The sequence below is a fragment of the Heloderma suspectum genome, chromosome 12 (genome assembly GCF_057233095.1).
Source record: "Heloderma suspectum isolate Gila_16-S chromosome 12, 16-S_ref, whole genome shotgun sequence".
In the NCBI taxonomy this organism is placed as follows: domain Eukaryota; kingdom Metazoa; phylum Chordata; class Lepidosauria; order Squamata; family Helodermatidae; genus Heloderma; species Heloderma suspectum.
The window spans coordinates 15,423,226-15,981,200 of record NC_139469.1 but is presented as its reverse complement, the minus strand read 5'-3'; the positions used below and the strand labels follow the sequence as shown (position 1 = coordinate 15,981,200).

General features: G+C 45.2%; 11 protein-coding genes and 2 non-coding genes across 35 annotated transcripts; 10 read left to right on the top strand and 3 right to left on the bottom strand.

Moving 5' to 3' along the window:
• The first annotated feature begins 1,121 nt into the window (after positions 1-1,121).
• On the top strand, positions 1,122-74,083 carry MOSMO (modulator of smoothened). 3 transcript variants are annotated; one of them, XM_084818505.1, is made up of 3 exons: positions 1,122-1,672; positions 55,989-56,201; positions 63,659-74,083. In XM_084818505.1, the coding sequence occupies exons 1-3, from the start codon at positions 1,567-1,569 to the stop codon at positions 63,841-63,843; spliced, it is 504 nt and encodes a 167-aa protein (XP_084674631.1). In that variant the 5' UTR covers positions 1,122-1,566; the 3' UTR covers positions 63,844-74,083. The 3 variants fall into 3 exon arrangements, with proteins under 3 accessions (XP_084674631.1, XP_084674632.1, XP_084674629.1); XM_084818506.1 differs by lacking the exon at positions 63,659-74,083 and having other exon boundaries at positions 1,195-1,672; positions 55,989-60,115; XM_084818503.1 differs by lacking the exons at positions 55,989-56,201; positions 63,659-74,083 and adding an exon at positions 15,720-25,656 and having other exon boundaries at positions 1,587-1,672.
• Positions 74,084-79,642: 5,559 nt separating this feature from the next.
• Positions 79,643-147,232, top strand: VWA3A (von Willebrand factor A domain containing 3A). The gene is given in 33 exon segments (XM_084817870.1): positions 79,643-79,686; positions 81,405-81,630; positions 84,333-84,457; positions 84,531-84,605; positions 87,008-87,062; positions 88,638-88,736; positions 89,861-89,967; positions 92,229-92,354; positions 95,589-95,697; positions 99,341-99,406; positions 100,977-101,102; positions 102,867-103,005; positions 103,247-103,350; positions 106,349-106,429; positions 109,343-109,437; positions 112,731-112,850; positions 114,420-114,494; positions 115,669-115,813; positions 115,933-116,128; positions 117,847-117,917; positions 119,448-119,606; positions 121,141-121,231; positions 121,356-121,466; positions 122,641-122,738; positions 122,893-123,045; positions 124,552-124,660; positions 131,420-131,564; positions 132,314-132,458; positions 133,061-133,212; positions 134,054-134,180; positions 135,769-135,866; positions 142,443-142,503; positions 147,140-147,232. Coding segments are annotated over 33 exon segments (3,726 nt in total).
• Positions 147,233-159,766: 12,534 nt separating this feature from the next.
• Positions 159,767-194,511, top strand: LOC146336592 (putative short-chain dehydrogenase/reductase family 42E member 2). The gene is made up of 11 exons (XM_084817868.1): positions 159,767-160,021; positions 161,698-161,793; positions 164,049-164,109; positions 165,944-166,062; positions 168,304-168,379; positions 172,846-172,928; positions 184,723-184,860; positions 188,744-188,809; positions 190,420-190,483; positions 190,998-191,071; positions 194,362-194,511. Exons 1-11 carry the CDS (start codon positions 159,767-159,769, stop codon positions 194,509-194,511), a joined length of 1,182 nt encoding a protein of 393 aa, XP_084673994.1.
• Positions 194,512-208,655: 14,144 nt separating this feature from the next.
• LOC146336591 (putative short-chain dehydrogenase/reductase family 42E member 2) lies at positions 208,656-233,766 on the top strand. Its single transcript, XM_084818502.1, has 11 exons — positions 208,656-208,907; positions 212,207-212,302; positions 215,438-215,495; positions 217,045-217,163; positions 217,834-217,909; positions 223,655-223,737; positions 226,444-226,581; positions 228,179-228,244; positions 231,181-231,244; positions 231,691-231,764; positions 233,086-233,766. Exons 1-11 carry the CDS (start codon positions 208,656-208,658, stop codon positions 233,344-233,346), a joined length of 1,287 nt encoding a protein of 428 aa, XP_084674628.1. The 3' UTR covers positions 233,347-233,766.
• A 12,392-nt stretch (positions 233,767-246,158) lies between these two features.
• Positions 246,159-317,016, top strand: EEF2K (eukaryotic elongation factor 2 kinase). 7 transcript variants are annotated; one of them, XM_084818496.1, is made up of 20 exons: positions 246,185-246,372; positions 263,414-263,559; positions 271,854-272,163; positions 277,106-277,156; positions 279,851-279,951; positions 284,882-284,942; positions 285,740-285,777; positions 288,188-288,359; positions 289,784-289,933; positions 291,502-291,634; positions 294,495-294,622; positions 296,615-296,816; positions 298,190-298,257; positions 298,877-298,954; positions 301,819-301,881; positions 304,237-304,371; positions 307,784-307,972; positions 309,305-309,429; positions 311,533-311,711; positions 312,707-317,016. In XM_084818496.1, the coding sequence occupies exons 3-20, from the start codon at positions 271,918-271,920 to the stop codon at positions 312,814-312,816; spliced, it is 2,229 nt and encodes a 742-aa protein (XP_084674622.1). In that variant the 5' UTR covers positions 246,185-246,372; positions 263,414-263,559; positions 271,854-271,917; the 3' UTR covers positions 312,817-317,016. The 7 variants fall into 7 exon arrangements, with proteins under 7 accessions (XP_084674625.1, XP_084674622.1, XP_084674624.1 ...); XM_084818495.1 differs by lacking the exon at positions 246,185-246,372 and adding an exon at positions 252,746-253,090; XM_084818497.1 differs by lacking the exon at positions 246,185-246,372 and adding an exon at positions 253,866-258,079.
• TRNAL-UAG (transfer RNA leucine (anticodon UAG)) lies at positions 246,420-246,501 on the bottom strand. Its single transcript has one exon. It is a non-coding gene; the product is annotated as a tRNA-Leu (tRNA).
• A 4,125-nt stretch (positions 317,017-321,141) lies between the features above and the next one.
• Positions 321,142-321,223, top strand: TRNAL-AAG (transfer RNA leucine (anticodon AAG)). The gene has a single exon. It is a non-coding gene; the product is annotated as a tRNA-Leu (tRNA).
• A 162-nt stretch (positions 321,224-321,385) lies between these two features.
• Positions 321,386-372,721, top strand: POLR3E (RNA polymerase III subunit E). 9 transcript variants are annotated; one of them, XM_084818490.1, is made up of 22 exons: positions 321,386-321,527; positions 323,730-323,910; positions 324,557-324,638; positions 327,138-327,188; positions 327,278-327,355; positions 328,756-328,871; positions 330,558-330,640; positions 331,097-331,204; positions 332,726-332,775; positions 334,774-334,893; positions 338,154-338,239; positions 340,416-340,460; positions 343,216-343,307; positions 344,324-344,444; positions 345,512-345,593; positions 348,011-348,070; positions 349,715-349,872; positions 352,301-352,365; positions 357,347-357,837; positions 363,980-364,057; positions 366,190-366,315; positions 371,488-371,930. In XM_084818490.1, the coding sequence occupies exons 3-22, from the start codon at positions 324,603-324,605 to the stop codon at positions 371,551-371,553; spliced, it is 2,112 nt and encodes a 703-aa protein (XP_084674616.1). In that variant the 5' UTR covers positions 321,386-321,527; positions 323,730-323,910; positions 324,557-324,602; the 3' UTR covers positions 371,554-371,930. The 9 variants fall into 9 exon arrangements, with proteins under 9 accessions (XP_084674616.1, XP_084674609.1, XP_084674611.1 ...); XM_084818483.1 differs by lacking the exon at positions 323,730-323,910 and adding an exon at positions 323,187-323,298; XM_084818485.1 differs by lacking the exon at positions 323,730-323,910 and adding an exon at positions 323,187-323,298 and having other exon boundaries at positions 321,386-321,721.
• A 1,476-nt stretch (positions 372,722-374,197) lies between these two features.
• On the bottom strand, positions 374,198-395,736 carry CDR2 (cerebellar degeneration related protein 2). Its single transcript, XM_084818493.1, has 6 exons — positions 395,436-395,736; positions 382,468-382,580; positions 379,750-379,898; positions 378,665-378,829; positions 375,377-377,199; positions 374,198-375,259 (listed from the first exon to the last, which is right to left on the bottom strand). Exons 1-5 carry the CDS (start codon positions 395,512-395,514, stop codon positions 376,329-376,331), a joined length of 1,377 nt encoding a protein of 458 aa, XP_084674619.1. The 5' UTR covers positions 395,515-395,736; the 3' UTR covers positions 374,198-375,259; positions 375,377-376,328.
• A 225-nt stretch (positions 395,737-395,961) lies between these two features.
• LOC146336585 (solute carrier family 68 member 1-like) lies at positions 395,962-414,344 on the top strand. Of its 4 annotated transcripts, none has more exons than XM_084818481.1 (8): positions 395,962-396,023; positions 399,752-399,884; positions 402,038-402,218; positions 406,121-406,855; positions 409,281-409,435; positions 410,174-410,257; positions 411,530-411,673; positions 412,930-414,344. In XM_084818481.1, the coding sequence occupies exons 3-8, from the start codon at positions 402,066-402,068 to the stop codon at positions 413,057-413,059; spliced, it is 1,401 nt and encodes a 466-aa protein (XP_084674607.1). In that variant the 5' UTR covers positions 395,962-396,023; positions 399,752-399,884; positions 402,038-402,065; the 3' UTR covers positions 413,060-414,344. The 4 variants fall into 4 exon arrangements, with proteins under 4 accessions (XP_084674607.1, XP_084674608.1, XP_084674606.1 ...); XM_084818482.1 differs by lacking the exon at positions 399,752-399,884 and adding an exon at positions 398,992-399,128; XM_084818480.1 differs by lacking the exon at positions 399,752-399,884.
• Positions 414,345-417,858: 3,514 nt separating this feature from the next.
• Positions 417,859-461,420, top strand: METTL9 (methyltransferase 9, His-X-His N1(pi)-histidine). Of its 3 annotated transcripts, none has more exons than XM_084818468.1 (5): positions 417,859-418,325; positions 429,573-429,763; positions 438,240-438,449; positions 438,926-439,110; positions 460,574-461,420. In XM_084818468.1, exons 1-5 carry the CDS (start codon positions 418,152-418,154, stop codon positions 460,777-460,779), a joined length of 966 nt encoding a protein of 321 aa, XP_084674594.1. In that variant the 5' UTR covers positions 417,859-418,151; the 3' UTR covers positions 460,780-461,420. The 3 variants fall into 3 exon arrangements, with proteins under 3 accessions (XP_084674594.1, XP_084674595.1, XP_084674596.1); XM_084818469.1 differs by having other exon boundaries at positions 460,577-461,310; XM_084818470.1 differs by lacking the exon at positions 460,574-461,420 and adding an exon at positions 442,213-442,698.
• IGSF6 (immunoglobulin superfamily member 6) lies at positions 444,059-471,192 on the bottom strand. 2 transcript variants are annotated; one of them, XM_084818472.1, is made up of 7 exons: positions 471,128-471,192; positions 456,738-456,858; positions 454,056-454,406; positions 452,027-452,130; positions 449,767-449,820; positions 446,358-446,435; positions 444,059-445,668 (listed from the first exon to the last, which is right to left on the bottom strand). In XM_084818472.1, exons 2-7 carry the CDS (start codon positions 456,802-456,804, stop codon positions 445,627-445,629), a joined length of 696 nt encoding a protein of 231 aa, XP_084674598.1. In that variant the 5' UTR covers positions 456,805-456,858; positions 471,128-471,192; the 3' UTR covers positions 444,059-445,626. The 2 variants fall into 2 exon arrangements, with proteins under 2 accessions (XP_084674598.1, XP_084674597.1); XM_084818471.1 differs by lacking the exon at positions 471,128-471,192 and having other exon boundaries at positions 456,738-456,949.
• An 11,053-nt stretch (positions 471,193-482,245) lies between these two features.
• OTOA (otoancorin) lies at positions 482,246-554,500 on the top strand. Its single transcript, XM_084818467.1, has 29 exons — positions 482,246-482,336; positions 484,612-484,640; positions 484,739-484,769; positions 484,862-484,889; positions 486,043-486,130; positions 486,722-486,853; positions 488,609-488,844; positions 489,066-489,169; positions 492,718-492,833; positions 493,923-494,062; positions 495,954-496,077; positions 497,891-498,106; positions 499,006-499,173; positions 501,640-501,780; positions 503,976-504,031; positions 505,245-505,362; positions 506,945-507,018; positions 509,617-509,752; positions 510,894-511,084; positions 514,634-514,727; positions 515,455-515,587; positions 521,579-521,766; positions 526,240-526,395; positions 528,704-528,846; positions 530,369-530,505; positions 533,292-533,389; positions 545,082-545,274; positions 550,494-550,587; positions 551,675-554,500. Exons 1-28 carry the CDS (start codon positions 482,255-482,257, stop codon positions 550,559-550,561), a joined length of 3,420 nt encoding a protein of 1,139 aa, XP_084674593.1. The 5' UTR covers positions 482,246-482,254; the 3' UTR covers positions 550,562-550,587; positions 551,675-554,500.
• The last annotated feature ends 3,475 nt before the right edge of the window (positions 554,501-557,975 follow it).

Below are 557,975 nucleotides of genomic sequence, written 5' to 3'. Positions count from 1 at the left end.
CCCAGTACTGCTTTTCCCACCCTTTTGTTGACGATGAGTGCTACTCCCTTTCTTCTAAGGGATTCTTGCCCACAGTAGTAGATATGATGGTCACCTGAATTAAATTCGCCCATGCCTGTCCATTTTAGTTCGCTGATTCCCAAGATGTCGATGTTCAATCTTGCCATCTCATGTTTGACCACCTCCAGCTTACCTTGATTCATTGATCTGACCTTCCAGGTTCCTAAACAGTATTGTTCTTTACAGCATTGGACTTTCTTTTCACCACCAGACACATCCACAGCTGAGTGTCCTTTCGGCTTTGGCCCAGCCGCTTCACTCTTTCTGGCGCTACTTGGAAATACCCTCTGCTCTTCCCCAGTAATATTGGACACCTTCCAACCTCATCTTCCGGCATCATCTCTTTTAGCCTTGTGATACGTTCCATGGGGTTTTCTTGGCAAGAATACTGGAGTGGGTTGCCATTTCCTTCTCCAGTGGACCACATTTTGTCAGAACTCTCTGCCATGACCTGTCCGTCTTGGGTGGCCCTGCACGGCATAGCTTATGGCTTCACTGAGTTACGCAAGCCCCTTCGCCACGACAAGGCAGTGATTCATGAAGGGGGCCATCAACTTGAATGGCTTTAAAAGTGGATTAGATGAATTCATGGAGGAGTAGGCCATCAATTAGCTACTAGCAGTCACAATGGCTACATATTATCTCCAGTATCAGAGCCGGTATGACTCTCAATATCAGTTGCTGGGGAATATGTGTGGGAGTTTTATTTCCCTCATGTTCTGCTTGTGGGCTTCCCACAGGCAGCTCGTTGGCTGATGTGGGAAAGGAATGCTGGCCTAGATAGGCCTTGGGCTCTTTTTATGTTCTTATGATGAACTCAGCCACTTAGACACTAAGCAGTATTTCACGATTATAATAACATTAGCATGTCTCCCGCTATTTTTGGGTGGGGTTTTCCTCAGCGAAGATGAAGGGAGAATATTCATTTGGCCCTCAACGCCTCAGCGACGCAAAGGCCCCGTCGCCCAGCACGAGGCTTCCCTCCTCCTTAGCCCCGCCCCCAATTCATGCCCCGCCGCGCTAACGCCTCACGCGTCCGCCCCCGTTTAAGCCCCTTCTCTAAAGCCCCGCCCCCTCACTGGAAGAAACCCCGCCTTTTTTTAAAAAAAAGCCCGCCCTCTTTCCGCGAAGCCCCGCCCCGTGGCCCTGTTGTCGTCGCCGTCTCCTCAGCAAGCCCCGCCCCGTCTGGGGCAAAGTGTGAAAGGCGCGCGGGGAGCTGAGGACGAGGGCGTGAGCGTTCGCTTCCGGGTCGCGGGGCTGGCGCTGCTTGGGTTTTGCTTCCGGCGCCGTCCGGAGTCGGGGCGCGGGGGGGCGGCGAGCGAGCGAGCCCGCCCGCTGCTGAGCAGCGGCGACCTGAGGAGAACGGCGGTGGGGCGGGGGGAGGAGGGGCGCGCGCCGAGGAGCCGGGAGCCGAGCGGGAGAGCCGAGCCATGGAGCCGCGGCTGTGAGGAGCCCCCGGCCCGGGCCCCGCCTGTGGGAAACCGGCCGAGGCTGGAGCCGGAGGACATGGACAAACTGACCATCATCTCAGGATGCCTCTTTCTGGCCGCCGACATCTTCGCTATCGCCAGCCTGGCGAACCCGGACTGGATCAACACCGGCGAGTCCGCGGGTGGGTGCACGCCAGGACGAAGGCAGGGCGGCCGGACGGGACCGGGAGCTGGGACGGGAGGAGGCGGTGGAGAAGCCTGGCTGGCTGTCTGCGGAGCTGAGGGTGCAGGGGCCAAGTGCTGATGGAGCGGGAGAAGCAGGGGAGCGAGGGGCCAAATCCGGCTTTCCAGGGTGCCGGCTGGCGATTATGGCCATCGAGGTGCTGTATTGCATGGACCTTGGTCTGGTTCTCTTTTGGAATAGAGGAAGAATAGGGGACTCAGTGTAGTGGGGAGAAACGGTGTGTGTGGGGAATTCCAGCTGGCCTCATGCAGCTCTCCAAAGTAGTCAGCGTCTAGGAATCAAGATGCGGGCTTAGGCGGGCTTCTGGCCTGAGTCGATTGGATTGTTCATATGTTTGGGGAAGAACAGGGGGCAAGTTCAGTTGAAGGAAGCAGGTGGGTGCACTTCAGGAGCTTGGTTGCTGAGAAAATTGGGGTGCTGGGCCAGATGGACTTGATCCAGTTGAGCTTTTTATGTTTGGGGACAGAGATATAAGAACAGGGGGCCAAGGGCACCAGGAAGAAGCAGGATGGTGTATTCCAGCTCTCCAAGAAGTGGGCCACTATGTTTTGGAAACAGGAAAAAGCACAGGAGGTGAAATGCAGTGGGGAGAAATGCTGAGGTGGGTGGATCCAGCTGGCTGGATCCAGCTCTTAAGTTTCAGCCAAGGATCATCTTCCCTAGGATGTTTCCTATGCTTGTGTACCAAACTGTTAACTTTCTTGTACAATGGGACTTTTGTTCAGACACCTTGAGCGCACCCATGACAAGGTGGGGTATTGATCTAGAAAAATCTAGGGAGGATCTGAGTTTAAAGAGGAGCAAGGAGGGTCAGGAGATCAAGACCACCATGATGGAACCTCCCAAGTGCAGGAGGCAGTGTGCTGCTGAATATCAAATGCTTGGGGTCAACTGTAAGGGAGGATTTTATTTATTTATTTATTTATTGCATTTATACCCCGCCTTTCTCCCTCTCGCAAGGAACTCAAGGCGGCTTACATTATCCTCCTCCTCACCGTTGTATCCTCACAACAACAACCCTGTGAGGTAGGTTGGGCTGAGAGTCTGTGACTGGCCCAAAGTCACCCAGTGAGCTTCCATGGCCAAGTGGGGACTAGAACCCAGATCTCCCGGCTCCCAGTCCGTCACTCTCACCACTACACTACACTGGCTCTCTACACTACACTGGCTCTCTGGATTATTGCTGTCATGCCTTGTTCATGAGGCTGTCAGCAGCACCTGCTTGGCAACTGTACGAAATAGCATGGACCATTGGTTAGATCCAGCAGAGCTCATGTTTGAGAACAGTGGAAGATTCAAAGACATTTCTTTCTCTCCCCTCCCTCCCCCCAATCCCACAGGGTTGCTAAACTGGGTATGGGGAACCTGTGGTCTTCCAGATGTTGTCAGACACCAGCTCGCATCAACCCTAGCCAGCCTGTTCAATGGCTAGAAATGATGGGAATTGTAACCCAACATCTGGATGACCACAGGTTTCCCACCCCTGCACTAAACCAGAGGTGGCAGACTTTAGGCATGCAGGATGTACTTGGATTTTCACTAGTAGAGAGCTGGGGAGCTTGAGGCCTTTTAGATGTCATTAGATTACAGTTCCCATCAGCACCAGCCAGCCTGTCCAGTGGTGAGCGGTGATGGGAGTAGTAGTTTATCAACACCTGGAGGGCACCAAGTTCCCCACCCCTGTTCTAGTTTAATCCTCCATTTAAAGGATTAAAGATGGAACCATCGTGATAATAATTTTCTTTAGCCATTCACTTAATCAGCATACTGACTACGTTTGGCTACATCTGAAAAATGTGTGCTTTACAGATTAGCACGGGGTGAGCTACCTGCAAGGATGCTGCACCAAGAGAAAACCAGTATGAATCAAGAAAACATAATGTTACATTGTTGGTTGTTAATGGGAAGAACTGTCTCATGATAAGTTTGGAAGATGGATATGCAGCCCCAGTGAGGTGTCTCTCAGAGAGCTTGCAGGCAAATAGAAAAACAGTTATCCTGGCAACCTGGAGGGAAGGGTGCTACAGATAATGAAAGAGGCAGATGACCTATGCACTAATCATATTGGTGAGTGGTGTATTGATTCTGTTTGTGTTTATCATGTCGCCTCATGAAAAAGAGGACACTCCGTGAGTGAGTTGGCACACTGGGCCTGTGCAGATGGTGGCTTATAAATAATTTTAAAAGAAACAGGGAAGGGAATTTGCAAGCTGGGGTCACTCCAGGAGAGGAAGCAGTTGCTGCTTTGTCAGCCAAGAATGGCCCAAGTTGTTGCTTGGGATGGGACAAGAGCAAGCAGGACTGAAAAAATGTTTCCATGAGCAGAAGCTGCTCTTGTGCAGTAAGGCTTTCTTGCCCCCTGGTCTTTCCATATTGCATCCCCCTAGGCCCTCCAAGAAGCCTCCTTTTTTCCCTGGGATGTGGCACAGGGGGTCTGGAGTGGGAGGGGGCATTGCAGAGGTAGCTTGCATGAGCAGATCTCAAGCCATTGAGCCATGGACTGAAAGGAAATGGTAGGGGCTAGAGCAATCTGTGGTTGGAGACCTTAAAAGTCCCGAATTACTTTTGGAAACTTAATTGTGTAGAATTATAGTGCGCAGAATGGGAGTGAGAGGCAGGGGGAAGGGAAGCGCATTTGTTTGGGGAGGAAAGAGAATCTGAATAGCGTAACTGAAAAGCAGGGCTGGGGGGGACAGGACGCTTAATCACAAAAACCAGTCAACAGTGGTAGCCTTTTGGTCAGTCAACATTTGGATCACCTTTGGACATGTATTTGACCCTGAAGAAAGAAGCAATATTTGCCATCACTTCATTGTATCAAGGCAGATATGTTGTAGTTGTGGTGTGGGAGGCTGCTGAGGAAATTGGGGGGGGGGGGGTTGTTTCCACGTGGTGAAACTGAATGGGATCACTGTTTGTTTACTCTGCGATGTCAGCATGGGTTTGGCTGGTGCTGGTGTTTTTTTTTTTTTTTCTGATGCAACTGTAAATGGTAACTGTTTTGTACGTGGGTGAGTCTGCCTGAAGTAAGGGTTTAAATTGCAATGCCAGAGGCTATATCAACCAGAATAGATTTAATTAATGCCATGGAGTTCACTGCGTTGACATGCAGTGGAGTTTACCTGGTATGGCAGGCTGGCTGCAGTCCTGTGGGATATTCTATTCCTCTTTTGTCTTTATTTCTGACAGTCTTAATCCTATGGCTGTGAGTAGGAATATCTCTTTGGGATGCTGATATATCTGTTACTCCCCATAGGAAATGCAGATTTTTTTTAATTTCAAGAATCAAGTGTAAATTATCCAACTGTATCGCACACATTTCTTCTTGTAATACTGTAGGTTTTTATTAAATACTTCATTTTGAATGCTAAGTTCATTTTCAGCCTAACCTGGTCCTTCTTGGGATTGTGCCTGTTTTGGTGCATTACGAGGCCTTCCTACAATCACATGTTTTGTGGAACTCCAAAGTGGCTTTCTAATTAAACAAGACCACTATTTGCCTAATCTAAATTTGGGGCCAGCTAATTACTGTATATACATGCAAGTACCATCAAAGTGCATGCTGTTTTCTAAAATATAAGAGGATGGGTCCCTTCTTTGGGAACCTACAATCTAACATTTGACACGGGGGAGGCAATGGAGGGAAGAAAGGGAAATGTAGCACATTAAATGTGCCTATTTCCAGAGAAATCAAGGCTACACAAAAAAATCTCTTGTAATTCATCTGGTGGAAAGATGGTAGGTGACATTGTTTTCTGTTTCAAACTGTTTTATACACAGTGTTTTGTATCTTGAAACAGAAGCAGGGGTAGGTAGGCAACTACTGAGGCGAGAGTTAACTGGGACCTTATGGATGTTGCCTTCCTAACTTCATTCAAGATTTCTTTTGGTCTCTGCTTTGGCATGTCATAAGAGCCTCGTGTGGCACAGAGTGGTAGGTGGCAGTATTGCAACTGAAACTCTCCCCACGACCTGAGTTCGATCCCAGAAGAAGCTGGGTCCCAGGTAGCCAGCTCAGGTTGACTCAGCCTTCCATCCTTCTGAGGTCGGTAAAATGAGTACCCAGCTTGCTGGGGTAAAGGTAGTCACGACTGGGGAAGGCAATGGCAAACCACCCTGCTACAGTCTGCCATGAAAACGCCAGTGAAAGCGGCGTCCCTCTAGGAGTCAGCAATGACTCAGTGCTTGCGCAGGAGGAACCTTTCCTTTTTTTCCCCTTGGAATGTCATAAAGTTTCTGTGCAAGGATCTGTTTCACATGTTGTTTAGAAAATGAGGGATCTATAAAATAGATTGTTGCAGTTCTAATTAAATCCTCCTGCCCCACTCCATCCCCAGTGTGTGTTTTTTTATATCTTCTACACTTGATGTGTTAGTTCCATCGGGAGTCTGGATAAATGGATCAGAACACACAGCAGCCTTCCAGTCCTCAAAAGTGCCGTGAAAGCGCAGAGACCGTTGCAGCTGTATGGGAGAAATTCAAGTATCTGGGCCTTCAATCTTTTGATGATAGGTTGCAAAGCAAGGTGGTTAGCAGTGAGGCAGCCATTGGGGAGCGGAGCATGTAAGGCCACAGGCATATTAATTCAGAAGCTGGATTGCACTTTTTAATGCTGTCAGGATGTCACCTATATCATGTGCTGGTATACATGTATCACACCTTCTTGGCCTTCACAAATCAACAGGCGTTCTGTTTTTCCTAAAGTTTAACAACTGAAGACTTCCTGGCATATGACTGTAGACTTAATTGCCTATTAAAAATATTCTCATTTGGGCTTATTTCAATAGTTACTTCTGTCTGTTTTCTTCAAGGCCTCCCTGTGGTGACAGCAGTTGTCTCCTGCCCCTGGTGCTTTGCTTGCTCACAAGGGTACAGTCACAGTAAAAACTAGGCAGTAATTGTAGCATTGCTCGATACCACTGTCTCAAATAACCAGTCATTGTTTGTTCTTGTAAAAAAAAAATGGTTGGTTGGGTTAATTTTTGTGGAGGCTGCAAAAGTCAGAAACTTTGTACTCTTGTTTGTTGGAAATATGACCCTACATTGCTTCTGCTGCATCAACTTTTCATTAGGTAGGCAGAGAGCAGTGTTCCAGCAACTGGAGTAGAGCCTACCGATAGCAGTATGATTTCATGTTATAGCAAGCTAAGTGGGACTATTTGCAGTGACACTGAGCACGCACAAAAAGTGGCCCTATTTGGGGAATGCCCCAGAACCCTACAAGCAAAAATGTGATGTAGAGTGCCCTGTCAGGTAGCAACACTATAGCAAGATAGTTGGGGGGAGAGGCCATAATGCATCTCTGCCCCCCATCCTGCCAGCAGCCAATGCTAGAGCTTTCGGTGCCTGTGATAACATCTACCCAGAGCAGCAGCAGGGAGAACACCTGGAGGACTGGGATGATGGCAGTGATGCGTTAAGTCTGCCTTCCCCAACCTGGTGCCCTCCAGATGTTTGTGACTGCAGCTCCCAGTATTCCTGACCATTGGTCATGATGCCAGTGGGAGCTCTAATGTGGGTTAGTGGGTACATTATTTTTCCATGGAAAAATTTCAATTTCATAAGTTCAGTAGTAACAATGAATGGATGCCAATTGCAAATAATAGTAGGCAAGCTTGGTAGTTTCAAAGTTGTACGTGAGTAGTTCTGAGTATATCATGGGCTTTTGAGTTTGATACAATTTATTTGTGTCATCGGTTTTCAATACCTTTGTTTTTCCTTAAATGTAAACTTTGTAAGGAAACTACATGCTATTGTATTTTATTTTTAGTATTTTATTGGAATACTTAATTATTCCAATGAAAATGTCTACATAATATAACATCTAAATCACATTAAGTGGGATTTTATTATTTCCCTCTAATATTTCAGGTCAAACATCTGTGGTGTATTGGGTTAAAAAATTAACATGGCGTATATTTTTTTTTTAGCTCCAGCGTTCTTCCAGAACTTTTATGTGCCATCACCCTACCTCATTTTCAGAATGGGGGGAGGGAGTGTTTCCAAACAACGGCATTTTCCACTTGTAACCTTCCTGTGTTTTTCCCACCACTTCTTTTATCTTTTTCCTTACCAAAGGAAATCCATTAAGGAAGAAAAGATGATTGATACACAACACCTTCTAATTGGTTGTGCTAGGCGCCCTCTGTCTGGAAGCACTCTTATTTCCTAAGTACAAGTAAAATAAACATGCTAATTTAGATCACTCTAGGGGTGGGCAACACTGGGGGGTCCAGGAGCCATTTTCTCCCTCCCCACAACCCCCTGGGGTCCACACTCTTGCTGCTGCCACTCTGCTGAATGTGGTGGTGGTGGGGAAAATTGACTGTTTGCTGCTGAAATTTGGTGGCAAACCACTACAGTGTGGTAAGTAGGTCAAATTTAGCTTGTTCTCAAGCTAAACCTGACCTTTCTACTGCTCCGTAGCGGCTATGGGGGGATAGGTAGGTCAAATTTAGCTTGAGAAAAAATAAATGTGACCTATTTACCTCTCCGTAGCAGCAACCCATCATTTTTTTTTTTTTTGCTGCCATGAATGGGGGAGGGCATCAGGGGCTCATGGGCTGCGTGTTGCCCACGCCTGCTCAAAGGCATTGAACATTTTCCACTATATCTGGAGGCCGCTAGGTTGAAGAAAGCTGCGCTAAGTCCTATCCCTAACTCTCTCACTAGTCTTGCTGCCTGACAAGGTCATCAGTAGTGACCATCGGGGAAATGGTTCTTCCTCCCTCACCCCCAGAAGAAATAGGGTTCTGGGCTTAGGCTTGGCAGCTAGAAGCTTCAGTCTCTGTGGGGAACAGGACTTCCTCTCCCAAGTTAAGGATATCCCAACAGTCTTAAAAGCATAAGAAGAGCTGGCTGGATCAGACCAAAGGCCAACCTAGTCTAGTATTCTGTTTACACAGTGGCCAACCAGATGCGTCTGGGAATCCCAAAATGGGACACAAGTGCAATGGCATCCTCCGCTCATGTTGCCCAGCGACTGGTGTTTGGAGGCACACTGCTTCTGATCCAGGCACACTGGTTTCTGCCTGAAGTATTTTGTTGCACTACACTCAGTTGAATTGGTGGAGAAAGCTGGGGCTGTTCACTCGTAGATGAAAATACTTGTGTGAACCAGCTGGCGGAAAGGTGGTAGGTGTAATTGTTCTCTGTTTCAAACTGTTTTGTACACAGTGCTTTATATCTTGAAACAGAGCAGTATTTTATAATTTGTACAGAAGCTTTTGGCTTAATATATTGACCTGTGGTGGCCGTATTGTAGGTGCCATTCAAATCCAGCCTACATTTTGCTGTGTTTGAATGTCAGTGGGTTGATACTCAAGTCACGGTCGATTTGCTTTTATTTCATATTTACTGTTGGCAGCTAAGTGAGAGCTTAAAAAGTGCAATTCCTCCTACCTTCCTTCCATTTTTCAGTGCTTTGGCAAAGTGTGGGATTTTCTCACCAGATTATGGCAGAGCTAAATCAGAGGCCTTACCTGGGATCCATTTATGAAGTTCGCTAGAGATATTGATAGATAACAGCACAGTCCCCAAAGTATAAGACACCATTCAAATACTAAAGTATTATTATTATTATTATTATTTTATTTAGAATACTTTCTCTAAAAAAAAAAGACATAAGGCATATTTACAGCAGAGGTTAAAAAATACAAAAAGTTAAGACATTTTAAAACAGCTAAAAATGATTTAAAATGCCAAGACTTGGCAAAACAACTAAGCTATGAAGCCCCATCATATGCTGTCAAATGCCTGGGAGTAGAGGAAAGTCTTAACCTGGTGCCGGAAAATAACAATGTTGGCACCAGGCAGACCTTGCTGGGGAGAGCATTCCACAATGGGGGGGGCACAGAGAAGACCTCTCTTGTTGCCATCCTCCGAACATCGCTCAGAGGAGGACCTCAGATGTTGATCATAATGTATGGGTAGGTCCATACCGTGAGAGGCACGCCATCAGGTATTGCAGTCCCAAGTCATGTAATGCTTTATAGGTCAAAACCATCTCGAATTGGGCTTGGAAATGTATGGGCAGCCAGTGTAAGGGCCAGAATCAGTATCATATGCTCAGACCTTCTACTTCCCCCTATCAATCTGGTTGCTGCATTTTATAAAAGCTGCAGTTTCTGAATTGTCTTCAAAGGCAGCCCCACTTAGAGCACATTATAATGATCTAAAGTGGAGATTACCAGCAGGTTACCTGGAGATTATGATTCTCCTCTCCCACCCTGTTAATTCTATGGCTTACTTTCAGTATCCAAAGCACTTGTGCTCTCCATCTGTATATAACTTGCTTCATTTACACCGATGACACTGATTTTGTCATCCTTGTTTTATTTCTGAGTGTACATCTTTTGAATTGATGTCTTGATACTAGGAAAAAACAAAGTAGATCCTGCAAGCCTGAGGTGTGCCCGCCCCTATTTCATAGTGCCACTCCTAAGCCCCACAAAAGATGGGGAAGTAGGACAGGCTGCAGAACTACAGTAGGATTCGCACTTAGAGGTCCATACGTTTTTCCTGGCTTCAATTCAGGGGACGGGTGGCATTTTGTCCTGAGCCTTGGAGGAATTCAGCAGGAGGGAGGATTCACTGCTTCCAAATGTCTCCAAATCTGAGTGCGACACAAGCTTTCAGTCTTTCCCAGCATTAACAGAAAGGCGGAATCTCGTCCCTGCATTTATGCTGAGCTTCAGAAGCAGGAGGAAGTCTCACTGCTTTCAGGTACTTTCAAAGCTCAGTCAAAGATTAGTTCTTGCCCATTTTTCATTCCATGCTGGGCCATGCACAGATGAAAGGGTATGATCACCACTAACAACCCAGTGAGCATATTTGTGGGCTCCTGTTCATGCTTTAATCATCTAGAACAGCCTTCCTCAACCTGGCAGCCTCTAGATGTTTTGGATGACAACTTCCAGGATTCCTGACGACTGGCCATGCTGGCTAGGGCTGATGGGAGTTGAAGTCCAAAACATCTGGAGGGCAACAGGCTGGGGGAGTCTGCACTTGAAATTCACATGGTCTTGGACGATAGTTATCACCACCTGTGACTGTCAAGGGGTCACCTTGTTTATGAATATTCATAGGGCAATTTCCTATCCACTGTTGCAACATGCTGTGTTAAATGAACCATTTCTATGGTTAATATTCAGTCGGTGAGGTAGAGACGCAGATCATGAATTGGTCTGTAGGTAGCAGCTGATGGAACCCCTAAAGAGTTATTTGAGGCATAGATGTCCTGCAGAAGCTTCGTAGTAGATCTTGCTGTCCCTATGCATTTATCAAGATGTGCATCCCCTACCTTCTGAGGCAAGGCAGATGGCAACTGGAGAGTGGGTATTTTCAGTGACAGTGCCTAAGGATGGGTGAGAATTTCATTTTTGTTCATTTGAAGATAACTTGCCAAATTTGCTCATTTCTTCATAAGTGTGAAGGAAAGAACTTGAGATTTAAAAAAAAAGTAGATGTGGGAGAAAGCGAAACTGACAGGTTCGTCCATCCCTCGTGGTGCCCCGTTTGCAGAACACCCACCCCAGAAAGCTTTGCTTGGCACCTACTTTGCTATCCTTTGGGTGCCAGGTGAAGATCATTTTATTCTCCATGGCCTTTTAACATGTTTAAACTTGGCATTTTAATTGTTTTAAACTGCTGCCTTTAATTGCTGGTGTTATTGTTTCTTTTATTACCTGTTTTTGTTCTGAATTTGTATTGCTTATCTAAGTTACCCAGGGATCCAATTGGCAGAAGGGTGGTAGGCAAATACAATAAATAAAATGTCCAACAAGTATTAAAATCACTTAATTTTATGCTCTGTGCAATAGTATTCATCATTAAAACTACTTGATCCAATCCGCACTTTAAAAAAAAATCATATTACTTTTCACAGAAACATACTTTTAGATTGCACAAAGCCCTTTACAAATAATTATCTTCCATTGAGATCAGACATCCACTCAGTGTCAAGACAAGCGTATAGAGTGTTCTTTTCATATGCTGAGAGGTCTTTTGCTGTTAAGACTATTAAATCCTCATTTGGATTGAGGGGCGGGGCGGGGGCTTCATTCTGTCCAAATACTATTTGAGTGGTCTAGTGCTTTAGAAACATCCGTGGAAGCTTAAGGTTTGCCAGATTTCAACCTAATTCAAATTAAAACTATTATTTGCCACCTCTTTAAGAGGTTTTAACATTTAAAATATAAAGGATGATTAAGTGTACCCAAAACATCAAGTAACTGATATTTAATGGCTAGCTCAAATAAGATATTTTAAGTATGGGAAATGTAAGGTTAGATTTGCTTTCTTTGCATGGTTTTAGCACAGGGGTGGGCAGACTTCAGGTTTCTGGGATCTACCTTGTTTTTTTACTACAATCCATGGATCTGGTTCAAAAGACATATTGTTGTTCAGTCGTTAAGTCGTGTCCGACTCTTGGTGACTCCATGGACCATAGCACGCCAGGCCTTCCTGACCTGCGCTCTCTCCCGGAGCGTGCTCAAGTTCATATTCATTGCATTGGTGATGCTATCTAGCCATCTCATCCTCTGCCGTCCCCTTCTCCTTTTGCCTTCAATCTTTCCCAGCATCAGGGTCTTTTCCAGAGAGTTTTCTCTTCGCATTAGGTGGCCAAAATATTTGAGCTTCAGCTTCAGTATCTGTCCTTCCAATGAACACTCAGGGTTGATGTCCTTTAGGGTGAACTGATTTGACCTCCTTGCAGTCCAGGGGACTCGTAAGAGTCTTCTCCAGCACCACAGTTTGAAAGCATCAATTCTTCGGCGCTCAGCCTTCCTTATAGTCCAGCTCTCACAGACATACGTTACTACTGGGAAAACCATAGCTTTGATTATACGAACCTTTGTCGGCAAGGTGATGGCTCTGCTTCTTACTATGCTGTCTAGGTTTGTCATAGCTTTCCTCCCAAGGAGCACACGTCTTTTAATTTCATGGCTACAGACACCGTCTGCGGTGATCTTGGAGCCCAAGAAAATAAAATCCGTCACTGCTTCCATTTCTTCCCCTTCTATATGCCAGGAAGTGATAGGGCCCAAAAAACATATACTTGGAATTAAAAAGATCTACTGGTAGAGGAAGAATTTCTAACAAAAATCCATGGTTACCCCAGTGGATCTAAATCTACCTTTTGCCCTCCTCTGTCAGAAAATGCCTTTTGCATAACCTCCTCAATTTGACTTTTTAATCTGAAAAATGTCTTTGTCATTTGAAGCCTCACAACAGAGAATAGTTTATGTTTTTCTGATGGGAGGTGAATTTGTCAAGGTCTGCCATTGTAAGTTCAAAGTTTGTGCTTGTGTCACTCAGAGGAAAATCTGACTGAGACTTGTAAACATACCTAAATTTCTACCCAGCTGTACTAGTAACATGCTCAGAGCTGTGTGTGCTTAAAGAAAAAAAAAGATACAAAATTCCACAAGTAGCTTAAACGATGCATATTATTGCTGTAGAAAAAACACCAGATCTAGAATCTTTGCTATTTCTCCTGAATTATGTTAGGAGCCTATTTCTAAATTTACGTGAAATTATTTAGGCTGTAATTCTATTTTCTATAATTCGGGGCGGGGGGTGGCAGGGGCAAGGGCTGTACAGAAGGCAGGGGGGCACCTCTGCTATACACACTTCTGTATAGACGTGTATAGGATTGTACTGTAACTATATGGTTACAACAACTACTAGGATTTGCTATGCTAAGATACAGAAAATGGGACCTATTCCTGAGTTTACAGAATGGGAAGGAAGGAAGATTAGTTATTTATTGCATTTCTATACCGCTCAATAGCCAAAGCTCCCTGGGTGGTTCACAGAAATTAAAACCACAAGTATAGCATAAAAACAATATAAAATATAAAAGCTTAAAACTGCTGTATAAAAGTACAACCAGCATAAAACCTAGCAGCAATTTCAGAGGTTTAAAATACAGGAACAAATTTAAGACAGCAGAGCTAAAAGACTAAAATGCTAAAATCCCTGGAAAAATAAAAAGGTTGTTACCTGGTGCCGGAAAGAGTACAACATAGGTGCCAGGCTAACCTCTCTAGGGAGCTCATTCCACAACTGGGGTGCCACAGCAGAAAAGGCCTTCTTCCTTGTAGCCATCTGCCTCACTTCCTTTGGCAGGGGCTCCCGGAGAAGGACCCCTGAAGATTATCTTAGGGTCCAGGCAGATACATATGGGAGGAGACCATCCTTCAGGTAACCTGGCCCCAAGCCATGTAGGGCTTTAAATGTTAATATCAGCATAGAAAGCTGCCTTATACTGAATCAGACCATAGGTCCATCTAGCCCAGTATTGTTGGCCCTGATTCCTTCCTAGCCTACCTGGAGATGCCAAGGACTGAACCTGGGATGTTCTGCGTGCAAACAGGAGCTCTACTACTAAGCAACAGTCCCTCCCATAGGTTGAAGGTAGAATCTGAGAGTGTGGCTATGTCTTAAGCTGATCAGTTATATGACAATTGAAGAAGGAAGACAGCGTTATATTTTTTAAAGACTAGAATTTCTTTGTAGGTTATTGACCATATGAGGTATATTCTTCAACAGATCTAACTTGTTGTTCTATGAGGATATATTTTGGATTGCTTGCAGAAGTTTTTTGTTTTGTAGTATATCTTAAAGAATAAAAAGAAATATGAAAAACAATGGAAATCAAGTATGTTATGGTGAAGCTGATGTTCAACTCTTGATAACTGACTCTAGGTCAACTATGTTTTTCTAGCAACAGTGTCTAAGGCCTGGGGAGTAGACTTTTTCATCATTGCCTCTGACAAGACTGTCTTCATAAGTCACCACTGTTTTTTAAAAGGAATAATTTTATCTTTTTTATGTATTGATTTTCATACGTTGTATAGCTGAGCCAAACTTTCTCGGAAGACTAAATTATGTAATCTTCTCAAGAGCTATTGCCATTACATAGCAGCATGCCAGGGTGATATTGGGGTTCCCTTTCCCATGTGCCACCACAAGAATGAAAAGATAGAACTATGTAGGACGTACCAGCGAATGTTCTGAGGTCAATCCTTCTCCTTTAAAACAAAAACAAAAAAACTTTGCAAGACATGCAAATGAGTGATGATGCACATTCAAGTCTGCTGTAGAAATTATTCTTTGGCAGTATGGAGATTGTTTTGGTTTTTCTGTTTTTTCATCTGTATATTTTTCCTGGTTTCCCCAACTGGTCTGCTTCTTTTGCATTATTTTGCTTTTCCTAGTCATGTAGCAAAGCTACACAGGGCATTGAAGCTCCACCCCGGTTTCTGTAAATTTTATCCAGTCATTCCTCCTGGCTTGTGAGACTTCCAGACATATTGTCCACATGCTTCAAACTCATCTTTGCAGCTATCAGAGTTAGAAACCTAACACCGTTAATATATTGTAATAAGTGGTCTTACTGTTGTTTTAATATGGTTTTATCGTTGATTTTTATGTTACTGTTTTGGTTTGTTGTACACCACCTTGATTACTCTTGTGGAAAGGTGGTATGAAAATATTACAAGTAAGAGAATTTCAGGAAACTGAATTCCTAACCCAGTAGTATATCCTCTGCATGGGTCGAAATGCAGAATAACTTGAAACTGCCTTGTACTAAGTCAGACCATCGTCTACCTAACCTAGTATCATCTACCCTTGGTGGCAGTATTTCTGCCAGATCTCAGACTGGTGTCTTTCTCAACGCTTGCTACATGACATCTCTTAACTTTACTGTTAATTTATTCTGACACCTTCTGATTCCCAAGCATGTACTTGACCACTGAGCTCCCACCCCCTCGCAAACTGTATACTGAGCTGGAACTGAACTTGGATCAACAGCTTGGAAGGTAACTCCACTAACCAGTATGCCACTAAAGGCAAATTCCCAACCTGGAACGTGGCTTGCTAATCAGGTGGGTGGGTTATTTGTCAGTGGTGTTAATGTATCTTACTAAACCAGTGCTCAGTATAAGAGCTAGAACCATGGGTCTCTTCGATTTCAGGTTGGTGGTGAAATCCCAGTTTTCAGCTCCTGCAGAATTTGATGCTGGAGAAGACTCTTACAAGTCCCCTGGACTGCAAGGAGGGCAAGTCAGTCAATCCTAAAGGAAATCAACCCTGACTGCTCATTGGAAGGACAGATACTGAAGCTGAAGCTCAAATATTTTGGCCACCTAATGCAAAGAGGAAACTCCCTGGAAAAGACCCTGATGCTGGGAAAGATTGAAGGCAAAAGGAGAAGGGGATGAGATGGCTAGATAGCGTCACCAATGCAATGAATATGAACTTGAGCACACTCCGGGAGAGAGCAGAGGACAGGAAGGCCTGGCATGCTATGGTCCATGGGGTCATGAAGAGTCGGACACGACTTAATGACTGAACAACAACAGCAACAACAGCTGTGTGTGTATGTGTGCATGTACCTTGCAGGGCTGGCCCTACCATTAGGTAAAGTGAAGTGGTGGCCTCGTGGCAGATTCTGGGAGGTGGCAGCAAGGTGTTGGAAGAAAGAGCTGCCCTGTGCCCCCTAACCTACTACCCTGTTGCCCTCAAGTGTGATGGAGGATGTTGTCTCATCATCAGGGTTGAAGAAAGTTTGGAACGGAATGGGAGGAGGTGATATCTTATTTTTTGCCTCAGGCAGCAAACTGTCTTGGGCCAGCCATGGTACCTTGCAGTGATCTAGTGATTCTAACATAGATGCTCTTATTTCTTGGGGGTGGGGGGGGAATGGGCAGATGAGATGGTGATAACACTTTAAAGCTATGACTTAATTGCTAGTAATTTGGAAGTATTTGGGAGTCTTCCATACATCCCAGTAAGAAACAAACCGCCTTTTCAAATGCAAGCTTCCTTTTTGGTATATCTCTATGAAATTGAAATGGATGTTTGTGCCTTCAATTATCTCTCAAGCAGTACTCAAACAGCTGCCTTGTGAGCATCTATTCACTGGCAGTCCACAAAACTGCACTATAGCCGCTGCTATTAGCTTATCATGGATGTTGGTATTTAGTTGCTAAATCCCTATGGGTAACTTACGAATGAGGATCCCTCAGAACCACTTATACTGATGCATATTTTTGCATATGGCCATATTGGTTACACTTGATATTTCAGGCATGTCATCGTGTTGACTCACGTGCAACTACTGCTAAATAGTAAATTCACTTGGCTGTGCGGCTGTGAAATTTAATATTTTGCGCACAAGTGAGCTTGTTTTTCTTCTCATTTAAATAGCCCTGTAAGTTGCTATACCATGACAGTTATAAGTTATGAATTTTAATGATATATTTTAACTGACAGTCTGGTTTACTTACAGACATGCGTGCGCACATACACACACACTCACACCAAAGCATTTTCCATATGGCCAGTTGATAATTTATCAAGCTATTAAAAAATATTGTCTGGTGAAATTTTCCTATGCTGCTTATTTAAAATAGATGCATTACTTCTTGTATTTGCACTTTTGATCTTTGTAGGTGAGTGTTAAGCAGCAGTTGTATTTCCTTGCTTATGGTAATACGGCTGGTGGGAATCTAGATTTTAAAAAAATATATAAATGAAGAAATGGATACAATAGGGAGCCAGGTTACCACAGGGAATCGGGAAGAAAAAGCTACATTTAAGATATTAGCTTTACCAGTGTGTGCTTTCTGAGATGGGAGCTAAATCAGTAAGGTTTTGCATACTGGAATTTCTTGAGGGACATCTTTTTGTGCTAGAAATAGTAAATATGAGTGTTGTCTAGCACTGGAAATAGGAGAGTCGGTGAGCAAAAGGCCTGGTCACATATAACAATCCTGGTCCAACAGATTATGGTTTTTTGGAACAGAAATGAGCAACAAGCTCATTCAACCTTCTCCCCTTCCCCCTGCCCTTGCGGTCCTGGTTTACAGGGGATGCGTAAACCACAGTTTCGTGATTCGGACATCACTGGAAAACATGATTTAACGAAATGGGAAGTCTGCTGAAACTGATGCATATTGTGAGGAGAAAGCACTTGTGCTTATTGCTTATAGCTGCTCTCACAAACCATAACTTGTTGGACTGGCAACATTACATCGACCTAAGTGTAGAGTCATAGATCACAAAAAATTACATTGGGCGGCCTTTAGTAGTTGGTCTGGACACTGTTGTTGTCAGTCTTCTTGGGAAATGGTTCTTGGATGTTTCACCAGTTGAGGGAGGGAACATAGCTCTGTGTCAGAGTACATGCTTTGAATGCTCAAGGTCCCACCTTCAATCCCTGGCATCTCCAGATAGGACTGGGAAAGACTCCAGCTGCTGTAAAATGCAGCTTGCCTTACTAGTTTCGCTTTCCAGAACATATTACGCCAGTTCTTTTTCATTGGCATTGGATTCTTATTCATTTCCAGGCACAATTCAAAGCATTGAATTTATTTTTCATATAGGAAACTTTATTTCCTATAAAGCCTCAAGCAGCTTGGGACCAGGTTATCCATAACATGCCTCTTCCTGCATAAACCTTTGCATGCACTGCATCCGAGGCTGTTCTCTGTATTCTGCTACTTTCTAAGGTGTGCTTGGTGGGGAAATGAGAGTGAGTCTTCTCAATGGTGGCAGCTAAATCATGGAATAGAGCAGGGGTGCAGAATCTCTTTCAGCCCAAGGGCCAAATTCCATTTTGGAGAAGGGGGCTGCATTCCAGGAGTGGGCAGGGCTAAATGCAAAAGGGGCAGAGCCAAAATACCAGCATATTTTAGCTTAAAGCTCTTACGGCCATTAACTAAGCCTTAGGAGAGGCATTTCAACCTTTCAGAATGGGGAAAAACTGCACAAAAGCTGGGAAACCACCCAACCCTCATGTGTGTTTTCCCACCACTTCCATCTTTTTGCTTACAGCAGAAAATCCATTAAAGAAGGAAAAATGGCATATTTATTTATTAGATTTATTAACCACCCATCTGGCCATCTGGCATATGCCTTCTGAAGAGGCTTGCTCAAATCCCTTAGTGCAGGGGTGTTTAACCTCTTTCAGCCCAAGGGCTGCATCCCATTTCAGAGAAGCTCTCAGGAGATGCAGTCCAGTGGTGGGATGGGCCAAAGGCAACTGGGGTAGACCCAAAATACCAGCACATTTTAGCTTAAAGCTCTTGCTGCTAGTAACTAAGCCTTAGGAGAGGCATTTCAACCTTTTAGGGAGGTGGTGGTGGAACTGTACAAAAGCCAGGCAACCACCAAGTGATTGGTGGTTGAGGGAAATGGTGGGGCCTGTCAGGGTGGAAACTGAGCCCATAGAGCCCCAGAGCAGTTCTGATTCTGAGGAAGAACAGCAATCCGTGGGAGAGGAGCTCACTCATCTCTCACAAGCATAGCAGCTGGCAGAGATTCCTCCTGCCAGCATTCCTGAGACAGATAGTGACCCTAGCAGTGATAGCGCGCTGGAGGGGGGCTTGCTGGATGCTCGACGCAGACGCAGGGAGCGATGACAGATGGAGGGTGCCGAAAGGAGGCGCTCCGCTTATTTGGCGCTCAAACAACGGTCGCATCCCGAGGACCCAAGGGAAAGAGGGAGGATCTCTCTGTAGCCCATAAGTTCAGAGTCTTCCCGTGGTTCACCTTCAAACGGGGACCAACTGCCTTACCTGGAGCTTAGGCTACTCTGCTATCTTTCCCCAGTGCTGTTCCTTGCTTAGTCGCTAGTGATTAGTATCTGAAAGAGTCATAAAATAATAATGGAATAAAGCCTTGGAAAGAATCCTTGCCGTCTGTGTCCTGAGTTGGCTATTGGTGGGGACTGCAAGAGGCAGCTAGGGCGCTCCTGACAGGGCCAGGGAAAGGGGGTGTGGCCTTCTGGGGAACCTCAAGACGGCCAGACTGGGATCCCCAGAAGGCTGGATTTGGCCCCCAGGTCTGAGGTTCTGCATTCCTGGAATAGAGGTTCAGTTGCTCCACCCATCTGTTGAAGGTGAGAAGCAAAGACTCATTCTGCTGTGGTTTTATTGATATACTGTATTCCTGTTGTGTTTTTGTGCTTTTCATTTGGAAGCTGCCTTGGAACTCCTTTTGGGCAGAAATGTTTGCAACTGAATTTTGTGGAGATTGATCTTTTTTTCTCAAGAGCAAAGGGTCTTAATGTGTTTTGGCACTCCACTTAAAACAATTCACTTAAGAGGTGTAGCAGAGTAAGACACATTAAGACCCTTTGCCCCCCCCCCCCCCAAGAGCTTGGACAATGTGTATTGGCCAATCTTCACAAAATAAATTACTACTTTTGAGCAGCAGCTTGAGGTCTGCCCGCCCTATTCCTTCCCTTTTCAGAGTTAACAGCCATCACAGAAGTGTTCAGTATCTGGTATGCAGGCTCATCCAGATCAGTACCTCAGCCAGATGTCCCATACATCCAGTAAACAGATGACAGTCTCTACTCAGTCGCATGATCTCCCCCGCCCCCCAAGTGTGCTGCTGGCATCTAAGTGACCTAACTTATAAAACACTTGCAGTCCAGTAGATGGTTTCTGTCTCGCCCTTGAGGAATTGTGGTTCTAATGAAATCTGTCTTGAGCATTTATGTGGTATTGTGGAATAAATGGGAGTAATAAAGAGAAGGCATTATATTGGTAATACTGGTTCCTCTGTCCCCGAGCTGAAATGAGAGTGCCTGAATGAAAAGTTTAATATAAATGTTGCCTGTTAATCAGTTTAGGGTCAATATTTGGCATAAAAACTTAATTTTGCTCCATCCTCCTAAAATACACTTCTGAAACAAAGCAGCCTTCATTGTGCCTCCAAAGACATTCCATAATGCACTGCTGAATGGCATTTCAGACAGTGGCAGTAAAAGCTCTCTGGACTCTGATGTGCTGATGATCTGTGAAATTTATAATGAAATTGACGCTGGCGTGCTTTATATAGTACTTAAAGTCTTCTGCGATGGTGTTCACTTTGTAGCTCCCCTCCAGTTTTGAGCTGATGAAATGTAAAGTTCTCTGGACACAATTATTGTTGTAGATGAAGCAACTTGCATTTTTACCCAGATGCTCTTTGGTGAGGGCATATAAAAGAAAGGCCTAGAGGTGTGAGGAAGATAAAGGGATTGTGCCTTGATTTGTGTTGAAAGCATATATAAACATGAACTAGGTGCAGTAGCAGTGCTTGTGCTCTGGGGTCATTAAGCATCCATCAAAGATGTATTTACCTCCCTCCCCTTTTTTTGGATTAAGGAAATAAGGCTTTAATTTGCAATTTAATCTTAAATATTTGAAGTTATTTACACAGTACCACATTTGTTTTAGCACAATGTATTCATTTTAATGTCCATTTCTAGAAATGGTCCAATTTGCCCATCACAGTAACCCAGATTTTTAAAAAATCCAGGTTAGTGTGAACACGGCAGGGTGCCAATGTATGCTACCCAATTACTCTTGTTCCAAGAGGGAGTAGCTAAGTAACCCAAGGATGCTCCATCCCTGGGCAGTTTGCTGTGAAGTGTAGTCCAGGAACTCTGACTTGTCTCTCCTTCCCATGGGTTGCAGCAAGAGCAATCGGGCAGTGTGCACCAGAATTTTTTAAATTCCAGCTTATTGTGGCATTGTTGTTTTTAGTGCCCCTCAGGAAGACCTTTGGTTGGAATGCAGTTGGGTAATTTTCATATAATTAATATATTGCCACTTTTCAAGCACCAGCTTAAGGACTGTCTCTCTCCTTGCTCTGTCATCTTTGTATCTTTCCTCTTCTCTTCTCTTCTCTTCTCTTCTCTTCTCTTCTCTTCTCTTCTCCCTTCTGTGTTGTATCTTGCTGACAGGATTAGTGCGTGTCTATCTAGGAAATAAGGGCCAAACTAGACTGGGCATTGACTGTGTGAATGGAATTAACATGCACCTTCTTTGTCATGTAAGTAGCAACTATGAGGAAGCCTGAGCAGAAGTTGAGACCCCCCCCACACACACACACACCTCTTTAGAGCTGCTATTTGCTTTTCAAAGGAAGCTTCCATTGGTGTCAGCAGAGGCTTCCCTTGAAAAGCAAGTAGCAGCTTCAGGGAAGAGGATTTTTTGTCAGGACCATGGCAGGGAAAGACTTCCCTGACCTGACCCCTATAGTCCTGAGACTGCTCAGATTTTCCAGCGGCCACTATCTACACCAATAAATGTGAAGGTAATTTGTGTCTAGTAGGCCGTATTTGGCTATGTGGCATTGTGTGTGACTCCATACACGTTCTCCCCATACCAACCATGCGGAGGGGGGGAGGGTGTTACTCAGTGGTAGAACACATGTTTTGCATGCAGAAGTCCCAAGTCCAATCCCTGGCATCTCCAGATCAGTCTGGAAAACCTCCTGTCTGAAACCCTGGAGCACCGATGCCGGTCAGTGTTGACAATTCAGGCTTGAAGCACCGATGTCCTGACTCAGTGGAAGGCAGCTTCCTATATTCCTAACCAGAGAGGTCTTCCTTTTGATTAGCACATGCAAAGTACCATCTCCTGTGACTTTTCAGGGGGCAACACAGCCCTTGCATGATGTAATCCCAGCAGTTCCGCAACTTTGAAGGAATTGGAGAAACCCGTCCTGAGAAAGAAATGTCTCGTCTTGAAAACAGTGATTGTCTAGTTGTGTAGTGAACGAGCTGTGTCAGGCTGCCTGCCACTAGCAGCATATTTGTTCCAACTCTTCACAAGAACTGGAAGTGCTTTCAGCTCATGCTATAAATCATATTATGTAGTCTGATGCAGAATCAATTAGTATCATCTTGACGACTGAACCTGGGAATTTTGGCTTAGGCGCATAGGAACTAGTAGGGAGTCTGAGGGGGTCTTCAATAACCAGGGTATGGGACCATTTTTCTCAGCCTATCCATAACGTTCTTCAGGATATTATTAAAAAAAAAGTGGGAAGTAAACTTGTGCAAATTGTTTTACTGCGACCATGAGATTTGCTTAAAAGAAGCCAAGTGCCAGCAGACTTCTGGTTAGAAATCAGCAAAACGCAATCTTTTAATGACTTCTGGCTTATTAAAAGCCACTTCCCTTGCAGTCCGTGCTTGCATGTGAATAGGATTGTATAAAACATTAGCATGCATTTTTGCCAAAGTAAGGAAGAGCTGTGGGTCACATTTCTAAGCTTGGCCTTGTTGTTGTTGTTCAGTCGTTCAGTCGTGTCCGACTCTTCGTGACCCCATGGACCATAGCACACCAGGCCTTCCTGTCCTGTGCTCTCTCCCGGAGCGTGCTCAAGTTCATATTCAAGCTTGGCCTACTTTTCATTTATTCTTTAAAAAATAGGTACTAGAGGAACAGCTCAGGTTTTCCTGGTTTGCAGTCCTCATTTGTAGGCTTAAACCAAGGTTTTCTGGTTCAGACATTACAGGAAACTGTCTTACGAAACCAGGAAATCTCTATATCTAATGATCGGAGGGAACAGAGGAGGGAACGGTTGAGCGCACTCCAAATGTGTAGATCTCGATGCTGGCTCATGGTTTAGTGGAGTGGCCCTATTACATCTGAACTGGGCCACTGCTTTCCTTTACCCAGGATTTCTGCCTCTTTTCAAGCATGTGGTCAGTGTATCAGGGAAACATTTTTCTTACAGAGCCATCTGGATTTTCTGTTGCCCCAAACAGGTACCCCACAGTCCTTGTCTGGCTCAGGATTTCCCCACCAGGCCTCGCCTCGGGTATGACAGCAAAAGGATCTTGATTTGCATAGGAGTTGCTAAGCCCTTTCCAACTACCACAAGAGAATGTCTGTTGAAATGTCTGTTGAAATAATATCCATGGATTCCCATCGTGCTCATTCTATCTACAACAATGGCAGGACTAGTACTCTTGAGTATTCAGCAGAAGAATGACTGTGAAAATCGTGTCACACGATGGGGTGGGAGTCATTAGCACATATGGTGTCAGAACTAGCATGACAGCGGAGTCTCAGGATACAACGCAAAGGTGCAGATCCTCATCCTTGAAGAAAAGTGAGTAGCACTCATGTACTCTTTCTTACCAGTTCTTGGGCTTTCCCCCTGCAACAAGGAGGGCTAGAAACTTGCCTTTGGTCTTTTTTGTTTTCTTTTGAAAGAGATCTTTCAAGGCTGAAGATGCTACCAGATTTTTATCACTAAGCTGTATTTCACAGCATACCACCGTGCAGATTCCTTGGCAACTGCTCATTCATTTCATGTTCCTTTTTAGTCCCAGTGCTTGTGAGGACAGAAATGTGGGGAAAGCCAGAGGCAGGCAAGGGCATTGCTTCTGTTCTCCCTGCCCCCAGTCTTTACCGCCTTTGTGAACCCTTTCCAGTCTGTTTCCCGCCTCCCAGCTGAGCAGAGCAGAGCAAGCTGCTCCAGCTGGTCCAGGGACTACAGAAGCAGGCAAGCTCCCAGAGAGCGAGTGAACAGGGGAAGCAAACAGGAGTTGGCCAGGGGAGTTGCAGTGGTTGAAGAGACAAAGGAGACAGAGGCTAAGAGGTAAGTGGGCTGCAGGAAGCCCAGGGGGCTGCCCTTTATCCTTCTGATTGGCTGTGAGCTCACCAGGTGCTTCTGAGAGCTCCAACTGAATTGGAGGGGTGTGGCCTGAGTACTCCCAGCAGCTGACTGGGCGGGAAGCTTCAGTCTGTTTCCCGCCTCCCAGCTGAGCAGAGCAGAGCAAACTGCTCCAGCTGGTCCAGGGACTACAGAAGCAGGCAAGCTCCCAGAGAGCGAGCGAACAGAGCGAGCAGACAGGGGAAACAAACAGGAGTTGGCCAGGGGAGTTCGGCAGGGGAGGTCAAGGGGGAGGCCCCTAACATTTTTTTTTTCATTTTATTTTTTAACTAATTTTTTGCCATTTATCTGTCTTGTAACACACACTTTCACACCAGTGGGACTCTGCTTTTAACCTCTACTGAGTAGAGGAGCAGGCACAGGCTAGTCTAGAACAATCAGAAAGCTAGACACAAAAAGGGAAAAGAGGCTATGGAAGGACAAGACTCTCCAGTGGTGGTGACCTGCAAGGTGTGTGCAATGTTTGTTTTCTTGCCTGAGAACAACATGGCCTACACCTGCAACAAGTGCAAGTTGATCACGCTGCTGGAGGAAAAAGTAAGTGGACTGGAGTGGCGATTGTCGACCCTCTGGGGAATAAGAGAACACGAAGAGTTCTTGGACAGAATGGGGGAACTACAGCAGCAAAGGGCAGACCAGAAGCTTGAAGAGCAACAGCAAGATGAGGCAGTGGGAAATGCTGAGGTGAAGAAAAATGGAATAGAGGATACTCCTTGGAAAAGGGTGACAGTTAGGAGAAGAAGAACTAGATGCCACTCTGCACCAGTGGAAGAAGTGGAGCTGTGGAACCGATTCCAGGTACTTGTGGATGAGACTGGAGGACAGCCTGCAGAGGAAGAATCACAGGGGAACCTACATGAGAGTGAGCAAGAGGCTGAAGGTCAGTCAAACAGAGGCAATGAAACCCAGGCCTACAACAACAAGAAGAGAAGAGTGGTAGGAGTGGGGGACTCCTTGCTGCGTGGGATCGAGACCCAGGTATGTCGCGAGGACCCGTGGACTCGCCAGGTATGTTGTCTCCCGGGAGGACGAATTAGAGACATGACTGAAAGCTTGCCTGCACTCATAAAGCCCACTGACAGGTATCCCTTTCTTCTCATCCATGTGGGAACAAATGATACCGCCAAGCGGAGCTATGAAGAGATCACGTCAGACTTTGAAGCTTTGGGAAGGAAACTCAAGAACTTTGGTGCCCAGATAGTTTTCTCATCCATCCTTCCAGTAGTTAGAAGAGGGATAGAAAGGGAACGAAAAATACTCCGGGTGAATGACTGGCTACGAAGGTGGTGCCGATGAGAGAGATTTGGATTCTGGGACCATGGGCTATACTTCCTGGAAGATGGGCTGTTGGCTGGGTTGCACCTCAAAAAGGCTGGGAAGAATGTGTTTGGCCACAGCATGAAGAACTTCATCAGGAGGGTTTTAAACTGAATCCTACGGGGAAGGGAGATGTAATGTTGGGGGTAACAATGGACATAGGCGCATGCACTGTAATGGAGAGAACAGCTCTGATAGCGCCCAATAATAGTCTTCAGACACATGTATGAAGAAAGCCAGACTATGAAGCACATGGTCTTCCATGTCTATATACTAATGCCCAGAGTATGGGAAACAAACAGAACGAACTTGAACTCTTAATACAAGAGGGAAATTATGACCTGATAGGTATAACTGAGACTTGGTGGGATGACTCTCATGACTGGAATACAGCAATGGAAGGATATAACTTGTTCAAAAAGAACAGGAGGAACTGAAAGGGAGGTGGGGTTGCACTGTCTGTGAAAAATACATATCTCTGCACAGAAATACAGGAGGATGAGCTTGGTAGCCCCATCGAGAGCATCTGGATCAAAATAAATGGAGCAAAGCATAAAAGGAACCTGGTGGTCGAAGTCTACTACTGGCCACCCAATCAAGGAGAAGACAAGGATGCAACTTTTGAAAAGCAAATAGCCAGTGTTTTAAGTAAGCATGATGTAGTAGTAATGGGGGACTTCAATTTCCCCGATATTTGTTAGGAGACAAATTCTGCAAAACATGGCCCCTCCAGGAAATTCCTGACTTGTGTGGCGGATAACTTCCTCCTACAGAAAGTAGAGGAAGGAACTAGAGGATCAGCTATCCTTGACTTGATCCTAACCAACAGAGATGACTTAGTGGATAAAGTAGCAGTTACAGGAACTCTGGGGGAAAGCGACCATGTTGTACTTGAGTTCTTGGTTCTAAGGGAAACAAAAGCCGAGTGTAGTCAAACGCGTACCCTGGATTTTAGGAAAGCTGATTTTCATAAAACCAGAACAATGATCAGTAAGGTCCCATGGCAAGTGACGCTAACGAGAAAAGGAGCCCAAGATGGGTGGGAGCTTTTAAAAAAGGAAATTCTCAAGGCACAATCACAAGCAATTCCAACAAGAAGAAAAGGTGGAAGACAACAGAAGAAGCCAATGTGGCTTCACAAAAAGCTTAGAGATGACCTGAAAACAAAAAAGGACACATATAGGAAGTGGAAAGAAGGCCAAGTAACAAAGGAAGAGTACAGGCAGATAGCACAGAATTGCAGAGATGGCGTCAGGAAGGCTAAAGCTGATAATGAGCTGAGGTTAGCAAGGGATGTTAAAAACAACAAAAAGGCTTTCTTCAGCTATGTGCATAGTAAAAGGCAGAGGAAAGAAATGGTGGTTCAGCTATTAAATAAGGATGGCAAAACGATAACAGATGACAAAGAAAAGGGAGAAGTACTCAATTCCTACTTTGGCTCAGTCTTCTCCCAAAAGAGGGTCTATGACCCCCCTGGCAAAGGCGAAGTACAGGCTGAAGGGGCAGGATTGCAGCTTGAGATCGACAGGCATATGGTCAAGGAACACCTAATTACTTTGAATGAGTTCAAATCTCCAGGGCCAGATGAACTGCATCCTAGAGTCATAAAGGAACTGGCAGAAGAACTCTCAGAACCGCTGTCTATTCTCTTTGAGAACTCATGGAGGATGGGGGAAGTGCCAGATGACTGGAGGAGGGCTAACATTGTCCCTATCTTCAAAAAGGGTAAAAAGGAGGAACCTGGGAACTACAGACCAGTCAGTCTGACATCAATCCCTGGGAAAATTCTGGAGCAGATGATAAAGCAATCCATCTGTAAGCACCTCGAAAACAATGCAGTGATTACTCGAAGCCAACATGGATTTGTCAAGAACAAGTCCTGCCGGATGAATCTGATCTCATTTTTTGATCAAGTAACCTCCCTTGTGGACCGTGGGAATGCTGTGGACATCATATACCTCGACTTCAGCAAAGCTTTCGACAAAGTGCCCCATGATATCCTGATGAGCAAACTAGCTCAAAGTGGTCTAGATGAAACAATGATCCAGTGGATCCACAGTTGGCTACAGAATCAGACTCAAAGAGTGCTTATCAATGGGACCTTCTCAAACTGGGGAGAGGTAATGAGTGGGGGTACCGCAGGGCTCAGTGCTCTTCAACATTTTTATTAATGACTTTGGAGGAGGAGGTGCAGGGAATGCTGATCAAATTTGCAGATGACACAAAATTGGGCGGGATAGCTAATACTTTGGAAGACAGAAACAAAATTCAAAGTGAGCTTGATAGACTGGAGTGCTGGGCAGAAAACAACAAGTTCTGCACCTAGGAAAAAGAAACCAAATGCACAGTTACAAGATGGGGGATACGTGGCTCAACAACACTACAAGTGAGAAGGATCTTGGAATTGTTGTCGATCACAAGCTGAATATGAGCCAACCATGTGATGTGGCTGCGAAAAAGGCAAATGCTATTTTGGGCTGCATTAATAGAAGCATAGCTTCCAAATCCCGGGAAGTACTAGTTCCCCTCTACTCAGCACTGGTTAGGCCTCACCTGGAGTACTGTGTCCAGTTCTGGGCACCACACTTTAAGAAGGATGCAGACAAACTGGAGAGGGTTCAGAGGAGGGCAACAAAGATGATCAGGGGACTGGAAACAAAGCCCTATGAAGAGAGACTGAAAGAACTGGGCATGTTTGGCCTTGAGAAGAGAAGACTGAGGGGAGATATGATAGTACTCTTCAAGTACTTGAAAGGTTGTCACAGAGAAGAAGGCCAGGATCTCTTCTTGATCATCCCAGTGTGCAGGACACGGAATCATGGGCTCAAGTTACAGGAAGCCAGATTCCGGTTGAACATCAGGAAAAGCTTCCTGAGTGTCAAAGCAATACGACAATGGAACCAATTACCTGGGGAGGTGGTGGGCTCTCCCACACTGGAGGCCTTCAAGACGAGGCTGGACAGCCATTTGTCAGGGATGCTCTGACTTGGATTCCTGCATTGAGCGGGGGGTTGGACTCGATGGCCTTGTAGGCCCCTTCCAACCCTACTATTCTATGATTCTATGATTCTCTTCTGCCAGAAGAAAGCATATATTTGGCAGTAGCCAGTGTTTTGTCTGTTTCCTCTTGCCAAGGAGAGGCAGAAATGACTGTAATTCTTTCTTTCCCAGAAGACAGAGAACACGTACCTTTAGCAGCCCTTGTATTTTAATTCATTTTCACAGTCAGCTGGCTGCCAATCTCAGTCCAGATGTGATGTGCAAGATAGGTGGCTACAGACAGGGTAGGTATGCAAGAGTATTTTCCTATGGGCAGCTTACCATGTGAAAATGACTACTTACCTGTTCTAGGTGGCAAGCTACATGACTGTATTTGTCTGAATTTTTGTGAAAAACTAACTTTGGAATGTGTATTGTTTTTCTTTCAAAGCATTTTTATTTTTATTACGTTTACATCGCACCTTTCCTCCCAGGAGCTCATGGAGGCATGTACATGGTTCTCCCCCTTCCCTTTATCTTCTTAATAACCCTGGGGGGGAGTTAGGCTGAGAGAGTGTGACTGGCCCAAAGTCACCCAATAAGCTTCATGGGATTTGAACCTGGGTCTTTCCACTCTTAGCCCGATATTCTGTTAACAGCTATAGCATGCTGGCTCCTGGTTTTACTGCAGGATGCCCGAGCTACATTCCAGGTTATATTTTATTTCCTCTAGCAATCTGGCACTCTCCAGACATGTTGGAAGACAACTCCCACCACCCCTAGTTTGGGAAAGGCCAGCAGAGGCTTTTTATCTCCTCCCTGTTTTCCGAATTGTCTTGTGATAATGGGTAATATCCAATGTTAGGCCTCGGTAGAGTAGACCCATTGAAATGAATGGGAGTTAAGTCTCATTCATTTGAATGAATCTACGTAGAACTAACATTGGATACTACCCAATCTGTCCTTATGCGTTTTGTTCTACCTGGGGAAATGAGACTGCTGATCACAATCTGCATGTAGTTGCCTTGTCTGTCTTTCCTCCATTCACTTTTTTCTTTCCAAACCCCTTTCAAGAGTTCTCGTGATGCCAAACCAGTGTGACCACAAACAGCTTTCAGATTTGAGTGTGTCTAAATCTCACAGACGAAGTCTTGGGTTCAGTTTGAGATTGCCCCATCATGTGGGCGTCTTTCTCTCTCCTTGTGTGCTACAATGCTGTTAATGTGTCCAAATATAACTTGTTTGGTGCCTAACATAGACTAGCTTTTGTAGTGCTATACCCATCCCCCCCAAACTTATCTACCCTTCCCTGGACTGTCTTTTTGCTAGTACCTCTTTCTAAACGGCTCACTAGAACCATTCCTTGTTACATTGGGTTGTGTACAGTAGTTGGTTGCACTGTTAAAATTAAAACACAGATGAAGAAAAAAAAACTTGCACTCAGCAGCAAGATTAGCAGCAGATGTTTTATAACATTACGAAAGCCTTGGTTTACGAGCAAATTAAGTGGAACAGAGCTACAGAAAGGTTGTATTGGGGCCAAGCATTGCGTTCAGTAAAATTCCACTGCAGCTCACAATACCATAATAGTTCCAATCTAGTCTTGCTCTCACTCCAAAATAAGCCTTTTTTTTGTAGCTATGTATTTGTGTTTTTGTAGTGGTGTTTTAATGGTATAATTTAGCAGTTTTCAAGAATAGAAATGGAGCACCAGTTGCGAAGTGTGAAAACACTGAGTTTTGCATTTTGTTCGAAGTATTTCACACACCCCCTCTCTTCTAGATCCTGGGCTTTCCTTTCTGCCATCCAAGTCAATGGGTCTCTTTAGGAAGTTTTATTGCGCTAGTTCAAAATTGTTTTGCACAAAAAGATTTATAGGAAGCTCCCTTAATCAAAATTGGATCTAGGTAAGTCTTTATGCAAGTAGCAAGAGGTATACAGAAAACGGAGAGAGAGAAGGCCAGGGTTTCCTTCTGGAGTTGTGAATCAGGGTACTTTTGGGCCACCCTTGTTTTTAAAATGGGATGGAAGAGCTAGTTGGCCACAGAAATATGGAGTTGAGCATTTCCCACTCATGATTCCTTGCCCTTCTGTTTTTAAGTTAGGTATCTTTCTCAGGGACAGCCCAAGACATTTTGCTGCCTGAAGTGGGGCACCAAAAAATGGCGTACCCCGCTCTGCCCCAAGTCAAGGAATACAGTACACAAGGCTGGTCAAGTTATTTTGGCACTTGAAACAGAAAACCCCGCAAGTGCCTCTCTCTTTGCCTGGCTGTAAAAAATACAAGGATAATACATTAATTAATGAACAGACAATTAGCTGCCCTTCATGACAAAGTAATTCAACTGCTTTCAGTGGCTGCTGCTCCATTTTGCCTAAAGTAGGGCTGGTGCTCACTCACCAGATATCTTACTGTGGCCAAGCCTCTCTGTTTTAGAGTGTGGGTGCAGAACCTGCTTTTTTAAAACAACAACAACACTGTCTTGTTTTCAGTTGTCTCATGACTGTCTGTGAGAACTGAGGGCAGCTGCTCTGTTTATTTATTTATATAGTTCTGTCCCACCTTTTTGGATCAAAGACCATCCCCAATGCAGCAATAAAGCAATTGCAAAACAAAGGTTTCAAGGAAAACAGAACGAAAAGCCACGGACTATAGAACAGGGATGCAGAATCTCTTTCAGCTTGAGGGCCAAATTCCATTTTGGAGAAACTCTTAGAGGCTGTGTTTCAGTAGTGGGTGGGGCCAAAATACCAGCATATTTTGCCTTCAAGCTCTTGCTGCGAGTAACTAGTCCTTAGGAGAGGCATTTCAACCTTTTGGAATCGGGAGAAGGCTGCACAAAACCCAGGAAAACACCAAACGAGTAGTTGCTCCACCCCTTGAAGGCGAGAAGCAAAGACTCATTCTGCTGTGCTTTTATTGATATACTGTATTCCTGTTGTGTGTTTGTGCTTTTCATTTGGAAGCCGCCTTGGAGGCCCTTTTGGGTAGAAATGTTTGAAACTGAATTTTGTGGAGATTGGTTTTCTTACTCATGAACAGAGGGGTCTTCATGTGTCTTAACTGTGGTACTCCACTGAAAACAACTCACTCAAGAAGTGTAGCAGAAACCCTGGGTGGGCTGGATTTGGCCCCGACGCCAAGATTTCTGCACCCCTACTATAGAACCACCACTAAGGAGACCAATACATTGATACATGAACTACAAACAAAATGATTGGTGAATCCAGACAGGTTTTCATTGCTTGCCAGAGGACAGGTAGAGAGGACTCCAGGCAAACCTCCCTCAGGAGGGCATTCCAGAATATGGGGAGATCAAAGCCACCCTTCCTTAGCCTGGTACCCTTCAAATGTGTTGTACTACAGCTCCCATCATTTCCAACCATCAGCTTCAGCTTCTCAGTGCCGGGATGATTGGAAAGACCTCTGCTTGAGACCCTAGAGAACTGCTACTGGTTAGGGTAGCCAGTACTGGGCTAGATAGACAAACAGTCCAACCTGGTGTAAGACAGTATCCTATGTTCCTATTGTTGTCTGAAGCTCGTTGTAATACCCCCCTGATGGCCTAGTAGAAATGTGACCAATAATGTGGTAAACAAAACCGCAAGTGGAATTGCTGATCGGGGGCAGCATCTGTCTTCACCACCCCTAGTACAACTCTCAAGAGCAGATGCGCACTACATGAGTGGCTTGCAACAGCTTCTGCAGCATCTTGTGCACTATTTTAGGCCCCAGTGACCTTGAATCTGGACCACTGCGACATTTTGTACATGGGGTTGCCTTTGCAGTCTTCTTGAAAACTTCAGTTAGTGCAAAATGCAGCGATTTGATTACTAACTGGGATGAGCTGTAGAAATCACATCTTCCTAGTTTTAAACAATGACCTTGGTGACTTGGCTGTTTCCAGGCACAATTCGCAATATTGGCCATTGCCTATAAAGCTCTAAATGGCTTGAGGTGGGGGGACAGGGCTGCTTACTTGAACGGCCTCTTCCTACCACATGAGGCTACCTGAACCGTACGATCTGCATCACAGTCCCTTCTCCCAGTCTCAAACCACCCCCTTGATGTTTGGAAGGAGGTAGTGACCCAAGAGAGGGCCTTCTTGGTCATGGCACTGTGCATTTGGAATGCCTTCCCCAAAGAAGCCTGCCTGATGCCTGTTTTGTGTCTTTGGTGCAAAGCAGAGGCCTTTAAAAATTGTATAGTCATTTCGACATGTTGAATAGCTGATTTTGAATTGCTGTTTTGTGGTTCAAGCTAGTTTATTGGACAGATGCTGCTGTTCCTGTCTTAAGTTGGTTTATTGAATTTTAATTTTAACTCTCCATCGCTCTAGGAGCTTAAACTGAAGGGTGGCTCATAAAGAAATAATAAACAATGGGGGTACTCCAATGAATCTTAAGAATATAGGTGGTCCTTCTCCACTTTCCTTTCCTCCCTCTGTCCTAAATCCTGTTTCTTAAAATGTAGGTGCATTGGAAGCTAGCTAGTCACAGCCAAAACCCCCTGGGTTTCTTGTATCCAGTCTTAAGCTTTTGCAACAGAGCAGTAGCGTAAGCCTGGAAAGTCTTTCACTGCCAGACTTAGTCTGGATGCTGCTTCTTTTTTCTTTTTTTCTTTTCTTTTTCCTGTTGAGTTCCAGCGTTGCTGGTCATTTTGAGATCAAAATCCTCTTAGATTTCTGGAGAAATCTTAAAAACTGTGCTTGAATTTCACAGCGTAGGCAAGCCCTCTTTTTCAAAGCAAAGCTTTCATATTCTTCCTGTTGTCTTCAATATGCCAACTTTGAGAGGGAATGTGTGCGTGTGTGTGTGTGTGTGTGTGTGAGAGAGAGAGAGAGAGAGAATGCACTATTTATGCAGACAACACCTGTTCTTACCAAAATGTATTACTGTAGGCTTCTGCAAGCTTTTGAGTGTTATCCTGGGAGGATAAAAATTTGCCGAGACCACCCTCCAACTGCAGCCGGTTTTGCTCTTAGTATTCACTTTGCTGCCAGAGGGGTTGAACAGTGAGAACTATTAATGTAGGAGGAGTGCTGTTAACTATGCTGCTGGGATTCCAGTTGCACAAACACCTGCCTTTGCGCTGATTTTTCTGCTTGCAGTGTTCATATTTGCTGAACTTGATTTAGCCTCAGGATACTAAAAGAAACTTGGCTATATATGTTGAAGGAGCGTGCACTTCCATAATGTGAACAAATTGTGTTGCCTGGCCGTGATTTGACATCTCTTAAGAGTTGTATGCAGCCATGAGAATCTGCTAAAGACAGTTAACTGTACCAACTTCTGTAGCTGTAGTCTGTCCCTTCCATTCTGGCAAAGGCCTGGGTCCCTCTCTGTTTTTGGTGTCACAAATGAATGTGTTGCTGTCCTTTAATGGTTTTGTTGTTTATTCGGTAAGTCACTTCCGACTCTTCATGACTTCATGCACCAGCCCACGTCAGAGCTTCCGGTCGGCCGTCACCACCCCCAGCTCCCCCAAGGTCGAGTCCATCACCTCCAGAATATCATCCATCCACCTTGCCCTTAGTTGGCCCCTCTTCCTTTTGCCTTCCACTTTCCCTAGCATCAGCATCTTCTCCAGGGTATCCTGTCTTCTCATGATGTGGCCAAAGTACTTCAGTTTTGCCTTTAATATCCTTCCCTCAAGTGAGCAGTCTGGCTTTATTTCCTGGAGGATGGACTGGTTTGATCTTCTTGCAGTCCAAGGCACTCTCAGAATTTTCCTCCAGCACCACAGATCAAAAGCATCTATCTTCCTTCGCTCAGCCTTCCTTATGGTCCAGCTCTTGCAGCCGTAGGTTACTACGGGGAATACCATTGCTTTAACTATGCGGACCTTTGTTGTCAGTGTGCTGTCTCTGCTCTTCACTATTTTATCAAGATTTGTCATTGCTGTCCTCCCAAGAAGTAAACGTCTTCTGATTTCCTGGCTGCAGTCAGCATCTGCAGTAATCTTTGCGCCTAGAAAGACAAAGTCTGTCACTGCCTCCACGTTTTCTCCCTCTGTTTGCCAGTTATCAGTCAAACTGGTTGCCATAATCTTGGGTTTTTTGAGGTTTAACTGCAACCCAGCTTTTGCACTTTCTTCTTTCACCTTCGTCATGAGGTTCCTCAGCTCCTCCTCGCTTTCAGCCATCAAAGTGGTATCATCTGCATATCTGAGATTGTTAACGTTTCTTCTTCCAGTGATTTTAACTCCAGCCTTGGCTTCATCAAGCCCAGCACGTTGCATGATGTGTTCTTCATACAGGTTGAACAGGTAGGGTGAGAGTATACAACCCTGCCGTACTCCTTTCCCAATCTTAAACCAGTCCGTTGTTCCGTGGTCTGTTCTTACCGTTGCTACTTGGTCATTATACAGATTCCTCAGGAGGCAGACAAGATGACTTGGTATCCCCATACCACCAAGAACTTGCCACAATTTGTTATGATCCACACAGTCCAAGGCTTTAGAATAGTCAATAAAACAGAAATAGATGTTTTTCTGAAACTCCCTGGCTTTCTCCATTATCCAGCGGATATTGGCAATTTGGTCTCTAGTTCCTCTGCCTTTTCGAAACCCAGCTTGTACATCTGGCAATTCTCGTTCCATGAATTGCTGGAGTCTACCTTGCAAGATCTTGAGCATTACCTTACTGGCATGTGAAATAAGTGCCACTGTTCGATAGTTTGAACATTCTTTGGTGCTTCCCTTTTTTGGTATGGGGATATAGGTTGATTTTTTCCAATCCATTGGCCATTCTTGTGTTTTCCAAATTTGCTGGCATATGGCATGCATCACCTTGACAGCATCATCTTGCAAGATTTTAAACAGTTCAGCTGGGATACCGTCATCTCCTGCTGCCTTGTTATTAGCAATGCTTCTTAAGGCCCATTCAACCTCACTCTTCAGGATGTCTGGCTCTAGCTCACTGACCACACCGTCAAATCTATCCCCAATATTATTATCCTTCCTATACAGATCTTCCGTATATTCTTGCCACCTTTTCTTGATCTCTTCTGCTTCTGTTAGGTGCTTGCCATCTTTGTTTTTGATCATACCCATTTTTGCCTGGAATTTACCTCCGATGTTTCTAATTTTCTGGAAGAGGTCTCTTGTCCTTCCTATTCTATTATCTTCTTCCTCTTCCATGCATTGCTTGTTTAAAAATAATTCCTTATCTCTTCTGGCTAACCTCTGGAATTTTGCATTTAATTGGGCATATCTCCCCCGATCACTGTTGCCTTTTGCTTTTCTTCTTTCTTGGGCTGCTTCCAGTGTCTCAGCGGACAGCCATCTTGCCTTCTTGGTTTTCTTTTTCTTTGGGACGTTTTTTGTTGCCGCCTCCTGAACAATGTTGCGAACTTCTGTCCATAGTTCTTCCAGGACCCTATCTACTAAATCTAGTCCATTAAATTTATTCTTCACCTCCACTGCATATTCATGAGGAATATTAGTGAGCTCATATCTAACTGATCTGTGGGTCTTCCCCGTGCTCTTTAGTCTGATTCTAAATTGTGCAATAAGAAGTTCGTGATCTGAACTACAATCAGCCCCAGGTCTTGTTTTTACTGACTGTACAGATGTCCGCCACCTTCGGCTACAAAGGATGTAGTCAATCTGATTTCAGTGAAGACTGTCTGGTGAAGTCCATGTATAAAGTCGTCTCTTCGGTTGTTGGAAGAGAGTGTTTGTTATGCACAGTGAGCTGTCTGGGCAAAATCCTATCAGCCTATGTCCTGCTTCATTTTGTTCTCCCAGGCAATGCTTGCCTGTAATTCCAGGTGTCGTTTGACTACCCACCCACTTTAATTTGGTTTAGATGCTTGAAAGTGCCATACTTTCTGTGATGTGGAGCCTGAAAGAAATGTCTACATCTTGCATATCTGCTACTGTCCCCATGACCTTTTCACTTGGAAGGGGCAGGATAATTTTTGCTGATGTGCTCTAGGGAGCAAATTGTTTTGAGTTTTAAATCATGGTGGCTGCTGCTCTTCTTGTTATGTTTGTTATCATAATTATTTACATTTTTAAACTGCCCAGTAGCCAAAGCTCCCTGGGTGGTTTACAAAAGATTAAAACCTTAAAAATACAATATAAGACATAATATAAAAACCATTTACATACAAAACAATTTAAAACACTCAACAAAAAACATCCTGGAACTGGTTAAAAACCTTATCATATGCTGTCAAATGCCTGGGAGTGGAGGAAAGTCTTAACCTGATGCCAAAAGGATGACAATATTGGCACCAGGCGGACTTCAGTGGGGAGAATGTTCCACAATCAGGGAGGCCACCACCGAGAAGGCCCTCTCCCTTGTTGCCACCCTCCAAATTTCCCTTGAAGGACTCACCTGGAGGAGTGCCTCTGATGACTGTAGTGTAAGTTCATACTGGGTGAGGAGCTCCGTCAGGTATTTTGGTTCTGGCTAGCACGTCGAATGATGCTAACACACTTCTATCCCTCTGCATTATCCCTACTCTCTGGCTCAATTCAGACAAGTCCTCCTGCTTCTCTTCCTCATAGCTTGATTGCAGAGGTCATTCTTATCCTAACTGTGAGCAGATGGGAGGAAAAGCTATGGAGCATAACAAAACTGGTCTCCCATCTTCAGAGGCAAGAAGCCACACTATCAATTGCTTGGGGTGGGTGGAGAGGGCAAAACCACAGGGGAGAGTTGCCATTGTGGGCTTCCCTGAAGGATCTAGTTGGCCACTGTTGGAAATGGGATGCTGGACTAGCTGGACCTCTGGCCTGATCCAGCAGAGCTGCCAGTGTGTTTAACCATGAGGGACCGTGGCTCAGTAGTAAAGCACCTGCTTTGCATGCAGAAGGCCCCAGGTTCCATCCCCGGTGTCTCCAGGTAGGGCAGGAGAAATTCTTTCCTGAAACGCTGGAGAACTGCTGCAAGTCAGGGTCAAGAATACTGGGAGGAAGTTCAATTGCGGAAAAGCCCAAAGTGAACAGAAATGTCTTAAGGAGGTTCTTAAGGCTGCAAGCCTATACTTGCTTATCTGGGAGTAAGCCCCATTAAATTCAGTTGGCTTACTTCTGAGCAAACATATATAGTATTTCACTGTAAATGTGAAAACCAAGGAAGGCATTCAGATGACAGGGTGTTCCCAGCATAAGGAGCTACATGGGCAAAGGGGTGGAGGTAGTGAATAGAAAAGGTAATTTTACATTTAACGTGGAGTTTGGTAACTATAGAGCACCAAGGGTCCAGGGAGCAGCACATAGAGCAGGGGTGGTCAACATATGGCCCTCCAGGTGTTTTGGCCTACAACTCCCATCATCCTTCACCATTGGCTGTGCTGCCTAGGGCTGGCGGGAGTTGTAGGCCAAAACATCTGGAGGACCACACGTTGCCCATCCCTGATATAGAGAAAGAGAAGATGGATACAGAGAAGTGTGAGACTGTGGAAATATCTAAAATTAAAGACAAATGGCAGAAGCCAGCATTGCACAAGGTGGATATCTGCTCACACGATGGATTTTCTCCCTCTCCCCTTCCCCTGCAGCCACCCCCACAAGGGTCCTCCAACCCTTCAGAGTAGATTTTGAGGGCTTGCAGGGGGGAATTGCCCCTTCTCCCGGTTCTGCTGATAGAAGCAGTTCTGTCAGCGGAAAAACTTATTTGGATTCCGTTCAAGAAGCCTACAAGGAAGAGCAGCAGAGAAGGGAAGCTAGCAAAGGGAACGGTGCAAAGGAGTGTAATGATCTGCATAATGAACAGAAAATATCAAGTGAGTAGTAGTGCAGGAGGTGTAAGCAGAGAAGCAGGAAATCCAGTGAGAAACTTGTTGGAATAACGCAGGTGGAAAATTAGAAAATTGACTAATTGTTTTTAGTAGCGTGTGTCTGCAGAACATGATGGGTACACAGTGGAATGCCCCCACCTACATTGCACTTAATAGCAAAGGAAACTGAGTGAGCACCTCACTTCCTGGAAAGAGGTGCCAGAATCAGGTTGTTAGGGTTTAGGGATTGTCAGGGTGGAAACTGAGCCAATAGAGCCCCAGAGCAGTTCTGATTCTGAGGAGGAACAGCAATCCGTGGGAGAGGAGCTCGCTCATCTCTCACAAGCACAGCAGCTGGCAGAGATTCCTCCTGCCAGCATTCCTGGGATAGATAGTGACCCTGGCAGTGAGAGAGCGCTGGAGGGGGGCTTGCTGGACGCTCAGCACAGACACAGGGAGCGACGACAGATGGAGGGCGCCGAAAGGAGGCGTTCCACTCATTTGGCGCTCAAACAACAGTCATGTCCTGAAGACCCAAGGGAAAGAGGGAGGATCTCTCCCTTGCCCATAAGTTCAGGGTCTTCCCGTGGTTCTCCTTCAAACGGGGACCAACTTCCTTACCTGGAGCTTAGGCTACTCTGCTATCTTTCCCCAGTGCTGTTCCTTGCTTAGTTGCTAGTGATTAGTATTCAGAAAGAGTCATAAAGGAATAAAGTCTTGGAAAGAATTCCTCGTTGTCTGTGTCCTGAGTTGGCTATTGGTGGGGACTGCAAGAGGCAGCTAGGGCGCTCCTGACAGGGATGAGCTTGCTCCTTGCATATCCATGCCCCGATCCCCGAGGAATGCGCCTCCTGCTTTGCGAGCTATGGCTCTCTGTATTTTTGATGCTCATTCATGACTGGGATTGTCTTACATTTCTGTGTGAAGCTAAATATAACTGCCTTACGCAGGAGCAGAACAGACCAGTGGGAGCCTTTTTTGTTGTTTTTTTGGTGAGCATCTTCACAAGACTTCATTAATAAAACAAACATAGCATTGTCCAGCGCATAATGGTTATTGCACAAATGATATTGGTTTACCGTGCCTTTTTGCATGCATCGGTGGATCTCAGTTTGGAAACGTGTCATCTGTAACACCTTGGATTCTTTGCAGATCGGAATGTTCATGTCGGAGAAACTGTAGTGACCGATATGCTTTTATTATGACACAAGTACTAAAGGACCATTGATGGCTAGCTGCTCTGAAATGCTAGTAACCTTTCAAATGTGGTGATCATCAATTCAGTCATTGTAAATAGTTGCTAGCTAAAGATGGGGATGGGCAAAGAGTGTTCAGACAATTTAGAAATTTTCTTCTGATTGATGGGGTAATACTTTAGGCTGTGACTGATGCCTTTTTGTCTAGATCCTCTTCTTAACATTAAATAAGTGTTGATGTGTTTTACAACATGTCTGTGGGGGGCAAGATTTATGAGTTCGGGATGCAGGTCTGAACATGTTTGCCTCTTAATCTGTAAACTGAACAACCTGCCAGAAGTGAAATAAAGCCTCCACCTATGATGCCATGTTCTGAATGTATGTTCTCAGATTACAGCTTTAGTAGTACAGACAGAAATAGGCTCCATTCAGAACAAAACTAATTTAAAAATGTTTGGGAAAATGTGCATCTCTTTGTTTCCAGATGTGGCTTTAGAAAAATCTCCTGTATTGTACAGACTGGATTTGTTAGCATTCAAATGAATCTAAATGCAATCTGATTGTTAACTCTGAATGAGAGAGAATATCACATTTTTAGCTCTCTGTGTGTGTATTTTAAATGGAGTCTGTATTTTCCTTGTCAAATAACATTTTAATTGCCACAACAGAGAGATTCCCACATTTCTTTTTATGCTGCTCAGGACTCAGAAGTAAGATAAATCTGTGGAAACAAGATAATTCAGTTAAATATGTGTGACTCAGGCCCAGTTTTCTCAAACAAGGGAGAAGGTAAACTCCCATCTGGCCTGTACTGCTTCAGGTAGGAGGTGGGGTTCCATGTGAATGAATGTTCCTCCCTACCCACTCCAAATCCCCTGCACATAAAATCTAGCATGTCAGGGGAGAAGGCTAGCAAAAACCTGTTTTTTACATACTAGTTTTCTATGTGCAGGGCAATAATTTTTTTTAGTGCTTTCAGTCATGCATGTCCCCTCTTGCACTTGGAAGAGGTACAGGCCAAGCACAAGTGTACTTTCTTGCCTATTTGGTTTTTAAAACAAAGGACCAGTTCTCTCTCAAACACATCTCCTGAACAATCTGACTAGGCAGGAATTCATGAAGTTTGACCTAGTAAGTTCATCTTAAGGGGCAAAACTGTCCAAGCTTCTCTAAGGACTTGAAAGAGGGAGGTGAGCAGGATCATATGGATGTAGTGGACAAATGAATTTTCCCTCATATTGTTTCCAGAAGCTCCCACCTCTGGGAATAAGATGATAATATGGACTGTGCCACTTCAGACTGAAGGTGTGTGCACTATTTTTTAATATTCCCTCTCATTCAAAAGCTTCCCTGCAATTAAAAAGCTAGCACAACAAGAAATGAATTGAGCTGCATCATTTCTCCATATGCTAGCTTTCTATTTTCAGGAATTTTGTTTTAGGAGCCAACAAGACAGATTTAAGAACACTCAGGATGGAAGAATTTTAGGGAGTGTGGTTTGTTTAAGAGTTTGATTTTTATTTCTAAGAACTATTGTCTTCTACATTAAGTCCATGGACTGTTTGGATCTTGAGTTCATGGATCCAGAAGTTCTCTCTCTTCTAATATCCCTGGATTTGATGGCTTCTCTGTAGGAAATACTTCCAATTCAGCAGCAGCAGGAGATACAGAACAAAATCAGGCCTGTCATAGAACTCCAAAAGCTCACTGGAACAGTACTGCCTTGTACAGCCACCTCAAAGACATTAGTGAAGTAGCAATGCATGCATCCCTGCAGAGAGAGTTGTGCAAATTGGGTGCCACTGCTGAGAAGGCACTGATGCTCATTTCCCCCCTCCCTTTTCCCACACTCACACACTGTGCTTCAGATGAAGGCTCATAAGGCAAGGCCTCAGGGGAAACTCTTAAGGTGTTGGTAGCCTTATCTGGGAGAGGGTGGTCCTTCGAGTATCCCAGGCAGCGGCAATGAAGTTAGTGACTGTGTCTCAGGGGTAGGAAGGCAATGATCAGGAAAGGCTGGATAGCTGAGGGGAGGAGGGGGCAAATCTGAGCCAGGCTATGCTATGCCACCTTAGTATTAACACCTGCCACGTTTGTCCTGTGATGTGATTGTGACATGCTGTGTGGGCAAGGCTTGCTGCCAATGCTAGTCAGGTCTATGTAATTCATGTGTAGTCTGGCCTGCTTCAGTGTAGCTGCTGCTGCTGTCCATCCTCTCTCCCCCACAGCCCCTTTATCATGACATCCAGCAGCTCTGAGCTGGATTCCAGCATATTGTGTTTCATTGGCTCATTGGCAAGTAGTACACATTGGCCAATTAGTGCACAACATTTATGTCTAAGCCCAGAACTATTTCCTTGGATTGGCACAACTGGACCGCTGGCCTTTCCCTTCAAGAGTGGCTTTGCAGCACATTTTCTCCCCGCCCCACTGCCCACTTTCCTGGTCTTCCCATGCAGGAGCTTTGAACCTTTTAGTTCCATGTGACCCCAGTCAATCTTCAGGAATGGCAATGTCACATAGATTCCCATTAACTAGGGGTGATAGAGAGCTGAATATGTTACACATTGCTGGGTCTCCTGACGTCGCTGCAAGGGCAGTAACATTGAGGTAGAACCCATTATCTAAACATGCTTAATCAAATCCAAATTCATTTAAGCCGATGGGAAACCTTTTGGAAAACCCACATTGCTGCCCAGGGGTAACAGTAACTGATCAAAGTAAGACATTCCTAATGGAAGTGATTTGGACGCAAGTGGAGAAAGCATTCCAGTAGCATTGGAAATGGGGCACAAATGGTAGTAATGGAATGTAGCCCTATTATTTCCCCCTAAACATCTTTAAGAGTAAATCTTGCTGTCAGCGGTATTTAGTCCATACATGTGTCTTTTGACTGGAATAATTACTTTCTAGGATACTCAACTTTTCTAGTATCCTACTGAGCCAGGGGATGTGCCGAGAGTCTCCAAGGGGAGCACTGTTATTCATTTACTGTACCCTACTAGCATTCTTAGACCTCTGGGCAGACCTTTTTCTATTTGTATGCTCTTCAGAATAAGCAGCACAACTGTCTGTGGTTGCTGCTGTGCTTACAGATTATTCATAACGATTTGTTGGTAGGGATGGGAGGGGTGACACAGTTAATGTCATGCTCTTAGCCCTGAGACATTTTGAATAATTCAGAGATGTTAAGAAGTGGGAGAAGAAGCAGATACCACAGTCTTGTGCTTTTCCTTCCTTTTATTGCATGAGCTTCCACTGTCATCTAGGAAACCCGAGTTGGTTGGCAAGGTGATGACTGGGTGGAGTCGGCTTTGACATCTACGTCTACTTCTAACTTCCTTCTCTATGAATCAGGCCTCGATTTTCTACTGAACAGTCAAATTCCCTTAAATTGCCACGAATCGCATCACTGTTAAAATTTGTGGGCACCCTCCCACTGGCTTCCTCCCGTTTCTAAATTTCTGCAAAAACATGGTGTTGAAATACATGTAGCATTTTGAACTATGTTCATCTCTCAGAAATAGTTTCAAGTGTTAACAGTTCAGTAAGCGTGACTTAATTAGATTTCTAAAACACAAGGAAAGCATTGATGGTTCTCCAAGTTTTAGTTTGCATGGAACTTGATTGTACAGTATGAATGTGTGTGTCCACATGAACAAGAAATTAAGTAATGGCAGGGTACGTGAACTCATGCTTACTTGCTGGCTGATTTAGCTCATTCATGTGATCAGATTTCATCTCTGACCACCTCTGTAGAGAAGGGAGGAGATATGACTTTCACAGTATCTTCCTAATTCTGCCTGGATTGCTTGGATTTTTAGGATCAGCCAGGGAATGCTGGACAGTCGTTTCTGCTATGCTCCCTGTAACACTTCCTGTTCCATGCTTTAAAGAGGGCTGGTGCTAATACGCTGGGCATGGCCAGACTAGAATCTCTTGAGGTGTCCTGGATTTACCCACAATTGTTAATGTAGGGCTACTGGTATGGCTAACACAGTGATTCCAGTTTTTGCTCCATCAGGTTTGACAGCATCTTTGCCTAGTTGTCTTCTCATTCAACTCTGTCGGCCTCCTGGCAAGCCTTTGCATCACACACAGGCTGCTGTATTTGTTTTTATGGAATGATGAACTCCGCCAGGATAACTCGTGCTTTTGGATGATGAATTATCTCATGGTGAAAAATGTTTCAAGGGATCCTGACCTTACCAATATTAGTGGATTCCCCACACTCTGTTCACTGAGTCAAGTCCTCCCAGCTCTGTGAACAAATGGAGGTTGAACCAAGCGCGAGGGTTATTATCCCAGGTAGTTGATCATGTAAGATCCTCAAATTGTGCACCCCACCATGTGACCTTGTTAACAGAAAGATGAATAGATTCAATTATATTTGTAAGGGGACGTCTATATAAACCACGGAGGGAGAATTATTCATGCTTATTCTATGGCTTGAAGACAGTGGGAGAAATGCCAGCTTCAGCCCAAAGAGTTTGTCTTGGCTTAGCAGCTGCCCATCTAGGAAAATACAGTAGCTGCAACTTCCTTTGTCACAGTGGCACCTCCAAGTCTTCCCCCTGGCAGACCTTGGTGGTAGAGACTAGATCAGCATTGCAATCTTAAGTGATAATGAGTGGGTTGGGCAGATTGACAGCACTGTTGCTATAGCCTGAGGCATCAAAGTTAAGCTGGAATCATTTCTCAGTGCAAATGCTCACCTGTAATAACAGTCCTGCTGGCCAGCATAAGCCCATGGGGACCATGTTGCCCACAGTAGGTCTCCACATGCTCAAGTGAGTGGAAGTAAACAAGAAATCCTTTTGATACCCCCAGTGGAAGAGATTCCATCAAAGTCTTCATTCTTTGCTATGTTGAATGGACAACGGAGAACATGTTTTTGCCGCTGTGAATTCATCCAGCGCCCAAAGAAAACAGCTCTTTGAAGGAAGGAGGAGCTGCTGCGTTTGTACAGTTGCTCAATTAAACTGTAGTCAGAACAATGTTGGCTTTTGAGAGTCGTTGTCCTGAAACAGAGGTTGAATTGTCAGTACCCCACCTCTTACAAGAATGGCCGGGATTCCGTTTCCCATACTGAGATCTAGGACAGTGCAGTGAATGGGCCTTTTTCTCTGCAAATGACAAGAAAATGCTTTGTCAAAAGTGGGTTTCCCTCTCCCCGGGGATTTCTTTTTGTTATTCTTCTCATAAGCCTTGAAAATGTAAAAAGCTAGCCAGAGAGATTTGCATAAATGTTATAGAAATTAAAGGTGTGCATTTTGGCTCCCTTGCATGGGCTAGAACTTGGGGAGGGGAGGGGGATATATATGGCACCGCACAGGTTTTCCTGTTGAGCATAAATCTGCCAGAGACCCCCTTCAGCCCTTTTGCAGAACAGCTGCCACCCAGCATTTCCAGGTCCCTCTGAGTTTCCTAACTTAAGAATCACCACTTGGCCCAAATTAGCGCATTGCTGAAGCTTGTTTACTGACCTGTTTCAAGCTCTCCTGGAGAGGGGGGATTGAGTTGCTGATGTTTTTCATTCAGCTTAATTCATATATTGGAGAGAGACCTGCTCGTCGTTGTTGTTGTTCAGTCGTTCAGTCGTGTCCGACTCTTCGTGACCCCATGGACCATAGCACGCCAGGCCTTCCTGTCCTGCGCTCTCTCCCGGAGCATGCTCAAGTTCATATTCATTGCATCGGTGATGCTATCTAGCCATCTCATCCTCTGCCGTCCCCTTCTCCTTTTGCCTTCAGTCTTTCCCAGCATCAGGGTCTTTTCCAGAGAGTTTTCTCTTCGCATTAGGTGGCCAAAATATTTGAGCTTCAGCTTCAGTATCTGTCCTTCCAATGAGCACTCAGGGTTGATTTCCTTTAGGATGGACTGATTTGACCTCCTTGCAGTCCAGGGGACTCGTAAGAGTCTTCTCCAGCACCACAGTTTGAAAGCATCGATTCTTCGGTGCTCAGCCTTCCTTATAGTCCAGCTCTCACAGACATACGTTGCTACTGGGAAAACCATAGCTTTGATTAGATGGACCTTTGTCGGCAAGATGGTGTCTCTGCTTCCTACTATGCTGTCTAGGTTGGCCATAGCTTTCCTCCCAAGGAGCAAGCGTCTTTTAATTTCATGGCTACAGACACCGTCTGCGGTGATCTTGGAGCCCAAGACAGTAAAATCTGTCACTGCTTCCATTTCTTCCCCTTCTATATGCCAGGAAGTGATAGGGCCAGGTGCCATGATCTTAGTTTTTTTAATGTTGAGTTTCAAACCAGCTTTTGCACTCTCCTCTTTCACCCTCAACAAGAGGCTCTTTAGATCCGCTTTCTGCCATTAGGGTGGTATCTGCATATCGGAGGTTGTTGATAATTCTCCCAGCAATCTTAATTCCAACCTCCGATTCATCTAACCCGGCATTTCTCATGATGTACTCTGCATATAAGTTAAATAAGCAGGGTGACAATATGCAGCCTTATCGTACTCCTTTCCCAATTTTGAACCACTCGGTTGTTCTGTGTCTGGTTCTGACTGTTGCTTCTTGACCCTCGTACAGGTTTCTCAGGAGACAGGTAAGGTGGTCTGGTACTCCCATCACTTTAAGAATTTGCCACAGTTTGTTGTGATCCACACAATCAAAGGCTTTAGCGTAGTCAATGAAGCAGAAATATATGTTTTTCTGGAATTCTCTTGCTTTCTCCATGATGCAGCGAATGTTGGCGATTTGATCTCTAGTTCCTCTGCCTCTTCTAAACCCAGCTTGTACTTCCGGTAGTTCTCGGTTCGCATACTGCTGAAGCCTAGCTTGTAGGATTTTGAGCATAACCTTGCTGGCATGTGAAATGAGCGCAATTGTGCGGTAGTTTGAACGCTCTTTGGCGTTGCCCTTCTTTGGAATTGGAATGTAAACTGACCTTTTCCAGTCTTGCGGCCATTGTTGAGTGTTCCAAATGTGTTGGCATATTGAGTGCAGCACTTTAACAGCATCATCTTTTAGGATTTTAAATAGCTCAGCTGGAATACTGTCATCTCCGCTAGCTTTGTTGTTAGTAATGCTTCCTAAGGCCCACTTGACTTCACTGTCTAGGATGTCCGGCTCAAGTTCAGTGACCACACTATCATGGCTATCAGGGACATTCAGATCTTTCCTCTATAGTTCTTCTGTGTCTTCTTTCCACCTCTTCTTAATCTCATCTGCTTCTGTTAGGTCCCTGCCTTCTTTGTCCTTTATCATGCCCGTCTTTGCACAAAACGTTCCCTTGAGATCTCCGATTTTCTTGAAGAGATCTCTAGTCTTTCCCATTCTGTTGTTTTCCTCGATTTCTTTGCATTGTTCATTTAAGAAGGCCTTCTTGTCTCTCCTTGCTATTCTCTGGAACTCTGCATTCAGTTGGATATATCTTCCCCTTTCTCCCTTGCTTTTCGCTTCCCTTCTTTCCTCAGCTACTTGTAAAGCCTCATCAGACAGCCACTTGGCTTTCTTGCATTTCTTTTTCTTTGGGATGGATTTCGTTGCTGCCTCCTGAACAATGTTACGGACCTCTGTCCATAGTTCCTCAGGCACTCTGTCTATCAGGTCTAATCCCTGAAATCTATTCCTCACCTCCACTGTATATTCATAAGGGATATGATTTAGGTCATACCTGAATGGTTTAGTGGTTTTCCCTACGTTCTTCAATTTCAGCCGAAATTTTGCAACAAGAAGCTCATGATCTGAGCCACAGTCAGCTCCAGGTCTTGTTTTGACTGACTGTATAGAGCTTCTCCATCTTTGGCTGCAAAGGACATAATCAATCTGATTTCGATATTGACCATCTGGTGATGTCCATGTGTAGAGTCATCTCTTGTGCTGTTAGAAAAGAGTGTTTGCTATGATCAGTGCGTTCTCTTGGCAAAACTCTATTAGCTTTTGTCCTGCTTCATTTTGTACACCAAGGCCATGCCTGCCTGTTATCCCGGTGATTTCTTGACTTCCTACTTTAGCATTCCAATCTCCTATGATGAAGAGGACATCTTTTTTTGGTGTTAGTTCTAGAAGGTGTTGTAGGTCTTCATAGAATCGATCAACCTCAGCTTCTTCAGCATCAGTGGTTGGGGCATAGTCTTGAATTACTGTGATGTTGAATGGTTTGCCTTGGATTCGTACTGAGATCATTCTGTCATTTTTAAGATTGTACCCCAGTACTGCTTTTCCCACCCTTTTGTTGATTATGAGAGCTACTCCATTTCTTCTAAGGGATTCTTGCCCACAATAGTAGATATGATGGTCACCTGAATTAAATTCGCCCATGCTTGTCCATTTTAGTTCGCTGATTCCCAAGATGTTGATGTTCAATCTTGCCATCTCATGTTTGACCACCTCCAGCTTACCTTGATTCATTGATCTGACATTCCAGGTTCCTAAACAATATTGTTCTTTACAGCATCGGATTTTCTTTTCACCACCAGACACATCCACAGCTGAGTGTCCTTTCGGCTTTGGCCCAGCCGCTTCACTCTTTCTGGCGCTACTTGGAAATACCCTCTGCTCTTCCCCAGTAGTATATTGGACACCTTCCGACCTGAAGGGCTCATCTTCCGGCGTCATCTCTTTTAGCCTTGTGATACGTTCCATGGGGTTTTCTTGGCAAGAATCCTGGAGTGGGTTGCCATTTCCTTCTCCAGTGGACCACATTTTGTCAGAACTCTCTGCCATGACCTGTCCATCTTGGGTGGCCCTGCACAGCATAGCTTATGGCTTCACTGAGTTACGCAAGCCCCTTCGCCACAACAAGGCAGTGATCCATGAAGGAGAGAGACCTGCTCAGATGCATTCTATTATACATCTTGGGCTCTGTGAAGATTCAAAAGCTTGTATAGATGTGATCTGGGTTCAAAAAGGATATCTTAAAGCTAGAAAAGATGAAGGAATGACAAAAATGATCAAGCAGTTGGAGTGTCTTTCCTGCAAGAAAAAGTGTTTGGGGCTTCTTTGTTTAGGGGGGAAAGTGTCATGTATAGAAGACATGATTGGAATTTGTAGAAACTTTGCATGGTGTGGAGGAAGTGGATAAAGAGAATCTCCTCTCCCTTTCCTAGATAACTTGTGGTTATCTGATGAAATTGGTAGATTTTAAGGACAAAGGGAAAGTGTCCACTAAAACCCCAAGATCTCTTTCTTGGTCTGTCACTGCCAGCTCAGTTCCCATCAGTGGATACATGGAGCTGAGATTTCTTGCCCCAATGTGCATCACTTTTTATTGAACTGCAGCTGCCATTTTTATGCCCATTCTCCAAAAAAGTATTTGGAGAAATACTTTTGGAGTTCTTTGCAATTCCTTTTTGCTTTAACCATCCTCTGGTGTCATCAGCAGACGTGGCCACCTCATCTCACTACTCACACCTAATTCTAGATCATGTATGAAGAAGTTAAAAAGCACACTTCCCCAATACAGATCCTTGAGAGATCCCACTGTTTACATTCCTCCATTGCAAGAATTGGCCATTTATTCCTACTCTCTGCTTTTCTGTTCTTATTCTATGACTGTTAAATTTGCTCAGGATTGCTTTGGGCTATTGGAAACATTTTCACTTTCATCCCCCAGGGTTGATTCAACGCTAAGCAGATACGTTCCAGCTCCTGTCGGCTTACCCAAAGGGTTCAACTTAAAACTGCCCTGCCACCTTTTTTGTTACGCACCAGCAGTCTTGTTGCATTCTGCTTCAAGTGATGCCCATTTCTTTTGTGCAGGCCCAGCTTGCCCTAAAATGTTCCCCAGTGTCTAACCAATGTAAACCCCTCCTCCCTATACCACCGACTCATCCATATATATTGAGACTCCTCAGCTTATTAGCCACTGGACTAAATGAACCATCAACCTAATCTAGCATCGCTGCTTTTTCTTCTTCCTTGGTTCTGCAGCTAAACAGACATCGCCAATGTCAGTCAACTAGCAGCAGCTGGACCTTGCAATCTCACATTGCTGCTCCCAGCTGTGGGTGTGAGCCAGAAAGCCCTGTATTCATTGATCATGAGGAACGTACTCCCAGGAGATGCTGGTGCTTCCACCTGGCCCCTACAGTACAAACACCAGCCATCACTTTGGTCAGTGGCTTGGCTTTGGGGAGTGAAATAGTTTCCTCTCAGGAAAACCACAGAGGATAAAGCTCAACTATATTTCCACTCCAGAATGTCTCCAAAAAGTCCAGTTTTTCCCCTTCTAGGCATATACATAGTCTGTCCTTCTTAGAAATGATAACACCTTGGGTTTGCATTGCTAATCCTCAGGACTGACACAAGTTATTCTGCATTGAAGAAGCTTAGGTTAATAAGGCCTCTGTTCTAATTATGTTGAAAGGAAATCAGAGCAATTTAAATGGCATGATTCGCAATCCAGTTCAGTCTTATTATTTTTTCATTAAAGCTGATTAGCTACATCATTTATTTTGTACAGCTTGTGTTTAAATCCCAAAGGCTCAGAGTGGGTAATGATATTGCATACTACAAAAGGACAGTTTTTCTCTTGTTTCCAATGTGCATTAGAGCCAGTCTACATGTTACCTTTATCATCAGCTTGGTTTCTGCACAGTGTAGCCTCTGCATTCCGTATGGGTCAGACTGAATGGAGGTTTCCATAATGGTGGTGTGTGTTTCTTGGGGTGGCTGGCTGACATGGAAACTCTCTTTCACAGAGGGGCACTGTGTTATAGGGGTCATCTGGAGAATGTGGACAGGGAGACCTTTTTCTCCCTCTCTCGTAATACTAGAACCTGGGGTCATCCCATGCAGACTGGTGGAAGATACAGGACAGATGAAAAGAAGTACTTCTTCACACAGCGCATAGTCAAACTATGGAATTCGCTACCACAAGACATAGTGATAACCACCAATTTGGATGGCTTTAAAAGGGGGTTGGACAAATTCCTGGAGCAAAAGGCTATCAATGGCTACTAGTCCTGATGCCTCTATGCTACCTCCAGTACCAGAGGCAGTGAGCCTGTGTACACCAGTTGCTGGGGAACATGGGTGGGAAGGTGCTGTTGCACTCAGGTCCTGCTTGTGGGTTTCCCGTGGGCAGCTGGTTGGCCACTGTGAACAGAATGCTGGACTAGATGGTCTGATTCACCGTGTCTCTTCTTATGTTCTTAAGTCACCAGTTAGAGGCCATATCAGTACAGATGCAGCTCAGTAAGAGTAATGAATTGGCGTGCTCTTCCATCTAAACTTTGTCTTCCTGGACTGTGCCACTTCAGAGGGTAGGTCAAAGCTTTTATGACTGAGGATATCTTCATTTGATTTATTATAGCTTTATCCCACCCTTCCTCCAAGGAGCTCAGGATGGCATTCATGGTTTTCTTCCCACCCTCCTTTTTAATTTTCAGGACAACCCTGTGAGGTAAGTTAGGCTGGAAGATTGTCCAAGGTCACCCAGTGAGCTTCAGAGCTGAGTGGGGATTTGAAGAAGGGTCTCTGCTCCTTCTCCTGCTCCGGCTCCACCCTCCTAAAACAAATAGCACACAAAACACTTCCTTATCTGTAGAAAGCTAGCATGTCAAGATGAACATTGTAACTTAAACTTCTTCTTGAACTACTAGCTTTTTATGCACAGGATGTTTCTGATGCAGGGAAGAATGAAACGTGCAGTTTTCTGCTTTGTAATTTGAAGTGGTACGCTCCCAGAAAGGCTATACTACACCATAGTTCTGTGGTTTCCAGCTTGGTGCCCATAGATACTAGTGTTCCCATGGCACCTCTCTTGGTGTCCGCCAAACCCCGTCTCCTTCCTGACTTTAAGATAGATATATATATATAAAAAAAAACTGGGAGGTTGCCATGCTGCAAAGCAAAGTGCTGCTTTCCAGCTTCATCTTTATTTGGATTCAAAAGAGTGGTTTTGTGTTTTAAAGCTCAGACTGCACCTCTGCTTTGTACTTTGATTCTTGGGCAAGGTAGTTTTCTTTTAGTCTTTTAGTTTGCCTTCTAGGAAATTAGGTTTTTTTGGTAACCAGCCACTGTCATTATGGCAGCCATTTTATGAATGTGCAAGCCCCCCAATAGTAGCCATTTTGTGAGAGTGCCCATGACACTAACCCAGAAAGGTTGGGGACCCCGCTGAAGTTTAAGAAGCATATTGACAAACTGGTAAGTGTCCAGAGGAGAAAGTTGGCAAGGGGCCTGGAGATGGTCCTGTGAGGAAAGGTTGAAGGAGCTGGGTATATTTAGCCTAGAGAAGAAATTATTAAGAGGTGATACAGTACTCATCTTCAAATATTTGAAGGGCTGTAGCATAGAAGATGGAGCAGATTTGTTCTCTGTTGCGGCAGAGGATAGGGCCCGAACCTGCAGGTTGAAATTATAAGCAAGCAGATTTCAACAAAACATTAGGAAGACCGTCCTGATAGTACAGCGTGTTTGACAGTGGAACAGAGACTGCCTTGGGAGGGAGTGGCCTCTCCTTTCATTGGAGGTTTTTAAGCAGAGCCTGGATGCTGTAGTAATAGATTTCCTGCATTAGACTAGAAGACCTTTGAGGTCCCTCCCAACTCTGATTCCATGATACGTCCAAGCATGTCTTTGCAGTCATAAAGAAGCTATAGGAGTTTGAACAAAGAGGGGGCAATGTTTAATCTAGCCCCTCTCACCCAGGGATACTTTCACCCAATTGAACCCTCCTCTCACCCCCAATCTCATACACTCCACCCCCAGTCCTGTTAAGGGTCACTTCTCCTTTGTCCTCCTTACACCCATTTCTTGCCCATAACATCAATTGTAGCATAATTCTCATCCTCCAACTGAATATCCTCATTCCCCCCATATGGAACGATGACCCGAAGCCCCCTCCCAGAGGAGCCATTGGGATGAATGTGTTGTAAGATCAGAGGGTGACAAGGCATTTGAGAGAAGAGCTGCAGGATTAATACTGCCAAATGTCAATTGGAAATCACAGAAACAGATTAATATTTGTGGGTTCGCAGCAGTGAAGTCGTGTTTATAATGTAGCTACTCTCAAGGTGTAAAATCATTTGCATCTTGAAAACGCTAAGTGAAATTCAACTCAAGCCAGAATTCTTTGCTTTTAGTTAATAAGAAACACCCAATGCTTTCTGGTCATGTTGTATTGGTCCACTCCTTTCCTGAATTGAGACAATTTAGAATAAATCTTCCATTGCTGGACAAAGAGTATTAGTTACGCGACCTTATTCTGTTAATTATCTTGGCCTAATTTTCTGGAAAATGAAGCCTATGCACTATGGCACATCATCAGGACATTCGTAACGTTTAGAGTAGCTTTTGCTGTTGTGTGCAACATTCAGAGCCGTCATAAGTGACCTCTCTCCTTTGGCTACAATCTGTGCCGCTCTCTGATGTATGTTGTGTGCCTTGGAAAGGTTCTGAAATGGATTCTAAAATGCATTCTTTAAAGGAACAAACTGTGAAAAGTTGCTGTTATGGAGACATGCAGCATCACCAAAGTAACTTGGGAAATTCTGCTGATTTTTCTGTGTCGAAGTGAGGTCTTGGCACACTGGAGGCTCCTATCCGTTTCTGGCCAGTCCTGCCCAAATGGCTGCTGTGAACCTCATTATGCCACATGCCATTGTGGGAGTGACTAATTGCGAAATAAGCATAGGGCTAGGTAGAATTCAACAGTTTGGCCAAAGGCAGCAGCCTGCCACATGAATAGCATAGGCACATGTGGGTGAGACTTGTCAATGAAGCTATATTGGCAATGCCATCACACACACACACACACACACACACAGTTCAGGACTTGTCTAGGGCCATTGTTATAACCTTGAATGGCCTTAAAATTGTTACTCTTGAACGGTGCTGGGGTGGGGGAATTGTTTCCCTCAAAATGGGTGAGTTTGCATGTAATGGTAAACCATGATTTACATTATGAGGATGAGCTGCAGCAAGTGAGCTTACACACGTCCCTCTACTCCTCCGGCATGGCTGCATGGAGTATGGAAGCTTTCATTTCTGTTTTAGATTAACCACAGCTTGTCTTGGCATTCACACCCGAGCAGACTGTGACCAATCTTAACTGTGGCTTGTTGAAATAGCCCAACTTCAAATTGTAGTTTATGAAGCTGGCTTGTTTCGACAAACCATCATTAAGATCAGCAGTTCATGGTTCAGATGTAATGCTGAACCGTGGTTAATCTAAAATGGAAGCACAACTTTCCAGGCTTATGGATGTGCCACAGGAGGAGAATGGAAGGGGGAGTGCGCGAGCCAGAGGTTAGCACTGCATGTGAACACAACTACTGAAAGATCATTTGTGGGTTTGGGTGGACTTCTAGCCTGCCCCATACTTAAGGCTCAAGGTAGCTTTTAGCTGGTGTGGGCAGACCTCAGGCTTGCAGGCTTTGCTCTTGTTTTTTTTTACTAGAACCCCCAAGGTCCGTTGAGTGGGACCAGCTGCAAAATAGTGGCTGGGGAAGAATGGAGGCAAAGCCAGACGCAAGATTTTGGCTTAGGGGACGGCACCAGCTACCACTTGTATGCCATTCCACCCAGTGGGATGTCCTGCATCTGCAACTACAAACCTACATCTAATTTACACTAGAATAGCTTTCCCAGGCCTGGTGCCCTCCAGATGTGGTAGATCGCAAATCCCCCCCACCCTCAGCCAGCATGGCCAAATGCTGGCTGGGGATGATGGGACATGTAGGCCACATTTGGAGGGCATCAGGTTGGGGAAGGCTGCTCTGGCAGCAAAATGCAGGGAGCCTTTTTGTTGTTGCTATTGTTAAGCAAGTAGGAGTTGGAAAGCCTCGCTGAACTACTGTAAATCATCCAGTGATTTACCAGTAGATCTCAATCTACTTTCTGCCCATGTTTTAGTTATATAGGGTGGCTCTCTCCCTCTCTCTCTCTCTCTCCCTCTCTCACACACACCCCCAACAGAAACAATCAAGCATGTGCTAAAAACATTCCTAGGTAATGGCTTCCTGGCTGCTAGAAGTCACCCGGAGAGAATGGCCTTTGACTCATCTAAAAGAGGCTGTGGTTGGGATGTGCATCCAAAAGGGTGCTCCGCTGTTGTAGCTGCCACTGAAAGTCATTTCACACAGATGCAGGGGGAGAGGAGATGTGAATGACTCTCTCAGCCAGCTTCTATATTATGTGCAAAGCGGTTCTGTGAGTGCCTCTCTCTGCACCCTTACTGCCTAAACTTGGCACACGGGAGGAATAATTTAACAATACATTCTCAATGGATAGAAGCGATCTCAGTGAGAGACGCACGTGGCATCTACAAACAGATCTCCCTCTTTCAAAAGCTTGAAAGTAGATGCCAGGAGCTGGGGTGGAATTGGCTCAGGGCTGTGACAAAGGAACCTTTAACCCTCATCCCCCACATCATTTTCCTGCTCGGAATTTCTGTTCATAAGTCGCTAATAGCCCCACTGGAGAAAAAGACAGGTAATTTGGCAGTTTCTTTGTGTGCAGAGAGCGGTAGGTTTTGATTAGAAAAACAGTGTAGGAAGTTTTAAACTCTTTCCCCCACCTCACCCAGACCTATTGTCCTGAGTCAATTTCACTCCACCCCAGTAGGTGCTTTTATACTTAAAAAAAAAGAGAGAGAGACTGAGAGGTCCAGCCTCTAATGTCCCATGTAGTTTGGCCCTCAGATGCAGGGGAGGAGATAGTCACTAAAGCAGGGGTGCAGAACCTTTTTCAGCCCAGGAACCAAATTCAGTTTCAGAGAAGCTCTCGGGGGTGATGGGTGGGGCCAAAGGCAAAAGGGGTGAGGCCAATTTTTTGTTGTTGTAGTTAAAACCCCAGCGTATTTTAGCTTAAAGCTCTTACTGCAGTTAACTAAGCCTTATGAAAGGCATTTCAACCTTTTAGAGTAGGGGAAAAGCCATGCAAAAGTACCAAACGATTGGGGGAACCACCTGATGACATAGGGAAAGGGGCGTAGCTACCTGAGGAACCCCAGAGGGCAGGATTGGGGCCGCAGGAGATTCAACACGCCTGCACCAAAGTATGCAGATCACAAGCCATTTTAGACCTACATCTTTTAACGTTGTGTGCAGAGAGGCCTGGGCAGCAAGCTAGAGCTGAAAAGCAAACCTCCTGTGCTGGGCAGCATATCAGTTTTCTGGAATAACCTGGCTGCTCTAGATGCACTAATTGTTCCCTTCTCCATTTGGGTGGATGGAATTGTAAGGATCTTCTTGACTTTAAAAAGAGGGAAGAGCTTCCCAGTAGCACTGCTACTGTTTGCTATCTAGACTTTTTTTTTCAAAGCAGTGGCTTCTAGTTGGGATGGCTATGTGTAACCTCCAGGTTCAGAGACAGCATGCCGCTGAATAAACAGCTGCTAGGAAGGAACAATGGATCAGGCTGTTAGCGTCATTGTCCTGCTTGTGGGCTTCCCAGGGACATCTGGTTGACCATAGGGGGGAGATGGGGTTCTCGACTAAATTGACCTAGGATTCGGATACAGCAGGGCCCTTAATGTTCTCATTTCTGGAGGGGGAGAAAAATGGGCACATCCCTGAGATCTCCTTTCCCCTGAAACTTTTTGTTAATGGGCTGTCGTCTTGTTGTGTGTGTCATTTCAGGTGCTCTCACAGTTGGCCTTGTGCGACAGTGTCAAACCATTCATGGACGTGACAGGACCTGTATTCCTCCACGGTTGCCTCCTGAGTGGGTCACCACCTTATTTTTCATCATCATGGGAATCATTTCACTGACTGTCACATGTGGCTTGCTAGTGGCTTCCCACTGGCGAAGAGAAGCGACTAAATACGCACGCTGGATAGCATTTACTGGAAGTAAGTGTGCCTGTCTGCCGTATGTCTGCAGGCCAAATGGCTGGAAATCACCTTGCCTTTTGGAAAGTCAGCAAAGGAGCACCTGTGCCTGTCCTGCAGTGTTTGAGATGAAGTCCCACTTGGATCCTCCCTTCCCCTGCAGGAACCTGAAGCCTCATATCTGTGGGCAGGAAACATTTGCATACTGGCTCCTTCTCCGGCGGAAGGCCAAATGTCAAACCTAGCAGGCGATCTCTGTCACTACTGTTACTTGGAGAGCTAAATCCTGCTGGTTTCTCCCAAGCAGAATAAACTGTGCAAATGCTTGTTTTAATCCAATAATCTTTTTTTCTTTTTAATGGGATGCATTAGTCTACAGACATATGAACAGTTTTTACAAGCCAGCGTTGTCCATGCTGTTTTTAAAGACTGTTGCATGACTATAAGCAAAATTTGGATTTCCCTTCTGAAAATCTAAATCCACTATGTTGTATAAATACTTTGGAGGAGACAGCATTTCATTGAAAGTAGTATCACTGATCTTTCTGGGTGGACATATGTATCCCTTTAAAGAAAAGGAGGGCGGGCGGCATAGCTTTAAGTTTCCAAATTTTCACTGCTGAGCAAGCCCAGAATGATTGAAGGTTTATGAATATAGGGTACATTTTAAACTAGTCAACCATGTTCCTCAGTCTATGATAAACCCAGTACTTGCGCACACTATATAAAACAGCCTTCTCCAGCCTGGTGCCTGCTAGGTGTGTTGGAATACAACTCCCATCATCCCCAGTCAGCATGGCCAGTGTGGATTATGGGGGTTACAGTATAACTTATCTGGAGGTCACTAGGTTGTGGAAGGCTGCTGGGCACGTTTAGTTGCCCTTTAGAAAAAAGTTATGTCAAAAGAGTGTGACTTGTAGAAGAAACAAAATGGGAATTATCCATGTACACCTGAGCTGTGAGTCTTTTTGGATCCTGTGTGGTATAGTGAGTTTCATGTTCTGTGCTATTCCATGAGGTGGCCAAATGTTCAGCCTGCAGCACTAGGAGACAGTGGCTACACCAAGGCAGCTGGAATCTGCCTTTGGACTGGATATTGTAGAGTTTGAGGAGGCACACAGAGCCATCCTCGCCTCTAGACTTTCTGATCTGGAGAGCCAAAGGATGGCATTGAAGAAGCTCCTTTCTAGACCTGCTCAAGCTGCACAGAGCTGTGTGCAAAGCCTGGCGATGTAGAAGGTGTAATTTGAAAATGTGGTGATAGCCACAGGCTTAGCTTTTATTTTATTTTAATGGGATTAGACAAACTCACAAGTGGTACATGCAGCAAAATGTTGCTGCGTGTGAAGTGCTCCTGTTTAGGGCTCTAGTCAGTCAGCCGTGCCCTCCTTCACAATACTCTCTTTCATTCCCCTTCCAACCCAGTTTTCCATTTTTGTGTTCCCTAATGGTCAGACTGCTGTGGCCACTGAGCACACTCTATCCTCATTGTTTTTTATAGCTTTTTAGTACTTTTCAATTCTTGAGGTTCCCCTCAGTCTGCTGATGCCTCCCTCTTGTGCCTAGGTGGTGTCATTTTGGCTAGTGAGCAATAGCGTGCACACTTGAACATTGGAGATAGAAGGAATGGTAGAGAGCCAACCACTGGATGTTGGCAGTGGTAGCCATGATAGCTAAACAGAACGTCAAGCTTCAGAGGCAGTATTCCTCCTGAATTCCAGTTGCTGGGGGCTGGGAGGAACCATAGCCTCAGGGATGTTGAACTCAGGCTCATGAGCCAAATCCGGCCCTCTGGGGGTCCTAATCCACCGCTCCAGGGTTCCCCAGTCAGCCATGTCCCTTCTTCTGGCCCCACCCATTTGCTCTGCCCAATAATCACTTGGTGGTTTACTGACTTTTGCTTGGGTCCCCTTCCCCCCTATCCTGAAAGGTTGACGTGTCTCTCCTAAGTTAATGGCAATAATTACTCTCTTGGTTAATGGCAATGAGAACTTTAAGCTAAAATACGCTGGTATTTTGGCCCTGCCTTTTTTTGCTTTCATTCCTGCCCACCACAGTAATGCAGCTCCTGAGAGCTTCTCTGAAATGGAATTTGGCCCTCAGGCTGAAAGAGGTTCTGCCCCCCTGCATAGTTCAGTGGCAGAATACGTGCTTGGCATGCAGAAGGTCCCAGGTTTAATCCCCGGCATCTCCGCGTAGGATCAGGTAGCAAATGATGGAGGCAAACCTCTGCTCAAAGCCCTGGAGAACTGCTCCCAGTCAGAATAAGCAATAGAGGGCTAAATGGACAAACAGTCTGACCTGGCATAAGGCAACTGCTGGAAAGTCTGGTGTGATACAGCAGAGTTGTTTTATACAGGGAAAGCATGGCGACACAGCATTTAGTATTGGTGGCAATAAACACAGGCTAGAGCTAGTTTAAAAGAAGTTCAGATCAACTTTATTAGTGCTTTTATACACATTGTCAGAGAAGGCTATCTAACACTGTTTAACTACAAGCATCGCCTAACCCTGGATGTGTCAGTGTAGGTGAACAAAGGCATGAGATATGGTTACTTGCTTCCTTCTGGAGGAGAGAGCACATGGTTCTTGTTGCAGAAGCAGAGGAAGAAGGAAGAGGAAGGAGAGGGAGCAGGAAAAAGGAAGTGATCAAGCTACAGGACCTTCTCTATCGCCCCCTAGTGCCTGGAAGCATGAAGAAGTGTTCCTATTATCCAGGATCAACTTCCTGTATCCCTTTGCTGGGTTTCAGTTGGATACAGGATCCTGAGCTCAATGGAACTTCTGTCTGATCCATTAGGGCTTCTCTTAATACATTCTGAATGGGGAAAGAGAGAGGGAGGTGATGCAGCTCCCTCTGAAGGAAGAAGCTGTCCATGGTCAAAGAATATCTGTTTCGGCCCAGCAAACCTGAAGCTACATCTTGTTTGAGGTGTTGGAAACCAAAGGGCAGGTACCTCTCTTTGCTGGGCTGCTTCACATCCTCTTAATAGTATAGGCAGATAAGATCCTGGTGTAGACTTATAGTAGAGAAAGGTGGTGAGAATAGACTGCACCACTTTAGACTGTTGCAGGGGGATTGCATGTCTGAATGCTCGTTCTAATAAGACAAAATCTACCTGCTGTGCTCATGTTCCCTTTACATGGTCTTGACGATCCTTTCTCTCTGATGTGCTTGTTTCTGCTTGCAGGGAGCTGGGTTCTGTTTAACACAGAGGGATATTTGAAAGTGTCATCAGCCACCCATCACTTGAAGTAGCACAATCCGCTCTGTCACAGTCCAGTTTCTCACTCTCGTCTCTCATTCTGCGTGCATGTGTAACACTCAGCTTGCATTTGATGTGAATGATGAAATTGTACTAAATATAGATGCAGAACTAAAAATGACACTCGAGTGCCCTTGCCCACTTAAAAACCTGCCAGTGTCAATGACAAATATAGCTCTGCAGTCACTTTACAGATGGCAAAGCTAGAAGCAGTCTGAATTAGAAATTTGCTAGTAAAGTAGCCCTCATCTCGGACTTGGTTAGCAATTCATCTGGTGTAGGGATGTCAGAGAATTCCGCCACGTATCTTAGTGAAGCCGAATGCCAGTGCATTTGGCCCCCCGAAATCCGTGGCGGAACGAAGCCCCCGCCCCCCCACGAAAGGCGCACAAAACGGAGCACTTACCTGCTCCCGTCCGCTCCACTTTGCGAATGGCGGCCATCCTGCGGCTGCCATTCGCTTCCTCCTCTTCATAGCCGTGATAGGCTACATAAATAATTACGTAGCCTATCACAGCTAATGCAGGGACGCCATTTGTGTCCTTGCGGAGGCCGTGATAGGCTACGTAAGTATTTATGTAGCCTATCACGGCAAGCTAAAAAAAAAAAAACGCGTATGCAAATGGCGGCTATGGCGGCCGCCATTTGCGTTCTCTTTTTTTCGCTGTTTTAGTCTACGTAAATATTTACGTAAGCTATTATGGCGAAAAAAAGGGGAACACAAATAGCATAGTGGGAGCTATTTGCGTTCCTTTTTTTTGCCGTAATAGCTTACGTAAATGTTTACGTAGGCTAAAACGGCGGGGGGGGGGGAAGGAACGCAAATAGCGCCCACTATGCTATTTGCGTTCCCCCTTTTTTTCGCCGTAATAGTTTACGTAAATATTTACATAGGCTAAAACGGTGAGAAAAAGGGAATGCAAATGGCGGCCGCTGTAGCCGCCACCCATTTGCGTATGTTGTTTTTTTTTCCCCTGCAGGCTGCCCAGCGGCCAGATGTCCAGCTGCGGGCGGCCCCGGCCAGCGGCTCTGCGGAATCTCCGTGGAGCGGAGCTGGCTGGATTAGGATTTCGGGGGGAGGTGCGGAGCGCCTCCCTCCCACCGCGAATCACCTGGTCGAAAAGGTGAGTGACTTTTGTACATCCCTAATCTGGTGTAGGGATGTACGAAAGTCACTTACCTTGCCCGAAATTTGATTTGCAGTGGGGGGGAGGCGCTCCGTCCCTCCCCCCAAAATTCTGGCCGGGGGGGAGGCTCCCCGTCCCTCCCGCCGCGAATCCTGGCTGGCCGGGAACGCAAATGGTGGCGGCCATAGCCGCCGCCGTTTGCGCCCCTGCAATCAGCTGTGATAGCCTACGTAAATGTTTACGTAGCCTATCATGGCTGAGTAAAAAAAACACACAAAACCGAGCATATGCAAATGGCGGCGCCCATGGGCGCCGCCATTTGCGTTCCTTATTTTGGCATGTGTAGTCTACGTAAACATTTACGTAGACTACGGCGAAAATAAGGGGAACGTAGCGTCTACGCTATGTAGTCTACGTAAATGTTTACATAGACTACATGTGCCAAAATAAGGAACGCAAATGGCGGCGCCCATGGGCACCGCCATTTGCGTACGCGCGGTTTTTTGTGTTTTTTTACTCAGCCGTGATTGGCTACGTAAATATTTACGTAGCCTATCACGGTATTTTTTTTTTAATCTAGCCGTGATAGGCTATGTAAATGTTTACATAGCCTATCACGTTTTTTTGGTTTGTTTGTTTGTTTGTTTTACTGGAAATGGCGGCGGCAGCCGGTTGGAAGACCGGCCGCCGCCGAGCTGCCGCCGCCGCCGCCGCCACCAGGGACATTCACACAAGGTAAGTCCCGTCCCGGGGGGGGGGGGCAGGGGGGACAGACCATTTCGCCACCGATTTCGGGGGGCCGAATGCGCTGGCATTCGGCCTCCCCGAGATTCGTGGTGAAATTCTCGTGACATCCCTAAGGATTCACAGAAAGCTTTATGCTCCCTCTAGTGGCGGTTTAACTGGAATCCTGGTGAACTAAATTATGCCTGTTTTGTTTTAAATTTGAATTGGTAGACTAAATGTGTTTCAGGGAGGTGATCCATGACTACCATTGTATGCTAACTGTGGCATGAGAAGCCATCAGCCTCCCAGCTTATGTCTAAGGAATGACCACAAATATCTGCTCCAGTTTGTTAGTATTTTCCTGAGTGTGTTTTGTATGGCTTGTGTACGATGCCCTTTCTCATTTTATTCATTTATACATTTGTATCCTGCCTTTCGATTTAATATCTCTAAGATGGTTTACAATAAAAGAATAAAACATTATAGAAATGCAAAAAATGATTGATACAACTGCAGGAAAGAATGGCACACTAAAAACCCAATAATCTAAAAGGGAGAGCAGCTAAAAACGTGCCATTTGCTGTTCATTTATAAACCTGGCAAAATAAGAGGGTCTTAACCTTAAAACTCTACAAGGACAGCATTAGGTAAGTGACCCTAGGGAAGGTGTTGTGCAGCAAGGGTTGCCACTACAATCAAGGCCCTATCTTTGGTCATCCTTTGCCTAATCTCTATTAGTGGGAGCACCTGGATCAGGGCCCCTGATGATCTCAAAGGATGGACAGGTGCATAGGGAGCAGGTGGTCCTTGAAATATTTAAAGTTCCTTTAAAATGGGTGGGCAGAAAGTAGATCTCCAGATACTTTAGACTTCAGCTCCCAGCATTTCTGATTGTTGGCCATGCTGGCGGGGGCTCATGTGAGTTGAAGTCCCAAATATCTGGGGACCTACCTTCTGCCTACGCTTGTTTTAAAAACCTAACATCTTATGTAGATGCCATATATTCGACGTATCGGTCTTTATTTTTATGTTTCTGTGAATTGCGTACACCGCTTTGAAATCTTTTATGTGCAAGCAGTTTATAAATACTTGTAAACTAAATTAAAAATATTCATGGATGCTAGGGCCCCTTGTGTCTTAAATGCTGATGTGATTTATGTGGCTGATAGCTCTTGCACTCATCTTTGACTCTGGGACACAGGAGCCCACACAGATCTTTCAGATGTGGACTGCAGGAAAGAGAAGGATCTGCTCCCAATCCACATCTGAGTTTTCCCACTGGACATGGAGATAGCTGGTGCTTCATCTCCTGGCTCAACTGAGGCACACATGTGACTCATTTTGCTTTCCTACATGGGAGGAAAGTAAAAGCTTGAGAGGGAAAGAAAGCAAAGGTACTTGGAGATCGAAGTTTGAGAAGGGATGGGTCAAAATGCTTTTGGCAGTTCTGCAACAGCCGGACATCTCATAGGAATGGTCCCTTCTACTGTTGTGGTGATGCTGCTGCAATCCATTTCCACACCATGTGTAGTAAGCAGCATTCTTTCTCCATCCCCCACGCCCCCCCACAGTCCAATAGGCAAAGGATGTAATGGAGACCGTGGCATCACTGAGGCTGTGATGCCCATTCTGGTTGGCTTACTTAATGCTTATAGATATTTATATACCACCCTTTTAATAAAATGCCCAGACTGGCTTGCCATAAAAATTAAGCAACATCCCCCCCATCATAAATTAACAACTAATACGGCAATAAAACTCAAGCAGCATAAAACTGTAACAAAGCCCATAAAATATTTTAAAAGCTTGATTGTCTTTTTCAAAAATACTTTTGCCTGGCACCAAAATGATAAACTGCCCAGAGAGCTTTGGCTATTGGGCAGTATAGAAATGTACTTAACTAGTAAAAGTAATAGTAATAACAACAGTAAAGTTGGTGCTAGGTGAGCCAGTTTGGGGGAGAGCATTATTAGGGTGCTAACACTGAGAAGGCAATCTCCCTGCAAATCCACCTTGCTTCAGATGGCTGGGGAGCCCAAAAGGAAGCTCTCTACTGAAGACCTAGCTGTACGGAAAGGTATTCATGAAGACAGGTGTTTTTGGTTGGTATGTGTTGCAGTTTAGTAGCTGTTCAGAGAAGAAAGCGCAGAGTCTGGCTAAGGATCTGTTAGTTTGGCTTTAGTCGGCTTGAGTCTCTGAGCACACACGCTCCCCTCCCCAAATACCTTTCCTGTCCCCCTTTTGAGATGGAGTGGGGTGAAACTTCCAAGGCCTGTAGTCTTGCTCTTTTTACACGTTGAACTGTCAACATGCTTTGGCTGTACACTAATCTGTTTTTTTTTTCTTCTTTTACCCCCAGTGATCCTGTTCTGCATGGCAGCCCTAATATTCCCCATAGGATTTTACATCAACGAAGTGGGAGGCCAGCCTTATAAACTGCCAAACAACACGGCAGTTGGGTCGTCTTACGTACTATTTGTTTTATCCATTTTCTTTACAATAGTGGGACTTCTATTTGCTGGCAAAGTGTGTTTACCTGGCTGACGAATGTCTAGATATTGCTTCACTCGGTCATGAAGGAGAGTAGGACGTCTGACGCATTCTCGGGAGGATGCCAATGTCGGGCTGTTGCAGTCTTACCGGAACGAGGAGGTCTCTGTGTTCTCACTATGCACTTTGGATTTTTTTTTTAAACAGAGAGCCTTTCCCATAACCAAATACAGACAACCTTGATTCATCTCCTGAGCATCTGGATGCAGTCAGGTGTGCACTGTGATAGGAACTAGTGTAGAAGAAGAAGGGGAATTATTTTCTACGCTGAGCAGCATTATTGTGTCCCCCACCCCACCCTTTCAACATCACTGTACTGTACCCATTTTAAATATCTGACAATTTTGAAAGTCTCAAAAGTATTTATGAACTTTGGTCGACCAGAGGTTTGCCAAGGGAGTTGACAGTGGGGCTGGGCCTCACTCTCTTTAGAAGATTAGCATCTTCCTTCTGTGACAGGCAAGAAGTGTTTGCCGCCAAAAACAAAACAAAAATACAGATTGATCTCACACTAACTGCACCCTGAAGCCAATAGATCAAAAGATGTTCTCGGAAACCTGTTACCACAAAATGTCCGCTTACCACCACCACCACTCCTGTGAGCTGTAGAAACACCATGGAACAATCGAGGGGGTCAAGGGGTGGATGGGAATTCTTCCTTATATTTATATAAATATATATATATATTTTGCTGATGCAGTATACAGAATGTGTATACATATATATGTATATATATACAGAGTCAGACACACAAACTCACACGCACACATAAGTTCCTGGAAGAGAACTCTTGAGCGCTTTTGCTAGCAAAACACTGTGGCGTGCAAAAACTAGAACTTGATAGGAAAAACAAAAGAACAAAGCCATTTCTCTGAAGGCCGCATAGCTGGGAAAGTCTTCAGTTTACCTCATTCTTTGTAGCAGTCCTTGGTTTTAACAGGTTTTTTGTAATAGGTACAAACAACTTCATGCCTTTCTAGGTGCAATTTTAAGTTAAGCTAAGAGGTGTTTTTTTTTTCTTTTTCTTTGTACGGTAATTTATTTGTATATTGAGGGTAGAAGGCAAGATCATATCATAGTTTTAAAAGGTCCGACCCCAGTAATGGGACATTACACTACTTAAATTATGAGCAACTGTTGTGTTATAGAGTTGGGTCTCTCTCTCCCTCCCTCTCTGTTGCTGTTTGGCTTTGTGCGTTACATTAATATAAGTTTCTACACAGGAAATCTACCACAAGATATTTCGAGTTGGCTATAATTTGAGCTGTATGGTTAGGCGGCAAAAGGGGACAAATTGCTCCTTCACTTGCAAGTATTAAATGTTCCATTGTTAACAAAATGAGCAATATGGTGACTTGATGTCCCCATGCCTTGTTTATCTGACACGTAGAACATGGGCTATCCACTTTTGAGGGCTTTTGCAATGCATAATATTGTCTCCCCTCTGGTTGTATTCTCTTGGAGCCTAGCATTGCTGTCCTCACTCAGTTACGGGGCCACCTCCTGGTTTCTCTAGTTAAGAGAGTGTTTATGGGCCCACCAAAGGCAAACGGTGGCCTGCGATGGCCAAAAAGGAAGACCTAAGATTCTGGCCTTTTGCCAGAATGTGCTGAGCAGCTCTAATTGTCTAACATGCTGGGAATAACCAGTCCACGTCTAAGCCTAACATCATTGTCCCTTGATGCCAGCCCTGCTTAGTTAAATGTGAGCTGCTGAGTGGACATGGCAGGTACTTGTTTCGATTTCTTTTTGAACAAAAAGCATAGTTTGGGGGAAATTTGGACCGTTGAACACTAGCCACCAGTTCCTTATGGCCAGAGTTACATTACAAGTTAATGAATGTGGGTTGGGGAGTAACTGCAGCTGATAACGGAGGGCATTGCCACTTACCTGAGGGAAACAATTGCTGCAAATATGTCATGCCTGGGTTGGGATTCATCATAGTCTCAGTGGAATAATGTAGGATTACCAGGCTGTCAGCAGCTGATGCTATGACCAGGCACTAAGGGAGTTGCTTCTGGCTTAGAGATCCTGACCAATTGTAATAAGTGTATGCAAAGTATGCTGCAAAATTTGAGGCTCTCTGGGGTAGAAGAATGTAGTACCAAATGGTAAATGACCTTCATATCATGAAAACTTCCCTATCTTAGTATTGCTTCAAGGGGCTAACTTGATGATGTATCGCAGCCTTTCCAATCTGGTGCCACTTAGAGGTGTTGGACTACAACTCCCAGCATCCCCCAGCCATGATCCTGGGAATTACAGGCCAACATCTCTGGAGGGCACCAGATTGGGGAAGGCTAACACATTGGAATCTCTTCTGCATTGATCTTATGACTGACTGATTTTTTTTTTCTGGAATATGTGATTTTTTTTCTGGGGTGTTTGATGGTTAAATGCTTAATTTTTCCACTCAGCTGGCTGAGGAGTTCTCGCAAAAGCACTTGTGAGTGCTAATGTATTCTAGTAGTTTTCCTAAAATATACTCCTGTCTGAACTTGCTGCTTTGGGATTTGAACAATTGCTTTAAAAAAAATTGTGTTCTGTTGGAAAAATCCAATCTTAGTAGGAAGCACTGTCCAAAGCTCTGAACTTCATTGTGAATTTCTAATTCAAGGATTAATATTTGACTTGGATGAGTAAGCTGATAAAGTGTTTTGACTTCTGTGCCCTATGGGGAACGATTGAACACAAATTGCTGCTGCCCAGAGCCTTTAATGGTGTAAAAAAAACCTTTTCTGTAAAGGATTATTATGTATAGTTTCATGGGATAATTTGAAGATGGTGGTCTTCCCCAGAGCTCTTTTCTACAGTCTATATTTGCTTGCTGGTATTCTTACTGCCACTGCTCCTGTGCTTTTAATAGCAGCCTGACATGCAGAAATTTGACAGGTGAAACTTTTTCCTGTCGTGGAGACAAAATAATGGCAGAAGGCTTTGACTGAATGATTGCTATATATCTGGCTGGTGTTTGAGGACACATGACCAGGATCTGTTCAGAACAACAACAACAAAACGCTGGTAACTCTTGGCCTCATCTAGCATCTGTCTTGCCATATTTAATTATGTGGCTTTCTTATAAGAACATAATTCATTCTATGGCCTCTCTTCTTGTCTAGTTTGTCAAAGGTGCTGTTTTGAAAATGGGAAGCTGAGCACACGAACTTGCTCAATAGCTGCCTAGCAAGGCAGAGTGATTTATGGCTGAGCTGTGTTCTCTACAACCCTATCACTTCTCTCTTCTATACCTTTCTTTATGTGCATCCCCCCACACACACACACACACGCAAACACACCAACCTGCATCTAGTACCAAGCTAGATTGGCACATCTTACAGAGATGGGAACTTGCTCTCCTATCCAACACTCAGTCTCTTTCTACAGTGGAAGTTCATGCTGATGGCAGAGCACAACGAAGTATTACAGCATCGGTGCTTGAACATGTCATATGCACTCATTCTTCCCACCACCTACTGTTCCATCCCTGTCTCAGAAGAACAAATATTTTCAGCTGCTTAAATCTTCTCTCCCCTGTTTAATGTAAAAGAGATGTGCAAAACAGTATTTGCGAAACTTTATTTTAGATCAAAATAACTGCTGCAAGTGGGAGTGGGAGCTCCCTAAATGACAATGTTTAAGTCCCAGGAATACTTCCCTTCATGAAATTGTAAAATGGGAAGCATTTATAAAGATGTTGCCTTGTGAGAAAGAGGCAGAAGTCCTCCACATACGCATATGCGTTTATGCACGCACATGCGCGCACTTGTAGGTAGACTCAAAACATGAAGATTTTAGACATGGAACTGCCTTTAAGGAGCAGCCTTCACTTTTAAATTGAACCGTGAAGCCATCCCCCAGAAAACACAACCTAGTTTACGGACTTATGTTCTCACATGCTAAACAGAGAGTCAGGAGGCCAAAGGGAAATGGGGAGAGATCAGAGTCAGATGAATCAAAATGTATGTTAAGCTTTTTAACAGGAGCAGCCCCAAAGAAGGACATGCAGACACACAAAAATAAGGAGTTTCTCTAAGTGGGGGCATATTCACCAGAAAGCTTCACCACATGAGAATGACCTCCCCTCTCAACAAAAATCACCACATGGTGACATTTCCTTATTGCTGTCTATAACTGGAGAAGAATATTGCCTGTGTCATATTGTGATCCGAGTTGTATCGGTCCATGACAGTAATACATGTATTCATTCATTGTGATCAGACTCAGCGAATAGTAGTTTGACTCATCCACAGGCATTTGCAAAAACCAAGATAGCTCCAGCTTGCGGTATACGTAAATATTTGGCTTTTCAGTCGGTGTAACTTGAAATTAAATATCTTTGGTCTTGGGGTGGGGATAATCCTTGTAACTACAAAAAGGGGTGGGAGGGAGAGAGAATCAACAGTTGCTTTTGATGAAATCACAAGGAGTGCAGTATTAATTTATAGCAGAAAGAACATATCTTGTAAACTGTATATAAAACACAGTTTTATGGTGCAATTGTTCGTCAACCTTCTGTCTGTTACTTGGGGGGGGGGGAGATTCAACATGTGTGCATTTTCCTCATGCCTAAGAGTATCATGGTAAAATCTGCAAAGGAATAGTTACCGCTTCTGTTTGTGCAAGGATTATTTTAGAGAAACCTGTTTCCAGGCTTTTTAATAAATACCTGTGCCCTTAATTTGGTTTGGTGTGTGTAACTCTTTTTGTCCAAGGAAATCCCCATTGTTCACATAAAGCCTTTTAAAAACTGCCAGCTTAAGAGCAGTTCATTTGTATTAATCCAGACACTTTCACTTAGCTGCTATTTCATTTACCCGCCCCCCCTTGATGTCCTAGTACACAGCCTGTCTAATACTGTTTTTACCATTCCCGTTCTGGGGAAATGAAGTTCTTTCTACAATCATTTTGACAGGCTTATGGTAAACTTGTATGGTCCTTGTCTCTGTGACCAATACATTTCACACCAACAGGTTTTTTTCTCCCCTGTTGAAATGTCTGCAATGTTATTTCTCTGAAAACAAAACTGGATTTCTGTTGCCTGCAGTATCTTACCATCCTGCTGGATTTAACTGTTTCTTTTCGAGGGGCGGGCAGGTGGGGAAGAGTCCTAAAGCTTGGGCCTTACTCTGCAAATTTAACATCACTAGAGTTGTGCCTGAGGTTAAATTGCAGGAGTTAGGGATCAGTTATTTTCTTCCATACCATTTAGTTTTAAGAGTTTCAAAACACTACTAAAGCTCAATTCCCACCTCCTCCCACATAAGTGTATTTCAGTTGCTGAAATACAGTTGCCTCCTGTTAAATATATAAAACCTTGTGAAGGATCAAAAAAGATGAAGGAAATGGCATTTTAAAAGACGTTTTCCTACCTAGGACTCACTTGCTGTTATGCTCTACTCCACACTATTTAAACGTTTGGCCTCAAGGTCTTTGTGATGGTCTTTTCCTCCTTTGCCCATCCCCTCTTTCCACTGCACCCCTGCCACCCTGCAACTGTTAAGGATTGTTTTATAATTGGTTAGGACTTTTTTTTTTTTTTGGCAATTAATTTCCAAACGAATTGTTAATACAAACTGTATAAAATGAACATAATTTTCTTCACTTGTATTTTTGTTATTGAGCAAGTTTATCAAAATAAATTGTCTACTTAAAGAAATGAAGTTGGTATTGCTGCTGCTGCTGCTGCTGTTGTTGTTATTATAATTATTACTAGTATATTTTAGAGCAGGCTGGTAAATATCATGACAAGCGCATCCTTGGATTGAAAACTCATTCTGGATAGGTTGCCCAAAGGGAGAGAGCATCCACTAAAATGGGCAGTGAACCTGTGACTTCCCGATGTTGTTGGACTCCAACTCCCATTATCCTCAGCCAGCATGGCCAGTGGTCAGGGGTGATGGGAGTGGCATCCCATAACATCTGGATTTTGTGTAAAGCTGTTTCTGGGCTCAATTAATAGTACTGACTTTGGCCTTTAAAGCCCTAAATGGCCTGGGACTGGTGTCTTCCAAGTCCCTTCTGCTGGAAAACAGAAGGGGTCAAGTGAATTGGCCTGCCTGAGCCCCTAACACGGATAGGGAACCTCTAGCCCACAAGCATAATGCAGCCCATGGGAGGTTCCCATCTGGCCCACCGACTTTCCTGCCAGTGCTGATCAGAGAAGACATTTTCCCTGGTCCCACACTGCATTTTGGCTTTTTAAAGGCTTAATTGCAGGGGGGGGGGGATTTTGGAAGCGACAGCTGGGGAAGGTTTACGAACATAAGAAGAGCCCTAGTGGATCAGACCAAGGGTCCATCTTATCCAGCATTCTGTTCACACAGTGGCCAAACAGTTGTTGACCAGGAACCCACAAGCAGGACATGAGTGCAACAGCTCCCTCCCACCCATGTTCCCCAGCAACTGGTGTACATATGCTCACTGCCTCTGGTACTGGAGGGAACCCATAGCCATCAAGACTAGTAGCCATTGACAGCCTTTTCCTACGGTGATGGAGAACCTCTAGGCTGTGGGCTGGATATGGACCATGAGAAGTCCCCGTCTGGCCTGCTAGCTTCTTGCATAGTGTGTATGGATGTGTGTGAGCGAATGAGGCCTAGGCAATTACATTGCAGGACCACATGCCAACAGCAAGGTGGCCTGCCCCGTTTTGAATGTAGCCCCGTCCCGCCCATCCCTGCTTGCTGCTGGCATGCAGTCTAATACAAGAGTGGGGATACTGGTCCTCCATAACCCCTGACCATTGGCCATGCAGTCTGGGGTTGATGGATGCTGATGTCCAACAACATAGTGAGGACCACAGGTTTCTCACCCCTGCCCTAACAACTTGAAGGTATCCTGGAGGATTGCATAACTGGCCAACTGGAACACTGAACAGGTACAGTCCTGTTGGGTGAGGATATACTGCAACATTTTGTTGCAATTCCCTCTTGTGCTGTTTTCTTAAAAGTTTGTTGCGAGCCAACTTGTGCCTGCTTTGCAGAGAAAGGTGGGATATAAATTGCATTGTTCAAGAAAACCCTTGGCCATGTAAGCTTTTGGCGGGCTTGTCAAATTTAACGGTTAAGGATTGTTTTCTGATGGGCTAGGACTTTTTTTTTTTTGCAATTAATTTCCAAACAAATTGTTCATGTGAACTGTATAAAATGAACATAATTTTCGTAAAGTTTTGTTGCAAGGTATCTTGTGCTTGCTTTGCAGAGAAAGGTGGTATATAAATTGCATTGTTCAAGAAAACTCTTGGCCACGTAAGTTGGCCACATGCTTGTCACATTGAACTGCTCTTACCACATACATGTGCCCATTCCCATATTATCTACCAATGAAAGGAAGGAAGGGACCTGTGTGGCGTTTAAACATGATTGAATTTGTGTGGAAAGCTTTGACATGGGCAAGGGCTTTCTGGCCACATTTGGTGGGGGTACATCAGTGTTTTATGCTTCTTGGTTATGTGATTTACGCAATATGAAAAAAAATTGTGCTGCCGATTTCCAGTAGAGTCATTTCCATGTTTATGCAGCCTAGGTTTCCTTTTCCTCAAAGGTGACTTGGACCTAATCTAAAAATTCAGCGAGGGGGGTGGGGTGGGGGCAGATGTGGTATCCCCTCCTGGGACCATACTACTTCCAGAGCATTACTACTAGGCATCTTGCAGGAGGGGTGTGTGTGTGTGTGTGATCGTTCAAAAAACAACAACCCAAACCATGAAATGTGCTTTGTCTCAAAGGGCGGGGGGTGCTGAGTGCAGAGATCACTTAACAAACCTCAGTTGTGCTGCATCTAGTGATTTCATGGCATGCCTCTTGAGATCCTGGTAGCCTTAGCCACCTATGTGCTCCATCCCCTGAGATCTGCCAAACAGCCCCTTCACTGTGGCTATTTTAAGTTCGTTCCTCCCTCTCCAGGTTACAATGGTTGCTTCCGTTGCCCTAGGCAACGGAAACACAGTTCAAGCCAGGGAGTGCACCTTTGAATGGTCTGACCGTAACATGCTCGATGGAGGTGCATGATACAATGCAACGCTGCTGGTGAGTCTCCAATCTTAAGACAAGGCCACCGGGAAGGCTTTGGGGATCTTCCTAAGGAGGGGAAAGGGGGCACAAGCGTGAAGTGGTGCTCGTGTTCTGAGGGTGTGATGTGGCGATTAATTTGAGCCCGGCTTCATCAGGGCTTAGCTCTGAAATTGGTTTTGAATAGCAGGGGACATGTAAAGTAGGGATCTGAGATGAATTTGTTCTGCTCACATTCTAATGCAAGCTTAATTTTGCACTTTTGAACTGCCATGGGGACCGGAACTCAGTTATCCTTTGGAATTCAGGCTCCTTTGAATTTCGCAATGGAGTTCTCCAATCAAAAACATTTTCTTAAATCCACATATGAGGGGAAATAACGATAAAAAATGCATCGTGGTAGGCAAATGGCTTGCAAAAAATGTGTATATTATGCAAAAATGTACCTGATTCATAGGGATTCCTGGGATTTTTCCAGTGTTTAGCTGCAACCCCTTGTGCAGTTTTTCCTAAATAACGAAAAAGGATAGTAAGTGCAGATCCTTTCTTTTTAAAGCCCTAGTCCAGAGTTTTTAGGACTTAAGAAGATATCACAATTTTGTCCTATTTTCATGCAGAATTTCTATCCAGATTAATTGCACAGCAGGACATAAGTTGAAAAATCAGCTGGAAGAAGATTGCATCTCCAGGAGTTATAGCTGTTAAAATTGTCTGTCTGTCTGTCTGTCTGTCTGTCTGTCTGTCTGTCTATCACCTATCTATCTGTCTGTCTATCTTATTTGGAGTTGGATCCCAGTAGTAATAAATGACTTGCTATTTATGTATGTATGTAACCACACCTCTGGATGTGGTTAATAATCCAAGCCATCGGCTTCTAGTTTTCCCTTTTCAGTAGCGTGACTGATCAGTCTGTGTTCAGTGTCAAAATCCGGATGACGAAAGATTCTGGAGGACTCAAAAACTTCTGCACATTTTGGTTGGTCCTAATATTGTACACTTTGGATCTTTCACCCCTATGGACCAACATGGTTATCTATGCTATTTCAGCACTTTACATAATTTTTCATGCAGTATACCCTTCTGATGTGTTTGACCCCAGATAACATATGACCTGAAACACGGTATCTTTTGTTCAACCAGCATTTGATAGCAAAGGAGTGATGTAAGCTCTCTTTCTTCCTTCCTCCATTTTTATTAATTTTTATAGTTAGATGTACGAAATGAAGTTTCTATCCAGTGATACAAAATTAATGTTAATTCCAATAAGTAATCAGTGGCATCCACTTATCTATTAATGACATAGATGTCCATTTCCCTTTCAAATAATATCAGTACATTTGTCCATTGCTGCAGTCTCCAAAGCCAGGGGTGTTGAACCTGAGGCCTGCGGGCCAAATCTATCCTACCTGGGGCCCCCCAGAAGACCCCACCCCTTTCCGCTGGCCCCACTGCTTTCCCCCAACTACTGATCATTCAGTGTTTCCCAGCTTTTGCATTGTGTGTGCGAGTGTGTGTGCGAGTGTGTGTGCGAGTGTGTGTGCAAGTGTGTGCGTGCGTGCGTGTGTTCTAAAGGTTGAAATGCCTCTCCTAAGGCTTAGTTACTGGAAGTCAGAGCTGTAAGCTTAAAATATGCTGGTATTTTTGGCTCCACACCTTTTTCCAAAGGCCCCACCCACCACTGAAATGCAGCCCCCAAGAGCTTCTCCAAATTGAATTCAGTTCTTGGGCTGCAAGAACTGACACCCATGTCCAAGGTTTTCAGCTGCCATTCTTTCACCAATGGTAAAATTTGGGCTTTGCAGTGCCTGACAGGAGCAATCTTAGCAGTGACCAATGCATTCAGACTTCATGGAACTCATGTTAGAAGGCCCATAGAGATAGAGGCTTATATTCAGAAATATGTCACTATTCTGAATATTCCATAGTTAAACTATGGAGTTCGCTACCACAAGCCATAGTGATAGCCACCAATTTGGAAGGCTTAAAAAGGGGGTTAGACAAATTCCTGGAGGAGAATCAATGTAGATGATTCAGAGCCAGTGTGGTGTAGTGGCGAGAGTGTTGGACTAGGAGCTGGGAGATCCGGGTTCTAGTCCCCACTTGGCCATGGAAGCTCACTGGGTGACTTTGGGCCAGTCACGCACTCTCAGCCCAACCCACCTCACAGGGTTGTTGTTGTGAGGATAAAATGGAGAGGAGGAGGATAACGTAAGCCGCCTTGGGTTCCTTGCAAGAGGAAAAAAGGCGGGGTATAAATGCAATAAATAAATAAATAAATAGCTATCTACATCTAACTCGTAGCTATCAATGGCTACTAGTCCTGATGGCTATATGCTACCTCCAGTACCAGAGGCAGTATGCCTCTGTACACCAGTTACTGGGGAACATGGGCAGGAGGGTACTGTTGCACTCAAGTCCTGCTGGTGGGTTTCCTACCTCCCAGCTGAGCAGAGCAGAGAAAGCTGCTCCAGATGGTCCAGGGATTACAGAAACAAGCAAGCTCCCAGAGAGCGAGCGACCAGAGCGAGCGAACAGGGGGAGCAAACAGGAGTTGGCCAGGGGAGTTGCAGTGGTTGAAGAGACAAAGGAGACAAAGGAGACAGAAGCTAAGAGGTAAGTGGGCTGCAGGAAACCCAGGGGGCTGCCCTTTATCCTTCTGATTGGCTGTGAGCTCACCAGGTGCTTCTGAGAGCTCCAACTGAATTGGGGTGTGTGGCCTGAGTACTCCCAGCAGCTGAGTGGGCGGGAAGCTTCAGTCTGTTTCCCGCCTCCCAGCTGAGCAGAGCAGAGCAGCGGAAGCTGCTCCAGCTGGTCCAGGGACTACAGAAGCAAGCAAGCTCCCAGAGAGCGAGCGACCAGAGCGAGCGAACAGGGGGAGCAAACAGGAGTTGGCCAGGGGAGTTCATCAGAGGAGGTCAAGAGGGAGGCCCCTAACATTTTTTTTTCATTTTTTTCATTTTATTTTTTAACTAAATTTTTTCCATTTATCTGTCTTGTAACACACACTTTCACACCAGTGGGACTCTGCTTTTAACCTCTACTGAACAGGCACAGGCTAGTCTAGAACAATCACAAAGCTAGACACAAAAAGGGAAAAGAGGCAATGGTGGTCTCCAGTGGTGGTGACCTGCAAGGTGTGTACAATGTTTGTTTTCTTGTCTGAGAACAACATGGCCTACACCTGCAACAAGTGCAAGTTGATCACGCTGCTGGAAGAAAAAGTAAGTGGACTGGAGCGGCGACTGTTGACCCTCTGGGGAATAAGAGAACACGAAGAGTTCTTGGACAGAATGGGGGAACTACAGCAGCAAAGGGAAGACCAGAAGCTTGAAGAGCAACAGCAAGATGAGGCAGTGGGAAATGCTGAGGTGAAGAAAAATGGAGTAGAGGATACTCCTTGGAAAAGGGTGACAGTTAGGAGAAGAAGAACTAGACGCCACTCTGCACCAGTGGAAGCAGTGGAGCTGTGGAACCAATTCCAGGTACTTGGGGATGAGACTGGAGGACAGCCTACAGAGGAAGGATCACAGGGGAACCTACATGAGAGTGAGCAAGAGGCTGAAGGTCAGTCAAACAGAGGCAATGAAACCCAGGCCTACAACAACAAGAAGAGAAGAGTGGTAGGAGTGGGGGACTCCTTGCTGCGTGGGATCGAGACCCAGGTATGTCACGAGGACCCGTGGACTCGCCAGGTATGTTGTCTCCCGGGAGGACGAATTAGAGACATGACTGAAAGGTTGCCTGCACTCATAAAGCCCACTGACATGGATGATGTTCTTCTCATCCATGTGGGAACAAATGATACTGCCAAGCGGAGCTACGAAGAAATCACGTCAGACTTTGAAGCTTTGGGAAGGAAACTCAAGAACTTTGGTGCCCAGATAGTTTTCTCATCCATCCTTCCAGTAGTTAGAAGAGGGATAGAAAGGGAACGAAAAATACTCCGGGTGAATGACTGGCTACGAAGGTGGTGCCGACGAGAGAGATTTGGATTCTGGGACCACGGGCTATACTTCCTGGAAGATGGGCTGTTGGCAAGGGACGGGTTGCACCTCACAAAGGATGGGAAGAATGTGTTTGGCCACAGCATGAAGAACTTCATCAGGAGGGCTTTAAGCTGAATCCTACGGGGAAGGGAGATGTAATGTTGGGGGTAACAATGGATGTAGGTGCATGCACTGCAATGGAGAGAACAGCTCTGATAGCACCCAATAATAGTCTTCAGACACATGTAGGAAGAAAGCCAGACTATGAAGCACATGGTCTTCCATGTCTATATACTAATGCCCAGAGTATGGGAAACAAACAGAACGAACTTGAACTCTTAATACAGGAGGGAAATTATGACTTGATAGATATACCTGAGACTTGGTGGGATGATTCTCATGACTGGAATACAGCAATGGAAGGATATAACTTGTTCAAAAAGAACAGGAGGAAGAGAAAGGGAGGTGGGGTTGCACTGTATGTGAAAAATACATATCTCTGCACAGAAATACAGGAGGATGAGCTTGGTAGCCCCATCGAGAGCATCTGGATCAAAATAAATGGAGCAAAGCATAAAAGGAACCTGGTGGTCGGAGTCTACTACTGGCCACCCAATCAAGGAGAAGACAAGGATGCAACTTTTGAAAAGCAAATAGCCAGTGTTTTACGTAAGCATGATGTAGTAGTAATGGGGGACTTCAATTTCCCTGATATTTGTTGGGAGACAAATTCTGCAAAACATGGCCCCTCCAGGAAATTCCTGACTTGTGTGGTGGATAACTTCCTCCTACAGAAAGTAGAGGAAGGAACTAGAGGATCAGCTATCCTTGACTTGATCCTAACCAACAGAGATGACTTAGTGGATAAAGTAGCAGTTACAGGAACTCTGGGGGAAAGCGACCATGTTGCACTTGAGTTCTTGGTTCTAAGGGAAGCAAAAGCTGAGTGTAGTCAAACGCATACCCTGGATTTTAGGAAAGCTGATTTTAATAAACTCAGAACAATGATCAGTAAGATCCCATGGCAAGCGACGCTAACGAGAAAAGGAGTCCAAGATGGGTGGGAGCTTTTAAAAAAGGAAATTCTCAAGGCACAATCACTAACAATTCCAAAAAGAAGAAAAGGTGGAAGACAACAGAAGAAGCCAATGTGGCTTCACAAAAAGCTTAGGGATGACCTGAAAACAAAAAAGGACACATATAGGAAGTGGAAAGAAGGCCAAGTAACAAAGGAAGAGTACAGGCAGGTAGCACAGAATTGCAGGGATGGCGTCAGGAAGGCTAAAGCTGAGAACGAGCTGAGGTTAGCGAGGGATGCTAAAAACAACAAAAAGGCTTTCTTCAGCTATGTGCATAGTAAAAGGCAGAGGAAAGAAATGGTGGTTCAGCTATTAAATAAGGATGGCAAAACGAAAACAGATGACAAAGAAAAGGCAGAGGTGCTCAATTCCTACTTTGGCTCAGTCTTCTCCCAAAAGAGGGTCTATGACCCCCCTGGCAAAGGCGAAGTACAGGCTGAAGGGGCAGGATTGCAGCTTGAGATCGATAGGCATATGGTCAAGGAACACCTAATTACTTTGAATGAGTTCAAATCTCCAGGGCCAGATGAACTGCATCCTAGAGTCATAAAGGAACTGGCAGAAGAACTCTCAGAACCGCTGTCTATTCTCTTTGAGAAATCATGGAGGACGGGGGAAGTGCCAGATGACTGGAGGAAGGCTAACGTTGTCCCTATCTTCAAAAAGGGTAAAAAGGAGGAACCTGGGAACTACAAACCAGTCAGTCTGACATCAATCCCAGGAAAAATTCTGGAGCAGATGATAAAGCAATCCATCTGTAAGCACCTTGAAAACAATGCCGTGATTTGTCAAAAACAAGTACTGCCAGACAAAGCTGATCTCATTTTTTGATCAAGTCACCTCCCTTGTGGACTGTGGGAATGCTGCAGACATCATATACCTCGACTTCAGCAAAGCTTTCGACAAAGTGCCCCATGATATCCTGATGAGCAAACTAGCTCAAAGTGGGCTAGATGAAACAACATTGATGAAACAATGATCCAGTGGATCCACAGTTGGCTACAGAATCGGACTCAAAGAGTGCTTATCAATGGGACCTTCTCAAACTGGGGAGAGGTAACTAGTGGAGTACCGCAGGGCTCAGTCCTGGGCCCAGTGCTCTTCCACATTTTTATGAATGACTTGGAGGAGGAGGTGCAGGGAATGCTGATAAAATTTGCAGATGACACCAAATTGGGCAGGATAGCTAATACTTTGGAAGACAGAAACAAAATTCAAAGTGATCTGGATAGACTGGAGTTGTTGTTGTTGTTCAGTCGTTCAGTCGTGTCCGACTCTTCGTGACCCCATGGACCATAGCACGCCAGGCCTTCCTGTCCTGCGCTCTCTCCCGGAGCGTGCTCAAGTTCATATTCATTGCATCCGTGATGCTATCTAGCCATCTCATCCTCTGCCGTCCCCTTCTCCTTTTGCCTTCAGTCTTTCCCAGCATCAGGGTCTTTTCCAGGGAGTTTTCTCTTCGCATTAGGTGGCCAAAATATTGGAGCTTCAGCTTCATTATCTGTCCTTCCAATGAGCACTCAGGGTTGATTTCCTGCAGAAAACAACAGAATGGCATTTAATAGGGATAAATGCCAAGTTCTGCACCTAGGAAAAAGAAACCAAATGCACAGTTACAAGATGGGGGATACGTGGCTCAACAACACTACAAGCGAGAAAGATCTTGGAATTGTTGTCGATCACAAGCTGAATATGAGCCAACAATGTGATGTGGCTGCAAAAAAGGCAAATGCTCTTTTGGGCTGCATTAAGAGAAGCATAGCTTCCAAATCCCGGGAAGTACTAGTTCCCCTCTACTCAGCACTGGTTAGGCCTCATCTGGAGTACTGTGTCCAGTTCTGGGCACCACACTTTAAGAAGTATGCAGACAAACTGGAGAGGGTTCAGAGGAGGGCAACAAAGATGATCAGGGGACTGGAAACAAAGCCCTATGAAGAGAGACTGAAAGAGCTGGGCATGTTTAGCCTTGAGAAGAGAAGACCGAGGGGAGATATGATAGCACTCTTCAAGTACTTGAAAGGTTGTCACAGAGAAGAAGGCCAGGATCTCTTCTTGATTGTCCCAGAGTGCAGGACACAGAATAATGGGCTCAAGTTACAGGAAGCCAGATTCCAGCTGAACATCAGGAAAAACTTCCTGAATGTTAGAGCAATACGACAGTGGAACCAATTACCTAGGGAGGTGGTGGGCTCTCCCACACTGGAGGTGTTCAAGACAAGGCTGGACGGCCATCTGTCAGGAATGCTCTGACTTGGATTCCTGCATTGAGCAGGGGGTTGGACTCGATGACCTTGTAGGCCCCTTCCAACCCTACTATTCTATGATTCTATGATTCCCGTGGGCAGCTGGTTGGCCACTGTGTGAACAGAATGCTGGACTAGGTGGACCCTTGGTCTGATCCAGCAGAGCTCTTCTTATGTTCTTTTTCAGTGGTGTTTTGCCGTGCTTAAAAATAACAGTTGTGTAAGAAGGTGGCGGGGAGAGGGGGAAAGGATCAGTTGAACCATGCAATGAAGCACCAACTAATCTTGTAATAAGAACTTCTTTTCAAAGCTTGATGCTATTTCATACATATTGCAAAATCAAAATGCAACAGCTGTTGATTTGTAAGGATAGGACAGTTTGCTAAGAAAATATTACATTCCTTGTTTGACAGCTGCTGCTCCTTTTCTTAAAAAAGAACAGGTAGTAGTTCCAACGTCCTGCTGAAACAGAGAGCATGGCACAATTACTGGACAACGAATGGTTCTTGAAAAATATGAGGTAAGGTTCTTGTGACCTTCGGCCCTGATGAATATAGTGGACATGGCTGTTTATACCTGGGACTTCCACTGGAAGAGCCTCTGCCATTATTGTCTCCTCATTTCACAACTGGCACTCTCAATTGTTTCCGTTCAAGTTGGTCATCATAAGAACTATGCAGCTTTAAGAACTGGTGCCTGAACTTGTTTTACGTACTCCCTCCTCATCCCTATATAAACTGATCTGCAAGTCAGCAGAAATGTGCAACTTGGGAGAAATAATAATAATAAAAAAATAATAATTATCGTCATCATCATTATTATCCTGCCTTTTCCCCAATACTGGGACTCAAGGCGGCTTTACAACATTAAAACTTGTACAGTTAAAACCTATAAATAGAAGTATACAAAAGTTAAAAATATAATTAAATCATCAATAGTATTAAAACTGTATAAAACATCAAAATGTTAAAAAAAACAACAAGAAATATAACCACAATATCCATCCGTCATATTCTCACAGGTCCAACTAGCTATCCCCAAAGGCCTGCCGGAACAAAAAAGTCAGTTTACTGAAGAATCTGTGGGTTGGATTCACAGAAATCCAAATTCATTTCATTCCGTTGCAGATTTCTCTGACTTCCCTACAAGAAAGGAAAAGACTCCAACATTTGCAGTAACAACAACAAAGAGTCCTGTGGCACTTTCAAGGCTAATGAATTAATTTTGACATTTTGACAAGATTGCATCATGCATAGTTTCCACAAAACATTTGTGACAAAATAAATGTGTCAAGTCTTTAAAGTGCCACAAGAATCTGTTGTTTTTGATGTCACAGATGAACATTTTTTTAAATTTAAAATCCCCCCCCCCATTTCTATACCTCCCAATAGCCAAAACTCTCTGGGTGGTTCACAGAAATTAAAACCACGGAGTGCAGCATAAAACAATATAAAATATGAAAGCTTAAAACCACAATATAACAGTACAACCAGAATAAAACATAGCAGCAATGCAGAAATTTAAAATACAGGTTTAAAACACCAGAGCTAGATGATTAGGAAGCTAAAATGCTAAAATACTGGGAGAATAGGCGCCATAGGCATCACATAGGTGCCAGGCGAACCTCTCTTGGGGGCTCATTCCACAGCCGGGGTGCCAGAGCAGAAAAGGCCCTCTTCCTGGTAGCCACCCAACTCACTTCCTTTGGCAGGGGCTGTCAGGATCGATTCGGAGCGTATGGAGATAGCAGTTCAGTTTTGGAAGGGGAACAGCAAGAACTGGGGGAGGCATCTTCCCCAGCCAGTTCAGATATGGTTAGGTGTGCCTCTCAGGAGGCTAGCACCCAGGTGGCTGGGCCTGAAGCCCACCCCCCATCTCTCCTCCATGAGAATCCAGGAGGAGGAGGAGAGCACGGGGCGTGACCTGAGGGACACTAGACCGCGACGCAGAGTGAAGCAGGAAAAGTTAGAGGTGGAGCTCAGACGGTCGACCCGGTTGGCAATGCATGAGGGTCGATGTAGGGGAGCATCACTGGATGGGAGGGGTTTCCCTCCCTAAGTTATTCTAGCCAGCAAGTCCCTGTTCAAACTGCTAGCAACATTGTAGTACCCATTTGGATTCCCTGCTGTTATTCCTTTGTAGCCTGAGAGTCTTCGGGGATTTGCATCTGTAATGAACTTGTTGATAGTGAATTAAAATGAGACTGAAGCCGCTCTTGTGTGTGTGCGCATGAGGAAGGTGGGGGCAAGGAAATGTGACAGGGGCACCTGGAGAAGGACACGGCTATCCCTCCGGAAACGTTTGCACTGGTGCCTTACAAGATCCCTCTTTTTCCAGTGTACATTCAGGATCATGTGCCACTTCATCGAGTGGGTGCAGACCTTGGCAGAACATTTCCATAACAGATGTTGAAGAGGACAATGGATTATTGGTTACCAATATCAACCAGACATCAGACTTACTGGTAAATGAGTATTTGTGTTCCATCAAAATAAGGATAGATTGTACCTAATAGACATATGTGCCAAATGTTTTCAGTTTGTACAAAATGAGAACGTGGACATGATTTCTGCAGGAGCAAGATCCCACCAAATACATACCCAACTCATGTCCTTCCTGTCTGGTGAAATCTGCCGGAGTCTAATCTGCTGGAGTCCCCATCTAATAAACTGGCTATTAGATGGGGGACATTGTTAATGCTTCCTTGGAAGAGGGTGGTGTTCCATCTGTGTTAAAGGAGGCTCTTGTATGGCCCTTATTAAAGAAGCCCTCTTTTTTAGATCACTCAGCGCCGAATAATGATCATACAGTCACAAATATTCCACGCTTGCATAAGGTGCTCAAGCACGTGGCAGCCTAACTCAGGTCTTCCTGGATAAAACTGATTATATGGATCCTTCTGGTCAGCGCACCTAAACAGAGATATTGTAGAGCTGGAAAAAGTGCAGAAAAGGGCAACTAAAGTGATCAAGGCTCTGCAGCATCTCTCCTATGAGGGAAGGTTACAATAGTTGGGACTGTTTAGCTTGGGAAAAGGGCGAGTAAGGGGAGACATGATAGAGGTCTACAAAATGGTGTGGAGAAAATGGATAGGGAGACATTTTTCTCCCTCTCATAATACTAGAACCTGGGGTCCACCCATGAAGCTGATTGGTGGGAGATTCAGGACAGATAAAAGGAAGGACTTCTTCACACAATGCATAGTTAAACTATGGAATTCACTCCTGCAACATTGGTGATGATGGCCACCACTTTGGATGGCTTCAAAAGGGGGTAAGACAAATTCCTGGAGGAGAAGGCTGTCAATGGCTACTAGTCCTGATGGCTATATGCTACCTCCAGTCTCAGCTGCAGTATGCCTACACCAGTTGCTGTGGATCATGGACAGGAGGGTGCTGTTGAACTCATGTCCTGGTTGTGGGTTTCCCATGGGCAACTGGCTGGCCACTGTGTGAACAGAATGCTGGACTAGATGGGGCCTTGGTCTGATCCAGCAGGGCTCTTCTTAGGTTCTTAGGTTATGCTCTTTTCAGTCTTGTGACTGGACTGGTTTGGGGAATGAAGCAGCCTCAGTCAACCTAGTGGAGGGTGCAGAACCTTAGGCCTGGGGATGAAATCCAGCCCTCCAGGGTTCCTCAGATGGCCCCACCCCCTTTCCCAAGATGGCCCCACCCCATTCCTCATCCCCCCTTCCCCCCACTGGATTCTCCCCTTCCTTCCACATGCTCTGGGAGGTGGGGGTGCAAGTGCAGCTCTGTTGATTCCCCTTGATATCTCAATGGTTGGGTTTCAGTACCATCGATTGTGCCTTCCTTCCAGGAGATGACTTGCCAGAATGAGACTAAGGGGCACTATACTTAAGGGGCAGCAGTTAGTCCTGTAGGGGAGATCCCAAGAGGTTGGTTCAGGCTAGGGAAGTGCGAACTTGTCCCTGTCTGGGTTCCCCAGGCATCCGCCCAGCCCCTGCCCCCACTCACCTGTCCCCAGATCACGCTCAAGCCCTTCCCATGCTCAGTGAGCAGCCCGCACTCACCCCAGTGTCCTCATCGAGCTCTGCACTCGCCATTTTTTAACAAATAAAATGGCAATTGCAAAAATGCGGATCTTTGCGCATGAGCAAAAATGTGCATTTTGCGAATGCGCATATTTGCTTATGTATGAAATTGCATTTTTGCAAAATCTGCATTTTTGCGCAGATGCAAATATCCACATTTTTGCGATCGCCATTTTATTTTTTAAAAAATGGTGACTGTGGTGCTCGACAAGGCCACCAGGGTGAGTGTGGGCTGCTCACCGAGTGCAGGCAGGGAGCGAGCGGGGGCAGGGGCTCAGCAAGTGGGGTTCAGGGGTGCAGGTGGGGGGGGGGTTTCCGCCAGATTCCCAGATAGAATTGGGCACCTGCACCATCCCTAGCTCAGGCATCACGGCCAATGTCACGATTCCCTAGCCCCCACTTCACTTCAAATGCTCAAACATTCACAGACGAGAGGCTTCAGTCTGCAGCTTTTATTCCATCACTTCACAGGGTCATATAAATGCAAATTCTCAGAGAAACTCTCCATCTACAAGGAATGCCTTCAGGGGATCCAAATGGAATTTACGAGAGTTGCCCGCCGTTTGAAGAAGCACACCGTCTCCCTAGCCTAACTCAATGGGGGGAGGTCCCTCTCTTCTCGTGAGGCCTCTAAGCGCAGCTTCTCAAGCAAGGCCAATTGGGCAGACCATCTAAGTTCCACCTCTGCCTTCTCTCTCTTTGCTCTGTGCCTGGCATCTATTAGGTCAATCTCCTGTTCGCTGCCTCTCATGGGTGTGTGTGCGAGGAGGGACCCTCAAGCTCAGCCATTTGTATGTTTGTAACCTGAGAAGCTGGCCTACTCATATCTGGACTAGCCTGGGAAAACACCTCCCCCATGTCTGATGGTTCTCCTTCAGAATCTGAACTGCTATCCCACTCCCTGTACTCAGAGACACCCCTGACAGCCAACCATGGCTCAGGTTTTCAAACTGTGGCTTGGTGTTACATCTGAACCATCTCGCTAAGTCATGGGTCTTCATGTTCACATGCTCTGATAACGTAAAGCACATGCTTTCCGCCTCTGAATTGGGGAGCATAGAAAAAGGCCTTTTTTTTGCCCTCAACTTGCCTCTTTCTCCTTTTGTCAACAGAGACTTCAGAATACAGCAGTGCTGTTTGCTGGGTTAAAGGCCACAGATGGGTGGATGCAAGTCCATGGCTTAGAAAACATGCATCTTACATTAGACGATCTAATCAAGAAAGGCACCGTGGTGCTGTAAGTACCAGGCCGTCTCATTTCAAGCTGGTTATCTCTGCCCTGCCCTTCACCTTTCAATGTTTCCTTTTAGAAATGCAAGTGATGCGACGGAGCATATTGAATTTATGAAGGAGTCCATTAATGACTTCGAATCTCAGTTGTGTGAGTAAGTACCCAACAGCATGTTTCCCCTCCAGTTCCCTCTGTCTATGGCCACATCTACGTTGGAACACAGCAAGCTGCCTGAGGCCAGGTTAGACTGTTTGCCTATCTGGACCAAGATTGTCTGCTCCAGCCTGTCATGCCCCATCTGGAGGAGTCCTCCTCAGAGGAGGAGCTAGAGGCCCCAGAAGCCCAGGGTACCCCAGACCAGGGACTGCCACCAGCCCCACAGGAGCCTGAACCCTTGGGGAAAGTGGGCGCTGGGCCATCCAGGTCAGGAGAGAGAGACTCTGCCTCTGAGGCAGAGGCTGAGCCAGCCACTGACCCCGGGAGCGTCATCGCCTCAAGTGACAGGCTAGCAGGGCTCCTGTGCAAAGGAGTGCTTGCCTCCAGAAGAGGTCTCCTCAGGAGTAGGCTCTGGGAAGGGAGCCAATGCTAGCTGATTGCTGCAGCTGAGCTCTGGGTAGGGTCCAGCTGGTTTGGGGCTTAAAAGCCTTCACTGAAAACCCAGCCAGGTGTATTGCCCTGGCCGTAGGCGTAGAACTCTTAATTTAGAGGTGCCAAGATAGTGATAAATCAGATCCAGGTTTACTTACAAGGAGTATTTTATTGAGTACAGTCAGCACACAGGTGTACCCAGTGGTTGGATCAGACAGCTTCTCTAAACCCAGAGCCATGGGGTACAATGGATTTTATACCATACATGGTAGCAATGAGGCAGCATGACAGCAGCAAGCACCCCCTAGCATTCATTCCCAGCATAGACTAGAAGTGTTTGGTTCTCAGCACAGCCAACTGCAGCTTTAACACAAACAAATTTCACTTCCCGGGCACATCTTGATATTGGCCTTTGATTCATCCCAACATGCTCAGAGGCCTACTAGCAAGGGAATTGCACCAATAATAAATTTAAGCAAGCATCATGGATCTCTAGGCCCCTTTAACACTACAGGTGACTTGGTTATGCTCCTGAGGCCAATACACCAGGGTTGGAACAACTTGGTCCATCCGGCCTCTGCCGTGTGCCTTGCCTCCTGAATTGTGCCCTGTGATCTATGTACTGACCTTCTGGACTGCTTAACAACCCTGCTTTTGGACTGCGTAACGTACCTGACTGATTTACTGTTTGACCTCTTGCTTGTTACCTTGACTACTCCTGTTGCTGCCTGATCCTCATTGCCTGCCTGCCTGCCTGCCTGCCAGTATTCTGACCTCTGCCTGTTACTTTGACCACTCTTGCCTTAGCCTAAACCTCCTTGAACTGAAACCTGTGTGCTTGAGCATCTGCTTGCCAACTTGACTATTCTATTGCATTGCTCCGTGTATTTGCTTACAAACAGCCAAGACTCGATCTAGACCTCACCCAACCTGGCACCCTCCAGATATGTTTCCTGGGGTGGAGCCAAGGAAAGGGAGGGGCCAGAGGGGGTGGGGCCAGGGAAAGGGAGGGTCCAGAGGGGGGTGCTCCCAACTTCTTCTTCTTCAACTTTTTCTTCATCATCATCATTCATCATTCTATACCGCCCCATAGCCGAAGATCTCTGGGCGGGTTTCAAAGTTTAAAAACCGTTACAAATACATTATACGAAGTATAAAACCATTTACATGAAAACAGATAAACAGACAGCACATACAGATACACATATATCTAGAAATGATTGTAAACAATCAACCATAAGACAAATCCAGGACCTGATTAAAGATGCATCATATGCTGCTGAATGCCTGAGTAAAGAGAAAAGTCTTAACCTGGTGCCGAAAAGATAATAGTGTTGGCATCAGGCAGGACTCATAGGGAGAGAGCATTCCGTAATTGGGGGGTCACCATCAAGAAGGCCCTCTCCCTTGTTGTTGCCTTTTGAGCCTTCCTCTGAGGAGGCACCTGGAGGAAGGCCTTAGATGCTGAACGTAGTGTATGGTAGGCCCATGTCGGGAGAGGCCCTCCATCAGGTATTGCAGTCCCAGGCCCCAATTTTACAGCAATTTGTGTTGATGCCCAGGGCGCTTTTACCAAATGTCTGATGTGCCCACAGCCCCCAAATGGATGCGTACTCTTGTTTTATAGGAAGGGCCGTAGCTCTTGGCAGAGGGTATGGCTTGCATTCAGGAAATCCCAGAGTTCAATCCCTGGCATCACTACTTAAAAAAGAATCTCATTTATCAGTTGCTGGTAAAAAAACCCTACCTAAGAAGCCAGGGCATGGCTGCCAGGGCATGGCTGGACCTGTTCAGCATATTCTTAACATTGTCCCAGCTGAATTATGATTTAGACCACCCAGTGCCCACCAGATGTTTTGGACTGCAGCTCCCACAATCCTGCCAGGTCGATTTAGAATAAGAAAGATGCAAAGCCCGCTCTTACAGAACATATTGCATTATCAGTATTTGCTCTTGTTTTCCCCACAGGGCTATTGCTCTATATGACAAACGGATTCAGTGGCTATTGCAGGACAGCAGAAAGGTAATGTGCACCATTTATTCACTTAAAGGAAAACCCTTTATGTATCACAAAAAATGAAAATAGAATCATTATTCTTTCAAATTCAAATACCTGCCACCACCATCACTGTCAATGTTGAGCACGGGAACTGAGGAGCAACAGATTTTAGACAATTACCAAGTTCTCATGATCATGGAGGGGGAAATAATTATTTCCCCTCTGGGATCGTGCAAACTGGCTCAATGAGTTGGTTTGCACAACACGGAAGCCCACCGTGGCTTAGTTTAGCCATGGGGCTGTTGTGTCATACCATGTCATGTGAAGCCAGTGTCGTGGGTTGTTTGAGGGGGCAGGCAACCCTCAAATAACCCTAAAATGAGCTATGAGTTACTTGAGGGTTGTCTACCCCCTCAAAATGACCCAGGACACTGGCTTTGCACGACACGGCAAGCTACAAGTGTGCTACCTGCGTATTCAAAATGGCAGCCGGTGTGCTCCGCTAAGCCCCGGAGGGAAATTAACTGGCAGTGGCTTAGTGTTATGTGTGAACAGCCCCTATGACAAGGAAGTCTTTCTTCACACAGCGCAGTGTTAACCTTTGGAACCCATTGCTATTGTATTTTATCCTTGCTTCCAATAGAGGTGGGTTCTAGGTAACTCAGTGGCTAGAAAGTGCAGCCCCCATTTGCCATTGTGTATCCTTAACTGCCGGGCAGGGAATGCTGGATCTTGTATGTTGCTTGCTGTTCCCCCTGAGATCTCTGCCTGGTCAGAGTGAGGCAGCTGTTCAAGCACCAGATTTAAAAGGGCAGCAAAGTGTCATCTATTAAGTTTGTTATTAGTATGTTTTTACTGCCAAAGATGAGGAGAGGGGGTTGTGGGATTTTCTGCCTTATGTGCCTGTCAGGGCTCCCCTTATGACCTGGACCCCCTGAACAACTCCTTAAGGATCTCTTGCCTCCTAAAGAGTCCCAACTTCCTTCTTTTACCTTCTCCTTTCCAATAATGCTGTAGATGTTAGGTAATTGACACTCTAGACACAGGATTTAACCACAACAGTTTACTGGTAAATTAAAGCAAGCAAATCACAACTAAAGGTACTTACACAATACAAAAGGCATGAAGAGAAAAGAAAAGTTGCAAAATGCAAGTTCCTTTACCCTAGGTGTACTTAGACTTCTCCAGGCTGCTTCTTCCTGCTCCCTCTTCAGGCTCTCGTCTTGCCAACTCTGCTCTTACTGGCTCTCTCACTCTCTTTATATGCCTTCCTCCCTCAAAACCAAAAGTACTGTTTCAAACCTGAAGAAATGAAACTTAACTAGGGAAATGAAGCTGAAACTTAAACCAGGAAAATGAAACTACTCCTCTCAGGGAAATCCCCTTCCAACAAAAACTCCAGGCCTCTAGGCCTGGACTTTTTCTTTTCCTTGCCTCTGTAGGCCTCAAACTTTCATAGTGCCCAAATAATGTGCTTGGCTTTGTGCCCTAGTGAAGGGTACCATTTGCTGATCCGCCTAAGGCAACAAAATGTCTTGTGCCATCACTGTCAATATGCAGACATTGTTTTAGTTCCTTTTTGGTTTTCTTCCCCTCCAGATGTTTGGTGTTATTCAAGGGAACAATATCGGAGTTCTGGTTGATGCATCAGATATAAGTTGTGGACCAAGACTACGTGATTTCCAAAAAGATCTTCAGGTAAATATTACTGAAGCACATGCCTGCTCTTAACATCAGAAGTGATGGTGGGTTGGAGTGATGCAGTGGATAGCATGTTGGACTAGAACTGGTCAGATGTGGGTTCAAATCTATACTCAGCTATGATTCTCACTAGGTCATCCTGGGCAATTCACTCCCTTTTAGGGTCTAATTACACAATGATTGCGTTCACACAACATGCTAACCTACACTCGGTGGTTGAGTGTGGGTTGTTGAACCATAGGTTGTTGAACCGTGGTTTGGCATGTTGTCTGAACCCAGGACATTTTCTACAGGGTGGCTTATTAACCATGCAGTGTGGCTTATTTTTCTTGAACAAGACATCTTGAGAACCCATGGTTTATTGTTGGGTTGTTCAGGGTGTTTAACAAGCCACACAGCATGGTTAACAAGCAACCTTGTGGAAAATGCGCTGCATTCAGACAACATGATAACCCACCCTGCGGAAAATGCACTGTGTTCAGACAGCACAATAACCCACAGTTCAGCAACAGCCTGCACTCAACCACTGAGCGTGAGTTAACATATTGTTTGTTGAACCCTGGGTTAGTGTCTTGTCTCAATGCAGCACATTTTCCGCAGGGTGGGTTAGTGTGTTGCCTGAATAAAGCCAGGGTGGCTTGTTAACCCAACAATGAGCCATGGGTTCTCAAGGTGGGTAGTTCAAGAAAAATAAGCCACACTGCATGGTTAACAAGCCACCCTGGTTGCATTCAGACCACACAATAATCCACAGTTCAACAAGAAACCCATGGTCCAAAACAACCCACACTCAACCACTGAGTGTGGGTTAGCATGATGTGTGAACAGCCCCAACGTCTTTTAGAACATAACATTCTATTCAGTGACGAAAAGAATACTGAATTGGCTGTTCATAAAAATCTAGAGATGAAATCCTACTTTGTTTATTGCAGGGTACATAACACCAAAATAGCGCTGGAAAGGTTTTTTTTCCCTAATTGAAAAATGAGAATACTGCATCTCACAAGTTGATCTCTGTGAATGTGGGGGTGTACAGGGAATTCCTTGGCTTCCGCCAAGTTTGTTTTGCCAGAGGCAGCTCTGTTCATTGTTGACTAAAAGTTTTTTGTTTTATTCTTAAGTCGTTAATAGATAAGCAGCTGTGTTATATGAAGAAATTATACTTCGTTTCATTTGGGACCGAGGTTTCATCTCTTTGGTCGAAGCTGCAAGCAATCAGTGTGAAAGTGTGAGTGTGTTGTTTAGCTCCAAGGTATCCATCTTTTGTCTTAGCTGTATTCTCCTGTTCTTGCTTTTTAGGAATTGCTTGTGCTTTTATTGATTATGCTGAATGCCGATCTGGGTACATTTAGTAGATGAGCAGGTATAACAACAACAACAATAATAATGGGTTAGATCTGGACTTGGTCGTACTTGGTATAGACTCATTGGAATGACTGGGAGTTAAGCTACTCATGACTAACTGAAGTCCAATTTATTTCAAAGAGTATTCTCTAAATAGGACATGATAATAGTAATAATAATCACTAATCAATAATTAATAATAATAATAATAATATACAAGAAGGCCATATGTTTGGAAGAGATGTATTCTCTTGCAATCTGAAATACAAGATCAGTGCACAAGAGAAGCACTGCTCAGGAAGGGAACTGGGAGAAGCTGCAGGAACTTCACCGTCACCCCTGTGTCTCTGTCAGAGCCTTACGAATTGTACCAGAAGGAGAGAGTGAGGCATGGGAGAGATCAGCTCTTGCTGGTTGTAAGACAGCTGGTTGCTGATTCCTGCCTGTGGCATTTTTGGAGTTGTTCGCTGGTTGTTGGCCAATGTCTCATTGCCTTGGAAGGATTCAGAGTATTTGGCTGATAGTAATCTCAGTTTTTCAAACTTGCTGCTGCTGATAGTAATCTCCTTGTATACCATCCAAATGGTATGAGCTGTACAAGCATTCTACAAGCTGTCTGGTGCATCAGACAGATATAGCAAAGTGTTCCATTTTCAGAAGCAATTTTAAAAGCACATTGGCCAGATAATTGTATTGTTCTCATTTCCTCCATCTGACTTCCTATGAACTGTAAATAGTACTAGCCAATGTAATCCAAGGCAAAACAGTGTCTCCAGGCAAAGCATTCAATGGATGGTTGTGAGCAGATTTTTCATTCATTTTATTGTCATTTGTTCACATGCTCATTTGCCTGCGAGGTTAGATTTCTGTCAGGGTTGGATCGGAGCCCAGAGAGCCCTAAAGCAGTTCTGATTCTGAGGAAAAGATAGAAACCGCGGGAGGGGAACCCACGTGCTGTTCAGAGGAGCAGCCAGGGGGAGAGCCCCTCCAGGCACACATTCCTGAGAGTTATCGTGACCCTGGCAGGGAGGTGCAACAGCAGTTTCTGGACGCTAGGTGCTGGCGCAGCATCAAGAGAGAGATGGCAGGCGCTGAGAGGAGGCGCTCAGCCTGCTTGGCGCGACAGCAACAGCAGCACCCTGATGCCTCACGGGAAAAGGGTGGACTCTGTCCTCCTAGCCCATAAGTACAGAGGTTTCCTGCCTTCCCCTCCAAACAGAGATCAACTGATTCCTAAGGTTAGAACCCCCAAGTAGGCAGCTCTCTTAAGTCTCAGTCAGAGGATCAAGCAATTAGCATGTGTAAGCATCATTAGGCTGAATGGGAATAAAGCCTTGGAAAAGAGCCCTGTTGTCTGCGTGTTGATTCTGGCTACCTGAGGATTTCAGAAGGCAGCAGGGGCGACCTCCTGACAATTACTGCAACACATCCTACATGGGGCTGCCTTTGAAATGTGTATGGGAACTGCACTGGGTGCAAAATGTGGCAGCCAGATTGCTTTCTGGTGCATGATTGTTAGCGCCCCAATTTGATGTCAAGTGCACAGGTTTCTGATTCATTTTGGGGCCTAATTCAAGGTGCTGGTGTTTACCTATAAATCCTGAAATGGCTTAGGGCCAGGATATCTCAAAGAGTGCCTCCCCCATATGAACATGCCTGTAGGCTCAGATACTCTTAAGAGGCCCTGTTACATGTCCCACCGCTAAAAGAGGTTTCATTGGTGGGAATGCAAGACAGGGCCTTTTCTGTGGCAGCACCCCAATTCTGGAATTCTCTCCCAAAGGAGGTGAGATTAGCCCCCATCCTCAATGGCATTTAGGCATTTAAATGGCATTTAAAACATCCCTATCCTGTGCAGCTTTTATTAATGGAAGGTTTAAACTGTGAATCTTTGATCTTAAGGTTTCAGTTTTAATTTTCAGTTTGATGTGTTTTTTTTTTTATGTAAACCACTTTGGGGGCCTGTGTTGGGGCCAAAAAGCAGTATAAAAAAATGCTTCCATCCTGTCTGCAGAACCTTTTCGAGGCTAATATTTGGACTTTGACAGTGTGGTAGTATTTGGGTGTGTTTTCTGTGATAATTCTTTGGCATATATCTAAATGACATGCAAGAGATTCCACTTTCATGTTTATTTTTCCTTCTAGTTTACAGGAAGCGAGGCAATGGGTGCAGGAACTGAAACCCAGCGGAGGCTGCAATTTGCTGAAAGCTTTGAAGAAGTCCCTTGTAGTAAAAGAATTGGATTCGATGGTGATTATTGTAGGAAGCTGGTAGGTCACGTGACTGAACTGTTGCCAAACAATGGGTCTGTTAGCACAACACACCACAGCTTGTCATGGCCAGGGTAGGCCTTATTTATCTATTTATTCATTCCACTAGCTGAAGCTCTCTGGGCGGTTCCCAAAAATTAAAACCACAAAGCGCACCATAAAAACAATATAAAACATGAAAGCATTAAAACCGCAATATCACAATGCAACGAGAAGAAAACCTAGGAGCAATGCAGAGATTTAAAATACAGATTTAAAACACCAAAGCTAAAAGACTAGGAAGCTAAAATACTGGGAGAATAAAAAGGTCTTCGCCTGGCACCAGATGGAGCACAACGTAGGTGCCAGGCGAACCTCTCTAGTCTAGTTGCCAGCAACTGGCGCCATAGGTGAACCATGCAATCAGCGCCTCCACCCCAAAACCCCAAGGGCAGTTCTAAGCTGAGGTTTTTGGTAACCTGGGAAACATGTTGCCCCTGTTTTCCATTTAATGACAAGGCAACACACACACCCCTCCATCTTTGTAGGCCGAAATATTATTTATAATAGAACATGCCCCAAATAGGGGTGTTGTTTTTTTTTATACAAAGCATAGTATCAGCACAGATGCTCTGATAAAAAACAACAAAGGAGACAAGCACAGCCATCCATCTGCTCTGCAAAGGAACAGAAGCCCTATCCACAACGCCCAAGGGAGGTCCATGGAAGAAGGGGGCCGGTTGCATCCTGGGGGCGACATGGCCAACGAGGTGCCGCCTGTCAGAGCCCAGCTTCAGTACAGCAGTGGGCCTTGTAGGTTATAGCCAGGATTTAATTAGAAGTAGCCTGGAAGGGCTTCTGCCTGTTCAGCCTCTGGAATGCCAGAGTCTGTGTGAGCTTCTCTCTGTCAGTGTTCTCAGAGCAGAACCAGGGGGAGTCACCCCATCCCTGTTGTAATGCCCTGACCGTGGGCTTCGACCTCTTAATTAAGAGGTGCCAAGACAGTGATAAATCAGACCCAGGTTTACTTACAAGGAGTACTTTATTGAGTAGCTTGTAGCACACAGGCGTACCCAATGGTTGGATCAGACAGCTTCTCTGAACCCAGAGCCATGGGGTACAATGGGTTTTATACCATACATCTAGGGATGGCGGAGAATTCCGCCACAGACCTCAGTGAGGCCAGATTCCAGAGAATCCGGCCTCCGGAGTCTGTGGCAGAATGGGGCACTCACCTCCGCCTCCTCCCGGAATCCGTGTGTGGCCAGCTCCTCTGTGCAGTGATCCTGCAGAGCCGGCCACCAGCTCCGCAGGATTGCCTCAGAGCCGAGCTGTCTCAGACAGATTCCGGGGGGAGGGACGGATCGCCTCCCCCCATGGGCGGATTCCCACCCAGACCAGCAGGTAGGGAATCTGCTCATCCCTACATACATGTCAGCAGTGAGGCAGCACGACACTAGCAAGCACCCCCTAGTGTTCATTCCCAGCACAGCCACCTGCAGCTTGGCATAAACAAACTTCACTTCCCAGGCACAAGACACTCTACTCATTAGTATGGAATGTGCTGGGCCTGTTATTGACCCTTTGACTCATCTCACATGCTCAGAAGCCTCCAATTAACCTAAACAGAGCATTATGGATCTCTAGGCCCCTCCAACACTACAGGTGCCTTGATTACAGGTCTGGGGCCAATACACCTGTCCACCTGCTGGTCTGGCCTTGGCAGGCAGGGCGGCTGGAAGCTGTCCGTGAGAACCTGACAGAGGTCTGGTGGGGTTCATTTGCAGTTGCAACATAATTTACAACATCAGCCAGCCGGCTATGCAGGTCTTGATGTTTTTGAAGACGGCTACTACAATATCTTCTTTTTCTAAATCAGGCTGGATCTCCCAGCTTATAGGGTTTGTTGCAGCTTGCAGGAGCATGGTAGTAGAGTTTTTGGTTTGGCTAGGAACATGCTGTCAGGCTTCCCAATCCCCCCAGTATACACACTCAGACAACGACACTGGACACCCAAATCAGTGAGATTTCTTTATTGCAGGGAATCTCATGGCAAAAGCTTAATGGTACACTCTTCAGAAATCATATAGCTTATGGTCAGCAGCGATAGGCTCTATGTAATTCCAGAACAGTCGAAAGCTGAACACTACTACCGTGACTGAGATCCTTAACATGGTTTCTCCGTTGACATCTCCACAGTTCTGAACACAAGGGAAGGGACTCTGGATTCCTGGGTACCTATCCCAGACTATCCTTTCACGGGGCTCCAACCCCAGACATGGAAAGGGAATGATTCCTGGAATGAACCCATCAGGCAATCAGGATAACGTCTTGAAAGGTCTAACAACCCACACCCATAGAGAGTCCAACTCTGAATCTTTTGTTGATAACTCTAGGCTACATGGTCAAGGCCCACCAAGATCAAGGGAGGGGCATGCCCACACACGCAAGGAGTTCCAGGCCACCGCTTTCACATTGGCAACTCCACGCTGCATGAGTTCTGGCAGAGGGAAGTCCAAAAGTCGTAGATCAAACCCAGCCTGCCGTACACTGAGCTGACTACCAACACAGACACACAATCCACAGCAACAAGAGTTTAAGTCTATGAAAAGCCTCACAGTACTTTTCATGGCAAGTCCTTAACAATCCAAAGTTCCAGTCCATGTGCAGAGTGCCTCCAAAAGCCCAGACGATGATGGATGAGCCAAACAGAGAAGGCTTCGGGCAATGAAGATGAGATGTTCCTAGCAAAGGCTCTTTGCCTTTGCATCAGCTTAAAAGGGAAGGTGTGAGCTTCCCCGAAACGGAATTTGGCCCCCAGGCTGAAAGAGGTTCTGCACCTCTGAGACAAACAAGCAAACAATTTGGCTTTAAGCATCTGATCTATGGATGCAACTAAGCTTCGTATGGATTTGCACTGGGGCTGCTCAAGGGAGGAATGGATCATTACATTATGAGAACACACCTGCACTAGAGACTTCATAAGGGCTATTGATTACATTGATCAAACCCGGGGTGGATTCTCGATTGTTACCCCTTTATTGATCCATGGATTTGCTCAGCTTTCCATTTCTCTCCTCCTGAATTCCAGGCTAACTAGCCATTTTTAAATTGAATGGGGATTCCACTGTTGACTTCAATTAGAGGCTGATCATATCCATGTTCATTGGGGCATTTCCCTTCCTTATTTGACATTTATATGTTGCCTTTTTCTTTCTTTCCCCCCCCTCTTTCTTCGCCCCCCCCCCCCCCCAGTCCAGATCAGGCTTCAGGAATCTTGTCTGATTATATCCAACAATGTACAGCGGGGAGAAATCTGCTGGTCCATACTGTCACGTATGATTGTAGCAGTCAAGTGCCTCCTGTAAGTCTCTGGGGAAGGATGATAGCTCAGCTGTAGAGCACATCTTTTGCATGCAGGAGGCCAGATTCCACCCTTTTTGTCGCCAGCTGGATGGGATCCAGTAACAGATATTGACTGGGTTCACAGAACATGCTAATCCACACTCAATGGTTGAGTGTGGGTTGTTGTTGAACCATGGGTTAGCATGTTGTCTGAACGCAGGACATTTTCCGCAGGGTGGCTTGTGAACCATGCAGTCTTGCTTATTTTTCTCGAACAAACTACCTTGAGAAACCAAGGTTTCTTGCTGGGTTGTTCAGGGTGGTTAACAAGCCACACTGCATGGTTAACAAGCCACCCTGTGGAAAATGTCCTGGGTTCAGACAGCATATTAACCCACGGTTCACCAAACAACCCACAGTTCAACAACAACCCACACTCAACCACAGCTAGCATGTTGTGTGAACAGCCCCATTGGGCCGGTTCGTATGCTCAAACAATGCTCAGATGAGCATTGTGATGCAAATGGGGGATCTGCAACCCAATGAGAAATTGTTGAAGGTCACTTGAACATGTGCAGATTTCTCCTGTTGGATTGGGGCATTTTTAAAAATGGTACTTGTCTTGGTTGCAAATTGGCTTCCAGGTCCAAGACAGGATGTGATTTTAAAACTGTTTTGAAGCCTTGAATACCCTGGGACCTCGATACACCATCTGTCTACATATGAGCCCACTCACCAGCTGAGATGTAGTCTGATTATATCAAAAATATAATGTAGGTGCCATCCCATCTTTGTGGCAAGTTTGGACAATGATGGCCAGAAACCGGGGGGTGGGGAGGGGTGTTAACAGAAATTGCCTTATATTTGTGGAACCTCCTTCCTGAAGTGGTATGGAAAGATACCCTCCTGGTGTTTTTTGGGAAGGGTGTAAGATGCACCTTGTCCATCAGGTTTTTGTTTGGCAGTATTGTTTTCATTTTATTTTCTGGCTGTTTCTATGTTATTCAGGGAGCAATCCTACCGGGATAGGTGGCTGCCTCCGAACTCACTATCCAGTGCAGGGCAGGAGAAGCGCAGAGGGAATCATCTCCTCTGTGCTTCAGCTGCCTGCATTTTCGGCTAGACAACCGATTTCAGCTGTCTAGCTGTGAGAAGGCAGAGCGGGGGAAGCAGCTGCCAGACAACATGTTGGATATGTCGTACCAGCATTTCTGCCTTCCCCGCCCTGGAATGCCCCCCAGAATGCCTTGTTTTCCCCATTCTGCACTCCTCTTCTGAGCACACTGCAGTAGGCCTCTTAATTTAGAGGTGCCAAGATAGTGATAAATCAGATCCAGGTTTACTTACAAGGAGTACTTTATTGAGTACTGTCAGGGTGGAAACTGACAGTACTCATAGAACCCCAGAGCAGTTCTGATTCTGAGGAGGAACAGCAATCCGTGGGAGAGGAGCCAGCTCATCCCTCACAGGCACAGCAGCTGGCAGAGATTCCTCCTGCCGGCATTCCTGAGATAGATAGTGATCCTAGCAGTGAGAAAGTGTGGTAACGAGGCTTGCTAGATGCTCGACGCAGACGCAGGGAGCGACGAATGATGGAGGGCGCGGAAAGGAGGCGTAGCGCCCATTTGGCATGCAAGCAATGGCTGCCTCCCGTGAACCCAAGGGAAAGAGGGAGGATCTCTCCCTAGCCCATAAGTTCTGGGTCTTCAAGTGACTCTCTTTCAAATGGGGATCAACTGCCTACTCGAAGCATCGGCCACTCTGCTGTTCCTTGTTTTAGTCGCTGGTGATTAGCATCTGAAAGAGTAATTAAGTTGTAAAAGGATTAAAGCTTTGAAAAGAATCCTTTCATCTGTGTCTTGAGTTGGGTATTGGAGTCTACTGAAAGAGGCCGCCAGGGCGCTCCTGACAAGTACGTACAGTGCACAGGTGTACCCAATGATTGGATCAGACAGCTTCTCTGAACCCAGAGCCATGGGGTAAAATGGGTTTTATACCATACATGTCAGCAGTGAGGCAGCATTACAACAGCAGGCGTTACTTAGCATTCATCTACAATTTTCCCAGCATAGGCTAACAGTGCTTGGTCAGAATGGAAACAATTAGAGCTTTCCCAGCACAGACACCTGTAGCTTTAAGGCAAACAAGCTTCACTTCCCAGGCACATCCTGATAAGACACTCCAGCTCGTTAGTATGAGATGTGCTGAGGCTGTGCTATCGACCTTTGACTCATCCTGATACATCAAGAGTCCTGTTAGGGGAAACAGCAGCCAACTGAACCAGAGTCAGAGAGCATTATGGATCATCTAAGCCCCTCTAAAACTACTGATAACGTGGTTCAGGCCTAAGGCTTTACAAGCGCGCGGGGTCATTCCGAGCTGCCTGCGAGGCAGCGTGGGAGAGGGAGAAGGTCGGTTCTCAGGGAACTGACCTTGGAGTGTGGGCTCCAACGTCAATTCCCAGAAACTGGCTGTCAGGAGGTCACCCCTGCTGCCTTCTGAATCCTCAGGTAGCCAGAATCAACACGCAGACAATAGGGCTCTTTTCCAAGGCTTTATTCCCATTCAGCCTAATGATGCTTACACATGCTAATTGCTTGATCCTACGAGTGAGACTTAAGAGAGCTGCCTACTTGGGGGTTCTAACCTTAGAAATCAGTTGATCTCCGTTTGGAGGGGAAAGCGGGAAACCTCTGTACTTATGAGCTAGGAGGAGAGAGTCCATCCCTTTCCCGTGGGGCATCGGAGTGCCGCTGTTGCCGTCACGCCAAGCAGGCTGAGCGCCTCCTCTCAGCGCCCGCCATCTCGTGCTTGATGGGCACTGGCGCCTAGCATCCAGAAACTGCTGTTGCTCCTCCCTCTCCCTGCCAGGGTCACTATCACTCTCAGGAATATGTACCGGGAGGGGCTCTCCCCCCGGCTGCTCCTCTGAACGGCGCACGGGTTCCTCTTCCGCGGTTTCTATCTCTTCCTCAGAATCAGAATTGCTTTGGAGCTCTTTGGGCTCCGATCCAACCCTGACACCGACGTATCCTATGGCCTTCTAGCCACTGACTAGCAGCCATAGGATTGCTCCCTCAGGGACATTAATATTACATGGTTGGTTTTAAATTGCATCTAAACCATTATGAACGTTTCAGAAACATTGTATATGCATTGTTAAAACATACACACAGCAACAAATACATTAAAACACCAATGATTGCTTCATGGCTCATAAAATGTGTAACAACCGCCTTTGAATCCCTTGGTCATCAAGTATATAACAACATCTGTTGATCTGGGACAACTTTGCAGCTGTTTGTTCTGTTGACCTGACAGCTATTTCCCAGCATTAGTTGGGGGGCTGAATTTCTCCCTGTGGCTGCATTGAAAATATTTTTTTTTTGCTTTTACAATCAGGAAAAATTGTATCAATTTTGCGTATAATTGAGTGCATGTACAAAGTGAGATGGACCATTTAGAAACAGATAAGCTGCAGCCAAAAGAAAAATAACACTTGACATTATTCCCTCTAATTTCATAGTTGTCCCCTGGTTGTATGTAGGGTTCCACCCCCTCCCATTTTATTTTTTATTCTTTACAAAGTTCTGGTTTAGCAAATGTGGCATCTTAAGAAATCATTCTGTGCTCAGCAATTTTCTTTCCTGCCATCAATGCAGGAGGTTCTAAAGAGCATGGCTGAAGAGGTGGGCGGCCGTTATCACTGTTATTCGACGAAGAGTGAGGTAGGTCATGCCTCTCTGGGACATATTCTTATGCACCACTTTAATATGTTCCTATTATAAAGGTCCTTGGCAACTCACTAGCTTAATCATGACTGTCCAAATGGATAGGAAGTTTCCTCATGAGCTCAAAACCTGAAATTTGGTTCACAAATTATCCAGGACTTTGATCACTTTGAAAATCTACAAGTGGGACATTTAAGAACATAAGAGCCATGCTCGATCAGACCAAGGGTCCATCTAGTCCAGCATTCTGTTCACACAGGGGCCAACCAACTGTCAACAGGGAACTCACAAATTTGTATATTTGTGTCTCAAAACAGGGGACTCAAAACATACAACAAAATAATTAATGTTACATCCACACCACCTCTAATCTAGGTCCTAGATATATGAAATCTGCTACACATTTTAGCCCAAGAAGTATTGTTCCGCCCTATATCTTGGTGGCCCTGTGGAGGGCCCTGGGGGTTACCTTCATGGTGCCAGCAGCTCCCGACAGCAAACATGTTTTTTTTATCACAGTGATCCAGAAGTTGACACGATTTCAATGGCGTGATCAGAGACAAAGACGGCAGCCACGTGGAGCAAATATAGGAGGTTTTAGTGTTTTCATAGAATCATAGGGTTGGAAGGGTCCTACAAGACCATCGAGTCTAACCCGCTGCTTAATGCAGGAAGCCTGGTTCCCAGGCAGTCTCCCATCCAAGTACTAACCAAAGTTGGCCCTGTTTAGCTTCCAAGATCAGACGAGGTCAGGCACATCCAGCCCTTTTTGTTTAGTTTTTTTAAAGGCCTATAGCAAGTGTAGGGCTGGCATCAAGGGTAGACATAGTTGGTCATCTGCTGAGGGTCCACACCTCAGCAGGGGCCCACTGACAAAGGCCCCCTGAATTTGCTCCTCTTCACATTTGCAACTTGCTTGTTCACCTGCCTCTCACTCTTGTCCAGACAAAGATGGTGGTGAGAAGGAGGAAGAGATGCCACGGCCTACACGTTCACTGCCTCTCTGCCAGTCAAGCAAGCAAGTGGTAGCAATGATGAGAAAGGGGAGGAGGAGCAAGGGCAGCTGGTGACCATGGTGGTGACAAGGTGGGCTCACTGAAGGAGGGGGCCCATTGATGGTGCCTTGCCCAAGGGCCCTCCAAAACCTGGAGCTGGCTCTGTATCAGTGGTAGGCTGCAGCTGGTGACCATGGTGGTGACAAGGTGGGCTCACTGAAGGAGGGGGCCCATTGATGGTGCCTTGCCCAAGGGCCCTCCAAAACCTGGAGCTGGCTCTGTATCAGTGGTAGGCCCTGCTGAAGCATGGGGGTCCCACCAGCTGATCATGGATGCCAAGTTCTGATGCTGGCCATGTTTGAAAATGGAACACTTGTAGGTCCCTCCTTCAAAATGAGGGATGTTTTAAATTTGAGGTTTTAATTGAAAATTTATTTTTGCGTTAAATGCTTTGGGGTTTTTATCAAAATGTGGTGCATAAATGCAATAAGTAAGTATATCAATCAACATCTGCAAGTAATTAAAAAGAAATCTGACCTTTTAATCTGTTTGTTGTGGTGTGGCACAATCAGAATTGTGACAGCAGCGATATTCAGCTGGTCCTCCATGAACGCCAAAAAGCCTCCAACTTGCTCAACGTCGTAAATGAAATTTACCAGGGCAAGATGGGTGACTTGCTTTTTAATTTAATCAAAGAGGTAAGTGCCCAATTCATTTAATTCTTGAATCTTATACTTGAAAGAGGATAGTAGATTTAAAAATCTGCTGAGTGTCTAATTAGTGTTCAGCAGTGTAGCGAAGCATTACATGATTAGTATTATGTAATTATAATAGTCCTAGAATCCTCTTCAGGGTTCTATTTATCCCTATATTGGGGCTTTCAAGACGTTGAGATGAGGTTGCTTGTGCCCTTTAAAATACTGCATGTAATCAGGAGTGAGTGGTCCACACGTAAATGTTTCTTAAAAGACTGTACGCTGCTTGGTGTATAAAAATACTGTATGGATTCAAAATGGATATCATGTGGTATGGCTTAATTTTTAAATGAGAGATGCTCAACTTCAGAAATGATACTCATGTGTAATACCATAAGAAGAGGAGGCCCCGTGTCGCTCTTGCGCTGGCTGTCCTCCACCATGGTCCTCTGGCAGTGGCTTGCTGCTCCTGTCGCCCCGCATGGCCCCTCTGTTGGCCCAAACCAGCTCCTGGTGGGTTCATGCAGGGGTGGGACCTCCCGACCCTATTCTGGGAGTGACAGAAGCCTTCAAGTGAGACACCAACAGTAAGAAGATGAACTTGGCAGCTGGGGGCTACCGAGGCGACAATGGGAAGCCATACACGTTGAATCGTCTCCACTAAACAGAAGCCCAGATTGCTGCAAAGAAGCTGAACAAGGAATATTTGCCCGTTGCAAATATTGTTAACCATGTTAGTCAGAGTGGCCTGTATGTCACTGTGCAAACAATTTCTTTAAAAATTGAACAGGATCTTTTGAACGGTATCTTTAAGCACTGGTGCCAAATTCTTGCAACAGCTTTTCAAGTCCAGCCATGATATCTACCTCCCCAAACCATCCTGGGGGAATCACACTCCCATCTTCACAGATGCTGGGATGCAGCTGCCAAGCTATTAGTGTATAAGAAGATGCACAAGTCCATCAAGTCTGTCATCTTGCCTCTCACAATGGCCAACCAACCATACTTCTGGGAAGCCCATGAGCAGGACATGAAGGCAAATGGCCCTCTCTGGTTTTTGTCCCCCTGCAACTGGTACTCCAAAAGGCATATTGCCTTTGACTATGGAGATTCCATTTCAAGAGTTATCCTCCATTCATTTTCCTAGCTCCCATGTGAAGATGTGAAGATTTGAAGTGGTTGGCCAAATCCCTGCTCAGTCCCAAGCAGGGGTGGCCCAAGGCAATTTATTGCCTGAGGTGAAGGACAAGATGGTGCCCTCTTCCATTCCATGTACAAAGTCTGACCAGACTGGCAGATGAATCTGCCTTTGACTCAGATGATGGGACACCATTGTCCGCTGCAGCTGCAGGCTAATATAGGGGGCACAGAGCAGGCTGTATGGAACACAGGTATCTCCTCCCAAGGCCTTGCCACCATCCCCCAGCATCTACTGCCTGAAGCAAGTGCTTCACTCTGCTGAATGGTAGGGCCGACCCTGGTCGCAAGGCTTACTCACTAACCTTGGGCCAGTCACTGTCTGTCTGCCTAACTTACCTCACAGAGTTGTTGTGAGGATAAAACAGGGAGGGGGCATGTACAGTGTCCTGAATGTCCTGGAGGGAAGCATGGAATAAAAATGTAATACAGATGAATAGACTGGAATGACAAAAGTTCTGTGTGCATTTGTGTGTAATGTCCCATTAATGTTCACAGCCTCTGAATATTTGGAGGAGACCAAAAAGCATACTGGTCTGGAGAGATGAGATTTTAAATACTTCTATTTAGGGTTCCATGGAGTGTTTGAAGCTTCCCCCTGACAGCTGCCTGCCAAAGCCACCAAAGCACAAAAGTGTTCTTGCGATACAAATCCCAAACTTTTTGTCCAAGACCTCAGCTGAATGGTTAAAAATGAATGGGCTGAAAGGTAAGATGATCCAAAGGGCTCCAAAGGGAATGAAACCTACCCCCGCTTAACCCAATAGAATATGTCAGCCTTTCCACAGCCTGGTGTCCTCCAGATGGGCAGAACTACAACTCCCATCACCCCCAGCCAGTAGTTGGGGATGACGGGAGTTGTAATCTGACCCATCTGGAGGACATCCAGTTGGGGGAAGGCTGGAATAGGCTGCTGTTCACTTACCCTCCACTTTTCTTGTTTGCTACAGCCAAGAAATTAAGCCTTTATCAAGTTTTGGCTCCAAACGCCTTTTCCCCCGTGGAAGAATTTGTGCCCGTTCTTCAGAAAACGGTATCAGCCACTTTACATGAGGTAAATAAGTAAGACCTGTCCTTTGACGAACCATAGAGTTAGAAGTCATCTCGTCAAATGAAACCCCTACCCCTGTGCAGGAAATCCAGAACTAGGGTGTCCTCCACAAATGGCTGTCCATCTTCTACTTGAACACCCCCAGTGAGGACCTCCACCCCTCTGAATCATTGGTTCCATTGTCAAACTGCTCTTGCTGTCAATAAATTTTTCCTAATCGACACCTGAAATCTACCACTCTGTCATGAAACAATGGTGGTTGCTATGATCATTATGATGATGAACCAGCCTGATATCTGTCTGGCACCCAACAATTGGAATCTACTTCCAGCATCAATGTTTACCTTATTTATTTATTTTATTTATTAAATTTATTAATCGCCCATCTGACTGGTCATCCAGCCACCCTGGGCGATGTACAACCCACCATAAAACAATTTAAAACAATAAAATTCTACCATAATTTTTTTTTTTAAATACCCTAACCCACCCCAAATGCCTGCCTGAACAACCACGTTTTTAATGCACGACGGTAGCTCATTAAAGAGGGGGCATGACGGAGTTCCCTAGGGAGGGAGTTCCACAGAGTGGGGGCCACCACAGAGAAGGCCCTCTCCCTCGTCCCCACCAGTCTAGCTGTCCTGGCTGATGGGACAGAGAGAAGGCCATCCGAGGCTGATCTTGTTAAGCGGCCTGTCTGGTGTTGCTGGAGGCGCTCCTTAAGATAGGCTGGGCCGGAACCATATAGGGTTTTAAAGGTCAAAACCAACACCTTGAATTTGGCCCGGAAAACAACTGGTAACCAGTGCAACTCCTTCAGCACTGGAGTGATGTGATCTCGCCGGCGGCTGCCTTTAATCAGGCGAGCCGCCGCGTTCTGTACCAGCTGCAGCTTCCGAACCGTCTTCAAGGGTAACCCCACGTAGAGCGCATTACAGTAGTCTAAACGAGAGGAGACCAGGGCATGTACTACCGATGGGAGCAGATGGTCGGGAAGGAAGGGGCGCAGCCGCCGTATCAGATGGAGTTGATACAGCGCTGTCCGGCTCACAGCTGACACCTGAGCCTCCATGGACAGCTGGGAGTCCAAAATGACCCCCAGGCTGCGGACCTGGTCTTTCAAGGGTAGCCGTACCCCATTCAACACCAGGTCAACATCCCCCAGCCTCCTCTTGTCTCCTACCAAAAGTACCTCGGTCTTGTCAGGGTTGAGCTTCAGCTTATTCCTCCCCATCCAGCCACTCACCGTCTCCAGACATTTGGACAGGGATTCTACGGATTCTACGGTTATTGGTTTCCAGGCTCCATTTAAAGTGCTGGCTTTGGTCCTTAAAGCCATAACAGTCTTGGGCCTGGCTACCCCAGAGATTGTCTGCTCTCCATTCAACCTACCCAGGTTTTGATTTGATATCTGCTTTGCCTCGCCTTTGATTGGCCTGCTTTCTGTGCCATCACTGCAAATGGCTAAATGAGTGAGCACAAGCCATGGGGCCCTCTCAGCGCTGGTGTCAAAAGCTTTGGAATGTCCTTCCTTTGGAAATTTGCCTGGCATCCTCTTTGTCTTAACGTCTTGTCCTAATTAATTTGAATTACTCCTTCCTTAATTCAAATGTGTGGTTTTAATATTGTATGTCATTACTTGAATGATGTGTTTGGAATCTGCTCTCATTAACTTGTGTCTGACTCTTCATGACCCCATGGACCATAGCACGCCAGGCCTTCCTGTCCTCCGCTCTCTCCCGGAGTGTGGTCAAGTTCATATTCATTGCATCGGTGATGCTTTCTAGCCATCTCATCCTCTGCCATCCCCTTCTCCTTTTGCCTTCAGTCTTTCCCAGCATCAGGGTCTTTTCCAATGAGTTTTCTCTTCACATTAGGTGGCCAAAATATTTGAGCTTCAGCTTCAGTATCTGTCCTTCCAATAAGCAGTCAGGGTTGATTTCCTTTAGGATTGACTGCTTTGACTTCCTTGCAGTCCAGGGGACTCGTAAGAGTCTTCTCCAGCACCACAGTTCGAAGGCATCAATTCTTCGGCGCTCAGCCTTCCTTATAGTCCAGCTCTCACAGCCATACCTTACTACTGGGAAAACCATAGCTTGGATTAGACGGACCTTTGTCGGCAAGGTGATGTCTCTGCTTCTTACTATGCTGTCTAGGTTTGCCATAGCTTTCCTCCCAAGGAGCAAGCGACTTTTAATTTTATGGCTACAGTCACCGTCTGTGGTGATCTTGGAGCCCAAGAAAATAAAATCTGTCACTGCTTCCATTTCTTCCCCTTCTATATGCCAGGAAGTGATGGGGCCAGATGCCATGATCTTAGTTTTTTTAATGCTGAGTTTCAAACCAGCTTTTGCACTCTCCTCTTTCACTCTCAACAAGAGGCTTTTTAGATCCTCTTCGCTTTCTGCCATTAGCGTGGTATCGTCTGCGTATCTGAGGTTGTTGATAATTCTCCCATCAGTCTTAATTCCGACCTGTGATTCATCCAATCCGGCATTTCTCATGATGTTCTGAGTGCCTTCCTAGCAGAACATTAAAAGATAATTAATTAATTAATTAATTAATAACACGAACCTGAAATTCTCTCTCTCCTCCTCTTCCCCATTCAGCAGCTTTTTTTCCATTCATGTAAGCAAAAAAGAGGGGACCAACCCATCACTTGTACACACTCAATTTTGGGTGTTATGTGCCTTTTGGCCTTTCTGCTCTGCAGAGCAGAGAGGTGGGTGTCTCCTCCCCACTGACAAATGAAAATCGGGAAAGGCTTCCTTGCTGTCCCAATATTGTTTCACCTTTGTCAGCTTTTAGTTTCTCTCCCCCAACACACACATCCTTTCTCCATCATCCTAGGGAACAGCCTGTAGAAAACTGCAAACCAGGGTTGTTCTATGTTTTCTGGCAAGCTAGGAGGAAAGCCAGTATTTGAATGTTAACCTTACAGCATGTCCTCTTACCCTTTTAGAACAACAAGATTAACATTGCGTGTTCCTCCTCATTTCAGAAAGCAATGATGCAGTTTGAATGGCACGATGGGACTATTAAAAACGTTCATGTGGATCCACCAATACTGTATGACTACCAGGTGAATGAGAAACTTGTGATTCTGCCTGAGGTCAGGTTTAAATGCATTCTAAATTAATTCATGGCACCCATTATTTTGTCTTGTTACTGAGAGGCAGAGGATGAACCGGCAAACAAATGGAACAACTCACTAGTGATATGTTGTGAAGGCATAAATGGACCTTTATACTAGCAAGAGAAAGAGGATAGTAAATGTTACTGCTGGTTTGAGGCTGTACATATATTAATATATCATATATCAATCTCCAGTTGTATGTTATGAAATGCAAGGTGTTTATTCCACTGCTTTTGCTAGCTTTTCTAGCCTGCTACCTGGAAACTGCTCTCTATGCAAGTTTTTTTAAATTTTATTTATTTATTAGATTTATTAGCCGCCTATCTGACCGGCTACCTGGCCACTCTGGGTGGCGTACAATACAAACAACAACACGAAATACAACATATTTACATAACCAGCTGAACAAAACAACATTGCTCTAAAAAACCCTAACCAACCCCAAATGCCCGCCTGAACAGCCAGGTTTTTCAAAGCCCAGCGGAAGCTCATCAAAGAGAGGGCATGGCAGAAGTTACGAGGGAGGGAATTCCACCGAGTGGGGGCCACCACAGAAAAGGCCCTCTCCCTAGTCCTCACCAGCCTAGCTGTCCTGGCTGATGGGACAGATAGAAGGCTTTCAGAGGCCCATCTTGTTGAGCGGCGTCCCTGGTGCTGTTGGAGATGCTCCTTAAGATAGACCGGGCCAGAACCATATAGGGTTTTAAAGGTCAATGCCAACACCTTGAATTGGGCCCGAAAAACAACTGGTAGCCAGCGCAACTCCTTCAACACTGTAGTGATGTGGTCTTGCTGACGGCTGCCTTAAGCAGGCAGGCTGCCGCGTTCAGCACCACCTGAAGTTCTCTCTGTGCCCGTTGTAAAATCAGCATTTTGAATCAAGGTAGTCTCCAGCTCAACATCTAGCCTCTGACTTATGTAGAGGAAACATATAACAGCACGAGGCATTATAAGAATACCTCATTTGTTCTGCCAGGGCAGAGGTTCTTTGGGATTCAAACACAGCAATACATACACCAAGTTGGTTCCTTTCCCATGTTTTATTCAGAGTGAGAGGTGAGATATTAGAACATGGAAAGGCATACTATTAATTAATTCATTCATTCATTCATTCATTTCCTTTCCATTCCATTCCATTCCATTCCATTCCATTCCATTCCATTCCATTCCATTCCATTCCCTCCCTCCCTCCCTTCCTTCCTTCCTTCCTTCATTTATTACATTTATATCCTGCCTTTTTTCCTCCTAAGGAGCCCAAGGCAGCATACATAATCCTCCTCCCCTAGATCTTATCCTCACAACAACAACCCTGTAAGGTAGGTTGGGCTGAGAGTCTGTGACTGGCCCAAAGTCACCCAGTGAGCTTACATGGTCGAGTGGGGACTAGAACCCACACCTCCTGACTCCCAGTCCAACACTCTCGCCACTGTACCACACTGGCTGTACTTATTCCCCTTCTGTTACCAGGAGCCCCACTGCAGTAACAGGTGTGCTTCAGAGCCAATTTGCCATGGTGCATGGCACGATCCTTGGCGCATGGCACGATTGTTCAGCGTTATAAACTCTCTGGGGCTTCTTATACAGTCCAACTCACGCCTACATGACTAAGTCATCATCAACTGCACCTGTGAATGGGCAAACTAATATGTGCGTATCTTCAAGGTTACAAACATTATTCAGGAGTGATTTGCTATCACATCCCACAACTGATCTTTGATTAGTTTATCTATATACCTTCCTACCCTGGCCAGAACATCCACTCTAAATTCTCTCATGAGAATGTTCAGCGAAAGGGGCCGCGCAGAACAGAGATTCAGGCACAACGATTCAGTCATTGGACAACCACTGTTATACACCACTGCACCCTGCTCAGGATCACAATAATCTTCCGGAATGTACCCCACTGCACCATTTCCTTTGCTGAGGAACTGCACTGGCTGCCTATTCACTACCAGGCAAGGTTTAAGGTTTTGGCAGTAGTGTACAAAGCCCTAAACAACTTGGGACCAGGGTATCTGAGAGAGCACCTTCTCCTTTAGCAACCTGCCTGATCACTGAGGTCATTAGAGGGCTTGCTCCTGCTGGTTCCACATGGACCTATGGCCTGACTAGAGGACACCTGGAGAGCCTTCAGTGTGGTGGCTCCCTTCTTATGGAACTCCCTGCCTCTGGAGGTCAGGCAAGCACAACACTGGGTTGTTTTCGACTCCTCCTGAAAACAGTTCTTTTCCAGGAAGCCTTCCTTGGATGACCAGCTTCGGTTTTATTGACACTTTTTTAAAGAATAATTTTAATATGTTTCATTCTTTTTATCTTCTGTTCATTTTATCTCTTGTTGTTCACCACTCCAGAATCTGTTTAGATGTACAGCAGTATAAAAATGTTGTAAATAAAATAAATGTCCTGCCATTAAACTCCCAGGTTCTGACATTCTAAGCTTTAAGGAGGGACCGTGCTCCAGTGCTAGAGCCCATGCTTTGCATTCAAAACAGGAGTGTTGAATCTCATGCCTGCGGGCCAAATCCAGCCCTCTGAGTTTCCCAGTGCTGTTTGTTTGATGGTTTTCCAGCTTTTCCATGGTTCCCCCCCCCCCTTATTCTAAAAGGTTGAGTTGCCTCACCTACGCCTTAATCATTGATTAAGTAAGAGCTTTAAGCATGCTGGCATTTTTTTGCGTGTTAGCCCCAATCCCTTTGCCTTAGGTGCTGCTCTGTTTTGCCTTTGGCCCCGCCCACCACTAGAATGCAGCCTCTGAGAGCTTCTCCAAAATGGAATTCGGCCCTGGGGCTGAAAGAGGTTCAATACCCCTGGTGTAACCGTTAATGTGCAGCATCAGCTATGTTTGTACTGTGTTCACAGAAACAGCTTGGCAGGATGATGAGGAAGTATGAGAGACGCATTGACTGGCTCTCCAGTGCCAGTAGAAGAATTTGGGGCACTGTTTGTGAGAGGAGGTACCAGTATTTTGCTTTCGTGCATCCAGTTCTGTGAAACGATGTCCTACTTTTCTCTTTTTTGTGTCTGTTTTGTTTTGTTTTGGGTTTTAAATGTTATCTACTTTGAATATTTTGATGCTGCTCTTCTGTAAAAACAGAACAGAAACAGAAAAAAAAAAAACCTCCCAGGGAAGAATACAGTAAAACTATTAAAAGTCAGTAAGGGCACAATCCTATGCATGTTTAGACAGAAAAATGTCCTCCCTTTTAAGTAGGACATTTTTCAACTCCCAGGATTCCCCAGCCAACCATGCTGACAGGGCAGGCCCAAGACATTTTGCTGCCTGAGGCGAAGAACAAGATGGCGCCCACTCCCATTCCAGGTACTAAAGCCAACTGGACTGGCAGATGAATCTTAGTTCCATACTGGGGATGGAACATCTTTCTCCACTGCATCTGAAGGCAGCTGGATAGCTTAGGGGGTGCAGAGCAAGCCATGCGACCTACTGTTCTTTCCCCTGACGCTTTCCTGACGCCTCCCAGCATCTGCCGCCTGAAGCAACTGCCTCACTCTGGCCCTGCATGCTGGGTTGTAGGACATTTTTCTGTCTAAACGTGAATAGGATTGCATCTTAAGTTATATAAAATAAGTACAAGCATAAAACAGCAGAAGTAGCAATTACAACACAAAGGCACAAAATTCATTGGCATAGATAAAACCATAAGCAAGGCAACTTACATAAAAAGTCTTTTGCCTGATGTCAGAATGATACCCCTGTTCTAGACAATAAACAAGTGAAATACTGATAGAGAAGTTATCAAATTCCACTGTAACTGATACTGCATTTCGACGTCACAAACCAGCAAATTACTTCTATTCACTCTCAGTCCAGAAGTGCCGCAGAGCTTTTACATTGGCATGTCTCAATTCCCTCTCCTCAGCTGTCTTGGAAGGTAGATTTCGTAAAACTCCCTACTACGAACGGAAGTGGACTCAGGAGAGATTGAAACAGTGACCCCTGTTGTTCTGTACTGCTTTTCTATTGTGACATTCGTAAAACGTTTATTGATCCCATTTTATCTAAACTGCCAGGACACTTGGATGCATTTTATGTCCTTTTATTTCTCTCTGATAAAAAAGCATCCACTACTCTTATTGCTGCCAAGTTTTTTGCAGCAGCAAGGAAGATCCATCAAGAATTTACTCAATTCACCTAGTAAATTATATATGTGTGTGTGTGTGTATGAAATATTTTATTTATTTTTATTTATTTATTTCATTTCTATACCGCCGAATAGCCGAAGCTCTCTGGGCGGTTCACAAAAATTAAAACCAAACAACACACAATATAACAATTTAAAATATATAGAACATTAAAACCACAATATAACAATGCAACCACAATAAAACCTAGCAGCAGTGCAGGAGTTTAAAAGACAGATTTAAAACAGCAAAGCTAAAAATTTAGAAAGCTAAAATGCTAAAATGCCTGGGAAAATAAAAAGGTCTTCACCTGGCGCCGAAAGGAATACAATGTAGGTGCCAGGCGAACCTCACTAGGGAGCTCATTCCAGAGCCAGGGTGCCACAGCAGAAAAAGCCCTCCTCCTAGTAGCCACCCGCCTCATTTCCTTTGGCAGGGGCTCACGGAGAAGGGCCGCTGACGATGATCTTAAGGTCCAGGCAGGCACATATGGGAGGAAGCGATCCTTCAGGTAACCTGGCCCCAAGCCATTAAGGGCTTTGAATGTTAACACCAGCACTTTGAATCGGGCCCGGAAATGGACTGGCAGCCAGTGCAGCTGGAAAGGTACTGGCGTAATATGAGCTCGCAGGCCAGTCCCTGTTAACAATCTTGCCGCCTTATTTTGGACCAGCTGAAGTTTCCGGACCGTTTTCAAAGGCAGCCCTACATATAATGCATTGCAGTAATCCAGACGAGAAGTTATCAGAGCATGGATAACTGTAGCTAGGCTATCTCTGTCCAGATAAGGGCGTAGTTGGTATACCAGCCTAAGCTGATAAAAAGTGCTCCGTGCCACTGAGTTCACCTGTGCCTCAAGTGACAGTTCTGGATCCAAGAGCACCCCCAAACTACAAACCTGATCCTTTAGGGGGAGTGCAACCCCCTCCAGAACAGGTTGAATATCACCTAGCCGGGCTGACGAACCACCCACTAACAGTACCGCCGTCTTGTCTGGATTGAGTTTCAGTTTATTGGCCCTCATCCAGTCCATTACCATGCCCAGACACTGATTCAGAACAGCGAATATCTAGAACTTTTCTGAAATGTCTAGAACTTTTATAATTTTTTGGTTTTATACATATATAGTCTTATTTCCTGTTATTGGTCAACATGTTTTATGTTGATTATTATGCTACTTTGGTCATTCGACCGTAATAAGAGAGAGCCAGTGTGGTGTAGTGGCGAGAATGTTGGACTGGGAGCTGGGAGATCCAGGTTCTAGTCCCCACTTGGCCATGGCAGCTCACTGGGTGACTTTGGGCCAGTCACAGACTCTCAGCCCAACCTACCTCACAGGGTTGTTGTTGTGAGGCTAAAATGGAGAGGAGGAGGATAATGGAAGCTGCCTTGGGTTCCTTGAAAGAGGAAAAAAGGCAGGATATAAATGCAATACATACATACAGATTGATTGATTGATTGAAGGGGTGTGTGAAATACTTACCCTGTTCCGGCTGGCAGTCCACGGTGGGGGGGGAGGCGATCCATCCCTCCCCCCCAGGAATCCTCCCCAGCCGGCTCTGCTCCGCGGCAAGGCCCCAGAGCCACTGGCCAGGGCCGGCTGCAGCCGGACTTCCGGCCGCTGCTGGGCTGCGGCCACAAATAGCGGCCGCTATGCCAGCCACCATTTGCGTCCCTGCCAAGCCGTGATAGGCTATGTAAGTATCTACGTTACCTATCATGGCAAAAGGCAGGGACGCAAATGGTGGCCACGACGCCATTTGCGTCCTTGCCTTTTGCTGTGATAGGCTTCGTAGATGCTTACGTAGCCTATCACGGCTTGGCAGGGATGCAAAGGCAGCCACCATTTGTGGCTGCAGCCCGGCAGCAGCCGGAAGATGACCCGGAGCTGCTGCTGGAGCCACCGCCGCCAGTTAGGTCCGTTCCGGGGGGGATTTCGGGGGGTGGCGGGGGGGTAGTCTGTTCCGTCACAGACTCCGGGGGCAGGATTCTAAAGAATCCAGCCTCACTGGAGTCTGTGGTGGAATTCTCCAACATCCCTAATTGATTGATTGATTGATTGATTGATTGATAAGTTGTATGTCTGATGCTGGCATTTTTTGTGCAGGGTCGTTATACTTATTGATGTCTCCAAAGCAAATTCCACGTACCTCATCCATATCCAACATTCCCTGCGACTTTTGCTTGAGGAGCAGATGTCGAGCAAGGATTTCTTCAACATCATAGCGTAAGTAACTATCATGCTGTAGTTGTAATGTTTTATGGGGGACAGGTCTATTGATGGTCATTAGCCATCTTGGCTAAATGGACCTTCCGTATAAGGAAGCCATATTCCTCGGAATACTGGCAGCTAGTGGGAGGCAGCAAACAATGGGGTAGGATGACGTAGCAGGAGAGATTGTGTGCTTGGACTTATGAAAAAGCTTTTGACAAAGGCTCCTGAGCAAACTTGGCAGTCTTGGGATGAAAGGACAGATTCTCGCATTTATGTATTTATTTATTTTTAAAATGTCTTGGCCACCTTTCCAGGCAGAAGCCCTCCCAAGACAGTTGACAGCAATAAAATTAATAAAACAGTTAAAATGTTAAAAGCGATGAAAACACAAATATAATAAAATAGAAATAAAAGCTGACAATAAAACCAACAACAACAGGAAAAACAGCAACAACAGCAGTGATATCAAGAGAAGGCCATGTTAAAATAATACGTTTTCAAGGCCTTCTTAAAAGCCTGCAATGATGGATCATGACAGACCTCCGATGGCAACTTGTTCCAAAGTTGTGGGGCCACTGCAGAGAAGGCCCTCTCACGTGTGGTCGCCCACCTGACTACTCTCACGGGTGGGCAAATGAGAAGGGCCTCTCTTTTGGATCTTAAAGTGCAGGCAGGGTGACATGGGTGAAGGTGGTCCTTCAAGTAACTTGGTCCCAAACCGTTTAAGGCTTTAAAGGTCAAAACCAGCACTTTGAACTGGGCTCGGAAACACACCAGTAATCAGTGCAGCTGGCGCAGTATAGGCATTATGTGGTTGAACAGCCTCGCCCCCACCAATACTCAGGTGGCCGCATTCTGCACCAGCTGAAGTTTCCGAACCGTCTTCAAAGGCAGCCCTACGTACAGCGCATTACGGTAGCCCAGCCTGGACATGACTAGTGCGTGGATAACTGAGGCAAGGTCTTTCCTCTCCAGATAGGGCTGCAGCTAGCATACCAGCCTAAGCTGGTAAAATGCAGTCCTGGACACCGCAGCCGCCTGGGCTTCCCCAGTTAGCTCAGAATTGGAAGCTGGTTAAAGGAGAGAGTAGGTTGTCTGGGCACGCATAGCCATAATCCCAGCTTCAGATCTCATGCAGAGCTTTCCCCTTCCAGCAGGAGTGGGCAACTCTGGGAGGTCTGGGGGCCATATTCACCTCCTGCTCCCCCCCATGCACCCCCATGGGTGCTAAAGAAATAAAAACAGTTTTTTAAAGATGGCCTCTGTAGTGGCTACAGAGTACCAAAAGAGTCAAAATTAGCTTGGAAAGAAGCTAGTTTCTGGTGCTCCGTAGCCACTACAGATGTTTTTTCCTCAAAGAAATCTTTTAAATGAATTTGTGGGGCATGCAGACCACATGTTGCCCACCCCTGTCTTACCCTGGTTTGTTTACCTGCTCTTGTGAAGGGAGAAGTGAAAGAGCGTATGGGCAGCATGCACCAGCACACAGCACATTCAAATTGTGGCGTATTAAGCCAGAATGTTTGGCTTAAAGTGATGTGCAAAGCCAGTATTTATTTTTTTGTTCTGTGTTCCTTGTAGCTTTGGAAGTGATGTGAAGGTCTGGCAGCCTGAAATGGTTCCTCCACACACAGACAATTTACAAAGTGCCTGGGGGTAAGTAAATCTGGTTTTACTTTTTGCTTCCTAAGTAAAATCTCATGGGCAAAAACCTGGACGAGTAATTCCTCTTACACTCAAATCAGGGCATCAGGGCAATCTACATTATTACTTTAAACTGGTTCAAACCAGTTTATCTAAAGGGATCCTGCAGTTTCATGAGGGTACTGAGAATTCTTTGCTAGAGACCCCTGTCCCCTGCCCAAACGGCCCCTCTTCCTAGAGCTACAATTCCCAGAATTCCTGTATTTGGTAGCTGTAATTGCTAAAAACAGGTTTGAAACCAGTTCAAAGTTGTAATGTAGATTGCCCCATCATTGGATGTTACCTGGTTACAGGCTGACAGGAAGTATGAGTGAGCCGAACTTGCTGTTTTTGCACAACTGGTGTAAATTTAGAAAAAAGGAATTGCTTGGGGGAATGTGCAAAATCCAGATGTGAGAAGATGTGCAAAGTGATTTTACATCAGTCCACCCTCACCTCAGGAAGTGTGACTTATTTGTTCTTCCTGTTCCCTGCTATCAGGCAACATCTAATTCTGCTCATAAGGATCTGGGAGTCGCCACACAGCAGTAATTAATGTTTGGAATGGGAAGGACCATGGCTCAGTGGCAGAGCTTCTGCTTTGCACGCAGAAGGTCCCAGGTTCAATCCCCGGCATCTCCAGGCAGGGCTAGAAAAATTCCTTCCTGAAACCCTGGAGAGCCGCTGCCAGTCAGTGTCGACAATACTGGGCTAGATGGACCCATGAGCACATTTGAGAAAGTGCTGTGGGCGCCACCACAAAATGGCTCCCATGGTGGATGTGGCTAATCACATAATGGCTGCCGTGGGGGCCTGGCTAGTCAAAAGTGAACTAAAGAGTGGGTGGGGGGAGAAATAACAAGACTAGAAACTGGGAGGGAGGGGGAAATAGCCAGTCAAAGGGGTAGAGGGAAGAGAAAGAGCAAAGCAAGAGGCTAGAAAGGAAGAGAAAGAAGACTGCCCTAACTATTTCCAAGGTTATCTTAAAACATTTTTTTTTAAGGGGGCAGAGAGGGAAGAGCTTTGTGGGTGCCCACACAGGTGCCCAGCTGGACTAAATGCTCTGACTCAGTATAAGTCAGCTTCCTCTCTTCTGATCTTTGGTGACATTTGAGCACTTGGGTCACTGTTAAAACTCTTCTTCTAGATGGGTCCTGACGCTGCAGTGTGATGGCACTAGGAATGTTATGAATGCTCTTAGAAGAGCCTTGGAGGTGGACTTCAAAGATAAAGACAGGCATGAGTCCCAGAGCCTTTACCTGCTCACTACTGGAGTTCCTGACCAAGAGACGGTGAATATGATTCCAAAGTCAGCTTATGATATATCCAGAACAATTATGTCAGGGTCCCCAACCTCCTGGGGTTATGGGTCACATGTGGAATTTTGAGGGGGTGTTGTCTTGCCTTCCAGCACGCAATATGTTCATACGTGGCCGAGGTCTGTGGAGGCTGTGACCTGCAGCTGCACGTCTGCCTGTTCAGCATCAGCGCTTTCCCGGTTGATGACGACGTTCCGCCCCGCTACGCAAGTCCAAATGAAACTGCGGACACTTTTAAAGATGTTGTGCAAGCTGGCACGGGCCGGTTTCATTGGTTTGGAGAAACAGGTGGGATGGTGTCTTTTTAATTTACCCCCGTAAACTGCACATGTGATCTTGAACTTTTCCAGCAGTGGGATTCATCTTTGGGACCTGCCTTTGTTTTTTAAAACAACAACAACAACATGCTTTCCTTTTCTTCTTTATGTCCATCCTCATTTAGCCTTGCTAGGATCTTTAAAATGGCTGTCAGTAAGTGTGCCCTATGGAAGCCTTTCTAAATCTTTCTTCTTTCTTTCTTTCTTTCTTTCTTTCTTTCTTTCTTTCTTTCTTTCTTTCCTCCCTTCCTTCCTTCCTTCCTTCCTTCCTTCCTTCCTTCCTTTCGTTCTTTGGAATGTATGGAGCTGCCTTCCACTGAGTTAGTCCATCTACCTTAGTACTGTCTACACGAGGGGTTGGGTACTTGTGACTGGGGATGTAAGGAGTGTGCAAAATCCGTTCCAGCTGAGTTTCACAGATTGTCAGGTGCATCTGTTCCATCGTCCACTCATCAACAGAATCAGGGGTTCTGCAAAGTTTCCAAATTTGCACAAAGTCACATTTGCACAGATTCGCAGTTGCAAAAATACACAAATCCCCTCAAAATGTACAGATCCTCCCAAATGCACATTTTCATGCTTTAGCCTATGGGGGAAATACACATTTTCAGCCTTTTTTATTTTGCATATTTTTCTATGACTAAATATATGCAAAACTTGGGAAAGTTAGAAAAACGGTCTGCAAGTCCATGGAATCCGCCCAACTGAAGAAAAGCTGGTCTGCTGTGGAATCCATGGGTTGGATTCATAAAAATCTGAACTCATTTGATTCTGTTGCGGATTTTTCCAACATCCCAACTTGTAACCTTCCAGAAGTTGTCAGACTCCAGCTTTCCATTAGCTTCAGCCAACATGGCCAGTCGTCAGAGATGATGGGAGTTGTAGTTCAACCAGTGGTGCAGCACGGCCTGGATCTTCAGACCAAATTCCAGGAGCCCGCAGCAAGGGGCCCTTCCAAATGACCACCCAGAAGATGGCAGGTGATAAAGGCTTCAGGGTAGCAAAACGATTTTATTAATAGAAACTTAATTATTAATAAGATATTCTATTAATAGTTAATTTCTATTAATTAATTTGCTTCACCAGGGATTCTGTTAATTAATAGAAACTTTATTAATAGCCACCATCTAGCTTAGAATTGTCTCCACCGGGGATTCTATTAATTAATCTATTAATTAATTATTAATCTATTAATTAAGGATTCTGTTAATAATTAATTTCTATTAATTAATTGTCTCCACCAGGGATTCTATTAATTAATAGAAACTTTATTAATAGACACCATCTAGCTTAGAATTGTCTCCGTCAGGGATTGGGTACTTGTGACCTTCCAGATGTTGTCAGACTCCAGCTTTCCATCAGCCTCAGCCAGCATGGCCAGTGGTCAGAGATGATGGGAGTTCAACCAGGGTGCAGCTAGGCCTGGATCTTCACACCAAGGTCCAGGAGCCCGCAGCAAGGGGCCCTCCCAAATGACCACCCAGAAGATGGCAGGTGATAAAGGCATCAGGGTAGCAGAAGCCATTTTAGTAATACAAACGGTTCTAGGACAACCAAGGGTAAAAATGGATCTGCAAATAAGCTCCATTTTTGTTGTTGTTGCTTGAGAGGTTTTGAAGAGCTGCATAGACTTAAGTGCTTGTGTTGGCCTTTTCTTCCCTTTTGTCTCTCTCTCTCTCTCCCTGCTAGGCATCTATGAAAGTGATGATATCAGCATTATCCTATCTGAAATGGAAAAAGCAGTCAACTATTCTCACAAGGTAACCTTTAAATGGCTGCCATGTTTGTTAAGTTGAACAGCATGTATGTAGCTGTGCAGCCAACAGCCTAGAGATGCTTCACACTTTTGGTGGCAGCCTAAGCAAACTGGTGTTCCAGTCAGTGATGGTTGCTGTGGTGAAGCCATGAAGTGTGAAAGGGAGAGGTGCATTTCCAAATTTGCAGTTGGCATAAGCTTGGGGAACCTCATCCTATTTATTATACATTCTTTTAATCCCCACCTTTCTTTCCCATCAACGGCGGCAGCTTAAAACAAGAGAGGGAGAAGAGGGATTCAGTTTTTATCCATGCACAAGGTGTATTTCTACTTCATGTTTCCAAGTGTTGTGGAATACGCATCTTTCCTTTACCATTTCCACTTAATCTGGAGGCAATCTGTTGTTGTTGTTGTTCAGTCATTCAGTCGTGTCCGACTCTTCGTGACCCCATGGACCATAGCACGCCAGGCCTTCCTGTCCTGCGCTCTCTCCCGGAGCGTGCTCAAGTTCATATTCATTGCATCCGTGATGCTATCTAGCCATCTCATCCTCTGCCGTCTCCTTCTCCTTTTGCCTTCAGTCTTTCCCAGCATCAGGGTCTTTTCCAGAGAGTTTTCTCTTTGCATTAGGTGGCCAAAATATTGGAGCTTCAGCTTCAGTATCTGTCCTTCCAAGGAGCACTCAGGGTTGATTTCCTTTAGGATGGACTGATTTGACCTCCTTGCAGTCCAGGGGACTCGTAAGAGTCTTCTCCAGCACCACAGTTCGAAAGCATCAATTCTTCGGCACTCAGCCTTCCTTATAGTCCAGCTCTCACAGCCATACATTACTACTGGGAAAACCATAGCTTTGATTAGATGGACCTTTGTCAGCAAGGTGATGTCTCTGCTTCTTACTATGCTGTCTAGGTTTGCCATAGCTTTCCTCCCAAGGAGCAAGCGTCTTTTAATTTCATGGCTACAGTCACCGTCTGCGGTGATCTTCGAGCCCAAGAAAATAAAATCTGTCACTGCTTCCATTTCTTCCCCTTCTATATGCCAGGAAGTGATAGGGCCAGATGCCATGATCTTAGTTTTTTTAATGTTGAGTTTCAAACCAGCTTTTGCACTCTCCTCTTTCACCCTCAACAAGGGGCTCTTTAGATCCTCTTCGCTTTCTGCCATTAGGGTGGTATCGTCTGCATATCGGAGGTTGTTGATAATTCTCCCAGCAATCTTAATTCTGACCTCTGATTCATCCAACCCGGCATTTCTCCTGATGTACTCTGCATATAAGTTAAATAAGCAGGGTGACAATATGCAGCCTTGTCGTACTCCTTTCCCAATTTTGAACCACTCGGTTGTTCCATGTCTGGTTCTGACTGTTGCTTCTTGACCCTCGTACAGGTTTCTCAGGAGACAGGTAAGGTGGTCTGGTACTCCCATTAGTTATTTGCTTTTGGGTTCAGCCATGACAGGAACTGATAAGGCTACTGTTAAAATCTTCTGTGGAATTTGCTTGCAAGGGAAGTCTAAATATAGTTTTTGTTTTCAGTGTGCCTTGCTAGTGGAATCTTTAAGGCAACGATCAGGAGGTCAGCTGGCTAATCAGTTGATTCCTGCAGAAGACTTAACAATGTTAGAAAAACAGAAGAAGAGCAGACTGCAAAAAGTACCATCTCCAAAGCCAACAGCCCTCACTCTTGCCAGAATGGTATGATTCAATTTAGTATTTGAAGATGAAATCTGCCTTAATCAGTGTCAACACCACTGAAACGTATTATAGTTCCCAGCCTTGTCCAAGATCTATCAATCCTAATGCTTGAGCCAAGAAGTACTGTCTGTCTTTGCCCACATAACGTCTTTGTCATCTTAACCTAATGGCATGGCAAATCCTTCATATAAAAATCCATTTCTGAAAAATGACTTCCTTTCTTGCCCGTGACTCGTTCTGCCAAGCCCTTGATCAGGGGTGGACAACTTGTAGCACTCCAGATGTTTGGGCCTACAACTCCTTTCATCACCATTGGCTATGCTGGCTAGGGCTGATGGGAGTTGTAGGACAAAACATCTGGGAGGGGCCCATAACTTTCCCACCACTGGCTTCAATCAAAGACCACCAAGATTATTCACAGTAGGGTTGCATGAGAAATTGATTTCAGTTCGGTTTTGATCAGGACCAGTTCACACCTTCCAGACCAAACACGGACATGACTGCAATCTGTGGTTGAAGTCCGTACATTTCTGAGCTTGCAGTGTGATTTGCAGACCCCCACCCACCCCAAAATGCATTTGGCAGCATGTGTACATTTGAAAAATGCATGTGAAAAAATGTGCACTTTTGAAATGTGCACACAAATACTCTTTAATCAATGGGAGAAGAATTTCAGAGAGGTGCACAACTGAGGTGGACATTTGGAAAAAATATCCACTAAACTACACACGGATTTTCATGTGGAAAGAAAACAACAATGCTCGTGACCTGATACAGACTCGAGTTGGAATGAGCTTTGAGAAGGAATTTGGAGAACTGTGGCTAGGTCAAGTTTTGCTGATTCGCACATCCCTAGATTATGCTCCTTTTCACTTATATGAAACCTGCATTCACTCTTATAGTGCAACTTATAGTGTATTCTAATCTGTGTATAAGTTAGAATGTTGGGCTAGGACTGGGGAGACCCAGGTTCAAATCCTTACTCACCCATGTAATTCACTGGTGTCCTTGGGCTGGTCCCTCTCTTACAGCCTAAACTACCTCACAGGGATATCACGAGGATAAAATGGGATGGTAGAAGCAATTACACCAGGGGTGGGCGGAATGTAGATCTCCAGATGTTTGGGATTTCAGCTCCCAGCATCCATGACCACTGGCCATGCTGGCAGGGACTTATGGGAGGTTAAGCCTTAATATCTGGAGATCTACCTTCTGTCCTCCCCTGATGTAGGAAGGGCAGTATTCCTTCCTGAGCTTCATGTAGTATTCAAAAATATATAATAAATATATGATATGCTTAATTTATTTTGTATTGGTATTGTAGACCTGTGTTCATCTTTATGGCACTCCTTTTCTCCAGTTTTCTCTCTTCAGTGTATATGTATATATTGTGTACTGTCCCACAATGGTACCCCTTGGGACATCCTAAAATAAAGTTGTTATTAATGCGCCACCCATCCAGTAACCTCACAGCATGCTAGTAAGCAGAGACACTGTGGTAAGAGGCTTTCTCAAATGTTAACTGTACCTTTAGAATTTAAGAGACCACCATGATGGGGACAGAAATGGCACCGTGAAAGCCCTCCTGTGGCGTCCACCAAGCGCCAAAGCCGAAATTCCACCAGGTGTGTGTATGTGTAAGTAAAACTTGGGAATTGCTGATTGCTTGCGTGGGTGAAATGGGCACGTATGATAGACTTCTTGATCCTCCTAGGTGTGCTAGAATAATATTCTGATATTGTGTTGCAGTACAGTCAATAAGGGAGATTTTTCTGTCAAGAAAGAAACCCAACGTAAAGCCAAAGAAACGTCCAGAAATTTCACACTCATTCTTTTATACAGACAAAGGAAAAAATGTAGGTGGGTGTCCCAAGGATATGGGATTTTTTTTTCTTCCTATACCAGCAAGGTTTTAAAACATTCAGCATGGTGAGTTACCTACCTCCTCCTCTTCTCTGTCACTTAATGTTACATTTTCTGAGAGATCTGTGTATGTATGTTAACGCCACTGTTTCTGGTGGGAGTGGAACAGGAAGAGAATTCCACAGTGTGTAGGGATGGGGGAGGAATTTATTTAGTCAAATTTTTGGGTGAACTTACCTAATTCCCACCTCCTGAACAAACAAGTGAACTGAAATGCAATGTTGAGCCAAAATTCACACTTTACCAAATTTTGTAATACAGTTTTTCACTTAAAAAATGCACATGTTAGGGGAAAGTGCACGGCAGATGTGTATATTAGTGGAAATTACACACCCAAACAGAATATAGTAGGGAAAATCGCTTGAAAAAAATGCATACCTTAAGGAAAAGTATGCACAAAGATACATATCTTAGGGGGGAAAGTGTGCAGAATAATGCATATATTAGGAAAAGTTGTGCGTGAAAATGCATATGTGGGGGTTTAAAAAAATGTACCCTGATTTGGAACCAGGCTGACATGTACTTAAGGTCGAAAATATGAGAAAGTGCACAAACCCGACGTTGACAGTTTTGTCATCCCCTACATGTAGTCATGTAGAAGTGTCACTCAGTGTGATGAGAACAAGGGACTTCATCCTAAGGCCATAAGAAGAGCAATGCTGGATCAGATGAAAGGTCCAACTTGGATGGCTTTAAAAGAGGGTTAGACAAATTCCTGGAGGAGAAGGCTATCAATGGCTACTAGTCCTGATGGCTATGTGCTACCTCCAGTACCAGAGGCAGTGAGCCTATGTACACCAGTTGCTGGGGAACATGGACGGGAGGGTGCTGTTGCACTTGTGTCCTGCTTGTGGGTTGCTGGTCAACAGCTGGTCAGCCACTGTGTGAACAGAATGCTGGACTAGGTGGACCCTTGGTTTGATCTAGGAGGGCTCTTCTTTTGTTCTTATCTTCTTGTCCAGCATTCTGTTCATACAACCAGATGCCTGCAAAATGCTAGAAACCTGGCAGTTTGCAAAATGTGGTAAGGCTGAAAGAGGTTCTGCACCCCTGTATTCATGCATAAAACACTTTTTTATCCAAAGAGGAACACTGCTGCTTCTTTTCTTAGGTACAGTTTATAAAAAATATTCAAACCCCAAGTGTGTGAGGAAATCTGTTCCTTTGGCCGTTTTGCCTCAGGAAGAAGAAATATGCTCCAGCAAAGAGGTATGACGTTTTTCATGTTGCATTGCCTTAATCGGAATTGCTGTTGAAAGCATTTCATGTTTTCTTTGGTTGCTGCACATGCCAGTTACACATCGTTAACTCAACAATCTGTCGCCCTTTCTCTTTCTCTCTCTCTCTCTCTCTCTCCAAAAAGTGGCTGAGCAAATTCAGCATAAAGAAATTGAAGTTAGAGTTGCCCAGCCTTATTTTTCGACCCGGGAGCACGCATCAGAAGCACATGGTGGAATCTTTGGGCAAGACAGTGTCAGCAAAGTACTGTGACATCTTTCCTAGCGTAGAAATGCATGTAAGTCCCATGGTTTTGTTTCCTATATGGAGCATGAAATGTCTTTTCAGTAATCTCTGCCAATTACCTAGACTTCTGCTTTGAGGGATGAATCTTCCAAGACATTCTTTTTATGCATGAAATCAAATCCATGTATTGGTCTCTCTGAGGCTGTAAAGTAAGGAGCTGATGTATATAAGTGCTTGTAATGAAACACTGGATTTTTTTTTTTAATGAAAAACAGCCTTGGAAGGCAGTGATTTGAGTGAAGGAGTAGCGGAAGAATAGGGGGTGAACAACTCATTCCCTGATGGATGTAGGCACCACTTTTCCTTTCTATCTGATCTTTTTAGTTGTATTGTATTGTTGCTCATTTAATTTGTTCCATTGTTTTATTACTGTTTTTGGCTGTATGGAGTACTGTTATAGAAAGGCAGAACGAAAATTGAAATCAGTGCTGGCTCCAGGATTTGGGGGGCCCTTGGCAAGACACTCTCAATGGGCTCCCTTCCTCGGTGAGTCTACTTTCTCACTGCCATTGTCACCAGCTGCTCTCCCTCCTCCTCCTCATTGCTATCACCCGCTCGCTTGACAGGCAGAAAGGCAGCGAGCAAGGAGGCCATGGCATCTCCTGCTCCTCCTTCTCACCACCACTGCTCTCCGGCGAACAAGCAGGGTGCGATGACAAAGAGGAGGAGCAAATCTGGGGGGCTCTTTGTCAGTAGGCCCCTGTTGGAGCATGGGCCCTCAGCACCTGCCCAACAATGCCTACTTTCAACACCGCCCCTGCTTGAACTAATAATAATGATGTAGAACCCCGCAAGGGGGCAAAGCAGTTTGAGCGGTAATTTTTCAGGTGGTGGGAAATGCTCTTGAGGAAAAAGCTGAGCACCTCTTCCCTACCTCAACTTCTCCATTTAAAGTGGAGGCTTTATGAAAGCTGTGTTTGCTTTTCATTGAATGAATGAATGAATGAATGAATGTATGAATGACGGGTCTTCATTACACACACACTTGTGTGTAGCAAGTAGTTTGCCCCTTGTCATATCAATAGGCTACTATCATCAATGGCTCTACAGGGTCTAAAGCAGGGAGCGATACCATGCTGCCTCCGGTATCAGAGGCAGCATGCATATGTACAGCAGTTGCTGGGGAACATGGGCAGGAGGGTGCTGTTGCACTCCTGTCCTGCTTGTGGGTTTCCATGGGCAGCTGTTTGGCCACTGTATGACCAGAACGCTGGACTAGATGGACCCTTGGTCTGATCCAGCAGGGCTCTTCTTATGTTCTTATGAGCCCTGCTGGATCTTATGAATCGAGAGCTTTGTGGGGCCCAATGCCTGTGTCTCCCCTGCCCCACAAAGCCCTCTACTTTGACTCCCCTTTCCACAAATGTACTCAGGTTCGCACTTCGAGTCTCATTTCTAATTCATCTAGGAACTCCTACCCTGCCTATTTGATGAGAATCCCATGCAACGTTATCATCAAAGCAAATCTGTAATGATACTCACCACACTTGTGTTCTAGGGCATTGTGAAACACCTGCAGGTTCAGCTCAAAGATCTGGATGAGTACATCAAGCAGATGGAGCAAGTGGTGCGGCGCTATGTTCAAAGATTGCAGTGGCTTCTTTCGGGTGTGTATCGGGCCTAAAACTGGGGAGTTGCTATGGCAGGTAGCATCCAATGTAAGTCTTGCATAGAGTGGATCCATGAAAATGCATGACTAACTTAAGTCTCTTCCTTTCAGTGGGTCTATTCTACGTAAGACTGACATTGGATACTACCCAGTGTTAATAGCCTTAATTTATTGTTGGAGTAGACAAAGTTAGGTCATGTAGCATTGGGAGGTCAGTTGCATTTCCTAGATAATAGATTGAGGTCAAGAGAGAATCAGTTGCCTAAGATAATCCAAATAGTTTGCAGCTAAGCAACGATTTGAACTTGGTGCGCTCATGCCAAAAGCCAGCACCCTACTCAATACTTGCCCACAAATTGTCTTCTACAATTGCCCCAGTCATTTTTCATGTATAAAGTACTGCTGCCAATACCATCTGTCTTATAGGTACTTGACAAAATTGGATGGATATATATTTCCCTGTCCCCCGGCCCAACTTCATTCCAGAGAGGAAAGGGAAGTGGGAGACACTGAGCTTTTCTGCACGAGGCTATTGATTGGCTGTTAATCTGCTGTTTCTCCTTTCAGCTTCATCACAGAATTGACATCCAAGCTCTGCATGAGGAGCATTTCCTTTCCTGCTTTCCCACCATATAACCTCTAGGTGGCACTATGGTATAGAGGAATAGTGCAAATATACACGAAGAAATCGCACTTTCCTCCACTTTCACAATTAAATGCTGCATTTTCCCTTCTGTAAAAACAAAAGCTCGCTGAAAGTGCTGATTAGACACAGAAGCAAAACTGGAGGGTCATGACATTATCTAAAAAAACCCAGTAAACAACCATTCATAGGGGATGACAAGTGCACGATAAATGCCTTGTGTAGAAAGTCCCGCTGTGCTCTATTAGGTAGTTGGCAACTGGGCAGGGACATGTTTGGCTTTCACTTTGGACCAAGTGAAGATGGGGAAGGATGGAAGAACACCTTGCCTCAACAGATCTACATGATCTGATGGGACACACACACTACCCTGTTCAAAGCAGAGGTGGGCTGCTGTTACCATGAGCCTATCTCTGCGCCAAGCAAAAGGCAAGGCACTCTGTGTGTGTGTGCGCGCGCGTGCGTGTGTGCGCACGTCTTGTTTCAGCTGGCAGCAGCAGCTCTACCAACCAGGCCCCCTAGACCTGATGTTTCTGATATGGGGAGATCAAACAAAGGGCTACTGGAGAAAACACACTGAACATTAAGGTTGCATGACCCTAGAAGGGGAGCTCATGGGAAGTTTGGTGTGACCAAAAGACAGAAGTTCCACATTTCCTTTAAAGATATAAGAACGATGTTATTGTGATTTGAGAGCAGAAAGCCTTTTACCAACCCGATCTGCTTTTGCCATCACAGCAGTTTTGAGACAAGAGAGAGCTACAAAAAAAGTACAAGTTTTATATGCAATTTATGCATGTAAAAATATGTCAGCATATTTCACCTTAAATCTCTTACTGGCAGTAACTAGGCCATGAAAGAGGCATTTCAGCCTTCTAGAATGGGGGGAAAGCTGCACAGAAGCCAGGAAACCAAACCATCAGAGGTTAGGGGAAAGGGGGAGTGGCCAGGGGAAGGCAGAGGGCCAGACCCCCAGAGAGCTTGATATAAGCTCCTTATGCCTGAAGTTCTGCACCCCTGCATTATATAGGTGGATAAGACCCAAAGGTGGTAACTTACCCAAAGCCCTTTGTAACCATTGAGTCTGGATTTCAAACCATATTCTCGATCAAACTAGATAGGATGGCTACAGACCTGTTAGTTTGGGGCAGTTTTGAAAGGAAAGGGGGGGCGCGTTGCTTCCTCCCTGCTCATGAATTGCCTTCTCATAGTCTGTCTCCCCACTTGCTTTCTGCTCAGTTGATCTCCAATACTGGAAACACGTTTGGCTGGGGGAGAGCCTGTGGAAAGTTAAGTGGTGGAAACCAAGAGTACTCTGCTGCACGTGGCCACTTGCCCTTTTTTCAGGGCCAGCGTCAAGGATAGGCATGGTTGGGCACCTGCCGAGGGGCCACACCCCAACAGGGGCCCACTGACAAGATCCCACCGGAGTTGCTCCTCCTCTTCACCCTTGCAACCTGCTTGCTCACCTGCCTCTTGCTCTGGCCCAGACAATGGAGGTGGTGAAAAAGAGGAGCAAGAGATGCCACGGCCTGCTTCCTCACTGGCAGTTTGCCTGCCAAGCAAGCAAGTGGGAGCAGTGAGAAAGAGGATGAGGAGCAGGTGACAATGGCAGTGAGAAGGTAGACTCACGCAGGGAGGGACCTGCTGAGGGTGTCTTGGCCAAGGGCCCTCCAAAAACGGGAGCTGGCACAGCCCTCTGCTCCCTGCTTTATACACGCCTGGGGAAAGCCCAGGTTAAAAAGCATGGATCAGTCATTATCACATCTGGTTTGGCTGTAAACATAACATGCTCAACCACAGCTTCTATAAGTGACTTCTGTACCTGAAAAATTTGCACGGGGATGTCAGGAATGATTCTGAGTGTGTGGGGATAGTTAGCAGCTCAGACTCAGAATGGGAACAGCCAGAACCGGGGCAGGCTCCCTCCCTAGTGGCTCAGATATGAATAGGCGTTCTTCTCCGGACCTTGGCACACAGATGGCTCGACCTGAAGGGCCCCCCCCTTTCCTCCTCTATAAGAACCTAGGTCTCGGGAGAGGAGGAGAGTGAGGGGCGTGACTTGAAGGGTGCTAGAGTAGGGATGTATGAAAGTCACTTACCTTTTCGAAGGGTGACATTTGCACTGGGGGGGAGGCACTCCATCCCTCCCCCTGAAATTCTCCCCGGCCAGCTCCACTGTGCAGCAACTCCGCGGAGCTGCCGGCCGGGGCCGCCCGTAGCCGGACATCCGGCCGCTGAGCAGCCTGCACAGGGACGCAAATGGCGGCCGCCATAGCCACCGCCATTTGCATCCCTGTATTTTGCTGTGATAGGCTACGTAAATATTTACATAGCCTATCACGGCAAAAAAAAAGAGAGAACACAAATGGCAGCAGCTATGGCGGCCTATTACAGCAAAAGACAGGGGCGCAAATGGTGTAGCGGCCGCCATTTGCACCCCTGTCTTTTGCTGTAATAGGCTACGTAAATATTTATGTAGCCTATCACGGCAAAAAAAAAGGGAACGCAAATGGAGGCTGCCGTAGCCGCCACGATTTGCGTTCCCCCCCTTTTTTTTTTGCCATGATAGGCTACGTAAGTATTTACGTAGCCTATCACAGCTATAATTAAGAAGCGAATGGCGGCCACAGATGCCTTTCGCGGGGTGGGGGGGCGGGGGGCTTCGTTCCACCACAGATTTCGGGGGGCTGAATGCACTGGCATTCGGCCTCATCGAGATCCATGGTGGAATTCTCTGACATCCCTATGCTAGAGTCCAGAGCAGAGCAAAGCAGGAAAAGTTAGAGGCAGAGCTTAGACGTTCCACCTGGTTAGCTATGCATGATAGCTTACATAGGAGAGCACAACTGTAAGGGAGGAGCATCCCCCCCCCCCCGCAGTTATTCTGGCTGGCAAGTTCTTGTTTCGAAATGCTGGCAACGTCTCTGATTCCCACTTGGCTCCTCTTTTGATATTCGTAATTGTGTGCAGTAGCTGTTTTCCTTTGTAGCCTGAGAGTCTCCAAGGATTTGCATTTGTAAAGAGCCTGGTTGTTAACTAATATAGTAGTGAGCCTGAAGCCTGGAGTGTGTGATTGTGAAGGGAGAGGACCAAGGGACCTGACAATACCATGGTCAATGGTATCAAAAGCCGATGAGAGATCAAGCGGAATTAACAGGGTTGCACTCCCCTTGTCCCTGTCTTGATAAAGGTCATCCATCAGGGCGACCAAGGCTGATTCAGTCCTATAACCAGATTGAAACCCAGACTGGAATGGGTCTAGATCATCAGTATCCTCCAAGAGTGCCTGCAGTTTTTGACTTCCTGGGTGATGCACCAGTTTATTCTTGGAGAGATTTTGGTAAGGTGCCTGCTCCTGGGTAGAGTGCCTGTGGTTTGAACCTTCTCCACTTGTAGTCTATCTGTCTGAGAGTGGATTGGTGGAGCCCCAAATCCTTAGAAATGGTTTTGTAACCCTTTCTAGAGTGATGAGCAGCAATAACTGCCTTTCCGAGGTCCTCAGAGATGTGGTGAAGACCAATTTCACAATGTTTCTGATCCTTCTATAGGATGGGGCCTCCCAAACTCACCCCTGAAATCTACTGAATTACTTAAACACCTGATTCTCATTCTTCCCTGTAATTGAACTGATGCAACCAGGGGTTCATTTATGATTAAAGTAGTGATCCTGAAGCCTGGTACCCTGGAGTGTGTGACTGTGACTGGAGAGGACCAAGGGACCTGACAGGGGAAGGGCTGAAACGCATTACTGCCTCAGGGAGAAATGTCAGGTCAGGTCTTGGCCAAAATCTGGGAGAAGGCACAGCTGGGTTGTGCGTTCATTCCCAAGCAAACCAAGAGCCAGAGGCAATGGATGTGTCAGACGCAGGATGGTGGACAGGTTGTGGAGGAGGCAGGGAAGGATCACAAGGGCCACAGGCTGATCTCGTGGTCAGAACAGGCGGGTAGTCAGATTGCAAAGAAGATGGGGGAGCCAACACAGTCTGTGAGCTTTTCTACACAGGACTGTTAATCTGCTGTATCTACTTCCAGTTTCATCGCAGAATTGAGCTCCAAGCTCTACACAAAGAGCTTTTCCTTTCCTGCTTTTCTGCTACATAACCCCTAGGTGGTGCTGTGCTATAGCAGAATAGTGCAAATACGCAAGTAGAAAATACATTTTCTTTTGCTTTCAAAATAACGCTCAATTTTCACAAATAACACTCCATTTTCCCTACTCTAAACAAACCTGGGAAGGTGCTCTTAAAAAACAGAAGTGAAACTGGAGGGTCATGACGTGGTCTAAACAACCCATAAACAACCACAAGTAAGGAATGGTGAGCGCAAAATAAATTCCTCATGTAGAAAAGCTCTGCGTGGCTATGTGCTGAGGCAAGTCACTCAGATGGAGGAAGCAACTTGGATGTGAGGGGTTTTCTAAGGTTTGGTGTGTCCTTATTGGCCAGTGGGGTCAGCTGACGGTATTTAGGCCCCACAGAGCCTAATCTGCCTGCTGTACTGAGGGACCAGAGCACTGGTGACATAGGAAATAATGTGCCATAGACTGGCTGTTGGAGGCCCTACTTCAAGTCCTCCCTTGGTGCCTTACAAACATATCTTGGTGCCTTACAAACATATCTTTCCACTCCTAGAGTCGAATGAGACTTGTGTCTTTCTCAGAAGTAGTAACTTGTACCTGTGGCATGAGGTCGTCTTCCCATACCTGATTTCTTCTATCAAGTCTCTTTTGAAATAGTTAGCTTGTTGGAATTGGGCCCAGTATCTTTCCCTTAATTAACAGCTTGGCCCCTTTCTTTTTCCAACGTAACTGGGAGCAGGCGTCTGACTGCTTTGCCCTCCTCCTATGGCTAGCCCGGATAAAAGTATGTGGAGTTCCTGCTCCTTTGAGACTGGGGGTCCATCGGTAGCTGGATGTGTTATTGTTCTGGGCCTGGCTCCCCTCCAGACAAGGTGGGTGGAGGCGCGTGAGGTATCTCCTGATGACTCCCTTGAGGGGAATAAGTTTGGAGCTTGTGCAGGTTAGATAGCTTAAAGGCTTAGGTTTGTTTTTCTGTTTTATGTATCCTCTGTTCTTTTGTCTCTGGATGTCAGGGTTGCCTCTGAGCATATAGAGTGTCAGAGTAACTCAGATTCTGAGGAAAAGCTGCAACATGTGGGGGAGGAACTTTCCCAGGCTTCAGAGGCACAGCTGCACAGAGAGCCCCCAGCCTTTCCTAACCGTGGGAGTGATAGTGAACAGGGGGAGGTGAGGGAAGAACAACCTGAACTTTTAGACGCAAGACGCAGACACGGGCACAAGCGGGAAGTCGCAGGGGCGGAACTTCAGTGCTCTGCCTGATTGGCTCGGCGTCAACAGCTGCGACTAGAAGTGTCATGGGAGCGGGGGAGATCTTCCCCTCCCACCCCTTAACTTAAGTGAGCTTGCCGCCTTTTTCCCAAATGGAGACCAACTTTCGTAGTTTCCCTTTGAACTCCCTGAAGGCTGTTTCTTTTGTAGTCTGTGAGTCTCTAGCAATTTGCATCTGTATGCCTCATCAGGGTGAATGGAATTGAAGCCTTGGAAATGCAGCCTCTGGTCTGAGTGCTGACTTGGAGTTCTCAGCCGGGCAAAAAAGGGAATCCTGACACTGTAAAAGCTCCTTTGATAATGAATGTATTTTTTCTTCTAATTTGCATGGGAAGTATGTGATGGAGGTTTCTGACCAAAACTACCAGGGAAAGAGTTTGGTCTCCCCATGTAGCCTAACCACTCTGGAACTCATAGACTCATAGGGTTGGAAGGGGCCTACAAGCCCATCGAGACCAACCCCCTGCTCAATGCAGGAAGCCTGATTCCCAGGCGGTCTCCTATCCAAGTACTAACCAGGGCTGACCCTGCTTAGCTTCCGAGAACAGATGAGATCAGGCACATCCAGCCCTTTCTACCAAGGCTGGGCATAGGAGAGTTGCTGCATAAAGCGGCTCGAGTTAACCCCATCTCCATCACAGTACCTTTCACCATAACCTTTTCTAATGTAACGCTTTTAGATGAACCTGAACCCCAGCGCCAGTAAGGTGAAATCATGGCATGGTCTTCAACGTTCAGGATGCATTTTATTTTTGTTTCAATAGGAAGCCATCGATTGTTTGGTGTCGTTTTGGAAGCAAAGGTTTGCATCCTGATTGATACATCTGGGTCCATGGACTGCTCTTTGGAGCTTGTCACCAAAGAGCTCACCTCCCTTATCTGGGACCAGCTGAGGAAGAATAATACCAAGTAAGGAATTCACAGGGAGGACCTAGGGAGGTGGTGGGCTCTCCCTCACTGGAGGCATTCAAGATGAGGCTGGACAGCCGTCTGTCAGGGATGCTCTGACTTAGATTCCTGCACTGAGCAGGGGGTTGGACTCAATGGACTTATAGGCCCCTTCCAACCCTACTGTTCTATGATTCTATGACACTTAGGCCTGTTGGGTGTCAAGGTGCTCCCCTCCCCACCAAAGTTGGCCCCTTACTGTTATGTAAATCAGTCTTGTGTAACTTTCCTCAACTGTGTTCATTCGATTAAAGGGTTAAATTGAAGTAGGATTTGACTGCTAATTCAGCACTCCGCTTCTGTACACAGAACTGGGGGTGGGCACCATCTTGCCCTTTGCCTCAGGCAGCAAAATGCCTTGGGCCTTCCATGAGTTCATAGCTGGCCAGCTAGATGTGGCAGGAGTAAATTACGAGAGGGAAGACAGCAAGGTTGTGCTGCCTTTCAAAAGGTGGGGAGTTGGTTTGCTAGCAACTGTTCAGATCTCAGCTAATGTAGGTAGGCATTTCTTAGCAGATAATGCTGAGGTAATCACCTCAGACAAGCCAAATCTGAGCCTCTTTTTCTTAGCCAACCGTCTCTGAAATACAGACAGACGATTCACATGACAAGAGCTGTGTTAACAATGAAGTCATTTCTTAGCCCAGTGGAGGTGGGGTGACAACCTAACTTGATTTGACCTGTTGATGGGTAGGTGTCTTCCTTTCCAGGTTCAGCCTGATCAGTTTTGCAGAAGATGTTGATGTTTGGCAAGAATGCCTTGTGGAAGCCACCAATGAAGCATGCCATGATGCCGCACAGTGGCTGTCAATGTTTCGAGCACATGGGAATACATCCATCCTCAAAGCTTTACAGGTTTGTTAAGTAGGATAGAATGTTTTATGTGTACTGGAGCTACCACAAATTCTAGACTGTGTGTGTCTGGAGTCACTATCATAGAGAGTAGGCGTCTCCCTACCAAAAATCCTGGGTATCCATCCATCCATCCGTCCATCTATCCAGCCATCCTTCCCTCCTCTATTCAAGTGGAATATCAGCCCCCCCCCCACCTGGTACCCTTCAGATGTTTTGGACTACAGCTCCCAGCATTCCTGACCATTGGCCATGCTGGCTGGGGCTGATGAGAGTTGAAGTCCAAAACATTTGGAGAGCACCAGGTTGGAGAAGACTGCTGGAGTAGAATCTTTCTGTAGACAATTTTGGAGGAAGGTCCACCATTTTATACATGATTTTTTTGTAGCACAGAAGCACTTGAGGGAGTGGGGAATGAGTGGCGCCAATCCACTTATATGTTGAGAGTTGAGTTTGATCTTGTGCAAACTAGCTCTGAAGCACAGACAAAGAATAAATCAAAAAGTTAAGGATAAAAAGGCAGCTTTACCTGTGGGATGGATTAATTTTACCACAGTGTTCTATTGCACAGGTTGATATTTAGGCTATCGTATTCTGCTTTTCAGAGGGCTTTCGGTCTCCAAGATGTAGAGGCTCTGTATGTTCTGACTGATGGGAAACCAGACACCAGCTGCAATTTAGTTCTCAAAGAAATTGAAATGCTTATGAAGAAACGAGCAATAAAAATCCACACTATTTCATTTAATTGCTCAAACAGGTAGGTGTCGCTTTGCTGAAAAAGTTGACTTTTTAATTTTATTTTGGATGACATATGAAATTGTCAATATTCACATGCTCTTCTCCTCCCTGAAATGCTGCACGTTACTTACTATTACAACTGAGCTCAAACCGCCTTGAAAATGTTCAGAACCACCAAGACCAATTTCCAAGGGTCTTTTCGTAAAGTCCATTTTTTTAATAAAAATAAACATTAACAAGTTACGTTGACCTGGTTCCCACATCATAACAACCCAGAGTATGGGTTGGGTATGGGTTGTTGTTGAATCGTGAGTTGTCCATACTTGTGAACCCTGCACTATGGTTTAACTATGGGTTGTTAAGCATGAACAACCCATAGTTTACAACTCTACGACAAACCATGGGTTCTCTTTCTGGATTGTTCGTGGTGAACAACCCATAGTTAAACCTTAGTACAGGGTTTGCACGCAACAGCAATCCATGATCCAAAAACAACCTATACTCAACCCATTCTCTGGCTTGTCGTTACATGCGAACCAGGCCAATGTCTGTTGATACAAGTTACAAACACACACACATGGGCACACCGCATTCTTCCTAGTCCTTTAACCAGTTATGGGCAAACCCCAATAAGATCAATTCAGATTGGGACCAGTGGTTATGAGTGACAGTGGGTGACTTCTCCTAGCAGTGATGCAATTTTGTTCATGAGGTCAAGTTCATGCGTATTGGAACATCACATCTAGTCATCTGCATCAAGACGGCTTCCTTAAAAGAGATGTGATGAAAAAAACCATCATCTCTGGAGAACAACACTAAAGCCTTCCTCTTTTCTTTTTTCTTTTCTTTGTCTTCAACAGAGGAGCAAATGACTTTCTCAAGAAATTGGCCTTCCAGACAGGTGGACGCTACCATCGGTGCCACGGGGATTTGGACGGACAGCTGGCAGCGCATCGGCTCCTATCAGAAGGTTTTAAAGATGAGGATGTGCGTTCAGTTGGTGCTATCTCTTGTGTTGCCTCCTATTTTCCTGGGTCCTGGCTGGAGCCAAGTTGGTTTTCCCGTAGTTGCGATGTTGTGCAGAAAAAGGCAACTCAAATGATCAAGGGGCTGGAGCATCTCCCCGATGAGAGGAGGTTACAACAGCTGGGATTGTTTAGCTTGGAAAAAAGGGGGGTAAGGGGAAACATGATAGAGGTCTACAAAATTATGCCTGGTGTGGAGAATGTGGATAGGGAGACATTTTTCTCCCTCTATCATAATACTAGAACCTGGGGTCATCCCATGAAGCTGATTAGTGGGAGATTCAGGACAGATCTAAGGAAAGACTTCTTCACACCGTGCATAGTTAAACTCTGGAACTCGCGACCACAGGCTGTAGTGATGGCCACCAATCTGGATGGCTTTAAAAGTGGACAAATTCCTGGAGGAGAAGGCTATCAATGGCTATCAGTCTTGATGGCGATGGGTTCCCTCCAGTACCAGAGGCAGTGAGTCTATGTACACCAGTTGCTGGGGAACATGGGTGGGAGGGAGCTGTTGCACTCCTGTCCTGCTTGTGGGTTCCTGGTCGACAGCTGGTTGGACACTGTGTGAACAGAATGCTGGACTAGATGGACCCTTGGTCTGATCCAGCAGGGCTCTTCTGATGTTCTTGGAGGTTGCATGTGCGTGTGCGCGCGCGTGCGCACATGTGCAGCCTCCCAGTGGCACTTTGTCGATCCCTGGCTGATGGCAGCGGCCAGATTGTGCTCCTCGGGGGTGGGCAACTTGGTGCCCTCCAGATGCTTTGGCCTACAATTTCCATCGTCCCTCACCATTGGCTATGCTGGTGTAGGAGCTGGGCCCAGCACCCTGGTCTCCCCACCCCCCACTGAGCTTAGTAGATGGTAGGGGCAGCAGCGGGGACGGATCGGGACAGGTGGCAGCTGGGACGAGAAGCATCACAGGGACAGGCAGCGCTGAAGGGAGTGGGAGCTCCAGGCGCCTGATTCTCCCTTGGTCTAGCCCTGGGAAGTGCCGGGCTTGGCAGCTCTAGCTGCTCCCACTGCCCACTCTGGGTTTCTGAGGGCACTTGGGCATGACGCCCTCCATGGGCCCCCTCCCTCCGTGAGCCTGCCTTCTCACCACCATGGTCACCATCTGCTCTGGCCCCTCCTCCTCCTCCTCCTCATTGCTGCTGCTTGCTGGCTTGGCAGGCAGAGCGCCAGTGAGAGGTAAGCCGTGGCATCTGCCCCTCCTTCTATCCACCTCTGTTGTCTGGGCCGGAGCAAGAGGCAGGCGAACACACAGATTGCACTGGTGAAGTGGAGCCATTCCGAGTGGCTCTTGTCACCGCGCCCCTGCTGGGGCAAGGGACCTCAGCAGGTGCCCACCCATGCCTACCCTCGACGCCAGCACTGGCTGTTGCCATCTTCATGTCTGCACGTAGATGTCCTTTTTTTCTGGTGTTCATAAGCTGTGTCCATGATAAGTGTGGTGTGAAAGAGAAGATTTTCAAACGTAAGTCTTTTACAGGCATTCAAAGGAAATTGCTGTACATCCAGACAAGTGCATTCTTGTTTTCTTGTGTCAGGATCCAGTTTTCCCTTTGTTTGAAGGAGATGATCTAAAGAAACTTGCTGAGGAAGTAGCGAAAGCTAGGAGCTATTTAATGCAGGCCAAGTTCTTTCGGTGAGTGCCAGCTGTCGGCTTTCAGTCATACTAACTTCCACTACATTCCTTACAGTGGCCAGTAATTCCCTGCTCATTTGAGGCATTGGTTACAATATTTTGTAAGCAGGGCTGATCTGTGAGTGTTTTCCAAACAAGAGGTCAGTGCAGCTTGCAAAGCAATATAAACTGTTGAGGACACCCTGCCACCCATCTTTCCTAAAGAAAAACCGAAGGGGACTTGCATTGTTAACAAATGCATGGGGGAAATCCTGCTCTCCGTGTGGAAAGGTGAAGCACAAAACCACTCAGCACATGGTGTCAGCTGCCATGCAGAATACATGATAAAGTTCCCCCCCCCCCAAATATTTCCATCCTGCCTAACTATCCTCACATGGGACTTGCAACATTTTCATCAGAAATTTAAAACAAACATTTATTTATTACATTTTATATCCCACCTTTCCTCTAAGACGATCAAGATGGCATGCATGGTTTTTTTAACAACTACCACCGCTTTATCCTCACAACAAATGAGTGAGGTAGGCCGGACTGAAAGATAATGACTTGCCCAAGCTCACTCATGGTTGACTGGGGATCTGAACATGGGTCTCCTTGGTCATAGCTCAACACTAGTTTGTTTATTTGTTTGTTTATTTCTTTAAAGTATTTTTTATCCTGCTCCGCAGCCAAAAAAAGCTCCTGGACCAACTTACATAGAAACAGTAAAATGAAACAGCCCCTGCTTGCAGACTTACTATGTAAAAAGACACAGCACACAAGTGTTGCACAAAATGCTAGTGTCGCCCCCTGGAGGCTAGTCCAATTTGCCCCAAAGAGGAGAGTCAACTTCAGGCTGGGTCCAACTCGATTTTATTGTTTGCAAACAGTTCGACAAAGGAGCTCACGCTCAAAAGCAGAGTCGACCCTGGGCAACCCCCGCGCTACAGTTTTATCACTTAGCCTGCATTCCTCAGCCAGCGTGTTACTTTTGATTGGTTGCCAGCGGTTTGCTTAGCAACCTTATCTTAGGGTCACTGTCTGCTCATTCCAGGCATGCGCAGCTCTTACAGTACTACGTGCTGCTTAAGACACATACAATGGCTTTTAGGTTACATTTTTACTACAATTCCCCCCTCAAAAGGCTTTTCTCAAATTTATACTCTCTTTGGTCCAGCGGTGGACTACGCACTTAAAGGCGCAAACTATTATCGCTGTGGCATTGATGGTTTTCTCTAAACAGCAAGTGAGGCCTAGGACGCCTTTGTTCTAGCTACTAGAATGTTGACAACAAAAACACTTTTTTTTTTGAACTTTTGGAACTCAGTTTTGTTCCGTTCATCAGGAACCCTTGAAACGAGAGCGCCCTCTTTCTGTAGAGCTACTTGAGTCCTTTCAGGGGTTCATTATTCCAACGGTGACCTTCAGGTGGGTCATCTTCCGGTGTGACCCTCTCTGGTGCAGGTGATGCCTTTATTCAGTGTGATGAATCCACTTCTTTTCTTTGGCGACTTTTATAGCTGTGTGAGTGGTAAGTAGGATCTGAAACAGACCCTTCTGCTCCTTGGTAGGTGGTTCATCTTTCTAGGACTGGATTAGCACCCAATCGCTGGGATTGAGATTATGCACTGGAGCATCTAAAGGCCAGGATTGGTGCGGTGTCGCAAACCTGTGAAAACAAAACAGACTGCAAAGCAGTAACATAACCTTGAATCTTAAAACTTTTACTTTTAAATTCACATTTAAGCTATCAGCCATAGGTAATATCCGAGGTGGGCGCTTATAGAACGTTTAAAGGGTGTCAATTTAATCCTTTCCTTGGGGGTGCACCGTACTCGAGTCAAGGTGATTGGCAAGGCCTGTGGCCTTTCAACTTAATCTTTAAACAAATTCTAGTGAGCATTGTCTTTAAGGTGCGGTCACTTGGTTTTATCATTACTAGCAGGTACCGATAGCCATGAGTCTGGGGCAACTCTGAAAAGTCAATTTGAAATCTCTGAAAAGGATAGTAAGCGCATGGGCGACTTCTCATTTGAGCTGGGGGCTCAAACATCTTTGAATCATTTTTGAGGCACAAAGGGCAGTCAGCCACTGTTCTCAGGTCTTGGTCTAACCTGAAGGAGGTGCTATCTGCCTCAGGCGCACCCAAAATCAGGGTGTTAAAGGGGGAATGATCCCTTTATTAGCTAACCATAATTTTTGAACTTCTCAATGAGCGGCTTCAAGCCTGCACAGGTGGCTTTTTTCAGAGGATACTGCCTTACGCACACAGGGCTCTCCCTTTTTAAAGAAGATTTTAATTTGTGCTATGCATTTGGTCGGGCAGGGGTTCTGTCTGCCCACACACATGGATTAACATTCTCTAAAATCTCAGTCCCTTTGGCCTCTGACACAATCTTGATTGCTTAAAGGGCCATTCGATAATTTGAGCCCTGCATTGCTGGCAGCTGTACTACAATCTGATTATCACGGAAGAAGATTTTAGCTTGCAGTTTTGTTAACAAGTCCCGCCCCAAGAGGGCAACCAGGTATGCAGATGAAACTACAAAGGCATGTTCCAGTATGTTATTTCCAGTCTTCGTGAGGAGGGGCTTACACATGGGCAATTTAGTTTGTTTTTTTCCCCTTTAATTCCTTTTATAGTTACATGCTTTCCACTTTCTCTTGCCGGGGGGCTTCACAGGGATCATAGAAAATGTGGCTCCATTATCTACTAGGGCTTTACAGTCCTTGCCACCAACCCTTACTTTTACCTTGGGATTCTCCCGAGCGTTTGTTCGTAGGGTGGTGGCCCTTCAGCTAGACTCCCCCCCACTGGAGGACCCTGCCAGCATTTGGCAGCCTTCAGGGTGAGTCTCTTTTCTCTTTTCTTTCAGCTCTGGACAGTCTTTCTTCCAATGTCTCTTCTCTCGGCAATACGCACATTTAGTGAGCCCCGGTCGGCCCTTTCCTTTTCTGCCCCCCCCCCCTTCTGGTCGCTTCTGTGCTCTCAAGCTGCTGTTTATATCTCCGCCCATGGTGGCTGCCAGCATTGCCTTTTCCTTTTTCCAGGAATGGCACTTTTTTCATGTGCTCTCATGTGCACCATAGCTCTAAAAACTTCATGATCTGGGGTCTGATAAGGCTTAAGCAGGCGGTGATATTAAGGCTTGCTTCAATTTAAGAAAAGCCTTTTTTATTTTAATTGTCCACTTCTAGTGGGTAATATTTTTGTTAAAGCTTCATACGGGGGCTTCACCCCTTTTTTATGGCTACTATAGCCTCCCTCTTGTAACAGGCACACTTATCTTTTGGCTTGCCTGTTCTGCAGATCATGTTTCAAATTTTCTGTGCCATGCACCAGTTTTAACTCTTTGTCTTCTCTGCAAGTTAGGCTGTTTGCCATTGCTTCGACAGAGACTCGCTTGCTTAGATCTTCTTACTAATCTCAACGACACACATTTGAGATAAGCTTTCTTTCTTTTTTAAGCCTTTTTGTCTGCTACTTTCTTCTGCCTTCTTTTATACCTTTTTCATATCATTAAAATCTAACACCATGACTGGAAAACATTTGTTTTGTATAGTAGGGCATGGTGGAGCAGATCTAACCATTATACTGCTCCTCTGACTGCATGGTCAGGGCCCATCAAAATTAAGGGAAGGGCGTTCTCATACATGCAAAGAGTTCCAAGCCACCATTTTTGCATCGGCAACTCCACACTGCATGAGTTTTGGCAGAGTGTCAGGTTTGCCTCTGAGCAAATGGAACGTCAGAACAGTTCAGATTTTGAGAAAGAGCCCCATTTAACACATGGGGCAGGAACTTTCTTAGGCTTCAGAAACACAGCTGGGCTTAGAAGTATCACGGGAGAGTGGGGGACTCTTTCTCTCTCACCTCTTAAGTTAAGAGAATTTGCTGCCCCCCTTTTTAAAGGGAAACTAACTTTCGTAGTTTCTCTTTGAACTTTTTGAAGGCTGTTTCCTTTGTAGTCTATGAATCTCTAGCAATTTGTATCTGTATGCTTCATTAGCGTAAATGAAATCAAAGCCTTGGAAATCATAGAATCATAGAATAGTAGGGTTGGAAGGGGCTTACAAGGCCATCGAGTCCAACCCCTTGCCCAGTGCAGGAATCTAAATCAGAGCATCCCTGACAGATGGCTGTCCAGCCTCGTCTTGAATGCCTCCAGGGTGGGAGAGCCCACCACCTCCCCAGGTAATTGGTTCCATTGTCGTATTGCTCTAACAGTCAGGACGTTTCTCCTGATGTTCAGCTGGAATCCAGCTTCCTGTCACTTGAGCCCATTATTCCGTGTCCTGCACTCTGGGATGATTGAGAAGAGATCCTGGCCTTCCTCTCTGGGACAACCTTTTAAGTACTTGAAGAGTGCTATCAGATCTCCTCTCAGTCTTCTCTTCTCAAGGCTAAATATGCCCAGTTCTTTCAGTCAAATGCAGCTTTTTATCTGAGTGTTGAAATCACAAATCAAACTGTACACTGAGCTGATCACAAACAAACACACAATCTACAACAATGGGAGTTTAAGGCTATGACAAGCCTCACAGTACTTTTTATGGCAAGTCTTTAACTGTCTAAAGTTCCAGTCCATGTGCAGAGTGCCTCTAACAAAGAAGGCTTTGGGCCATAAAGAAGGGATGTTTTTAACAAAAGCTCTGTGTCTCTTCATCAGTTCGAATGGGGAAGGTGTAACCTTACACCTCTTCTAGATTCCTCCACAGATAAGAACAGAGCAGTGCTGCTCAACTTTCTAGCTGTGATGCTTTTCTTGTTTGTTTGTTTTTTTGCAAATCTCACTCTTTTGTCAGGTCCTCACAGACACCTTCCAGCCTCTCTGCTTGCTAAGGCTAAACCAGCCATGGCGAAGGGGGGTTAGGCAAGTCCCCCTTGGCTCTGCTCTGAGTAGGCTGACAGAGATAAGCTTACACAGACCCTGATATTTTAAGAACTTGCTCTGTCTTTGTTTCTTGATTTTGCCACAGTCTTTAAGACGTCAAACAAATCTCTTTCTTCAGAAGTTGCAACGTTTTTTAACTGCTTTTGCTTCTTCTAACAAACTTGGATACGGTGGCAGACAAACTGTCTCTGGAGAGCCCCCTCCCTCTCCCAACAACCTCTCCTCCCAACCTAACAGACCGAATAAGACCGGGGGGGGGGGGCCCTCAGGGCACCTTGGGCAGGGTCTCCCAGTCTTCAAGCTCCTTCCGTGGGGCTTGAATCAGGGAGAACAGGGGCTTTGGGCTTCACCTCGGAGCATACCATCATGACTTTACAATATTGAACTTTATATTCAACCTTTTCTCGCCTTCAGTGGATTTTGGTTGGCACTCATCCAAATGCTGATAACCTCACTTTCCCTGAGGCAAATTTATTTCTTACTACTTGATTCAGACACCACCCGGGGTCTCTTGCCCCTGTGGTCCTTTGCCAGTAACACATTTACACATTTACACTTCTGTAACTAAGGGGGATTCTTTCTGCACCAATTCAACCAACCATCAATATAGGCGAATTGATCCCATTGCCCATTATTCACCACATTTTTATATACAGCATTTACAAGATTTACACCAAAGGATCCTATGTCTGGCCAACTAATTCCAAATGCTGGCCATTCCAATTGACAGAGTGTAACCAGCTTGCCTTTCGACATCTTAGTACACGGAGTCTGACAAACCTCAGACGCTTGACTTTGCTAAAGTTCTTTAGCATGCATCCCAAGGGAGTGGCAGAGCTTTCTAAACGGGAGCTACCCGCCCCCATTGTGCCTACCTCTATTTGAAACCATACACAGAGCCTGACAAACCTCCGACACTTACACGGAGTCTGACAAACCTCAGACGTTTACACAGAGTCTGACAAACCTCAGACGCTCCGAAGGCAACTCAAACAGAAAGACAGAAGGGAAATCAAGTACTTACTCTGCCCAACACCCTAGTGCCGTCTCTTCAGACCCGTTCAGCCTGGTTGACTCAATCAATGGAGTCCACGCCTTTAACCTCCTGGGTGTCCCGACCCCCGTTCTCTGGTGTCGTGGCAGACCTCAAAGGCAGTCCGGCGCGCCCCACAGGCACCTTTGCCGGTTCTGTCGTTTGACCCCAGGGTGGTCCAAGGGACTCCTGGCTAGCTCGCCAGTTTGTTGCACAAAATGCTAGTTTCACCCCCAGGAGGCTAGTCCAAATTTGCCCCAAAGAGGAGAGTCAACTTCAGGCTGGGTCCAACTCGATTTTATTGTTTGCAAACAGTTCGACAAAGGAGCTCACGCTCAAAAGCAGAGTCGACCCTGGGCAACCCCCGCGCTACAGTTTTATCACTTAGCCTGCATTCCTCAGCCAGCGTGTTACTTTTGATTGGTTGCCAGCGGTTTGCTTAGCAACCTTATCTTAGGGTTACTGTCTGCTCATTCCAGGCATGCGCAGCTCTTACAGTACTACGTGCTGCTTAAGACACATACAATGGCTTTTAGGTTACATTTTTACTACACAAGGAAAAAGGGATGGGTAGGGAAGAGGAAAAAATGCTGTACCTCTGGCAGTCTTGGTGTGATGTGAAAAGAATCCTAATAATATTTTTTGCCTCATTTTTTTTTCTTTTACTAGATCACTATTAGAACAAAAATTAAATCAAAAAGACCATTCCTCCTAATGCAGCTGCCTCCAGGTAGGATGTTTGGTTTTTTTTTAGATCTTCTGAAACAAAATAAGTATGCATTTTTCAGACATGGTTGCCAAGTATACTCAGACTTTGAAGAGGTTCAAGGATTCATCAGACATGTGTGAATCTGCAAAGAGCTTCATTTAGTGCTGTTTATTTGGACAGATCGGAAGTGGCAAAGGGTATTTGTCATTGCAAGAACTCCCTGGAAGTAGATTCAGGCCAAGCTGCATTAACTCAGACCAGACTTTAAACAGAGGATTCTGCCATGTTACACTCCAGACTAGGGAGATGTAGATGTACGCTTTTAGTGCTGGAAATGATCTCAAACTCAGCCAGGGCCAACAGAGGTCTGCCACACTCACTGACAGCTATAACCTAACTGTCCTGTAATCTGTTTTTCCCCTCCTTTCCCCAAAGTTCTGCTTGGTTTCTCTTAAAGGAGCTGTAACTATCAACAGACAAAGGCAAAAGGTCAGGCACACTGTCATTACTTTTCACACCAGGGTGTCTAGCAGAGGTCCTCCCATCACCTGCTCCCTGACCCTTTTTACCTGGCGATGCCTGGGGTTGAAACTGGGATGCACTGCGTGCAAAGCAGGTGCCCTACCACTGAGCGATATGGTCCTTTCAAAAGGACGGGTCCATTGAAAACTTGATTTGGAACCCTACAGATATTTTGTATTTGGTTCTAGATCTTTACAGAAGCCACTTATCAGATTTGGAAAGGCTGGAAATAAATATTTTAAATAAAGACATGACTATCTTTTATTATTTATTTGCTTACTTGCTTGTTGCATTTATATCCCGCCTTTCCTCCAAGGAGCCCAAGGCAGCGCACATCCTCCTCCTCTCCATTTTATCCCCACAAGAACCCTGTGAGGCAGGCTAGGCTGAAAGCCATGCTGGCTTCAGGTTTTTGAGGGCCCTTGGGCAAGACACCTTAAGTGAGCCCCCTCGCTCAGTGAGCCTCCCTTCCCACCAACACTGCTTCTCATCCTCTTTCTCCTCATTGCTGTGACTTGCTTGCTCGACAGGCAGAGCCGTTGAGCAAGCAGGCCCTGGCATCTGCTGCACCTTCTTTTCGTTACTGTCTGGGCCAGAGTGAGAAGCAGGTGAACAAGCAGGTTGCAATGGTAAAAAGGAGGAGCGACTCCAGGGTACCCTTGTCAATAGGCCCCTGCTGGGGTATGGGCCCTTGGTAGGTGCCTGACCATGCCTACCTTTGACCTCGGCCCTGGCTAAGAGCCAGCGGGCCTATTCAGAAGTAACACTAAGCCATGATGGTTAAGGAATTTGCGCAAACCACAGTGGCTTAGCATGTCAGGTGGGGGGAGCAAAACCTGCTAACCATGGTTCCAGAACCACCCCAGCTAACCACCCCCCAGCAGCAGGATTTAGGGGCCCCAGGGTAGCTTACTGTTACATGTGTCGTGCTCCCCGGTGGTTAAAATGGGCTTTGGGTGGCGTACAGGCTGTGACCATAGAGACAGTGGCCTAGAGCGTCCGGCACTTTCAGCAATGCTCTAGCTGGCGTGGTCTTCCTCTGTTGTCGTTGACACATTGCGATGAGTGGAGCGGTTGCTGCACACGTTTTCACGGCATGAGGGCCGCGGGGATCACCAGCAGCGGTGGCAGGAGGGTGGTTAGAGTGACTACAGAGGCGTGTGACGGGTGCGTGCATCGCAGTTACCTTAACACACACACCCCTAACCACCCTCCCCCTGTGCATGTCTGAACAGGCCCAGTGACTGACCCAAAGTCTCCTAGTGAGCTTCACGGCTCAGTGGGGACTAGAACCCAGGTCTCTCCAGTTCCAGTCCAACGCTCTAGCCACTACACCATGCTGGCTCCCTGATTAAGTGATGTTATCCCCATCATTTTTTTATTTTTTTTTACAGAGCACTGAGATGGCAGAGGAGGCTTGCAGGAACAGTATCTGAGGTGTGGCGGTACATTTCTTCATGCACACACAAATCCTAGAATGAAAACGAATGTGCTTTGAAGACGAATGTGCTTTGAAGATCTTTTGGACAGCTCTGTGCGTGCGAGCACACGTGCGCATGCATTTTTATGTTTCCCTCAAACGTTTGTGCCATCCCAAATGGGGCAGCACAAGTGACTCCCCAAAGTAGCAGATGCATGACTGATTCAACCTTCAGGTAAGGCGTGCCGGTACAAGCATGGCCATGATCCAGGGCGCATTTGGCACAGTGTGCAGGAATCGTTTTTCTTCTTTTTGAGGAAACACACTTCCAAGGATCTGCTTGATTGTGGATGTGACTGGTTTCTCTGTAGCTCAAGAAGCGGGGCAAAATATTGAGGCAATGGGGTCACTTCCAGGCTATTCTGCCAAACTGAGATGCTGCCTGTCATCTCCCTAGGCCAGGGGTGAGCAATTTGCGGCCCTTCAAATATTTGGGCCTACAACTCCCATCCACAGTTGGTGATATACGTGCACCTCTTCAGTTTAAATCTAAGCCGAGTTTTCTGAAATGGACCTTCAACCTGTGCTGAAGAGTCACCATGGAAACCAGCTATACCGTTTGCCAATTGTCCACTTTGTGAAGAGTGGTTTAACTAGTGTTTATATGGAACTTGACTACTTCATATGATGAGTCCCCACTCGGCTTCCTCCTACCCTTATTTCTCTCACCACAGAAATAATGAGAAGATCCTACCATTTCTCACCTGAAACTAATATTCTCTTCGTAGTCCTGGAAATAGTATAAAGTCCTTGATGCAATATATTCTCTAAGCATTAGGCGACAAGAACCAGGTAGTTTACGATGTCGATTGTGTGTTCTGTATTAGAAGGAGCCTGTATAATTTGATATCTCCTAAAGTTATGTTTTTTATTAAATATCAAAAAAAATACTGCCTGTGTAAGTGCTTTGTAAATGAGAGCTGTAAAATCTTTGCAGTGATAGTGTCATGCAACACCCAAACATCCAGTTTCTCTATGAGCTTCTCTACATGAGGCATTTATTGTGCGCTTGTCCTTCCTTATTTACAGTTGTTCATGGGTTCTTTAGATGACAACATGACCCTCCAGTTTTGCTTTTGTTTGTAAACAGCATTGGGGGGGGGGTAGAGCAAGGAAAATGGGGTATTATTTCTGAAAGTAAAAGAAAGTGCTTTTCTGTGTGTTTTTTGGCACTATTCTGCTATACTACAGTGCCACCTAGAGGTTATATAGCAGAAAAGCAGGAAAGGAAACGCTCCTTGTGTAGTGCTCAGATCTCAATTCTGCAATAAAACTGAGAGTAGATGCAGCTGATTAAGAGCCTCCTGTAGAAAAGCCCTATATTACACTTTTTTTCTGAGTGCCAAGCCTACCCATTGGTCATTGAATTGGGGGCAGAGATAGTAGTGGCTTTGGAATAAGTGTGTGCATGCCTTAATTTGTATAATAATAACAAACTGCTTTCTCCAGAACCCTGTCTTTTGGATAGGTAGGTGCTTTGTTTCATGCAAGACCTACTTCAGATCTGAGGTGAAGCCTTGCTTCAGTTTGTTTTCCGAAGTTGCAGGCTTCTCCCTGAGGACTAGAATGGAAAAACTCAACAAATGCCTATAATGTTGTAGTTTGGGGGTAGAATTGAATAAAATTTTCAAGTCAAGTAGCCCCTTTTGAATAGATGAAGCTTGCCAAATTTCAGACAAATAGGTTCAGGGGTGTTTGTGCAAGAGGAGCCTTGGGGTGTATTTAAAAAGGGATTTCCTCCCTTGTCCCTGTGATGTTGTGGGCAATTTGCATGAACATGATGTACACTATGGAGAAGCCCCTAGGTAAGTTCCCTGCAAAATTTCAGAACAAGAGGTGCAGGGCTTAAGGAGTTATGATGAATGAAAACCAGAGTAAGGCATTTTGAGCTTATCTACACAAAGCATTTCTTGTGCACTCATCATTCTTTACTCACAGTTGTTTACAGGTTCTTTAGCCAATTACATGACCCTCCAGTTTCCCTTCTGTTTTTAAAGAGCACTTTCACAGGAAGTTTTGAGAGCAGGGAAAATGCGGTATTGTGCAAATGAAACAAAATGCATTTTTTCACATGTTTAAATGTTATTCTACAGTACCACAGCGCCATCTGCGCTTATGTAGTGGAAAAATAGGAAAGCTCTTTGTGAGCTTTTCTACACAAGGCTGTTATTCTGCTGTATCTACTTTGGGTTTCATTGAAGAATTGAGATCCGAACTCTACACAAAGAGCTTTTCTTTCCTGCTTTTCCACCACATAACTTCTCAGTAACTTGGAGGTTACCAGAGCATAAACTACTGAAGCCAGGTTATCCCTATCCAGATAGGGGCATAGCTGGGCCACGCACTGAAGGTGGTAGAAAGCATTCAGTGCCACGGAGGCCACCTGAGCCTCAAGTAACAAAGATGGCTCCGAGAGAACCGCCAAGTTACGAACCTGTCAGACTGCCAGCAAAGAGCCAGGCCCTTCTCATGTTTCACAGGGATGCTCAGAGTCAGAGCAGGAGGAGAGGGAATGTCTGCCCAGCCCAAGAAAGAGATGCCAACTGCAACAACTGTCTCAGATGTATTGCCTGCTCCCTTTGGAACTTCAAATGCTGATTCTCCCGGCTTTTGACTTCGATTTCCTCTCAACCAATGCTTTTGCCATGTTCCCAGCTTGGCATTTCTGACTTCCCAGTAACGACCCTGCATTTCTTGGCCAATCTCTTGATTTTATCTGACTTCAGCTGGCTGACTAAGGATGACTAAAGCATAATAAATGAAATGAAACTGTTACAATGTGACTACCATAAAGGCAATGATAAAAGAATTAATGCAATATAGAAACTAACTGCATTTATTAATTAAGGCATACTTTGGTTTAACACCCTCTCTGGTCCAGCTAACTTAAGCATTTTAAATTCCTAGCTATAAGAGAAATACGATCTACCAATCCCGTGGAGAGTTCAGGCTTCTTAGATGGTTTCCAGGCAAAAAGTTCCCAAAAAGTGTTTAAAAGGAATCTCCAAGCAATGGTTTAAAAAGTGTTCAAAAATCCTTAAGTGCCGTCTACAGAAGTTTGAGAGAGAAAAACAGTAAATAAACCTATTTAGAAAACTGACCTTTAAAAAGCATAGTTCCAGAGGTGCAAGTTTAGAAAGGAGAAGAACTAGAATAAAGATGAAAAGGGAAATTCAGAAGAGAAATAGTTTCTCCTCTAAGGAGGTGAGCAGACTTAGAGTGCAATCCTATTGTGATGATTGTAAGCCTCCGAACTTGAAGGCTTACAGTTATCCTGTGTAGGGCGCGAGGAGTGGCAGAGGCGATCTTTGCCTCACTGTCCTCCCACTCTGCATTTTTGCTAGACGGGCTTTTTGGCCATCTAGTCTGGGAGTCTCGGAGGGGGAGGGAAGGATAGTTCATATCCTGGCCTCCCAGTCCTTCCCCTCTCCACCCACCGAAACACCTCTTTTCCCTGCTCTCCAGTGATGCATTCCTGACCTCGGAGAGGCAGCTGGCGTGGTTCTTTCTGCGCTAGCGGGGGGAGGGGGTGCTCCAATTCCCAGCTCCAAGTTTGAAGTGCAGTATCCAGCCTTGGATCTGGGACTCCGAACTATTTTATGGGCCCCTCAGATGCTGTCTAAAGGCGATAAGTTTGTTTCCTTACAGCATTAGGGAAGAAAGTTGCAGTAGAGAGAAAAAGATCTATCTAGAATCATAGAATCAAAGAATAGTAGGGTTGGAAGGGGCCTTTAAGACCATCGAGTCCAACCCCCTGCTCAGTGCAGGAATGCAAGTCAAAGCATCCAAGTCAGAGCATCTAGGAATATTCAAAGAGTGAAATTGCCTCTCTCTCCATTCTGGGGGACAACAGGCACACATTATGAAAGCACAAGGCAACCGGAAAAAGACCACCCCCAAAAAATCTAGCGACCCACTTAGAAGTAACCCACCTAGGCAAAGATATATAAAACCGCTTTGCTTCTGGTAACACCCTGAAATTCCCCCGTGTTCAATTGGTTTTTGGTTACCATTTGAATTTTTTTTAAAAATTACTTCCATTAGAACTGGTTCTATATTGAGTTAATTACAGGACCAATTACAGTAACTTACAACATTTGCATTAAAACCTTAGATCCTTGACAGGGCTATGAGAAAGCAACAATCCTATAACAGCAGAAAGGAAAACCATGCCCCCTTTTCAAAAGTGACAGGTGTGGGATGTTCTTCAATAGCCAAGTCAATCACCTGATCTCCACCCAATAGAGCATGCTTTTCACTTCCTGAAGACAAGACTGAAGGCAGAAAGACCCACAAACAAGCAGCAGCTGAAGTGGGATGTTCTTCAATAGCCATGTCAGTCACCTGATCTCCACCCAATAGAGCATGCTTTTCACTTCCTGAAGACAGACTGAAGGCAGAAAGACCCACAAACAAGCAGCAGCTGAAGGCAGCTGCAGTGAAGGCCTGGCAAAGCATTTCGAGGGAGGACACTCAGCATTTGGTCATGTCCTTGGGTTCCAGACTTGAGGCAGTCATTGACTGCAAAGGATTTTCATCCAGGTATTAAAGGCGATCCTTAAGTTTGAAATGATGTTGGTTTGTTCCATTACTTGTGAGCCACCAACGATGGGTGTGTGTGTGCCACTGGCTGTCCTTCCTGAATGGTTAGTGCCCCACTTTTGTCCAACCCCTTGAATTACAGCTGAAAGTCCTGACTTCGCTCCCATCTGGGTGTGTTTCCTTTCAACTTCAATGTGGTGGTGTACAGAGGCCAACTGCCAAAACAGTTATCCTTGTTCCAATATTTCTGGCCCTGACTGTATAAACCGTACTGGATATTTAGAAAAGGACTGGTTTTGATTCATGAAGGCTATCATGGTAAAACCATGGAATTTCTGTAATTATCATTAGGGTTCACAAACTTTTTCTTGCCTGTGTGTATGTGTGTGTAGGCTAAATGAGTGAGTGAATACCAAGGGGCAGGTTCAGAAGCACTTCAATTGTCCAATGAGCCCACATGGGTAGATTCAACATGTGTTGAATCTAAAGCCTGGAGGCAGTGAACGCAGAAAACAACACCAAGGTGGTGAGCTTTAATTTCATCATAAACTGGATGGCAATTAATATTTGTTTGATGGTTAGTGACTAATGAACAAGGGGATATTGGCCTGATGCTAAGGCTGTGATGGTCTGCCATGAATCACAGGTAGCATGTATCAAGTCTGTCACAGAAACCTGGCCAGGCATTTCCTCAGACCGTTTATGTGCCATGATTAAGACTGCCATGGGGAAAACAGGGAGAATCTACTGGTCCTTTCCCCAGTTTCCTATGGTGCCCTTTGGGGCATCTGCAATAGGTGTTGTCATGAAGATGTCCCCTTAAGCATGGAATGTTCCTCCCTCATGAGTGTGCTCAGGCCTGGTCAGGCATGTAGCCCCAGGGTTTTGTTTTATTTATTATGTTTAAGTTTCTTATTACATTTATATCCCACCTTTTTTTCCCTATTGCAAGAAGTAACCCAAGGCAGCTTACATGGCCCTCCTCCTCTCCATTTTATCCTCACAGCAACCTGGTGTGGTAGGCTAGGCTGAGAGTCGGTGACTGGCCCAAAGTCACCCAAGTGGGCTTCATGGCCAGGTGGCTCAACTATAGAACCCCGGTTTCCCAGGCCCTAGTCCAGCACTCTAATGACTACATCACAGGTGTGTGTGTGTAGGAAGGAGCAGCTGGTACAAATGAACTAAGCTGGAGGGAAGCCAGTGGTCCCGGCCTTACTGCCTTTCGCTGGTTCTTCCCCAGCTCCTGAAGATAAATGCTCCTCTGGCCTGACAACTGTGTGGGTAGCTCGGAACCATTTTGCTGCCTTGGATCGGTAAGGCTCGGGAAAGAACAGTCTGTTTGTCTCATAGGGCAGCTTCCTCTAGGATGCAGCAGTCCTGTTCTCCTCTTGCCCGAAATCAGCGTGAGGTGGGTGGCCACCAGGGAGATGGACTTCTTCGTGGTGATGCTGCTCCATCCACAGCACATCCACCTGACACCTTCTTCAGTTTTATTTATTAATTTGCAAGATTTATATACTGCTCTACATCCAAAAAATTTCCAGTGAACAATAAAAAAAGAAACAAAATACAGAATTAAAGCCCTGACCATCAAGTTATGCCAATAAAACCATGGTTGGTCAGGCTTGTTAAATAAAATGAAATTATGTGCCTGCCTGACATCAAGTGGCAGGGAGTTCCATAGAGAGGGAGCTAATAGACTAATGGCAGTGTAGAAACCATCATTTTAGGGTACTTCCAAACAAGGCTTTTTTTTGTCCCATCGCCCTGCCTCATTCACAAAACTTTACAGGGGACAGCAGCGTCTTCCACTCATAATCCTCCTCTGCTTTCCCACTGCTTCTTCCTTTTTTCTTTTTTCTTCCTGTAGAAAATCCTTTAAGGAGGAAAAAGGCACAAGAGCTACACAATGCCTTGTCCTTGGTATTGCTAGGACCACTCCACTGGGAAGCACCCATTATCCTTTTTATTGTCAAAAGTGAAAGATTAATGCCACTGTAATGAAAAGGAGCCTTTGACCTGGTTCACATGATGACTGGGTTCAGATAACATGATAACTCACATTCAAGGGTTGAGTATGAGTTGAGTGTGGGTTGTCATTGAACCATAGGTTGTTGCTGAAACATGGGTCATCATGTTGTCTGAACCCAGCCATGCTAACAAACATGGTTTGTTAACCATGAACAATCCATGAAGAGAAGCCATGGTTTGTTGTTGGGTTGTGAAGTGTGGGCTGTTTGTACTTATGGTTTGTTACTGTGGCTGGGTTCAGACAACATGATAACCCACATTTCAACAACAACCCACAATTCAACGACCACCCATACTCAGCCCTTGAATGTGAGTTATTGTGTTGTCTGAATGAAAAACCACAGTACTGGTTGAGCGTGGGTTGTCATTGAACTGTGGGTTGTTGTTGAATCATGGATTGTTGTGTTTAGTGAACCCAGTCGGGTTAACCATGAACAACCCATAAAGAGAACCCATGGTTTGTTATTGGGTTGTGAACTGTGGGTTTTTTATGGTTAACAAACCATGGCTTGTTATCGATAACCTACATTTCAACAACCCACGGTCCGACGATAACCACATTCAGCCCTTGAATATGGGTTATTGTGCTGTCTGAATGACAAGCCAGAGTACAGGTTGAGTGTGGGTTATAACAGCCATAATAACAAACCACAATGTGTTAACCACAAACAACACACAGTTCACAAGCCAATAACAAACATGGGTTTTCTTCATGGATTGTTCATGGTTAATAAACCATGGTTTGTTAACGCGGCTGGGTCTACTGAATACAACATTCCATAATTCAACAACAATCCATGGTTCAGTAGCAACCCCCACTCAACCCAAACTCTGGCTAGTTGTGTTGTGTGTACCCAGCCTTTAAATGCTTCCAGATGGTAACTCCTAGAGCTACCAATCAAAAGCTGTGCATGTCTTTGGGGCTACAATTCCTATTGTCCCAGCCAGCATAATTGCTGTAGGTTCATAGGAGTTGTAGTCCAACCCAACTGGAGGGCACCAACTTGGACAAGGCTGCTCCAAAACAGAAATCTGCCCATACCCTTGGAGCAACACTGGCTCAAGTTATTTTCAGTATGTGAGAAAAGCAATATAATGCTGGGCAGATTGAACAATTTCTCAGGAACTCCCCCCCCCCCATTTTTTAAAATAGAGATCATGTGGATGCATCCACATGATAGAAAACTATGCCATGAAGGTGGCCTCATTGTGAGGTAAGATGAGGCATATTTTCGGTGTCAATGTACACATCAAGAGTGCGTGATGGGGACTTCTGGTAAGGAGCCATGCCGTTCTGGCAGTGACTTGCGGGGCTCTGCAGGTCGCTTCTTTCAAACAGCTGTGAAAAGGTTGAGAAACCTTTTTCCCCCCTGGGAAATAAAAGGGAAGCCTGCAGTACCATCCAGATGAAATCTTAGAAGAACAGCTGCCTTTGTGGAGGATGCAAAGGGGCTCAAAACTAAGGTCAGTCACCAGAGATAAACACCTACTGAAACGCTGTTTTGAAACTCTTAATTAAGAGACTATAAGGAGGGCATGCTCTAATCTTTGATAGTTTTTGGAAACTTAAACTACCAGCAAGCACCAGTTGCACAGCAAAAAGTGGAAGTATGACAGTTGTATAAATCTAACCCGAATTAAAATCAAGGAGTCGCAGACTTTTACAAAGTGAATTTAGCTCAAGAGGTCTTTTCAAAAGAAGAAAAAATAAAGAGTTGAATAAGGATTACAGTCTAATTACCTTTCTATTTCTTTAAATCAGTGTTTGAAGGTTTTAATGTTTGAATTATTATGGCTGAAAGCTATGTTTTTGTCCAGTTGCTTTTTTCTTCTGCATGACCTTGGGAAAGCGTCAAAGTCAAAATAAATACATCTTTGGCAGAAAGCCTGGAATAGGCTGGAATAATATCAACTGACTAAAGAAGGAGTATTGCTGACACCTGTTGGATGTTAAAAAAAAATTAACAGCTTATGAAAAATCTTTTCATGTTCTTTTTTTATTATTTCTTTTTCTCCTTTTGATACTGAGAGAGATCTCTTTTGGCATTGGAGGATCAATAACTTACTGGATATCCAGATAGATTAATGTATAAAGGAAGTAATGAAGAAGATAATGGAATGAGTGCTATGAATTTGGATAAACCAGCAAAGGATATCAGAACAACTCATAGTAGAGCGAATGCCTGGGAGATGCCTACAGAACAGTTAAGTAGAAATACGAAATCCAGGAAAGGCTCCCTAAAAGAGACTGTGACAGGAGCTACGGAATTATCGGTGAAAGCAACATCTATAAGCAAGGAAGAGGTACCTGAGCAGAAGCAAGATATACAAAAGATGGCCTTGGATGAACAAATGCAGAATATTATAGATGCTATAAGCAAAAAGATGGAGGCTTTTGAACTACGCATAGAACAAAGTATGGGCACCTTTGAACAACGTATAGAAAAATGGATGGAAAGGCAAGTATTGGAAGTAAAGGAGGAGATTAAAGACACAAAGGAAGAACTGAGAGAAGAATTTAAGACATTAGATGATGCATTAAATCAAAGAACAGAAGGATTTCAAATAATGACAAACAGAGTGGAAGTACTGGAAAATAATGCAGAAATTGCAACTATGGAGCTAGAATGTGAGCAGGATGCCTTAGCTTGGTTTGAGCTTAAAGACAAGGAACACTCATCACATTTTAGAGGAGTTGCGGAAAGTTATGGCAGCACAGAATCTGACCTCAGAACGGAATTGGTAAAGACTATAGCAGCCTTTTGGAGTAAAGAATCATGGAAGTGGAAATAGATCAAGCTTATATAGACTGAATTCGACATATGCAGAACAAAAGGTCTACCCAGAGATATTATTGTCCATTTTGTAAAGAAAACTACAAGGGATTCAATTCTCCAGAAATACTATAAAACTAAATTGAAGATGGTGGGCAAAGAGATTGTCATGAAAGAAATTCCGGGAAGATTTCTGAGGAAAAGGAGAGATTATGCATTTTTAACAACAATCCTGAAACAGAAAAAGATCATGTTTAGATGGGAATTCCCAGAAGGTGTGGTCTTCTCTTACAGAGAACAGAGATTTAAGTTGAACTCGGTTAAAAAAGCAAGAGAGTTCCTTCAAACTTATGGAAAAGATTGGACAGACCTACAACCTTATACAACCTGATGTATAAGAAGAGGACAGCACTCAGGGTGCGACAGGTGGAAATTAAGAATGTACTTTAATCTTATATTTTCTAAAAAATGGAGTATAAATTTTTAACTTGGAACATTAATGGGGTGAATGATCCTCAAAAGAGAAAGAAAATATTTTACTATTTACAAAAATTGAAACAAGATATAATATGCTTACAAGAAACTCATATTAAGAAAGAAGATACCAAATATTTAATTAATAAAAAATTAGGTGAAGAGTTTATAACTGCAAGCCGAAAAAAGAAAATGGAGTAGTTTTATATATTAAGCCACATTTGGGACTGGAATTGGTATTGTCAGATGAACAAGGTCATTTTGTGGGAGTTAAAATTACACCGAATGGTGTATCAACATTGATTTTAGGGGTTTATGCACCTAATGACCACAAAGCAGAATCTTATGAGGATCTCTTATCCAAACTCGTGGATCTAACTTTTGACAGTTGGTGTTTAATAGGAGATTGGAATGGGGTGATTGCACTTTAAACTGACAGAATATCAGAGAAAAGCGTAATAAAGGGAAATTACCTAAAAGTTTTTTTGAATTGATGGACAATTTGGCTTTAGTAGATGTATGGAGAGATAAAAATGGAAATTCAGAAGAATATACATATTTTTCAGAAAGACATAAATCTTTTTCAAGGATTGATATGATTTTGACAACTAAAGAGCTTGCTACAAATACTGGCAAAATACAAGTTCTACCAAGATCATTTTCGGACCATAACCCTATATCTATGTCATATGTGAAAAGAAACACTACTGTTAGATGGAGACTGAATGAAATGTTATTTCAAAATAGAAGTATTGTAGATGACACTAAAAACAAATTGAGAGAATTTTTTGAATTGAATCTGGACAAAGGAACAAATATCCGAACAGTATGGGATGCAAGTAAGGCCTATATGAGAGGTTATTTTATACAACAAAACACGCAACTGAAAAAGAAAAGAGAAGAGAAGGTACAAAATATTATAAAACAGATAAAGGAGAAAGAAGAATTCCTAAAGAAAAAACCAGGAAAGGTAAGTGTCCTCTGACAGATTAAATTATTCCAACAACAATTGTCGATGTTAACAGTTCAGGATATGCAAAAAAAATTAAACTTTGTAAAACAAAGAAATTTTTAATTTGCTAATAAACCAGGAAGATGGTTGGCCTATAAACTTAGAAAGGAAAAAGAAAACAATTGTGAAAATAAGTGAAAGTGGATTAGAATTAACCGATAATGTGGCAATTCAGAAAGCCTTTTATCAATATTATTCAAATTTGTATAAAGGACAGGATATCTCCCCAGAATTAATGGATAAATATATTCATAAACAAAATTTACCAAAAATTACTAGGGAACAAAAACAAATGATGAATGGCCCAATAACAATAAATGAAATGGTGGAAGCAATAAAAAAAATTAAATTGGGAAAAACTCCAGGACCAGATGGAATATCAGGATTATATTATAAGAAGTGTAAAGAAGAAATTTTACAACCGTTGAAAAATACGATGAACAGTATTTTAGAAAAGAGGGAGATACCGGAAACATGGAAAATAGCATATATAACATTGATACCTAAAAAAGGACAGGATTTAACCTCGACAAAAAACTACAGACCAATCTCATTATTAAACAATGACTGTAAGATATTTGCAACAATTTTGGCAGAAAGGCTCAAGAAAATATTGCAGGAGTTTGTATATGAGGACCAAAGTGGTTTCTTACCAAGGAGACAGATGAGAGATAATGTAAGAACGGTCTTGAATGTGGTGGAATATTTGGAAAAGCACGCAGAAAAACAAGCAGCTCTGATCTTTTTAGATGCAGAGAAAGCATTTGATAATCAACTGGAAATTTTTAATTAACACTTTAGAACTGGATTTTGGAGAAAACTTTATAAAATCGGTGAAATCGGTATATACCAATCAAATAATTATAAATGGGGATTTGACTAAACCTTGAGTGATACAAAGAGGAACAAGACAAGGTTGCCCATTGTCACCACTACTGTTTATGTTGGTTTTAGAATTATTGAACAGAGATATAAGACAAGATGATTGAACTTCAGGAATAAAGATTAAAAAGGAGAAATATAAGCTGAGGGCTTTTGCAGAAGACTTGGTGTTTATGTTGGAAGAACCTTTAAAGGGAATTGAAATTTTAATGAAAAAATTTAAAAAAATTTGGAGCAGTGGCAGGGTTCACAGTTAATAAACAGAAAACAAAATTTTTAACGAAGAATACGAATGTTCAAGAAAAAAAACGTTGATGGATAAGACTGGCTTCCAAACTGAAAAGAACGTAAAATATTTGAGAGTCCTTTTGACAAATATGAATTGTATGCTTTTTCAAAATAACTATGTTAAAGTGTGGAATGAAATTAAACAAGACCTATTAAAATGGGGAAAATTACAATTATCACTTTTGCGAAGAATTGCAACCATCAAAATGAATGTATTACCTAGAATGTTATTTTTGTTTCAAATGATACCCATTATTGCATTGGATTTACCTTTTAAGTAGCGGCAGGGAGATATAACAAAGTTTATATGGCAAGCAAAAAAACCAAGAGTTAAAATAAAAATTTTACAAGATACAAAGGAAAGAGGTGGCTTGGGATTACTAGATTTTAAAACCTATTTTTCTGCCTGCTGCTTGATGTGGATGAAGGAATGGGTGATGTTGAAAAATAGAACACTTTTAGAACTAGAAGGACATGAATTGGGATACGGGTGGCATGGTTATTTGTGGTATGATAAAACAAAAGTGAATGTAGATTTTAATAATCACTATATAAGAAAGGCTGTATTAAGAATTTGGACTAAATATAAATTAAGGTTCTATCAAAAAATACCACGTTGGATATCTTCACAAGAAGCAATGCATAGAAGAGAATTTAATAGCATGCATAAATGGATAAGATATAATGATTTACTGGAACTGTCACAAGGGGAATATAAGTTAAAATCAAGGGAAAGCTTTTTGGAATAAGGTCATGTATGTCAGTGGTTTTCATATTTGCAAATTAAAGAAAGGTTTAAAATAGATGAGAAAAATGGTGGATTTGAACAAACAGAATCTGAGTTTGAAACAGCACTGTGTACAAATGATGGACATGTTATTGCTAAACTGTATAAATTACTGTTAAGGTATGAGACAGAGAATGAACAAGTAAAAGATCGTATGATAAAATGGGCACAAAATGTTGGTCATAATATATCAGTGGAAGAGTGGGAAAGTATGTGGGGAAAAGATTTAAAATTTACTTTATATACAAGTCTTAAAGATAATTTTTATAAGATGATGTATAGATGGTATATGCCACCTTTTAAATTGTCTAAAATGTATAAAGTGTTTCTGGAAAATGTTGGAAATGTGAAGATCAAGAGGGAACATTTTATCATTTATGGTGGACTTGTAAAAAAGCTAAAACATTTTGTAAACGAATACAGTCTTCTTTGTTGTTTATTCTTTCAGTCGCTTCTGACTCTTCATGACTTCATGGACCAGCCCGCGCCAGAGCTTCCTGTCGGCCGTCGCCACCCCCAGCTCCCCCAAGGTCGAGTCCGTCACCTGCAGAATATCATCCATCCATCTTGCCCTTGGTCGGCTCCTCTTCCTTTTGCCTTCCACTTTCCCTAGCATCATCAGCATCTTCTCCAGGGTATCCTGTCTTCTCATTATGTGGCCAAAATACTTCAGTTTTGCCTTTAATATCCTTCCCTCAAGTGAGCAGCCTGGCTTTATTTCCTAAAGACTACTATAGAATTAAAGCCGGAAACTTTTTTATCGGGACTAACAGATAAACACGTAAAAGAGAAGGGGGGAACCCTCTTTCTCTACATGACAACGGCTGCAAGGTTATAGTATGCACAAAAGTGGAAGAATGAAACAATACCAGCTGTGAGCAGGTGGATCATGAAAATGATGGAGCTGGCAGAGATGGCAAAACTTCCTATTATAATTAAAGAAGGATCAGCAACTAAATTTGTTAGATTGGAAACCTTTTATAGAATTTGTACAAGAAATAGAGAAAAATGATATCTATGTATGTGGATTTTGAATTTTGAGATGGTTCTCTTTGTTGTTAAAATTAGGAGAGAAATGAGATAATGTCTGTGAACTGAATGTATGATATACAAGTAAAATCAGAACTAGAGAATAATAAGCATTTGTTGTGTAAGGGGAGCCAAAGGTAGATATCTTACAATCTTAAGAGATATTTTAGTGTATGTGTATTGTGTGTTTATGTTGTTGTGTTTTTTCTTTAAAAAATAAATACATAATTATATATATATAAAAAGAAGAGTGTGTGATGGATTGCTTTAACCCAGAGAGCATAAGCCACCCAGAGATTTGTTGCATGCCCTCTGTAAATAAGAAAGGAGTTGTAAAAGAATACTGCGTCTGTTAATTTCATGGGATATTGTGCAGTTGAGGTGTGCTGTGTCCCACATCAAATAAGATTTCCTGGCTTGGGTGCTAAAATCTTGGGACAGCCCTGCCTCGCCAAGGAGATGCTGACAAGGAAAGCAGAGGGCCTGACTTGAAACATACCAGTTTCCCAAGCTGCTCTCATTCTCTTTCTTTCTCACACCCACACACACCCCCACTTGTTTGTGATCTAGGCACATCTATTGCTGTCACAATTATAGAGACAAGGAAATTCGCAACTAACTTCGGTGCAAGAACTTTTTAAATTTTTTAATGAAAAAGAAAAAGCCAGGATTGCGCAAAAGCAAATTATTGTTTTATTATTTGTATATACATTGGAAGGACAGATACTGAAGCTGAAGCTGAAATATTTTGGCCACCTAATGTGAAGAGGAAACTCTCTGGAAAAGACCCTGATGCTGGGAAAGACTGAAGGCAAAAGGAGAAGGGGACGGCAGAGGATGAGATGGCTAGATAGCATCACCAATGCAATGAATATGGACTTGAGCACGCTCCGAGAGAGAGCGGAGGACAGGAAGGCCTGGCGTGCTATGGTCCATGGGGTCATGAAGAGTTGGACACGACTGAACGAATGAACAACAACCAATATACAAAATATTATTTTGAAAATATATTTGGAAATATATTCTTAAAGGCTCTGACTATCTTTATGAGCAAAGGGATAATGTATCGCCTCCTTCCGCAACGTTCTGCTCTCCAGATGTATTGGACAACAACTTCCGCAGGCAGAATATTTCAAATGGAAGACGTCACCTGGATCCCACATTCTACAAATGGATGAGGCAGAGCGATTGCACAGTAAAAGCCTCCTCTGGAAGCACAACAGGTTATGATTAACTTCATTAATCATAACCTGTTGTGGGACTAAACCATGACCTGCTTCCTTGAGACCTCAGGTATCATTAATCAACTGAAATCCAGATGCCTCAATAATTGTCATTTCTATGAATCTTATACTGGCAAACATTTAAAAAGACTTTGGCAATCAGGTCTGGAGGCTTGTAACACAGCGCACTGATAGAATTGTGTGCACCCTCGCAAGGAGCAGGAGGGACGATTTTTCAAAATGTTTTCTCAACCTAGAAATGTGGTGCAAACCAGATCTGATGAAATTGTGCCATACTGCAGCCAAGTGTCTGATTTCAGACTCAGTGGGCTCGCTGGACCATTGTATAGAACTGCGAAGGCATTGATAACAGGAGCTGCAGGCTACTTTGGATACCACCTGAGCTGTGCCCTCACCAATGAAGGAATTAGTGTTGTTTTGTTCGACAGACAGAAGCTTAAGTGGGAAATTCCCAACAGAGCTGTCTTCATCCAGGTAAGATAAACAACAATTCATTTATTTCAAGCATCATTGCTGCAGGGTGATAGTACTTGTAGTTCAACACATCTGGCTTCCAGAGTAGTTTACCAATATCAGTAGTAAGGCACTTCTTGTCCTTGGCTTAAAAAGTAGGAAAAGGGAGGAGGAAAGCAACAAGCTACTAGTCCTTAAAGTTTCAGTTCTGATTGTGACCAGCTGGGATGGGAACAGTTCAGGTGGCCTGATGGAGGGCATCTATACACCAGCCTAAAATCTTGCATTTAAAACGGGGCTTTCTGCTTCCGTTTTAAATGCAGGATCACAACGACTCCCTTTTTCACCCGCTTCCTTTTCCCCCTCCCCTCTCACCCTCCTTCTCCCCATATCTGAGTCTTCCATGATCTTTCATTGATCTTGCTCCTCTTTTACTCTTTTCATGGAGGGAACTCAAGCAAAATGCAAAGGGGTAATTTGATAGCTCATTATCTGTGATCTATTTAAAAATGGAAGAAAGGGCATTTAGTGCAGGAGACGCCTTGGAGGTTCACGGTGTCGTGTAAAGAGCCTTCCATTAAGGAGCAATCTCAATCACAGAATAAAAGCTCCGTGTGAACAAAGCCGGAATCTCTGCCAAAGGTGGCCAATCTCTCAGGAGAGGCTATCGAATGGCCCTGCTTCTCTTTTCTCCTTCTGCGTTGCAGCCTGATGGAATCTGAGTCTCGTTCCTATATCTGCACCATGGGGGTGTCTCCATGAGTGATTTACTCCGAGCTGGCTGAGTTTGGAGGTCGTTAGGGATACATTACGTTGTGGCCATCCAGCAGCCACCCTGGAGTTTATCATAGAAAAAACAGATTTCCTGAGACTGCTTAAAGTCCGACTCTTTTCTTTACTTTGGGTTCTCCTCGGTATAGTTGCCGTGTGCCCCAACCCCCACATTGACCTTAGGTATGCTAGCCTTGCCCAGGGGTGTCCTTTCACCGTGACTCCAGTCAAGAGGTATTTCCTGTCACTCCACAATTTAGTGTCTACTCAGAAGTAACTCCCATTGTGGTCAATGAGGGTTGTTCCTGAAATGCAGGTGCATCTGGAACTTCAGGGTAAAGGAGAAACGGGGGGAGAGCTGGGGGGGGGAGCCTCTCTTATTGGTTGAGCAGCCCCTGTCAGTCAGATGACTTTCACTCCAATCCTCACCCCCACCCAGAAGTATGTTCTGAGAAGTGATTTTTACTGGTGCAGAGCACTCGCTTGTGGAGCCCTGCATGAACCACATTGCAGCAAAGCTGATTCTTTTTTTTTTAAAGATCCTATACTCTTCCATTCACTTCTCCTTCCATTGTTGTGGAAACACCCCCCAGGAAAATCTGCTGAGCTTTTGCCTGACATGCAGATGTTATAGGCGCAGAACCTCTCCAGAACAGAGATGGTGACCCTAAGCTCACAGGGACTGGTTGTGATGAGTGACCCTAAAAAGAGGCCTTGTGCAGATGTATTATTAAACTGACATCTGTAATACGGACATAACGTACAAGCCTACCATTCAGATTTGTTGCAAGAAAGATTGGGATGATTTATGTAAAGCTCTGCAACTGCTTCCAGTAAGTGCTTAGTAGAGCTTATTATATTTTAAGTGCTTATTACAGCATGAATTAATGATAAATGGTAAATATTTTGTTGCACATACATTGCAGGGTGATGTAAGAGATTATGATGCCATTTTCAGAGCCTGTGAAGGGGTGGACTGTGTTTTCCATGCAGCATCATATGGTATGTCAGGATTGGAGCAAGTGAGTCAACATACAGTTTCGTGAGTTTGGAAGAAGTGCCTGGTTCCTTCTTAGCTTGATCCATAGTGGAATATAATATGCTAGCACAGGGTCGAACTACACATGACACGGGAGATCCCTGTTCAGATTTCTCTAATATCTTTTCTTAGAGTTTAAAAACAGCTGTATGAGGAGGGAGGGACTGTCTTGGGGCAACAGGGGACGGGTGTTTAACCCATTCAATTTACACTGTTTTCCTGACTGAATGACATCTCTGCATAAATCAGAGGCTAAATTACATGTTACATTAAGCGTGGGTGCGCGTGCATCGACCTCTTAATTTAGAGGTGCCCAGATAGTGACAAATCAGACCCAGGTTTACTTACAAGGAGTATTTTATTGAGTAACTTACAGCACACAGGCATACCCAATGGTTGGATCAGACAGCTTCTCTGAACCCAGAGCCATGGGGTACAATGGGTTTTATACCATACATTGTAGCAATGAGGCAGCATGACAGCAGCAAGCACCCCCTAGCGTTCATTCCCAGCACAGACTAACAGCGTTTGGTTCTCAGCACAGCCACCTGCAGCTTTAAGGTAAACAACCTTCGCTTCCCAGGCAGATAAGACTCTCTCAGGCTCATTCGTATGGAATGTGCTTGGACCCACTGCTATCAGCCCTTTGACTCATCTTCACATGCTCAGAGGCTTACTAGCAAGGAAATGGCACCCATAACCAACTCAAGCAAGGCATTATGGATCTCTAGGCCCCTCTAACACTACAGGTGACTTGGTTACACTCCTGGGGCCAATACAGTAGTTTAGTTTTAATTTGTTAATAGCAGCTTCCTTCCAGGATGTTGAGGACATTTTGGACAGGACCCTAGTATGCCAGGGGAAGAATTAAACCAGAGGTAGGCAACACTTTGGGGCTATGGGCACATTTGGCCATTTAAAAACTGTCATGGGCACCACCACAAAATGGCTGCCTGGGGGTATGGCAAAGGAGAAGTTAGCCTGCCGAAAAGGCTGAGTACAAGGCAGAGGTGGGATCTGAGCCCCAGCACACTAAACAACTCCTTTGAACCCACAGTTTTCATCAACAACAGAAACCTATTTCACAGCAATCTTAGTTGCCAATAAGAAATATGTTCAGGCTTTTTTAAGGAGTGAAAGTGGCAGGGCACCTACCTAGGCTGGTGCCCAGAAAGGTGCCCATGGGCATGCCAGTGCCTACTCCTGAATTAAAGTCAATGCATGCTGTGGTACCTGTCTGGATCAGGGCCCTCTACAGCTGCTATTTTTTAAGAAAAGAAAAAGCAATAACACGCATACACAAATGCATTTAATGTAACATGCAGTTTGCCCTGATTGTTACCCCTGCTGGGGAAAAGGGGACAGGTGCCTATACTCAACCTGCCTTTTTTGTCTACAGCTGTCTTTTCACCCTTAAAGCTGATTTTCAGTTGGGAAAATAGTGTGCATGGAAAGGGTTAACCCCACTCCCTTACCCTGACCCTTCTGAGCTTCTGTTCTGTCTGTTGTTTTTAAGCGGCATCAGGATGTGTGATTGTAGCTTGACCCTGAGGTTGTGTGTGTGTGTGTATCCTGCCTTTCTATTACAGTAATCAAAGCAGCTAACATAATTAAAAACACACACATGATATAAAACTCACATAACCCTGCACAAAAATGCATACAAAAAAACTTCTTAAGAACAACCAATCTAAAAAAGCAGCAGCAGATAAAAGTGATATACAAGTTTAATTATTCATGTGTTATACCAATATGTTACAGGCTGCTCTCTCCCTGTGACCATTGAGTATTCTGGGTGAGCAGAAATGGAATCAATCAAATCCTAGATATGGCAAGGATGGGTGTGACAGCGCAGTAAGGGGAAAAAAGGTACTCCACACATGCCCAGAGGCACTCTGACTTCCAAGCACTCTGCAGTTGTTAAGGGGGGGCGGAAGTATCACCCTCTATAGGAGATAGTGGTTCCAGAGTCCAATAACAGATTCTGGAGCCTGACATTGAAGACTTTAACTTCTGGAGGACACTTCTCTTGTTCTTTCTGGACAAGTGATGTTTTCATATCAAACCGACTGGAAAATATAATTCCACTGAGATTTACAGGAAAAAGCCTTTCAAGTTCTTTCCCCACCCTGTGTTAACTGTAACTCTAGTTCTGACAAAATAGTTTAGGCTTTGAATTATTTCAGCTTGCTCAGTAATTATAAGTCGGACACATTAACAGTCTCTTTGCTTCTATAGCTAGACAAGAAAGAAGAAATTGAGTCGATAAATGTTGGTGGAACCAAAGTAGTCATCAACGGTAGGTTGCAACTAGATTTTCTTCTTGGTGCCGATCCACAGTGGCCTTCCTTCTTCTGAAGGTCCGGGAAGCCTGCTCTAGAATCTTCTACAGGACAAGGATTTGTGAAAGGCACGGCTGCCCTCTTCTTTGATAACAGGGTGATTAGGACTAGCAGAGGCAAACTAAGTGGTTACTGAGGAAAGCAATATTCTATTATATCCCCCCAAATCTGTTAGGATTTAGTACTTTTTATAATACATACACACATTGAGGCAGGGGTGGAAACCCCTTTTTCTGTTGAGGGATGCATCAAGGGTAGGCATGGTTGGGCACTTGCTGAGGGCCCACACCCCAGCAGGGGCCCACTGACTACAGTCCCCTGGGCTTGCTCCTGCTCTTCACCATTCCAACCTGACTGTTCACCTGACTCTCACTCTGGCCCAGCCAACGGTGGTGGTGAGAAGGAGGAACAGTAGATGCCACAGCCTACTTGATCATTGGCTCTCTGCCTGGTAACAGTGATGAGGAAGAGGAGGAGGAGCAGGGGTTGGTGACAATGGTGGTTGAAAGGTAGACTCACTAAAGGAGGGGGCCCATTAAGCATGTCTTGCCCAAGGACCCCGCAAAACCTGGGGCCAGCACTGGCTACATTCCTTGATCTTTATCTGTCAGGGACCATACAATATGGTGGTCCCTCACACCTGGGGCGACTAGGTGATTTGTTAAATACAAGGCTGATTTAGCTGGAGATGGTGGGTTTTGAACCTGAGACGGCCAGTATGCAAGGGAATTTTCTTACCACTTACCATTGGCCTCTCCTTGTATAATGTGCGTATAAACAAACAGGCACTGTAATATGTGATTTCCTTTATTATCCTAACTCTGCCATTTTTAAGTGGGCCTCCCACAATGTGTCAGTGGGACATCAAGGAATTTTTTGCAACATCAGGGACATCTTGTCATGTTATTACATGTGGAATTGATAAGCGGGTCAGTGGTGCTTAGAGGCCATTATAACCCCAATTTCTGTTTTTTAAAATGTGGATGATAAACAAATTAAAAAATGCTAGCTATTATCACCCCAGTCCACATACAGAAGCAAACGTATACATAGGCAGCCAGAATATATCTGGAGGTGCACTTGCATCCACATTTCTATTTATTCATTAATTTAATTTACTTATTTCTAAAACACATACGTTAACATTTATAGCAGGATGCATCTTTTAGTGAGGACGTACATCCCCATCTAGTTGTTGCGCACAATTAGTTTTGCATGAATAGAGAGGAATCATGGCCAACACTTGTACAGAACAATTTACCCCCATTCGTTGGTGGCAGTGGCCCCTTTAATTTGTAAAGCATGCCTTATTCAAGGAATTTTTGGTGCCTTGAAGCATCCTGTGTTTTTCCTCACATATGGATTTCTGAAACTGAAGGTAGGTCTCACCGAGGATTATTTTTCCAAATCTCAGTTCTGCCGTGTACATATATATACACATAGATATACAAACGTTGGGCTCAATACAAATTTAGTCACACTTAGAGCAGACCCACTGAAATCAATGGCCCCTAAGTTAGTCATGACCATCTGAAGTCCCATTGATTTCAATGGGTCTACTCTACATATGACTAAATCTTGATTGAACCCTCTGTCATTGATAAGACAGAGCTCTGAAATACAAATAGACCATCAAGGATGGTCCATTTGTATGGTCCATCCTACGAGGATGGCCTTGTAGGCCCCTTCCAACCCTACTGTTCTATCATCAAAAAGCACAGAAAGACACTCATATTCAGCCACCATAGACTTCATCGTTGTTTTTCAATCTTATATTTCATTTCAATATAGTCTGCAAAAAAAGAAATGTTTCCAGACTGATATATACCAGTTCGGTGAATGTCATATGCAGAGAACATCCTATCACAGATGGAGATGAGGAAACAGTGCCGTATTTGTCAGTGGAGAAGGTATTTGGGACAGAATTATATCACAGGGTCTCTGAAGATGTACTCTTCCAAGAACTTAAAACAGAAAGCAGAATATTCTAGCAGATTTATTCATTTAAAATTATTTCTATCCCATTCATCCTCTCTAAGGAGATCAGAGTGGCATACACTAAAAACAATATTAAAAAATATCAATCATAACGTTTACAACAGTGGGGGCTGGTGGCTTCAATGTCATTGGGGCAGTGCATCACCTTGGATAGCTTCTTTAGAGTTCTGACTGAAACCCAGAGTGGATGAGCCACCAGCCTCCACTGATTTACAATGGCCCAAACATCTAGATTGCCTTCCTGTGTTCATATGACTCTGTTCTCTCGGATCAACTTCTCCTTATTAGTAACAAGCAAAATGTCCATCATTATTGGAGAAGAGCCTCCATGTTGCTCAAAGAAGCATTGTCCTTCATCCGAGCCTTCCCACAGCAAAGGAAGGATACCTTCTTTTCTTGGCACTGGTGTAGCACTGCTGCAATACAGCCACTTGCCTTCTCCATTTGGCCCCTCTGCTGGTGTTAGTGCGCCCTCTAGAAGACAGGAGGACAAATTGCACTGGAAGGGCAATGCAACTAAACAACGGGAATTTGGGGTGGGGTGGAGGGATGCATTCTATGAGAAGCATTTCCAGGGGGAAAATGTCTTACAACCTTTGACTCAATTTCCCCTAGAGCGTTATGTGTGACGTTCCCTGTTCTCTGTCATCTAATGACCTATGGGTTACTATTTATGAAGGGCCTAAAGAGAGATTAGATGCTTAGTGGTGCCATCAGGGTAAGACTTTCGGGCAGAAATCCAGGGCTCCACTTAGCAGAAAGTGCAGGAGGGCCCCCGAACACAGAAGGGCTGGGTTACCACATCTTGAAAGATGTGGGTTTGCATAGTATTGTATGGTATTGCTGCCTACTTATTAGAAAGGCAATTTAGCAGCGTGAGGCAAAGCAGAATGAGCGTTCACCAGTTGCATATTCACACAAAAGCTAAAAAAGAGAGAACATACCTTCTTTGGTTAGAAAAAGATACAATGGTTTACTTGTGAGTATTCTTGCATTAAAATATGCAGGCACAGCTTACAGTTTGAAAGAAGAGTTTGTTCAGTCCATTCCTCTGTGTTCAGGCAGGACAGAGAGCGCACATGTCCTCCCAGCAATGGAGGAAAGCGGGGGGCTGGAGGGGGAGAAGCAGAAAGAAGAAAACAGGAAGCCACATGTAGACTATAGAGTTCCTAAGTCTAGCTATGCCCCCAAAGTCTCATTCATTAACTGGCTAAATGCCAAACTGCCCCCTTCCTACAACTTGCAGATGAGGTTGCAATATTCCCAACAAAACAGTGGGTCACTGAAAGTCCAAAATCTAAAATGACCCACTCTCCCTGCTACAGATGCCTTACCCCGGAGCAGGGCAGTCATGACTTGCAGTTCATAGGAAAATGAGAAATACATAAATACTCTGCTGATTTGGTGATCTACTTGGCTTGAGTGAACCTTAGACTTACACGCTCCCACTTGTAAGATTCAATTCAATTCACTTCTTCTTGTTTAGTGCAAACCATTTAATGTTCGCCATTACATCTGAAACTAGAAACTATAGTTTGCACTTGCTTTTTCAGTTCAAGAACTGATGATGGTTTAGAGAGCAAACACAACCATAGTTTGCTGGCTCAGATAAAATGGTGAAGTCGAGATTCTGTTAAACACTTTGCTGTTTACCTTATTGACTCAATTTCCATGATTAAACAACCCATAGGTTGCTCGCACCCACTCACCTGTTTTGCCAAACAGCCCAGGAATGCCTTCTTCCTGGGTTGTTCTCCATGACGTCTGAACCTGGAACTCTGGATTGTTGAGGGAGAAAACCCAGAATTTTAACCCATGGTTTGTTCTTGGGTTGTTCTGCAAAGTGGAAACTGGCGAGTGGGTGGGAACCAGCCGACTAACTTGCTCCTGAACATTCCCAAAGAACTTGCGGTTTAACAAGCCATGTTTAATCCTGCAAACTGGGTCATCACATCCAAGTACACATGGTGAAGATAAGGCCCATTACTCTGCAGTATGTTCCCAGTCCTAGAGGATTCAGAAAGTTATCTCTGAACCAACCCATTGAATCAGTATTTATACACGACCTGCACCATGACTGAAATAGGAAAAAAAGACATGCTATTTACAGGATGAGTTACAACTCATATTGATGTTCCTTTTTTCTTTTTTAGGAGAAAGACCATTATTCCAGATGCAAAGCAATTGCAGATCAAATGATATTGGCTGCTAATGGGACTCCACTTGAAGGTATGTTTGTTTATTTGTTTATTTATTTATTAGATTTATTAGCTGCCCATCTGGCTGGCTACCTGGCCACTCTAGGCGGCATACAATACAAATAACACAAAATACAACAAATTTACATGATCAACTAAACAACATTGCTCTAAAAAACCCTATCCCACCCCAAACACCCACCTGAACAGGAAGATTTTCAAAGCCCAGCGGAAGCTCATCAAAGAGGGGGCATGGTGGAGGTCACTAGGGAGAGAATTCCACAGGGTGGGGGCCACCATAGAAAAGGCCCTCTCCCTAGTCCTCACCAGCCTAGCTGTCCCAGCTGATGGGACAGACAGAAGGCCGTCGAAGATCAATGTCGTTGAGCAGCATCCCTGGTGTTGCTGGAGGTGCTCTTTAAGATAGACTGGGCTGGAATCATATAGGGTTTTAAAGGTCAATACCAACACCTTGAATTGGGCCCAGAAAACAACTGGTAACCAGTGCAACTCCTCACTGATGGCTGCCTTTAATCAGGTGAGCCGCTGTGTTCTGCACCAGCTGTAACTTCTGAACCATCTTCAAGGGCAGCCCCACATAGAGTGCACTACAGTAGTCCAGGCAACTGTCGTTTCTGCTTCTGCATGACAGGCTTTATATATTATGATTATTGTCAAATGGAAAGTAACCAGAGCTTAGTCCTCACTAGTTTCCATGTCAAGGCCCAGGCTTGGAGCATTTGGGTTAATAATAAACAGATCAGAGGGATCTTGGGCCCTTGGGGAAGGTGGACATCAACTCTTCTTCGCACAACATATCTATCTATCTATCTATCTATCTATCTATCTATCTATCTATCTATCTAAATTCATTTCTGTACCACCCAATAGCCGAAGCTCTCTGGGCAGTTCATAAAAATTAAAACCACAAAGCACAGCATAAAGAATATAAAATATGAAAGCTTAAAACCTAAAAAGCTTAAAATTACAGTTCAAGCAGAATAAAACAATTAGGAGATTTAAAATACAGATTTAAAACACCAGAGCTAAAAGACCAGTGCCCCATCTAAATGGCACTGCTTTCACCCTTCACTCGGTCGCAACTGTGCAGCATTGCAGCTGCGATTAGTTTCTGCAGTGATTTACTTGCGATTTACTGCAGTCTTCCCCAACAGACTCCACTGTGGAAATTGCCCTTTTTTTGCCGTTATATTTTAATGCGTAGCTGTGCAGGCCTGTGAGCGTGGGGGTGCGATGCTTCAGTGGCTGTTTTGTATTTTAGGGGTTCTGTTGTGTCTGTCCGTCCCTCATTAGGTAAAATGTGGGTGATCTGTGCTCCTTCATTTCCACGCCAGCTGTTTGGCAGTTCCCCAGCCTAAGACTCTTGCAATGGTTCGCACTCACAAGGTGCGAGAGGTACGTGCCTACCCATCACTCTGAAATGGTTGTCGGAGTGAAGTTGGTCCTGGACCTTCTGCTCCCCTGAGACACCCCCAGCCCCAGCCCTTGGGCACTGGCACCAAAGCAACCATTACGTAGATACAAGGCTGCAAAAATGTGCGGAAGTGTGATTAAATAAATGAAAATGCCTCTCCGTGCCTCTGTAACTGCGCAGCTGCGAAGGGCAGGGGGAGTAAAGGGGCATCACAGAGTGACACAAGCACTATGCACACCCACAACATGCCCACCACAAAATCCAAAGTTGGTTTGGGGAAGGGACACACAGCTCGCAACTGCGGAAAACCCGCAGCAAATAAAAAGCATCGCAGCAAAAACCTCTTTGGAAATCCACGTTTTCTGGGAAAAAGCCACAGGTGGCTGCGAAGTGGCAACTGCATCGTATGTCCCAAAGGACCTCAACTCACAGCCGCCCTGGAGTAAAAGGCTCATATAGATGTGGCCCTGGAAGCTAAAATGCTAAAATACTGGGAGAATAGAAAGGTCTTCACCTGGCACCAGAAGGAGTACAACGTAGGCACCAGGTGAACATCTCTAGGGAGCTCATTCCACAGCTGAGGTGCCACAGCAGAAAAGGCCCTCTTCCTGGTAGCTACCTAACTCACTTCCTTTGGCAGGGGCTCACAGAGAAGGACCTCTGACAATGAGAGCTAGCTCCCTCTTGGACTGAGAGGCAGATGTTGAGTAGCCACCTAGCCCTGAGAACATCTAAAAATATCTAAAGGTTATCTAAAGCTGCCAAATGCAGAAGTGCCTGTTTGTGGAATAGGGACTCCTCATGAGTAAAGATACTTGTGAGCAAGGCTATGCTCATAAGCAAATCATTTCTCAAGCGGTCTGCCGGTGTGCTCTGGGTGGCTCTCTGAAGGCTCCGGCTTAAACACTTTTAGATCTAGGAACAGAGTGCTGGAGCAACTTCTGTGCACCAACTCTCAGGTTCACGCCTTGTATTTCACTAATAACCCATCTCTTCCCTGGAACATGCTGTTCCTGTAGGGATGTTGGAGAAATCTGCCACGGACTCCAGTGAGGCCGGATTCTTTAGAATCTGGCCCCCCGGAGTCCGTGGTGGAACTGACTCCCCACCCCCCGAAATTCCCCCGGGACGGATCTTCCTGGTGGCGGCGGCTGCGGTAGCGGCTCCAGGTCGTCTTCCAGCCGCTGCGGCCACAAATGGTGGCCGTCATAGCGGCCTCCATTTGCATGCCTGCATTAGGCCGTGATAGGCTACGTAAGTATTTATGGAGCCTGTCATGGCAGAAGGCAGGGACGCAAATGGCGTAGTGCTTGCCATTTGCGTGCCTGCCTTTTGCCGTGATAGGCTACGTAAAAGGCAGGGACACAAATGGCGTAGCGGCATTGTGTCCCTGCCAAAATACGTACGTAGCCTATCATGGCAAAAGGCAGGCACGCAAATGGCGACCGCTATGACGGCCGCCATTTGCAGCTGCAGTGGCCCAGCAGTGGCCAGACGTCCAGCTGTGGCCAGCCCCAGCCGGTGGCTCCGTGGCCTTGCTGCAGAGCGGAGCTGGCTGGAGAGGATTCCGGGGAGAGGGACGGATCGCCTCCCCTCCCCGCCAGTGGACCCTGGCAGCAGACTGGTAAGTGGGATTCGTACATCCCTATGTTCCTGGACTGCCTACAGACCTTGTCTTTGGTACTGAGTCTCAATAATTTCCTCTGACCCCACACTGCTCCAAGCAGGTCATGAACACCCTGGAGCTCTGTTCCTGAATGTCTCACCACCACACCCTGTCTCATGTTCCAATGTCTCCAACCTGAAACAAAGACACAGTTCCCATAATACCTCCATCCTCACCCTCAGCATTTCAAAATACCCTTCGGCAACTTCAGTGAGCTAAATGGCCGGTTGCGTGCTGCATAGCACCTTAGAGGTTCATGCACATGCTGTCAGGCTTGATTCTGAGTGTATGGAGATAGTTAGCAGTTCAGATTCAGAAAGGGAAGTGAACAGCCAGACCCGGGGAGGCATCTTCCCCAGCCAGTTCAGATATGGAGAGGTGTGCTTCTCAGGAGGCTAGCACCCAGATGGCTGGGCCTGAAGCCCCCCGCCCCCCATGAGAATCCAGGAGGAGGAGGAGAGTGTGGGGCATGACCTGAGGGATGCTAGACTGCGGCGCAGAGCAAAGCGGGAAAAGTTAGAGGCAGAGCTCAGAGGGTCGACCCGGTAGGCGAGGCGTGAGGGTCAACGTAGGGGAGCATCACTGGATGGGAGGGGTTTCCCTCCCTACATTATTCTAGCCAGCAAGTCCCTGTTCAAACTGCTGGCAACATCGTAGCTCCCATTTGGATCCCCTGCTATTATTCCTTTGTAGCCTGAGAGCCTTTGGGGATTTGCATCTGTAATGAACCTGTTGATATTGAATTAAAGGCGTGAGACTGAAGCTGCTCTTCTTGTGTGGGTGCATGAGGAAGGTGGGGGCCAAGGGAAACGTGACACATGTATTTACATGGACATGCGCTAGATACGAGGTGCATCCATTTCCGCACATAGACACTTCTACAGACCCAGGGGTGGGAGCTAATCCCTGATAAATGACTGATAGACCAGCTCATGCTAAGAAAAGGAAGGGGTGTGTAGCTCAGTGGTACAGCACATGAGGAAGGTCCCATGTTCAATCCCTGACATCTCCAAGGAGCTTTCAAGAAAGACCCATGTTCGAAACTTTGGCTAAAATCCATCATAACTCCTTTTTAGAGTAGACCCATTGAAATGAATGGGACTTCAGTTAGTCCTGACTAACTTACATCCCATTCATTTCAATGGCCCTACTCTAAGGAGGATTTACGTTGGGTTTTACCCTTTGTGCCCATCAGCATAAGCAATGCTAGCTGGACCCATGGTCTCAGTTTGATATAAGGCAGCTTCCTTTGTTCCTAAAATATTTAAGGAGCCGTTTCTCCAAAGTCCTACTTGGAAAAGTGTATGTACCACTGCTCTTTTCAGCTTCTTAGGTGCCATTTCTGTGTTGCTTTGTCATGCAAAGTTATTTCATCAGGACTTCTGTTCTCTCCTAGGAGGCGATAAACTACGAACATGTGTTCTTCGCCCACCAGGCATCTACGGACCAGGAGAGCAAAGACATTTTCCACGTCTAATGGTATGCATTGCTTTATGAGCTCCGGGCGGCGGGGGGGGGGGGGGGATGCATTACACAAAACACTGGATCCAAATTTTTCCCCTTAGCTGAAATCTGAGTTTAAAAACAGTGGTGTCCTCACTGTTAAATGCACTGAAATCATAGAATCATAGCATAGTTGGGTTGGAAGGGACCCATAAGACCATCGAGTCCAACCCCCTGCTCAATGCAGGAATCCAAGTCAGAGCATCCCTGACAGATGGCTGTCCAACCTCATCTTGAATGCCTCCACTGTGGGAGAGCCCACCACCAACCTAGGTCATTGGTTCCATTGTTGTATTGCTCTAACAGTCAGGACGTTTTTCCTGATGTTCAGCCAGAATCTGGTTTCCTGTAACTTGAGCCCATGATGCGGTGTCCTGCACTCTGGGATGATCGAGAAGAGATTCTGGCCTTCCTCTCTGTGACAGCCTTTCAAGTACCTGAAGAGCGCTATCCTATCTCCCCTTAGTCTTCTCTTCTCAAGGCAAAACATGCCCAGTTCTTTCAGTCTCTCTTCTTCCTTTACCTCTCAATCCCTGTTTCTCTTCTCTGACTTTTCTATCTTTTTTCTGGTGGGGTTAGGGTTATTTGTGGAAAACTCAACGTTTTTCAGCCTCTTTTTTAAATTTTAAAGCCTTCTTCAAGGGCCTGTAATAATAATGATAATGATAATGATAGCAATGATAATAACATTATTACATTATTACATTATAAAAAATGTAGGCCTTCACAGTGTGTAGTGGTTTATGTTTTTAATGCTAAACTGTATGGACAGGCCTAGTTACAATGTGCATAAATATATGTGTGTGTTTTTTTAATGTACTCGTGTGTTGTCCTATATTATTCTTACAGCCCCATAAAGAAGGCCTTAAAGGCAAAAAGAAAAAAGGCCAAAACATGTTGGGCTTTCCACAAATAAAATCGTTGCATCCTGAGATGTTTCTTTCCTTCTGGAGCCTCCAGGTTTTTTGGCCTACAATTCCTACCAGCCCTAGCCAGCATAGCCAATGGTGAGACATGATGGGAGTTGTAGGCCAAAACATCTGGACATGTTGCCCACCTCCTGCACAAGGGGTTGTATCCAATAAGTTGCATCCATTGTTGGTCTTGTATCTATAGTAACACTGGATATAACCCCTGGACTGGATGATAATCTTGTTTCTGAGGGAACCTGGTCAGGCATTATCTTTCCATAAAACGTGTTTTAAAAATTAAATTGGAATTAAAATCAAATTTTTTTAAAAAAGGAAACTTCTAGCAATCTAGCAAAAAGGCAATACATCGTGTAGTTCAGTGGCTTTAGACCACATGTTAGTCTGCAGGGTGAGGGTTTTATTTTGTCAGTTTGTTCAGTACGGAGCGTTTGGGTTTATTTATTTCACTAACCCAGGAAGAAAAGACATAGAACTGTACATTCAGACATTTAAAATGTCAAATGATTTGGAAAGCATATTTTAAAGGCATCCTAAAGGCATGGTCTACCTTTGCAGCACTGTAAGGGGGTAGAAACCCAAAGTAGACTCTGCCACTTCAGCCCGTGGGGATCAGGGCCCTAGGGCATTGCGTGGGTACAGCACTTGTTGCAGGACTGCCGAAGTATCAGGCTGATTAAGTAATTCCTTGGCAAGGTGCTGCAACATTGCTTTGAAACTTCAAACAGTGTTGGATGATACTGATTATTTGGATCCATTCCAATCAGGTTTCAGACCTGGTTGTGGGATGAAAATAATGCTGGCCTGATCATCCTGGTTGATGACTTACACTGGGGAATAGATGGGGGAGTGCAACCCTGTTGGTTCTTCTGGTCCTCTCATTCAACACTGTTGACTGCGGTATCCTTCTGGATTGTTTATCATGGTATAAGAGAGGTTCCAGTCCTTCCTGGAAGAGTGGTCTCGGAAGGTGAAGCTGTGGGACTTCAGTTCCACCCATGGCCGTTAGCTTGTGGGGTGCTGCAAGGCTCCATCTTCTCCTCCATGCTTTTTAAGATCTCCATGAAACCAGAGGTTTGGGCTGAAGTGTCATCAGTATGTGGATGATACTCAGCTCTACTTCTCGTTTCCATTTTCATATCCCAGGGAGGTTGTGGAACTCTCGAACCACTGTCTGGAGCTGTTTGGGGGTGGATGAGGATGGACAAGCTGAGATTTAATCCAGACAAGATGGAGGTGCTATGGTTTTGGAAAACCAACTACTCTGGATCGAGGTTTACAAGTCCTCTTAGATGGGGTCGCACTCTCCCTAAAAGACCAAGTGCATAGTCTGGGGGTCCTCCTGGACTTTATGCGAACTGGGGACGCTCAGGTGGCTGCAATGTCCAGGAGTGTTTTACCAACTTACTGAGAGGACAGACTTTGCCTCAGTTATCCATGCACTAGTGATGCCCATTGTCCAGGCTAGACTACTGTAGCGTGCTGTACATGGGACTGCCTTTGAAGACATTGAGAAACTTTGGCTGGTCCAGAATGCGGTTGCCCAAGGGTTTGGTGGGAGTGAGGCAGTCAGATCGTATATTGCCTATACTGTAATGTCAGCTGCACTGGTTACTGGTGTGTTTCCAAGCCCAGTTTAAAGTAGTGGTTTTGACCTTTAGGGTGCAATCTTATTGGGTTAGGCGGCCGCCTCCAAACTCGGAGGTGGCAGCCTATCCAATGCAGGGCAGGAGAAGCGCGAAGGGGATCTTCCCCTCTGCGCTTCAGCCACCCTGCATTTGTGGCTGGACAGCCAATTTCAGCTGTCTAGCCGCGGGAAGGCGGAGCGGAGGAAGCGGCTGCCGGACAACACATAGGATGTGTCGTACTGGCATTTCCACCTTCCCCATCCCGGAACACCCCATTTTCACCGCTCCGCGCTCCTCTTCCGAGTGTGGAGTGCGGGGCCCTTCCACGCTGCCTGTGAGGCAGCGCAAGAAGCGGGGAAGGTCGGTTCTCAGGGAACCGACCTCGGTGTGTGGGCTGCAAGGTCAGTTCCCAGAAACCGACGTATCCTATGGCTGTCTAGCCACTGACTAGTGGCCATAGGATTGCTCCCTTAAAGCCTTAAACAGTTTGAGACCAAATTACTTGAAGGACTGCCTTCACTCATATCAGTTTGCCCACACTTCAAGCACAGCAACAGAGGCCCTTCTTACTTGCCCACCTTTGAGGGCAATTAGGCTGGCAAATACATAAGAGAGGGCCTTTTCACCAGTGGCCCCACAACTCTGGAGTGCATTGCCACCAGGAGTCTGTCAGGCCCTAAAACAGCAGGCTTCTAGAAAAGGCCTTTTAGGAGCACTTTCCCTTTTCTGCTACATAATGTCTAGGTGGTACTGTGCTATAGCTGAACAACACAATTATACAAGTAGCAAAATAGGTTTTCTTTCACTTTCAGATATAATATTCCATTCTCCCCATTCTAAAAACCCCCCAGGGAAGTGCTCTTAAAAAACAGAAGCAAAAGTGGAGGGTCATGACAACCATGAGTAAGGAATGACGAGCGCACAATAAATGTCTTGTTTAGAAAAGCTCTCTAATGATCAAGGGGCTGGAGCAGCTCCCCTATGAGGAAAAGTTATAATGTCTGGGACTGTTTAGCTTAGAACAAAGGTGAGTGAGGAAAGAAACAATAGAAGTGTACAAAATTATGCATGGAGTGGACAAGTGGAGAAGGAGACATTTTCCTCCCTTTCTCATAATACTAGAACCCAATGGAGATACCCCATGAAGGTGATTTGTGGGTGATTCAGGACAGATCAAAGGAAGGTCTTCTTCTCACAGCGTATAAACGATGGAATTTGCTACCACAGGACGTAGTGATGGCCACCAACGTGGATGGCTTTAAAAGAGGGTTAGACAAATTCTTGGAGGAGAAGGCTATCAATGGCTACTAGTCCTGATGGCTATGTGCTACCTCCAGTACCAGAGGCAGTGAGCCTATGTACACCAGTTGCTGGGGAACATGGGCAGGAGGGTGCTGTTGCACTCATGTCCTCCTTGTGGGTTTCCCATGGGCAGCTGGTTGGCCCTGTGTGAACAGAATGCTGGACTAGATGGACCCTTGGTCTGATCCAGCAGGGCTCTTCTTATTTTCTTAGAATATATAAATACCTTTTTAAAAACAGACTGTGGGGGTGGCAGTTTTAATAAACAAACAAACAAACAAACATTTCCCCATGTAGAACATTCCCTGCAAATAAAACTAGCACACTTGAGGAAAGGTTCTAGCGTAGCTTCTTCACTGCTGTACTAGTTTTCTACTTATTGTTTGTTTTCTTTCTTACACTCTATACCAGCCTAAAATCCCACATTTAAAACGGAGCTTTCCCCTTCCATTTTAAATGCAGGATCACAACGGACTCCCTCTACACAGGCTTCCTTTCCCCCCCTCCTTTCCCCCTCCTTCTCCCCTTTCCATTTGTTTCATTGATCTGGCTCCTCTTCTTGCAGCTTTTCCTTTTTCATGGAGGGAACTCAAGAGGAACATAAGTGGGGTAATTTGCTACGTCATGATCTATGATCTATTTAAAAACAGAATAAAGGTCATTTAGTGCAGGAGATGCCCTGGAGGTTCATGATGTCATCTAAAGGGCTGGCAAATATCCTTGAGCGAGCATTCTCAATAGCAGGATGAAAGCTCCGTGAGATGAAGTGCCTTGTCTGAGCATTCAGAAATGTGATTCTCCCCTCACCCTGCAATTTGAAGCGATACACACATTTTTGTGGGTAGCGTTATTAGAGATTCAGTTGAATTTAATTAATTGTCATGCAACAGGATGGCTGCATTAAGGGTCCAGGGATACTCACACGCAGTGATATTCACACTTACCTAGAAAGGAAGCCCCATTGAACAGAGTAGGACTTACATCCGAGTATAGGATTGGGCTCAGTGATGTGGGGAAGAAAATTTCCCATTTCACAAGTAATGAACTTTCCCAGGGAGCCTCGTCGGCTGTCGCCTACGTTGTGCTCTTTCCGGTGCCAGGTGACCTTTTTATTTTCCCAGACATTTTATTCTTTTAGCTCTGTTGTTTTAAATCTGTTATTGTATTTTAAATCTTTGCATTTCTGCTAGGTTTTATTGTGGTTTGTACTTTTATATTGTAGTTTTAAGCTTTGACATTTTCTATTGTATTTTATGATGCATTTTGTGGTTTGATGGTTGTGAACCACCCAGAGAGCTCTGGCTAGTGGGGTGGTGTAGAAAGGTAAGAAAAGTAAGTAAGTAAGAAAGAAAGAAAGAAAGAAAGAAAGAAAGAAAGCCAATTGCAAATGCAATAATACAATATTAATAGCCTGACTGGCACTTTCAAAGGCATAATTAATGTTTTTCAGATGGTTAACTGGTAAGTATATGGGAGAATACATGATTGAAATACATATCTCGGAGTGAAATGGAATGGATAAGTAGTAACAGCGAAACAAAAAGTGCCCCAACAACCTTCGTAGAAGAGCATTGAACTCTGCTGAACTATCACGCATAGTTCTCTGGATGGCTAACGTTTGTTAGAATGCAATCCTATGGGATTGAAGTCCATTAGGTGGAAGCCTTCAAGCTTCCAAAAGTCCTATGCCCTGCTGGGCTGCTGCCAGCATGGTGGGAGGAGGACGGAGGCGATTTCACCTACCGTTCCTCCAAATATTTAAAAAACTCACTATTCGAGCCCCTGAGCCTGTCTAGCTTGCTTAGTGGCTGTGGGCAGGGACACATGTTAGAGAAGCTACAGGACACTTCAGTTCCCAGCCTCTCCTCTTCCTGCCACTATCTGTCTCTCCATCCCATCCCCTTTTCACCCTCCCTGAAGCCATCCAAGATCGCTTCTTTGCAACCTCGAAAGCAGGCTTTGTGGCTTTTTCTGCAGTGGTTGTGAGGGGATGGGGGGAAGGATCAGATCTCAGAATCCCCCTCCTGAGGTCGTAGGAGTGTCTACAGCCTTGTAAAAGGCTCACCAAATCTCCAGTCTTTACTGGGAGATGGGTGGAGACAGTCTTTACTACTCCACTCTTTATATTTCGCCAAATCTCCAGGCTTTACTGGGAGATTGGTGGAGTCTCCACAGCAATCTGATGGTCTAGCCAAGAACATAGAGGGTCTCCTTTTTGACTTAGGGCACAGTCCTATGAACTGCACCATTGCAGGTCAGAAGCCCCTGAGCTTGGGGTCTTCTAAGAGTCCTGTGCCCTGCTGGACTGAAGCCAGCAGGGTGGGAGGAGTTGCGGAGGCATCTTTACCGCCCATCCTCTGATCTCCTGTATTTCAGCCCATCTAGCGAGGGTACCTTGGAGGGGGAGAAAAGGGGACTCGAAGAGATCAGGATAACTCATATCCTGGCTTTTCCGGTCTTCTCCCCTCCCTGCCCAGTGTAATGCCCCTTTTTCCTGCTCTCAGAGGTTGAGTTTCTCTCTGCACTAGCTGTGAGAGGGTTGGGGAGGGGGGGTCATATCTCCGACTCCCCCTTCCGAGGTCGGAACAAGGAATCTGAAATATCCTATGGTTCTTGGAACACTCCCCCAAGGGCCAAAGGATTGCTCTTTTAGTGTGTCAACAGTTTTCAGTACTTTTGTGTTTTTTCCCCCTTAAATTTAAACAATGTAAGGGACGTATATGCTACAAGCATTCCCACAAAAATGTCCACATAATATAACATTTACATCTCAGTAAGGGTGCTTTTGCTTTATTTATTTTTCCCTCTGCTATTTTAGAATACATGCTATGCATGTAGAGACAAAAAACAAATGGGACAAGAAATTCAATTGGGTTACTTTTTTAACAGTGCTGTTTACTAAATACAAGTAAAATGCACATGCTAAGTTAGCTCTCTCGAGGGCAGCAAAAAGTGTTCTGATTCCAAGTGAAAATTTCCCAGTGCAAATGACCCTTTGCTAATAAACCTACTTGATTTGTATCCTCACTGCTTCGAAGCATGCTAGGTAGGTCAACTCACACATTCAAAAGATATGGTCTTTTTGCAGAGAGTTAGAATCATAGAATCATAGAATAGTAGGGTTGGAAGGGGCCTACAAGGCCATCGAGTCCAACCCCCTGCTAAGTGCAGGAATCCAGTGTGGTGTAGTGGCTGGAGTGCTGGACGGGGAGTCGGGAGATCCGGGTTCTAGTCCCCACTCAGCCATGGAAGCCCATTGGGTGACTTTGGGCCAGTCACAGACTCTCAGCCCAACCTACCTCACAGGGTTATTGTTGTGAGGATAAAATGGAAGGAGGAGGAGGATTATGTATGCTGCCTTGAGTTCCTTGGAGGAAAAAAGGCAGGATATAAATAAATAAATAAATAAATAAATCCCTGACAGATGGCTGTCCAGCCTTGTCTTGAATGCCTCCAGTGTGGGAGAGCCCACCACCTCCCTAGGTCATTGGTTCCATTGTCGTATTGCTCTAACAGTCAGTAAGCTTTTCCTGATGTTCAGCCGGAATCTGGCTTCCTGGAACTTGAGCCCATGATTCCGTGTCCTGCACTCTGGGATGATGAGAAGAGATCCTGGCCTTCCTCTCTGGGACAACCTTTCAAGTACTTGAAGAGCGCTGTCATATCTCCCCTCAGTCTCAAGGCCAAGCATGCCCAATTCTTTCAGTCTCTCTTCATAGGGCTTTGTTTCCAGTCCCTTGATCATCTTTGTTGCCCGCCTCTGAACCCTCTCCAGTTTGTCTGCATCCTTCTTAAAATGTGGTGCCCAGAACTGGACACTGTACTCCAGATGAGGCCTAACCAAGTGCTGAGAAGAGCGAAACTAGTACTTCCTGGGATTTGGAAGCTATGCTTCTATTAATGCAGCCCAAAATAGCACTGGCCTTTTTTGCGGCCACATTACATTGTTGGCTCATATTCAGCTTGTGATCTACAACAGTTCCAAGATCCTTCTTGCTTGTAGTGTTGTTGAGCCATGTATCCCCCATCTTGTAACTGCATTTGGTTTCTTTTTCCTAGGTGCAGAACGTGGCATTTATCCCTATTAAATGTCATTCTGTTGTTTTCTGCCCAGTGCTCCAGTCTATCAAGATTACTTTGAATTTTGTTTCTGTCTTCCAGAGTATTAGCTATCCTGCCCAATTTTGTGTCATTTGCAAATTTGATCAGCATTCCCTGCACCTCCTCCTCCAAGTCATTAATAAAAATGTTGAAGAGCGCTGGGCCCAGGACTGTGGTACCCCGCTCATTACCTCTCTCCAGTTTGAGAAGATCCCATTGTTAAGCACTCTTTGTCTGATTCTGTAGCCAACTGTGGATCCACCGGATCGTTGTTTCATCTAGCCCACTTGGAGCTAGTTTGCTTATCAGGATATCATGGGGCACTTTGTCAAAAGCTTTGCTGAAGTCGAGGTATATTATGTCCGCAGCATTCCCACGGTCCACAAGGGAGGTGACCTGATCAAAAAATGAGATCAGATTCGTCTGGCAGGATTTGTTCTTGACAAATCCATGTTGGCTTCGAGTAATCATTGCATTATTTTCAAGGTGCTTACAGATGGATTGCTGTATAATCTGCTCCAGAATTTTCCCAGGGATCGATGTCAGGCTAACTGGTCTGTAGTTCCCAGGTTCCTCCTTTTTACCCTTTTTGAAGATAGGGACAACATTAGCCCTCCTCCAGTCATCTGGCACTTCCCCCGTCCTCCATGATTTCTCAAAGAGAATAGACAGCGGTTCTGAGAGTTCTTCTGCCAGTTCCTTTATTACTCTAGGATGCAGTTCACCTGGCCCTGGAGATTTGAACTCATTCAAAGTAATTAGGTGTTCCTTGGCCTATTGATCTCAAGCTGGAATCCTGCCCCTTTAGCTTGTACTTCGCCTTTGCCAGGGGTCTTATAGATCCTCTTTTGGGAGAAGACTGAGCCAAAGTAGGAATTGAGCACTTCTGCCTTTTCTTTGTCATCTGTTATAATTGTGCCATCCTTATTTAATAGCTGAACCATCATTTCTTTTCTCTTTTACTATGCACGTAGCTGAAGAAAGCCTTTTGTTGCTTTTAGCATCCCTCGCTAACCTCAGCTTGTTCTCAGCTTTAGCCTTCCTGACGCCATCCCTGCAATTCTGTGCTACCTGCCTGTACTCTTCCTCTGTTGCTTGGCCTTCTTTCCACTTCCTATATGTCTCCTTTTTTGTTTTCAGGTCATCTCTAAGCTTTTTGTGAAGCCACATTGGCTTCTTTTGTTGTCTTCTACCTTTTGTTCTTGTTGGAATTGTTTGTAATTGTGCCTTGAGAATTTCCTTTTTTAAAACCTCCCACCCATCTTGGACTCCTTTTCTTGTTAGAGTTGCTTGCCATGGGACCTTACTTATCATTGTTCTGAGTTTATTAAAATCAGCTTTCCTAAAATCCAAGGTACGCGTTTGACTACACTCGGCTTTTGCTTCCCTTAGAACCAAGAACTCAAATATAACATAGTCGCTTTTCCCCAGAGTTCCTGTAACTGCTACTTTATCCACTAAGTCATCTCTGTTGGTTAGGATCAAGTCAAGGATAGCCAATCTTCTAGTTCCTTCCTCTACTTTCTGTAGGAGGAAGTTATCCGCCACACAAGTCAGGAATTTCCTGGAGGGATCATGTTTTGCAGAATTTGTCTCCCAACAAATATTGAGGAAATTGAAGTCCCCCATTACTACTACATCATGTAGTAATGAAACATTGGCTATTTGCTTTTCAAAAGTTTCATCCTCATCTTCACCTTGATTGGGTGGCCGGTAGTAGACTCCGACCACCAGGTTCCTTTTATTCCTTGCTCCATTTATTTTGATCCAGATGCTCTCGATGGGGCTACCAAGCTCATCCTCCTGTATTTCTGTGCAGAAATATGTATTTTTCACATATAGTGCAACCCCACCTCCCATGGGAGGGAGCCTTCGTCCATTGTTATCCCCAACTTTACATCTCCCTTCCCCATAGGATTCAGTTTAAAGCCCTCCTGATGAAGTTCTTTATGCTGTGGCCAAACATTCTTCCCAGCCTTTGTGAGGTGCAACCCATCCCTTGCCAACAGCCCATCTTCCAGAAAGTATAGCCTGTGGTCCCAGAATCCAAATCTCTCGTGCCGGCACCACCTTCATAGCCAGTCATTCACCTGGAGTATTTTTCTTTCCCTTTCTATCCCTCTTCTAACTACTGGAAGAATGGATGAGAAAACTATCTGGGCCCCAAAGTTCTTGAGTTTCCTTCCCAAAGCTTCAAAGTTATTTGTTTGTTTGTTTATTTGCAATATTGAACATCCTACCTCTTATTTATGTATTAGATTTGTATACCGCCCAGCTACCAAATGCCCTTGGGATGGTTTACAATAATTAAACCATCCCAATTAATTAATTGCAATATTAAACCAAATAACAAATACTACTGCTACTACAATGGAAGTATCACAATATTGCCCTATTAAACATTAAAAATGTTTTAAAACATATATTAAAACCACAGAGGAGCAACATTATTAAGCAAGGTGACAAGTTAAAGATTAAATGCCTGTGTAAAGAGGAAGTCTTTGGCTGCAATGCTATGCATGTTTAGACAGAAAAATGTCCTACAGTTCCCAGAATTATATTGCTAGCCGTCTTGAGCACTATTTTGAGTGGAAAGGCGGGATATAAGTGTAATAAACATTAGGAGATGCAGGACAGGCTGTGCGATGTTGGGAATAGCCAAGGACCATGAGAGAACAGGGTAGGGGACCACCCTTGCTGCTGCCAGCATCTGCCACTTGTAGCAGTTGCTTCACTCTGCTTCATGGCAGGGCTGTCCTTGGGTAGGGACGTCAGTGAGCTTCATGATTGGGTGAAGATCAGAACTTGGGTCTCTCCAGTTCTAGGCTGACGCTAACCACTCCAGTGCTGGCCGAAGGCATTTTGCTGCCTGAGGCGAAGAGCAAGATGGCGCCCCCTCCCATTCCATGTAAAAAATTTGACTGGACTGGCAGAGAAACCTGTCTTCTGCACTGGTGATGAGACAGCATCCTCCACGGCAGCAGAAGCCAGTAGGCTAAGTTAGGGGACATAGAGCAGGCCATATGGCACACAGGTCTCTCCTCCAACACCTTGCTGCCACCTCCCAGCATCTGCCACCTGAGGCGATTGCTTCACTCTGCCCAATGGTAGGGCCAGCCCTGAACACTCTATTTTGCAAGGGAAATAATCGACTACAAACTGCCAAACAAACACTGGCTGTTCTGCTTCTGGCAGGGGTGGGGAACTGCTTTCCACCCAAACGCTGAATTCCATTTTAGAGAAGCCTCTGAAGCTTCCGCCACGCATTAAAAACATGGTTGTTCAGGCAGGCATTTGGGGTGGGTTAGGGTATTTTTTAGAAACATGATGTTTTTAATGTAGAATTTTATTATTTTAAATTGTTCTATTGTTGTACATCACCCAGAGTGGCTGGGTGACCAGCCAGATGGGCGATTAATAAATCTAATACATACATACATACATACATACATACATACATAAAGCAAGCAAGCAAGCTCTCAGGGGGCTGTATTCCAGTGAGATATGGGACCAAAAATAGCAGCATATTGCAGCATAAAGCTCTTACAGCAAGTAACTAAGCCATAGAAGAGGCATTTTAATATTTTCGAATGGGGGAAAAAACCTGTGCAAAACCTGGGAAACCACTGAACAATCAGGAGTTGGAGGGAATGGGGAGGAACCAGGGGTCAGGGGTGTGGCCATTGGGTGAACCCTGAAGGGCCTGATTTGGCCTCTGGGCCCAAGGCTCCCCACCCCTGGCTTATGGCATATGAAAACAGAGTCAGTGCCCTGCCTCAAGTTCTTTCATATTTGCATTCTTTTCCACAGCAAAACATCAAAGCAGGGCTCATGTCCTTCAAATTTGGGAATGAAAACTTGCTGATGAACTGGGTGCATATTTCGAATCTTATACAAGGTCACCTCTTAGCCGCTGCAGCTCTAACAGCTGAGAAGGGCTACATTGCTGTAAGTAAAACCGTTTCCATGCACTTAATTCCTACAGCTCACCTTTATAATGGGGCTAATTTCCCTGCGGCTTTCAAGACATTGGCCACAAAGCTTTAGCAACTGCTTTGTCATAAAACTCTGAATATGTGAATATTGTACAGCTTTGCATACACAAGGGAAGAAGGGAACCAAAATGAAACCTCAAAACAATATAGTGATTGTCCAAACATCACCAACTGTGCTATAAGATTTGAAACTTAAGAACATCAGAAGAGCCCTGCTGGATCAGACCAAGGGTTCATCTAGTCTAGCATTTTGTTCACACATTGCCCACGGGAAACCCACAAGCAGGACACGAGTCCAACAGCACCCTCCTACCCATGTTCCCCAGCAACGCATGTACATAAGCATCTGTGGAGGCTGGTGGCTCTGATTTCAGTGAGGTTGTGAATCCATTCTGGGTTTCAGTCAGAACCAGCCAGAACTCTAAAGGTGCTATCCAAGGTGCTGAACTCTATCCCCAAAATAGGTTCAGCACCTCGGATAGCTACTTTAGACCCAGCCCCACCGAAATCAGAGCCCCCAGCCTCTACTGAAAGGCATACTGTTTCTGATACTGGAGGTAGCATATAGCCATCAGGACTAGTGGCCATCAATAGCCTTACCCTACATGAATTTGTCCAGTCCCCTTTTAAAGCCATCCAAATCGGTGGCCATAACTACATCTTGTGGAAGTGAATTCCATAGTGTCAATAAACACGTAGACTTCCAAAGGGCTTTTGACAAAGTCCCTCACCAAAGACTCCTGAGCAAACGTAGCAGTCATGGAATAAAAGGAGAAGTCCTCTTATGGAGACTGAGCCTCATGTGGCACAGAGTGGTAGGTGGCAGTATTGCAACCGAAACCCTCCCCACGACCTGAGTTCGATCCCAGCGGAAGCTGGGTCCCGGGTAGCCGGCTCAGGTCGACTCAACCTTCCATCCTTCTGAGGTCGGTAAAATGAGTAGCCAGCTTGCTGGGGGAAAGGTAGTCATGACTGGGGAAGGCAATGGCAAACCACCCCGCTATAGTCTGCCATGAAAACACCAGCGAAAGCGGCGTCCCTCTAGGGGTCAGTAATGACCCAGTGCTTGCACAGGAGGAACCTTTCCTTTCCTCTTATGGATCAACAACTGGTTAAAGAACAGAAAGTAGAGAGTAGGAATAAATGATACATGATTGCAATGGAGGGATATATACAGTGGAGTCTCACAGGGATCTGTATTGGGACCAGTTAGGAATGGCGGAGAAATCTGCCACAGACTCCAATGAGGACAGATTCTTTAGAATCCGGCCCCCTGGAGTCCATGGCGGAATGGACTACCCCCCCCCACCACCCCGCGACATTTTCCCAGGACGGACCCTACCTGTCACCAACCAGTCCAGGTCCGTCCGCTGCCATCCATTGCCCCAGTCTGCGGACGCAAACGGCGTCCAGCGTAGCGGACGCCGTTTGCGTCCCTGCTTTAGCCGTGATAGGCAACGTAAATCTTTATGTAGCCTATCACAGCAAAGAGCAGGGACGCAAATGGTGTCCGCTATGCCATTTGCATTGCTACTCTTTTCGTGATAGGCTACGTAAATATTTATGTAGCCTATCAGAGCTAAAGCAGGGACGCAAATGGCGTCTGCTACGTCTCATCACCAGTGCAGAAGACAGGTCTCTGCTAGTCCAGTCAAATTTGCATCCTTGCTTTTTGCTGTGATAGGCTACGTAATGATTTATGTAGCTTATCACGGCTAAAGCAGGGACGCAAATGGCGTCTGCTATGCCGGATGCCATTTGCAGCTGCAGACCGGCAGCGGATGGAAGTCCAGCTGCGGATGGGCCCAGCCGGCGGCTCTGTGGACTTGCCACGGAGCGGAGTCGGCCAGGGAAGATTCTGGGGGGAGGGACAGATCGCCTTCCCCCCTGCAGCGGATGCCCCAACTGGATGGGTGAGTGGGATTCGTACACCCCTAGGACCAATGCCTTTCAACTTGCTCATAAATGATCTGGAACTAGGAGTGAGCAGTGAAGTGGACAAGTTTGCTGATGACACCAAACTATTTAGGGTGGTTAAAACAAAAAGGCATTGTGAGGAGCTCCAAAAGGATCTCTCCAAACTGGGAGAATGGGCAGCCAAATGGCAAATGCAGTTAAATGTAAGTAAGTGTAAAGTAATACACACTGGGGCAAAAAATCACAACTGCAAGTATAACCTGATGGGATCTGAGCTGGCGGTGACGGACCAAAAAAGACATCTTGAGGTTGTGGTGGACAGCTCAATGACCATGTCAACCCAGTGTGTGGCCGCTGTAAAAAAGGCAAACTTCATGTTAGGTATAATTAGAAAAGGAATGAAAATAAAACTGTCAATATCATACTGCCTTTATACAAATCTATAGTGTGACCACACTTAGAATACTGTGTACAGTTCTGGTCACCACACCTAAAAAAAGATATTGTAGAGCTTGAAAAAGTGCAGAAAGGGGCAACTAAAATGATCAAGGTTCAAGGGGCTGGAACATCTCCTCTATGAGGGAAGGTTACAACAGCTGGGATTGTTTAGCTGGGAAAAAAGGAGGGTAAGGGGAGACATGATAGAGGTGTACAAAATTATGCATGGTGTGGAGAATGTGGATAGGGACACTTTTTTCTCCCTCTCTCATAATACTAGAATCCGGGGTCATTGCATGAAGCTGATTGGTGGGAGGTTCAGCACAGATAAAATGAAGGACTTCATCACACAGTGCAGAGTTAAACTATGGAGTTCGCTACCACAAGACATAGTGATGGCCACCAATTTGGATGGCTTTAAAAAGGGGTTACACAAATTGCTGGAGGAGAAGACTGTCAGTGGCTACTAGTCCTGATGGCTATGTGCTACCTCCAGTTGCTGGGGAACATGGGTGGGAGGGTGATGTTGCCCTCAAGTCCTGCTTGTGGTGTCCTGGTCGACAGCTGGTTGGCCCTGTGTGAACAGAACGCTGGACTAGATGGACCCTTGGTCTGATCCAGCAGGGCTCTTCTTATCTTCTTATAGTTTAACTCTGCGCTGTGTGAGGAAGTCCTTCCTTTTATCTGTCCTGAATTGCCCACCACTCAGCTTCATGGGATGACCCCACTGGGTTCTAGTATTAGAGCCAGTGTGATGTAGTGGCTAGAGCGCTGGGAGATCTGGGTTCTAGTCCCCACTTGGCCATGGAGGCTCACTGGGTAACTTTGATCCAGTCACAGACTCTCAGCCCAGCCTACCTCACAGGGTTGTTGTTGTGAAGATAAAATGGGAGGAGGAGGATTATGTATGCCACCTTGGGTTCCTTAAGGAGGAAAAAAGGTGGGACATACATAAATAATAAATAAATAGTATTATGAAAGGGAGAAAAATGTCTCCCTATCCACTTTCTCCATGCCAAGCATAATTTTGTACATCTCTGTCATGTCTCCCCTTACTTGCCTTTTTTTCTAAAGTCCCAGATGTTGTAATCTTTCCTCATGCGGGAGTTGCTTCATTGATCATTTTAGTCCTTTTTCCAACTCTACAATATCCTTTTTTATGTGTGGTGACCAGAACTGTACACAGAAGTCCAAAAGTGGAGTGTAATTCTCCTTCCAGTTCTCCACATGGCCCTTGTTTTCTTGCAAAATTTCGGATGGGGGTTTGCAGCCTCAGCACATTCAGCGGGGGGGGGGGGGCATGGGGCACACAAACAGCCATGGATTCGTTGCATGTTGTCCTCCCCGATATACATGATCAATACATTTTGTTATTTAAAACAGAAGAAATTGTTATCCCAAGTCCTTCTTTTGTTTCTAACTTGTCATCTCTCTCTCTTTCTCTCTCTTCACCCCCCTCCCACCCTTTTTGGCTTTCACAGAGCGGCCAGGCATATTACATACACGATGGAGAAAATGTGGTTTTTTTCGACTGGCTAGCACCACTGGTAAAGCTTTTAAAGTTCTTTTTCGCTAGAGAAAACCACAGAGAATGTGCAATGTATGTACATTTGTGTGAGAGTGTGAGTGAGGCCATTATGACAGAAGAAAATAAACGTACCAACAAGAATATCCTTGAAGATATTCACCTCAGACCAGCAAAGGAGATCTTTGTACAGCCTTCCAGATACATAGCCAGTGTGGGGAGATACAGAGGGCTGTCTGGCTATACATCTTAGTCCAGGCCAGCATCGAGGGTAGGCATGGTTGGGCACTTGCTGAGGGCCCACACCCCAGCAGGGGCCCAATGGCAAGTGCCCCCTGGATTTGCTCCTCCTCTTCACCGCTCTAACCTGATTTTTCACCTGCCTCTTGCTCTGGCCAGGCAACGGTGGTGGGGAGGAGAAGGAGCAGGAGATGCAAACGCCCGTTTGCTCACTGTCTCTCTGCCTGCCAAGCAAGCAAGTGGGAGCACTGACGAGGAAGAAGAGGAGGAGGAGCTGGCAAGAAAGGAGAGTTCTGTCAGTGCCAAGCTGGTGCACAGTTAGTGAATGGCCAGAAGTGCCTTGTGCGGCCTGCTGATATCTACAGATGCTACCAGCCAATCCGCAGCTGCAATCCTGCACACAGTGCCGACAAAACCTCCCTCTCTCTTGGGTGCTAGCTTGTGACTCCCTCTGGTAATGCCATCGGTTGTTGCTCAGCAGCGGCGGCTAAGAGCCAGTGTGGTGTAGTGGCAAGAGTGTTGGACTAGGAGCTGGGAGATCCGGGTTCTAGTCCCCGCTCAGCCATGGAAGCTCACTGGGTGACTTTGGGCCAGTCACAGACTCTCAGCCCAACCCACCTCACAGGGTTGTTGTTGTGAGGATAAAATGGAGAGGAGGAGGATAATGTAAGCCGCCTTGGGTTCCTTTCAAGAGGAAAAAAGGAGGGGTATAAATGCAATAAATAAATAATAAATAAGTACTGCCTTCCATCCCATGCCTTCGGGAGCTGTGTTTGCTGGGCGTGAAGGCAAAAAAAGATTCTTTAGCAACCGACTCCAAGCAAGGTTTTAGCCTTACAACAACCCTGCGAGGTAGGTTCGGATGTGATAGTGAGTTTCCCAGCTTTTCTACACAAGGCTGTTAATCTGCTGTATCTGCTTTCAGTTTCGTTGCAGAATTGAGATCTGAGCACTACATGAAGAGCGTTTCCTTTCTTGCTTTTCTGCTACATAACCTCCAGGTGGTGTGGTGGTATAGCGGAATAGCACAAATACACAAATGGGAAAAGTGTTTTCCGTCACTTTCACAAATAATACCACATTTTCCCTGCTCTAAAAAAAAAAAAAAAAAACTTGTTGAAAGTGCTGTTTAAAACAGAAGTGAAACTGGAGGGTCATGACGTTGTCTAAAAAACCTGAAAACAGCCAGGAGTAGGGAATAATGAGTCCACAATAAGTGCCCTGTGTAGAAAAGCTCTCAGTGCATTTCTTAGTTCGGCAGGGATTTGAATCTCAGCTTCTTACTTCCTGAGCAACTGTTCTAGCTACTGCACACCACACTGGTCTTTAGAGCTTGTAGCTAAGCAGGAAATGTTTTTGCTTTTATGCACTTTTATTTTCTATCCCTTACAGTTTGAAAAATTGGGCTACAGTAAGCCATGGCTACGTATTCCTGGATGTCTTGTTCTAATGTCAGGTAATATAAGAGTTCAGTGTACAGTTTCATTTACTTTTTGATGATATTTCACTTGCCTGGGTGAACCGCCAACTATTTGTGGCATCTGTTCAGCATTTCATTTACTATTCTTTGGTGTATGTGCTTGGCGTGAAGTTACAGTCTACAAGATTATTTATTTATTTATTTATTGCATTTATACCCCGCCTTTCTCCCTCTCGCAAGGAACTCAAGGCGGCTTACATTATCCTCCTCCTCACCGTTGTATCCTCACAACAACAACCCTGTGAGGTAGGTTGGGCTGAGAGTCTGTGACTGGCCCAAAGTCACCCAGTGAGCTTCCATGGCCAAGTGGGGACTAGAACCCGGATCTCCCAGCTCCCAGTCCGTCACTCTCACCACTACACTACACTGGCTCTAGATTAAATCCCATTTAATCTATGGGATTATCCTCCCTAAACCTCCGTTCAGTTCACTCTCTTGTTACTTGTCTCTTGTTACTTGCCTTTTAATACATATTTTTCTTCCTCTACAGCCTACTTTTTCGAATGGCTTCATTGGCTTCTTAAACCAGTTTTCAACTTTACACCTCTCCTGACTACAGCTGAAGTAAAAATTGTACATTCTTAGTTTGATTAATAGCATCCAGGTGTCTGTTTCAGGGAAATGTCTGGACTCTGGATCATTGCCTGCTGACAAAATTCTCTACAGGCTGAGGCTCAGTTCTCAGTGAGATTGTAAATCCGTGTCCAGGCCTCCTCTGTCCTACTCCAACCCTGTAATCACTACAACACACTGACTCTCCACTGAGACGGGGGTGGGTGTTTGCTCTTTTTCTCCTCAGGGCTTTGTCAGTGTTGGCACACCCCCTTGGCTGGTACCACCCCTCAGTCTTCCTGATGCTAGAACCGCATCCTTGCTTTCTTTCTTCCAATGGTGGTGACAACAAGAGGAAAGGCATGTCCAAGAGTGGTTACTGTAAGATGGAGGCACTTTGGTTAAGATGGGGCTGTTCCAGAGTAGGGCTGCAGGCCCGGAGCCTGAATCTGGCCTTCCTGGGATCCCAATCCGGCTCTCTGGGGTTCCTCAGAGGGACACACACACCCTCCCCCAACCACCGATCATTTCATGGTTTCCCGGCTTTTGTTTAGTGTTTCCCTTCCCCCATTCTGAAAGGATGAATGAATGAATGAATAAATGAATAACTTTATTGAATAGTCTTCTGACCATTTCAAACATAATAATAGAAAGAAAGAAAAAAAAGAAAAACGGCTGCCATTTGCACCCCTGCGTTAGCCGTGATAGGCTATGTATATATTTACGTAGCCTATCAGGGCAAAAGGCAGGGACGCAAATGGTGTAGCAGGCGCCATTTGCGTCTCTGCTCTTTGCCGTGATAGGCTACGTAAATACTTACATAGCCTATCACAGCTAAAGTAGGGGGGCAAATGGCGGCCGCAGACCAGGGCAGCCATTCACAGCCGCAGACCAGGGCAGTGGATGGACCGGACAGCCGACAACAGATAGGGTCTGTCCCGGGGAAATTTCGCGGGGTCCGTCCTAAAGAATCCGGCTTCATTGGAGTCCGTGGTGGAATTCTCTAACATCCCTAGTTCCTAATGGTATTTCCAGACAATTTATTTGTAGTGGACAACCATGGCCACTTGGGATAGTTGTGTGGGGAGCCAAAACTAGACATGACATGGGAGGTCCATAATTGGATGTTCCAATATCTTTCTTTGAATAAAAGCAGCCAGGGAAGGGGTGGGTGGATCCTTGCATGCCTAGACACCATTTTCTTGACTTAAATCACACACACATTGAAGCTACCGACAGTTAGATATGGGGAAGGGGAAAACAGAAGTGCCATCTGTATTTTTTCCCCTCTGCAGCTAATAGTAGGGTGTTTGTTTGTTTGTTTGTTTTTGAAGCACGGGGAGTTAATGGGCATCTCTACACCAGCCTAAAATCCTGCATTTAAAATGGGGCTTTCTGCTTCTGTTTTAAATGCAGGATCACAACGACTCCCTTTTTCCCCCTCTTCCTTTCCCCCTCCTTCTCCCCGTATCTGAGTCTTCCATGATCTTTCATTGATCTCGCTCCTCTTCTTGCTGCTTTTCCTCTTTTCACAGAGGGAACTGAAGTGGAACACAGTGGGGTAATTTGATAGCTCGTTATCTGCAATCTATTTAAAAACGGAACAAAGGGCATTTAGTGCAGGAGATGCCCTGGAGGGTCACGGCGTCATGTAAAGAGCCTGCAAACTTCCGTGAGGGAATAATCTCAATCGCAGGATAAAAGCTCCGTGTGAAGAAAGCCTACATGGGGGAAATATCATAGCAGAAGTTAGGCCCTCCTGCACCAATGCCAGAACTCCTGTCCAAACTGAGTCAAGCGGGGGATTCATGGCTGCTTTTAACCAAAGTCAACAGCATTGGGAGATCAGATCACAGATCTCCGTTGTCACATTTATCTAATACTTTTTCTGAAGAAATATCTCCCCCCGTCCACCCCGTGGTCATTCCAGTATCCACATCATATTGTGAACCAGCACTCTGCGTGCTAAAAGGTGCCTGGTGTGGGAGCTTAAAGCAAAGTGTGGACAATTCCCGTTTCAGTCTATGTGCTGCCAACCCCCCTTGAAGCCAGTCTTCAGTGTTTGTCTTGAAGTATGAGCTATACTTGAGAAGGGAACAAAAGGCAGAATCTAATAGGGTGTGTATGCCCTGCTGATTCTTTTTGTGGCCCACTAATTTTGTTGCATGAGTGTCGGGTCCCATTGATTCTGTTGCAACAGCAGAATCATGCTCATCCTCATGCTCAACGGAGATTTAGCGCTTCCTAGAGGAAGCCCTGAAATGAGCAGGAACACTTGTTTCTCAAGAGGGACAGGTCAGCAGAGCTCTCTTATGCGACCTCCGCCGACCAACTCCGTTCCAGCAATGAGTGTCTTCGCTCGTTTCCGCTTGCCCCAGAAGCATTGAATCTTCCTTCCGCAAGTGGTGGGTCCCACTTGCAGATGGCAATTGGTGGGGCATAATGGAATCGATGATAAGTGCACCATTGGATTCCACCCATAGGTCCGTGGTGATGCATGCACTCTGCGGGAAGAAGATCCCACATTTAATCCTTGGCATCTTGGAAGATGCCAAGATGCAGACGGAAGAGCCCACATTGAATCCTTAGATGAAGATGTTTGGAAAGATCTCTGTCTGGGATTCTGGAGAGCCACTGCCAATCCAAACTCTGGAGAGCCACTTCCAAACATAGGAGAAGGTTTGGAAAGATCTCTGTCTGGGACACTGGAGAGCCACTGCCGATCAGGATAGACAAATACTAGGCTAGATGGAGAAACAGTCTGCCTTGTTATCAAGACCCTTTGCTGCCTTTGGTGACCTGCACCTTCCAGAGTGTTGTTAGACTACAACTGCAATCATCCCTCACCATTGGCTATGCTGGCTAGGGCTGATGGGAGTTGTGGTCCAGCAACACATGGAGGGCCACAATTTGCCCACCCCTGCCCTATGCAAAGGATAAGATGCCACTCCCACCACCCCCATTTCCATGTACAGAAGCCAACTGGATGGGTGCTTGAATCTGTCATAACAAATGGAACAGCATCCTCTGTTGTCCCTGAGGGCCTGCGTCACCATACTTTGCATAACGGTAGGGTCGGCCCTGCTGGGTATAAGGTCACTCACTTCCTATGAACTTCCTGCTGACATCCCTGGGTCCTAGACAGCCAATCAACCAGCCTTGTTTTTAAAGGGGGGTTGGGGAACAGCAACAGCAGGCTGGGAAAGGCTGGGCTATTGCAACTGCAAATCGCTGCTGTTTCTCCATCTGTTGTTACTGAAAGTGTTGTCCATTTGTGTCATTGTCCTTTTTTGCTTCGATAGGTGAAAAAAATCCTGATCCCCACCACTTTTCGAATAGACAAGGCACGTAAAGAGCTGGGCTACTGCCCAAAGAAGTTCTCACTGGCCGATACTGTGGATTACTATCTGAATAAGGGACCAGAGTGTCAAGATCAACTGTCATTCCTATAGCTTCTTATAACTGGCATATTTTTACATCTTTGTTTCTTTTTTTTCCTTAACAATTTTCAGTATTTCTTCTCTCTTTCTCTCTTAATAGACTTAGGGCGCTGTCAGGAATAAACTTGGCAGCTTCCCCCAGTAGATCCCAATAGCCAACTCAAGACACAGACGAAAGGGAATTCTTTTCAAAGCTTTAATCCCATTACAGCTGAATGACTCTTTCAGATGCTAATCACCTGCTGCTAGAGCAAGGGACAGGAGCGTGGCCTAAGCCTTCAGGCAAGCAGTTGATCCCCTTTTGAAAGGGAGTCACTTGAAGACCCAGAACTTATGGGCTAGGGAGAGATCCTCCCTCTTTCCCTTAGGTCCATGGGAGGCGGCCGTTGCTTGCGCGCCAAACGGGCGCTACACCTCCTTTCCATGCCCTCCATCGCTCGTCGCTCTTTGCTTCTGCGTCGAGCATCTAAGAAGCCCCCCTCCCGCACTCCCTCACTACCCGGGTCACTATCTATCTCTGGAATGCTGGCAGGAGGAATCTCTGCCAGGTGCTGAGCCTGTGAGGGATGAGCTGGCCCCTCTCCCACGGATTGCTGTTCCTCCTCAGAATCAGAACTGCTCTGGGGCTCTCTGGGCTCAGTTTCCACCCTGACAGGCGCAATCCTATGCGTGTTTAGTCAGAAAAAAGTCCTACAGCTCCCAGCTAGCTATTTCTTTGGCAACTTTTGTTTATATATATTTTGCTTTGTCTATTAGGTCTTTGTTAGCTTTGTTTCTTTGTTTTTGTTTCCCTCCTTCAGACCGTTGAATTAGAAATGGGGTCAGAATACATGGAGGATGATAGGGCTGGCTACTTAAATGTGGGAGAGATTTACCCCTCTCCCCAAGCTGGTGGGTAATGTTTTTGGTGGCCGAGAGAGGCATCCACCAGTGGGATATGTTATCCTAACTGGCTTCCCACAGATCCCAGAGGTGATTAAGGATTAAACATGGCTGGCTGGGGAATGCTGGGAAGTGTAGGACTTCTTTCTGTTTAAACATGCATACGATTGTGCCCTAATTCGGGTCCAACCATGTTGGCCTCAGCATGAAAACCGCCTCAGAGCAGTCGTGTCCCACAGTAGAAACAGCTACCTTATTTTTGAGTAGCCTACTTTTGCATCCAAATGTATGTATGTATGTATGTATGTATGTATTTAGAATGATGTTTAGGATGCCTTTAAGGATAGAAAGCCCCAAACACATAGCCCCCAGGGTTTGTTATTAGAGGGAATTATGCTTTGCATATGGAAGGACTCAGATTCTATCTCTGACATTTCCAGTTACAAAGATTAGGGAGCCCGGGCTGGGAAATAGTGGGCTTCAAACGGACAAATAATCTGACCTGGTATAAGGCAACTTTCTATGTTCCTGATATGGATTGCTGGAAAACCTATAGGCTTGAAGATGAGAGATGTATGGTGAGTGGATATTGTTGGAAGTGTGGGTGCAGCTCAGCTAGCTTCAAAGAGAAAGGCAGATGTGTCTGCATGGAAAGGGAATAGATAGAGGATCTCCAAGCTTCTTAGACTGTCCTCTGATCTGTGCTGACCTTCCTTCCCATGGAGGACTGATAATCTTAGGGTTGCTGGCCTCACTTCCTCCTTCCTCCTCCTTCATGCTCTTGCATCTCAGAGAGGAGACACCTCTTTGGGTCTCCTTCTATCTTGAGCTGGGGACCCTCCTCTACAACATGTATTTCCTGCAATAAATGCAAGCTTTCTTATTCCTTTGACCCAGAGCCTCCAGTGTGATTTATCCAGGGTAAAGCATGCGCCTTCAAGCTAGGATTTCACATAGCTCAGCCTCGTCAGGTGTATCGCTGTTCTGCCAACAGATATAATCCATTAGTACAGGAAGTCGTCACTATAAAATGAACAATCCCTTTCAGTGTTCCAGCCTTCCGTGGAGGTACAGGTGCAGCCTTGGAAAAGCGCTCCTGCCAGTTCTCAGTGGAAAGTTTTTGTGTGCCCCAGGATTGGGGGTGCATATGTGAAGTATTACTTGGGAATTCTCAGTTTGCAGTGTTATTTCCCTCTAAAAATGCCGCTTGCTTCTTTTACGACCTGTTGCAGAATTTTACTCTTCTGCTGGGCTCAGCCAAAGAACCACGTTTGTTTGAGAGGATGTTTATTACCAGAACACCAAGGTGTGGTGTAGTCAAGAGTTGCCAACTGGCCCCTCAAGCCTGAACCCAGAACAATAGGTGACTTTGGTATTTATACAAACAAGTAAACAAGACACATGACATAACCTTTGGTCGGTATTTGGTGCAGCGCTGAATCAAGAGGCTGCAAACTTCCTTCAAAGGAAGTTTTCCAGGAATTCCAGAGAGAAAGTCCCTGCTAGGCATTGTGAGTCATGCACAGTAAGTTAATCAGCCACCGTCCTCTAGCACTGATTCAATCACTACGTCCTTTTGCCTACGTGACTCTTGGCACCTCAGCAACACATTCCCATGCTAACAATGCAAGTGGTATTATTCCACTTCAGTTGAATTTGGAATACTCAAAGGGAGTCTGTGGACTACATACCTGTGTTTGATGGGTGTGTGTGTTGTGCTCGCCATTTGGATCACGCACATATTTTCCACTTTTATATTTAAGGCATACCCAGTCCAAAAAACCTCAATTCCATCACCATTATTGTACAGGCAGAAGAGCCTTTTGATCTGTAAGGTATTTTGTTCTACTCTGAGTCACTCTGGGTGATCACCTGAATGGACTGGAAACTGGAGGAAAAGGAATCAAACAGCCTCCCCCAAATGGTGCAGCAACACTTTTACACGAACTTACACATCCTTCACACATTGGGCCTGCCCCATCTCAGTGAAGCCACACCCAATGACACCCCTAGGCACAGCCTCTACAGCCTTCTAAGAGAGGGGTCTTTCCACTTCATTCTCCTGGGGGGGGGGGCTGCCCCACAGCAGGGGCAAAGGGGGCAGCTGAATAACTCTGGCTCTCGAACTACTCCTTCCTGGCTTCACACTGAATCAATTTTATTTATTTATTACATGTCTGTACTGCCCAGTAGCCAAAGCTCTCTGGTGGTTTCAAACTTCAAAGCTGTGCGCTGGCTAGGGAACTCTGCCATCTACTGACTGAAGTTCTTATTGCAGGCTTGAAACACGGGACACATTTAAATTAATTTAAATGAATGAATGCATTTTAAAAACCAAATAAACCTGAGAGGCACACCCCTAAGATCTCCCGAGTGTGCATACCAAGTTTCATGTTTCATGGCTTTGGAGCTATGGCAGTGACAGACAGACACGCATCCTCTTTTATTATAGAAAGAATATAATGACTACTTATATAGTATATCTATTCCCTGGTTCCTTTTCCCCATTCTGTTCTCCTGAAACATCCTTATATAGTAAAGGGAGGGTAGTTTTGTAATCTGAGCGCACACATCTTCCCACCAGGATTCTTAAATAAACAGCTAAGGGCTTGAGCAACCAATTCCCTATTTTTCCCACATCTCCAGCTTCTTTCCCCCCACCTCAACTAATACGCGCATGCACGCACACACACACAGAGACAGAAAGCCAGTGTGGTGTAGGGGTTTGTGTGTTGGACGGGGACAGGGGAGACCCAGGTTCAAATCCACACTTGGCCATGAAGGTCACAGAGCAACCTGAGGCCAGTCACCATCTCTCAGCCTAACCTCCCACACAGGGTTGTTGTGAAGATAAAAATGGAAAGAGGGAGAATAATGTCTGCTGTCTTGAGCTCCTCAGAGGAACAGTGGGATATCAATGAAATAAATCAAATAATTTAAAAATATAGATATAGATACAATTTACATCAGACCTAGAAAATAGGTACAAATGAACACAGAGATGTGTTCTATCTCATTAAAATCTAGAAGATATATCTATGCATCATTCAAATTGTTTATGGTTGTCACTGATCTTTAGTTGTTTTATGGGGTGGTTGTACTTTAGTGGATAATCGTTTTAGCTGCTTAAAAGTTTGAATGTTTTAATTTTATTGTAAGTGTCTAAGAAATTATACGCACACATTATTTATTTATTTATTTATTTATTTAAAAGATTTTGAGCCTGACTTTCAGGGCACACTGCTCTCACAAAGCGGCTTACAATATTACCAAGCATGAATATACAAATTAAAATTAAACACAAACACAGCAGTAGCAGCAGCTGATGTTGAAGATTTTTAAGCACCAAATGCAGACTGGAATAAACGTAGCTTGAGGGGGGGTTGTTTTTAAGTCAGTAGTGATAAAGCCAAACCTATCTCCCTGGGAAAGGGAGTTCCAAAAGTGTGGGGCCACCACTGAGAAAGCCCTATCACTAGGACCTGCCAGCCTAATGGCTCTTACTAGGTGGGCCAGATAGATATAAAATAGATATAATTAATAGAGAGCCTAGAAGATATATATCAACACACACCTGTTTTAAATTTTAAGTGCTATAAATAATTCAATGAAATATCAGTATGAATGACATTGGCTGGTTCAAAGTCGGGTGGTTATTTCATTTTCTGCTGGTTGTAGTAACAACTAACACAATATCTGTGACTGATAATAATTAGTATTAATTATTAATATTTAACATTACTAACACTCATTATTCTTAATAATGCGAATATTTAGCATTTACTATTAATCCTAATAATTATCAATAATAAGTATTGATAGTATTAATTAGTATTATTGCTAAATAATTCATATTAGTAATAAATGTCAATAATGTCAATAAATGTTACTGATGATAATAATACATGTTAATAAATAATGTTTAATAATGAATAGTAGTAGTCATGAAGATGACCCAGAGTCAGAAAAGTCAAGCGACCCCCGCCTCTCCCCGCAAGCCCTTTCCAAGGCGCTGGTCCTCTGTGGGGCCAGCCCGCAAACAGGCGAGTAACAGTACAATCCTATTCCACGTCTGCTCGGAAGTAAAGTCCATCGACTTCAATGCGGCTTATTCATATACAGGATTGTAGGCTAAAGCCTTATTTAGCCTCATTTAGCTTCATTTTCCCCTCAGCCCCCTTCTCTCCTCCTGCGGGGGGAAGAAAAGCCTACCTGTGAGCGCGCCGCTTGTCTGATATATACGGCCCGCTCGCCCCCTGCCCCCCGCTCACACCTGAGTACCGGCGAGCCGCTCTCCCGAGCGGGCGTTGGGCTTCTCCGTGGCCGCCTGCCCGCGGCGCCCTTCCAGCCAGCACCTCTTTCCGCCACCCCGAAATGGACGAACTGAAGATGTGAGCTTGCTGGGGAACTTGGCTGGCTGGGGGGGGTCTGTGGATCCAGCCAGAGAAAAGAGGAAGGGCCCCCCTTCCCCGCCTCCCCCTCCCCACTTTGGAGTGGGGGTGGGATCTTTTAACAGCACCCTAGGGCAGCCCCCACTCCCACCTCAACCTGGTGCCCTCCACACATTTTGGACTTCAACTCCTGCAAGGCCAATGGCCAGGGATTCAGGGAGTTGTAGTCTTAAAATCTGGGTTAGGCAGGCTTGCCCCAAGAGGATCCGGATCAGAGATGCGCCGCTAGAGCGTCTTCCCGCAGCCCTGTGCCCTCCAGATGTTGGACTACAACTCCCAGCTTTCCTGTTCTATACGCCCAAATAGCTACCTTCGGGTACACTTCATTGCAGTCTTCCCGTCACTTTGTTGTCTGTCACAAGAACAAGGTGAAAGTGGGGATGTTTGGTACTCCTTGTGCAGACGAACTGAGTCACCATCACACCTGCTTTGCGGTTCTGCTCAAAAGCAAAGCTGTCAGCCACGAGAAGAGGTTTGAATTTATTTCGACATTTGGGATAGGGAAGACCTGTGGACATCTTTCACAAAGGGCCTGCTTGTGTATAAAGGTGACATTTTACCTATTTGCTTGATTACCCTGGTTGTACACTGCCCTGGAGCACTGCTGAAGGCAAGGGCAGCCTAAAATAAAACAAAGCGATCCTTCTGTGACAGCCTACTCAGAAGTAAGTCCCACTGAGTTCAAAGAGACCTTACGCCATCGACAAATAAATAAATAAATATTCCCATCCACTAACAATTATAAATGGTGAATAATCCCAGAAGTTAGGGAGGCTGAATGGAGTTGCTGAGGTGGAAATCAGTCAGCATATTTATTTTTTCCAACACATTTTCATGGGGGCGGGGGGCAGGGAGCAAACAGCACATATTATTTGTTGATGCCCTCAAAACTCTGTTAAATAGAGCTAGGGGGTACATCACTGGGTTACATTCCACTAGACTTTTAAGTATTCATCGTTACGCTCCCCTCGCTTCCAAAATAAAGACTAAACTGAGCAGGTGACTGGTTGGGTGAATAAGATATAAATATTCACTGTGTCTTCTTCACCTGTCTACCTAGCTAAGGCCAGATCTACACCTTGTATCGTATCATTACAATCCCATCCTGGTAACGCTATATCCCTCCTGCACATTTATACCTCATAGGACACACAATGACATTTGTTGTGGTATACTGGATAATGGGGAATAAAAAGCAGGAAATAACACTACAGTAGTGGTATATAGAATGTGCCCCAACAGTTATCAGTGCATTTCAATACCGCTGTAAAGCAGTAGTGTAGATCTACTGCTTTATCCTGCACCCATTTACATCGGAGTCAGTCCCATGAACTCAAGGGGACTTTCGTCTGAGGAGGCATGCATGGGATTGTGCTGTAACTAAATTGCAAATAGATAAGATTTCTGTATTTAAAGTGGTTCTACAGCATCTTTCCCGAACCTGCATCTTCCAGATGTGTTGGACTACACTTCCCAGCAAGATAGCGCTGGTCTTTATATGTTGTGAGAGCTAAAAAGAGAGAGAAACATGTGAAAAGGATGAAAAATAAAGTGTGGATGTCATGCAAAAATAAACAAAATTAAATGCACCCAGAAGGCTGCTAATACAGTTTGGCCTTTGTATTTTATTTATTTTTAAAAAATCAACCCTCCTTTCAATGGGCATTGCCCTCTCAAGACCATTTACAAGACTCTAAAACACATCCCATTTAAAATACAATCATTACAATTTCAACACTTGAAATATTCTGCTGAATATTATCACATATTCACAGTAAATCTTGAAAGACGCAGTCTCAAATCCAGGAACCAAAAAACAAAGAAACCCTGGTGTATGAATGTTAGCATTACATTGCTGTTCTTTCACTGGATGCTCCCCAAACTTCAGCATGTTTTACTTTGAAGTAAGTCTCATGGATTTGGGTGGAATTTTCTGCCAGGTAAGCACACCTAAGATTGCTGCTGTCTTAACCCCACAAGCTGGGGTAAAATTCCATCTAACTGCATCCATCAACTGCCAGCAAGTTTCCCCCATTTTAAACTGAAACATTCTAAAGCAGCCTTCCCCAGCCTAGTTCACTCCAGATGGTTTCAGCTATCACTCCCATTATACCCAGCCAGCACTGGGGATGATGGGAAATGTAGTAATCCCAACCCATCTGGATGGCATCAGGTCACAGAAGGCTGTTTTAAAGTGACAGAAGTGAGGCGAAGAACTCCACTCTTCCTGTGATGAAGTTTGGACTTTGCTGAGACTCCATATTCTCTTTGAGGATTGCCCAAACCACGTTAAAATTAGACTCGACCAGACCTCATTCCCACATGGAAAGCGGTGATAATGCCATGTTTGGTGGCAAAGTCGGTTATAATTTTGTGTAGGGTAGACAGGCGGCAACCCTTCTGGATTTTTGGCTCTGAATGAATGCATAATTTTTCCAACACACATTCCCAAGAAGGTAATATTATCTTCTGTTTACAGAAATGTGTGGCCTTCCAGATGTTTTGGCCTAGAACATCCAGTTTCCCCTCACCATTGGCTATGCTAGCTAGGGCTGATGGAAGTTGTAAGCCAAAACATCTGGAAGGTGACAAGTGCCCCCCCATGATTTGCCATAATAACTTACAATACTTAATCATGATCTTAAAGTATAAGATCATGATCTTATAATATACTATAAGATCATGATCTTATAATATACTATACGATCGTGATAATATAATATATATTGTATCCTTTATACTAGATTACTTATACTTACTATAAGACTTATACTTTTGTACATCACTTAGACATTTCTTTTAATGTACATGATTCATGTTGTTGTTCAGTCATTAAGTCGTGTCCGACTCTTCGTGACCCCATGGACCATAGCACGCCAGGCCTTCCTGTCCTGCGCACTCTCCTGGAGTGTGTTCAAGTTCATATTCATTGCATCAGTGATGCTATCTAGCCATCTCATCCTCTGCCATCCCCTTCTCCTTTTGCCTTCAATCTTTCCCAGCATCAGGGTCTTTTCCAGAGAGTTTTCTCTTCGCATTAGGTGGCCAAAATATTTGAGCTTCAGCTTCAGTATCTGTCCTTCCAATGAGCACTCAGGGTTGATTTCCTTTAGGATGGACTGATTTGACCTCCTTGCAGTCCAGGGGACTCGTAAGAGTCTTCTCCAGCACCACAGTTCAAAAGCATCGATTCCTCGGTGCTCAGCCTTCTTTATAGTCCAGCTCTCACAGCCATACGTTGCTACTGGGAAAACCATAGCTTTGATTATGTGGACCTTTGTCGGCAAGGTGGTCTGTGCGTCTTACTATGCTGTCTAGGTGTGCCATAGCTTTCATCCCAAGGAGCAAGCATCTTTTAATTTCATGGCTACAGTCACCATCTGCGGTGATCTTGGAGCCCAAGAAAATAAAATCTGTCACTGCTTCCATTTCTTCCCCTTCCATATGCCAGGAAGTGATGGAGCCAGATGCCATGATCTTCGTTTTGTTAATGTTGAGTTTCAAACCAGCTTCTGCACTCTCCACTTTCACCCTCAACAAGAGGCTCTTGAGATCCTCTTCGCTTTCTGCCATTAGGGTGGTATCATCTGCATATCTGAGGTTGTTAATTCTCCTGGCAATCTTAATTCCGACCTGTGATTCATCCAACCCGCCGTTTCTCATGATGTACTCTGCATATAAGTTAAATAAGCAGGGCGACGATATGAAGCCTTGTCGTACCCCTTTCCCAATTTTGAACCAATCAGTTGTTCCATGTCTGATTCTTACTGTTGCTTCTTGGCCCTCGTACAGGTTTCTCAGGAGACAGGTAAGGTGGTCTGGTACTCCCATCTCTTTCAGAATTTGCCACAGTTTGTTGTGATCCACACAATCAAAGGCTTTAGCATAGTCAATGAAGCAGAAATACACGTTTTTCTGGAATTCTCTTGCTTTCTCCATGATCCAGTGAATATTGGCGATTTGATCTCTAATTCCTCTGCCTCTTCGAAACCCAGCTTGTACTTCCGGTAGTTCTCGGTTCACATACTGCTGAAGCCTAGCATGTAGGATTTTGAACATAACCTTGCTGGCATGTGAAATGAGCACAATTGTGCAGAAGTTTGAACACTCTTTGGCATTGCCCTTCTTTGGAATTGGAATGTAAACTGACCTTTTCCGGTTTTGTGGCCACTGTTGAGTGTTCCAAATTTGTTGGCATATTGAGTGCAGCACTTTAACAGCATCATCCTTTAGGATTTTAAATAGCTCAGCTGAAATACTGTCATCTCCGCTAGCTTTGTTGTTAGTAATGCTTCCTAAGGCCCACTTGACTTCACTCTCGAGGATGTCCGGCTCAAGTTCAGTGACCGCACTATCATGGCTATCAGGGACATTCAGATATTTCCTGTATAGTTCTTCTGTGTATTCTTTCCACCTCTTCTTAATCTCATCTGCTTCTGTGAGGTCCCTGCCTTCTTTGTCCTTTATCATGCCCATCTTTGCACAAAACGTTCCCTTGAGATCTCCAATTTTCTTGAAGAGATCTCTAGTCTTTCCCATTCTATTGTTTTCCTCGATTTCTTTGCATTGTTCATTTAAGAAGGCCTTCTTCTCTCTCCTTGCTATTCTCTGGAACTCTGCATTCAGTTGGGTATATCTTCCCCTTTCTCCCTTACTTTTCGCTTCCCTTCTTTCCTCAGCTACTTGTAAAGCCTCATCAGACAGTCACTTTGCTTTCTCTTTTCTTGCATTTCTTTTTCTTTGGGATGGATTGAGTTGCTGCCTCCTGAACAATGTTACGGACCTCCGTCCATAGTTCCTCAGGCACTCTGTCTATCAGGTCTAATCCCTGAAATCTATTCCTCACCTCCACTGTATATTCATAAGGGATATGATTTAGGTCATACCTGAATGGTTTAGTGGTTTTCCCTACGTTCTTCAATTTAAGCCGAAATTTTGCAACAAGAAGCTCATGATCTGAGCCACAGTCAGCTCCAGGTCTTGTTTTGACTGACTGTATGGAGCTTCTCCATCTTTGGCTGCAAAGGACATAATCAATCTGATTTCGATATTGACCATTTGGTGATGTCCATGTGTAGAGTCGCCTCTTGTGCTGTTGGAAAAGAGTGTTTGCTGTGATCAGCGTGTTCTCTTGGCAAAACTCTATTAGCTTTTATCCTGCTTCATTTTGTACACCAAGGCCATGCTTGCCTGCTTCCCCGTGATTTCTTGACTTCCTACTTTAGCATTCCAATCCCCTATGATGAAGAGGACATCTTTTTCTGGTGTTAGTTCTAGAAGGTGTTGTAGGCCTTCATAGAACCGATCAACCTCAGCTTCTTCGGCCTCAGTGGTTGGGGCATAGACTTGAATTACTGTGATGTTGAATGGTTTGCCTTGGATTCATACAGAGATCATTCTATCGGTTTTGAGATTGTACCCCAGTACTGCTTTTCCCACCCTTTTATTGACTGTGAGTGCTACTCCATTTCTTCTAAGGGATTCTTGCCCACAGTAGTAGATATAATGGTCACCTGCATTAAATTTGCCCATGCTTGTCCATTTTAGTTCGCTGATTCCCAAGATGTCGATGTTCAGTCTTGCCCATCTCATGTTTGACTACCTCCAGCTTATCTTGATTCATTGATCTGACATTCCAGGCTCCTAAACAATATTGTTCTTTACAGCATCGGATTTTCTTTTCACCACCAGACACATCCACAGCTGAGTGTCCTTTCGGCTTTGGCCCAGCCGCTTCACTCTTTCTGGCGCTACTTGGAAATACCCTCTGCTCTTCCCCAGTAATATTGGACACCTTCCAACCTCATCTTCCGGCATCATCTCTTTTAGCCTTGTGATACGTTCCATGGGGTTTTCTTGGCAAGAATACTGGAGTGGGTTGCCATTTCCTTCTCCAGTGGACCACATTTTGTCAGAACTCTCTGCCATGACCTGTCCATCCTGGGTGGCCCTGCACGGCATAGCTTATGGCTTCACTGAGTTACACAAGCCCCTTCGCCACAACAAGGCAGTGATCCATGAAGGGGACATGATTCATAAATATTGTTAAATAGATAAATACAATGAAATAAGTTAGCCACCCCTGCTGGACCATCTCTACACACACAAACACACACATCAAGGCTGTTGAACCTCTTTCATCCCCAGGCTGAATTCCATTTTGGAGAAGCTCTCAGGGCCAGTTCAAGTAGTGGGTGTGGCCAAAGGCAAAGGTGAGGAGCCAAAGTACCACAATATATCAGCATCGTGTAGCTTTGTCAAGGGCTCCTTGGAGGCCTCTCTCAGTCTAATCCAGTAGCCAAGTCCAGACGCAGACAAAGGGATTCCTTTCAAAGCTTTATTCTTCTTTTACAACTTAACAACTCTACTGTTTGCAACTAGATCTGAGCAGCACAGTACCTATGCCCTAAGTTGGAACAGTTGGTCCCCGTTTGAAAGGGAATTACTGGCAGAACTCCCTGAACTTAAGGACTAGGGAGAGTCCCTCCCCTTTTCCCTTGGATCCTCTGGGTGCAGCCGTTGTTTGCACACCAACCAGGCACTGCGCCTCCTTTCTGCGCCCTCCATCTGGCGCCGCTCTCTGCGTCGGCGTCGCACGTCCACCAAGTCTGCTTCCCGCGGTCTGTCACTCCCGGGACCGCTATCTATGTCAGGAATGCTGGTGGGAGGAATCTCCATCAGCTGTGGGCCCTGGGAAAGAGGAGCACGCTCCCCTCCCAGGAGTGACTGCTCTTCCTCAGAATCAGAACTACTCTGGGACTCCGTGGGCTCAGTGTCCACCCTGACAAGCTTAAAGCTCCTGCTCCTAGTCACTAAACCTTAGGAGAGGCATTTCAACCTTTTAGAATGGGGACAAAACTTCACAAAAGCCGGGAAACAGCCACATAATCAGTGATCCAGGCAAAGGGGGTGGGGCCAGGAGAAGGGGCGGGGCCTTTTGGGGAGCCCTGGAGGGCCAAACTGAAACCCCAGGAGGACAAGATCTGGCCCCCAGGAGGACATGTTTTGTCCCCTGGCCTTGTGCTTCATTGCTGACACACACAAATGCTGCATTTGAGAATCCCATGTTTCTGCTTGTTCCAAGGATAAAACTTTCACCAGTTGTTGCCTGAATTACTGAAATAAAAATTAGCCTAGAAAATGAATCCTTTCAGCATAGTAATGTGTTCATTCCGTTAAACTGCAGTATCTTTATGATCAACTGAAGTGGAACCCAGAACAACATAACAGTTGATATATTCAGAGTCATAGTAGCTTGTACTTCATCCCTTAACACTGCATCCTATTGAGAGAAGAGGCTCATGTGATTGGTCACTTTTTACTCCAGAATCTGCATTGAAGGGTGCATAATGCTCATGATCATGTAGCATGGATTCCTTACCCGCTTAACAACCCTGTCTTATTTTGTTTTTGTTGGTTTGTTTTTAATTGATCTTATGTAAACAGCTCTGGGGGCTTTTCCAGTTGAAGAGCGGGATGAAACTGCTTTAAATAAATGAGTAACCCCAGGCGCAAACCTGCAATCATCCAGTGGGGGTCTGGGTCAGACATGACCCAAGTGGTGCATGATTGGTGCTTTCCCTCCATAGTTCCATTTCACACTGCTGCAGCAAAGTGTGAAACAGCTGGACTGTGTGGGAGGGGTGGATCAATTGGGAGTTCCCTAAACCTGCCCCAACAGTCCCAGAAAAGGACATCATATATGATTTTATTTATTATTCTTTATTACATTTATTTCCTGTCTTTCCTCCAATTTTATCCTCGCAGCAGCCCTGTGAGGTTGGTTAGGTTAGTGTTGCTACTTCATACCATACCACAGTGGCATGGAATGGAGTGACAGGGATGCAGCTGAGTAATGAACAAAACTGGGCTAAGGAATTGTGACCTCTTTTCACTTTTAAAACTTGTTCTCAAGTCCAACCAATTTCCAGTGGTGCATGTTGAGATCAACGAGATAGGAAAGTGCTTAATTTTGTTTGGATCGTGTCCATTATTTGAATGCGATCCTCCTTGCTAGCACAACCTCTAAACAAACCAGAAAAATGGTTTTTTTAGAGTGCCATCTGAACTGAGGACTCTGGCTTGATGCTCCCAAACAAGTCGGGATTTATCAACTAAGAACAATCTATGGTTTATGATCCTGGCTTGTAAAGGGAGCAACAAGCTGGGATCCAGAGTTCAGATGACATTTTAAAACAGCCTCCCCTAACCTAATGCCCTCCACATTTGGACTAAAACGCTTAGGATTCCTGTCCATTGGGCTTGCTGGCTGGGGCTGATGGTAGTTGTAGTCAAAAACATCTGGAGGGCACCAGTTTGGGGGAATATGCGTTAAAACAAACTGTTCCCAGTTCTTTAGCAGCCATACTAGGAGAGAGGAGCAAAGTGGGAACAAATGAATTGCATACATAAACTCATTCACGATAAGCCGGATTCTTCAGAATCCTGCCTGATTGTTCTGTGCAAATGCAGCCACCACATTATATTGTTTTTGTTATCGTGATGAATAGAGTGCCATCTATGTGCATACCATTTTAGAAAGAACAGATATGACAGGTCCCTGCCCCAAGGAGTTTACAGTCTAAAATAGCCATGGAAACAGGGGAATGGGGAAACAGAGGAATGAGTAAGCTGGGGAAGGATATGTGATTATTTCCTTAAATGAGTTCCTCCTGGCTGAATAATGTGGAAATCTTGTGGCTGCAGCCTAATTGATCTTGATGCTGTTTAAACAGGTTGTGAGAAGGCTGACCGACCCGCTGCTACCCTGGATGGAGTTTTGTAACACAAAATCCGGTGGATCACTGAAAGCCCCCAAACGCCATGGAGAAACCACAGCAGAAAGATCGAAAACCTCGCATGTTCTTTAAGCAGGACTCCAAAGCAGTTGAGCAAAAACCCGACACTAGTAAGCAAACGCTGCACAGAGTAAGCAACAAAACATTGATAACAGGAGGTGCCGGGTATTTTGGCTTCACCCTTGGCCGTGCTCTCGCCAAATCTGGAACCGAAGTCATCCTCTATGATATTAACCAACCTCTCTGGGAAATCCCCCAAGGAGTAGCGCTTGTACAGGTATTTATCATGTCTGATTTTGATCTTAATATCCCACCGCTCTTTTTCAAAAGTGAAAAAAAAAAGACGCTGAAATATTTTTGCCGCGCTTAGAAGTCTATAGCTCGGCTGGGGTTGTTCAGAACCACTTCTACTCAAGTTTGATCATGCATAGAAAGCATCAAGGTGGCTCAGTGGTTAGAGCAGGTCACCAAAAAACAATGGGGGTAGACAAACAAAATATTTTATTCCCAAGAAATTTACTGTTCCAATGCATTTTGGACCTCATATTGCTCCTTCTTCAGATAAATCTCTCTCTATGTTATATGAGTTAAATATGCTCATATATGTGTGTATATACTATCTCTGTGTGTGTCTGTGTAGATGGATAGGTGTGTGTGTGTGTACATCCATATATATATAATATATGTATATATTTCTCCAATATTCCAACTGTGTGTTTTTTCAAAACAAAATGTCAAATAAAGAATTGTTAGTTTTGTTTATAAAAACAGTTGTATTGTTTTAGCCATCACACACACACACACACAGAGCATATTTCTATTTATATGTTTTAACTGTACAAGTTTTTAATGTTGTAAAGCCGCCTTGAGTCCCAGTATTAGGGAAAAGGCAGTATATTAATATAATATTATATATATATAGTATGGGCATGTTTAAATCATGGACATGTTTAAATCATACATACATATATATAAAATCTGTAGATTTCCCTGAAGAAGGACCTATATGAGTTCCAAAATGCATTGGAACAGTAAATCTCTTTGGAATAAAATGTTTTATTTGTTTACTACCACATTACTTTTGGGTCATCCACTTTGGGGTTTCCACTTTGTTGGACAGTGGTTAGAGCTGCTTTCCCCAACCAGGTGCCTCCCAAATGTTTTTGGCCTATAGCTCCCATCTTCCCTCACCAATGTCACCATGGGCTATACTGACTAAGGCTGATGGCAATTTCGGTCAAAGCATCTGGAAAGCCATAAGTTTTCTACCCCTGGATGAGACCTTGAAGCTGTAGTAGAAGCAGGGCCAACAGAAGTCTCCTCAAAGGGGTGCATGTGATTTATTGCCTTGTTCATGTGTGTCTTGGCATGTCACCCTCTTAGCTAGAAGCCTCTCCACCAGTGGAGGCTGGTGGCCCTGATTTCGGTGGGGCTGGCAATCCATTCTGGGTTTCAGTCAGAGCCAGCCAGAACTCTAAAGGAGCTATCTGTGGTGCTGAACCCATTTGGGGGCTAGGGGTCAGCACCTTGCATAACTCCTTAAGAGTTCTGGCTGGCTCTGACTGAAACCCAGAAGGGAGTCACAGCTCCACCGAAGTCGGAGCTGTCAGCCTCCACTGCTCAGCGCTGTTCGCACAAATTAAGCCTAACATGTCTCTGAACTTGACTGGTTGCACAGTAAGATCCAGCAGCTGACATTTGGCTACCCCAAGCAGCTGAGCGATGCGATCTGCCAAGTAGGCCCCACAGCCCCTTGCAGTGACAGAGAGGATCTGGAGGTGCAACCGTTGGATTGCATGCCAGTTGCCCATGATCCAAGAGCAATGCTCCAGCCTCCTCTTCAGTGCTGAAAATGATCCTGGGGTTTACCTCTTGGCTTGCATCTTGATTACTTGGTAGCCAGTGGTGTGGCGGTCAATTCTGAAGTACAGGCACTTGTTGTAACAGTTCCCGTTGCCACCTTCCCAAGGAGAGGCCCAAAATGCAGGCAGCCGCATTGAACCATATCAACAAACCAGTTCTGGCAGTGTTCATCTCAGGGCCGGCCCTACCATTAGGCAGGGCGAGGCAGTTGCCTCAGGCAGCAGATGCTGGGAGGCAGCAGCAAGGTGTTCAACGACAGAGCTGTGTGCCCTGTAGCTTGGTCTGCACCCCATAAGTTATCCTGCTGCCTTTAGGTTCAGTACAGGACGTTGTCCCATCATCATTGTGGAAGACAGATTCATCTGCCAGTCCAGTCAGATTTTGTACATGGAATGGGAGAGGGCACCATCTTGATTTTGCATCAGGCACTTACATGTCTTGGGCCATCTCTGTTTTATCTCCACTAGGAGCAGGTCTTCTGTAAAGCTAATGGGTCTTAATCGCCCATTCAAGACCGAGCTGTCCCCAAAATACTTTGTGTTCTGACAGGGAACAATCTATTGTTGCTGGGGAAATTGGTTTTCCCCCAGCCACTGTGAGTGAGGCAGCTAAGCTCAGACGGCACAGGGAAGTCTTGCAGGGGCAGGGAGCAGATATCATCAGCATCTAGGGTTGGCGGAGAATTTCTCCCCGAAACTTCGGGGGGCCGAGCGCCAACGTGTTCGGCCCCCCCGAACAAGTTTCGGGGAGAAATCCTCCGAACCCCCCCCCGCACCCCCCCCGGGACGGGACTTACCTTCACCGAATGTCCCTCCCGGTGGATGGTCCGGCCGGCGGTTCGGCGGGTGTTTGAGCGAGGCGGGAGTGGCAGCCGGTCTTTCGACCGGCTGCCGCCACCGCCATTGCAATGAAAGAAAAAAAAAAAAAACGCCCCCTGATAGGCTACGTGATGATTCACGTAGCCTATCACGGCTAGATTTGCAAAGTCAGCCATGATAGGCTACGTCAATCGTCACGTAGCCTATCACGGGTGACTTTAAAAAAAAAAGAAAAAAGTGTGTACGGATAATGGCGGCCCCCATAGGGAGCCGCCATTCCCGTTCCTTATTTGGTCACTGTAGTCTACGTAAAGATTTACGTAGACTACAGCGACTAAATAAGGAATGCGAATGGCGGCTCCCTATGGGGGCCGCCATTCGCGTATGCGCTTTTTTTTTTAAAGTCACCTGTGATAGGCTACGTGACGATTGACGTAGCCTATCACGGCTGACTTTGCAGATCTAGCCGTGATAGGCTACGTGAATCATCACGTAGCCTATCAGGGGGCGTTTTTTTTGTGTTTTTTTAACTTTCGCGTTTGCGGCCGGGCGAGGCGGGAAGCCTCCTCCCCGGCCTGAATTTCGGCCGGGCCGAGGCGGGAAGCCTCCCCCCCGGCCTGAATTTCGGCCGGGCTGAGGCGGGAAGCCTCCCCCCCCGGACGGAACTTCGCGGGGGGACCAGTGAAGCGCCTCCCCCCCACCGCGAACATCCTTCGAGGAAAGGTAAGTGACTTTCGTCCACCCCTATCAGCATCCCTCCTAATAAAAAAAAACAACCCTCCCTCCACTGGATCCCTGTGAGCCCCAGCTCCACTACACCACTGCTGGCAGCCTGGAACAAATACCACTACCCCAAAACCCACCAATCTGGAGTTTTCTACTTATGATATTACAGGCTGATATAAGAAACTATGATGACCTCTTTGCTGCCTGCGAAGGGGCAGACTGTGTTGTCCACGCAGCCGCGTACGGAATGACAGGAACAGAGCAAGTGAGTATGCTTCTTTTTTAGCATCGCGTTTTTGCATGAGATCCATAATGTGGGTGTTCTAGAACAGGGGTGGGCAGAAGGGAGATCTGGACTGACTGCAGGGATGCACTATGGGGGCCACACTCTTCCCTCACCGTGCCGCTATACTCTTTCTCTGAACCATGGATCATTTGGTAGTTTCCTGGCTTCTGTGCTGTTTTCCTCCACTTTCTCAAAGGCTGAAAAGCTTCCCCTAAAGCTTGGTTACTGCCAATAAGTGCATTAAGCTTAAAATTAGCGCTGTGCCGAAAATGTGTGCCACATTTTTTTGGCCATTCTCATTCAGTTTGATAGAAGAGATATTGCTTTCGAAAAGAAATACAAAGGAAGAGACATTTCGGAGAAATTCTCATAGGTTGGGTTTGGGTTCCTTGGGCTTACCTTACTTAGGAGGTAGCCGAGGAGTGAGCACAAGTGTCCTGTTTTTCATTGCACAATCATCTCTCTGGCAGCCTGTAGCCTCCTCAGCTTCCCACACTTCCACTAAAGCCTAATTTAAGACACCATGAGGTCATTCCTCCCTTGGGGCTTTTTCAGATGGATGTGCAGGCAGCCTGGGAGGCTAGCTGTGATGAGGTAAGCTCAAAAACACCACAAAAATACATTATAAAACATCCTGAATACGGCAGAACAATGAAAGCCTCTTTCATGGGGGAAGAAAACTTTCAAGAAAGTGGAGGACAGGTTTTGACAGAGCACGAACTCCACCTCCTCCCTGGAGCTGGACATCACACTGCCCCCACCTGCATTGCAGTGGATGCAAACAGGGGGCCAGGCTGCCATGACAGCTGATGCTATTGCAACACCCCCCCCCCAAAAAAAAACCCCTTCGGAAAAAAGACAGAAGTTGTGCTACAAGCCCTGCCAACGTGGAGCCCTACCTGGGAGAAACTGCAGAGAATTTCTCCTCCCCCTGGAGAAATTTGGTGAAATGGTCTCCCAGATTTCTCTGCACACAAATAAGGTGGAGAATTTGAAGAGGTCATGTATGCACAGCTCTACTTAAAATATACTGGTATTTTTGGTCTTTTGACCTCGGCCCCTTTGCCTTTGGCTCCACCCACCATCAGGATGAGGCCCCTGAGAGTTTCTCGGAAATGGAATTCAGCCCTCAGGCTGAAAAAAGATTCAACACCCCTGTTAATGGGCTCAGTTCCAGCTGGCTGCCACAGAGCACCCATCAGAGGGATACACATTGCAGTGAGGATGTCACCCCTTCTGAGAAGATGGGGAGAGCACCCAGTTCATGGGTTGCAACTGCTACAAGGCTGCATATGCCCAGAGGCCTCTCTCAGGCTCCATGGGCACCGGGTGATGACATCGCTGTCCTGCAGAAACGACTAGAGGTCTGCACAGCAACACAACCTCACAGTGCCTGCACCTCACAAAAGAGCGGCTTGCTATTGATCATGTCTTTCCTGTCTTTGGTGCCCCAGTGGCAGCCTAGATGTGCAGTCTTTTCCAGCCCTCAGGTCTGTACCTAGTCCACCTTGCAAGCTCGGCACCTAGGGAAAGTATTCTCTTAGTTTACCAGGCAACCCAGCCCTGCCATCTTAGGAACATCAGAAGTTGCCATATATCAGTTTGGACCATGGTTTGCCAAGAGGCAACGGTTCTTTTAGGATTCAGAAGCAATAAAAATGCAAGTGGATAGAAGTCAAGGATTTTATTAAAGAGCAGGCAAAACGATAGAGAGAAACACAAGATACTGAAACTGAGCAAGATAGCTCACTTCCCCCATTCAGTTGTCGGGAGCTCCAGGTGAACGACAAGGGAGAGACCCCAGTCAAACAGCTGGCCCCCAGCTCCTCCATGGTCCGGGTCTGTGTTGAAGCTCACTGTGGGCCAGTCTCCGGTGACTTTTATACCTGAGTTCTCCTGTTGCAGGTTTGAGGAGCAGCCAAATTAATCACACCTGGGGTGATGGTCAGATTTGGAGGTCTCATGATGTTCATCCATTCTTGTACCAGCCAAAGATAAGTTAAAGCGAGTGGACAGTGGCCAACCTCCTTGATTCGAGGTTGTATGCTCCCAAGCAGACAACTGACCTTGGAAAGCAAAGCCTCCAGCCTAGATGCTTGAGAGCACTTAAGGGGGCCATTAAGGTTCTTCAGGAGATTCAGGCATGCAAAGAACAATTGTGGCACGCCACTCTCCGGTCTCCTCAAAATACAATGGTCTTCCAGTGCATTTCCTGTATGGACCATTTTGTCAATTTCAGCCAGTATTGTCTGTTCTAACTGGCAGTGGCTCTCCACAGTCTCCGCCAGAGTTGATCGTTCTAGCTGGAGATGCCAGAGGTCAAACCTAGGATTTTTGACACATGCTCTACCTCTGAGCTATGGTCCTTTCTGTCAGGAGCACCCTAGCTGCCTCTTGCAGTCCCTCCCAATAGCCAACTCAGGACACAGACGAAGAGGATTCTTTCCAAGGCTATATTCCTTTACTCCTTTATGACTCTTTCAGATACTAATCACTAGCGACTAAACAAGGAACAGCACTGGGGAAAGATAGCAGAGTAGCCTAAGCTCCAGGTAAGGAAGTTGGTCCCCGTTTGAAGGAGAACTGCGGGAAGACTCTGAACTTATGGGCTATGGAGAGATCCTCCCTCTTTCCCTTGGGTCCTCGGGATGCGACTGTTGTTTGAGTGCCAAACGAGCGGAATGCCTCCTTTCAGCACCCTCCATCCGTCGTCGCTCCCTGCGTCTGCACCAAGCATCCAGCAAGCCCCCCTCCAGCGCTCTCTCACTGCCAGGGTCACTATCTATCCCAGGAATGCTGGCAGGAGGAATCTCTGCCAGCTGCTGTGCTTGTGAGAGATGAGCGAGCTCCTCTCCCATGGATTGCTGTTCTTCCTCAGAATCAGAACTGCTCTGGGGCTCTATGGGCTCAGTCTCCAACCTGACACTTTCTTCTCTTTTGTTGTTGCTGTTGATACATTTGAGCAATAACAATGAAAATGAAATTCTGCATGCAGCCAGAGTGATTTTTTTAAAAAGAAAACAAAAATGGAATACGGTGTACGTCCTTTTGCTTTTAATTTTAATTGCTTTTAAGCAGCAGGTCTGAAATTAAGCCTTTCTCCATTTTTCTTAGTTGCACAAGAAACATATTCGGGCTGTCAACGTTGGAGGAACCGGAGTAGTCCTTGAAGGTGTGTACCAATGCTTTGCATGCACATGGGCTGACAGTGACTCTTGTATGAGAAATTTGATTCAGTTTGTTTTTGATCACGATTTATCCATTTCGCAGATTCTGGACCAAACACAGACTTGAACACAATCTGCAGTTGAAGTCCGTACATTTCCAAGGTTGCATTGTGATTTGCAGACCGAACAAACGCATTTGACAGCATGCATACATTTGAAAAATGTGCATGAAAAAATGAGCATGAAAAAATCTTTGAAAAAAATTTCAAAGATGTGCACAACTGATGTGTAAATTGGCAAAAATATGCATGGAAATGTGCACCTGTTCCATATGCATGCTGATTCAACACTGCAGTCCTCATCCAGCATATCTGACACCCTCCAAATGTGTTGGACTACAATTCCCACCAATATTTGCCTACCCAGACACTAAGGTCATCATCTGAGCCCCATTGATTTTAAGTGCTGGAGTGTCCCTTTTGCTGCTGGTTTTATCATGATTTTATTATGTGCTGTTTTTATTTCTTGTTTTCTTGTTTCTATTTTGTGTCTTTAATGTATTATACAACTGCCCAGAGAATTTGGGTTATTGGCCAGTTAAATAAATAAATAAATAAATAAGTTCATCCTCAACCAGGGAAGATGGGAGTTGTAGTTGGGGAAGGACTGTAGCTCATTGGTAGAGCACACACTTTTCATGTAGAAGGTCCCAGGTTCAATCCCTGGTATCTTTAAGTAGGGCTGGAAAAAATTCCTGCCTGAAACTCTGCAGAACCATTGCCTCCAGTAAGTGTCTAGGTGGACCAAGGCTTTGACGCAGTATAAGGCAGCTTCCTATGTTCTAGTCCAACAAATTTGAGAGCATCAGATTTCATGAAGGATACTCTACATCCTTGTTCATAATAAACAGGTTTGTAAGTTCCCTCCCAGTTTACTTCAGTCCTATAGCTAGCCACAATTTTACACCATTCTTCTTGGTGGTATACACTTCCTACAATCCATCTCACAGGGATGTCCATCACTGGAAAATCCATTTCTCTTTTTGCTTGCTTGAGTTCTGTGGCATGCCTGACTTGGTTTGCTTTTGCGGGCTGAACTGCTGTTTTTTCCTGAAGTCTTGGAACTTTTTCTGGGGTGGGGTTGCGGTTTTTTTTGGTGGCAAGCCATAATTTGCACAAATAGAGATTTGAGCAAAATGCAGCTGCAATTTGCATAACTTGTGCAAATTTCAGCCACAGGTTGCACAGTTTGCACAAATTCCTCCCAAAATTTGCGCAAATCATGCAGATTTGCACAAAATTCAGCCATAATTTGCTCAACTTAAAAAATATGGTAAAACCGCGAGCTGGCCTGACTCGATGCAGATTGCATTGGGCTCTGCAGCAGAAAGCAGACCAAAGTCCGGGGGGGCCAAACGAAGGAAAGCTCGTCGAGCTTCATCCTCCAAACAGATTCCTCCGACATCCCTACAATCTTGTGGTAAAGCACCCTGCCCTTTCCTTCAGTGTTGCTTCCTCCTGCAACAAATTACTTGAATGTTCTATGTCTTTGTAGTCTGCAAGCGACGGAACATCCCCCGGCTGATATACACGAGCAGCATCAATGTGGTATTTGCAGGGCAAACCATTATAGACGGTGATGAGGCAAGCATGCCATATTATCCTTTGAACAAGGTATTTCTGGCGTGGCTGGCTGGGGGTGATGGGAGTTATAGTCCAGTGCAATTGGAGCTCACTGGGTTAGGAAAGGCTAGGTTCTGCTTTCGTAGCTGGGGTTAAGCTGACCGAGACAAGACTTTATTACTTGTTCAAAGTAATCTGTTTGGCTATTTCATACAGGCAATGTGGCACCCATGGGCACCATTTTTTCCCCTGGAAACCTCTCTTGGTGCCAACCAAGCTCCCTGCTCACCTGAATTTGATTTTATTTCTTAATATTTTAAATTTAATTGGGAGGTTGCCATTCTGCAATGCAAAGCGCTGTCCTCCAGCACAATCTTTATTTGGATTCAAAAGAGTGGTTCTCAGACTCTGCTTTGTACTTAAGTTCTTGGGGAAGTTACTTATCCTTTAGTCTCACCACTTTGCCTTCTGGAAAATGAGTGTTCAGTGACCAGCCATGCCCACCATGGCAGCCATTTTGTGAATGGGTAACCCCCCTGGGCAGCCATTTTGTGAGAGCACCCATGACACTCTCTCAAAATTCCAAATGTGCTCATTGACCCAGAAGGTTTGGGGACCCCTGCTTTAATGTATTCTTACTTGTCCAGAATCTTCACTCTCAGGCAAGCTGAATCATTCAAACTGATTAATCAAAATAATTCTATTTTCATTTTCTTTTTAGCATGTAAACGAATATTCCAGAACCAAATCGATTGCAGAACAAATGGTACTAGCAGCTAATGGATCGTTCCTAGCAGGTACTCTTTTGTAAACTTCAGCATACTGCAACCCTAAAAAAATAATTGTATTATTTCTTTAGTTAATGTAATTAATTGGCACATCCTGATTAAAACTCAGTGGGAATTCTGCAATTGATTTCAATCCATCAGGGGAAAGGGGAAAGCAGAGCAGTCAAGGATGGGACCATTCCTGAAACCAATTCCCAGTGAATCACCCATATGGGTCCCCAATATTTGGAGCATGATTCCTCACATATTTCCACGAACAATCTCCTCTGTTGTTATTTTTTAAATATCAGAATATTTAGTGTTACCCAGTACCCAGGTGACCCTCAAAGCAGGTTTTTTTGAGGGGGAGATTGCTGTGCGTTCTTGATAAAAATCAGGAAACATTTATGTTTCCCATTTAAACGTGCTTGTCCCCGTGGATAAAGGCAAAACTTCATATTTGGCAGAAAGCATGAGTCTGAGAATCTAGACCATTGCTTCTCCTCTGCAAAGCTGGGGTCCACTGGGCAGGTGTCTAGTGGAGTACTCAACATCTATACTTGCCATGTCAAGAAGGACAAAGTGGCTAAGAATGGAGGTTGAAGGGAAAACAATTAATATCTATTTTGGGGATAGGGTTCAGCACCTTGGATAGTACTTTCAGCACCTCGGACAGCACGTTTTAGAGTTTTGGTTGGTGGTAGCTAAAAACCTGAATGGAATCACAGAACTGGTCACCAGCTGCCACCTGATCCTACCTTACAGCATTGTTGTACAGGATTATTGAATTATCTGATATTATTGTTACATGCCCCTTCATGGATCACTGCCTTGTTGTGGTGAAGGGGCTTGCGTAACTCAGTGAAGCCATAAGCTATGCCGTGCAGGGCCACCCAGGATGGACAGGTCATGGCAGAGAGTTCTGACAAAATGTGGTCCACTGGAGAAGGAAATGGCAACCCACTCCAGTATTCTTGCCAAGAAAACCCCATGGAACGTATCACAAGGCTAAAAGAGATGACGCCGGAAGATGAGGTTGGAAGGTGTCCAATATTACTGGGGAAGAGCAGAGGGTATTTCCAAGTAGCGCCAGAAAGAGTGAAGCGGCTGGGCCAAAGCCAAAAGGACACTCAGCTGTGGATGTGTCTGGTGGTGAAAAGAAAATCCGATGCTGTAAAGAACAATATTGTTTAGGAACCTGGAATGTAAGATCAGTGAATCAATGTAAGCTGGAGGTGGTCAAACATGAGATGGCAAGATTGAACATCAACATCTTGGGAATCAGTGAACTAAAATGGACAAGCATGGGCGAATTTAATTCAGGTGACCATTATATCTACTACTGTGGGCAAGAATCCCTTAGAAGAAATGGAGTAGCACTCATAGTCAACAAAAGGGTGGGAAAAGCAGTACTGGGGTACAATCTCAAAACCGATAGAATGATCTTAGTACAAATCCAAGGCAAACCATTCAACACCACAGTAATTCAAGTCTATGCCCCAACCACTGAGGCCGAAGAAGCTGAGGTTGATTGGTTCTATGAAGACCTACAACACCTTCTAGAACTAACACCAGAAAAAGATGTCCTCTTCATCATAGGGGATTGGGATGCTAAAGTAGGAAGTCAAGAAATCACCAGGAAAGCAGGAAAGCATGGCCTTGGTGTACAAAATGAAGCAGGATAAAGGCTAATAGAGTTTTGCCAAGAGAACACGCTGATCATAGCAAACACTCTTTTCCAACAGCACAAGAGGCAACTCTACACATGCACATCACCAGATGGTCAATATCGAAATCAGATTATGTCCTTTGCAGCCAAAGATGGAGAAGCTCTATACAGTCAGTCAAAACAAGACCTGGAGCTGACTGTGGCTCAGATCATGAGCTTCTTATTGCAAAATTTTGGCTTAAATTGAAGAACATAGGGAAAACCAATAACCATTCAGGTTTGACCTAAATCATATCCCTGATGAATATACAGTGGAGGTGAGGAATAGATTTCAGGGATTAGACCTGACAGACAGAGTGCCTGAGGAACTATGGACAGAGGTCTGTAACATTGTTCAGGAGGCAGCAACTCAATCCATCCCAAAGCAAAAGAAATGCAAGAAAGCAAAGTGGCTGTCTGATGAAGCTTTACAAGTTGCTGAGGAAAGAAGGGAAGCAAAAAGCAAGGGAGAAAGGGGAAGATATACCCAGCTGAATGCAGAGTTCCAGAGAATAGCAAGGAGAGACAAGAAGGCCTTCTTAAATGAACAATGCAAAGAAATCGAGGAAAACAATAGAATGGGAAAGACTAGAGATCTCTTCAAGAAAATTGGAGATCTCAAGGGAACGTTTGTGCAAAGATGGGCATGATAAAGGACAAAGAAGGCAGGGACCTCACAGAAGCAGATGAGATTAAGAAGAGGTGGAAAGAATACACAGAGGAACTATACAGGAAAGATCTGAATGTCCCTGATAGCCATGATAGTGCGGTCACTGAACTTGAGCCGGACATCCTCGAGAGTGAAGTCAAGTGCGCCTTAGGAAGCATTAGTAACAACAAAGCTAGCGGAGATGACAGTATTCCAGCTGAGCTATTTAAAATTCTAAAAGATGATGCTGTTAAAGTGCTGCACTCAATATGCCAACAAATTTGGAACACTCAACAGTGGCCACAAGACTGGAAAAGGTCAGTTTACATTCCAATCCCAAAGAAGAGCAATGCCAAAGAGTGTTCAAACTACCGCACAATTGCGCTCATTTCACATGCCAGCAAGGTTATGCTCAAAATCCTACAAGCTAGGCTTCAGCAGTATGCGAACCGAGAACTACCGGAAGTACAAGCTGGGTTTTGAAGAGGCAGAGGAACTAGAGATCAAATCACCAACATTCGCTGGATCATGGAGAAAGCAAGAGAATTCCAGAAAAACGTCTATTTCTGCTTCATTGACTATGCTAAAGCCTTTGATTGTGTGGATCACAACAAACTGTGGCAAATTCTGAAAGAGATGGGAGTACCAGACCACCTTACCTGTCTCCTGAGAAACCTGTACGAGGGCCAAGAAGCAACAATAAGAACCGGACATGGAACTACCGATTGGTTCCAAATTGGGAAAGTAGTATGACAAGGCTGTATATTGTTGCCCTGCTTATTTAATTTATATGCAGAGTACATCATGAGAAACGCCGGGTTGGATGAATCACAGGTCAGAATTAAGATTGCCGGGAGAATTATCAACAACCTCAGATATGCAGACGATACCACCCTAATGGCAGAAAGCGAAGAGGATCTCAAGAGCCTCTTGTTGAGGGTGAAAGAGGAGAGTGCAAAAGCTGGTTTGAAACTCAACATTAAAAAAACTAAGATCATGGCATCTGGCCCCATCACTTCCTGGCATATGGAAGGGGAAGAAATGGAAGCAGTGACAGATTTTATTTTCTTGGACTCCAAGATCACCGCAGACGGTGACTGTAGCCATGAAATTAAAAGACGCTTGTTCCTTGGGAGGAAAGCTATGGCAAACCTGGACAGCATAGTTAGAAGCAGAGACATCACCTTGTCGACAAAGGTTTGTATAATCAAAGCTATGGTTTTCCCAGTAGCAACGTATGGCTGTGAGAGCTGGACTATAAGGAAGGCTGAGCGCTGAAGAATCGATGCTTTCGAACTGTGGTGCTGGAGAAGACTCTTATGAGTCCCCTGGACTGCAAGGAGGTCAAATCAGTCCATCCTAAAGGAAATCAACCCTGAGTGCTCATTGCAAGGACAGATACTGAAGCTGAAGCTCCAATATTTTGGCCACCTAATGCGAAGAGAAAACTCTCTGGAAAAGACCCTGATGCTGGGAAAGATTGAAGGCAAAAGGAGAAGGGGACGGCAGAGGATGAGATGGCTAGATAGCATCACTGATGCAATGAATATGGAATTGAGCACACTCTGGGAGAGAGCGGTGGACAGGAAGGCCTGGCGTGCTATGGTCCATGGGGTCACGAAGAGTCAGACACGATTGAATGACTGAACAACAACAACAACAACAATTATTATATGCTGCTCCCCATTTTCCCAAGCAGCGAGACGTTCCCAGGGCATCACTTACATGGGTTTAGTTTCCTTTGGAAGGAGAGATTACTGCAGGCTCAAAACTATATATGTTTGGGTTCATTTACAAATATACAAGCAGGAACATAAGCGCACAGTACTTATATACAAATATACATGCAGCAAATCCACCACCCCATCAGTTCCCCAGAGAGAAGCAGTCCAGCAACCCAAGGGAGTGCTCTCACCCGGATCCACCTTCATCTCCCAGTTTAGCCCTTTCTCTGTGCGTCTCTTTCTGCGTGTGTAATGAGTCCCCCAAGTATGTAGAAATTACTCCCCTATTTTTAGGTGGCCCAGTTTAAACTGATTGGCACTCAACTACTTGAATGTGCTATTAGAGGGAATAATGATAAAAAGACTATCTAGACATGGTGCATGCCATGTGTTTGTGTCCAGTCTGTGTGTCCAGGTTCAGAAATGAAGTGACATCTGAACAGAGTCCACATCCTGGTGTCTTGTGTGTATAACTAAATATCTTCTTCTAAGTTCATGGGCCCCGGTCCAGAGATCCCTTTGTACTCAGCTGTATACAGAGATTTCTTGCAAGGGGCAGAATTCCCATTTGGAGGGAGGTGATCCATTGCAAAAAGAAATATGCGTGGGAATTTGGAGGAGGGACCATAACCCAGTGGTAGAGAGTGCATGTTTTTTCTATGCAGAAAGTCCCAAGTTCAGTCCATGATGTGTCCATCTGGAAGCATCCATTGATGGGAAATATCCCTCTTTTCCTGACCCCCTGCAGAGCTGCTGCCAGTTAGAGCAGACAGTGCTGGGCTGGATGGAAAAAGAGCATAAGGCAGTTTCCTGTTATTTGCTTCCTCCAGAGACTGAGTGCAGATGCATTTCTGGGTAGGGGAAGTCCATAAGTGCACTGAAGCTCCCCTGCCTGAGACAGATCACTGGGACTGCAACCAGAGCTCATCTTCCCCACACAGCCCAGCCCATCCTCTTCTCCCCCTGTGTTCTCTCATCCATAGGGTGATGCCTGCATGTCTCATCTCAGAGATTTAATGGCTTTTTAGCAAATAAGGCAGTGTATAAATGTTAACAATAACTAAATCATATAAAGGCAGGGGCTGGGAACGTGCGGTCTGTGAGCTGCAGGCAGCCCCTGCCCCCTGATGTGCCTCCTGTCGCTGCCCTGCTGAAATACACAGCAGCAGCAACAACAAAATCACTGATTTTCAATGGCAAACCTCTACGGAACACTACAGTGGCCACATTTAGCTTGGATACAAGCTAAAATTGGCCACTGTAGCGTTCCACAGTGGTGTGCCATTGAGTTCTGTTGGCAAATGGGTGAGGGGTTTTGCTGCTGCCGCCGCCACATTCCAAAGTGCTGGCAGCAGGAGTGCGGCCCATGTGAGGGTCTGCAGGTGGGGGAACGGTCCCCAGACCTCCCGAAGTTGCTCACTCCCGGCCTAAGGCATCGCTACCATCCTTCTTCTGCCTGGACTTTCATGTGGCCAACTAAAGGGCTCGCCCTCTCACCACTCAGGTGGGCCCACCATTTTGAACTTGAGCACGCTTCCATTCCACACCAGTACCCAGCATGCTCTCCATCCAGGGCTGTCTTGTCTTCCCACCACAAGGGATTTTAGATCCCACGCTGAAGTGTAAATCAATGAGAGCAAGCCTCAGCTGCAACGCAGACGCATAGTCTGATTCTGTTCTGTCCTGTTTCTCAGGAGGCGGCAAGCTTTATACGTGCGCCCTTCGCCCACCAGGCATCTATGGGCCAGAAGAACAGAGACACTTGCCCCGCATGGCTGTATGTATTTTGAGTTGCTCAGGACACTTCCTCTGTGAATGCAGAATACTGGTTGTACCCTAACATACATACATACATACATACATTTATTTTATTTTTCTGTACCACCCAGTAGCCTGTCTAATTCTACCATGGTATTAGATGAGGGGATAGTCAGGGCTGTGGGAAAACAAGTCCTATGAGGGAACGTTGAAGGAAGCAGGTAAGGAGATGAGAAGACTGAATTGGGGACATGACAGTATCCTTGGAAGACCGAAATGGCCGCCGCACAGAAGAGGGCAAGAGTTTGTCCTCTGCTGCTCTAGAGCTGGCGTGGGCAGAAGGTAGATCTCCAGAAGTTTTGGACCTCGAGTCCCGGAAGCCCTTGCCATCCCGACTAATGGTCAGGAATGCTGGGTGTTGAAGTCCAAAGCACCTTGAAATCTACTTTCTGCCCACCAGTGTCCTAGGGCTTTTCTACACAAGGCTGTTAATCCACTCTCCTTTCGGTTTTGTCACGGACTCGAGATCCAAGCGCTACATGAAGGCGGGTTGTTTTTCTGCTATGTCTGCTCTAGGTGGCACAGTGGTAGAGCAGGATAAAACAAATACACACGTGGGGAAATGTTTTCTTTCACTTTCACAAATAATACCGCATTTTCCCTTCTCTAACAAAAATCTCCGAAAGTGCTTAATAAAATAAAAATAAAAATAAAAACAAAACTGGAGGGTCATGATGTTGTCTAAAGAACCCATAAACAACCGTGATTAGGGAATAGTAGAGTGTACAATGAATGCCTCATGTAGAAAAGCTCCTGGAGGGCAGGATTATATTATATCAACTGAAGTTACAGGAGGGGAGATTTCATCTGTGCTGGCTGAAGAGGAAGGGAAGGCTATCCCTCAACTCCATCCTTCCTCTCCCAGGTTGTTAGGTAGGAGGCATGTTTGTTTTTACTGAAAACTCCACTTCAAAGCAGACGGTGTCCATGCAAAGCAGGAGTCCCTGAAACTTTGATACATGTGCTTTTATATTGTAATTTTTACTCTGATTTGAGACGCCACATCATTTATCCTCTTCTGACTGACTTCCCAGGCCATTCAGATGAAAGAATGGTAATTCACTGTCTCTCAGAAAAGATCCCCCTTGTCACCGAACAGGTGGCTAATTTCTTTCTAATCGTTGTGCGAACAAGAGCCAAGTTGTTTGACTATATTAGTTAAGATGAAGAAACTGTAGCCTATGTCTTGATATTTGTATACTTGCCTGGATATTTGTACTTGAACGGGTCTAAACAACCAGAATAAAAAGTAAAGAGAGAGGACACGTGTCTTGACTAGCCCACTGAGCGGCTAGTATTCTGTATAAGACTGTATTTCCTTGTTAGCTGTGGAGGAGGGAAGCTTCCCCTTCTCTGTGGCCAGCATAGAAACATAGGCTACTAACCTCTTAGCAGGCGAATGGAAAACAACAACCGCAGACTTGTAACTCCTATGGGCCTATTCACCAGGCTGCCTAACAGGGAGATGTCTGAGGACCAAAGCAAATGCAGGAGGTGCAAGACTGGAAGATTCAGTCTTCCCCAACCTGGCGCCCTCCAGATGGCTTGGACTACAACACCCATCATCCATAGCCAACACGATTTACACTAAGAGTCCCCAACCTTTTGTGGTTAGTGGGCACATTTGGAATTTTGCGAGTGTGTGATGGGGACGCTCACAAAATGGCTGCCATGGTAGGAGCCTGCCCACTAGTAAAATGGCTGCCATAGTGGGCATGGCCGATCACAAAACACCCATTTGCCAGAAGGCAAACTGAAAGAAAAGAATCTAAGTAGAAGGCGGGGTGGACTCTGAGCTCCAAAACACAAGGCCCTCTTTTGAACCCACAGTTTTCTGCTCTAGCGCCCATTTCCCAGAAGGCAAACGGATGAGGCTCAGAAAGAAGTAACATACATCCACTCTGAGAGAAACTATGGCCTTTGCCAGTTGCATGGCTGTCTGGGGGATAATGGGAGTTGTCTGAGGGGCACCAAGGCATCTGAGGGGCACCAAGTCGAGGAAGGCAGATTTAAACTTTAAACGCAGTCAAGAGAGGGCTCCAATCTTGACTGAAGCAACACTGCCAGGCAGGTGCTGAGGTGAAGGTGTGGGCTGGCCCATCCATGCCCCACCCTGGTGCCATTTTCTCAGTCGAAATTACTCCCCTGAAGCTGTTATGAGCTCACTGGGAAAAATACTAAGGAGAGATACCTGTATTCTGCCTGTATCCCCCTCCCTTAGGTAGTGTGACTATGAGCAGGTTGGCAGGGAAATTTACCCCCTCTGCTCCAGCATGGCTGTGCTGACAAAAACGGGAGTGTCCTTACCCCAATAACTGCTTGCAAGTTGTGGTGGTGTGTGTGTTTTTATTTAATTCAGGGAAGCTGATGCCCAGCCACCCTGGATTACATCTCACCCCTCACACACACACACCCAGACACACCCCCCCGCCCCCGCCTCATATGAATGAGATGGTGCATTTGCTCTGCGTGCAGTCAGAACCTGTCAGGACTCTAAAGGAGCTACCCAAGGTGCTTGGATAGCTCCCTTAAGAGTTCTGACAGATTCTGACTGAAACCCGGAGCGGATTCACTGCCCCACTGACCTCGGAGCCACCAGCCTCCACTGACATGCACACGAATTCAACGACAACTTCGTGATTTCATGTTTCCTGTGTTCCAACAGTTAAACACTGAGAGAGGGCTATTTGTCTTCAGATTCGGAGCTGCCGACATCATGATGAATTGGGTTCATGTCAAGAATCTCGTGCACGCTCATATTCTTGCTGCTCAGGCTCTTACTCCTGAGAAGAACTATATAGCTGTGAGTATATATAGCTGTCCAAATTCTTCATCTCCCTTCTTTCTTAAACCCTTTGTCTCATTTCCTCCTCTCCTCCCGCTGCCCCCAACACACTTCCATGGAGAGGTTGTTTTATCCGTTTCTCTCATCTCTGTTTGCTTTACTGATGTTTTAGACTGTGTTTTCTTCCGTAAGGCAGGAAGAGATCTAGTTCCCATGGCTCCTTGTGGAGAGATCAGGGGTGTTGCTAGGCCTGGGCCAATGGGGCTCCACCCCCACATCTGTTTCCCACAGCCCCGGATCTATTTCCCATGGCCCTGTATCTATTCATCAGAGACAGAGAGCCCATTGGTGCCAATGGAAGATGGGTTTTTTTTAGCTTAGTTGCCATGTGGGGTTGGGGGTCATTTTCAAGGGGGACTGCAGCTGGGGAGGGAAGAAGTAACATACACACCCTCAAAAAAGAAACATCTCGCCCTGCGTGGCAGTTAAGCTTTCCCCATTGGTTTGGATGATCTGGGGCAGGATGCAAATTAACGGAATAATTTATTTTATTTGAGATTATTTGGATGAGCAATTAATTTGCCTTCTGTGAAATGTAAATAAATCCTAGTAATTCTTTCTGTATTTGCATACACACACACACACACACACACACATCTCAACATGTGCAAATTGTATGCAGAATCAAGCCCTATGGGCCTGGCCCCTGAATATTTTAAGTACGTAGCAACACCCCTGAGAGATATCTAATGGGATGACTTAGTAACTATAAGATCTTGGTAGTCTGGAACATCTGCAACACGTCTCTAACCTTTCGTTTTCTATGTCAACATTAAATCTCCTAACCTGATGATGGCACAACACTGTAATCAGTGGTCTGATGTCATTTGTTTGTTGTTCAGAGTTACTAGCTGAAAAACCTAATAAAAATGATTTTAAAAAGAAGAAGAAGAAGAAGAAGAAGAAGGAGAAGAAATTCTGATCTACCAACCAGAGGAACATCTGCAGCATTACAGGTTGCCCTGAATGCTGGTAATAAGATATCTGCCAAAGTTCACGTGACTTCAGTCAGGATGTCCTGCTCTTGAATGCAGGGTTGTTGCTAGCGGGGTGTGTGTGTGTCAACCCCGCCCACCCGCTGTGGTCCTAATAGGACCAGCATCAAAGGTAGGCATAGTTGGGCACCGGCTAAGGGCCCAGACCCTAGCAAGGACCCACTGACAAGAGCCCCCTGGAATTGCTCCTCCTCTCCATCATTGCAACGTGCTTGTTCACCTGCCTCTTGCTTTGGCCCAGACAACAGTGGTGGTGAGGAGGAGGAGCAGTAAATGCCATGGCCTTCATGCTCGCTGACTCTCTGCCTGCCAAGCAAGTAAAGGCCACAGGTTGCTCATGCCTTGGGCCAGTTTGGGCCACATGAAAGCACAGAACCTCTTTAGAAACAGGTTGGATGGCTCACAACATAGGGGGATTGATCAAAGCCAAGAGACGTCCTGCCCTGCTGTTCGCTTGAATTGCTTTTAAAAGTCATGGAGGCAAAAGACAGAGGCAAAGATGTCATTTCACACACTGGTGAAGTTTCTAATCTGTCCTTTCCTGGTATCATTTATGATAGGGTGGCCAGGCATATTTTATCCACGATGGTGAGGAAGTTAACATTTTTGAATGGTTAACTCCACTGGTGAGTAGAAAAGTGATTTGCTTTGGTCTTAAGGGAGCAGTCCTGTGCTGCGGGGGGGGGGGGGGTTGTATGCTACGCACCTCCCGCTCTGCCGGCCCTCCTAGATGGCAGCAAAAAGTTTCCACCGCTGTGATTGCCCCTCTGGTGGCGTTCTGTAAGTAATGGGGCCAAAAGCGGAACTTTTGGGGGGCATGTTGGGAGTGGTCAACAATCTACAGCAGAGGTGGGCAATTTTGGGAGGTCCAGGGGCCATTTTGACTCCTGAACCTGCCCATGCTGTGGGCTACAGTCAATCTGAAAAACATTTTTTTAAAAAAAAATAGGAAAAATGGCATCTGTAGTGCAAAGGGGTCGAATTTAGCTTGCAAATAATCTAAATTTGACTTTTTTGGTGCTCCATAGTGCTACAGGTGACAAATTTCCTCCTCAAACAAACAAACAAACAAACAAACATACATACATACATACATATATATAAATAAATAAAATCAGGGTGCGGTTGGCAGTGGGGAGAATAGGGGGCTACATGCGGCCCATGGCACACATGTCACCCACCCCTGATTTACAGGGTCTTCTAGGCCCTCACATTTCCCTGCTCCCCCCAACAGGTCCAGAAAGCTGGTGTAATACGTTCCCTCTCATTAGAAGCAATGGAAGGGGTGGGAAAGAGGGAACACCCCCTCCCTCGACACACACACCACCCACCCTGTCAGTGAGAGCCGGAAGGTTAGCGGTCCCCCCACCCATCCATCCATTTTAGGATTGCGCCGCCCAATAATACAAAATCCTTTGGCTTCAAAACCCATCAAGGCCCAGATATTTAGCGTCTGGTGTTGCACCAGCGTAGCAGGGCATCCACCATGTGCTATTGCCGCTCCTGACCGAAATTCGGGATCAAGCCCTTCTTGTGGCAAAAGCTTTCCAAGTGGACTTGGGTCCACAAAAGCTTGTGTTACAATATATCTGCCTACCTTAAAGCTGCCACAGGACTCTTGGTGGTTCGAAGCAGGTAGATATTGTGGTTCTTCTGACTATTCTATGATTCTATGTAGGCAGAGGCGGGGGAATACAACTGAATTTCAAATACTGAAAGAGAAAGGCAGTGGGTGGGTGGATAGATAGATGGACAGACAGACAGACAGACAGATGTTGGTGTAAAGTGGCAGAACAGGAAAGCAACAAGATCCTCTGGATGCAGCGTAGATGCAGTCAGCCTTAAGGTAAAATATGTAAGAAAGATAGAAAGACTAACAACGGAGTATTCCAAAAATATATTTTAAGCTAAACGTTTCGGCTTCCGCCCTTGGGCGGAAGCCAAAACATTTAACTTAGAATATATTTTTGGAATACTCCGTTGTTAGTCTTTCTATTTTTCAGATCTAGATCTAGATAATCTATCTATGCAATTCAATTATTCAATTATCATTTTAAAAACACGGCAATTGCTTTAACGCGCTGCAATTGGCATTGGGTGCCCCCGCCCCCGGCAAATAAATAAACAAGAATTAGCAATGGCAGCTGTGTACCATAGCAGAAATAATTCAGATTAATATATAGAATGCAGAGCACCAGCTGAGTGTTTCCTCAGAAAGAATACATACTCCAGCAAGAAATTCAACAATATCTCAATGTTCAAATCTGCCTATGTCCAGTTGTAATGTTCTTCTCTAGTCTGTAACCCCCTCAGAGTTTTCTCACACACACCCTGCCCCCCGCTGTTCCCCAGTTTCAGAGAAGCTCTGGGGGTGGGCACATTCCAGTGGCGGGCAGGTCTGAAGGCAAAGGGGATGGAGCCAAAAATACCCCCCAAAATACTAGCATATTGCAGCTTAAGGCTTTTACTGCCAGTAATTAAGCCTTAGGAGAGGCATTTCAGTCTTTTAGAATGGGATTAAAAAAAAAAAACTGCACGAAACTGGGGAGACCATCGAACGATCGGTGGCTGCAGAAAAGGGGGTGGAGCCAAGAGAATGGGGTGTGGCCATCTGAGGAACCCCGGATGCCCAGACTGCGGCTCCAGGAGCACCTGATTTAGTCCCCAGGCCTCAGGTTCCTTCATCCTCCCCCTTCGCAATCAACACACTCCAGGAAACAGGGCTTCAGGCCAACACTACTTTATTAGTTAATGACTGGCTTCTTTACAAATGCAGATTTTGGGAAACTCTCAGACTGCAGTGAAACAGCTAATCTACACATCTACAAATATCAACAGAGGAACCAAAATGGAAGTTGGAGAAGTTGCCAGCAGTCTGGGCAAGAACTTCTTGGCCAGACTAGCTTCGCAGGGATGCCTCTTCCTTAGGGTGGCTCCCTCCTACTTTGGCTTCCACGAGTGGCCAGCCTGGTGGAGTGTCTGAGCCTTGCCTCTAACATTTCCCACTTTGCTCTCTGACAGATCCTAGCATCCCTCCAGTCATGCCCGTTACCTTCTTCCTCCTCTGAAACTTGAGTCCTCATGGTGGAGGAAAGGCGGTGGGGGGGTATTCAGGCTGAGCCATCTGTGTGTCAAGGTCTTGGGAAGAAAGCTTTGCCATATCTGTGATCGCTAGGGAGGGTGCCTCCTTCTGTTCTGGCTATTCCCATTCTGATTCCAAATCTGAGCTGCCAGACATCTCCACATGCTCGGATTCATTCGTGCCATTCTCCACCCCTGGGCTTGAACCTCTCCCGGTCCTTTTCTCAGACCAAGAAACCCAGCTTATCATGGGGGAGAAATAGAGAACAGGCTGCAAGCACTCCTATTCTTGTCTGTCCCTCTGCCAAGCTCCCTGCCACTTATACAGGGGTTGCCGAACTTCAGGCACGCTGTACGCCTCCACCTCCCTGCCCCCACTCTGTTCCTGCTGAGCTATGCTGATTTCCACTCAGCTGGCGGAGGCCAAGAGTTGGCTGCTTTGTCCAAATTCACCACACCAATATTTATATTTGTCTTTCAGTTTGAAGGATTGGGTGTCCGTAAACCATGGATGCGTGTTCCTATTTGTCTAGTTCATCTGTCAGGTAAAACATTTGCAGTCATTTGCTTGATACTTCGTTGTTTTTGTGATATTGGCTCAGTTCACTTGCCACACCAGACCACGACTGGGCATTACATGAACTAGCCTCATGTCTGGGCCCTTTACCCCCACTTCCTCTTCCTCCTCCTCTTCTTGATGTGTTCTCTGATTTCCTCCCTTTTTTCCTCTTTTGTGGCAAACCATAGTTTGCCATTATATCCAAACCGGGTAAACTATGGTTTGCCAGACCTCCCCAACCTGGCACCCTCCAGATGTTTTGGACTTCAACGCTCATCCACCCAGCCAGCATAGTCAACAGTCAGGAATCCTGGGAGCTGTGGTCCAAAACATCTGGAGGACTGAGGATGTCTGGCACAGAGAGGCTAGCTTTCCTGTGTTCCTGTTTGCACTGGCCATTGTGATCTCAAGCAGTTGCTTTCTTTTGTACAGCTATTGTAATGGAAAGTGTGGTCAACCTACTTACACCATTCGTTGAGATTACACCTTTGATCACCATACACGAGGTAATGCATAGCTGTGTTATTACTTATTGCTTATTTTGTTGGTTTTTCCTAAGGATCTGTGCCTTCCACCCATTAAACAAATTCCCAGGGTGGCTTACAAAATGTTAAAAAATAAAACCAATCCTAAAGTGTACATCAACACTCCAACATATGCATGATACAGTACACAAAGCGCTTCATCACCCCCATTGCTCAGCTCTGGGGCCTTCTGTTCTCCACGAACAGCCCATTTTACAGGACAACTGAGGCAGTGCAAGACAGTGGTTGCCACTGAATAAATATGTGCTGGAATTTTAAATGCACAACGCTCATGTTCTCTGTCAATGTACCTTTCTTTCTTCGTTCCTTTTTGCACCGCTGCCTTGGCATAATAGTCCTCCCATTAGTTAAAATGACCCAGAGGCTGGCCTTGGGATGGAAGGGCAACAGATACTGTGGCACTGCTGAAGCTAAGAGGTTGTGAGCCCCACTGACTTGCGTGCAAACAGCTCGTGCTTTTAAACGTCCGAGCCCGTTTTCTTTCTTTTTTTTAAGAAATTGTTGACAAAAAGTAAGATCGACTTAGAAAGAGCAGGGGGGCCTGTCTTGGTTGCTAATCTTTTGTTTTGTAGTGGGGGGAGACAACACCTTCCCAGTCACAGCTATGTTAACACCTTCAATTTCTCTGTTGATTTCTATGGGCAGCTCTCGCTTCTGCCCTGCGGAGGTGGGGATGGGAATGGAAGTGGTCTAATCAAACCAAAAAATCAAAGGATGGCTTTCTCCAGACGTCTTTCAGCTTTGGGGCTGAGCCAGCAGAAGATATACCTTTTGAAGAGCAAAGGTGTTGCAGGGGGGCAAGGGAGCAGAGCTCACCCTAGAGAAGGAATGAGAAAAAGGTTGATCTCCAGATGTTTTGGACCTCAGTTCCTAACGCACCTGACCATTGACCATGCTGGCAAGGGCTTCTGGGAGCTGAAGCCCAAACCATCTGGACTTCGCCTTCTGCCCACCCTTGCCCTAGAGTAAAAACAACCCACATCCACTGTTCTTTTCCAGGTACCTCTGTGTGCACCCACAATGATTCTATGACATATCCCTATCTACTAGGCCATAGGTAAGCAACCTGGCACCCTCCTGATGTTTTGGACTACAACTCCCAGAAGCCCTTGGCCAATGGTCAGGGATAATGGGATTGTGGTCTAAAACATCTGAAGGGCTCTAGGTCACCTACTCCCGCACTGGGCTGTTCTCCTCTCTCCCATCTGTTCCTTCTTTCTCATGCTATTTTAATACTACCTAGAAACCCCGCACATAAAACCCTCCCTGTTTTGATTTGCAGGTGCATAATTTGTCTTGCACACACACTTTCAAAATAGACAAAGCTCGCACGCACCTGGGCTATGCCCCAAAGAAATACACGTTCGCTGACTGTGTGGAGCACTACTTGAAAAATAGACATCACCCGAAGAATCATTTCTGGCTGAAATTCTTCCTTCTGATGGTCCTGCTCGTCGGTGTGATCATCGTGTCGATGAAATTCCCAGAGGTTGCAAACTTCCTCCAGGTTACCTGGGAAAAACTCCGGGCTCTTGAGGAATAAGCCGGACATCAGCCATCGCGAGGACAAAGGGGTCAGCGTTGTTCTGGGCACTACTTCTTCGCTTGAAGCTTTGGAGACTTTGGGCATTGTTGTTTTAGACGAAGAGAGTCTAAAACTCTCCTTCAGTCGGTTCCTCAGCTTTTGTGTGTGTGGTCAAACTGGAAGAAGAGGGCGCTTTGAAAATACACACACACAAGGGGCTCCGTACAAACCATCCTTAGCAGGAACATGGAGGTGTCTTTCCTCCAGCGCATGTTGTGATGAGAAATGGACCCAACAAAGTAATTAAGAAATCCAGAGGAACGACACCAGCAGCCCGTTTAGAAGTGTTGCAAACTGCCTAAATGCACAGCACCTCATGTCTCTCACCAACTTCCTTCATGGCAGGAATGTGCATGACCTGAAAATAAAGGTGCGCTTGAAAATCCACGCCTGTTGTTTGAAGGGCCAAAGTACACATGGCAAGTTTGTTAAAAGCTGTCCAGGGGTCTGCCCTGTTCACGTATAAAGTAGAGTCTGTACTTTATATCAAGGGTGTTGAACCTCTCTCAGCCCAAGGGATGAATTCACTTTTGAACGGGGAGAGCATTTCAGGGGGGGGGGGGGCGCACAAGCAAAACAGGCGGGGCACAACGCCAGCATATTGCCAGTGGCTCAGCCTTAGGAGAGGCATTTCCACCTTTTGGAATGGGGGGAAACTGCGCAAAAGCCAGGAAGCCACCAAAGGATTAGGAGAAAGAGGATGGGGCTAGGAGAAGGGGGTGTGGTCATCTGGGAGACCCTGGATTGGCTGGATTTGGCCCCCGGGGCACACCTGCACACCTGCTTTACATGAAAATGAACACACCAAGGAAGGCAGCGAGTTTTTGTTCTGTTAATTTAGGGCACAATCCTATGCGTGTTTAGATGGGGGGGGAAAGACCTACAACTCCCAGCATGCCCCAGCCAGCCAGGGCTGGGGCATGCTGGGAGTTATAGGCCTTTTTTTCCATCTAAACATGCATAGGATTGCACCTTTAAGCAGTTTTCTTCAGTTCCATGCTGCTTCCACATCAGGCGTTCAGTGTGAAATGGCCACATTTCAGTCACTCCCTGGAGGAGGTGAGGAAGACTCTTTTCACAGATTCCCCTTGTTGTTCCAGAGGGTCCTGCAATCCTCCGGAGCAGTTTCTGAGGGGGGCTGCAGTGGGGAGAAGGAACCGGCAAACTTCACGCCCTTCACATCCTCCAATGGGAGCATTGCATTAGTGGAACTCTGCTCACACCAAGTCTGGATCCAATCCTTTCTTTGTTGTGACATTTCATGGACAGTAATCAGTCAATCACATTCAAATGAGTAAGTCCTTTAACACTCATTAAATCTTATTCCTCAGTGGCGGGGGGACGACACATATTTGTGAAAGATTTTAAAGCGCTGTGAATTGGACCTTCCTCTCCCACAGTGACTATATCATACCCACAGATGTGGGTGGAACATAGCGGGATATACCCATGGAAAAAGCAGAAGAGTGTATTATTAAGTGTATACGGTACACTTCATGCAATACAATAGTGTATAAAGTTAGTTGCAGAGTATCGTTTCGTAATTCTGCTAAACTGTTTTTGGAGAACATTGCTTAAAGCACCTTTCCCCAACTTCATGGCCTCCAGATGTGTTGAACTCCCAGAGCTGGGGTGAATGGAAGTTGTAGTCCCAACACATCTGGGGGGGGTACCAGGTGGAGGGAGGCTGGTATATATAGGATTGCTTTAAGCCCAACTACACAATCCTAGGCGTGTCTCCTCAGAAGTAAGTGCTACTGAGTTCAGTGGGGTTTACTCTCAGGTAAGTGGCTTTAGGATCGCAACATCCATGTATTAATTTAAGGCTGTTGGTTTTTTTCCCAACAAGAAGGTGGGGAAAGGATTAGAAGCAATAACTGCAGGGTGCGTAGTTCAGGCGTGATGAAGGAAAATTTTAATTCTCAATTTAATTCAGGTTAAGTCTGTGCATTATGCACTCTTCTCGATCTCTCCTGAACAGCCTTTTCTCAACCTTGGATCCCCAGATATGGCTAGACTACAACTCCATTTATGCCCAGCCATTAGCCATGTTGGTAAGAAATGATGGGAGATGTAGTTCAACCACATCCAATGTCGCAAAAGGTTGCTAACCCTGAAGAACGTAAGAAGAGGAGTGATGGATCAGACCAAAGCTCTACCTAGTCCTGCCTTCTGTTCTCAACAGTGGCCAACCAGATGTTTATGGGAAGGTCACGAATAGGACACAAGTACTCCTGATTATGTGCCTTTTCTAATAATACTCTCAAACGTCCTCCTCCTTGTACAAAATTATGCATGGTGTGCAGAAGTGGATAGGGAGTCATTTTTCTCCCTCTCTCATAATACTAGAACCCAAGGGGGTCATTCCTTGAAGCTGAATGGTGGGAGATTCAGGACAGATCAAAAGAGGGACTTCTTCACACAATGCATAATCAAACTATGACATTTGCTACCATGAGACTCAGTGATGGCCACCAATTTGGGTGTTTTTAAAAGGGGGTTGGACAAATTCCTGGAGGAGAAGGCTATCAGTGGTTACTAGACCTGATGGCTACATGCTACCTCCAGCATCAAGGACAGTATGCCTACATACACCAGTTGCTGGGGAACATGGGCAGGAGGGTGCTGTTGCACTTCTGTTCTGCTTGTGGTTTCCTGGTCGACAGCTGGTTGGCCACTGTGTGAACAGAATGCTGGTCTAGATGGACCCTTGGTCTGCTCCAGCATAGCTCTTCTGATGCTCTTATGTCCTATGTTCTGTTGCTCCCAGCATTCTCCCCTGACCCCAGGCCCGTAGCCAGCCTAAAGGTTTGGGAGGGGGGGTTGCCCAAAAAGTCGGAGGCATTTCATTTGGTCTGCAGGCTTTTTAAAGACAAAATTGTAAACTTTTAAAATTATTTCTTTTAAATAGGGGGGCAGAGAAAATTTAGGGGACATCCCCCAGCCCCTCAATCTGATGGGAGACAGCAAAATCTAGCCCACAGCAGCACAATCCTCTTCTAGGTCCACTAATGTGCAGCCAAGGGCATAAAAAGTTGCGAAGCGAAGGGAGTGAACCAAATTTGGGATTAAATTGTCTGGACAGGAGGTTGTTCACATAAGTGGTGGACAGAGCCACTTTTTCAGAGTGTATTGCCTACGACTGCAACAGCCCCAGGCTCCACGCTCGCAAGAGGAGCGGGGAGCGGCCGAAAAGGGGCGTTCCCAGAGGGCGTTCCGGGGCTGGGAGATGGTAGCTGCCTGTACGACACATCCAATATGTCGTACAGCAGCCTCCACCCCCACTCTGCCCTCCCGCAGCTAGTCAGATGCAATCGGCTGTCTAGCCGAAAATGCAGGGCAGGAGAAGCACAGAGGGGAACGGTCCCCTCTATGCTTCTCCTGTCCTGCATTGGACAGGAAGTAGCCTCCGAGTTCGGAGGCAGCCGCCTATCTGAATAGGATTGCGCCCTTAATGTCTGATATTTTCTCTACTTGAGAACTATATATTAAATGGATTTTTGGAACTGGGAATTGGAATAGGAGCTTGCTCCATCCATTCTCTACATCAAACTGGTATTGCAGTATTTCCTGGTTTCCAACTAAAATTTTAAAATGTTCATGTAAGGGGGAGGGGTTAGGTTTATGTTCTCTATCTGTAACATGATTTCTATTCCTAATTTAGCCAGGATTTATAGATCTTTACCTATCAAACTCTCTAAGCCATACTCTGTATTTCCAGGAGGTATGAGATCTCTGCCAGGGGTGGGCGAAAACCTCTATCTGTTGTGGATTTCCGCTCCCAGAAGCCCCTTGCCACAATGGCCAGTGGTGAGGGATCCTGGGAGTCGAAGTCCAAAACATCTGGAGCTCTACTTTCTGCCCACCCCTGACGCATGGTGTTTCTCATAGCTGGCTACCGAACCTGGAGGACATCAGCTTCCAAAAGGCAGTTCCGTGAGAGTGAGTCCCATTGAATTCAACGGGGCTTACTTCTGAGTAGACATGTAAAGGATTGCACTGCAGCAGGTACTTTAAGGGTGCAATCCTACGCATGTTTAGATGGAAGGAAAGTCCTACAGCTCCCAGTAGCTTAGGGCAAAATCCTACGAATGTTTAGAAAGAAAAAAGTCCTACAGCTCCCAGAAGCTTAGGACACAATCCTACGCATGTTTAGACAGAAGAAAAGTCCTACAGCTCCCAGCAGCTTAGGGCACAATCCTACGCATGTTTAGACAGAAGGAACGTCCTACAGCTCCCAGCAGCTTAGGGCACAAACCTACGTATGGTTAGACAGAAGGAAAGTCCTACAGCTCCCAGCAGCTTAGGGCACAATCCTACGGATGTTTAGACAGAAGAAAAGTCCTACAGCTCCCAGCAGCTTAGGGCACAATCCCACGCACGTTTGGACAGAAAAAAGTCCTACAGCTCCAAGCAGCTTAGGGCACAATCCTACGCATGTTTAGAGAGAAAAAAGTCCTACAGCTGCCAGCAGCTTAGGGCACAATCCTACGCATGTTTGGACAGAAGGAATGTCCTACAGCTCCCAGCAGCTTAGGGCACAAACCTACGTATGGTTAGACAGAAGGAAAGTCCTACAGCTCCCAGCAGCTTAGGGCACAATCCTATGGATGTTTAGACAGAAGAAAAGTCCTACAGCTCCCAGCAGTTTAGGGCACAATCCTAAGCGCATACACTAACGCTATTTGCATTGCCCTTATTTTTGCTGTAGTCTACGTAAAGATTTACGTAGACTACAGTGACCAAAAAAGGAACGTGAATGGTGGCTCCCTATGGGGGCCGCCATTAGCGTACGCACTTTTTTTTTTTTTTTTTCAGTCACCCGTGATAGGCTACGTGACGATTAACGTAGCCTATCACGGCTGACTTTGCAGATCTAGCCGTGATAGGCTACGTTAATCGTCAGGTAGACTATCACGGGGGCGTTTTTGTTTTTTTTTAAACTTTGGAGTTCGCGGCCGGGCGAGGCGGGAAGCCTCCCCCCCGGCCTGAATTTAGGCTGGCCGAGGCGGAAAGCAGCTCAGGGCACAATCCTACGCATGTTCAGACAGAAGAAAAGTCCTACAGCTCCCAGAGGCTCAGGGCACAATCCTACGCATGTTTAGACAGAAAAAAGTCCTACAACTTCCAGCAGCTTAGGGCACAATCCTACGCATGTTTAGAGAGAAAAAAGTCCTACAGCTGCCAGCAGCTTAGGGCACAATCCTACGCATGTTTGGACAGAAGAAAAGTCCTACACTTCCCAGCAGGTTAGGGCACAATCCTACGCATGTTTAGACAGAAAAAAGTCATACACTTCCCAGCAGCTTAGGGCACAATCCTATGCATGTTTGGACAGAAGAAAAGTCCTACACTTCCCAGCAGGTTAGGGCACAATCCTATGCATGTTTGGACAGAAAAAAGTCCTACACTTCCCAGCAGCTTAGGGCACAATCCTATGCATGTTTGGACAGAAAAAAGTCCTACACTTCCCAGTGTAGGGGGCGTTTTTTGTTTTTTTTTTTAACTTTGGAGTTCGCGGCCGGGCGAGGCGGGAAGCCTCCTCCCCGGCCTGAATTTCGGCCGGGTGAGGCAGGAAGCCTCCCCCCGGGCCTGAATTTCGGCTGGGCGAGGCGGAAAGCAGCTCATGGCACAATCCTACGCATGTTGAAATAGAAGAAAAGTCCTACAGCTCCCAGTAGCTCAGGGCACAATCCTACGCATGTCCAGACCGAAGAAAAGTCCTACAGCTCCCAGCAGCTCAGGGCACAATCCTACACCTGTTTGGAAAGAAAAAAGTCCTACAGCTCCCAGCAGCTCAGGGCACAATCCTACGCATGTTTGGACAGAAGAAAAGTCCTACAGCTCCCAGCAGCTCAGGGCACAATCCTACACATGTCTGGACAGAAGAAAAGTCCTACAGCTCCCAGTAGCACAGGGCACAATCCTACGCATGTCTGGACAGAAGAAAAGTCCTACAGCTCCCAGTAGCACAGGGCACAATCCTACGCATGTTTGGACAGAAGAAAAGTCCTACAGCTCCCAGCAGCTCAGGGCACAATCCTATGCATGTTTGGACAGAAGAAAAGTCCTACAGCTCCCAGCAGCTCAGGGCACAATCCTACGCATGTTGAAATAGAAGAAATGTCCTACAGCTCCCAGTAGCTCAGGGCACAATCCTACGCATGTTCAGACAGAAGCAAAGTCCTACAGCTCCCAGCAGCTTAGGGCACAATCCTACGCACATTTGGACAGAAAAAAGTCCTACAGCTCCCAGCAGCTTGGGGCGCAGTCCTAAGCACGTTTAGACAGAACAAAAGTCCTACAGCACCAGCAGCTTAGGGCACAATCCTACGCATGTTTAGACAGAAAAAAGTCCTACAACTCCCAGCAGCTTAGGGCACAATCCTACGCATGTTTGGACAGAAAAATGTCCTACAGCTCCCAGCAGCTTAGGGCACAATCCTACGCACGTTTGGACAGAAAAAAGTCCTAAAGCTCCCAGCAGCTTAGGGCACAATCCTACGCATGTTTGGACAGAAGAAAAGTCCTACAGCAGTCCTAAAGCAGCCGCCATTCCAAGAAAACAAACAAACAAAAAAACGCACCCATGATAGGCTACGTGACGATTAACGTAGCCTATCATGGCTAGATTTGCAAAGTCAGCCGTGATAGGCTACGTAAATCTTCACGTAGCCTATCACGGGTGACTTAAAAAAAAAAAAAAAAGCTCATACACTAACGCTATTTGCATTGCCCTTATTTTTGCTGTAGTCTACGTAAAGATTTACGTAGACTACAGTGACCAAAAAAGGAACGTGAATGGCGGCTCCCTATGGGGGCCGCCATTAGCGTACGCACTTTTTTTTTTTTTTCAGTCACCCGTGATAGGCTACATGATGATTAACGTAGCCTATCACGGCTGACTTTGCAGATCTAGCCGTGATAGGCTACGTTAATCGTCAGGTAGACTATCACGGGGGCGTTTTTGTTTTTTTTTAAACTTTGGAGTTCGCGGCCGGGCGAGGCGGGAAGCCTCCCCCCCGGCCTGAATTTAGGCTGGCCGAGGCGGAAAGCAGCTCAGGGCACAATCCTACGCATGTTCAGACAGAAGAAAAGTCCTACAGCTCCCAGAGGCTCAGGGCACAATCCTACGCATGTTTAGACAGAAGAAAAGTCCTACACTTCCCAGCAGGTTAGGGCACAATCCTACGCATGTTTAGACAGAAAAAAGTCATACACTTCCCAGCAGCTTAGGGCACAATCCTATGCATGTTTGGACAGAAGAAAAGTCCTACACTTCCCAGCAGGTTAGGGCACAATCCTATGCATGTTTGGACAGAAAAAAGTCCTACGCTTCCCAGTGTAGGGGGCGTTTTTTTTTTTTTTTTTTAACTTTGGAGTTCGCGGCTGGGCGAGGCGGGAAGCCTCCTCCCCGGCCTGAATTTCGGCCGGGTGAGGCAGGAAGCCTCCCCCCGGGCCTGAATTTCGGCTGGGCGAGGCGGAAAGCAGCTCATGGCACAATCCTACGCATGTTGAAATAGAAGAAAAGTCCTACAGCTCCCAGCAGCTCAGGGCACAATCCTACACATGTCTGGACAGAAGAAAAGTCCTACAGCTCCCAGTAGCACAGGGCACAATCCTACGCATGTCTGGACAGAAGAAACGTCCTACAGCTCCCAGTAGCACAGGGCACAATCCTACGCATGTTTGGACAGAAGAAAAGTCCTACAGCTCCCAGCAGCTCAGGGCACAATCCTACGCATGTTTGGACAGAAGAAAAGTCCTACAGCTCCCAGCAGCTCAGGGCACAATCCTACGCATGTTGAAATAGAAGAAATGTCCTACAGCTCCCAGTAGCTCAGGGCACAATCCTACGCATGTTCAGACAGAAGAAAAGTCCTACAGCTCCCAGCAGCTTAGGGCACAATCCTACGCACATTTGGACAGAAAAAAGTCCTACAGCTCCCAGCAGCTTGAGGCGCAGTCCTAAGCACGTTTAGACAGAACAAAAGTCCTACAGCACCAGCAGCTTAGGGCACAATCCTACGCATGTTTAGACAGAAAAAAGTCCTAAAGCTCCCAGCAGCTTAGGGCACAATCCTACGCATGTTTGGACAGAAGAAAAGTCCTACAGCAGTCCTAAAGCAGCCGCCATTCCAAGAAAACAAACAAACAAAAAAACGCACCCATGATAGGCTACGTGACGATTAACGTAGCCTATCATGGCTAGATTTGCAAAGTCAGCCGTGATAGGGTACGTAAATCTTCACGTAGCCTATCACGGGTGACTTAAAAAAAAAAAAAAAGTGCATACACTAACGCTATTTGCATTGCCCTTATTTTTGCTGTAGTCTACGTAAAGATTTACGTAGACTACAGTGACCAAAAAAGGAACGTGAATGGCCGCTCCCTATGGGGGCCGCCATTAGTGTACGCACTTTTTTTTTTTTTTTCAGTCACCCGTGATAGGCTACGTGACGATTAACGTAGCCTATCACGGCTGACTTTGCAGATCTAGCCGTGATAGGCTACGTTAATCGTCAGGTAGACTATCACGGGGGCGTTTTTGTTTTTTTTTAAACTTTGGAGTTCGCGGCCGGGCGAGGCGGGAAGCCTCCCCCCCAGCCTGAATTTAGGCTGGCCGAGGCGGAAAGCAGCTCAGGGCACAATCCTACGCATGTTCAGACAGAAGAAAAGTCCTACAGCTCCCAGAGGCTCAGGGCACAATCCTACGCACGTTTGGACAGAAGAAAGTCCTACAGCTCCCAGCAGCTCAGGGCACAATCCTACACATGTCTGGACAGAAGAAAGTCCTACAGCTCCCAGCAGCTCAGGGCACAATCCTACACACGTCTGGACAGAAGAAAGTCCTACAGCTCCCAGCAGCTCAGGGCACAATCCTACACATGTCTGGACAGAAGAAAGTCCTACAGCTCCCAGCAGCTCAGGGCACAATCCTCCGCATGTCTGGACAGAAGAAAGTCCTACAGCTCCCAGCAGCTCAGGGCACAATCCTACACACGTTTGGACAGAAGAAAGTCCTACAGCTCCCAGCAGCTCAGGGCACAATCCTACGCACGTTTGGACAGAAGAAAGTCCTACAGCTCCCAGCAGCTCAGGGCACAATCCTACGCACGTTTGGACAGAAGAAAGTCCTACAGCTCCCAGCAGCTCAGGGCACAATCCTACGCACGTTTGGACAGAAGAAAGTCCTACAGCTCCCAGCAGCTCAGGGCACAATCCTACGCATGTCTGGACAGAAGAAAGTCCTACAGCTCCCAGCAGCTCAGGGCACAATCCTACGCATGTCTGGACAGAAGAAAGTCCTACAGCTCCCAGCAGCTCAGGGCACAATCCTACGCACGTTTGGACAGAAGAAAGTCCTACAGCTCCCAGCAGCTCAGGGCACAATCCTACGCATGTCTGGACAGAAGAAAGTCCTACAGCTCCCAGCAGCTCAGGGCACAATCCTACGCATGTCTGGACAGAAGAAAGTCCTACAGCTCCCAGCAGCTCAGGGCAGAATCCTACGCATGTCTGGACAGAAGAAAGTCCTACAGCTCCCAGCAGCTCAGGGCACAATCCTACGCACGTTTGGACAGAAGAAAGTCCTACAGCTCCCAGCAGCTCAGGGCACAATCCTACGCACGTTTGGACAGAAGAAAGTCCTACAGCTCCCAGCAGCACAGGGCACAATCCTACGCACGTCTGGACAGAAGAAAGTCCTACAGCTCCCAGCAGCTCAGGGCACAATCCTACGCATGTCTGGACAGAAGAAAGTCCTACAGCTCCCAGCAGCTCAGGGCACAATCCTACGCATGTCTGGACAGAAGAAAGTCCTACAGCTCCCAGCAGCTCAGGGCACAATCCTACGCATGTCTGGACAGAAGAAAGTCCTACAGCTCCCAGCAGCTCAGGGCACAATCCTACGCATGTCTGGACAGAAGAAAGTCCTACAGCTCCCAGCAGCTCAGGGCACAATCCTACGCATGTCTGGACAGAAGAAAGTCCTACAGCTCCCAGCAGCTCAGGGCACAATCCTACGCACGTTTGGACAGAAGAAAGTCCTACAGCTCCCAGCAGCTCAGGGCACAATCCTACACATGTCTGGACAGAAGAAAGTCCTACAGCTCCCAGCAGCTCAGGGCACAATCCTACACATGTCTGGACAGAAGAAAGTCCTACAGCTCCCAGCAGCTCAGGGCACAATCCTACACATGTCTGGACAGAAGAAAGTCCTACAGCTCCCAGCAGCTCAGGGCAGAATCCTACACATGTCTGGACAGAAGAAAGTCCTACAGCTCCCAGCAGCTCAGGGCACAATCCTACGCATGTCTGGACAGAAGAAAGTCCTACAGCTCCCAGCAGCTCAGGGCACAATCCTACGCACGTCTGGACAGAAGAAAGTCCTACAGCTCCCAGCAGCTCAGGGCACAATCCTACGCATGTTTGGACAGAAGAAAGTCCTACAGCTCCCAGCAGCTCAGGGCACAATCCTACGCATGTCTGGACAGAAGAAAGTCCTACAGCTCCCAGCAGCTCAGGGCACAATCCTACGCATGTCTGGACAGAAGAAAGTCCTACAGCTCCCAGCAGCTCAGGGCACAATCCTACGCACGTTTGGACAGAAGAAAGTCCTACAGCTCCCAGCAGCTCAGGGCAGAATCCTACGCACATTTGGACAGAAGAAAGTCCTACAGCTCCCAGCAGCTCAGGGCACAATCCTACGCACGTTTGGACAGAAGAAAGTCCTACAGCTCCCAGCAGCTCAGGGCACAATCCTACGCACGTTTGGACAGAAGAAAGTCCTACAGCTCCCAGCAGCTCAGGGCACAATCCTACGCACGTTTGGACAGAAGAAAGTCCTACAGCTCCCAGCAGCTCAGGGCACAATCCTACGCACGTTTGGACAGAAGAAAGTCCTACAGCTCCCAGCAGCTCAGGGCACAATCCTACGCACGTTTGGACAGAAGAAAGTCCTACAGCTCCCAGCAGCTCAGGGCACAATCCTACGCACGTTTGGACAGAAGAAAAGTCCTACAGCTCCCAGCAGCTCAGGGCACAATCCTACGCACGTTTGGACAGAAGAAAGTCCTACAGCTCCCAGCAGCTCAGGGCAGAATCCTACACATGTCTGGACAGAAGAAAGTCCTACAGCTCCCAGCAGCTCAGGGCACAATCCTACGCACGTTTGGACAGAAGAAAAGTCCTACAGCTCCCAGCAGCTTAGGGCACAATCCTACGCACGTTTGGACAGAAAAAGGTCCTACAGCTCCCAGCAGCTTAGGGCACAATCCTACGCACGTTTGGACAGAAAAAGGTCCTACAGCTCCCAGCAGCTTAGGGCACAATCCTACGCACGTTTGGACAGAAGAAAGTCCTACAGCTCCCAGCAGCTCAGGGCACAATCCTACGCACGTTTGGACAGAAGAAAGTCCTACAGCTCCTAGCAGCTCAGGGCACAATCCTACGCACGTTTGGACAGAAGAAAGTCCTACAGCTCCCAGCAGCTCAGGGCACAATCCTACGCACGTTTGGACAGAAGAAAGTCCTACAGCTCCCAGCAGCTCAGGGCACAATCCTACGCACGTTTGGACAGAAGAAAGTCCTACAGCTCCCAGCAGCTCAGGGCACAATCCTACGCATGTTTGGACAGAAGAAAGTCCTACAGCTCCCAGCAGTTCAGGGCACAATCCTACGCATGTCTGGACAGAAGAAAAGTCCTACAGCTCCCAGCAGCTCAGGGCACAATCCTACGCATGTTGAAATAGAAGAAAAGTCCTACAGCTCCCAGCAGCTCAGGGCACAATCCTACGCATGTTGAAATAGAAGAAAAGTCCTACAGCTCCCAGCAGCTCAGGGCACAAACCTACGCAAGTTTGGACAGAAGAAAGTCCTACAGCTCCCAGCAGCTCAGGGCACAATCCTACGCATGTTGAAATAGAAGAAAAGTCCTACAGCTCCCAGCAGCTCAGGGCACAATCCTACGCATGTTGAAATAGAAGAAAAGTCCTACAGCTCCCAGCAGCTCAGGGCACAATCCTATGCATGTTGAAATAGAAGAAAAGTCCTACAGCTCCCAGCAGCTCAGGGCACAATCCTATGCATGTTGAAATAGAAGAAAAGTCCTACAGCTCCCAGCAGCTCAGGGCACAATCCTACGCATGTTGAAATAGAAGAAAAGTCCTACAGCTCCCAGCAGCTCAGGGCACAATCCTATGCATGTTGAAATAGAAGAAAAGTCCTACAGCTCCCAGCAGCTCAGGGCACAAACCTACGCAAGTTTGGACAGAAGAAAGTCCTACAGCTCCCAGCAGCTCAGGGCACAATCCTACGCATGTCTGGACAGAAGAAAAGTCCTACAGCTCCCAGCAGCTCAGGGCACAATCCTACGCATGTTGAAATAGAAGAAAAGTCCTACAGCTCCCAGCAGCTCAGGGCACAATCCTACGCATGTTGAAATAGAAGAAAAGTCCTACAGCTCCCAGCAGCTCAGGGCACAATCCTACGCATGTTGAAATAGAAGAAAAGTCCTACAGCTCCCAGCAGCTCAGGGCACAATCCTACGCATGTCTGGACAGAAGAAAAGTCCTACAGCTCCCAGCAGCTCAGGGCACAAACCTACGCATGGTGGGAGCTGTCGGGCTTTTTTCTGTCCAAACATGCGTCGGATTGTGCGCTGTGGTGCTTGATCTTGCCCATGTTTGTGTCTTGGCTCCCCCAGCTCCAAATCCCAAGCGGACTGATCCACAGAAAGCTCCCCCCCCCCCCCGCGTCTGTTCCGGAATAAGGGGCGCGAGCCGCGGACTCTGCAGCGGTTGCAGCCTGGCCGCCCGCGGTGCGAGGTCTTGCAGTCCTTCTCGGCACGGCGGCCGTCACGTGCTCTTTGTATGTCCTGATCTCATCGAGGTCCTGATCTCCCGTCCTCCGTAGGGACAGAAGCCGGGATTATAAGAGCACCGCTTGCATTTAACGGCAGGCCGCCTTCCCGCCCGCAAAAGGGTAAGCAACGACTTTCGGGGGGGGGGGGGGGGAAGAAAAATACAACTTGGCAGCGGTGGGATTCGAACCCACGCCATCGAAATGACTGGAGCCTAAATCCAGCGCCTTAGACCACTCGGCCACGCTACCGTTCGGGTACAGAGGGACTCTGCAGCGCATATAAAGGACGCCGACACGTTTGCGGCATTTTTTTGCACGGCCGGGCGCCTCGCCGCAAAGATGCACAGAAGTCGGCTTTGCATTGCAACGTTATTTTTTTTGCCAGGCTGCTTCTGCCCCCGCCCCACCCCCGCAAGTCCCTAAAATGGTTTCCCCCTGAGCAAAAGGGAAATTATATCTATGCCAACTGGTAGAGATGTATGCAGATTAAGGATTTGTTTTAATGGGAGCTGTCAAAAGAATGTGTCCCCCCCCCCCCACACACACACACGCGGTAATCTCAGATGTCTTGCATTAATTACGCCGCAATAAGCAAAAACACACGAAAACGGCTCCCTTCATACGTGCATCTCACGGCGCCTCCGACGCTGCAACGTCGCGCTGCTATTGCTGTTGCGCGCTGTAGGCACGAGATGGCGCCGCTGCTCCAGTTTCTTCCTCCCGGAAGGAAGAGTTTTAAACCCCTTAATTCATAGAATAGCAGGGTTGGAAGGGGCCTACAAGGCCATCCAGTCCAACCCCCTGCTCAGTGCAGGAATCCAAGTCAGAGCATCCCTGACAGGCGGCTGTCCAGCCTTGTCTTGAATGCCTCCAGTGTGGGAGAGCCCGCCACCTCCCCAGGGAATCGGTTCCATTGTCGTATGGCTCTAACAGTCGCGACGTTTCTCCTGATGTTCAGCCGGAATCTGGCTTCCTGGAACTTGAGCCCATGATTCCGTGTCCTGCACTCTGGGATGATTGAGAAGAGATCCTGGCCTTCCTCTCTGTGACAGCCTTTCAAGTCCTTGAAGAGCGCTATCCAATCTCCCTTCAGTCCCTGCAATAGCATGGTTGGAAGGGGCCTACAAGGCCATCCAGTCCAACCCCCTGCTCAGTGCAGGAATCCAAGTCAGAGCATCCCTGACAGGCGGCTGTCCAGCCTTGTCTTGAATGCCTCCAGTGTGGGAGAGCCCGCCACCTCCCCAGGGAATCGGTTCCATTGTCGTATGGCTCTAACAGTCGCGACGTTTCTCCTGATGTTCAGCCGGAATCTGGCTTCCTGGAACTTGAGCCCATGATTCCGTGTCCTGCACTCTGGGATGATTGAGAAGAGATCCTGGCCTTCCTCTCTGTGACAGCCTTTCAAGTCCTTGAAGAGCGCTATCCAATCTCCCTTCAGTCCCTGCAATAGCATGGTTGGAAGGGGCCTACAAGGCCATCCAGTCCAACCCCCTGCTCAGTGCAGGAATCCAAGTCAGAGCATCCCTGACAGGCGGCTGTCCAGCCTTGTCTTGAATGCCTCCAGTGTGGGAGAGCCCGCCACCTCCCCAGGGAATCGGTTCCATTGTCGTATGGCTCTAACAGTCGCGACGTTTCTCCTGATGTTCAGCCGGAATCTGGCTTCCTGGAACTTGAGCCCATGATTCCGTGTCCTGCACTCTGGGATGATTGAGAAGAGATCCTGGCCTTCCTCTCTGTGACAGCCTTTCAAGTCCTTGAAGAGCGCTATCCAATCTCCCTTCAGTCCCTGCAATAGCATGGTTGGAAGGGGCCTACAAGGCCATCCAGTCCAACCCCCTGCTCAGTGCAGGAATCCAAGTCAGAGCATCCCTGACAGGCGGCTGTCCAGCCTTGTCTTGAATGCCTCCAGTGTGGGAGAGCCCGCCACCTCCCCAGGGAATCGGTTCCATTGTCGTATGGCTCTAACAGTCCGGACATTTCTCCTGATGTTCAGCCGGAATCTGGCTTCCTGTAACTTGAGCCCATGGTTCCGTGTCCTGCACTCTGGGATGATCGAGAAGAGATCCTGGCCTTCCTCCCTGTGACAACCGTAGTTGAAGAGCGCTATCCTGTCTCCCCTCAGTCTTCTCTTCTCAAGGCTCAACATGCCCAGTTCTTTCAGTCTTTCCTCATACAGCCTTGTTTCCAGTCCCCTGATTATCCTTGTTGCTCTCCTCTGAACCCTCTCCAGTTTGTTTATAGATGGCTTCATCCTATAAGCCTGCCCTATTTAATTCTGGGGTCAACCCCCCACCCCCACAGACACTCTTTCAACTTATTTCCCTAAGGGGACTTGTAGTGCGCAGCTAAAGAGGACGAATTAAAGGGCAATTTCTTCCCTCTACCTCCAAATACGTATGCATTTTCTCCATATAAATTAGTGGGGGTTTAAAACATTATTTGTTTGTTTCTACTGATTAGCGTGAATGGTTAAATATCTTGGGTTGGATCCAGATTTAATCACTGTAGACCAGGGGTCGGCAACCTTTGTGTTCCCCTGGGCACATTTGGACATTCATTCATTCATTCATTCATTTATTACAGTTCTATACCGCCCAATAGCTGAAGCTCTCTGCGCAGTTCACAACAATTAAAACCATAAAATACTGTATAAGATACATTATAAAAATTTGAAGAATAAAACTACATTATAAAATGAAGTAAAAACCAGAATAAAACCAAGCAGCAATGCAGAGATTTAGAATACAATAACAGATTTAAATCAACAGAGCTAAAAGACTAAAATGCCTGGGAAAATAAAAAGATCTTCACCTGGTGCTGGAAAGAGCACAATGTAGGTGCCAGGTGAGCCGCTCTGGGAAGGTCATTCCACAACCAGGTGCCACACCAGAAAAGGCCCTCTTCCTGGTAGCCACCCACCTCACTTCCTAGGGGCTCTTGGAGAAGGACTGCTGAAGATGATCTTAGGGTCATCTAAGGTACATATGAGAGGAGTAGATGATTCTTCAGGTAACCTGGCCCCAAGCCATTTAGGGCTTTGAATGTTAATATCAGCATTTTGAATGGGGACTGGATGTGGAGTGGTAGCCAGTGCAGATGGAAAAGTACTGGCATAATACGATCTTGTTGGCTAGTCCCCATTAACAGTCTCGCTGCTCTGTTTTGGACCACCTGTTTTCAAAGGCAGCCCCATGTATAATGCTGCAATGCATTGCAATAATCCAGACAAAAGGTTATCAGAGCATGGATAACTGTAACTAAGCTATCTCTATCCAGATAAGTGCATAGCTGGCATATCGGCCTAAGCTGAGGAAAGGTGCTCTGTACCACCAAGTCACCACGAGTGACAGTCCTGGATCCAAGAGCATCCCCCAAACTACAAACTTCATCCTTTAGGGGAGTGCAACCCCAAAATTTGAGAAACTGTTCTGGGCTCCACCACAAGATGGCTGCCATGGAAGGCGTGGCTAGTCACAAAGGCTATGAATGTTCAGAAGCATCCATAGGAAGTTAAGATGGAGGCCCACACTTTGCTTTAAGTGATCTTAAGTGCCGGTAAGAAAATGTGTTAATTTTGTTGTTTAAAAAATGTGGGAGGGGTAGGGTTCCCTGGTAGGTGCAGAGAAAGATGTCAGGAGCACATTGGTGACTGTGGGCACCTCGTTGCCTACCCCTACAGTAGACCCACTGAAATCAATGGGGCTTAAGTTAGGGATTGGTTTCAATGGGTCTACTCTAAGACTAAGTTTAGATCCAGCCCCTCATATATATTTAACTATATGTTTAATTTTTTGTTTATTTATTGTTAGCTGCCTTGAACCACATGAAAAAAGGCAGGTAATCAGTATTTCAAACAAACAGCCTTTCGCTTGGGAGACTCGGCAAAGGCTGAGCTTGAGTGACTGGTTGTGCCCGGAGAAAGGGGCAAACAGGCTGCCACGGATGTCTCCAAGGGATAGCAAGGCCACCTCGCAAAATATTTCCTGCTAGCATGGTTGCTCATACCATGCTCTCCACCACGGTATATTTGTACTTGCTGAATCTCCCAAGCAAAAAGGCATTTGTTTGAAATTCTTACTGCCTTCCTTTTTCATATACTTCAAGGCATTTAACACAAAAGTAGCCAAATCAGAACATCAGAAGAGCCCTGCTGGATCAGACCCAGGGTCCATCTAGCCCAGCATTCTGTTAACACAGAGGCCAACCAGCTGCCTGCAGGAAACCCACAAGCAGGACATGAGTGCAACAGCACCCTCCCACCCATGTTCCCCAGCAACTGGTGTAAGAAGGCAGACTGTTTGGCCACTATGTCAACAGAATGCTGGACTAGATGGACCCTTGGTCTCATTCAGCATGGCTCTTCTTATATTCTTATAATATAATGTAAGGTTTATATTATATTATGGGCTGATTATGGTTTATATTGATGTTGCATTTTTTTCTGTGATATGAATTATGGAATATAATATAAGGTTTATATTAGATTATGTGCTGATTATGGTTTATACTGATGTCGCATTTTTTCTGACAGGAACTGTGGATTATAATATAAGGTTTATATTAGATTATGTGCCGATTATGGTTTATACTGATGTCGCATTTTTTCTGTGATAGGAATTGTGGATTGTCATATAAGGTTTATATTAGATTATGTGTTGATGATGGTTTATATTGACGTCGCATTTTTTTTTCCTGTGATACGAATTATAATATAATATGATATAAGGTTTATATTAGATTATGTGCCGATTACGGTTGCTATTGATTGGGGGTTCTCTGCTATGAATTACGGATTATAATATAATATATGGTTTATATGTATATGCTGAGGATGGTTTATACTGATTTTGGGCTTTTTCTGTGATAGGGATTATGGATTTCTGGATGTGTGTGTGTGTGTGTGTAAGTCGTTTCGAGACCACGACTGGAAGCATACATGTGGTGGTGGTGGTGGTGGTGAGGATGCGGATGGTTGCTTTCCCCCTGGCGCATGGAGAGAGGCGACAGCATACATGTGGTGGTGGTGGTGGTGAGGATGCGGATGGTTGCTTTCCCCCTGGCGCATGGAGAGAGGCGACAGCATACATGTGGTGGTGGTGGTGGTGGTGAGGATGCGGATGGTTGCTTTCCCCCTGGCGCATGGAGAGAGGCGACAGCATACATGTGGTGGTGGTGGTGGTGGTGAGGATGCGGATGGTTGCTTTCCCCCTGGCGCATGGAGAGAGGCGACAGCATACATGTGGTGGTGGTGGTGGTGGTGAGGATGCGGATGGTTGCTTTCCCCCTGGCGCATGGAGAGAGGCGACAGCATACATGTGGTGGTGGTGGTGGTGAGGATGTGGATGGTTGCTTTCCCCCTGGCGCATGGAGAGAGGCGACAGCATACATGTGGTGGTGGTGAGGATGCGGATGGTTGCTTTCCCCCTGGCGCATGGGGAGAGGCGACAGCATACATGTGGTGGTGGTGGTGGTGGTGAGGATGCAGATGGTTGCTTTCCCCCTGGCGCATGGAGAGAGGCGACAGCATACATGTGGTGGTGGTGGTGGTGAGGATGCGGATGGTTGCTTTCCCCCTGGCGCATGGAGAGAGGCGACAGCATACATGTGGTGGTGGTGGTGGTGAGGATGTGGATGGTTGCTTTCCCCCTGGCGCTTGGAGAGAGGCGACAGCATACATGTGGTGGTGGTGAGGATGCGGATGGTTGCTTTCCCCCTGGCGCATGGGGAGAGGCGACAGCATACATGTGGTGGTGGTGGTGGTGAGGATGCGGATGGTTGCTTTCCCCCTGGCGCATGGGGAGAGGCGACAGCATACATGTGGTGGTGGTGGTGGTGAGGATGCGGATGGTTGCTTTCCCCCTGGCGCATGGAGAGAGGCGACAGCATACATGTGGTGGTGGTGGTGGTGAGGATGTGGATGGTTGCTTTCCCCCTGGCGCTTGGAGAGAGGCGACAGCATACATGTGGTGGTGGTGAGGATGCGGATGGTTGCTTTCCCCCTGGCGCATGGGGAGAGGCGACAGCATACATGTGGTGGTGGTGGTGGTGGTGAGGATGCGGATGGTTGCTTTCCCCCTGGCGCATGGAGAGAGGCGACAGCATACATGTGGTGGTGGTGGTGGTGAGGATGCGGATGGTTGCTTTCCCCCTGGCGCATGGAGAGAGGCGACAGCATACATGTGGTGGTGGTGGTGGTGAGGATGTGGATGGTTGCTTTCCCCCTGGCGCATGGAGAGAGGCGACAGCATACATGTGGTGGTGGTGGTGGTGAGGATGCGGATGGTTGCTTTCCCCCTGGCGCATGGAGAGAGGCGACAGCATACATGTGGTGGTGGTGGTGGTGAGGATGCGGATGGTTGCTTTCCCCCTGGCGCATGGAGAGAGGCGACAGCATACATGTGGTGGTGGTGGTGGTGAGGATGCGGATGGTTGCTTTCCCCCTGGCGCATGGAGAGAGGCGACAGCCCGGCTGGACCAGCCCCTCGGCCCGCAGCACCGCCCCCCGCTCGTCCTCCTGGGCTGAGAGAGGGCGGCGCAGGCAGACAGTAGCCCGGCAGGGAGGGGGAGCGGAGCGGCTGCCGCTGTCGTCGCTGCGCGCTGCAACGTGCTCGCTGCGCCCCAGTCCCCAGCCCCCGAGGAAGGAGCCGGCGCGCGCTCTTGGCCCTCGCTCGGCTCGCTTGCAGCCCTCGCTGCCCGGCTGGCTCTCCGGGGGCTTTGCGGTGGCTTCCTCCGGCAGGCGGGGGACAGGAGCTGGGGAGGACACGCGTCCAGCCTGCCGCCCGGACGAACCTTCCCCGGCTTGGCAAGGCTCTTGCGGGGTGTGGATCGCCGCAGCAAGGTAGGCCGGGCGGGGCCGTTCTGACCTCCGCGTCGGTGCTTCGCGCGAGGAAACGCAGGCGCTGCTCGTGTGCGCGCGCGCGTGCTGATGTCGCCCCGCGCGCATCGGGGGCTGCGACCCCAGCCAGGAGGGTCCAGCCAGCTGCCTTGGCCGCGCACGGCCCTGGGCGGCCTTCACAAGCGTGGCAGGCAGCGCCAGGGCGGGCTTTCACCGTCTCCCCACCACCCGCTCTAACAGAAGCACACAGATGGACAGGCCTCTCCTTTGCATCCTCCGCCTCCAAATCTCCCCACCAGCGCTCCTCGCCCGTTTTGCTGACACGTCTGAATTCGAGCTCTTTCCGGGAAACTTTTCCGCCGTTGCTGCTGACCTCCGCGTTGGCGGCTGGGCTGTAGGTCAGCGGGTTGCAGAAAGAGAAAGCAGGCGAGACAGATTCCGCCCTTTTGGCAAAGGAGCATTGCCAAAACAGAACGAGGCCACGCTGTGTGGCAGTTAGTTGGGGATTCCAGGCTCCAGTGTTGACAGAGACAATGCTTATTGTGTCCGTGGATGGAGGGTGGATTTCAGGGCTTTCATTCTGGCGACTCATTTTGTCGCTCCTCGAGGTCCGCAAGGGCGAGTGTGTGTGTGTGTGTGTTTGGTTTTGTCTCCGTTTATGATCTTGCTGGGGGTTTTCATTCTTGTGGTGTTTCACACTCCATCCAATACGATGCCCTTAAGTCACCCTTTAATCCGGGGGGTGGGGTGGGGGTCCGCATTAGTTTATTGCAGGGAAGGGGGGAGGAATTAAAAATGGAAAGAGAGAGAGAGAAAACCACAGGGACACTTCTTTAGGCTTTCGGGGAGCCTTCCCCAGCTGGTGCCGTCAAGATGTGATGGATTGCACCTCCCATCATCCCCAGCCAGCAACACCCATATTAATAGTCGCACTCTACAAACCTCATCTCGGATACGGTGTCCAGTTCAGGCAACCACACTTTAAGATGGATCAGTTGAAGCGAGTTCAGAGAAGGGCAACAAAGATGATCTGGGGACTAGAAACGAAGTCCTACGAGGAAAGATTGAAGGAGCTGGGTATGTTTAGCCTTGAGAAGAGAAGACAGAGGAAGGATATGATAGCACTTTTCAAGTACCACGCAGAAGGTGGACAGATGGACGCAACCTGTTCTCTTCCATCCAAAACAGCAGGACATGAAATAACGGGCTCAAGTTACAGGAAGGCAGATTTTGGTTGAACATCAGAAAAAACTTCCTGACTGACAGAGCAGTCAGATAATGGAACCAACTTACTAGGGAGGTGGTGGGGTCTCAGTCTCTGGGGGTATTTGAGTGGAGACTGGACAGCCGTCTGCCAGGGATGCTTTCAGCTGTGTTCCTGCACTGAGCAGGGGGTTGGACTTGATCGCTCTTCCAACTCTATGATTTTATGACTGGCGATGGTGGGAGTAACACATCTAGATTGGGGAAAGGCTGCTTCAGGGTGTCACTGGTCTCTTGATCTTATGCCATAAGAACATTGCTGGTCTTTAAGGTGCCACAGGACTCTTTGCTTGTCCTTTTGAAGAGAGTCATGTGTGTTTTGCATTTGCTCTGCATCTGACTGATCACTGTTTGGAGGAGGAAATTGCCTCCCAAATTAGGCCACAATCCTATGCCTAATACCCTTAGCTGGGAGCCATCCCTTTTAAATGTTTTTACAATGCAATCCTATACATGTCTAGTCAGAAGTAAGTCCTACCGAGTTTGGTGGGGTTACTCCAAGGTAAGTTGGTATAGGATTGTAGCCTCAGTGACTTAGTTTTGAAATGTGACTATACCGCACTTCAGCCATGCTTCCAGGGTGGTTTACATCAGAATAAAACAGAGTAAAAATGCAGAGTATAAAATACAAATACAGAATGATAATAACATAACCAGCACAGCAGCTAAAAACAGTTAAACTTAAAAAAGCCTGGGAGAATAAAAGCGACTGCCTGGTGCTGAAAAGATAACAAAGTGGGTGCTAGGCAGGCCTCCCTGGAAAGGGAATTTCACACTTGGGGTGCCATCACCAAGAAGTCCCTATCTCTGGTCACCGCCCTGCCTCACCTTGGGTGGAGGGGGCATCTGGACAGGAGCCTCTGAATATGACCTCAGTACATGGGCAGGCTGTTATGAGAGCATTCCTTGGTAGTGGGATTTACTTCTGGGTAAACAATATAGGGTTGTGCTGTAGATTGACTGGTGATCACCAACTTCTGGTCCTGTTTGGGGGGAAAGCCAAAGCTCGGTGGTAGAGCACATGGTTGCATGCAAAAGTTGCCAGGTTCAGCCCCAAACATTTCCAGGTAGAGCTGGGAAAGAGCCCTGTGTGAGACCCTGAAGGGCAGCTGCCAGTCATAGTAGTCGATACTGAGCTAGATGGACCAACGGTTAGATTGGTTAGTCTTTGGTTAGATGGACCAAAGACTCCTTTGGCAACTTTGTACTTTGTTTTGCTTTCTCCTCCAGCATTGGCTTGGATAGCTTGCTTGAGTCACCTGCTGTGCAGGAAACCTGAGGGAGACGTGATTTGTCCATGCCTCCTGTGTTTGTGGTACCCCAGAGTGTGTCTACTGATCTATGGGAGAGGAGAGCCCCCTTTCAGCAGGGGGTTGGATGTGATGGTCGCTGGGGTTCTCCTCTCAGCTCCGCAACGTCTCTGTTAAAACAGGTGTGATGCTCCTGCTGCTGTTGAGTTATTTAATACAGAGTGCCCTATTTTATGCCATCTCTGTGTTTTGCTCTGTGTTAATGGAGTCGGATGCTCTGGAATGAGCCAGATATAATGTCTCTTATTTCTGGCATGGGTGCAAATTTCCCCGCCTCCATACCTCCTCCCCAGGCAGAGACATATCCTCCTTGAGCTCTCTTGCCTTGAAATGTGCTCCCACTCAAATATGTTTCCTTGCCAATTAGTGTCTGCACTACAGGGAGAGAGGAGGGTTTGGTGGCATCTGTTCTCGGGCCGCTTTTTGATAAAAAGGAAAATAATAAGATTAAGGGCACTGCAGATTAAACAGAAATAGGCAAGCTCCTCGCAAGATAACACATTTTTAAACTTGCAAAACAACATAGCTCAGCCTTCCCCAATCTGACGCCCTCCAGAGCTGTTGGGCTACAACTTCCATCATCCCCCAGCCAGCATGATTTTGCTGGCTGGGGCTGATGGGAACTCAGGCCAGCTCAATACCCCTTGTTAATTAGACACACAGTGTAATGTTCTGTATGGTAGGAGGCATTTTCGTTCAGCCGGCTGAAATTGGAGCACCAAGAAAGGACTCTCTGTCTGCTTAGCTTTTTCCTAACATGTTCTATGTTGTATTTGTCTGTGGGTCATTGGAATATGAACCCGGTATATGTCATTTTACAACGAATGTGCAGAAAATTCCTACAGAAAAATAGAATTTTAACAGCACAAACCTATGCATGTTTACTTGGGAAATCAGCCCCACTGAACTAACTCCCAGGCAAGGGTGCAACATTGAACACAGTGACACTTACCTTTGGGAAAACAGGATCAGACTGTAAAAGAGCATTTGCAGTAGGGTGTTGTGGATTTTAATGTATCCACTGTTATGTAATGAAATTAAATGTTCTGTAATTGGACCCACAACAGGGATGATTTAGGAGCTTTTCGGGGAAACAAAAAGCCAACTCATGCTAACAGGAGTGCACAGCTGGCTTCCCATTTCGAAGTGGAGAATTTTCCTGCACTCTCTTTGATTGCAGAGCGTTGATGTCATGCCATGGCACCCAAATGCACCCGGTCAGCAGATCTGCTTATTGACAAGCTCACATGTTTCTTTGTCTGCCTAAACATGGGGATCTGAAAATGGAACAGATGGAGGAAGAAAAGAAACGTTGTAAACACAGCTACATGATTCCAATCACTGTGTACAGTATATACTAAAAATTACGTAACCATCACAGTTCTGCCATGCCAGACTATTGCAAAAATAACACTCCTCTCTGTTATGTCCTATAGTACCAGATAGGGGTGTTGCTTCATGAGGACTGGGGGAAAGAAAGCGCGTGATAATCTAACAGATCCATCTCTGTTTAATTCAAAGAAAGGCCTACTGTAGGCCTTGGAGGTATGATCCCTGCATGCAAAGGTGCATGAGAATGCAAGTTTTACACATTTTGTTATACTGAGACTATTTTGCATTAAAGATTGCATAGGTTCCTTTGCTTTCTGGGTGTTATGATGCAGTAATATGGTCCCCTTTAAAGCTGAATGTGTGCTGGCTATAGGCCCTAAAGCACGAATAAAATTAATTTTCTTAGACAAATGGGGGGAAATGGCTTGTTGGAACAGTACGTAGCAGGATTGCTACTACTCTTCATGCCCAGTAGTAGACTGTTAAAACATGGTGATGATTACAACCGCGGTGCTGGTGCAAGCTCCCACTCTCAGTTGGCGGCTTTTCTTCCAAACTTGAAGTAGAAGAGAAGCTTCATGAACTTCCTTGCTTTTCATCCTGATCCCATCCTAGTTGACTTTGAAGTAAGACACACTGACTTCAATGGATACCCCTAAAAGTGTGTTTAGGATTGCAGCCATTCCATTATTTGCCGTGGTGGCTGGTGCCCATTGGGGCTGGTGGGGCAGGGCACCTAAATGTAGGAGGAGCCAAAGAGATGCAGTAGGTGGGGCCATCTAGAGCATGAGTTCAAAGCAGAGGGGAGGGGGAACTCAGCCACAGTTGGGTGTGTGGTGCCCTGCCTGCCCAGAAATACCAGCAGCTGTCTCTGGTTATTTGAAGAGCCCAGCCTGTGTTGCCACTGCCTTTGCCCCTTTGCACTGTGCAGATGGGTGACAAACTAAGCTGGGCTCACAGAGGCACACACCCTCCGTAAATAAAAGCGGCGTCTCTATATATTATTTCTTCAGTGTTTACAGAGCAATCTGATCTTTCTCTTAAGTGCCTCTTGAGGACAAACTGGCCGTCTGTCTGCTTGAGATGGGTGAGTTTGTTGAGCTCAGTTTTGCTCAGGTTTTCGTTTTTTGCAAGGGTAGGTTTGTTCCGTCCTGTGTCCACATCAGATTGTGAATTTTATTTTATTTTTTAGTCTGCGCAAAACTTTGTATGCATTTTGCTGTGCACCAGAGGGCGCATCAAACGTGGAAGTGTCTCTGTGTATAACTCTGCATGCCATCAGGTTGCAGGGCAGAAACGGTTTACTATAATGTAATGCATGCTCCCCTGCATTAATATCTTCAGTGGAGCATCTCCTGTGGGAGCTCTGGCCATCTGAGGTGAGGCGGGTGGCTACCAGACAGAGGGCCTTCTCAGTGGTGGCACCCAAGCTGTAGAATGCTCTGCCCAGAGGGCCCCTACTTTATTGCCCTTTCAGTACTAAGCAAAGACAGTTTTATTTTCTCCAGCTTTTTAGATGTAATTTTAATCCTGCGGACTTTTTGATGCTGCTTTTATAATTTTGTGGCTTTTACCTTCTTTTAATGGTTGTTGTTTTTCTATCTACATTTGAATTGCGTTACTCTTTTTGTAAACCACCCTGGGGAAACAATTGAAGTACAATAGCAAAATACATAGTTTAATAAAGAATTAACAATGTATGTTAAGGCAGTTGTGGCCCAGACTAAAAACAAGCACCATACACACAGAAAGTCTTTGACCCTTTGCAAAGATTCCCGTCCCCTTCGTGAAACGTCTTCACCAGCGGGCAGTCTACTTGGCTATCTCAGAGGGAGAGATGGCTTGGCTGGGACCAACTGCTGCTTGGCTTCTCCTTCCCCAGAATGGCCTCGGACTGCTTCTATTCTGCCTTGCTCAGAGGGAGAGATGAATCAGCGAGGCCCCCTCCATCGGCCTGTCTGGGACCAACCATTTGGCTCCTCCCCTTCCAGAACTGTCTTATTACTGGCCATCCCACTTAGTCATTACGTAACAGCTGGTACCTTAATTTGCTTATTTTCATTCATTTTATTTCCTTTCATTTATTACATTTCTATGCCGCCCAATAGCCAAAGCTCTCTGGGTGGTTTACAAAGATTAAAAACCTTAAAACTACAATATTGTGCATAATACATAAACAATTTAGCTACAAACATATAAACCGATAGCCAACACACATACATACACACACATGTATCCATATGCTATCCCATGACCTGATTAAAAATCTATCATACATGGCCAAATGCCTGGGAGTGGAGGAAGGTCTTAACCTGGCGCTGAAAAGATAACAAGGTTGGCGCCAGGCAGGCCTTGCTGGGAAGTTCATTTCATAATTGAGGGGCCGCCACTGAGAAGGCCCTCACCCTTGTTGCCACCCTCTGAGTCTCCCTTGGAGGAGGAATCTGCAGGAGAGCCTTAGACGATAAGCATAGTGTACAGGTAGGTTCATGCCAGGAGAGACGTTCCGTCAAGTATTGCCGTCCTGAGCCATGTAAGGGTTTCTGTGTATTTTCTTCTTCCTGCTCTGTCCCTTTTTTCCTTTGGTATAGTGATTTCTAGAGTATGTTGTTACTTTAAAGTGTGAACCGCCATGGGTGCATCGGCAGAAAGGCGGAATATGAATCGAGTCATTAAACAAAAAGGCTGCATATACACAACAGGCAGAAATTGGTAATGGGTGCAGAATTCAGCATCCTGAGTTTTTGGATTATGAATTCAGCTTTCATTTAAAGAAAAAAGAAGAAGCTTCCACTCCTTAAAGCTGCAGATAGGCTGCAAAGCATGTAAGTGATGCTTTTTGAAATCTAGCAATAACTAGGGAATAAATAATGTAAACGTAAGCTTATGCAAATAAGTAATAATTATTTACTTATACATAAGTAAAGGATTACTTTCCTTTGTAATCATTTATAGCATTTGGAAAATTCAGCTTTTCTTGGTGCAGAATTTGGGTTACTTGTTTTGCAGGGGGAAGCACAGAGTATATCGAATGCAAATCTGCGTAGACGCCAGGGTGCTATGGTTGATCATTACAATGAAACCCCTTTTGCGGCTGCCAAAACGACTCCATTTTGTGTACGGGCAAAATGCCACCTTTATAGATGAGCTGTGCACCACTGATGGGGTTTAATAACAGGTCTCTGTCTTTTTCTTGGCAGAAGGAGACGAGAGCTCCTCATCAGGACATAAACTTCCCTTCCCCCATAGGCTCATTGAGGTCTTGGCTGCCAATGTGTGTTTGGGGGGACGGACGGGGACGAAATCATGTCTTTGTAAATTCTGCTCATTTGACACCACGGCATGGATGCCGCTGAAACAGAGAAAGTACAGGGAGTTCTTAGGGAAGCAAACGGCTCTCTGCCACAGTTTCTGTCTGTCAAAGGGCTTGGAGGAGCTGGATTCGTTTCAGGAACATTTTCGATCTCGCTGACAGCACAGCATTCGTACTCTGCTTAGGGGCCAGGTCATGAGAGAGGTGCCCTGGAATCTTTGTGTATGAGATTTCCAATCTGAGTAGCCTCTGAATCTCGGGGAATATTTGGAGGGTGGTGGTGTCCCAGGGCCAGCCCAAGAAATTGTGCTGCCTGAGGCGAAGAACAAGGTGGTGCCCCCTCCCGTTCCAAGTACGAAAGCCAACGTGGCTGGCAGATGAATCTCAACAACACTGTTGATGGGACACCATCCGTCGCTGAACCTGAAGGCAGCAGGCTCACTTAGAGGGTGGAGAGCAGGCCGCCTGGCACATAGACTGTCCTCCAAATCTTGCTGCCACCTCCCACCATCTGCCGTCTGAGGTGGCTGCTTTGCTCTGCCTAATGGGAGGGCTGTTCCTGTGGTATCTAATTGATTGTAACCCCACCACCACCAAATTTCCTCCAGGTAATTCTGCCTTGTTATCTTCAGCCAGGGGCGGGCAACTTGTGGCCTTCCAGATGTTTTGGCCCACAGCTCCCATCAGCTGTAGCCAGCATAGCCAGTGGTGAGGGAGCATGGGAATTATAGGCCAAAACCTCTGGAGGGCCTGCTTTTTACTGAGTCAGACCTGTCAACAATGACTGGCAGTGGCTCTCCAGGGTTTCAAGGAGGTGTTTTTTTTCCTGGCCTACCTGGAGATGCCAGGGATCGAACCTGGGATCACGTGCAGGCAAATCAATTCTCTCCCTTGAGCTACAGCCCCGCTCTGTAGGCCAAAACATCTGGAGGCCACCACGTTGTTGACCTCTGACTTAAGCTCTTTTTGAATTTTCCTGCAGCGTGTGCTTGGTTTAAGGCCAGGAAGGGACCAAAACCCAACAAACCCTAACAAACGTGTCCCTGTAGCAAGAGAGAGTTACTTATTACTTAGTTATTTACTGTCAGTGACTTATTAGGGAATTAAGTGTCCTTGTGGTTTGGGCTGGGACCGTTCCTCTTCATGCGGGGGAAAGGGTCAGTCTGACCATAGAGGCAAGCTAGGCAGCTGCCTGGGGTGCCAAAACTGAGGGAGGGGGCTGCCTTAGCTGCTGAAAATGTCTAGGTGATGGATCCCAGAACATGGTCTGAGGGTGGATAATGCAGCCACCTTGTGACGCTAAACAGCTTTCAATCTGGTCAGTGCCTAGATGGGAGACTGTGTGGGGAACCCTGTGTAGATGGCCTTGAGTTCCATGCTGGAAGAAATTTGGGAAATAAAAGTACTAAATAAATAAATTAAAGTCCACTGGCTGCCCATTAGAGGAGGTTTACAGAACCTACTTTGCAATTCGTTGTCTGGGTGTTCTCCCCAGGGTGGTGGACATAGCTAAGAGCTCTCTGATCTCCACCAGCTGCCACGACAGTGACACAGCTGTAAAGGGAGAGGAAGTAAAGATGTATCCCGTTCAGCTCTTGATCATTCACTGTGTCATTATTATCGTGCTGATCAGCAGATGATAAAGCACAGCTATAAAAGGAGAAGGATCCATATATATGTCTAAGGCAACAAAACAAACTGGGGCGAAGTCTTTAACAGCTTTCCCCAATGTTGGGCACCATTTTCTTGGTGGAAAGGTGGGGTATAAACAGAATAAATAAATAAATAAATAAACCTGCCACCTCTCAGATGAGAACACTTCTTGGGCCCCATCCACATGGCACCACTTTCACCCCCCACCCCGTCACAACTGTGCAGCATTGCAGCTTCAAATTAGCTTCTGGTGGCATATACTTGCGATTTACTGCGCACTCCCCTAACAGACTCCACCGTGCCCTTTTTTTTGCCATTATACTTTAATGCGCGGTTGTGCAGTCCTGTGGGGGTATGACAATGCAGTGGCTGTTTTGTATTTTAGGGGTTCTGTTGTGTCTTTCAGTCCCTCGTGAGGTAAAAAGAGGGTGTTCTGTGTCCCTTCATTTCCACAGCATCTGTTTGTCAGTTCCCCAGCCTGAGATGCTTGCGATGGTTTGCGGGAGCGGTATGTACCCATCACTCCGAAATGGTGGCCGGAGCTAAGTTGGTCCTCCCCCAAGACCCCCCCAGCCCTTGGGCACCGAGTCCAAAACAACCATTGCGAAGATACAAAGCTGCAAAAGTGTGATTAAATAACTGAAAATACCTCTCTGTGCCTCCGTAGCTGCACAGCTGTGAAGGGACAGGGGGAGTAAACAGGCATCACAGAGCGATGCAAGCACTATGCACGCCTACAGCATGCGCACCGCAAAATGTGAAGTCGGTTTGGGGAAGGGACAGATGGCTCGCAACCATGGGAAACCCACAGCAAATGAAAAACATGGCAGCAAAACGCCTCCTTGGAAATCCGCATTTTCCGGGAGAAAACCACAGATGGCTGCGAAGTGGCGACAGTGTCATCTATCCCAGGGGACTTCTACTCGCAGCTGCCCTGGAATAAAAGGCTCATGTAGATGGGGCTTTGGAGGCGGCAGATTGGGGAACAGAGGTCTACAGAATCATATAATGCTGTGTCAAGAAGATCAGCCTATCCAAATTGGTTACATCTTTAAAAATCCCCCTCTTACTCTGGAGAATTCAATGGTGTACACTGAGTCACCCCCCACCTCCCTCCACTGAAGGTCCCCATTCAGGGATAGCCAGCCCCAGACCTGCCATGCCTCAGAGACAAAATGGCATCTTCAAACCACTAACTCTCTGATGATTGTGGGAACGTTAAACTTAATATTTTCCGCTCAGGTTAAACTGTCTTGTTGATGGGTGTAGATAGTTTTTCTTAAAGAGCGACTTACACCCTGCCTTTCAGTGGGGAAAATACCATCTCTAATTTTAGCTTATGGCTGAGCTCAGGAGAGGTTGAAGAATTTCACTGTATTTGATAGGAAGATTTATTATGGTGGGCCAGCTCTTGGCATCAGCAGTAACAGGGTTGTTGTTGTTTTTTATCCACAGGGTGGAGTGTGTGTTTTTAAAGAACTCCGGGGGCAGGTTTAGCTTAGTGCTTCACTCTATTCTTGGTGACTGCTTGAAGAAGAAGAGTTCTGTGAAGTGTGGAGGCTTGCGTTCAACTTCATCCACTAGAAGTTGGTTCACAAGAGGTAATACTTTTCCTTTGTTTTGTCTTTCATACAGGATGAATTCACTGCGTTTTTTTGGCCGAAAATGACTCTCAGCATGCGTTTTCCCATCAGAAAGTTTTTTTCATCTACTTCAGTATTGTCTATGGATGTTGTTGGACAGCAAATCCCATTACCCCTAGCCAGCATAGCCAGTGGTGAAGAATGATCGGAGTTGCAGGCCAACAACATCTGGTGGGCCACACTTTCCCTGTCCCTAGTCTGCACCAGGGGTGGGCAGATTTCAGGCCTGCGAGATCTACTTTGTGCCGGTACCTGGTGCAAAAGACATCCACTTGCAATTAAAGAATTCTGAGCCCAGAAATCTGTTTTGACTACAAGAGCTGAACAGGGCTTACAGCCCTTCCACACAAAATATCTCTCCCGGTTTGCCAGCTTTCTTCATTTCAGGAGTATAATTTGCGGCAGGATGGGGAAGCCATTTTGTTGTTGCTATTGTTGCACAATTGGGAGTCAGAAATTCTTGATGATCTACTGCAAATCACCCAGAGATCCACCAGTAGGTCTAGATCTACTTTCTTTCCGCCCCTAGTCTACACTGACTAGAAAAATGAAGCTGATTGGTGGGAGATTCTGGACAGATAAAAGGAGGTCCTCCTTCACACAGCACAGAGTTGAACTATGGAATTCGCTACTACAAGATGTAGCAATGGCCACCACTTTGGATGGCTTTAAAAGGGGGTTAGACAAATTCCTGAAGGAGAAGGCTATCAGTGGCTACTATCTTGGTGGCTATGTGCTCTCTCCAGTATCAGAGGCAGTGAGCCTATGTGCACCAGGTGCTGGGGAACATGGGTGGGAGGGTGCTGTTGCACTCATGTCCTGCTTGTGGGTTTCCCATTGGCAGCTGGTCAGCCACTGTTTGAACAGATTGCTGGACAAGATGGACCCTTGGTCTGATCCAGCACAGCTCTTATGTTCTTATGTCACTGGCTCCCCAGGGTTTCATGCAGGGATCTTTCCTGATCCTACAGAGAGACGCCAGGGATTGAAACTGAGACCTTTTGCATGCAAAGCATGTGCACTACCATTATGCTATGGCCTTTCTGCAAAAACACCCTGCTCTCTGGCTTGCAGTCTAATAATACAGCATAAAAAAGAGGAAAAAGAAGAGTAAGAACAGAAGAGAAAAATAAAGACATAAAATTGGAGGAAGAGAAAGACAGATAAAAAATCTGGGAAGACTAAAGAAACCGATAAGACTGTATGCCCTGGCCGTGGGCTGCTAAGGTTTGGAGGTGCCGAGGTAGTGATAAGCCAGATCCAGGTTTGCTTACAAGGAGACTTTATTGAGTACTTAACAGCGCACAGGTTGTTCCAATGGTTGGAACAGACAGCTTCTCTGAACCCAGAGCCAAGGGGTACAATGGGTTTTATACCATACATGTCAGCAGTGAGGCAGCATGACAGCAGCAAGCGTTAATTAGTGTTCATCTGCAACTTTCCCAGCATAGACTAACAGTGCTTGTTCAGAAGGAAAACAGTCAGAACTTTCCCAGCACAGATAGCCTCACTTCTCAAGCGCATCCTAGGTCCTGATAAGACCAACGCTCGTTAGCATGGAATGTGCTGAGGCGGCGAGATTGACCTTTGACTCATCTTACCAGTCAAGAGGCCTACTAGCAGGAAAACTGCAGCTGATGGACCAAAGTCAGAGAGCGTTATGGATCTCCAGGCCCCTCTAAAACTACAGGCCTGGGGCCAATACAAAGACTTACAATGTTTTTTCAACCAGGCTTCCCCAACCTGGTGCCCTCCAGATGTGTTGGACTACAACTTCCATTGGCAGTGCTGATCGTGGACAGTGGGTGTTGTAGTCCAGCACATCTGGAGGGTGCTAGGTTGGGGAAGGCTGTTTAAAACAATGAAAGGATTTTAATACACCGGACTGCATTTCCAATCACATGTTCACACACCTACTCTAAATTTAATTATTATTATTATTATTATTATTATTAGTGCAGCAGAGTGTTGAGGAAGGAGTGTGGGTGATCCTTTGAAGTGTTGGGCGGTTCCCACTGTGGCTAATAAGATGAGATGAGAGTTTGAATGTTTTTATCACTCAGTGCAGCCCACAAGCCAAGGGCGGCAAACAGAGATCTCTCCATTCTTCCTGCTGGCATGTCTTCTTTCGTAACAAGGTGGAGCAGGTGGTGAGAACTGCAAGCCTGAACTTCCTGTTCTCACTGTGAGCTGGGTAAATGGGCTGCGGTGCCTGTTGAGACTTGTGTTCCCTGGTGGGGCAGAAATGTGTCTTCCTGGGAGAAAGGGCTCGAGTACAGAGAGTACCTTTTGCTGGCACATCGTAGGCGGGATGCAGGGAACCGTTCAGTTGCCCCCCAGGAAGAACATCTCGGCATGTGGGAAAGCCTCCTTATCCCATCCATCAGAAGGAGCAGCTCCGAGGAGCTTTGCTTCCCCACCCCACCCCAAAAGAACACTCTGGTTCAACTGCTAGTTGTTGTGGGACTGCAGAAGCATAGAGAAGTATGCTTTGGCCCTCAGCCATCCAGCAGCCAGAGGACAAAGGCTACTGGCTTGTGCATGTGTGCGAGTTTGGGATGGGTGGGTTTGTAACACTACAACTTGTCCAAAGCCACCTTGAGAATCCTTTGACAAGGGCGAGGCATAAATCTTCTAAATAAATAAACAAATGAATAATTCATGTTTACTGATTGATTTAAACTATTTGTATACCACTTGATATCCTACAATCTCTAAGCAGTTTACATAAAACCACTTGGAGATCTTAGGTTTTGTCATCATTTATTTTCTAAAAGTTCCTATAGTACTGTACAAAAATAGAAAGAGCTAGTCTCTAGACTTGGACTCAAAATCCGCCCCTTCCCCAAATGAGACAAAAGGAGAGAAGAATTGCAGGAAGAGGCAGTGCAGTGCAGTGGTTCGAGTTTTGGACTAGGAGTGGGGAGACCCAGGTTCAAATCCCCATTTCAGCTGAGAAACTCATTAGGTGTCCTGATGGTGTCCTGATAGTGGTGACTGATCAGGAAAAGGATCTTGGAATTGCTGTGGATAGTTGGAGAAAAAGGTTGACCCCGTGTGTGGCTGCTGTGAAAAAGGCGAATTCCGTGATTGGGATCATTAAGAAAGGGACTGAAAATAAAACTGCCAATATTGTAATGGCTTTATGCACATCTGTGGTGCAACCAGACTTGGAAGGTTGTGTACAGTTCTGGCCACCGCATCTCCAAAAGGAGATGATTGCAGTTTGCAAAAGTATGGTCATCCTTCCTGGAATGATATCATAGAGCTGGAAACAGTGGAGAAAATGATCAGGGCGCTGCAGTAATTCCCCTACATGGAAAGGTTTTTCTCCCTCATAATACTAGAACAAGAGATCATTCAGTGGAGTTGAACTATGGGAGGTTCAGGGGATGCAAGAGAGAGTGCTTCGTCACATAGTGCATAGTTAAGCTATGGAATTTGCTACCAAGGTGTGATGGCCACTAACTTGATGGGCTTGGATGTCAAATAAGAGGATAAGGCTAGCAATGACTACTAGTCATGATGGCCATATATTGCCACAGTTGCCAGGAAACATCAGGAGGAGGTGCTGTTGTACTCATGTTCTGCTTGTGGACTTCCCAAGAGGTACCTAGGTGGGCACTATGGAAACAGAATGCTGGATAGAAAGATACTCCTTTTGTCTGATTCAGTGTGACGTTTCTGCTAATCCTGGGCAAGATGGAGCAGTTGTCTTGACTCTTTTTAAGGCAGCTTCATATGTCTGCGTGTAATTGACAAGATCTACAGTTGTGAAGGAAATTGGAGAAGGAAATGGCAACCCACTCCAGTATTCTTGCCAAGAAAACCCCATGGAACGTATCACAAGGCTAAAAGAGATGACGCCGGAAGATGAGCCCCTCTGGTCGGAAGGTGTCCAATATGCTACTGGGGAAGAGCAGAGGGTATTTCCAAGTAGCGCCAGAAAGAGTGAAGCGGCTGGGCCAAACCCGAAAGGACACTCAGCTGTGGATGTGTCTGGTGGTGAAAAGAAAATCCGATGCTGTAAAGAACAATATTGTTTAGGAACCTGGAATGTCAGATCAATGAATCAAGGTAAGCTGGAGGTGGTCAAACATGAGATGGCAAGATTGAACATCGACATCTTGGGAATCAGCGAACTAAAATGGACAGGCATGGGCGAATTTAATTCAGGTGACCATCATATCTACTATTGTGGGCAAGAATCCCTTAGAAGAAATGGAGTAGCACTCATAGTCAACAAAAGGGTGGGAAAAGCAGTACTGGGGTACAATCTTAAAAATGATAGAATGATCTCAGTACGAATCCAAGGCAAACCATTCAACATCACAGTAATTCAAGTCTATGCCCCAACCACTGAGGCCGAAGAAGCTGAGGTTGATCGGTTCTATGAAGACCTACAACACCTTCTAGAACTAACACACAAAAAAGATGTCCTCTTCATCATAGGGGATTGGAATGCTAAAGTAGGAAGTCAAGAAATCACCGGGATAACAGGCAGACATGGCCTTGGTGTACAAAATGAAGCAGGACAAAAGCTAATAGAGTTTTGCCAAGAGAACATGCTGATAATAGCAAACACTCTTTTCCAACAGCACAAGAGGCGACTCTACACATGGACGTCACCAGATGGTCAATATCGAAATCAGATTGATTATGTCCTTTGCAGCCAAAGATGGAGAAGCTCCATACAGTCAGTAAAAACAAGACCTGGAGCTGACTGTGGCTCAGATCATGAGCTGCTTCTTGCAAAATTTCGGCTTAAATTGAAGAACATTGGGAAAACCACTAAACCGTTCAGGTATGACCTAAATCATATCCCTGATGAATATACAGTGGAGGTGAGGAATAGATTTCAGGGATTAGACCTGATAGACAGAGTGCCTGAGGAACTATGGACGGAGGTCCGTAACATTGTTCAGGAGGCAGCAACGAAATCCATCCCCAAGAAAAAGAAATGCAAGAAAGCAAAGTGGCTGTCTGAGGAGGCTTTACAAGTAGCTGAGGAAAGAAGGGAAGCGAAAAGCAAGGGAGAAAGGGGAAGATATATCCAACTGAATGCAGAGTTCCAGAGAATAGCAAGGAGAGACAAGAAGGCCTTCTTAAATGAACAATGCAAAGAAATCGAGGAAAACAACAGAATGGGAAAGACTAGAGATCTCTTCAAGAAAATCGGAGATCTCAAGGGAACGTTTTGTGCAAAGATGGGCATGATAAAGGACAAAGAAGGCAGGGACCTAACAGAAGCAGATGAGATTAAGAAGAGGTGGAAAGAATACACAGAAGAACTATACAGGAAAGATCTTAATGTCCCTGATAGCCATGATAGTGCGGTCACTGAACTTGAGCCGGACATCCTAGAGAGTGAAGTCAAGTGGGCCTTAGGAAGCATTAGTAACAACAAAGCTAGCGGAGATGACAGTATTCCAGCCGAGCTATTTAAAATCCTAAAAGATGATGCTGTTAAAGTGCTGCATTCAGTATGCCAACAAATCTGGAACACTCAACAGTGGCCACAAGACTGGAAAAGGTCAGTTTACATTCCAATTCCAAAGAAGGGCAATGCCAAAGAGTGTTCAAACTACCGCACCATTGCGCTCATTTCACATGCCAGCAAGGTGATGCTCAAAATCCTACAAGCTAGGCTTCAGCAGTATGCGAACCGAGAACTACCGGAAGTACAAGCTGGGTTTAGAAGAGGCAGAGGAACTAGAGATCAAATCGCCAACATTCGCTGCATCATGGAGAAAGCAAGAGAATTCCAGAAAAACGTCTATTTCTGCTTCATTGACTACGCTAAAGCCTTTGATTGTGTGGATCACAACAAACTGTGGCAAATTCTTAAAGTGATGGGAGTACCAGACCACCTTACCTGTCTCCTGAGAAACCTGTACGAGGGTCAAGAAGCAACAGTAAGAACCACACATGGAACAACCGAGTGGTTCAAAATTGGGAAAGGAGTACGAGAAGGCTGCATATTGTCACCCTGCTTATTTAACTTATATGCAGAGTACATCATGAGAAATGCCGGGTTGGATGAATCAGAGGTCGGAATTAAGATTGCTGGGAGAATTATCAACAACCTCCGATATGCAGACGATACCACCCTAATGGCAGAAAGCGAAGAGGATCTAAAGAGCCTCTTGTTGAGGGTGAAAGAGGAGAGTGCAAAAGCTGGTTTGAAACTCAACATTAAAAAAACTAAGATCATGGCATCTGGCCCCATGACTTCCTGGCATATAGAAGGGGAAGAAATGGAAGCAGTGACAGATTTTACTTTCTTGGGCTCCAAGATCACCGCAGACGGTGACTGTAGCCATGAAATTAAAAGACGCTTGCTCCTGGGGAGGAGAGCTATGGCCAACCTAGACAGCATAGTAAGAAGCAGAGACATCACCTTGCCGACAAAGGTCCGTCTAATCAAAGCTATGGTTTTCCCAGTAGTAATGTATGGCTGTGAGAGCTGGACTATAAGGAAGGCTGAGCGCCGAAGAATTGATGCTTTCGAACTGTGGTGCTGGAGAAGACTCTTACGAGTCCCCTGGACTGCAAGGAGGTCAAATCAGTCCATCCTAAAGGAAATCAACCCTGAGTGCTCATTGGAAGGACAGATACTGAAGCTGAAGCTCCAATATTTTGGCCACCTAATGCGAAGAGAAAACTCCCTGGAAAAGACCCTGATGCTGGGAAAGACTGAAGGCAAAAGGAGAAGGGGACGGCAGAGGATGAGATGGCTAGATAGCATCACGGATGCAATGAATATGAACTTGAGCACGCTCCGGGAGAGAGCGCAGGACAGGAAGGCCTGGCGTGCTATGGTCCATGGGGTCACGAAGAGTCGGACACGACTGAACGACTGAACAACAGTTGTGAAATGTATTGATGGAGTATTCGAACCAGGTCCCTGTGATCTTCAAGCGTGGCACATACAGCTAATCGGCTGGAGCAGGTGTCAGCTCTGAATAAAGAAGCAGTTATTGTTTACAGGGCTTTAGAAACTTTTCAGAAACCGTCCTCAGACCCATTAAAGGAAGTATGACAAGCGGAAAGTGGAATAGCTATTATGATAAAGCTACTTTCGAGATCAGATCGTGTCTTGTAAACAACAACAAAAAATAGGGTTTTATACTCAACACCAATGGGGCCACGGCGTAGGGAGCTTACAGATATAAACAGCTGTTGGAAATGCATGGCTAATCAAGCATCGCTAACAATACACAGATGCTGTATGGGGCTCCATGTGATATTCCCCTTTTGACAGAAGGTATTTAATTATTGTAATGTGCTGCTAAATGCCAAATGCTTGTTCTCATTCATAGAAGGATCTGCTGGAGTATTTCCTACTGTCTGGGACACAGCACAAGAATTATGGCTTTGTTGAGCCTTTTTAGTGGCAAATTGTGTGTATACACACACACACCCCTGTATATCATTCAAATATAGATTGGATAATAGATTTCTGTAAACTGTTGAGTCCTGGAAAAAAATGTATGTGATAAACTAGGACAGTGGTTGCAGTTTACAAAAAAATATAGTCATCCTTCCTGGAATGATGATGTTATTTATTTGTTTATATCTGTCATGGGCAACCTGTGGCCCATGGAGATTCCCTGTGTGGTCCATGGGGGTTTCTGCCAAGGCCCTGCCTTCTCCTCCAGGCCCCATCCCTTCTCCCAGCAGTAGAGAACGGAAGCCTTTATCTAGCACTGAGGGATAAGCTTTGCTCTTATCTGCCTTTTATAGCTTGCCTTTTTTCCCTTTTGCGAGGAACCGAAGGCGGCTTAGTTAGACCTCCTCCTCTCCATTTTTTCCTCACAACTATGTGGTATGTAGTTCCATAACCTACTATGAGGTAGGTTAGGTTAGGTTGACAATCAGTGATTGGCCCATAGTCACCCAGTGAGTTTCATGGCTGAGGGCGGACTTGAATCCAGATCTCCTGAGCCTCAGTCCAGTAACTAAGCCTTAGGAGAGGCATTTCAACCTTTTAGAGTGGGGGAAAATGCGCAAAAGCCAGGAAATCACCAAACAATTGGTGGTCGGGGAAAAGGGGGTGGTGTGAAGGGATGGGAATGGGGCCATCTGTGGAACCCAGGAAGGCCAGATTGAGACTCCAGAAGGGCTGGGTTTGGCCCATGGTCCTGAGGTTCCCCCCTGCCTGGCCCAAAGATACCTAAATACTCATTTCCACATTTCATCCCACCCTCCAGTAATTCAGCTGTTGACGTTCTCCCACATCTCTTTGCTAGGTCCTCCCATTTGTAATACTGGCTACTCCAATCATCACACGAGTCAGGCCACTCCCCCACCAATATGGCGGACGAAGACCTGATCTTTCACATCGAATGCCTCGACAATGCCAAGTTAACAAAAGCCGTCTCTGGGAATTGCCATGACGATGATAGCGAGGACGAAGATAATTATTATATCTGTCCAATAACAGATGAGCCTGTCTTGAACAAGGCCACTAATGACAAAGTCAGCCATTATTACAGCAACTTGGCCAAAAATGAGCAGTATTCATCCAGTTCTTCTCCTCGGAATTCTTTCAATATCAGGGTAAGCATCGGTCTTTTTCTAACCTGCCCTCTCTTAGGCTGGCATGCAACGCTTTCTTACTTGCTTTGTTTCTTGTAACTAACTGTTCTGATGAACATTACAGCTTCGATATATTTTCCCAGACACATAGCTGCTCTCAGACAATAGTCTGGTCCTCTCCCTTCATTTGGGGCACTAATTTGCAGTTTCCCTAGCATGCACATTCGTTGCACGCAGTCCAGTGAGTGCAGTGGTAAATACTGTGAAGTGGGAATCAGGCATGTATCCCAGGGATTGTCATGACCTGTTGTTCCAATTCCCCCTCCTCATGAGGAGGAGCCTCAGCTATAGACCTCTCACACCAGAAGACCATGTGGCTACGGAAGCACCCATCAACATCCCTCTGGCCTCAGGTTCCTCAGTGCCAGAAGAGCCCCTTTGCTTCCGGATTCTAAGAACTCTGATTCTGAAGCCACCACTACACCCCAGTTACCTTCATGCCATTGCAGCCAAAGGCTTCAAAAACAAGCATGGCCTCTTTAAGGGAGAAGGTCTCGTGAAGCATGTGGGAGGAGCCAGCAGCCTCTAGGAAGCACAAGTCCTATTTAAGGCTCAGTCTGAGACTGCTAGTTGTTGGAGCAACAGGCAGGCAAGCCTGTTTGGCTTCCAGCACTTCTCAGAGTGCTCCGTTGTCTTCCCATTGTTGCCTCTCTGGGAAGCCTGACTTGCCCAAAAACTGGGTAAAGACCTGATTCAAGGTAGAACCCTGTAACCCGGGCCTCACCAGTACCCAGCAATGCCAAGTCTTCCTTTAGCATCAACAGGACCCGTGGCCTAAAATGATATCAACAGGACCTGTGGCCTGAAAACACATGCCTTCCCCTTTGCATTTATGGGTCAGGTCAGCAACCTTTTTCTTGAAGAGATACTTTGAGACTAGAGCAAAGACTGCCGGGCCAATGCTCAACCCACACCCCCTACAATGACCAGATAGTACTATTTATGTCACACCAACATTGTCTCTAAGCTAGCCCATGGGTTGGACCAGGGTGTACCTCTTATGGAGGTCCAAGGGCTTCCAGTGGTTGACCATTATTACAACTATAATAATTATTAGCAAGTCTCCATGTTTAATTATAATTCTTACTATATTCTGGATTATTATAATTATTTTAATAGACGCTCTCCATTCTTAAATATTACAGTTCTTATAGTAATCTTAATTATTAGAACTATAATCATTATTAGCCAGTCTAACAGTTTAGTAGCCACTCTTCCGTCATCTGAGCAGCATATGGAATAACATAATAATACACGAAATACAATAAAAATATAATAATATATAATATAGCAGATTACAGTGAGCAAGTTAATAAAAGCAGCATACAATAAACAGAAATCTAAAAGACCAGAGAAAGTAAGGGCGCAATCCTACGGAGATAGGCAGCCGCCTCCGAACTTGGAGGCGGCAACCTATCCAGTGCAGGGCAGGAGAAGCACGGAGGGGATCCTTCCCTCCGTGCTTCTCCTGCCCTGCATTTGTGGCTAGACAGCCAATTGCGGCTGTGTAGCTGCGGCAAGGTGGAGCAGGGAAGGAGGCTCCTGGACAACACAGGATGTGTCGTACTGACATTTCCGCCTTCCCCACCCCGGAATGCCCCATTTTGGCAGCTCTGTGCTTCTCTTCCGAGCACAGGGTGTGGGGCTGTTCCACGCTGCCTGTGAGGCAGCGCAGAATGGGGAGAGGGTCAGTTCTCTGGGAACCGACCTTGGAGTGTGGGCTGCAAGGTCAGTTCCTGGAAAACCAGATATCCTATTGTTGTCTAGCAGCCATAGAATTGCTCCCTAAATAGGTTTTTACCTGGTGCACTAGGCAGTGTTTCTGGGTAGGGAGTACCACAGCTGGGATGCCACTGCTGAAAAGGCCCTGTCTCCCATCACCTTACTTCTGATGGCAGGAAGACATGGAGCAATTTAGGGTGCAATCCTATGTATATTTAGACAGAAAGAACTCCTACAACTCTCAGCATTCCCCAGCCAGCATGGACGTTGTAGGGCTTTTTTGCATCCTTACTGTATTTACCACTGCAAAGGCCAGTCCGCATGCAGCAAGCATACTTGTCATATAAAGTGGGACTTGGTTGTGGGACTAATTTGGAATGAGTAGGTTGGGAACTCCCCCCTCCCTTTACGGCCTGATCCACTAGCCCAGTGCAGGAGATTCTAATCCAGCCTTCCCCAACCTGGTGCCCTTCCAATATTTTGGATGAAATTTCCCATCATGCCCCACTAGCAGAGTCAATGGTCAGGGATGTAGTCCATTGTAGTCCAAACCACCTGGAGGGCCCCAAGTTGGAGAAAGCTGTTCTGGTTCTTGTAGCCCTCTGGGCTTCTGTATTTAGTATTTCACCATGGGACACAGCTACGCCCAGGCTGTTTCCTCTTAAGAACTGTTGACCCTGGCCTAAAGTTAGACATCTGCTAGGGGAAGATTGCTAAGAAGTGGGGAAGAGGAAGGGAAAAGCAGAAGGAGTAGGTGTGGGCAGAGGCACGTACACAGAATCCCCTGTCCACAGAGCAGGGCTGGCCCAAGACATTTTGCTTCCTGAGGGAAAGGATAAGATGATGATGATTTATTACATTTCTATACCGCCCCATAGCTGAAGCTCTCTGGGTGGTTTACAGAAGTTAAAAACATTAAAATACAATATAAAAAGTTTAAAAGCCATTTACATAAAAGCACACAGACAATCTACACAAACAACATATAACTAAAAACAACTTTGAACAGTCAAAGACACATCCAGGACCAATTGAAACTCATCATGTGCTGCCAAATGCCTGGGAAAAGAGAGAGGTCCTAACCTGGCGCCAAAAAGATAACAATGTTGATGCCATCCACAGAATAGGGGGCCACCACTGAGAAGGCCCTCTCCCTCGTTGCCGCCTTCCAAGCTTCCCTTGGAGGAGGCACACGGAGGAAGAAGAGGAAGATGTCACCTGCCCCCATCCCACTCCCACATACAGAAGGTGACTGGACTGGCAGCTGGATTTTATTTCAATGCTGGCAGTGGGACAGTAACTACCACACCACAGGCCAGCAGGCTAATTTAGGGGGTGCAGGAGAAGCCAGACACACAGCTCTGCCCTCTGACAGAGGGAAATGGCTGGGACGTTGCCCTCCAGGATCTGCTGCCTGAAGCAGTTGCCTTACTCTGCCTATTGGTAGGGCCAGCCTTGCCACAGAGAGCTTTTTGTGTATGGGTGGGGCTGGGATTACTGCAGTAGTTGTCCCAGCAAGAAGTCTATGGGAGGCTGGTGGCACTGATGTCAGTGGGGCGGTGAATCTGGTCTGGGTTTCAGTCAGAACTCTAAAGGAGCTATCCAAGGTGCTTTAGATAGAGTTCTGACTGAAACCTGGAGTGGATTGACCGCCCCACTGACCTAATCTAACCTGTCTATCTAATCTGTCTGCTTTGTAGTGCTAGAGTGGCCCATCTGTCCTAGAAATCGCTGCAGTTGGTCGGAAGCAGAAATCTTTCCCCTTCTGATATACTTTTTAAAATATTGTGTTTCTTCAATTTTGGGAAATAAGAAATGTGTGTAGATAGATAGATAGATAGATAGATAGATAGATAGATAGATAGATAGATAGCTTGGGAATAATATAACACAAAAATAAAGGTCAAGATCAACACCAAAAAAGAGTAAAAATCCTTTAAAAATCTTTTTTTTACTTGGGATGACATGACTTAAACCAGTGAGTTTATATTTGCAAATCATGCCACCTCCAGTAATCCATGCAGGCATATAGGTAGATCAGGCCATAGGCAGCATACAAAACTTCATGGAGGATAAGACTATCAAGGGCCACTAGTCATGCTGGCTATATATTACCTCGGGTATCAGAGACAGTATGCCAGTGTATGCCAGTTGCTGGGGAACATGGGTGGGAAGGTGCTGTTGCTCTCAGGTCCTGCTTGTGTACTTCCCATGGGCATCTGGTTGGCCACTGTGTGAACAGAATGCTGGACTAGATGAACCCTTGGTCTGATCCAGCATGACTCCTTATGTTCTTAAAACATGGATTTGGATGGTTTTGTCCAAGCATGAATTATTTATGTGACTGTCATGAAAAGTGAAAGCCTCGTGTGGCGCAGAGTGGTAGGCGGCAGTATTGCAAACCGAAACTCTCCCCACGACCTGAGTTTGATCGCAGCAGAAGCTGGGTCCCAGGTAGCCGGCTCAGGTTGACTCAGCCTTCCATCCTTCCGAGGTCGGTAAAATGAGTACCCAGATTGCCGGGGGAAAGGTAGTCACAACTGGGGAAGGCAATGGCAAACCACCCCGCTACAGTCTGCCATGAAAACGCCAGCACAAGTGGCATCCCTCTAGGGGTCAGTAATGACCCGGTGCTTGCACAGGAGGAATCTTTCCTTTCCATGAAAAGTGAAGGGTCCTTTGTTGATCCTGAACAAATTATGTATCAAACTGCATCAAACTCATGCTCCCAATATTTATTATTATATTTATTTATTATTAAATGTATTAATCGCCCATCTGGCTGGTCACCCAGCCACTCTGGGTGATGTACAACGTACAATAAAACAGTTTAAAACAATAAAATTCTACAATAAAAACATTTTCTAAAATACCCTAACCCACCCCAAATGCCTGCCTGAACAACCACGTTTTTAATGCAGGACGGAAGTTCATTAAAGAGTTTGCATCCAGTTCACACTGCAGTTCTGTCATTAACAGAACGGCTAACATTTCTAATGAATCCCACAGATTAAATAATATTTTGTAAAACAACGTGTGCAAACAAATATGGCATTGTGGAATTTTTGGATTTTTGAAAAGTCATTGCAATGTGACGTCAGTGTGTGCTTTAATTTAAATGATGGTTTACTTTGTTGTATATATGTCTTCCGCTTAATTGTTTCTCATGTATGTCCTTTAGAATGGCACTCATCAACATTCTAAGCATGGCACTGTGGTTGACCGTAGCCGGGTAGGTCAAAAATGGATGTGATAAGTACATTTCTTAAGAGATCTTGTAAATGTTTTTGGTTGGGGGATTTTTTTTTTTAAATTACTTTCATTTCATGAAATTCATTCAGAAATATGTGTGGGTAGCCTGAAAAATGGCAACAAAGCAGAATGTCACTTCTGAGAATGTAAGCGTAATCCTGCACGTGTCTACTCAGAAGTAAGCCCCATTGAGTTCAGTGGGGCTTACTCCCAGGTAAACGTATATAGGTTTGCAGTCACATGGCATGCACTCAAATGTGATTTCCCATTGCATATTCAGGCATGTCCTTTTGTCACCTGGCATAATCCACAAGTTTGAGATTTTCTGCACAGATGCGCTGCTGCATTAGAATGCCGCCCTCTTGCAGTGGCCCCGAGTAAGGCATGACAAAGCACAGATGCCTTTTGCTCTTCTTTTTCCTCGCTGTGGGAATGAAGGTGTAAAAACTAAGTGGCCATTATCTTGATGAGGATAAAGGAAAATTAAAAATCAATTGCAGTTAACCGATGCAAAAAAATTACTTGTATATTTCACACTGGCATTCCCGCAGTAACAGTGTCTTGGAGTCAGCTATTTGTTCTGGAGTTGTAATATTCATCTACATCCCTTGTCTTCTAACATTTGATTTGTTCTTGCAATGAGCTTGGCTTTTAGAATTAGTGTTTAAAAAGGCTTTTGCTTCTTAATGTTCTCATATGGCACATGTTTGGGGGGGGTTGTTATTTTAAGACCATGTTTCAGCTTGACCATATTACTTTCAAGTAAAAAAAAAGAATACATGGTCAGGGCTAAATAAAGATCCACTTAATTGAGTCACCAGTTGAGGAACTTCCCTGGAGAAAGACTATCTGAGCCAGTGACTGCAAGAGAAAGCTGTAAAAGAAAACAGCTTTGCATTTTTTAGTGTGTTGGGTCTCTGTTCTCAGCTTAATTGTTCTTTGATATTTATCTGTGCTGTTTTTGGAGCAAAGAAATTGCCAAATGTGCTGTTAGGGCCAAATTACACAGGATGCATAGTTGCATGTGCTTTTATCCTAGGCTTTTTTTGTCATTTTGTTTTAAACAAATGCCGCCGCGCGCCGCAGAAGCTGCAAACTGAAGTGGAAGATCAGGACAGAGTGTTGTTTTTAACCCTTTCCTCTTGTGTCATTTTCTCACTAAAATCCCCCCCCCAAACTCTCCCTCCACCAGATATGTGACCAAACTCTTTGTTTAACCCATCACCTGCACAGCATACCCCCCGAGGATCACTTCAAATGTGGATCCAGCAACCCTGATCTGACAGTGTAAAGATATACATTTGTAGACAGATCCTTTGTCTTGCACCAACTTGGGGGCTCTTCCTGTGTGCCTTCCTTTGCAAGACTAGGCCCAAAAGTATGATGGAAAATGTGACTGTGTATGATTTCTGATGGCTTGCATATCGTAGTCAGAAATAACAAAGGGGGCTTCCAGATAAAGCTTTTGGTGTGCAATTGCCCTGGCTCAAATATGAAATTTTATGGGGCATCCAGAGGATGTCATCTTCCATTTGTAATTCTCCCATATTTTCCCATTGCTTCTTCCATCTTTTTTCTTACCACATTAAAATCTGTTAAAGGGGAAAGATGAAATAGATGCACAATGACTAGTAGCACTGGGATAAGAATCCCCAACCCTTTGGAATTGCTGGACACATTAGGAATTTTGAGGGAGTGTTGTGAGCACTCTCACAAAATGGCTGCCATGGAGATGGGACTTGCCCGTTTATAAAATGGCTGCCATGGTGGGTATGGCCAGTCACAAACATTTGTTTCCCAGAAGGCAAACTGGTGAGACTGAAAGAAAAGTAACTTGCCCAAGAACCCAGGTACAAGGCAATTATACAAGTATAATTTTAATGTGGTGTTTTAATCTTTTTATTCTTTTACTGTTTTAAGTTTTTGTGTTCATCATCAGCGGCCCTTCTCCGTGAGCCCCTGCCAAAGGAAGTGAGGCGGGTGGCTACTAGGAGGAGGGCTTTTTCTGTTGTGGCACCCCGGCTCTGGAATGAGCTCCCTAGTGAGGTTCGCCTGGCGCCTACATTGTACTCCTTTCGGCGCCAGGTGAAGACCTTTTTATTTTCCCAGGCATTTTAGCTTTCTAAATTTTTATCTTTGCTGTTTTAAATCTGTATTTTAAACTCCTGTACTGCTGCTAGGTTTTATTGTGGTTGTATTGTTATATTGTGGTTTTAATGTTCTATATATTTTAAATTGTTTTATTGTGTGTTGTTTGGTTTTAGTTTTTGTGAACCGCCCAGAGAGCTTCGGCTATTGGGCGGTATAGAAATGAAATAAATAAATAAATAAATAAAATTGTGTTCACCACTCCAAAATCTGTTCTAGATATGGAGCGGTATATAAATATTATAAATAAATAAATAAGGCAGAGGTGGAGTCTGAGCGCTAACACACAAAGCCACACTTTTGAACCCAAATAAAGATGGCAATGAAGGGCAACGTGCCAGCGTGCCAGCCTGCCAGTTAAAAAAAAACAATTTTTTTAAATCTTAAGAAACAAAATAAAAATCAGGAGGGGCAGGGAGCCTGACAGGCACCAAGAGAGGCGTCCATCGGCACCACGTTGGAGACCCCAATGCTAGGAGCTGTCCATCTGGAAGCCCCCTGACTTAATTAGTTTCAACTTCTGCAGGAAGCCTGGAAACATGCCATTGAGAAAGCCAAGCACATGCCTGACCCCTGGGCGGAATTTCATCTGGAGGAGATTGAAACAGAAAACGCCACACGGTACAGGTCTGTAGACATTTTTGTATCCAGTGCTGACATTACGTCTATGTCCCTTGACTTTATGGGTAGATGTCACAAGGCTTTGTTTCTTTTCACACAGCCCATGCAAGTGTGTTTTGAAAAATGGGTCACTGTTTCTAGAGACTGTGCAAACCACCTGCCTCCCACATTTAGTAAGATCTAATTTTAGTGGCATCATAATGGGGGGGGAAACGGTGAATTGAAAGTCATAACAGGTTGCGACTGAAACTGATTGATGTACAAATTGATTAAGCAAAATCGGTGATAGCCACATTGCCCATTTTAATTAGCAGCTTTATTTATAACCTTTGCATTTATGCTCTGATAGGTTTTTGCTTGCTGGTGTTCTGCTGTATGTCAAACATTGTTATAAATTTTGATTGCAAGTTTTCCAATCTTTATTTATTTGAAGTATTTATAGCCACTTCTTACAGCTATTCTCTCACAAAGAGATGTACAAAAACCAAAGCAACTTTAATAAACATACAGAATATACTGAGAAGCAGTTATGAAATGCAAAGCTAATTACGACCTCATTTAAAGATTATATTGAACAGGAAAGTCTTCAAGGTTCGCTTGAATGCATTCTGCATTTTGGGGACCACCGCTGAGAAGGCCCTGTTTCTTGTCCCAGCCAACCTAACCAGTCTTAATGGTGGGCACTCAAGAAGGACCCCTGAGGCAGAACTTAACGTGTGGGCAGGAATGTATGGGTGAAACCGCTCCTTCAGATAACATGGTCCCAAGCCATGTAAGGCCTAAATGTCCTTTTCGGTGCTTTGAAATATCTGTATCTTACAAATTAGGTAACCTTTGTCTGAACTTCATCTGAACCTTTGTCTGCATATACTGGCTGGGGCATGCTGGGAGTTGTATGACCTTTTACTGTCTAAAATGCATAGGATTGCACCCTTAAAGTGCAATCCTAAGGGACTGATGCTTGATAGAGTGCTCTGAGGTCAGAGCCCTCTGTCTATCCAAAGTCCTACCAGCAATAGCTGAGCAGGGAGGGAGGAGGCTTTTACAGCCTCCTGTTCCTCCATTTTAAAACATGTCAGCAAGGTAGCCTCTCAGCCAGTTAAGCTGATTTACCAGGCAGTGGGCAGAGACGGCGATGGAGAGGCTCTTGGATTGAGTGGATCCAGGCCTCTCCTCCTCCTCCTTCTGTCCACCCACTGGAGCACCCTCTTTTCAACCTCCCCGGCCTTTCCTGAGGATGCTGTTGCACCCTTGGAAGAGAAGCCACTACAGTGCTATCCAAGGTGGGGTGGGGGACGGAATAATTAGCACTTTGATCCCTGCCCTAGAGATCGTAGCCTTGGGGGGCAGGGAATCCACACCATCCCTCAGAAGCCATCTGAGAAGCCATAGGATTGCTCTGTTAGTCCCATTATCCATATTTAGTGTGTTTCTTCCACTTTGTCCCTTGTGTAAACATCTCTTCTGTTTATCTTGATTTTTTTTTTATTCTCCAAATTTTGTTTTATTTGTCACAAGCTAAGGTGATAAATGAGCTTGTTCGGAATTAATCTAATAAGGAAGAAAATGCTTCAGAAATATTCTCATCCAAAGCTATTAATAGTTCAACCTCTTGGTACACACTGTGCTGTTCTTAAAAATAGCATTTTCTTTCTGCCGGGATTACATGCTCCTCTGGTAAGCATGACCAGAATGTAAACCTTTATAACGGGCCAGTATAGCGAAGACCAGCAGACGTGCTGAGAGCAGAACTGACCTCTGACTTGGGTGCAGTTCTGCTGTGCAGACACGCGCGTCGCTCATCAGGACATGTTGTACGCAGATGTGAAGTCCGCGTTCAGTGTGAAATTCGATCAGCTGGTCTTTCTGCTTTCTATGTAACAGTGTGCTTGTATTTAGCCATAGGCCATTACGCTAAAACCCAGATAAGAGAAAGCAGTTAATCCAGATGATTTACTCTTCCCTTTCTGCTTTATAACATCTTGGGATTACACAATAAAGTTTTTCCCTGCTGAGAGCTTGCTTGAAAAAGCCACTGCGGTCACATAGAGTGGAAGAAAATGCATTGAAGATGAGGCCTGGGTGGTGTGTTACGCCAGGAAAGCAGAGTTATTTTAATTGTAATGTGAATCCTAGTTGTTGGCGGTGTGAAGCCACCAGAGGTGCCCACCTGCATATGTGGTGGGATTGCCCACTGCAAACCTTTTGAGTCCAGGTCTTCGTCTTCAGCAGTGAGGTCACGCAATAAGATAAAACGCCATCTGCAAAATCAGGACTACTGTCTCTTTATATGGACTCTGATATACAAATAAGACATAAAGAACTCCTGACTTTTTTCTGGACAGCAGCCAGGTTCATCATAGCTGCTAACTGGAAATCAGCAAATGAACTTTCTCTTGCCATATGGAGACAGAAAATGTTGGACCTTGCACTAATGCAGGAACTCGCTAAACATCTTCAGGTACAAAGAGGCCAAGTAGCAAGTGACACTTTTTATGGAATGCGGTATCCATTTATTGAATTTGCTAGGAATACACGACAACCTCCTAAGACACTCAGAACTCTGTGGTGTGATCTATTCAGATGATGAGTGATAACTTTATCAGATAATCTTGCTTGTACCTGATAGAGATCCTGAATGATCAGAAAGACTGTAAAGAAATTGACTCACATGTGATGTGTTTGGATTTGTAACTGTTCATTGTTACTTGGAAAAATTCAGTTTAAAAAAGCCCCTGTGGACTAGCAACACACCACTTTATACAAGATCTGACCGTTGGTCCATCTAGCCCTGTATTGTTGACACTCACTAGCAGCAGTTCTTCAGAGGACCAGGTGGGAGTTTTTCCCAACCGTACCTGGAGATACTGGGGACTGAATCTGGGGTCTTCTACATGCAAAGCTCTACTGCTTGAGCTACGGCTCTTCCACATTGCTTCAGGTAGAGTGGAGGACCAGTGTAGTCACAGGGAGAGGAACCTTTTTACCGCTTTCCTTGCAGCTGTTTGTCCAAAATTACACAGATCCCCAGCTGCTTGTCTTGGAGCTTTTCTACATAAGGCATTTATTGTGCGCTCGTGATTCCTTACTCACAGTTGTTTATGGGTTCCTTAGACGACAGTGTGATCCTCCAGTTTCGCTTCTGTTATTTAAGAGCGCTTTCCCGTTGTTGTTTTTTAGAGTGGGGAAAATCGAGTATTATTTATGAAAGTGAAATAAAGGAAAATAATTTTTCTACTTGTGTAATTGTGATATTCTGCGATAGCACAGTGCCTCCTAGAGGTTATGTAGCAAAAAAGCAGGAAAGGAGAAGCTGTTTGTGTAGAGCTCAGATCTCAATTCTGCTACAAAACTGAAAGTAGATACAGCGAATTAACAGCCTTGTGTAGAAAAACTCTTGGTAAACCTGGGGTGGGCAACTTCAGGAAGTCCAGGGGCTATTTTCACCTCCCAGACCCCACCCCCTCCAGATTATAGTCTGTGAGGCAACCTGATTTAAAAAAAAAATGGCATCCATAGCTAGTATGGAGCGCCAAAAGGGTCAAATTTAGCTTACTTGCACCTGCTTTTCATGATAAACAAACAAAAAAACTAGTCACAAGACTATATGGAAATGTGTTGTTCGCCATATGGAAAAGCTGATCACTTCCTCAAATTGTTTACACACAGTGCACAACTGTTGTGTAGCATGTACTGGTGAGTGACACATGGGCATTGTAGTACAGGACTGCACACAGGTCAGACTCATCCAGGTCTGTGCTCCAGCACTTGTTCCGGCCTTTTCTTTTCTTTTTTTACTAAGCTGCCCCTTTTTAAAGGTTCCCATTCTAGTTGTACTTAGCAGAGGAGTGTGTACATACAAGAGAAAGGAAAAGATATTTCAAGAATAGCACAGTGTGAACGCACCCAATCCTTATACTCTGGCACATGCAATCCTGCAGCGGTTTTAAGGATAGAAATAGGGCTGTTACTTAGTCATTGGCACAGTTATGCAGACGATCGTGATCAGTCTACAACATTGCTGTCTCTGCTCATCTTGTAGCTACCTGCATCTGTTTTGTTTTTGTGATAAAAGGAAGCCCTGTGGGAGGGGGGAATTAACCTTTTTTCCCTTGTTCTTGTTCCAAACTCCTATTTGCCTTGCGGGGGAGAGATACGTGGAACCATAGAAGTACCAGCACCGTAAGGGTTTTTAGTCAGGAAAGTAGCAAGGGGCGGAGAGATAGAGAATTCTCCTGTTCCCGTTACATTTTATTTTATTTCGAAATAAAGTTAACAAAATAAAGGAAACGAAAAGAAGAACGTACATGATAATATAACAAGATTACTAAAGAAACAAAGAAGTTCACTAATTATAGTTCTTGGTCTATATCCGATATGCTTGTGGAATAGCAATGTAAGATGGCCTAAGCAGGAGCTCAGTATCTCATGAAAGAATAAAAATACAATTTATACAGCATATATAAGGAGTGTGTGTTATTTTTGTGTGTATTAGTCAGAAAAAATATAGTCAACTGTACTTGGTTGGAATTTGATCAGAAGTTTGAAGGTCTTCAGCATAAGGAAAATCTATATTTAGGAAATAAATGGAAACCATGTTGCCATAATAGCTTTCTTAAAGTTAGGATTCCTTGCTTGCTGCACTTGCTGAGTAAGTTTATACACAGCCAAAATCTCCCCCAAAAACTCTCCTCTTCCATCGCACTGCCCTGATCAGATTAGCATTCTCACGCACAAATACACCAGCCCCACTGTTGATATTACACTCTTTAAAAAGATGCAGATGGAGATCTGTTGATGGCACCTTCCAGCAGGTGATTTCCCTGTCCCTGGCCTCATTTGAGACATGACAGGAGGTTGTAAAATGAAAGGATGTCTTTCTTTCCTTTGTGCATTTTAATGATCAAGCCTGTTCTGTTTTGTTTTTATTTGGCAGATACAACGCTGTTACTGGGGAGTGGGTTGAAGACGAGGTTCTGATCAAAATGGCTTCACAGGTGAAAACAGGCCTCTTTGTTATCTATGCTATTTACACCATATTCTTTTTTAACAGTTTATATTTTTTCATGACATTATTGTGTCCCGCCCTTTCTTGATGGAGTTCGGTGCGGGGTACATAGTACTCTTCCTAGAGGAGGCTGGTGGCTCTGATTTCATCGGGTCTGTGAATCCATTCTGGGTTTCAGTCAGAACTCTGAAGGAGCTATCCAAGGCACTGAACCCTATCCCCAAAAAGTAGGGTCAGGATCTTGGACAGCTCCTTCAGAGTTCTGGCTGGTTCTGACTGAAACCCAGAATAGATTCACAGCCCCACCGAAATCAGAGCCACCAGCCTCTGCTGACTACCCCTTTCATCTTCAGAACAGCCCTGCAAAGTAGGTTAGGCTGAGAGCTGGGGACTGGCTCAAGGTCACCTGGTGAGCTTCATGGCCAAATGGAGGGGGAAAACAGTGGGGGGAAAGGCCAAACCATCGCAGGGGAGATTTGCAAGTTCGAATTGGACAGGGGAAGCACATTCCTTTTCTCCCACTAATCCTAGCGTGCAAATGCTCCTCTCCGCTCCGTGTCCATGTTTGCCTTTCAAAACAGCAACACAGAGCTACCTCTCTGTTTTTCTCAGTAATGCGTCTTTCCAGTACTGCTGTTTTGGATGCCATGGCAGTTCACTGAATTCTGAAAAGGATGCATGCAACTCCCTAGAATTTATTTCAGTGTAACTTTTTACAGTGCATGCAGGGCTTTTCCCGTTATAAATAACTTTCTGGTGAGTGTTCATCTTTGTATTATTTTCTAGCCTTTTGGTCGTGGAGCGATGCGGGAATGCTTCAGAACGTAAGTCTGCCACTGCTTGGAAATTTGCTTGGTTTGTTTGCTGTAGAAAGAGGGAATTATTTTCCTTTCGTCCTGTGAGGTCAGTCAGTTTTAATGGAACATCACACTTTGGGCATTAGAGGAAGGAGAACAGCATGAGGAGAGTAACAGGTGCTTCATGTAAATAGCTAAAATGCCCTTCTGAGTCAGGATTATTTCACACATTGCAAAATTCCTGTAGTTTTCTCTGCTTATCAGGTGAGAAATAGGCCATTTCCTCTCAATTACAATATTAGAAATAACAATGGCTACTCCTTATTTCATGCCCTGGTTACTGCCTGTGTAGATCAAGTGCCCGAGTCTCCTATAGCATGGAAAAATAAATGAAAAATTCCAGAGTAGCACAGAATTACAGCAGGTGGGGGGAACTCTTTTCAAACTAAGGGCCGCATTGCCTTCTGGGTAACCTTCCAGGAGCTGCGTGCCAGGAGTGGGTGGAGTTGGAGTAAAAACTGGGTGTGGCTAAAGCCAAAAGTGGGGATGTTGTACCTAAGGCCCGCGGGCCAAATCCAGCTCTGCAAGGTTTGCTACATGGGGCTTCTTCACACAGAGCTTTTATCCTGCTATTGAGATTGCTGACTCACAGAAAGTTGCAGGTCCTTTTCATGACGTCGTCAACCTCCAGGGCACATCCAGAGGTATTTCCCCGTTATTCCATGTTAAAAAGATCCAGAGAAAATGAAGTATCAAAATATCGTGGATTGTTGCATTATTAAAACAGCCACTAGCTGGTGCTGTTTCATTCAGTTCTATGGAACCTGAAAAATTAAAAACTTCCCCTCTCAGCAATCATGTGGTCGCTGTCTGGGAGCCTGCTGTAAATGCGAAAAGGCTCTACAATGGTACAACTGCCGATTTGTCTTTAATGTAAAGGCAGCCTTAATCACACACCCTCCCCTAATCCCTTTCCCCCCAATCATTTGGTGGTTTCCTGGTTTTTGCAGTTTCCCCCCCATTCTGAAACGTTGAAACGCCTCTCCTAAGGCGCAATTACTGGGCAGTAAGAGCGTGAAGCTAAAATATGGTGGTATTTTTGGATCCGCCCCTTTTGCCTTCAGTCCCGCCCACCACTGGAATGCAGCCCCCAAGAGCTCCAGAACTGAATCTAGCCCTTGGGCTGAAAGAGGTTCAACACCCCAGCCAAGAGTGTTCTGGATTAAGTAATCAGAATAAAGACCACCCTGTTTCCAGTTTTCACCATGACAACCTCTCCCCCTTTGCTATGCAACATCCATCTCAAGCCCAATCTTATGCAGGTATACTCAGAAGTAAGCCCCACTGGGGTTACTCCCAAGTAAATTATACTTGGGGGGGGGGTTAGTACAACAGTTCAACACATTAATTGAGGGGATGTGTGTGAAACCAGGAGTGGATTTGTATGTGAAAGGATGTGTGAGCTTAGTTTTGATACCATAAATTCCTGGGTTGAGCATATATTCAGAGGCATTAATTATTAGCATATGCACATTAGTATATTAGCAATTATTCGCACAGTAGGTCTGTTGCTATTGGGTTGGGTTCTGTTTATTTCATTTATTGTATTTTATTTGTGCTTTTAATTTATTTGTTTTCACAGTAGTTTTAATTCAGTTTTTATTTTGATCTTGGTTTTATTATTGGTAGCTGCCTTGAGTGCCATTTTTTGGTGGAAAGCCAGGATATGAATCAGATCAATAAATAAGGGTGCCATCTTATCCGAATGCCCGTCACCTTCCAAACTCGGAGGCTGACGGACATCCTGTGCAAAGCGGGAGGAGAGCAGAGGCGGTTTTCGCCGCCGCACCTCTCCTGTTCTGCATTTTCGTTAGTCTGGCATTTCTGCTTGTCTATCTAGGCCTCTGCGGAGGGGGAGGGAAGGAGGCTGGGGAGGGCTGGGGGTAGCTCGTATCCCTGCTTCCCCAGTCCCTTCCCCATCCATGAAACCGCCCCTTTCCCTTCCTCTCCAAGGTTGCTGGCGTGGTTCTCTCTGTGCTGGCTGCAAGGGGAAGGGGAGCTCAGACTCCTGGGTCTGAGGCTGGAGTGCTGTCTCCAGCCTCGGATCCAGGGATCTGAATTATGCTTTCACACAGACACACCCCACATACTGTTTAGAGGCCATAGGATTGGTCTCTAAATGCCTTCCCAGGTGAGCCACTGGTGTGCACTTGGCTGTAGACTTCAGCATTCTAAAATAGATCCCGCAAGCCTGAAGTCTCCCCACCACTCTTACAGAGTAGTCCACGCAGGCTAAGGCATGGTGATGACATTTAAAACCCCACAGCACACAATATGTTCTCGTTGAGGAGACTCCCTTATGCTTCCTTGCTCCCATGCCATCATATTTCAAAGAACTTTGGGTCCAATCTCTGCATCCTTTTTCTTTCCCTTGCAGGAAAAAGCTATCCAATTTTTTGCACACTCAGAACTGGAAAGGTGCCTTTAACTATGTGGCCAAGCGATACATAGAAACGGTCAACAGGGATGTCTACTTTGAGGATGTACGGCTCCAAATGGAGGCCAAGCTGTGGGGAGAGGAGTATAACCGGCACAGGCCTCCCAAACAGGTATCTTGTTCAAGACAACAAGCAAATCAACAACACACAGGAAGGTGAATGATCCATTGAGTTTTCAAACAAACTCTTGTGGGATTTATCCATGCAAATCCCATTAAGGTTAATGTCAGTTCATTATGACAGATAAACCCATGGGCATTGCGCTAACAGCTCAATGGGAATTCAACAATTTTTCCGAGATGTCCAAATTCAGGAATCTATATGGTGTGTTAAACTATGGTTTCAAAACAAGTCAGTATCTGAAACTGCTGTTTGATCCTGTCTTGTTCTCACTAAGTGTAGTTCAAACAAACCACAGTTTGCTGAGTATGGATGGTACGTGGAACTGTGGTTTGTTTAAAATCCGAAGCAAAAGCTTCCAATTTCCCTGTGGGCACAAAAGGAGAGGAGAGGAGAGGAGAGGAGAGGAGAGGAGAGGAGAGGAGAGGGATGAATGTGAGCCTGAGGCGCACTGTGGCTCATTCACGTAGCAGGAAACCATGGTTTTCTGTTCCGTCTGAACTGGGCCTCTATATATATCCACTAAAAACCAGGGGTTACAGTTCATCAGAATTTCTCCTGCACAAACCCCAGTGAAGCAGACCTGTGGCTAAAAATGTTGTGAGGCCTAAGGGTACAGCAAAGGTAAGCGTGTGTGTGTGGGAATCAATTCAGGACATCCAGAGCCTAAACACAGGTAGCAGAATACATTTGAAATTATTTAATTATATTTGACATCAATAAAATACAGTTTAATTTGATTAATTTTAAAAATAAGGGCCTAGTACTTATCAGTTATCCCAGTATGTTTTCTCTCCGGTAGCCGGAATACTGGAAGTGTGAACAGGTTTATGTCTTAGGGCCAACTTAGAAGGAAGCACGTCTACTTTTGTCTTTTTGTGTGCAGTTGTGTAAAATACTGCCGGCGCTGGTTTCCTTACATCTCCACAGATAAAAGGTTTTACTCTTTAGAAAAAAGGAAAGGTGAAAGTTTAGGGAGGAGTCTGGAGAACTCTGACAGGGGCAGCTCCCCCCAATTCCACCTCCATAAGCCTAGTCCCATGACTACTACAGCCCAGGATTGAAGAGAATGGGAGTAACATAAGAGGAGGAGTGTGCTCTTGCATGCTCTCTCTATTTTGATAGTACTTGCAGAGGGAACATTCCTGACAGACTGAGTGCAGAGGGTAGTATTTAACTGACCACAATTTTCCTTCTGTTCTTTAAATAGAAACCTGCATTGTTCTCAAGGGTGCATTTAGCTGTGTCGCGCCCTTCTGCCAAAAAGTCTTAAAAGAATCCCGACTGATTCTCCACTGGCTTAAGGAAACAAATCTCTGTTTATATAATTCTTTCTTGGCCAGAGTTCACCTAATCCACTTCCCCTTTGACTTGAACACGGGGCACCATTTGTCACATCTTTCTTCCTTCCCCAGGTGGACATAGTTCAGACCTGCATCATCGAAATGAAGAACAGGCCAAGCAAACCCCTGTTTCACTTGGAACATTACATCGAGGGCAAATACATCAAATACAACTCAAACTCAGGATTCGTGCGGGACGACAACATTCGCCTCACTCCGCAGGTGAGACTTTCCTAGTGCATTGAGTCGGCAACTAAATTTTCTGAGTGGAATGACCTGTATCAGCCCAGTGGCCCAGAAGCAGATGCCTGGTCCAAAACCGAGCAGGGGTCAAGGTACCTATCAGAAAAGGGGGCGCAAGAGTTTAGGCAGTGAGTGTCCTCACACAAGAGGCAGGTTGCTTGGACTGAGGAGCAAGCTCTGAGTCCGGAACGTTCTAAGGACTGGAAGACAGGGATTGGCCCTCTGGGGGTCAGCTGACTGAGTGTTGGGGCAGGCTGGTACTGCAGGCTACCCTTGAATCACAGAGCTCAGTCTGTAGGGCTGAGCCTAAGGATGGCGGAGAATTCCGCCGCGGACCCAAATGAGGCCAGATTCAAAAGAATCCGGCCTCCGGAGTCCGCAGCGGAACAGATCACTTAACTCCGCCTCCCCAGCTCCTCTCCGCGTCGATTCTGCAGAGCCGCACACTGGCTCTGTATCGCTGTGAGGAATGAATACAGCTGCAAATGGTGTAGTGGACACCACTTGTGGCCGTAAAGTGCTTAGTTTAACAGAAATGCAGCCGTAAATGGCTGCAATTAGGTTAACTAAGGGCTTTACGGCTGCAAGTGGTGTCCACTATGCTATTTGCGGCTGTATTCATTCCTCACAGCGATACGGAGCCGGTGTGTGGCTCTGTGGAATTGCCACGAAGAGGAGCTGGCTCCGGAGGATTCCGGGGGGAGGAACGGATCACACCCCCCAGGCGGATTCCCCACAGCCCGGAAGGTAGGGAATCTACCCATCCCTAGCTGATCCTACTTTCTGCCTCTGAACTAGAGAGCATCCTTACACGCATGCTCATTCACGCTAGACATATGGGGCTGTGCAGTATTACAACCCTTGTCACTTTTTGCTGAATTATTCCAGCTTTTCACCTCTCAGATCTAATACCCATTTAAAGGTTAAGGTTTCCATAAATTTAAGTTAGAAAAATGAGCGTGCCTTGCTGTCCACGGAATTAAGGCAGAAGCTCTGCCTCTCACTGTCATCTGGCTTACATTGTTTTGGGCCTCCTCCAGATGTTATATAGCAGCCTTCCCCCAACCCAGATAGATTGGGCTGTAACTCCCATCAACCCCAGCCAGCGTGGGCAATGGAACTCGGCGACCAAACTTTTTGTGTGGGAAGCGACTTCCTGTGTGTGGGGGAGCTACTTCATGGTCTTTCTTTTTGGGGTGGTTGGGCTGTGACTCCGTGGTAGAACACGTGCTTTGCACACAGAAGGTCCTAGGTTCAGTCCTCGGCATCTCCAGGTAGAGCTGGAAATATTCCTGCCTGAAACCCTGGAGACCCATTGCTTCCACTCACTGTTGACAATACTGGGCTGGATTGACCAATCGTCTGACTCCATATAAGGCAGCTTCCTACAATCATGTGTGAGGAACTGGCTCGCACAAACAGCTCCCCAAGTGGAAGGTTGTCCGTATGGTTCCCTATTTCATTGGCCACCCTACCACAGTGGTAGCATCTGAAGCAGACCTGGGTTATCTTCTCCCTTGGTTGATGAAGTTTACAATTCCTTGCAGGCTTTTAGCCATTTCACATTCGAACGCTCAGGGCACCAGCTGATCATCGTTGACATCCAAGGAGTGGGAGACCTTTACACGGATCCTCAGATCCACACGGAGAGTGGCACAGACTTTGGAGATGGCAACCTCGGTAAAACCCGGCCTGATATTTTGTAGCTCTGGTGGTTCATTAAAGAAGTGCCGATAGATTGGCAGGGGGGCAAGTTGGAGGCAAACTACACTTTGCATTGCCTCTGACAGTAAAGGAGCTCTAATAGCCCCTCCTCCCTCAAAAAGCATCCCAGTCCCCCTGCCAAGCTGGATTTGCCTTGAGTTGAGACCGATATTTGTGGGGTATTTATTTTATTCTATTAAACTATTTCTAAGTATTTGGGGTATGCTATTTATTTAAAATATTTCCAGAGTAGAATACATTGGTAGTGATAAAAACAGCTGGCGGGGTAGACAATATTTTGGGGGGAAGTAACCGTCAGGGGAGGGGTTAAGCACTCCCTTCTCTTTTCCGATGCAAACCACCCCCTCCTAAGGGAACTTTGCAAGAGCAAAGGGCCTCTCTTGGCTTCATCACATGCAGTTGCACCTCAATATGTCGTTTGTCCCCAATTGCCAGTATAAGAGTCAGGAAAGAATTGTTCTGCTGACTGGGTTGGTTAGTGCCCAAAGAGCCCCCGCAGTGCTGTCAGGCAGGGTCACAACATGAGTGCCGTGTGGCAGGGATGAATAAAGTGAGGTATCGGGGCACCATATTTGTTGCCACCTATATATGCAACACTTACTAAATTTCTGTTTATGGAGTTCATCGTTACCATTAGTGCTGTGAGCTAGATCAGAATTGTTCCCATTTTACAGATGTGCCACAGGGCCAGAGAGTTAGTGACTTCACTAAAGTCACCCCATAAGACCATTGTACACCACCTAGTCCTTGAGGTGTTTTTTTTATAAATATGAAATAATAATAATTGGCTTTGCTGTTTAGCCCATGGCAGAAATGAGACTTCAGTCCATATCATCTGAGATTCCAAGTCCATCTCTCTCAGTGCTCACTGGCTCCCTTTGTTTGCTCATCCTGTGTTGGCAATTAATAGAATAGTCACTTAGATTATATGAAGACAGGCCCTGTCTTTGGTTTTTACCGTCTTTTTGCTCCGTATGTATGCTAGCAAATTGGCAGTCTAGCCAGTGGAGGCTGGTCACTCTGATTTCGGTGTGTGGGGGGGTGAATCTATTCTGGGTTTCAGTCAGAACCAGCCAGAATTCTAAAGGAGCTATCCAAGGTGCTGAACCTTATCCCCAGCACCTTGGGCAGCTCGTTTAGAGTTCTGGCTGGTTCTGACAAACCCAGAATGAATTCATGGCCCTACTGAAATCAGAGTCACCAGTCCCTACTGAATCTAACATTTTGCATATATTTAAATTTCACATGTATCATTGTGATTATTACTATTAGACACTTCAAGCATTTGGAGGTGTAGCATACCTTTAAAAAGAAGTAACTACACAGTGGTCATTTTCCTCTCTCCTAATGTCTAGAAAGAGAATGAACTACAGTTGTCCATCAAAACCGTGATAAATTATGCCAGCCTTCCCCAACTTGGTGCCTTCCAGATGTCTCAAACTACAACTCCCATCTTCCCCAGCTAGCAGGCCCTCATCCCCACTTGCCCCCATCCCCACTTGCTTGCTTGGCAACCCACCCACTTGCTCCCCTGGCCATGGGCTTACCTGGCAGCACTGGCTGGTCTAGGAAGCTGCCCACCTTTTTATTATTTTCCCACAATGCCCTGGAGTGATGCCAAGTTGGGTGCTCCAGGGCATTGTGGGAAAATCAAAATGGTGGATGACTTCCCAGACCCAGTCACTAGATAATCCAGCAGTCAGGAGACTCGGTGGTGGACATCAGCATCAGTAGGCTCTGCTGGGGCACATGAACCCAAGCAGCTGCCTGAAAATGCTATTGCCACCAGCCCTGGCCCTTAAACACATTATTTCTTGGTACAACATCCAAGGGGTTGAATATATATTGTACCAGCCCCCACCTAATGTGCATGTAGACGCTTCAGTGAGAACAGTGCACAAGCTCAGACAGCACCATTCTTCCGTGACATGGGATTGATTGATGGATTTAATATCTATACCACCCAATAGCCAAAGCTCTCTGTGCAGTTCACAGCCCGGGATGCACTAGAACCCGGGTAATCCCATGAAGCTTGATTGGTGGGAGATTCAGGACAAGGCAAAAGGAAGGGCACAGTGCAAAGTTAAACTATGGAATTTGCTATCGCAAGATGTAGTAATGGCCACCAATTTGGATGGCTTTCAAAGGGAGTCAGACAAATTCCTGGAGGAGAAGGCTATCAATGGCTACTAGTACTGACAGCTACTGTATGTGCTTCCTCCAGTATCAGAGGCAGTATGGTTGTGTACAGCAGTTGCTGCGGGACATGGGCAGGAGGGTGGTGTTGCACTCATGTCCTGTTTGTGAGTCTCCCATTGACAGCTGGGTGGCCACTGTGTGAACAGAATGCTGGACTAGATGGACCCTTGGTCTGATCCAGCAGGACTCTTTTTGTCTTACGTTCTTAATATTAGAAAGCATATGGCAAGTCCTCCATGCGCACAGAACTTTTGCCTGTACATCAGAGCCCTGCAGAGTTTGGAATTATGTCCAGATGTCTCCTTAGGCATTATGTTGCCACCCCCTTAACCCCTATTTGCAGAGAATATATATGTGCCTCCTGCATAAGAGTAAACGGGATGCTGTGGTTCTTGGGGTGATGGCACACGTAAATCTTTTCATTGATGATTGCTCCCTGTGTACATTCAGAGTTGGCAGTACTTTTTCCAGAAGCTTCATAGCCTTCTATGCATTATGCATAGAACGCCAGCATTTAAAAAATCTTGAAGGACAGTGCCTGCACAATTTCTCAGGGAGGATTTAGGGCTTTTCATATTGAAATGGTTTCTTCATGGGCTCCTTTTGATACCCCCAGGTGTGCGGGGAATGGCCTTGTTCTTTCATTCTCACTCCTGCAACAAGATTTGCAAAAGCATGGGACTGACGCCTTTTGATCTCTCCTCCAAAGAGAAGGACACCTTATTTCGAAGTAACAAACTGCTTGTAAGTGTTTTCTGCCAAACTCCTTTAGCGGCAAGACTCTCTTTAAAGCAGGCAATAACTCACAGGAGTTTGAAAGTGAAAGTGAACGAGGGAAAATATTTATTACGGGATAATAATACTTAACATTTACGTAGCTTTATAAAAAGTTCCAAGGGCTTTGCGTACGTTGGATGCCTTTGGACAATCGTGTTTTGGTTTCACAAGCTGAGATATGAAGGAGCCTTTCGGGTACACACATGGCCCCTTTGTGTGAAGGAGCCAAGAAGTCTCCCATTAACGATACTTTCCTGTTCTGTCCTAACTGGGAGACTGCAATTAACTGTTTTGGAACAAGCCAGGATATGAAGGCATGGTTTCAAGTTGGCATAATATCCTGCTTTGTTCTAAAGCCATTAACCATAGTTTCTCGGTTCTGAGAACCTGATAACAGGAATTAGTTAACTGAAAAGTTCCTGATGTGTTTGCTCCTGCCACGAAGGGACAAGCAACGGGCTTGTGTACACAACCACAAAGCTCTATTGTTCATAGAGTTCATAGAATCCTAGGGTTGGAAGGGGCTTACAAGACCATCGAGCACAATGCCCTGCTCAATGCAGGGAGCCCAATTCCCAGGCGGTCTCCCATCCAAGTACTGACCCTGCTTAGCTTCCGAGATCAGGCGCATCCAGCCCTTTGCTCGTATCTCAGCTTATTAAACTGATTTATGATCTTCCAAAGCAGTCCACTTATCTCAGTTATGATGAAGACGGCAGTGTGTATTTGGTTAGGGTATATTATTTATTTTTTATTCATTTATTTATTTCATTTATATCCCGCCTTTTTCCTCTTGCAAGGAACCCAAGGCGGCTTACATGATCCTCCTCTCCGTTTTATCCTCACAACAACAACCCTGTGAGGCAGGCTGGGCTGAGAGTCTGTGACTGGCCCAAAGTCACCCAGGGAGCTTCCATGGCCAAGTGGGGACTAGAACCCGGGTCTCCCGGCTCCCAGTCTGACACTCTCACCACTACACCACGCTGGCTTCTGTTATGAGAACAGAAATTCCTTATTAGCATTCTATAGTAGATGGATGTAGTTAGAACGTATCAATTGAGCTAGTAGTCATGATGGCTGTATGTTACCTCCAGTATCGGTGGCAGTATATCTCTGTATACTAATTGCGGGGGAACACGAGCAGGACAGTCCTATTGCACTCATGTTCTACTTGTGGGTAGTGGTGCAGCTAGGGCTCAAAGTCCCCCCAAATGACTGCCCAGAAAGGAGCAAGTGAAGAGGGCAGCAGAAGTGAAACTCCGTTTTATTCCGGTACTTATGGTGGTGCTATGATTTAAGTGAGTGTAAAATGCAGAACTGCACATGCTCAGAGTATTATTTTTGTTTTAAATCAGGCTTGGCAGTATTCTGCCTTGTTGTTCTACTATATTAGGAATGTTAACTGTAAAACATGGAATGGTAGCTGGAGCTGGGGGAGAAGAGAAATGTTAGTTGGGTGTTTCACAACAGAAATAATACACGTGTCTGTCTAAAGCCCCCCCCCCCCCCAGATTATTAAGTTCGGGGTTTAAAAGTCCAGGGCTTTCCACAGGCAGCTAGTTGGCTCCTGCGTGAACAGAGTGCTGGACTAGATAGGACTGTGGTCTGATTCAGCTTGGCTCTTCTTATGTTCTTGTGAGTTACTTTTATTTATTTACATATTACATTTCTGTACCGCCCAGTAACTGAAGCTCTCTGTGCACTCATTCTGTGCACAACTTTAAGGTTGTGGAGTAACAGATGATGTCTCATTGGATGATGCCTCCTTCACTCTGAGTCCAGGGGGATCAAGGCCAAAGGACAAGATGGGGAATTTGTTGGAGCCAGGGTAGCTGTCAGGAATACCTCAAACCATCCACGCCTGGAACATGTCACTGGATCACGGTTTATGTCTTCAAATGCAGTGAAGAGAAACCATGGAGCTGAATACTGAGATCTTTCCTGTTCCTTTTTGCTAAGGAATCTGCTCAGACTGTCGTGCGAGGAACGGAAGAAAAATGTGGCAGCAGCCGCGTGAGAACCATCTCTGGCAGCCGACCTCCTCTGCTTTTCCGTTTGTCTGAAAACTCTGGAGATGAAAGCATGAGTGATGTGGCGTTTGACTCCTTGCCCTCTTCACCTTCTTCAGCAACACCCCACAGCCAAAAACTTGAGCATCTTCGTAAGTGGCCCACCAGCTATACAGCGTGCTAAGGCAGGGTTGGGTCCCTTGCAGCCTTAGGGTAGCATGTGACCCCCCCAGCCTAATTTCAGAAGCCCTCGGCAAGTTGTTCTGACCAGGCCTGAGGCCCAGGGGAAGTACTCAAATGACTAGAACCCAGTGGGGTCATCCTGTGAAGCTGATTGGTGGGACATTGGAAGGGAGGACTTCACACAGCACAAAAACTATGGAATTCACTACCATAAGATGTAATGATGGCCACCAATCTGGATGGTTTTAAAAGGGGGTTAGACAAATTCCTGGAGGAAAAGGCGATCAGTGGCTGCTTGTCCTGATGGCTGTATGCTCCCTCCAGTAGCAGGGGCAGTATGCCTATGTACACCAGTTGCTGGGGGACATGGATGAATGGGTGCTGTTGCACTCATGTCCTGCGTGTGGGTTCCTGGGCAACAGCTGGTTGGCCACTGTGTGAACAGAATGCTGGACTAGATGGACCCTTGGTGTGATCCAGCAGAGCTCTTCTTATGTCCTTATGAAGTGGACTGCAACATAGTGCTCAATGTTTTCTGGGTCACTTCAGGCAAGGCAGGGGTTGGTCGTGTCAGGACCTTGGATAGCGCACTGGAGGAAGTGCTGGCTGGACTATTCCCCCATAGGGAGCTGTTGTCCCAGCAAAGGACTGCAGTCAACTGATAGCTTCAGAAGGCTGGCAGAGGCAGGCCTTTCAGTGGCTCTGCCCCTGCTGGGTGCTGACTGCAGCTCTTAAAGGGCCAGTGTCTGTTTCTGCAATCTTGTGCTCCTGCGTGGCTGAGGGACAGGAGAAAGTACAGGGGTTAGTTGATGGGGGAGCTATGTCCTCAGGCTGGGAACATATAGAAGTGGGTGCTGGGGGTTTCCCTTGAAGTAGGATGGCCCGTGGCCTGTCAGAATCTGAGTCGTCCTTGAGGTAAGGTAGAGCCGCAGAGCCAGAAGACATGACACCAGCCATCAGTTCGCCTCTAGCAAAAACAATCTGTCCCTCTGCCAGCAGCCTGCTGGATGGGGAAGAAGAGTGGGGAGGGGGGGAGGATGTGGCAGTAAGAGAGAAAAGTGGGTTGCTTTGGCCTCACCCCACTGGTCTTATTGCCAAGCCGTTACAATGGTAGTAAGAATTATTATCATGATCAGTGAAAGATTTGGGGGGGGGGAGAATTGAGGGAGCAAAGGGCATCAGAAGTATGAATGTATATCCCACAGAATTAAGGCAGGCTTAAGATATTTTATGGAAATGCTTCTGGGCAAGGAGCTTATCCTTCTCCGTCAATTCTCTTGGCAATCAAAGGCCCATTTCTAGCATAATAAATACAACCTCTGTGTTTCCCCACTCCCCCTAGATTGGCCTGTCTTCAATGAAGTTGACAACTTGGTTCATAAAGATCATGAAGGCCTTGACAATCAAAGGGTAAGTGCTTCTCTAACAGCCTGCCAGTCTGTCTGTCTAAGAACATTGGGAGACTCCTCATTGGAAATAATATTTTAGCTGGAACAAGCATCATAACCTGCTAAGGACATTCATTTAGGTCCAGTGCAATGTAACAACAAGCAAAGGTCTTGATCCACTGCCTCTTCTCCCCACCCCCAGATTTAAATTTCCTAACACTTTCTAGTCCTCTTGATTTTTCACCATTTGTGCTATTATGAGCTGGTTAGATAGTTCCAGCAGATGAATTTGTTCTTTTAAGGCAGCCTTCCCCAAACTGGTAGCCTCCAGATGTTTTGTACTACAATGCCCAGCCTTCTTGATGATCGGCCAGGCTACCTAGGGCTGCTTGGAGTTGAAATCCAAACATCTGGAGAGCGCCAGGTTGGGAAGGCTGTTTTAAGGAATGCTTTGTGGTTCAAACCCAGGGCTCTAAAAGCATGAGGGCTGAGAAAACAAAGTACAAAGCTGTCCTTTGTAGCTGATGTGGCTGTCCTGGAAAGACAGATTGTTCAATCTGTTAAACAGAGATATCTGTACCTCCTTTGCATGTTGATGGATCAAAGAAAGTACTGATGTTGTATCATTTATTTCTCCCTAGGACTGTGAAAATGGAGGTGATAGTGGATACCCCAGTGAAAAGAGGAGCGAACTGGAAGACATGGATCACCGAGAAAAAGTAACACCTTTTATTCCAGGTTTAACATGCGCTTCCCCAATTCCATTTTCTTTCATATAACTCGGGCATAGTTTGCAATTTGTTTGTCATCTTCTTGATTTGAACACTGAGCAGAAAGAGAACAACAGCAAACAGCAACCCCATCACCTCCTCCATCTATTCCTGTACATTCTTAAGTAAGTTGTTTGGTTTGAGTGTGTTACTTGCCAAGAAGAAGATGCATTTGCACTTCAGGATTTCTTCTCCTGCTGCAAAAACAACAAAGCATCTTATGGCATCTTAAAGACTAACACATGTATTCGTAGACTAGGGCAAAAGGAAGATCTCCAGAAGTTTTGGACTTCAGCTCCCAGAAGCCCAAGCATGGCCAGTGATCAGGATGCTGGGAGTTGAAGTCCAAAACATCTGGACATCTACTTTCTACCCAGCCCTGGGCTAGAATCTCCTGTGATCCCCACCCTTCACACTGGGAGGGAATTCATCAGCAAGTCACACCTATAAAGAAGAAATGGAAACGCTGTCAACGAGTAAAGATCCTTTAGCCCAGGTGTCCCCAACCCCCAGGCCGCAGACTGGTACCAGTCCGTTGCCTGTTAGGGACTGGGCCGCAGTAGGGGTGTGGGAACCCCCCCTTACCTTGGGTCTGCAGGGGGGGAGGCGATCCGTCCCTCCCCCCCGCCCCGGAATCCTCGCCGGCTCCGCTCCGCGGCGAGTCCGCAGAGCTGCCAGCCGGCTCCAGCCCTGTTCTTTGCAGTAATAGCGTATTACTGCAAAGGACAGGGACGTAAATGATGTCCACTATGTGGACGCCATTTGCATCCCAGTGGCCAGAAGTCCTCCCCCGGCTGGCAGCTCCACAGCATGTCCAGGGCCGACGAGGATTCCGGGGGGGGGGGGGACACAGATCCCCCCCCCCGTGGACCCAAGGTAAGGGGGGTTCCCACACTCCTACTGCCGCCCGGTCCAATCCCCCCCCCCGGTCCGTGAAAAAATTGTCTTCCACGGACCGGTCCCTGGTCCCAAAAAGGTTGGGGACCACTGCTTTAGCCAATTAACTCTCAGGCTTTTAATCCATCTGTTGATTTGGTCTTGTAACTACATTATCAAGATGTGAACCCCCCCAGGCCACCACTCTTGTTACGGTGGCTGTGTTCGCTGCACATATACATTATCCTTTGGCTTCATAGAGAAAGCCAGCAGCACAGGTTCCATAGTGGCGCCATCCCACTGAGCTCCACTTCCCCAAGCTGTGTGCCCTGTCTTTCTCTTTTGGTATCAAGGCTCAGAAGACAGAGAGAAAGAGAGAGACTTGAAACTTCCATAGTGTGGTGCTGTGTATTCCCTGATTACAGAAGCTGCACACTGTGCTGGGACCACTGCAGATCTTGGGCAGTATCCAACGACGACATTCCGCAAACTCTGACGTTTTACCATGGGTAAAACTCAACTAGCGTTAGCGGAACTCTGCTGAATCTTTTTGTAGCGCAAGCAGTTGCCCGTTACTCTTGTGCAACCAGTTGTGTGAGCAGTTGTGCATCCTGTTGCACAACGGGTGCAAAGCAGTTGCGGAACCGGTTGCACAGTGGATACAAAGCAGTTGTGTAACCCGTTGCACGAGGGGTTGCACAACACCTTGCACAGCAGGTGCAAGCAGGTGTGGAACCCAAGCAGAATATGCAACCGGTTGCACAGTGGGTTGCACAATGCGTTGCACAATCATAATGCAAAACTGCTTGCGCAAATACACATGCACAAATGTAACTTTAGTCAGATTCTTCTCTTGCGCATGCTTCAGAACCCAGTTCCCGCTTGCGCAACATCATTTGTGCTAACAGAATGACCCTGTTGATACTGCCCTATACCTCTACGTCTCTTTCTTTCCTGACATTAATGCAGGGTAGGGAAGCCTCAGGCCTGGGGACCAGATGTGGCCCTCCTGGGGTCCTAGTCTGGCCCTCCAGGTTTCCCCAGATGGCCCCACCCCTTCCCTTGGCCCCACCCTCTTTCCCCCAACCACTGATGGTTAGGTGGTTTCCTGGCTTTTGTGCAGTTTTTCCCCATTCTAAAACGCAGAAATGCTTCTCCTAAGGCTTAGTTACTGACAGTAAGAGCTTTAAGTTATGATGTGCTGGTATTGTTTTTGTATTTTTGGCCACACCCCTTTTGCTTTTGGCCCTCCCCCTTTGCCCTCGACCACACCAGCTGCTGGAATGCGGCCCCCAAGAATGCCTCCAAAGTGGAATGTGGCCCTCGGGCTGAAAGAGGTTCGCCACCCCTGCCTTAATGTCAGAAGAAAACAAGCAGGAGGAGAGCAGCAAAATAGCATAGCCATAGCACCATGTTTCTGTATTCCAGACCAGGCAGAGCAGCATATCTGAACTATTAGCTTTAAAGGGCCAAGACTGGGAAAAGGAATGAGAACAATGGAAGCTACTTGTCTGCCTAGCGCAGTACTGTCTACTCTTACTAATAACAGCTCTTTAGGGTCTCTGGCATCACCTACTAACTGATCCTTTTAACCTGGTGCTGCCAGGATTAGCACCACTGCAGTGGGAAGACATGGGTAAAGGCAGGAGTTTTACTTGAACTTCTCTATTCACCTGGGGATAATTTCTACTCACCCCAGCTGAGCAAGGAAAGGAAAAATCACAGCTCTCTCCAAGCGATTGTTATGAGAACTAAGCACTTTTGGAATATTTTTTCTGCTTAGCTATTTTAAATATTTAATCTGACTCACAGTGAAACGAATGAAGCACTCCAATTTATTTATTTTTTAGCAAAGGTGGTTTGGGAAGGGGAGCCTTTTCTAATGAAGCTAACAAAATGTGAGCTAAATTGTGCACTTTTTTTTACCATTAATGTAGGGGCATTCCAACTGCAACCGGAGACATGAATCTGATGAAGACAGTCTGGGCAGTTCCGCAAGGGTAAATAAAACAAAAAATCGCAGCAGATGATAGCCAGCTGTTCCGCTTTGCTCCTTTAGTACTGTGCATTGGTTCATGCTACTCACATTCATATAAAAGTAGTTAGTTTTTCTTTCGGTTGCTGTATTTTACCATGACTTACATCTTTTTTTCCTTCACTTTTTAATTCTTTCCTTTTTCAATTAGAGAAATGCTGTTGTAAATAAGCCCTCTGTGACCACTAAAACCAGGCCCTGGAGCAAATGGGTGATTCTGCATGAATTCCTCCATTACATTGTGTTCTTGGCTTTGTTTTGTTCCTGCTGTTAGATTTTGTTTTTGTTCTATTCTGCTGTTGTCACTTTGTCCACATGCTTTGAAAGTTTCTTTATAAAAGACTCCAGCTCTTAGGAGTATGCTAAAATGTCTCATTACTGCTACTCTTTTTCTCGCATAAAGCAAAAGGCATGGGCTTCATTATTATTATTATTACTATTATCATCATCATCATCAAATGTAACTTCTTTTGAGACCTTCATTCATGTTTATTCATGATTTTCAACATTAATAAAAACAACAATCTGCTCATTCTGAACGAGAAGAAAGATGAGCTTCTTAGTTCTTGGCGTTCTCATTAGTGGCAAACCACATGAAATAAATACAGGTTTTAAGAAGCAGTTTGAGGATCTTAGCTTTAAAACAAGCCTTTATGGTAATGCAAATCCATTTTTGTTTGTTTATAATACTGCCATTCATTGGCAGTTTTGTTCTGCCCTGAAAGTTTTCCATCTCCCCATATTGCTGTGAATGGGGGAACACCTTAGAATTATATTTATAAACGTTATTGCCAGGTTGAGGTTTCAAACTAGATGAGGCCTGCAAAGATAGCCCCATGCCTTTAGCCAGCCTGCCTTTGCCTGGTGTCTGCAGCATTTAAATAGAGATTGTTTTAATCATCTTCTAGTATTGTTCTTTAAGGTGGTAGTCCATCTGGTTAAGCATGTAGCTACCTTGGGATCCCTCTCACGCTTATATGTAAGTGTGCTTAAATGCTTAGCTGGATCCAGGCCTGGAAATGGTACCTTGATTTAGCTACTGTGGTTTTAGGCTATACATAAAGGCGGTCTGTTTAAGGGCACAACTACATGCTTTAAAAGCTTGTCTGCATTTCACTGAAGTAGCGTAATACATAAGGATGGGGAAGAATTTTGTTTGGTTTGCATTTCTTACCAAATTCCCACTTCTTACCAAATTCAAACTTCTTCACTCAGTTTGTGAACCGGAGCTCAGTTATCCTTCAGTATTCGCACTTTTCAGGATTTTGTGAGGCAGTTCCCTGAACAAAAAATGCATATATTAGGGGAATGTACATAACAATGCATATATTTGAGGGGGAAAACATAAAAAACACATCATATTAAGGAAAGCTGCTTGCAAACAAAAATGTGACTGTTGGGCAAAGTTGCATACAAAAATGTGCGCATACAAATTTTCGTGCAGATGACTTTTTTTTTTAAGTCACAAAATAATGCAGAAATGGAGCGGAATGAACTGGATGGAGAAACTGAGAGAGACCCACATTGACAAGTTCATCCGTCCCTAGAGACGTATAGTCCATACAAGCCCTCTGGTTTCATGGGGAAGCAGCTCAGACATTTTTCTCCCCTTCCAGACATTTCGAGACTGGCTACTCATTCTCACAGTGTCAAATGACTGAATCTAGAAAAGTAATGGTACTTTGCCGGTAATATGGCATAATTTTGGTTTCTTTTTGGAAGCTGGGGGAGTACAGGTTCAGGGCAGTTTAAGAAGTACCTGAGGATAAGCTGTAGTTCGGATATCGGATGCAGTGTTGCAACCTTCCTGCTCTTTTTTGGCCTGAGGCTGTGTCTTCTCCTCCTCCTGCCAATTTTACACAGCTGATGTGGATGCAATGTTGGCTATGCGGTTGGCTTTTTGCTGTTACCGCAAAGGTGTTGGGTGTGTGTTTGTGAAAGTTTCTAGGGGCACTCTCCATGCCAGGGGTTTGTGAGTGTGACCTACCTGTTCCCCCAAATTACCAGAAATTCTGGTTGTGGAAGAAGAGGTACAGTGCAATCCTATGCATGTCTACTCAGAAACATGCCCCGCTGAGTCCAGTGGGACTTACTCCCAAGTAAGTATGTATAGGATTGCAGCTTTAAGGTTTGGTTTTGTAGTACTTCTGTTGCTACTAGCATGCTTTTATTTTGAACAGATTTGTTGATCAAAACAGTCACTTGAGAAGGATATCTGATGGCCATGTTGTATAGACAGGACAGCAGACATTTTTTCCTTCTTTTTCTGTCCTTTTTTTATGTTTCAAACGCAAGTCATGATGCATTCGCCCTGTTTTAGGTCAGTGTGGAGAAATGGAATCTCTACAACGCTGCCAGAGTTCACATTCACAGACCCTCCTGTGTTGCGGTGGAAGTGCAAAGACTCAATGCCTTGGAGCTTGAGAAGAAAATTGGGAAGTCCATCCTTGGGAAGGTTTGATCACCACAGTCTCTTGCATCCAGCAGGCACCAATGATCATCTGAGCTGATGACTCACCCTCCAGAAAGAACGAGGGTTTCTTATTAGTTGCTCATCTCTTTTACTAGATAGGACAGGGGTGGTCCTAGGGCCAGAAAAAGAGTAACACTGTCATGCGTGCGCCAATTAATTCTCATTCTCTGACAATATAGTTATAGCTGTTGGGTGACCATTCTTTGTGAAGTTTGATGATGGCTTGCTGAGGGCCAGCTAGACACGTTGTACCCATTGTATCTGCCATGGAGTTAATGGCAGTTTTAGGACACGGGAGAGAAGGGTTAAACACCTCTCTCCCAGAGTACCACTTCCCCAATCTTCAAAGCAACTCCCATGGAAGTTGTAATTAGTAAAACAAAAATGTCTAGTTTGGCCTTAATATTCAGGGATGATCAGTTGATATTTCCTCAGTAGCAGTGAACAGTTAAGAGAAGTTCTTCTGCGGAGTGCTTAACACTGGCCACGGTCACACGTCACACCAAACCAGGATTGTTTTAAACCTTAGGTTGTCATGAACGAGTGGGAGCGAGCAAGTGAGTGGTTTCCCAACAGCTTGATTGCTTCCGCTGTGAATGGGAAGAGCTAAACAACCCAGGGATGCTCCATCCTGAGGTTGTTTATCGTGACGTCTGAACCTGGAACCCTGGGTTGTTGCAGGCGAGAGTACCAGAATTGGAACCCATGGTTAACCCATGGTTAAACTACAAGCCTCACAATAAACCTGGAGTTCCGGGTTTGGACATGGGTTGTTTAGCTGCAGCGGAGCAATTTAGGTCCTGGGAAACCATCACGCTCACTCACTTCTGCTCACTTTTCAGCAAGGTGCAGAATAGGAACTTTGAAAATTGTGTGTCTGCTGCTGTCATGTATAGTTTTGGGCCTTAGTGTGCTTTGAACGGAGCTTGACACTAGCAAACTTCACAGTGACTGGGCCAGTTCCTGTGCTGATCACTGCTAATCCAAACAGACTAGCAGGAGGAGTATGGACACCAAAGCAGCTGAGACACAATACCAGCAATAGTAACGCCAATAACTTCCCATCACCGATGTGCTAGTTGGTATCTCTCCTGTGGGATACTTCCTGTTCTACTCCTTGCTTTGGCGCTACTGTCACTAGGGTAGATCCCACCTGGCAGGGGTCTTGCGCCTCTTTCTGCCTGAGGGCTGGACTCAGTTTTGGGAAAGCTCTTGGGGGCCACATTCCAATGGTGGGCAGGGCTGGAGGCAAAATGGGGCAGGGTCAAATACCAGCCTATTGTATTACCTTAATTACCACTCAGTAACTAAGCTGTGGGGGCCGCGGTGGCTTAGTGGTTAAGACGCTGAACTGCAGAGCGGAAGGTCGGCAGGACAGCAGTTCGAGACCCGAGTGCCGCATGATGGAGTGAGCTCCCGTCTTCAGTCCCAGCTCCTGCCAACCTAGCAGTTCGAAAGCAAGAAATTGCAAGTAGATAAATAGGTACCGCCTTGGCGGGAAAGGTAACAGCGTTCCGTGCACCTCGGTGTTCAGCCATGCCGGCCACATGACCACGGAAGCGTCTTCGGACAGCGCTGGCTGTTCGGCTTAGAAATGGAGATAAGCACCACACCCTAGAGTTGGACACGACCGGTTGGGGACACCTTCACCTTTTACCTTTACCTTTAACTAAGCCTTAGGGGAGGCATTTTAGAATGGGGAAAAAATCTGCACAAAAGCCGGGAAACCACCAAGCGAAAAGTGATTGTGGGAAAAGGAGATGGGCAGGGGCAGGTTCCTCTGGAGAACCCCCAGAACACTGGAATGGGATCCCAAGTGGGCCAGATTTGGCCCACAGCCCTGAGATCCAACACCCATGCTACATGGGACCATCTCTGTTTTGGAGATCAGTTGCACTTCTGGAGTGGTTTGCATTTCCAATTTCCAGTGCAACAGAACTTAAGCCAGTGTTTACATGGTCTTTCACTTGGGGAAGCCAGTGGGACCAAAATGTCATTGGGACAAGGGTGCCCCAGGGCAATGGGCCATCTGGTGCTTTCGGTTGTGCATTCCTGTGTGTGATCAGGAATATAGGTACCTCCAAGCCAGACATGCTTTGAGTCAATCAAATTCAGTAGGAAATTGTAGGTTCCTAAAACTTTCTTTTAACATAGGGTCATCTCTTTTATTTCTCAGGATGCATACAGACATGCATAAAAACAGGAGCCAGAATCTGTTGTTGTTTTGCTCATGCAGAGTGTACCCAGCTCTTCTCTGCCTTTGCTCTTCAAATGACACACGCAAATGCTGATTTTCTCATCGGTTTCCCCCCTCTTCCTCCTTCTGTAGACTATTTGCCTTCTTTGTTTAAGTGCCATTTGTATGATCTTGCAGCTAAATAATCATACAGCACCTGATTAAAAGCAAAACAAAAACCAGTTCTTTGCTTTTAAGCTGAAAAGTTGCTCCGGAGTAGAGGGAGAGGGTACTTGTGATGTCACAAGCACTCAGCCAATCAACGCTCAGCACAGCCCCTCCTGATTTGAATTGGCACTTGTTCCCCCTGAACTCAGTCCTCAGGGGAACTTTATATGTCTGACAACATAGTGAATGTACTTTCCAGGGCAAAATAGGTCCTGTTTTTATGCACATCTGTACACACCTTGTAGGACCCAGTTTGCATGTAACAGGAATTCCTGGGTTGGTTACCCAAGGAATTGCCAGGGGTGAGTAGAAGTGAGCAAGTGTGCTGCCTCCTACACGCTTGTCGCTTCTACTTTCAATCAACCAGTTATTGTGACATCTGAACCCAGGAACTCTGGATTGTTTAGGGGTTAAACAACCCAGAGTTAACCCAACCCTCAGCCGTGGTTTGTTGTTGGGTTAACTCTGGGTTGTTTAACCCCTCAACATCCCAGAGTTGTTGGCGTGCATCAAGCAGACTTGTCCTCTGAGATTTGCTATACCATGGTGGTTGAAGGTACACACTTGAAGCCCAACTCTACACTGCTGTTGTCACTGGGTGAATAGGAGAAGGAAAGAAAACTTTTCCTAGGCAGTATTTAAATGGGCTTGTGAAACTAATCTCAGATAATACCTTGCAGCCTTAAGTGTAAGCAGTTGCTTAAGAGTTGCATGAAACAAGGCGTAGTGAGCGGTTTAGGTGTTTCTGGCTCTTTGACATTGCTAAAGTTAAGCAGGTGTGGGTCTGGGCAGCCCTCTGGATTGGTGACCACTACCAGGTCCATGTAAGAATAGATATAAATAATAATAGCATGTTTTTTTTTAACATTTTTTTAAGAAATGTTTTGTGGAGCTGAGTCCATACCTGGCCATCAGATTTATCTTAATTTTAATTATTTTTCTCTCTTGATTTCTCCTCTCTCTCTCTTTCTCTCTGTCTTTCTCATATAGGTTCACTTGGCCATGGTTCGTTACCACGAAGCTGGCCGATTCTGTGAGAAAGACCAGGAGTGGGATGAAGAATCAGCTATTTTTCACCTGGAGCATGCGGCAGACTGTGGAGAGCTCGAAGCCATCGTTGGGTTAGGACTCATGTACTCTCAGCTGCCCCATCACATTCTGTCCGAAGTCACGCTACAGGTCAGTAACCCGGCCCTACACCTAATGGAAACTAATGGTGTAGCTGCACGACTTCATTCCTACACTTTTACATTTGTGATTTCGTGTAAAACCAGAAACACACTCTTCATTTTTAGATGGACACCTAACACATTTTTTGTACAGCTAAAACTGGGACGTGTGATGAAACAAATGTATGTTTTGCAAACACACGAGTTCTTACAAATATACTCATCGGGGAAGCCAGATTGGCTGCCCAGGTGGCAGATTTGAGTTTGCGTTGTGTAACATTTGAAATGGCTCCTAGTCCCTGTCTCCTGTGATGGGCATGGTGTCAAGATTATTCCTCTGGTTGTACCACCACATTTGGGGTTCCACAAATGTGGAATCTTGTTCTGGCAAGCACCTACCCAATCCCAGCACAAGAAGACAGGCCCACTGCCCTTCTCTACGTTATTTGTGATATGCACAGAGGACATGGGGGGTCTTAGCTTATATGCAGGGATTGGGGGAGGGGCAGGAATTGAGAAGGTGGCTAGCCCCTTCCCTGAGCCCTGTGCACGTGCCAGTGAACTCAGGAGTAGGGATGTCAGAGGAATCCGTCCATGGGGTGAAGTTCACTGAGCTTTCCTAAGCTCGGCCCCACAGACTTCGGCTTGCTTACCTACAAGATGGCCCGACTTGATGCAGATTGAGTTGGGCCAGCTTGTGGATTTTCAGGGTTTTTTTTTCTTTTTCATAAATCGACATTTGCACAAATTGCAGTTGGGATTTGCGTAATTTGCACATATTGCAGCTGGAATTTGTGCAAAGTAAGCAAATTGCAGCCTCAATGTATGCAGATCAAGTGAATTTTGGCCACAGTTTGTGCAAATTAAGCAGATGGCAGCTGCAGTTTAGGGGGTGGGGTGGGGAAACCAAAAACAGTTCCCAAATTCCAGGAAAAGCCCACGGCCTGGCTTTGCGAGCACAAGCAGCGGGGATCCGTCAGGCCCAAAAGGAGCTGGATTTGGAAATGACATAGGTGCCTACTTGGGAGAGGCTAGAGGGGCAAGCTACCACATATAAGGGGCAAGCTACCACACAAGGCCAGACAAAATCTGTGGACTGCTGCCATGCTGAACCTGTGATTTCCCATCTGATCCCTTTCCTCCCCTTCCTGTGCCATGATCATCCTGAACTAGGATGATGACAAACATTCCAGAAGACTCAGATCCCACATAAAAACCCCTCCATACCAGTTCGTCCTTTTCATACAATCAGATATGAGAAGGAACTAAATATAGTTTAGTATATAAACTAAATATTTACCAGTGTTAGCTCTTTTTTTACCTCCTGTTTTTGCTTCCATAGGACATTGAGGAAAATAGAATCAAAGGATTCGATTATTTACGCAGAGCAGCAGAAGCGGGAGACCGTCCTTCTATGATCCTTGTTGCAAGAGCATATGATACAGGCATAAGCCTCGCTCCTGACAGGTATCACTAGGGATGCCAGCTGACCATTCCTTTGTTAGGCTGATGGCCTGGCTTCTTAGCCAGATGACCAGCTGAAGTTTCATCAGTGGGACCTGATGACCTGAGAGGGTCTCCTGATAGTTGGGGATTCCTCCTGAACTTAGAAAACATGATGCCCTTCCAGTTGAGGGGAAGGGATATAGAAACAGCTGATAGCAGTTTCCAGTTTGAATGCATAGAGACAGAGGCCTGGTTCACACATAACGACAACCCATTGTGGGTTAATTAACTCTACCGCTGCTGCAGCACGTGCAGGCCGTCATCATGAATATGCAACCACTGCCTGGGGGTTGTCGAGTCATGCAAACCTGACCAGCAGGGGTTATTTGAGGGTTAAACAACCCTCCCATAACCCACAGCCTGTTGTAGGGTTATGCAAGGGTTGCTTAACCCTCAAGTAATCTCCGCCATCTGGGTTTGCACAACACGACAAACCCCGGCAATCCTCGGTCGGGGGTTGCATATTGATAATGCTTGGCTGGCAGGTGCCACAGGTCCTCAAGGCGTGATGAACCCATGATGGGCTGTCGTATCATGCAAACCGTCCCAGAGAATGAAGAGTTTTCTAGCTAGAGTTAGCGGGAAACTGGGGTGCAGCTTTTCTTGGGTTGGAGTGCAGGGCTCCAAAGTTGTTTTCTGGAATCTGATGCAGGAATTCCCTTCCACAAGATGTAGTGATGGCCACCACTTTGGATGGCTTTAAAAGGAGATTGGACAAATTCATGGAGGAGAAGGCTATCAATGGCTGCTAGTCCTGATAGCTATATGCTACCTCCAGGATCAGAGGCAGTGTGCCTATGCACACCAGTTGCTGGGGAACATGGGTGGTGGAGTGCTGTTGCTGGTTGGCCACTGTGTGAAGAGAATGCTGGACAAGATGGACCCTTGGTCTGATCCAGCTGGACTCTTCTTATGTTTGCTGATAGGAATATGTTTGTCTTCACTAGAACAGCTATTGCTAAGGTTTTAGTCTCCAGTACTCTCTCATCCAAACAACCCTTTAGGGCTGGGCTGGAGAACCTTTTTTCTGTTTTGGGCCCCATTCCCTCAGGGGTAATCTGTCAAGGGGCGCATGCCAGTGGTGGGTGAGGTGAGAGCCAAACGTGGGCAGAGCTTCCCCTTTTCTTTCTCGTTCTGCCACCCTTGCCTCCCTCTCTATCTTCCTCCCTGCCTAGCGGGCTGCTGGGGGAGGGATAGATCTCTCTTGCCAGAGGTTTGACTGCTTGCAGAAGTCCTTTGAAATTAGTCTGAGGGCTGCATGCTGCCCTAGGGTCACAGGTTACTCACCCCTGATTTAGTCTTACCTAGAACGTCCCACGATTTGAGGAAGTGGAAAGCATGCAAGATTATTGACAGATGCAGGGTTGCTTTGTAGCAGGGGTGTTGACCTGCTTCCAACCCCAAGGGCCAAATTCCGTATCAGAGAAGCTCTCAGAAGCTGCATTCCAGCGGTGGGCAGGGCTGCAGGCAAAAAGGGTGGCGCTAAAAGCAGTTGGGCGGGGCCAAAACTACCAGCATGTTTTAGCTTAAAGCTCTTACTGGCAGTAACTAAAGCTTAAGAGCTTAGAGGATACACTTCAACCTTTTAGAATGAGGGGGGAGGACCTCAGAAAAGCTGGGAAACCACCAAACGATTGGTAATCAGGGGAAGGGGGTGGGGTCATCTGCGGAACCCTGGAAGACTGGATTAGAAGGGATTTTGCCTTTATACTAAGCAGTAATTCCTGTTAGGGATCTTAACCTGTTTGGTTTTAATCTCTGTTAGTAATGGAAGGGACATCGATCTGTTTATGAGGGCCCATATAGTAAAGGTTTTTAAAACTGTGATCAGTTATCTAGCCAAGATGCTCATTTAAATAAGTGCATGACAGCCCATCCAGCAGAGATTTAGGTCACACTGTTAGCCTAAGTCTTGTGCACGTAAATGCCTTCTTACAGGCTTTGGTGGGTGGATCGAACGTCAAGACCAATTAATATAACAAGCAGCTCCAAACCAGATGTATTTTCCCCCTCCATGATACTCCTTGAGTTTTTCATGTTTGCCTTTGTTACGGAATTACTCAGAGACCGGGACTGGAAGGAAGCACTGCATTGGTACAATGCAGCTTTGAACATGACCGATTACGATGAAGGCGGGGAATACGACGGAACCCAAGATGAGCCCCGGTATCTTCTCCTGGCAAGGGAAGCAGAGATGTTGATGACTGGAGGCTTTGCTCTCAACAAGGACCCGCAGAGATCAGGTACTCTGGTGGCCTGTGGTCATTCATCTGGAAGGCACCTTCACATTCACAGCCGTGAGGAAGCTGTTAGTTGTGATTCTAGCTGTTTGGCCAGTGTGAACACCGCAAAATGCCTTTTCTTTGGAGGCAGGCAGGCAGGGAAAGAACAAAGACGTGGTGAAAGCAGGACTTGATGTATATCTCCTGGTTAATACCAGCCAGCAGAGGAACCTGTTTGGGGAGGAACAGAGATGTGATTCAGTAAACCGGCCCCTTTCCTTCAGTCCACTCCTAGCCTTTTTTTTTCCTTTAAAAAGACATACAAAACAGAGGGGGAAATTGACTTCTTTTCTAGCCAGTGTAGTGTAGTGGTTAGACATGGTAAAAATCCATGACAATTGCTATTTGAACGGAATCTGCATGGTTTAGAGACAGTGTGGTGTAGTGGTTAGAGTGTTTGATTGGGACTTGGGAGACCAGGGTTCTAGTCCCCACTCGGCCTCCATGAAGCTCACTGGGTGACTTTGGGCCGGTCACTGACTCTCCGCCTAACCTACCTCGCAGGGTTGTCGTGAGGATACAACGAAGAGGACGAGGATTATATAAGCTGCCTTGGAAGAAAAAAGGCGGGATATAAATATAATATCATCATCATGTTCTCACTTCACTGCTGAGCTCTGACAATGGCACTAATCAACACTAGCACCAATCTTGCATTGGGGGGGGGGGGCGTGAAAAGATTGTGTGTGAATCTGTCTTAATTTGACCTCTCCTGTTTAGTTTCCCAACCAGGTGCCTTTCAGATGTGTTGGATTACAACTCCCACCATCCCTCGGGATGGTGAGAGCTGTAGTCCAGCACATCTGGAAGGCATCCACGGTATGATGGGAGTTGTAGTCCAGCACATCTGGAAGGGGCCCGTTTGGAGAAGGCTACTCTAGCCTGCGTTGCATCCAGGTGAGAAGAAAGCTTCCGTTTTTGCTCCCTCCGTGTGATTCTCTATCCTGTTTTCCTAGGTGAGCTGTATACCGAAGCTGCAGACGCCGCTATGCAAGCCATGAAGGGCAGATTGGCCAACCAGTACTACCAGAAAGCAGAAGAAGCCTGGGCCATGATGGAGGAGTGAAACTGGAAAAGAGGCCGTTTTCCTGTATATATTGGATGGATACATTTTCTAAAAGACTCTTATTTTGTTTGGGGTGGGGTGGGAAGAAAGGGGGGGAAAGATGTATTTTTTATGTGTTGTTAATCTATCTTGCGTTTTTCTTATGACGATTTTTCTAACTCTGTTCCAACTGAAAGACAAACAGAAGCGGTAAAATGTACTGCGACTGACATTTCAGAGCTGTTGATATTTTTGTAAAATTGTCCAACCAGGGAAAACTATTTCTTCATTTGGAGGAAATAAAGTGGACCTCCGCTTAAATTGCATCTTTATGGTGGGCATGATAGGAGATTACTTCTTGTACACCTCTGACTTCCATCTCAGCCTTGCTCTGTTACAAAATGCAGATTTTTTTTTCCTATGGCTGGGCCTCTTTTGTTACAAATGCATACTTATCTTGGGTCGAGAGCTGATTCTCCAGGGTAGGACATAGGTGTGACAAGCTGGGTTGTGGAACTGGGGAAGACAGCCTTCTACCCCATAATTCCTGAATCTATGGACGAGCAGGAGGACAGCGTGGAAATAGGAAACCTTCTTTCTCAGAACTATCATTTTTTCATCTTTCATTTTATTAGATTTATATCCTATCCTTCCTCCAAGAAGCTCAGCGTGGCTCTGTCTCCTTCCACCCCTTTACCCTCACATCAAACCTGACCCTGGTCCCTGTTCGACACTCTTAACCGCTACGCCACACTGGCTCTCGCAGTAGGACGCAGCAGCTAATTCATGATAACACCCAAGGGCAGAACAGCCCTCATCATCTGACTGCTGCCACCTGGAACAGGATGGTGGAAGATGTCCTGGCCTTATGACCCATGGGGCCGGTGCTTTCCAACCTCCTGCTGACTTAGCTGATTGTGTTTTTCTCCTGCAGCAAAAGCTTTTTTTTTTCTTTAAACAAAAAAAGAAAGTAGCAATCGTCTCCTGTCCCCTAACATCCCCCAAGGATGTAGTTTAAGAGCTAATTCAAACATTCAAGGCAGCATGTGGAACAGCCCTCTTGCAGGACTATATCACCTCAGGGTGCATATTTGCCCTGTTGGTCTCACCACAAGAGGAATATTTACCCATCAAACAACAGATTGGGCTAGAACAGGGGTGCAGAACGCCCACCCTGCAGGCCTCATGCGGCCTGCGGAGCCCCCTACTCCAGCCTGTGGAGCCTCGTGGGGTCCGTCCACTGGGCAGGGCTTGGTCTTCAAGCCATGCCCCCTAGAGAAATCCTCTGAGGAGGGAATCCCTGCTGTCAGGGCTGGCCCTACCATTAGGCAGGGTGAGGCAGTCACCTCAGGTGGCAGATGGTGGGAGGCGGCAGCAAGGTGTTCAAGAAGAGAACTGCGTGCCTTGCAGGCTACTCTGTGCCCCTAAGGTAGCCTGGGAGAACGTCCCATCATTAGTCTTGGAGACAGATACATCTGCCAGTCCAGTCAGCTTTTGTACATGGAATGGGACGGGGTGCCATCCTGTCCTTTGCAAAATGTCCTGCCGGATGTTAATCTCCGATCGGCGATGTAGGTGGTGGGGGACTTCACAAGCACCTGAAAGAGCGGCTGCTCTTCCCAGTGGTGGCCGAGTTGCTTCATGTGGCATCCCTGTGGGGGCAGTGGGCAAAGCCAGGGACTCAGCCAGTGCTGGGAGGAACAGCTGTTCTTCCCAGCTCTAGCTCAGTTCCTTTTCACATGCTGCGAGAGGCACAGAACTCCGTGTCTTTCTTGGCACAGAGAAATGCTGAAAGGGCGGGGGGGAGGTTAATGACTAGGTCCTCTGACCCACAGAACGCCTGGTGGTGGGGAATCCAGCCCCCCACCGTAAAAGTGTTCTGCACCCCTGAGCTAAGCTTTTCTGCTGATTTGTAATCATTTCCTGACTTGGAAGAGCAAGACGATTTTAATCATTCAGACAAATGACATTCCATGTGCGTTCTGAGGTGGTACAGTCCCATGAGAGGAATGTACCATGTAGCCTTCTGTGTGTTTGAATACTTAATGAACAGCGGAAGTAAACTCAGAAACTGGAATAATGAGAAACAAAATTCAGCTCATGGCATTTTGCTGGTGTGTTTTTTTAAAACACATTGTAATAACATTCTGAGAAGTGACCTGGTCAAAATGAAATCCTGAGGGTTCGTGTTTTTAGTCCCGATTAGTGCAATTTAACATGTTGGTTTTCTTTACTGTCAACCTTGACATTCCAGCTGGAATTCTGGTCAGGCCAAGCCGACAAAAAGCAAACTTTGATTGTCGATTTCGCCTAATACTCCTAGGTAGCAAAGAAGATAGAATTTTTTCATAGCAAGAGCAATGGAAATTAAAAGTATACAGACATTGCTTCCGCTTGAAGCCCTTTAACACTGCTGAGACATTGCTTTCCTGCAAGTAGCTAGTAGTGCAACGGAATAGAAATTCAGCATAGCACTTCTTAAGCACCATATTATTCAGCAATGCCCTTCTCCATGGTCAGGATCCTTCTATAATGTTTACTTCATCAAAGTTTTTATGCAGTGTTGATTAAAAGCTTACTCCTTGCAGGTTTAGCCCATGTTATTTCTTTTTGTTCAGTATCACTGGGGATTTAGGGATGAATTGAATTCAGCTTCTGCCCTCCACTGGAAGGAGCTTTAATTACTGATTGCCTTATATTTTGTGTGCATGTTTAAACAGCACGATATAATAATAATGGAACCAGTAATTAATGCTGCTACCACCACCCTGCAGAGAACAGAAACTGAAGAATAGGGTGCAATTCGTTATTAAACAATCAACTGTGCTGAACAGAACATAATAAAACAGCCAGAGACTGCAAACAAAAAGCTTTAAATTAAAAGCACATTAGCTCTTAAAACCTTCACTAACGGCCTGTGCATGCTCAGATTAGCGCTGCAAAATCATTTTATTATTTTAAAAATCTCCACAAATCAAGTCTGAAAACCAATAGGCTGTTGTTACATGCTAACGGGGTCAGTGACAACAACACAGAAAATCCTGGCATGTAACAATTTCGTCAGAACATTATGGGATTTACTTCCAAGTAAGCATGCATAAGAGTGCGTTGCAAGTCTTCTGATCGCATTCTGCAAGATGGTACTGTAGTCTTGCTTGTTCATCTATGCAAATGATGCTTCTATGTTTGCTTCCATACTAGCCTTGTTTTATCTGCTCCCTTCATTAGTGGTTGTGATGTCTCCATTCCCAGTGCATTTCAGTTGTCTCGTGTGATATTAAAATAATATCCTCATTTATAGATGGTGTTGTTCTTGAAAAAGAGCAGATGAAGTGGTTAATCTGGACAGTACCACTTCAAAACCGTAAGTGGGGTTGCACACGATCAAATATTCCCCCAGGCGAACAAATCCCCCATATGTAGAAAAGTAGCTGTCAAGGGGAAGGTTAAGGCTAGAACCTTTCTCCAGGAAATCTAGATTTTTACATGCAGAAATTATTTTTGTATGGAGAAGTACTCAGTCATCCAAAGTGCTAGTGTCCAGGCTACATCCACTACAGGTGAGTACAAGCCCTGTGGCTCTCTGTTCCTAAGCATCTCCCACCCTCCCTCCTCCCTGTACCACTTCGGGTTTTCAACTTTGCAGCGGCCTGGTGGTTGGCACATCACTTGTTAAGCATTTTTTTTTATTATTTTTTTGCTGGAACCAGCCTGGCTTTAGATTAGACTGTTAATTAAGTTTGCTTCCCTTTGCACCAAACCCTTCAAGAGGTTAGAGCAATTTAGAAGTACATCTACGACCTCTCTGTCCATAGAAACGTAGACTTCTCCCTGTTAGTATCTACAATGTTCATTCATGTCAAGAGTCAGGATACGATAGATGTTCACTGCAGACTTTTTATTTACTGCGTTCATGCCTTTTTGCGGATTTCACTTCCTCCTGTTTTACTGAGTAACAAACGTAAAAAGTCCTGAACCCAGTTTCTTGCTACCAGTGCTTCATATTGGGCCTCTTTGGGGTATCTTTTACAATAAGAGATACTGGAGGGATATTGATTGTTGCTGACAAGTACGCAGAATTTGTGGAGTTATTACAGATTTGTTGAGCTTGTTGCAAAGACTTGAGTTCCTGTATCATGTTTACATTATCCAGAGCAAGAGAGGAAACATAACAATGCTGTGATGAGTACATTTTCAATAAATTTCTGAGAATGAATCTTACTCTAAGCTTCCATCTTTATTTCAGGACTCTTGTTCCCATCAGTGTGGACTTATTTATTGCTCATAACTAGTTTTGTTGCTGTAGGGCTTTGTTGAAATGATCTGTACAATTTCACTGTTAACAAAGCACATTTCCAGCATAAACTCCCTGTGATCTGGGCTTGGACAAAAAAAAAAAAAATAACATCACAGTTTACGTTTTCGTATATTTTGCATACTTATTGAATGCATATTTCTCCCATTGATTGTGCAAATTGCAACTTGGAAATTAACATGCATGAGCCCTAGTTTGCATCCAGGACAGGCCCTGCCTCTCTTGCTAATTCCAGAGAGAATACACATCCTTAGAATAGGAAAAGTTCAGATCTGGGAGCACATTCTCCATACATGGAAAGCTTTAGAGAGCGGGGCTTTTTAGTCCTTAAAACAAAAATCGCAACTAAAAAGAAGCATGCTTTTAAAAATTATTTAAAAAGGAAATAGTATGAAAAAAGTAAATAGAATTATTATATGAAAGAAGTAAATAGAATTATTGTATGAAAGAAGTAAATAGGATTACTCTATGAAAAAAGTAAACAGAAATAATAGAATTTTAGAATCTGTTAGAACTTGTGGTCATCTACTTACACGGAAGAACAGTACATTCAGGTCAGGTAAAAAAGGAAGCACTTGTTTGAACTACACATCATTAGCTTTATAGAATTCACTGACACAATGAACCCAATCCAACTATAAGTACAGTGCAATACTATACATGACTGCTCAGAAGCAAGCCCCACTGAGTGCAATAATACTCCCCCCCGCCAGAAACTTATATAGAATTGCAACTTTAGAGGTGCAATCCTATGTATGTTTAGACAGAGAAAAGGCCTACAACTCCAAGAATTCCCCAGCCAACATGTATAAGATGTTGCCCTAAATTGCCTTTTTTGTGGAGGAGAGTTATAAATGGCTATTCTGTATTAGTCGTGATCACTGAATGCAATGTCCATATTCAGAGGTAGCTTATTTCTGGATACCAAATGCTAGAGACAAACAATGGAAGTGGAGGTGGTCATTCTGATTTTTAAAAGAATTCTAAACCACACATTCAAACATGGATCCCAGGGCAGTATGCATAAACATCTGAAATATCAACAGGACGTTAAAGCAACAGTAAAAACCAAAACAACGTAACATCTGGGAGGTAATACGCAAAACGCATCATGGCCTGCTTTTCATTATCCAGAAGCGTCTGACTAACCTCCATTAGCTTGCTGGATGAGATTGGAAATGCAGGATCTCAGGCCTGGGGGCTAAATTTGGCCCTCTTGGTGTTCCAATCCACCCCTCCGGGGTTTCCCAGATGGCTATGCTCAGGATGGCTATTGGTTGTAATTGGGCCGGTGTCAAGGGTAGCATAGTTGAGCACCTGCCAAGAGCCCACGTCCCAGCAGGGGCCCACTGACAAGAGACCCCTGGACTTGTTCCTCTTCTGCTTCACCACTGCACTCTGCTTGTGCGCCACTGCACTCTGCTTGTTCCCCTGCCTCTTGCTCTGGCCCAGGCAGTGGTGGTGGTGAGAAGGAGGAGCAGGAGATGCCACAGCCTGCTTGCTCTCTGCCGGTCAAGCAAGCCAGTGGTAGCAATGATGAGAAAGAGGATGAGAAGCAAGAGCAGCTGGGGACCATGGGGGTGAGATGGTAGACCACGGCGGGAGGGGGCCCGTTGAGGGGGCCTTGCCCAAGGGCCGTCCAAAAACTGGCGCTACCACTGGTTATAGAACCCTATGCACACTTCCTTGGGAGGAATTCCTGTTGAAATCCGTGGGACGTGCTTGTAAATAAACCCGGCTTGGATCTGTGGCTCCACAAATAACAACACCTGGCCACCATCAGAAGCAGAACACTTCCTCCCTGACTACGATTTCTGAGAACAGGTGAAGGTGTTGACATGTTCAGAACACTGTAATGGGTTTTTAAAGTTTTGCCTTCTGGACACCAGAATACCTTCAGCTGAATTTTCATTGACACGCGGAAGGGCCTTTTCACGTGGTGAACAGTGGGGCAATGGCACATTTGCCTCCAAATATGGCGGGCGTATGGAATCTTTCTCAGCCAAACAGGCAAATTCAGTTTCCAAGAGGTTCTTGGGAACTGTATTCCAGTGGTGGTGGGGTGGTGGGTCAAAGACAAAGGGGGCGAGGCCAACGGCAGAAGGGATGGGGTCAAAATACAAAAAAAAATCCCAGCATATTGTACTGTAAAGCTCTTCCTGACAGTAACTAGGCCCTAGAAGAGGCATTTCAACCTTTTAGAATGGGGGAAAGGCTGCACAAAACCCAAACGATCGGTAGTTGGGGGAAAGGGGTTGAGACCCGCGGACGTTTCGGACCCCAGAAAGGCCGGATTTGTCTTCTGGGCCATACCCATCCCTGGTATGAACATCTCAGCAGAACATTTAGTATTGTACGCTGCCTCGGGAGGGCTTCTGCGGCCAAGAGATATTTTTAAATCAATAAATAAGAACTCAAAAGAAGAGAGCGCTGCTGGATCAGAACCATTTCGTCCAGGGTCATGTTTCCCACAGAGGCTACCCAGATGCCTCTTTAGGAAGCCCACAAGCAGGATGTGAAGACAATATCCCACCCCTACCGTACCTGCCTTGTGGTTGCTCCCCAGCAACCAGGGAAAGTGAACAGGGGGGTGCTATTGCCCCCATAGCTTGATGTATAAGGGATTGTCAGTTTGATGAGCACCAGTGGTTAGTATTTTTTGTATGTACTTTCTGTGTTCACACAGCACAATTGTCCTTATGATCCAATGATCTGTTTATTTTGCTTGTGGGCTTCCCATAGCCACAGTGGTTGGCCACCGTAGGGAACAGAATACTGGACTAAATAGGCCTTTGGTCTGACCCAGTTTGGCAATTCTTATGTTAGAGGTGCACTGCCTCTGCCCATGGCAGTTCAATTTAGCCATTATGGCAAACAGTCATTGATACCACCACTATTGTGCTCTCCTTTCTCTTGGCTTTTAGAAAGAGTGTGAAGATATATCCTTTTAGTTTAGCCTTTAAATTATGTAGTTTTAATGTTTTACTGTTTCTAATGCTCTTCTTTTTTATTGTTTTAAATTGCTGTATACCGTCTTGATGGCTTTTTAGCAAAAAAAGTGGCATATCAATCTTAATAATAAATCAATTCTCCCCCATGAATTTGTCTAATCCCCTTTTAAGGCCATCTAAGCCTGCAGCTATCACCAGCTTCTGCCCCATCCTGATGTTTGTTTGTTACATTTAAATCCCACCTTTCTTCCCCCCGATTCTCCTCCTCCTCTCCACTTTATCCTCACAACAACCCTTAGAGGTAGGTTAGGCTGAGAATCAGTGGCTGGCCCAAAGTCACCGAGTGAGCTCCATGGAGGCCGAGTGGGGACTAGAACCCCAAGATCTCCCAAGTCCCAATCCAACACTCTAACCACTACACCACACTGCCTCTGAACCATGCAGCTTCCATTCAAATAGCAACTGTCCAGGCTTTTTCCTCCAAGAGTTTGTGCAACCCCCATTCATAGCAGGAGGAATGACGACGTAAACTGATGACATCGCAGTAGCCGCCGGAATCTTGCGCTGCTGCATCCTTGCATGGCGTTCTCTTGTTTTTATCTGCTTGCCGAGGTGTTTCCTTTGCAATTCTGACTTACCCGGATAAACCAGCAAGAAGTTGCTTCCGGATAAACCAGTCAATAATAATAATAATAATAGTAATAGTAATAATAGTAATAGTAACAGCAACAGTAATAATAGTAATAGTAATAATAGTAATAGTAATAATAGTAATAGTAACAGCAACAGTAATAATAGTGATAGTAATAGTAATAATAGTAATAATAGTAATAATAGTAATAGTAATAATAATATATCCTTTGCATAATAATTACTTTCATGGCCAGAACAGAGCTCTTTCTTTAGCTCTTTTTGCGGGGAGAAGAAAGTGCAATCATTTTCCCCATGAAATTTTTATTTCCTTTCGAAAATAAGAACAAAGGCAATTAAATAAAGGCAAAATAAAGGCAATTACAAGAATGCGAATGTTTTTACGTTTGCAGGGATGAGTGAGGCACGGAAGGAACTGGTTACCATCTCGGTAGCGTGGCCGAGCGGTCTAAGGCGCTGGATTAAGGCTCCAGTCTCTCCGGGGGCGTGGGTTCGAATCCCACCGCTGCCAGTACGTTTTGCTCTCGCCTCTTTTTTCAGAGGATCTATATAGATTAAAAAAAAAGTTTGGGGGGGGGGCGTCAGGAATACGCGCGGAGCGCCCCCTGGTGTTCGCTTCCCATCCATGCCACATCGCTGGAAAGCATTGTGGGTAAGAGGAGGAACTAAACCTCCCCACGTGTTTGGTAGAGTTACAGCAACATGGCTGCTGGCTGAGACCCCCCCCCCTCCAAAGGACCTGCAGGCACGTTGCCACGAGCCTAAAGAGGGGGGGCTACGGAAGCCTCTCCCCCTTCTCCCCTCTGGAGCACCAGGTAGGGGAAGGAAGGTGTGACGCAGACTGCCTTTTCTTTTTTAACCTCTGCATGCTTCTGGGTTGAGGATGTCCTTCTTTTTGTAAGGCCTGGATGGTGGATGCCCCCCCTCCCCCTTGGTGCTGCAGATTTGGGGAGGGGGCATGAACTGGAGCAGGGGAGACGTGCAGGCCCTCAGATCTTTGTATAGCAAAGTAAGCGGACCGTAGAATCCAAGGAGGGGTTGCAAAGGTGATGTCTGGATCCGGCGTGGGAAAAGAAGCCCCGGCGCTCTCTTTTTACATATAAAAGTTAGAAACCTGGGCTGGGTTAGGAGGTCTGTTCCTTCCCACCCCAGCCAGTCTCCTGAAAATAATATGTAATGGATCTTCGTGTGTGTGTGTGTGTGTGTTCTGCAAAGCCCTTCCTTTGCTTGCTGCATAGTTACATCAGCGATAGTCTACAGCTATGAGCCTTTAAACATGCTCAGAGTTAAGCCCTCATTTAAGGGGTAAAATAGAATCACTTCTGAAGTTTCCCCCAAATTCGGTCGATTGGGATTCTACTGTCGGACAGGTCCAGGAGAGAGTTATTTTGGTGTATATGAAAATCCATTTCCACCTTTGCTCTGATGTTGTTGCTGCATGGTTACATCAGGGTGTTTTATTTGGGAGGCTTGTTCGCTGCCTTTTAATGGGCAGAATTTAAGACCATACTGCTGCCTTTCCTCTTGCACAGGAAGCTGAATCACCTTACTTCCCCTCTCCCCCTGTAAACACGTTTTCTGTCTTTGATCTGAAGTATGTTGCTACCCTGTTGAGATCTAAATATAAAATAGAATAATTTGGATGGACTGAACTTGACCCTTAAGTTGCATATATATATGTGTGTGTGTGTTACACCTTTCCCCCTCTCTGCTGCGATGTTAACTTTGGGAGAAAGAATGGAGACCAGTGTTGCTTTTCGCTATTAATTACTAAAAGGCTTTTGAGCAGGGAGTGGCAGTGTGCAGGAGGGCCCAACTCGCTTAGCTGCTGCAGAAATAATCAGTGGGATCTAACATGGAGTTTGGAGTGACTCACTGGGCCAGGTGACTTACCTCTAGCTTCTGAGTTGGCTCTTATTTATTACAGTGCCCTGATAAAATATTGCATGATGATTGGACTTGAGTTGGACTCGATGGCCTTGTAGGCCCCTTCCAACCCTACCATTCTATGATTGTCCAAATGGATTACTCTAGCGGGGTTGCCAGTGCTATCCCCTGCAAAGTTCTGCAGATCAAATTGTTAAAGGCACAGAAGGTCGTTTAAAAAAAAATTGGCAACTCTAATTACATAATAAACTATAGCAGAAACTTTGAGAATGTTTATACATTCTCTGTTGAAATAACTGGAGTGTTATCCCTTTCTAAATACAAGTTTCTAGCCTTTCTTACCGCCTCCCCCAACCTGGTGTCCACCAGATGTTCTGGATTACAACTCCCATCAGCCTGCATGGGCAGGGTTGATGAGCATTATAGTCCACAAACATCTGGAGGGCACCAGGTTGGGGAAGGGTGTTAATGCAGCCAGCATTTGAAATGATACTAAGCATTGTCTGAGGATGATCCCAGTGTTCAAGAGATGGATTTTCTCGCATGCTGGGTTTGTCCATCCAGCCCAGGTTTGTCAACTCTGACAGGTAATTGCAGCTCTCCAGGCTCCGAGGAAGAATGTCTCCCATCACCTGTTACTGGATCCTCTTAAGTGGAGATGGCAGGGATTGAACCTGGGACCTCCTGTATGCAAAGCAGGTGCTCTACCACACTACGCTATAATCTCTACAACTGTCTGTCCCTCCTGACCTCTACCCACATTTCCTATTCTTCTCTAATCTACCCCTTCAACTGTCAGCAGAAGCCACCATACACCTCCATACTGTTCTAACAATTAAAAGAGGTTTAGGGTGCAATTCTATGTAAGTTTACACCCCCAAAAAGTCCTACAGCTCCCTGCATGCTGGGAGTTGTAGGGCTTTTTTTCTGTCTAAACTTGCATAGGATTGCACCTTTAACTGTCTTGCCGGGATAGTGTAGTGCAGGGGTGGGCAACTTGTGGCCCTCCTGGTGTTTCGGCCTACAACTCCTCCCCCACCATTGGCTATGCTGGCTAGGGTTGATGGGAGCTGTAGGTCAAAGCATCTGGAGGGCTACAAGTTGCCCACTCCCTTCCCTTTTACTTTCAGGGGCTCTTCTCAATAGGAAATGCATAAAGGCAGATGGAAACATCGCGCAACCCATGCAGTGGCTACAATGAGTGTATGCGATTTAGCATCACGGTTTGGCCCACTTGCCTGGAGAGTCTCTGTGGCAGTAGCTTCCACCACTGGGCACGTGCAACGGTAGTGTGACACCTCTACACCCAAGGTCAGTGGCACGGAACCCTCCCTGTATCTGGTGTGGAGATGCCATCGGTATTTTTTGATGGCCTGTGCAAGGGGGGTGTCATGTTGTGAGCTGGAATGAAAGAACGGGAGAGAGACCAAAGAGGGATTCAACGTGAGAATTCTCTTCCTTGCATCCTTGCCCCGCTTTTCTCTACTTCTGGCTATTGGAGCTGAGAAATGGCTGGGGGAGGGAAGAGGTCTCTGATTCCAGTGCTGCTTGTCTTATGGAGCTGGAAAAGGCTGAGAAATTCGAGAGGCTGTAGCTCAGTGGTAGAGCACATGCTTTGCATGCAGAGGGTCCCAGGTTCAATACCCAGCTTTTCCAGGTAGGCACAAATCCTGCCTGAAACCCTGGAGAGCAGCTGCTGGACAATGTGAACAGTACTGGGCTAGCTGGATCAATGGCCTGGCTCAATAGAAGCCTTTCCACATTCCTAAAGTAATTCCCTTTTTCACGGCCCTCTCTTCCTCCCTTTGAGCAAGAAGTTAGGAAGTAAATGATGGAGCGGGTTGAGTGAATTTGTGGGCTTCCACTTGTCAACCCCCTCTGTGCTATGTTTACTGTGGAATGAGTAAAGAGTACAATGACTTCACCAGCCTTTGGTGGTCTGTCTTTCTTCTTTCAGCTTGCTCCAAACAATATACCAGGGCCATTTTTCTTTCGATGCTACTATGGCAAATGAAGAAGATGACCCAATTATACAGGAGGTAAGCATCTACGTCTTGTTTCTTTAAATATCCATTGAATTAGGTTTTGCATGGGTTAAAGGATGTTGTCTGTCTTCTCTGGACTGATTGGGCATCAAGTGATCCGTTACTTTTGCTGCTCAAGTCAGTGGCGAGTTATGAAGTGCTGTAATCATGACACTTTGTAGGATGCTGGTCAAAGCACAAGTTCGGAGGATATACTTCTGTATTAGCTGATGTTCTAAGGGTGCGACACTCAAGTTAATTTAAAGTCCAGGGGCCAAGCTCATTTTCAGAGAAGCTGTCACGGGCTGCGTTCCAGAGGTGGGTGGGACCAAAGGCAAAGGGGGAGGGGCAAAAATAGCAAAGATATCGGCATCTTTTAAATTAAAGCTCTTTCTGCCAGTAACCGGATGAGGGCCAGTAAACTGAAGCTGTATCTTGACAAGATGGAAGCCCTGTGGGTGAGTGGTTCCTGAGTCTGGGAGATAGGCTCATTGCCTGTTTTGGACGGGTTGCACTCCCCTTGAAAGATCAGGTTCGTAGTCTGGAGGCACTCCTAGATCCATCACTGTCTCTGGAGGCCCAAGTGGCAGTGGGAGCTTAAGAGTACCTTTTACCAGCTTTGGCTGGTTTGCCAGCTACGGCTTCTCTGGGACAGGGATCACTTGGCCACAGTGGTCCAGGTGCTAGTAACCTCAAGACTGGATTCCTGCAATGCTCTCTATGCGGTGCTGTCCTTAAAGCTGCTCCGGAAGCTGGAGCTAGTGCAGGACACAGCCGCTCAGCTGTTGTCAGGAGCTGCCCCTTTTCAGCATGCAACTCCTTTGCTGAGGGAACTGCACTGGCTGCCTATTCGCTACCAGGCCAGGTTTAAGGTTTTGTACTAGTGTATAAAGCCCTAAACAATTCGGGACCAGGATACCCGAGAGAGCGCTTTCTCCCTTACCCACCTGCCCAGTCACTGAGGTCATCAGTGGGCATGTTCCTGGTGGTTCCACATGGACCTTTGGCCTGATTGGAGTCCATCTGGAGAAGAGCCTTCAGTGGCCCCCTTCCTGTGGAACTCGCTGCCTCTGGAGGTCAGGCAGGCGCCAACATTGTGTTGCTTCTGGTACCTCCTGAAACATGGTTATTTCAGGAAGTCTTCCTTGAGTGACTGGCCACAGTCTTATGAGACCTCGGTTTCTTTTTAAAAATAGTAATGATTTTACCATGGTGTTTTTATTCTTTTATCCTATCTGTATTGTTCACCAAGGCATAGTGAACAAGGCATTGTGCCAAGGCATTTGAGACGGTTTAGTGTACTATCCAATGTAGAGTAACTCTCCCATGTAGAGTTAAGTTTACGTCTACTAACTTAAGTCCCATTCATTTCAGTGGGTCTTCTCTATGTAGGACTAACACTGGATACTACCCTTTACTTTCTAACACTAAAACACATGTTTACAAAGATAAATCATAATAAAAGAGCAGATGTATGCCAGGCTGTTCTCAGGAGTTGATGTCATGAGCTCCCTGGCTTCTCCTGTCTTGCTTTCCCCTCATGGCACGCAGGCTTTTGAGGTAGTGGCTGTACCAGCAGTTCTCTCAGGCCAGAAGTGGTCTCTTCAAGAGCTTCTCCTCATCTGCCCTTCCCTCAGTGTGCACAGATCTTGAAACAGCCCTGCAAAGGTTGCCCAGGGGCTGCCCCAGCTGGACTCTCCAGCTGTTGATGTTATCTGTATGAGCTCACTAGCGAGAACACAAAAAGTTGTGGTGTATCCCCCAAACAGAAGTGCTCTAGGATCCAGTCAGCCTGGAACAAGAGTCCTCCATTTTCCTCTTGAGCTGACTCCAGCGCTGCCCTAGGCCTTAGACTTAATTACTAGATTCACTATAGCCCTATTCAGGCATTATTAAAACTAGTATATCTCACTACGTGAGCAGGAATGTGACTAATACTAGTTTTAATAATCCCTGAATAAGGCTGTAACCCTTGCATAACCCACGCAAACCCTATTATAACCCTTGCATAACCCACACTCTGGGTTAGCACGATACAACAACTTCCAAGCGGGGGTTAGATATGCAAAATAGTGGCCGCACACACCCCACACACACATGCACCAGCCCCTCACTGTGGGTTAAATAACTCACCGTGGATTGTCATGTCATAGCTATCTGTCCCACGTCCCAGAGGATCTTGTTCTCAGGCTGGCCTACCAGTGGGGAAGAACAGGTTGATAGGTACCAGGGACGGGGCCTTTTCAGTGGTGGGTCCACACCTTTGGAACTCCTTGCCTCAAGAATGTCATCAAGACCTTTCTCTGGTTTTTAGAAAGAACTTGAAGATTGTAAAAACAAAACATTAAGTAATGTTAATTGATTTTTATATCATTGTTTCATTATGTGTTACATCGTATTGTTTTTAATTGTGATTTTGCAAGCTGCGGTGTGAGGACTTTGTTCTAAAAGGCAGGAGATAAATATTTAAAATAAAATTTTAAAGTAACATGTCTTTTTCCTCCCCTTTGCTAGATTGACGTATACCTGGCCAAAAGTCTGTCGGAGAAACTGTATCTGTTCCAGGTATTTTTGGATTATTTGAAAAAAAACTCATTGAAGCCCAAACTTCTTTTTTTTACATTAATAAGAGCGGCAACTTTGTTTTATCATAGTATCCCATTCGTCCAGCTTCGATGACATATGATGACGTGACCCATCTTTCGGCGAAGATAAAACCAAAGCAGCAAAAGGTTGAGCATAATTTTAAGACTGTTTTTTAAAAGTTCGTTTAAGGCCTCAATCCTATGCATTTTTAGACAGAAAAAAGTCCTACAACTCCCAGCATACCCCAGCCACCATGGGCTGTATTCTGTGCCCTAAAGCTGGCTGGGTCATGCTGTGAGTTGTGGGTTTTTTCTGTCTAACCATGCATAAGATTGCGCTGTAAAGGTGTTTAAATATTATGGCTTAATAGAGGAGAGGGGTCTCATCTGGGAATCTTACTATATTACAATCTTACATGGGGCCGTAGCTCTGTGGTAGAGCAGCTACTTTGCATGCAGAAAGTCCCAGGTCGATCCCCGGCATCTCCAGGTAGGGCTAGGAAAGAATCCTGCCTGAACCCCTGGAGAGCCATTGCTGCCAGTCAATGTTGACAATACTGAGCTAGATGGACCAAGGGTCTGACTTGGTATAAGGCAGCTTCCTGTATTCCTATATTCTTAAACTTGGCCTGTCTCAGCTCCTTCCCACCTGATGTACCACCACTGAAAGAGATTTAACTGTCTTACTGGTATAGTGTGGGCAGTTGGTAGCCCTCCAGATGTTTTGCTCCACAACTCCCATTATTCCTCACTGTTGGCTTTGCTGGTTAGGGCTGATGGGAGTTGTAGGCCAAAATAGCGCAATCCTATGCATATTTACTTGGAAGTAAGTCCCAGCGTGCCCAATGAAGCCTATTCCCAGGTCCCTAGTTCAAATCTTGACTCTGGAAATCCCTAGTTCAAATCTTGACTCTGCCGGGAACGTGCTAAGTCCCCTCCATCTGCAATATGGGGCTGATAATACTCATTTCACAGTGAAAATGTAAGGATATACCAGCGTGATGTAGTGGTTAGACTGCTGGGCTGGGACTCCGGAGATCCAGGTTCTAGTCCCCGCTCGGCCATGAAGCTCACTGGGTGATTTGGGGCCAGTCCCTGACTCTCAGCCTAACCTACCTCACAGGGTTGTTGTGAGGATCAAATGGAGAGGAGGAGGAGCATGTAAGCCACTTTCGGTTCCTTGCAAGAGGAGAAAGGGCGGGATATACATGCAATAATGACTAAAATAAGGATAACAACAACGTGATGTGTGCAAAGTGGCTTGAACTCTCGAAAGTGCTGTACATACACTTACTACTTGCTGGTTCTAGTTAGCCCTTGGCTTCTCTGTTGTAGTCTTAGCTGGCAAGCTATCAAGCTTCTGTGGAGAGAGGTGGCCTTCTTGGCACCTTAAAGGGATACATTCTTAAAGGCCATCTGACCCGTCACAGTCTTTTATCTGTGTTTTACCACAGTTTTTAATTCATTCGTAGCTAATTTCCCTGTCAGGTTTGTGTTTTGTTTTCAAAAGCGTTGCATTTGTGCTCATTAAACTCCCGTTCCTTTAGGTTGAACTGGAAATGGCCATTGATACGTTAAATCCCAACTACTGCCGCAGCAAAGGGGAACAAATCGCGCTCAACGTCGATGGCGTGTGCACAGATGAAATGAGCACATATTCTTCGTAAGTGTCACCTCTGCTTTGGATCAAGGCGCTGGGGTTTTGGCGCCAGTCTCCTTGGGGCGGAGGCTTCAGATCCCATCTCTGCCAGTACGTTTGGCCAGCAGAGTGATGTAACGGGAACACATTGGGCCCATAACCCAGCAGTTGACAGATTGGAACCATAACATTTTCAGGCAGGGGCGGCCCAAGACGTTTTGCTGCCTGCAGCAAAGAACAAGATGGTGCTGCCTCCTCTACCATATACAGTAGCCTACCGGATTGATAGATGAATCTGTCTTTAACACTGCGTCCTCCCCTGGTACACAGGTCTCTCCTCCAACACCCTGCGACCACCTCCTAGCACCTGCCACCTGAAGCGACAGGTTCGCTCTGCCTAATGGTAGGGCCGGCCCTAATTTCAGTCCCTGACATCTCTCGGTAGGGCTGGGGAAGACCCCCATTAGAAACCTAGAGAGCCTCTGCCAGGCCGTGTAGACAACACTTGAGCTTGTTAGACCAGTGTTCTGACTCCATATAAGGCAGCTTTCTGTCTTGGCTGCAGCGCAGTGACAGGGAACCTGCTTTGCATGCAGAAAATCCCAGGTTCAAACCCTAGCATCTTTCAAGTAGGGCTAGGAAAAATTCCTGCCTGAAACCCCAGAGAGCCACTGCCAATCGGTGTAGAACAGGGATGTTGAACCTCGGGCCCAAGGGCCGAACCTGACCTGTCTGGGGGCCAAATCCGGCCCTCCGAGGTCCCCCCCCATCAATTGTTCGGTGGTTTCCTGGCTTTTACGTGCTTTTTTCCCCGTTAGAAAAGGTTGAAATACCTCTCCTAAGGCTTAGTTACTGGCAGAAATAGCTGTAGGGTGCAATCCTATGGGTTGCACCCTCGATGCTCATAAGCCCCCTCACCCGGAGGCTTACGAGCATCCTCTGCAGGGCAGGAGGAGTGATGGAGGCAATCTTCACCTCCCCATCCTCCCACCCTGCATTTTCACTAGATGGGCTGTTTTGCCCGTCTAGCGAAAGCATTTCAGAGGGGGGTGGAGAAAGATAGATATGCCCCAAGATAGCTCGTATCCTGGCCTCTCCAGTCTCCTCCTGCCCACCAAAACATCCCCTTCTCCCCTTCTCCAAGGTTGAGTTCCAGCCCTCAGAGAGCAGTCAGTGCAGTTGGTTCTGCACCGGCTGCGGCGGGGGGCGGTGGGGGCGGAGCTCCAATTCCCAGCTCTTGGAGCTGGGAATCTGAAATATCGTATGGCCCCTCAAGATGCTGTCTACAGGTGACAGGATGGCTCCCTCCATCTAGACATTTTTCTTTCCTAATATTTGTAGTTGTAGCTCCTACAGTTCAGACTTACTACTACAGCTCTGAGCACAGAACGTAAACATGTATGCTGTAGACATGCCACCTCTCTTTCTGCTCTTGTTTCCCCTGTCTTTCCACTTGTCTGTCTGTCTATCTGTCTATGAGAGCAACTGAGTTGGGTCATGCCAGAAAAGGTTAGATTGTGACTCATTGGTAAACCACTGCTTTATTTATTCATTTATTAGATTTCTATACCTCCCAATAGCTGGAGCTCTCTGGGTGGTGCACAACAATTAAAGCCATAAAATACTACATAATAAAATACAATATAAAAGTTTAAAACTACTGTATAAAATAAAATTCTTTCTACTCAGAGCAGCTTTGTGTATTTCCAGGAAGCTGATGGACAAGCAATCTTTCTGCTCCTCGCAGACCACGAGTAATGTTTCACGCTATGCCGCTGCTGTGTACAGAAAAGGTGACTTGAATTCTCAGAGTTTCTGTCACATCTTTAAAGGCTTGTCATTTGTGTTAAAATGTGTGGGTTTCTTTTTAAAGCCCATTTTATAAAGCTTTGGATTCTGGACACAAAATGAGAGGCTGACATGTTTTCCCACCCCCAGTTCCCTTGCTCCTGGCGCAGCATTCAGGGCACATATTTTCCCTGCTGCTTCTGTGGAAGGTTGTGGCTGCCGTGGTGTAGTGGTCAGAGTGTTGGACTAGGACGAGGGAGAGTCGAGTGCAAGTCCCCAATTGGCCGTGAAGCTCATGGGGGGGCGGGGGGGCTTTGAGCCAGTCACTGACTCTCAGCCTAACCTACCTTGCACGGTTGTTGTGAGGTTAAAATGGGGAGTGGGAGGATCGTGTATGCTACTTGGGCTACTTGGAGGGAAAGGCAGGATATCGGTGGAACAAATAGATCTTTTCCCTTCAGGTGAGATCCACCTTACGCCACTCCACGGAATCTTGCAAATGAGGCCAAGTTTCTCCTACTTGGACAAAGCTGATGCCAAATACCGGGAAAGAGAAGCTGCTAATGAGCGTAAGTGGCGTGCGGATAGCTAGCTCTCTCTGCAGATAGTGTGGGTGGCCGCTTGGCTAGATGGGCTTTAGCAAAGCAAAGTTCAGTTTATTGCTTATTAACCTATCAGGCCATCTGCATACAAAAACATAATAAAATGCCCCTCTTAGACAGAAAGTGATGCCAAAATAAGAACTATTAAGGAGGGTGTTTATGAAAAAACTAATTACAACATTTCACAAAGTCTAGACAATATTTATTGACTTATTATAATATGTTAGCAGACTTAATCTTCAATGCCAGTCAATAATTTTCATTTCTCCCAAGGCTGTTGGACAAAGTTGGCAGTCCTGTAGGATGGGCTCTAAAGGGGGATTCAGCACCTTTGTAAAAGATAATCTCTCGGTGTTCATGGAGGAGATCTTATCAGAGGCTGGTAGTTATGATGGCTTTCTGCTGCCTCCAGGATCAGAAGCAGTATATTGGGGAGCAACAACAGGTCCTGCTTGTGAGCTTCCCAGAGACAGCTTACTTAGCTGCTGTGGGGAAACTGGATGCTGGACTAGATAGGCTGTTGCTCTGATCCAGCAGGGCCCTTCATGCATCCCCTTAGGAGCTTCAGATGCAGGCAGAATTGTACCTGGAGGATGGCATCCCCACCAGCAGAAATGTTGACCGCCAAGTAGGGGTGGACGAAAGTCCCTTACCTTTCGCCGAAGCTTGTTCGCGGTGGGGGGGAGGCGCTTCGCTGCTCCCCCCGCGAAATTCAGGCCGGGGAGGAGGCTTCCCACCTCGCCCGGCCGCGAACTCGAAAGTTTAAAAAAAAAACAACGCCCCCGTGATAGGCTACGTGACGATTAACGTAGCCTATCACGGCTAGATCTGCAAAGTCAGCCGTGATAGGCTACGTTAATCGTCACGTAGCCTATCACGGGTGACTTAAAAAAAAAAAAAGCGCGTACAGATAATGGCGGCCCCCATAGGGAGCCGCCATTCACGTTCCTTATTTGGTCGCTGTAGTCTACGTAAAGATTTACGTAGACTACAGCGACCAAATAAGGAACGGGAATGGTGGCTCCCTATGGGGGCCGCCATTATCCGTACGCACTTTTTTTTTTTAAGTCACCCGTGATAGGCTACGTGACGATTGATGTAGCCTATCACGGCTGACTTTGCAGATCTAGCCATAATAGGCTACGTTAATCGTCATGTAGCCTATCATGGGGGCGTTTGGTTTTTTTTTTCTTTTGTTGGAATGGCGGCGGCGGCAGCCGGTCGAAAGACCAGCTGCCGCTCCTGCCCCGCACGAACAGCTGCCGAACCGCCGGCCGGACCCGCCGCCGGGAGGGACATTCGGCAAAGGTAAGTCCCGTCCCGGGGGGGTGCGGGGGGCGGGGGGGTGCGGAGGATTTCTCCCCGAAACTTGTTCGGGGGGCCGAACACGTTGGCGCTCGGCCCCCCGAAGTTTCGGGGAGAAATTCTCCGCCATCCCTACCGCCAAGGTAGTTTTAGTATTTAACTCTCCTGCTTTTCTCATCGCAGCTGGCGATTCTTCCCAGGATGAAGCTGAAGAAGATGTCAAGCAGATCACGGTACATGCAGATGCCCTCTTTGATACCTATGTTGGGTGCTGGAGCCATGAAATTCTTTATGTAGGAACATAGGAGGCTGCCTTCTGCCAAGTCAGACTGTAACCTTACTTAGCTTAGTATTGCCAACTCTGGCTTGCAGCAGCTGCCCAAAACCTCAATCAGGGGCCTTTCCCACCACCTGCTACCTTAGGGCACAATCCTATGCACGTTCAGACAGAAAAAAGTCCTACAACTCCCAGCATGCCCTAAACCTCCAAGGCTTGATGGGTTTGCTACCAGCGGTAACTTCTTGGGGTAGTCTGGGAAACCTTGGGCTCCTGCTCTCCCACTGTGGGCTGCTCACGTGCGTGCACAAGCGTGCTCACACAGACGTGTCCATGTCCTCTCCCCTGTCTGCCGATTCACGCTCGCGTGTATGGTCCTGTATCTGGACTGTGCCACTTTAGATATAGGCGGGGGGATTGCTCACATGAGTGCATGCTGCTCCATATTAACAAGAACTCCCTGCGCCTAGAAATGTAGCATGGCAGGGAAAAGGCAGCTCAACCTACAGAAAGAGATGATGGGAATAATACATAGGTCGTGTGATAAGCTATTGAAGATACTGCCTCTCAGAGATAGTTTAGTCTCTCTCAGTTCTTTGAGAAAGCTAAATATTTTTCCAGCTTGGCCTTAAACAAGAGATAGCTGGCTCATCATAGAGGCTAATGTTTTTTTTCATAGATAGACCTAGTCTCAATTAGTCTTTCAAAACAAAACTTGCCTGTCTGTTGTACGGCTTCACACACAGGGCTTCTTGTCTTCTCCTCCTTCCACCACCCCTTTCTTCTGCCTCTGGTCTATTTTTATATTTTTCCCTTTGTGGCTTGGGCTGAATCAAGGCTAGCCATGCACGGCCTCTCATGGGTGTGAATAGTTTAAGAAAAGTCAACGCGGGGCATCCTAGGGGTCAGGACACCCCCCCACACACACACAACCTTCAGCCATGAGTGCTGGAGACATGATGCCTTCTTGAAAACGGGAGTATGATAGCTACAGCTCTGGGAAGGGTAAGCAGTAGAAATAGTCCCCTTGCCATGCCAACAAGCCTGTAATGTTGATGGTTCATTGACTGACATTCTGGCTTCAGAACATTTTCATTCTTTACATATCATTATGGATTTAAAGCAGTCTTCTCCAGGCTGGTGGAACATAGAAAGGTAGGAATGTAGGGCCTTCTCAGTGGCTGCCCCAAGGCTCTGGAACTCCCTTCTCGGGGAGGCAAGAGTGGCACCCTCCTTGGTATGTTTCCGCAGGCAGGTAAAAAAAAAATTGTTCCAGCAGGCCTTTAGGGATAGATAGTCTGGACCTGTGAGAATATGATAGATGGGTACTACTGTTTATATTGTTTTTTTAAATGTTGATATTTTATACAATTAATACTTGTATTTAATTATACAATTATAATTTAATTATATTTGATTTAATTATGTTTTTAGTTTTTGTATGTTTCTGTGTGTATGTTTTAACTGTACACGTTTTTAATGTTGTAAAGCCGCCTTGAGTCACACTACTGGGAAAAAGTCGGGATATAAATAGAAGAAGAAGAAGCCGCCTTATACTGCATCAGACCACTGGTCCATATAGCCCAGTATTGTCAACACTGACTGGCAGCAACGGCTCTCCAGGGTTTCAGGCAGGATTCTTTCCTGGTCCTACCTGGAGATGCTGGGGATCAAACCTGGGACCTTCTGTGTGCACAGCTGGTGCCCTATGTTTGGGGCCACAACTGGTGCTGCCCAGATGTTTGGGACTACAGCTCCCATCAGCCTCTGCTAGCATGGCCAATGGTCAGGAATGCTGGGAGTTGTGGTCCAAGACGTCTGGAGGGCACCAGGTTGGGGAAGCCTGGTTTAGAGGCGCCTCTGGTGTAGGGAGAGAGTGGGATGCCTTTGTTTTGTTTTCATTTGGGGAGCCTTGATCGTGTCGGCTAATGATGGCTGGGGTCAACGCTTTCAGGTGAGGTTCTCCCGCCCGGAGTCGGAACAGGCCCGTCAGCGGCGGGTTCAGTCTTACGAGTTCTTGCAGAAGAGACAAGCAGAAGAGCACTGGGTTCACCTGCATTACTACGGTTTACGGGTAGGTGTGCGTTTCGGCTGGAGACGGGGCTCGTGAGATACGCTGTATGTTTACACAGTTTATTACAGGAGTGGACGGAAGCTAGATCAGGATCTCCGGGTGGTTTGGTAGAGATCCACAAAGATTTCAGACTCCCAGTTATTTAGCGATGGCAACAGCAAAATGACCCCCCCCCGCAATATATATACACTGAGTTTGGGGGTAACCAGGAGTGGGATTTTTTGTGGAAGGACTAGGACACGGGTGGACAATCTGTGCCCCACCCCCAGATGCTCTGACCGTTCCACTGAATTCCTTCCCTGCCCCAACACACACGCACTTGCACTCTCTCCTCCAGAGATCCTCGTACAGATTCTCTTTCCCTGCTGCCGCTAACAGTGTCAGGAGCGCCTTGGCCGCCTCTCTCAGTAGATTCCAATAGCCAACTCAAGACACAGAGGAAAGGATTTCTTTTCAAAGCTTTAATCCTCTTACATCTTAATGACTCTTTTAGACGCTAATCACCAGCGACTAAAGCAAGGAACAGCAGGGTGGCCTAAGCTTCAAGTAGGCAGTTGATCCCCGTTTGAAAGAGAGTCACTTGAAGACCCAGAACTTATGGGCTAGGGAGAGATCCTCCCTCTTTCCCTTGGGTCTATGGGAGGCGGCCGTTGCTTGCGTGCCAAACGGGCGCTACACCTCCTTTCCGCGCCCTCCATCGCTTGTTGCTCTTTGTGTCTACGTCGAGCATCTAAGAAGCCCCCCTCTGGCATTCCCTCACTACCCGGATTGCTATCTATCTCTGGAATGCTGGCGGGAGGAATCTCTGCCAGGTGCTGAGCCTGGGAGGGATGAGCTGGCCCCTCTCCCACGGATAGCTGTTCCTCCTCAGAATTCGAACTGCTCTGGGGCTCTCTGGGCTCAGTTTCCACCCTGACAAACAGCATTAAAAGAACCATCTGCACCTCCTGATTCTCAAGCCAGCATCACATGCGGCCCTCAGGGACCAAAAGGTTGTGCACTCCTGGACTATGGGCTCAGTTCTGGCACTCAGAACAAATGCCCGGGCTCGGGATTCTTTAATTCAAAGTGGATGTCTTTTGCACCTTCCGTTGGTTGCTGGATCTCCGATTTCTAGTAAAAAAAACAATGAAGCAGACCCTGCAAGCCTGAAGTCCGCCCGCCCCTGTTTTATCATATATACCAAGAGCGCAGAACTGTTTTCAACTTGAGGGCCACATTCCATTTCAGAGAAGCTCTCAGGGGCGGGGCCAAAATGGAAGTATAAAAAATAATACAGAAGTATAAAAAAAAAATGAGAGAGGGGAAATTGGGGGGGGGGACTACCTGCCCCACCAAACATCCCAGTCAGGGCTGAGCGCGCTCACTGGCCATGGGATGTTAGCTGAGTGGTGTGTCTGTTTGTGGGGGTGGAGGGGAGGCACAGAAAACTTGGCAGAGCGACAGCTGAGCCTCTGATCTACCTGGAGCGTTGCTGAGGACATTTATTTTGGTCTGATCCCGGCAGCCTTTGACACGAGGCCCAGGCTAGGTTTGAGAGGGCAGCAGCGCGACGGTAAGCACATCTGGAAGCCTCCATTTTGAAGACGCACAAGGCCCCCCAGCATAGTGTCGCTCCAGGGTATTGTGCGACGCTAAATGGTGGGCTCAGCTCCCAGCATTCCTGACCATTGGCCGTGCTGGCAGGGGCTGATGGGAGTTGAAGTCCAAACATCTGGAGGACACTGCTTTGGGGAGGGCTGCCTTATATGTCGGGGTGGGCAGTTTGTGGCCCACCGGATGTTTTGGCCTACAACTCCCTTACATAGGGACATAGGAAGCTGCCTTATACTGAGTCAACCATTGGTCCATCTAGCCCAGTATTGCCAACACTGACTGGCATCAGCTCTCGAGAGTTTCAGGCAGGATTCCTTCCTTGTCCTACCTGGAGAAGCCAGGGATCGAACCTGGGACCTTCGCATGCCAAGCATGTGCTCTATCACACTGAGCTTTGGCCCCTCCCTTGATCCCTCGCCATTGGCTAGTGCTGATAGGAGTTGTAGGCCAAAACATCTATCACCACTGCCTTCTGCTGTCAGTGGGCCAGCTCCGATAGAGTTCCTTTATGTAGAGGTTTAAAGAAAGCAAGAAGCAACAGCTGGGCCGCCAGCTGTTTCTGCCCATCTGCAAGCTGCTGCACAAAGGAGGGGAAAGTCCGTGTCTCTTCTACACAAAGGAGGGGAAAGTCTGTGTCTCTTCCAAGCCCAGCACAAATGCATACCCATCCCACATGTAGATAGGGCAAGCCCTTGTCACTTTGCATGGAGGTTTCTATAAGGAAAGAAACAGCAGGAGGTTCTGTAATGGGACCTTTGCTTTTTAACCTGTTCATAAATGATCTGGAGTTTTGGATGAGCAGTAAGTGGTCATGTTTGCTGATGACACCAAATTATTTAAAGCGGTTAAAACAAACAGAACATCAAAGGATTCCAGTGATCATAAGGCATCACTCTCTCAGGCTAGATCAGATGTAGACCCTGTGGCCCACCACACATGTTGTTAGACTCCAGCTCCCATCAGCCCCAGTGTCTGGGGATGATGGGAGTGCCACAGGTTCTCCACCCCTGGCTTAGAGTAACAACTTGTTCCTATTTCTCTGCTTTCCTCAACCTGGTGTCCTCAGATGTTTTGGACTACAACTCCCAGCATTCCTGACCCTAGTTGGCTAGGGCTGATGGGTGTTGAAGTCTGAAAGATCTAGAGGACACTAGGTTGGGGACAGCTGCTCTATCTGTTTACCTGGAGCAAGTCAATTTGCATGCAGTGGGGGTTACTTCCAAGTAAGCTTAAATAAGAATTGTAAAGTCCTTTTTTGTTTTGTTTTTACAGTACCTTTTGGTGTACGGTGATCCCTTTTAAAAAGTTGTGGGTGGGACTGGAGACTAGCTCCTTTTGGGGGTGGAGACCTGGTGCAAGTAGTGTCCACACATTTCTAATTGTTTGAAACTTTTTTAACATTAAAAAATGCTTGCTTTTTTCCTTTCAGCCAGAAGAAAACCGCATAAGCTTGGCTTTTAAAACCCCTACGTGCATATCTTTTAGCAATGTGAAAAGAATGCCAGCTATTCTATTTAGCATTATGTAGTACTTACATGGGGATTAAGGACAGTGGGATCTGAGCAGTTGTTTACAGTGGTGTGAAAGCGAGCTAAATCTTTAAGGATTGCTTGGAATCTGAACCCCATCACGAACCTTGGGCTTTCCCCCCCCGTCTTTCCTAGGACAGCCGTTCTGAACATGAGCGCCAGTATTTGTTTAGTCAAGGTCACGGCATGGCTGGGAGTACTGAATTAATTAAATCTCCAAGGTAAAAAAAAATCTTGCTTTTAATTCCTTGACTTGTTGTGTGTGTGGGGGGGCAATTCTCGAGTTGGAAGCGGGGAGATCTAAATTCTGGTCCTGCAATGTGGGGCTGGCAGATGCACCTCTACATTAATTCTACCTGGGAGTTGTCATTGAATTCAGACATTCAAGGAGTACGCGTGCATAGGACTGTGCCGTTGCAGAAATCGATAGACACAGAGAGGATACACTGTTCGTGAATTAATGATTGGGCGGTTGGCACGTCAAAAGCTACCCAGTAATCAGATGTCCAATAGGTACCGCCTTTTACTTATTTAAGTACTACCTGCATTGTATTTTGAATTCATATAAGTAAGAACTGGTGGTCAAGATCTCTGAAAAATCTCAATTTCCCATCTCTTTAAATGCACATGTTCAACTCAGTGTTGCCCATCTCTGTGGCTTACCAAGTCTTAACTATCCATCGTTTCAATGCTGAGGGCTTACAAACTCACTATTTCCTTGTTATCAAAATCTTTGCGGTCATTTAATAAATTCCCAATCTACTGGTATTCCTTGCCGATTCCTGAGCAAAATATTCAGTCATTTAAGCAGTAGAATATAGTCAGTCGTTGGACTGATGGCAAATGTGTGATACTCTTCCAAAATGACTTGGATCTTTTGATATTCCACTGTCTTTTCCACCGTTGTTTCCAATTCTGAGAATCTTGGCCTAGTGCAGCTGTCAAAGAACCTTACAGAACTGCAAAATACAATATATATATTGTATGAAAAGGAGTTGATAATAATTTGAAGGCGTGCATATAAACAAATAAGGCACAATCAATTATATGCACCAAATTACAGAGGAAGTCAATAATTCCAGTACATATACATTGTGTCAATCATATGAGTCCATGCCAGTTAATGGAACCCCCGTGTATTACCGTTTTGACTAGGAATAGTCTTTCTCAGGAAATATATAGACCTATCTTAATTTTGTTTATTATACACTATGAAGACTAAATTCACATGAAAAAAATCCACTTCCTAAATACTATAAATTTGTAGTGGTGTACTGGTCAATTAAAAACGGCCCAATAGCCAAGTATACTGGTCAATTAAATAAGGCCAAATAGCTGAGTATATTATGCTGGTTAATTAAAGAAGGCCAAATTTCCAAGTTTCTTTCTTTCTTTCTTTCTTTCTTTCTTTCTTTCATTTCTATACCACCCAATAGCCGAAGCTGTCTGGGCGGTTCACAAAAATTAAAACCAAATGGCACACAATAAAACAATTTAAAATATATAGAACATTAAAACCACAATATAACAACACAACCACAATAAAACCTAGCAGCAGTGCAGGAATTTAAAATACAGATATAAAACAGTAAGCTAAAAGTCTAGAAAGCTAAAATGCTAAAATGCCTGGGAAAATAAAAAGGTCTTCACCTGGCGCCGGAAGGAATACAATGTAGGTGCCAGGCGAACCTCTCTAGGGGGCTCATTCCAGAGCCGGGGTGCCACAGCAGAAAAAGCCCTCCTCCTAGTAGCCACCCGCCTCACTTCCTTTGTCAGGGGCTCACAGAGAAGGGCCTCTGATGATGATCTTAAGGTCCGGGCAGGCACATATGGGAGGAGGCGATCCTTCAGATAACCTCACCCCAAGCCATTAAGGGCTTTGAATGTTAATACCAGCACTTTGAATCGGGCCCAGAAATGGACTGGCAGCCAGTGCAGCTGAAAAAGTAGTGGCGTAATACGAGCTCACTGGCCAGTCCCTGTTAACAATCTTGCTGCCCTATTTTGGACCTTGCGAGTACATCCTTGCAATTTGTGTGTTTTTGCTGTATTCTAATTGGGGATCCTGCCTTTTTTGTTCCGTAGTGCAGCTGTCTTCAACCTACTGATTTCCAGATGTGTGGGACCACAACTCTGCCAATGGCTGGCTGACCGGGATTTGTAGCAGTTGCGGTCTGGCACATCTGGAGGATACCAGGTTAGGAGAGGCTGGTTTGTTTCCACACGCACAGCTGATTGTGCTTGGTTTTCTTTCGAACCCCTGTTCCACTAGTGCCCAAATACATGACGGCAGAGTTTGTGTGTGTGTGTGTGTCCGTGTTCCAGTGGGAGGGCAGAATGGAACAAGTTTCTAACTGTGTGAAGCGCTGTGAGGATGTATTCTTTCTCTTTCCGCAGTGAATACTTGATGATGCTGGTACCTCCAAGTGTGGAAGAAGAAAAGTAAGTTAGCCAAGGACCTCTCTGACTCCGGAGGGAAAGGCCTCACTCAGGGGTGGCCAACTTGTGGCCCTCCTGATGTTTTTCTGGCCTACAGCTCTGATGATTCCTCACCGCTGGCTATGGTGGCTAGGGCTCATGGGAGTTGTAGGCCCAAAACAAAACTGGAAGACTACAAGTAGGCCACTCGCGGCCTAGCCTTGTAATTGCTCTGGTGTTGCTAACAGCTGGAGGCGTTTCTCACTCACCTGGTCAGTGTTACAAGGAGAATGCTCCAGGCCTTCTTGACTGCTTACCCTGCAGTCTTCTCTTTAGCCTTACAGTTGGTCCCTCGGCCTCGCCTCACCCTCTTGGCCCTGTCTTCTGCTCCATCTTGCTTTTCCTGTTAGGCCACACGTAGCAGTTCTCTCACCTGTCACTCCTCAAATGTCCAGTCTCCCCCTTCTTCCTTTTACCCAAAGCCTTGGGATGCTGGGAGGGGGCTCTGGCTCAGCAGTAGAGCAGCTGCTTTGCATGCAGAAGGTCCCAGGTTCGGTCCGCAGCATCTTCAGGTATGGCTGGGAAAGAATCCTTCCCAAAACCCTGGAGAGCCGTTGCTGACAGTCAGTATAATACTGGGCCAGAGGGACCAAAGGTCTGACTCGGTTTGAGGCAGCTGCCTATGTTCCTATTTAAATCAACCCAGTATTCAGAGCCATGAGGACTAGAGTCTTTATTTTTAGGGGAAGGGGCCATTTTTAGGGGAAGGGGCCATTTTTAGGGGAAGGGGCCATTGCTGCCGGTCAAGGTCAACAATACTGGGCTAGAGGGACCAAGGGTCTGACTCGGTATAAGCTAGTCCTCATGGGCCATAGTCCATGAGGACTAGCATCTTTATTTTTAGGGGAAGGGGCCATTGCTGCTGGTCAGTGTCAACAATACTGGGCCAGAGGGACCAAGGGTCTGACTTGATATGAGGCAGCTCCCCATGTTCCTATTTAAATCAACCCAGTATTCAGAGCCATGAGGACTAGAGTCTTTATTTTTAGGGGAAGGGGCCATTTTTAGGGGAAGGGGCCATTTTTAGGGGAAGGGGCCATTGCTGCCGGTCAAGGTCAACAATACTGGGCTAGAGGGACCAAGGGTCTGACTCGGTATAAGCTAGTCCTCATGGGCCATAGTCCATGAGGACTAGCATCTTTATTTTTAGGGGAAGGGGCCATTGCTGCTGGTCAGTGTCAACAATACTGGGCCAGAGGGACCAAGGGTCTGACTTGATATGAGGCAGCTCCCCATGTTCCTATTTAAATCAACCCTGTATTCAGAGCCATGAGGACTAGAGTCTTTATTTTTAGGGGAAGGGGCCATTGCTGCTGGTCAGTGTCAACAATACTGGGCTAGAGGGACCAAGGGTCTGACTTGATATGAGGCAGCTCCCCATGTTCCTATTTAAATCAACCCTGTATTCAGAGCCATGAGGACTAGAGTCTTTATTTTTAGGGGAAGGGGCCATTGCTGCTGGTCAGTGTCAACAATACTGGGCTAGAGGGACCAAGGGTCTGACTTGATATGAGGCAGCTCCCCATGTTCCTATTTAAATCAACCCTGTATTCAGAGCCATGAGGACTAGAGTCTTTATTTTTAGGGGAAGGGGCCATTGCTGCTGGTCAGTGTCAACAATACTGGGCTAGAGGGACCAAGGGTCTGACTTGATATGAGGCAGCTCCCCATGTTCCTATTTAAATCAACCCTGTATTCAGAGCCATGAGGACTAGAGTCTTTATTTTTAGGGGAAGGGGCCATTGCTCCCGGTCAGTGTCAACAGTACTGGGCCAGAAGGGCCAAGGGTCTGACTCCATATAAGGCAGTTTCCTATGTTCCTGTGTTGGCCTGCATCCGTTCTTTACTTAGTACACCCCACTCTCACTTGGCCCCTCTGGGTTCCCTCCTTTTTCACCCAGCCTCTCACTTCCCTCCACCTCTCCAGGAATCCAGGAATGGGCAACTTCTTGCACTGCTACCAGTCGGGTGCCAGTAGGTCTGCCAGTTCCCTGGCTCCAGGGAAGGGACTGCAGCTCAGGGGGTCTAGCCCCTGCTTTGCCTGCAGAAGGGCCAGGTTCAATCCCTGGCATCTCCAGAAAGGGCCCAGAAGGATACCTGTCTGAACCTCCGAAGGGCAGCTGGAGAGGGGTTGTAGCCCCAAGCGCTGTGCACCTGCTTTGCGTGGGGCAGGTCCCATGTTCAATCCCCAGTATCTCCAGATTGGGCTGGGGAAGACCTGTATCTAAACCTCTGGAAAACTGCTGCCATTCCATGTAGCTCAGGGATGTGGAATCTGTGCTCCCCCCGCCAGTTGTGACCAGGGATGATGGGATTTGTTGCCCAGTGACATCCGGAGGGCTACGGGTTCCACACCCCCAGTATAGACGGACAAGTAGCTTGGTGCGGTAGAAGGCGGCGTCCCTGTGTTCTGTTCTTCGCAAGTGTAATTGCAGCTCCCGCCCTGACTTCTCCCGTCTGGAGCTGTCTTGGTTTCTCCCAACCTCTCCGTGGCATTGTGGTCCTTCTGTGCCGCATAATATAATAAAATCCTTAAGCAGTTTACATATAAGTATTGAAATCACATTTAAAATACATTCTGAAAAACAATTCCGATTCTAATAATAGTGCAGAGCGATACAAGGAGCAATAGGATGGAACAGCATGCTTAATTACAGTACCCAAACCTTAATTCTCTGCTGCTGCTGCTGCTGTTTCATTTGTTTTCTCTTGTATGTAGGGACAGACCTGTGGCCCCGAGCAACGTGTTGCCCATGGCTCAGCTGAGAACTCTGCCCCTTACTGACCAGATCAAGATCTTGATGAAAAACGGTATGCTGTTAGGCATTTATTCCACCTGTGATGTCCTTGCGAACTAACTTGGCATATAATCGTGGCAGGTGATATCAGTTATTTAGGGCGCAGCCCTATGGAGGTAGCCGTCAGCCTCCGAACTTGGAGGCTGACATCTATCCAGTGCAGGCCGGCTGGAGCACGGAGGTGATTATCTCCTCTGTGCTCTGGCCGCCCTACATTTTTGGCTAGACGTGTGCTTTCACCTGTGTAGCCGGGGAGCTTCAGAGCAAGAAGGGGTGGGGCAGGCTGTGCAGCACATAGGACGCTGTAGGACGCTGCGTGATGCTGCTTCCGCGGTCTCCTCCCCCCCCCCGTGCTCTGTTTCTGAGTGTGGAGATGTAGCTGGCGCGGAGAGAACCGCGCCAGCTGGGAGGGGGTGAGGAGGGTGGTTTCCGGTCTCTGAGGTCGGAGCCCTCGTTGGAGCCCAGAAACCGAAAAATCAGATGTCCCCCAGATGTTGTCTAGAGGACATAGGATTGCTCCCTCCATTAATTAAATCCAACATCCTGTGCTGAGGCGGGATCCTGTGCACATCAACCCCTCCTTTTCCTCCCACCCTGACTCATCAACGAGAGTCTATGCTGTAGCATCGCACAAAGAAACGCTGTGCAATGCTTCGTCGTTCACACTTTAAAAACACCCAAATCCTGTATTTTCACTGAAATCTGTCTCCTCCCAGCCTGATACTCTCCAGGTGTGTTGGACTACAGCCCTATCATCCCCAGCCAGCACTGGTCATGCTGACGGGATGATGGGAGTTGGAGTCCAACACATCTGTGGAAGGTTGGCTTTGGGCAATGTATGGCTCTCCAAGTGCTTTGGCCTACAACTCCCATCATCCCCCACCATTGGTTGTGCTGGCTAGGGCTGATGGGAGCTGTAGGCCAAAACATCTCACCGGCCAACAAGTTGTCCACCCCTCCTTTAGATTTTTGCAGGAATCTCTCTTAAACTACTTCTTGAACAACCATTTCTGCTTTTGCCCCCTTCAGTGAAGGTCATCGCTTTTGCAAACCTGATGAGCCTCCTGGCTGCTGGGACTGATCCTACCGCAGCCTTGCGGTGCATACAGCAGGTGGCGCTGTTGGTGCAGGGAAACTGGGTGGTGAAAAGGTAAATGAAAGCCTTTTGTTCTTGTGGCATTATCTTTACAAAGCTGGGCATGGTAAAGCCTGATGCAGAAAGCACACTTCAGAGTAGGACCACAGGGTGGTAAACGCGCAATAAGAAAACAGAAGGAGGTGAGCATCCAAAGTAAATCACAAAGTAGAAAAACAGGTTCTCAGGATGCAAAAAAAATATGTGGGAACGAAAAGGCCGAAATGCGTTGTAGGCCGAAATGTATTGGGCTTCCTACAATGAATGTTTTTTGCATCCCATGAGCGTACAGTAGACACATAGGCTTTAAAAATGCAGAGGGGACAAATCAGGGAGCCATATCTCTGCCTGTGTGGACAGAATATGCAGGTACCTTCTGGGTTTTGCCTCTGGCGGTGTAGCCTTTCTCACCCGTAGAGAGTTGCCGTGTTGAGTGGGAGGACTTTTTGTCTTTCTTCAAAGCTGCTAATATCTCCCTCTTGTGCCTGGGGTAGAGCGCCGTTCTGGCTTCCTAAGCAACGGCACTCTTTTCCGAAGGTTAGTGATAGAAGGAATGACGGTGGATAAAGAGTTTTCCTCGGGGAAACCTAGATTCAAATCCCCCCTCAGCCAGGACAACCTTTACACCAGTAGTGTCACCCTGAGACAAAAAAAGTGAGAAGAACACTGGGGGGGGGGGGGGAGCGGTGCCGTTTACGCAATTCTGAGTTCCTTGAAGGAAGGGCCCCCACTTCCTTTCTTTTTAAAGTTATTAACAACTACCCCGTAATTGTCAAAGCCGTCTGGGTTCCCCTTGGCCCCTTGAGCCACTGCACATCACACCCTTGCAGTTCTTTGAAAAATTAGTCTTACTGAGCTGTGTCCAATACGACCAGTTTTGATGTAGCTTCCACTGTTGTAAAATTCTTTCGAGCGTAATATAAAAAGGGCTTTGTTCTGTTTTTCCTTTGGAATTGCCGGAGTGGCTTGTAATCCACACAGTGTTGTAAGGTGCCGCTGGGCAAGTGACTGGAGTTTCCATATTAGGAACAAGTGGCAACGTGTTGCCCTGAGACTAATCAATATTTTTCTTAACAACACAGCGATGTCCTCTACCCGAAGGATACCTCCAGCCCTCACAGCAGTGTCCCGGCAGAAGTGCTCTGCAGGGGAAGGGATTTCGTTGTGAGTACTGACAAAACAGCTTCTGTTTCCTCAAAACATTGCAGCGTGGATTGCCCCTGTTCAGTGTTGCAGCCCTGTTCCAGAAAACTCCATTTCATTCCTTCTTCCCCACTCAGCATTCCATGCCTGCTAAGCATGCTTAGCCCTCTCTGGACTGTGCTTGGCGATTTTTGCCCTTTTAGGGTCACTCCCCCCCACACACAAAGATTTTGTACTTTTACAAACCTCGCAGTTCCCCCACAAGCCTGTTGATTGCTCCCTCTTGATGGTCTTGTTTCAGTTTTACCCTTAAAGGCGGCCTAAAAATAAGGCTTCATAAATAAACTACATAAATTTTATTATTTATTTGTGATATTTCTACACTGCAAAATATAATAAACTCCCTCCGCAGTTCCCATATAAATATTAAAATCGCATTTAAAAATACAATATTAAAGACACAACGTTAAAACCATTCCAATTGCAATTAAAGCAATACAAGAGGAACAGTGAGACGGAGCGGCGTGATTAATGTAATTCCAGCCCAGGGACAGCCTGGGTGAACAAGTGTGTTTTCAGGAGGCGCTTGAAAGATGCCACGTTTTCTACCTCCCGAAATGCACGAGGGAGGGTTTCCCAAAGGGTGGGTGCTGTTTCCCGGAAGGCCTGCCGTCGAGGTATTGCGTGGTGGCATTCCGTTAATTTCGGAACAAACAGCAAGACCTCCTCTGACAATCTTAGAGGTCGCCTGGGTATGCATAAGGGAAGGCGGTCTTGCTAAGTATCCTGGTCCTAAGTTGTTTAGGGCTTTGAATGACAATAATGTAACCTTGTTCTTAGCTCAGTAGCTAATAGGCAGCCAGTGCGGTTCTTTTAACACAGGTGTTATGTGAGCAGAGCTGGGTGTCCCCGTAAGCACCCTAGCTGCTGCATTCTGCACTAGCCACAGCTTCTGAACCATGCAAGAAGATCCATACTTGGAGAACAAGTTCACTATTTAATATCCAGGACATGTCTGGAGTGGAAGCCCTATTTAACTGCATTTTATTGGCTTCTGTAAGCCTCCTTAAGGCACTTTCTGGATCAAAGGGTGGGGGAGAAATCAAACAAAGGACTTTCTGCAAGGAGAGCTCTATGAACAGAATCCAGGTTAAGGGGCTGTTCAGACAACACGCTGCCCCACACTCAGTGGTTGAGTGTGGGTTGTTGTTGAACCCTGGGTTGTTCGTTGAACCCTGGGTTAGCGTCTTGTCTGAACATCCGCAGGGTGGCTTGTTAACCATGCACTGTGGCTCGTTTTCTCAAACAAGTCACCTTGAGAACCTGTGATTTGTTGTTGGGTTGTTCAGGGTGGTTGTCCGGAGATCCAGCATGGTGTAGTGGCTAGAGTGTTGGACTGGGAGTCGGGAGATCCGGGTTCTAGTCCCCACTCGGCCATGGAAGCTCGCTGGGTGACTTTGGGCCAGTCACAGACTCTCAGCCCAATCTATCTCACAGGGTTGTTGTTGTGAGGATAAAAAGGAAAGGAGGAGGAGGATTATGTGCACCACCTTGGGTTCCTGAAGGAGGGAAAAAAGGCAGATATAAATGTAATAAATAACAAGCCACCCTGCAGAAAATGTCCTGGGTTCAGACAACACACTAACCCACGGTTCAGCAACAACCAACACCCACTGAGTGTGGGTTGGTGTGTTGTAAAGGGCCTCTTTAGAGTCAAAGAAAGGGAAGGGGAATCTGTGCTTGAGAATGTAAGAATTGCCATGCTGAGCTGGTCTAGTGGCCTACCTGGCTATGTATTCTTTTGGCTACCAGTAGACAACTGCTTACCACATGGAGGGATTGCTAGCCGGTGAGATGCTGTATGCCTTGATTTAGAGATCTGCCACTTCCTTTTAATTCCTAACATGTATGTTATTTGTCTATTTAAAATTATTTTTAGGCTGCCTTTAAGGATAGAACCCTCTCCAGGCGGCATACAAGATAAAAATGATACAAAACGACACAAAACAAACAAATAGAAAAGCAATAAATAAATATTCAATACATTTTGCTGGTCGGTCAGAGGTTATAAAGGCTTTGAACAGGGATCAGCTGTTCAAGAACAGAGTACTCTTATAGTCCAGTTCGAAGTATGTTTACTAACCAGATACGAAGCGAGTCAACCCATAGATTCTTCTAGCTCAGTGTTGTCTACACTGATTGGCTGCAATTCTCCAGGGACTTTCAGCATGTAGATCATCTGCTCTGCTACTGAGCCATGGCCCATTCCCTAAAGTAAATCCCACTGAGGGAATGTGGGACTTGCTCAATGTTAAAGGTGTTTTTAAGACTACAGTTTTATTCACATTGAGGAAATGCCTGTTGTCATCCTTGGCATTTACACTTATGATGGTCTCTTCCTCTCTCTCCTCTTCTTCCCCTGCTGCTTTCCTCCTCAGATGTGGAAGTTTACGCAGGACCGTTGGGTAGTAAGGAAAGAAGTAGCAACAGTTACAAAAGTAAGTTCCATTTTGTAATTATTTGGGTTTTTCTTGTTAAGGCTAGGTGGTCATCTCAGTGCAACATACTACCTCAAGGCAGGACTCAGGACCAGAGGACACATGAGTGGGAGGGTGCTGTTGCATTCACTTCGTATTTGTGGGCTTCCCACAGGCAGCTGGTTGGCCATTGTTTGAACAGAATGCTGGACTAGATAGGCCAGGGGTGTTGAATCTTGTTTCAGCCTGAGGGCCAAATTCCATTTTGGAGAAGCTCTCAGGGGCCGCATTCCAGTGTTGGGTGGGGCCAAAGGCAAAAGGGGCAGGGCCAAAGAGACCAGCACATTTTAGGTTAAAGCTCTGACTGTACTGTCAGTAACTAAGGCTTAGGAGAACTGACCCATACATGAAGTTCAGCATCTAAAGCCCTCCTCCGGGTGCCTCCTCCGAGCGAGGCTCGGAGGGCGGCAACAAGGGAGAGGGCCTTCTCGGAAGTGGCCTCCCCAATTATGGGGATCAGGCCCGTCTGGCACCAACATTGTTATCTTTTTGGCACCAGGTTAAAACTGTCCTCTAAGGCATTTGGCAGCATATAATGACTGTAATCGGGTCCCGGATTGTCTTTTGGTTGATTGTTTATAAATTGTTTTTAGGTACGTGTTGTTACTGTGTGTGCTGTCCATTTATACATTTTTATGTAAATGGTTTTATGCTATGTATAATGTATTTTTAATGGTTTTTCATCTTCGCGAGCCGCCCAAAGAGCTTTGGCTATGGGGTGGCATAGAAATGTATTAAATAATAAATAATTTCAACCTTTTAGAATGGGCGGCGGGGGGGGCGACTGCACAGAAGCCAGGAAGCCACAAAATGATCAGTAGTGGGGGGGGGGGTAGTGGGGGGGCATGGGAGAGGGGCATGGCCATTTTGGAAATCTGGGAGGGATGGCCCCGGGCCTGAGGTATTGCACCCCTGACATAGGCCTTTGGTCAGATCCAGAATGGGTCTTATTTTCTTAAACACACTTGCGTTTTTAGATGTTTGTTTGTTTGTTTGTTTTGCAATATTTGTGTACCGCTCCGCATCCAAAGATTTCGGAGCAGTGAAGAGCAGATAGGGTAAAAGAATAAAAAACATATTAAAATAATTAGTATTTTAAAAAAGAAACAAGAACTCTGATAAAACCACAGCCGGTCCGTCAAGGAAGGCTTTCTGAAATAAGAATGTTTTCAGGCGGCACCAGAAGCAACAGAACATTGGCGCCTGCCTGATGTCCAAAGGCAGGGAATTCCATACAAAGGGGGCCACCACACTGAAGGCTCTTCACCTGGTGGACTCCAGTTGGGCCATAGGTCCATGTGGAACCACCAAGAGCATGCCCTCTGATGACCTCAGTGACCATGCAGGTGGGTCTGTATGTATTAATCTTATGCCCTAAGCACATGAGATGCATAGGCAAGCTTCAGCAGGTTGATCCATCCACTGTAAGTTTCGGTCTCACAAGCTGCAGGCCAGTCTTGATGTGCACCGTTGTGGGACTACACCCTGATACTTTGTATAGCCGCTAATCTCATCAAAGGGTTGGCTTCTCCAACCAGTCCTGTTTATATATGTGTGTGTGTATATATCCAAACATAAATAAATTAAATAAGCTTGTTTTTCCAGCTCGGCCCAGAAGATGTGAAAGACTTCTTGGAGCACATGGCTTTCCTGAGGATAAGCAGAGGATGGGAATTCAAACTCCGCTATGATGAGGATTTTGTCAGGAAGCATCCAGATGTGGTCCAGAGACAGCAGATGCTTTGGATGGGCATTCAGGCCAAGTAAATGATTTGCTTTCTCTTGGGGTGGGGGTGAGACGGAGAGAGATGAATGTTAGTTCCTCTTCATCATGTTTTCATGCCACCTGTTGCAATGCGGGTACAAATGTCTAAACCACATTTTTGTGCAAAAATGGATTAAAAGATAAGGAATGATTAAAAGATTTATTTGCACAGCCTCTACTGGATCATGTTATTTATTTATTATTAGATTTATATCTTGCCTTTTTTCTTCTTGCAAGGAACCCAAGGCAGCTTATATGGTCCTCCTCCCGCTCTCCACTTTATTTATTTACTACATTTCTGTACCGCCCAATAGCCGACGCTCTCAGGGCAGTTCAGAACAATTAAAACTATAAAATACAAGATGATAAAATACCGTATAAAAGTTTAAAGCTACAGTATAAAAAATAAGAATAGTAACCCAATAGAAGCTAGCAGCAGTGCAAAGATTTAAAATACCAGATTTAAAACAGAAACTGAAAAACTAAAATGCCTAGGAAAATAAAAAGGTCTTCACGTGGTGCTGAAAAGAGCACAATGTAGGCACCAGGTGAGCCTCTCTGGGAAGCTCATTCCCCAACCAGGGTGCCACAGCAAAAAAGGCCCTCTTATCCTCACAGAACCCTGTGAGGTAGGTTAGGCTGAAAGTCAGTGGCTGGTCCAAAGTCACCCAGTGAGCTTCACAGCTGAGTGGAGTGTGAACAAAATTCTGGCATCAAAAACTGCTATTTTACATGGCTTGGGAATATAAACTGGGCAACTGAGGAGAGATCTGGGACTCCAGAGAAGCTGCTCTATTTATACTACACAACCCAGTGGAGAAGCCATAGTTTGTTGTAGGACTAACTGCTGGGTTGTTTAGCCCCTAAACAGCCCGGTGAGCCAGGTTTGCACATTGAGCTTCATCATCGGGTTCTTTCTGTCGTCAGGGGCTTGAATCAGGATAATGGATTTTTATTACGCTACCTATGTTAAGGATATTTGTGTCATCAGCAGCAACTGTACTGTGAATGACTGCTGCTAAGAATGTGACGGTCACTGTCAGTACTTTCTGCATTTATGTTCCTTCTGACTTCACTGTTGACAATTCTCACCCACCACCACCATCATGTATATTATCTATAAACCTGAAACTATAACACTCCATGCATCTGGTGAAGTGGCCCACAAAAGCTCATGCCAGAATAGATTTGTTAGTCTTTCAGGCACTGTTTTTGCTGCAATCGACTAACGCAGCTACCCTCTGGAAGTTGAACGAAAGCTGCTAACTATTTTCTGTAGGTGAAGGAGCTTACATTTTATTTAAGGCACATGCATGCTACTCATGGAGAGTTTCTACTAATGCTACTAATTAGAGAACCAGTGTGGTGTAGTGGTTAGAGTGCTGGATTGAGGAAACCCGGGTTCTAGCCCCGGTGAAGCTCATTGGGTGACTTTGGGCCAGTCCCTGACTCTCAGCCTAACCTACCTCGTAAGCTGCCTTGGGTTCTTTGCAAGAGGCAAGCAGGTGGGATATAAATGTAACTAATACATAATGGCCAAAGGCTTAGGGTGGAGGGAATATTCCTTGGTCTGGAGTGAGGAAAGGCAGCGAGTCTCCTCTGAGGGGAATTCGGGGGTCCAGAAAAGATGTTTATTGATGAGCAGTGAAATGTCATGAAGAGCTAAACGAGCTTTCTCCAACCTGGGTACCCTCCAGAAGTTATGGACTACAACTCCCGTCAGCCTGGCCAGTGGGTCTGGGATTATGGGAGTTGTACCTCAGAACATCTGGAGGGACCCAGGTTGAAGAAGACTGATCTCAACCTCTGTGGCAGCTTTGATTGGTCCAAAGACTTAGTTGTTTCTGTGTATACAGGCATGGTCCTTTTAACATCGTGACTCGACTGGCACTTTTCAAAAACCAGGATTGTAAGTCTTGGTTTGGGCTGGAATCCCCCCCCCCCCGTTTCTCATGCCTGTTTTCCAGTTGTTGGCTGTTCTCCTCTCGAAGTTAAGGGTTAATCTTGCATATTCAGCAAAATTGCATGGGGGGTTGTTTCTGGAGTGTACCACTTTAGCTTGTGAGTGATTGGTTTTTGAATGTATCCATATGTGGGTGGTTTTTGGTTATCCCTCCTAGTATGTAGAAAGCTAGCTCACTGGGGGCCAGAACCTTCCAAATATGCTAGCTTTCTATATGTAGCTCCCTCCTACATTCTGGCATGGTTCTGTCCAGGAAGGGCCTTACCCATGTGATTTTGCTGACTTATGTAGCAAGTTCTCCAACATCTTCCACTGAATGCTTGCCATTTTGTGGATTCTTTGCAGAACTGGTTGTGTCGGGGGATGGTTTTAATGTTCAGGATCCAGCTATACCTCTCAGTGTAGTGATAAACTAGGCACTGAAATAACACTTGTATATGTCTTCACGTTTTCTCAATTTCAGGTTAGAGAAAGTCTACAACCTGGCAAAGGAACACATGGCACCAAAGAAACAAGCTGCACAAACAGGTAAATAATTTGGGGACCCAGGGAAGACGTAGGCTCATTTGTGGGCAGTGAAATTTCATGCTCTGGCAGCTTTTCCATGAATGCCAACGCTCTCCCCTCTTTTATCATTGTGGCAGGGTTGGCAGCTTGCAAAAGGTGAACTACTCAAAACGTACACTTCTTTGCAAATAGGAACATTTGCGATACGCACTGTGTTTTATGCTTAACAAATCCTGTGCATAAAGGGAAGATTCTGGGAGTAGTGATGCTGGAACATTCTGTTCTCATCTGGTTCTTGTCAGTATAGCTTTCTTCAAAGGACTGTATATCATTGATGGATGTTAGAGCAGCTTTAAATATAGTATTCAATATACCAGATCCAAACCCTTCTTCTGTCAGGCCTGTCTTTTCCTTGGTGTGCTCAAATGTCCTGGACCCCTGTGCCTGATGTCTTTTCCTTGCTATCTTTTTGGACAGCAGGTGAAGCCTGTGCTGTTCTTGCTTGCGTTTAATGACTTAAATCATCTGAGACCCTTCTTAAACTGACCTCCTTTTTGCTGCCTTTTTTTTTAAGGATGTATGTATGTATGTATGTATGTATTTATTTATTACCTTTATATCCCGCCTTTTTTCCTCTTGCAAGGAACCCAAGGCAGCTTACATTCTCCTCCTCTCCATTTTATCCTCACAACAACAACCCTGTGAGGTAGGTTGGGCTGGGAGTCTGTGACTGGCCCAAAGTCACCCAGTAAGCTTCATGACAAGGTGCTTGAGCGGGTAGTTGTAGGACAGCTCCAGGCACTGTTGAATGAAACGGATTATCTAGATCCATTTCAATCGGGCTTCAGGCCTGGTTTTGGAATGGAAACTGCCTTGGTCTCCCTGTGGGATGACCTCTGCCAGGAGAGGGACAGGGGGAGTGCGACCCTGTTGGTTCTTCTGGACTTCTCAGCGGCTTTCAATACCATCGACCATGGTATCCTTCTGGATAGGTTGTCTGGGTTGGGAGTTGGAGGCACTGCACTACAGTGGTTCCGCTCCTACTTGGATGGCCAATTCCAGAAGGTGGTGCTGGGGGATTATTGCTCTGTGCCATGGCAATTGTGCCATGGGGTTCCACAGGGCTCTATTTTATCCCCTATGCTGTTTAACATCTACATGAAACCGCTGGGGGAGGTTTTGCAGAGGTGTGGGCTGAGGTGCCATCAATATGCGGATGACACCTAGCTCTACCTCTCTTTCTGTTCAAACACAGGTGAGTCAGTGGCTGTTCTGAATCAGTGCCTGGGCACGGTAATGGGCTGGATGAGGGCCAATAAACTGAAACTCAATCCAGACAAGAGGAGGTACTGTTAGTGGGTGGTTCGTCTGCCCAGCTAGGTGATATTGCACTCCCCCTAAAGGATCAGGTTCGTAGTTTGGGGGTGCTCTTGGATCCAGAACTGTCACTTGAGGCACAGGTGAACTCAGTGGCACGGAGCACTTTTTATCAGCTTAGGCTGGTATACCAACTACGCCCTTATCTGGACAGAGATAGCCTAGCTACAGTTATCCATGCTCTGATAACTTCTCGTCTGGATTACTGTAATGCGTTATACGTGGGGCTGCCTTTGAAAACGGTCCGGAAACTTCAGCTGGTCCAAAATAGGGCGGCAAGATTGTTAACAGGGACTGGCCTGCGAGCTCATATTACGCCAGTACTTTTCCAGCTGCACTGGCTGCCAGTCCATTTCCGGGCCCGATTCAAAGTGCTGGTGTTAACATTCAAAGCCCTTAACAGCTTGGGGCCAGGTTATCTGAAGGATCGCCTCCTCCCATATGTGCCTGCCCGGACCTTAAGATCATCGTCAGCAGCCCTTCTCCGTGAGCCCCTGCCAAAGGAAGTGAGGCGGGTGGCTACTAAGAGGAGGGCTTTTTCTGCTGTGGCACCCCGGCTCTGGAATGAGCTCCCTAGTGAGGTTCGCCTGGCACCTACATTGTATTCCTTTCAGTGCCAGGTGAAGACCTTTTTATTTTCCCAGGCATTTTAGCATTTTAGCTTTCTAAACTTTTAGCTTTACTGTTTTAAATTTGTATTTTAAACTCCTGCTCTGCTGCTAGGTTTTATTGTGGTTGTATTGTTATATTGTGGTTTTAATGTTCTATATATTTTAAATTGTTTTATTGTGTGCTGTTTGGTTTTAATTTTTGTGAACCACCCAGAGAGCTTTGGCTATTGGGCAGTATAGAAATGAAATGAATTAATGAATGAATGAATGGCCGAGTGGGTACTAGAACCCTGATCTCCTGGCTCCCAGTCCAACACTCAAACCACTACACCACACTGGCTCTCTGTTATCGGCTACTTTTGCAGCCATTTGAAGCAAATGGCTTTTCCCTCGGTTTTATTTTATTGTGTTTTAGTTTAATTCTGCGTTACCCAACCTGGTGCCTTCCAGATCTTTTGAACTACAGCTCCCAGCATTCCTGAGCGTTATCCATGGCTGTCTGGGGCTGATATTCATTGAAGTCCAAAACATCTGGAGCATCTTTGAGAAGTTTGGTTTCGTTTGATAGCCTGGTTTTCAGGGATCACTCAACCACAGTTTCTCTGTTCAAATGTCACAAGAAACTGTGGCGTAAGAAACTGGGTAGTATTGAATTCAGGCACAAAAGAGAGAGGTGAAGAGGGCCGCCGCAGGCACACAGGGTTGTTGGACCAGGATTTTTGCATCTGAATCAAGCTCTGCCTATTTTTTTAGGTCATACCTGTACCATAAACTGGTTTTGCAATCAGCCAATTGCCCTATGGCACTGTGGGTGTTGTAGTGGAAAGAATAAGATCTCTAAAAGAATTCTTCCCACTCCAATTCCCAAGAGAAGGAGAGAGAGAGAATTAACTTTGACAGTTAAATAAATAAAGAACTCCTATAAGTAAATGTTGGGACGATTCATTAATCACACGGCTTATTGCTAGACTCGAAACTATAAGTAGAACTGATAAATGTGCACATGAACGGATCTTGTTTTTTCCTTTCCTCTGCTGCCCTCGCTTCTTCTCCCCCTCCCCTTCCAAATCTTCTTGGAAAGATTAAGTAGTTGGGCAGTGTGAAAGGAGATTAGCATCATAGATTTAAAGAGATGACATGCTACGGACGTACTCTGAGCTTCTATCAAGGGCTGTTGCTCTGTCGTTCAGTTCCCTTGGTGTGACATCTTTACATTCTTCCAAGGGTGACCCCAGAAGGGCTTTCAGGAAAGGACCTTGGTGCGCAAAGAAAAAAAAGGAAAATGCTGCTTGTCTGCCCCAGAGCTGTGTTCTTGAATGCACATGATGCAGGCACCTTGCTGAAATGAACCAGATCTGGATCTGATCAGTGTCTTGAAAGGAGACTGCCTGGCTACCTTATGGCAGATCAGAACCATGTTTGTTTGTTTATGTTATTTAAAGCATCTTTACCCCACTCTTCAGCCAAAAAGCCTCAGGGGGGGCGGGGTTTACATACAATGACAAAAATCAAAACATTCCCACAAAAGGAAAGAGGGGTGACACAAAAGGAAGGAGGGATGAGGAGGGAAGAGGAAAACAAGCAAACTCTGGCATCAGTTGTTCACATTAGTAGTTCCGGGACTTCTGGAGGGATGGATTTGACCCCCGGGCCTAAGGTTTTGCACCCTTGCTCTATTCACTGTGGCTGCTAAAAGAATTAAAGCTATTTAATTGGTTACATATTAACCATATAACCAGTATTTATGTCCCAGTATTGGGAAGTCCCAGTACTGGAGTACTAGAGTCCCAGTATTGGGGAAAAAGGCAGGACATAAATAAATATAATAAATACATGCATGCATGCATGCATGCATACATACATACATAAAGGTCCATAGCTACGGTTGATTGAACTGGCTCCTTGTTTAAGGTTCTCTTCTCTGCTCGTGGTCTGTCCCTCATTCACGTGTGCTAAACTTTTATGATACAGTCTTTTCGTTTGTTTTTAATATATTGTAAGCTGCCCTGAGAGGTGGTTACAACAGAAAGGTAGGATCTAAATAATATACCGTCATTATGCATGTGCAACTTATTGAGCATATCGTTCTTAAGGGAGCAATCCTATGGCTACTAGACAGCGGCCAGACGGCCGTAGGATTTTTCCTTTTCTGGGAACCGAGCTCGGAGCCAGTACTCTTAGGTCAGTTCCCAGAAGGCCAACCTCGTAGGCGGCCTGGTTCGTCCCTGGCTCCGCACTCATTAGAGCAGCGAGGAGTAGGGGGAAAGAGGGCGTGCCTGGGGGTGAGGAGGGGACAGTGGAAACACTGGTACGATGCTTCATATGCACTGTCTAGCCTCCCCACCCAGCCCCTGCTCTGAGGCGCCTCGGCTAGACAGCCGAAATGGGCTGTCTAGCTGCAAATGCAGGGTGGCTGTAGCACGGAGGAGGAGACCTCCTCTGCGCTCCGCCTGTCCTGCATTGGATAATCGGTTACCTCCAACTTCAGGGGCGACTGACTGTCCCCATAGGATTGTGCCCTAAGTGTGTTTAAGCACCCTACAAAAGTACAGGAGCCACCTTTCCCCATTGGCTATTTGGGGAGGCTGTTTGGCAAATTGGTTTGAAGAATGCACAGACCTCAGCACCGCCATTTTGGGGGGACCAGATTGGAGTGTTAAGTGAGAGTGTGAATGTGCCACCTAAACTTCCAGGATCTTCTCAAGAATGTAAGAAGAGCCATGCTGGATCTATCTAGGTCTGTCTAGTCCAGCGTTCTGTTCCCACAGTGCCCCAGTGGGAAGCCCACAAGCAGGACCCGAGCGCAACAGCTCCCTCCCCCTCATGTTCCCCAGCAACTGTATACAGAGTCTACTGCCTGTGAAACTGGAGGTAATATCCAACCGTCATGACCAGTGACCATTGGTAGCCGTCTCCTCCATGCTTATCTAGCCCCAGATGGGATGAATGGCTGAATTTCCCAGGTTTTGTGCCTAAATTACCCCAGCGCCTCTTCTGTTTTTCCTTTCCCCTAGCTGCTGCGTTGCTGGTTTCCGGAGAGCAGAGGGTCAGTCTGGCCAAAGCAAAAGTCAAGCAGAACTACAGACAACTGGAACAAGACCTCCAGAAGTGGAAAGAGGAGTACAGAGCCAACGAGCCCACCTGCCCGGTGGACCTTCTCGGCGTCCGGATCAAGGAGGAGCCAGTGAGCGACGAGGAGCCGATGGACACGTCTGTCTGTGACGGTCTCAATAACGGACTGGCCAACGGTATCCATTCAGAAGAGAACTCCATGGACTCCTTAAACGGCCACTTGCCCGTACAAGAGAGGGTCACACAGGAACTGAGAGCCTTTGTGGTGGCGACCTTTAAGAAACAGTATGTCCTAACACTGAATGAGCTTAAACGGTTATTTAATCTCCACATGGCTAGTCTGCCTCCTGGCAATCTCTTGTTTAGCGGCATTTCAGACAAAATGTTACAGGACATGGTGTTGGACATGGGCTGCAAACAAATAATGGTGCCTGTAAGTACTGTTCTTCTATTATTATTGGTAGTAGTAGCATTGCAGACTGTGAATGGCAAATTCCACTGTGTTCAAGCTGCCCACTGGCTTACCTGCTGTGATGTCACAGAGGTGATGGACAGCTTTGGGCTGGCTGCCAGGTTTGGGAGCGTTCTGATTTATATGTTTTATTTATTATATATTTAGTTTGCCAAAAACAAAGGAAGTTCTCAGGGCAAATTACATGATGAAATTTAGAGCTTGAATTCTAAAGTCAAACAAGCCTCTTCCGATAATCCTGCTTAGTTCTGAGCATTATCTACAGAGCCTGAGGTTTTGAATGCCGCTGTGTGGATGCAGGTCTGTTGAGCAGTTCCCGAGCCTTTTGATGCAAATTGTTGGAGGGATGGACTGTAGCGAAGTGGTAGAGACTTGCTTTGCATGCGGAAGGGCCAGGTTCAGTCCCCGGCATTTCCATGTTTAAAAGACCAGGTAGCAGGTGTCTCTTCCTGGACCTTTGAGAGAGCAGACAATACTTGGATGGATGGATGGATGGATGGATGGTCCCCTAAGTTGCAGACACACAACACAAGTTGCTCTATGGTATATATGTGTGTGCTATTTAGCAGCAGCCATAGTTTTGGAAAAACCTATGGTAGGGAGAGATCTATAATGGCTTTTATTTTTTCTAATTCTCTGGTTTTCCTTCCCTCCTTGTTCTTTATTAATCCCACTATGCATCTTAAGAAGGGTTTATGACTAGTTAAAACATACTTTAAAGCCAGGCATGAAAACGAAATCTTGAATACATGAGACCATGCTCTAAACGGCACAGTATAAGCTTAAACCTTAGCCTCTAAAAATCCAGCTTGGGGTTGTGGCTGCAATAGTGGCTGAGAATATTTGAGCTTACCTCTGAATGTCAGGACAAGGAGACCAGATGTGAAGTAGGACAGTAAAGGGTCCTGTAATTTTTTAAACATTTTTGACAGTTAGGTAGAAGAGGGAAGAAAAGCTTCATCCATTTCTGCCCAACTTTTTAAGATGTAGGATAGCTGGGTCCCCCTTTATCTCATCCTTCTTGTTACCATAGAACAGAATCCTATTTATTTGTTTTATTTAAGAGTATTTATAAACTGCTTACATCTGAAGATTTCAAAGAGATGTACACAAATCATAAAAATATAAAATAAGGATAGAAACCAATACATTACATTTCATTTTTTACATTACTGTACTGCCCAATAGCCAAAGCTCTCTGGGTGGTTTACAGAGATTAAAATACAATATAATAACATAATATAAAACTATTGACATACAAATGTATAGTACAATTTTACACAATTGACAATAAAGAATCCCAGGACCCACTAAAAAAGCCTTATCGTATGCTGTCATAGGAACATAGGAAGCTGCCTTATAACTGAGTCAGATCCTTGGTCCATCTATAGCCCAATATCGTTGACACTGACAGGCAGTGATGGCTCTCCGGGGTTTCAGGCAGGATTCTTTCCTAGCCCTACCTGGGGATGCCAGGGATCGAACCTGGGACCTTCTGTGTGCAAAGCAGGTGCTCTACCACTGAGCTATAATCCCTGCTCCCTGAAATTCCTGAGAGTAGAGGGAAGTCTTGACCTGGTGCCAGAAAGATGACAGTGGGTGTCAGGTGAGTTGGAGACCCACCACCAAGAAGGCTCTCTCCCTTCTTGCTGTCCTCCAAACCTCTCTCGGAGGAGGCGCTTGGAGGAGGGCCTTCAGATGATGATAGTAGTGTATGGGTAGGTTCATCTATCGTAGTATATGAGTAGGTTCATATATTCAATACATAGAATATAGCATATCTACGTAAGATGAAAGGCTTGCATATACAGATGGGTCTTCAATATCCTCCTAAAAAGAAAAAGTGTTGGCGCACGTTTAAACCCAGAGGGAAGATTATTCTGCATAGTGTGCGCCACTGTGCCAGATGCCCTGCTCTGAACGCCTGTGAAGCAGACCTCAGATGTCTGTGGCATCACCAGGAGGGCCTCATAGTGTTGGGGTCCTTGTAAGGCCATCTAGTCCAACCCGCACCCCTGCTCAGGGCAGGAAACCCAGAATGAGCGCAGCCTCAGCAGATGGCTATCCAGCATCTGCTTGATCCAGCCTTCTCTGGTGAGGGTGAGCCCACCACTGCTCTAGGGAACTGATTCCATTATCAAACTGCTCTTATACGTCAAAACGTTTCCTCTAATGTTCAGCCAAAATCTACCCTTGAGAGGGGCCGTAGCTCCCTGGTAGAACACATCCTTTGCACGCAGAAGGTCCTGGGGTCAAACCCCAGCATCTCCAGGTAGGGCAGGAAAACCCCTGCCTGAAGCCCTGGAGAGCTGCTGCCAGTCAGTGTCAACAATACTGGGATAAATGGAACAGCGGTATGACTCAGTGTAAGGCATCTTCCTATATATCTTAAGGCCTTTAGATATAGTCCTGCCCCTTGGGGCAGCAGAGAACAAGTGTATGTACATTACAGAATGCTGTTCTATACAAAAGAAGATTCTGTCTGCCTGTACATCAAAACCTAGCATGTTGGGGAGAATAAGTAGTGTGTGTGTGTGTGTGTGTGTGTGTGTGTGTGTTTGAATGGCCTAGTTTTCATTGGGGTTGCAAACTATGTGGGCTGTATACCCCTTCAGTCTGCAGATGGGCCATCGCATGGTGGAATGCTCTTCCTTGCAAACAAACAAAGTCCTCCACGGTAATTAGCCTAGCCTTCTCCCTTGATATGCTACTATTCTAAGAGCGGGGAATATTTTTGTATGAAGGAGCATTCCATCATCTGAGCTCCATGCCGACTTTTAAACCCATTGGCACAATCTTTATTATTATTATTAATTACATTTCTATACCGCCCATAGCCAAAGCTCTCTAGTCTTAAGGACTGGAATCTTAACTTTCTAAAAAAGCGGAGTTTCTCAGTATGCTTAATTATGTGCACAGTTGAACCCGCTTTTGCATGTTGTAATCATGAAATATACAGAGCTCTTGGTGCCATTTTAGTTGCTGATGCCATTTTGTTTGATCTGTTATCCAGGCTAAAACTACAGGCAGCTCACTTGAGTGGAACAAACACTGTATTGCCATAAGGAAAGTCAGCAGAGCTGACTCTGTGTGTCTGTAACAGTAATTTAAGAAAGCTATTTGTCTAGCCAGAATAAAAAGGAATAAAATGATCATGACTTAAAGGCAGTGGCACGTCAGAAGTGAATGACTGTTTCATCCATCCTTGTTAGTCACAGCTTTGAGGCATGTGTATTTTAAGCTGGAGAAGGTTTATGTTGTTCCCTGTAAATTGGATTATAGCGACACTATTGCCTCTGGCTCTCGGGGAACTTCTGCACTGTTGAGAAACATCTGCATAGAGCAAACCATGGGCAAGACAGATTCTCTGCTTCTCTGCTTGCAAAGTGACAAGCAGATTTTTCTGGGGCTTCCCTATGCATGATATCCAGGAGCAGGGCTTTCTGCCAACTAAACCATGGTTTACTGTATGTTTTGAATCTTAACCATAGTTAAGACAACAAACCATAGCTAGTGCTAACCATGATCAAAACCTATGTCTGTACAGAGCCCTTGTCTGTTTGAAACTATGATAAAGGAGTATTGCATCTCTTCTAACATGTGACCTGTGATCCTAAGCTATACATGGTTTACATCTCTGCATACTACCCGCTCCTTATTTTGCTTCTCTCCTTTCATCTGTCAAGTTTGTGAGTTGTCTGGGCAGGAATCTGTTGGCTTTTGTTCACTTTTTTTTGTAAAACATCTAGTAAATTAGATGATGATGGAGGAGGAGGAGGAAGAGGAGGAGAAATAGTGGGAGACAGCGTATCAATTCAAGTATCACGCCAAATCATGCCTAAGATGATTTGCATGCTATGCTATGATGTCACTTCAAACCATAGTTTGTTATCAGCCAGCAATCCAGAATCTGATTGCATGGTTTGAAGTGGGTTGTTCGTGCTAACTATGGTTCGGCATGATGTCTGAATTGACAAACAAAAGTTATGGCCCTGTCTATTCTTCCAGAGGCGCCTACATCATAGAATGGGAGTGCTGAGTAGATGGGAAATGGAAGCAGACAAGCCGCTCTAAACCATTGTTTGTCTACGGGTTGGTTCAGACATCATGCCAAACCATGGTTTGCACTAACTGTAGTTAAGCTTCAAATCATGACTTGGGTTCCAGACATGAATACATACTAGGTTTGTGCAGTTCCTCTCCTTCCACGAAAACTCCTGGATGCTGTCCCAAACAGTGGGCTCTGTGAGCAGAGCAACAACCCAAACCATGGCTTGTTGGCTAGCATATTCCACCAAATTGCAGTTTGTTGAAACTGTGATTTGCGAACCAGTTTCAAATCATGGTTTCACTTCCTGGCTTAGTGACTGCTTGCAAGCCGTAGATTGTCAGATAGTGCTGGTTCGGACGTTGCAACAGCCCAGTTTCGTGTTGCATCTGAACCATCTTGATGGTCTGTTTCAGACTTGTGGGAAAACCCTCATTTGCATCCACATGGAGATTGAAAGCTTTCGACTTTTAAATAAACTACTGTTCTTGTAATATCTGAACTTGTGGAACTGTGGTTTGTTTAAACTATGACTCATGAGAACAAGCCAGGATCTGAAACTATGGTTCTCACTAACCATAGTTTACTAAGTGCTCCAGTTTATTTAAAATTGGAAGTGGAAGCTCTCAGAAGAGAATAAGCTCAATACATGCTGCAGCTTGTTCACATTGTGGGAAACCATGGTTTCCTGCCTGAACCAGGCCAGTATGTTTGGAAGTTGAAACCATGATTTCAGTTCTACACGATGCTTGCTACAACCTATGGTTTGGTATGATGCCTGAATTGAACCAAAAGATGACATATGCAAAATGAGCTTCTTCCAAATAGAGGAAGTGAGAAGGAAAGCAAAGGAAAAGGTGTGGATGTTTCTTTTAGGAGATCAGAAAACTAGATTTGTCATATGTTCGCAAAGCCCAAGCTATGAATGTTGTCTATCTTGCGTTTTGTTTTTTTAAATGGGGGGAGGTGGGGAGACATCCAGTACAGCAATAAAATTGTGCTTCACGTCAAAACATGCAACAGCTCTGGGCAGTATTTGGCCTGGATGTCGAATCTTTTTTCCAGGTCCTTGCTAATGGAGAATGAATTCATCTCCTTGTTGCCATGAAAGCAACTTTAAATATTTAAACATACAAAACTGCTGCCCTGGCTCTGATGTGTATGATCAGGGCTGTTTTTTCAGCACATCTGCAGTTGCCCTGCTCAGAGAGGGAAATATTAGGAAAAAAATAGGTACGTCTATTCAGCATCTTGAGAGTCTCTGCATTCCCCCCCCCCTTTTAAAAAATAAAATGTTAGCCTTTGCAGCTGTGTGAAGATCGGCGAAGATTGGTTCTTGTGGAGGGGAGTGATGGGGGGAACTTGGGAGAGGGAGGGGGTTAGGTTGGGATTTTGGCCAGAGGCTTCATAGCACTGTGAGTTTAGAGCCCTCTTCAGGTGCAGAAGGGGGGGATAAGGGTGTGCAACGTCAGCTTCTCTGATTGGCAGACTGTACAAAGCTTCTTGATTGGCCAGGCCTGCTATAAATACCAGAATTAGTGGCCTTCTGCATTTCCCTGGTGAACAGATCAGTATCTTCATCCTGGTGAACATCAGACTCCCATTTCCATCTGAAAATAGGCAGGACTAGAACTAATGGGTGGAAATCTCAAGAAAGCAGATTTGGGCTAAACGTTAGGAGAGACTTCCTGACTATAAGAGCTGGGACAGACTTGCCTTGGGAAATGGTGGGCTCTTCTTTGCTGGAGGTATTGAAGCAGAGGCTGGACAGCCATCTGTCGGGGACTGCTGTGTCTGCAAGGTTCTTGCACCGAGCTGGAGGTGGGACTCAATGACCTCCAAGACCTCTAAACTTTAGCATGGTCTGTTTTCTTGCCAAGTTGGGGTTTCGCCCATTCTACACTGAAGCTTAGATTGTAAACTCCACGTTCCTCTGTCCTCTGTCTACACTGGGCCAATGCAAAATCTGTAATTAAATTAATTCTTTTCGGCTCCTGTATTTTTATTTTTAATACCCTAAGCCAGTAATCCTGACTGGTGCAACCCTGTTTTTAGTTCCCCCCACAGACGACCGCATTACCGGATGAACAAAAGGTCTTTGCACTTTGGGAAGCTGGTGACACGTACGATCAGGTAAGCGAATTGGAACTGTCACTTTAGCAAAGTCATGCTTTGGACATGTCAACATTTGCACATACTTGGCAGACTAGGAGCAGCGTGACTCCAGCTCGCTAGAAAGAGACTGAGCCAGGAGAGCTTTTTATTCTTCTGGCGCTGATTATGCTTTCCATCCTGGACCTGCTATTTTTGGATGTCATAGAGTTGGTTCCTCCTGCATCGAAACCATGGCTTCTGGCCTCTCCCAGTTTCATTCCTGGCATCTCCAGTTAAAAGGATCAGGTAGCAGCTGATAGCAAAGACCTGGTGGAGGGGGCGCTGCTGGTGAGAGGAGACCAGGGGTAGGCAGCCTAGCACCCTCCAGGTGTTTTAGATCGCAACTCCCATAATTCCTGATTGTTGGCCATGCTGGCTGGGGCTGATGGGAGTTGTACTCCAAAACATCTGGAGGGCACCAGGTTGCCAACCCTGGGAGTAGACAATATTGGACTAGATGGAGCAAGTAGTTTGTTCTGGGGAAAGGTAGCTTCCTGTGCTCCCTACAAGGTGTGCCCAGAACGGTGGGGTGTGTGTGTTGTGTGCGTTAAGCAGGAACACAGAAAGTGGACCACCGTGAGTCAGGGAGTTCCTATTGTTGAACTTTTGGATCCAAGATTGAAATATGCCCCCAATTGTAATTTAAAAGAATATGTCAGCTGTCCAGAAGATTGAGAAGCACTGACTCAGTTGGCTGGGTTCGGACGTGATGATATACTAGGGTTTAGCACAGCCACCCCCAGCCTGGTGCCCTCCAGATGTTTTGGACTTCAAGTGCTGTCTGCCTCAGCCAGCCTGGCCAATGCTCAAGAATGCTGGGAGCTGTTGGCCAAAACATCTGGAGAGCACCAAGTTGGGAAAAGGACAGGTTTTAGCATTATGCGAAGCGCCCTAGGCAAACGCACTTCAAACCAGGGTCTCCTGCCAGCTGCAAACCTGGCTTGTGAATGTAGATATCAACCAAACGCACTTCAAACCAGGGTCTCCTGCCAGCTGCAAACCTGGCTTGTGAATGTAGATATCAACCAAACGCACTTCAAACCAGGGTCTCCTGCCAGCTGCAAACCTGGCTTGTGAATGTAGATATCAACCAAACGCACTTCAAACCAGGGTCTCCTGCCAGCTGCAAACCTGGCTTGTGAATGTAGATATCAACCAAACGCACTTCAAACCAGGGTCTCCTGCCAGCTGCACACCTGGCCTGTGAATGTAGATATCAACCAAACACACTTCAAACCAGGGTCTCCTGCCAGCTGCAAACCTGGCTTGTGAATGTAGATATCAACCAAGTCATTGCGAAGCTTCCTTTGGCTCAGTGTGATGCCTGAACTGAGCCTCTCTCTTAAATGAACACACCTTCACTTCTGGGTCTGCCTTGCTTTTTTCAACTGTGCCATGAGATGAAAGCTTAGTCTCCCTGATGAGACTTGGTTAGTTTAATTCAAGCTTCCCCAACCTGCTACCTTCCAGATGTGTTGGACTGCAACTCCCATAATTCCCAGCTAGCATGGCCATTGGCACTTTATCGTCGCTGATGTACCAACCTTCCGGTCCAGAGCTGAGTAGAAAGCATTTGCTGAGAAAGGCTGCTTCTACCTTAAGGTTTGATTCAGATCATCATATCTCAGTTTAATAAGCCAAGGTGAGAATAGCCTCTTTGCCCCTCCCCTCACAGCACACCTGAATGCAATGCAGAAGTCACTAATCAGCCATAGTTTCCCTGTGCAGCCAAACCGGGAAACTATGGTTACCAACTTCAGATCAAGCCAGGATCCTAAACCAACTCCAAACTGTAGTTTAGGATCCTGGCTTGTTCTGAAACTGGTAACCATAGTTTTCCAGTCCAGACAAAGCAACCTGTGGTTAATTAGTGATGTACTGGTTTAATCACAGCTTACATGAAGAGGCTGACTGCACAGGCAAAAGTCTTGTTTATATATTGGCTTAATAAGCCCAGATATGATTGTCTGAACTCGGTCTACAAGTTGTGCAAATGATACTTATGCCGCAAGATCACTTTTTGCTGATGCTGGCTTTCTTGTTTGACTCTGATTGGCCTTCTTTTTGAATTGACTTGGGAGTTGCCATTTCTCTCTCTTTCTCTTTCAAAGCACCGGCAAATTTTGCTTGAAATATTTTCCAAAAACTACCGAGTGCGTAGAAATGTCATCCAGAATCGGCTGTCCCGGGAATATGGAGAGGATCTAGATAAACAAGAGGTGGATAAAATCTTGAAGGTAACATTTTGCCTACTTTTAAGACAAAATTTGAAATCCAAAACACCAGTTGAAGGAGAACTTTGGTTAATTCCATATTTAGCCATACCTGGAGTTAGACCCGTTGCGATCAGCGGGCCTGAAGTTCCTTGTGACTAACTTCATCGCATTGACTTCAGTGGGTCTACTCGAAGTATGACTAAGCTTGGATCCAACCCTGTTTTTACTTAAAAACAGTAAAAATAGTTCTGATGCAGAGATAAATAAATCAGCTGTCGTCCTACGCTTCCCACTCATTTGTAAAATAGGTTTTGGGGTTGAGGGAGAGAGAAGATAGAGAATGCGCAGGTTGTGGGAGTTTGTGGTAGGGAACAGTAGCATAACATAGAAAGCTGCCTTATAGTGAGTCAGCTCATCGTTTGTATCTAGCCCAGTATTGTCAACCCCGACTTACAGCAATGGCTCTCCAGGTTTTCAGACAGGATTCCTTACCAGCCCTACCTGGAGATGTCAGGGATCAAACCTGGGACTTTCTGCATGCAAAGCCAGGGGCATTGCCACTGAGCTACAGCTCCTCCCTAAAGATCCCTGCAGTATCTTTTCACCCCAGTTAGTTTTGCATATATAATCACAGAGAACAGACCTCCGCCTGCCTTTAGATGCAAAATGTAATCATCACTACAATGAGTATACCTATGCATCTGTGTGTAACTGTGAACTGGGTGATGTATTAGCGGTAACACACTTAGCTTTGTTATTGGATTCCTTTGCCCGAGGAGGTTCTCAAAAGACCTTTGGCAATCCATCATCCCAATTGCATTCCATAACTGACTGCAGCCATACTTTACATGGGGCATCTATATTGCTAAAGCTTTAATTAAAGTTACCTTGAAAGATTATTCATTTGGTCATTTGAGCATCCAGACCGGGAGGCAGCTTTCGAAACCTTGCTTGAAATCCCTACAAGTCCTCGAAATTCACTTTTCCTCAGGATGGTCTTCCTTGCAGGGTGGTTTTATAACAAACTTGCATAGCCCAAATGGAACCATTCATCTAGGGATGTACGAAAGGCACTTACCTTTCGCGGATTATGTTTATGGTTGGGGGGGAGGCGTTCCGTCCCTCCCCCCGGAATCCTCGCCGGGGGGGGAGGTGCTCCGTTCCTCCTTCCCTGGAATCCTGTCTGTCTGGATTCCCGACCATCTGCTCCCATCGGTAGTACATGCCCTGGTCTCCTCTCGTTTAGACTACTGTAATGCGCTCTACGTGGGGTTACCCTTGAAGACGGTTCGGAAGCTGCAGCTGGTACAGAACGCGGCGGCTCGCCTGATTAAAGCCAGCCGCCGGCGAGATCGCATCACTGCAGTGCTGAAGGAGTTGCACTGGTTACCAGTTGTTTTCCGGGCCAAATTCAAGGTGTTGGTTTTGACCTTTAAAACCCTATATGGTTCCGGCCCAGCCTATCTTAAGAAGCGCCTCCAGCAGCACCAGACAGGCCGCTTAACAAGATCAGCCTTGGATGGCCTTCTCTCTGTCCCATCAGCCAGGACAGCTAGACTGGTGGGGATGAGGGAGAGGGCCTTTTCTCTGGTGGCCCCCACTCTGTGGAACTCCCTCCCTAGGGAACTCCGTCATGCCCCCTCCTTAATGAGCTTCCGTCGTGCATTAAAAACGTGGTTGTTCAGGCAGGCATTTGGGGTGGGTTAGGGTATTTTAGAAAATGTTTTTATTGTAGAATTTTATTGTTTTAAACTCTTTTATTGTATGTTGTTCATCGCCCAGAGTGGCTGGGTGACCAGCCAGATGAGCGATTAATAAATTTAATAATAAATAAATAAATAAATCCTGGCTGGCCGCCGGCCGGCTCCGCCATCAGCTGGACATCCAGCCGCTGGCTAGCAGGGACGCAAATGGCAGTGGCCGTAGCTGCCGCCGTTTGCGTCTCTGCAGTCAGCCGTGATAGGCTACGTAAATGTTTACATAGCCTATCACGGCTGACTTTAAAAAAAAACGCGCGTACGTTTTTTTTAAAACTTTTGACTTTAAAAAAAAACGCCGCCGCCATTTGCATTCCTTATTTTGGCACATCTTAGTCTACGTAAACATTTACGTAGACTAAGACGGCGAAAATAAGGGGAACGCAAATAGCGTAGCGTCCATAGACTAAGACGTGCCAAAATAAGGAACGCAAGTGCAGCGGCCGTGGCCACCGCCATTTGCGTACGTGCATTGTTGTTTTTTTTTAAGTCAGCCGTGATAGGCTATGTAAATCTTTATGTAGCCTATCACTTTTTTTTTCTTTTTTTTTAAACTGGAAATGGCGGTGGCGGCAGCTGGTCGGAAGACTGGCAGCCGCCGAACCGCCGCCGGAGCCGCCGCCGCCGCCAGGAAGATCCGCCCAAGGTAAGTCTCGTCCCGGGGGGGGGGGGGGGGAGGCCATTCCGCCACCGATTTCGGGGGGCCGAATGCACTGGCATTCGGCCTCCCCGAGATCCGTGGTGGAATTTTCGTAGATCCCTACTTTCATCCACATGCAAAAGAGAGGAAGGGCTGCAGCTCAGTTGTAAAGCACCTGTTTTGCATGCAGAAGGTTTCAGGTTCAGTCCCCGGCTTCTCCAGGTAGGGCTAGGAAAGAATCCTGTCTGAAACCTTGGTGAGCTGCTGCCAGTCAGTGTTGACAGTACTGGGCTACATGGACCAAGGGTCTGACTCAGTCTAAGGCAGCTTCCTATGTTCCTACAGGTATTGGCAGGACTGAGTTTGCAGAAGTACAGCAAAACATTGGAAGAAACTGCCCCAACAGAGCATGCTCAGTTGGCCACAGAATGCAGGCTGTCTAACGGAGGGTGGGTGGAAAACTCCTGCCACTGTCAGAGGCACATTTGGTGGAGAGGCCAGACAGGGCCTTCTTGGTAGCTGCTCCCAAGCTCTGGAACTCCTTGCCAGGGGAGGAGCTAGGTTGGCTCCCCCTCTGTTGTTCTTCTGCCAGCGGGCAAATACATTTTTATTCAGGCAGGCCTTTGGCATGTAAGCTGGTCTGTTGCTGAAGAGGCTTCTATTGGGTTGAATGTGGTTTTATTTCTTTGGTTGTTGTGCTTTTAATGTATATGTTTTTATGATTGTTTTAATTGATTTTTAAATTTTAATCTTAGTCTTATTGTTGGCTGTCTTGACTAACATTTTTCAGTGGAAAGGCAGGGTATAAATCAATCCCTTGGGGGAGGAGAAATGGAATGGAGTATCCTGAGATAGAGCATGGCTGGCTGGAACACTCTGAACAAGAGTGCTCCACACTGCAACGTTTTGTTGCAGGCCCTGGTCGTGTTCGTTAATCTGACTGGCTTGTTCTCTAGATTTGGATGCTGTGCAGCAGCAGAGTTAGGGAGAGGGCTGAGGAGGAGACCACAAGAGAGCCCAGATGGCTGGATGTGATCTGCAGGAATGCTTTTAAGAGAAAAACCCCCTGCTGCATTCAGACTAATTACTTAATTGCACCAATTAGCAGTTTCATGCTTTTTTGTCTCTAATTATGCTTCCAATCAGGTAGCAGGCTGAACGCTGTGTTTTGAGTAGTTCTGTCGGAGGTGGGAGAAGATGCCAAACGGTTCCCGTTGGCAGCGTTACCACACGCACTGCGTTCTCCGGGGATCCCTGTAGTTGTCTAGATTGTATCAACAGGAGTCGGCTGCAGGAACACCTCTGGTGCTTTTTTCAGTCAACAGCTGCTGTCTGTGGTCCTCCTGGGGTGCTGAGTCCCTTAAAGCTCCATCCATTAACCTTTCAGGGAGTGATAGGCCATACAAAGAGTGTCCTTAGGGCCATGCAGCACAGAAGAGAAGTGTGTTTGGTAAAGAGTAGGAAAAGTGGCAGACGGAGCGGGGAGGCAGGGGAATAAACACACTGCTAGACCGTCATAGCTTTAACAACTGCTTGGATCTCTGAGAATCATGGTTTCCTATGTACACCAGTTGCTGGGGAACACGGGCAGGAGGGTGCTGTTGCACTCATGTCCTGGTTGTGGGGTTCCCATGGGCAGCTGGTTGGCCACTGTGTGAGCAGAATGCTGGACTAGATGAGACTCTTGGTCTGATCCAACATGGGTCTTGTTATGTTCACTTCTAAACAGCATGATCCTTTCCCTCATTGTTTTGGAGATAGGTTTTAGGAAGTCTAAGCTCATTGGAAGGAACCCAGCTGACAATCATGTCAAACCCCGAGTTCTAACTGTAAAGTGTCCATGATTCCACTCACCATTACAAGGATATCCTCCCCTTTGGCAAGTGAGCCAAGCACAAAAAAGAAAAGAGAAAAAGAGTCTTCCTGTTGAGACTTGTTGCTAAAGAGGGGTGGAGGGGTATCAGCCCTACAGCACAATTGTGCTGTCCTTTCTGAAGCCCTTTGAGTAGGGGTCCCCAAATGTTTTGGGTCAGTGGGCACACATTTTGGAATTGTGAGAGGGCCATGGGTGCCCTCACGTAATGGCTGCTATGGGTGCGGCTTGCCCATTCATAAAATGGCTGTCACAAAACACTCATTTCCCAGAAGGCAAGTTAAAGAAACATAACTTGCCCAAGAACTGAAGTACATGGCTGAGGTGGGTCTGAGCTCTAAAACACAAAACCACTGTATTGAACCCGAATAAAGATGACGCCAGAGGGCAACACTTCACTTTGCCACATGCCAGCCTCCCAGTTAAAAAAAAGTTTTTGATTTTAAAAAAATCCTAAAAAATTAAATAAGAATCAGGAGGTGCATCATAGTAGGGCATCATATTGGAGACCCCAGACTCAGAGCGCCCCAGAAGCACAACATCTTGACCTTAGAGGTGGGAAAACAGACTGCTGGGGTTGTTCCTGGTAGTTTTGCTGTACCTTGGAGGCACTGAGTGCCACTGAAGCACAGTCTAGTAGTGTGAAGTGACTGCATGCTGCATTTGAGAGACATTGGTGTTTATTTTTAACTGCTATGCATCATCTAATTTGTAATAAACTGTGTTAATGTCATTGGGCATCCACACTTCTTGGTCTTATAAGCAAGGGTGAACGGTAGTTGCCTGTTCAAACTTTTTTTCCCCCATTCTCAGTCAATGACCTTAATTCTAATGGCATGCAATTACAGGCAGAATAACTCTTTGGCAGGGCTACTTTGGGGAGATTATAAGAATGCTTCTCAACAGATTTTTGTTTCTTCCAGGACTGCTGTGTAAGCCAGGGTGGCATGTGGTACCTTAAAGGGACAGTGCAACAGTCAACATCTTGACGAAAGGGGTTCACTTTAATTGCATCAGGTTAACACCGGGACCGAAGAAGAAAAATGTAACTGGCAGGAAAGCAAAACCAAACACCCTCCTTTCCCTTTGATTGGGACAGAGCTTGATCGACTCATGGCCCTGTGGATGGAGGAAGTTATGGACACAGCCCTGCTCATCTCCCGATGTGCATGGGATCCAGAATGCAACCATTGAATAGGAGAAAAATACGAGCCTTTAGACTAATTTGGGATTCCTAATATATTTTGCTTCTTATTCTGATTATAACAAAAAAGAAACCTTATACTGACCCAGATGTTACAGAAGATCATGATCTAATGTTTTATTTTGTAACTAATGCCAATAAATTGCAAGTTTACACTTACATACCCAGATTTTTTAAAATCCTCAGTGTTCAGGCTTCTGGCTAGTGCCTACGCTTCCTGTTTTAGGGGGCAAGGAACACACATTCATCAGATTTTTCTGGAGAGGGGGAGTATTAAATGTAAGGTACCTGGTAGGATCTTGCTATTTCTTTATGTGGGAATTAATCAGATGTAATAATTGCATATGCCTGAAAGTTTGGGGGCTTTCTTTGCATAACTTCACCTGTCAAAAGGTATGTCACATAATGTCTCCATTGTTTAATTATTGATTTACACATTTATCCTTGCCCTTGAAGCCTTTCCCATTAACCCAAGATTTAAGGGAGTGGGACATATGTGTAAGAAAGCTATTAGAAGTATTCTTACCTTACACCCAATCTGCAAGCACATGAGTGACTCGATTCTACCTTGGCAGAAACACTTAACTTTTTATTGGTGTGCGTGAGAGGACAAAAATAGCTGTGTTGTGATTTTTAATTACATCCTTCTCCCCAGAAAATAAGTTTACAGAGAGAACTGGGCTTGCGGGTATACTAGTTCCTTCTGTGAATAGAAGAACAGTAATCATAGGATGCTGGTTGAGGCAATAGTTTCTGATTGAATAAAGGGCAATTCAAAGTAGTTAATTGAAATGTAAGTGGATGATATTGCCACCTACAAATAATGCATGAAGTGGAACTTTCTGAATTAGTGTTCTTAGAATATACCTGCTCTTGTGACTTAGCATAAATTCTACACATTGCTAAACTTTAACATGTAGTTTTATAGCTAGCATTAAATCAAATGTACGTGCACACAGACTTTAAAAAGCTCAGTGCCTGTTGAATTCAGGATCAGAAATGGGCAGAGCAAGGTTTCTAGTAGCAGAACTGTCCAATAGCCTCCATGCCCTTGAGCATTAATGCTCATCTTTCTGCTTTCCACCCTTGCCATAAAAGTCTTTTTTATGAATTATAGCAAAATGTAAGCAGCTGGGTAGCAGTCAAAAGCATATTATAGGGGAGGAGTGATGGACTTTTAGGGCAGTTACACTAGCAGTTTAGCTAAAACTGAAAGGTAGATGAAAATTCTTATTCACCTGGCAGAACTTAATACTAAGAGGGCTTTTTTAGAGTGAATGGATTTTGCATTTAATTTCTGCATACAGACCTGTTGCTAGCCCTCTTGGTTAACACTTCAGGCTGATTTATACAATAATTTGCACAATAACTGCATAGGAAAGTGGATGGAAGTTAGAAGTTTTAATACAGTGACTGCTCTTACCTAAGCACAACTGATCTATTCAAGAAAACTGATATGGGCTGAACAGACATAACTCAGCAGGGGCTTTACTTCTTTAAAAGGAGGACATTTGCCACCTATAGCACATGGTGGTAGATCAAGCCCAACCAAATTAAGGTATTGAAGATAGCTCTAGGTGCAGCAAAGCAGTATACATGATAGAATGTTATCCATGTTATTTATATTCTATATTTTAGAAGGCCTCCCACCAAAAAACAAACAGTACCATATACAAAGGCTCGAAGGAGTGTTAAGTGTTCTCTAGGAGACCCACAGCTCCCATGGTGTTACTATACAAGGCAAATAGCCTGGCTAGTGATCTAGAACAGTGCCCAGATGACCCTACATGGAAACTCACATGGATTCTTTAGCAGACATGTTTGTAGAAAAAGGCCCCTGAAATTAGTAAGTCTGAAAACAAATGGCCTAAGGCCATGCTCACACAAGCATAATTTTAATAAACTGAAATTATTCAGCCCATGATAGTTTGATGTAAAGCTACAACAATTAAGATGGGAGTAAATGGGGACAACGAATGGTAGTGGCAGCCATTCACTTTAACAGGGGAGAGTGACGAAACTCTAGTCCTGGTGACCACACTCTCAACCAAGGCCTAGACTGCAGTCTGACGAACTCCGAACTCTGCCACATCCTATCTACACAAAAGTCAGGAGAGGTCTAATTCTTGGTCATGTTAACGTGATAAAATCCAGGGAACTGATCTATAGCATTGGGAGAATGATAGACCAATTCATATTTAGAATTAGGGTAAAAGGTAGATCCATAGCAAATTGAGCTACTATTTTCAGTTCACATATACCTACACAGCCTTTTCTTACATAGGACATCAAGGTTTAAGCACACTGTACTCTTGCTTTTAATGCACTATATACATTTGGTGCAGTCTAACCCAAAATGTCCTAGTAAACTAGTAAACCTCACCTGGGCACATGCATAAATACACACAAAGATTAGCAACACACTGCTTACTTGCTGAAGGGATTTATTTGCTTTTTACAAAATATTCACAATAGCTTACAGTTCTTTAAATAAGCTTAAATAAACAGACTGGTGGAGTGTTTACATATGCAGAAAACTTGTCAATGCAAGCAGTACAAGCAATCCCCATTTTACACTGTACATAGGGCAGAGAAGTTTGAAATAGCAGCAACTGAAGTAAAGCTGCAATACCTTTTTTTGTGCTAGGCAGCTCATTGTGTTTTGCTTTTAAGCTAGTAACGTAATAAAAATCACACCTCACTATGGTTGACAGGTACAGCTCCCTTTACTCTTGAAAAACAAGTCACCCTTTATAGTGCTGGTTACCTGGCATTCCCCTTCTAATTCCTTAGCTTTCCTCATCAGCTAGTCGCCTCTTCAACTTCCTGAATTTGATAGCTCTAAAAACAGACTTCCACACACTGAAGATCCTACATACCCAGTAATTTAAAAAAAATAAGTAAAGGGCTTTCGTCTGTGTTTTCAGCCTGTGTTCCGAAGAGGTTCTTCTGCCAACAACTTTGTACAGTCTAGAAATAGGATATACCAAGACCTATCTATTCCCTTTTTATTGTTTGTCAATATTTTCTAGGCTACAGGAGGCCATCTTTCATGTTCAACTAAATGCAATACTCATAAACCAAAAAAAGAAGTGACACACAATTGGAATTTACGACAAGTGCTACCATTAGCAGCAAAGCCAGAACAGTGTGTAGATCCACAGTCTTTTGCCTTAAGAAAAAGCATGCTAACCATTAAACAGTCCTCAAAAACATCCACGCCATCACGTCATAGTCCTTTTTACATACAGAACATTTGCTACAATGATGGCATTTCAGTGCATGGGAGGAATGGTTATGTTGCATCTGGCTCAAGCTGCTGTGATGTCCCCAGGCTTGTGCCAAAGCATCAGTACTCAGGAAACCTTGCTAATTCGGGTTTAAACAAAAGTTAGAACCTGGAATAGAAACTTAGTTTTCATTTGTGTGAAGCAGTCTGCTATTTTTACTTTGATGTGACATTATAATCCAGGGCTGGGCAACTTGTGGCCCTCCAGATATTTTGGCCTCGAACTTCCATCAGCTATAGCTGGCATAGCCAATGGTAAGGGATGATGGGAGTTGAAGGCCAAAATATCTGGAGGGCCACAAGTTATAATGAGGTATACCATATATACAGATATAATTAAACATTCAGCTAAGAATCCTGCTTAGTTTGAAATACTCAAAAATGTTTAGGCAGTGGAAGATTCTGAAGGTGTGTCACTGGGACCCATTTCAAATGTACACAGGAAAAAACAGTGCCCAAATTTTACAGAACAGGGGAAGTATTTTTGCTGGCGTTTCTTTCAGAGGACTAAAGCGTTTCCATAGAATGGATATGCAGGTAACGCTAGTCAGTGAAACGTACCTCAATGAGCATTTTTCTGTTCTTAGAAATTACTGGAACATTGTTCTTTAAGGCAGAAGGCAAACAGGATTTTCAAAAGACACAGTGTGAATCCATTCAAGCAAGTCAAACAATAACGGCTGCCTGTTTGGTATTTCTTACTAAGTTGTAAAATGACGTTTCCGACAAAAACATATCATACTTAGAGTCAATATTATAGCCAAGAAACAAGCTATTTTTTTAAAAAAGTCAGTCTTTTAATTTAATTTTAAATCATGCTTAGTGGCTGAATTTCCACTGTATACGATAAATGCTACACTACAGAACAATGTCTACTTTCCAGCTTGTGGCCACAGAAAGACACAGGCCTTCAAGACTGGCAGCTTTGTACATGCAAACTACTGCTTGGTTCTCATTTCTCTTGCAGACTGAACTTTATTACTAGTATTAGAGTGGTTAACTGAATCATGTAATTTGTCAATTCATATTTGTCAGTTACTGGCCCTGAGTCATTCAGTTTATCATTTGGTGAAAACAACGGTGTTCCAAATGCACACAACTAATCAGGTGGACCCAGCCCATTCTACATTTTTAACAAAAGTCAACTTACATACACCCTGGAAGAAGACAGCCATGCAACATCATGTTTCATATGAAACATTAAAGGGCTATTTCAGGATCAATTCTTTTCTAGGGTAATATCGACACACATCAACTGGGAAACAAAGATGTTAAGGACGAGAAGACAGAGATGTATACTTTGCTCGGTGTTCATCTATTTCCTGTTTGGTTTTCTTGATACAACTAAAGATTTCCTTAAAGAGAAGTTTATATTCAGGTGGAGTATTTGAAGGCAAACTGATTGGGTCAGCATTAGTGGATTCAGGTTCTTTACCACATGTGTCCAAGGATACATTTCCCACATTTGCATCTTTGGAATACAGTTTAGAGGTCTGCACAGCCTTATGTTTCAATGACTCTTCGTCTATTTGACATTTCTTCAGAAGTTCTTCATATTTGACCTTCAAAGCATTATACTGTGCATCAACCTCATTAAGCAGAGAGATGCCCCTTTGCTTTACAGCTTCTGCCCGTCGGATACAGGTTTCTTCATGGCCTTTTAGAAGGTCCCCACCTGCAGCACTGCCAAGAAAGGTCTCACTGCTGCTTCTTTTGAGAGCCCTTTTATCAAATTCTGGTACTACTGAAGACGCTCCATCTGGAGGGCTCTGACTCAGTTCTCTGTCTAAAGAGTCTTTAAAGGAAATAAAAAAGGAATCTGGAACAAGCTTTTCCACCCCATTAACAAAGGTGTTTTCTGACTGAAATATCTGCTTCATTTCAGCCACTTCTACCTCAAGCTCTTCAGCTCTGGCTCGGTATATATCAACATCCACCAGCCTCTGCTCAAGCTCACAGTTTTCCTTCAGCATGAGACTGCACTCTTCCTCCATTGTCATCCTCTTCTCTTTTTCCAAGCTGAGCTGAGCTTGCAAGAGAGTCACTGCCTTTTTTAAGTTCTGATTTTCTTCCTCTAGAGGACTCGGCTGACTATCCATAGAAGTAATTTTTTCTGCAAAAATATGGTCATAAACGAAATACCTAGGCGCACACACAAAAAGAGTGAATAAAAAGCTTTAGTCTGCTATTCCCAGAAAATCTTACTTCTGTTGCATACAAAACATAACTTTACTACAATATGCCCATTTCTGGAAATATCAAACTGTTCAAGCTGGCTGTATGTTGTTTATATATAAAGCTAGAGATTGTGCCTTGACCTTATTGCATGCTATAACTACCCAGGCAAGTATGCTAGAGTTCAATCACCAACTAAGCGTGCAATCCTATGCATACTGGCTGGGGCAGGATGGGAGTTGTACAATTTTTTTTTGCCTAAACATGCATTGGATTGTGTTCTAAAGCAGATAATTTTATTTTGAAAGAGGGGAACTGGGTTATAGTACTTGAGAGAGTGTTTTGCTATTGATATTGTCCAACAATTCATATTACCTATATCAAGCATTTGCAACATTCACTATCAAGTCTTCACCCACCCCCATAAGACTCTGCAGCAGATGGCCACTAATGCTGCAATATGAATGCTGCAATTCCAGTTCTGGCAGACAGACAGACAGACAGACAGACAGACCCATTGATGAGCATAACATTATTTGACGTTTTAAAAAAATCTCCATCACCCAGATTGCCTGAAGAATAAGGTTTCTCTGCTGGTCAGACCACATTTGGAGTACTATGTCCAGTTGTGGGTACCACATTTTAAGAAGGACATTGACCAACTGCAGCATGTCCAGAGGAAGGACTGACCAGGATTGTGAGAGTTATGGAAGCCTAAGCCCTATGAAGAATGATTGAAAAAGAATACCTGAATGGCTGTCCCACAGAACATGGAGCAGAGTTGCTCTCTGTTGCTCCAGAGGGACTACAACCAGTGGGTGGAAATTGCAGAGAAGCAGATTTTGGCTAAACAGCAGAAGAAACTTCCTAACGGTAAGAGCTTGGGAGGTGGTTAGCTTTACTTTGCTAGAGGTATTTAAGGAGAGGTGGGATTTAAGCAGGAGTGGCTGTCAGGGATGCTGCAGTTGCATAATACATGGAGCAGGGGGTTGGACTAGATGACCTCCAAGATCCCTTCCAACTCTGTAATTCTAAGGCCCAGAGACCATTAAACAGCTACTGCAACAGACCTAGATTTTCCAGAATCTCTCTTTATGAAGAATAGTTCTCTTTATTAACATTGGTTGAAAATTATGTCGGAAATAGCAAAGCAAGGGAAAATGTGAACAAGTAGGCCCCAGAGGAAACAGTCTAAAGTTATCCAGAGAGTTCAAAAGATGCCCGAATAATGTACAAGTGTAGTTGCAGATGGCAGGTGAATTTTAGAACTAAACAGGAAGAGATGGTCTGAACACTAATTTTGATTTTTAAAAAACTCATATGCCATCACTCAAACTTGACAAGTTCTCTTGTCAACATATGCATCACATTTCCTACTTCAATGGTGGCAGAGAAGAATATCTAAACAACTTTTCTACAGAAAAGTGCTTACTTGCGAAGGTCATATAATTCCTTTAGACACGAAAAACTGTGAACAGATCTTGGCTGCTCAGACCTTTCACGGTTCATATGGCCTTGCCCAGAATTCTTCAGCTCCTCCACTTGTTTCTGGAGGTCATCGATGTGCATTTGAAGACTTTCAATTGTCTCAGTCAGGCTAAAGCAAAACAAAACACACACACACACACACACACACACACACACACACAAATGTACAACGCTGTCTGAGCAAGTCACGTTTGGAACATCAACAATTGTTTCACAAAGAAACTGCAATTTGAACATTCGTGACCCAGGTTGTTGACTTTGGCAGTCACCTAAACTCAAGGCCTGTTTGATAATTTTTTGACTTTCAAAATGAGACTAAAGAGGGCCTCAGGTTCCATTGCCCTTCCTCCACTACACATGAAGATTAACAAGTGCACTGGGAGTTTCTGTGTTAATTGAACACAGGATTTCCCTGACCAAGAGAGAGATTCTGCTTCTCTAGCAGGTTCCATCCTGTAGTATTTAGGAGATCCTGCATTCAAACAAACACGGAGTCCTGCAGTTCAGTTGTTCACTTCTTGAAGTGGTGGAAAGGAGGGTACACAGTGGTGTAATGGAGCCAGGGCTCAAAAGGATGCAGTGCCAGCACTTTTTGATTAGCAGGGATGGACCCATCATCTGCCGCTCCCCTCAGAATTCCCAGTTCCCTCTGAGCTTCACTCTAATTCTCACAGTATATTGTTCCCTGTTGTAAGCAAAGAATTTTATGGTGTATGGTCTTGTATGGGAAATTAAGACCCGTTGGCTTTACAAAACATCTGCTCCTTGTGGAGATTAATGCTGTTGCCTGAATTTTTGGACTGTCCTGATGAGCACCTGCACTTCAAAATTTACTACTACATCACCAGGGGTACATGGAGAGCAGGAGGAGTAAGCCTAAAACCCATTCCTAATCTCAGCCCAAGTGGAATCCAGGAAACCAAATGGCAATTGAACAGACCCTCTGATACAGGCATCCTTTGAGTAAATATATAGATGTGGTGAATGTTGATAAGGAAGGGGGAACAAAGTAGTATAGGAGAGTGTTACCTTAGTATCTTTTGCTGAGAGGATCTACTATCGGCAACTAGCTTTTGATTAGCATCTTCCAATTCTCTGGCAGTGACATCAAGCTGTTCATAGACTTTGGCATGTTGATCATTCATCTGACGCAGAAGCTCCACCTGCTTCGTAAGATACTGCAAAATAATTTACAGTTAGCATTCTAAATGTAATTAAGCGATAACTTCATTCAACCAGCAGTCTAAATTGCCAGTATTTTTGGTGCTTTCCTTGTAATCTCAAGCAATGATACTGAATTGTAATTCCTAGGAGGGCAATACTGAAGAAATTTCCACTTAACTCAAATGAGACAGGCATTGTGCAGTTAACCTTCTTTAAACAACTTATACCAAAGTAATCCCACAGATTTCTACAGGTCTATGCAAAAGTAAACATGTTGAGTTTTCCCATTTTTGCTCTTGAAATTAGCTCATGTTGCATACTAAAGGAAGAGAAAATCTGGGTCAGGATCCAAAGTAGTGTAACTACTTCTCCATGGCCAAGGAGGCTTTGGACTTGTTTCTCAAACATTATTCCTTGCCTCCACCCCAAGCTGCATGGCAAACTACTTTAGGAATGGAAGTTTGTGAGAAGGCTTAAGAGACTGCTAATCAAAGTTAAAAAAAAAAAAAAGCCTATGGGGTGCACCTGAAGTAGCTCCTTAGATCCTGACCATTTTTATTTTTTGTATTTGTTTTGTATTTATTTTTGCAAGAACTGTTGGTACTTCCTAGAAGCTGAGATTACAAAATGCATATGAAATAAGACAAAGCTACAGAGTCACTATAACTTAGTTGGAACTCTTTAGAAGATTTACAACTCTCCCCTTGGAAATTTGAGATGCCCAAGGAGATCCTCTCTTATAATCCCACTCAAAGTGCTCCTGCTTTACTTAAATCTGTATGAAATGTTCAATATAATCCACTTTATGCAAGAAACATAACAGGCCATTTATTTTTATAGTTGTGAAAACTACTTTCAGAAAGCCTCAGCTAAAGGGTCTCCAACGTATGAATACTAAACCACTAACTTTAAGCTGTTTTGCAACAGAGGCACCTTAGCGTCAAACCCTGGATTTCTATTTCCATTTCATACTATACAATCTCATGTTCCAAAAATGAGAAACAGAAATATGCTAGAATTCCATTAGAATCATCAGTATGCTGTGAAAACAGTTCTACTATCTAGACCTTTTCAGATGAATAAATATGCAAAAGAGGTTGCACAACAGTTACAATAACTGACCCCAACTTGAGACTTTTTGTACAGATAGTTAAATCTATGAACCTTTCAGCCAGCCTAAAGAGTTCAGAGTCACTACTCTTCCAAGTAGCCTATTGATTATATAATTAAATATTATGTTCGTGACTCTATTTACCTCATTAAAAAGATGGGTAAACTTAAATTTTGAGATATATAAAGCAGGATTACAACTTAATCTAATATCACCATCCACAACCTTCACCATATGAAATTCTATTAGACACTATTATCTGTTGCCATTTATAGCCAGCCTGTGTACAACACAGGGATTAGACAAGGTTAGCATTAGCCAGAAATCTGAGTAACCTGAACCAGATTAATTTTGCCTGCTATTCTGAAAACAAGTTGAAGACATTTTTTACAGTATAATGAAGAATTCCCAATTAAAAAGGGATTTATAAATTCACACATAGGGGAAACCTATGCTGAGAAGTTCAGGCTTTTATATTAAATTAATCTGCGTCAGTTATTGTTTTACGTAAGAGTGCAACTAGAATATGAGATTATCTACATACAGCTTCAAATGCCTGCTTGCCTTTCAGTAGAGAAGCATACACTGATTTCTCTACACTGGAGGCTCTTTGCCACCCTTGGTATAAACTGGTGTGGCTAGAGCAATGGGTTACAGACAGGTGGGTTGGAGCTTTATAATGAATTCTCATACTGCAGAGCATCCATGTTTAAGAGAAGTCATATACTCCTTTAGTATTAGCAGATTGCACCCTTGGTTGGTAGGCACAAAAAAAAAACACCCAGGTTTACTTAGGAGTATAAACAGTACAGAAAACCACCACCCTCAATTGCAGAAGCCCTTCAGTGGAAGAATGGGCAAATTGTTTTTATTTAGTGCATTTATATTCCACACATCAGTTCTAAAATTCCCAGGGCAGCTTATAACACAAGTTAATCAACATAAAAACCAACTTGTTCAACACTGAATACCTCTCTGCCACATCAATATATGCTACAGATAGCTTTAATAGATGGTGTCCTTTATATTTGCCTGTTTGATTTGCCTAAGTATTAACCCAGCTCAAAAGAGAGGAAGAGAAAAAAGTTCTCTGTGCCTTGTACATATCAGTATCAACCCTAAGAATGACAATATTTAATAGTTAGCATCTATATAAAGCTTGTAAGTGCTCAGAACACCTCACAAACATTATCTTGTTGCAATCCTAATGACCATTTTGTAAGGAATAACCCCATACTGCAGGTTTGGATATTGAGGATTGGGGGAGAGAAGTGGCTTGCCTGAGGATTGCTTAATGAGTTCATGGCAGAAGATTCTAACAGAGGGCTTCCTGCCCTATATCAGAACAGCAAACATACAGCCTTTGAGCTGTGTCGACTTCTAGAGGGTAACCTCTACCCTCTAGAGGGTAGAGGGATGTTAGTTTATTGCAGCAAAAACAACAAAGAGTCTTGACAATGCTCAGCTGTTACCTCTATTTCCTGTAGTTGCTCTTGATTGGTTGAGTACATCTGCTGCAGAGATGTCTCCAGCTCTGTGTTCCGGTCCAAGAGCGTCTTCCCAAGCTCAGCAGCAAGATGGAGATCTAAAATGAATGGTATGCATTTTATCTAGTGCAATGAGTATCGTCTTAATATATCATTCACAAATCAGAGACAAATTTAGCTATATAAATACAGCTTGCTTTGTTAGATGGACTTTGGTAATGGGGTTTAATGACTACCCTACCATTGTTAAGAAAAACTAATTGGAGCCCACATTTCATCAGTTTTCTTCTTGGTAGATGGCAAAGTTGCTTCAGTGCTTAAAGTTTAGACCACATCTCTTATCTTGACCCTCTAATATGGGAATAGGCAACATTCTATGCATGGATACCAGTATGCCTGTGGACATCTCTCCCTGCACCCTGCCAAGTGCTCTGCTGATACCTGCATTTTATTTTTTATTTTAAATTAAGAACATGAGAAGAGCAATGCTGGATCAGACCAAGGGTCCATCTAGTCCAGCATTCTGTTCACACAGTGGCCAACCAGCTGTTGACCAGCAACCCACAAGCAGGACATGAGTGCAACAGCACCTCCCACCCATATTCCCCAGCAACTGGTGTACATAGCCATACTGTCTCTGGTACTTGAGGTAGCACATAGCCATCAGGACAAGTAGCCATTGATAGCCTTCTCCTCCAGGCATTTGTCTAACCCCATTTTAAAGCCATCCAGATTGGTAGCCATCACTACATCTTGCGATAGTGAAGACCATAGTTTAACTTTGCACTGTGTGAAGTACTTGTTTTTATATGTCCTAAATCTCCCACCAATCAGCTTCATGGGATGAACCCATTGGGTTCTAGTATAATGAGGGAGAAAAATGTTGCCCTATCCACTTTCTCCACACCATTCTCCATTGTTTTTCTGGCTGGCCTGAAGAGCTTCAACGAGAAGCACTGGCCTCTAGTCCTCTGCCATCTTTATTACCCGGAGACACTCCTATGAAGTAAATATGGTGGCTAGGTGGAGGCAACCACTTCATTTTGAAGTGCTCCCAGCCTCCTGAGATGGGGGGATGGGGAGGGAAGGAATGGGCCCTATTGCCATTGCCTGGTAAGGAGGAAAGCAGCAGGGCAACCAGGCAAACTCTGGGGGTGCCTCAACATAGTGGAAGAACTGGGGAGAATGGGACTGTAAGAGAGAAATAAATGACTGGACCTTGTGTGCTGCAAGTAGGGCAGTGAGAGGGAATTTGGGTGAGTGTGATCCTGAATATGAAAGAGAACTGTGAGTTTGAAGGAGTGGCTGTGTGTTTTGGGGCTCAGTCTCCCTCTGCCACAAAGCCAGGATCTTGGGCAAGTTACTTGTCTCACCAGTTTGCCTTTCTATGATATGGATATTTTATGACTGGCTGCACCCATTATGGCAACGATTTTATTAGAGGGCATCCCCATGACAGCCATTTTGTGATGGTACCCATGACACTCTCTCAAAATTCCAAGTCTGCCCACCAGCCTAAAAATGGTTGGAGACCCCTGTTCTAATACATCCTCAATGTGATACAGGAGCTGGACAATTACTAAGGTCCTTCTATGATTTATTTCATTTCAAGTAATACATCTTGAGAAGCAGATACTTCAAGTATTCTAATATTTGCTACCCAAGTTCTTTTGCACTTAGCTGATCAAGCTACCAAGATGTCAAGTTTAGGGCCCTAAAGGCAGGAAACAAGTACAATAAAATGTCACTTGATCAAGGCCAGCATTTCTGTGGTTGCTTTTGCTCCGTATCTGAAGTTAGGTGTAGATCTACAGTGCTGGCTTGATACCAGACAATGCAAATTAAACAGGCCAACTTTTATTGGCATTAAGTGCATACAAGTTCCATCATGCAGAGAGCTGACAGATTAAAAAACCTCCGCACTCCAAATATCATAAGGAGTTGATCAAATCAAAACCTGCCCCATTAACTATTTATCAAGCCCAAGGGCATTCCCAGTCACTAGCATATCTATTCCAACTGTACGAGTTTACAGATAGTCATATGTTACTGATTTGTGATGCGATAAGATCCTGATAGAACCGTTCAAGGTGAGACTCGTCTAGCTGTCATGCTATTTGTCAACATGACAATTCTCTTTTGAAACTGTAAAACCCTGAACAGCATCTTCAAACACATACTTTGTACTAACCCTCGTTTTTTCTCTACCGTTTTTTAAAGGTTTAATAACCCATTTTCTAAATAAAATATACATTTTAGAAAGAGGCTAATTAAGTATTGTAAATACTGTTACAAGTCAACACTAACGATTTGCAATTGGCTAATTATCTGTTGACTGATCCAGTTTACTCCTGGTTTCCAAGTATGTAGAACACACCATTTTATATTAATATTTTATCTGCAGTGACATGGATCAGCAGTTTGGGGCACAACCCTATGCATGTTTAGACAGAAAAAATCGCTACAACTCCCAGCATTCCCCATAGCTGGCTGGGGAATGCTGGGAGTTGTAAGACTTTTTTTCCCCCCTGTCCACACACACAGAGGATTGCACCCTTAAAAGATTTTAGGAAGAACACACGAGCTACACAAAGTGCGTCAGAAGCCAAAAGTTGCCTCCTCCTCTGTCAAGTTATCTTTATAAAGTTATCTTTTAAAGTAAATAGTAACCAATTTTTATCTATCCCAAAACTATTATAAAAGCAATTTATGCTCTTTAAAAGATATAAACTCAGCATAATCCATCGCCAACCTGCTATGAATACAGCTGCTCTCATACTTGGAGGAGACCAACAGAAGAATGCTTAACTGAGATCAGTTTAAATGCCACCCTGTAAAGTGGCAATACAAGGACATTAAATATATTAGTACTTGGTACAGGAGAGTTCTATGCCATTATTCAATGTATTTGCCCATGCTTAATAGTTCAAAGTCTGATACTACTGTATCAGAAGTTTCACAGCTATGGTATTATATCCCTTAACACGTAGCATTCAAAATCTTACAGCAACAGAACAACAACTTCATTTTTAAGTCTAATTTCCTAATTCCATCACATTGCTTGGACATGACTACTCTCTCACACACACACACGCATACTGGTAATCTTGTTAAGTTTTCCATATAGAGCATCAAAAAGCTACAGCACAATATTGAAGTTTCTCCTCCTAAGCAGAAGTCTGCTCTACGTTTTCCTTTTGTCAGCTAGTTTACTGGATAGGATCATTGTGCCTTCAGTAATTGCCTGCCATTTTCAGGAACAACAACCACCAAAAATCAGCAGAAGCATAAGTGTGATACCTTCTCCAGTACTTAATAGTCAGGACATCTCAGACTCCCAAAAATGTTACAGTTCGAAGGGATGTATTCGCATTCCAGCATAAATGGTGTAATAAGATGTCTAGCTAAAATAGCTTTGACACACAGGACCGTCACATGTACTGGTATTTCACATGGGAAATGTTGGGGGTAAAGCTACCATACAGGTATTTTGTCAGGAAGATTGAATCTGTGATGTTAAGGCAAAGGGTTTAATCTAAGTCACTCAGCAACATTATATGTTATGTCTTTAGCCGATAACTGGAAAAGCGTTCAACCTTTCATTATGCTATCGTTGTTATATCTGGAGCTTGCAAATCAAAGTAGGGCATGGACTGAACAGCAATTTAACACTACACAAGCAGCACTGACATTGCTGCCATAATAGAAAAATTAAGAGTCAAAACACTAGATTATCCTTGCACAGTGCACAAATATTGTAATAACCATATACTGATAAATTGTGATAAATTGAGCCTACTTTCAGACACAAAGCCCTTAGTTTAGCAATAAGTGATGTTCAAGATTCCAAAGCTTTCACTAAAATTTGTGCTACAGAAGTCATAAGATATGTCATCTGCTCAGTTTTTTAAAAAAATGCAGTTGCATTAGCTTTTCTTTTCTTAAGCTTTGATGGACAAATACTGGTAGAAAAGGCTCCTTTGAAATTAGTATTCAGTGCTCAGCCCATTCATGAGAACCTACATCCCTGCTGGATCATTCCAAAGGCTATCTAGTCCACCATCCTGTTTCTCACGGTGACCAACCAGACACCTCTGGGAAGCTCATAACCAGGACATCAGAGCAATTGCCCTCTCTCAAATTGTTCCCCAGCAACTGGTTCCCTGGAGGTAGCATATACCCAACATTGTTGTTGCTCAGTCGTTCAGTTGTGTCCGACTCTTCATGACCCCATGGACCATAGCACGCCAGGCCTTCCTGTCCTGCGCACTCTCCCGCAGCATGCTCAAGTCCATATTCATTGCATCAGTGATGCTATCTAGCCATCTCATCCTCTGCCGTCCCCTTCTCCTTTTGCCTTCAGTCTTTCCCAGCACCAGGGTCTTTTCCAGAGAGTTTTCTCTTCGCATTAGGTGGCCAAAATATTTGAGCTTCAGCATCTGTCCTTCCAATGAGCACTCAGGGTTGATTTCCTTTAGGATGGACTGATTTGACCTCCTTGCAGTCCAGGGGACTCGTAAGAGTCTTCTCCAGCACCACAGTTCGAAAGCGTCGATTCTTCAGCACTCAGCCTTCCTTCTAGTCCAGCTCTCACCGCCATACATTACTACTGGGAAAACCATAGCTTTGATTAGACGGACCTTTGTCGGCAAGGTGATGTCTCTGCTTCTTACTATGCTGTCTAGGTTTGCCATAGCTTTCCTCCCAAGGAGCAAGCATCTTTTAATTTCATGGCTACAGTCACCGTCTGCGGTGATCTTGGAGCCCAAGAAAGTAAAATCTGTCACTGCTTCCATTTCTTCCCCTTCTATATGCCAGGAAGTGATGGAGCCAGATGCCATGATCTTAGTTTTTTTAATGTTGAGTTTCAAACCAGCTTTTGCACTCTCCTCTTCCACCCTCAACAAGAGGCTCTTTAGATCCTCTTCGCTTTCTGCCATTAGGGTGGTATCATCTACTTACCTGAGGTTGCTGATAATTCTCCTGGCAATTTTAATTCTGACCCATGATTCATCCAACCCGGCGTTTCTCATGATGTACTCTGCATATAAGTTAAATAAGCAGGGTGACAATATGCAGCCTTGTCGTACTCCTTTCCCAATTTTGAACCAATCGGTTGTTCCATGTCCGGTTCTTACTGTTGCTTCTTGACCCTCGTACAGGTTTCTCAGGAGACAGGTAAGGTGGTCTGGTACTCCCATCTCTTTCAGAATTTGCCACAGTTTGTTGTGATCCACACAATCAAAGGCTTTAGCGTAGTCAATGAAGCAGAAATAGACGTTTTTCTGGAATTCTCTTGCTTTCTCCATGATGCAGCGAATGTTGGCAATTTGATCTCTAGTTCCTCTGCCTCTTCGAAACCCAGCTTGTACTTCCGGTAGTTCTCGGTTTGCATACTGCTGAAGCCTAGCTTGTAGGATTTTGAGCATCACCTTGCTGGCATGAGAAATGAGCGCAATTGTGCGGTAGTTTGAACACTCTTTGGCATTGCCCTTCTTTGGAATTCGAATGTAAACTGACCTTTTCCAGTCTTGTGGCCACTGTTGAGTGTTCCAAATTTGTTGGCATATTGAGTGCAGCACTTTAACAGCATCATCTTTTAGGATCAGCTGGAATACTGTCATCTCCACTAGCTTTGTTGTTACTAATGCTTCCTAAGGCCCACTTGACTTCACTCTCGAGGATGTCCGGCTCAAGTTCAGTGACCACACTATCATGGCTATCAGGGACATTCAGATCTTTCCTGTATAGTTCTTCTGTGTATTCTTTCCACCTCTTCTTAATCTCATCTGCTTCTGTTAGGTCCCTGCCTTCTTTGTCCTTTATCATGCCCGTCTTTGCACAAAACGTTCCCTTCAGATTTCAAATTTTCTTGAAGAGATCTCTAGTCTTTCCCATTCTGTTGTTTTCCTCGATTTCTTTGCATTGTTCATGTAAGAAGGCCTTCTTGTCTCTCCTTCCTATTTAGCAGCCATTAAATGACATAACCTACTTGGAGCGAAACAGGTTAAGATCAAGCATCCAGCCATTTCTACCGCTAAAGCTCTTCTAGAAGCTGATTTCAATATCCACAACATGTGGAAACAACATTGGCTAGGAAACTGCCCTCCACAATCCCGAAGCTTGCCCTGCATCTTGGAAAAACCACCTGGATTTGCCCAGCACTGTGTGATATGGACAACCTTGAACCTCATTCGCACACGTGCAGATGCCCTTTATAAATGGGGCAAAACAACATCAAATTGTGATTGTGGGGCTGAAAAACAAACTATCCAACATACAGTGACAGAGTGTCAAAACCGAGCCTACAATGGAGACTGCTGATTTCCTGGCTGTGACAACTGAAGTAAAAAACTGTATCTGTAACCTAGACATACGTTTGCAATATTCCTGTCTATATTTTATATTTTACATTTCATACTTATTATGCTCTATGTTTGTATTGTAATGCAATGTAAATGTGCCATACGATAGATAGACAGACAGAGGCCATTGATGGCTTTATCCTCCATGAATGTGTCCAATTCCCTTTTAAAGCCATCCAAATTGGTGGTCATGCCATATCCATAGCAAATTCTACAAGTTAACCATGTGCTGTGCATAGAAGCAATTCTTATTTGGCCCAAACCTCCTGCCAATCAGTTCCATCGGGTTCTAAGAGGAGAAAAGCATATTTACTTCTTCCTTATGCATAATTCTAAAAGACTCAATATCCGTACTTACTTACCTTTTTTTCTAAACTAAAAAAGCCCCAAATTTTGCAATCTTTCCTCACAGGGGAGGTGTTCCAGCCCCCTGGTCATTTTGGTTACATTTTTCTGCATCATTTCTTTATTTAACTATTTTTATGCCATTTAATATATTAAAACCCCTAAGTGGTTCCCAATAAAATGCAAGATAAGTTAAATACACAATTAAAAACATTAAAACATTAAAAAAAATTACAGCACCTTGAACAATAAAACAGGGTAGTAGCAGAGTCCCTCCCAGATCAAGGAGAGCCTGTTGAACAAGTATATTTCCAAGAGGCATTTAAAACCAACCACTGTTTCTGCCTCTGGAACTACACATGGAAGAATGACCCAAAGAATGGTTGCCACCACTGAGAAGGCCCACTTATGTGCTGCTGCCTGGCGACATTCCATTGGCTGCAGAACGACCAATAAGCCCTCCTCAGAACACTTCAGGGGTTGACAGCATATATCGAGAGGAAGATGCCAGCAAGGTACACCGGTACTGAGTCATTTAGGGCTTTGTATATCAACAAGACCTTGAACACAGGTTGGTTGCTAACAGGCAGCTAGTGCAGTTCTTTTAATGGTGGCTTAGTGGAGGGCCGCGGTAGCTTAGTGGTTAAGACGCTGAACTGCAGACTGGAAGGTCGGCAGGTCAGCAGTTCGAGACCTGAGTGCTGCGTGAAGGAGTGAGCTCACGTCTTCAGTCCCAGCTTCTGCCAACCTAGCAGTTGGAAAGCAAGAAATTGCAAGTAGATAAATAGGTACCGCCTCGGCGGGAAAGGTAACAGCGTTCCGTGCACCTCGGTGTTCAGTCATGCTGGCCACATGACCACGGAAGCGTCTTCGGACAGCGCTGGCTCTTCGGCTTAGAAACACGGATGAGCACCGCACCCTAGAGTCGGACACGACTGGTTGGGGACACCTTTACCTTAACAGGTGTACTATGTATATATCTAGGTGCTCCACTATCACAGCTCTACAATATACTTTGAGATGTGGCAACCAGAATTGTATGCAGTATTCCAAGTGTGGCTGTATTTGTGTTAACACATTACAATATCAGCAGTTTCATTTTGAATCCCTAGCACCAAATTCACTTTTTTCATACCTGCAGCACCCCGGGTCAATTTTTCATTGAGCCACAATGAAATTGCCACAAACCCAAAATTCATCACAAGCTCAGACCCCATCAATGTATATGAAGTTTGAATGTTTGCACCAACATGCAAAATCACTTTATACTTACTTACAGTGAACCACATTTATCATTTTGTTGCCAATTTACCTAGTCTAGATAGACCCTTTGGAGCTCTTCATTATCCCTTTTTGTTTTAACTACCCTGAAAAATTTGGTATCATCCACAGACTTGCCCACCTCACTGTTCACCACTAATTCTAGATCATTAATGGACAACTTAAAGAGCCCTGGTCCCAATACAAATCCTTGGAGGACCCCACTTCTTAATTTGCTCCATTATGAGAATTGTTCATTTATTTCTACTCTGCTTCCTTTAACCAGTTATCTTATCCCATGACAGCTACATTTGTTCAGGAGCCTTTGATAAGGGAGCATAACAAAAGCATTTTGAAAGTCCAAGTATACAATGTCTACCAGATCACCCCATCCATGTAACTGCTGACACTCTCAAAATTAGAAAGATTAGCAAGGCAGGTAATATTTTTTGCAGAAGCCACACCAATTCAGATTTGATCTTCTATAATATGCTTGATAATGGTATCTTGTACTAATGCTTCATTTTACCCAGGTGTTAAGCTAATTGGCTGATTATTTCATTGATCACCCCCCCCCAACACACACACCCTTTCTAAAAATTGGTATGACATTGGCCTCTGTGCCAGAGGACTAGAAAATAGTCAATCTTAGGCACAAGTTACTTATTTTTGTTAGAAAATTAGCAATTTCACATTTGAATCCTGAACAGTGCAATCCATATTCATGACTACTCAGAAGCAAACTCCACTGTGTTAAATGGGATATACTCCCAGGTAGGTGCATATAGGATTGCAGGCTTAAGAACCCTTGAGTGGATGACAGCCAGACTCAGTAATTTTATTAACTTTTAATTTGTTAATAAGCCCTAGAACTAGAGCTCTTGACACCACTATTTGCCTTAGTTCTTTGAATTCACTTCTTGAAAGAGCCAATTCAGGCAGGGCTGTCTGTCTGACATCTTCCGCAACAGTCAAGAGTCAACACTGAAATTAAACAAGAAATGCTTCTGGAAATTAAAGTCTCTTTGCAAGTTTACCTTTCTCCCCCTTCTCTACTGCACGAAACATTACCAACTTTGACATTTATTGTCATTTCAACTAGATTAAACAGTCTTGAAGTAGCAAGCTGAATGCTGCCTGAGGGTGCAATATGAATCATAAATGCCACATTCCAAACATTAAAATGCATTAACAGAGGAGACTGAAGCTGCTCAGTACAACTCCTTTAATACATTACATGCAAAATATTTTGTCCTCAAGCTGCAGTGCAAGCATTTTACTGCTAAGCGCTGTCTCCCAAACAAAGCTTGAGGCAAAAGTGTACTTTTCTGTAGACATCTTGCCTGGGAAAGGTGAAAGCATATGTTACTATATGTTTTATTGCCTGGGAAAGGTGAAAGCATATGTTACTATATGTTTTATTCTGATGTAGTATTTCTAACTGTCAATTTCAAACAACATAAATCATCTAAGTGGCTCAGGAAATAAGACTGTGGTTTGTTTGTTTTTAAATGAGCCCCTTACTATTTCCACAGCTTGAAGCTGCCCATTTAAAACTGAGTGTTGGCATAAGAATGATTTAATGCAATAAAAGTTGGATTATCACATCAGTGCATCCAGGGCCAAAAGGGTCAAAGTATAAGCTGACGTTTATTAAAGGACCTTCATATTTGAACAGTAATATAACAATGTAGAGGGTGGTAGCTTTGACTGTATAAATACATCTCTCAGTCTTGTGTTACCCAGTTTCAAACCCTTGAAAAACCCAAGAAATGAGGACAGTCCAAGTCAAGTCCTAGATAGTCTTTGAAGGAAGTGCTCTGTTTTAAGCATATTGTTAAAACAGTTGGTTGGCTTATGCTGAGACAGTGACCCTTTTTGGAAACCCACAATACGGCCATCAGACAATCGAGCACATCATGGGTTGTTTTGTTCTGTCCCTCGCAGTCTCCTGTATCCCAGAAGCCTTTGCAACACCAAAGAGCCACCTCTATAGCTTGACGAACAACCCTTGCACAACCCAAGATTCTCGGTTCAGACGTAACGACAGCCAAGGCTTGAACAACCCACAATTGACAACCCAACAAGAAGCCATGGGTTCTCTTCAAGGGTTGTTTGTGGTTAACAACCCACAGTTAACTCATAGTCCTGGATTCGGGCATAATGACAACCCTCGTGCAAACAGGGTCAATGCATTTTTACTAGCTGTACAGAAAATACTCCAAGTGAACAAGAATATTTCATATCTTCTCCTATGCAAGCCAATAAAAGATTGGCAGATAGAAATGTCCCATAGTATTTCAAAAGAGTTATACTTCCAACATTCAAAGGTGAACTAGTACAAGGGTTTCATGGTAATGTGACACCCCGTAGACTCCTAGTCAGAAAGCAAAGTCTAAGTCTGGATCCTTGAGAGAGACAAGCACAGAGCTGCATTCTAACAGATTAGCATTTGCCATTAAAAAAGCACTCTTTCTGCTTCTGCGCCTCCACACACAACCTTCCTCCGGACCTCATGCCCAGCTCACTTTACTTCTTTATATACAACTTGCAGCAGCAGCCATTATATTGTTACCCGCTTTGTGGCATATCCATAAGCTTTTATTCCTTGGAAAGCTCTTTATTCTAAAGGAGTCTCCCTGAAATCCCACTGAACTGGGCAGAACAGCTGTAATTTTAAAGTTTAAAGTGCAAGACGGTTTTAATCTTTGCACTATTTACTCAGTCTCACTAAAGTTGCTAGTACTGGAGTTAAATCTTGAAGTGCTTCCACCAATTGAGTTTCTCCAGCTTAATTTAGATTCATTAACCTAGAATCACTCACACCCCGGTTTGGTCCTCACAATTATGAAAGCAACCTAAAACCAGCATTCCTCACAAACACACATTAAAAGGTGGGAAAATGCAATGCTTATTTTTACTAGTCAGGAAAAGGCTTTCCTGAAATTCAGTCACACACATGTTACTTCAGATATTAAATTCCACTAAGCTTAACAGGAGCTTACTCCTAAGCAAGGATCACTGTCTTGTTCCCATTCATTTGAGAGTAAGCCCCGCTGAACTCAGAGGGATTTAATTTCCAAACAAAACATGTACGGAAACAGGCTTTTAACAGCCTTTAATCAGATTTAAAGGTGTTTGAATACACATCTGAAGATCTACACCCTTCCTACCTTCCCTGGTCCTCTCTCCTCAACATGCCTCCCCACTGTGCCTTGCCTGTCACAAAAATCACCCCCTACCTAATACCACCCTCACAGATCTCTCTATATTTCTCCTTACTCTTCCCTGGACCACCCTCCAATTCACTGCTCCTACCCTGGCCAGCCTCCGCAACACAAACAAAGATGACCTTCCTCCCATTTCACTGTCTCAACCACCCTCAGGTCAGTCAACCTCCCACAGCATACTATTCTCCCTAACCTCTTCCTATACACGCCCCCCCCTTCATTGTCACTTTCTTTGAAATCTCATTTCTTCCCCCGCCCCTTCAACTCTCCTTATGTGATGCTTTCATGATGTACGCTTTCACTATGTCACAAGCCGCCTGTAAATGGTGGGATATTAATTGCTAAATGAATGAAAGTGGGGACACCCCTCAATTCTCCCCCACCCCTCTTTCTGCAAGCTGCTTTCGAGGCAGAAATAGCTGGGTGGGATGGGATGCAGGGGAGTGGAACAAAGAGGCAAATCATGGAAAGGTGAACGTGGAAGGGCTGGGAGGAATTACTGGGGATACCCACAGGGTGGGGGGAGAGTAGGAGAGATGAGCCATGACAAAGGTAATTGTGAAATGAGCTTAGATGATTTGAGAAAGGTGGGCAGGAGGAGATACCCACTTGAGGAGGATGTGCGCGAGAACTAGATTCGTGAACTGATGAATGTAAAAGGCTGAGGGCTGTTGCGGGGAGGAATATCCACTTGAAACCAGGTGCGGGGAGGCGGGGGCAGAGGGCACGAAAACTAGACCATAAAACAGTGAATATGAAGAGGCTGATAGATACGACTGGGGGATGCCCACTTGTGGTGGAGGGGTGGCAGGGGCCTGGAGGAGGAGGAGGAGGAGGGCTGGAGAAAAAGACATAAAACCATGGAAAGGTGAACGTGGAAGGGCTGGGAGGAATTACTGGGGATACCCACAGGGTGGGGGGAGAGTAGGAGAGATGAGCCATGACAAAGGTAATTGTGAAATGAGCTTAGATGATTTGAGAAAGGTGGGCGGGAGGAGATACCCACTTGAGGAGGATGTGCGCGAGAACCAGATCGTGAACTGACGAATGTAAAAGGCTGAGGACTGTTGGGGGGGGGGGGGGATATCCACTTGAAACCTGGGGCGGGGAGGCGGGGGCGGAGGGCACGAAAACTAGACCATAAAACAGTGAACATGAAGAGGCTGATAGATTCGACTGGGGGATGCCCACTTGTGGTGGAGGGGTGGCAGGGGCCTGGAGTAGGGGGGGGGGCTGGAGAAAAAGACGTAAAACCATGGAAAGGTGAACGTGGAAGGGCTGGAGGAAATTCCTAACTGAGGGAGAAGAGCAGAAAAAGAAAGAGAGGCCAAAGCGTGGTGGATGTGGAGGCATTGAGACGAGGGGGATAACTGGGGGGATGCCCCCCGATGGCGACACCCACTTATTGTAACGGCATACACAAGCGAGCGCCCCCCCCCCCACGATTCCTCTCAGCCCTTCCACATTCACCTCGTCCCGGTTTCGCCCTCCGTTCACCCACCACCTGCCTCAGGCGGTGGGCGAACCACCATCACCCACCCACTCATGGTCTCCCCACATACCGCCCCCCCCGGTTTTGCCCAGGTCTCACCTCGCCGCCCCCCTCGTTGCCCTCACTTGGATTTCTCCTCAGAACTCCGCCTTCCACTCCAGTGCCGGCGCCCCCTCCTCCCCCTCACATACCCCGACCCCCCCACCCACCGCCCCCCTCAGGACGGCCCCGCCGCCCTTCGCTTCTCCCGCCCGGCCTCACCTTGCTGCAGGTCCTGCTGGTCGTACCAAGGCTCATCGTCGCGGATATCGAACTCCTCCACCAGGCTGTCGGTCAGCATCGCGCCGCCGCCGCCGCCGCCCGGCTGCCCAGAGCCACGCTACGAATTCACAGCCACGGTGCTTCCCTGCCCGCCCGCCCACCGACCGACCCCTCCCGCCGGCCGCTTGGCTCCCCTCCGCGGCAGAGCGAGCCAGCCGGGGCGCTCCGCTCGCTCCTTTAAACCCGCTCCCGAACTTTCCCGAGCGCTTCCGGACTGGGCCGAGTACCCCTCCCCGCCGTCCCCAGCATCGCCCGCGGAGGAGGAGGAGAACAAGGCGGCGGCGGCGGCGTTGTAGCAGCAACGTGGCAGGACGCTGGGGCGGTAGCGATTCAAAACGGGGAGGCTGCGAGAGCCCGTCCGAGAGGAGCCAATGGCACGCCTCGCTTCGGTCAGAGCCCGCGGCTCCTCCGGCCAATCGCGCGCCGGGCGCTCGCCGCTCGGCCAATGGGGTAAAGACGGAGGGGCAGGCCTTGAAGGCGAAGGCCCGCCCTCCGAGTTTTTCTACGCAGCCAGCGAGCGAAGGGCCGGTTAGTACTTGAGAGCTGGGGGGGGGGGAACCGCGGGAAGGTGGGGGGGGGGTCGTGCGCGCGCTCGCAGGCCGGGGATGCTCTTGCTGAGGCGTTGCTAGGGGTCATGAGGAGCTGGTTGCTAGGCGGGTTGATGGAGTTAGAGAGGGAAAGGCGGGGGGCGGGGAGGGGTTGGTGGGCGCTGAGGCGGCGGCAATCCTCTCCGCCCGTTTCCCGGGAGTAAGTTCCATTGACCGTAGTGGAGGGTTGCTCCTGAGTAAACCCGTGTTTGTGGATGGGTCCGAGAGCGTTGAAGGAAATTGACATGTTTGGTCGGGCTTCCGGATGGGGCTGTCGCTACCAAATAGCCTTAAGGAGTAATTAAAAACAGCAGCCAAACGTTTAGATTTTAGAACTGCGTCCCTGAAACTCCTGAAAATTTTACGGGGATGGCCTTGTTTATCGGGGGGGGGGGGGGGAGAAACGGTAAAGAGTCTTGCGGCATCTTAAAGACTTAAACTTATTCTGGCATAAGCTTTTGTGGGCACTGTCCACTTCATTAGATGTGCTGTGAACCTAAAAGCTTATGCCAGAATAATTTAAGTCTATAAGGGGCCGCAAGATCTTCCTTTATTTTTGCTGCAACAGATTAACGTGGCTACCCTTCTGGAAACTGTTTCCACAGTGCAGCCCTGTATATGTTTACTCGGAAGGCCGGTTTACTTTGTTGAGTGGGACTTGCTCCCAAGTAAATGGGTACAGGATTCAGGGGGTAGCTGTTTTAGCCTGTTGCAGCATAAACAACAAAGAGCGTTTTGGCACCGTAGAGGTGAACAAATTTATGCTGCTGTAAACATCTGTGGGTGGGTGGATGGATGAAGTGTTAACCTCAAATCGACAAGTCTATTACACATGCCCAGGGTGAGAGAGAGATGCAAACTGTATTGACCTGGTTCACACATAATGACTAGCCAAAGTACGGGGTTTGTATGTAACAACAACCCACAATTCAATGACAACTGGGTTATGTACAAACCAGGCTGTAGTCACTGGGAATTAAATGTTAAAAAAAAAGGAAAAGAAAAGACGGTGATTACCTTAAAAGTCAGAAACAATGAGAAAGTTCTCTGGTAACAAAAAAAACCCAGCCTTGTTTGTGGCACAGACGTCAAATTAATTGCTCCACAGTAGCCCTGAATAGCATATGTGACAATTTGTTAAAACCTGATTTGTTAAATTTTGCCATGGCTTCCAGTCCACAAAAGCTGCTGCTACTATAACATCTGTAAGACTTTAAGGTGTTACAAGGCTCCTAGTGGATGAGAACAGCTGCCCCTGGGTTTTAGTTTTAAGGAAAGACTCGTGAATTAGTCTCCAGATCAATGAAAAAGAGTAGGACCTCCAGTACCTGAAATAATGGGTAGACAAGGGAGTTGAGGCTTTTATTAATTCCTCCAGGACATACTTCATCTGTCCCATTTTCCCTCTTGTATGCTACTGTTAAAGGCACAGCAACCCTTTTTCACAGAATTATAGAGTTGGAAGGGACCTTGAAAGTAATTTAGTCCCCACACATGCACCATGCAGGATATGCAGCTACAGTAACTGACATATAATAGTCCAAGTCTGTCCTTAAATGCTTCCAGTGAAGGGGAGCCCACCACCTCCCAAGACCAGCCTTCCAAATTTGGTACTCTACAGAGGTTTTAAACTACAACTCCCAGAGTTCCTGACCATTAGCCATGCTCACTGGGGCTGATGGGAGCTGAAGTCCAAAACAACTGGGGGGCGCTGGGTTGGGGAAGCCTGCCCAAGGCATTCTCACTGCCACATAATTCTTTACTTTGGGGAGAGGAGGTTTCAGACCTGTGGCCGCTCACTTGTGGGGTGCCACAGGGTTCCATCCTCTCCCCGATGCTATTTAACATCTATGTGAAGCCGCTGGGGGCTATCATCAGGAGGTTTGGGGTGCGGTGTCATCATTATGCGGATGATACGCAGCTCTACCTCTCATTCAAATCTTCACCAATGTTGGCTGTAGAATCCCTGTTCAAATGCCAGGAGACGGTGAGTGGCTGGATGGGGAGGAATAAGCTGAAGCTGAACCCTGACAAGACCGAGGTACTTTGGTGGGAGACAAGAGGAGGTTGGGGGATGTTGACCTGGTGTTGAGGTACAGCTACCCTTGAAAGACCAGATCTGCAGCCTGGGGTCATTTTGGACTGCCAGCTGTCCATGGAGGCTCCAGCACTGTATCAACTCCATCTGATACGGCGGCTGCGCCCCTACCTTCCCAACCATCTGCTCCCTTTGGTAGTACATGCCCTGGTCTCCTCTCGTCTAGACTACTGTAATGCGTTCTGCATGGGGTTACCCTTGAAGACGGTTCAGAAGCTGCAGCTGGTACAGAACGCGGTGGCTTGCCTGATTAAAGGCAGCCGCCGGCGAGATCATATCACTGCAGTGCTGAAGGAGTTGCACTGGTTACCAGTTGTTTTCCGGGCCAAATTCAAGGTGTTGGTTTTGACCTTTAAAACCCTATATGGTTCTGGCCCAGCCTATCTTAAGGAGCGCCTCCAGCAACACCAGACAGGCTGCTTAACAAGGTCAGCCTCGGATGGCCTTCTGTCTGTTCCATCAGCCAAGACAGCTAGACTGGTGGGGACGAGGGAGAGGGCCTTCTCTGTGGTGGCTCCCACTCTGTGGAACTCCCTCCCTAGGGAACTCCGCCATGCCCTCCCTTTAATGAGCTTCCGCCACGCATTAAAAACATGGTTGTTCAGGCAGGCATTTGGGATGGTTTAGGGTATTTTAGAAAATGTTTTTACTGTAAAATTTTATTGTTTTAAACTGTTTTATTATATATGTTGTACATCGCCCAGAGTGGCTGGATGACCAGCCAGATGGGCGATTAATAAATTTAATAAATAAATACTTAGGAAGTTTCTCTGAAATATGCTTCCCTGCAATTTCTACCCATTGGTTTTAGTCCTATCCTGTGGAACAGGTCTGTTCCATATTCTGTGTGAGCCCTTCAGATATTTAAAGAAGGACATCTTGGAGGTTTAGGCATGTTTGCCTTTTACAGCAAAAACAAGAAATAATCAACTTGGTGCACCTTAAAAGGTAACAGATTAATTGTATCATAAGCTTTTATGGACTAGAACACATTATCAGATAACTGTTTCTCAGGTTTTAGCATTTACATTGCTTACTCCCGGTGTAGTTACATGTGCTGTTCTGGAGTAATTAGTGTTAAGAACTATGTCTAGTCTCATTGGAGGTGTGTGCTATTCATATTTGTAATGCAAGCCCTTGGTTCTGTAAAAGTCTAACGCTGATTGTATGATTCACTGTGACTACTATATGAGAGTTCCATATAATACATATTGTCGTATGATCACTAGATGTGGGATCTGAGTACTACAGATGTAGCTCACAAAGAAAACTTGACTGGTGCTCTGTGTTCTTTGTGGTGAAATATAATGCCATTCATGCTTACTCCAGGCATCAGTTTAAATGGAGCAATTAATTTACTCTTATCAGTGTCAATATGCCTTTAATTCATTGGAACTAAATATTGATAAAAGGTCAGTTTTGCCATCTGAATATCTGTTTCTAGCCTGCTGTTTCTACATACTATTCAAATACTAACATAATTTGTGCTGCAGGTGGATTAGTTATCCCAATTTTGGAACCAATATCATAAAAATGGGGGGGTACTCTTTTGTTCCTCCCCTCTTCCTCAGAGTGGAGGTATTGGAAGAGAGATGTGGCCTTCTACAGCTTCCTGATTTTTGCCGCTTGAAGACATTATGGAAGAGAGCACAAGTTACACATCTGACATGTTCTGGAACCAAAGAGCGTTTAATTGCACAGATGGTATACCAGACTTTCCACCTGATCATAGTTCTTGCCAATAGCAATGAGGGAGCCATAAGGGCACAACAGTTGTTGCAGTGGAAATAATTGTGGTTAGATGGTATATAGGATCCACTAATACCAATGGTGTTCAATTACACTTCTCTTATTTGCTTGTATGCATTGGATCTTTGACAAAATGTTGAGCACTGTTGTAGCAAGCTCACTGAGTCTGAGAGTCAAGGATAAATAGGTGAGAAAATATTGCCCTCTTGTGGATCATGCAGGGACATTAAATTATACAAAGATTTATATCATCTTACAACATTCACCTTGATTGAAGCAAGGCATCATGCCTTTAGTGGGTATTAACTGGCAAAAATAAAAATGATTTCATTTATTAGTTCAGGATGAAGCATTTAGATTTGTAAATTGCAAAATATTCAAGTGGCCGTGCACCAACATTCAAGAAAATAGAAAGTTATGATTAAAAACACACCATGCATATATTCCACCCTTTTCCCTATATCTTCCATCTGCTAACTTCCAGTGCGTAGGCCACAATCCAACATAGTGATGCTTATTCCTTTTCTATTATAAACACACTTCATCACAAAATTCAGAAATGGCAGTTCTTATTCTTTACAAAATTGTGGTTAATTTATTTCAGAATCCATTTTAAAATATGAGTTCCTCTCAGTGACTTCCCTCTTCAAAATACATTGTTAAAACTACAAAATCTTGTCTTCATGCTCACTTGAAATTCACAAAAAAGTCAAAAACTGTATCTTCCGTACAACAGTTCATGCAAGACTTCCCCAGTCCTTTGTACACATAAATACATCAGATTAACCACAGTAGAAAGTCACATTTCATATTATCAACACAGAACTATACATAGACATATTCATGACTGCAATATTCTAACACTTACATTCTTCTAATGCGTTTGTGCAGGCACATAGATCAAAAGATTCTTCAGGTGGCAAAAAGCATAGAATTGCCATTCTTAACTCAAACTGAAATAAAGTAAGCAATTTAAAATTTTGTATCCTGAACTACTTACAGGCAATGTTTCAGTGACATTTACCTTTCTGTTCCAATTCTGTCTAATGGAAAAAATATGTCCAATAACATGTGATATATATAATGTTTCAGTGTTATGTTTTATGTGTGTCTCTTCACATTCCATCAAGTGGTATACAGAGACACGCTAAATACCACAAAATTACTACATCAATCTAACTAATATTTATATACTGTTGAGTTTAATTTGTAGCTCTCCAAATTAGTGGTTGTGTATAGTATTTTAAACATTGGAGAAGGGCAATGAGAAAGCTGCATGTGTTTTAAATGCTTTGCTGCACCCCTATAGGGCAAAATTCCTAATGTGTTTGTTTTGTTAATGCAAGTAAGACTACAATCCTGAGCAACTTATTATATTATTATTTATTAGCAATATTTATATACCTCTTCTCATTTTAAACAAATCCCAAAGCAGTTTATAAAAGAATAAAAACAAACGAACAAAAACCATACATATACATACAATAGTATCATGAGGTTGTTACAAAGATAGCTTATGGTTGGGGGAAAGCCAAAGTAAAGAGATAGGATTATGCCCTTAAACTTTTATTGAAAACCTATTGGATCCACTCTTGATACTTGTAAGCGTCCGAACTCAGAGGCTTATGAGTATCCAGTGCAGACCAGAAGGCACGGTGGAGGCAATTTTTGCCTCTGCCACATCTCAAACTCTGCAATTTAGCAAGATGGGCGTTTTCCCCCATCTAGCTGTGACGTCAGGGAGGGGGAGGGATGGAGGCTGGGGAGGCATGGGGATACAAGGAGCTTAGACTCCTGGGTCCGAGGTTGGAGCACTGTCTCCGACCTCAGATCCAGGAATCCGAACTATCCTATGGCCCCCAGATTCTGTCTAGAGGCCATAGGATTGCTCTCTAAAACATACAACTAGAGACATAGAGCACACTGAACTCAGTAGGACTTATTTCCAAGTAAACAGTCATAGGACTGTAGTACTATGCACACTATTAATTACTGTTGAAAGGTGTTTAGTTATGCATAAGATTGAATTACATGTATTTCAGTGCTTGACTTTATAGGAATTACAGCCATGTCTAATTATTAGTATGTTAATTTTTTTTTTCTCCTAGGGAAGAAGAAAAATATCACAGTGGAAAAATGAAGTTTTTTTCAAGAATTCATCCTAATGCCCTGGCATACTCCATGACCACATTAGGTGCTGGAATGATGAATAGTATCTTTAGTTTCTATTACGTTAAGCTCTTTTTAAACAGGTACAAGATCTCAGAAGCAGCATTCCACCAAGCACAGGTACAGTTAATGTCAACAATTGTTGCTATTTAGTAACAGATACTATTGGGGTCAAATAATGGTAGATGACCATTACCAACATTACCCACTCCCAGTGCCCAAACAGCCTTTCAAATCTCTGGCACTCTGTCTTTCTCTCTTGCACATACACACAACCTCTCATCTTTTTGAAATGTCAACAAAAAAGACCTTAAAAACAACAAGGAGACTTGTAGCATCTTAAAGACTAACAAATTTATTCGCACATAAGCTTTCGTAAGTCCACATGTTTTTGCTGTAAGACAGACTAATGTGGCTACCATTCTTGAATAAAGGTCTGATGTGTTTTGAAAAATTGGAAGATTGATTACACACCTTTAGCTATTTTTAGTCCCTTACTTTATGGTCATTATGTTACAGGTTGTCTGACTTGTATTTATGGCCAAGCATGGCAGTACAGCGCATGCATTCAAAAAATTGGCTACACATATATTGACAAAACCTTTTAGATACTGTCCCTGGGTTCTAGTATAACTTCTTATGAGTGCTCAGGAAACCAAATTAATTGACCCATGTATATTTTGTGCCTGTAAATCCTATCAGCACTGTTATTCATGTGATCTCCATGTCCTGATTATTGTGCTGCTTGTCCCTCCCTTCTGATGCCAGTTAGCTGCCGATGGCCCCTTCTGGCTCTTCCCAGGAAATGCCAATAAGAACTAAGATATTCAGGGACTTGGAGTTCTTCCTTCCTTCATTTATTGCATTTCTATACCACCCAATAGCCAAAGCTCTCTGGGTGGTTTACAAAGAATAAAAACTTTTAAAATACAACATTGTACATAATATAAGAACGATTTACATACACAGATAAACACACACACACACGCATGCACACATGCGCACGCACACAGTTATAATAATCAACAATAAGAAATCTCAGGATCAGATTAAAAACCTTATCATATGCTGCCGAATGAGACTAAAGGAAGGTCTTAACCTGGCAGCGAGAAGATGACTATGTTGAGAGCACATGTCACAGGGGCAGGGGGAAAATATGCTCTTCATATTTATTTCATGATAATAAAATCAGCTCTAGTCCTAAAAATACATATGTGAGACATATGTATGGATGTGAAATGCTTATGGGCACATTGTACATTCCAGAAACCAAATCCATTTCACTGGAACCTAACATCTGTTAAACCAGGAAGCAAATGTTATGAATCAGATGTGCCATCTGCTGGATCAGCACACCACAAGAGTTTAGGAGGATGTCATGTTTCAAGCAAGACCAAAAAATACAAAGCTGTAATCCTCGTTTTCCAAATGTCAGTCTAAACAGAAAGGGTCCCATGTTGCTCCCATAAATCCTCAGGCTTGAATTTTGGCAATATTTTGAGGGGAGGGGGAGTGGCTGTTATCTACCGAGAGTCCTTGGTCTTCACCAGACCCCCTCTCCGGGAGACCAAGGTTGTTGAGTGCATGTACTGGAGGTTGGGCCCGAAGGGCAGTCTGAGGATTCTGCTTGTGTACCGTCCACCCCGCTGCACGACTGACTCCCTGGCCAAGGTGCTTGAGGTGGTCTCTGATGTGCGTGTACAGTCCCCTAACTTACTGGTGTTGGGGGACTTCAACATACATTCGGAGGCCATCCTCACAGGAGCACCTCGGGACTTCATGGAGACCATGGCCTCCTGGGAGCTGCACCATATTCTAACTGGGCCCACCCATGTAGCCGGTCATGCACTAGACCTTGTGTTTGTTTCTGGAGAAGCGGGGAGTGATGTGGAAGTCGGGGGTATATCCACCACCCCCTTGTCATGGTCAGATCACTATCTGGTGATGTTGGACTTCTCGGTTCCACAACCCCTCCGCAGGGGTGGAGGACCCATTAAATGTTGGCAATGCGCTCTACGTGGGGTTACCCTTGAAGACGGTTCGGAAGCTGCAGCTGGTACAGAACGCGGCGGCTCGCATGATTAAAGGCAGCCGCCGGCGAGATCACATCACTCCAGTGCTGAAGGAGTTGCACTGGTTACCAGTTGTTTTCCGGGCCAAATTCAAGGTGTTGGTTTTGACCTTTAAAACCCTATATGGTTCCGGCCCAGCCTATCTTAAGGAGCGCCTCCAGCAACACCAGACAGGCCGCTTAACAAGATCAGCCTCGGATGGCCTTCTCTCTGTCCCATCAGCCAGGACAGCTAGACTGGTGGGGACGAGGGAGAGGGCCTTCTCTGTGGTGGCCCCCACTCTGTGGACCTCCCTCCCTAGGGAACTCCGTCATGCCCCCTCTTTAATGAGCTTCCGTCGTGCATTAAAAACGTGGTTGTTCAGGCAGGCATTTGGGGTGGGTTAGGGTATTTAAAAAAAAAAAAAATTATGGTAAAATTTTATTGTTTTAAATTGTTTTATGGTGGGTTGTACATCGCCCAGAGTGGCTGGGTGACCAGTCAGATGGGCGATTAATAAATCTAATAAATAAAATAAATAAACATCTCCAGGAGAACAGTGTTAGGTCGTTGTGATCAGCCAACAAAAACATTGGCATGTCCATGGAACTCAAAATATGGGGTATAGATGGCCTGGATAAGAACATTCTGTTCAGTCCTAATGGTCAGATTGGGCTTAAGAAAAGAGGCAGACTTACAGCACAATCCTATCCATGTTTACTCGGAAGTAAGTCCCACTGTGTTCAGTGGGGCTTACTTCCTTGACAGTGGGTTTAGGATTGCAGCTGTAGCCAGTTCCATTCCTTGCCAATGTTAGCATCTGATTGTCCAAGTGAAGTACTAGATCCAGGAGCAACCCGAAGCTGGGTTCAGAGGTTCCCATTTCTGGTAGAAGAAGTCCTTCCATCAAAGGTTGACTTTTCCATTCGAGGAAGAGAACTTTTGAATCCCATCAATAAAATTATCCATAAAAGTATGGATTTTAATTGGGACTTTGTTACAGGGTGATCAGCACTATTTAATGTGTAAATAATGTAGTCAGATCTTTTGATTATGCATTTAACTGTATATGCAATTTCCAACTGTTTATGCAATTCATTTAAGAGAGGGTATTACCTCTCTTTGTGTTAAACACACAAAAATCATCTTTTCATTGAGGTCTAGCAAGTCAGTTGATAGTGGCATTCCAGTCCACAGTATTTGCACCAGTGCCTCTGTCTCATCTGTAATGCTAAGAGTTCTATGTTGCTGTGATGACCACTTATTTTGTGAACAAAATTGTCCACTTTCAGCATGTCTTGAGGACTGCTAATTTTTGAAAGAGTCCCATACAAATTATATGAATCTGCTGTTATTTGTTTCATTAATTGATCACTGCTTTTAACACTACATGCAAGTGCCACAAACCACAGTGGCAACATGCAACATACACATGCCTTGATTTTTCTGAGAGGTCCCCTTTCAGCAGCTGGCATCACAGAACCCAGAAATCAATGGCCCGGTTTGCGTGATTATGGTGGGAGAAAGAAGCCATGGTGGCTTATTTCCCCTGTTGCACGTGCCGGGGGATATGCGTAATTACCCTCGCCAACATGGTCTGCCATGTCATGCAGACCTGGTAAAGGTGGCTTGTTAACTAAAACATGGGCTGTTTTAGCGTTCTGGGGTGGTTTGTTAACCATGGCAACAAACCACCATTACTGGGTTCTCACGGCATGGCAAGCTGTGAAAATCCCCCCGGCATGCAGCTGGCACCAATCCCCTCCTCTAGATTATAGCATTTCTGAATGTTTTGTTTTAGTCAGTATTGTGTATCAGTTATTTAATTATTTTAATCTTTTCCATGTTATGTTTCTTGCTGCATTTTTACATGAAATACATGTTTTCATTTGTTTAAACTGCTCTGTGATTTTTGTTGAGCCATTTAAAGTGGGGTAAAAGTTTTGAAATATATTGTTGTTGTTTACCCAGGTTGTTTTTATGATATGGAATGCCATTAATGACCCTCTCTTTGGGTATATTCAAGACAACTCCAAAGTACCATGCTGTTCAAGACGTCAGTTTTCCATTTTATATGGAGCTCCATTGTATGCTTTGGCCTTTCTGCTTCCTTGGTTTCCTTGGAAACAATATGAAGAAGATGACTGGCTTAGCGGGCTTCATCTTATCATTGCTTTGTGTGCTTTTGATGGCCTGCTTACGTTTGTCTTGCTAGCACAGTGTGCACTCTTTGCCGAAATTTCAACTAGACATGAAAATAGGCTCCAGCTTATTAAGTATAACCAAGTGGCAACCTTAGTTGGATCCACCAGCATCCTTTTCTGTGGTTTAATTTCGGATAACATGGAGAACTTCACCTATTTTCAAGTCTTTACAGTTCTGGTAGGAATAGTAGCAACTGCTTGCATGTGTTACACTGGAATGTATAGCACTACTCAGTATGAAGAAAAGGAAACTCTTGTGGAGGGATTTTCTCCAGAAAGTGCCGAGAGCTCTCTCTCTTGGTCTTCTGTGATTTTGTTGACCAAACAGATCATGACTCAGAGGAATTTTTTGCTTTTTGTGACTATGAACTTCTTTCAAGTCTTCCACTTGGCCTTTTGCAACAATTTCATGATGATCTTTGCAGATAACCTCATCCCGAAGGACATTCTTTCCTCCTCTATCAGAAGTATCATGTACGGGGCAAGTTTTATTTGTCCTCAGGTAGGCAGAAAACCTCTTGTTCTTTTCTCTTAAAAGGAAAATGTGCTGATTCCCTGCAATTTAAAGTTATTTGCTTACACTGCTTGCCAATAATAATTATGCATTATCTTGCAGAAAACCTTTATCATATTACAGAACAAATCTTTGGCAGTACCGATTTGTGACAAAGGCATTTAACTTTTCCACATACAGTTTGACAATTATTCCTACCTGCCCCCAAACACAAATAATAATTTCCCATACACATATATTATATACATACCAAGAAACATTTCTGATAATATTAGAATTTATATTGGCTTTGAATGAGGTGGAGGTCAGGATGTAATTAATAATTTCCTAAAAGTAAACATGTTTAATGTTAGGTCTTTTTTTCATTACTTGACCCAATACTTGCATTTAGAGCAGTAGTTCTCAGTTGGAAGACTGGCTTCTCTAGGGCTGGGGGATTTAGTGATGAATTGTGCCTTAGGGCACAATCCTATGCATGTTTAGACAGAGAAAAGGCCTCTAACTCCCAGCATTCCTGGCTAGGGAATGTTGGGAGTTAGAGGCCTTTTCTCTGTCTAAACATGCATAGGATTGTGCCCTTAATTAGTTAACTTCTGTTCCCCATGGGGGTGGCGCACTTTAATTACTAGTATTTCATCATTTTGTTTACCTTTTTAAAATAGTGCTATTTTGCTATGCAAGAAGAAAGAAAAGGAATTCTTTTTGAAAAGACACTAGTAATTAAAGCACACATAGTCCTCCCAGAGAACATTGATTGATTAATGGGGAATTCATCACTAATCCTCCTTCCTGCCATGCTGAACAGGAAGCAATAAAAGAGGCAGAACCTACAAGGAGAAAGGTACAGTAGCCCTTGCAAGCCTCAATAGTGCTGTGCTAGTCCACATGACAGGCTGACAATGGTCTGAAAGAATATGGAAGGACAACCTAGAAAACCCTAGAATTCAACCATGTGTCAGTGACATTGTCTGGATTCTCTGTTTGGAGCAGGGATGGGGAACATGTGGACATCCAGATGTAGGTTGACTGCACCTCCCATCATCCCTCACCCCAGTGTAGAGTAGGTGAACAGAGGATGGCAATTCTAGAGGAGAGGGCTAATAGAAAAGCAGTCCATCTCACCATGTTCATTGTAGAGCATAACAGCCACTGCTGCTATGGTGACCCTGTAGCAGTGTTTATGTTTAACCACATGGCCACTATGTTTAATAATGAGTATGTTTTACCTGTATACTAAGTGTGTACATCAGCTGCTGCATGTAAACCAACACAGAAAGCTGCTGTATTTATATGAGACATCCATTTTAAACCTGTGCACTCAGTAGCATTGAATATAACAGCTGGGGAGAAGGTACAACTGGCTCTAAAGCAGTTGTGTGTAGTCATTGGTCAGACACAACAGGTATGAGGGGAATGGGAGTTGGTGCTATGTGTGTACAATTCTGTGTGCAAGAAAAAATTAATTTTCACATTTTGAAATGTTGATGGATTTGTGTTATACCATATGATTCACCAGAAAATATAGATTCAATAGACAGGATGTACTGACAGCTTCAGCTGTCCACATTGTGAGCTATGATGTGCCAGTGATGTTTTATGACACACATTTTAATACATATTTGATGATACCATATATTTATTCACATTTTAGAGAATGGCATAACTGGCAAGAAAACATTGAACAAATCACTGCATACACTTAAATAGGACATTGGACATAAACTGACTTCTCTTGTAGCTTCATGTATGGCCTACTTAAGCCATAGTGCTTGGTGGATCAACTTGAACCCCAGAGAAGACAGCTGGAGTTATATTGTTTTCAATCCTAGTATTTCATCTTAACTGGATGTTTAATTAGTGTATAAAGGATATGCAGCCAGATCCTAAGCATGTTTATTTACAAGTAAAACCTATTAAGTTTATTGGGCTACTGCCAAGTAAGTTACCCAGAATTGTTGCCTTACATATATTTTCCTGCTGTCCTGTTTCTTTTGCTATTTTTGAATATCTGTTTATTGTGAAATGGCTTTTGGTTCGTTAACGTTAAGTGTTTTATGATTGTTTTATCCAACTTAGAGGGCCCACTAGGTCAGAAAGGCGAGATAAAGCAAATGTTTCTTACTAGAAAACAAAGAAGGCAGCCTTTGGCTGGAAAAGAAAGAAGGCAGACTTTGTAAAAACACAAGCTTCAAGCTATTGTCATTTAGAATATACTGGATAGATCAATAAGCTGTTGTACTAGTACAATTCCTATGTTGTTAAGCTGCAGAAAGGTGCTTGCAAGTAACATTTTGATGTGGGTTTTTTAATTATTAAAGCCCATACCATGCAACATTACAAATATTTACAATCTTTTTAGCAGGGCTACAGTACTGTATGTAGCTTAATATGTTTCTTTTCTGTTATATTTCAGTGTCTTGTGCTCATCAGTCATACTTTGTTGAGGAAAGTTGGTTACTATAAGATTGTCTTATTTTCCTTCTACTTGGAAGGAGTAGCTGCAGCTGTCATGTTTGTTCTAGGCCCAGAACACTACTACCTTTTGGCTATTTATCTCTCAGCAAACATGTAAGTAAATATGTATCTTCCATTTGGGGAATTTAGAGATTTAAGCCAAGATTCAGAGCTACTTTTTATTACTCAGAGGTTCATAGATCATAGAATCATAGGGTTGGAAGGGGCCTACACAACCATCGAGTCCAACCCCTTGCTCAGTGCAGGAAGCTAACTCCCAGGCAGGCTCCCATCCAAGTATTAACCAGGGCTGACCCTGCTTACCTTCTGAGATCAGACGAGATCAGGCACATCCAGCCCTTCACTCGATGTTTCAGGCTGCAAGTTTGCAGGGGGGCTGAACAAGATACCTTGGGTGGGTTCTCCTGCCCTAGGGCTGGGATGCAAAAAATGAGGGCTACAGGCAGCCTTCCAGGACTCCAGGACTCCACTGCTGGAAAAACATGGCAGCAGACTGGCAGCACAGTACACTGGTGGGATCGCTACTTTACCATGAACAGCAGTTGTAAAGCAGTGATCAGAGTGACTGAGGTGGGGGTTACAGGCTCCTCTCTCCCCCAGCCACCTTGAAGTAGCCTGAATCACTACTTTACTGTTGCCAATAGCAACTGTAAAGCAGTGATCGAGTTGGGGGTCTCTGGCTGAATAGCTGTTTTACCACAAATGCTTGGGAGTAAGCCCTTTTAAATTCAGGGGACTTTGGAGTGGACATGCCTAGAATTGCACTGTTAGTATGTAGATGTTATTTGTCTGGGGTAATGAATATCTAAGTCATTTTTTCTATTTCTTTAGGGTAATTGTTCAAGCTTCCTTCAGTCTGTTTAATTTGCCTTTGGCTGATATTATTGATGCAGATTTAAAGAAACATAAACGAAGGTGGGTAATTTTGTTATTCTGTCTACACAATAATGTTGATTTATTATTGATAAGTCCATTTTCCAATTGGTAAAATCCAAGAAATTATATATAGATGAAGCCTATTGAAACTATGATACTCTTTGGTAATCATTCTACGAGGTTAGGATCAACCACATCATACATCTTAAAGCAAAATAGGTAATTGTAGGGAGCTGATCTTCTGCAAGAAGATACTATTTCCTTTTCAATGCATATATAGATTCTGACAAACGCTTCCTGCTACCGAAGCACAGATTCAGTTCAGACAATTCTTCAAAGCAGTTTGTAGTATCAAGAATATGTCATAGGCTCACACACTCAATCCTCCCCTTTTCATATGCCAATTCCCTCTACCATTTCTGGCTTTCCTCTAATTATAGTTTACCATGCTGTCCAAATTGAACAAACTGTGACTAGCACTAACCTCCAAACCATGATTTGCAAACTCATTTCAGATCATGTTTTGGAAATTAGTATGCATTATTTGGACATCATAGCAAACTGTGGTAAGAGGAAACCCAGAAATGAAGGAAGGAGTCAGTGCACAAGAGGGTAGGAAGCAGGGGGAGGGGGGAGTGAGGGAGCCCATAGCACATTCTAGATCCTCCAGACCATTGTTTGAAGGATCCAGATGTAGCATCTAAGCTTAGTTATAGTCCCATTGGTAATGAAAGTTAGTTGATCAAATCACCAAAATATAGCTGGCTGGTTAATGCATTTTTTTCATTCTGATTGAGAGTTAAACCATTGTATCTAAACATAGTGAGTAGCACATGCCAGCATCCATGTTGGTTGGTTGGTTGGTTTACTTACTACCATGGTGGGCAGATGAGGCTTCTAGGACATACTTCATTCTTTACTAGAGCCATGAGATCTGCTGGAGCCTGATGCAAAATATATGCACCTTAATGAAATTCTGAATCCAATAATTTGTTTGAGTACCACAACTGAACATAGCTACAGTCCTTCCACATAAAAATCTGCTGCTGGTCACCCCAAGTTTTCTGTGTTTCAACAGTATAATTTAAGGCATGGAGAAGTCATTTTGTTGCTGTTTTTAAATAACTGGGAGTCGAAATGCTTGCCGATCTAGTGCAAATCACCCAAATATCTATCTTTTGCCCACCGCTGACTTACGACACATATGTATCTCTTTTCTGCTGAATCACTCAATTTACAGTTTAAAACCATGGCTTACAACATATCTATATTAATGTGCCATGTAACACAAGTCTCTGCTTAACCTTTCAGATCACCACTTTCCTCCATGGTTTTTGGAACCAATGCCCTATTTACAAAACCAGCCCAGTCTTTAGCTCCTATGCTTGTGGTTACCATACTCAATCAATTTGGTTATGCAAATCTGAATAGTAATGTTGCTCAGCCAGACCCAAGGTAAGTGGCAGGTTGTCATTAAAATCATCGATCTTATACCTAAAATATATATTAATAAGAGATTTGTTTTAGGCATAATGCAGGTTTCACCGCTGCTTGGGTTTGAAGACTGGTTCATGTTAGGCTAATTACCTTCTCTATGGAATCAGACCAGGCTTGAGAACATCTCATGAATAGCTGAAATGTGAATTGAGCTGTGCACAGACAGGGCCATAAGGGGCAGTATCCAATGTTAGTCCTACATAGAGTAGATCCATTGAAATGAGGTAGTTGTGAAACTACCTCATTTCAATGGATCTACTCTATGTCGGACTAACATTGGATATTATCCAATGATTCCTGTGTTGGCAACAACTGAAAAAAAAAAAAAAGCACCGTGCCTGATTCCCAGATAAAATTTTCCACACAATTTTTAGCATGTGTGTGCAAACAGACCTGATCGATTATTCAGAGAAGGTAATTCCTTGTAACTACATCTAGGGTCAGTTCATCAGCCTCAGTATTGCAGAGACCCACACCTCCAAAGAGCACCACAACCTTTGTTAAATCTTATTAAAATTAATGACATGCACAATTTTTCAGGACCCGTCTAGACAACTCAATGTGTACTGGCGAATAGCAAAAATGCTTCTGTAAAATAGGTTATACATGGCTTTGTTTAACATTTTTTAACATTATTGATGGGTGGGAATCAAATAAGCCATGATTTGTTTATATTATGTTGCTATACATTTTTCAGATTATTCATCAAAACAAACGGGAAGACTCAGTGGCCTGGTTCACACATCACACTGCAATTCCTGGGTTCTTTGACCCATGAATTGCCAGGGACGAGTGAAGAGAAGAGCACACTGCCTCCTGTGTGCTTGTCATTTCTGCTTTCAATAAACAACCCTGTTCCTGGGTTGTTCTGTGATGTGCAAACCTGGAAACTCTGGAATACTTATAAGTTAAACAACTCATATAAATGCTTATGAGTTAAACATTGCCCATGGTTTGTTGTTGGGTCAACTCTGGGTTGTTTAACCCATAAAGTACCCAGAGTTTCTGAGTTCGCATGTCACGGGACAACCCAGGAACTTGGTGTTCCTGGGTTGTTAACTGAAAGCGGAAACAACAAGCATGCAGGAGGCAACGTGCTCATTGCTTTGCTCATCCGTGGGAATGCCTGGGTTAAACAACATGTACTGCAATGGCTTTTGTTTTGTAATGATTGTTGAAAGTGAACATGGTAAAAATTTGGACTTTTCTCTCAGTTTATTTCTAGGACTCCATGATGCTATGTTCTACATGATCTGCCTGGTTCCTCTTTGCATTGCAGTTGTACAGATTCTGACATGGACACCCTTTTCCATCCAGAATAGTCATCTAACAATTGTACATTGAATGCTAAACATATGCTTCAAGGAACCAAATATTCCATTTTACACAATAGCAGATGGCAACTGTGAACAAGAACATTGGACTTCTTTTAATTTTTGGACTAGCAGATCAAATGCAGCCAGAGCTATTTAATGTTCATCTGTCTGTAAATCCTATCACTGAGTGCCTTATCATGAAGCAAGTATCTCTTTCTTGTTCAATTACTTATCAGGTAATTGAAGAGATATTAGAAATCTCAAATAGATTTGATGAATACACTAAAATGCCTCTACCTCACATTAACATCCAAGCTATAATGGCATAATGGTATACTGGAATTCTGTGAATGAAAAAATCTGACACAACTATCAGAGGAGGTAAAATCCTGTAATTACTTCATGAAGGTGCATTTAAACACCCTCAAATGTGGAATGCTGCTTCTTTGCTGTAAGCCATAGAAAAATGTATCTTAGGTTTCTCTTTCTCTGTAACTGGTATTTGGTCTGCAAAGCTCAGCATGCTTTCCATAAATGGGATGCCTTATCCCTGCAGGAGAGAAAAGAAGGAGCTATAACAATTTGGAGCAGACAGAGGAAATTTGTAAGGGCTGTTAAGCAAAGAAATAAGACCTTGACAATATCTAGAAACTAGGGAGAAATGTAATTGGAGGGAGAGGAGATGTGTATATGCTCTGTGGAAAGCACTGCAATCGATGTGTGTGTTTATACACCAAAGGCCATGGTCGTTACATGTGCAGCACTGCAGTTTGTCATTGACAATAGGGAAGAGATGCGAGGGAAGGGGAGGAAGTACAGAAGAAGCACAGTAGTAGGAAACCCAGTAAATCCAGATGGTGGAAAGGCAGGTTATTGCATGAGGTGGAGGGCAGAAGCTTCTATGAAAGTCTGAGGCTTCTGATAAATAGGCTTGTTAAAGAAAGAAAAGGTGTTTGGGCACTTCCAAAGCATATTACCATAAATGTGGAAAAATCAAAATGCTTTCATGGTTTGGGTTTGTGGGACTGTAGCAAAATATATTTATTGGGTAGCAAGCTGGCTGGCTTTGGATTTCCTGGCTGCTTGATGTCATCCAAATAGGGATAAGCATACTGAAATTGTACTGAAGTGCTCTGTACTTGCTTGAACAGGCCATCTGAATGGTCTGTCAAGTTTCTATTATCTTAACTTCAAATAGCTGAATACAGCATTTTGGATTTGTTTCTGTTAAAGCCTTTCAGTTTTCATCTTTTATGTTTCGAAGTCTGAATTATGCCATAATAAATCCTAACCATCCTGTCCTTTGACCAATAGATTATATATAATGCCACTTTATTTCTTATACATGCAGCATTTTATTTTAAAATGTCATCTTTTTAGCTCAGTTCTTAATAAAGTGTTGGAAGGAGGAACTGACTTCTTAGAAAGGTGAGGTTTAGCTCTTCTTTTCCAGAGTCAGATGGTGCAGAACAAATCTACCCCTGCTTTTCCCACACCTCCATGCCTTTCAGAGTCGTTATATTACACTGGTGTTTTTACCTGTTAATACTGTTGTTTCGGGAAACACAAGAATGGCCAACAGATTGGAAAAAATCAACTTATATCCCCATACCAAAAAAGGGAAGCACCAAAGAATGTTCAAACTATTGAACAGTGGCACTTATTTCACATGCCACTAAGGTAATGCTCAATATCTTGCAAGGTAGACTCCAGCAATTCATGGGACGAGAATTGCCAGATGTACAAGCTGGGTTTAGAAAAGGCAGAGGAACTAGAGACCAAATTGCCAATATCTGCTGGATAATGGAGAAAGCCAGGGAGTTTCAGAAAAACATCTATTTCTGTTTTATTGACTATTCTAAAGCCTTTGACTGTGTGGATCATAACAAATTGTGGCAAGTTCTTGGTGGTATGGGGATACCAAGTCATCTTGTCTGCCTCCTGAGGAATCTGTATAACGACCAAGTAGCAACGGTAAGAACAGACCACGGATCAACAGACTGGTTTAAGATTGGGAAAGGAGTACGGCAAGGCTGTATACTCTCATCCTACCTATTCAACCTGTACGCAGAGCACATCATGCGACGTGCTGGGCTTGAGGAAGCCAAGGCTGGAGTTAAAATCGCTGGAAGAAACATTAACAGTCTCAGATATGCAGATGATATCACTTTGATGGCTGAAAGCGAGGAGGAGCTAAAGAACCTCATGATGAAGGTGAAAGAAGAAAGTGCAAAAGCTGGCTTGCAGTTAAACCTAAAAAAAAACAAGATTATGGCAACCAGCTTGATTGATAACTGGCAAATAGATAACTGGAAGTTTAAAGAAACTGGCCTTACTACTGAGATACCCTATCTTTGGAGTACATTACATGATATTACTACGCTCCCTCATTTTCCTGCTTGCTTGGTAAACTGGAAGAACTAGCTACAGAGCAGACCTCAAATGAGCAGCACCACAAGATACATGGGAAATACCCATGTTTAATTAGCCAGAGCATTTAAAACTCTCATGCGTTCTTCCAAACTTCATATACATTATTCTGGTGTCTTTCAGCATAGAGTTCATAGGTCCTGAACAAAACCACACAAACCCAGAAGTGCAATTTGTTAGGAGTAAGAATGAAGTTACAACACGCCTTTTATTGTCATATGAAGTGATTTGCCAGAAAATTTGCCAATCAATTCTATATACATTTTCACCTGTTAATGCTGTTCCCAACAGCTTTTATTTATATATTAGAACAGTCCTTCTACAACTATATTAGTGAAATACTGAAGGGTGGATTCTTAAATCCTGTTTTTAATCAATAGTGAATATTGGCTTGGTGTTCCTACTTTGTGCACATGCCCAACTGAAATGAGTGGAAGTAGTACAAGTCCATTTGTGCATTTGCATTTTTAAAAAATATTAAACTCCCAAATTATAGGATTCAGGTTGGTATGCTTAATTATTGAATCAAGGTTGGAGTGGAGAGTATGAAAAGTAATTATTTCTAAGTTGAGACTTATTGTACAAATGTTCTTCATGTTGTTGATTCTGGTTTGATAAATACTGTTCTCTCCAGCCTCCTACTAATGTGCCTGCTTTCCTTCATGTTTGTCCTTTTCAAAATGAAAAACAATTAACTGCTGTTGTGTATATACGTACTTCTTGTCAATACTGTATTCTATAGCAGGGAAAATCATTGATTTGTTCTTGTATAATGTAAATCACTAGCAGAAGTTTAGAGCAAACTGTTCAGTTATTTAAAAAAAGTATTTTTGTCATGGAGGTGTGCAGCCTTGAAATGTGCAGTCATAATGGAGTGCCTCTAAACGGATATAGACTACTTCCCCTCACCACTGAGTAACTCACAGCTGCTCCCACATACGCAGGAGCATCAGGATTTAACTGGAGCTTCAGGCTTCAGCCTTGTAAACTCTCTTCAGTGCCTGGGCTCAGTTCAGCGAGTAAAGTAAGAACAGGGAGGGGAAGTCATCTGAGCATGTACAGAGTGCACACTCATATTGGCTAAAAAGTAACCCAGTTTTCTCCCTAGACATCTGTAATTGGGGGGATGGGGGCAAGATTTAGAGGTCAGTGAGTGTGAAGAGAGTAGAATCTCTCCCTACCCCCACCCCTTCTTCCACAAACAGTAAAACTTGTAAAGGGTTTTCCAATCTGCACAGCACATAATTAATTTGTGGAACTCCTGGCCATAAGATACAGTAATGGCTGCTAGTTTTAGAGAGCTTTAAAAGGGAATTAGGTAAATTCACAGAGATCTCTTGATGGATATTTGCAATTATAGCTAAATTGTACCTTTATGTTCAATGCCAGTGTACCTCTGAATACAAGTTGGGGAGCAAATATCAGGGAGGGGGGATTGTGAGGTTTCTGGAGGATCTGGCTACCCACTATGGGAACCAGAATGCCTCGTTAGACGATCATTCTTCCGATTCGGCAGGGCTGCACTTTTTTTCGTCATGACTTTTTGTTTTGAAGTGTTAACAAACGGAACTCGCATATATAGAAAGCGTATTCCCCTAACCCGCAACCCTCCAGATGTGTTGGGCTACAACTCCCAGCATGCCGCAGCCGGTCCAACACATCTGGAGGGCATGAGGTTGGGGAAGGCAGCTGTCGCGTATCGGATCATAGAATAGTAGGGTTGGAAGGGGCCTACAAGGATTTCAGGGACAACAGCAGGGGAGGGCCACCACCTTCGTATCTTGCCCTCCTAACAACAAGCGGCTTTCCACTGCGGAAAAGATGCCGGATTAGAGAAGGTGGACGTTAGAATGGGGTGCGAAGATGCATCCTTCGAGCCGAGCCTGTTAAAACGTCTGGTTTAAACGCTTCGTTTGTTTCCAGCGTTCTCATTTTACTGCTTGTAAACGTTGTACAGCGCCTCGGTGGCGTTCTAGGCGATAAGGCGGCCTACAAAAATTGATGTACTCGTTTGGTCTGGCTCCGCGGGGCTACATGCGACGCCCGCATGGGCGGCTTCTGGATCGCGGCTCCTTTTGTGCGCCTCTCGCCCGCCCGCCCGGAGAGCGTTCACGCCGCAAGCACCGGCCGTTCCCCAAGCGACCTACACCTCGCCGGGCCCGGCACGCCGCGCGCGCGGAAAGACTGGAAGGGGAGGAGCCCGCGTCGTCGCCCTACCGCCTCGGCGTGTGCGCGCGCGCGCCCCGCTGCCTCGGCGGCCATTGTGCAACTGCCAAGTTTGAAAGCAGCGCCCCCACAGGCGCTCCCTGAGCCGCTCCGTGATTGGCGGAGTGGGCGGACAGAAGGGCGGGGGGCGGGGCGCGCGGGCGCGCGCACGCGAAGGAGCGAGCGAAGAGCGCTCGAGCGAGGCCAGGCAAGGCAAGGCGAGGCAAGGCAGTCTCGTGCGTGTCGCCAGACATCCCGTCCGGCCGGGTTCCCCTTTCCCTGAGCCTCGGGTTCCGGGCTTGCATGTACGCCTGTAATGTGTGTGCGTGCGTGGATGTGCGGGCACTGAATGGGGAGATCCGCGCTGCCTGCCGCCGCCGCCGCCGCCACTGCCATGGAGAAAGGAGGCGGTGGTTGCGGGAGGGGGTGATTGAGCGCCCCCTTTCTTCCCTCTCCTTCCCACCCCCCACAACCCCACCCCCCCCATGAGACTCTGCCTGGCCTGGCTGGGCTTCTACACCTTGTCTCTGTGGGTGCTAAGGAAGAGGATGTTGTCTGGGCCTGCCAGGTACCTGAGGAGCCCTTTATCCAGGTCTCTCTACATGAATATGATGGGCAGCCACAGCCAGCCAGCCCCGGGCATCAAGGAAAACCACCAGGTATGGACCCACCAGCAGGAGCAGCACTTTTGCACCCCCCTTGGGGGAGGGGCGGCAGGAGGAAGAGGGGAGGGGTACGTTTTGAGGGAGCTCCGCGTCTCTCGCTTCCCCCTCCCCAATAGGGGAAAGGTGGTAGGGTTTGGGGTGGCTTCTTTTATATATTCACCTCTCATCTGTGTGTGTGTGTGTTTGTGGTGGGAGATGGCTCTCTAAGGGGAGCTATCCTCTATCCCTCTATACCCACGTTTCAGCAATCTTTTCTCAACCCCCACCCCCCACCCCCCAAAAAAAACTAGGAAAAGAGAGAGACGCTCTCTCCATACCAGGCCTAAGAGGTAGAAAATGGGCGCTTTAGCCTGAGAGCTCAGAGGAAGGATGTGTGTGTGTGTTGTGCTTTGTATCTTTAGTGTGTGTGTAGAAAATAAAGGAGGGGATGACCGAATAAAGGTTTGAAGAAAGCAATGACCTGGGTTGCCATTGCCATAGGTTAAAGGGCTTTCTTGTTTAACCCCATGGAGTGCAGGACATAGGAAGAGCACCCACTACTGGGGAGAGGTGGAAATATGGGAGGAGAAGCTGAAAAGTTACTTGGAATGCGAGGGGACAGGTGAACAGGAAGGTTAATACAACATTCCTTCCTCTACTCCAAAGTATTCCGAAATACAATGGGGTGTGCAAAATTTCAGCTGAATGTGCAAATAAAGAACAGCAGGGGAACATAATCTATGTTCAGAAAGAATAATCCCAGATAGTGACATGTCTTTATGGCTTTCCTAAGATGAGCTAAGGAGGCATGGGAAGTAGCCAGGGAAAACCAAGGCTCCTTCCTGATGCCTCCCAACCCAAGCTTTTGCATGTTTATGCTTATAATAAGATGGGTACTTACGCACTTTCCTAGGGCTGGAAAAAGTGCAGGTTCTCGATAGCCTGCAAGTAAAACTTTGCTGATGTCTAGCAATTGTACAGGTAAGGTGGTCTGGTATTCCCATCACTTTAAGAATTTGTGAAAGTGGTCTGGTATTCCCATCATCTTAAAGTGATGGGAATACCAGACCACCTTACCTGTCTCCTGAGAAACCTGTACGAGGGTCAAGAAGCAACAGTAAGAACCAGACATGGAACAACCGAGTGGTTCAAAATTGGGAAAGCAGTACGACAAGGCTGCATATTGTCGCCCTGCTTATTTAATTTATATGCAGAGTACATCATGAGAAACGCCGGGTTGGATGAATCACAGGTCGGAATTAAGATTGCCGGGAGAATTATCAACAACCTCAGATACGCAGACGATACCACCCTAATGGCAGAAAGCGAAGAGGATCTCAAGAGCCTCTTGTTGAGGGTGAAAGAGGAGAGTGCAAAAGCTGGTTTGAAACTCAACATTACAAAAACGAAGATCATGGCATCTGGCCCCATCACTTCCTGGCATATAGAAGGGGAAGAAATGGAAGCAGTGACAGATTTTACTTTCTTGGGCTCCAAGATCACCGCAGATGGTGACTGTAGCCATGAAATTAAAAGACGCTTGCTCCTTGGGAGGAAAGCTATGGCAAACCTAGACAGTATAGTAAGAAGCAGAGACATCACCTTGCCGACAAAGGTCCGTCTAATCAAAGCTATGGTTTTCCCAGTAGCGACGTATGGCTGTGAGAGCTGGACTCTAAAGAAGGCTGAGTGCTGAAGAATTGATGCTTTCGAACTATGATGCTGGAGAAGACTCTTACGAGTCCCCTGGACTGCAAGGAGGTCAAATCAGTCCATCCTAAAGGAAATCAACCCTGAGTGCTCATTGGAAGGACAGATACTGAAGCTGAAGCTCCAATATTTTGGCCACCTAATGTGAAGAGAAAACTCTCTGGAAAAGACCCTGATGCTGGGAAAGACTGAAGGCAAAAGGAGTAGGGGATGGCAGAGGATGAGATGGCTAGATAGTATCACCGATGCAATGAATATGAACTTGAGCACACTCCGGGAGACAGCGCAGGACAGGAAGGCCTGGCGTGCTATGGTCCATGGGGTCACGAAGAGTCGGACACGACTGAACGACTGAACAACAACAAGAAATAGGAAATAACTTTTCTAGTCCTGCAACCTCCCCTATTGTTGAGTGGTGTGGTGGTACAAGCTCCCCTTTCTGATCTGTCCAGTGCAATAGCTGTGGTCCTTTGTGCTGATGGACAGTTGTTGTTCAGTCATTAAGTCGTGTCTGGAGAAGACTCGTAAGAGTCTTCTCCAGCACCACAGTTCGAAAGCATCAATTCTTCAGCACTCAGCCTTCCTTATAGTCTAGCTCTCACAGCCATACGTTACTACTGGGAAAACCATAGCTTTGATTATACAAACCTTTGTCGGCAAGGTGATGTCTCTGCTTCTTACTATGCTGTCTAGATTTGCCATAGCTTTCCTCCTGAGGAGCAAGCGTCTTTTAATTTCATGGCTACAGTCACCGTCTGCGGTGATCTTGGAGCCCAAGAAAATAAAATTGTGTCGCTGCTTCCATTTCTTCCCCTTCTATGTGCCAGGAAGTGATGGGGCCAGATGCCATGATCTTCATTTTTGTAATGTTGAGTTTCAAACCAGCTTTTGCACTCTCTACTTTCACCCTCAACAAGAGGCTCTTTAGATCCTCTTCGCTTTCTGCCGTTAGGGTGGTATCGTCTGCATATCTGAGGTTGTTGATAATTCCCCCAGCAATCTTAATTCCGACCTGTGATTCATCCAACCCGGTGGTTCTCATGATGTACTCTGCATATAAGTTAAATAAGCAGGGCGACAACATGCAGCCTTGTCGTACTCCTTTCCCAATTTTGAACCAATCAGTTGTTCCATGTCTGGTTCTTACTGTTGCTTCTTGACCCTTGTACAGGTTTCTCAGGAGACAGGTAAGGTGGTCTGGTGCTCCCATCTCTGTAAGAATGCCAGAGTTTGTTGTGATCCACACAATCAAAGGCTTTAGCATAGTCAATGAAGCAGAAATAAACATTTTTCTGGAATTCTCTTGCTTTCTCCATGATCCAGCGAACGTTGGCGATTTGATCTCTAGTTCCTCTGCCTCTTCGAAACCCAGCTTGTACTTCCGGTAGTTCTCGGTTCACATACTGCTGAAGCCTAGCTTGTAGGATTTTGAGCATAACCTTGCTGGCATGTGAAATGAGTGCAATTGTATGGTAGTTTGATCACTCTTTGGCGTTGCCCTTCTTTGGGATTGGAATGTAAACTGACCTTTTCTAGTCTTGTGGCCACTGTTGAGTGTTCCAAATTTGTTGGCATATTGAGTGCAGCACTTTAACAGCATCATCTTTTAGAATTTTAAATAGCTCAGCTGGAATACTGTCATTGTCAGGGTGGACACTGAGCCCATAGAATCCTAGTTTAGTTCTGATTCTGAGGTGGAGCAGCCGCTCCTGGGAGAGGAGCGCGCTCATCCTTCCCAGGGCCAACAGCTGGCAGAGATTCCTCCCACCAGCATTCCTGTCATAGATAGCAGTCCCAGGAGTGAGAGAGCGTGGGAAGAGTGCTTGCTGGACGTGTGACGCTGACGCAGGGAGCGGCGCCAAATGGACGGCGCGGAAAGGAGGTGTAGTACCCGGTTGGCGCGCAAGCAACAGTTGCGCCCAGAGGATCCAAGGGAAAAGGGGAGGGACTCTCCCTAGTTCATAAGTTCAGGGTCTGCCAGTGATTCTCCTTCAAATGGGGACCAACTGTTCCAACTTAGGGCATAGGTACTCTGCTGCTCATAGCTAGTCACTAATAGTAGAGTTGTAAAGTTGTAAAAAAGGAATAAAGCTTTGAGAAGAATGCCTTTGTCTGTGTCTGGACTTGGCTACTAGATTAGACTGAAAGAGGCCGCCAAGGAGCCCTTGACAGTCATCTCCGCTACCTTTGTTGTTAGTAATGCTTCCTAAGGCCCACTTGACTTCACTCTCTAGGATGTCCGGCTCAAGTTCAGTGACCGCACTATCATGGCTATCAGGGACATTCAGATCTTTCCTGTATAGTTCTTCTGTGTATTCTGTCCACCTCTTCTTAATCTCATCTGCTTCTGTTAGGTCCCTGCCTTCTTTGTCCTTTATCATGCCCATCTTTGCACAAAACGTTCCCTTGAGATCCGATTTCTTGAAAAGATCTCTAGTCTTTCCCATTCTGTTGTTTTCCTCGATTTCTTTGCATTGTTCATTTAAGAAGGCCTTCTTGTCTCTCCTTGCTATTGACTTCCTACTTTCACATTCCAATCCCCTAGGATGAAGAGGACATCTTTTTTTGGTGTTAGTTCTAGAAGGTGTTGTAGGGTCTTCATAGAACCGCTCAACCTCAGCTTCTTTGGCCTCAGTGGCTGGGGCATAGATTTGAATTACTGTGATGTTGAATGGTTTGCCTTGGATTCGTACTGAGATCATTCTATCATTTTTGAGATTGTACCCCAGTACTGCTTTTCCCACCATTTTATTGACTATGAGTGCTACTCCATTTCTTCTAAGGGATTCTTGCCTACTGTATAATGGTCACCTGAATTAAATTCACCCATGCCTGTCCATTTTGGTTCGCTGATTCCCAAGATGTCGATGTTCAGTCTTGCCATCTCATGTTTGACCACTTCCAGCTTACCTTGATTCATTGATCTTACATTCCAGGTTCCTAAACAGTATTGTTCTTTACAGCATTGGACTTTCTTTTCACCACCAGAGACATCCACAGCTGAGTGTCCTTTCGGCTTTGGCCCAGCTGCTTCACTCTTTCTGGCGCTACTTGGAAATTCCCTCTGCTCTTCTCCAGTAGTATATTGGATACCTTCCGACCTGAGGGTCTCATCTTCCGGCATCATATCTTTTAGCCTTGTGATACGTTCCATGGGGTTTTCTTGGCAAGAATACTGGAGTGGGTTGCCATTTCCTTCTCCAGTGGACCACATTTTGTCAGAACTCTCCGCCATGACCTGTCCGTCTTGGGTGGCCCTGCACGGCATAGCTTTTGGCTTCACTGAGTTACGCAAGCCCCTTCGCCACAACAAGGCAGTGATCCGTGAAGGGGCTGATTGACAGTATGGGGGGTCTAATTTGGCAGTCCCCAAATGTTAGCTTGCAAGACGCCCTTTTGTTAGAACTTATAGCAGGGCTCCCGAAGTTGATTTCTTCTTCTTCTAAACCCTTCTTTAGCATTTCATGTCCTCTTCTATGAGGGATTGGAAACTCATTGGCATAATCTGAGTACACTCTGCCTACCAACTCTGTATATATTAATTATACCTACTTTCCCATATTTGTGTTGTTGCTTCCTTCTTCCTTGTCTACATACTTCCTTCATCACAAAGCTAGTTAATGAAGCATTTCCCAATCCATACCCGCCTTTCACTCCCACGTCTAATAAGGCCCCCACATTTCCTTCCTTCCCCAAGGACAGGTGTTCTGCTTTGAGTTGATGTATGTGGCCTTCTCCGTCTCTTTTTTTCCTTTCATGTGCTTGTCCTACAAGCAGGATGACATTAGATGATGTTGCAATTTCATTCATTCATTACATTTCTATACCACCCAATAGCCAAAGCTCTCTGGCCAGTTTACAAAGATTAAAAACCTTAAAAATACAATATTGTACATAATATAACAAAACATTTATGTACAAACCAATAAACAGACAACACACACACACACATTTAAACAATTTTAACAATCAACAATAAGAAATCCCAGTACCTAATAAAAACCTTACCATATGCTGCCAAATGCCTGAGAATAGAGAAAGGTCTTAACCTGGCCCTGCAAAGATGATGTTAGCATCACGCAGGCCTCTCTGGGGAGATCATTCTATAATTGGAGAGCCGCCACCAAGAAGGCCCTCCTCCCTTTGAGGAGGCAGCTAGAGGAGAGTTGTAGATGATATATGTAGTATATGGGTAGGTCCATGGCAGGAGAGGGGCTCCTCCAGGTATTGTGGTCCCAAGCCATGTAACACTTTATAGGTCAAAACCAGCACCTTGAATCAGGCTCGGAAATGGACAGGCAGCCAGTGGAAGTGGGCCAGAATTGGTGTTATATGTTTGGACCTTATGATCCCTGTTATCTGTCTGGTGGCTGCATTTTGCACAAGCTGGAGCTTCTAACCCATCTTCAAGGGTAGCCCCACGTAGAGCGCATTGCAGTCATCCAACTTGGAGGTTACCAGAGCATACACGACTGAATCCAGGTTATCCCTGTCCAGATAGGGGTGTAGCTGGGCCACCAACCAAAGTCGGTAGAAGGCATTCTGTGCCACTGATGCCACCTGAGCCTCAAGTGACAAAGATGGCTCCAGGAGAACCACCAGGTTACAAACCTGTTTCTTCAGGGGGAGTGCAGCCTCATCCAGAACAGGTTGAGCACCCTTCATCTAGTCAGAAAAATTACCCACTAACAGCATCTTGGTCTTGTCTGGATTGCGCTTCAGTTTATTAGCCCTCATCCAGTCCGTTGTCACAGCCAGGCACTGATTTAGCATATTCAGCTGATGAAGATAAAAAGGAAAATAGAGCTGCGTGTCATCAGCATACTGATAACAACACACTCCAAAACTCTGGATGACCGCACTCAGCTGTTTCATGTAGATGCTAAATAGCATGAGGGACAAATCCAACCCCTGCAGAAACCCATACTGAAGTATCCGTGGGGTCACGCAATATCTCCCAAAGACCACATTGTGCAGCTGACCATCCAAGTAGGACCGAAACCATTGCAATGCAGTACCTCCCACTGCCAACTCAGACAGTCGTCCCAGAATGTGGCATAGTATGCCATAGATGATGGCATCGAAAGCCACCAAGAGATCAAGGAGAATTAACAAGGCCACATTCTCCCTGTCTCTCTCCTGTCATAGGCCATCATACAGGGCAACCAAGGCTGTTTCCATGCCAAAACCCAGCCTGAACCCTAACTGAAATGGATCCAGATAATTGGTCTCATCCAAGAGCATCTGGACTTGGTTCGCCACCACCCACTTAAGAACATCACCTAGAAAAAGAACATTGCACCAGCCTAAAGTTACTGAGATTTTCCAGGTCCAGGGAGTATTTCTTCAGGAGTGGTCTCTCCACCACCTCTTTCTCACAAGGAGGCATTGATCCCTCCCTGGCCCAGCCAGCTGTTTCCTCCCTAACCTGGCAGATAAGAGCCTTTCCAGGATACATGCACAGCTGGCTCAAGTTAGCAAGCAGTCAGCCTGAGGTACTTTTTCTTTCTTTTTCTTCAGTTCAAGCCAGGTGGTAGTTTCTCTCAGGCAGCTAAACACAGTTCCAGGCAGGGCCACTAAGATGGTAAGACGGCTCATCTGCCCTGCAGAATATCCCAGCTACCTTCCCCTGCCGGTCTAGGGCTTGAATTCAACCTTAAAAACAGATGAATGTGTACTTGCACTCATCTAAGTTGAAATACTCTGAAATATATGCAAGGAGAACAAGAATCAGTCAAAGAAAAACGAGTAAAGGAACTCTGAAGCAATTGTGTGCATCAAGTTAGCTACATATTTGTAATGTATTGTTGCAGGGCTGGAAAACTCCCAAGCATGCACCTGGAAACTGAATGGCATAGCCTGAAATCTGGAATACTCCAGTAATGTGGCTGTAGGTTAAGATAATGGCACTTTGGGGCACCCTGTTGGTATAATTGGTGACTAGGAAAGTAATAAACATTTGATACGCTGTCATTCGGTCTGAAACACTGCATTTAGACCACTGTGCTTAATTTCTTAAAAGCTGAGAGGGAAGAATGCAGCTGTGTAGAAAAATATCCAAATCATTTTAGATTCTACCTTTTAGTTGGACCAGCTGTTTTGGTAGGGCTGCATGCTTTAGAGTAGTACAAAGTTCATTTCAGGGAATTTTATTTCAAGAAATTGAAAGAATTTGAGGTGTAAATAAAAATTATGATAGGTATACAGTTAGGGCGTCAGTGACTATAGCAGTTGATCTTATGGATGTTTATATGCATGATGCTCTGTAGTAACTTAAGAAGTGTGAGCATTTTCAGGTCTTGAGCTGGGACCAACACATGCTAGAAAACTGAAGGGGGGGGGGGAGCTTTGTAAGCAACAGTGTTTTGCCAGCCAGAGTTGGCCAGAAATCTTATTCTGTTCTGTTGATTTTAGGTGCATTTGTGGCAAAATGGGCTGGAAAGGAACAAAACATAAATATAGAAAACAAGCCATGGCTTGTTTGCTGATCTGCAAGGCAAATTCATGTATTTTAAAATGTTTTTTATTTGTTACATTTATATTTTGCCTTTCCTCCAAAGAGGCCAAGGTGGCATACATGATCCTCCTCCTCTCTATTTTATTCTCACAACAACCCTGTGAAGTAAGTTAAGCTGAGAGTCGGTGACTGGCCCAAAGTTACCCAGTGAACTTCATGGCCGAGTGGAAGCCGAAACCCAGGTCTTCCAACTCTCAGTCCAACATTTAACCACTACACCACACTGGCTCTCTTTTGTGCAGAAAGTTGCTTGAATACATGGAGAAATAGCTTACTTTAACAGAATCAAATAAAAAGAGAAATATTTCCTGGCGTTTAGGTGGACCAGAGGCCGCTCTCTAGAGTAAATCAGATATGAATAGGTGCAGTGTAGAGACTGTGCTTTACCAACAGACTTATGGATGCTTGAAGGATTCGTACACTAAATTACTTGAACTCTTGGACTAATGTGAAAAATCAGAACCTACCTTTCTACTGTATTTCACTCTTCTCCAAATGTTAAAACACAGTTCTCAGTAGTTTAAACATATCAGTATATGCATTTAAATATGTATTTTGAGAGGACTTTTTTAATTTGTAGATTAATGAAGAAACAGAATAGAATCGTGTGTAAAAACACATGCAAAAGTGACAATGACTAGAAACAAACACCCATCTCTACTTAGATCCCCCTGTGTAAATGTCAAGAACGTTCCTCCAATTCAGTTTATCCTCACAACAACCCTGTGAAGTAAGTTAGGCTGAGAGTTGGTGATTGGCCCAAAGTCACCCAGTGAACTTCATGGCTGAGTAGCGACTAGAACCTGGCTCTCCCAAGTCCCAGTCCCAACACACCAACCAGTACACCACACTGGCTTGAAATTCATGGCTAAAGCCACAAACTATGTTTAACATAAACCATGGCTTAGTGTTGTGTGCGAAGGCAGCCATGACTCTTATTTGTGCAAATGAAAAGTTTCCCCCCTCTAAGCTTGCTTTGGGACCCACAAGCTGTGCTGTTTCACAGCTGTGCTATTTCTAAGCTTATCATGCCTACCAAAATAACTGCAACATCACCAATTATTCCTTCAACAGGTTGTACTTGTTTTGTCAGATTGCAGGATGTTGAAATGAAGTGTTTGTATCCTCGCTATTTGTGTAGCACTTAAAAGAACAATTGGGTGTATATATTTATTCTTTGCAGACATACAGGCAACTCAGTTCTTTCCTCACTAAATGCCAGGCATGCATACAACAGGAAAAAGTAGGTGAAAATAGGAGGAAGTAGAACAGGAGCTTTATATAATGTGCATAGATTTGTAGTTATGTCAGCCTGTAAATCATAATTCAGTTTCCCAACTTGGAATCCCTTAGTGTAGCTTTGGCCTATATTTTGTGCCTCCGTAATTTTGTTCCAATGGAGCTGGTAAAGCAATCGGTGTAATTAAATTTCCTAACATTAAATTGGGAGTTTTGCAGTTAGCCATGTTTGAGTTTGTGTTTCCCAGGGTTTATGTGTTCCAAGTATTAACAAATTTATTTTCTCATGTATGGAGGGATTTAGATGCTTATATCCCACCTTGCATAGGTACGTGTGCATTAGGAGGGTGTATTAGACCTTTTTCTGTCAAGGGCTGCATTCCCTCGGGGCTAAGCTGTCAGGGGCTGTGTACTGGCAGTAGGTGGAGCCAGGGCCAAATGTGGGTGGCACCACCCTCCTCTCTCTCAGCCAGCCCCCCTTCCTTCCTGCCCAGCAGGGCTTGGGCTGTCAGAAGAGGTGTAGATCACTCTTGCCACAGATCTGAACTGATCACTTGCAGAGGGCTTTTGGGATTCAGCTGAGAGCCACCCCTGATCCGGTCCAATATGTCTCTCCCAACTAGCAGTGGCTCTCCAAGGTCTCACGCAGGGGTCTTTCCCAGCCTGGCTTCCTGAGATCTCCTTTAACTGGAGATGCCAGAGATTGAACCTGGGACCACCTATATATAAAGCATAGGCTCGACCACTTTTGTATAGCCCCACCTCCACAGACAGTGTGCCTTCATGAGTCTGATCATGGAAAATAAGCAGGGTCAGCCCTGGCTAGTCCTTGGATGGGAGACTGCCTGGGAATCAGGCTTCCTGCATTGAGCAGGGGGTTGGACTCGATGGTCTTGTAGGCCCCTTCTAACGCTATGATTCTATGAATCTTAGGAGGGCAGCACAGACACTCTTTTTCTGCTTTGCTTTTCATCTGTTTTAACCTCCTGCCATGGCAATATGTTTTTAAACTGACCTAGCTGTTTTGTTCCCTTTTGTGCTGCAGGATTTTAAAAAACGATTTAATCGACATACAGTATTTTTATTGTATTGGTGTGGGGAGTTAATCTGGAAGCCATTTGGGAGGCCAAAATTTGGGGTAGAAATTTTCTTAAATAAGGGAGCAGTCCTTTGTCCCCTAGACAGCATCTGGGAGACATAGGATATTTCGGTGTCCTGGCTCTGACGCTGGAAACAGAGCTCAGACCTCAGAGCCAAAAAACTGTGCTCCCCTCCCACTTGGAGCTGGCACAGAGAGAACCACGTTGGCTACCTTTCCACACTCAGAAAACAAAGCATGGAGACAGGGAAAAGGGGGCATTCCTGGGGATGCGAGGGGAGACCGCAGCAGCAGCCATATATAGCCTATGGCCACCCCAGCCCCTCCCATTCCCCAAAACCTCCACTAGACAGGTGAAAATGCCAGTCTAGCTTAAATACATAGTGGGAGGTACGATGCGCCTCCTGCTCTGCATTGGATACTTGTAAGCCTCCAAGTTCAGAAGCTTACGAGTACCCAGGGTGGATCCAACAGGATTGTGTCCTAAATATATCTTTCCCGTCCCATAATACTTGGGCCTTTTTAAACTGGAGATGCCGGGGCCTGAACCCGGGGCCTTCTGCAAGGAAAGCAGGTGCTCTACTGCTGAGCTGCAATCCCTCCCCAATCTAGAGCCTCTCCTCCTTTGGTTAAGCCTGGTTTGGCAGTACTGAAATTTGAATAATAATTCTTGTCCTTTTTTCCTTCTTGCCTATAGTGGTACGTGTGCAATACAGAACAGCTGTGTGAATCTCTTCGGCCTATTTTCGTCCAGAGTTACCTTGACCAAGGGACACAGATCTTCTTAAATAACAGCATTGAGAAATCTGGCTGGCTGTTCATTCAACTTTATCACTCCTTCGTGTCATCTGTTTTTAGCTTGTTTATGTCTAGGACGTCTATCAATGGGTAAGTGAAAAACAGTTGTACGCCTCCAGCTTGTTCTTGGCTTTATAGAATACTCAACTGTTTGTGTGACTTGACTGTCACAGCCAGGGAATCCACTTCTAGGTCCTCCTGAATCAAATTGTTTGGGTGCGTTCCTAAATGGGGGACTTGCGAGGTATTGTAAGGCCAGCGTTGCCATGTAATTGCCTTCTTGATTTGAGCTGGGGAAATGGAAATTATCACTGTTGGCATACTACAACGTCAGGAAGCGCTGTCAGCATTAAGAGGAGTGGACAGACATCCTAAGAATGTAAGAAGGGCCCCACTGAATTGGACGAAAAGTTGTCTAGCCCAGCATCTTCTTTCCGACGATGGCCAACCAGATGCCTTAGGAAGCCCAGGAGCAAGACATGAGGAAACAGCTTTCTCCCACATACTGCCTATGAACCTGGAGGGAGTATATGGCCATCACAGCTAATCATCATTGATAGTCCTAACTTCCATCCACCTTGCATTGTGTGGGATACTCAGTCAATCTTGCGTTCTTATGCATCCCACCTTCTCTTCAGCATAGTCACTCGGGTGGGACTGCACTTTGATAACATTTCTAGGATTCCCTCACAAGGAGGATCCTGATCCAACTGGAGCTTTCAACCAGAGTAATTCTCCTTGTTTCCAAATTAAAGAGGTATGCAGATAAAGCAGGTTTGGATCTGATTAAGAGAGCCATCCTATGGTTCCTGGGTGAGCGTCCCAAGGACCTTAGGATGGCTTGTGAAACCCCTCCAAGGTTGGAGACAGTGTTCTGACCTCAGGAGGGGGAGTTGGAGATCCACCCCAGACCCTTCCCTCTCACAGCCAGCGCAGAGAGTACCTTGCCAGCTGCCTCTCCGAGGTCGGAAAAGCAACCTTGGAGCCTCAGGAAAGGGGGCATTCTGATGGGTGGGGAGGGAAGGAGACCAGAGAGGCCAGGATACGAGTTATCCTGACCCTCCTCCAGCCTCCTTCCCTCCCCCTCTGAAGCACCCTTGCTAGACAGGCTGAAAAGTCCATCTAGCAAAAATACAGGAGATCAGAAGACAGGCAGGTGTAGATCACCTCCAGCATTCCTTCTTTCCTGCCAGCTTCAGCCTGGCAGGGCATAGGAAGCTCGGAAACCTCTGAGTTTGGAGGCTTCCGAGCACTGAGGGAGCATTCGATAGGATTGCACCCTAAAGCACTGTTCCAGGAGGCATTCCTGATCAGCCATTCCTGATATTGGCATTCTGTTTTTAAAAAGCATAAGTTTAATGTGGTGTTTTAACCTTTTACTATTTTGCCTTTTATGTTCATCTCTCTGAAATCTGTTTTAGATTTAGATTTAGTGATATTTATTTGTTTGTTTGTTTATTTATTTCTATACCGCCCAATAGCCGAAGGTCTCTATATACAAATATTGTAAATCAATCAGTCAAATAAATAAATCAGCAAATTAGCTCTCCGTTCTCTTCAGCCGTAAGAACAACCAAGTATAGCTTGGTACGGAAACAGAGTTTGCAATGGAGTTGCTGGTTTTTCAAGGCTTTAAACTGGACTTCTTTAAACAGAGTCTTTCAACAGAGTTTGACTGATGAAGGGAACTACCCAATAGCGTCAGAGTTTTCTTTTTAAAGACTGTTAATTTTTACCCTCCATGACCACCACCTCTGCTTTGCTTATTAACGTGAGTTGAGCTTAGATTGAACTTCTGGAACAGGAGTGCACAGCCAAATTTTTCACCGTATAGGAAACCTTATTTAGGAGTAAGCTTTTTCTTAGAATGAAGCTAAGGCCATTAATTATGCATCTCAGTTAGGGAGAGAGTAACAGCCAATGTGGAAGTCATGTGACTGGATCTCCTGACATTAAATTTTTTTACAAGACTTAAAAGAAGTCACTGGAGGCCCCAAATTGGGTCAAAACAATGATACCCAGGAGGAGAGTTAACCACACACCCCATCTCTGTGCTTGAAATTTCACGCACGCGTGCACAAAGCTGTGGCTGGAAGAAAAGACAGGCAGAATATGGGTACCTGTGATTCTCTCCCCACTGTACCTGAATAGCATCTTGGGAGATTGAATGAACAGGAAAATGAGGAGATAAAGTTAAAACACCTACAAGCATTGCAACTCTAATCTGATTCCATTCCGCACAGCTGCTCTCAAGTTGATCAGATTTTGATCACAGATCTTCTCCATCACATATAGTTTGGCCCTAAGTCCTGTCCTATGGCCCATGTTGGGGTAGCTCAGCTTTTCCCAACCTCGTGCCCTCCAGATGTTGTGGATTGTAACTCCCATTAGCCTCAGCTGTACGGGCAAATCAGGGATGATTGGAGTTGTGGTCCAAAACATCTGGAGGGCACCAGGCTCAGGGAGCTTATTCCCTCTTCTGTCACTTTCTCTCTCCACCCCACACAAACCAGAAAAGCTCTAATTCTGCTGGATCTCTACCAGAAAAGTTGTCTATAGACATATCATCTCTCCCTGTCTCTTGTTTCCCTTGTCCTTCTATATCTATCTATCTATCTATCTATCTATCTATCTATCTATCTATCTATCTATCAAAGCAAATGAGTTAGGTCATACAAGCACAAGCTAGATTGTGACCCATTAGTGGGAGACCACAGCTCCAGTAGTTTGGTAGTTTCCCAGCTTTTCTGCAGTTTTCCTCCTATTCTGAAAGATTGAAATGCCACTCCTAAGGCTCAGCTAATGGCAATAGGAGCCTTACGCTAAAATATACTGGTATATCCCTTTTGCCATGCCAACCACTGGAAGAGGTTCTCTGAGTTCAGCCGTTGGGCTGAAAGAGGCTCCCCAGCCAAGCCCAAAAATGTGTGGACAATTGTGCAGAATGTATGGAGAACTATCTGACCTGAATCAACTGGATTGGTCATGATGACTATATGGAGCCTGTATGTTCAGAGGCAGCAATGCCACTGAATATCACTTGTTTGGGAGCAAGAATTGGGAGCACTTTTGTCTTCATGCCCTGCTTGTGGGCTACCCAGAGGCATTTGTCTCGTCAAGGTGGGAAGCGGGATCCTGGATGAAACAGGATATGTTGTCTTGATCCAAAGGGGCTGCTGTTATGTGTGCTGGAACTGAAACATGTATCAGCATCTCTGATGAAATGGTGACCGCTGCTGGCTCCAGGTGTTGGAGGGTTCTTGAACAAGTTAATCTCCATGAACCCCCTCCTTCAGTGTGGGTCCATCTTCTCTCACTCCCAGAGCCCCTCTGGACAACCACCACCGCCTTGCTGTTGCTGCGTGGGCTCTTCAAAGATGAGCAGGGAACAAGAGCAAGGAAAAGGCAAAGGAAGGAGCAGCCTCTGCTTGTCTTACCTTCTCCCTCTGGGCAGCTGTGCAGATTGTGCCCAGAGGGAGAGGACAAGCAAATGGGGAGTGGCCAGTAGCAAGGAGGGGTGGCAGCTCACAAAGTGGGGTCCACTTAGGGCACTGTGTCCAAGCCCCTCTCCCCAAAATTCGAAGCCAACAGTGCCTCGCACAGTGACACGGTTCCTGTCAGGATTCCTGTTGCCCCCACTGAACTTCAATGCTGAATCAAACACAGACAAGAGGCTTCAGTCTACATTTTTTAATCCATTACTTCACAGGGTCACACAGATGCAAATTCTCAGTGACTCTCAGTCTACAAGGAAATGCCTTCAGGGGGTTCAATAGGTAGCTACCGTTGCCCACCGTTTGAAAGAAACGCGGTCTCACTTAAGGGGTGGGGGGAGGTCTCTGTCTCTCTCGTGAGGCTTCTAAGTGCAGCTGTTCATGCAGGGCCAATCAGGTAGACTGTCTAAGTTCCGCCCCAGCCTTCTCTCTCTTGGCTCTGCGCCTGCACCTGGCATCTATTAAGTCAGACTCCCCAAACCCCACCTCTCCCTGTTCACTATCTCTCAAGGGGGGGGGGGTGAAGAGGGACCCTCCTCCTCCAGCTGGTCCTTTGAAACCTGAGGAGCATGCCTAGCCATGTCTGGACTAGCCTGGGAAAATACCTCCCCCATGTCTGGCGGTTCTTCAGAATCTGAACTACTATCCCACTCCCTGTACTCAGAAACACTCCTGACAGTTCCTATCTTGCATGGTTGTCACTCAGTTTCAGGCCCAATTGAAAGTGTTGGCACTGACCTTTAAAGCCCTAAACAGCTTAACACCACCACCACCACCCCGCATTATGGAATTATCTCCCTGGTGAGGCCCACCTTGCTATCTTTTCAGTGCCAGGTTGGCAGCATATGATGAGTTTTCATCAGGTCCTGGATTTGTCTTGTGGTTATGGGTGATGGTTGTTTCTAGATTTACGTTGTCTCTGTGTATACTGTCTGTTTGTGTGTTTGATGTAAATGGTTTTTAAACTTTCTGTACTGTATTTTTAATGGGTTTTAATCTTTAACTGCCCACAGAGCTTCGGCTATGGGGCGGTATAGAAATGTAAATTATTGTTGTTGTTGTTGTTATAGCACCAGTCCACCTGATGTTCCTGCCTGACGGTTGTGATTAGGGATGTACAAGAATTTCATACCAGTTTGCAAATCACTCAAAAATGCCCCATTCACAAAATGTGCACTTTTGAAAGTGCACATTTTTTAAAAATTGCATTTTCACGCTTTAGTCAATGGGGGGAAAGTGCACTCTTCTGAAAAACATGGAGTTGTCCCGTTCAAAATGTGCACTTTCCCCATTGGAACTAAGTGGAAAAAACAGGTCGGAAATGAAAACGGGAGCAAACCAAACTTTGAAGTGAAAATTGGAGAATTTTGGCACGGTCAAGCATCCCTGGTTCCACCATCTCTAGCTGAGATCATCTTTGGAGGCTTTTCTCTGGGTACTGCCACCCACAACTGCAGAACTAATGGGTACCAGGGAAGCAATCCTGTGGGGGTTTTAAATCTGTATTTTAAATCTCTGCATCGCTGCTAGGTTTTATTCTGGTTGTATTGTTATATTCTGGTTTTAATGCTTTTATATTTTATATTGTTTTATCCTGTGCTTTTTGGTTTTAATTTTTGTGAACCGCCCAGAGAGCTTCAGCTATTGGGCGGTATAGAAATGAAATAAAATAAAAATAAAAGTGTCTCCTCTGTAGTGGCCCCCATAGAATGCCCATGCCGGGGAGATCCGTCTGGTGTCTTCACTGTATACATTTAGACATACCTGGTTAAGACTTTCCTCTTCCAGCAGGCATTTAATCTTTAATCTGTTGCTCTGATTATTAACCTTCAGTATTAACCTACTGGCTCTTCAATATTTTTTAGTGTTTTTAATATTTTAATATTTTCATTAGACATATCTTTTGTTTTTGTTGTTTTATTGTTTGCAGGGCTTTATGATTGTAAACCACCCCAAAGGCATTTGCCAGTTGGGCAGCATATAAGTAGAATAAATAGAATAATTAACAAGGCATCTTGCTAATGAGAGAGCCAAAAGACTGCCAGTGCAGCATCATGCAATAATGTCTGGGCCCAGCTGTTCCTGTTTTCCTTTAGCGCTAGGCTCTTCTAAATACCCAAACTTCCTGCTTTGCTTTGATGTATATCCGGCTGCACAGCCTCTTTAACAGAGTAAGAGCATACCACATTACACCTTTTGAACTTTACATACACACATATGCACACCTGTTACCCTGCTGTATGATTTGATCTGAGATGCTGTGGCTCCAAACGGGAGAGAAGAGGAATTTTGTTGGGACCCAATCATATTTCTCAGCTAGACATTTCCTGTGGAGTGCACAGTCAATCGTAGCACGTTCCCCCTTGTGCCTTCCTTGCCATTTTTCCTCAGCTCAAAAGGCTTTCCATTGCTTTGAACGCCTTCTTGTGGCGTTCTTTAGGAATAATACTGCTGAGCCAATTTATGGGACAAGCACTCAAAGGTGCCGCCAGGGGGCTGGTCTTTAAAGTGAGTGGTATTCAGCATTTCATGCTTTCCTTTAACGCCCGTTATCAAAATTTTACCAGGTTGTTTCCTCGGGGCCTTTATATTCCACATACATCCATGAATCGTGGTTTCTCACTTTTCATCTGGTCTCATTGTCTTTGCTCCCTATTCTCTCTCCTTCCTGTGCCCTCTCAGTTGATCACGATTCTGCTCTCTGCAGCTGGGACGCTTTGGCGTCAATTGCTTTTTACACTTCCGTTTGGTTTCCTTCCTACGGTTGACCTGACTAATGCGTTGCTCCCTTCTCGTGTCTCTTGGTAACCAATTATTTTCTTCCCCCTTGTCTTTCCTGCTTATTCTTTTATCTACTTGAACCTCTGTCACAACGACTGTAATCATACAACAGAGACTTCAAAGTAGAGCATGCAGAGGTGCCATTGGCATGATCCACAGAGACCCCAGCTATCCCCTGCCGCAGATTCCTTAACGAATGGCTCATTTGCTATTCCACATTCTTTTCCATCGCATGAGAGAGCCTCTGATAGCTACTGTCATCTTTACTGCTAGATTGCACTGTTTTAAAATATTAATTTCCTTTTCTGCTGCTCTGACCATGTCACCTTCAGCCTGTTTTTCGATCTGGTGGTTTCCATTCTTTTGCATCTTCCTTGTCACTCTTTTTTTTAAAATCCGGCCTTTGCGGTTTTTTCTCTTCCCTTTTCTGCTGACTGGCCTGTGAATATGTCTAGCTGCATTCCATTGTAAGTCAGACATAGAATAATGCAAAGCATTGGCTCTTGTTGGGCTATGCAGTTTGTTGCAAAACACTTTAGCGTTTCAGCTCTACAGGTTTCTTCATTAGGCAGTTTCAAAACCTGGTTGAACCCAGCTTAGCCTTAACAGCAGTGCCAATATAAGACCTGGACTACAGATACACCGAATGAAGAAGTCAAATGTATTGTACGGTTTCAGACAGCAGATGGGGGATAATGTGTTTGAAATTGCTCCTTATGTTTACAAAAAACTCTCTTCCAGTAGAATAGGAACCAAAGAAGGAGTAGGCTAGCTGGAACTTTTCCTGGTGTGCCAGTTTGACTTGTGAAGCATGGTTTTAACTCAGATTCACCCCCTCCTGCATCCTAAGTGGTAGCCTTTTCTACTGCCTTGGGACTGTTAACACCTCTTTCTACCACATCTGTCAACCAGGCGTATTGTCTTGGCACAGTTATCCATGCTCTGGTCACATCCAGTTTTGACTTCTGTAATACTGTTATACATAGGGCTACCTTTGAACTGGGATTTGTCAGTCTGGGCATATCTCTCTGGTATTTTAAAAGTACTTCACCAGCTTCTAGTTCATTTCCAGGTGGAATTCAGTGTGTTGGTTTTAACCTGTTAAAGAACTTGGGACCATGGTATCTGAAAGACTGTCTTCTGCTGTATGAAGCTGCTCATTCCTTAAGGCTATTTTGTTTTGTTGAGGATTTGTTTCCTGTGCCCCTGTCTTTGGATGTTAGACGGGGGTGCATGGAATAGGGCCTTCTCTGTGGTGGCACCTTGCTTAGGGGAATGCCCCCCCTTCCCCAGAAACATTTGTTTGGTGCCTAGGCATTTAGTTTGTTGGTGCCAAGTTAAAACGTTTTGTGTTTCCCAAGCATTTACCAATTGAGTGTTCAGCTGCTCCATGCTGTTGCTATTATTGGGATCTGCTACCCTAATATAAATTGGGTTTTATATTTTTAGATAGGTGTTTGGATTTTTTTATTGTTGAAGGTTTTATTAGCTGTTTTAGACACCTTGAATGCCGAGAATCAAAAAGCTGGGGTTAAATGTTTCAAATAAACTAATAAATAATGATTACATGCAGTTAAGGGCAGGGAGAATTCCTTCTGGATGGAAGGGAGTGTGGATTCCTGCAGTCCTTAGGGAGGGACCAAAGCTCACTGGGTAAAGTACATGCTTTGCTTGCAGAAGGTCACAGGTTCAGTTCCCAGCATCTCTTTTTAAAGTGGTCCGGGGTAGCTGTCACTAGGAAATGGACTTCTCCCTGAGACCTTGGAGAGCCTGTTCGAGTAGACAATGACCTGGTTTGCACATAACAACCCAGAATACAGATTGAGTATGGGTTGTCATTGAATTATGGGTTGTTGAATTGTGGGTTGTTGTTACGTCTGAAACCTGCGCTGTGGCTTAGTTATAGGTTGTTAACCACGAACAACCCAGGGTTCACAACTCAACAACAAGCCATGGGTTCCCTTCCTCGGTTGTTCATGGTTAACTACCCATAGTTAAATCATAGTGTAGGGTTCACACGTAATGGCAACCCACAATTCAACAACAACCCATGATTCAGTGATAACCCATACTCTGGCTTGTCGTTACGTGTGAACAGGTCAATATGAGCCTAGAGATGGACCAGTGATCTGACTCCGTTTAAGGCGGCCTTCTGTGTTCCTATATGTGTTTACTGTGGTTAAAAGATCCCCACCCACTATACTTGTACTGGCTTTAAATTAAATAAATGTTTGTGTCTGTTTTCTAAATATCCAAAATAAATAGATCTCTCTCCATCTTTAAATTTTCAGCTTGCTGGGAAGAGGTTCCATGTTTGTGTTTTCACCCGAACAATTTCAGAGACTGCTTAAAATAAATCCAGATTGGAAATCCCGCAGGCTTCTCGATTTAGGAGCTGGAGATGGAGAAGTCACAAAAGTCATGAGTCCTCACTTTGAAGAAACCTATGTGACCGAGTTGTCTGAAACTATGATATGGCAGCTTCAGAAGAAGAAATACAGGTACCTCACTAAGTGGCCTCCATGCTATATTGGTACTTGTGCATAGCTATTTATACACGCACGCGCACGCACCACATATCCTGTTAAAGCAGGCCATTGTGAGAATTCTGCTGTTGATTTCTAGGGGAGATGGAATATGTCAAGAAAAAGGAGTGTATGAAGAGAAGATGGAACTGCTCCTTGCTCTATAGTGCACATGGTGGTGAATGGGAGGAGGCAGAATGAAACAAGTCCCTGAATCCTGTGACATGAAAATCCAGATGCATGTTAGGGAAATATAACTTGTTTTGCTTTTTAAGCTGGCCAAATCTATACTAACAGTATAAAATGAAGAAAACTCCACATTTCTTTTGCTAAGGCTTAATATACATGGTGGCCTAGGCTTAATGAACAGAGACTTACTCAGAATGAGAAGTCAAGAGTCTGGACTGAATGCTTGTCCAGTTGTAACCCTGTGCATCTTCTCACCTGTACAGAGTGCTCGGCATCAATGAATGGCAGAACACAGGATTCCAGTATGATGTCATCAGCTGCTTGAATCTGCTCGATCGCTGTGATCAGCCATTGACTGTATTAAAAGATATTAGAAGTGTACTCGAGCCTACGAGAGGCAGAGTAATCCTGGCGTTGGTTCTGCCCTTCCACCCCTATGTGGAAAATGGTAAGTGCCTAACAGATGCTTGTTGGGTGGTGGGGGGAATGGGGTCCTATGAGTTCTCGAATGTGAAGGGCGTCTTCTTCCAAATGAATCATGCTTTAAGATCGCCCCCTGAGGCCCTGCTTTGAGTTTCTGTACTGGGAACGGCTTGATGGAAGATCACCTAGGACTGGAGCTAGCTTCAGGTTTGAGGGGGGCCCTGGGCAAAGAGCCTTGTGAAGGGCCCCCTCCTCATAGGGCCTCTTCCATCAATGGGCTTCAGTGTCAGACAGCAAATGGGAGTCACTATTTTAATTTCCCACAATGCCTTCAATGTATTATCACCCCAAGTCATTGTGGGATATTAAAATGGTAGCTCCCAGACCCAGGTGCTCTTTCAAAGAAGGGCAGAGGGCAGGTATTAGTGGTGGCCCCACTGGGATGCTGGGGCCCTGGCAGCTGCCCAAGGATACCACCTACTGACACCAAACCTGCCTGGGCAAGCCTTTCTCAATAGCAATGTGGGGGCCTTGGCACTCCTTACCATGTGAGATTCACTCTCATCATTGTTAACATTCCAGCTCCATGTAAAAATGGGTTTCTCAGAGAGCCTTTGGGTCTCTGTAATCCCCGAGTGGGAGGGGAGGGGGCAAGGTTCTCTGTCATGCTGATCCATGTCCCATAGTTTCAATCTGATGAATTTTGCTGTGCTGCTGTTTTCCAAATTCTCTGTGTCTTTTCTTTCTTTATTTGATTTTTACCCCACCTTTCTACCAAGAAAAATAGTAGGTCCAGTTACAATCATAAATGAAACTTGCTTAAAACAATAATAATGCATTACAGCACAATAAAAACACAGCAGCAACAATAAAAACAGCATCCTAGCAGACCCGCTTCGACGCCAAAGGTCTGCTTGAATGAAAAGGTGTGCCTGCTAGCGGAAGGACAGCAGAGAGAGAGTAAACTTAGCCTCCCTGGTCTTCCTTCTGGTATTGTATGGGTTGCGTCCAATGGAAGACAAGCAGGCGTCTGTTTGCACAATGCACCTTTGTAGCCCTCCTTGCCTCCCCTGTAAAGCTCTTCCTCAGTATCAGGAGACCCTTGGATAAAGCCTGGGATATAGGGCACAGGGAGCTGCAGTGGGGCACGGGGGCACGGGAGTTGCTAGATGTTAGAGGGACTGACTTGCCTGCATAGAAGTACCTTTCCCCTCGCACGACATGGCAGTAGAGTTCTTGCTTTTATATTATGCTTATGTATGTTGATAGTGAGCCACCTCATGTCTTTTTGGACTAAAAGGCACAGTAAAATTCTTCTAATAAATAAAGATGGCGGCAGGATGGGTGGAGATGCACCATTTTTTCACCTTAGGATTGTTACCGTTCTCTAGAGGCATCTTCTCAAATTCCACAAAAGGTATAACCCACATGCTGAAATTGGATTCACTTGGGTGGTTGGAGGAATTGCATCCTCTCACTGTCTGTGTGGAAGTATCTTTTAGAAATCTGCCATAGCCCTAGCCTTAGATAAGAAATGTATGGTATGTGCCTATCTAGCGCATCCTTCTCCAACCATTGGCCATGGAGGCTGGGAATTATGGGAGTTGAGGTCCAACACATCTGGAGGACACCAGTTTCGGGAAGGCTGATTTACTGTGTATTAAAGCAATATCCTTTGATAGGACTTTGACTCAGTTTGCACTCTGCAAAACATGCCCTGAACGTTCCTCAAACATAGCCAAATAGTATTAATAATGCTTAGTACATTTATCCCCACCTTTTGTCATCATAGAACTCAAGATGGCATACAGTAGATAAAGGTTCATGTGCAGCCTCCCATCCACACGCTGGCCAGCCCCAGGCCTGCTTAGCTTCAGCAGGGCTGAACTATCACATGCCTTCAAACTATTTCCTCCTGCTGCTTCCTTCAATGCAAATTAAATTATCATAACTTGAATCCTTCAGGCGTGGCAAGCTTTGTTTGCTGTACAGAAAGCTGATTCCAAGATGACTTAACGTCAAGTTGGCTCATGTTTTTCTAATGATGTTTCACATCTAACCTATGTGCACATAACCAGATGAAGTTGATGTGAATCACCTTGTAGGAAGATCCATGCTAGTTGCAGCACTGTTTCCCAAGCTCTCACGATACTGAAAGCTTGAAAGCTATTAACTGGGTGGGGTTCATACCAAGTTTGTTCAGTCAGGCAAGTTCCAGAATCTGGTCCAGCGGAAGTTGGTATCGGTCCATGTAAGAGGCAGCAGCTCAGACATTGCAATAGTTAGGAAAGGGAAGACAGGAACACCAGTTGCAGAATATAGGTGAAGCACGTCATGCCAAGGAGGTCTGTTTGTGACTGCAGACAGGCTGCCTATAGAACCTTTTGCTGCTTTTCACATTGCCTGGAGTGAGATGGTTGGCATCCCTTCCACAGTTGTCCCTAAGCTACTCTGGCAACATCTAACTTAACACCGGCAAGTACAGCCTAACCATGTTCCCAGAGCAGCGTGGAAGCGACTCTAGAAGCAGTGACAGTGACTACTGCATGACATGTAAAGCGACCCTTATTTTAGAGGCTTCAGACAATCATGGTCCAGGGCCAGAAACATGAGTGGACAACTTGCCCTCCAGATGTTTTAGTTTGCAACTCACATCATCCTTCATCATTGGTGATGCTGGCTAGGACTGATTGGAGTTGTAGGCTGAAATATCTGGAAGGCCACAAGTTGCCCACCGGTTTTAGAAGTTCTACCTGGTTGAAGTTTTTGCCTCCACTTCCAAATAACTCTGGCCACATTTGCACACGCCCCCCCTTCACCCTGCCCAAAGCTTGATCAATTTTTTTCTGATTAATTTGTTTTTGCATACAGTGTGTAAGTCTTTTATGCTCTTTTTAAAAACAACAACAACAACAACGTTCTGTTTATTTAGTTTTATCAAAATACAAACTTTCACATATCCAATGTAGTTTGATGAAGTCCACTGTACAGAGAAAAGAGGCATAAATTGGAACGGCCAAGAGAATAATTAAATGCAAATAAAATTGGCATAACCAAAGGAGTGAATAAAGTTTGCAGCCTATCTATGGTTTGCAGAAATTACAAAAGCTCATCGTTTTTATTTTAGGAGGGTTTCTTTGGGGGATTCAACATGCAAGGAAAAAAGGAAACTAGATGGTGAAGAAAGTTGTTCTGGCTTTGGAGTCTGGTGTCTCTTGTTTGAGAGTTCAGCTTCTGCACTACCATCAGTTCCCAGACCACCTTCACCACTCAGGAACAGTGCGAGGGACATGCTGCCTTGTTCTTATTTTATTGCAAGCAATACTCAAGTGTATAAAACATTGCTTGTGAGGTGTGTGTGTATGTGTGTATACAGACACCAGAAAGAGCAGGAAAACATGGTGCATGAAAGGAGGATGGATCCTCCGTGTCCTTTGTGCTTTGCAAGCCATGGTCTGAGATTCAGCTGAACCACTTCATAGTGTCTGTGTTACTCTATTTGAGCTGCATATATTTAAAAAAAAAATTAGAAATTTGACCTTTCTTAAAGTTCTATAAAATGCCACTTTAACGAAAGACATTATTTTGTCCTGCTGGAATACCACTGATGTCTAAAGAAATACTTATTAAACAGAGTCAAAAAGGAAATAGCTGCACCAACTGAATTCCCAATGTGTTTCAACACTTGGTCTTTATCAAGGGAAAAACTCTTGGAGATTCTTTTGGAGGATTTCCTCTCCCTTGCTTTGGAAGAAGCAAGGGAGAGGGAATCCTCCAAAACAATCTCCAGGAGTTTTTCCTTTGATAAAGACCAAGTGTCAAAATGCGTTGGGAGTTCAACTGATGCAGCTGTTTCTTTTTTGACTTTGGTTTTCAGCCTTACAGCTGTTTTTTCTGGTCCCTACTGGAACTGTTGCATGCTTCTTAAAGAGGCCTAACTTGCAAGAGCCTGTTCTTTTTTATTTATTATTATTTACAACATTTGTATACCGCTCCCCATCCAAACAGATTCTGGAGTGGTGAACACAAGTACAATAGTAAAAAAGATTAAAGCACCATATTAAAATAATTAGAAACAGAAAGCCAATTAAAGTTGTGGCTGGTCATTTAAGGAATGCTTCCTAGAACAGAACTGTTTCCAGGAGGCACCAGAAGCAACATGGTATTGGTGCTTACCTGACCTCCAGGGAAAGGGAGTTCCAAAAAAGGGGGGCTGCCACACTGAAGGCTCTTCTCCGGGTGGACTCCAATCGGGCCATAGGTTTTGGCACTTTCTGCATCTTACATTGCAATTATACACTTCAGTTTCTTTTTAGGCATTTGCAACTTCTTAAGATTTCCAGGACATGCTGTCCTTTTGCCCTGTCTGTCTCTCTCCCTTGCCTCTCCCTTGCCCCTTTATGTCCAGGATCCTGTTTGGTAATCACACAGTAAAACAGAGAGCAACTTCCTAGTAAGGCAAGTGACAAGGAACAAGTACATCTCAGGTTTTCATACTTCCTCATGGTACAAATCCCAGTGCTTACTCTAAGGAGATCACGGTGTTAGATATATAGCCCTCCCCAATCCCAGATGGGTTGTCCTTTGAAAGAAGCACAGGTTGTTTGTTCTAAAGGGAAGCAGAAAGCAATGGCAAAGACTGATGTGTGAAGGGAAGAATAAATGGAAGATAAAAATAAGCAAAAAGGAAAGGACAGAATTCCTGAAAACACTAAAACTGCCACTAAAAAAAAACTCTGAAGGACATTATAGATACTATACAGAAACGAGTAGGACTCGCAACAGAATGTTGCAGTGTGTATTGCTGCTGTCCAGGATTCTAGCTACGCCATTCTATTCCCCCTCCTTGGTTTTCCATCTCTCCCCACCCACCCTGCCACCCCAACAGTTGGTCACCGTTCTGTGGCCACTGAGCACACTCAGATCTCACTGGGCTGTTTTGGGAGTTCCCCCCCACCTTTAGTTTTTTTTTTCTAAATATGTATTTAGAATCATAGACTAGTAGGGTTGGAAGGGGGCTATAAGACCACCAAGTCCAACCCCCCGCTCAATGCAGGAATCCAAGTCAGAGCATCCCTGACCGATGGCTGTCCAGCCTCGTCTTGAAGGCCTCCGGTGTGGGAGAGCCCACCACCTCCCTAGGTAATGGGTTCCATTGTCGTATTGCTCTAACAGTCAGGAAGTTTTTCCTGATGTTCAGCCGGAATCTGGCTTCCCGTAACTTGAGCCCGTTATTCTGTGTCCTGCATTCTGAGATGATCGAGAAGAGATCCTGGCCTTCCTCTCTGTGACAACCTTTCAAGTACTTGAAGAGCGCTATCATATCTCCCCTCAGTCTTCTCAAGGCTAAACATGCCCAGTTCTTTCAGTCTGTCCTCATAGGGCTTTTTTTCCAGTCCCCTGATCATCTTCGTTGCCCTCCTCTGAACACTGAATGCAGTTTGTCTGCATTCTTCTTAAAGTGTGGTGCTCAGAACTGGACACAGTATTCCAGATGAGTACTAACCAGTGCTGAGTGGAGGGGAACTAGTACTTCATGTGATTTGGAAGCTATACTTCTGTTAATGCAGCCCAAAATAGCATTTGCCTTTTTTGCAGCCACAGCACATTGTTGGCTCATACTCAGCTTGTGATCTACAACAATTCCAAGATCCTTCTCACTTGTAGTATTGTTGAGCCAAGTATCACCCATGGTTTAATTTCTGCAAACTTTGGGGTTTCTACAAGCCTGCTGATGAACATGAAATAAAGGGAATGGTGATAAGCTCACCCCCAAGGGTACATCAAACAGGGAGCTGCAGCCAGTCCTGGGTTTTCCGCTGAGCTTACCCGTATGATGCACGTGTGAATGTGACAAAAGACATTGTGGTTTTTTTAGGCATACAACTAAAAAATGTAAAGTGTGAGGAGGACCTCAGTATTACTGCCTAGTTACTCTCTATGTACTAATTAGCATTTCATGCACATGGTGCTCACATAGAAGTTTATTATTCTGCTTTACACACATATGAATGTAAAATCCTATACTAGCACCTCACCCTCCTCTTCAAAGACGTATTGCTTTCATATATTCTGTCCTAGGGATTTCTAGATATGCAGTTTCTTAATGAAGGATTGCTTTCTGGTTTATGTCTCTATGTCATTCTTCCCCAGTTGGTTGTTCTCCTGATCTGTTGGACTACAACTCCCACCATCCCTGGCCAGCATGGGCCGTACTGGCTTGGGCTGGTGGAGGTTGCCTCTGGAAGGCATCAGGCTGGGAAAGGCTGATCTAGAGAGATAATTCATCTTCTCTCCTGTATCGCTCACCACGGCAGGCAGCCATCCACAGAGCCGAGGGCTCTTGGTTCAAGGCAACTCCTGAACATCATGTAAATGCTATATTGTTTAATCTGGGTGGGATGCAATCTCTTCACAAAACGTTTTGCTTTTTTAATAGAGTTCTGTACAGTCTTTTTTAATACAGCTGATTTTCTTCCAAATAGTCAACATCTGAGCCACATTCTCAATGCTGCTAAATCCCTGAAATAAAGTGCATTGACTATGATGGTTCATTTGTTTTGTGCCTTTTATCCAAATCCCCCTGTAAGAAAAGAAAGTAGCACAGTCAGTAATTGGTTAGTATGGCCGGCGGGGGCGGGCTGGGGGGCTACCAAGTAGCAGGATGGTCCACATTAGCTGCAGCAGTGCAGCACATTTCTCTATCTTGCTTGTTATTTTAGAAATACTATATACAGCACCATCAACATACTGATGGAAGGAAGGTAGTGCATCTCAGGCTTCCTAAACCTTCGCAAATTTTCCAGTATCCACTCAATGAAGTCATCTTTCCCCCACACTAGCATCCGTTGGCAAGGTCATAGATGAGCTTTCTATGAAATATTCTCATTTTCTGGAATATTTGTATACTGGACTGGCATTCGTCTTAACCTCTACACACTGCAGCTTGCTCTGCATTCTCTATTTATACAAAATATATTTCTGGGTTGCAGGGTGAAAGAAGAATTGCACCATTTGCAGAACTGCAACACCACCTTCTCTACAGTGGACGTTGGTTAGGGAGAACAGCAACCAAGTCGCCGCAAAACCATTTCATTCACGTGCATTGTTAAGCTTAGAATACTGGGATAATATTGAAATAGCAGCACAGCTAACAGTTTCACTGCTGCGGCTTTGTTCATTCTTCCCCCACTTCCCACCCCCGGTTGCTTATATGCTAAGATTGCCCACGTAAACCCAATTCCACCCAGTTTGATATTGCAGGCTACTTACAGGCCATCGCTTTCTCTTCTTCTTTTTGTAGAACTCCTTTGCAATTGCTCGGCAAACTGCTTCCCTATTTTCTTTATCCTGGAAATTTAAAAGAGGCTTTGCACATTTGACCTTGTCCCACTTAGCTACTTATAGCACGTGGATGTTGCAGATGTGTAAACTGAAACTGCAAAAACTTTCATTTCCAGTACTTCTGAATGGAAACGTAATGTGGCTTCTCCTGGCCATTTGGGGGTTTAGTGTGGGCCTAGGAAACTGCCTTATACCTTATATCATTGTCCATCTAACTCACATTGTTTACACCAGTGGCGGGGAAAGTGTGGCCCTCCAGATGTTGTTGGACTGCAATTCCCAGCAGCCCTAGCCAGCACAGCCAATGGTGAGGGACGATGGGAGCGGCAGGCAAGTGACGAGGAACAAGTGCATCTCAGGGATTGGCGATCCAACATCATCTGGAGGGCCGCGTGTTCCCCATCCCTGGCCTACAGTGACTGGCAGCAGCTCTCCAGCAACTTCAGACAGGAGTCTTTTGTGGCCCTACCTGGAAATGCCAGGGATTAACCCTGGGTCCTTTTGCATGCAAAGTATGTGCGCTGTTGCTGAGCTACGGCCCTGTCACTTTTGGGAGAGGGGTTTTCCATGCAGAATTGTCTCCAACTAGCACTCAGGCAGCTCTCTTTTCCCCCCTGCTCCCCGCCCCTATTGCTACATGGCCTGAATGTGCTGCCACTGTGCATTCATTGCTTTTGAGAAGTATCATGAGGCTGCACCTTTGGAAGCAATCCTTGTGTCGTCCTCTGTTTTTCTCTCTCTCCTGGCGCTGCTCCCGCTCCCTGCCCAAACTATTCCAACCTAATTATATCAAAACTATATGTGCCACAAATGTTGATTTCAGCAAGTAATTAATCTTCTAGAGCTTGGTAATTGAAGCCCATCAGCTTCAGATCTTTTTTTTTTCCTGCGGCATTACAAATACGTTTTTATGGGATGATCCCCCACCCCAGCTTCCCTGCCTGCCTGACTTCTTTCCTTTCCCTCTTATAATGAAGTGGGGAGGGAAAGTTCTACAGTGCGCCCTGGCAACAGCACCAAGATGCCAAGGGAAGGGAAGGGATGGCAGCTTTAGCTTAGAGTTGAGCTAAGCTGGAGCCCAGACTGCTTCTTTCTTGTGTAACCTCCCTGGCTTCTGGTCCTTCCATTTCGAGTTGGTCCAACTAGCCACACTATCAGGGATTGCTAAGTCCTTCTGCCAAGTAGTGAGGCAACAGAGACTGGCTCTGCAATCCACAAAACCTTTATTTAGTTAATAACGAGGTGTTCAGACCTGTAGCATTACGCCTAATTAGTTAAACAAGGCAAGGCAGTTGCCCGTCAACTCAAATGGACGGTTTCCCCGCCATGCCCAGGCTTTTACCAGGCTTCTCTTCAGGGAGGGCCCTCCTGACCCACCTTCTGGTGGGCAGCCAATCTGGCGGACCACCTCTCAACTCCGCCTGCTTAACTCTGCGCCAAACTCTGGTGCCTGTCAATGCTGGTGCTCCCTCCCGCTCTGACAAAGGGTGAGTTCCCATGGGGAGCAGGGGATGAGGGTATCTGAACCTGGGCCTCCTGTCTGATAAGCCCCTGGGAAGATTCATTCCTGACACCTGGGTGGTCTTGGGGAATTTCCTCCCCCGCTCCCTGTCTTGGCTGGGCTTCTTCTAGCTCTGCCTCCGAATCTGAATCAGAGTCCAAAACCAAACCAGAGAGCTTGGGCCCAATCCTGACACACACTTCTCCTAAGGGCAACCTGAGTGTCAGGAAGAGTGGCAAGAATGCCATTTGCCCATCACCAGGCTGCTGCAGGGACAAATACCTATTGTGGTCCCGAACCTTGGGACCGCAATACCTGATGGAGTGCTTCTCTCGGTATGAACCTACAATCATCATCAGAGACACTCTTTGGAGTGCCTCCTCTGAGGGAGGTTCAGAGGTTGGCAACAAGGGAAAAGGGGCTTCTCGGTGGTAGCCCCCCCCCCCCCAATTGGGGAATGCTCTCCCCAGTGAGGTCTGTCTGGCACCAACCTTGTTGTCTTTTTGGCACCAGGTTAAGACTTCCCTCTACTCCCAGGCTTTTGACAGCATATGATGGAACATTTTAATTTTGATCAGGTCCTTGTAGTTTCATCATCAGTTTTTAACTTGTTTTTAAACTGTTTTAAATTTTTGAATGGGAAAGGTTTTATATTATGTTTGATTAAGCTGTGACCTGCCCAGAGAGCTTTGGCTGTTGGGCAGTACAGAAATGTAATTAATGAAAGGATGAAACACAATGATGGAGCAAGTTTATGCGCTCATGCCACTGGAGGAACAAGCTGGCCCCCTCAACAGCCAATGGACCAGCTGTGCCGGTGTTCCCTTTCTCCTGACCGTAACCCCAGAACACAGAGAGGAAGAGAGAGTACTCAGTCAGCAACCACAGCACGATCCTGTGAGGTGGTGGTGGTGGGGAAGTACGCAGAATGGTGCATCATGTCTGTCCTATTTCTGACATCTGTCTTTCTATACAGATAGCAGCCATAGTGTGTTGCTCCACTTCCCCAGCTGGAGAAACTGGGTAGAAAGATGCAGCTGCTGCATGTCTGCAGTCAGACCACATATGCCCGTGTGGTGCAATGGTTAGAGTGTTGGCCTAGGACTCAGGAGATCCAGGTTCTAGTCTCCACTTGACCATGAAGCTCACTGGGTGACTTTAGGCCAGCCACTGACTCTCAGCCTAACCTACCTCACAGGGTTATTGTGAGGATAAAATGGAGAGGAGGAGAACCACATAAGTTGCCTTTGGTGCCTTGCAAGAGGAAAAAAGGCAGGTTATAAATGTAATGATAACTAAATAAATGCACAGCAGCAGTGGTTCCCTATAGGCTTTTAAGAATTCACCATAGATAACCAGATGGGTGCCTGATGTACAAGGCTGCCTTGATGCCTAGAAATGTTGTGGCCTTCCACATTGGTCCAAAGAGGTCTGGTTTTTAAATAGCATGCAGTAACTGGCCCATTGCAGAACAGAAATGCCATAAGTGGGACCTGCAACAAAATTTTGCAATGTGGAGTGCTCTTGCCAGGCTTTAGCCAGCCAGCCAGACATGACCTCTTTCAGGATGTTCCATTCCATTCCATTCCCCCTTCCCCGCCCCTCTCATTTCCCCTCTCTCTACAGACCATATTCTGTGGCCACTGAGCATATTTATTCCTCATTGGGCTGTTTTGGAAGTTTCCCCCTTCTTAAGCTCTTCTGTACTTCTTCAGACTTTGGGGTTTCTCCAAGCCTGCTGATATTTCCTTGTGTGTGTGCTGCCATTTTGGCCACATGAGGATCCACACCCAAATAATGAGTTTGCTATTAATATCTAGGATGGCAAATACTTACACCAATGTTGTGACTTTTGTTCAGATCTCGTCCCTCTGTTTTCTTGAATTTTGGCTGTAAAAACAAATGTGATGGATGGTCTGATTATGAATTTTAGCAAAGATGCTGATTGCACAAAGGCTGGGGATGTGATAACATCTCCGATCTATTGCTGTCAGTTGCAGGTAACAGTGGCAAGATGTTAAAGAATGCAGAGGTCAAATTTACTAAAACTTGTAGGCAGGTCCAGTGGGGCGACAACAGAGATGTTGGAAGTCCTGCGTAAGGATTAGCTGGTTGGATTTAAGCTGGGGAGACTCAGGTTCAAATCCCAGCTCGGCCATCAAGTTCTCTGGGTGATCCTGGGCCAGTCATGCACTCCCTCCATTTGGCTCATCTCTCAAGCTGGTTGTGAAAATAAAATGGGCTGGGGCGGGGTGGAGAAGGACCTATGTATGGCACCCTTGATCAAGATAAAAATGTATTAACATGATTTTGGATGGATCCCTTGATTTTATCTATTTAATTGCTGTGATAGTTCAGAGACAAGGGCTCAGGTCAGATGGATTGAAGTACTGTGGCAGGGGTGGGGAACTTTTGGCCTCCCAGATGTTTTGGCCTAAAACTCCAATCAGCCCTAGCCAGCATAGCCAATGGTAAGGGATCATGGGAATTGTGGGCTAAAACATCTGGAGGGCCACACATTTCCCACCCCTGTGCTATGGACTTTAGCAGCCTTCCCCAACCTGATGCCCTCCAGATGTTTTGGACTTCAACTCCTATCAGCCCTTGCCAGCATGGCTAATGGTCGGGAATGCTGGGAGTTGTGGTTCAAAACATCTGGAGAGCACCAGGTTGAGGAAGGCTGAGATTGAGCATCCCCCGCCTCTTCTGCTTCCAAGCAGAAATTTTCTCCTCTAACCCTAGTTGCCATGACATCCAAAGTGGACATTCATCTCCAAACCATGGTTTGCAAACACACTTCAGTTTGGATGTAGCAAACTCTAGTTAGTGGCAATCCAGAAATGGCAGAGAGAATTTACGCTTGTGAAGGGAGGAAGCGTGTTTGAGCAAGCCAGCCCACAACAATCTACCTTCTGCTCATCCTTGCTGTAGCCAATACTGAGCTAAATTATTTATTTATCAAGAATATTTCCAACAGGCTTTTCAACAGAATGTTGCTTGTGGCACCTAACCACAGCAAGAAAACTAATCAAAATCCAAATTAAAACATATTTAAAATGCACCATATGGCACCTTAAAGACGAACATTAATTATGGCATAAGCTCTCATGGACTAAAGTCCACTTCATCTGATACATAAAGTGTTATCGTGTGTGTGTGTGTGTGTGTGTGTGTGTGTGTGTGTGTGTTCTCCTGATACCCATTTAACAGCACAGCTGCTGATGAGGGGGGAAGCCAAAACATCCATGGTTGCTGGGGCAAGGATTGTAGGACAGAGGAAAATGCACCAAAGAAATAAACAGCAATAGCAAACAGCCAATTGAAATGAGCCAACTGATAGGTCAAAGCCATTTGAAAAAGAGAGGTTTTGCCCCCTGCCCCACTGGGTTATCATCCAAGAGGGGGCAAAACAAACCTCTCAAGGGAGGAAGTTCCAAAGTTTGGGTGCAGCCACTAAAAAGGCCCTTTCTCATGTCTCCACCAAATGCACCTCTGATATCAGCAGAACTACAGATTAGAGCCTCATTGCAGATCTTAATGCCCAGGCAGACTCATATTAGAGCAAGTGCTCCTTCAGGTACCCTGGTTTTAAGCCATTTGGGGGCTTTAAAGGTCAAAACCAGCACTTTGAATTGGGCTCAAAAAGAGACTGGAAGCTAACACAATTGTTGAAACAGGAGCATCAGGCGCTCCCAATAACCTGCTCAAGCCAGAAGCCTGATCACAGCCTTTTGGACCAGCGGCAGTGTGCAAATGCTTTTCAAACAGCAGCCCCACATAGAGCAGATTGCAGTAGTCCAAATGAGAAGATGGATGGACTAATGGTTAGACTTGGTATAAGGCAGCTGCTGATGTTCATATGTGCCTTCCCAGATTTAAAAAACAGGCTTGCTGTCATCATTTCTAGTTCGGGCCAGAATTTGCAGAAATGTAGAAGATGAGATCATCGTATGCCCTTTGTATGTACAGATATATCGCACAATGCGCAAACAGGTTTCAACTCAAAACTGATCTTGGATTTCCCTCCATAAAAGCATTTCAAAGCTGTTGGGAACTTGTGCAGAAACAGAAATGGAGAGAGTGTTTATGAACGTACCTTGGAGAAGAACTTCAAAATTGTCAAAATGGCAATGAGGTATAAGAGCAGCAGTGATATGATGGCCGCCATGATATGAACTCCTTGGCTATATTTCTTACTATCTTTATAATAACAAACAAACAAAAATAATACAGTTATTTTCCTATATATATATCATAGTTATAGTTTGATGATTTTGTTGTCCCTGTTCCAACTTGAGGATTCTGAGCTTTGTTCTTATATTTGTTTAGTATAGAAAGTAGGGATGGACTGTGTAAAATCCGCTCTGTCTGTGATTCGTGGATTGTCAGGTGCCTTTTGTTCTGTTGTCCGCCCACAGACGGATGCAATCTTTTTTTTCGTCGTGCAGGAAAATTCGCAAATAATTACATAAGTATTTACTTAAGTGTTTACATAATTTACTTTAATAAGTAACATTTAGTGTATTGTACCCCATTCCATTCAGTGTTTCCTCAGCAGAAACTTACGTATTTCTCTACAGATTTATATGCGTGAATTTTGGGAAAGTAAAAAAATCATCCGAAAGTCCACCGACTCCGCACGGCCTGAGGGGGTCACTCCGCAGCGGATTCCGCAGGTCGGATTCTTGGAAATCCGAGCTCATTTTAGCCCGTCTCATATTTCTCCAGCATCCGTAATAGGAAGCTGCCTTTATACCGGGTCAAACTATTTTTCCATCTTAGCTCAGTATTGCCCATTCTGCCTTGGTAGTGGCTCTCCAGGGTTACAGGTAGAGCGTTTTCCCATTCTCTGTTATCTTATGGAGATGTCAGTGATTGACCCAGGACCTTCTGCGAACAAAGCATGTAGTCTACCACTGAGCTATGGGCTTTACATCCCCGTACTTCATTTCAGGCCTGCAAAGCCTCAAATGCTTTGGTTTTGGAGTACTGCCTGACAAAAGCATTTTTGGTCATGCAACACATTATTTAATTCATGGAACTTGCTGATTAGGCAATGACTGCCAAATTTAATGGGCTTCATAGGGCAGTAGAGAGATGTGCAGAGCATGGAGATGTGAGCAGTTATTTACCGTGATAATGAAATGGAACCTCTGTTCCTAGAGGCAGTATTTCTTTGGAATGCCAATGGTTGTGGGACAAAGAATGAGGGAAAACTGTTATGTTCATGCCCTCTGTGTGGGCTTCTTAGAAGCATCCTACTAATCACTGACGGGAAGCAGGATGCTGAACTAGATGGACTTGAAAGGCATTGTGGTGTAGTGGTTCAAGACCCAGGAGACTCGGGAGACCCAGGTTCTAGTCCCCACTCAGCCACGGAGCTCAGTGGGTGACTTTGGGCCAGTCTCTGACTCTCAGTCTAACCTACCTCACAGGGGTATTGTGAGGATAAAATGGAGAGGAGGAGGATCATGTATGCCTCCTTGGAGGAAAGGTGGAATATAAGTGTAACAAATAAATAAAACGTTGGGCTGACCTGGCAGGGCTCTTACTTTCTTCACACAAACTCGTAATCAACAAACAGTACAGTCCTATGCACGGCTATTCAGAGGTCAGCCCCATTGGTTTCAATGGGACTTAACTCCCAGGCGTCTGTGTGTGTGGCATACGAAGCTGTGATTGTTACTGAATTTGTTTATTATTGCTGGCCACTGAATTTAAGAATGCTAGGATGCTTGTTTCTGTGAGGTTCTGGTTGATTTGAACATATGAAGCTCCCTTATATGGAGTCAGACCATTCGTCCAGCCAACCCAGTATTGTCTATTCTAACTGACAGCAGTTCTTCAGGGTCTCAGGCCAGAATATTTCCTGTTACCTGATCCTTTTCACTGGAAATACTAGGGCTTGAACCTGGGACATTCTGCATGCAAAGCATTTGTAGTATTTGAATATAATATTCACAACTTTCCATTGAGGCATAGCACCTCCCTTCATGGTGATTATGATTGATTCTAAAATAGAATTATAAGCCACCTTAGAGAGTCATATTTGATTGGAAGATAAGATCTAAATCTCTTTAATAAAATAAAATAAACATTTTTTTCAAAATAAAATAGCAACCAACCTCTTATCACTAATATAGTTCCGTTCCCGGTTCGCTTGGAGGTGGGGGGGTTTGAATACAGAAATGCTACCCCACAAAAATAAATTGCACTGTCTTCCATGCTGAGTTGGTTGATCTGAAGCGAAGTCTGATATGTAGATGTTCCCTGAAGCACTTCAAACTTAGTTCTGTTTGTGCAGGTAGGAGTGCACAGATCTTCATGGGTATGTGCAAGATACCGCCACCATAGAATGTTAGAATTGAGGTTGGAACACCTCTCAGCAGAAAAACTGCATGGTATAGTAACATTGCTTGATGCAGTATAAGCTTCCATGAACTGAGGCTGAGTTACTGTCACACTGCAGTTGTCATCTATTGAGAAGGAATAAACAAATCTGGATGAGAAAGAAAGTAAATGAAAAACCGGAAGCGGGTGAAGTTTGATGGTTTGTGTTGGTGTATTGGAATGCAGGAGCGTGCTGTAACTTTGTAATGGCACAGATCCTGCAGACCGTTCTGAAGATGTGAAAACTTGAACGCAGACAACTTGCCCGCTGCCTGACAATGTCCTACATAGGAAGCTGCCTTATACCGAGTCAGACCCTGGGTCCATCTAGCCCAGTATTGTCAACACTGACTGGCAGCAGCGGCTCTCCAGGGTTTCAGGCAGGATTCTTTCCTAGCCCTACCTGGAGATGCCGGGGATCATACCTGGGACCTTCTGCATGCAGAGCAAGTGATCTTGTTGTTGTTCGGTCGTTAAGTCGTGTCTGACTCTTCGTGACCCCACGGACCATAGCACGCCAGGCCTTCCTGTCCTCCGCTCTCTCCCGGAGTGTGCTCAAGTTCACTGAGCTATTATTATTATTTATTACATTTCTATGCCGCTCCATAGCCAAAGCTGTCTGGACGGTTTATAGAACCTCTTAGTCTGGCTGATGCCAATTCTGTGAAGGTGCTTTTTGAGCCAAGCAAGCCTTTAAGAAAACCGGTCCTTTGCTTTTCAAGGATGCTGAGGTGATGAAAACCAAGCATCTAGATTGCTGTATAAATGGACTACAAAATGACCCCATCCATAGAGCACAAGTTATATATTTTGAGTCAGAGTAGCCCAAAGCAGCTGTATTTCTGCTTTGGGGAAGACAGCAACTCAGTGGCTCTGAAGAGTCTGGTCAGTTTGTTCAAGGTTCCAGCATCATTCTGTTCACAACGGCAGCTACTCAACAAAGTCCCGTCCTGACAATGCTTATTTTAAGGGCCGATGCAGAGGGGCAGGAACGGGCATGAAGCGGTCCTTTCATGCAATTCTTTCCTTTCCCCCCTCCTCCCAGAATACATGTGAGGAATCACATGTATGCCAAAGTCACACCCTGCTCTTTGTAGGCGTCTTTATGAAGGGCTGTCACCTAAGTAGAAGATGGAACAAATTTATTTTCTCTTGCTCCAGAGGGTAGGACCCAAACCAATGTAGGCCTCCAGCATTACAAGAAAAAAGGTTTAATCTAAGAAGAACTTCCTGATAATTCAAGCTGTTCATCAGTGGAACAGTTTGCCTAGGTAGATGGGGGACTCTTCTTTGTTAAAAGTTTCTAAACAGAGGCTGGATGTGTCTGGAGCAGCAGATAATCTTGGAGTCCTTTCAGCTCCATGGTTCTATGACTATGGTGCCTGTGAGCAAAAGTATGTCCTCGGACACCTTTCTTGTTGTCCCCCAAGGTGTCCTACCCCTCCCACTTAAAGAAACAACAACAAATGTCCTTACTGACAGCTGGAATCGCTTCAAAGCAAAGTGACTGGCCTCCAGCCAGTGCCATCCTCATTTCCCATGAATGCCTCTGGGCCACATATGGAGCTCAGAGACATTGTTAAACGTGATGGGCAGCTGCAGGCCAATACTTTCCTTTTCAGCCATCAAGAAAAAGAAGGGAGGAGAGAAAAGGGGACTCCTGTCACTTCTGTCTGGTAAGCTGCGCTTCCTATGGAAGCCATTTTGTGTTGATGCCTGGGACAGTTTCTCAAATTGCCAAATGTGCCATGAGCCCCAAAAGGTTGCTCTGATGTTAGCATTTCACATGGTGGAAAATTTTGGCAGCCTTGAGAGGGGGCTGTACCACGTGCACACCTATATGTTTTGAATCAGCTCTAATTCTTCCTGGTGCCATCTCAACAAACTAGGACTCTTGGTGATTCAGTGTAGCTGCAATCTCAAACATGCCTGATCTCGTCTAATCTCAGAAGCTAAACAGGGTCAGCCCTGGTTAGTACTTGGATGAGAGACTGCCTGGGAATCAGGCTTCCTGCATTGAGGAGGGGTTGGACTCGATGGTCTTGCAGGCCCCTTCCAATTCTATGATTCTATGTTTTGCTGGGGAGTAAATCCCATTGAACCCACTGTAATTTGTTTCCAAGTAAATGTGTAGGGTTGTGCTGTGTTTCTGTTAACTAATCTATAGAAGGTAGCATGATGCAAGATATGATCTATCCTTCCAGGTTTCGCTTATTTCTTTCAGAAGTAAACATTTTGTTAGGAAATCGCTTCAAAATAGAGGAGGATTAGTTTTTCTCTTCCATTTGCCTCACCCCACCCCATCCAAGTTTATATAAATCAGCCAGTTCCCGATCATTCTCTATAACAACTGTACGTTGACCATTGTATTTAAAACTAATGACAACTAGAAGGATTAAGAAATAAGAGTCCCTTACCAGCACAATACGATATCCGTATAAATTCCAGCACCAGAACCAGAACCTGTTGTTTGAATGTTGCCATTTTGCCTGTGGGTTTCCTCTGAAAGGGCTTTGGCTCGAGAAAGTGGAACTAAGCCTGAAGTAGAACCAAAGTAGTGGAAATGGAACCTTTGTCTCTTAACCGTTCTTCAATTACCCAACAGAGGAACTTCCTGAAAAAAGAGTGTAAGTATAGCACAGCATGCATTTCTATTTGGTGAAAGCTGTTAACCACATTAAGATTAACTAAATATGCTGTCCTGAAAACAGCAGATTCTTCTGTTAACCAGGGGATGTGTGAATAAAATACTCCCAGCTGGTTCAGGCATATAGAAAAATTGAAAATTTGCTAGGGTCATGAGGTAATGATTCCTTTTTTTAAATCCCACTTTTCCTCCAAGTTCAGTGTGATGTAGACAATTCCTCATCCTGCCGCTTTAATCCTCCTAAAAATCCTTGTGAAACAGGTTAGGCAAAGGAATAAGGCTCAAATGAAATTATTGGCTGAGTGGAGATTTTAATCCACGTCTCCCTAGTCCTAGTCCAATGTGCGAACCGCTATTCCACGCTGACTCAGATAGTCTGACATGGAGGAGAATTCCTCCCTACCGAGATGTGCTAGGGCTGGTTCTGAGCCAGAGAGTCCTTCATGGTTTGGGTCCAGCTAATTGTGGCCCCTTCGTGTACCATAACCTCTTGGATCAGCCAGTAGTGTCATCTTAATATCTCCATCTGTGTGCTGTCTTAGAATCTCAAAAACACACACACACAAAGAGATGTTCTCAGTGACTGCCCTACTATTGGGAAACATCTTTTCCCCTAAAGCTCTACTGAAGCCCCAGCATGTTTCTGGGAGTATTAGTGAACTTTGAAATCTTTTTTCATGACTTGAGTTAAGCTTTGTATGTGGGGACGGGGAGGGGATCTCGCTTGGTAGCTTTTTGCTGTTGTTGCTACTTGATTTGATGTACATTCCTTCTTGTATTGGGCAGGCTGAAAACCTAACAGAAACCAGAAATCAAAGATTCCTCTAGCTGGTTAAAATCAATAAGTGAATTTTCAGATGCCCACACTGTATCTTTCACTTTGCTATCCCCTTCAATTTTTGCCCACAGCTGGCCAGTTTCCAAAGCTCCCTTCTTTATCCACTTCTTACCAGCAGTACATAGCCCAAGGGTGTCAAACCCATTTCAGCTTGAGGACTGGATTCCATGAAATCAAATCAAATTTTATTTGCACCAAGCCAATGGCCATTGCAATTTGTAACAATATTCATACATAAAACAAACAGTAATACTGCCCGGTGTCCATAAAAATCCACCAAAGATTTACCAAACAGATAAAAACATTAAATACAATTAAAAGTAGCATTATGCACTTTAAAACTCAGGATGCCTTTGTTGCCCTCACTTTGATAGCAATTTGCTAAAAAAAAAAAATTGCCGCTTTTGCTGTAACCAACCTATCACAGTCCTCAAGAAGAAAGTTCACATAATAACCAGCTGGGCCTCCTGGATAGGGCAATAATAAAGGAGTGATTAACTCTTCACGGGCATTTCTATACAAAGAGCAACACAACAGCACATGGGCTATGGTTTTGGAATTTCCATCTCTACAAACACATACCCAATTTGGAAATGGGATTCTCCTGTAGCGTCCTTCAAGTACTGCAGAGGGAAGCACGTTAAAACATGCGCTTAAAAAGGCCATTCTGTGTTTAGGGTATGAAAGCTGCTGTAAATATAGCAGTGATTTATCAAAGGGACTAAGTGAGGGCTGTCTAAGGTAAAGGCTCAATTTCCTCATTAGGGATAAAGGGCTCAATTTCCTCATTAGGGATAAACTATTTTGTCGTTCAGTGCCCCATAGACACTGTTCCAGCATTTCTTTAGCTTTGGGCAAATCTAAGCTTAATCATTGTTGGGATGAAAAACCGGCTAGATTTGACCTCCAGTTAACAGCTTTCATGCAACTGCTACCATGCAAGTCTTTCTGTATTAAGGAAAGCAAGCCCATTGGAGTTGAGAGACTGGATTCCATTTCAGAGACGCTGTGGGGGGCTGCATTCCTGTGGCAAAACAGTTTGGGGGCAAAGGCCAGGCAGGTGGGGACAAAATACCCCCAAACACCAGTATATTTTAGCTTAATGCTTTTCCTGCCAGTAACTAAGCCTTAGGAGAGGCACTGCAACCTTTTTAAATGGGGAAAACACCATGCACAAGCCAGGAAATCATGAAACGATCGACAGTCACGGGAAAGGGGTTAGCCCTTCCTCTCCTTAAGTGTACCTGCCAGCCTATATGGTGCACAGAAATTCCCATTTCTTGGGGGTTGGTGGGGAGACGCCTAAACTGCTCAGTCGCATCCTTTGCAGAAGCCACGCTGAAAGAGCAGTTTGAACATTCGTGGAATCAGAACAGCTTAGACTAGAAACAGGCAGTGGTTTTATAAGAGCACTGAAAGTGGTTTAAAAGAGGCATCATTTCCCCTGGCGTGTGCAAATGCTCTTTTTGCCCTATTTTTTTCAAACGCAACCCTTGATGATGTGCTGCAAATCACACAAAGACCTACTAGCAGATCTACTTTCTGCCCATTCCTGCTCTACCAAATAGAGAAGGGAGGTGTGTTATGCCTCATTGCTGCCCATTTTTAGAAGATTTGCTGAGGTGGTTGGTTAGAATCATAGAGCAGTAGGGTTGGAAGGGACCTCTAAGACCATCGAGTCCAACCCCCTACTCAGTGCAGGAATCCAAGCCAGAGCATCCCTGACAGATGGCTGTCCAGCCTTGTCTTGAATGCCTCCAGTGTGGGAGAGCCCACCACTTCCCTAGGTAATTGGTTCCATTGTCGTATTGCTCTAACAGTCAGGAATTTTTCCTGATGTTCAGCTGGAATCTGGCGTCCTGTAACTTGAGCCCATGATTCCGTGTCCTGCACTCTGGGATGATCAAGAAGAGATCCTGGCCTTCCTCCCTCTGACAACCTTTCAAGTACTTGAACAGTGCTATCCTATCTCCCCTCGGTCTTCTCTTGTCAAGGCTAAACATGCCCAGTTCTTTCAGTCTCTTCTAATAGGGCTTTGTTTCCAGTCCCCTGACCATCCTCGTTGCCCTCCTCTGAACCCTCAATGCAGTTTGTCTGCATCCTTCTTAAAAGTGTGGTGCCCAGAACTGAGATTCTCTTTCAGCCTTTGAGGCTCTCTGCTTTTTTAGGAAAAAGAAGCTTGCTCTGGTCTTTGTGGTTGTTTGCTGCTCATTTGCTTTGTCCACATTGTACTTGATTTGTTTTAATTTTTGTTATTTTTAAATAGATTTGCAATCTGCCTTGCACACCCATTAAGCCAGGGGTCCCCAACCTCTTTGGGTCAGTGGGCACATTTGGAATGTTGAGAGTGTGTTGCGGGAGCTCTCATAAAATGGCTGCCATGGGGGTGGAGTAGCATGGCCAGACACAAAACACTAGTAAGAGTAAAAGAAAAGTAACTTTCCCAAGAACCTAAGTACAAGGCAGAGCTGGTGACTGAGCTCCAAAACACAAAACTACACTTCTGAACCCAGAGAAAGATGGCACTGGAGGGCAGCACTCTGCTTTGCAGCATGCAAAGTATTTAAAAAAATTAACATCGTAAGAAATAAAATTACAGTTGAGCGGGGCTGGGAGCTTGGTGGGCAGCTAAGAGAGGTATCTGCAGGCACATCGATGCCTATAGGCATCATGTTGGAGACCCCCAGGATTAAACCAAAAGGCAGGGTAGAAAGCTATTTTAATCATAATTTTTAAAAAAAACTAACAAAATCCATGTGTTTTCTCAGTAGGTGGCAAGTGGGATAAACCTTCTGAAGTTTTGGAAATCAAAGGACAGACATGGGAGGAACAGGTGAACAGCTTGCCAGAGGTTTTCAGGAAAGCTGGCTTTGCCATAGAGGCATTCACTAGACTGCCGTACTTATGTGAAGGTGATATGTATAATGACTACTATGTCTTAGACGATGCTGTCTTCGTCCTCAAGCCAGTGTAAACATGTCTTCTGAGTCAAACCCAAGAAGCAGCCTGTGAATGAAGCATTTTGATTTGGGTTTTTTGGGGGGGGGGTTGTGTTTTTTATTATTATTAATTACAGGAAGGGAGGAAAAAAAGTGGTTGTCCATTCTAAATCGACGTCATGTATGAAGTCTAAGGGTCAAAATACTAATTTCTTTGTAGTATGTTTTAAAAAAGGACATCTTTTTTAAAGAGACAGAGCTCTTCTGTTGATGATTTCTTAATTCCCATGATGCACCTGCAGTCCAACAATAAACTGAAGATATTTTTTATACCTAACCATGGTAGGGCTCATGATCCAGCAATAGCCAGGAGCTACGCAAAATGATCCAGTACAGCTGGTTTTTCTCAAGGACATCAGGAGGGAATACTGGCAATAAAACTGTCCATTCAGTATAAAACTGGGTTGATCAAATGTTGGGATGGGGTTTCTTCCCTGTTTATGAAGTTATTTTATCTGTTGGTCTTCAGCACATGTTTTTAATCATGCTAATAAAACTTTTTTTGAGATGACTCTTGTATCTAATGTTCATTTGTGTAAATGGAGTCCTGTTTAAACTGAAACTAGTTAGATAATTAGTTACAAGATTTATGTACCAATAAAATATTTGAGCGGTGAACAATAAAACGGGGAGAAATAAATCATCATAATTACTGAAACCATTAAAATCAGATGTGCCAATAAAACCATGACTGGTTAGTCAGGGAAGGCTTGTTATAAATATAAAATAAAAATGTCATCAGCAGGTGCCAAAAACGAAATAATGTTGGTGCCTGCCTGACATCAACAGGCAGGGAGTTCCATAGAAAGGGAGCCAGTACAGTAAAGGCTCTGCCCCAAATGGACTCCAAACGAACTCCAAATGCAGAACCACCAGGAGTGCCGCCTCTGATGACTTCAGTGACTGGGCACGCTGGTAAGAGGGAAGACACTCTCTCAAAAAGACAATTTGATGCATATTGCTTATGAGCATATAGACCAAGTCAATCCGTTGCTCCATCTAACCTAGAATTCTCCACCCTGACTCACAACAGTTCAGCCTGAGCTTTTTTTCCAGATAAATGAGATACTTAACTGGAAATGCTGAGGACAGAATCTGGGACCTTATGCAAAGCATGGGCTGAGGACTCCGCTGACATATCGCCCCCCTCTATAAAGCAGACAAATATAAGAAGCTGCCTTATCCAACTCAGACCATGGGTCCATCTAGCCCAGTAATGTCTATTCTGAACAGGCAGCGGCTCTCCAAGATATGATGGAGAAATCTTTTCTAGCCCAACTAGAATGTGCTCTACATGGGGCTGCCTTTGAAAAGTGCTCAGAAACTTCAGCTGATCCAGAATGCTGCAACCAGACTATTGGCCAAGGCTGGTTACAGGGACCACGTGACTCTGTTGTTGTAACAGCTTCACTGGCTACCTGGCTGTTTCCGGGCGCAATTCAAGGTGCTGGTTATGGCCTATAGAGCCCTATCCCACTTGAGACCAGGCTATCTGAAAGGCTGCTTTCTCCCATAAGATCTACAGTGGGAGGATCTTTTCTCAGTCCTGCTGCCATCAGGGGCATGTTTGGTGGGGACACAAAAGAGCACATTCTTGGTGGCTGCTCCTAGGCTCTGGAACTCCCTGCCAAGGGAAGCTAGGTTGGGCCCTTCTCGGTTGTCCTTCCATCAGAAGGTGAAGACGTTTTTATTTAGGCAGGCCTTTGACATGTGAGCTGCTTTGTTGCCGAAGGGTTTTTTAAATTGTTTTGGTGCTGTTCAATTCCTTCTTTTGTTTATGTTCCGTTTTTAATTAAACTTTTGTTTTTAATCTGGATTTTAGCTGCCTTGAGCACCACGCTTTTGGTGGAAAGGTGGGATATAAATTAAATGAACAAACTGGAGATGCCAGGGCTGCTTTTGGATGCACGTGCACTTGTGTGAAGTCATGCCCCCCCCCCCGAAGTGTACTTGCGATGCAATACTGCACTAAAGCTTGCATATCATTTTGCTGCAAAAGCTGGTTTAGTGAAATACATTGGCTTACCTGCTTCCCATCTTTCAAATGAAAACACCAGCAGTAGACATTTTTCCGGATAATGTAACGCATGGCTGGTCATGTCTGGGGCGCAAAAGCCGCAAGCGATATGGGCAGCAGCATGCGCAGAAGACACACGACCTATGGCACACAATCTGTATTCCATTCTGCTGCCTGCATCAAAGCTCACTAGTAGGAGTATGCAAGGGGGGGAAAAGGATTGTAATTCCATTTGTTTTCATTATTAAGGACCTCACAGGTTTCGTTATTTATTGTTTAAAATCACATTTGTTTCCGTTTTCTTTGTTTAAATATGTTTTTGCTCTTGCCTCTGGCAGTGGTGGCAATAGAATCGATTTCATTTTTTGCTCCAGAATGCTCCGGATGTTGCATTGTTTCAGGTCATTCAGGGGTTGAAGGAGTGGCAGCACTTTTCTCCCTGGGATGCCCCAGAACAGTACAATGTCCGAGGCTTCTAGGACTCCCCCCACCTCCCATAGAATGCCTTCAACATTGCATTGTTCCAGGCCGTTCTGGTGGGAAGATGGAAGCTACCACAAAAAAGTTGGCTGCCATTTATTTCCCCAGAACGCCTCAGAACAATTGCTGAAAAAAGCTGCTGCCGGACTTCCCTACCTCCAAATGAGTGACAAATAGGATAACAGAAACTAACGCTACTGGTATCCATTACTTGTTCTGTAATGAATAAGAATTTTACTGAATGGGGCCCATTCAGTTCAGTATTTTGATTTGCTACAAAATGAATACACACGCTTGCTTGGTAGACCACAGCAAAAAACCACATCAAAGCACACACACGAAGACTCGGTTTGTGGCGTACATGCCAAAATATTGCCCACCACATACTTCAGACATGTTTTGCTACTGCCTCTAGTAGTTTTTAAAATACACTTTATGCATTTACACCGTTCTAGATCTATTTCTCGTGGTGGTGTTAAACTTATGTCTGGGCTGTAACTCTTGAGCTGCAGCTGGCGGCTGCCATGATGGAATGTTCCTACAAAGAAATCCTTGCATGTAGAAAATAAGCATTTCAAGGAGAGGGAGCAAGGATAGAAGTCTTCATTATATTGAGTGTTGTCACTGTGCAGATAAGATTTAGTGGGCCTTAGGAAGCATTACTAACAACAAAGCTAGCGGAGATGACAGTATTCCAGCTGAGCTATTTAAAATCCTAAAATATGATGCTGTTAAAGTGCTGCACTCAATATGCCAACAAATTTGGAACACCCAACAGTGGCCACAAGACTGGAAAAGGTCAGTTTACATTCCAGTCCCAAAGAAGGGCAGTGCCAAAGAGTGTTCAAACTACCATACAATTGCGCTCATTTCACATGCCAGCAAGGTTATGCTCAAAATCCTACAAGCTAGGCTTCAGCAGTATGCGAACCGAGAACTACCAGAAGTACAAGCTGGATTTCGAAGAGGCAGAGGAACTAGAGATCAAATCACCAACATTCAATGGATCATGGAGAAAGCAAGAGAATTCCAGAAAAATGTCTATTTCTGCTTCATTGACTATGCTAAAGCCTTTGATTGTGTGGATCACAACAAACTGTGACAAATTCTTAAAGAGATGGGAGTACCAGACCACCTTACCTGTCTCCTGAGAAACCTGTACGATGGTCAAGAAGCAACAGTAAGAACCAGACATGGAACAACCGATTGGTTCAAAATTGGGAAAGGAGTATGACAAGGCTGTATATTGTCGCCCTGCTTATTTAACTTATACGCAGAGTACATCATGAGAAACGCCGGGTTGGATGAATCACAGGTCGGAATTAAGATTGTCGGGAGAATTATCAACAACCTCAGATATGCAGACGATACCACCCTAATGGCAGAAAGCGAAGAGGATCTCAAGAGCCTCTTGTTGAGGGTGAAAGTGGAGAGTGCAAAAGCTGGTTTGAAACTCAACATTACAAAAACGAAGATCATGGCATCTGGCCCCATCACTTCCTGGCATATAGAAGGGGAAGAAATGGAAGCGGTGACAGATTTTATTTTCTTGGGCTCCAAGATCACCGCAAATTGTGACTGTAGCCATGAAATTAAAAGACGCTTGCTCCTTGGGAGGAAAGCTATGGCAAACCTAGACAGCATAGTAAGAAGCAGAGACATCACCTTGCCAACAAAGGTTCGTATAATCAAAGCTATGGTTTTCCCAGTAGTAACATATGGCTGTGAGAGCTGGACTATAAGGAAGGCTGAGCACTGAAGAATTGATGCTTTCAAACTGTGGTGCTGGAGAAGACTCTTACGAGTTCCCTGGACTGCAAGGAGGTCACATCAGTCAATCCTAAAGGAAATCAATGCTGACTGCTCATTGGAAGGACAGATACTGAAGCTGAAGCTCATTTTGGCCACCTAATGCGAAGAGAAAACTCTCTGGAAAAGACCCTGATGCTGAGAAAGATTGAAGGCAAAAGGAGAAGGGGATGGCAGAGGATGAGATGGCTAGATAGCATCACCGCTGCAATGAATATGAACTTGAGCACACTCTGGGAGAGAGCGCAGGACAGGAAGGCCTGGCGTGCTATGATCCATGGGGTCACGAAGAGTCGGACACGACTTAATGACTGAACAACACAATTTTCCCCCCATATGATCCTCCAATCCACCCAGCAGCAACTAGGTACACTAGCTGTGGAGAATGTCAGCACCAGGGACCAGGTCTGGCACTCCAGAGTTCTCCAGCTGACCCCACCCACTGATCGTTTGGTGATTTCCTGGCTTTTGTGCAGTCTTTCCCCCTTTCCAAAAAGTTGAAATACCCCGCCTAAAGCTTAGTTACTGGCAGCAAAAGCTTTAAGCTAAAATATGCTGGTATTTTAGGCCACACCCACTTTGCCTTCAGCCCTGCCCACCACTGGAATGTGGCCTCCAGAAACCTCTCCAAAACTGAATTTTGCGCTTGGGCAGAAAGAGGTTCCAAACCCCTGAGGTACATGTATGGAATAGTTACTAAGGAGAGAAGCTGCCAGAAACAGCCAACTAACTGCCTTTGGGACCTTTTACTCCGAGGCCTGCATGAGGTCTGTTTTGGGAACCATTTGGGGGTTTGTGCTTCCGGCTGCTATCCCTTTGGTATATCTGTAAGTGAGCACATTGCTATATAATTCTCCAGTGTGCTCTCATAGAATCATAGAACAGTAGGGTTGGAAGGGGCCTACAAGACCATCAAGTCCAACCCCCTGCTCAATGCAGGAAGCCAAGTCAGATTCGCGTCCAGACAAAACAGACAGCACAATCCTGTGTTCAGTGCAGCTTACTCCCAGTTAAGTGTGTGCATGGGACTGCAGCCTGAGACCCTATGAAGGAGAAAAGCTGCCAGAAACAGCCAACTAACTGCCTTTGGGACCTTTTACTCTGAGGCCTGCATGAGGTCTGTTTTGGGAACCATTTTGGAGTTTGTGCTTCCAGCTGCTATCCCTTTGGTATATCTGTAAGTGAGCACATTGTTAAATATTTCTCCAGTGTGCTCTCTTCCAAACAAAACAGACAGCACAATCCTATGTTCGACGCAGCTTACTCCCAGGGAAATATGTGCATGGGACTGCAGCCTGAGACCCTATGAAGGCAGCCTTTAACGGGGAAGTAAAGTATCATGTTGTGATTTGCCATTCCCCTTCTTTTTACCTAGATGGCAGTGCAGCTTAACTTTTCTGATAGTTGTACTTTGAAGAATACTTTAATTTCATTAATGTATTATATTTCTATACCATCCCATAGCCAAAGCTCTCTGGCGCTTCACAAAATGAAAAAACACACATTTAACATACATTATACAAAGTGCAACACCATTTACATAAGAAACATATAAACAGCACGCGCAAACAACATATATCGATAACCAAATTTTAAACAACCAAAGACAATCAAGGACATGTAGATGTACTGCAAACATTGCAAAGGCCAATTTCATATGCAGTATAACCTTCCTGTGGAGAGAAGGCAGACAAGAGTTTCAATGTAATTTTTGAAGTAAGGAGGTGAAGCATTCTTCAACTGGGCAGGAGTAAAAGATTCTTCTTTGTATTTACACATTTCTAAAAAAAATAATCTGAGAAGATTTAGGACAGCAGTTCAAGACCTGAGTGCCGCGTGACGGAGTGAGCTCCCATCTTCAGTCCCAGCTCCTGCCAACCTAGCAGTTCGAAAGCAAGAAATTGCAAGTAGATAAATAGGTACCGCTTCGGTGGGAAAGGTAACAGCGTTCCGTGCACCTTGGTGTTCAGTCATGCTGGCCACATGACCACGGAAGCGTCTTCGGACAGCGCTGGCTCTTCGGGTTAGAAATGGAGATGAGCACCACACCCTAGAGTCGGACACGACTGGTTGGGGACACCTTCACCTTTACCTTTATATTATTTTGAGGATGGAAGGTTCCTTATATTATTCTGAGTGTCAACACTTCTGAATTTGTATTTCAAATTTGTTAGAATTAAATTCTCAAATTGTATACGTAAGAACCCCAGGGCTGTGTAGCTACAATGGGTGGGTTGTGGTGGCCTGGCCCCTTCGCAATAGTCCAGGCCTCTTCATATTTACAGCTAGCAATAGAAATAAAAAAGTGAGTGTTTTTGCAGAAATATAAAGAAAAGGGTGTGTGGGCCATATTCTGCCCAATCAATCAGCGAGAAGAACCACTGCTCCCACCTTGCAGCATTCTTCCAGTTAGTACAGTGGTACTGGGATAACTGACAAGCGCTAGGCCCTCATTTTTCTTTAATTAAAAAAGCACAATTATATTTTATTTTATTAATATATGATTAAATAATTGTAAACATATCCTGCTCTTTTGCAGTTGCATTCAAGTGGCATACAAAATCAATCCTAAAATACGCAAGTCCAGTAATAACATACTATAAACAATCATTTAAGTTAAAAGCAGAGGTTCAGCACTGTATAGCAGAAGAAGGGCGCAATCCTATGCATGTTTCAGAGATACCTAAGGAGGATAAAATCATCCTCCTGGGTGATTTTAATGCAAGAGTTGGCTGTGATTTTGATTTGTGGCCAGGGACCACTGGGAAAGAAGGAGTCAGCAATAGCAACCAGAATGGAATTTTACTTCTGACTAAATGTGCAGAGCATAATCTTGTCATTACCAACACACCTTTTCGTCAGAAAAATAAATTTAAAACATCATGGAAGCATTCCCGGTCGAAGCACTGGCATCTTCTAGATTATGTAATTGTCCATGCCAGAGATTGCTGCGATGTACTCCTCACTAGAGCCATGACGAGTGCTGACGACTGCTGGACAGACCACCGATTAATTCGTTCCACGATGGCCATTAAGATTGTCCCTCAACGTAGGCTCCAAGGAAGAAAACCAAGGCGTAAAATGAACACCCAAGCCCTTCAAGACCCTATTAAGCGAGCCTGCTTTCAAACAACCCTCAAGGAACATCTACCTATGGAAACCCCTGAAAATGTCGAGGAACACTGGAATAAACTGAAGACTTCCATTATTGCAGCCTGTGAACAAACTATCGGATACCAAACTAAGAAACATCAGGACTGGTTTGATGAGAATGATAGGGAGATTGAACATATTATTGATAAGAAAAGGAAAGCTTTCCAAATATGGCAAAAAGTCATCAACTGTGCTGCTAAGAAAAAAACCTACACCAGTGCAAAGGCTGAGGTCCAAAGAAGAACTAAAGAACACCTTGTGGATAAAGAAAGCTCAAGAAATCCAGCATTTTGCAGATGCCCATGACGCATGGGGCTTTTTTAATGCCACAGAGGCCATTTACAGACCAACAAACCATGATACAAGCCCCTTACGCTCAATAGATGGTGCGGAACTTCTAAAGGACAAAGAGTCTATTGCACTGTGTTGGAAAGAGCATTACCACAACCTCCTTAACCATAACTCTATTGTGGCTGATGGTTTTCTCGCAAATCCCACAAAAACAAACCAGAGAGGAGCTTGCAGTATCCCCTAGTTTGGAGGAAGTCAGTAAAGCCATTAACCAAATGAAAAATAATAAAACTAGTGGACCCGAGGGGATCCCTTTTGAAGTCTTCAAAGAAGATGGGCCTGAAGCTGCACAACAGCTTCACAAGCTCATTGAAAAAATCTGGATGAGAGAGGAGATCCCAGCAGACTTCAGGGATGCCATAATTATCACTCTCTTTAAAAAGGGTGATAGAACAGATTGTGGAAACTATTGAGGCATCTCCCTTCTAGCTATGGCAGGCAAAATCCTGGCAAGGATCCTCGCAAACCGCCTTCTACCTATCTCAGAAGACATCCTCCTTGAATCCCAAAATGGCTTCCGCCCTTCCAGGGGGACAGTGGATATGATCTTCACCACTCCAAGAAAAATGCAGGGAGCAAAACCAACCCCTGTACATGGCATTTATTGGTCTGACTAAGGCCTTCGACACTGTAAATCGTACTGCTCTCTGGACCATCCTTCTGAAAACCAGATGCCCTAATAAATTTGTGAACATCTTGTAGCTCCTCCATGGCAACATGACGGCAACGATCTTGGATAACAATGGCTCTCAAAGTGATCCATTCAAAGCGGGATCAGGCGTTAAACAGGGATGTGTCACTGCTCCAACCTTATTAGCTATCTTCATCGCTACGATTCTACACCTTGTTGAAGGGAAACTTCCCACTGGTGTAGAAATCATATATCGAACAGATGGAAAACTTTTTAATCTCAGTAGTCTGAAAGCAAAAAGTAAGGTAATTCCATCCTCTGTCATAGAACTTCAATATGCTGATGATAACGTAATCTGCGCACGTTCAGAGGAAAATCTCCAAACTATCCTAAACATCTTCACAGAAGCATATGAAAAGTTCGGCCTCTCGCTTAACATAAAAAAACCCAAAGTGCTTTACCAGCAAGCACAAACCAATCCCTCTGTAGCACCATCAATCCAGCTTAACGGTGTGATGCTGGAAAATGTCGATCACTTTTCTTATCTTGGCAGCCATCTCTCCACACAAGCCGACATCGACACTGAAATTCAGCATCGCCTGAGCTTTGCAACTGTAGCATTCTCCTGAATGAAGCATAGAGTGTTCGAGGATCAGGACATTCGCAGGGAGACCAAAATGCTTGTTTACAAAGCCATTGTACTACCAACCTTACTGTACACCTGTGAAACATGGACCATCTATAAACGCCACTCCCGAATTCTCAAAAAATTCCACCAACGCTGCCTCCGAAAAATTCTGCAAATTACTTGGGAAGACAAACGGACTAATGTGAGCGTACTGGAAGAAGCAAAGACCACCAGCGTTGAAACAATGATTCTCCAACATCAACTTAGCTGGATCAGCCATGTTGTTCGAATGCCTGATTATCGTCTTCCAAAGCAGTTACTCTATCCCCAACTTATGAATGGAAAATGGAATATTGGTGGACAGCAAAAGAGATTTAAAGATGTTCTTAAAGCTAATCTAAAAAAAGTAACATAAGGATTGAGAACTGGGAAGCTGTAACTCATGAGCGTTCCAACTGGAGGTCAGCCTATATTAAAGGTGCCATGGACTTAGAAGAAGCACGAGTACAGAGCGAAAGGGAGAAATGAGCTCAGCGGAAGGCACGTCAAGCAAACCCTCACCGTGACCGCCTTCCACCTGGAAACCTATGTCCTCACTGTGGGAGGCTGTGTAGATCTAAAATCGGCCTTTACAGCCACCTGCAGACCCACTGCTAGAGATTAATGTGTTGATTGACATATCTTCTATGAATCTGTCTAATCCTTTTAAAGAGTTATCTGTATAGACTCTATCTTTGGAAGACAAGCTTACTTGGTCACGAGTGATCGCCATGATGGGCAACTTGTGTCCCGCCAGATGCTTTGGCCCACATCTCCCATCAGGCCTAGCCAGCATAGCCAGGGGTGAGGGATGATGGGAGTTGTAGGCTAAAAGATCTGGAGGGACATAAGTTGCCCACCCTTGGTCCAGTTGTTTGGCATTGATTTTTGCTCACTCGCACTCTCACACACACAAGGCCCCTTGAAGTCTTCCCCCTCACACAATTAACAGTCGCATAAAGGGCACAGTGGAGTCACTCCTGCTGGCTCCAAGACCCACTGATCACACCGGTTTCGAGTTCACGAGGAGAGACAATGTGTATTCAGTCAGCTTCCCCATTGCAGACATTCTCCTCAAAGCGTGGATGAGGCCATCAGGCAGTGGTGCAAGTTGGGAAATTTCAGACTCTAGGCTTAATTCCCTTACGCAGGCCCCCTTTAGATGGTAATGTATATTACTTCACATACTTCAAAATGTTACTAAGCCAGCCGTACTGTGTCTGGAGTCCCCTCTTTCTCATTCTGTTGAGTGGAGCCTTGATTGTCGACCCCAACATCCTGTCGACCCCAACTGCACCACTACCACCAGGGGATGCAATAGCAGGGGTGGAGCTGGCAGCCCTGTTCCCCCCTCAGGAATTATAATTCACTTGAGGGGGAATGCCACACACACATACCGAACAATCAATCTTTAGGCCTCCTCAGATCACTTTTTTTCTTTTCTTTTTTAAAATTATAATAAAGTTAATAGTAAATTTTCAACAAAACAAAAAAGGGGAAATTGTAGCTACAGAGATGTGAATATATCAGTTTCAATGCATGGATTTGAAATGTGTGTACATGTAAAAAAAATGGATGTCATATGCAACATTTAGGGAAAACTACAACGGACCTACGAACAAGATTCCATAGCCACAAATCTGTGATTTTTACCAAAAAACTGGAGCAGCCTGTGGCAAGACATTTCAACTCACCTGCACATAGTCTCTCTGATTTACAGTTGCTTCCAACAGAACAAACGAACAACACTGACATGCTTGACAAAAGGGGAAATTTTTGGATCTATAGAATGAGAACTTTTAGTCCAGTGGCCTTAAACCTTACCCAGGAAGAACTTTTTATATCAGTTTTCTATCACCATATACCAGGCTTTAGGTTACAGGAAAAAAACCTGCTGTCACTATTAAAACATGTAGCAAACTGACAGCAGAATATATATAATTACTCTGAGTCAATAGAAAATTATTTGAAGCATGTATATAATTCTAGTTAACTGTCAGCTTTGTGTAATTGGTCTGTAGACTCTATACACACAATCAAACTGATTGGTTGACAGTGCAATGGCATAGAAAGGGAAGTTGTCATAGCTCAGTGTCAGAGCACATGCTTTGCAAGCAGAGGGTCCCAGGCTCTATCCCCTGAATTTCCGGGTAAGGCTGGAAAAACTCCTGCCTGAAATCCTGGAGAGCCACTGCCAGTCAGTGGCCTGGTTTGCATGACATGACAGCCAGCTGTGCCTTAATTTACTCACAGGGGCTGTCATGTTGTGCCAGGTGCCCATGGGCGACATTTTTGTATGGCACCTGCGGTTTCCAGCTTGTTGCTCATGCGAACCCAGGTGGCAGGGAGTGTTTGAGGGCTAGACAACCCTCAATCCTGAAACAAGCAATGGGTTATTTAAGGGCTGCCTAAATCCTAAAGGAAATCAACCCTGAGTGCTCATTGGAAAGACAGATACTGAAGCTGAAGCTCAAATATTTTGGCCACCTAATGCGAAGAGAAAACTCTCTGGAAAAGACCCTGATGCTGGGAAAGACTGAAGGCAAAAGGAGAAGGGGACGGCAGAGGATGAGATGGCTAGATAGCATCACTGATGCAATGAATATGGACTTGAGCACGCTCCGGGAGAGAGCGCAGGACAGGAAAGCCTGGCGTGCTGTGGTCCGTGGGGTCACGAAGAGTCGGACACGACTGAACGACTGAACAACAACAAACCTTCAAACAACTCTTACCACCTGGGTTTGCATGACGCAACAAGCCACAGCAACTGCCGGCCAGGGCTTGCATATTCAAAATGGCAGCTGGCACACACTGTGGTGCCCCAAGGGTTAATTAACCCACAGTGGCTTGTTGCGATGTGTGAACTGGCCCATTGTCAACAATACTGGGCTCGATGGACGGGTGGTCTGACTCAGTATAAGGCAGCTCCCTATGTTCTTATCTCTCAGAGACTGGTCTCCTGGTGGCATATGTATGAGCGGGGTGGCCTAAAGATTATTTTTTGCAGGGCAGAGCGTATCATCTTCAGTTGCTTATTTTGTCTACTCATCATGTATCTGAGTGGGAGAAAGAACTGTGAACCAGGATCCAACCAGCCTCATAGATATTGCTCTGGCTTAATTGTCATGGCTCTCATTAAACAGGTAACTAGATTTTTTTAAAGTATACAGTATAATATTTTATATTTGAATTTATATATAATGTTGGTTTTATCACATTGTTCCTTTAAACATAATATTTTATATTTGAATTTATATATAATGTTGTTGGTTTTATCACATTGTTCCTTTAAACATAATATTTTATATTTGAATTTATATATAATGTTGTTGGTTTTATCACATTGTTCCTTTAAACATAATATTTTATATTTGAATTTATATATAATGTTGTTGGTTTTATCACATTGTTCCTTTAAACATAATATTTTATATTTGAATTTATATATAATGTTGTTGGTTTTATCACATTGTTCCTTTAAACATTGTTACATGCTCTGAGTTCTCAGGATGGGTGGGCAGAATGAACCAAATTGTTTGTTTGTTTGTTTGTTTGTTAAATTAATACCCCCCTCTTTCCTTTAAGGAGCCCATGATCCTTCTCTTCCTCCATGTTATCCTCACAACAGCCCTGTGAGGTAGGTTAGGCTGAGAGTCAGTGACTGGCCCAAAGTCACCCAGTGAGCTTCATGGCCAAGTGGGGACTAGAATTTCAGTCTCCTCAGTCCTACTCCAGTATTCTAACTACTACACGGAGCCGGCTCTGGTTGTAGTGTCCAACTCACACTGCAAAATATATCCTTCAGATTATACTGTTAGCAACTTTGAATTCAAATCTGTATTGCGGTTGTGAGATTTCATTTGATTTCTTCCAGTGATTTAATAGTGCACTCCCATGCATGTCTATTCAGAAGTAAATCCCACTGCATTTGATGCAACTTACTCCCATATAAATGTGCTTAGGAGTGCAGCCTGGCAACACTATCCCATCTGCGTGTCTGCTCAGAATAAGTCCCATTGACTGGGTTCACACAATGCACTAACCCACACTCAGTGGCTGAGTGTGGGTTGTTGTTCAACCGGGGATTATAATGTTGTCTGAACGCAGCACGTCTTCTGCAGGGTGGTTTATTAACCTCCCTGAACAACCCAACAACAAACCATGGGTTCTCAAGGTGGCACGTTCAAGAAAAATAAGCCATACTGCGTGGTTAACAATCCACCCTGTGGAAAACGTGCTGCTTTCAGACAACACGATAACCCACAGTAAAACAACAACCCACAGTTCAACAACTCAACCACTGAGTGTGGGTTAGCGTGTTGTGTGAACCCAGCCATTGAGTTCAGTGGGGCGTACTCCCAGGTAAGTGGGTATGGGATTACAGCCTAAATTACTCAGTTATACAGATTATTCTCAAATCCTCAAGGGCAGTTTACAGGGCAATATAGTGCATGTCTGCTCAGAAGTAAGCCCCACAGAGTTCAATGGGACTTACTTCCAGGTCTGTATGTATAGGACTCCAGCCTATATAACTTAAAAAAAAAAAAAACCTGTGTGAAACACAATAGTACATGGAATTACAACATTTAACTGTCAATGTTGTTTGCTCATAATAGATTTTGACTTTTTAACATATTATATTTCACACCTTCCATGATGGAGATTTGGTTCCTTTTTTTTCTTGCAATGTTCTAAATACATTTTTGTTGCTGCTGCTGTTTTGTGATGTATGGGTCTGCCGAATCTCTTTGTTCCATTTAGTCTGCTGAATGTTGAGGCCTTGTGATTGAAAACCCAACTGGAAAAGAAAGAAAGAACTTTTAGACAATGCAATGACTTTGCAAATGTCATACCTATTAACTATTGTATACACCATTTCAATAAAGCTAGAAGGCATATAGTTTTGGGAAGTTCTCAAGGGCTTCAAGACAGCCTGGTATTGTGGTCAGGCTTCTGGGTTAGCCTTGCCCCAAATATCTCAAAACTATTAAGGCAGTCCTTCTTGAGAGTATTTCTACCCCCAGGTTGTAGGGCGGTCCTCTCAGGTTCAACTGATTGACTGCCTGCTTGGAAGCTATTTGATCACTGGGCTGCAGAGTGCAAAGGAACAGCAGACAACAAAGTCAGGTAAGTGGCGGGGGGGGGGGGGCAAGAGAGAGAGAGAGAGAGACTCCATACACACACACGCTCAAGTCATCTATTTGCTTCACATTCATGTTCTTCTTTGTCCTTTTCTCCTTTCACACTGTCTCCACTGCCTTTCTCTACATTAATTTCTGTCATTGTGCAACACGCTTCTAATCCCTTTTCCTGTTTCTTTCCCGGTCTCTCCCTCTCTTGTCTTCCCCTTCCAAGGTGGAGAATTGGTCTTTTGTAGCAATCCTTTCTTCCAGAGAGTAAACCTCTTTGACCTGCAGTGAGGCTTGAGTGAAATACCTGCTGTGAACCTCAGAATTTAACTGATGCAGATTTTTGCATAGGGTAAGTCAGAATTTGAGGTTCCAATCTCATTCCCCACCTCCCCACATCTATTCTAAACTTTGAGGGGGTGATTGTTATTTATTTAGGAAAACATTCTTTTTTTGTATGCTTGCCATTATATAACATCTGGCCATTTGGTTCATTGTTTAGCATAATTCCATTGCTTTGTTTTTAGTCAAAGTTTATGTAGAAAAATAGGATGTCGTGGGTTTTCCCCCTTGATGCTGAAGTCTTCTAAAGTAACAGGATCAAAGTATCTCATTCCCCTTGCCCTTTTTAATTTTTATTCTGTCATTTGGTGATAAATAATGAGCCTTCCAGTATATAAGAATATCTAATTCCTTTCCTCTTGTGACATAAATTAAAATAATGCATTTGTTTTCCTCTGTCAGGCACAATGTGGGGGAAGAGAAAGGGAGAAATAGGAACATGTATCTGGAACATCAGAGATGTTTTCTGGGAATGCTTGTAGCCCACAAAAATGTTAGAAATCAAGCAAACATTTCAAAGTGATATATTGGAGACATGAAAGAAACATAGTGATTGTTGACTAGGATGGGAGAGAACGTCATTCAGTTTATGCCAACTTACAACGTTTGCGCTATCTGTACATAAAGCAGAACTCAGTTAAATGCCAATTATCGCACTTTTCCAAAGTTTGAGATCAAAGTATGTACCTCAAAGAAAATCCGTATAGTACAGAAAATTGTTCACAAAAATGCATATATTAGAGAGAAGTCCTGTAATTTGGGTTATGTGAGTCATTTCGTCTTGCGCTCCAACCCAACCATTTGGTTGGGCTGGGAAGGAAATGTGGCTTCATGTTTTTGAGGGCCCTCGGGTAAGACACCCTCAATGGGCCCCTCCCCCAGTGAGTCTGCCTTCTTACCGCTATGGTCACCAGCTGCTATTGCTCCTCATCCCCTTTCTCATCTTGCTACCTCTTGCTGGCTTGGCAGGCTGAGAGCCGGTGAGCAAGGGGGCCATGGCATCTGCTGCTCCCCCTTCTCACCTCCGTTGTTGTCTGGGCCAAAACAAGAGGCAGACAAGCAAGCCAAGGTTGTCATATAAGACTGACTCTGGCCAACTTGCGCTGGCTGCCTATATGCTTCCGAGCTCAATTCAAAGTGCCAGTTTTAACCTATAAAGCCCTACATGGCTTGGGACCGAAATACCTGACAGCGCGCCTTCCAAAATAAACTGACCCATACACTACGTTCTGCATCTAAGGTCCTCCTCCGGGTGCCTTCTCCGAGGGAAGCTCGGAAGGTGGCAACGAGGGAGAGGGCCTTCTCCGTGGTGGCCCCCCATTTGTGGAACGAGCTCTTCAATAAGGTCCGCCTGGGGCGGTATAGAAATGTAGTAAAGAATAACAACAACAACAGGAGGAGGAGGAGCAAGCAAGTCCAGGGGTTTTTTGCCAGTAGGCCCCTGCTGGGTTGTGGGCTCCCGTCAGGTGCCCAACCATGCCTGCGCTTGACACTGGCCCTCTGTGGCTGCAATCCTATGCACATATACCTATGCACATTGAACTTTCTTCTGAGTCAACATGCAGAGGGTTGTACTGTGAGTTTAGCGAACACAGGTCACTCAGACCTGTCTCCTGTATGCGTTTTTTGATGGAGAATTGCATTGCAAAATTTGGAAGTGAGCAAATTTTGGATTACTGTGTTCGAAAGTGCCCAATTAGGTAAATTCACATTAAAACTGAATTAATTTCTTCCCCATCCTGAGTTCCTGGTTCTTGCCCCAGCACCTCTTGATACAATTTCTGTGAGTGGGCCAGCCATGACTATAGAACTGCCACTACTAAGAGCGCGATCCTACGGTTCTGTCCTCGCAAGACAGAACTATCCAAACTTGGAGGCTTCCATGTGTCCATTGTCCTGCTGGGCTGAAGCTGGCAGGGTGGGAGGAATGGCAGAGGCAATCTTCCCCTCCCTGTCCTCCAATCGTGTTTTTTGCTAGACAGGCTTTTTTGCCTGTCTAGCTACGGCACTTTGGAGGGGGAGGGTAGAAGGCTGGTAGAGGCTCAGGATAGCTCATATCCTGACCTCTCCAGTCTCCTCCCCTCCCTGCCCACTGGAACGCCCTCTTTTGCCCCCTCTGAGGCCCATTTTCTGATCTCAGAGGCCAGCTGCCCTGTTTCTTTCTGCACTGGCTGCAAGGGGGAAGATCTCCAACTCCCCATTCCAAGGTGGGAGCACTGTGTCCGACCTTGGAGGGGGGAATCTCCACTATTCTATGGCCCCTCAGACAATGTCTAGGGGCCATAGAATTGCCCTCTAAGGGTAGGAAATTGTCCTCTAATCTGATGTCTTTTCTCACATCTCTAGGGAAGGAGTGAGGCTCTATGCTGGGCCTCTGTGCTTTCCCCCTGAACAGCCCTGCAAAATTTCAAGAGCTCCCTCCCACTGTAAGCACCTAGCAATCTCAGCAAAGCAGCTTTCTTGCCCAATCTGGTGCCTTCCAGATGCGCTGGACTCCAATTTCCATCATGCCCAGCCACTGTGGCCAATGGATGATGGAGGCTGTAGTCGCATGCATCTGGACGGCACCAGGTTGGGGAACGCTGCAGCGGAGAGATGTTGAGGGCGGCTGTCTCTCAGTATCCATCACTATCGCTCATCATGCCTTCTGGGTATTGTTGAGCATAGCTAGGCAGGTAACACCAACCGGAGATCAACACGAAGGCTTCCACAAGGGCACAGTTTCACTCAAACAATCCAGTGATAAGGCTGGGGATCCATTACCCCTGCCAGAAACCCAAAAGTAAAATAAAAGCTTGCAGTAGTTTACCTTCTCTGTTCAGGATCTGCTATCAGAATCATCACCGAAAGGAAACTTTATAGGCCTGAATACGAGGCAGGATTGTGTCTGCTGCTCTTTTCTTTCTTGTTTCCTTTTTTCAAGATCTCCCTCTGCGAGCAAAGAGCATCTAAAGAGCTCTGTGTACTCTGTGATGCAGAACAAGCTCAGAATTTGTTACCAGGTGTCCAATTTAGATGTGAAACAAAACAAGTCAAGAACAAGTTTCTAGCCCTTATTGCTGCCAAAAAACCCCACAGCCCAATAAAATTTGAGGGTGTAATGCCTACTGAGATCTTAGAAGCCAGAGGTGTGGTTGAGCAGGATTTCCCATATGGACTATATAGACCAGCCTGTTTGTCAAGGACAACTTTTGGAGGGCTGCTCCTAGCACCTCCCCCTTTAGTGGGTTTCTACAGGGGCTTTTCCCATGGTGGATCCCTGTCTGTGGGACACCTCCCCAGGAATGTTCGTCAGGCACCTTCACGGTTTTCCTTTAGGCACTGCATGGAACACCAGTAGTTTTACGGGTCTGGCCTTAACGTTATTTTTGTGGTTCATTCCCATGTTGGATATGGGATGGTTTTAGGCAATCTTTGGGATGGAAATTTTTAGTAAATATGTACAGTTTTAATAAATCTGTTGTTTTGTATACAGTCAGGGCCAGAAATATTGGAACAAGGATAACTGTTTTGGCAGTTGGCCTCTGTACACCACCACACTGAAGTTGAAAGGAAACACACCCAGATGGGAGCGAAGTCAAGACTTTCAGCTGTAATTCAAGGGGTTTGACAAAAGTGGGGCACCAACCATTCAGGAAGGACAGCCAGTGGCATACACACACACCCATCGTTGGTGGCTCATAAGTAATAGAACAAACCAACATCATTTCAAACTTAAGGATCGCCTTTAATACCTGGATGAAAATCCTTTGCAGTCAATGACTGCCTGAAGCCTGGAACCCATGAACATGACCCAAAGCTGAGTTTCCTCTCTCAAGATGCTTTGCCAGGCCTTTACTGCAGCTGCCTTCAGCTGCTGCTTGTTTGTGGGTCTTTCTGCCTTCAGTCTTGTCTTCAGTAAGTGAAAACATGCTCTATTGGGTGGAGATCAGGTGACTGACTTGGCCATAGAAGAACATCCCACTTCTTTGCCTTGAGAAACTCTGGGGTAGCTTTTTCTGTATGTTTTGGGTCATTATCCATCTGCAATATGAAGTGGCGTCCTATCAGTTTGGCAGCATTCGGCTGAATCTGAGCAGAAAGTATAGCCCTATACACTTCAGAATTCATCCTGCTGCTTTTATCAGCAGTCAGGTCATCAATAAACACCAGTGACCCAGTTCCATTGGCAGCCATACATGCCCGTGCCATAACACTGCCTCCACCACGTTTGACAGATGATGTGGTATGCTTTGGATCATGAGCTGTTCCTTTCTTTCTTCATACTTTTCTCTTCCCATCATTCTGGTACAAGTTAATCTTGGTTTCATCAGTCCAAAGAATCTTATTCCAGAACTGGGCAGGCGTTTTTAGGTGTTTGCTGGCAAAGGCTAATCTGGCCTGTCTGTTCTTGAGCGTTACCAGTGGTTTGCACCTTTTTGTGAAGCCTCTGTATTTACATTCATGAAGCTGTCTCTTGACTGTAGATGTTGGCAATGACATGCCTACCTCCTCAAGAGCATTCTTGACCTGGCTAGATGTTGTGAAAGGGTTCCTCTTTACCATGAGCAAAGTTCTGCGGTCATCCACTTTAGTTGTCTTCCATGGTCTTCCAGGCCATGTGGTGCCAGTGAGAGTTTTCCTCCGGATGTGAATAGTGGATATTGGGGGGGTGGGGATCTGGGTTTGGACCACAGGAGGAGGCAAAGAGTGAAAGCTCCCCTAACAGAGATCAGAACTCTGCACCTGCTAATTCTAAAAAATAATAACTTGTAAGTATGCCCTAAAGAACTCAGTGGGGTTTGCTCCCACATAAACCTGCATAGGATTGTGGTATAAATCAGGAATGTGAAGAGTTAGTGAACCAACGGATTTGGAAAACTGTGCAGTGTAATTTCAAACTTTACTGTAAAAGTAATAGGGCAAAGGCAGAAAGAAATACAACCAAGTTCATTGTTTGGGAAACTGGATACTTATAAATGACACAAATGTACTGGAGAACTCCCCACGGAGCAGCTGAAAGAGGAATGTAGGTAGCTTTTCAATGCAGTGAAGTCTAATACTGAGCTAGTTCCCAAGCTCACGTGCTTATCTTCAATCAAACTATTGTTCATGTTATTTTATGCTCCATATAATGTTTTAGTTTCACCAAATGGAGGCCTGCATACAACGTTTGGGGAGACACTGTAGAACTGTTTTAACTTTTAAAATGTATTTTTATTTTTAAGTTAATTTAATTCATTTTATTTAATTCATTTATTTTATTTTTATTGGTAAGTTGCTCTGTGAACATGCCTGAAGACTGGAGTAGACATTTTTATAATAATGGAATGAATAAATAGTATGGTCTCCCCACATACTGAATCTGTAAAAATTAAGGCCACAACATTTAGTTGATTCATCGATTAGATGAATTGATTAATAATAATAATATTTACATTTCTATACTGACCAATAGCCAAAGCTCTCTGGGCGGTTTACAAGGATTAAAAATACAGTATACAGAGATAAAAAACCATTTACATAAAAAACACAATATACACAAAAGAAACATATATCTAAAACAACTTCAAACAAACAATCTCAAAAACAAACAACCATAATCATAAGACGTTCCAGGATCGATTAAAACTTACTATATGCTGCCAAATGCATGGGAGAAGAGATTAACAGCCCAGTCCTATATGTATCTCCTCAGAAGTAACTCCTGTTGTGTTCAGCGGGGCTTACTCCCAGGTAAAGTCGTATAGGATAGATTGGAGCCTAAATATATATATTTTGATCAACTGAAGCTGCAATCCTATTTTATTTATTTATTTATTGCATTTATACCCCGTCTTTTTTCCTCTTGCAAGGAACCCAAGGCGGCTTACATTACCCTTCTCCTCTCCATTTTATCCTCACAATAACAACCCTGTGAGGTGGGTTGGGCTGAGAGTCTGTGACTGGCCCAAAGTCACCCAGTAAGCTTCCATGGCCGAGTGGGGACTAGAACCCGGATCTCCCAGCTCCTAGTCCGACAAACTTGCCACTACACCACACTGGCTCTATACACACTTACCTGAGAGCAACCCTACTTAAACAGAATAATGCTGTGTCTTGACATTCCCATTGGGCAAATTAAAAGGACATTTAAGGCCCTTTGCCACCTCACTTTTTAGTGGTAAGTCCCCCAGCATTACTAGATTTTGGACTTCCACCAACAACAAACCTTTTCTCTGTGAGCATTCTTGCCCCCACACCCAAGCAAAACTGATTAAAAAAAACATTAAAAGCCTTGAAGAGTTGGGGCACTTCCAAACAGAGAGCTCCTAGTACTACCAATTAGAAGCCATTTTTCAGCTATTCCATCTTTTTTCTCCTAAACAGATTTTCTGTGGTAGGAAAAAAGACAAAAGACGCTGTGAGAAAACACAGGAGGGTTACAAGAGGAAGACAGTGTTGTCTGGACTGTAAAATTCCATGAATGAGTCAAGGCGATGGCACAATAAAAGACTCTTCTGGAAGTATCCATTAAATGGTATTGAAAAATAATGCCAAAAACTAAACACCAATTTCTAGCCTCAGTCAAATACAAAATGGCTTTGAAATAGCCAATTTAATATAACAAGGCAATCAACAGAAAAGCCTGAATGAATCCAAACACTGTAATTAACGTGTCTTAATATCAAGCAGCAAAAGAACAATCCAGGTTCTTAAATTTACTGCAAGTTAAAACACACACACACACACACACAAATACACCGCTAAACAGACGAGACAAATTCTGCTCAGTGGCACCAGGCCAAGCAAACTGCAAATATCATCTATTTAAATTCCAACCCTCAGTAAAAGCTTGTTCTTGTTCTCTTTCTTTTATCATCTACTTCTACTCCAGAAAACAATAGGAGAAATGCCCCTAAACCTGAGGATATTTTTCTTGTTGATATTAATGAATCCTGCAGAGGCTGAGAGTCATCAGAATATCAGTCAAGGTAAGATGAAATCCTTTGTATGTCAAAAGTAATTGGTGTATTAAGAAAGCTATAGACATTAAAGTGGAATTTGGTAATGTTTAACACTGCAATCCTATACCCACTTACCTGGAAGTAAGTCTGCTTGAATGCAATGATTTACTTCTGAGTAGACATGGATAGGATTGCACTGTAAGAAAATTAAGTATCAGATTTCATACTAAGACAATATTTGACGTTATGACAGGATTCCCTACTGAGATAACTGACGTTATGGCAGGAGAATATTTGACTCTCACTAGAGCAAAAAAACCCCTTCATGGATCATTGTTGTGGTGAAGGGGCTTGCGTAACTCAGTGAAGCCATAAGCTATGCCGTGCAGGGCCACCCAAGACGGACAGGTCATGGCAGAGAGTTCTGACAAAATGTGGTCCACTGGAGAAGGAAATGGCAACCCACTCCAGTATTCTTGCCAAGAAAACCCCATGGAACGTATCACAAGGCTAAAAGATATGACGTACATCATGAGAAACGCCGGGTTGGATGAATCACAGGTTGGAATTAAGATTGCTGGGGGAATTATCAACAACCTCCGATATGCAGACGATACCACCCTAATGGCAGAAAGCGAAGAGGATCTCAAGAGCCTCTTGTTGAGGGTGAAAGTGGAGAGTGCAAAACCTGGTTTGAAACTCAACATTACAAAAACGAAGATCATGGCATCTGGCCCCATCACTTCCTGGCATATAGAAGGGGAAGAAATGGAAGCAGTGACAGATTTTACTTTCTTGGGCTCCAAGATCACCGCAGACGGTGACTGTAGCCATGAAATTAAAAGACGCTTGCTCCTTGGGAGGGAAGCTATGGCAAACCTAGACAGCATAGTAAGAAGCAGAGACATCACCTTGCCGACAAAGGTCCGTCTAATCAAAGCTATGGTTTTCCCAGTAGCAACGTATGGCTGTGAGAGCTGGACTATAAGGAAGGCTGAGCGTCGAAGAATTGATGCTTTCGAACTGTGGTGCTGGAGAAGACTCTTACGAGTCCCCTGGACTGCAAGGAGGTCAAATTAGTCCATCCTAAAGGAAATCAACCCTGAGTGCTCATTGGAAGGACAGATACCGAAGCTGAAGCTGAAATATTTTGGCCACCTAATGCGAAGAGAAAACTCTCTGGAAAAGACCCTGATGCTGGGAAAGACTGAAGGCAAAAGGAGAAGGGGATGACAGAGGATGAGATGGCTAGATAGCATCACCGATGCAATGAATATGAACTTGAGCACACTCCGGGAGAGAGCGCAGGACAGGAAGGCCTGGCGTGCTATGGTCCATGGGGTCACAAAGAGTCGGACACGACTGAACAACAACAAAGAGCAAAAACAGTGGAAGAAATACATTATTTCTTAGGCCTGAACTGTAGATAGGTTTGCATGTCTCGCTCTGGGCCGGCCCTATAATGAGGCAGCCTGATGCAGGCACATCAGGTGGCGTGGAATGGGAAAAGCGGCGCACTGCACCACTCTCCCCACTCAAAGGGCCCACCACCGCCTACCTGGCCATGGTGCTGCCGCCTCCCTCCCTCTCTGCTTGGCTCACTGGCCAACAGCCAACAGATTGTGCCTGCTGGTTGGCTGGCAGCGGCTCCTTCTCCCTTCCTCCCTGCCCGCCAGCCCACTGGCCAGCCGCTCCCACGTCCTGACCCAGCCACAGGGCTCCTGGGAGAGTCAGGCGAAATATCACGAGAGGTCCCGAACTTTTGCTGGAGCGGCCAGGACATTGCAAGAGGTCCTGAACTCTTGTGGGAGTGGCTGGGACCTCTCACGGCTGGGGCAGGAGGTGGGAGCAGCCAGCCGGGCAACCAGCCTGCGAGCCAGATGGGAAGGAGGAGGCAGCAGGAGTCACCACCTACCTGCTGGCTGTCCAGAAGAAGCAGAACAGGGGCACCGGCACTGGAACTGCTGCCGGCACCAGGGTAGCACTGCCTCCTCGCCTGAGGGAGCAGCATGGCTTGGGCTGGGCCTGGTCATGCTAAACCATGGTTTAGCACAATGTCTACAAGCCACAGTGAGTCCTGGGCTTGTGCCCGGCTCTCCTCTCCTCCTCCCGTGTGGCTTTTGCTTCCGCTTTTAGGTAACTTTTAGTTTGCCATGTTGTCCAGACCTGAGATTGTGATTCACTCACATGAGCATCATTGGTAGATACGTGCAGTCTGGACAGTGTTAATTTAAATGATGCCTTATTTTCTGTGTTTATAAAGCAGTTTCTATACATATTTTAATGGGATTTTTTCCTCCAGACCTGCCTCCACAACTTCAAAAAACCGTGGTCAGTATTTTTATAATCTTTGATCATTTTAGCAACATTCTGTCATCTCTGCATGTTATTGTATGCACTTCTTTCTTTCTTGTTTTGTTTTGTTTTAGGAAGAAGTCATAGCTGGAAAGTATCTAAATGGTAATGGTACACTAATTTCATATTGATGTTTTTGAAATCCTCCTGATATATAAGGAAGTATATTAACTTCTTTGTATGTCTTTCTTCTTTAGCTCTCCTTAATATGCTTCATTTCCAAAGGTAACATAAATTTAGTGTTCTTTAGCATGTATTAGATTTAGAGGGTGATGGTATGGGAGTGGAGACTAGCCTCGTGGGCATAAAATTATTTAGAATATTTTATGATAACTGCTAATTTACTCCTAATACAATTGCTGGCCACAAGATTCATGGGACAACTTGTACTGAATAACCACCACTACCCATTGTCAGTTTTGTCAATATTTCAACAATTGCAACCCATCAAACATAAGGAGAATAATAGGAGAAACAATTTTGAGTAAATTCTCAAAGAAATGTGGAAGGTAGCCCCGCGCGCACCCCCCCCACTCTTTCGTAAGGTGTATGCATAGATCCCACAGGATGCCCAGATCTAACACAGAGTTATGGATTAAGGCTATTTGGCTTGCATTCTACAAACCTTTAGAGCATCTTTCATTATAGCGTGCTACCCAGGCGGAGCAAGGCAAATGCCAAAAGTACAATCAGCAGGATATTCTTTGACTAATCAGTTCAACATAACGTGCCCATATTGGGCTGGTTTGGACATAAAGCTAAACTATGGTTTAGCGTTACGTCCGAACCAGCCCAATATGGACACATTATTAGGATGAATCATTGTGAGCCTCAGGCTCATGTACACGCCTTCCTCCAGCATGTCATAAGGAGTTTGGAAGCTTTACTTCCATTGTGGATTAAGTGCAGCTTGCCATATCATCTGAACCCAGACCAGCTGTGATTGCTCTTAACTATGCTTAGATGAAACAAGCCAACTTCAAGACATAGTTTATGACCGTGGCTTGCTTCAACTAAAAATAGTTAAGATTCACCACCGTTTAGGGTTCAAAAGACATACTAAACTGCCTTTAACCTAAAATTCTGGATTAAATGCGATAATTCGTGGTTTAACTGAAAATGGAAGCGGAATCTTCTGATCCCTTTGCAGCCTTGCCGGAGGTGGAGAGGGAAGGGTGAAGCGCATGCACCATGGTTTAGCATTATGTTCACAAGCAGCCACTATGTTAAAGCCGTTCTACACATTACGTGCTACACAGAATGAGGAGGATAGCCCCTTCTGCTGCGTTAGTATGAGCATGTACTAGTTGTAGATACCTTACAATTTCAGTGTAAATTATTGAAGATACTTGTCGGGGGGCTGTCTTTTCTTTTACAGCACAAATACATGGACAGCAGATCTGCTTAACAAAATCATGGTATATTTCCATGCTCAGAATATTGTAATGACTTATAGCAACTTACAGGTTCGTATCGATCTAATCCTTTCCTACTGAAATATTTCAATACAATCTGGGGCAGGGGGAAGAATTAACAGATAAAGACTTAGGAATGAAACATTGTTAAGCTTGTTGGCGCTAGTTCATTGTTGTAGCTATAATTAAGACATAGGGTTAGGGCTGGTCCTATACTCAGGCAACTCACGCACTTGCGTAGGCAACAGTGTTTATAGGACACCAGTGGGGCAGTGTGCATTCTAAGTGTTGCGCTTCATGATCCCTTGCAATGCCACAGAGAATTCTCTGTGGATGACACTTGGATGTATCTCCTCTGCATCTTTAAAAGAGATTTCTGGAAAGCATCCCTCAAATCATACAGCTCGGCTTCTTGAGGAGTCAAAATGGGTTGCATTTTGACTCCACTCATGCAAGCGCTTTCTGTCTGATTTTCTACAGTTCCAACACATCTGGAGGGCCACAGGTTCCCCATCCCTGATCTTATCTTTCCAGAGACAAAGATTTTCAATGTGAAAGTTAGTAAAAACACCAAGAATCATAGATGAACATTTAAAATAATGTTACATTCCCCCTCTCTTTCCCCTCTACTATGTTTTTCAGGTATCTATAAAAAATTACTTGGAGAATCTCTTATATCACCCTGAAGTGCTACTGTCAGAGTTTCGACAGATGAATCATCAGCATTTTCAAACGGCAATGAAATATCTCTTTGGCAACAAGCAGCACCATTTGGTAAATTGGTTTTGGTTATAGTACATGACAAATTGGAACAACACTAGCCTAGATTCACTTTTATATAGCATGCTGTATGACATACTAGCAAGAGCTAGGGCGATGTCGTGGTTAACATGGAGTGGAGAGACTCAGTTCCAAAGCCCGATAGAAGCTTGCCAGGTGATGTTGTCACATTCTCTGGCCTCTCTGAGGTTCTCTGAGGAGGACTCAGAGGGAGAGGAGTTTTCATCCAGTATCCCATCATCTGCTACTCTGGGACCTTTCAGAGGGCAAGGCCCTCAGCACTTACAGCCCCTCGGGGTGGGGGTGGGGTTAATAACAGCTGCAGACCTGCCAGCTTTCAGAATGCTTCAGAAGGCCTCAGCATGTTGCTGAGACAACAGCTTTTGCTGGTGAGTTCCAGCCAACATAGATCTGTCCAGGGTCCTGAAAAGCCCTACCCTGCTCTCCTGCATAGCCAGATTTGACTCTGTTTCATCAGACTTGACTCTGCCTTACCCTTCTAAGAATTGCAACTGCTTCAGATCAGCTTCCCCAGGAACATTGATTGAGCTGAACTAGTCAGGTCAGATGTTGAGACAGTCACCATCTACCAGCCTAATCTACTTCACAGGGCTTTGTGTGAAAAAAATGAGGGAAAGAACTCCATTTACTGCCCTGAGCTACTTGGAGAAAGGATGCATTTAAAATAATAATAATTATAATTATTATAATAATGATGATGTCAGCATTGATTGTTTATAATTTAAAAGATCAAGTACTCATCTAGTCCAGCTCCTTGTTTCCCACAGAGGCTAAAATATTTATTATTTGTTTATTTATTTCAAGTAAGTAGCTTCTAAAAAAATTATTTTGATGCAAAGCAAACAAAGCAGTATAAATTCAATTCAATTGAATTAAATTCCATCACAGCAATCTATAAACAATAAAAACACAGCATTATAAAATCCAGGAGTTTGGTATAAAACAAAAATGGTCTGTTCTGAAAAGCCTTGCAGAAATAAAAAGATGCTTCTGGGCAGGGCATGACAGCAATATCTATTAGAGAGTAATCCTATGCCCCCTAGACAGCATCTGGGGGGGCATAGGATTTTTCATATTCCTGGATTTGAAGCCGGAGACAGAGCTCTGACCTCAGACCCAGGAGTCTGAGTTCCCCTCACAGCCGGTGTGGAGAGAACTGTGCCGGCTGCTTCTCCGAGGTTGAAAAGCAACCTCGGAAAAGACAGGAAGGGGACCAGGGAAGCCAGGATACGAGCTATATAAAAATTCCCAATTAGCTGAAATGCGGAACGCAGAGGTGACGATCGCCTCCGTGCTGCTCCTACTCTGCGTAGGATTCTCATCAGCCTCCGAGTTCAGAGGCTGACAGGAATCCCGAAAGGATTGCTCCTTATTCCCTTTATTTCTGATGTTCAGGCATGAGTGCTGAGGTGATGTAGAAAAAAAGACACCACCCATGCACAAGAGGGAGGTATCATCAGGTTCGGTAGAACCCTGAAGTTTTGCAGAAGTAGAAAACATCTGGTGAAACAAATGCCAAAGGGCAGGTGGGGGGCGGAAGCCATACTGGCCCATTGAGGACTCTGCATGCTCAATAAGCATGGAATACTGACTGTTGGAGGAAAATCTGGGTGGCTGGGGAATGGGATGGTGTATCCTGTGGCTGGAACACTAGACACTGCCACGGTTTGCTGCATATCCCACTTGTCCTGCCTAATACCCACTGATACATCTAGACTCTGTCTACAGGAGTTGGGAAATATTATTATCGATCTGGCTGAGATAAGAGAGAGAATTTTCCAAAGCCCAGGAGGAAATAGAACTTTGTTCCTTATTACTCTGGAGAAGTGCTTTCTAACACTGAATGCTGCGGAATGTGTTGACATATTAAGCCAAGTTCTCCGGGCATCTTCGATCACCTATCTTCAAGTCCACACCATAACACGTCTACCAAAAGATCTTCAGGAAGATGCTTTTCAAAATCTGTAAGTTACTTTCTTGGCTCTAAACAACTCAAGGTAACTACTATCGATTTCGTTGTATATCAAATTGGACTGATAGAATCTCTTTGGCTTTCAGACAGCTTTTGATTGTATTTGGGGTTTTTTGCTTTGGAGGCTCCTGAAGAATTTTAGTTGATCTGTGCTACCAAATAAAATGTTGGTAGCCAGTCTGTCTACTGTCCTGCACTGCTTTTGTCTTTTAGATCGACAGTATTCAAAGGCTTGTATGACCGAATAACAGCAAATGCACAACGGGCTCTCTATGACTGGATGACACGGATCCTACAAAAATCCTACAATACCAGTGGTAGGTTGAGTATTAATTATCAACAAGTGGGGCTTGCAACTAAGGGTGCAATCCTAGGTGTGTTTAGGACATCTTTTTGGCCAAACACACATAGGGTTCCACCTTGGACCCCCCCTTTGGTTTTTTTAATGTTTTTTTTTTTAATTCTGAAATCCTTGGGGTTTCCAGAAGCCTACTGATACCTCCCCCTTGTGCAGCATCAGGCAACCTTTTTCCAGTGGAGGCTGGTGGTTCCAATGTCAGTAGGGCTATGAATCCGCACTGGGTTTTAGTTAGAACCAGTCAGAACTCTAAAGGAGCTGTCCAAGGTACTGAAACCTAACCCCCAATGGGTTCAGCACCTTGGATAGCTCCCTTAGAGTTCTGGCTGGTTCTGGCTGAAACCTAGAGTGGATGCATTGCCCCACTGAAATTAAAGCCATCAGCCTCCACTGCTTTTCTCCACCTGTATAATGGTAAATTTGCTAAGTACAAAAAAGGGCCACAGTTGTAGAAACCAAAAGGAAATCTGCAAACACGCACACAACTGTAAGGGGGTCAGATTGTACTAGTGTAATATTGTAACAATATGAAAACACACGATAACGTAGTAGGCGTAATCTATTCAAAATAGGATTGTTGTTAGAACAATATAATTGTACATATGAAAACAATGTGAATACAATTGTACATATATTGGTGAATAACAGAAGCATCTGTATCACAGGTATATACAAATTATTACTATAGTTTGTTCAGAGGATCTTAAAGTCCATTCAAGAAGTCTTTACAGGAATCCGGTGTAATCTTGTTTCGCATATGAGTTGCTTCTTCAGATAAATAATAACTGTAAAGATATAAAGAATATAAGGTCTATAGTCATATGTATATACACACATATGCACACGCACACAATTATTTTTATTTCTTTTATTTTATTATTTATCTGAAGAAGCAACTCATATGCGAAACAAGATTACAAGTGGCAGATGCTGGGAGGCAGCAGCAAGGTATTGGAGGAGAGAGCCGAGTGCCAAGCAGCCTGCCCTGTGCCCCATAAGCCAGCGTGCTGTCTTCAGGTGCAGTAGAGGATGCTGTTCCGTTGTCATTGTTGAAGAAATAGTCCAGCCAGCTTTTATACATGGAACCGGGGAGGGCACCATCTTGTTCATTGCCTCAGGAATGTCTTGCCGACCCTGCGTGGATGTCATAGGATTGCGCCCTTAGAATCACAAGGTTGGAAGGAGCTGGAAGATCACCCACTGGGAAACATGATCTCCAAAGGACATCTGGATTCTGGACATCATTTCCCGGGAAATACCTCTGTATACAACAGTGTGGCTGTTGGTTGCTGCTCGATCCAGTAGAGGGCTCCAAAGCAAAAGCGATAGATGACCAACTAAGGATGTACAAAAGTCACCTTGTCCCGCAGCTTTTTTCGCGGTGGGGGGGAGGCGCTTCGCTTCTCCCCCCGAAGTTCATGCGAGGGGGGGGTGTCTTCCCGCCTCGCCTGGCCGAAATTCAGGCCAGGGGGGAGGCTTCCTGCCTTGCCCGGCCGAAATTCAGGCCAGGGAGAAGTGCCCCATCTCCCCGGCCGCGAACTTCAAAAGAAAAGTTAAAAAAAAAAAAAGCCCCTGTGATAGGCTACGTAACGATTTACGTAGCCTATCACGGCTAGATCTGCAAAGTCAGCCGTGATAGGCTACGTTAATCGTCACGTAGCCTATCACGGGTGACTTAAAAAAAAAAAGCGCGTACGCAAATGGCGGCCCCCATAGGGAGCCGCCATTCACGTTCCTTATTTGGTCCCTGTAGTCTACGTAAAGATTTACGTAGACTACGGCGAAAATAAGGGCAACGCAAGTAGTGTTCCCTTATTTTCGCCGTAGTCTACGTAAATCTTTACGTAGACTACAGGGACCAAATAAGGAACGCGAATGGCGGCTCCCTATGGGGGCCGCCATTTGCGTACGCGCTTTTTTTTTTTAAGTCACCCGTGATAGGCTACGTGACGATTAACGTAGCCTATCACGGCTGACTTTGCAGATCTAGCCGTGATAGGCTACGTTAATCGTTACGTAGCCTATCACAGGGGCGTTGTGTTTTTTTTTACTTTTCTTGTAATGGCGGCGGCGGCAGCCGGTCGAAAGACCGGCTGCCGCCCCCGCCCCTGCCCCTGACGAAGACCTGCCAAACCGCTGCCGGGACCCGCCGCCGGGAGCAACATTCGTAAAAGATAAGTCCCATCCCAGGGGGGGGGCAGGGGGGGAGAATTTCTCCCCGAACCTTCGGAGGACCGAATGCGTTGGCACTCGGCCCCCCGAAGTTTCGGGGAGAAATTCTCCCCAATCCCTACAACTGACTGGTTGACTTGAAATCCTGCCTCTCGGGGAATTAGTGGGAGCTGGATTACTCCAGTATCCTCTATGTGGGGCTGCCTTTGAAAATAGATCTCATAGGACTTGTTAGATCTCATAGAATCATAGGGTTGGAAGGGGCCTACAAGACCATCGAGTCCAACCCCTGCTCAGTGCAGGAAGCCTGATTCCCAGGTGGTTTCCCATCCAAGTATGAACCAGGGCTGATCCTGCTTAGCTTCTGAGATCAGACAAGCAGCATTATTGGAGGAGTATCGTAGAATCATAGGGTTGGAAGGGGCCTACAAGGCCATCGAGCCCAACTCCCTGCTCAGTGCAGGAAGCCTGATTCCCAGGCGGTCTCCCATCCAAGTACGAACCTGGCTGACCCTGTTTCGCTTACGAGATCAGACACATGCAAAAGTGCAGTTGGTCCACAGTAGAGATGCCTGATTTTTCACTGGACGGAGCACAACATTCAAACCCTATAACTGATTCTGTACCATCTTCATTGCTTACCACTTTGTTTCCCGGTTCAATTGACAACAGTGCCTGTGCTTACCTTTAATGCCCTTCGTGCAGCCTTGTATTTAAGCATTAGCCTGGTAGCCACAGGCGACAAGGAATTCCATTGCAGACGGAGTGGACTGGTGAAGGGACGAAGTGCTCCGCCTGATTAATGAATATTAGAGACTGACCGTACCTCTCCTATGCTCATCATAGAACCCATAGTAACAAACCATCCATGCCCAAGAGGGAAGCATCATCAGGATTGAGGGAACCTCTTGTTTTGCTGGAGTTTAAAAAAAAAAAAAAAAAGTCTTAAGAAAAACGTAAAGGGGGAGAACTCCGAGAACAGCCCAATGAGCACTGAGCATGGAATGGTAACTGACTGTTGGGGTAGAAACTGGTGGAGAAAGAAATGGAATGGAGCATTTGGGGATAGACCATAGCTGGCTAGCTGGAATGCTTAACAGGAGCATTGCACACTGCAACATTTTGTAGCAGGTCCCACTGATCTGTATAGCGCACAATCCTGTGCGTGTTTAGACAGAAAAAAGTCTTAGAACTCCCAGCATGCCACCAGCCAGCACGGCTGGCTGGTAGCATGCTGGGATTTGTAAGACTTTTTTCTGTCTAAACATGCACAGGATTGCACCCTTATAATATCAATTATGTTCCCATGCGTGGTTATGAGTATTTTATTTTGAGGCATCCCAGATTCAGAGAATTCTACTTCATGGGTCAGCGCAGAAAACATGTGGATTCTCGGAAGATACATGGTTCATCTCCCGCTAGAAGAAATCAGAAAAATTAACCCTTATGAAGTAAGTAAAAAGGAAGTACGCATCTGAATGCTGATTCTGGAATATATAATGCATGGTTGATGGGATTCTCATGGCTCCAGAGTATACTCTGGATCACCTACGTAGATATATATTTACAGAACCAGTTTGGGTTCTGAATACCTTTAACACCCATGAATGAGAGTAGGCTGGGGCTGATGGGAGTTGAAGTCCAGCAACAGCTGGAGGGCCACAGGTTCCCCACTCCTGCTATGTACCGAACTCAGTTTCCAAGTGTGAGTTCGTATGTAGCCAAAACAGCACCACCCATGCACAAGAGGAAAGTATTAGTAGGTTCAGGGGAACTCCGAGGTTTGTGGAGGTACAACAAAAGGTTGTGGGGGGGAAACGAAGGAGGGAGGACTTCAAAAACAGCCTAGTGAGGATTGAGCATGCTCAGTGGCCATGGAATACTGACTGACTATTGAGAGGACAAAATGGAAAACAGGGAGGGAAGGGAGTATGGAATGGAGTCCTGTGAAAAGGGTCAGAGCTGGCTAGAACCCAGAACAAGAACACACCGCATTGCAACATTTTGTTGCAGGTCCTTCTTCTGAAATACTTAATATGCATGGGCAGGAAGAAAGGTGGTTAGCTGAAAGCTGATTTGTGCAATTCACTACATCTATCACTACTATGTCCATACCTGAATGTCAGCATTGTCAGAGTAGGATCATCAGGGTAGTTCTACAATAGTTATACCATCCAAATTAAATGTTTTAGGTACTATTGTTAGAATTTAAAATGCCTGTTTCCCATATTTTATGTTGCATTAACTATATTCAAAAATTAATTAGAATACACACAACCTTCTTGGTGTCGCTGGTGAATGCTGCAGCCAGGTTTTATTTTCTGAACTGTGCTGGAAGTTGTAGCTGATGAATTATTGCAGGATTGGGTCCATACCTTATTATTCAGAAAAAAAAGTAGACGTCTTGTTGACCGTTATACAACATTCAAATAGTTCTTTTTGTTGCAAGATTATACCAGAAATGACGTAAGTGTGGATATTTAATGCATTTTGTTAAATGCAGTCCCTGATAAAGCACCCCTCTTTTTTATGCTAACTAGATGAGGTTTTTCATCAGTTATGACAATGCAACAAAGCAACTCGATACTGTGTATGATATTACACCAGATCTTGCACAAGCTTTCTTGGAAAGAATAAATGCGTCAGGATTTGATATGAGAAACACGTCAACTCTCTATAGGCAAGTTCACATTTTTCATGGTTGTATTTTGGAGAAACTTTTTGTAGGCTGGGCATGGGAAACAGGAGAGGCTAGCTAGAATCTAGCCAGATTGGAACCCCAGACAGGCCAGATGTTCCAAGGATTGTTATGAGGACGTGGAAAATTGTTCTGTTTGGGACTACTGGCTGCCACATTGTCCCAAGATTGGAATTTTTTATAAGAAGGAGCAATCAATCAGTCCACCCCCCCACCTCGCTCACATTCTGATGTGGTACAGTCCCAGCAGGGCTGTAACATATGATATTTCTGTAGCATGTTGATATTTCTGGTCACGTAGGTTCATACTTTCATCTTTGGTGAGAATGTTCTACAGTGCATTTGAAGTTTTGGAACATGGTTGCTGATTATTGTCAGGAATTTCTTCATGTTAGTTCACTGCTAACTCCTAAAGCAATGCTGTTTCATCTTTTTGAACCTAATGATCCTAGATTCCTTCATAAAGACCTCCTTAGGCAATTGTATACAGCTGTAAAGTCATGTATAGCATGTAATTGGAAGTCTCCAAAGCAACCAACTAAAGAGCAGTGGGTTGATAAAATTTGGGAGACTATGGCTATATATAAATGTACTCAGCAAGTGCAGCAAGCAAGTAATCCTAACTTGAAGAATGATATTATGGTACCATGGTTTCCATTTATTTCCTGTGCTGAAGCTCTTAAAACATATGGTAAAATCCCAACCAGGTACAGTTGCTTATATATTTTTTTGTGATTCATACACATATACACACAAAATGACATAAACTTACTCTCTTTTTATATGTTGTATAACTTGTATTTTCACTTTAGTTAGGTATTGTGCTTTTACTTAGGGCGTTTTACTGTGGATGTTCCTTAAGCATATCAGTCATAGACTAACGTTTATAATTACTGAATTCCTTTGTTTCTTTAGTGATTTTGATTTATTATTATGTATGTTCTTTTTCTTCTTTGTGTTGCCTTTATTTTGTTAACTTTATTTCGAAATAAAATAACATTTCATGGGGAAAAACTTCTGTTGTAGCTTCGCTCAAAATAATTTGCTATGACTTGGTTGTAGCTTGGCTCAAAATGCTTTGCTATGAGTTGGTGCCCCCCCCCCCAATAATAACATTTGTCATACATGGTGTGGTTAGAGTATTTTATTACCATATTATGATCCTTACAACAACCCTGAAAGGTAGGCCAGCATGTTTATCTACACATTGCAGACGGAGGAGGTGCTGAGGCCACCTAATGAGTGTATGGCAGAGGGGAGATTCAAACCAGGGACTTCCTGATTTGCACCTCTCAGAGCAATTGTAGCCATTTCTATTCAGAAGTGATGCCCATTTAGTTCAATGGGACTTACTCTCAGGTAGGTGAGTACAGGATTACACTGTCGGTCTCTTGGTTATCACAACTTGTGCCCCTTCACTACCCCTCCCCTCACCCCTCACCATTGACTATGCTGGCTAAGGCTGATGGGAGTTGTGGGCCAAAACATATGGAGGTCCATAAGTTGCCCACCCCTGCACTATGCAATACTAACTGCACTACATTATTATTTATTTTATTTATATACTGCCCTTCCTCCCAGCGGAGCTCAGGGCAGTATGACAACAAAATAAGAAATACATCTATATACAAATCATTAAAACCTCCAACCGTATATCTAAATAACAACATAAAACAATGCACACAGTCTCAAACCGGCCAGATTACATCCCCAAACTCAAATGATCAGGCATGTTTTTAATTGTCACCAAAAACTAAAATAAGTGAGGGTCAGCTAAGCTCCACTTTTCGGGCGGAGGTGGGGAGGGATTCAATAATAGTGATGGTATTCAAGGCGAAAGGTAGGCAGCTAACTTCTTCATTCTCTTACACAGATTAGGCTTGTTGGTTTGCTTTTACAATGACTTGGAACAAATGGATGCCAACGTGGCCCGGATTTTACTTCATCAAATGATTAAATGTAACCAGCTGAGAGGTTTCCAGGCTGACGTTCGGAAGGTGGGTATAGAGTTCGCTCTTGCTTGCGCCATCAGGCTGCTTTCATCTTGCAGGAGGACATTAGAGGTGCCAGTTCCTATTTGAGCTGTTCAGAAAAGTGAGTTTCTCTTTTGAAGTGTTGACATCTGTTGAGAACGTCTGTTTAGTAAATCTTGCTATTGAATAGAGAAGCAAAGGAGAGCTGACCTCAGAAAATAGATCTTGTTATACCATCCAGGGCTGTGGTCAGAGGCGGTTCTATAGTTGGGGTGAATGGGGCAGTGATTGTCTCCCACCCGTCTCCCACCCACCTGTGCCAGAAAGATCCTCCAGAACCAGGTGTGTTTGCTCCAATGCGCGGCATGCGGCTTTTAAGTGCCATGCACGATCTTCTCCTGTTCTCCTCTGGCAGTAAAATATTGAGCATCTGCCTTGCTCTCCACCCCAGCAGCCCCAGTGGGCGTCAGCTGCCACTGGGTGTAGTGGAGGGGTGAATGCCTGAGAGTGCAGCTCTGGGACTTTTTTTCCAAAACAAGAGCAATTACATCATCTGCTGGAGCACCAGGGTAAATATTCACACCCCAAAAACAATGACAAGGCATCTGCTTTGTGAAGGGTTGCTGGAGGATGGAAAAATGAGGAGGGATTGTTGTGTAGAGGGGAAGAGAATGCATGTGATCTGGTTGCAGTTTTCCTCCTGCAACAGGTGTGGTCAGTCAGTGCTTAAGCTCTCAAAAGGGAAAGCTGAGACTTTATCCGCGTGGGATATAGTTGATTGCTATTACGTGTGTGAGGAGAGGGAGGATATAATTGCTCAGTGATGGGAGAACAGCATTCTTCATATGCTCAGAGGCACTCTTTATTTCGCTGTTATTTCTGCAAACATTGGTGAAATATAAATAAATTTGAGTAATTCTAAATTTGCATGCATACACGCACACGCGCATATATATATATAGAGTGAGAGAGAGACAGAGACAGAGAGAGAAAGGTTGGTGTAAAGCGGCACAACAGCAAAGCAACAAGGGGGCCTTGGATCCACTGTGGATGATGTCAGTCTTAAGGTAAAATGTGTAAGAAAGCTTGAAAGACTAACAACAGAGTATTAAAAAAATATTTTTAAGCTAAACGTTTTGGCTAAACGTTTTTAACAGCACAGCTACTGATGAGGGTGGAAGCCGAAACGTTTAGCTTAAAGATTTTTTTTTTAATACTCTGTTGTTAGTCTTTCTAGCTTCAGATATATATATATATATATACATACACACCCACACACACCTGCAAATTTGTGTTATGGGCCTGTAGCCTGGATCTTTTAAGTATGTAGCAACACCCTTTGCACTGGCTTGTGAATGAGGTGATAATAAGGCTTTCCAGTATTACTATTATTTTGACAGATTAGCATAGAAGAAATCAGAGAATGAGAAAAATTAAGCAAAGGCGGCATACTTCTTTCCCTTTCTTTGATGGGGCGCCTACTCCATGCTAGCAGTTTAAATGGCAACACTTCCTCGCAAGACTGTTTGCATTTCAAATTAAAAGCTAAAGAAGATCTGTTATGTTAAAGGTCAATATGTTTTAGAAATTGAGCTTATGCAGACAGAGGTAAGCACCCTTGAGTTCAATGGAGCTTACTCCTAGGGAACTATGCATAGCATTGCAATCATGCTGATAATAAATTATGGGTACTCTGCTAAGTACTGCTGTTCTGTGTGTGCGCACGAGTGTATGTGTGGCAGTTGTGATGAGCTCTTACACTCCAAAATTTACCACTACACCAATGTCAGCATCTCATCAGCAGCTGTTCAAAGTCCTTTTTAATTAATGGTTTCAGCTCAAATCCCAGCTTCTTGAGGTTGCCATGCAAAACCAGACATTGAATGACACCCTTGGCTTACTCTCGGATGCAGTAGTAGGACTGACAACCATCCAGCTAGAATCTCTCTCACCTGAGGCTGTGCACACTGCAATCCAAACATTAAACCAAGTCTCTGGATGGGCCAAAAGTCAAATCATGATTTTATCCAGCAAATATCTGATGTATGAGAAGGTATGTTTGGGTATTTTGTTGTAAAGGGAATCAAAAACAGGATCTCTGGGTTGGCCCATTGGAATGAAATTTACAGTAAAATAATACCGCTATTAAGATGTTAACCAAAGTTGTGAAATGTGAGGCAGTGTGGTGTATTGCAGGGGTGGGCAGAAGGTAGTTCTCCAGACATTTTGGACTTCAAAGCCCTTGCCAGCATGGCCAGTAAAAAGAAATGCTGGGAGTTGAAGTCCAAAACACCTGGAGATCTACTTTCTGTCCACCCCCTGGTATATTGGACTTGGACCAGGAAGATACAGGTTCAAATCCCCAATTAGTCATGACACTCATGAGGTGACCTTTGGTCATTAATTCTCTCCCAGCCTGACACAGGGTTCACAGGGTTCTTGTGAGGATATAAAGGGGTAACCATGTAGGTTTACTGCACTGAGCTTCTTGGAGGAAGGAGAGGATATTATTTTGAGAAATAAAATAAATGCAGACTTTTGAGCTATACTCTCAGGTTTGAACATCTGTAATTCCTCGAAAACCTGGAACATAAAAAAAAAAATAGCTATGCAATCATTAATGACTGCTATGACTATAGCGTGCAAACTCTATACAGCTAGAATTGAGGGATTTTCACATGCAATATTAAAAATATTGGTTTGCTTTTCTGACATCTGTAATGAGATCATAAATAACAGCATTGGCTAGAATACACCTTTAAAATTGCTCTCTTCGGCTTTCCCTCCTGCATTAACATGAATTAATTGAGTGCAAATGGCCCAGAAGCCTTCTACATAAGATATGCAAAACCACACTTGAAGATTTTATATATAACCCACGCATACCATCCAGGTGCCAGTGCAATTATATAATTAATCTGCGGGTGTGCATTTCTTTTGCTCTTTATGTAGGTTTTGTTGTTTCATAATATTAGCCAAATGGGTGCTTTGGTGACTGGGATTAGCACTCACTCGTTCCATAACATGGACCCCAAAGAACTCACTCAGGTTATCAGAGGCACACTAGGTCAACGCATGCCTGATTTGTCACCAGCGCAACAGCAAGGGATCCTCCGGAAGGTAAGTACAAATATCTGTGTGTAGGGAGTGGGCAAGTGAGGTTCAGGTGTCTGATTTTCATAGTGTCCTGTTCTGAGGTTGCTTGAGGCTTGCATGGGAAGCTGGTATCAAGAGCAAGGCAGAAAGAAAGAAGGACCTTGGATAGCTACTATAACTAGGAGGATGTTGTCTCAGCAGGGAGCTGAAGTCAATTGAAGCCTTATGTAGGCTGACAAGACCTGTAGTGTGGTCAGATTCACCACTCCTGGAGGAACAAACTGGATTTTCAAGGGCCCTCATTTGATTTTGTAACCTGAAACTTCTGCGAGGCTGGGGAGATGGAGGTTCTGCCAGGGACTCATCCTCTGAGCTAGAGGACAGTAGCAGGACTGTGTCCTCTGGCCAAGAGGGCCCTGAATAAGACACTAACTGCTACCCCCAAGGAAATAGCTTTTAACTCCTAATTACCTCCTAATCAGAATCTTCTGCTGCAAACTGGAAGGCATTAGGGGTGATGGTCATGACACATGTTCCTTGATGGGACCAAAAAGCCATCAACTCAGACCTCTTCCACACATCAGCTTCACACATGGACACACAATGTTACCAGGAGAACTAGTCTCAACACGGTTTCAAGAGCATCATGTAACTTATCTTTGAGTTGTTAACAGGGAAATAATACAGTTACAAAGGCATAGAGCCTGGGTACATCTTACAGTCACAAAATGAAAACTCTGCTTGCAGAGAATTCTGAAGACTTCCTAACCAACATGCAGAGAACATCAGAAAGGATTAGTGGCCCATTTCAGCCAGTCACCATCCTAGAGCATAGTGTAGGTCAGAGATGAGGAAAATGTGGCCCTCCAGCTGTCGGTGGAGGCAGAAAATGTAGTGTGTGTCAAACACTTTCTGAAAATGTACTTATTCATGCAAGCTTTCCCCAGCTTATAATTGATCATCTTGATACCACTCTGTCTTATTGCCATGTTACTTTACCTTTTGTTGTAAATTGAAACTTTTTAGTGTTATATTCTACTGTATATGTCCTTTTAACTGTGATTTCTTTACTTGTGTACGCAAACCACTACGAAATGTTATTATATTAAGTGGTAGACAAGTACTATGAATAAATAAATATACAAACTCCCATCATCCCTCATCATTGGCTATGCTGGCTAGGGGTGATGGGAGTTGCAGTCGACCAACATCAGTAGGGACACACGTCCTCCACCCCTACTTTAGGTGATCAGGAATCAGCTGCAGCAAGCCCAGCCTCAGGCGCTCTCAATCCCCTCTTTTGTCCTCGTAGCCAAAATTCCACAACTGAGATTATGACCTAGTATAGTGTCACAGAGAGCAAGGCCAGGATCTCTTCTCGATCATCCCAGAGTGCAGGACACGGAATCATGGGCTCAAGTTACAGGAAGCCAGATGATGGCTGAACTCTCCCATACTGGAGGCATTCAAGATGAGGCTGGACAGCCATCTGTCAGGGATGCTTTGACTTGGATTCCTGCATTAAGCAGGGGGTTGGACTCGATGGTCTTATAGGCCCTTTCCAACCCTACTATTGAAGGGACTGAAGGGAGATATGATAGCGTTCTTTTTCAAACTGCTGCCTTTTCTCTGTCTAAACGTGCATAGGATTGCGCCCTTAAAGTATTTTTATCTCGCTTCTCAGCCAAAAAGGCTCTCAGAGCAACTTATAGATCATCAGTAAAATAAGGCAATTCCCGCCCACAGGCTTGCAATCTAAAAAGACATGACACACACGAAGAAAGGACAGGGGAGGGAAGAGGAAAAAAATAAGTCTTTCAGCAGGGCTGGTAGAATGGGCCTGCTTCCCCCCCCCCCCTTTCATCTCCCCTCAGTGCAGCCTGCTGGAATGGCTGCTGCTGGGGACTGCTGGAGGAGGAGGAGACTTCATGGAGGTGTCTTCAGCAGGGGTGGTGGAATAGTTCTGCTTCCTCTTCTCATTTCCCTCAGCACAGCCTGCTGGAATATGTAAAATTGTTTCTGCCTTATACATATTTGGGGGCCAGGGAGGACAGTGTTCTGGAATCCTATGTAGGTCTCCTCTGAAATAATTGTAACGTTAGCTCCTGAATCTGTTCTGAAATTAACAGCAACATTATCTTTGTAAGGGTTTTTAGAAGTCCCTTGTCCTTCATTTTAAATCCCAGGGGTTGAGTGGGACATACATTTTGAACACATTGTTGTCCTTTTTTTTTTAAAGCTCCATGCCAAACCCCCCCCCCAGAAATGCAAAACCTCATCTTGATTGGTTGGTTGATTGGGTCACAAATAAGACCCTGTGAACTCAGTCAGATGTACTTCCAAATAGGTATGCATAGGACTGCTGCCTTTGAACTTCACACAGATCTATATCTTCAGGCAAAAGAGGGATGGGACTACAGACATTTAGTAAAACAAGATATATAGACCAAGATGAGACCACTGTGTTTCCCTCTTCTGCTTCTTCTGTAGATAATTGCATCCATGGAGCTGTTACCAGCAATCGCTGATGTGCAAGGAGCCTTTTTTAAAGAGGTGTCGCTTTTTGATTTGTGGAAGGAGGAAGGGTTCAACTCTTCCCTAGTGAAAGAAAAAGAATTAAGGCCAAGTCAGGTAATTAATGTGCAGTTGCTCTCCTCAAGGTTTGGTGACAAAGAGGACAGGGCAGTCAGGCTGAATTAGCATGGTTTTTCTCTCACAAGAGGCTGGTGAGTGGATGGCAGAACCGTTCTATTAGAACTGGCAGTCTGGAGTCAGTCAAGTGGTCCCAACCAGTCAGGCAGGAAAGAGGAAGTAAATAGTCTAAGGGCCAAGCTAGGTATGACATCAATATTCCCGTCACTTGAGTTTAAAAAACACACACAAATAGCTAGTGTGAGGGGAGGATGAGCTTCATTGGAGGCCTGTGGAAAGGGCAAAGGATGGACGCCCCATCCTTTCATACCACAGTCCAAATCTCACTCCCCTCTGACCCCGTCCCACAGCTATTTGTAAAAAACAACAACACAAGGCCAGGCAATGTCCTGTGTAGCTTGGCTCAGACTGAGGATCCAGGCCAAGATTCAGAAGCTTTATAGCCTACTGTGTGGAATTCCATTGGCCCCTTTTGTCACCTGACCCTTGCTGAGCTGGAAGCTATAATACCACTCCCTGGCCACCTGCAGTGCTAGTGCTGAAGAGCAGCAGTGAACAAGTCAGCAGCAACTGCTGGAGTCCCCCAGTTCAAGAAACCTGGCAGCATATGCGTCCACTTACCAGCTCCTCCAAGAGATCAGCCCATGTCCATGCAAACCAAACCACACCAAATCAGCCTAACCCAGACTCAAGCTGACCCTGTGCTAAATACCAAGTTGAACTGCATCCCTTTGGTGTCAGGGTGGACACTGAGCCCATAGAATCCCAGAGTAGTTCTGATGCTGAGGAAGAGCAGTCGCTCCTTTGGGAGAGGAGCGCGCTCCTTTTTTCTGCTGTCAAGGGCTCCTTGGAGGGCTCCCTCAGTCTAATCCAGTAGCCAAGTCCAGACACAGACAAAGGGATTCTTTTCAAAGCTTTATTCTTCTTTTATAACTTAACAGCTCTACAGGTAGCAACTAGATCTGAGCAGCAGCATCCCTATGCCCTAAGTTAGAACAGTTGGTCCCTGTTTGAAGGGCAATTACTGGCAGACCCCTGAATATAAGGACTAGGGAGAATCCCTCCCCTTTTCCCTTGGATCCTCTGGGCGCAACCGTTCTTTGAGCGCGAACTATTTGGCGCCGCACTTTGCGTCTGTGCCGCGCATCCCCCCCAGTCTGCTATCTGTGCTGAGTCACTCCCTGGACTGCTTTCTAAACTAGGAATGTGGGTGGGAGGAATCTCCGTCAGCTGTTGGTCCTGGGAAAAAAGGAGCGCGCTCCTCTCCCGAAGGAGCGACTGCTCTTCCTCAGCATCAGAACTACTCTGGGATTCTATGGGCTCAGTGTCCACCCTGACATTTGGGACCTCCTGAAGCAGGGCCGGTGTCAAGGTTAGGCATGGTTGGGCACCTGCCTAGGGCCTGCACCCCAGCTGAGGCCCACTGTCAAGAGCCACCTGGAGTTGCTCCTCCTCTTCACCATGGCAAGCCTCTTGCTTTGGACTAGACAATGGTGGTGGTGAAAAGGAGGAGTAGATGCCGCAGCCTGCTTGCTCATTGGCTCTCAGCCTGTCAAGTAAACAAGTAGTAGCAATGATGAGAAAGCAGATGAGGAGCAAAAGGGACTGGTGATAATGACAGTGAGATGGTAGACTCACCTCTCTTTTAAAGGCACAGAGCTATATCATAGAAAAGTGAGAACCCTAGGATACCCTAATATTTTTCATAGGGTCTGCTGCCTTGAGTGGACTGGAAGCAGCCAAGGTCTCTCCCAGCCCCAAACAATGTTTACTTCCAAAGGAATTATTAGTTCATGTCAAGCATTAAATGGTTCAATAGTCTTCCTTCCACCCACCCAAATTTTAAATTTGGTATTTTGCACTTATTCAGACAGGCACTGCTAGTCCCCAGTGATCATAAATCTCTACAACATTCCTATATGTTTAATAACCTCTTCCTAACAGTTCCACTATATCTTCTCATTACATATCATTCCTCCTAACAGCATACTTAGGTGGCTGATGTCAGATGGGGAGGGGGATGAAACTGAAGAGGAGTGGGGGAGGAGAGGCTGATGCTCTGGGAAGGACCATTCCTCTTAGGGACTGGGGGTGATACACTGCAACATTTTACTGCAGATTGCGCGCGCGCGTGTGTGTAAAACACACAAAACATAATATAAATTTCATTTCAGGCCTTGTTTCTTTATGAATTATTGTCAAAGAAGACTCCACTTTCTGACCTCTTAAGGTATGAATGCTAATTTCATGCCCAGTCCTATATTTTTTAATCCTTGTTGTGTGGTCAAAGTCCCACAATAGCGAACGTTCTTTGAGGGTTGGTCAGATGCCCAAAATTCCTTCAGGCAGGGCAGCCCTTGGGACATAGACCTATGCAGGAAGACCTGAGATAATGCGGATAGCCCCCAGCAGTATTTGTTCTGGGCATTTCAGCACCATTCACATCTGATGAAGTAAACTCCAGCTTATAAAAGTTCTTTGTTGTTTTGATCCTCCTTTATGCTTTCTCCCCTATTAGACCTGAGAGAGCCAAAAGTAAGTACAGTTGAAATCTTATACTCTAGGTCAACAATTCTCCAACCTAGTGCCCTCTAGATGTGTTGGACTACAACTCCCATCCTTCCCAACCAGGATAGCTGCTGGCTGAGAAGGATGGGAGTTTTAGTCCAACACATCTGGAGGGCACCAGGTTGAGGAATGCTACTCTAGGCTTCTGTGGGAATGTAAGTTAGAATCTATTTAACATATAGAAATGGAGGGACTATTTTGGAAGTCTTAGTCCCCAGTAGAGTGGAAAAGACACCTGTCTGAAACTTTGGACAGCCACTGCTGGTCAGAGTAGACGATATTGAACTTGATGGACCAATGGAATGAGGCAGTGTTTATATCCCTGCGGTCCACACCAGGGGAACAAATTTGCCCACTAACTAGATTGCTGTGGCCAGTCACTTCCATATCTAGACAGTTTTATATTTATAATGAACGGCCTCTCAGTAGTCAAAGTAGCCATCGTCATCATTGTAGTCATCACTGGAGTGTATTCTGGAATCTAGAGTCATTTCTTGTGTGAGCATTTGCTAAGACTATGTTTCTCTGAGCATGTGCAGAGTATCCTTCCCTCAGCACCAATCCTAGCCAGACCCCATACATCTGGTGGTAAGAGACAGAGCTCCCAAGCAGGTGTGAGTTCCACCACCTCTTGTTATATGAATAATAAATAATTTGCATATTGTTTGTGTGAAAGAAAAGAGTGATTAACAGCACAGTCCTATGGCTGAATCCTAAAAACACTGACTAGGGAGTAAACTTCCTTGATCCCAGTGGGACTTGCTTCTGAATAGACATGCATAGGATTGCACTGTTAAGAAGTGGCCAGGGTAGGATCTCTCTCATGCTAGATCATACAGATGCTTACTGTATATCTTTCCCCCGCTTCACATCAGCATCAGTCAGCTGGTAAAAGGAGTAACGTGTTGGCAGATTGAGAATATGAGCACAATCTCCTTTTTGAACATGTTCAGCATTTTTGAAAAGAATCTTCACTTGCTGTCACCATATCAGGTAAAATCCATATTTTATATGTAATAGCAGCTCTGTTAAGAGGCTTCCTGCAGGGTCCTTATTTACACAGAGGGATCTAAGTGGAGATGGGTCGATATTTCTGGTCACTGTCACTTTCACATGTGTTTTTATCCATGATTCTATTCTGTTTCTGCATTAATCTGCAAATGTTTTAAAAATAATTTCAAATATATATATTTAAATGCATATAGTGATGTGTTTAAACTATTGTGAACTGTATTCTAACATTCGGAGAAGCGTGAAATACAGTAGATAGGTACATTCTGATTTTTCACATTAGTCAAAGAGACCAACTAGTTTAGTATAGGAATTCACAAAGATCAAATTTCTCAAACATCCATAGGTCTGTTATGTCAATAGATAAAGCACCCTGTCTCCACTATACCTATTCATATCTGGTTTACTCTAGTCCACCTAAAAGCCAGGAAATATTTCTCTTTTTCTTTGATTCTATTAAAGTAAGCTATTCCTCCATGTATTCAAGCAACTTTATGTACAAAAGAAAATATGATGTAGTGGTTAGAGTGTTGGACTGAGACTTGGGAGACGTGGGTGAAGCCCACTGGGTGACTTTAGGCCTGCCACTGACTCTCAGCCTAACCTACCTCACAGGGTTGTTGTGAGGATAAAATGTATAGGAGGGGGATCATGTAAGCTATAGACCATAGGAATCATAGGAAGCTGCCTTATACTGAGTCAGATGATTGGCCCATCTAGCCCAGTATTGTCGACACTGACTGGAAGCGGCTGTCCAGGGTTTCAGGCAGGATTCTTTCCTTGCCCTACCTGGAGAAGCCGAGGATAGAATCTGGGACTTTGGGGCTACATAGAGGAAAGGTGAGAAATAAATGTAACAAATATATCATTTAATAAACTGATTACTTATTGAAGTGATTTTCACTTCTAGGTACTGCCTTATAGATTGGGAAAGTATCCATTAAGAAAAAAGTACTACCAAACCAGAAAGATGTTTTGTTACAAAGGCCATCAGTCAGAACTATTGGGAGCTTTTGTTACCCTGTTGACAGACAGTGAGTGACTGAAGAGCTAAATTTACAACTATGTTATAATGGCAGTTTAGACTAGAGGTGTTGAACCTCAGGCCCGTGGGCCAAATCTGGCCCTTCAAGGTTCTTCAGATAGCCATCCCCCTTCCTCTTTCCCCAATTGCCAATTGTTTGGTAGATTCCCGGCTTTTACGTAGCTTTTTCCCATTTAAAAGGTTGAAATGCCTCTCCTAAAACGTAGTTGCTTGCCGTAAGAGCTTTATGCTAAAATATGCTAGTATTTTTGGCTCTGCCCCTTTGCCCCATCCACCAATGGAATGTGCCCCCAAGAGCTTCTCTGAAATTGAATTCTGCCCTTGCCCTGAAAGAGATTCGACACATCTGGTTTAGACTCCGAATGCTTAGAGCGAAACTGACAAGGAAATAGATTGGGATGACTGATACCATGCTGGCATTTGCAGGCAAATGAATCACTCAAGATTTTACCTTTTATTTGCATTTTTCCTATACATCCCACAAATTTCAAAGACAGTTTTAAAATGTCTTCCCTGCAGATCAATTGTTTGGCTTGGAAATTTTGGACAGTCTCCAATGAATCTGTACCTCCCTATCTCTTAGCAGTGCTTCCGTAAGTTATTCCTTTTAATTTTTTCTCATGCTTCAGTGTGCTTTTTATATTTTAATGGCACAGAATTATGGAAATGAAGTATGATAGATCCTTACAGCGTCAATGGATTTTTTTCCCCAGTTTTTATTTTCTTCCAGCCAAGTTTCATACATTTGTTTGGAACTGTTCCATGATTTTCAGATAAAGGTTATTGAAGCTGCCTTCAAATCATGAAAAAGCCATGAGTTTGAATTTAATAATAATGCTTAGCATCTGCATGGAGCAGACTTCTCCGACTTGATGCCCTCCAAATGTTGTAGACTTCAGTTCCCATCAGCCCCAGCTATCACAACCAATGATCAGGAATGCTGGGAGTTGTAGTCCAAAACATCTTGAGGGCATGAGGCTGGAGAAGGCTGACGTAGAGCATTTCAAATATTCAAGCCCATTCCTATATATTATTTTATTGTAATCCTTACAACAACTTTGTGAAGGTATATCAATATTATTATCGCCAAATTGCAGATCTGGCCTGAGGCTAAGTAGCTTGCCTATGGCCATTTTGAGAATTCATGGAAGAGATGAGATTCAAACTAAAGCCTTCCTGGCATGTAGCACAGTCACCTGGGAGTAGGTCCCACTGAAGTCACCTGGGAGTAGGTCCCATTGAAGTCAACTGGGAGTAGGTCCCATTGACGTCCATGGGGCTTACTTCTGAGTTGACCTGTATAGGATTGCACTGCTGTTCTGCACTAGTGTGTAGTATAGTTTGTTGACACACTTTTTGATATGTGTGGGTGCTTCCATACAGCCAAAATTGGCCATGGGCTTCTCCGTTACGGGGCAGACTGGAAATAAATCTGTACCTTGACCATTTTGTATACTTAGGCATAGAACATGGAATCATAGGGTTAGAAGGGGCCTACAAGATCATAGAGTCCAACCCCCTGCTCAATGCAGGAAGCTTGATTCCCAGGCAGTCTCCCATCCAAGTATGAACCGGGGCTGACCCTGCCTAGCTTCCGAGGTCAGACGAGATCGGGTGCAGTAAGTGAGTAAACATGCATAGGACTGGGCTATAGGACCCTAGGAGTGCAGAACACATTATATTAGGGTGTGCACCCAGGGAATTTTTTTTTTTAAGGTGAACATTTATTGAATTTGTTGTTGTTCAGTCGTTAAGTCATGTCCAACTCTTCGTGACCCCATGGACCATAGCACGCCAGGCCTTCCTGTCCTCCACTCTCTCCCGGAGTGTGCTCAAGTTCATATTTATTGAATACTCAATCATAAAGGACATTATTTTTATTCATCAAACAAACTAAAGAAACTAAAACTTAATGAAACTTTTTTTTAATTAACAACTAAACTTTACTTTAAAAGTACAAACTTAAAAAATGAAACACAAAATACCAGTTTTTTTTGCGGCCGCTTATATAGGTCAAAGAATTTTCTAGTATAGTAGTCGGAGGGGGAAGGGAGGACCAACCGTAACAAGGCGCTGCAGTAGTGGAGATGCATGCTGTGAGCGAACGCAGACTTCCTATACATTTCTGCAACATCTGTATTATGCAGTTCAGCGTCCTTGCATAATACAACAATCTGTACTTCAGAACGAAAAGAGCGAATCATACGATTAAATGGAAACACAAAGCCACTTCTTTTTTTCGAGACATTAGGGTGTGCCTGGGCATACCTGGCACACCTCATACACACACCTATATATAGGATTCAGCTTTGCAATCTGAATGATTCATGTTGTTGCTGTACATACACACTGCACAAAACTGGCCAAATGATTACTATGGAGGTATATTGATTTAAAATATTTCTAGGCTGCCTTTCCAGGTGAGGTCAAACCCTCTCAAGGAGGCTTCGCACATGTAAAATCACCAGGATTTCAGTGGGTCTGTGGATCCATTCTGGGTTTCGGTCAGAACTAGCCAGAACTCTAAAGGCGCTATCCAAACAGCTGAACTCTATCCCCAAAATGGGTTTGGCATCTTGGATAGCTCCTTTACAGTTCTGGCTGGTTCTGAGTAAAACCCAGGATGGATTCACAGCCTCACTGAAATCAGAGCCACCAGCCTCCACTGAAAATCACCCCATGTATGCCATACTGCAGGGGCAGGGAACCTCAGGCCCAGGGGCCAAATCCAACCCTCTGGGGTTCCCCAGAGGGCCATGCCCCCTTCCCCTTCCCCTGGCCCCACCCCCTTTCCCCCATCCAGCAGTCATTTGGTGATTTCCCAAATTTTGTGCAGTTTTTTCCCCATTCTAAAAGGTTGAAATGCTTCTATTAAGGCTTAGACTGGCAGTAAAAACTTTATGCTAAAATATGTTTATATCTTTTGGTATTTTTGGTACCACCTCTTTTGTGTTTGGCCCCACACCCTGCTTTCAGCCCCACCCACCACTGGAATCACCCACCCCGAATGTCTCCAAAACTGAATTCCACCTCAAGCTGAAAGAGGTTCCCCTGCTATACTGTGGTTTTTGCAGGAAGGATAGGATGTGGTCATAAATACCTTTGCCCCCTTCTTCATGCATTTTGTATGCAGTCCAGTGAAGATCCTATTTTCCTCTTCACAAAACTGTCATTGTACATCTTTCCTCTAGTGCTGAGTATCTGGAATCCATTACAGGATCTCTCTGTGTCCCTTTTGTGGCCAGCCTGGGAAAGGTTGAACTGGATCATCTCATTATAAATATGCAGAAGAAAAAAGCAATTCTGCAAAAAGTACAGGACTGTCTGGTAAGAAGAGTGTTATTTTTATTTTACGAAAAGGTGTATATCCCACTTTGGGGACCAAGCAGGCTTTACAAGGCTGCGTCCCACCAATGCGGGACATACGCTACAGTGGGATGTGGGAGAGGGCCTTCTCTGCTGTGGCACCCCGGTTGTGGAATGCCCTCCCCTTGGAGGCCCTCCCAACTCTGCTCCCCCCCAAATCTGTCTCTTAAAGTGTTATTCATGTTATAATCCACTGCATTTCATGGATGAATTGTTAGATGCCTTGGGTGGACATGGTCCAGAAAGATGGTTTATAAATCATTGAAATAATAAACAAACAAACAAACAAACAGTGAGCAGACCCTAAGCAGGTCTTCCAAGGAAGATTTTAAAATATACATAGGTTCATACAGGTGAAAAGGGCCCCCTATGGCTTCCTACACAAGCGTACATGCACACACACATCCCACAAATTTCCAAAACAGTGTGTCAAAGAGAAGAGAAGAACAAATCAAAATTATGTATAATATAGGTCAGACATTTATACGTACTTCTAGATGGAAATCTTTTCCTGGGGCTCCAGTAACAGCTGTCAGCATTGCATTTGCAGTAGCCATCTGTGTACTTGAATCCCCATCACTGTGTAATGAAAGGGTGTGGGACTTGCCTTTCTGCTGAAGGGATATAGGTATAGATAGATGTAGATAGAGAAATGTCACATATATTTGATGCTGAAGTGTTTGAACTCACAGTCTCTGAAAGGGGAAAAAGAAGAAGGAAACAGAGAGGGAAAGGCATTTTCAAAAGTTGGTAGCGCTGAAAAAGAAGCAGGGGGAGGCACTCTTAATGTCTCTTGGCCTGACGTCACGAACACTGTATAGTAGGTGCCTGCGACCGTACTGCAACCATCATCCCCACATTAAAGGATGTGTGACACTTAAGTTTGCTGTTGCTTCAGGAGCAAATCCAACTAGCATTTCCAGTGCTGGTAAAGAACCATTGTCCCCCCCATTGTGAACGCTTGCTGAAGCACTGAGGTTTGGCTTGGCCCAACAGTAGTTGTACAGACTTTCCAGGCCAACCACTATATTCTACAGAGTACACACCAACCTGTAGCCTGATCCCAACAACACGCACCTGAGCTTCGGCTTCTCTGTTTCAGAATGGCTCGGCCGTTGATGAATACAGCATTGACTTGCTTGGAAACCTCATCTGCCATTTACCCCCAGCGTTCGTTTGTGAGGGAGTATCACCAGAAACTATGGAAACAGTCCTTCACCGATTCAGACAATGCCAACATATCAGCTATGAGCATAAGACGGAGATTAAACGCATACTTACTGAACTGCATGGGTAAGAGAATAACCTGTGCAGGTCTTTCACTTTGAATCTTGGTGCAGAGGCATAGGAGCCCGTCAGCCACTTTCTTCAAGGCAATTTTCCATCCAGTTAGCCATAAAAACCCACAAGTAGATACAAGACCTGTATTTCCAGGGCACAGAAAGGACCCCATGCCGCAGACCCTTCTCCCTTGCCCTTGCAGGGGGATAGCCTCTATCTGCAGTCCAGGCAGGTGTAGTAGACCTGGTGTGCAATGAACACAGTTGTGGTGTGGACTGGAAATGCACACTTGACTGTTCCCTCCCAAGAAGATCCCATAGATGTTCCCTTTTGCTAACTTTGGCTGGTTTGCCAACTATGGCCTCTCCTGGACAGGGATAGCTTGGCCACAGTGGTACAGGTACTCATAACCTCAAGACTGGATTACTGCAATGCAGTCTGTGTGGTGCTGGCCTTAAGACTGATCCAGAAGCTGGAGCTAGTGCAGAACGCAGCAGCTCAGCTGTTGTCAGGAGTTGCCCCTTTTCAGCATGCAACTCCTTTGCTGAGGGAACTGCACTGGCTGCCTATTCACTATCGGGCCAGGTTTAAGGTTCTAGTTGTTGTTCAGTCATTCAGTCATGTCTGACTCTTCGTGACCCCATGGGCCATAGCACGCCAGGCCTTCCTGTCCTCCGCTCTTTCGCGGAGTGTGCTCAAGTCCATATTCATTGCATCGGTGATGCTATCTAGCCATCTCATCCTCTGCCGTCCCCTTCTACCTTCAGTCTGCCTTCAATCCTTCCCAGCATCAGGGTCTTTTCCAGAGAGTTTTCTCTTCGCATTAGGTGGCCAAAATATTTGAGCTTCAGCTTCAGTATCTGTCCTTCCAATGAGCAGTCAGGGCTGATTTCCTTTAGGATTGACTGATTTGACCTCCTTGCAGTCCAGGGGACTCGTAAGACTCTTCTCCGGCACCACAGGCATCAATTCTTCGGCGCTCAGCCTTCCTTATAGTCCAGCTCTCACAGCAATACATTGCTAATGGGAAAACCATAGCTTTGATTATACGGACCTTTGCCGGCAAGGTGATGTCTCTGCTTCTTACTATGCTGTCTAGGTTTGCCATAGCTTTCCTCCCAAGGAGCAAGCGTCTTTTAATTTCATGGCTACAGTCACCGTCTGCGGTGATCTTGGAGCCCAAGAAAATAAAATCTGTCACTGCTTCCATTTCTTCCCCTTCTATATGCCAGGAAGTGATGGGGCCAGATGCCATGATCTTAGTTTTTTGAATGTTGAGTTTCAAACCAGCTTTTGCACTCTCCACTTTCACCTTCAACAAGAAGCTCTTTAGATCTTCTTTGCTTTCTGCCATTAGGGTGGTATCATCTGCATATCAGGGTTCTAGTACTAGTGTACAAAGTCCTATCCAACTTGGGACCAAGATACCTGAGAGAGCGCCTTCTCCCTTACCAACCTACCCAGTCCCTGAGATCATCCGAGGGCATGCTTCTGGTGGTTCTGCATGGACCTATGTGTCAGAAATGGATTGTCCTTCCCCTTTGCAATCAACAGCACAATAGAAAAAGCTTCAGGCTAATATGATTTCATTTTGCTAGAGACTAGCCTCTCTACAAATGCAGATTCAAGGAAACTTGCAGACTGCCCCAGGCCCTAAACAACCTTCCCTAAGCAGAGGAGACAAACCAGAAGGTAAAGAAGTTGCTGGCAGTTTGGGTATGAACTTCATGGCCAAGCTTGCTTTGCAGTGATGCCCCTCCCTTAGGGTGGCTCCCTCTTGCGTTGGCTTCCAAGAGTGGCTATCCTGGTGAAGCATTTGAGCCCTGCCCCTAACTTTTCCCACTTTGCTTTGCAACACGCCCTAGTGTCTCTCAAGTCACAGCAGTCTTCTTCCTCCTCCTTGGAAACTTGAGTTCCCATGATGGAGGGAGAGGGCAGGGACTCAGCCTTGGCCATCTGTTTGTCAAGGCCTTAGGAGGAATCTCTCCTAGTGTCTAGGCGCACTAGGAGGGTCCCTCCCCCAGGCTTTCATTTAGTAGTTCTAACTCTGACTCAGAATTGGAGCTGTCAGACAACTGAAAGGGCTGGGACTCATCCCTGACACTATGGCCTGATTGGAGTCCACCAGGAGAAGAGCCTTCAGCGTGGTGGCCCCCTTCCTATGGAACTCCTTGGCCCTGGAGTTCAACACTGTGTTGCTTCTGGCGCCTCCTGAAAACAGTTCTGTTCCAGTAAGCATTCCTTAAATGACCAGCCACGGTTTTCATTGGCATTCTGTTTTTTAATCATGTTGACCTTTTATCTTTTTTACTATTATACTTCTGTGTTCACTGCTCTGGAATCTGTTTGGATGGGGAGCAGTATACAAATGTTATAAATAAATAGAGGAGCTCCTTTAATTAGAGGACAGATCCTTGTAATTTTAGCTTTCTAGCTCTGTAAGTGTGCATGCAGATGTACCAGTAGTTGCCACAGTCTTTTCTACTTGTGTGCCAAGATGTAGTGTCTTCCTACCTTCACTGGTTGTATAAGATTTCCTGCAACATTGGCTGTGAACAGCACTGATTGGCTGGCAGCTGGCTGTGCACAGTACTGATTGGCTGGCAGTGGTATTCCCTCCTCTGCTTGGAGTCTTTCAAATAGATTGTGCCTTGTAAAACTGCATTATAAATAATGAGCCAAATTAACATTTTAAAGTTGCAGTCCTTACACACACCTACCTAGGAGTAATCCCTGGGGAATTCAACGGGGCTTACTTCTGACCAGACATGTATAGGATTGCACTGTATGTGTATGTTTATTTGACACCTTAAAAATGTTAATGCGTCTTTGGCTCATTATTTAAAACATACACATTTTTAAAGAACTGAAAACTGATTCCAGGGAGGGGCAGTGAGAGGTTCTTGATGTTAGGAAGCTCCAAACTAGTCAGCATGGTTCCCAACAGGATGTAACAGATGGAGATGAGAGAAGAAGCGGGGCCATTTCACCAGCCCTGCTGAAAGGCTACTGAACGTTTTCCTCTTCCCGTCCCATCCTTTTTTCCTGGTGTGTCGTGTCTTTAGATTGTAAATCTCCAGGCAGGGACTGTCTTGTTTTACTGATTGCTCCTTTTTGGTGAAGGAGCAGGATAAAAATACTTTAAATGTATAAATAAGATGGGTTCTGCTACACACATACTGAACTTGTTTTCCCTGAGCTTGTTCTTGGAGAGTAGGTTGTACATATGAATAAAGCATGGTGTGCTATTCCCACAGCAGCGCCGCTGCTCAAAGTATCTATGTTTGGATGCACCTTAAACCAGATCCATATGTTTGCATGCACCTTCCATCCAATTGCTCCAAGTTAGCTGTTTTGTGGAGCAGCCCTCAGATAAATCTAAGTAACAGTAAAATATTTATATTACGTGAAAAGAAAGCAGCGAAAAAGCATGTTACATAGCTACTGCCTTTGTTATTCCAGTATGTGAAGTTGATCTGTACATTTACTTCCTAATTTATTTGAGTATGTTCTAGGATTACATTATTCACATAATATAATATTGAAAAACATTTTTTTCAGTTCTCCAAGAAACTGGACGGCTGAAACAACACAAGATAGCGGACCATTTGTAGCTCTTTTGCCAAAAGCTGAACTGAAAGTCCTTGTTGAAAAGGTATTGCCAGAGTTTTGCTGAAGTGAGTGTAATTCTGCTTAAAATTGATGTGATAGGATGTGTATGCCGGCTATTTTGTGGGAGCTGCAACAAAATGTTGCAGAGTTCCAGCCAGGCATGCCCTTTTGCAGGATATTCCATTCCCCCTCCCACCACCCTTTTCCATTTTCCCCACGAGCCAACAGTCAGCCAGCATTCATTCTGTGTCCACTAAGCACATTCAGGTTTCATTGGGGGGTTTCCCCCCACCCCCTAAAAAGCATTTGTACTTTTGCAAACATTTGGGTTCCCCCAAGCCTGTTGATACCTCTCCCTTGTGTGTGGATTGTGACATTTTGGATACATACGGATCCACACTTGCAGAATGAGTTCACTGTTAGCATATAAAGGATCCTTGCAAAGTACAATCTTTGCTTTGAAAGTAAATATAGTACTGGGGGGGGGGGGGATTCCCTAGGACAGCACTGGAAGATGGGTGGCAGTCAATACAACTGATGACCAGTAAATTCAAGACAGACAGAAGAAATACTTCCAGGGCTAGCATCAATGGTAGGCATGGCTGGCCACCTGCCAAGAGCACACACCCCAGCTGCCCTAGGATCTTCTAGTGGTAAAATGTGCTCTGATCTTCCACATTTGTTTTCCTACATCTTATCACTTCCTAAGTGTCTTCTGTCAAAGCAACAATCATCTAAAATAATCATTTTATCCCTCCATCCCATCAAAGTTTCCTGATATCATCTCAGAAATAGCATCAAAGACATCTGGGCCACTTCCTCCATCCGAAGAGCTGCTGTTGGCTCACTTTGAATTTGTCCGCAACTCCAGCATCCCAGCTGGAGCACTCAGTTCAACTCCTGGTATGTCATTCATTGCTGTCTTTCTGCTGTAGATTTCTTTGTTTGGTTTTATTGGTGTAAATGTGCTTTGAGACAGAGAGCAAAGCAAAATGAAGCAAGAAAAAACAGTGGAGCCTTTGCTCCCTAAACTTAGATCTATTCATGAGCCTGGCAAGTATCCGCTGGATTATGTTAGGAATAACTCAAATGAATGTAACCGCTTTTAAATTTATTTATTTTTTTTGCTCAGCTTATAGCATGGGTGCAGATCCTCATGCCTGGGGGCCAAATCCAGCCCTCTAGGAGGCCCCAAAAGGTCTTTAGGGCACAATCCTCTGTATGCTTAGGCAGAAAAAGCCCCCCAAAGGTAAGAGCTTTGGGGCACAATCCTCTGTATGTTTAGGCAGAAAAAGTCCCCCAAAGGTAAGAGCTTTAAGGCACAATCCTCTGTATGTTTAGGCAGAAAAAGTCCCCCAAAGGTAAGAGCTTTAAGGCACAATCCTCTGTATGTTTAGGCAGAAAAAGTCCCCCAAAGGTAAGAGCTTTGGGGCACAATCCTCTGTATGTTTAGACCCAAAAAAGTCCCACAACTCCCAGCATTCCCCAGCCAGGACTTTTTTCTGTCTAAACATGCATAACATTACTTCCTTAAACTACAGTGTGCTGGCATTTTTGGCCCCACCCACCACTGGAATGTAGCCTCCAAGAGCTCCTCTGAAATGGAATTCAGCCCTTGGGCTGAAAGAGGTTCTGCGCCTCTGGCTTAAAGTATAAACAAAAGGAAGTGTGTACATTTGAGCCAAAGAATTATTTCCATTTAATCCTTTGTCACACATCAGTACACATTGACTCGGCCCTGCATACATCCCAGTGTTGTTCCTTAATCCTTAAAATTTATGAGCATTGTCATACAACCGTTCCTTCTATTTCCAATGTTCAGGCTGTGAGTGTCGTTGCTTTTATGTAGCCAAATGCTACCACCCATGTATAAGAGATGACGCATCAGCAGGTTTGGAGGAACCACAAGGTTTTTAGAAGTACTAATTAAAAAAAGAAACCTGGGGTAGGAGTGGAGGAAACTTCAGAATAGCTTAATGAGGACTGGTAGAGCCCAGTTTGCATGTCTGCAAACCCTCCTCTCCCATTTCATCTTAAGACTCAACTGTGTAGACATCATGACTTCAGCATCAACTCAGTGAACTGATTCACATGATCATCATAGCCCATCATGGCTTACTGAAGCCACGGTGGGTTGTGGTGTGTCCTGGAAGCCATTTTGAACCCCAGCATGGTTTGTTGTGTCATCTGATCCTGAGTGGTACGGGTTGTTTGAAGGTTAAATAATTGTCCAATAACCCTACAACACACCATGACTGGGTTTGCACAATGGGTTGCTGTTGAACCACAGGTTGTTTGTTGAGAGCTTCAGCTATCGGACGGTATAGAAATGTAATGAATAAATGAATAAATGAATGAAATAAATAAACCATGGGTTAGCATGTTGTCTGAACCCAGGACATTTTCTGCAGGGAAATTAGTAGGAGAGCCGTTGTACCACTTCCATATCAAGGCCTGCTTTTGACACATCCACTGTAAAATGTTAAATTTCACTTTTAAAAACATATGGGACAATCATTTTACAAAAATCCATACCTTTATCAGGCCAACCCAAAGGTCACAAAATAGTGTGCAAGCTTTCAAGTTCACCAGAACTCTTCATCTGGCTAGATGGCATCCCTAGGAAGCTTAGCACAATTTACTTGCTATTTCTCTGTTTAGCACATTATGGTAGTGATCATATGGTCTAATCCACGTTCCTTAGTACAGGGATTTCATAAGAAGACCTTAAGGTTCAAGCTAGTTCCACGGTTCTGTGATTGTAGAGTGAGAACCTAGCTTGCCTCTGCAACCATCTCCCAGTCTTGAAACGCTGTTTCGCATCTGCCCCATTCTGGCTTAGGTAAATAGGCTAAACTAGACCCGATGATGAAGAACAGGGTTAGCCATGGTATTTTAAAGTGTTAATTGCTGCAGAGGTGTCAGGACTCAAATCAGGACCATGGTGGCACCAGGAAACACTTGTTAACTTTTTTCTCCCGTGTCATTTTCCAATTAACTGCCCTCCCCCACCCCCCACCCCCAGCTATTTGTCCTGCAGGGCAAAACATATCCATATGATACCTGTATGTTTTGCTCCACGTGGCAAATAGCAGCTCCCTAATCACATCTAGTTTGACCTGAATTTGCAATAAGGAGAAAATATCAGGCACATGAAATGGAACCAAACCTCTAATAAATTCATTTGCCTTGAAATTGCCTGCAGATCTCATGTGCTCTGGGGAATTTAATAGGCTTGTTTTTTCCAGGGCGAAATAAAATTAAGTTTCTACAGAGGTGGCCTCTGCATGAGTACTGTTTACATGAGAATGAGAACCCATCTGTCCATTTGCTTGTAAAACTGTGAAGCTATTTCATTTCGACAGTTGTCAGATGGTTGTTGAATGCAAGGTTTAATAAGTCTTTCTAGGCCCTCCCTCCATTGGCCCAGCAAATACAATCTTGTTAGAATGTTTTGCTGGCTTCTGCGGTTTTATTTGATTGAAGTGAATCCTTCCTTTTGCTTCCGCTCCAAGTACAAATCTGTTTGATACATCCTCACTGCAATTTGTTTAGCACAGGGAGTTCAGCAGCATCTGTGATATTCTGCTTCACTACAAGAAATGGTGAAATCCAAAGATGATTTAATTTTACTATTTTATTTTTAGATAACAATTGCAAACCTACACTTTTCTAAGGGGCTGGACAAACTTTAATTTTTTAGGAGCCATGGCCTCTCACGCTACTGCTTAGAACTAACGTTAGGCAGTGGTTGCAGAATGCACTTCTCCACATCTAAATTTGGGTGCAGCTCTGACGCATGAGCTGGTCTTGATTCCTGGTGGGTTTATGGAACGGTGATGCTTTGAAATGCAGAGCTTCCCTTTAACATGCAACATTTAACAGGGATGGGTGGGGCCGTAGCTCAGTGGTACAGTCCCAGCGTTGCACGCAGAAGGACCAGGCTTCAATCCCCAGCATCTTCAAGCAGGGCTAGGCAAAAATCCTGCCTGAACCGCTGCAAAGCCTCTGCCGGTCAGTGTTGGCAACCCTGGGCTAGAAGAATCAATGGTCTGACCCGGTATACGTCAGCTTCCTATGTTCCTGAAAGCAAACCTCTTTTCCTGCAGATGCCCCTGCTGGAGGAATCTTCCTCTGAGGAAGTGCCAGAGCCCCCAGAAACAGCCAACACCAAGGAGCCACTCATGGCAGGAGATTTGGGGGAGCATGTGGTCTCAGGGGAGATGATCGGGGTTCTGTCCCCACAGGAGGAGGGGAGTTCCACCTCTGAGGTGGAGGCTAGGCAACCTCCTAGCCCTCGAGGGCGTCGTCACCTCAAGAGGCAGGCCAGTAGGGCTCCTTTAAGGAGAAGTGCTCAGATAACAAGAGGGACTCCTCAAGCGGGAGGGACTCCTCAAGAGGGAGGCACTCCTTGGGAGCAAGGCCCACAACGAATTGTAGCTGAGCCCTGGGAAGGGCTCATGAAGCTCTGGCAATATACACCTGCAGTGTCAGTCTAGCCATTGCTGGAAGCAACGTTTTGTACCAGCTCCAGTGCCTTGTACCACTGACCTTGCCCAGTGATTGAACCTTTGTGATACTGACCTTAGACTCCTGTTTGATTCTGCTTCTTGGACTGCATACTGCATCTGACTACTTATCTGTGTTTGGACCTTGGCTGCTCTTCAGAGCTCTCTTTTGGAACTCTCCCTCTTGCCTGTTTACTGACTTGCTTTTGGATTACCCCTCAGTTTAACCTAACACTGAGCCTAATCAGGCCATAACAGGACAGCAATAATATGGAACTTATTAACCTATTACTTATAACACCAGGTGAAATTATGTCTCTCTCTAGCCTGGTATTGTCTACTTTGATTGGGAACAGTTCTCCAGAAACTTAGGCAGAGGTCTTTCCAATCACCTGCTACCTTCTCCTTCTTTAGTGGAGATGCCAGGGATTGAACCTGGAACCTTCTGCATACAAAGCTTGTGCACTAACACTGAGCTATGGCCATTCTCCTAAGAAGCTGCCTTATCTAGAAGACTATTGGCATGTTGGACTAGGGCTGGGTAGACCTAAGTTCAAATCCCATCTGCACTTGATGTCAGGGGTGTTTCTGGGCGTAGAGAGTGGGATAGCAGTTCAGATTCTGAAAGAAAACCATCAGACATGGGGGAGGTGTTTTCCCAGGCTAGTCCAGATATGAGTAGGCCTGCTTCTCGGGTTACAAACATCCAGATGGCTGAGCTTGAGGGTCCCTCCTCACCCACCCATCCCTGTGAGAGGCAGCGAACAGGAGGATGACCTAATAGATGTCAGGTGCAGGCACAGAGCAAAGAGAGAGAAGGCAGGGGCAGAATTTAGACGGTCTACCCGATTGGCTTTGCATGAGAAGCTACACTTAGAGGCCTCATGAGAAGAGAGGGACCTCCCCCCCTTGAGTTAGGCTAGCGAGACCACCTCCCTCTTCAAATGGCCGGCAACTCTTGTAAATTCCATTTGAATCCCCTGAAGGCATTCCTTTGTAGACTGAGAGTTCCCTGAGAATTTGCATCTGTATGACCCTGTGAAGTAATGGATTAAAAGCTGTAGACTGAAGCCTCTCGTCTGTGTATGTTTGGGCGTTGAGGTGAAGTGGAGGCTAAGGGAATCCTGACACTTAGTTATGAAGCGCACTGGATGACCTTGGCCCAGTCACTATCTCTCAAGCAAACTTATCATCTGAAATATATAAGCCACTTCCTGCAGTCCTCTCACACACTATAGTGACCAAGGGAAGCCAGGATGAGGCTATGTATAAAAAAGATAGTATATGAGGATAGAATTAACAGTAGGTCAGGGATGGGTAACACTTTTTTAATGAAAGGCCGATAACCTGTGAGAAAACTAAATCACTGGCTACATTGGATTGTGGGCAGAGGCAGAACCAAAAGTGGGCAGAGGCACTACATTTTCTCTTTCTTTCTGCTACTCCCTTCTCTCTCCCCCCCCTTTTATCTCCTCCCCACAGCCATCAGCCCCATCTCTGCTCTTTCAAAGTTCTCTGCTCTTTCTACTCAGGCAGAGAGGGTGCCAGGACGCTGTGGGTGGCATGAAATTTGGCTGTGCCCCTGCAAGTTCCCCACCACTGCTGTAGATCATGACTACAATCCAAATCCCATTGAAATCAGTGGCAAAACTACCACTCACAGAGATCCATAATACAAAGAGGTCATGATGAGCAAATGCAACTTCTGCACTGTGGTGGACTTTGTCTTTCCCGCTCCCTACATGGTAGCATTCTAACAAAAGGGAATATATTCCCTCATGAAGGCTCCTCCTCCTTCAGCTGACACCCCGAGCAGCCATTCCACCAGCCCTGTTAAAAGAATTTCCCTCTCTTCCCTTCCCATTCCTTTTTCCTTGTGTGTTGTGTCTTTTTAGATTGCAAGCCTGCATGCAGGGACTGTCTTGTTTAACTGATTATATGGAAGTCGTTCTGGGAGCTTTTCTGACTGACGAGCAGCATAAAAATACTTCAGATAAATAAATTGCTGTTGATTAGGATTCCATTCAAGGAGTTTGTGTTAGTGATCAACCTCTTCGCTAATTTTCTTTACATAGTTGTGGAACTCCCTTTCCAACGCGTTTACGTTAGCTTCTTCTATATGGTCCTTCAGATGACTGGTCAAGACCATATTTTTAATGGTGAAGATGAGCTTTTAATGGTTAATGTCACTCTTTGATGTTATTGTTACTCCCTGGTTTTATTGTAACATAGCTATTTTTTTTAGCTCCAGTCTTTTTGTCATGGTTTGATATTTCTTTTGTTGCTTTCCTTTTTATTATTTTTATTTTACTGTACTTTGTCTCAAGTGCTCTTTGAAAAGAAGGGCAATCCAGAAATATGCTAAATAACATATATTCCATTCCAGATTGTGCTGACGTCACAGCACCGACCTCAGACGAGATTATAAAACTATCAGAAGCAAACATGTTTTGGTCCGTTCAGGAGCTGATGTGCATGGATACCAGCACTTTTGCCAAGACTGTAGAACTCCTTGGCTCTGTGGACAGTTTCAACATATCTCAGCTTTTTGCGTTGAAAGAGAAAGCTAAGCAGGTAGTTATGAAAGGTGGGAGGGAGGAATGAAGTCCAGATTCCAAAGAACATATTTAAGGGAGCACATGAGTTTGTATGTCTGCTAAGGCCAGATCAAAGCTCAGTCCTTGGACAGAAGGTGGGGCAAATCCACACAACAAGGTCAAAAACAGGCTGAGGTTAGAAACGCAATGGGGACTTCACCCTGCTCCCATCCCAACAGGGCTGGCCCTGCCATTAGGCAGAGTGAAGTGGTTGCCTCAGCCAGCTGAAGCTAGGAGGCAGCAGCAAGTTGTTGGAGCAGAGTATGGCTGCCCAGTGCCCCCTAAGCTAGCCAGCTGCCTTGAGGCGCAGTGGAAGATGCTGTCCCATCACCACTGTTGAAATAAGATTCAACTGTGTGTCCAGTTGGCTTTTGTACATGGAATAGGAGGGGACACCACCTTGTTCTTTGCCTCAGAAAGCAAAATGTCTTGGGCCTGTGCCCCAATAAAAAGCCAGTTTCTGAAGGAGCGATTTGAGGGACCACTTTCCCCCATACTAGTCTGCCTGCACTCTGCCAAGGGCAGTTAAGCTGGTGAGTACAAGAGAGAGGGCCTCCTCAGTGGTGGCCTCACCCTCTGGAATCAGCTTCCATCAGGTGTTCATCAGGCCCCCTTCTTTGCAGGTCTTTAGGAAGGCTCTGAAAACCCACTTGTTTCTGCTGGCCTTTCTATAGTTTATGGGCTGCAGGTTTTATTGGTATCATCTGTTTTCATAGTATTTTTATTGAACGTTTATTTATTGCTTTTCTATTGCATTTTGCATAGTTTTGTATTGTTTTTATCTTGTACACTGCCTTGAGAGGGTTCCACCCTTCAAGGTGGCCTAAAAAATCATTTTAATAATGTATATATACCTTTCAAAATATGCAGGAACAAAAGCTACAGCCATGGAACAAAATTAAACTGCCTTAGTCTTAACAGTAAGATTGATTGGCTGATTTGCTTTCATGTCAGGAAGCTGTTATTATTATTATTATTATTATTATTATTATTATTATTCCTTAGAGAGTGATCTCCAACCAAGAGAAATTATCATCAAGATTAACATTCACCAGCTGTGCTCAGCTGGGAGATACGTACTTTTGTAACGTACTAAACTGCTCACAGTCCTTTGGTCAGCAGATATTTTTAGCAAAACTACACTGCTAAGCTCAAAATGCAAAGCAGACACGACTCTGAAATAATTTGTGTAGTGCTAATGGGTGCCTAATTTTGAAAACTGAGAGGTCACACCATCTGCCGTGGTGGAATTTATCCCTAATCCCAGATGTAGGTAGGTGGGCTGTAGTTATTCAGTGGCGACAAAAAGTACTCTGCACATGATCCAATGTGCTCTCTTTATGAATTCTTTTACAGGTCTGAAACAGTTTCTTTTCTGATCTCTGATTCCAGGGCTTAATAAGAACTTATATGCGGGGGGCAGGGGGTGGGGGATCTACAGTTCAGTCAAAACCTTGTACCAACTAAGATACTTGTGAAACATATGTAGTAGTGAAGAAGGTGGTTTTTTTTTTTTTAAAGCACATTATTTTTAATTCCTCAGTCTCATATCTTAGGCAGGGCTGGCCCAACACATTTTGCCATCAGTGGCGAGGTCCACATGCAAAAGCCAACCCTGGCTGGCAGTTGATTCTGACTTCACCACTGGCGACAGGACAGCATCCTTCATCACAAATGCTGCAGTGAAGCAGCAGATGCACTCACATGCTTCATGTGAGCAGAGCAATGCATGTAGGAATGTATGAGCATTTTGTTTCTGTTTACAAATTATGCTGACATGTCCTGTTCACAATCCCGAACGCAAGCAGGAGCACTTTTATTTTTTTTTTAGAAATGTTTGCAAATTCCCCAATTTGCAATTGTGTTGGAAAAATGCATTAAAAATGCGCACTTTGAAATGCGCATTTCCCCCAAAATATGGATGTTTACACTTTGGTCAATGGGGGGAAACATATGTACATACTTTTGAAATGTACACACAGAAATGTGCACTTTTCCCATTCGAATGAGCCAAAAAACAAGTTGAAAACAAAAATACAAGTCAGCTAAAATGAGCTTCGAAGAGATTTTCAGATAATTTAGGCCAGCTTGAAAATCACTGGCTCTTCCATCCCTAGCCTGTGCTGAGGAATTAAGTCAGGGGCCTTTCCGTACAACACTGTCTACAGTGGCCAGTTGTGAATAGCCAAAAACAGGACATGCATCACCCAAAAATAGGACAAAAGAGGACACTGCTTTGCATAAAATGTGCATATGCTATTTTATATATATATATATATATATATATATATATATATATATTAATGCACATTTTGAAATTATAATTTAAATAGAAATATAGCACATCTCACGATAGTGTGGAAAACTGTGACCAGGTGACCTGTGTGCCTTGCCTGTTCAGTCTGCTGTCCAGATGCTGTTGGTGGGGAACTTCAAGGCCCCTGAGCTCTTCCTTCTGATGGTTCTTTATCTTTAAACCAGGCCTGGATTAGATAGCCCTTCAGAATAGAGAATACCTTCAAAATAGAAGACAATCCTCTGCCGGCCTTCAAATGGAGGACTGACCTCTGTAGAAGGTGACATATGGCCACCCTAGCAGTGTCTGTGACACATAGGGAGAAGGTGACTAGATGAGAAAGACAGCCCAAGTAAGCAAAAAGGAAGTGTCACCATCATCAGGCACTGGCTTAGGAGGATGGCAACAGCTCAGGAGGAATAGTTAGCGGAGCTAACACCAGCACCCCCAGCATCTGTCTCCTGAGGCGGCCACTTCACTCTGCCTAAGAGTAGCACTGGCCCTGATAGGAAAGGGCAGGGAGAGAAACAATTTAGGAAAACATTTAAATAACCATCCACCATCTGTTCTCAGTCTTAAAAAATCAATACTTTTTGTAAATGAGGACCTACTTTACTTACACATTCTCTCTTTCTTTCTCTCTCTCAGCCCTGTTGCATGAGATTACAAGATTTAAATCACATTCACAGCCCCATTATGGTAGCTTTGTGCTGTCCTAAGGCTACCTACAGTGCTGCAGCTAAAGGAGATTAAAAAAAAAGGTGTCCCCAACAGTGGCACAAGATGTCTCACCATGTGAGGTGGGAGGACACACTGTTGCCTCCCTCTCCAAATGCCTCTGAAGGATCTTCCCTGAGAGTGAGACTGTCAGAGTTCCCCCGTTGACCTGCACCCCCTGAGCAACTCCTTAAGGATCTCTTGCCTCCTTAAGAACCCCACCTTCCTTCTTTTACCTTCTCCTTCCCAATAACATGGGGTTTAGGCTGCAGGCATGGGGTGACTGACACTGTAGACACAGGGTTTAACCACAACAGTTCAGTGGTAAATTAAAGCAAGCAAATCACAACTAAAGGCATTTACACAATAGAGCTGAGTGAGACAAAAGGCATTAAGAGAAGTTGCAAAACGCAAGTTCCTTTACCCTAGCTATACTTATTCTCCAGGCTGCTGCATCCTGCTTGCTCTTCAGGCTCTGGTCTCCCTGACTCTGTTCTTACCCTCTGGTCTTTCTGACTCTCTTTTTGTACCCTCCTCCCTCAAAACTTAAAGTACAGTTTCAAAACTGAAGAAATGAAATTTTACTGGGAAAATGAAACTGAAACTTAACAGGGGAAATGAAACTACTCCTCTCAGAGATACCTCCTCCCAACATCAACAACAAAAAGTCCAGGTCTCTAAGCCTGACCGTTTTTCTCTTTTCCTCTGTAGGCCTCAAACCTTCACAGAGGCATTGTGAGCAAGGTGGCCACAGACCGCTTGTGCCACTACAGCACAGGTGGGCTCCAGGGCCACCTCACCCATAATGCCTCACTCTGAGAAAGACCTCCTCAAAGTGAGGCATTTGGGCCTGGTGGTCACTTCAGAGATCCTTCCACTGGCTACTTTCCTGTTGTGGAAATGTGTCTGAGTCCTTCTTTAGAGAAAGGCATCAGGCCTGCCTGCCAGCTGCTCTGGAGAGCCTCACCAGCCGCAGCAGGAAAGTGTCCAGTGGGGCTCTGTGGAACACCCATCCAATGCCTCACTCTTGAGGGGTCGTTCCTCAGAGCAAGACATTGGGCTTGGCTGGCAGTGAACAGGAAGTGATGGGTGACCTCCCTGGCGATGGATGGCGGGGGCACGTGATCCACCAATCATCCCAATCCACTGCCTGAGATGAGGGTTTCATCCTGCCTCATTGAGAGGGCCGGTCCTGGGTGTCCTTTATTTCTTCCCCATTCCCGATTCATCTCACACATCTCCCCACAAGAGGCCTGAACAACACTACAAAACTTCTATACAAGGCTCACTAGAGCCCTGAAGAGAAGCACTTCTCTTAGGTATATGGTGGGAGGAAACATTTCAACATTTTATTGCAGGTCCTACTAGTGCTTGCTAAACAGTAAAGCTTGCAGTTATATGAACTATATTTGTTAATCAGCAGGTTTGTTTTTAAAGGTTTGGGGCCCACTGACAAGCTGGAAGAGTTATCATGTCGTTTCTCTTGGGCACATTGCCACGGCGCTAAATGAGATTGAAATTGGAGCGCTGGACTTGAGTTCTGTTGATACCATTGCTGCACTCAGCCAGCAAACAGACTGGAACCCTGTACAGGTAAGTGTGTCTTGCGAGTCCATTGAATGGAAGGAGGTGTCGCTTTTCCCCCCTTAGATAACTTTCATTGTTGTTTTATGTAATGGTATCATAATACTTGATACAGAATAACGCCGAACAGTGCTTACAGTGATCAAATTCTAACATTTAAAATGGTCACAAATTAAAGAAAAATATTAAGCATTTAAACACAAGCTGTTTTATACCAAAACTTACATTAAATCATGCCCAGTAAACAAAATGGTTTTAGGTGTTCCCTGAACTTTTTCATTCGAATCAATAATGAAAAGACACAATTCTTCTATACATCAAGCTGCTATTGCTTCTCGGCCTATTAGCTAAGATCACGTGTTGCCAAACTTTTAATAATGAGCTTCCCTCCATGAAAAAACAACTGCCTCTCAATCCTAAAGAGCTGAACCAGCTAGCAAACCTGCCACCCATACTAACCTTGCAGAATATTGTTAGACTTTCTCCATCTGCCTATGCAGTGAGAAGTTCCAGGGGCCATGGATTTCTTTGGATGAAAGAACCTTGGAGATGGAAGGCTATTTTGGAATATTTTGCTTTATTTGCAAAATATACAGATCAAGCATAACTGGAGGCAGACAGCACGTTCTCCTACAGGGGAGCCCAATTTGCTCCCCTACAAGTGGTTTCAAACAACATAGTTTGATAACAGGGACAGTTCCAGAGGTGTTTCCAAATAGGATGGCTATGTGTCCTCTTTTAGAGAGGGCAGTCCTCTGTTTGAAGGGCTGTCCAATTCCAGTTTACAGATAAAGAACCATAAGCACTGTTGCTCATTCACAGTTAGCACCTGAACAGCAGACTGAACAGCCAGGCACACTGGTCATTTGGTCACTGTCTACCACAGTATAGTGAGATGTACTGTATTTCTATTTAAATTATAATAATGATTCCTAAATTTGTGTCAATACATATAAATTAGCGTATGCAGCGTATGCAAATTTTATGCAAATTTATGCAGAGTTTTATGCAAATCATCCTGATGAGTTCCAGGGGCAAGGCAGCCCTCCAGCCACTAGAGGTTGTCCACCCCTGGATGGGTAAAGTCTGTTCAACTCCTGATAACCGTCCCCAACTCTGTAAGATTTCCCTCCCTCTTTAAGAGCCATTGTACTGGGGGCATCTCTAACCAGCCTAAAATCCTGCATTTAAATTCTGCTTCCATTTTAATTGCAGGATCATAATGACTCCCTTTTTCATGTGCTTCCTTTTCTCCCACCCCCTTCCCCCTCCTTCTCCCCGTATCTGAGTCTTCCATTATCTTTCTTTGATCTCGCTCCTCTTCTTGCCGCTTTTACTCTTTTCACAGAGGAAACTGAAGCGGAACACAACGGGGTAATTTGATAGCTCGTTATCTGCGATCTATTTAAAAATGGAACAAAGGGCATTTCGTGCAGGAGACGCCTTGAATGATCACGGCGTCACATAAAGAGCCCACAAACTTCCGTTAAGGAGCATCTCAGTCACAGGATAAAAGCTCCGTGTGAAGGAGCCCTGGGTCTCAAAACACTGTGAACCATTTTCACATAACACAACACTAGAAGCACTACATAAATAAATATTTATCTGAAACATTTGTATCTTGTCTTTACAACTCTAAAGGTCTCCAAGGCAGCTGACAACATGTAATTAAACTGGTAACATTAATTAGCCCACCCTTTCACTGAAGGCTTCTCCAAAGATAACTATCAGTTCTGATCCAGGACTATCCTCTGCCCCTAACAGCCCCATCCCTGAAATGGCTGCTAGGAAAACCAGCCGGTGGATCACTCTTATAGGAGGCATGGCTTCTCCTTCACTGCAAAACATATCTAAGCACAGTTTAGACAGGGGGCTTCCAGGCAGAGGGCTCCTAGCACTACCAATGAGAAGACATTGTGCAGCTATTCTGTCTTCTCAAGAGATTTTTCTGCAGTAAGGGAAAAGGCAGAACCACCAGTGGGAAAATATGGGTGGTGTTACCAGTTGAAGATGATAACATCTGGACACACACACACACCTAAAATTCTGTGAATAAGGCAGGGTGATGGTGTCATAAAAGCCTAATCTGGAAGCTCCCTGCGACAATCACGGTGGATCTAAGAACTGTTCTTTTTCACCTTCAATCCAAAGGGCACTTTCCATTATTGCTATGTTGAAAACAACCTGAGATCTGTGGCTCCAGATTAATCAGTTACAGCTTAACTTCCTGTGTGGTACAGCATCATGTATGGCTCTTTCTAGTGTAACTGCATTTCATTGACCTACATGTATGTTTGTTTGTTTGTTTGTTTTCCAGGCCAAATCCATTTTAGAGGGCTTTCTGGAAGACTCAGGTCAAGTGATGGACACCCTGAAAAGCTTTGATTTGGCAGGACTAGGTGCTAACCTTTGTGCTCTGAACTCCACAGAGACTGCATCTATAAACACAATTGAATTCAGGTACAACTAGTGATGTATGGATTTTATTAAATCAGTTCAATCTGTGTTTCGCAGATTGTCAGGCGTCATTTGTTCCATCATTAATGGAATCGGATTTATTTTAGGGGTGTACAAGAATTTTGTTCCTGGTTGCAAATGCGCATTTACACAAGTGCGCATTTGCGCAAATCCCCCCAAAGTTAAAAACCAGTCGGCAAGTCTGCCCAACTCAGGAAAAGCAAGTCTGTGGAGGAATCTGCAAGCTGGTTTCACAGAAATCCAAGTTCATTTGGATCCATTGCAGATTTCTCTGTCATCCCTAGGTATGACATCTTCTTACTTCCATTAATGGCAGTACTTCTAAAAGATAAATTACAGGATGATGATGATGATGGTAACGTTTTTGAGAAATGTACAAAACGTTCCTTACAAAAAAATTCTCAGGCTTAAAAATAGTACTAAAATTTAACAGCTCAAAACAATACTTAGAATATTAAAAATAGCAACAATAAAAACATATCAGCATAAAAAGCATCTGTCATAAAAGTCCATTGAAGTGGCAAATAATTAAACATTAGAAGACTGTTGAAATTACAAATGCCTTCAATAGACAAGTAAAAACAAGAAGAGGGGGAGCCTGGAAGACCTTCATAGGGAGGGCATTCTCCAGTTTTGGGGGCACCACTGAAAAGTCCAAGTCTCTTGAACCCACCCACCTAATTGATCTTACATAAAGAGAGAATGGGGGCCTATGTACTATGTCTCCCATCAATTATTTCCAAGTGCATATTTTGCCTGGCATAGATGTGGTTGGAAGCTTTGGCAGGACAGCAAAATAGATACTCATACAATCATAGATGCCATTGTTTATTGTTTATTTTTACTAGCAAACAGACCCCGCTTGCAACATTTACAATAATAAAGGAGATTGTGTCTGTCTGTCTTTCTGTCTGTCCATCCATCAGCACCATAGTGCCCAAACTGTGAAATGTAGGCATCTGAAACTTGGCATGTATACTAAGGGAACTCTAGGGGTGTGCACCTCTGGGTTATTTTGTTTGTTAAATTTTGTGAACCGCCCAGACAGCTTCGATTATTGGGCAGTATAGAAATGTAATCAATCAATCAATCAATCAATCAGTCAATTGCATTTAACAGTTTAGAACAATTGATTTAAATCTGTTCATGTGTTTGAAACCTGCAGTAACACCTCCAGCCACTAGCGGATGACTTCCCTAGCGAGCACGTAGCTTTGCAGTCCACATTGTTGAAGCCAGGGAAAATTAGTACATTGAGGGATACAGTTCTTTGCCTGCCCCTCCCCCCTGCTGCTCATTCTGATTTGTGGCCACTCTGTAGGACACCACTGTAAGCTATGGCACAGATGAATGGACAGACAGACATCCTTTTTTACTATTATAGATAACTGTATAGAAAGAATCTCATGCATGAAGCAGCACTAAGACAATTTCAATATTCAGCCTTTTCAACTGATGTGTAAAATTACAGGATGTGATGGAGTCTCCTTTTGCCCTCTCTGTAGCGCTGTTGTTGCAAGAATCGGCTCTTTGCTGTGTAGTGCAAATGTTCTGAAAGGATTTAAAAAGAAGGCAGAGTCTGTGTTTGGAATTGCTACAGAGTGGAACAGATCCATTCTGCAGGAGGTTGGTACCATTGCAGGTAAGAATTAGGCTTATGCATCCATAGCAAGCAATGAGTTTCTCAGTGATCTGGTTCACCTCGTACTACATACCTCTGAATCACAATAGTCAAGGAAAAAATAGGAGAAAGATATATAGAGACTCTCTGTGAGACACTCAGTGCTAGCTTCAGGTTTTGCAGGAGCTTTGCGTAAGAACCCCTGAATGGGTTCCCTCCTCAACACCACTGTCACTACCAGGGCTGGCCCTCCCATGAGGTGGGGTGAATCCCCTGCTTCACGTGGCAGACCAGGAGGAGCAGTGAATTGTGCATTCCCCCATCCCCCTCACCAGGGGGCTCCCAATTGACATGTTGGTGGAGTGAGGTGGCGGCACTATTAGGTGTTCCATGGACTCTCGCCAGCTTTGCTTGCCGCTGCGGCGAATGCTACAGGAGGAGAGCAACTGGCGAGGCTCTCCAGAGCAGCCACCTGCCCTCTGTTTTGCTCTGAGAGGGTTGTCAGAGCAAGACAGAGGATGGGCGGCTGCTCCAGAGGAGTCTTCCCACCCTCTGGCTCACTTTAAGAACCCTCTCAGAGTGAGACAGAGGTGACATAGGCTCTCTGTTTGATCCACGCTAGCCACAAAAGCAGACTGCCTGGCTGTTCAGAGAGCTGGCCAGGTTCAAATGTCTGGCTCTGAGGGGCTGATTCCTCAGAGCTAGGTATTGCCTGGCTAGAGAGGTATCCCAAGAGATTGCCTGTGTTGCAGGTGATCCCCTGAGACACCCCTTCTCCAGAGCAGTCAACAGGCGATCTCCTGGGACCCCTCTCCAATCAGTGCCCAGCTCTGAGGAAGGACCCCTCAGAGCCAGGTATTTCAGATAGGGTGGCTGTCTGCAGAGCCACGCTGGCTGTTTTCAGCAGCTCTTCAGAGAGCTCAGCCACCACTGGAATGCAGCCCCCATGGGCTGGAAGAGATTCAGCACCCCTGCATTAAACCCTCCCTCCCTCTTCTGCAGGATCTGGTTAAAACTGTGTTGCACATCTTTAGCGTCGGGGATGCTCTGACTTGGCTTCCTGCATTGAGCAGGGGGTTAGACTCGATGGTCTTGTAGGCCCCTTCCAATCCTACTCTTCTATGATTCTATGATATACCCAAAACACTGTCTGCTGCTTGAGAATCGACAGACTCTTGTCTGCTTTTTGTATTCAGTGCAACTTGCGCGTGCGTGTGGAGAAATATTTTAACTTGAATATTTTATATTATCCTGTAATCCTTGCAGCTTTGCAGACTAAGTTAAAAGCATAAACAATTAAATAAAACAATAGCGACCAAGTAAAACAGTGGAGTCTGCAGCATTCTGGCATAAATACATTTTAAAAACAATGGTCTAGGAGAATAAAAAGATTTTCACCTAGTGCAGAAAATACCAAAGTCATTGCCAGACTAGCACCCAGGCGGGAAAAGAGTTTCAAAGCCATGACATCACAAAGACCCCATCTCTCGTCAACATCCACCACATCTCTTACAGCGGAGGGGTGTAGTGGTGTCCTACAACTGCCTTCCCCAACCTGGTGCCCTCAAATACCTTGGACTACAACTCCAAGCATCCTTACCATTGGCCATACTGGCTGGGACTGATGGAAGTTGAAGTCCAAAACATCTGGAGGGCACCAGGTTGGGTAAGGCTGTCCTACAGAGTGGCTACAACTCAGAATTAAGAGCACTTATGTTTGTTTATTTATTTATTTATTTATTTATTTCTATACCGCCCAATAGCCGAAGCTCTCTGGGCGGTTCACAAAAACTAAAACCAAACAACACACATATTGAGCAACATATTTATGTTGAAATAATGAGCTCAACATTGCCCTCTAGAAATAGACAGATCGGTCTTATTTCTGGTCCATGTCAATTTCACATGTTTTCATAAATCTATTCTGTCCTATTTCTACATGGATGTGCATTTAAAAAATCTGCACATAAATTATATATAAATGTGTATTAAAAATGTATTTTTAAAAATATTTTTCACAACATTCTAGCCACATTTTATCAAAAGGTAAACATTTCTAAACATACTTTATCATAATAGATGCATGCTGTAACGTACATTTTTTGAGCCAGGAACTGCATTGCAAAATTCTGCTCTGATCTAGACAGTAGTACCAGAGTTTCAGATCAGGTCCCTTCTGATCAGAATCTGCAAAGATCAAATTCCTCAGGCATCCATCCTGCTATCCTGTGCCTGTTTACTCCAAAGTAAGTCCAATGGGGCTTACTCCCTAGTAAGTGTGTCTACGATTGTAGTTTGCTGTGCAATCTAGTGCACCATTTACTTAGAAGTCAGCTCCGTTGAGTTAAACTTAACTTTATGTTGAGTTGTGTGACGTTGGCCCATAAAATATATGGCATAACTTATTTTAACATTTGTTTCTTGCATGGGACTGACGTTTTGGTGTAAACAAGGTAGAGATTATTATGACAGAAGTATTGGAGGAAGGGAGCAACAAACAGGGAGAAATGGTACCGTTACCTTTAAAACAGAAACAAAGTAAAGCAAAAATTGGATTGCTAAAGTAATTTTTACTAGACTTGCTTCACATCAAACATTAATTTAATTGCAGAGAATCTCCTTGTTGTCTTAGAAGCCTGATTTCCCAGAGGTGTCTGAAAACATGTTAGAATCAAATATTGATCAGCTAAAGCATGTGGAACATCTAAAGTGCACATAAGCCGCAAATTCAGCTTAATTGTGTAAGGTTCCGTTCTGATATCTTTCTCCCTCTCTCCCTCCCTCTCTCCCTCCCTCTCTCTCTCTAGCTGGTTTAAATGAGGAAGAATTAAAAGCTCTTGATAAAGAATTGATGCCATATTTCCAGCCAGCAGCAATAAAATGTATCCCTGGTGAAATGTTCAAAGTAAGTATGAGGATGTTTCAGTTCTTTTCTTCACTACTTCTTTGTTTTAAACAAATGGTGATGTGAGCAGATGCCTTCATTATGGGCATGTTATGAAGGACTTCTTCTCATGTGCCTTTCTTAATGGTCAATTATGGTGTAGCAGTTAGAGTGTTGAGCTAGAACCCAGGTTCAAATCCCCACTCAGCCATGATGCTCACTAGGTGACCTTGGGCTAGTTATTACCTCTCAGCCCAAGCTACCTCACAGTATTGTTGTGAGAATAAAGTGTGTGTGTGTGTGTGTGTGTGTGTGTGTATGTGTGTGGAAGGGGGAACCATATATACTGCCCTATGCATTCTTGGCCCCTTCATGGATCACTGCCTTGTTGTGGCGAAGGGGCTTGCGTAACTCAGTGAAGCCATAAGCTATGCTGTGCAGGGCCACCCAAGACGGACAGGTCATGGCAGAGAGTTCTGACAAAATGTGGTCCACTGGAAAAGGAAATGGCAACCCACTCCAGTATTCTTGCCAAGAAAACCCCATGGAACGTATCACAAGGCTAAAAGATATGACGCCGGAAGATGAGCCCCTCAGGTTGGAAGGTGTCCAATATGCTACTGGGGAAGAGCAGAGGGTATTTCCAAGTAGCGCCAGAAAGAGTGAAGCGGCTGGGCCAAAGCCGAAAGGACACTCAGCTGTGGATGTGTCTGGCGGTGAAAAGAAAATCCGATGCTGTAAAGAACAATATTGTTTAGGAACCTGGAATGTCAGATCAATGAATCAAGGTAAGCTGGAGGTGGTCAAACATGAGATGGCCAGATTGAACATCGACATCTTGGGAATCAGCAAACTAAAATGGACAGGCATGGGCGAATTTAATTCAGGTGACCATCATATCTACTATTGTGGGCAAGAATCCCTTAGAAGAAATGGAGTAGCACTCATAGTCAACAAAAGGGTGGGAAAAGCAGTACTGGGGTACAATCTTAAAAATGATAGAATGATCTCAGTACGAATCCAAGGCAAACCATTCAACATCACAGTAATTCAAGTCTATGCCCCAACCACTGAGGCCGAAGAAGCTGAGGTTGATCGGTTCTATGAAGACCTACAACACCTTCTAGAACTAACACCAAAAAAAGATGTCCTCTTCATCATAGGGGATTGGAATGCTAAAGTAGGAAGTCAAGAAATCACCGGGATAACAGGCAGGCATGGCCTTGGTGTACAAAATGAAGCAGGACAAAAGCTAATAGAGTTTTGCCAAGAGAACATGCTGATCATAGCAAACACTCTTTTCCAACAGCACAAGAGGCGACTCTACACATGGACGTCACCAGATGGTCAATATCGAAATCAGATTGATTATGTCCTTTGCAGCCAAAGATGGAGAAGCTCCATACAGTCAGTAAAAACAAGACCTGGAGCTGACTGTGGCTCAGATCATGAGCTGTTTCTTGCAAAATTTCGGCTTAAATTGAAGAACGTAGGGAAAACCACTAAACCTTTCAGGTATGACCTAAATCATATCCCTGATGAATATACAGTGGAGGTGAGGAATAGATTTCAGGGATTAGACCTGATAGACAGAGTGCCTGAGGAACTATGGACGGAGGTCCGTAACATTGTTCAGGAGGCAGCAACGAAATCCGTCCCAAAGAAAAAGAAATGCAAGAAAGCCAAGTGGCTGTCTGATGAGGCTTTACAAGTAGCTCACGAAAGAAGGGAAGCGAAAAGCAAGGGAGAAAGGGGAAGATATACCCAACTGAATGCAGAGTTCCAGAGAATAGCAAGGAGAGATAAGAAGGCCTTCTTAAATGAACAATGCAAAGAAATCGAGGAAAACAACAGAATGGGAAAGACTAGAGATCTCTTCAAGAAAATTGGAGATCTCAAGGGAACGTTTTGTGCAAAGACGGGCATGATAAAGGACAAAGAAGGCAGGGACCTAACAGAAGCAGATGAGATTAAGAAGAGGTGGCAAGAATACACAGAAGAACTATACAGGAAAGATCTGAATGTCCCTGATGGCCATGATAGTGCCGTCACTGAACTTGAGCCGGACATCCTCGAGAGTGAAGTCAAGTGGGCCTTAGGAAGCATTAGTAACAACAAAGCTAGCGGAGATGACAGTATTCCAGCCGAGCTATTTAAAATCCTAAAAGATGATGCTGTTAAAGTGCTGCATTCAATATGCCAACAAATCTGGAACACTCAACAGTGGCCACAAGACTGGAAAAGGTCAGTTTACATTCCAATTCCAAAGAAGGGCAACGCCAAAGAGTGTTCAAACTACCGCACAATTGCGCTCATTTCACATGCCAGCAAGGTGATGCTCAAAATCCTACAAGCTAGGCTTCAGCAGTATGCGAACCGAGAACTACCGGAAGTACAAGCTGGGTTTCGAAGAGGCAGAGGAACTAGAGATCAAATCGCCAACATTCGCTGCATCATGGAGAAAGCAAGAGAATTCCAGAAAACCGTCTATTTCTGCTTCATTGACTACGCTAAAGCCTTTGATTGTGTGGATCACAACAAACTGTGGCAAATTCTTAAAGTGATGGGAGTACCAGACCACCTTACCTGTCTCCTGAGAAACCTGTATGAGGGTCAAGAAGCAACAGTAAGAACCAGACATGGAACAACCGATTGGTTCAAAATTGGGAAAGGAGTACGACAAGGCTGCATATTGTCACCCTGCTTATTTAACTTATATGCAGAGTACATCATGAGAAATGCCGGGTTGGATGAATCAGAGGTCGGAATTAAGATTGCCGGGAGAATTATCAACAACCTCCGATATGCAGACGATACCACCCTAATGGCAGAAAACAAAGAGGATCTAAAGAGCCTCTTGTTGAGGGTGAAAGAGGAGAGTGCAAAAGCTGGTTTGAAACTCAACATTAAAAAAACTAAGATCATGGCATCTGGCCCCATCACTTCCTGGCATATAGAAGGGGAAGAAATGGAAGCAGTGACAGATTTTACTTTCTTGGGCTCCAAGATCACCGCAGATGGTGACTGTAGCCATGAAATTCAAAGACGCTTGCTCCTTGGGAGGAAAGCTATGGCCAACCTAGACAGCATAGTAAGAAGCAGAGACATCACCTTGCCGACAAAGGTCCGTCTAATCAAAGCTATGGTTTTCCCAGTAGTAATGTATGGCTGTGAGAGCTGGACTATAAGGAAGGCTGAGCGCCGAAGAATTGATGCTTTTGAACTGTGGTGCTGGAGAAGACTCTTACGAGTCCCCTGGACTACAAGGAGGTCAAATCAGTCCATCCTAAAGGAAATCAACCCTGAGTGCTCATTGGAAGGACAGATAATGAAGCTGAAGCTCCAATATTTTGGCCACCTAATGCGAAGAGAAAACTCCCTGGAAAAGACCCTGATGCTGGGAAAGACTGAAGGCCAAAGGAGAAGGGGACGGCAGAGGATGAGATGGCTAGATAGCATCACGGATGCAATGAATATGAACTTGAGCACGCTCCGGGAGAGAGCGCAGGACAGGAAGGCCTGGCGTGCTATGGTCCATGGGGTCACGAAGAGTTGGACACGACTGAACGACTGAACAACAACAACAACAAAATGCATTCTTGGAGGTAGGCTCTTATAATGATGATAAATGATAAATGATAACAGATAAATAACAGTGGCCATAATCCATCAATGAGGATTCTTCTGTGAACAACTGCAGTTTCTCCACTGTGAAGCTATGGTCAGAAAGAGATCTGTGTGTGTGTGTGTGTGCGAGAGAGAGAGAGAGAGAGAGAGAAGGTTGGACCCAGATTTAGCCATACTTAGAGAAGACCCCTTGAAATCAATGGGGTTTATGTTAGTCATGACTAAATTAGGTCAATTGATTTCAATAGGTATGACAAAATCTGGATCAGATCCATAGTTTGCATTGGGAATCCAGGTAAGATTTTTAGTCACAGCAATGAAAGCAATGTGTCATCCACATATATGGAGTAGCATGCATGTAGCAGAGCTGTTTTACGCAGCTGTGAACCCCCATCCATCGATTCAGTATTGCTTACCGATTTTTTTTTAACTAGGGGAAATACTGTTCTATTTTTCTTTCGATACAATTATTGGTACAGGGGCTGTGGTTTGGGAAAGTTCAGAAAAAGCCCTGATCTCTTCATGGGCATCTCTTGAAGAGAGTCAGTGTTTAAGCTGTATCATCCATGCTTGTAAATTCAAAATGGGAAAGATTCATAATCCAGACTTAAGAGTTCTACTTGAAATCACCTTACAGCTCTCTTTATACAAATTAAAACCTTGGATATTATAATTTCAAGAACAAAGCAACCTTTTGCAGAAGTTCAGACATACAAAACGTTGTTAATTTATATCGTGAAAAGAGCTTGCTACCTTGTGGGTGAGAATTTCTTCTGAGAGATATAAAACAATATGCAAAATCAAGGGCAACTCAGAGGCACTGTTGTAAGTGTCAGTTGTACAAATTGCTGTCATTGTTCTACATGGAAAGATAATTACTGTACAATTATAATAACAGTGCTGGGTTTTAAAAGGAGGCTTAATCATATGGGCCACACTTGGCAAGTTATTTTGCACTGGAAGGAAAGATCCATCAGTGAGCTGGGGTATGACATCCCTTCATTTTGCGGCTCACATCAATAGCAGTGCTGCATGTCTAATGTTGCATGCTGCAAGCAAGAATGAAGGCAGACAACATATTTTAAAGCTGCTGAAGCAAAAGGATGGGGCAAAAACCACTAGGATAATGAATGGTCATATACGAGTCATGGCGTGGTCCAAAGGTATTGCTCTCCTCAATCCCTGCACTTAGTCTGAGGTGGAAGTACTTTGTGGTTCCACATGGACCTATGGCCTGATTGGAGTCTACCTGGAGAAGAGCCTTCAGTGTAGTGGCCCCCTTTCTGTGGAACTCCCTGCCTCTGGAGGTCAGGCAGGCACCAACACTGTGTTGTTTTCCGTGCCTCCTGAAAACAGCTCTATTCTAGGAAGCCTTCCTTGGTTGACCAACCATGGTTTTTATTGGCACTTTATTTTTAAAAAACAATAATTTTAATATGGTGGTCAACTCTTTTTAGCTTTTTATTCTTTTATCTCTTATTGTTTATCGCTCCAGAATCTCTTCAGATGAGTGGTGTACAAATGTTGAAAATAAATAATAATAATAATTAATAAATAAATAAATAAATAAGTACGCTGACAGACACAACATCCCCATTGGCCAACCGCCAACCTTCGTATGGATATATTCGGATGGCATTTGTTTCTTGTTCTGGTCACATTTGGTTAATTTGCCCTGACTGGAGGTGATATTCATCTTTGGCATTAGCCAACCAGAATGTTAGGGGGAGGGGTGTTAATTGTCAGGGTGGAAACTGAGCCCAGAGAGCCTCAGAGCAGTTCGGATTCTGAGGAGGAACAGCTATCCGTGGGAAAGGGACCAGCTCATCCCTCCCAGGCTCAGCACCTGGCAGAGATTCCTCCTGCCAGCATTCCTAAGATAGATAGCGACCCTGGCAGTGAGGGAATGCAGGAGGGGGGCTTCTTAGATGTTCGACGCAGATGTAAAGAGCGACGAGCGATGGAGGGCGGGAAAGGAGGCGTAGCACCCATTTGGCGCGCAAGCAACGGCCACCTCCCATAGACCCAAGGGAAAGAGGGAGGATCTCTCCCTAGCCCATAAGTTCTGGGTCTTCAAGTGACTCCCTTTCAAACGGGGATCAACTGACTACTTGAAGCTTAGGCCACCCTGCTGTTCCTTGCTTTAGTCGCTGGTGATTAGCATCTGAAAGAGTCATTAAGTTGTAAAAGGATTAAAGCTTTGAACAGAAATCCTTTCGTCTGTGTCTTGAGTTGGCTTTTGGAATCTACTGGGAGAGACCGCCAGAGTGCTCCTGACAGCTTGATCCCCGTTCCTCTTTTTTTTTCTTCTCTCTCTCTCTCTTCTCCTCCTGCCGAATGGAGGGTGCCAGGGACCCGGCAGTGCAAGCTCTGGCGCAAGAGAACCAGATCCTCCGTGATCAAGTGGCTCAACTGACGACTGCCGTACAGAATCTGCAAGCTGCGGTTCAACCCCCGCCACCTCCGATTCCCCCCCGCCGCAAGTGCCTCTGGCTTTGCCAGAGAAGTTTTCTGGGAAGAAAGGACTTTTCAGATTTTACGGGCCCAATTGGAGCTGTACATGCACCTTCAACCTGAGGATTTCCTGATGGAACAGGTTCGTGTGGGATTCATCATTAACCTACTTTCAGGCGTGGCAGCTAAATGGGCTTCAGGACTTCTTCTCGCTAATGACCCCCTGCTCGGGGACTATCAAGGTTTCATGACAGCGATGGCCAGATTTTTCGGTGACCCCCTGCGCACGCAGATGGCTTCTCGGGAGATTTGCCGCCTCAGGCAGGGCAAGGACTCAGTTTCCAGCTATGTGACAACTTTTCGCTTGTTGATGCAGGATTTACAGTGGAATGATGCCGCACTAGTGGCTCAGTTTTTGGACGGTTTGAATGACGAGATCTTGGACAAGTTGGCGCACACGCCTAGCCTGCCTACTTTGGAGGACCTCATCCAGACCTGTCTCCAGATAGATAGTCGGCTGGAGGGGCACCGGCAGACCCGGTGGGGCACCGGGGGCCGAGATTTCCCTCCTCTCATTCCCCCTGTTTCCTGCCCCCTCCCCTGCGGTGGGGGCAGAGGAGACCCCAATGCAGCTGGGAGCTACCCGAGCCCCACTGCTGCTGGAGGAACTAGAGCGGCAGCGCACAGAGCGCCGATGCTTTCGGTGTGGAAAACTGGGTCATTTCGCCAGAACCTGCCGCGCTAGACCCGCAGCTTCTCTGCCTCCCCCTCCTCTCCTTCCTCTCCCTCCTCCTCCTCGCCCCCAGGCCTGACTAGGGTGCCCCCCAAGCCTTTTGGGGGTCTCCAGTGTGGGGGTCGTTTCCACACCCGGTGGGTGCCTTCCGCAACCGCCCCCCACCCTCCCATCTCCTATTGCATGTTCACCTCTGCTCCTCCCAGTGGGGTGGGGTGGAGGCCCTGGCTTTAGTGGACTCGGGGGCTACGACCAGTTTCATGGATGAAACCTTCGCCCTCTTCCACAAGATTCCTACCCTGCCTCTTCCTGCCCCCTTGGCAGTGGAGACCATAGATGGGCGTCCTCTTTCTTCAGGCGCGGTGACCCGGATTACAGCTCCACTCACTCTGCGCACCCAGTCCCACGTTGAGCAGATTCAGTTTCACTTGGCCAAGGTTCCCCAATACCCAATCATCCTGGGTGTTTCTTGGCTCTCTAAGCATAATCCTCAGATTTCTTGGGAGCTTCAGCAGGTAGAGTTTGCGTCTCCCTACTGCCAGGAGCATTGCCTCCCGACCAAGGCGCCAGTCCCAGCCCAGGCCTTAACCCTTTCCTCCCCCTCCTCGTCTGCTTCTGGCAGTTCTTCAGCTACCATGATCCTCCCAGAGATGAATGCGGCTTTTCGGGATGTTTTTGACAAGAAGGAGGCCAACCAGCTCCCCCCCCACACCGCCCATTTGACTGTACCATTAACCTCATTCCAGGGGCGACCATCCCCGCTGGTCAGCTGTATTCGATGTCAGAGTCGGAACTTGGAGCTCTGCAAGAGTTTTTGGACAAAAACCTCAAACGTGGCTTTATTCGCCCTTCCTTCTCCCCCGCCTGCGCCCCTACCATCTTTGTGGCCAAGAGATCTGGAGAACTCTGCCTGGTGCACGATTACAGATTTTTGAATTGGGTCTCAGTCCCCGACAAGTATCCCCTCCCCCTCATACCAGAGATGCTGGAGCGCCTGGGGCGAGCCAAGGTTTTCATGAAGTTGGACCTGCGTGGCGCCTACAATCTGCTTCGCATCCGGGAGGTGGATGAGTGGAAGACCTGTTTCGGCACCCGGTACAGAGCATATGAATACCTAGTGATGCCATTTGGGTTCGCCTGCACCCCCCCCCCCACGTTTTCGTGTTTTATGAATGCCATTTTCCGAGACTATTTGGACACTTCCTTCATTGTGTATCTCAATGATTTACTTATATTTTCTGAGGACCCCCATGCCCATCAGCACCATGTCTCCTCCGTCCTCCAGCGCCTCCGCGAGAACCATGTTTATGCCAAGCTGGAGAAATGTGCGTTTGACCTAACCTCTTTGGACTTTCTTGGCTACATTATCTCAGCTGACGGTATCAGGATGGATCCTGCAAAGGTCCAGGCTGTCCTCTCCTGGCAGGCTCCATCCACCAAGAAGGACTTGCAACGTTTTCTGGGGTTTGCTAATTTCTACAGAAAGTTCCTGCCCAGCTTTGCTCGGCTGACATCTCCTCTCACAGACCTCCTTAAGGGCAGGAAATCTCCATTTCATTGGACGGCATCTGCCCAACAGGCTTTCTAGGAACTTAAGAAGCTTTTTAGTTCTGAGCCGATGCTGTTGCATCCCGACCCAAGGAAGCCTTTTGTAGTGCAAACTGATGCCTTTGACTTTGTGGTTGGGGCGGTTCTTTTTCAGCCAGATCGGGCGGGCAGCGGTTTGCAACCCTGCACCTACCACTCCAGAAAGCTGAACATGTCTGAGAGGAATTATACCATCTGGGAGAAGGAACTGTTGGCCATCAAGTCCGCTTTGGAGACCTGGCGTCATCTGCTGGAGGGGGCACAGCACCCAGTTGAAGTTAGAACCGACCATCGCAACCTGGAACATCTTCAGACAGCCCGTGCCTTAAACCAGAGGCAGATTAGGTGGTCACTTTTTTTTTCCCGGTTCCACCTTAAGATTTGCCATGTGAAGGCCTCCGACAACCTACAAGCAGATGCTCTTTCTCGTAAGCCGGACCTCCAGCCAGGCGGTGAGGGGAATTCCCCCCCCCTCTGATTCTTCCCCCCCAGAGCCTGGCGGCAGCTGTGGTACCTCACTCTTGGGAGGAGCTCCTTCACTGTGCACAGGCTCAGGATGATTTTGTTCACACAAAAGTGGAAGAATTGGGGCTAGCCTCTGCTCCCCCCTACTCTACCCCCTTCTCTTTGCGAGGTGGCCTGCTTTACCATTCCGGCCGGGTCTATGTGCCCTCTAGACCCCTCCACGAAAAGGTCCTCCATCAGTGCCACGACTCCCCCACTGCTGGGGATTTTGGCTTCGCCAAGACCCTGCACAGAGTGGCGCGGGATTTTTGGTGGCCTCGTGTGTGTCGGGACATCAAGACCTATGTTGCCTCCTGCCCAACCTGCCAGCAGGTGAAGGCCCCCTCAGGCAAGCCCACAGGCTTGCTTCACCCCCTGCCTACCCCCTCAGGACCTTGGAAACTGCTCTCCCTTGACTTCATCACTGACTTGCCTCCCTCACACGGTAAGGCCACCATTCTGGTGGTGGTGGATTTGTTTTCTAAGATGGCCCATTTCATCCCCTGCTCCGGGTGGCCCACAGCCAGGGAGACGGCAGAGCTGTTTTTGGCACATGTTTTCCGGCTCCACGGATGGCCCGAGGGTCTCATTTCGGATAGGGGGGCCCAATTCACTGCCCATTTCTGGAGGGAGCTACTTGGGCTTCTCCATGTGATGCTCCGTCTTTCCTCCGCCCACCATCCACAGACGGACGGTCAGACCAAGCGCACCAATGTGACTCTGGAGCAATATTTGCGCTGTTATGTCAATTACCAGCAGGATGACTGGTTTTCCTTGCTGCCTCTCGCAGAATTTGCTTATAACAATGCCTGCCATGCTTCCAACTGCCAAACTCCATTTTTTGCCAATTTTGGTTACCACCCCAAGGCTTTCCCATCCACCTTAGCTCCCTCTTCGGTGCCAGCAGCCCATGACTTTTTAGAGGAGTTGAGAGTGGTACACCACCTCTTACGGGACTAAGAGGTGGTGTACCATCTCCAGTGCTAGTGGAGGGGGAGGAGGAGTTTGAGGTCGCGGAGATTCTGGACTCCCACCTTTCTTGCAGCCGCCTGCAATATCTAGTGGAGTGGAAGGGGTAGGGGCCAGATGAGCGATCCTGGGAACCCTTGGAAAATGTGCATGCTCCATTGCTGCTGAGGCGCGTCCACCAGGTGTACCCCCACAAACCCGGGGCCCCAGGGGAGGAGCACGAGGGGGGGCCTCATGGGAGCGGGGATGATGTCAGGGTGGAAACTGAGCCCAGAGAGCCTCAGAGCAGTTCGGATTCTGAGGAGGAACAGCTGTCCGTGGGAGAGGGGCCAGCTCATCCCTCCCAGGCTCAGCACCTGGCAGAGATTCCTCCTGCCAGCATTGCTAAGATAGATAGCGACCCTGGCAGTGAGAGAATGTGGGAGGGGGGCTTCTTAGATGATCGATGCAGATGCAAAGAGCAACGAGTGATGGAGGGCGGGAAAGGAGGCGTAGCACCTGTTTGGTGCTCAAGCAACGGCCGCCTCCCATAGACCCAAGGGAAAGAGGGAGGATCTCTCCCTAGCCCATAAGTTCTGGGTCTTCAAGTGACTCTCTTTCAAATGGGGATCAACTGACTACTTGAAGCTTAGGCCACCCTGCTGTTCCTTGCTTTAGTCGCTGGTGATTAGCACCTGAAAGAGTCATTAAGTTGTAAAAGGATTAAAGCTTTGAAAAGAAATCCTTTCGTCTGTGTCTTGAGTTGGCTATTGGAGTCTACTGGGAGAGGCTGCCAGAGCGCTCCTGACACACATATCCTATGGCTGTCTAGCCGCTGACTAAATAAATAGCCCTTGCTATTGGCCAGCCTGGGTGAGAGGGCCATTCCAGAACTTGAGAGAACTTCAATCTAGGAAGATGTTCCAGGCTTCTGGAGGAGGAGCAGAGCTCTCCATCCCTCTTTTGCCAACCCTCAGCAGACTACTAGCTTTTGTGGGCTTATTTGAAAGTCTGAACTACACATTACTTTCAATGATTCCCTATTTCTTTGCTTCTTAAACCAAAAGCTGCTGCAAGGCCCTTGGTCCAGATTGGGACTGTGGCTTTGGGAGTGAGAAGGAATGAGATTTCTTCGAACATAATGGAATCTCACAGTTTCTTTGTACTTACCTGCCGGTTTGGAAGTTTTTAGGAGACATTGTAATTGCAACTTATAATTGTACCTCTACCTTCATGAGGGCTAGAAATGTTTTGTAAAGATTTCTTGACAGATTGGGAAAGATGGACCATGAGTGGTAAAGTTAACAAACACAAATGTAATTCTAGGGATGTACAGATTTTGTTAAATCAGTTACGCGAATTGTCAGGCGTCTTTCATTCCGTCATCCACTCTCTGACAGAACTGGGGGGGGGGGGATATATGAGAATTTTGTTCCAAGTGTGAATTCACACAGATTAACACAAGTGCACATTTGTGCAAATCCCCCCCAAAAGTAAAAAATGGTTTGCAAGACTGCAGAATTGAATTTTTTTAATGGATGTATGAGAATTTTGTGCCAACTGTGAATTTGCGCAAATCCCCCCACCCCAAGTTTAAAAAAACCCAACTGACTTGGAAAAAAATGGTTGGCTATGGAATGCATAGGTTGAATTCACAGAAATCCGAACTCATGAGTGCAATTCTATATATTTTACAAAAAGAACTAGTGAGCACATAGAGCAAAACAGCAGGTTGTTGTGCAAGCATATTTGTGTGTACCTGTTGCTTTTTGCTGTCACTTCTGCTGGACCTCGGACCCTGACTTGTGCTGAGCTATAGGTATCCTAAAGCACCCTGAAAGTTTGCTTTTACCCATCCAGGAGCTGTCTCCAGAGCAAATAGCTAACCTGGGCCCTGAAAATGCAGCCATGGTGACAGCATCACAGCACCAACACCTGAACGAATTGCAGCTTCAGAGTCTTCAGCTGGCACTAGATGGAGCCAGAACAAGCATCCAAGACATCCCATTTGGCGAAAGCACAACCAGACCGATGTACACGTCTGTTATGAATGGTGAGTGAAAAATCACTCCCAGGCCATATTCATATGTTACACCTTTGGTCCAATAAGATGGTCTGTTTAGTCCAAAGGTCTATCTAGTCCAGCATTCTGTTGCCCATGGTGGCCAACAAGTTGCCTCTGGGGAAGCCACAAACAGGACATGAGGGCAAGAGCATTTGCTGTTCCCCAGCAAATGGTATTCAGAGGTATCCTGCTTCGGATCCTGGAGGTAGCATACAGCTTTGTAGCAAATAGTGGCCTCCTTTGTTATATCTGTGTGTAATTTCTGCCCAGTGTCATATCCCAAGGATCATAGCCTTGACCAGAAGGGACGGCCACAGCCTGTTCTCAGTGGTACAGCTAGGTAATTTTAGACCCTGAACATTACAGGCAATGAGCCTATCTCCTGGACCGGGAACCATTCACCCACATGGCTTCTGTCTTGCCAGGATTCAGCTTCAATTGATTGGCCCTCATCCAGCCCATGACTGAGTCTAGGCACTGATCCAGGACTTGCACAGCCTCACCTGATTCAGATGTCGCAGGAAGACAGAGCTGTGTGTCATCAGCGTACTGAAGTCTTTCCCCCCCAAGCTTAACCTTATCCAATCTGTTTTTTTCCTAAAAGGTATTTCTTTACCCCAATAATCAACACATTAGAATATTTTAGATGTCTCTTATTTTTCTTCATCTATTATTACCAATAATAGAACTAGTCTGGGATAGTGTGTGTGTGTGTGTGCGCGCGCGCGCGTGCGCTTGCTTGCTTGCTTGCTTTAAATGACTGTATTGTATTGCTTCAGTTGTGAAGCACACAACTGCCCCCATCCTTCCATGCTTTACAACTATTTCTACATTTTTAGAAAACAACTGTTTGCTAACTCTGGTTTAACCCCCCCCCCCTCAAAGAAATACTCTGAACATACGCAGTTTTGCATTTTAAACTCACTTGAATCATAGGGGTTCATCACATGAGGCTGAAATCCCACATCCTTACTGGGGCTTTCTGCTTCCAGATTCTTTTCGGGATTAAGATTGGCTTCTTTACTCAGGCAGACACATTCTTTGAATTGAGGACTTCCTTTCTCAGCAAGTTCTATATGTTTCATTTTACAGCCACTAGATGGCGCTGTTATTATACAGCAACACTGTCATTACACACACCTGATAGATCGGATTAACGTCCCTTATCACATTATCTCTGTTCTTTTTAAAAGCAAGATAAAGGTCATAAACCGCGGGAGGGGCCCTGGAGGTTGACAACATCATGTAAAGGACCTGCAAACTTCTGCAAGCGATCAATCTTGATTGCATGATATAAGCCCTGTGTAGAGATGCTCATAGCTAGGGATGTACGAAACCACTTACCTGTTTCGTAAGTGGTATCCGCGGTCAGGGGGGAGGCGCTCCGTCCCTCCCCCCAGAATCCTCCCCGGCCGGCTCCGCTCCATGGCGACTCTGCAGAGCCGCTGGCCAGGTGCATCCACGGCCGGACATCCGGTTGCGGCAGGTCTGTGGACGCAAATGGCAGTCAGCGTAGCGGCCGCCATTTGCGTCCCTTCACTTAGCCGTGATAGGCTACATAAATATTTACGTAGCCTATCACGGCAAAAGTAGCGATACAAATGGCGCAGCGGATGCCATTTGCGTCCCGCTCTTTGCCGTTAATACATATTTATATACAATTTATGTGCAGATTTTTTAAAAACTGCACATTCATGTAGAAATAGGACAGGACAGATTTGTGAAAACATGTGAAATTGACACGGACCAGAAATAAGACTGACCTGTCTATTTCTAGATGGAGATGTGGAGTTCATTATTTCAACATTTTTACGTGCTTTTAATTCTGGGTTGTGGCCACTCTGGCCCAATGAACCTTGCTTGAGCAAGATGGTTTTCCTGAGTTCTGGTTTGTCCTTTATTTATTTTATTTTATTTTTTATTCGCCCGATAACAAATGTTCTGGGCAGATTATAAATGTGCCCAGAAGGATAAAACAGAATACAAATGATTGAAAGAATAAAACACAATACAAATGGCTGAAAGAATGCACTGCAATGCAAAAAAACCAACAGCACAGGATATACATATAAGAACAGCCATATGATCTAAAAACCAAGTCTCTAAGGGGGCAATCCCTTGCACCCTTGATGATTGGAAGCCCCCAAACTCGGAGGCTTCCGATCATTTAAAGAAAGGTGGGAGGAGTGGTGGAGGCGATCTTCACCTCCCCCACCCTCCTGCCCTGCATATTTCGCTAGACGGGCTTTTTAGCCTGTCTAGTGATGGCACTTCAGAGAAGGAAGGAGGCTGGCAGAGGGTCAGGATAACTCGTCTCCTCCCCTCCCCACCCACCGGAACACCCCCTTTTCCTCCTCTCCAAGGTCAAGTTTCCAACTTCAGAAGACAGCTGGCACAGTTCTCTCCACACTGGCTGTGAGGGGTCAGGGGAGGGGGGGCGGATCTCAGACTTGGAAGGGGGAATCCCCACTATCCTATGGCCCCTCAGACAATGTCTAGGGGCCATAGGATTGCACCCTAAAATACCTGGGAGAAAAGAAAGATCAATACTCTTGGTTATTCTTTGGTCCTGACTTCCTCCTCACATCTCGATCCTGACCATTACTGGCATGCATCTTGACCCTGCCCCTGGTACCAACTTGCTCTTCGGTCTTGGCTACTGGCTTGTCCTGTGGCTCCTGGATCTCCCTAGACTGCTGCCAATTGCCCCTTTCTGACATTCTGTTGGAGACCATGGTTTCTTAGCCCATGGCGTTTAAGCTTTCCACTTCCATCTTTTAAAATGGGTGCAGAACGACTTTCAGACCAAGGGCCAAATTCCATTGCAGAGAAACTCTGCTCCCGCCACATTCCATTAGCGGGTACAGCCAAAGCCATAAATGGTGGAGCTGAAATAATGGAAAATATCGGCCTGTTTTAGCTTAAAGCTGTCATTACCAGTAGCTAAGCCTTAGGAGAGGCATGTCAACCTTTTAGAACGGGGGGAAAAACTGCACGAAAGCTAGGAAAACACCAAACAATAGATGGTTGGGCAAAAGTGGGTGGGCCCAGGGGAAAGGGTGTGGCCATCTGGGGAACCCTGGAGGGCCAGATTGGGACCTCAGTCAGGCCAGATTTGGCCCCTGGAACTGAGGTTGTGCCCCCCTGTTTTAAAACAGCAGCAACAGTATGCCCCAAATGTAAAATTTAACTCTATAAAATGGCTTATAGTGGCAAAAGCTAGCAAGGATTGAGGATGAGAAACTCAGGGCCATTTTGGCAACATTCTGCCTGTCTGGACAGCAGATTGAGCTGTTGTGTTGCCACAGGTAGCTATTCCCCAGGTTGATACGAAGAGGAGTACATCAAAATTTTCTTGTACTCACTGGCCTAGTCACTCTGCAGGGATTTTCTCTCAGGAGGGCTCAGGTGCTGCTACCGGCATGCTCCCTGTGGGTTTCCATCAAGCAAAAAACAGTTGTCAGCTGACAAGACAATTCCATTACCTCTCCCTCAGCAAGGCACTGATGAAGCTCCTTTTCCCAGCTGCCCTGGCATTGCTCACTTCATGTCTGCTGTAGCTTCTCACAAAAACCTAGATGTTTTTCTGCTCTTTCAGCCACACACTCTAGCTAATTTGGCCTCTCTACCTTTAAGGGGGGCGGTGAATCCTGTACATATTACACTTGTCATCTTTCAGTGTCTCCAACCAAGTAAGAGCAGTAGTGCAGCCAGGGCAGGACCTCAGGGGCAAAGTCTGGGGCACCCCAAAATGACCATCCAAAGACCAGCAGGTGGTGGGGCCAGTGGCAAACAGGCCCTGCATCAACCCCTGGGCTGGCACGGGCATGCCGGGTCCCACTGGGGTTGATGCTGCTCACTGCAGCATCCTTTCTTCTTATTTTTAAACATTTTGGAGTTAGGGAAGAGCGAACTGGGCATGCGCCAGATTACAGATGCTCATTGTATTTTTTTTAATTTAAAATATCCTTTTCTATGACAAAATTGTGCTTCCCCCCCCCCCCAGTAAATGTATTGAAGATCAGGGCAGCAGAATCAAACTCCATTTTGTTCCTGTAGTCATGGTAGTGCTATGATTGAAGCAAAATTGCACATGCTCAAGAGTTTTCCTTGGTTTTAAATCAGAGTTGGTTTTTTCTTTGGTTTTGTTGCTGTAACATATCAGGAATGTAGAAGCAGTTGTGAAGCATGGAATGGCAGAGAGGAGAGAAAAGTTTCATAACTGAAGAAATGCACATGGCCTTCCAAAGGGGTCTCCATAAGACCATTAAGTCAAGGCAGTGAAGGCCAGTGGCTCCTATTTCGGTGGGGCAGTAAATCTGCTCTGGGTTTCCATCAGAACCAGTCAGAACTCTAAAGAAGCTATCTAAAGTGCTGAACCCTGTCCCCCAAATGGGTTTGGCACCTTGGGTAGCTCCTTTAGAGTTCTGACTGGTTCTGATGGAAACCCAGAGCAGCTACCAGCCTCCACTGCATCCAGGGCCTTAAATGACCTAGCTGCACCACTGAGCGGGAGCATGTTGTGAGGAGCTATACCTTTCATAAACAAAATGAAGAAGAAGAGGATTCCAAGGCTGAGGAACACAATGGGCAGACAGGAGAGAGAAGGTTCACACACAGAGAACAAGTAAGATGAAAAACCCAACTCAAGAGCAGAGCTGGATGCTTGACATGTAGGAGCAAAGACCTTGGCTGTGATGCAGAAATGGAATCAAGGAACTTCCAGGTAACCTACCTGGTGTATGTATAGCATAGGGGTAAGCAGTCATCACCTAGAGTTACTGCAGGCCAATCAAGAGGTCTCCTGTTCTTCTCTGTTACCGCAAAAGGACTTGGTTTTGATTCTCTCTTTCTCTTTTTCTGGACTCGAGAGAGAGAGGGAGAATGGATGGTCTGGATGGCTTTCCTGTCTGTGCACCCCACTGACACTAAGTATTACCAGTGGCAACAGCCCATTTGCAAGCTGGCTCGCTCTATCATGGATGTGAAGTCTCTATCAAGCCGCCTGCTTTCCCTGTCTAAAGTACCAGACTGATTCCCTCAGCTGTTCGCTAGTGATGGCTGCTGGGAAAATCATGCGCTAACAACAGGGCAGATTTCAGCCAAGAAACTACCTGCCCCAAAACCTTCTCAGACGGCCGAATTCACAAACAGATATATGTGCGAATTAGAAATGCTTCTAATTCACAATGCGTTGTGCTTCTCAGGTGCTCCCTTCCCCAGTAGCTTAAACCTTTGGTGGTTTGCTGTATTCATCCTCCATCCCACATCCTGAATCCGTGAGCACTGTTAGAGGTTATGGTAAGCATGGACCTTTTTTTTTTTTTTAACTTTAAAGATTTTGTACATTGTAGATGCTGGGTGTCATATTTGCAAATTATCAAGAATGCTCTCTTTGTGCTTTTAAATCTTGCTTTCAAAACATTTTTATGCAAGTAAGGCCTTTGATTATTTGTTTTGCTGTGTATGCTGACTTGTTTTATTTTATCTTGTAGTTGTGCAGATCTTTTATTCTGTTGATATGATCCCTATAATATATATAATACATTACTTTGTAAGAGTTTTTCCTGTAAAAAAATGGGATAGACACTTATTAAATAATAAGTATTATTATAAGTAATAATAATGATGCCATAATTGCCTTCTTGATAGTATAAAATATGCAGCGGAATTCTATACATGTCTATGCAGAAGTAAGTCCTATTAAATTCTATGGGACTTACTCCCAGGTAAGTGTGCATAGACACTTATCTGCACTGCAAATGTATAGCTATTTTAGAGTACTTTTAACTGTCATGGCTTCCCCCAAGGAAACTTGGGAATTGTAGTTTACTGAGAATGCTGATAATTCTCTGTTTGAGATGCCTATCTCCACACATCACAAAACTACAATTCCCAAGGTTCCCTGGGAAGAGGGGCTGACGGTTAAACTAGTTTATGTCTGTGGTGTGGATGTGCCCTGGAGCAGAGGTGTTGAACCTCTTTCAGCCCAAGGGCAGAATTCAGTTTTGTAGAAGCTCTCAGGAGCCGCATTCCAGTGGTGGGCAGAGCCAAAGGCAAAAGCAGGTGGGGCCGAAAATACCATCATATTTTAGCTTAAAGCTCTTATTGACAATAACTAAGCCTGACGAGGGGCATTTCAACCCTTTATAATGGGGAAAAGACAGCACAAAAACTGGGAAGAGAACAAATAATGGGGGGGGAGGGATGGGGCCAAGAGAAGGGTGTGTGGCTATTTGGCAAACCCCAGGTGGGCAAATTGAGACCACAGATGAGCCAGATGTGGCTTGCAGGCCTGAGGTTCAACACCCCTGCCCTAGTGGATTACAGCCTAAAAATGCTAATTGTGTCAGGCACTAATTTTGCTGTTTATTTTCTTCCTTCCCAGTTCCCCTCACCTTCGTTTATTTTCCAGCAGTCTGCAGCTCAAATGGGAGGATAAAGGTGCAGTCTTTGGGAAAGCCCTAATGATGTTGAGAAAATAAAATTTCGCAGCTCTCCAAGAAGTACAATAGTTAGGAGTCCCAGGAATGCATTCAAGTGATATTTCCTAGTTTCCTATAACTACGGCTACAACATGCAGTTACGGCTCTTGGTTGCTCTTGAGACATTGCAAAATCAGACTAAGTATTCATAGAAGAATATCAATAGCTTTTAGATGAAAGCATCAGGAGAATATACTTGGGTGTTGAAATCCTAAAATTGCTCGCTGTTGAGATGTGACCAACCAGGGATAGAATACACATTTAGTGCCATGTGCTGTTAAACCCTGCTTCAGATGTATGGATGTCAGCTGTACTGTTGGATACAGGATACTGTTTCCACTGGCGTGACCCAAGAGAGTTCTTAATTTGCTACCGCCCTGTAATATGCAAGACAGAATCTGCAAGTCACTTGCTGACTTAGGAAGCAACCCTATATACATGCTTACCTGGGAGTCTGCTCCATTGAAAACAACGAGACTTACTTCTAAGCAGACATGTGTAGGATGGCACTGTTCATCAGATAAGTCCAACTGAAAATTTCATAATTAAAATATGACTCACAGCTAGTATCGAAGCTTGATTTCCATTGGGCCACTGTTCTGACTCCTGCTTCTGTGTGTTTGCTCTACTCCCCCACTTTAGCCCTCATCCTGTCTCCTCCTCCACTCATTGATTTTCCATCTCCTTTTCTACACCTTCTGATCCCAGTCCAGTGGAGGCTGGTGGTTCCAATGCCAAGGGGGCAGTAAATACGCTCCAGGCTTCAGTTTGAACCGGTCAGAACTCTAAAGGAGCTATGCAAGGTGCAGAGCAGAGCACCTTGCATAGCTCCTTTAGAGTTCTGATTGGTTCGGACTGAAACCTGGAGTGGATTCACTGGCCCACTGACATTGGAGCCACCACCTTCCACTGTCCCAGTTTCTTCTTACCCATCCACACCACTCTGACTCCCCCAGGCCTTCATTTTGCCCACTCCCGCCTTGATCCAGAGATCCACAGGCATAGCAGTGGGCTGGCCATGTACCGATAATGCATAACTGTGCGCCCCTAGCTTTCCCACAGTTGCTTGCTGCTTTCAGCTTTGACAGCACCCGCCATGTATTCAGAGGTGTGGTGACAGAAGCTTGAATCTAGGCCCCCTTCCCCACGTCAGTGAAAAGGAGCCTGAATTCAGATTCACAGTCCTTTCCTCAAACTAGTTAGTGCTATCAAAGCTGATGGTTCTAAACATCGCTTCAGCAAGGCATACATTTCCTACATGCACTGAGCACATGGTTTGCATGCAACAGGTCCCATGTTCAATCCGTAGCATCTCCAGGTAGGGCTGGGAGAGACCCCTCTCTGCAATCTCTGCAAAGAGCCGCTACCAATCAAATGTAGAAACTACTGAACTAAATGAACTAAATTATATAGAGACTGTCTCTATATAATAAGGCAGCTTCCCATGTTCCAGTCCAGAACGTGAGCACCATCCAGATGGCTGTATGCAGATATCAGTAGCCTCTGCATATGCAGTTTCCAGTCTAGCAGGAGACGCACATGCATATGAAAAGCCTTCTTTGCTCTTGCTGGACTGGGATGCCTACTTGAGTTAGAAGACCACTAAGCAGATAATGTATCATGTTTGTGTTCCATACAGCGGCTTGCATTCCATTGGCAAACAAATATTCAGTAATAATTGTATCTGCTGTTATAATTCTGTGGTTTAAAAAATATATCTGCATGCCAATTTTAACCATGCAGACATAGTGATACAGTCTATTCTGGACTCTACCACTTTAGACTGCAGGTGATATGTTTTCCCATATCAGTCACTCGTTGCACATGGAAAGCTAGCATATTGAGCAGAGCAGTTCTATGCTGACTTGCTAACTTTCTATATACAGGGAGATTTTTTTTTTAACTTCGGGGGACGTTAAAACAGACATTCTATTCTTCACTTACAGATCAGAGTGGTACAGTCCAGGAAAGACTATGCCATGTGGTTTTTCTGTCTGTTTTAATTGGCCCTCAGTTTTATATTAAGGACCAGGATATAAGTTTTTATTTTAAGGTGGCCTGTGATTGGTTTTAAATATTTTAATATCAGTGGTGACAGTTTTAATTCCAAACTAAGCAGATTTTGGTTACATATTACCAGCATTTGGTAACTGTGTGTGTGTGTGTGTGTGTGTGTGTATATTCCAATGGCTACATACATGATACTTTAAAATCAAGCAAGCAGGTGGCATTATACTCTTAAACAAGCAAATGTCTTATTGAAATATGGATTGCAGTATGGTTGTTCTGCTAAGCAATCAATTAACATGTTGCAAGAAATTCTCTATGGGTTGCCAGATTTTGGGATGAGAAATACGAGCCCAGTGTTAGAAATGTTGCCAAAAAATCCGATCCACTTTTGTAATTGCAGAAGCTCTTTCTTGTGGAACCAAAATGAATTAACACGTTTATGAAGGACATTTTTCAAATGAAGTTTTTCAACACCATGTGTGGTCTGCACAGTACTTTAATTCTTTTAGGCTGTTTTAAAATAAAAACTTCCAGGCTTACTTTCTTTCTCTTCCCCCCACCCATCTTTGTATAACAGGGGAAAGAAGTTGTTATAAGTAATCCTACCTCCTTTGTGTTTGTTTTTTAAATGAACAAAAGAACTCAAATTGCTGGAGAATTTCACACTGTCTCTTTTGATATGGTAGCTAATAAAATTTCTATTTTCTGTGCCAGTAGATTAAAAGGTGGAGAACGTCGCTTTTTAATTTATTTACCTATATATAAGCTCCTGTTTTCTTTGGAACCGAGTTCCTTTTGATCCTGGGTATTATTCTTTTGAACTCAGGATCTGTAATTCATAAGGGCTGGTGAAACTGATTGCCAAGCACACAGCTCTGCCCTTACTGCAACACTGTCATTTTCCACACTCTTTTCTATAAACTTGCACAGCTCTGCCTTGCCAGCCTAAAAGGAAAGCTATGTCATGTGTTGTATGGAGAGCATCCTATTTGTTTGTCAGGGCAGGGAAGTCCAAACAAGGATGCACATCCTCCATCTTCTTTTGGACAGAAGGATGCTGAAAAAAAGTTCAACACTGCACTTGAGGGAGGAGCAACAAAATGGCAAAGGGCACATGGGACCTGCGACAAATTGTTGCAGTTTGGAGTGCCAGCTATGCCCCTCTCTAGGGTACTCCATTACATTTCCCTTCCTACCCATTTCCACCCAACCATAACAGTCAGCATTATGTGGCCCCTGAGTTCTCACTGGGCTGTTGTGGGGGGTTTCCTAAAGATTATTTTGTACTTCTCAGAACCTTGGGGTTTCCTGCTGATACTTCCCTCTTGTGTGTGGATGGTACAGTTTCAGCTACATAAGCAACGGCTCTCATGCCTGAACGTGGGAAATAGGGGGAATGATGGCTACATTATCTACAGCCAAGGGATGCTTTGAGAAGAGCCAACCCCCAAAATATTAGACAGCATTTGAGAACAGGTTTGACAGAGACAGGTGTGGGGATATGGGTAGGAATAGACAGACCAGAGCCGGACTTGGCAAACTGCCTGCCATTGAGTCAAGTTCATTTGCATCTTCTTGACCGCAAGCCTGTATTGTACAGTTCATAAAATAATCCCAGTCTGACTGTATGGACAGTGGTTTAGTGGAGTCAGGGCTCGCAGGGATCCAGCACCAGCACTTTTTTATTAGAAGGGACGCTGATATAATCTGCCACCTCCCTCAGAATTCCCTGTTTCCTCTGGCTTAGCTGAAATCCTCATAGTAGGGCGGGGTGGGGGGGTTGAATTTTCCCCACAACAGTCTATTGTTTCTTGTTGTAATGCAAAGAATTTGGGGGTGGTTTGGTCTTGAATGGGCAATGAAGAACCATTAGCTTTACAAAAGACCTGCTCCTGGTGGAGATAAAACAACTAGAACCAGTTAGGTGATATGGATCAATACAGACAAATCAGTGAAGAGATCTGTCAAGCCACTAGTAGTAGCCATGATGGCTAAATGCTCCCACCAAATTCAGAAGCAGTATGCCTCTGAATACCAGTTGCAGGGGAGCAATAGAAGTAGAGGTTGCAGGGGAGCAATAGAAGTAGAGGTCTGTTGCTTTAATGTTTTCCCTGCGGGATTCTCGAGGCATCTGGTTGGTCACTGTGAGAAGCAGAACTAGATGGACCTTTGGTCTGATCCAGCAGGGCTTTTCTTATGTTCTTATTTATTTATTACATTTCTATCCCACCCAATAGCCGAAGCTCTCTGGGCGGTTCACAAATATTAAAACCACAAAGCACAGCATAAAGCAATATAAAATATTAAAGCTTAAAACCACAATATAACGGTACAACCAGAATAAAACCTAGCAGCAATGCAGAGATTTAAAATACAGATTTAAAACACCAAAGCTAAAAGACTAGGAAGCTAAAATGCTAAAATACTGGGAGACTAAAAAGATCTTCGCCTGGCGCTGGAAGGAGAACAACATAGGTGCCAGGCGAACCTCTTTAGGGAATTCATTCCACAGCCAGGGTGCCACAGCAGAAAAAGCCCTCTTCCTGGTAGCCACCAGCCTCACTTCCTTTGGCAGGGACTCCTGGAGAAGGACCCCTGAGGATGATCTTAGGGTCCGGGCAGGCACATATGGGAGGAGGCGATCCTTCAGATAACCTGGCCCCAAGCCATTAAGGGCTTTGAATGTTAATACCAGCAGCTTTGAATCGGGACCAGAAATGGACTTAGAGGTTTCTGTGATAGGATTAGGGACCACATCAGTGACCAGTGGACTGGGTGGTGTACATGAAACAGCTCTTTATTCTGACACTCCTAAAGTGCATTTCCCCCACCCCACCCCCAGCACTACATTTCAAGCACCTTCTTAAATAGCAGAGGGGTTAGAAAGCTTCTTGCAAGATGGTGAGACTGTCCTTATGTCATTAACAATGTGATCATATGCATGTCTACTCAGAAGGAAGTCCCACTGATTTCAATGGGACCTGCTCCATATAAGTGTGTATGGGATGGCAGCCCAAATCTATGCCTGCTAAACTAGATTGCCTTGGTTTAGCAAAATGGATTGCCTTATCATTTTGTTTTGAGAAAAAAATATTCCTTTTCATTTATGTTTCATCTCTCCCAGTGGCACTGCCAGTCAGAATATGAAAACTGGACGTGTGCCTCGACAGCTTATTTTGCTGATCTCCTTACGCGTCTCTCATCTACCACCCGCCACATGGGCTTGTTGCTAGGAGCTGCAGCATATGCTGCAGGATATATATCCGGCAGCCGAGAATGGGGAGAGATGGTTAGAGCTTTATCATGACACACAGAGATGGGGCTGTGCTACTCTCTCAAATGCAGCGGTTTAAATGGTGACATGACAGAGGTTTAAGAAATTATGCATTGGGTGGAGAAGGTTTTCTTCCTCTCTCATAATAATAAATAACTCAGGGTCATAAAACTCAGGGTCATCCCTCAAGAATTGATTGGCAGTAGATTCAGGACAGTTAAAAGGAAATATTTATTCACCCAAGGCTTAATTAATTTGTGGAATTGCTTCTACAAGAAGTGGTGATGGCCACTAATTTAGATGGCCTTGAAACAGGATTATAGAAATAAATGAAGAGGTAACCAATGGCTATTGGCAATAAATAATAATGATGATAATTATATTAATAACAGTTAAACTGTTAGCGCATAGTTAAACTATCGAATTCACTACCACAGGATGTAGTGATGGCCACCAATTTGGATGGCTTTAAAAGGGGGTTAGACAAATTCCTGGAAGAGAAAGCTATCAATGGCTACTGGTCCTGATGGCGGTGTGCTACCAGAGGCGGTGGGCCTGTGTAGACCAGTTGCTGGGGAACATGGGCAGGAGGGTGCTGTTGTGCTTGTGAGTTCCTGGTCGACAGCTGGTTGGTCACTGTGTGAACGGAGTGCTGGACTGGATTGACCTTTGCTCTGATCCAGCAGGGCGCTTCTCATGCTCTTAATAATAACACTGAAATAAATGTCTATCCCACTCTTCTACTTTTGTATCTAGAGCAGCTTACAAGTGCATAAAACAAAGAACCAATATGAGCATTATACATTTTTTTAAAAAACAGAATAACCAATGGCAGTGATAGAAAACATTAAATACAGTTAACATTAGAACAGAGCCAGTGTGGTGTAGTGGTTTGAGTGTTGGACTGGGACTTGGGAGAT

Bases quoted from the DNA above. Each gene is read 5' to 3' on its own strand.
- METTL9 (XM_084818468.1), top strand. From the start codon at position 418,152: ATGAGACTCTGCCTGGCCTGGCTGGGCTTCTACACCTTGTCTCTGTGG. The intron at 429,764-438,239 runs GTAAGTGAAAAA...TTAAATTTTCAG, and splicing joins TCTAGGACGTCTATCAATGG to CTTGCTGGGAAGAGGTTCCA. The intron at 439,111-460,573 runs GTAAGTGCCTAA...GTGTTTTCTCAG, and splicing joins CCACCCCTATGTGGAAAATG to TAGGTGGCAAGTGGGATAAA.
- OTOA (XM_084818467.1), top strand. From the start codon at position 482,255: ATGCCCCTAAACCTGAGGATATTTTTCTTGTTGATATTAATGAATCCT. The intron at 484,641-484,738 runs GTCAGTATTTTT...GTTTTGTTTTAG, and splicing joins CACAACTTCAAAAAACCGTG to GAAGAAGTCATAGCTGGAAA. The intron at 521,767-526,239 runs GTAGTTATGAAA...TTGTTTTTAAAG, and splicing joins TGAAAGAGAAAGCTAAGCAG to GTTTGGGGCCCACTGACAAG.
- LOC146336592 (XM_084817868.1), top strand. From the start codon at position 159,767: ATGTTTTCTCAACCTAGAAATGTGGTGCAAACCAGATCTGATGAAATT. The intron at 160,022-161,697 runs GTAAGATAAACA...CATACATTGCAG, and splicing joins ACAGAGCTGTCTTCATCCAG to GGTGATGTAAGAGATTATGA. The intron at 161,794-164,048 runs GTGAGTCAACAT...TTGCTTCTATAG, and splicing joins GTATGTCAGGATTGGAGCAA to CTAGACAAGAAAGAAGAAAT.
- CDR2 (XM_084818493.1), bottom strand. From the start codon at position 395,514: ATGCTGACCGACAGCCTGGTGGAGGAGTTCGATATCCGCGACGATGAG. The intron at 378,830-379,749 runs GTAACACTCTCC...GTTTTGCTTTAG, and splicing joins TCTCAGCAAAAGATACTAAG to CCTGACTGAGACAATTGAAA. The intron at 377,200-378,664 runs GTAAGCACTTTT...GTGTGCGCCTAG, and splicing joins GAATTATATGACCTTCGCAA to GTATTTCGTTTATGACCATA.
- LOC146336591 (XM_084818502.1), top strand. From the start codon at position 208,656: ATGGAGAAACCACAGCAGAAAGATCGAAAACCTCGCATGTTCTTTAAG. The intron at 215,496-217,044 runs GTGTGTACCAAT...ATGTCTTTGTAG, and splicing joins AACCGGAGTAGTCCTTGAAG to TCTGCAAGCGACGGAACATC. The intron at 228,245-231,180 runs GTGAGTAGAAAA...TTTGTCTTTCAG, and splicing joins TTGAATGGTTAACTCCACTG to TTTGAAGGATTGGGTGTCCG.
- LOC146336585 (XM_084818479.1), top strand. From the start codon at position 400,807: ATGCGTTTGTGCAGGCACATAGATCAAAAGATTCTTCAGGTGGCAAAA. The intron at 406,856-409,280 runs GTAGGCAGAAAA...GTTATATTTCAG, and splicing joins CAAGTTTTATTTGTCCTCAG to TGTCTTGTGCTCATCAGTCA. The intron at 410,258-411,529 runs GTGGGTAATTTT...TTAACCTTTCAG, and splicing joins TTAAAGAAACATAAACGAAG to ATCACCACTTTCCTCCATGG.
- EEF2K (XM_084818496.1), top strand. From the start codon at position 271,918: ATGGCGGACGAAGACCTGATCTTTCACATCGAATGCCTCGACAATGCC. The intron at 272,164-277,105 runs GTAAGCATCGGT...TATGTCCTTTAG, and splicing joins GGAATTCTTTCAATATCAGG to AATGGCACTCATCAACATTC. The intron at 298,258-298,876 runs GTAAGTGCTTCT...ATTTCTCCCTAG, and splicing joins AAGGCCTTGACAATCAAAGG to GACTGTGAAAATGGAGGTGA.
- IGSF6 (XM_084818472.1), bottom strand. From the start codon at position 456,804: ATGGCAACATTCAAACAACAGGTTCTGGTTCTGGTGCTGGAATTTATA. The intron at 449,821-452,026 runs GTACGTTCATAA...TTGTTTTTACAG, and splicing joins TTTTGAAGTTCTTCTCCAAG to CCAAAATTCAAGAAAACAGA. The intron at 445,669-446,357 runs GTAAGTAGCCTG...CTTTTCTTACAG, and splicing joins AGAAGAGAAAGCGATGGCCT to GGGGATTTGGATAAAAGGCA.
- POLR3E (XM_084818483.1), top strand. From the start codon at position 323,258: ATGGCAGGGATTGAACCTGGGACCTCCTGTATGCAAAGCAG. The intron at 340,461-343,215 runs GTAAGTTAGCCA...TCTTGTATGTAG, and splicing joins CCAAGTGTGGAAGAAGAAAA to GGACAGACCTGTGGCCCCGA. The intron at 348,071-349,714 runs GTAAGTTCCATT...TTGTTTTTCCAG, and splicing joins AAGTAGCAACAGTTACAAAA to CTCGGCCCAGAAGATGTGAA.
- MOSMO (XM_084818503.1), top strand. From the start codon at position 24,625: ATGGAAGGACAAGACTCTCCAGTGGTGGTGACCTGCAAGGTGTGTGCA.